The following is a 576,716-nucleotide window of genomic DNA, read 5'->3' as shown; positions in this document are numbered from 1 at the left end:
ATATAAAGTTGGTCGTGAAAGTAAGAGCTTTAGGAGTAACTGTTAACTCTGCTTGTTAAGAGTGTATAGAAATGCACTCAAAGCGTTTATTCATGACGTGGCTCACAACGAATATGGACGACAAAGTCTTCACCACTAAAGGTCAAAAGGAACTCGCCGTGAAAAGACAGGAAATGTCTTTGGTGGCCATGAATGGCTGCTGCAAAAGAAAATCTATGGAAACAAACAAACCCAGAAATGTGAGACATACCTATTCTAACTTATAAGCATTTTCTGTCCCTGAAAACAGTACTATGCCTGTTACTGAATATATATTTTTACGTTTTAATTTGGTTGCAACTCTGCGTTCTTCCGACCTTGAGTCACTCGTTTCTTCTTTGAGTCACCCGGTGACACTCTCCCCAAAAGGCTTTCAGGCATGTTGTCGATGAATGCACTTAATGGCCGTGGTTCCCCTTCACTGCAGTCCTCCATTATTATACCCTCCTCCACGCAGTGGCTTGTGCTAATCCCAAACAGGGCTAACTGACACCCTCAGTGGAGCTTTCACCTGAGTACATGCAACACTAACAGAAATGTAAATCTAACGTTCAAACCTTTATTTTTTAACTCGAAAGGCAACTGAGGTTTCCCTCATTTACAGTCACGTCGAGACGTTACACCGGTCTATTGGCCAAAACATGTATTCAATCTTTCTTTTAATGACCATGTGTTGCCTTCCTAGCCATCAACATCACAGGCACACAACATAGGATGTTCGCATCTTAATTCAAACGAACCCTCCCGTCACATTGATTTGAACGCTGCCATCGTATCTGCGTGTACATCCCACCGTGGCTGGAGATTTAAGGAACTCTTCAAAGCCATATTCGTGTTTGTGCAGAGAGCTGAATAGACGGCGAGGTTCTGGAGTAGCTGAGAACGCCGGCCAAGTCTGTGATAAAAGCCTGCCACTTCCATCCTTACTTTCAAACAGCTGTGGCTTTCTGAAGAGACGGGTCTCTGCGGTCGTTCATAACACAACTGGCAGAGAGATGAAGCCGGGGTCAGTGGCAGGCTCCACAGACACACACTAATGGACTACAAGCGGCGCGTTGGCTCACCGCTAACATCAGCAAACCTTCATTCCAGGCGTTTTTACAGGGCTATTTCTTTTAGTTTGCGTGTTCTTTCTTTCTTAATCACCCTTCCTTCTGTACACCATTACCCGCGTATCAGAACAGCCGTGTGGCCTTTATCTCCGCGGACCTGTGGGTCTCGTCGGACAAAAACCTGCAGGAGAGGAGGGACGTGAGAGGCCGTATCGCTGCTGCGAGAGTCGTGTTTACAAGTACAAGACAAGCACATTTACGTTCAAACAATGCAGCGCGAGCTTCCAATCCTCTGCTCTCCTTCCCTCACAACAACCCAACCCCTGGGGGTTAGTAGACCTTCCTTCATGTTCAAAGATTATCAGTTAATCCAAAATGTGCAGAAGCATGAGACGACGGGGGAACGGGACCGATGTACAAGAGGGAGGGGGGCAGGGATGCGCGCCTTTATTTGTTTGTTGGCTTTCATATTAATCCATTGGAACGCAGCGCGTTTCCAACCCCTCTTTTCTGGGCATGAGTAAATGTTTTAGAGCCATTAAATGGGAGAGGAATTTTTCAATGGATAGCATGTGAAAGTATTAATTGTAAAGGCCATTATTTGGTGTCCATGAGGCTGAATCAGCTTAGCCACTCCACACCCCCATTTGCATACAAAATGCTTTATTTTGGCAATCAATGAAAGTGCTCCACTGTATGTGTGGCTTATCACATGCTTGCAGGAAATGGATTCCTCAGCCATCTTGTTAAATTCTGTTGATGCAGAACAATTTGAAACATGGCACACAGGCTGCAATGACATTTAAAAGATGCCTCGGCTTAATTATATTTTGCAAACATTTTGGGCTGTTTGTCCTCAGGGATAAAGTGCCTCCACTACAAAGTTAACTTGTTTATAATACAGAGAGATCTCTCTCGTTCTGTTGTGCGGAGTGTAACGGACGTGCCTGGCCTGCGCTGGTCTTGTATCTGGCCTCTCTCGTTCTGTTGTGCGGAGTGTAACGGACGTGCCTGGCCTGCGCTGGTCTTGTATCTGGCCTCTCTCGTTCTGTTGTGCGGAGTGTAACGGACGTGCCTGGCCTGCGCTGGTCTTGTATCTGGCCTCTCTCGTTCTGTTGTGCAGAGTGTAACGGACGTGCCTGGCCTGCGCTGGTCTTGTATCTGGCCTCTCTCGTTCTGTTGTGCGGCGTGTAATGGACGTGCCTGGCCTGCGCTGGTCTTGTATCTGGCCTCTCTCGTTCTGTTGTGCAGAGTGTAACGGACGTGCCTGGCCTGCGCTGGTCTTGTATCTGGCCTCTCTCCTTCTGTTGTGCGGAGTGTAACGGACGTGCCTGGCCTGCGCTGGTCTTGTATCTGGCCTCTCTCCTTCTGTTGTGCGGAGTGTAACGGACGTGCCTGGCCTGCGCTGGTCTTGTATCTGGCTGGACGCACACCCGTTAACTTCTGTGTGATCTGCTGTGCTGGTTGAAGGAAGGACCACTAACAGCTACCGGTTGCTCTTTTAATGGAGACGGACGGCATGGTGGTTGAAAATGGTAAATGGCTGCATTTATATAGCGCTTTTATCCAAAGCACTTTACAATTTGTTCCTCACATTTTACCCATTCACTCACACATTCACACACCGACGGCAGAGGCAACCATGCAAGGTGCCAACCTGCTCATCGGGAGCAGTTAGGGGTTAAGTGTCTTGCTCAAGGACACTTCGACACGCTGCCCGGGAGGAGCGGGAAACGAACGGGGAACCTCCGGATTACCAGACTACTGCTCTACCTACCGAGCCACTGGTTGTGCCTCTGTACACGTCAATAAACAATAATAGAAATGCTCTGGAACATGCAGTCTCTTCCACACATCAATGCCCTCCTCTCAGTTAGCATAGCGTGACTTACGCTTTGCATAATACTAAAGTGACTAATATAGCTCCTATTATTAACAGCAAAGGTGCTTTTGATTATGAATGTGAAAATAAATGAAATAAAATGTATACATGCTCAATGCATTTGATTTCACATGAATTATAAATGTGCTAACTTAACTTAACTTAACATACCTCAATAAAGAAATTAGCGATTTCAGCAAATGCTCTGTAACATGCAAATCAGTTGTATTTGTTCTTTTCATATCCAATTGAGAATCCAAAAACAGAAAATGAAAAAAACCATTTATCATTTTGTTATTTGTTTATGAATATAATACCAAAAAACAAATACTTTAGATTTTATGCTAAATTGTATGCCGTCAGTCCCAGGAAATATGACTACATTGCTGTCAACTGTGATGTAGAGACTGGGCCTGTGTACCTTTTCAAATGTAAAATGAACAGTGAGGAAGAGGTTCTCCACAACGTTAGTGATGTTAGTTATAAAAAATTACATTTTTTACAGAATAAATATTTGTATTTATATAGACATATTCTTTTGATAAAACTACAATACCTGGACTGCTGGGTGGCGCAGCGGACTAAGCGCTCGTCACCAACGCAAGAGACACTGGTATCGAATCCGGCTGTCAGCGTTGCCTCCGGCTTGGCCGGCCGTCATACTGGCTCGATTGGCAGAGTCAGCGGGAGGGAAGCCGGTGGGTGGGTCCGGGTCGTTGTAAACAGCAACTCCTACAGTTCGGTCGGGGCACCTGCACAGCAAGGGAAGGATCTGGAGGGAGGTAGTGTGACCTTCCACACATTACACTCTCCCAGTGAGAGTCCGCGCTGCCAGGTGAAAAGAAGTGGTGGGCTGGGTACACATGTGTCGGAGGAAGCATGTGATAGTCTCCGCCCTCCCAGACTGACGGTAGGGGGTAGGGTGCGCAACGACCAGGAAGGGGATTGGTAATTGGCATAACGACTAACATTGGGATGGGAGAAAAACGGAAAAAGAAGGGGGGGAAAGATAATAAAAAAATAAAAACTACAATAGGCTACCTGGAAGATCCTGCCAATTTTTTCAGTTGTCATGTTGTCTTCCTTGAGAGTTATGGGTTTAGTTCCTCTGAACTAAATTCTCCATGATTGATCGTCAAGGCAAGCCAAACTGATTCAAGCTAAGTTCCACCCATGGCCCGTTTTTCATTTTCTATTTTTGACTTGGGCATAAAATACAAAAAACGTATGAAAAACAAACGTTTTGGTATCAGATTCATAAACGACTAACGAAATAACAAATCTTTCTTCAGTCTCTTCCACACACACAGGTAATCAAGCCCCTGTTAGCAGATACACACACAGAACCCTAGAAAAACATGTCCCATAGTATCAAAGCTCGGCCCTTAAAAAGCTTGTCCAATAAGCACTTTCAACATGTATTAATAAATAAAATGTTTGGACCCTTCAGAAATGGTTTGTGAACCACAGATTCATCCGTCTGTTCCAATCTTCCTGCACATCTTCTAACTTAGCCTCAGTATGTGTGTGTCAGTGTGAACTGACATGTTCCAACATGGCTATCAACCTTGTGTGAGTCAGTGTGACCTGACATGTTCCAACATGGCTATCAGCCTCAGTGTGTGTGAGTCAGTGTGAACTGACGTGTTCCAACATGGCTATCAGCCTCAGTGTGTGTGAGTCAGTGTGACCTGACATGTTCTGGCTCGGGAGGTAGAGCAGTCGTCTGGTAATCCGGATGTTCCCGGTTTGATTCCCGCTCCTCCCGGGCAGAATGTCGAAGGGTCCTTGAGCAAGACACTTAACCCCTATAACTGCTCCCGATGAGCAGGTTGGCACCTTGCACGGTCGCCTCCACTGTCGGTGTGTGAATGTGTGAGTGAATGGTTCAAATGTGAGGCAAAAATTGTAAAGCACTTTGGATAAAAGCGCAATATAAATGCAGTCCATTTACCATTTACCATGGTGCACCTGAGATGGACAGGCCATCACAGGTGCACCCTGAACTAGACTGGACTAGTTTCAAGTTTGTTTTTATTTGTCACGTATAAAGTGTAATGTACATTACAGTAAAATGCTTCTGTATGAGTCCCTGAGAATGTGCTTCATACAGTCAAAAAGTAAGTAAAAGAGGAATAACACTATACAATATACAATACAATATACAGTACAACCTAAGTACAATGAAGTAAAAATGCAGACAATGAGGTACAAAATGCAGACAATGAGGTACAAAAGCTTTTTTAAGGCAAGGTGCAAATGCAAACGTGGTATGACTGTAGTGCAAATCTCTTTAATAAATAGATAAATATAATGTGGTGTTAAAGTCTTAAGTGACTAGCTCTTCTGAATCAACCAACTAAGACTCCAATCTCCATCCCTGTACGTCATCATCCCTGAGACGGGATCATCCCTATGTTCCCCGGGTCCTATGTTCCCCGGGTTCTATGTTCCCCGCTTTGATTGATTAATAGATTGAACATTTTATAAATTTTTATTATTTTATTAATTATAATAACGGTTTAGCTTAGGCCCTCTTTCGAACTGGTTAAGGTTAGAGTTTGGAATCAGGGCTGGTGGTCTAAAATTCTCAATCAATCAATCAATCAAAGCGGGGAACATAGAACCCGGGGAACATAGGACCCGGGGAACATAGACATGCTCCCCCTGAGACAATCCTGCGTGTCCACACCCCGTCCAGAGCCCTGAGGTCCTCTAACCAAATGCTCCTGGACGTCCCCAGAGCAAGGCTAAAAACCAGAGGCGATGGAGCCTTTGCTGTGGCTGCCCCGCGCCTCTGGAACAGTCTACCTGCTAACATTATGTCTGCTCAGTCACTTGCCACTTTTAAATCGCTGCTTAAAACACATCTTTTCAACCTGGCCTTCTAAATCCCTTGTACAAAGTATCCGCTTAGTTCTAACGTGATTTTAATGTATATATGTTTTTTAATTGTTTGATATGGTTTTTGAGTATAGTACCTTGAATTTTATGCAAATTGTGCAGCACTGCTGTTGTTAAAAATTTGCTATATAAATTAAATTGACTTGACTTGACAATACTCCAGACATTGAAGCCGTTTCATCACCACAGTTGCAGTCTTCCTGACCGAACTCCTCACTGGTCAATGACTGATCAGTTGAATGAGCATCCTCGCCCTGATCCAAGCCAGGGAGTGGCAAGAAGTTGACCTCCAGTGAGAGATGCCTGTGCACAACTCTTGTGTGTCCCACAGCATCTGGTATTTTGTTGACATGGACGCTGGGATTCACACCCAACAACTGTATACACTCCCATTTCTCAGCCAACTTTCTATTTCCTCATTCTCCCTTGTTCGCTACCAAAACACGATCTCCCACAGACAGGTATACATGCTCTTGACACATCTGTTGTGTTGCTGCTCAGTGGAAGAATGTTTCTGTCTCCATAGATCTTTTCAAGCCGGAAAGCAAAGACTTAGCATATGAGTCATAGTCAGCAACCGAAGGGTCATTCAAGACCTGCTTGAACATACAGGACACTAACATCCACCGGCAGTCTCGGGACATGCCCAAACATGAGGAAGAAGGGTGCATAACCCGTAGTCTCATGAACGGTTGAGTTATAAGCAAACGTGAGGGTCTACAGTAGATCTCTTGTGGTCACTAGAGTTTGTCCTTAAGGGCAAGGGTACGGAGCATACTACCTAGTATATACCTAGCCAGATTGGATTGGTCTGTTCGCCCATTGGATGGTAGGGATGGTCGTGTGGGATTCCACGACACCAGACAAACGGAGGAGCTCTGCAATCGAGTTGCTCTCGAAAAGTGGTACCCTGATCGGAACGCATCCTCTCCGGGGAAACCATAAAGACAGAACACATTCCAACGCTTCTTGGCCTCATCTGCTTGGTTCAAGGGAATGCATAAGTGAGTTTGGTGAAGTGGGCGGTTATTACTGGGATGTTTGCAGGCCGCTGCTTGAAAGAATCCATGCACACTAACTCCATCGGGGTGGAGCTGTTGATACCTCCCAGGGGGCACACGAGAAGCAGGTTCTGGCAACTTGCCAAACACATCTCTGATAGCATATGACATGTGCCCTTACATCCCTCTCCATATCAGGACAATAAAAATGCTGCCTTGCAAGTGAAAGAGTACGGTCCTGATCCTGATGACCTGCCAGATTGTGGACTTCTAACAATGCTTTGTCCTTTAGACAGAGAAGACGGATCTTCTCTGCTTGGACACAGGATCTCTCGTTATTCTATACAAAACACCATCATGGACTTCTACTGTAGCTTGTCCCATTGCTTATCCCATCCTCTTCCATCCCATTGGCTTTCTGAATCACAGTATAGAATATGGCTCCTTCAGCAGCCTCTGGCAGGTCGGTTTGGCAACCCAGCGGATTTCACATGCGTCAAGCTTTGGCTTCGTCAGAAGGTAATTAACCACTTAAGTCCCGGCGGTGGACCGCCAGGCACGTGCGCGCACGTTGTGGCACTTTGCCCTTGTCTGCCGGCTCCGGGGCTGCATTTTTGCAGATAAACAAATACATTGTTGGGAAGTTGAATTTGCCGCCTTTCGATCGTCACCCTACTCAACCTACTGTATTGCGTGTATCCATTCTCGAGTTACAAAACGAAACATCCGTCATCCATTGGAATAGATTTACCAACGAAAAAGGTGTTTAGCCTGCTTACACCTTAAAAGCGTGGGGCAGCACGAATTCCTTGGCTCTGCTAATGTATAACGTGTAGCTCCATTCAAACTGACAAGAACAAACGTGAACTTTCAAGTCTCAAGTCTCACGCGACTCCCTCTACATACTCCTGGGTCCTAGTGTCCCCCAGGTTACATGTATGTATATGGCGTGTCAAAAGAGACTCTTTTTATTTTTATTATAAACATAAAAAATTTTGTTAATAAAATTGCATTTATCTATAGTACTAATTCTGTCATTGTTTGATGTCACAAAGGGTGGATCCAAAAGCTGTCTACAACATTTGTAACAGGTGATGAAAAAGTCAACAAATAATTAACAAACTGTATTAGACATTTGTTAATGATGAATAGTCTTCACTTTAGATTAGGGCACACAATAACATCTGCAAACGATTTATAGATCTTTTAAGAATGTTTTACAAATCAAAACAAAATACACTGGAACAGCTTATAGCATGGATTTGGTGCTGGTTGGCTCCACAACAACCATGCTGCCAGGTCACATAGGCAGTACCTATTAGGCACATTTAGCAGGGAGTCTGCCCCAACCTAAGTGCTCGTGCCTGGGTAGGAGCGTCTTTTTCAGCAACCGCACTCTCTACAGTGCTCCACATTGGTGAACGTAGACAAGAAACGCTCTGGGTCAGCCTGACATATACTGATGTCCCAGTAGTCGCTACCACTCTTCAGGACATAAAGCATGTTTGATGACATTTGAGTCCAAGATGAGATCGTCATACTGACCGCACAACTAAAGCACGACTAAAGTGGGTATGAGCGCCATAAAGCTGCATCTCCAAATCATAAAGGCCCTCCATAAAGGCCCCCCTCAGGCCGAGTCTGCAGATCATCACAGCCAATCAAGACAGGGTTTTCTTCAGCGAGCTGCTTCTCAGACAAAACACCAGGGCCCTCATTCATCAATGTGTGCGTAGAACATGTTCTATTTCCACACGTAAGCACGGAATGTAGAACCAGTGTACGCACAGGGAAGTCGGGATTCATCACACGTGCGTACGCAGGCTCTACGCACACCTGTCATGATGAATCCCACCTTGGCTCTGCGCCGAGGCTCGTGCACACTTTCACGTATTTGCATACCAGAAACGCCCCGATTAACCATATACGGTAATGGAATACACCCATGAAATGTGGAAAAATGGACTAAGCCGAGGGAAGCGTGTCATGAGACAGGCTGACAGACGTGTACACTTACGGTGATGTCGGATATGATATCTATTAACCATTGCTGCCTGGGCAGCGCAAACACTAATAAATACCGCGCTGGAATATGACTGCCTTTTCCCGTGTTGTTTGATTAATACCCAGGGATTAAAGTTCTCCTCAATTTTATTCCAAATCGCGATGGATCTCCCGTCAATTTTCTACCTGCTGCATATGATTTCTAGAGGCATACTACAATCTATTTTGATGTCAGTATTGGGTAGCCTATATAAACAATAATACGAGAGCATATACAAGAACAATGAATCTCACTGCATGTATGATGTAGCCTGCCTTTCAATACATGAACTTGAATTCCATCATGTTTGTGTGCGGGACTCACAAGGCTGTTGTCACAATGGGTGGTACCGCCCGGTACAGTAATAATAACAGTCCACACAATATCACGATCCATGCCATAGCCTATGTTCTATTAGGACATGATCTGTGACGACAAATGTTCTAGAATGTTTGATTAAGATATCATACTCTGACAGCATGCCTATGATCAACAAAAACGCGAACTTGAATCCCATCATATACATAGTCTGTCCACTATCTGGTGTCATTGCAATGCGTTTTCTATTCTTTCTTATACAGTAAAAAGGGGGAAGAACACTATATTCATATGACTTGTATTCTGCTTACAGCTTCGAAATTCCACTTGTTTCGTTTAACGTAAAGCCTTTTAAATATAATCAAAACGTTCCCGTGTTTCTGCGGTCTGCGCAAAATAATAACGAGTTGAGCTTTATGATTTATGATGAATTGAAAATGGGGGACCCTGATGTAAACAAGACGAAAGTCTTTCTCTGGTCTGCATCCCCAATTAACAATTGTATGTACTGAGCTGTACTGTACTGTACCCATTCTGCAATCTGTTAATAAACTTTTCAATCAATCAATCAATCAATCAAGCTACGCGGAGCGCAGTCAGTCAGTAGCCTACACCCCGTATATTCCGATAACGCTATATAAACCATGCTGCATTCATTCTGAGAGAAAGATCTATTATTCCAAATGCTATTTATAGGGTTTTGACCATAATTACACTACTGTTGCTATTTTACAATGAACTATAATGAACTACGGTTCGTACAGAACATGCCAGTGTTATTATGCACAGAAGCTCATTTCCTTGTTGTAATAATATATTCTACCACTGGGCGCCAGGTACGCATGGTCTGACCTGTGCGTAGACGTAAGCACGGAGTCAAGTTCAAGTTGAAATTGATGAATCCCACTCTTTGCTTAGAAATGATCGTACGCACAGGGTAAGCACAAATCTGTGCGTAGAACACGTTGATGAATGAGGGCCCAGAAGAGCTGAGTTTTCTCTACTGCATGTTCGCTGATGCTCTGCATGGTCATGCTGGACCTACAAAAGGCCTTCGACACTGTCAATCACACCATTCTGATTGACAAGCTAAAAGCAATTGGTTTTGATAGTCTATCAGTGAGCTGGATGCAATCCTACCTGGAGGGGAGAGAGCAGATGGTGGAGGTAAACGGTACCCTATCCCCCCCCCTCACAGTAAACTGTGGTGTTCCACAAGGAAGCATACTAGGTCCGCTACTGTTCCTAATTTATGCAAATGACATGTCGTCAGCTTGTGACTGCAACTTGTTCCTGTTTGCGGACGACTCAGCCCTGCTGGTCTCTGACAAGAACAAGTTACAGGTTGAAAAAACCCTCAGCTCAGAACTAGGCAAAATCTGCATATGGCTCGCTGATAACAAACTATCATTACACATGGGCAAAACAGAGTCCATTCTCTTCGGTTCAAATAACAAACTCAGCAAGACCGACGGCTTCTCAGTTACAGTGGGTGACAATATTGTCACAAGGAAAGAAGATATTACCTACCTGGGTTCCATCCTAGAGGCAAATCTTTCCTGTGACAAAATGGCATCCAATGTAATAAAAAAAGTCAACCAACGAACTCGTTTCTTGTACCGGATCTCCTCACTGGTAAACAAGAATACCCTGAAGACTCTAGCAGGAGCACTCATTCAAGGGTACTACGACTATGCTTGCACCTCATGGTACCAAAGCACCTCAAAGGCGCTAAAAACAAAATTACAAACATCTCAAAACAAACTGGTCAGACTACTGCTTGACCTTACTCCTAGAACCCACCTCACCCCTGCCCACTTTGACAACCTAGGATGGCTTAGAGTAGACGACAGAGTACAGCAACTTGCAATGGGCCTGGTCTACAAGATACACTACACGACCAAGGTACCCATGTACATGACAAAATACTTCCCAAAGGTCAGTGAATACCACGATCACAACACCAGAGGGAGCTCCACAAATCATGTTAAACCCAGATTCGGCTCAAACAAGGGACTAAACACGTTTCGCAATTATGCCACATCAATGTGGAACGCCCTACCCAAAGCTGTAAAGGAATGTGAATCACTACCCACTTTCAAAAACACTCTCAAAAAACACCTAAGGGAGACTGCAACTCGAAACTGGCCCCTGTAAATGTCCGAACACAACCCCCTCCAATGTACAGTAAATTACCAAGTATGGTCTTGTCAATAATCCAATGTACAGTGTTGTTTGTACAGTTGTACAGTGTCCCCCACCCACCCCTCCTACCCAACCCCCCCCCCCCCCCCCCACTCCTACCCAAGCCCCCCCCCCACTCCTACCCAACCCCCCCCCCCCCCCCCCAACCACCTCCAATGTACAGTCCCCACCCACCCCTCCTACCCAACCCCCCCCCCCCACTCCTACCCAACCCCCCCCCCCCCCCCACACTCCTACCCAACCCCCCCCCCCCCCCCCACCCAACCACCTCCAATGTACAGTCCCCCCCCACCCCCACCTACCCAATCCAATGTACAGTTTCTACGCCTAATGTATATACTCTTTTCTTTCTGGACTCTTTTTGTATCACAAACAGTACTGTAATTGCAAATCTGGTATGTCATAAATGTATAGATGTAGCAGTACTGTCTATCTGTATGTCATGTATGTCATATTATATGTTACGATGAATTGAAAATGGGGGACCCTGATGTAAACAAGACGAAAGTCTTTCTCTGGTCTGCATCCCCTTAACAATTGTATGTATTGAGCTGTACTGTACTGTACCCATTCTGCAATCTGTTAATAAAGTTTTCATTCATTCATTCATTCATTCATTCATTCATTCATTCATTCATGCTAACATGCCATAAAGCCAGAGTCCAACATGCCTTTAAGCTGCACATAGTAATTGACAAGGACCTTGCATACTCACTGAACAGCTAACTGAAAGCTTGGATCTTCTGAGTAGCTTGAATGACCTTAGGCACTTTGGCACAGCTGTCCTCATATAAATGAGCTATAGGTTGCAGGCTTCAGAGAGGGATTCATCCATGTTACACTCAATGCATTTGATTACATATAAACATGCTACATACAACCAGTATAAATACCCCCTGTTAACAGATAAACACACAGGAAACCCTGTAGCATTTGGAAACACATGTCTACTATAGTTTATATTCGAATGACACATTTATAATTGCATACTGCTACGCTTGCATTGTCTACAAACCAAACCAAAATGTTTAACTATGTCCAGGAAATGGGGCGCCAGGGTGGCGCACCACGTAACGCACTTCAGTGCAACGCGGTTGTCCCGGGTTCGACTCCCGGACCCGGCGACATTTGCCGAATGTCTCCTCCCCATATCTTCTCCCATCCTTCCTCTCTGTCTATCCAATAAAGCAATAAAAAATGCCAAACAAAAAAACGATGTCCAGGAAAATAAGACGTACCTCCTCTCAGTTAGCATAGCACCGGATTGAGAGAGGCGCAGCATTGATATCAAAACTGCGACCTCTTAAAAAGTGACAGTACAGGTATTGACGCTTAGGTTTGAATAGACTACAAAATACACCTTAAAGGAACACGCCAACATTTTGGGAAATTAGCGTAGGCCTACCATCTTCTCCAGAGAGAGAGACAAGAAGATAGATACCAGTTTCCTCTCTGTGCGTTCAGTAGAAAGCGTTCGTTAGCCTAGCTTAGCACAATGAATGGAAGCGGACAGTGCCGGTTAGCCTAGGCATTATCCAACTAACACCTCTCCCGAAGGCTAACCGGCACTGTCCGCTAAGCTAGGCTAATGTGCAGCCAGATAGCTTTCTACTCAACGCACAGAGAGGAAACTGGTATCTATCAAAATGTTGGCGTGTTCCTTTAAAAAAAATTTAAAGGTTTGGTGAAGTTTCAAACATAAAAATTAAGATATAATTTCAACCCGGTAACAAGAGCACGAATAATTATCTCCTATTAGTAGTGTAGTGGTTAAGGGCATTGAAGCAGTGGAGGTTATTCCATGACAACACGTGAGGCAGTACTTCACTCATAATATACAGTCAGAAAGAAGAAAAAGAAGAAGAAACAAAATATATTATTAATTTACATATATTTGTTTATTATTATTATTATTATTATTATTATTATTATTATTATTATTATTATTATTATTATTATTATTATTATTATTATTATTATTATTATTATTATTATTATTATTCTTTTTTAAATGTTGAATGCCAGTGAATTTTTTTTTTCTGCAAAACTGGCCAAGTGACAGCTCTGAGCTCTCTGATCTAGACATAACTGCAGTAATGGCCAGCTGTCAATCACTCAGTGCAAAATAACTGCACTGGGTTGGGCTTAATGTAATTATCCAATCAAAATAGGGTAGGGTAGGCTGGCTAGTGAGACTTTGCGCACGAGACTGATTGGCGTTCACGCCGTGCCACACAAACTTAAGATCCAATCAGAGACGCACAGCGGCGTGGTTTTTTTCCGTAGCATCTTTGCAAACATAGGCTATGGAAAAAAATCGCGCGGCTCGTTCTGTCCAGGAGCGTGTAGCTTAATCCCAGCGGAAGAGTCGCAGAACGCTTCCGCATTCTTCGCCGCACGCCAGTACGGTAATGCGCATTTCCTTTTCCTTCGCCCAGGCGAATGAGATCCCCGCTTGGTTCGCCGCTTTGGTTCATATTAATCACATATTAACACGCTTTGGTTCATATTAATCACATATTAACACGCTTTGGTTCATACTAACGCGCCATATTAGCACACATAATACACGCGATGGACGCAGCAGGCGATCATATTAATCACATATTAACACGCTTTGGTTCATATTAATCACATATTAACGCTAACGCGCCATATTAGCACACATATATACACGCGATGGACGCAGGCGATCACTGCTACTGTTATTCAGCCGCGCCGAGGTACATGATTGATTGATATGTACTTTACATATTATCCAAACGAGGACAACGCAGCTGTCAACTGTACTTTACATATTATGGAATACATGTATATTATCGCGACGCGATTCACTCGCAACGCCATAATGTTATTTCCCTGTACATTGTAACAATAACACAACGCAGCTGTCAACTTTACTTTGTAACATTGTTTTTTCGGTCATTCATAAAATTGATTGAATGAAATTGATTGAATGAAAATAACAGATTGCAGAATGGGTACAATACAGTACGGCTCAATACACACAATTGTTAAGGGGATGCAGACCAGAGAAGTGAATTTCCTGTGAAAAAACATTTATTTTTTACAGTACGTTACACACACAAATGCTACATTATGACAAATTTGACAAAGAAAGTATATTTAGATTCAAAGACTATTTTAATAGCTTTCTTTGAATACACGGTTTCTCTCCTGTGACGTACAAATGCATGTACCTCGGCGCGGCTGAATAACAGTAGCAGTGATCGCCTGCTGCGTCCATCGCGTGTATGTGATTAATATGATTAATATGAACCAAAGAATATGAACCAAAGCGTGATTAATATGAACCAAAGCGTGTTAATATGTGTCGAACCAAGCGGGGATCTCATGTGCATGCGCGCGCGAGCACCTCGCGGGCACCTGGGCGAAGGAAAAGGAAAAGCGCATTACCGTACTGGCGTGCGGCGAAGAATGCGGAAGCGTTCTGCGACTCTTCCGCTGGGATTAAGCTACACGCGTCCAGGAGCCTGGAGAGAGGCTGAAAACCCGACTGTTGGGAGCTGAATCCCGGATCCGATTTTGACGATGAAGACCCCCAAAACATGGAGGTCCCGAAACATTTTAAAAGTCAGAAAAACTTTTTTAATACGTTTTTTTTATATATATTTCTTTTCATTAAAATATTTTTTTGGATGAAAAGTTTGTTTTTCAGTCCGATTTCGGGGAAAGTGGTCAGTTCGGCCCGGGGAGGTCGAAGTGTGGTTCGTTGACTTTGTGGTCAACATGAGAATGTGCGAATGGGTAGGTGGTGTGGGTGGTGATGGCAGTGGAGCAGGGGGGGTGGTGGTAGTGGCGGTGGTGATTGATTGATTGAAAACTTTATTAACAGATTGCAGAATGGGTACAATACAGTACAGCTCAATACACACAATTGTTAAGGGGATGCAGACCAGAGAAATACTTTTGTCTTGTTTACATTGTTTACATGTAGTGACTGCTCTACATGCACCTCCGAGGCCTTGGATCAGTTATTCACCGCCGTCTGTCCGTGGTCCTGTCAACTGATTAACAGTATTAACAGACTGTTAACAGATTAACAGTCAATGCGGTTTCATTGCTGGGTTAAGTACTTCCATTTCTATTCACATAATACGCCTACTTCATATATCTACTCCTTTCACATATATGCCTACCACTTGTATCTATTGCTATGTCCGCCTACTACAATCTCATGAGCCGTCTAACGCCTGTCCCGTCTCCCTGTCTCCCTATGACTTGCTGTCCTGGAGTGTTGACCGGAGTGTTGGACGTCCCGTGACGAAGGCCGGGAGGTTGCGACCCCCTCTGCGTGCCCCCCTGTCTCCGGAGGTCTCGTAGTGGTGACCGGAGTGCCGGATGTCCCGCGATGATGTCGGGGAGTTCGTGACCCTCTCTGCGCCGCCCCTATCTCCCTGTCTCCGGCTGTCCCTGAGCAACGACCGGAGTGTTAAATGTCCCTTGACTAAGACGGGGAGGACGTGACCCTCTTTGCGCCGCCCCTGTGCCTCAAATAGATTGCTATCAGCTCTATCTTTAATCTTTCAAAATGTTCAGTTGCTATCGCTATTAGCTCTATCTTTAATTTTTCAAAATGTACAGTTGCTATTGCATGCACTCATCTGTGTTCCACTACACACATGAGTGCATGCTTACCAACTGTCCGTCTGCAACACTACTATCACCAACATCTAAGAAGGGAGATCCCCCCTTGAATGGCCCTTCTAAGGTTTCTCTCCTCCACACTGCCTGTGGAGCTTTTTTTTCCCTATTGTTAGGTTTTAGTGAGTTTTTCCTTACCTTCGCGTGGGGTATGTCTGGGAGTGCTTGCATTCTTTCATTTATTTGCATCCATCTAAAAATGTTTGCACCTTATGGTGTTCTTGTTCTGTTCTTGACTTATTGTTATGTTTTCTTCTTGACTTGTTTAAAGAAGATCTGTACGGCCCATGGGGACATTAACGTGTGTTGTTGGGCCCTATAAATAAATTTGATTTGATTTGATCAGGGTCCCCCATTTTCAATTAATCAGGACATATATGACATACATGACATACAGATAGACAGTACTACTACATCTATACATTTATGACATACCAGATGTTCAAATACAGTACTGTTTGTGATACAAAAAGAGTCCAGAAAAGGGAGTATATACATTTGACGTTAAAACTGTACATTGGAGGAAGTTGGGTGGGGTTGGGTGGGGGGGTTGGGTAGGAGGGGTTGGGGGGGGGGGAAACACTGTACAACTGTACAAGCAAAACTGTACATTGGAATATTGACAACCATACTAGGTAATTTACTGTACATTGGAGGGGGTTGGGGGGGGGGGGACACTGTACAAACAAGCAAAACTGTACATTGGAATATTGACAAAACCATACTAGGTAATTTACTGTACATTGGAGGGGGTTGGCAGTGGAGCAGGAGGGGTGGTGGTGATGTGCGAATGAGGAGCCTGACACCTGGGAGGAATGGGGGTGTTGCAGCCTTGGGGATGTTTTAAAAATATAATTTAATATAATATAATATAATAATTTGTGCTTCACCAAAAAATTTGGTCAGCAGCCGCCACTGCATTGAAGGTGTGTGAAACACACAGGGGAGGCATGATGCCATTTATCTACTGTCTGCATGGCGCCAATGGAGTGCTCCCATGGAGGCCAATGCAATTAACTGTCTCTCAATTTCAGTTGTAAGTGCCACAGACACTACAGTCCTTGAAAACTTGTAACCTTACAGTCAGAGACCGATTCACAAACATAGGGTAGATAGATGTTATTAAAGATATGTTTAGTAATGTCAGATCAAATTACTCTAAAGCCATTGGAAACCCTTGACTTGGGATTCTGTATATTTTGTGTTTTCTTGTCACCTTTTGGGGCATGGTTACAGTAACTACAGTACTGTAATTTCAAAAAGCCACGTGAGAGATTGAATCGTTTATTTACCCCCATACTGTACATATCTGTACCCATGTTACTGACCAAACACTCCATATCAGAGATGACAGTTGTAATGATAAGATATTCCTTTATTGGTCCCTTGGGGGAAATTCAGGCATATGGCACGAATGTAGAGCTATTTAACACATATTATAAACAAAATAAATACCACTTACAGTAGGCTACCTTTAATAGAAAATATTATCTTTATCTGCAAAACATAAATTTATTTAAATTGTATGAAATAACTGTTACTGTAAGGCCAATAGTCTTCCCTGAACCACATTTACTTACTTAATGCTAAATTTACGGCATTTTGAACCAGGGGATGTAACCACTTCTATGGTCTATTATGATCCAGTGAGTCAGACCGCATCCTGGTCAGGCTTGCCTTGTAATTGGACGTCACTGTAGTCAGTCAGACTGCATCCTGGTCAGGCTTGCCTTGTGATTGGACGACAGTAGTCTGGGCACAATCCGGACAAATGCACACTCAGTATGAGCAATGTTTTAGAGATAAGAGACGAAGAGTGGGGGAAAAGTAGCCTATAATGCAGACAAATTCGAGCCACTCAGTTTTTCATTTCCTCCCATCCCCCAGTTTTGCCAATTCCCAATTCCCTCCTGGTTGTTGCGCTACCCTACTGCACTGCCCCAGATCCCCTCCCTGCAGGTAGGAGTAGGACCGACCAGTAGGAGTCGCTGTTGCTCCCTGCTGAACACGTAGGAGTAGGACTGACCAGTAGGAGTCGCTGTTGCAACAACCAGGACTCCACCAGCGCCCCACCCACGAACACTGCTAATTGTATTCGGAAAGAACATCTGAAAAAGCCGGGTCTTTGCGGTTTTAGGCACCAGAGGTCCTTGAGTGGGTTTCAGAGGATCTCCGGTAAAATCAGGAATAGTTTATTTCACTATTATTTCATTGACTATAAGTGAAACACATATAAAAGAAATCATAAACGGCGATATTGCGCTCGTCACCAACACAAGAGACACCGGGTTCGACTCCGGCTGTCTGCGTTGCCTCCGGCTTGGGCCAGTCGTCATACTAACTCAATTGGCAGAGTTAGGCTATGTGTCCACTAAAAGCCTTTTTTTCAAGGCGGACCGCTTTAAAAATAAAATAAAAATAAAGCTCTGAGCGTTTTTCTGAGGCTCGCGCCAGCCGGGATGGGAGAAAAATAGAAAGAGGAGAAAAAGTGGATAAAAAAAAGAAATCATAAACAATAAATGTGTAGAAGACATAATACTTGAGACCTATGCTTGTCAAACTTATGTTATTCTTGATTCGGCTACAGTTACAATTGTCATTTCAATGCAACTTGTATCATCCATTCATAGCAGGACGCATTAAGTGATATGTTTGTATGGTCCAAACATTGTGGTTCTATCGTTGATGCGATATAACACCTGGCCTAAAAAGAACATGCGTAATAAAAACATTTGATTAGCTTGACATCCATGGCATCAATAAGTACTGTCATAATTATCGATAATCACATATCACCTATGCGTGTGTAGCGCTGCGAGGGGTGTTGTGATTGTGTCTGTGTGTCTGTCCGTGCTTTACTGCACATAGCGTGTATAGCTACAGTTCTGATCCAATGGGTAAAACTTCAACTTCAAGTCAAGAACAAGAATTGTATTTTATTTGAAATAATTTCTAACCATTGTCCATTGAAATCAATATCCAGGATAAAGTTACACCTCTTGAACACACAAGGGGCGATTGTGAAATATTCGATCACGTCGGGTCATCAAATTGTGAAATAATCACGTATAAATTATCAAATAATCCAGTCGGGCCGTCACCCAAATTGACTCGTATATCTGACTATATTCAATATCCAAATTGTCATGATTATCAATAATATCCAATAATGAAAGGTAGAAGACATCTTTCAACGGTTTTATTCAAAGTGAATCAAGCAATTACAGACAGGAGACATTGCAAGGAAATGACATTGCAACAGGAAGAGTATACACCCGACAGTCTGCCCAGAACATAAATACTGCAGAGTATACACCTGACAGTCTGCCCAGAACATAAAGACTGCAGTCTACACCTGACAGTCTGCCCAGAACATAAAGACTGCAGAGTCTACACCTGACAGTCTTCCCAGAACATAAAGACTGCAGAGTATACACCTGCCAGTCTGCCCAGAACATAAAGACTGCAGAGTATACACCTGCCAGTCTGCCCAGAACATAAAGACTGCAGAGTATACACCTGACAGTCTGCCCAGAACATAAAGACTGCAGAGTATACACCTGCCAGTCTGCCCAGAACATAAAGACTGCAGAGTATACACCTGACAGTCTGCCCAGAACATAAAGACTGCAGAGTGTACACCTGACAGTCTGCCCAGAACATAAAGACTGCAGAGTATACACCTGACAGTTTGCCCAGAACATAAAGACTGCAGAGTCTACACCTGACACTCTGCCCAGAACATAAAGACTGCAGAGTCTACACCTGACAGTCTGCCCAGAACATAAAGACTGCAGAGTCTACACACCTGACAGTCTGCCCAGAACATCAAGACTGAGCAACTTATATCTCGCCCATAAGCCAATCAAAATGCTTCTTTACAAATAGAATCAGAAACAAGACTGACGCGAGACCAAATAAAGAAACAGGTATTGCAGCTAGTTAGGGTTGGATGAGCTCAATTGAGCTCAACATTATTAGAACACAGACTCTCTGGTGCCGTTGTGTGCAATTCCCCGTATGAGCAGACATCAGAATACAGGGCCAACACAGTAAATAACAGTTGATTGTACACACTTGTTTAAGTAATCTACAATAGATATAATTATAGACGGATAGATACACAGATAGATGTGATAGATTTATAGATATGGATATTCTTATATTAGCAAAAAAAACTGCCAATATCTGACACGATTCAAGACAGCTTCTCAGCTCTGAGACTCCGGTATAAATCAGCTCTCTGGGATCGGTTTACAGCACGGAAGCGCCAGAGTGAACCTTGTACTGTAGTTGATAAACCGATGCATTTAAAAAAAAAAAAATGAGCCAACCTCTTAAGTTAATATTGTGCTGTCGGAACAGTCTGGTGATGTTTGCAGGTAAGTGTTCCCACTCGCCAGAGGATGTAGCCTCCTCTCGCTGAGTGCCCTTCTGGTTCTGCTCAAATCTATCTGACAACACTGACCAGTGTGGCGTTTATTATAGGTGCAACGTTTATTGAGCTCAAGCAGGCATGGTCGCTGGCACGTCAATATATATGAGGAAGCTGAGAGATAGAAGAACACAGCCAGCCAGTAAGCAATGAGAATGGTGCCATATTGCTCCCGGGGGAAATGCACAGTAGTTCTTTGGAGAATACATAAAACATTGTATTTTTATTTTTTTTATGAATTTCTTAATGTCACCCTCAAATTAAAGGTGCTGTGAGTGGTGTTTTTTTTGTTTGTTAAAATAAGTGGTCTACATGTTGAAATAATAACTCTACACTCCCGACAGTCATCACTGATTTAGAGTGTTTGGTCAGTAACGTGGGTCTCCAAGTCCCTCCGTTCTGCAGTAAACAGAAAATACATTTTGTCTTCAATCAGAGAACTCCACTGCAAAAATGGATCAGACAAAAATAAGATTTTTCTTTTAAGCAAATGTGTCCTTGAAACAAGTAAAATAATCTACCAGCAACCAAATTTGACTTGACAAGACTTAATAAGTAAAAAGGAAGGGTTACCAGAAAATGTATTTTATGTTTACTGCAGAGCGGAGGGACTGGGAGACCCATGTTACTGACCAGACACTCCATATCGGAGATGGCTGTTGGAATGATAAGATAAGATATTCCTTTATTGATCCCCTTGGGGAAATTCAGGCGTATGGCGCGAATGTAGAGCTATTTAACACATATTATAAACAAAAAAATACCACTTACAGTACCTTTAATAGAACATATTATCTTTATCGGCAAAACATGTATTTACATTGTATGAAATAACTGTTACTGTAAGGCCAATAGTCTTCCCTGAACCACATTTACTTAATGTGAAATTTACGGCATTTTGAACCAGGGTATGTAACCACTTATATGGTCTATTATGATCCAGTGAGTCAGACCGCATCCTGGTCAGGCTTGCCTTGTAATTGGACGTCACTGTAGTCAGTCAGACCGCATCCTGGTCAGGCTTGCATTGTGATTGGACGTCACTGTAGTCAGTCAGACTGCATCCTGGTCAGGCTTGCATTGTGATTGGACGTCACTGTAGTCTGGGCACAATCCGGACAAATTAACACTCAGGATGAGCAATGTTTTAGAGATAAGAGACGAAGAGTGGGGGAAAAGTAGCCTATAATGCAGACAAAATCCAGCCACGGGACAGAAAATGTGGACACACATCATCAATATAATCTCACAACATCTGATCTTTATGATCAGATAGCACAACTCACATTGAAATGAGAAGTGTTATTGTATCTTTGATTTTTAGCAAAGGGAGTGAAATTACATTGTCGTATGCAATGTGAAATCTCAAGGCACAATGGCACCAGATAATTACAACGTGTATTAATGGTAGATAAGATCTGTTTGACTACAATATCTCATCACTGCGTGTGTCAAATACAATGTTAACACTTGCTGCCGTTGAGCGTTTTTGCTAGCACTGTCAACGGGATGCACACTCCGTTCTATCGGGCCAGTCATGCGGCCTCCTGTCCATATTGACCTTTTATCAGAGCTACACATAATCAACTGAGCTCCGATTTGCATTCATGGGGTCTTAAAATCTACATTTTGATTGATACTCGCAAATAGACTAAGCCGTCTAATTTGATAACGCCGGCCAATGTGAGAGTGACACAAGGTTTGGGTAGAAATTCCTCATTCGTGGGGTTATCATTACTGTTGTCGCCGTCCTCGTCGTCATCCATCTTCTACTTCGACTGTGTTTTTGGTGGCAATAATCACAAAGATAGCACAAATTCAAATTTGATCTCATGGTCATTTGTTACCCGTGTGTTATTCTGAGCCCTGTGGCGATTGTCCTTCTGATGCTAATAAATATAAAAGTAAGCAGTCGGGCAACTGCCGCCAGAAAGCCACTCAAGGCCTGTATTGTAAAGCTGTAACTCCATTACTCCATCTCATTCACAACTATCTTTGTGCCATGAATATATAAGGCCTGGAATTTGTAACAGTGTGTCCTTTATGCCACTCAAAAGCTTAGGTTCATCCCCCATCAATATCAAATAAAAAATTAAACCTTCTGAAAATATATATATATTATATATATAAAGGAGCGCATTGATTTAATATACCGCTACAGCAGAAAAAGCCCTTGCTTCAACATTCAACTCGCAATTTGGAAATAAATTGACTGATTTAGACAGAGGCAGAGAGGAGGTGGAGAAAAAAGAAAAGAAAAAAACGTTGATGTAAACCTGGTCCGCTACCACTGAGTAAGGTGACATTGTGCCACAAATCACTTGTATGAATATAGAGAAAGAAAACGATTTCTATTTCTAAAAAGTAATTTTGTTTGGCGAAGGTGCTTTGATTGCCATGTATGTGAATGTATTCCTCACCTGACAGAGGAGCGTAAAGATTTCATAAAAGTCAATGTTTCTGTTAGCATAATAATAAGAAACCTTAGGCTTTCATCTGCGGAATAACAAACTCATTTTTCCAAGTTCATATGGAAGGGCAACTGGAATACTCTGCCTCTCTCTCTCTCTCTCTCTCTCTCTCTCTCTCTCTCTCTCCTCTCTCTCTCTCTCTCTCTCTCTCCCCCCCTCTCCCTGCTCTCTTGTGCTTTGTATACTGCTGTGTGGGAGCAGAAATTGCTTTGACTCTTGCAGCAGCAGAGTCCATTGTATTTTAATTGAGCCTAATGAAGAATAATTAAGTAATTAAAGACTTGATAAGAGAGAGGCACAGTAAACAGATAAAGGACAAGTGCTGGTATTAACAATATGCTGCACTGCAGTGTGAATTGGACATACGCTCTCCCCCCATACCTCCTGTAGAGTATCACAGAGACTAGGCAAACCCAAATACATTTCAAATATCTTTTTAATTGTATTTCCTTTATTTCTCTCCATCTGTATTCAAAATTGAATACTTCCAAGTTGAACTTTAAAAATGGGAGTGCATTGTGATATTTTCACCACTCTGACATTAGCAGAGTGGTGAAAGAAAATATATCTATATTTGTAGTAAATGCAGTGTGGTATGTACTTACGAGGTTTCCTTCAGAACCATGAAAGTCTTATTTTAACAGTGTTGCAATTATGGGGAAATATGGAAATACATTTGGAGCCAGTTCACAGTCGAGCTGACTTGAATAATAGATAGATAAAAGAGAAACAAGGAGAATGGGCGAGTGGTAATTCTAAACTCTATTTTCTTTAAAGGACCAGGTAGTTTGGATAAATCGTATCCACAACTGAAATTCCTAATACCCTCAATGTCTAAAAGATAATAATAAAACACACACACACACAGGAAAAACAGCAGCATGTCCACATTACTTTGAAGTAGTACTTGGTGCCAACATTTCAGAAACAGTGGTATCTGCTTAATTCAATATACAGCAGGCATAATCGCTGTTGGCATCGTATGCTGGCTGGCACTGATAATCTATAATCCACTCATCCAAGAGAGGCAAATGCATATTTGTTTCCCAGGATTAAAAGCTTATAGAGAGTGTATGGCATGGCCAATATTGTACAGTTGTGCCAGCTATTACAGAGTTTTCAGCCACAATACTGTGAATATGATTTCACGAGCCGGAATGCCTGTAGCAGACATAAAGGCATCATTTATGTTTTGTTTTTACACTCTTATTACACATATATTGCACAGAAAGTAAAACATGATGTAAAACAAATGGGGGAATCCCCCCCACCACACACACCCACACCCCCACACCCCCCCACACACACACACACACACACACACACACACACACACACACACACACACACACACACACACACACACACACACACACACACACACACACACACAGAGTGGACATCACACAAGGTAGATTCATTTTTAAAATAGCTTATGTGGGCCTCTGTCATCCCATCCTACGATGGCATCACCAGTTCAGTACGGTCATGTGTCCTTTCTAAACCTATAGCAGCCTCCTGAACATGAGCAAAAGGCAGTGCACTTGAGGGCAGCCTTTTTGCACCTGCAGCGCATAGTACATTTCTTGCAGCCACAATGGATTAGTTCGTAGCAGCTCTGTGAGGCTTCTGGAAGGGTGGTCCACAGTGGCTGCCATGCCGTTGCTTCCTTCACCCAGCGGCCAATTAGAAGGGCTTGGCGGCTCAGGGTCCGGTACTAAAAGCTTTGTTCCAGACATTGGCCTGATAGGTGGCCCGCTTAATGTCAACACACTCTAGCGCAGCTTTCGTGGGTGGGTGGGGTGTTCTCCGGTGCTCTGGATCTCTTTAGAAGAATTCTTTATTTGTCATGCAGATGAACACACACACACATGCATTAGGTCGCCGATGAAATGCCTCTCTGCGCTTGACCCATCCCGTCGCCCTTCCCCCCCCCCCAAGGCGAGCCGGGAGCAGCCGGGAGCTTTCCACGTCTCCCATGCAGTTTTTCCCCTCTTCCAGTAAACGCTGAGACTGTGTCTGGAAGTGTGTGGAACAATGAAAGTGTGGCACACATAAGATATTATAAGATGAGATCTTTGGTTGACTGTACGAGACGGCTGAACAGAGATTGTTGAGACAGGAGTCAAAGGTGGGATTCAAGTTGGTAATGGCCAACGATGGTTTACTTCTGAAGCACACAAGAGACAATACAGGCCTGGACCAGAGCCCGCGTGGAGCCTCACGCACGAGCGCACCACCGCGGACCAAGGTGGCCATCAACAGAAACAGACATGGTTATATATACGTTTGAGAATCCCATTTTTAGATCGGATGTGGACTGGTTGATGAATGAAGGCCGACAGGATGGTCTTAAATGGACATGTGTGGACTATGCAAGTTGCTACTGAATATGATATTATGCTCAGCTGGTGTCCAGCCTTCAGCGGCCGGTTTGACAAGAGGCCGAAGGCGCCAGGCACAGGTCATTAGATCAAGTGTATTTTTTATACAGCATGCCTGGCTGGTTCCAATGGTGTATGTGGGGGGGGAGGGACATAGGGAGAATGAGATATTAATGAAATATCCTTTCACACACGTACTTGGATCAAGCTTGTTGGTCCACTTCATGAACCCTGATGCATCTGAAGCTGGTGCTTGTACCAAAAGCAATCCACATTTCCTCCGGCTCGATCGTCCTAAACATGGCCACGGCCACAGGACGACAACGTCAGTGTCTACGGTACAAATAGTCACCTTCTTGCAACCCTTCTGAACAGCATCTGCCACATGCAGAAACGAGCGTGTGTCTGCTTCCTCGTGAGAACATGGGAGTGAGTTGTGTAGAGACTTATTTTCCCATCATCTGCTCTAAGTGACTTGCTGGGAGAGGAATCCATTCTGTTTTGTTCTCATCAAAATGCAGGAGGTCTTTGCAATGCAGTGGTTGGAATCACCCTCTCTTTGTCTGGTGGTGCCTTTCGGACCGTGTGGGATGTAGACGTGGGTTTCCCAAGCTGGGATTTTGTATACGGCACAAAGACATTGTCTGGTTAGTCCTGGAAGGTGCTGGACTCAGCATCTGGACCACAGCTGCACCGTCAACAGACACAGCATCAGGACCACAGCTGCACTGCCAACAGACACAGCATCAGGACCACAGCTGCACCGTCAACAGACTCAGCATCTGGACCACAGCTGCACCGTCAACGGACACAGCATCAGGACCACAGCTGCACCGCCAACAGACTCAGCATCAGGACCACAGCTGCACCGCCAACAGACTCAGCATCAGGACCACAGCTGCACCGCCAACAGACACAGCATCAGCCACATGGAGGAAGCTGTCAGGCTAATCGATCATTATGCAGCGCAAGAGGTCTGCTTTTTAAGTCGCATCTTCCCTCCCTGAGACAAAGATGGTGGTATTGCCTGGTTTTCGTGGCTGAAGAATTGATCCAGATGGCCAACCCGTATTTGGCAAGACACATACAGCCGTGAGAAGAAATTGCAGTCACGCTTCAGTGCTTCAAGTTGTATGTTCTGCTTTGACTGTGTTTTCACTGTCAGGTGGCTGAGGAGAGGCATCTTGCTTGTATCCATGACAGGCTTTGTTCACCACTCCAGCCGTTCCTCCACAAAGGTACTGCACCCAAGGACTCCACCTTGCTCACCGTGTCTGCAACTGAGGAATTCATGAAGTCTTTGGAGTCAAGCACCAGAAGATCCTGACTCTCTGGGTTCTGCATCTCTTCGATCACTGCTGTGAGGGACCTAACATGCTTCACAAAGGCTTCTTGCGCTGCTGGCTGCTGCTCATGGTGACAGTTTTCACTTCATGGGGTGCTTTCCTTCTCAAATTCTTTTTTTTATCCACTTTTTCTCCTCCATTTTTCTATTTTTCTCCCATCCCAATTTAGCCGTGCCAATTCTCCCCTCCCCTGTCTTGATCGTTGCTCACATGTGCCCCCCATTGGCCGGTCATAGGGAGGATAGAAGCCTTGCATCACGTGTCCCCTCCGATACATGTGGAGGCAGCCAGTCACATCTTTTCACCTGCCAGCGCAGACTCTCATTGGCGAGGAGTAACGAGTAGGAGGCTCACACTGCCCCCGCCATTTTCCTGTCTTTGCTGTGCAGGCGCCCCAACCGACCTGTAGGAGTCGCTGTTTACAACGTCCAGATTACCACCCATCGACTCCCCTCCCGCTAACTCTGCCAATTGAGTCAGTATGACGGCCGGCCCAAGCCGGAGTCAACGCTGACAGCCGGATTCGATACCGGTGTCTCTTGCGTTGGTGACGAGCGCAATGTTCGCTGCGCCACCCAGCTGCACTATTATTACTATTGTATTTTTGCACAATCGTAGAGGGCATGGTCAACCGCATTTCACTGTATGCCCTGGTATGTATGTGATGAATAAACTCTTGAATCTTGAATCTAATGACTTTTATAATATTATGATGATACGATGGACCTAGGTCACTCACAACAACGTGGGCTTAGCTAACGCAATGCTGACAAAATAACGTTAGCTAGTTAACTTTAGAATAGTCAGCCGGAGTTGCGACTGCATTAGGGAACTATGCTAGCTACAGAAACAATGCCAATAGCGTATGCTGCGCTATTTTGCATTGACTGACTGAGAGACCACCAGCAGTAGTTGACAGTCTCCCTTTATGATAGCGTTGCGAGTATGTTATCATATTATTATCAACATGAATTGAATTAATCATCATCATCATCATCATGGCATGGCACACACACTACCTCCCTGCGAGTCCCTATTAATCATGAAGGTACTACTCAATTCAATTCAATTCAAAGGGGCTTTATTGAGATGGGAAACATACGTTTACATTGCCAAAGCCAAACAAAACAAAGCAAAACAATACTACTCCTGCTTACCGCTACACTCTCCTTCCCCTGCTCACTCTGTCCCTCTGCCCTGTCATGCTCACACACCTGCTCTGAGCGGCATCTGATCTGACACAGAGAGGTCTGTCTGAGAGAGATGAAATTCCACTTGGAGTCCACAAGGTTCTTCAGTAGACTGGAGACATGGGGACTGCCTGAGTGTGAACTTCTGGACTACTTTACCTTGTCCCAGCTGGCCTTATTGTTCCTACGAAGATCCTGATAGTCCAAGATCTGAGATGGGAAGAAGAGTCAGAGACGTGTAGTGTTACGAGGTCAGGGTTTGCGATGTTGCATGTGTGCGTAGACTAGAGGATTATAATGAAGGCACGTGGGACAGCAGTGTTCTTACCACAGGATGAAAGTGTACAGGCAGCCTCCTCTAATTGGTACTGAAGGTGGAAGATGTAGTACACTGCAACATAGCAGCAGCCTTATAAAAAGGAGATGCTTGGCTGGCCTCACATATTACACATTATCGTTTTAATCTGATCAGTCTATGCCAAGAGAGGTCTGGAGAAATCGACAGTATTATTACTGACTAAACGCCAACCCACACATCAGATCAAAACAAACAATTGGAAACAAAGCAGGGCTCGTTTGCCTAAAGGTATCAAGCAATATTGGACAAGGAGTTCCAGGTAGGCTGAGTGTTCCCTCCACATCAAGGCAAGAAAGTATTGCACTGTGCAGTGCACACACACCACACGTATGAGAAAAGCTCTTAATGATGTACTTTAGCTGAAAACCTTTTCCCCCCATTATGCCAGAGACTAGTCTGTCATCATGCTGTCATTATACATCATATTTCTAGTGCTAATGGCGTTTGCTGCTAAAAATGGGACAAAAGAGTTGAGCCTTTTCACACATTACCCCACTTTTGCACATTGATTAACGGCACTTTAGAGCCACCAAGCTCCCTGAATGTGACGTATTTCTGAACGAAACAGGATTCACAGGTGGGATTTGATATCAGGAAGGATTTGTTTTGATCGTTCAAAAGTGCGCATGGCCTTACGCAGCTGGATGCCCCCCCCCCCCGCCCCCCCCCCCGCGCCCCCCCCCCCAAAAAAGAAATACCAAATAAGCTCAGGACTGCCAGCCTTTCAGGAAACCTTGGAGTGAGCCTTGGTGGAAATGTTTTGGGGCCTGTTCGAGGTCGCCACCACATGCCATGGACATTTATTTTTATTCATTTTGTACTTATAAACATGACTATTTACAGACATTTCCCAATGTCTAATTCTTACCCCAACCATTAAAAAATGGAACATAGGAATAACGCTGTTTTTGACACACGCACACACACGCACATGACACACGACACACCACAAATCGCCTCGGTCAGGCCTTTGTGCCGGTAGCCAGGCTCCAACCATGGGCATGGACTGACTTGGCGAACAGCTGGAGAACTAATGGCTGGTGAACTACTGAACGGTTTGACTCTTAAGTACTGAACCTGCACTCACTCATACGCACATTTATATTTAGAAAAATTAGATCTCAATCTGTTTATTTATACCAAGGTAGACTAAGACTTGGTATGGAGTATTGCACATTGTACTAAGTAGACTATGATATGATATGATATTTTCATTTATAATGCGCCCCCCAGCCAATTTTTACATCAGTCCGGGGCGCAGCCCGGGGGGAAAAATAATACGAATAAATGCCCTGGACAATGGAGACAAGGAACCAGGCAGATGGATAGACAGAGAACATAAGTACACCTCAGACACACAACACAACAGCAAGGTAACTCAGTGATCATCCAGAGCGAAAAGGTGGGTTTTAAGCAAGGCCTTGAATGTCTGTACGGTGTTGGCAGACTTGATCTTGAGAGGGAGCTTATTCCACAGTGTCGGCGCCGTCACTGCAAAGCACTTTGAACGTGCTGGAGGGGGAAGATGGTTATTACAGTAGAGTAGAGGGAATTACAGTAGTCTAGCCATGAGAAAATTAGCATGATGATGACTTTATGAAGGTCGCTGGGGGAGGGACTTGATTTTTTAAATGATCCGCAGTTGGAAGAAACAGGACTGTACCACTGATCTTACATGCTGGTTGAAATTGAGATCTGAGTCAAATAAGACCCCAAGGTTTCTCACATTGGGTTTCACCAAGGAGGAGAGGCTTCCCATGTTTCTGGAGCTCTGAGTGACTGAGGTGGGGGTGCCAAACTCCCCCCTTGCTCTCATTTAACTGCAGGTGGTTTTGTGACATCCAGGTAGGCAGGTCTTCAGGCGGTCTAGGCCGGTGGAGTCAGCTGTTGTGAGTGGGAGGTATATTTGGGTATCATCGGCGTAGCAGTGGAAGGAGATGTTGTGCCGAGAGACGATCTCAGAGAGGGATGAGAGGGTAATGGGCTGAAAACTGGCGAGGGTGGATGAGCATCCCTGAGTGATGGGCGGCTAAGTCCTGTGTGGAATGTGGGATGTTTCTCTTGATGGTCTCCACCTTTTCTGAGAAAAAGGACAGAAATTCCTCACACTTAGCGGGGGATGGATCCTGGACAGCGGTGGGAGGGGGGTGAATAGAATAGAACTGGAATAGAGGGCGGTCAGGTGGCGTAACGGAGATTGCGTTCGTCACCAAACCCCGGAGCGGCTAGATTCGCCTGTTCGAATCCAGCTCACAGCTCCGGGGTTGTCACCAGCTTGGCTGGCCGTTCACACTAATACAATTGGCAGTATTAGAGGGTGGGAGAAGCTGGCGGGGTGGGTCCGGGTCGTTGTAAACAGCGACTCCTACAGTTCGGTCGGGGCGCCTGCTAAGCGCGGATAGGACTTGAGTGGGATAGTGTGATCCTTCCACACGCTACGCCCTCTCAATGAGAATCCGCGCTGCCAGGTGAAAAGAAGCGGTTGATTGGCTGGACGTGTGTCGGAGGAAGCACGTGATAGCCTCCACTCTCCCAGACCGACTGTGGGGGGTAAGTGCGCAGCGACCAGGAAGGGGATTGGGAATTGGCATAACGACTAACATTGGGATGGGAGAAAATCGGAGGAAAATGGAGGGGGAAAAAGATTAAAAAAAAAAAAAAAAAAAAAACTGGAATAGAACGCTGGGATTTTGTGTGTTGTTGGCAATTAGAGAGTAGCAAAGTACTTGTCTCTCTCATTTTTCACCACTCTCTGGTAGGTCTTCTGAATCTCCCGGAGTATCTCCAGTGAGACCTGCAGCCTGTCCTTCTTCCACCTACGTTCAGCCTGCCTCCAGACCCTCCTCTGGGCTCTGATGGACTCGGTTAGCCAGGGGGAAGCCGTGGGCTTCGATTTCCTCAGGGTCATAGCAGCAATGGTGTCTAGGATAGACCGGCAGGTGGAGTTGAAGATGGTGGTGAGTTCTTCCGGGTCCGAAGACGTCATTATGTTATTATGATTATGGATAGAGTATACATATGTCTCACCTGTCATTGTGTTATTATGATTATGGATAGAGTATAGGCTACATATGTCTCACCTGTCATTGTGTTATTATGATTATGGATAGAGTATACATATGTCTCACCTGTCATTGTGTTATTATGATTATGGATAGAGTATACATATGTCTCACCTGTCATTGTGTTATTATGATTATGGATAGAGTATACATATGTCTCACCTGTCATTGTGTTATTATGATTATGGATAGAGTATAGGCTACACATGTCTCACCTGTCATTGTGTTATTATGATTATGGATAGAGTATACATATGTCTCACCTGTCATTGTGTTATTATGATTATGGATAGAGTATACATATGTTCAAGTTCAAGTTCAAGTTCTTTAATAGTTGTCATACAGAAGTACAGAATACTTTCATACAAAATGCTTCTTACTGTTACGCTCCAGAGACTGTGCTAGACAAGATAGTATCAAATAACATAATAACATAATATAGCATGAATTTAGAAGAAGAAAATGAGGTCACAGTGTTCGGTATAGACATATGTACAATGTTCTGAGTTACCATATAATATACAATACACAATACTATGCAGTGTACTAATGTACAGTACTATCTAGTGCAAAGCAGAAATGGGATGAGGTACAATTTTAGGTACAATTTACAGTAAGGTGTACGAGTTGTAGTGCAATCCTTCATCCATAAATATAAAGTGTGGGGAGTGGGTGCTACAGTGTGTTTGTTTAAAGTGGGTGTGTGCTATAAGTGTGTGGAGTGGGTGCTACAGTGTGTTTGTTTAAAGTGAGTGTGTGCGTGTGGATGTGTGTGCTATGTGCGTTTGGTGGTTGTTGTTGTGTAGTGTTCATTCATTGTTCGTTTAGCAGCCTGATGGCCTGGGGATAGAAGCTTCTTCTGAGTCTTTCTGTGCTCGCCTTGAGACTCCTGTATCGCTTGCCTGACCGCAGCAGTTCAAAGAGGCAGTTGTTCGGGTGACTGGAGTCTTTAATGATTCTCTTAGCCTTGCCCTTGCAACGCTTGTAGTAAATGTTCTGGAGGGTGGGGAGCCCCCCTCCAATTGTGCGTTCGGCTGAACGTGTCACTCTTTGTAGTCTGCTTTGGTCTTGTGCAGTGCTATTCCCAAACCAGGAGGTGATGTTGCCGGTCAAGATGCTCTCTATTGTACATGAGTAGAAGTTCTTAAGGATCTTCTGGCTGACTTGGAACTTCCTTAGGCGCCTGAGGAAGTAGAGGCGTTGTCGTGCCTTCTTCACAACACTGTTAATGTGTGTGGTCCATGTCAAGTCCTCGGATATGTAGGCTCCGAGGTACTTAAAGCTGTTGACTCTCTGTCTCACCTGTCATTGTGTTATTATGATTATGGATAGAGTAACACATGTCTCACCTGTCATTGTCATATTACATTTACATGTTGTCATTTAGCTGACGCTTTTATCCAAAGCGACTTACTGTACAAGTTCTGTACGACAAGTCATCAGGAAGGGCACAACTCTATCAGCTGAGTAACAATGTTCATCAAAGTGTTGAGTGCTACAGTGTAGGTTAGTATATTAGTGCATGACAGTAAGGTTAGTTAGGGTTAGACCTTTTTTAATTTTTTGTATCCATATTATTATGGATGGAGTATACAAAAAAAAAATACCATCTCACCTGTCCAGCAGATATTATCTACCGCACCATTTATTTTACGCTTATGAATCTCCGGGTGACCTAACATCGAGTATACAGTATAAAAAAGCAGCCAATAGTCAGTCACACATCCCTTCTCCAACTTAAAACTAACGTTATTTGAGCGAACATTTAACGTTATTATAACACTATTTTAACGTTAGTGAATTTGAATGCACATACATAGCTTGTTAAATATCCCAACTTGTGTCATTGTTCATCATTGGGCGAAACTAGCCAATAGCTAGCCTATAGCTAACGTTATAGATAGCTAGCCTATAGCTAACGTTATAGATAGCGAACGTTAACTAACGTTTGCAAACAAAGCTAACGTTATCCAGTTGACATTACAGATCATAATACCTATGATAACGTTAACGAAGTGAGAGTAGGGATTAGGGAAACGTTGATGTAGTCAGACTAGTGTAGCGGGAATGGTAGAGAGAGGCAGCACTTAATTTGCGTGTAACGTTAGTCAATAACAATATCACAACTTGTGTCATTGTTCATGGGGGGAAACTAGCTACAGTAATGTTATAGATAGCGAACGTTAACTAACGTTTGTAAACAAAGCTAACGTTATCCAGTTGACATTACAGATCATAATAGCTATGATAATGTTAACGAAGTGAGAGTAGGGAAACGTTAATGTAGTACCGAGTGTAGCGGGGACGGTAGAGAGAGGCAGCACTTAATTTGCGTGTAACGTTAGTCAATAACATTAAGAATAGAGAGCTGCAAATGGAAATTAATGCCCAGTCCTTGAGAGAACGGTTTTCTGGTCTACTATCACCACCTTACAGAGGGAATTACCCAGAAGTCCGGCTAGTTATAACAAGCACGTTACATGACCGGCACTTCGGCCCTGGAGTGTTAGGAGAACGCTCCCCTGTACTCTACTACGGTTCAGATTAATACAGGAAAAGGTATACATTGGGGGCTCGAGTCCGGGATATGAAAATAAATCCTGATTTCATCTGTGAGTTGTAAACTGTATGGAAACGTGAAGTTAGCTCATGCTACTGGAAAACGGACGCACGAGGCAATCTCGTCATTAAATGAACTGAGTTTAAAATGATGACGCCCCATTTGTTATTTTTCTTTCTTCGGTTGTCTGTTCTCCATCCGCGGGTGCCTTGACACACCGCAGGATTGCGGTGATGCTGTTACCGCGACAAGCCCTAATGACAAGTGCTTTATAAATAAAGTTTATTATTATTATTATGGAATGTAGTTCTCTTTCCTCCAACATGGCTGCCTGTAACCATTGGTAACCACTTTGAAAAGAAAATGCCTAATCTCTGTGCAGTGATAGAGTAGGTTAAACATTGAGAAAAAGACGATATTACTGTTCCACTGTGACTTGTTCTGTCATAAGATCCAGTAATAAGACACCAATTTATAAAAAGGTTTGTTCGTGTATTTCTCATATCAATCCAATCCAATCCAAATATCAACACATAGCAACCATTGTTTCTTCTAACATGGTGGACAAGTGGGGATTCTAAACATTCCATGCAAGGCATATATAGCTAAAGATGTTAACAACACTAATGTTAGTTAGTTTAAACTGGAGGGCACACTACATAGGATTTTCCATTCAACTGACTTGAGTGATCTGCTAGCCAGGTTATTAGTAGATCTTTCAAACCAAGTGGATGATAGGAAGCATATGAAGCATAGGAAGGATGTTATGAAGCATAGGAAGGGTGATAGGAAGCATAGGAAGGATGTTATGAAGCATAGGAAGGAGGATAGGAAGCATAGGAAGGATGTTATGAAGCATAGGAAGGGTGATAGGAAGCATAGGAAGGGTGATAGGAAGCATAGGAAGGATGTAGGAAGCATAGGGAGGATGATAGGAAGCATAGGGAGGATTATAGTAAGCATAGGAAGGATGTTATGAAGCATAGGAAGGGTGATAGGAAGCATAGGGAGGATGATAGGAAGCATATGGAGGGTGATAGGAAGCATAGGAAGGGTGATAGGAAGCATATGGAGGGTGATAGGAAGCATAGGAAGGGTGATAGGAAGCATATGGAGGGTGATAGGAAGCATAGGGAGGGTGTTAGAAACAGGTATCAAGCGCAAGGGAACGGGGCATTATTTCAATGGTCAATGATGGGAATTAATTCATGCATACATGTTTTTAATGCATAGGTATAAGATAAGATATTCCTTTATTGATCCCCTTGGGGGGGATAGCAACAAACTATGGCATTTCCATGTTGTAAAGAGGGGCCGGAGAGATTCCAAGAGACTCTGAGCAGCGAACCTGTGTAGTATCACCATATTGTGTTCAAAAGGTGTACATTTATACTGAATATCTATTTGAATGGACAATGGTGGAAATTAATTAGCCTGTCAGCCTGTGTGCCAAGTTTCATCCACCGCGGCCTTGGAGACGAGATTAGCTCCAGATATAAACACACACACACACACACACACACACACACACACACACACACACACACACACACACACACACACACACACACACACACACGTACGCACACACACGCAACCAAGCGCAAATAATTGGGATATAATTATTGGCTTATCAATGTCAGGTGCAGCCTGTCTCTCAATGTCCATGAAAACAGGCACCCAGTTCAGTGGGAAACAGGAACAATCTAATGCACCTCATATTTTCCAGGCAGACACAGCAGGCCCTTAGATATCCTTTAATTACATATCTCAGCCCACTAGCTACACTATTGGTAGATTTGGTACGACTTGTCATACAAAGGTTACCGGTTAACATCCCGGGACTGAAACTGTATGGTTTCCCTGAGCTAAAATACAGCATTACTGCAGAGATGAGATAACAGTAATTTACCGCTTAAAGAAGCCATTTCTGAACAAGAAACCCATTACAATTCCCAACCATATCTATGTACTTGTGAGTTGGGAATTGTGGGAAAACTCTATCCTATTATTGTCCAAATATAGATATAGGTCTACTACAGTAAAGTACTGTTGTACAATTTACTGGCAATAAGGTAAAAAAAACTATAAATTACAATTGTGTGTTATACAGTAATTTACCAGCCAAATGTTGCAAAAAAAACTACAGTAAAAGCACACTTACGCTATCAAGCGCTATCCTTTTGTTATTCTCCAATCACAACTAGGGGTGTGGAAATTTTTTGATTCTAAGATGCATTATTATTATTATTATTATTATTATTATTATTATTATTATTATTATTATTATTATTATTATTATTATTATTATATTATTATTATTATTATTATTATTATTATTATTATTATTATTATTATTATTATTATTATTATTATTATTATTATTATTATTATTATTATTATTATTATTATTATTATTATTATTATTATTATTATTATTATTGTATTATTAAAGCTAGTGCGCTGGGCATGCATCCACTCAACTCATAGAAAATACAGCATCAGGCTATTCTAGAAGTATTGATACTAATACTGATACTAATAAAAAGAGTATTGAACCGTTTTTAACAGCTGGGTATCGAGATACCTTTCTAGTATCTGTATCATGCAACACTAGTAAAGACATTTATTTTGACATTCTGATTTAAGAACTTTCTAAATAAAAGTTAATTTTTCTGACTGCTTGTATTAATTGATGAAAAGGTAGCCATGTGCTGTAATATAGATTATAAAATTGAGTATGTAATATATTATTGAGCTGCATCGTAGAATCTAATCGAATCGTGGACAGCTGAATCGTAATTGAATCGTGAGGCCAGTGAAGATTCACAGCTCTAATCACAACAACTGTTGCTTCCCTCGGACAAACAGCTTGAGATCACGTAGCCGTGCAAAATATGTCCGAGAAGTCCTGTCCTTGACCTATGCTGGTTGTGCTTATAGCGTGTGATCTGAATGTTTGCTTCGATTGATTTCTCAACTTCCTGGTATCACTAGTGACAGATCCGACGGGTCGAGGGCTCGGTGTCCGGAGAGAGAGACACCCCGGTTTCACTAGTGACAGATCCGACGGGCCGAGGGCTCGGTGTTTGGAGAGAGAGACACCCTGGTCAGCAGCTGGATACACTAGTGACAGATCCGACGGGTCGAGGGCTCGGTGTCCGGAGAGAGAGACACCCCGGTTTCACTAGTGACAGATCCGACGGGTCGAGGGCTCGGTGTCCGGAGAGAGAGACACCCCGGTTTCACTAGTGACAGATCCGACGGGCCGAGGGCTCGGTGTTCGGAGAGAGAGACACCCCGGTCAGCAGCTGGATACACTAGTGACAGATCCGACGGGCCGAGGGCTCGGTGTTCGAAGAGAGAGACACCCTGGTCAGCAGCTGGATACACTAGTGACAGATCCGACGGGTCGAGGGCTCGGTGTCCGGAGAGAGAGACACCCCGGTTTCACTAGTGACAGATCCGACGGGCCGAGGGCTCGGTGTTCGGAGAGAGAGACACCCCGGTCAGCAGCTCTTCAGTATGTCTAGCAGCACGTGTGCTTCGTCCATTTTGAATTGAGGGGCTGAATTGAGAGTAAGGGAATGGCTCTTGCATGAATGTCTCCACAAAGCTGAATCCCTTTGGTGTCGACAAGCATTAAGCACAAGGTTTTTCTTTGTGCCGTCAGATTTGAGAGGTGCACTGTAGGGCCTGCGGGTTCTCTCACTAAAGTCTTTCTAATCTCATCCACTTTCAATTGTCTGGCATCGTCCACCTTGCCTTCTTAGGCATTCCCCCCAGTTCCAAGGAAGTGTTTTACATTCCATGCTGTACTTCCAGCTACACACACACACACACACACACACACACACACACACCTACACACACACACACACACACACACACACACACACACACACACACACACACACACACACACACACACACACACACACACACACACACACACACACATTTTCAAATATCTTCTTATTGTGAAGTAGGGGGTGGCTGATAGATAGATAGATAGATAGATAGATAGATAGATAGATAGATAGATAGATAGATAGATAGACAGACAGACAGACAGACAGACAGACAGACAGACAGACAGACAGACAGACAGACAGACAGACAGACAGACAGACAGACAGACAGACAGACAGACAGACAGACAGACAAACAGACAGACAGACAGACAGACAGACAGACAGACAGACAGACAGACAGACAGACAGACAGACAGATAGATAGATAGATAGATAGATAGATAGATAGATAGATAGATAGATAGATAGATAGATAGATAGATAGATAGATAGATAGATAGATAGATAGATAGATAGATAGATAGATAGATAGATAGATAGATAGATAGATAGATAGATAGATAGATAGAATAGTTTATTGATTTAGAATGGAATAACACATATACATTTGAACACATATCACCATTTACCAATAGGATTCAAATAAACACAATAAAGCCATAGGCTTGTTTCCATTGTGGTCCTTCATCATTGGTGTCAGTGGATTTATGTACTGGTGTGTGGACGTGGGTGTTTGTACTAGTGTCTGTATGTCAGGATGTGTGGTATAAAAAGAAAAAAGAAAAACAAGAAAAACAAACCATGGTCAGAGTCTGTGGAGACGCATGGGTGAAAACAGGGAGGGGGGTAGGGGGGGGGGGGGGGCGATATATTGCATACAACTTACAATAAAATTGTTCAACGGTGCAATACCAATAATACATGCATACATACAATAATATTCCATTTTATAGACAATAAAAGAATAAAAAGGAATAACACCCACTTCAGATATCTACAGATTAGAGATTACTATAATAAAGAAATAAGAGGGGACAAGGAAGAAGAACAGAATGGAATAATTAGGATGATAGTAAGGGCATACGAAGGAGGGAAAGGAAGGGTAATATCAGCACTGTACCGGGCTATAATGACCAGCAAGGGACACACGACCGATTATATAAGGGAGAAATGGGAGAGAGAACTAGAGATAGGAATAACAGGGAAGGAATGGGGGAACATATGCGAGGTGCAACATTCAACAACAGGATCGAGGATATGGAAAGAGTTTGGATGGAAAAACATAATCAGATTCTTTATAACCCCAGAGCTGAAGGGAAAATATGCACCAACACAAAGAGCATGCTGGAGGATGTGTGGGAAGGAGGGGGCAAATCACACGCACATATTCTGGGGATGTCAGAAGCTGAAGGGATATTGGGAGGAGATAGGGGAGGCAATGATCAGAATATTAGGATACGGGTTACCACAAACAGGACTGGTGCTTTACTTAGGAGACCTGACACATGAGGGAATACAAGGGGGGGACAAATATTTAATAAAGATAATGTTGATAGTGGCCAGAAAAGCAATAACAAGACTGTGGTACAAAGAAGACCCACCGACAATAGCACAATGGGTAGGAATAGTGGAGGAGATACAGGATATGGAGAGGATAACACACATGCTGAGGTTACAGGAAGAGAAATTTGGAGAAAGATGGGTAAAGTGGGAGGATTACAAGGGGAACGAAAACGACATCACAGAGGAAGAACCAAATGCATCACAAGAGGGCGAAGGGTAAAGGAGGAAAGAGGTTCAAGGAGGGTCTCTGAACCCATGTCACACACTTTTGACTTAGTTGGTATTTTCTGATTTTCTTTTTCTTTTTTTGGGTATTACAATTGTATTACATTTTTTGTACTTTATTATTTATGTCTGTTTAACAATGTTGTATTAATAATCAAGGAAGATGTGGTTTGTAAATGGATGAAGCAAAAGGCAAAGAGAAATTTAGTATAAAAGAAATAGAAAGGGCGAAGGATAAGAGAAGAAAGAAATTCAAGGAGGGTCACTGGACCCATACCATACATATTTGCCTTAGTCAGTATCTAATCCTTTTGAGTAGGTATTAAATTTGGCTATACCTGTCCAAGGGCGGTATACAATCAGTCTTTGTATTAAGTGCCTGGAAAAACAACTGTAGTGGAAACATATATAACCAACAATGCTATTCATGTAACCATTTATGTTCACTGCATTCTTTCATATTGTGTTATGGGATCCATTTTTGTGTAAGTGTTGTTTGTCTATAAATGTTAATAAAAATTTAAGTTTAAAAAAAAAAAAGGGAATAACACACATATTAGAAACCCTTTGGTCACTACTCCCAGCTTCTGCTACTTATGATCCACCTGGCTGGAAGTGTTATCATCAGGCAAAGTCAAGTGGTACTCACACTGGTGACCCCGCCCACTTTTCTTGATTGTCAGAGGAAAGCAACAGTTGTGATTGGATTTGGAGGATCAAGAAAGGAGGGCGGTTTTGAGATGACTATATATAAGTAGCCTGTGTGCCTCCTTGGCAAATGTGCACTTCCCTTCCATTAAAGCATGAGAGAAATAAGAGCAGCTCCATATATAAACTATCTGTCGGTGGCAGGTATATTATATCCCTGAAATGGCCAGAATCATCAATGACACCTTTTGACCAACAGGCCCCTAATCTGGTCAAACAGTTTCACCTACCAACTGTTTTTATACAACTTTTTAAAAATGTGGTCACTAGATGTCACACAGGGTTCAGTGAAAACCACTTTCCTAAGAGGAATAGGGGGGGAAATCTGTTATTCAAAAACGTAAATTTACGGTGGTCAATGTACTTTTATGTCTCACACAGTGCTATGATATCATAAGATAACAGCACATTTAAAATCATCATGATCTGGCAAGCTGTTGAGGAGTAGTAAACGTTTTTAATTGTGTGACACAGACAATAGTGCCACCATGAGGCCAAATTACTCACAAATTCACAATCCTCCTTGCTATTGTAAGACAAAAATATTTGTGGGTTTGGTGCAAATCGGACAATGCGTTCACAAGTAACGCATCACTTCCTGTTTACCATGAGTTTTTCCGAAATTCTATTGGATCTGGCAGTCATATGGTTTGGCCTATCAATTATATAAATTACACATCTAAAGATGTTGGTACCCAGATGCCACACATCATGCTTGGAGAGAATCAAGTAAACAAGCTAGGTGGAGTAGGGAAAAAAGCCTTTTTCAGAATGGCTGAACATCCAATATGGCAGACTTCATAGGTCCGTATGGCAAATGTGTTGTAAATGAGGAACCGTATCTCTGGATATTGATTGAATGATTGATTGAAAACTTTATTAACAGATTGCAGAATGGGTACAGTACAGTACAGCTCAATATATACAATTGTTAAGGGGATGCAGACCAGAGAAAGACTTTCGTCTTGTTTACATCAGGGTGCCCCATTTTCAATTCATCATAACATATATGACATACAGATAGACAATACTGCTACATCTATACATTTATGACATACCAGATTTGCAAATACAGTACTGTTTGTGATACAAAAAGAGTAAAAAAAAGAGAGTATATACATTTGACGTAGAAACTGTACATTGGAGGTGGTGGGGTTGGGTGGGGGGACTGTACATTGGAGGTGGTTGGGTGGGTTGGGTAGGAGGGGTGGGTGGGGGAAACTGTACAACTGTACAAGCAAAACTGTACATTGGAATATTGACGAAACCATACTTGGTTCCAAGAGGAGGGTCTCGTGTATTCTTGGGTTAGGTCATTTACTGTACATTGGAGGGGGTTGGGTTAGGACATTTACAGGGGCCAGTTTCGAACTGCAGATATACTTGTTATGACTGGAGGATGGATCAGGAGATTGAATCATTTGAAGATTGAAGGTTTGACTTGATGGTGGTGCTAGAGGTGTCACCAAATCAATTGGGTTCTTCCTCTACTGGGCATGAATGTTCACAGCAAATGTGAAAATATTCTGATTAGTTATGAGTTATCGTGTTCAGACAAAGGATCTGCTGAAACGACACACTGGCGTTCAGTGATATAATAACGTAAAACCATTAACTATATGTAGCACCCTGAATATGTGACTATTATTCAGAAGTGCTGACTTGCCTTTTATCTCCCCTTTGTGCACAAAGACATCTTAACTAGTTTCCATTGATATTCTCTCGAACAATGACGCAAGTTTCTCCTTCTCTCACCGGCTGGAATATGGATTATAAACAGTAAACTGACTCATATTCAATCCACTCAGTTCTTCCTGTGGGGCTAGTTGGCGGTACCAGCAGGGGGCGGCAGGTGGCAGGCGGAGCGCACGAGAGAGACACAGCAGGAGAAGCAAGTCAACGGGAACGGAAGTGAGGCGAGCCAGCCTCTTCGACATTGGACTTGGACCTGACTGGTCGTGTCGTTGGAAGAGCCCCGTAGTGGATCACACGGGTGAACATATTGAACTTGAATATATTACGGGTTATACTAGAAACATAAGCGTAGTAGCGTGTTGCATGTCCCCACTGAATAACCCTAGTGATATCACGCGTTATCCTAGAAGAAAGCGGTATAGCCAAGAGTTGGCTTATGTTAACGTTATTCCCTCCAGCGAGGTGCCCAGCCAGCGTGGCTTGAAGAGGACTGGTGGTTAGAGGCACCCTGCGTTGTTGTATGTTTCGGCTAGCAGGAGGGCTGTCTAGGACCCACAGAGTAGATTCAGTTATGGTAGCCTTCAGATTATTATTGCGCGTCAACCCAGCCCCGGCAGCCAGCAGCCTGTCAGCGCCGGCAGTCTACATCTTCTCTGCTCCGGCGGTCGTCAGCCTAGCACGGGAGTTCGTCCCGTCCAGCAGAGGTCGCCATCACCCAGCACGCGCCTCCAGCCCGTTCAACGCCATCTTACCACCCGGACAGTGGTGGTGCGGCGAGGCCGCCATCTTGGTTGAGTACACTGGCGCTTCGGTGCTCAGGATCCTATTGCACAGTACACAGCGTGGCGCGGCCTACGGGCGAAGCTAATGTTGCTAAATACAGTTCATAGGGGTACCCCATAAACATTACATGCCGGCATTAGTATAGGACTTTTGTTTGGTAAAGTGGGCCCACCTTTTTCATTTTCTTTGAGTGTGATAACGTGTTTGTTCTTTGATAATATTTTCCCATCTAATTAACCCTTCCCCTGTGGGGAGGTTACAGACCTGTTGTATAAATTAAGTAAAGCCTTAGAGAGGTATTATCACTACTATATAATTAAAGCCTGAGAGAGGTATTATCCCTGGTACTAACCCAGACGTGGGTGATGAGTCAAGCACATTGAAGTATATTATATTTGGGTCGGCAATACCTGGTTCTATACGGTGTGGGTGTATAATATAAGTGTCTATAAGGTATTGAGTTACAAATTGGGTAATAGTAAGACTTCATTCTATTTGACCCATTCCTATTAAATCTTTGTAACTGACCAGTATAAGTAACGATAAAGAATTAGATGGGAGTTCTGTGTGCGTGTCCATTCCTGAGCCTATTATCAACTCTTTTGGTGTGGGTAACGTTAATACAATTAACCCCTTCCTATCCAACTTTCCCCTTTTCACTATAAGGTTTCTAATGTCACCGATGGAGGGTACTGCTTGCGGGAGGAACTAAGTTATTTATTTACAATTCAGTCACTAGGTGTGGGAGGGTTAACAGAGGTATTGGGGAAGGTGAGAGCGAGTTGGGGAGTACTGCTGACCACCCCGGAAGGGCGAGGAAGACCAGAGTACCAGACCAGGTTGGTAAATCCCGGGCCCCATCCACTCCCACTGCTGGCCTCCAGTTTGACGCTCCAGGCCCAAAGACGAAGGTGCAGTCAGACGGAGCTCTACTGTGTCTCGCTACCCAGTGGCTGTGCACACCCGTTCCCACGAAGCAGGGATAATCCACCCTGCTACATATATTTACAATATTATAGCACATTTACTGTCCATTAGTGGTCTTCATGGCTAAAGACTACCCATTGTGGTAGCACTTTATAATAACACCCTGTTATAATACATTTATAAGGTATTTGTAGATAATGAACTAATCATGAACAAACCATTTATATACATTCATAAATGATTATTAAATCATTTATAACTATATTTGTATAACATTTACAGATTAGTTCTACATTATTTATAACTCATTATCAACATTGTTTGTACTTGATTTGTTCATCATTAAATAATGTTGTTTAATGTGTAGTAACACATTTGTAGATGCTTTGAAAAATGGATATGAAAAAACGACTATAGTGTATCTCCATTTATTTTTCATGTTCAACAAATGATTTGTTAAGACATTCATAAAACATCTATAAATCATTTGCAGATGCTATCGTGGGGGCCAATCTAAAGTGAAGCCTATTCATCATTAACAAGTGTCTAATACAGTTAATTATTTGTTTACTTTTTCATCACATGTTACAAATGTTGTAGGCAGCTTTCGGATACACCCTTCTTTGTGACATCAAACAGTGACAGAATTAGGACTAAAGATAAATGCAATTTTATTAACATATAAAATACATGTGCATGACATATAGTTTAACATCGGGGGGCACTAGGACCCAGGAGTACCCTGGCCAGGTATTGAAGAGTATCTAGAGAGGAAGTCTCACGCGAGCGAGACTTGACGTCACGTGTATTGCCGTCTGTTTGAATGGAAGCACAAGTTATCTGTGCTGCGTCTATACTTTCGCTTTTAATAAGGTATGAGCAGGTTAAACACCTTTTTTTGTTGGTAAATCTATTCCATCATTTCCGACCTACAAACAACTCTTATATGTTGTGTAGACGTTCGTGTAGATGTGGTGGCCGCTAACGTTACATTTGTGTGCTCAGTGTGCTCAGTGATGATGACACGACACAAATAATTATTACTCTTGTGTGTCGTGTCGTCATCACATACATACTGAGCACTGAGCACACAACATATAAGAGTAATAATAATTAACTGTATTAGACACTTGTTAATGATGAATAGGCTTCACTTTAGATTGGCCCCCACGATAGCATATGCAAATGATTTATAAATGTTTTATGAATGTCTTAACAAATCATTTGTTGAACATGAAAAATAAATGGAGATACACGTTTTTTCATATCCATTTTTCAAAGCATCTACAAATGTGTTACTACACATTAAACAACATTATTTAATGATGAACAAATCAAGTACAAACAATGTTGATAATGAGTTATAAATAATGTAGAACTAATCTGTAAATGTTATACAAATATAGTTATAAATGATTTAATAATAATTTATGAATGTATATAAATGGTTTGTTCATGATTAGTTCATTATCCACTAATGCGTTATAAATACTTTGTAAATGGTATACAAATATAGTTATACATGATTTAATAATCATTTATGAATGTATATAAATGGTTTGTTCATGATTAGTTCATTATCTACAAATACCTTATAAATGTATTATAACAGGGTGTTATTATAAAGTGCTACCACAATGGTTCTTGAAAAGAAACATTGGACACCAACACACAAGATTCTTGTACCGGATCTCCTCTCTGGTAAACAAGAATACCTTGAAGACTCTAACACAGGGGTCTCAAACTCGCGGCCCGCGGGCCAATTGCGGCCCGCTGGATGATATTTTGCGGCCCCCTACTTGACATCAAAGTTTAGTGTTAGTGCGGCCCATGCGCAACTTGTTGCCGAGTTGTTGCGCGAGTTGGGCGTTTTATTTATTTTATCACTTGTAGGCTACCATAGCGCAGGTCATGGCAGCAACGTTGGTAAACATGATTCCGGAGTGATACCAAGTGGAAGGAAATATATCCTGTCATCAGTGCGTATAGCAGGTATCCTCGAAATTCTCTGCTATCTCCTCTGCAAGCTCCTGTCCGGCTGCACTGCTTCAACTGCCTGTGTCTGTCTACTGCTTTGGTCCAATCATATTCAGCGTCCCGTCAGCATCCCCCCCCCCCCACCCACAGTCTGCGAATCAGAGGCAGAGTAGGGCGGGTCTTCACGGAATGCGTGTTGTCTCTTTCAACGGGTCGGAGTCAGAGCGAGAGTTGACAGCGCATTTACAGGTAGGTAATCTGCAGGTACTGTAGCGAGTAGCATAGTTTTGCCAGCAGGCAGCTAGTAGAAAAATATGGCATGTTCAAAGATGGCCAGTAAAATAAAAGTCAACAGTGAAAATCGCTGCAATTCAAAGGTGAATGGACTGAAAAATATGCGTTCATCCTCCCTCCAACCAGCACAATGTGCCAAGAAACGGTAGCTCTTGTGAAGAGTGGCAATTTGAAACGCAATTTGAAACGCCAATACGAAACAAAACACAGTTATTTTGATGCAACCTTTCAGCACTAAGAACCACAAAAATAAATGGAATGAAATCATCATATCAAGCTGCAAGCAGAATTATTGTTAAAGTTATGTCACAACGATAAAAAGCAACCAAGTGCTCACTCAGTGGCATGGGTGTTGGCTAAACACAAGAAGCAATTATCTGATGCATAAATAATAAAATAATGTATGACTGAAGTGATGGAGACCATGTTTGAAGGCAAACAAAAGCAAATCCTCCTCAGATAGCACAGTAACCAGAATAACTGAAATACTGGCTGATGATTTCATTAAACAGCTTTGTGATAGAATAAAAAAAAATGCACAGTGCATTTCCATAGCTGTGGATGAGTCCACTGACACCACTGAGAATGCTCAGTTGCTGGTGTTTGTGAGGTTTTATGATGAGGCAAATAGGTAGTTTGTTGATGTATTAATACATTTTTGGAATACTTGAAACCCTTTTTTTGTGGAATATTTGATGCGGCCCAGCCTCACCCAGACTCTACCTCCAGCGGCCCCCAGGTAAATTGAGTTTGAGACCCCTGCTCTAACAGGAGCACTCATTCAAGGGTACGACTATGCTTGCACATCATGGTACCAAAGCACCTCAAAGGCCCTAAAAACAAGACTACAAACATCACAAAACAAACTGGTCAGGCTACTGCTTGACGTTACTCCTAAAACCCACCTCACCCCTGCCCATTTTGACAACCTAGGATGGCTTAGAGCAGTAGTTCCCAAAGTCGGGGTCGCGACCGAAAGGTGGGGCGCGAGCAGCCACGGGAGGGCCGCGAGATGATTTAAAAAAAATCCAATTAAAAAAAAAAAAAAATTGGTCAGGCCAGGACAGTGTTTCTAGTTGTATTCTAAAATTATATTCTATTGTATTCTAAAATGTGACTATATGGTTTTATATTAACTTAATAAATAAACAAAAACTAAAAATCTACTTATTTCAACGAACATTTCAAACTAAATAACAGATTATGCACATAAAACGCTGAAAACAACCGAAGCAACAATAGTATTTTAATGAGGCTATTATTATTATCATTATTATTTTGCAACAAGTTAGCCCTCTCATAAATAGCACATATAAATGAATAACTAACTTGAACTAACTTAATAGGATTGAAGTGATATTTGGCTTAAAAAATCACCTGGCAAAAAAAAAGAAAGCCTGACGATGTGCATTGGGCCGCGGCTCTCTGACGCCTTATTTTCTGGGTCCCGGCCTGAAAAGTTTGGGAACCCCTGGCTTAGAGTAGACGACAGAGTACAGCAACTTGCAATGGGCCTGGTCTACAAGATACACTACACAACTAAGATACCCATGTACATGTCAAAATACTTCCCAAAGGTCAGTGAATTCCACAACACCAGAGGGAGTTCCACAAATCATGTTCAACCCAGATTCGGCTCAAACAAGGGACTAAACAGGTTTCGCAATTATGCTACAACAATGTGGAACGCCCTACCCACAGCCGTAAGAAAATGTGAATCCCTACCCTAAGTTTTCAATCAATCAATCAACACATTTGCAAATAAGTACAGTATGCCTATGCTACTCATGTAATAAATAAATGCATACATAATGTAGCAACCTGAACATGTCTGGCTATTGTTCAGGTTGACTAACGTGATCTTTTGCATTCCCTGTGTTCACAAAGACATTGTGGACATTTAACGTGCTGTTCTCTTTGATCACTCCTTCATAACATTGGCTTCATAGCGAGACAGGATTACAGTTGCCGGCAGGCGGCCGTGGTGGTGCTCGCGGGCAGGAAGGATATCGAGAGAAGAAGAAATCATCCTTTGCAAGGTGCAACAGGGTGTGGCTTCCTCTTCGACGTGGGACTCAGACGTGTTCGGACGTCAGCATTGGAGAGCCCCGTGGAAGCAAGCGTGCGATACTCTGTTACAAAACGGGTTATCCCAGGACTACATGCGATAGCTTAGCTTGTGGCTAAGGAGCCATAGACACTGTGAAGGCTATAACCAGCAAGGAGAGCCGAGGACCAGGTGATAGCTCTGTGGTCACCTCGCGGTAGCTGTGTATATAGGCGTCATAGCAGGAGGGCGTATTACGGCCCGCAGTTTTAGCTGTGTTTAGGTGAGCCTACAGTATTAGCACGCAAGACGAACCTCCCTCTTCAGCCCAGCAGAGGACGCCACTACCCTGCACACCCTTCCAGCATCTTCAAGCCGTTGCCACAACACCTGCCCCCAGCATCCACGCCGCCCTGCTGGCTGTTATCGTGAGATCTTCATCTGCCATCTTAGCACCCGGACTAGAGGTGCTAAGAATTGGGCCTCATCTGGGATAAGTATCGGAGTTGCTCTGAGTGTGAGACGTGTGCGGTAGACAGTACACTGTGTGGAGCAAGCTATATAGAGCGAAGATAAACGGTGTTTTGAATGCACGCTGGAGCGCAGTATAAAGAGGCGCCTCAACCATTACAGCCGGCTTTATATAGGGGTTTAAGTGCTAACTGTGGGCCCACTATTGATTTCTTTTGAGTGTAATAATGTGTGTGTTCTTATATAAAATTCCCATTCAGTAATCCCTTTTTCTCCCCTTTCCCCCCATTTGGAGTAGTGAAACAGTATATGTAAACCCTTAAAGGGAAGGTCTTGTTACTGTGTCTAGCCCAGACGTGGGAAGCACTTTAGTCTGTGTTACAGAGCGAGAGCACTTGGTGCCCAGGGCATGATTAACTTTAGAGAATATCTAGACAGCGCCTCTATAACAGACGGTCATGCACAGTAGCGCAGCGACCAGAACAGGAAGTTGAGACGCTACAGTACTTGTAAATACACTTGCTATCGTCCGAGACTTGTTTGTATATTGTTTTCTTCTTTTATTAAACTGGATGGAACAAATGGAATATCGTTCTTATTTATATACAAACATCTGGACGTAGTCCAACGGATATGATCAGTGGATCAGAGGACGACGACGAGGTGCGCAAACAGACCATGGAGAAAGTCAGATAGTCGATGGAGCCGTCGGCAAACAACACGGCACCTTGTCGACTTAAAGGACCAGGACACTGTTAACGTCGACAATTGGTATGGATTTTTTGCTTTCATGTAAAGGATAATTTCATTGGATTATAGTGGACTTTTATTATTAGTTCCAACGGAAGATGCCAAAAAAGATTATTTTTTTGGAGCTACAGCTGTAGTCTGAAGTAATTTTTATACATTGGAAGCAAGCTATTAATTACTCATCCAAATAACTGACAATGGTGCTTATAAATGCAGAGTGCCCTATTGAGGATTGTGACTATGTAGCTGAGCATGTAGCGGCGGCGGTGGTGGCGGCCATGTTAAGTGTACACGCCACTATACATGTCGCAGGCGCAGCCCCCTGGGCGCCGGGCTCAAATGCTAAAATGGAGAAGCTAAAGCGTCCCTCCATAGCACTGGCCGGAACGGGCGAGGCCTGGTCATACTTCGTAACCCGCTGGGGTGAGTATAAAACAGGCACCAAGCTGGTCGGGCCCGACATAGTTTCACAGCTACTGGAGTGCTGCGAGGAGGATCTGAGGAAGGACCTCACACGCGCGGCAGGCAGGAGCCTAGCGGGCAACGACGAGGAGGACGTCCTCGCTGCCATGAAGGCACTCGCTGTTCACGCAGAGAACACCATGGTAGCTCGGGCAGCCCTGTCTAACATGCGGCAGGGTTATGAAGAGCCCATCCGGTCGTTCCACGCCCGCATCAAGGGGCAGGCGGACATGTGCAAGTACAAGATGAAATGCACTAGGACAGGGTGCGACCAAGTCAACGACTTCACAGAATAGATCCTACGTGACGAGATTGCCCGTGGCATTGCAGATTCGGAAATACAGCTCGACCTGCTCGGTGAGAAGAACCATAACATGCCACTAAAGGACATGATCGAGTATATCGAGGCTAAGGAGTCTGGAAAGCGCTCTGCATCGCGCCTGCTTGACCCTCAGAGCGCGGACACGGTCAGCAGTTCGTACAGGCGGGTGAGACAACAGGACACCCACGCCAGAGGAGGAGCCAGGCTAGAGAAACCAAAGGCCAAGCCCGAAGGGGTATGCATCCACTGCGGCGAGGTGGGCCACAGCAAAACACCCCAGTGGCACGCCAGACGTGCCGAGTGCCCCGCATACAGTAAAAAGTGTCGGAAGTGTGGCCGCCAGAATCACCTCGAGAGGGCCTGCCTGGGTGGCCGATCGACTAGGCCCCCACCCGGAGAGACTGACTGGACGTGTGACGAGCAGACAGCAGCATTCGTTGAGCTATGCACAATCAGCACAGATGGCGAGTTATGCACGCTTCCCCTCGCTCACCACCTGTATGATGACATTTGCGACAAGTGGATGAAGCGTGCGTCCAGCCCGCAGCCATACGTCAACCTCACTCTCACCACCGAGCATGAGGATTACAAGGCTCTGGGTTTTGACCTCCTAAAACGCACCCGTGCAGTATCCCTGCCTGCTATGGCCGATACGGGATGCCAAAGCTGCCTGATCGGCATTAAAGTCGCTCAACAAATGGGTCTAAGCACAGAGGACCTCATCCCCGTATCCATGACCATGAAGGCTGCGAACAATAAGGGAATTCGGATCCTCGGAGCTGCGGTAGTCAGATTCGCCGGCAACAGTGGTGACGCTCGAAGGTTGGAGACACGCCAAATCGCGTATGTGACGGACACCTCAGACCGCATATTTCTCTCCTGCGCAGCCTGCGTGGACCTAGGAATGATCTCCGCCCAGTTCCCAACACTCGGGGAGGTGAATCTGGCGACATCAGAAGTATGTGACTGCCAGCGGCGTGCGGAGCCGCCGACCAGGCCGACCACACTCCCCATGTTGGCGATCGAGGCTAACAGGAAGGCGTTACGGAGACACTTGTTAGAACTGTACGCTCAGAGCACATTTAACACATGCCCCCACCAGACACTACCGAAAATGACCGGCCTACCACTCCGCCTCATGCTTAATGAGGATGCGACACCGGTTGCCTGTCACACCCCCATCCCCGTGGCCCTACACTGGCAAGAGGAGGTAAAGGCAGGCCTCGACCAGGACGTCCGCCTCGGCGTGTTGGAGGAAGTACCAATCGGTACACCGGTGACGTGGTGTCATTGCATGGTGATCTGCGCAAAGAAGACAGGCAAACCGCGACGCACTGTCGACTTCCAGGCCCTGAACAGGTATGCACTCCGCGAGACCCACCACACCCAATCTCCATTCCACCAAGCGAGATGTGTGCCTAACGGGAAACTCAAGACTGTGTTCGATGCCTGGAACGGTTACCACAGCGTCCCATTACACAAGGATGATCGCCACAAGACGACGTTCATAACCCCATGGGGCCGCTACCGGTACCTGTCGGCCCCGCAGGGGTACATGGCATCGGGGGGCGGTTACTCGCGACGGTACGACGAGGTTGTCGCGGACATAGGCAACAAAACTAAGTGCATAGACGACACGCTACTATGGTCAGATACAATTGAGGAGAGCTACTTCCAGGCGGTCCAATGGCTGGACATATGCGGCCGGAATGGAATAGTCCTCAACCCGGAGAAGTTCATTTTTAGCGCACCCACAGTGGACTTCGCAGGCTTTACAATCACCATGACTGACGTGCGACCGTGCAGTCGCTACCTGGAGGCGATACACGACTTCCCACAACCACGTAATGTCACGGACATCAGGTCGTGGTTCGGGCTGGTCAACCAGGTGGCCTACGCCTTCAGTATGGCCAAGCGTATGCAGCCATTCCGGAAGCTCCTGAAGAGTGGAGAACGCTTCGAGTGGTCCACGGAGTTGGAAGACATATTCCGTGAGTCAAAGGATGTGATCATCGAAGAAATTGAGCGTGATGTCCGCATTTTTTACAAAACCAGGCCAACATGCATCGCCACGGACTGGTCAAAGGAGGGAATTGGATTCTGGTTATTCCAGAAACATTGCCGATGTATGCCAGTCAGACCCTTCTGCTGCACTGATGGGTGGAAGATTCACGCATGCGGCGGAGTCCAGATACGCGCCCAGAGGCCAGAACAGGAAGTTGAGACGCTACTTGTAAATACACCTGCTATCGTCCGAGACTTGTTTGTATATTGTTTTATCTTTTTTTTGTCTTTTGTCTTCTTTTATTAAACTGGATGGAACAAATGGAATATCGTTCTTATTTAAACTTGAATCAGACTGTATTTATTTGTAACTTGAATCAGAACCATCACTAAACAGATACTGAATGGGAGCACTGTGTGTGTGTCTGTTACTGAGTCCGTGTCCTAACCCTTTTTGCCCGGGTAATGCTCATCATTATTTAACCCTTCCCCACCTCCGTCCATATTTCATTGTTAAAGGTCTCTACAGGTCATTAAGGAAGGGTACTGCTTTGGGGAGCAAAAACATTATCCATCTTACTGCCATCAGGTGTTGGAGGGCTAAGGAAGTATTGGGGGAAGTGAGGGCGTGTGGGGAGCTACTGCTGATCGCCCTGGAGGGCCAGAAGGACCAGAGTACCACCCCTAGGTCAGTGAATCATAGGCCCCATCCACTCCTGCTGCTGCTCGACCTCCATTTCGACGTTCCTGGCCTAAAGACGGGGGTCCAGTTAGACTAAGCTCTGCTGCATCCCGCTACCAGGTGGCCGTGTACAACCACTCCCATAAAGCAGGGATAATCCACCCTGCTACAATAATATAAAGATTATAAACATAAATCATGTAACAATTAGCATATATACTTCATTTTAACGGAGTAAGTTAAAGAACAATAGTAATATGCAATGATTGCCATCTAGAAAAACCTGTACCTCACTATGAATTGAAAATGGGGGACCCTGATGTAAACAAGACAAACGTCTTTCTCTGGTCTGCATCCCCTTAACAATTGTGTGTATTGAGCCGTACTGTATTGTACCCATTCTGCAATCTGTTAAATAAAGTTTTCATTCATTCATTCATTCATACCCTGTAGCACCATAGTGGTCTAGTAGTGTAAATGCACAGACAGTGCTGCATGCTGCTGGGGATGCTTTCATCATCTCTAACCAGGCTGACAACACGCAGGAACTAGATACAGGTGCCACGGACCTGGCTATGGGCAGTGAGTAAACACATCGACGCCTGATTTGTTTGCCCCCCACGCCAAACCCACATGTCCCTCAGGTAATTGTGTCGTTTCTCATCAGATCCCATCCAACAACCGATCACAGGCTGGTTGCCTATTACAGTAAAAACACATCAGGGCTACCTGACTCGGCACATGAGGACTTGTCTTCCTTACCTCCTCTTGAGGCTAGGCGAGTTTATAGTTGGGTATACACTGCCATCTGCTGGCCGTCTGATATAAACCACTAGAGGTGGAGTAAAGAGGCCTCATCTGCGTGTCTTTTTGTGGTAACGGAAGTGCTCTACTGAGCCTGACTTAATGACGTAGGTTTGATTGATTGATTGATTGATTGATTGATTGATTGATTGATTGAAAAGTTTATTAACAGATTGCAGAATGGGTACAGTACAGTACAGCTCAATACACACAATTGTTAAGGGGATGCAGACCAGAGAAAGACTTTCGTCTTGTTTACATCAGGGAAATTAATATATATCATTAAATCCTCCTCTCATATTGTAATGTATCACTGATTAGTACGATACAAACGTTGCGTTTACGATTAATTAACATTTTAATTAATGTTTATGTAATTTAGTTCCTTTTTATTTTATTCCACCTTTTTTATTTTATTCGACCACCAAAAACTACCAAAATCAAATTCCTTGTATGTGAAAACTACTTGGCAATAAAGACCTTTCTGGTTCTCGTTCTGATTCTGGTTATATAAACGGTGTATATTAACCAGAACAACATCGCGTAGGACGTAGGTAATACTCACGACGAGTCACGAGCGGTACAGTTCTTTTTTGGCTCAAAGTACACTTCCGAGCACACCTGGGGACACGCCCACCAGTGACCGACAGGCTGACCCAACAAATCAGAACTCATATAAGAACAATTTAGGTCTGACGACTAACCTCGTTCCTCCGTACGACTGACTTGACAGGGAAAGAAATTCAGTCAAGCACATCCCCTTGACCCGAGCGACCCGCGTAGTGAGCTGAGAATACCAGTAGACCGACTAGACTCGTTATAATAATTATGTATTCTCGACGTCAACTTCCTGTCTTTTTAACTTTCTGTCTGGGGAAACATGCACTTAGAATCACCAGAAAGGCTTTCGAAATAGTGAAATGCCATGTTGACCTCAATATTTTCAAAAACAGATTATTATATGAAAAGGTTATGACATGAACAAGAATGTGATACAAATATGTAATAAAAACGGAGCTCAACGCATACATTTGATCGTAGAAATCCGCTTGTTTCCCCAATACCAACATGGCGGCGGTCTCGTGACGTCAGAGTGTCTTCGAGAATAATATTGACCGAGCTCACGTGGCCGCCTAGTGGTCCGCCTTCCTTGACTGACAGGCAGGCAGCGACGTCATCGCGCGCTGGAAACTGACATCTGGCTCCGATGCCGTTTGTTTTTACAGTTCATTACAAGTTTATTACAGTTCATTACAACAACACGTTTTCTGGAGCAAGAAATGTCGTTGACGACTTGCCAGAAGGTTACTCTTATATCATGCTCCGTACTTTGTACTTCTCTCTTCCTCCCCAAAATGCTTTTATTATCCAGAGGAAAAAAGGATAATATAGTGCATCCCGAGGGTAAGGCGGCTTATCAGATCATCATCATCCTTCTCCACCACCACCAGCACCATCCTACATCCATCTCCCATCATGTTGTTTTCACTGTAGCCTACTGCCAGCTGTTACTCTGAGCAGACAGAATATAGGCTAGAAGCTACATCTGTGTTCTGTCGTGTTGAACAGGTAGCTATCGGGGTTTAACTTTATTCTTATTTTATTATCATTATTAGTATTATCATTATTTTCTTTCCAATGAAATTAAAATCAGAAAATAAGTGGTAGCCTATATGATGGAAAATATGAAAGTCAATGCTTGAAGGAAAATGGACTTCGGAAATCAGTTTTCTTTTTATTTATTTACTGTTCTGTAAACGTCTTGTTAGTGTTTTATGTTTTGTGTGGACCCCAGGAAGACTATAGTTGTTGTGATGCAACAGCTAATGGGGATCCTAATAAACTCAATAAACAGGTGGTCCGTTGAATGACATGTCGACATTAACTAAAGGTGCTGTAAGTGGTATTTTATTTGTTAAAATAAGTGGTCTACATGTTACTGTAGTAGTAGCTCTACATTCTGACAGCCACTGATACAGAGTGTTTTGGTCAGTAACATGGGGTCTCCCAGTCCCTCCACTCTGCAGTAAACAGAAATGAGAATAGAATAGAATATAAATACTTTTATTATCCCGAGGGAAATTTGACATTAAATGTTCTGGTATCCCATTCCCACGTTATCAAACCAGGAAAGAGAACTCCGAAATGGTCTGACAAAAATAAGAAATAAAAACTAGTTTTTAGCCAAATATGAGCTTGAAACAAGTAAAATAATCTGCCAGTGCAGTAAGCAAATTTGTCTTGGCAAGATTTCTTGAAATAAGTACAAAATATCTAGGACTCTCTGATTGGATGAAGTGGGAAGGGATACCAGAAATTGTATGTTGTGTTTACTGCAGAGCGGAGGGCAATGAGGCTGTCAGAATGTAGAGCTAATTTAACACTTATCTAAACAAAAGAAAAAAACACTTACAGCATTATACATACATACAGACTGCAATTCGAAACTGGACCCTGTAAATGTCCTAACCCAACCCCCTCCAATGTACAGTAAATGTCCTAACCCAATAATACACGAGACCCTCTTCTTGGGACCAAGTAAGGTTTCGTCGATAATCCAACGTACAGTTACCCCCACCCCGCCTACCCCCCCCCCACCCACCCAACCACCTCCAATGTACAGTTTCCCCCACCCCACCCCACCTACCCAACCCCCCCACCCCACCTACCAAACCTCCAATGTACAGTTCCCCCCCCCCACCCCCCAACCACCTCCAATGTACAGTTTCCCCCCCCCCACCCCACCAGCCAACCTCCTACCTACCAACCTCCTCCAATGTACAGTTTCTTCGTCAAATGTATATACTCTCTTTTTTAAGACTATTTTTGTATCACAAACAGTACTGTAATTGTAAATCTGGTATGTCATAAATGTATAGATGTAGCAGTAGTAGTACTGTCATAACTGTATGTTATGATGAATTGAAAATGGGGGACCCTGATGTAAACAAGACGAAAGTCTTTCTCTGGTCTGCATCCCCTTAACAATTGTGTGTATTGAGCTGTACTGTATTGTACCCATTGTGCAATCTGTTAATAACATTTTCAATCAATCAATCAATCAGAATAAAAAAAAAAAATAGCCTACAGTTAGAAAAAAAGGCCATTCGGGCTATAAAGGATATTATTTAATGTTTCGTGAAGCCTAACCCGTCAAACGAAAAGCGATAGACCCGTAATGCAATATAGACATCACTGTCAGATTATAATAATTCATCTGGGACAGTTTTGTTTTCCGTTACCATCCATGCCATGGTTTGGAGGCTTCGGTGTGCGAGGCAAACTTTACAAAAAAACGCACCCTGCTGTAATAACGGCTGTTATCGCGTCGCCTCGATTGTGCATAAAAAAAAACCATGGCAGTGTCGGCATGCAATGCCCCGTATAAATCACTCTGGGATATCTAAACTAATAGTCTGCAGATATACTCTGCACTTGAAATTGGACACAGATTGTTGATCACCAGCCACACAATCTCCAGTCTCTGGATGGCTGAACAATTGTGTGAAATTGCTATTATAAATAAAACCCCATTTCCACTGGTATTCGTCTTGACACTGTAATTCATGTTGAAGTGAAGAATGTTAAAATGGCAGTTTGGTCAATGATGTCATATTTACTTCTATGAGACCTGGAGCGGAACAGTCACATTTCTATTCGCCAATGGGCGATACAAAATATTACACATTTACATTTAGCTGATGCTTTTATCCAAAGCGACTTACAAGTTACAAGTCAGCAAGAAGGGTACAACTCTGGCAGCTAAGGGTAAGTGACATTGTTCGTCAAACAGTGTTGAACTTTAATCTTGAGTGCATAGTAGAATAGAGTAGACATATTAGCATAGGTTGTAATATAGGCAAGGTAGATTCCTTAGTAGCAGAGTGCATTCAGATATTGATTGAAGAAGTGTGTTTTTAGTTGATGGTGGCTAATTGGGCGGGTTTTGGCTGTCCTGACTGTAGTGGGAACCATTGTGGAGCGAGGACCGAGAATGTAGTTACTAGTTAGAGACCAGAGTCGCTGCACGGTATGCCAGGTCGCGTGAACACTTTAGACAACTAACATGTGCTTCCGCATTGTTCTGATTGGCCCACTGACCCCACGTGACGCCATGCTCATTTTCGCCCGCACGCCGGTAACGCAAGCGAGCCTTGTAATGTTAAACGACCTACTCGCGGAAATGGGCATGTACATATTTATCAAAACAACTACCAACGCGATTCACTCTACCAGACAACTACCAGATTCACTCTACCAGATTCACTCATAAACGTTATATAACATAACGTTATATGCTGTTATTTCATGTTTTATTCATAACGTTATATGCTGTTATTTCCCGCTTTATTCCTAACGTTATTTCGAAACACAGCCCAGCTGTCAGAAACTGTACATTGAGGGGGTTTGATTCAAAGCCCTATCGAAACTGTCTTGCACTAGTATAAAGCATCAATGTGCAGAAACTGTACATTGAGGGGGTTTGAATCACTGTACATTGAGGGGGTTTGCATCACTGTTTACACTCATGCCTTACTGTACCATGTTCTACATATAGAACCCCATCTCATGCACCGGTTTGAATCAAAGCCCTATCGAAAAGTACTCAAGCTCTACTGTCTTTAACTATAAATGTTTACACTCCCCACTTACTGTAGAACATGGTACATGAGTATATATAGTATATAGGGATGTTGCACTTGAGCACCAAATGTGTACAGTGCCCCACCTACCCACCGCGTCACTCTAACGTTACCTCACCGGCAACTTATCTAATTTAACAGAAAATTAAAACATCCCTATCAGACGTAGCGTCAGGCAGGGTTGCCCCGCCTCCGCATTATTATTTGCGTTATCTCTTGAACCCTTGGCCCAAAAAATTAGAAATTGTGCCGAAATAAAACCCATAATAGTAAATAACACCTACCATAACATTTGTCTGTACGCAGACGATCTGTTATTATTTCTTGACAATACACCACAGTCCCTACCTGTAGTCCTAGACACTATTAAACATTTTAGTTTTATTTCAGGCTACAAGATCAACTTGAATAAATCAATTTTACTTCCCCTAAATACAGCAGCAAGTAGTCCCCAACTACATACAGAAATACCAGTGGGCTCTGGTTTCAGATATTTAGGTATAGATATATACACATCCATTGACAAAATTGTGTCAAAAAATTACAAGAGCCTTAAGAAGGTAATATCTGACGAGTTAAACCGTTTCACTATTATTAATCCCATTTTCAGTCAGGCTTTCAGTAGTCAAGACCCATTCTCCCTAAGATCAATTTTCTGGTAAGCATGATTCATTTACCGCCACCTCCAGGATTTTTGGAGAAGCTACAGGGACTAGTATTCAAATTTATATGGCGTGAACAACATCCACGAATCAGCAATTCCACACTCCAAAACAGTAGGAAAGCAGGAGGGCTATCTGTTCCTAATTTTGAACAGTACTATTTTTCTTTTATGCTCAGACCGTTGCTAAGATGGTTCAATAATGATTCTGACATACCATGGGTAAATATGGAGAGGCACATTGTATCTCCATATACATTCAAAGATATACTCTTTTCTGGTCTATCCCCAAGCTTTTGCCGTACTAAATTCGGCCCAATTATAGCACATTCAATTTACGTCTGGAAATATATTGCCGAAACGGGACAGTGGAACACAAAATGGCACATAGATACCCCTATTTTTGATAACAACTTCTTACTGTTGGGAGGGAAACCAGCTACATTTCCCAATTGGCAAAGACAAGGTATTCACAAACTATCTGACATATACAATGAATACGGTCTCAGATCATTTCAAGAGCTCAAACAAATCTATAATGTCCCTAGTACATCCTTCTTTTTTTATTTACAGTTACGCACTGCAATGCGCACTTATGGTGTCCCATGGAATCAGCCTTTACCAGGTCACCCTTTAATGAATATAGTGAATGGCATAAATGTTAAAAATGGTTTTGTTTCTGGGTTATATAATAAAATACAAGGAAAACTAAACAGAACTACAGGTAATACCACTGTCTGGAACATAGATTTAAAGAATTACAACGCCTGCATAAATTGGCAGAATGTATGGGATAATATTCCACTAACCTCTCGTAATTATAATAACCAATTAACTCATTACAAAATGATACAAATATTTTATCTGTCACCCAGGAAACTCTGTCAAATAAAAATATTACAAAGTCCTCTATGTGCTTTATGTCCGCAAAAAGTTATAGGAACATACATACATATGATGTGGGAATGTCCGGGAGTGCTCGCTTTTTGGGCCAAGGTTGCATTATTTCTCACTAATATAACGGAGATAAACATACCTTGTTTGCCACACATTTTATTATTAAATGATGATTCATCTCTAAAATTAACACCTCACAAAAAGAGAGTGTTTCTAGCCGGTTTAACGGCAGCAAAGAAAATGCTCGTAATGAGATGGAAACCACCCCATAGTCTCAATATTTACCGTTGGAAACTGTCCTTCTACGAAGTATTGAGATTAGAGGCATCCAGTGCTAGAGCACAGGGAGCAAGGACAGAATCGATCCAAATATTACTTACTGCGGCCCAGAAGGTAAAATCAGTACTCCACTAGGTTGAACACTTGTACCTTGACACCAGAGAATGAACAAAAATCATGTTGCTGTTGTTTCCATTTATCTTTTCCATTTATCTTTTCCTTTTCTGTTTACTGCTATAATTTGTTGTGGTTGTTTCTAAATTGTATTGTATTTTTCCCTATTACTTGGTTATCTAACGAACATAATTATGATTTATTTTCTAATTAAGAGTATCCTATACATGTATGCATCAAGGTTTCCCCCTCTCCTAAAATGTCTATGCAAACCCGGGGGGCTGGGAGTGGGGTTAAGAAGCGACCTGGGCTGTCTCGCAGCCACAGGACCGCCAGAACGGAGGAAAAGACTGTCACAACTGCAACAGGCAGGCTACACAGTATATGAATATACTGACGGACAATCTATACTGAAAAGACACTTTTTATGCCACTGTGTGAATTAATATGAAATGCTGATGTGAATGTCCTTCCTCTGAACTTGTTTAAAAAAAAAAAGACAAAATAAAAAGTTGGTCACAAAAAAAAGAAAATTAAAACATCTTTTCAAAATCTTTCTTCACATCTATATTTGTAAATTCCACATAACCTTAGATCTTGTTCTTTAAACATTGCGTAGGCCCCTTACCCGCTCGCGAATTGAACTCCACCCCATACGTTAAGCTAAAACCAAAGATTTTCGCCCATCACCCCGTTTTAAACAGCGTAAATACGACATTTCTCTCCGTTTTTAAAGCAATCAACTTATATACGCCAACTCCCCCACACCTTAGCTAGTATCCCTCCGTTTTAACAACAATCCGACGGTCGCAACATATTTAAAACACATAATTCATCGCTAGTCATTACACGCCAAGACGCTTGTATTTTCAAACCGCTTTGTCTAGTTTAGCGACACGACACGACAATTCAACATTACTTTTACAGTTATACTGTTTATTAAAACACACACGTATTTAACAACGACCTCAAGTACTTCCTATTCATCAATAAATGAGGCAGAATACTCATCAATAAATGAGGCAGAATACACAGTGACTGTATCCTTTTTTGTTTATTGCACTTGTTCCTGCTGCGTTCCTGCTGCAAATGAAATCAAAGATTTCATGTTTTCGTTCTACGCTCGGTGCATAGAGCTGCTGGGATTCACGAAGGAGAGCGCTGGCCAATCAGAGTAATGCGGAAGCACATGTTAGTTGCCTTAAGTGTTCACGCTGCCAGGTCAAGGACCTTGAAGCTGATTTTTGCGGCAATGGGAAGCCAGTTCAGCTCTCTAAGAAGTTTAAATTTCCATTTCAATTTCAATTTATTTATTTATTTAAAAATAGGGACAATGCACATTAATGAAATGTAAACATGCCAGATTGTACAGTAGCTATAAGCGAACACATTGGGGTAACGTGGGCTGACTTTGGTAGGTTGGAGATCAGGCGGGCTGCTGTGTCGTTCTGTATGAGTTAAAGTGGTTCGTGGCAGTAGTGCATCACACTTGCATCTGTTTTACGTAATTATCATAACATTAAGTTATCTAAGGTTAAAATTACTGTCTGCTTTAGGTTCTTTCCAGATTGATCCAATGTGTTGCCTCCTCTCCTCTCTTCTCTCCTTCGCAGTCGGACCAGGATTCTACCCCACTGTGATGCGTCATCTCCAGTTGCCAGAAGACCCAGGCCAGTGGAGTGAGGGCACTCCTTATTCCAAGGCCCTCAGCCCTGAGGTCATGGCCAAGGTCAAATGGACTGGAGCCAAAAAGAGCCACATGTTGGGTCAGGTCATACCCATCTATGGCTTTGGAATCCTCCTCTACATTCTCTACATCATCTATAAGGTAATGGTCGTAAAATTGTATATGGTTTAACCCTTTCACTACCACACTACCAAATGGTTAACCCTTTCACTGCGACAATACAGAAGGTTAACCATTTTCACTGCCACACAACAAAGGGTTAACCCTTTCACTACCACACTACAGAAGAGCAATGATGGCTGACCAAAGAGGGGACATGAACGTATACAGTAGCTGGGCTGGTGAATAACGCGCATCTGCCAATCGCTGGATCATCTTTGCATTTTCTTTTGTGGAACCTGCAGACTCAGACTTTTGTGGAGTCTTCTTGAGTCCAGGTGCATTGCTGACTGACTGAGTCAGTGTTGTGAACGTGAACTGTGTAGACTGCACATAATCACCCCTTCCCCCAAATGTTCATCTTGTGGGCGATGAGCTCTGATGAGCTCCGAGCCTTGACATTTAGCCTTTATCTTATTTTCATACCAACGTTCGTTTCCCTATGCTTTTTCTTTTGTTGTTGTTGTTCTTAGCTCTATTTTATTTACATTTTTCAAAACATTTCTTATGTACCTTAGTTGCTATTGCATGTACATATAATATATGTTTTTTATTACATGTATATGTACATACTACATAGTATACATACAGGGAACAAAATAAGCACCCGTCAAACACCAATGGCGTGTAGATTTCCTCTTTGGCTGGTAAATTACAGAGGCTACTCAGCCACTCTGGCGTGTAAAATAAAAAAGGTTAGCGTAGAGCCCTGTATATAGTAATAATAATAACACATGGCGATATACTAAAAAGCTATTTCAAGTTTTTGGCTGGTAAAAAATCTGCCTGGCTGGTAGTTTTTTTAATCTACCAGCCACCTTGGCTGGTAAGCTAAAAAGTTTATTTTGTTCCCTGTATACATACCAACTATTTGCCTGTTTTATTCTCCACCCATCTATCATCCATAGCAACACTATCACCGACATCTAAGTTGGGTGATCCCCCTTTGAACAGACCATCTGAGGTTTCTCTCCTCCACATCGCCTGTGGTGTTTTTTTTTCCTATTGCTAGGGTTTTTAGTGAGTTGTTCCTCATCTTCATTGGGGAATGTCTGGGAGTGTCGCATCTTTGGATTTGATGGTGTTTTTTTGTTCTTGATTTATTGTGATGTTTCTTCTTGACTTGTTCAAGAAGACTTGTAGCTACAGCCTATGGCGGCATTACCTTGTGATTTTGGGCTTTACAAATAAATTTGATTTGATTTGATTATGGCAACGTAATAATCAATTCTAAGAGGAGCTTGTTTTCTTTCTTTCTTTCTTTCTTTCTTTCTTTCTTTCTTTCTTTCTTTCTTTCTTTCTTTCTTTCTTTCTTTCTTTCTTTCTTTCTTTCTTTCTTTCTTTCTTTCTTTCTTTCTTTCTTTCTTTCTTTCTTTCTTTCTTTCTTTCTTTATCTCCTCTCTTCTTTCTTTCATTGATAATGAAAGATGCACAGTTTAGCTGCCTCTTTCATTCCAGAGTTGAAGTTATGCAGTGATGGCTACATTAAGACAGTAGGCGATAATATCTGTCGATAACAAGCTGGCCTGGTCTGCAAACTTGGAAGCGTTCTATAGGAAGGGACAGAGCTGGCTGTTCTTCCTTAGGAGGCTCAGGTCTTTTAACACATTCACGGCCAGGGGTCGCTGTTTACCTTCTGGGTAGAACGCCAGCGCCGTAAGCCAATGGGGCGCTTTGTTCACTTGTGAGTGCTTAAAAATATATGAAATATTATAGCTATGGATCTAATACACCCATCGATTGTCAGTGAGTTGCTTCCAGTCAACATGCACAAAACAGATTGTTTTTTCATCCATACATTTCCGTTTTATACCGTTTTGAATATGAGTATAGTTTGGGTGCTTCTGAGTAATCCCAGGAAAAGACGCGATAATAGCGTTTTTGTGAAATCTTATCACGTTGTAATTTTTTGCCTGATTATCGAATCTTCCTGAAATCAACGCTATATTATCGTTATTATCCTTCCTCATGCAAGAATGAAATGTGGCTTAGACCGGTGCACCCCCCCCCCCCTTCCTGCCACCAACGGCACACACACACACACACACACACACACACACACACACACACACACACACACACACACACACACACACACACACACACACACACACACACACACACACACACACACACACACACACACACACACACACACACACACACACACACACACACACACACACACACACACACACACACACACACACACACACACACACACACACACACACACACACACACACACACACACACACAGCTTCAATCGCGGGAGAAAAAAATATCAGATCAACGCAAGATTTACCTTGTCTCTGATGTAATGCAAAAAAAAGTATCCAATTGTCTGATCGCCATTTGAAGTACTGGCAGCCTCGTAGATGTATGGTGGTGACCGGTTACCCCGCCCACGCGGCTCAGCTCGGCCCAGAAAAAAAAAAAGGTTTCTAATGGAGTGCAATAGCGGCCACAATGCGTTAGGGGGCGGTATTGACCGTCTGCAATCGCATTATGAATGGCAATAGCGAATAAAAGAAATAACGAGTTAAAAACGTATAATATACGTGATTGGCCGTCAAGCACTGGCTCCCAAGCACGTATATATATATACGTGAATGGCCCCAGATGTGTTAATGTGTGTGAGGAAATGTTATATATGTTTTATCAGGCAGTGGTGGCAACTGGCAAGTGTACTTCTCTATGCTGCTGTCTGCTGGGGTGGCAATACCACTACCAGGGATGCCAGGTGGCTGGATAAGCTGGTCAAGAAGGCTGGCTCAGTGGTGGGGAGGAGACTGAACCCACTGGGGACCGTGGTGGAGAGTCACACGCAGAGCAAGCTGCTGGCCATCATGGACAATGCCAACCACCCTCTCCACCACACCCTGGTGGGGCAGAGCAGCAGCTGCAGCAGACGGCTCATCTCCCTGCGCTCGCGGACTGAGCGGCACAGGAGGTCCTTTGTCCCCACAGCCATCAGACTGTGTAGACAACTCAGTCTAGTGCGGGGGACCTTGACCTCTGACCTGTGGCTGTTGGTTGCTTGTCTCCTGTTCCCCACACCTGTTTTTATACACCCGCTTTTATACACCTGTTTTTATACACCTGTTTTATACACCCGTTTTAATTTTGTCACGTTTTTATTATTACTGGTAGATATGATGTACTTGAATTATATCATGCGCTTACTTTTTTAATTCATGATACGGACACAATTGTGAACAACTGAGAAACTGTCATTGTCTGTATATGTCTATTGGGTGTAGCCATGAGATACCCTGAATTTCCCCAAGGGGATGAATAAAGTATCTATCTATCTATCTATATATCTATCTATCTATCTATCTATCTATCTATCTATCTATCTATCTATCTATCTATCTATCTATCTATCTATCTATCTATCTATCTATCTATCTATCTATCTATCTATCTATCTATCTATCTATCTATCTATCTATCTATCTATCTATCTATCTATCTATCTATCTATCTATCTATCTATCTATCTATCTATCTATCTATCTATCTATCTATCTATCTATCTATCTATCTATCTATCTATCTATCTATCTATCTATCTATCTATCTATCTATCTATCTATCTATCTATCTATCTATCTATCTATCTATCTATCTATCTATCTATCTATCTATCTATCTATCTATCTATCTATCTATCTATCTATCTATCTATCTATCTATCTATCTATCTATCTATCTATCTATCTATCTATCTATCTATCTATCTATCTATCTATCTATCTATCTATCTATCTATCTATCTATCTATCTATCTATCTATCTATCTATCTATCTATCTATCTATCTATCTATCTATCTATCTATCTATCTATCTATCTATCTATCTATCTATCTATCTATCTATCTATCTATCTATCTATCTATCTATCTATCTATCTATCTATCTATCTATCTATCTATCTATCTATCTATCTATCTATCTATCTATCTATCTATCTATCTATCTATCTATCTATCTATCTATCTATCTATCTATCTATCTATCTATCTATCTATCTATCTATCTATCTATCTATCTATCTATCTATCTATCTATCTATCTATCTATCTATCTATCTATCTATCTATCTATCTATCTATCTATCTATCTATCTATCTATCTATCTATCTATCTATCTATCTATCTATCTATCTATCTATCTATCTATCTATCTATCTATCTATCTATCTATCTATCTATCTATCTATCTATCTATCTATCTATCTATCTATCTATCTATCTATCTATCTATCTATCTATCTATCTATCTATCTATCTATCTATCTATCTATCTATCTATCTATCTATCTATCTATCTATCTATCTATCTATCTATCTATCTATCTATCTATCTATCTATCTATCTATCTATCTATCTATCTATCTATCTATCTATCTATCTATCTATCTATCTATCTATCTATCTATCTATCTATCTATCTATCTATCTATCTATCTATCTATCTATCTATCTATCTATCTATCTATCTATCTATCTATCTATCTATCTATCTATCTATCTATCTATCTATCTATCTATCTATCTATCTATCTATCTATCTATCTATCTATCTATCTATCTATCTATCTATCTATCTATCTATCTATCTATCTATCTATCTATCTATCTATCTATCTATCTATCTATCTATCTATCTATCTATCTATCTATCTATCTATCTATCTATCTATCTATCTATCTATCTATCTATCTATCTATCTATCTATCTATCTATCTATCTATCTATCTATCTATCTATCTATCTATCTATCTATCTATCTATCTATCTATCTATCTATCTATCTATCTATCTATCTATCTATCTATCTATCTATCTATCTATCTATCTATCTATCTAATATAAATGTCTCCCTGTTTAGAATCAGATGATTGTAATTCCAGATTTTTTCACACTCGTATATTTTTCTACACTTTACAAAATATGTACAACCAGAGCTGCACCACACACATCCAGCTAGGGAACCTAGTCTTGTTTTCAGAAAGGCTATACGTACTTCAGTTATGTAGCATGTTAAATAGCTGGCTACTCAACTCAACTTCATTTATGTTTTTTTCTTTTTTGTTAGGCTGCATTACCTCACCGGCCGTATTTTCTGTGTTCACAGCTGACTTGTCGAGGGAAGACTGCCAAATCAGAATGCCCCTATACTACTCTAACAAATGAAAGTAATAAGAATAACACAAGTAAGTAGGCTACAGTAGGTCATCACAGGAGCTGTGAGATGCCTCAATGATTCATATACTGTATGTCCGATTCACCTTGTACATCTCACACCCGTGTCTTAGATATTACTGTATGTCTCACCAGTTACCTGCATTGCAATGAGTACAACTAATGAATAAGTACATGAATTAATCACTAGCTAGAGATTGACAAACTGCTGGCTATTGGTTACTGCTCACTGCTTCTACTTATTGATTAATGGATGCAGGAGGATAATAGGCCTGCCCCTTCCTGGTAAATTAGTCCATTAATTGGTCAGTTTGGTCTTAGTCAACAAATACTGTCAGAAATACTGACACATAGTGCTGCTGTGTAGCACCCTTTGAGGAATTTGAAACCTTTTTTCAACATACCAAAATTCTATGATGATTGGACGGTCAATTAAATATGATTATTATTATTAGGTTAAAGGCATACCGAGTAGAATTATATAATAAGAAAACAATCTCACTCATCACTGACCCACTAGAAGTGTCTGTATTTTATTATTCTACTGTGCTCAGGACATGTCTGGGCACCAACCTTTGGGCAGCGCGTGCATGTTATGTCCCCTCCCTACTTTGGGCAGCACGTGCATGTTATGTCCCCTCCCTACTTTGGGCAGCATGTTATGTCCCCTCCTACTTTGGGCAGTGCGTGCATGTTATGTCCCCTCCCTACTTTGGACAGCACGTGCATGTTATGTCCCCTCCCTACTTTGGACAGCACGTGCATGTTATGTCCCCTCCCTACTTTGGGCAGCATGTTATGTCCCCTCCTACTTTGGGCAGTGCGTGCATGTTATGTCCCCTCCCTACTTTGGGCAGCGCATGCATGTTATGTCCCCTCCCTACTTTGGGCAGCATGTTATGTCCCCTCCCTACTTTGGGCAGTGCGTGCATGTTATGTCCCCTCCCTACTTTGGGCAGCATGTTATGTCCCCTCCCTACTTTGGGCAGTGCGTGCATGTTATGTCCCCTCCCTACTTTGGGCAGTGCATGCATGTTATGTCCCCTCTTTACTTTGGGCAGCATGTTATGTCCCCTCCCTACTTTGGGCAGCGTGTTATGTCCCCTCCCTACTTTGGGCAGCATGTTATGTCACCTCCCTACTTTGGGCAGCGTGTGCATGTTATGTCCCCTCCCTACTTTGGGCAGCGTGTGTGTTGTGAAGGGCCAGATTAAACCGAATATATATATTTATTTATATATATATATTTAATTGTATTTGTATATTCTCTAATATTCCCTGATATCCCTTGTATATTCCTTGTACAATATGCATTGAATATCCATTCTAGCCTACTGAACATCCCATAATAGTCTCCATTCTACTATTGGTCGAGACCTTGGTGCCAGGCTGCCATACCCCTCAGACCCAGTTCAAACGTACCGCTCGACATGTATGAACAAGTCCTAGTTCTGCGTAGGAATTTGGCTACCGCACCACTAATGGGACTATTTGTTCATAGTGCGTATATATACTGCGCTACTAAAGTAGGACTTTCTTTTCAGTCCAGTTTCTTACCCTCCAATAGAGTCACAGACGTAAAGCCTCCCCGCGACGCCACGTGTGGGAGTAAGGCCAAGTTCGCCTACCATCGGTATTGAGACATCGTGTATATTAATATTTGAATAGTCATATTTGGCACTATATCGTCGAGTTGGACGTAGTCTATTAAGCTAATAATAGTCTGTTAATATATAGTGCTTCGTGCGGTGAGAATACTACCGTAGTCAGTACCCCATCGTTTCGGGCAGAGAACTGGCTGCTTACCCAGGGTGGTTGACCCTATGTGAAGCTGCACCCGAGGAGCCCCAGAGCCGACGAGCGAGTGGACCTGTATACCGGATTATTCTACCGACGACAGCCCGCCTTCCCAGGCACGGATTATGCTTTGGATACTTTGATTATTCCATGGATAAAGACCCCCGACACTGCCGTGTGTTGGAACCCTCCCCCCTGGAGAGGACGCAAGGTGAGGAGACGCTCTGCAAGACGAGGTCGCTTCACGTCTCTCCCCCGTGGACCGGAGAGAGCCGGCCCACAAAGAGTCCACCTGCTTTCATCTGTGGTCCAAGGATCGCCGGCGCATTGAACGGCACTACAGTGGGTTCACCTGGGATACCCTTGGCCGGACGAGGCAGCCGGATTCTACCCCCCCCCCCCTCCTACTCCTGTCGGCTTACAAGCGACCGGATTAACCCCCTCTAGTGTATCTAGTATAATCATTAAAGTATCATTGCTGTTATTCCATAACTATTCCAGGTCGTATATTTACCACCTGCGCCTTCAGAGATTGGACATTCTCTATTGATATACCGACGAATACTCTTTGCCATAAAAGTGCATACTATTTCAATTCATAAATGTAATTAAGTGATTAAGTACTTATTCTACACACCATCGCTGTGTAGAAATAAAGACCTGTTTCTAATTCGTACATTTGTGTTGGATCCGTTTCATCTACGTGAGAGTGTTCATGATAATATATTTATGCCGTGTACTGGGTGGCCGAATATTAAGTACAAAGGTAGTGGTAGTAAGTATCATATCTAGTAATACAGTCAGGGAATTGTACCCCTCAGTTACAATTGGTCCTTCGAGCCGGAGGGTAATTAGTGTAATATTAATATAGTGTTATTAATATTGAAATGGCCTATGATGAACACTCCACGAAACGATCCTCCTAACCAACGCCCGCAGCGCGAACGACGGCTCCCTCAGTACTTAGAGGCTTACGCTGTCAGTCAACAACCTAGTCTTCTACTAACAGTAAACGCGGTAAAACTAGAAAGTAAAAGTATGTCTAACCCCAACGCCCAGACTACCCCGACCATAGAGGCCCCTACGGGCTCTAATGTAACTGACCAAGTTCACGGTGGGGACCAGTGGGAACCAGACATGACTTCACACCCCGCCAGTACTGAAGAAGTAGTCCCCGATGAGTCCCGGGAGGAATACAACGCTACCGAGAGAGAACTCGGCACGGAAGAAGACGGGGAGAGCACCGTGGAGATAGAGCTCCAAGGCTCCGCAAGGAGTACCCCGAGGGAAGGCTCCCCTATACAACCGCCTTCTCCCAGCGAGGCAGAGAGGACCCTACAGCAGGCCTTCCTCATCAGCCTGAACGCCGCTGCTGAACGCGACCGACTGCAGATCCAGCAGCGAAGCGAACACGAGCAGATACGTCTAGAAATAAGACGCATTCAGATGGAAGAGAATGTGGCCCGAGAACGAGCCGGTGCTCAACGGGACGCAGCGCGCGACAGACAGCAGTCGCAACTAATAGAACAGCTGATCAGACGGACAACACCCTCTCCCTCCGCCAGAGGCTCCAGGAACTCGTCTAGACACACCTCCAGGGCGGCATACCCTAGCCGATTAAACAACCCTGAACTTGACCAACAGACGAGGTCTATACCCCCCACAGACCACCTCCCCCCACCGGTCCAAGCGAGACCTAGCAACCGGGAAGGAGCAGCATATCCTGTGGAGAGGCTAAACCAGAGACTACAAGCACTGGATGACCTAACTGAAGACGAAGAGGAAGAGGAGGAGAACCACGCCCGAAGACAGCACAGTACTCTACCGGACCAGGAGGCCCGGTACAGCCCAGGCTATACTCCCGCGGAGCTGCGCTACAGACCCCCGACTCTATACCCGGGTGAGCACGACGCACGACCCGCACCGAGGAACAGCACCTGGACAAGCGGGCCATGGTACACTGCCGGTACCAGCCCATACCAAGGAGCGGGAGGAGACTCGCCTAGGAGGCCTCTCCCCCAACGCTCGCCGATGTATCCACCGTCAGCGTCATACATTGGCACGCCTATGGTACCCGACTTCACCCAAGAGAACCGGGCCCAGTATACAGAACTCCGCATGTGTCTGGAGACCATGTTGGTGGATGTATTGGATGAACGCCACAAATACGCCATCCTACTGAAGCACTTAAAGGTGCCCCGCGCACATAATATAGCGCTCGCCTACGCGACTTCCACCACCCCATACACAGCAGCGCTGGTAGCATTGGACCAGAGGTATGGGCGCATATGGGATTACGTGATCCAGGAGATCCGACACATCGACCGCTTACCCCCAGCAATAGACAATCGAGCACTGGACGACCTGTCCATCAGAGTGCAGTCCCTAGTAGGGATGTTGGGAGCGCAAAGAGAGAAGGGGAGGCATGAACTTTACGCCAACTCAAATGTGGAAAGGATCCTGGAGAAGCTGCCGCCCGCTCGTAAGGAGCGCTTTAGGCGGCAGAGGGACCACAGAGACCCGAATGGCCCCGAACCGAACCTCCTCGATCTAGCAGACTTCCTGGCGAGAGAAGTCAGCAGCCTACGGCTAGATACATTCGGACGGAGCACCCCTGGCTCCAGAGAAGGAACCAGACGACTAAATGATGGAAGAAGATCGGTGACTGTGATGCACCAATCGGAGTCAGTACCGAGCAGCAGGAGCCACAGTACCCCCTCCAGAACGGAGAAGTGGAAGATAGTGTGCCCCTACTGTGAGAAAGAACACTGGCTAGCGCAATGTGACTCCTTCCCCAAGCTGAACGCGGAGGAAGCAGGTCAATGGATAAAGTCCAACAAGCTACCAGAATAAAGTCCTGGACACTTACGCCGTCCTCGATGACGGGTCAGAGAAGACCCTGCTGCTCGCCTCCGCTGCGGCCCAGCTAGGGCTGCGGGGAAGCGAAACCCAAATGACAATTCGGACAATAAGACGAGATTTGAAGACGATAAAGGGCGAGAATGTCTCATTTTCTATCGCAGCAAGCGGCCAGCCTGAGCGACGGTACCAGATTGCAGACGCTTTCACCAGCCAAGAAATAGGACTGTCGCGGTACACATACCCCGTCGCCAAGCTGATGGAGAAATATGCACATCTGCGCAAGTTACCGATCCCGCTCATAGACAATGCTATGCCGACCCTGTTGATAGGCTCCGACCATGCAGACCTCATTGTCCCGATAGACCGGGTTCATACCGGACCCCGAGGCTGCCCTGCAGCAGTCGAGACCCGTTTGGGATGGACTCTCCAAGGCCCGCTCGCCAAATCTCTCAACCGAAGTACAGCCACTAGATGTCTCCACTCCCGAGTCACAGAGGGAGAAACCGCACTCCTGCAACACGTAAAGCGGCTATGGACCTTGGAACAAATGCCCTTTAAGAACGGAAAGAAAGACATTCGCTCTAAAGATGACATTTACGCCATTCACCTCCTCGAGACAGGGACCAAGAGAGTCCCGGTCAACGGCGTGTTGAGATACGCCACGCCACTCCTGCGGCGAGAAGGAATGCCTACTTTCCACGCCAAGACAGACGCCACAGAACGGTACCTGCTGAACACGGAGCGGCGCTTAGCCAAGAACCCCGCCCAAGAGAGTGTATACCGCGCTGAGATTGAGAAGCTCATCACAGCGGGACACGTCACAAAGATGGACATTAAAGAGGCTGACCAGACCACTGAATCGTGGTACGTGCCCCACCACAAGGTCCATCACAACGGTAAAGACCGCATAGTATTTAACTGCAGCTACCAGATCGGATCCCAAAATCTGAATAAAGAGTTACTGCCCGGTCCCACACTCGGCCCCTCCCTACTCGGCGTTCTACTCCGCTTCCGCCAGGAAAAGGTGGCCATCAGCAGGGACATTAAAGGAATGTTCCTGCAGGTGAGATTAGTAGAGGCGGACAAGCCCCTGTTACGGTTCCTATGGAGAGAGAAGCCAGGAGATGAGCACCCAGCCATCTACCAATGGGAAGTCCTCCCCTTCGGAACGACGTGCAGCCCCTGCTGTGCGACATTTGCACTACAGAAACATGTAGCAGAGGACCCAGCAGCGGACGAAGAGGTCCGACACAGCGTAAAGAACAGCTTCTACGTAGACAACTGTCTACAAAGCCTTTCAACCCAGGAAGAAGCCGAGGCTCTCCTGATTAAACTCCGCGCCTCATTGATCAAAGGCGGCTTTGATCTCAGGCAGTGGGCCAGCAGCGATCCGCAAGTACTGCGCAGCCTCTCCTCCGAGGACAAGGCAGCCAGCAGCGAGACCTGGATGGCTACAATCCCGGGAGAAGCCCAGGAGATGACCCTGGGATTGGTGTGGCGATTCAAAACAGATTCGCTTCACTACAGACACAAGCCCCTGACTACGGAGCAGGGAAGGCCGGCGGCGGCGCCGACCACCAGACGGAGTGTGTACACAACACTCGCCCGACAATATGACCCGCTAGGATGTATTCTACCGTACACCACCAGGGCAAAAATGATTGTACGAGCATTGTGGGACAAGGACCAGGGCTGGGACGACCCCATTCCCGCACACCTTGCATCCACCTGGAGAGAGTGGGAGATGGAGCTCCACTCACTCCCAGGCGTTAATATGCGCCGAAGCTACTTCCCACCCACGGTGAGGCCAGAGACATGTAAAATGGACTTACACGTCTTCAGTGACGCCTCAGAGGTCGCATACGGATCAGTAGCCTACTTGCGGGCCCAAGACCAGGGGGGAGAGATCTACACAGCATTTGTCCTCGCCCGCTCGAGAATAGCCCCACGCAAGCAACAATCTATCCCACGTCTAGAGCTCTGCGCAGCCCTAGCCGGAGCGCACCTAGCCACGCTCATCCAACGTGAGCTCACCATACCGGTGTCTAGAACAATCCTGTGGTCAGATTCCACGACGGTACTCGCCTGGATCAAATCGGACTCATGCAAGTACAAAGTCTTCGTGGGAGTCAGAGTCACCGAGATTCAAGACTTAACCGAAGAGTTAACCGGAGAAACAGAGTGGCGCTACGTTGATACAAAACAGAACCCAGCTGACGTCATCACCCGGGGGATGCCCCTGGATGACCTCACCCGTCGCAATGTCTACAGTGACGGCCCCGCATTCCTAAGACTCCCGGAAGGACAGTGGCCCATGCCTATCCCGAGGGAAGCAAGTCCAGAGGAGGTGGAAATTAAGAAGTCTGTGTTCTGTGGATTGAGCACCGTAGCCTCCACCGACCCTAACATAGACGATTGCACGTCCATAGAGAGTGCACAACAAAGAACATTCCTGCGGTACCACCCGGAGTGCAAGTCCCCCGCTGATATGTCAGCAGCTAACTACGAGGAAGCAGAATTGCTTCTACTGCAGCGAGCCCAGAGAGACTCGTTCCCCGATGAATTGGCCTGTCTACAGGGAGGAAAGCCCGTCCCATCCGACAGCAGATTAATTCACCTGGCCCCCGAGAGCGACGCTCATACCCTCATCAGAGTGGGTGGTCGCCTACGCAGAGCCCCCAATCTACCGGATGACATTAAACACTACCTACCGTCTCTACAGACCCGCCAGAAGTGGGTAAAGGAGAGAGACAATTTGACAGAAGGAACAGTCGTCATGATTATTGATCAATCACTGCCCAGAGCTATGTGGCCGGCCGGCCGCGTAAGCAAAGTGATCACCGGTGCCGACGGCAAGGTCCGAGCAGCTGAAGTGCTCGTCCAGGGTCGCACTTACACCCGTCCCGTGGCAAGGCTCATAGAACTGCCTCGACTCCCAGACACAATCGATGATGACCATGACCCTACAACCCTATGACTTTGTGAAGTTGACTGACCCCTACAGCAAACCCTTATGTGTAAATAGACAACGCGATTAATCTGTCTCTGTTTAACTGATTAGGTCTGGGACCTATTCAGGGGGTGGCTGTTGTGAAGGGCCAGATTAAACCGAATATATATATTTATTTATATATATATATTTAATTGTATTTGTATATTCTCTAATATTCCCTGATATCCCTTGTATATTCCTTGTACAATATGCATTGAATATCCATTCTAGCCTACTGAACATCCCATAATAGTCTCCATTCTACTATTGGTCGAGACCTTGGTGCCAGGCTGCCATACCCCTCAGACCCAGTTCAAACGTACCGCTCGACATGTACGAACAAGTCCTAGTTCCGCGTAGGAATTTGGCTACCGCACCACTAATGGGACTATTTGTTCATAGTGCGTATATATACTGCGCTACTAAAGTAGGACTTTCTTTTCAGTCCAGTTTCTTACCCTCCAATAGAGTCACAGACGTAAAGCCTCCCCGCGACGCCACGTGTGGGAGTAAGGCCAAGTTCGCCTACCATCGGTATTGAGACATCGTGTATATTAATATTTGAATAGTCATATTTGGCACTATATCGTCGAGTTGGACGTAGTCTATTAAGCTAATAATAGTCTGTTAATATATAGTGCTTCGTGCGGTGAGAATACTACCGTAGTCAGTACCCCATCGTTTCGGGCAGAGAACTGGCTGCTTACCCAGGGTGGTTGACCCTATGTGAAGCTGCACCCGAGGAGCCCCAGAGCCGACGAGCGAGTGGACCTGTATACCGGATTATTCTACCGACGACAGCCCGCCTTCCCAGGCACGGATTATGCTTTGGATACTTTGATTATTCCATGGATAAAGACCCCCGACACTGCCGTGTGTTGGAACCCTCCCCCCTGGAGAGGACGCAAGGTGAGGAGACGCTCTGCAAGACGAGGTCGCTTCACGTCTCTCCCCCGTGGACCGGAGAAAGCCGGCCCACAAAGAGTCCACCTGCTTTCATCTGTGGTCCAAGGATCGCCGGCGCATTGAACGGCACTACAGTGGGTTCACCTGGGATACCCTTGGCCGGACGAGGCAGCCGGATTCTACCCCCCCCCCCTCCTACTCCTGTCGGCTTACAAGCGACCGGATTAACCCCCTCTAGTGTATCTAGTATAATCATTAAAGTATCATTGCTGTTATTCCTTAACTATTCCAGGTCGTATATTTACCACCTGCGCCTTCAGAGATTGGACATTCTCTATTGATATACCGACGAATACTCTTTGCCATAAAAGTGCATACTATTTCAATTCATAAATGTAATTAAGTGATTAAGTGCTTATTCTACACACCATCGCTGTGTAGAAATAAAGACCTGTTTCTAATTCGTACATTTGTGTTGGATCCGTTTCATCTACGTGAGAGTGTTCATGATAATATATTTATGCCGTGTACTGGGTGGCCGAATATTAAGTACAAAGGTAGTGGTAGTAAGTATCATATCTAGTAATACAGTCAGGGAATTGTACCCCTCAGTTACAGTGTGCATGTTATGTCCCCTCCCTATTTTGGGCAGCGTGTGCATGTTATGTCCCCTCCCTACTTTGGGCAGCGTGTGCATGTTATGTCACCTCCCTACTTTGGGCAGCGTGTGCATGTTATGTCCCCTCCCTACTTTGGGCAGCGTGTGCATGTTATGTCACCTCCCTACTTGCCATTTCCCCCACGTGGAATGCATCTGCATTCCATACTGCAACGCATTGCTTGCTGGCCTCCCGGCCACTGCCACCAAGCCTCGTCAACTCATTCAGAACACAGCGGCCCGCCTGTTCTCAAACCTACCGAAGTTAGCCCATGTCACCCCCTGTTAGGGTTTGAACCGACCTCAATCGCACGGCACAGACAGGAAGTTCAGAGTTAGCCAAATACTAGGGCGTATTTATTTACAGAGTCACAAAGGGGTAAAGTAACAATTATGAAACAACAAGGGAGACTGCCATCGGCAGAGTTCTCTGCGGCTCTGCAGATCCTCCTGGTGATAGCAGTGGGGAATCGGTATTTGACGTTGTAGCGGCTCTGCAGATACTCCCAGCTTTAACTCGAGGTGGAAAACGGAGAGAGAGAGAGATATCAATAACAGTCCAACGAAACACAGAGGCAGTGTGGTTCCCTCCTCCCTTAGCTGTGTCCAGAACCAATGAACAGTAACAATCTTCAGTGTTCTCCACAACACACAAGTTAGCTGAGTTTAGTGCAAACAGAAATTATATCTTCAGTGTCTCTTCAAAACACACACTTCAACTGAGTCCAGTGTAAGCAAAAATTATAATCTTCGGTGTTCGTCACACACACAGACAGAATAATCCAGAGGGGTTTGGTTCCAACTCACCCAAGCGCAAACGCGTAAAGCGGGTAAACGAGGCGCAGCTCCAAACGGGGAACAAGGTTCTCATCAGCGGATCTCCACAGAAAGTCCTGGAGGGAAAGAAGACGAGGCACAGCAACGGGGAAAAAGCAGGCAAAAGCAGTTGTATTCCAAAACGACCCGACATCGATTGAAGGGAAGTCCCAGTATAAAAAGCCTCTGGGGCGCTAATAAAAAACTATGACAGGTGCGCGCTGGAATTGATACTTGCTCCAAAAGCGTGTGGCGGGGAATGCACCAATCAACACAGCACCTTAAAGGAGCGGAGCGTGTGGCGGGGAATGCATCAATCAACACAGTACCTTAAAGGAGCGGAGCGTGTGGCGGGGAATGAACCAATCCTCACACCCCCTTCTTAGGGACCTGCACTGGCTCCCCATTGCTGCACGAATCCGCTTCAAGGCCCTCGACCTGGCATACCGTGCGGCAAAGGGAACCGCTCCTGCCTACCTCCGGTCAATGGTCTCTAACTACACACCCCCAAGACCCCTACGCTCTGCATCTTCTGGCCGTCTCAGACCCACTCCTATCCGAGCTCTGGGAGGATCATCAAGGAGAAACTGCCTTTTCTCAGTCCTTGCCCCACAATGGTGGAACTAAAGACGCACTTCTTCAACCATTATCTAAAAAAAATTATAATAATAATCTAACCCTAACTAACCTTACTGTCATGCACTTGTCCTAATAAACTAACCTACACACTGTAGCACTCAACACTTTGATGAACATTGTTACTCAGCTGATAGAGTTGTGCCCTTCCTGATGACTTGTCGTACAGAACTTGTAAGTCGCTTTGGATAAAAGTGTAGTGGCTTAAACAAACAGCCACTCTGAGCGGGGTGACGACGCGCAATCCAAAAACCAAAAGTCTGTTGTTTCCAATTAACAAAGGGGTTTATTCACAAATCATTAAAGAAAGAGTTTGGCCCACTTGCCTTATAAACAATTAAATTAAACATGATTTGAGTCTTATATTTTCGGTATTTTGCGGTAGAAATACTGTGTCCACTCCCCAGTCTCCAACCAGGTATATCCTAATAACTTGGCCATTCCCAGGTGCGAGCAGTTCCCCTAATAAGAATCCTGCCTGGCTCTGTAATAGCAGGGCTGACCCAAAGAGGGAGCCAGACCTACCTAAACGCTCAGCAATCATAACTCATATCTTATCCAGTGCATAATATTGTGATTTGCATAACTTATATAAACCAATAAATCATTTCTTTCAATATTCCATACATTTAACTAATTTCCCTCTATAGGTATAACCATCAACCATAACATAAATAACAATAAGTCCAATCAAGTATTTCGGCTCCAACAAAAAGCGTCAGCTAAATTACTAAATGTAAATGTAAATGTAAATCTGGTTCTCTGTGCCTGTTTTCAAAGACAAAATGGCGGCTTGTTCACTTGTCAACTTTCTATATTTCTACCCAAAGTTGAACCTAAAATCAGTAGTTTGATATGATATTGCTGGATCGTGAGTCATATTTGATTTGACAGTTTGTTCTGAACTTAGTTCGATGGTACAGCGTACGATAATCATCTTTGTATTTGTATTGTTCTTGTTTTCTTCACTTCGGGAGCATGTCTATGTTCCCCGGGTCCTATGTTCCCCGGGTCCTATGTTCCCCGGGTTCTATGTTCCCCGCTTTGATTGATTGATTGATTGAAAATTTTAGACCACCAGCCCTGATTCCAAACTCTAACCTTAACCAGTTCGAAAGAGGGCCTAAGCTTAACCGTTCGAAACAAGGCGGACATTAATAATTAATAAAATAATAAACATTTATAAAATGTTCAATCTATTAATCAATCAAAGCGGGGAACATAGAACCCAGGGAACATAGGGATGATCCCTTCACTTCTATGTATTGTGTCATTGATGTGTTGTGAGTGCATGCTTACCAACTGTCCGTCTGCAACACTACTATCACCAACATCTAAGAAGGGAGATCCCCCCTTGAATGGCCCTTCTAAGGTTTCTCTCCTCCACACTGCCTGTGGAGCTTTTTTTCCCTATTGTTAGGTTTTAGTGAGTTTTTCCTTACCTTCGCGTGGGGTATGTCTGGGAGTGCTTGCATTCTTTCATTTATTTGCATCCATCTAAAAATGTTTGCACCTTATGGTGTTCTTGTTCTGTTCTTGACTTATTGTTATGTTTTCTTCTTGACTTGTTTAAAGAAGATCTGTACGGCCCATGGGGACATTAACGTGTGTTGTTGGGCCCTATAAATAAATTTTATTTGATTTGATTTGATTTGATTTGTATTAGTCCCTGTACTTCTTTCTAGTCCGCTTCCCCTACCAGACGTCTCTTCTACTGATCCCAGGTCTGTCTGTTTTAGTCCCTGTACTTCTTTCTAGTCCGCTTCCCCTCCCAGACGTCTCTTCTACTGATCCCAGGTCTGTCTGTTTTAGTCCCTGTACTTCTTTCTAGTCCGCTTCCCCTCCCAGACGTCTCTTCTACTGATCCCAGGTCTGTCTGTTTGTCTTTGCCCTCTGTGTATTTCAGTCCCTGTCTTCTGTTCAGTCCTCGTGGTGTCAGTGTTAGTGTGTGTTCAGTGTTAGTGTGTATTAGTGTGTGTTCAGTGTTAGTGTGTGTTCAGTGTTAGTGTGTGTTCAGCGTCAGTGTGTGTTCAGTGTTAGGGTGTGTTCAGTGTTAGTGTGTGTTCAGTGTTAGTGTGTGTTAGTGTGTGTTCAGTGTTAGTGTGTGTTCAGTGTGTGTTCAGTGTTAGTGTGTGTTCAGTGTCAGTGTGTGTTAGTGTGTGTTCAGTGTTAGTGTGTGTTCAGTGTTAGTGTGTGTTAGTGTGTGTTCAGTGTTAGTGTGTGTTCAGTGTTAGTATGTGTTAGTGTGTGTTCAGTGTTAGTGTGTGTTAGTGTGTGTTCAGTATTAGTGTGTGTTCCGTGTTAGTGTGTGTTCAGTGGTAGTGTGTGTTCAGTGTTAGTGTGTGTTAGGGTGTGTTCAGTGTTAGTGTGTGTTCAGTGTTAGTGTGTGTTCAGTGTTAGTGTGTGTTCAGTGTTAGTGTGTGTTCGGTATTAGGGTGTGTTCAGTGTTAGTGTGTGTTCAGTGTTAGGGTGTGTTCAGTGTTAGGGTGTGTTCAGTGTTAGTGTGTGTTCAGTGTTAGTGTGTGTTCAGTGTTAGTGTGTGTTCAGTATTAGGGTGTGTTCAGTGTTAGTGTGTGTTCGGTGTTAGGGTGTGTTCAGTGTTAGTGTGTGTTCAGTGTTAGGGTGTGTTCAGTGTTAGTGTGTGTTTGGTGTTAGGGTGTGTTCAGTGTTAGTGTGTGTTCAGTGTTAGTGTGTGTTCAGTGTTAGGGTGTGTTCAGTGTTAGTGTGTTCAGTGTTAGTGTGTGTTCGGTGTTAGTGTGTGTTCGGTGTTAGTGTGTGTTCAGTGTTAGTGTGTGTTCAGTGTCAAGTGTCTACTGTTCACTTCAGTTTCCTATTCTCCTCATGTTTGACCCAGTTTTTAGTTGATGTTTTTAAAAAAAAAGTGGGTTATTTAGGCAGCTTTTTGCCCGTGTCCTCTACCCTCAAATAAACACCCTTGAAAACGTCTCCCTACCCCACCGTGACAACACCAAGCTACTGTACACATTTTAACTGACGTTTTCAAAAAATTACCTCTGTATAAAACATTTATTTGTTCACCTGCCACCAAATTTGATATGATGCTTCAGAACATAATTAGTCAGACATGTACAGAGGCATTTTTATTTATTTTTTATCTTCTGTCATTTCCATTTTATGGTGTATTCTATGTGAAATAATAACTGGAAATACGCTCTTTTCACCCTGTACATCTTTTTCAATAACTCATGATAGAAACACAAAACAAAAAAAATTTAAATGTCCAACTATTTAGTTGTTCATCACACTGACACAGAAAAAGGAACTCTGACTTAATCTACTGAAAAATAAATCTACTATAAATTTGTTATTTCTTTACCAATTTGGGTTACTTTGGTATTAATAATAAAATAGATAAAAGTCATAATACAAAAGATTGTTTATATAGTATCCAAATTAAATGTAAAGTTTCGGAACCGGCATGTTTTGAACAGGCACTGCACTAGTTCAGATTTTTCATATTAAATGATAGTACATGCCAACATTTTGGGAAATTAGTGTTCCTTTAAGTGCAAGATTTACCACCTAATCTCCCCTCCCTTGCTGTCTTGGTATGTGCTGCCCCATAAGAAATTCAGAGAGACAGTCCTTCCCATTTAAAAGACAATTTTGCAAGTCAAGAAAGTAGATTGACAAGCAAGTTAGCTAATGTTAGCTAAAATTATCAATAGCTTTTGATGCTAACGTAACCTTAACTTGCTGACAATTACACTTTTAAATTGGCATCATACTGTATGTGTCTGTATGGCGGGGCTTGAGATAGGTCCAGTTACGTAAAATGATTGAACCAAAAAACCTTTGGAGATGCTGTAATGTTTCTTTGTTGTAAATCTCAGCATCTGATTACGAGCTGGCCAAGCTGCAGCAGCAGCTGCTGGAAGCCGAGAGGGTGATGGAGAGGATGGTCCCGAAAGGCCGTGTTCCTACCAGGTAAACGGACCCTATTTCTGTTTGCGCACCACTTTTCACTCCTGAGATCAGAGAAGAGCCAGAGGAATTACTGTGATTTATCTTTCAAGATTCAAGATTCAAGAGATTTATTAGTCACATGCATACAGGAGACATGTAGTGAAATGAAGGTGGCCATGCCCGCCTTGATTGTGCAAAAAAAATACAAATAATAATAGAATAAAATAGAATAGATAATAGATAGACATAATAAAAGGTGCTAAGATAAAATACTATACAATGCTAAGTAGGGCTGCAACTAATGACTATTTTGGTAGTCGACTAATCTGTCGATTATTTTTTCGATTAGTCGACTAATCGAAAAACAATTATATAAAAAAAAATAAGAAATTAAAAATTAAAAAAATATGACCTCAGAGTTGCTTTGAGACTCTTGTCAGGACCAAACAACATCCCCAGTTATCCCATTAGTTCCCCCAAACTTACTGTCTGTCTGTTATGTTAAGCTAAGAAGTCTTCAGCTGGCTGGACCAGAGCTGAGAAGCCACTTTCACAAAGATAGGTAGTGCTACAAGGCTCTGGCATTACGACTGTGAGGGTGGCTGCTCACTGCTACAAGGCTCTGGCATTACGACTGTGAGGGTGGCTGCTCACTGCTACAAGGCTCTGGCATTACGACTGTGAGGGTGGCTGCTCACTGCTACAAGGCTGTGGCATTACGACTGTGAGGGTGGCTGCTCACTGCTACAAGGCTCTGGCATTACGACTGTGAGGGTGGCTGCTCACTGCTACAAGGCTCTGGCATTACGACTGTGAGGGTGGCTGCTCACTGCTACAAGGCTCTGGCATTACGACTGTGAGTGTGGCTGCTCACTGCTACAAGGCTCTGGCATTACGACTGTGAGGGTGGCTGCTCACTGCTACAAGGCTCTGGCATTACGACTGTGAGGGTGGCTGCTCACTGCTACAAGGCTGTGGCATTACGACTGTGAGGGTGGCTGCTCACTGCTACAAGGCTCTGGCATTACGACTGTGAGGGTGACTGCTCACTGCTACAAGGCTCTGGCATTATGACTGAGAGGGTGGCTGCTCACTGCTACAAGGCTCTGGCATTACGACTGTGAGGGTGGCTGCTCACTGCTACAAGGCTCTGGCATTACGACTGAGAGTGTGGCTGCTCACTGCTACAAGGCTGTGGCATTACGACTGTGAGGGTGGCTGCTCACTGCTACAAGGCTCTGGCATTACGACTGAGAGGGTGGCTGCTCACTGCTACAAGGCTGTGGCATTACGACTGTGAGGGTGGCTGCTCACTGCTACAAGGCTGTGGCATTACGGCTGTGAGAGTGGCTGCTTACTGCTACAAGGCTCTGGCATTACGACTGTGAGGGTGGCTGCTCACTGCTACAAGGCTCTGGCACTACGACTGTGAGAGTGGCTGCTCACTGCTACAGGTTAGGATGGATTAAATGCAGAGGACACATTTCCTCCAAATGTACTTGACAATAAAGATATTCTATATTCAATTCTTCATTAAAGTAGTATATTATAAATACTACTATTGCAAAAGAAAAAAAATAAGTATAGACATGCACATTTAAAAATTAGGGCCTACATGTACAGTCTAACTTAGCTAATAACAAGCACTAAGCAATAGATCTAGTGCAAATATTTTAAAGTCTGACATTTCCCTGCTCTAGTTAGATTGTACATTATGTTAAGCTAAGAAGTCTTCAGCTGGCTGGACCAGAGCTGAGAAGCCACTTTCACAAAGATAGGTATTGCAAAAAAAAATAAAAATAATAATAATTGTTGTGAAGGATCAGATTAAACCGAATATATATATTTATTTATGGATATATATTTAATAGTATTTGTATATCGTTTGATATCCCCTGTATATTCCTTGTACATATACACTGAATATCCCTTTAGTCTACTAACAGCCCATAATAGTTTCATTCTACCATTGGACGAGAACCTGGCGCCAGCAGCCAAGCCCCTTGGTTCAAGTTCAATCGTGCCGACGAACATGTCGTTACAAGCCCGGTTCCGCGTAGGAATACGTCTGGCGAAATACGAATGGTACTATTTGTTCACAGCGCATATATATATGGCGCAAGTAAAGTAGAACTTTCCTTTTTAGTCCATTAGTCCTTTACCCTCCAACCTAGTAACAGACGTGAAGCCTCACCCACGACGCACGTGTGGTGCAGTATGGCCTACTTGGCCTCAGAATAGGCATTGAGACATCGTGTGGATTAATAGTTGAATTGTCATAGTTTGGCACTATACCGTCGAGTGGGACGTATTTCTATTAAGTTAATAATAGTCTATTATGTATGGTGCATCGTTCGGTTAGAGTTATAAAGTGAGCAGTACCCCCATCGTTCCTGGCGTTATCTAGAGTCTTAACCAGGCTGGGCAGACCACGTGTGGTGCTTGCATCCGAGGAGCTCTGGGCCAGGACGAGTGGACCTGTACATTGGATTACTTCACCCGGACGACGGCGAGCCCTACACGGCTTGGATTATCTACATGCTTTGGGTGCTTTGATTATGCCATGGATAACGGCCAACACTGCTGAGTGTTGGAACTACCCCCCCCGAGAGGAGTCCAGGTGAGACGGCGCTCTACCCCGAGTGAGGTCGCCTCACGTCTCTTCGTTGTGGACCGGCAGCTACCGTCTACAAGAGGGCCCAGCTGTATTCATCTGTGGACCGAGGTTCTGTGGGCACCGTGTTCAGCACTCTGAATTCTCCCAAGAAATCGTCGGCCAGATGGGATATCGCCAGCGGCTCTCCTAACCCCCCCCCCTACTGCCTTACAACCAGCGGGACCCCCCTTTAGTGTATCCAGCTATAATCATTTAAGTACCATCGCTATAATTCCCTAAAGAACCAGGTTGTATACTTGCTCCCTGCGTAACCAGAGATTGTGGCCAGTATTTAAACTACATAAAGCAGGTAGTGGTTTAATGATACCATACTTATCAATACAGTCAGGGAATTGTACCCCTCAGTTACAATTGGTCCTTCGAGCCGGAGGGTAACTAGTGTAATATTAATATAGTGTTATTAATATTGAAATGGCCTATGATGAACACTCCACGAAACGGTCCTCCTAACGTAGAACGCCCGCGGCGCAGACGACAGACACCTCAGTACTTAGAGGATTACGCTGTCAGTCAACTACCTAGCCTTCGACAAACGGTAAACGCGGTAAAAGTAGAAAGTAAAATTATGTCTGACCTTAACGAACAGGTTACCCCGACCACAGAGGCCCTAGTGGGTTCTAATGTAACTGACCAAGCTCACGGTGGGGACCAGGAGGGAGCTGACATGCCTTTACCCCCCGCCAATACCGAAGAAGTAGTCCCCGACCAGCCCCGGGAGGAAGACAACCCTACAGAGAGAGAACTCTGCACGGAAGAAGAGGAGGAGAGCGCCAAGGAAATAGAGCCCCGGGACTCCCCAACGAGTACAGCCAGGAGCGGCTCACCTCAACAACCGTCTTCCCCCAGCGAAGCGGAGAGGATGCTATCACAGGCGTTCCTCGTCAGCCTGACAGCCTCTACCGAACGCGATCGACTTCAGGGTGAACGCGATCGACTTCAGGGTGAACGCGATCGACTCCAAGCACAGATGCTTATCGAGCGCGAACAACTCCAAGCGCAGCAACGGAGCGAAGAAGAGCCTGGAGATGAGACGCCTTCAGACGGAAAAGAATATGGCAAGAGACCGGGCCGACGCCCAGCGCGCCGCTGCCGGTGCCCAAAGAGAAGCAGATCTCATCCAGCGCGAAACCGAGCGCGACAGACTACAAGCCGAGCGCGACAAGTTACGGGCGCGGCTAATGAAGCGGCTGAACCACAAGGCAACACCCTCTCCCTCCGCCAGGGGTTCAAGGAACTCGTCGAGACAACAGTCAAGGGCAGCGTCTCCTAACCGAGCAAGCGACCCTGAACTTGACCAACAGACCAAGCCTATACCCCCCGCAGACCCCCTTCCCAGACCGGTCCAAGCGAGACCCAGCTACAAGGAAGGAGCGGCATACACTGCGGAGAAGCTAAATAAACGACTACAGGATCTAGAGGACCTGATAGAAGAAGAAGAGGGAGAGGAGGAGAACCAAGCCCGACGACAGCACAGTACTCCACCGGACCAGGAGGTCCAGTACAGCCCAGGCTATACCCCCGCGGCGCTGCGCTACAGACCCCCGACTCTATTCACGGGTGAGCATGACGCACGACCAGCCCCGAGGAATAGCACCTGGACCAGCGGGCCATGGTACCCTGCCGGTACCAGCCCACCGAGAGGCGCAAGAGGAGACTCGCCTAGGAGGCCTCTCCCCCAACGCTCGCCGATGTATCAGCCATCCACGGCGTCATACATTGCCACACCGCCCACCAGACGGAGTGTGTACAGAACACTCGCCAGACAATATGACCCGTTGGGATGTATTCTACCTTACACCACCAGGGCAAAGATGATTGTACGAGCACTATGGGACAAGGACCAGGGCTGGGACGACCCAATACCCGCACACCTTGCCTCCACATGGAGAGAGTGGGAGACGGAGCTCCGCTCACTCCCAGGCGTCAATATACGCCGCAGCTACTTCCCACCCACAGTGAGGCCAGAGACATGCAAGATGGATCTACACGTCTTCAGTGACGCCTCCGAAGTAGCCTATGGATCGGTGGCCTACTTGCGTGCCCAAGAGAAGGGAGGAGAGATACACACTGCTTTCATCCTGGCTCGCTCAAGAATAGCCCCACGAAAGCAACAATCTATCCCGCGTCTAGAGCTCTGCGCAGCCCTAGCAGGAGCGCATCTAGCCACGTTAATCCAACGTGAACTCACCATTCCGGTGAACAGAACAATCTTGTGGTCAGATTCCACGACAGTACTCACATGGATCAAGTCTGATTCATGCAGATACAAGGTCTTCGTGGGAGTCAGAGTCACCGAGATTCAAGAGTTAACAGAAGCAGCGAGCTGGCGGTATGTGGACACCAAACACAACCCAGCTGACGTCATCACCCGGGGAATGTCCCTAGATGACCTCACCCGTCGCAACATCTACAGTGACGGACCCGAATTCCTCAAGCTCCCGGAAGAAGAGTGGCCTACGCCCACCCCACGGGAAGCGAGTAAAGAGGAGGCTGAGAACAAGAAACCTATGTTCTGTGGACTGAGCACAGTCGCCTCCACAGACCCCAACATAGATGATTGCATTACCCTACAGAGTGCGCAGCTAAAGACATTCCTGTGGCACCACCCAGAGATTCAGTCCACTGCCGACATTTCAGCAGCTGACTACGAAGAAGCAGAACTTCTTCTACTACAACGAGCCCAGAGAGACTCGTTCCCCGATGAGCTAGACTGTCTACAGGGAGGAAAGCCCGTCCCATCAGACAGCAGACTGCTCCACCTGGCACCCGAGAGTGACGCTCATAATCTCATCAGAGTGGGTGGTCGTCTGCGGAGAGCCCCCGATCTACCGGATGACGTTAAGTACCCGATAGTCTTGAACAGCCGACACAAGGTCACAGAGCTGATCATAAAGAAATACGACGAGGATGTACACCACGCAGGAGCAGAGAGAGTCTTCGCGGAGATCAGACGTCGCTATTGGATACTTCAAGGAAGAGAAGCAGTGCGACGCTTCCAGCGAACCTGTCTAGACTGCCGAAAGTGGCACGCGCAGCCCAGCATACCCCGGATGGCTGACCTACCTCCCTGTCGCCTCCGACTCTGCGACAAGCCATTCCACTCCACAGGCATGGACTGTTTTGGCCCGTTGTATATAAAGAAAGGAAGAGGAACCGAGAAGCGGTGGGGTATTGTATTCAAATGCATGACCACCAGAGCGATACATATCGAACTCCTTCCGACCATGAGCACAGACTCATTCCTTATGGCCTTCCGAAGATTCACATCACGGAAAGGAAAACCGTCTACATTGTTGTCTGATCACGGGACAAACTTCAAAGGCGGAGAAAGAGAGCTGAGAGAGAGCTTCCAAGCTATGGGCCCAGAACTTAAGACCCACCTCGCTCCATCCCAGATTGACTTCCAGTTTAATCCCCCGAACGCACCCCACTTCGGTGGAACCTGGGAACGAGAAGTACGTTCTATAAAGACAGCCCTGTACGCCGTGCTTGGGGCCCAGACTGTGGCGGAAGAAGTCCTAATGACAGTCCTCACGGAGATCGAGGGAGTATTGAACTCCAAGCCCCTCGGCTACGTCTCCAGTGATGTAGCAGCTGTCGACCCAGTCACCCCCAACACACTCTTGATGGGGCGGCTGGACCCCGCGCTACCCCAGACAATGTACAGGCCTGAAGAAGCGAACGGCCGAAGAATGTGGAGGTACAGTCAAGTACTAGCTGACAAGTTTTGGAACAGCTTTCTACTCCACTACCTACCGTCTCTACAGACCCGCCAGAAGTGGGTAAAAGAGAGAGACAATTTGACAGAAGGAACAGTCGTCATGATTATCGACCAGTCACTACCCAGAGCTATGTGGCCGGCTGGCCGCGTAAGCAAAGTGATCACCGGTGCCGATGGCAAGGTCCGAGCAGCTGAAGTGCTCGTCCAAGGGCGAACTTACACACGACCCGTGGCGAGGCTAATAGAACTGCCCAGACTCCCAGACACTATCGATGACGACCATGACCCCACGACTTTGTGAGTTGACTGACCCTTACAGCGGACCTTGAGTGGTAGACAGTGCGGTTAATCTGTCTCTGCTTAGCTAATTAGGTGGGACTAATTAGGGGGCGGCTGTTGTGAAGGATCAGATTAAACCGAATATATATATTTATTTATGGATATATATTTAATAGTATTTGTATATCGTTTGATATCCCCTGTATATTCCTTGTACATATACACTGAATATCCCTTTAGTCTACTAACAGCCCATAATAGTTTCATTCTACCATTGGACGAGAACCTGGCGCCAGCAGCCAAGCCCCTTGGTTCAAGTTCAATCGTGCCGACGAACATGTCGTTACAAGCCCGGTTCCGCGTAGGAATACGTCTGGCGAAATACGAATGGTACTATTTGTTCACAGCGCATATATATATGGCGCAAGTAAAGTAGAACTTTCCTTTTTAGTCCATTAGTCCTTTACCCTCCAACCTAGTAACAGACGTGAAGCCTCACCCACGACGCACATGTGGTGCAGTATGGCCTACTTGGCCTCAGAATAGGCATTGAGACATCGTGTGGATTAATAGTTGAATTGTCATAGTTTGGCACTATACCGTCGAGTGGGACGTATTTCTATTAAGTTAATAATAGTCTATTATGTATGGTGCATCGTTCGGTTAGAGTTATAAAGTGAGCAGTACCCCCATCGTTCCTGGCGTTATCTAGAGTCTTAACCAGGCTGGGCAGACCACGTGTGGTGCTTGCATCCGAGGAGCTCTGGGCCAGGACGAGTGGACCTGTACATTGGATTACTTCACCCGGACGACGGCGAGCCCTACACGGCTTGGATTTTCTACATGCTTCGGGTGCTTTGATTATGCCATGGATAACGGCCAACACTGCTGAGTGTTGGAACTACCCCCCCCGAGAGGAGTCCAGGTGAGACGGCGCTCTACCCCGAGTGAGGTCGCCTCACGTCTCTTCGTTGTGGACCGGCAGCTACCGTCTACAAGAGGGCCCAGCTGTATTCATCTGTGGACCGAGGTTCTGTGGGCACCGTGTTCAGCACTCTGAATTCTCCCAAGAAATCGTCGGCCAGATGGGATATCGCCAGCGGCTCTCCTAACCCCCCCCCCCCCTACTGCCTTACAACCAGCGGGACCCCCCTTTAGTGTATCCAGCTATAATCATTTAAGTACCATCGCTATAATTCCCTAAAGAACCAGGTTGTATACTTGCTCCCTGCGTAACCAGAGATTGGACATTCAATGTTGATTTGCCTACGAATACTCATTTGCCTTACAAGTGCATTCAAATCATAAATGTCATTAAGTGAACATTGTATATACCCTTTGCTATATAAAATATTCGATTTATACATTTGTGTGGACTTCGTTTCATCAGGTGGGAAAGTGTTCATCATATCTACATCATGTACTGTGTGGCCAGTATTTAAAGTACATAAAGCAGGTAGTGGTTTAATGATACCATACTTATCAATACAGTCAGGGAATTGTACCCCTCAGTTACAATAATAATAATTATAATATAGCCTATATTTTTTTAATGACTAATCGACGCAACAATTCCTCGTCGACGATTTTTTATAATTGACGTCGTCGATTATGTCGACTAATAGTTGCAGCCCTAATGCTAAGCTTACGAATTAAAGGTAATGAGTCCTATATACACTACAATAACATGACATTACAAGTAAACAGGACAAGGGACTAGTATACTGTACATGTATACACACACACACACACACACACACACACACACACACACACACACACACACACACACACACACACACACACACACACACACACACACACAGGGCCGCCTGGGAGAAATGCGAGGCCCTGTGCGAGATTTAACGCGAGCCCCCCCCCCCCCCCCCAAAAAGTAAAAAAAATATATATATATATATATATATATATATATATATATATATATTTTTTTTTATTTTTTTTTATACAGTCAACATATTCTTAAATAATAGCGCTGCCCGAGGCGGGGCATGATACAGTCAACATATACTGTAGCAAAAGAGAGAGCGAGAGAGAGCTCCCGTTCTACAGTCAATATACAGTGTACAGAGAGAGAGAGAGAGAGAGACACATTGGAAAGAAATTGAAATGCTATTTGGCCCTAAACAGAGAGTACACAGTGGCAGAATACCTGAGCACTGTGACTGAAGATCCTTGAGCACAGCCTAGCCATCGAGAAAGGCCGCCATATGCAGACTGTGTGTGTTAGAAAGAGAGAGAGAGAGAGAGAACATGTGTGTTTGTCATGTGTGTGTGTGTTAGAGAGAGACTAGAGCATGTATGAGAGATTCAAAAGGACAAAGATCAACACTTAAATCCAAGAGAGAGAGAGAGAGAGAGAGAGAGAGAGAGAGACACATTGGAAAGAAATTGAAATGCTATTTGGCCCTAAACAGAGAGTACACAGTGGCAGAATACCTGAGCACTGTGACTGAAGATCCTTGAGCACAGCCTAGCCATCGAGAAAGGCCATAGGCAGACTGTGTGTGTTAGAAAGAGAGAGAGAGAGAGAGAGAACATGTGTGTTTGTCATGTGTGTGTGTGTGTTAGAGAGAGACTAGAGCATGTATGAGAGATCCAAAAGGACAAAGATCAACACTTAAATCCAACAAGAAGAGGGTCTATACCAGAGAAACCAAAGCAGCAAGGAGCCAATGGTTGACATCAGCTAAATAGGCTAGCCAGGTACTGTGACACCAGGCCACACACAGCTTTGGCCAACGGCCCAACGCTACCCAAGCTACACAAACGACCAAGACATTAACACACAGCACATGTCGTATCTCCAAATGTTGTGAAGTAGCATATGTTTTGCCTGGAAAAAAACATCGTTATTAACAAAACATTCGGGAGGGGAAGGAAGGAAGAGTGGGGTAATGTCATGACATTTTCATTAATCTTACCTGCACAAAAGGAACGCAGGGCGAAAGGCCGCAACACAGGTCTCCACGTTGACGAAAGGCCTCTCGCTGGCGGGACAAAATAAGCCAGAACCCCCTGCTATTCTCACGGCTAATGTCAATGGTCGACTCGTAGCACAAGCTAACAGCTAACTCTAGCCTAGGCTAACTGATGGCATCAAAGTAACGTGCGCAGCCGGCAGCTAGCCAGCAGCTAGCTACGACGTTAGCTGCTGGCTGCGCCCGTTACTTTGATGCTATCAGTTAGCCAGTTAGCTCAACCCGGCTATCGCTAGCGGCTAACCATTAGCTAACGCACTACCACTGAAACTACAACATGAGAAAAGCAATACAGGCGCTGACACCAGGCACACACCGTTAGCTACTAGTAGTACTATATTAGCTAGTCGACCAGTTTGGCTCCAGAGAGAGAGAAAGATAGATAGGTCCACGGCGGGTATATAATCATAGGTTGACTCACCATAACGCAGTATCAATGAATGCGGCGCCAATGGTAAAGTTGGAAGGAGACTTTCTTGGCCCACGGTGTAATTTCTTCTTATCCTTGCTGCTTTTGAAAAGACATCCACTCGCCTCGCTCCTCTGAATAGCGCTGAATTAGATCATCCCTGTACCTCGTGTGTCCGAGAAGAGCCCGGAAACACTATCCTAAAATCTGTAGAGCAGCAAAGCCGCAGAAACCGGAACACTGCAGTCTGCAGAGCCGCAGAGGCAGGAACAAGTCAGACACATTCTACAAACGTGTCTAATGTGAAATATATAAGCATATAAGCAAAACTAGATTTTAGGTCTGTGATGAAAAAGGGCCTCGCGGGAAGGGGGGCCTCGCAAAAAAAAAAAAAAAAAAAAAAAACATACTTTTTTTTTTTTTTTTTTTTTTTTTTTGCGAGGCCCCCCTTCCCGCGAGGCCCTGTGCGACCGCACTGCTCGCACACCCCCTGAGGCGGCCCTGCACACACACACACACACACACACACACACACACACACACACACACACACACACACACACACACACACACACACACACACACATCATGTTGTTGTCCATTGACAACTCACATAAGCAGGGCCGGACTGAGGAAATAATTCAGGCTGGGAAATATAGTGTGAAATATAGCCCCAGTCAGGCCACTTTCTAAGTGGGGGTCCCCCACCAGGAATTATTTTGTTACAAAGACTTAATTTCCTGCATTCTGGTGCAGGACACACACAGAGACAGACATAATACTTACATCATAATATATAATGGCACAAGTAATCCGGACAAGGACCAGAGACTTGGACTGGTGGTGTCTTCCCAGTGTGGACCATGTTGTGTTTTCCAAATAGAGTGGAGATGAACTTCCGGGTGAGGTAAATGTATCCAATGATAACGACAATAACCACAACGCACTCTTAATTGCTAAATAAGATAAACAGAATAGATAGATATAGTCATGGGCGGCATGGTGGCGCAGTGGTTAGCACTGTCGCCTCACAGTAAGAAGGTCCTGGGTTCAAACTAGGGATGTCCCGATCCGATCACGTGATCGGAATCGGCGTCGATCACGTGCTTTTCAGAGTATCGGGGATCGGGAAAAAATTATAATAAAAATCGGCAGTCAAAAAAAGAAAATTTTTATTCAACAAACATGACCATGTCCACGTCTTAAACTCATACGGAGGCCTTAGTTTTGGTTTTAAATTACATATAATATATCATCATTAATGTATTTATTGTCACACAGAGCAGAATAATTATCCACAACAAACACATTCCCCTTTAATTTTCACCGTTGCAACAAACATTCCCTTTAATTTAGACGCTACACGCTACACGCGACCACAACAACAACACGTCGCTCCCGAAACACAGTTAATATCCACTGACTTGAGCAGCTAGACTTAATGTCAGAGGTTTGGAACTAAGCATTTTAAAATATAAAGTCAAGCCAGTTGCAATGTTTGCAAGGAGGAGATTCCGCGTGGAGGAAAAATTCATGAAGCAGCAGGCTGGAGGCGAAGTTTTCAGACTAAATTTTCACCTGGAGGATAACGTTACGTGACTGAGGTTTATCGTCGCCGTTTCAGACCAGAATGGACCATTACGTAAGTCGAACACTGAATGTATCCTAATGTGCAAACATATATTGAAACTTTTAATATTTCTCATATGAAGCAGAAGCACATTTCTCAGGGTGAATGTAATAATAAAAGCCTCCACTCTCGCGCCCCGGACTATTATAGGCAACAGATGGGCTTGTCTCGCTCTAGTTTCTGACAAAAATGCGTCAAAATTGATTACTAATGTGAAAGATCGGATCGGAAACGATCGGATCGATAGATATTTAAAATCACATGCTCGGGATCGGATCGGAAGCAAAAAAAGGCGATCGGGACATCCCTAGTTCAAACCCTAGCAGTGGTTAGCACTGTCGCCTCACAGCAAGAGGGTTCAAACCCCAGCAGTGGTTAGCACTGTCGCCTCACAGCAAGAGGGTTCAAACCCCAGCAGCGGTTAGCACTGTCGCCTCACAGCAAGAGGGTTCAAACCCCAGCAGCGGTTAGCACTGTCGCCTCACTGCAAGAGGGTTCAAACCCCAGCAGCGGTTAGCACTGTCGCCTCACAGCAAAAGGGTTCAAACCCCAGCAGTGGTTAGCACTGTCGCCTCACAGCAAGAAGGTTCAAACCCCAGCAGTGGTTAGCACTGTCGCCTCACAGCAAGAGGGTTCAAACCCCAGCAGTGGTTAGCACTGTCGACTCACAGCAAGAAGGTTCAAACCCCAGCAGGGGGTCTTTCTGTTTGGAGTTAGCATGCTCTCCCCATGTTAACGTTAACTACTAGGTACATACTCCTGTCATTGAGCACGGCTCTGGCATTACGACTGTGAGAGTGGCTGCTCACTGCTACAAGGCTCTGGCATTACGACTGTGAGGGTGGCTGCTCACTGCTACAAGGCTCTGGCATTACGACTGTGAGCGTGGCTGCTCACTGCTACAAGGCTCTGGCATTACGACTGTGAGGGTGGCTGCTCACTGCTACAAGGCTCTGGCATTACGACTGTGAGGGTGGCTGCTCACTGCTACAAGGCTCTGGCATTACGACTGTGAGGGTGGCTGCTCACTGCTACAAGGCTGTGGCATTACGACTGTGAGAGTGGCTGCTCACTGCTACAAGGCTCTGGCATTGCGACTGTGAGGGTGGCTGCTCACTGCTACAAGGCTCTGGCATTACGACTGTGAGGGTGACTGCTCACTGCTACAAGGCTCTGGCATTACGACTGTGAGGGTGGCTGCTCACTGCTACAAGGCTGTGGCATTACGACTGTGAGGGTGGCTGCTCACTGCTACAAGGCTGTGGCATTACGACTGTGAGGGTGGCTGCTCACTGCTACAAGGCTCTGGCATTACGACTGTGAGGGTGGCTGCTCACTGCTACAAGGCTGTGGCATTACGACTGTGAGGGTGGCTGCTCACTGCTACAAGGCTCTGGCATTACGACTGTGAGGGTGGCTGCTCACTGCTACAAGGCTGTGGCATTACGACTGTGAGGGTGGCTGCTCACTGCTACAAGGCTCTGGCATTACGACTGTGAGTGTGGCTGCTCACTGCTACAAGGCTGTGGCATTACGACTGTGAGGGTGGCTGCTCACTGCTACAAGGCTCTGGCATTACGACTGTGAGAGTGGCTGCTCACTGCTACAAGGCTCTGGCATTACGACTGTGAGGGTGGCTGCTCACTGCTACAAGGCTCTGGCATTACGACTGTGAGAGTGGCTGCTCACTGCTACAAGGCTCTGGCATTACGACTGTGAGGGTGGCTGCTCACTGCTACAAGGCTCTGGCATTACGACTGTGAGGGTGGCTGCTCACTGCTACAAGGCTCTGGCATTACGACTGTGAGAGTGGCTGCTCACTGCTACAGGTTAGGATGGGTTAAATGCAGAGGACACATTTCCTCCAAATGAACTATATTCAATTCTTCATTAAAGTAGTATATTATAAATACTACTATTGCAAAAGAAAAAAAATAAGTATAGACATGCACATTTAAAAATTAGGGCCTACATGTACAGTCTAACTTAGCTAATAACAAGCACTAAGCATTATATCTAGTGCAAATATTTTAAAGTCTGACATTTCCCTGCTCTAGTTAGATTGTACATTATTGTAAAAGGACGCCCCCATGTCTGACATCATCCAATACCATTGTCCATATTCAAAATACTGGGATATATCTTTGCATACAGTAGCTACATATTTCTTCTCATTATGCCTGTTCTGTAGACCGGTCAGTCTAGATGTCTGTTGTTTGCATAAAGGAGATTACACTTTAGTGAGTGGATGAAAAGAGCTGTTATTTTTAGCTATTATACGGGCCTGGTCTCCAGGCTCCGTCGCCAGGGAGATTGGTTCATAAATATATACGTCTATATCTGGATGTAATCAGATAAGTGGATGATGCATCTGTACACACTACAGTCAAGTTCACCAGCAGGAAGGACATGTTGCGTCTGTGGCGTCGCTCTCACTCTTGGCTCTGCTCCCGCACCTCTGCTGCCCTCTAGCGGCAGGCGAAGGCGGAGCAAGCAGGCGCCATCAAGAAAGGAGGAGACACTGCTCCAGCAGCTGAAGCAGTTTGCCCAGGTGATGGAGGAGAGGCGGTTTGAGGGCGCCTCGCCGGAGATGGAGGCAGAGGAAGTGCCCTACGCAGCAGACTGGGAGGGTAAACACAGTACACAACACCATATACTATTATAGAAGTTTTTAAAAAACACTACTATGTCTTTTATTGAGGGTAAATTAGATCCCCTTCAATTCGCATATCAGCCAGGTAAAGGGGTGGAGGATGCTATGCTCTTCATCTTGGACATTGTGTATAAACACCTGGAAACACCTGGAGCTCATGCTAGACTTTTATTTGCAGATTTCTCCTCTGCTTTTAATAAAATGCAGCCCCACATTTTAATTGAGAGGCTTGACTCTTATTTTAGTCTCCCACACCAGCTTCTCATGCTGATTTTAAATTTCCTCACTGAGAGGGTCCAGCAGGTCTTTGTCAATGGGCAGATGTCCAACATGTCGATTTCCAACACTGGCTCCCCCCAAGGTTGCGTTTTGTCTCCCCTTTTATTTATTATGTACACGGACAGCTGCAGATCGCTTCATGACCAAAGGCATCTGGTTAAGTTTTCAGATGACACTGTCCTGGTATCCCTACTGCAGCGCTCCGAAACTGAACATGGACCTGTACTTCACAACTTTGTGAATTGGTGTGATGAGAATTACTTGGACCTCAATGTCTCTAAGACTAAGGACATGATAATTGACTTCAGACACAACCCCGATCATCAAGCCAGTGTAGCTAGTGTAATCCACGATGAGGACGTCCAGATTGTTGAATCGTAATAATACCTGGGAACTGTGTTTGACTGTAAACTGAAGTTCAACCTAAATACAGAGTCTATTGTTAAAAAAGGTCAGCAGAGGATCTACCTGCTGAGAAAGCTGAACTCTTTTAATGTTAGTGCGAAGATCCTGAGCACTTTTTATAGTTCTTTTATTGAAAGCCTCCTAACTTTTTCTTTTATCTGCTGGTTCAGTGGCCTGTCCATTAACCTGTTAATCTGTAGACCGTTTTCGCCTAAAGGTACATGCCTAAGTAAATGGAAGATTGCTCCACTTCTGCAAGGTCAATTAGCATGTTCTTGGTATCTAGGAACATCTAGGGACCTGGGGGTATGTATCTCCAGTGTCAGAAATATTTTGTCTGTTACTAGTAATTATTCAATTGTAATGAATAAATTTATTATGATTAATTATGATTTATGATTTTGATGATGATGATAAAAAAATTATACGGGTAGGAGAAAATGCTCACTGAGCTCATTCACCACCTTATTGAGATCATGTGTACAAAAAATCTAAGCAAATGAACCGCGGGAAGATGATTAAACAGAAGGATTTGTAGATACAGTCATTAATGATAATCGACTTCATTTATAAATTCATATTTGACCTTGAACTTGACCTTATTATGGCCAAATCATACATCTATGGATAGGGAAAATGCTCCTCTTTCCAATGGCAGGGTTGAATCTGGATTTAGTCATTTCTTGCGGTTTTTACGATAATTAGCATTTTCCGATAAATTTGTATTTCCGATAAATCGTATAAAACATCGGTAAAAATGAAAATATACACTTTGACTACTGTTTTTGATAGGGTTATGGTCTTTACTCTTGGCTACAAAAAGAATATTTAAAAACATTGACCTCTTAACATCCAAGGGCCCACATGTGGACGATTCTTTGCCGACCTCTAGTGGCTCGGGTGTGCATTTCTTTGAATACAATATATAGATAGAATTAAAGCCCTATTTGTTGCCTGTCGATTGCCCTTTCAGGTGACAAAATCCGTTCAGCGGTTCTCGAGTTACATGCCGATATGTGAGGCGTGCCCCAAAGTATGCAAAAGTACACATTACCACCCCCGACTCCCGGGGCTCTAGCTCCGTCAATCATTTGGCGATCTCGAAAATCTGCAAAAATTTGTAGCCAATGAGTGTGGCTTTCCAATAATACCCCATATGATAAGATAATTGGGGATCTAATACGGTCTCTATTGATCGATTTATGATAAAGAAAAGCAGGGTCCCCCTATAGGGGGACCTTAAGGCTTAACAGGTTAAAGATAGGAACAGCCTACAGTACATAGTGAAAGTGTGCTCCAAAATAATTGGAGTAAAACAGAGAGACCTATGTTCTCTATGGACGGACCAGGTGGTCAAGAAGGGGACGAGCATCATTAATCAACCCCTCCATGCTCTGTCTCAGCTGTTTTCACTGTTGCCTTCTGGCCGCCGTTATGACGTCCCACCAAGTAGGACCAACCGCTACGCCAAATATTTTGTCCCCTCGGCTATCAAACTTTTAAACACAGACGGTAGTCATTTTAAGTAGCCTTTTGCACTTGGTTGTCTGTTTTTACTTTTACTTTTACTGCTGGATTGTGTATCACATGAAGTGTTTCTCTTTTTATTTGCCATGCTGTTGAGATGTTTTGTTGTTTGTTTGTCTTTGTTGCTTGTTGGTGAAGCTGCAAATATGAATTGCCCCACGCGGGATCAATAAAGTTGTCTGAATCTGAATCTGAAAAGGTCCCGTTAATAGTTTAACGCTGTTCAGATTGCGTCAAAGAATAGACGCGTCCCAGTGACCTGTGACCTGTGCTAAAGGTCTTGGGAATTGTATTCATGTTGTAGTTTTCAACATTTTCACCTTTTAATTTTAAACCAATGCTGCCATCTACTGACAACAGAAAGTGTTGTGTATCGTCAACTTGAGAGGCTAACCCCGCACTTCCGTAAACACCGTCGCCCAAAACACATTCTAGAGATTCCCACTTTTTACTGGGAATGGGGCGTGACCGAATTTGGTCCCAGACAATAAGAGTGACTGAGATTGGTCTACGTTCCGTTAGTTCACACGTAATATAGTCCAAAAACAGTATACAGTAGCCTGTTAGGGTACCTTATGTATACTGCAGCTGTGTATACGGTATACTTTACTTACTCATAGTATATATTTAGATTCTAGTGTTTATTGTAACCATATTTATTGTAATGCATAATGTAACGGATAGGGCATACAGACCCTCATCTGCATCTTTGACCACACTGCCTACTTGCTCAGATGCGTATATTCAGTTAATTATATTGTTTACACTGTCTATTTTTACTTTTCTACTGTACTATAATTTTATTGCATTTATTGTCTTCTACTATTACCCTGCCTATACCTGTATCTCCCCTCCCCCATGCTGCTATGATGCCTGAATTTTCCCAAGGGGATCAATAAAGGAATCTTATCGTATCTTATTGTATAGCATTAAAAATAGCATTCTGCAAGCTTCCCAGCTGTTTCAGGGGTAGTCAGCATGTTATCCCGCTTCCCAGCTGTTTCAGGGGTAGTCAGCATGTTATTCCGCTTCCCAGCTGTTTCAGATGTAGTCAGCATGTTATCCCGCTTCCCAGCTGTTTCAGGGGTAGTCAGCATGTTATTCCACTTCCCAGCTGTTTCAGATGTAGTCAGCATGTTATCCCGCTTCCCAGCTGTTTCAGGGGTAGTCAGCATGTTATTCCACTTCCCAGCTGTTTCAGGGGTAGTCAGCATGTTATTATGATGATCTCTGAGCCGGTAACACACGTCAGACTCTGTCCTTCTTGGCGTGTCCATGCAGGCTACCCAGAGGAAACCTACCCAGAATACGATGACAATGATCCCTACACCAGTCGCGGGTACGACACCATCGTCCTGGAGGAGCCGAACCCACGACTGCCCACCGCCGAGGCCCTGGCAGAGAGGATGGACCAGGAGGAGGAAGAGGAGGTGGACTTGAAACTGGATGTTGTACTAGAGGAAGATGAGGGGGAGGAGGAGGAGAAACAACAAGAAGAAGAGGAGGAGGAGGAGGAGGAGGAGGAGGAGGAGAAACAACAAGAAGAAGAAGAAGAAGAAGAAGAAGAAGAGGAGGATGAAGAAGAAGAGGAGGAGGAGGAGGAGGAAGAGGAGGCAGAGAAAAGGCAGCTGCTCAGTCTTCCTCCCACCCTGCCCGCTGAGGAAAGGAGGAAGGAGAGGGTCGGTTTAGAAGTGAGCAAAGAGCTACAGTCTCAACATGCAGGGAAAAAGCAAATCAGCTTCAGTGACCACAAAGATGTGTTTCACTACCCTAAAGAGGACAGTTATGAGGAGGTAGAGGAGGAGGAGGAGGAGGAGGAAGAGGAAGAAGAAGAAGAGGAAGAGACGGAGGATCAAATGAACGATGTGGAAGAAGAGGAGGAGGAGGGAATGGACGGAGAGGATCCAGTGATGGAGGCGGAGAGCCTGACGTTCGACAACTTCAACTGCGAGGAGAGTTTCAGCGCGGAGGCGGAGGCCGAGGAGGGGAGGGATGAGTGCTGGTACACGCCCGTGGCCGAGGAAGACATCGATAGAGGGCTGGGGATGAGCGGGCTGAGGATGAGGAACAGGAGAGATCCAACGAACTCTTAAGTTGAACCAAAATACCTTTTCCTAAATAATACAGTGGACCTTATTGTATTCCCTCACGTTTTACCATCCTGTTTCTGTTGCACCTCCTGTTAGATATTAAAATTATATTTCAAGATGTGTAATGTTATGTTCTTGAATACTACCTCCTTTACTGTATATATAATAAAGGCCTCTGGTGAGAGAGGCCAACTATGGGCATCGTTCTCGTGTGCAACCTTTTCTGCAGGCAGGCACCTCTGTGCAGAGGGAAGCTGATATAGCAGGTAGCAGATATATACAGTAGCTAATCAGCTCAACACTCACAGGTAGATTTTCAAAAGAACGTGTAGTGTAGACTAGAGTAAACCATATGCCCAATCTATGCTTACCTTTTGGGCATCTATTTTCAAAAGAACGTGTAGTGTAGTGTAAACCTTATGCCCAATCTATGCTCACCTTTTGGGCATCCATTTTCAAAATAACGTGTAGTGTAGTATAAACCTTATGCCCAATCTATGCTCACCTTTTGGGCATCCATTTTCAAAATAACGTGTAGTGTAGTGTAAACCTTATGCCCAATCTATGCTTACCTTTTGGGCATCTATTTTCAAAAGAACGGAGGCTTATGCAGCGCCAGCTAGCGGCTGGGGAACACTTTCAAACACCTCACCCTTTCTACCACCTGTATGTATTGATGAGAAGCATCTCTCATAGTTTTATAAACAATGGACTGTGATGGGATTAGGGCTGAAAACTTCACAACATAGAATCAATAAATGTTTTTGATGCACATAAATGTAAAAAGAAAACTTTTTGGAAATATTCTTGAAAAGTCCCAAGTAAATTAGTTGGTAAATCTTTTTGTATATTAAGTGTTAAAGGTATATTTCTACGCGGTCAGGTGGCGTAGCGGAGATTGTGCTCGTCACCAATGCAAGAGACTGCGGTCTCGACTCCCGGAGTCAGCATTGCCTTGGCTCGGGCTGATCGCTATACTAACTCGTTTGGCTGGGTTAGGGGGAGGGAAGCCGTGGGCGGGAAACTGGCGTTGTGGACAGCGACGCTTACAGGTCAGGTCTGGGCGCTTGCTCAGCGGAGGCAGGACTTGAGGAAGGCAGCGTGACCTCCCACACGTTACACTTCACCAATGAGAGCCCTCGCTGCCAGGTGAGAAGAGAGCCACTGGCTGTCGCTGCACGTGTCAGAGGAAGCGTGCGGATACTTCAGGGTTCCCTTGTACAGACCAGTAGGAGAACATGCGCACAACAACCAGGTAGTGGAGGGGGGGGAATTGGCACAATGACTAAATTGGGATGGGGAGAAAACAGAAAAATCTGCGAAAGAGAGATACAAAAAAATATATATATATATTTCTACCCATATGTACTTTTCTGGGAGTATACGTGCAAGGTATCTTTGGTACTTTTTATGAGCTTTCGTGTATTAATTCAAAGTACATGTTTAGTATGATAGTAGTCATTAATATGCTCTAAGTGTAATTTAAATGTTTACCAAACTTATTAAACATACTATTTTGCTAACCAAAAAATACATCCCGTATAATTACAATATATTTAACCACATATTACATGCAGCTTTAAACACAACTTAAGTGGTTTTAATTGAACACAACTTTAGTATAATTTCTGACTACATAAAAAGAGAAGATATACATACTTTGGGTCTCACCCAATGAAATAATAACGCCTAGAGTTGAGTTGACTGGTCTCCCCCTGTATAGCACATTATATAGCACACATTGAAGCGCCGTATATAAGGGTCAAAGTTCAAGCTGATTGGTGGAGTGTGGTGCTGAGTGCAGAGTGTGGTGCTGAGTGCAGAGTGTGGTGCTGAGTGCGGTGCTGAGTGCAGAGTGTGGTGCTGAGTGCAGAGTGTGGTGCTGAGTGCAGAGTGTGGTGCTGAGTGCAGAGTGTGGTGCTGAGTGCAGAGTGTGGTGCTGAGTGCGGTGCTGAGTGCAGAGTGTGGTGCTGAGTGCAGAGTGTGGTGCTGAGTGCAGAGTGTGGTGCTGAGTGCAGAGTGCGGTGCTGAGTGCAGAGTGTGGTGCTGAGTGCAGAGTGTGGTGCTGAGTGCGGTGCTGAGTGCAGAGTGTGGTGCTGAGTGCAGAGTGTGGTGCTGAGTGCAGAGTGTGGTGCTGAGTGCAGCGTGTGGTGCTGAGTGCAGAGTGTGTAATAATATAATAATAATGCAGGACCTGTTGCAGAGGTCTTTATTCGGCATGCAACGACACTCAATGTTTTTTTAGCGGTACACACAACGGTTAGTTTAGCACACACACCGGAACACACACGCATGCATTGTCTCTTTAGGATCGCCGATGCGATTTGTCTCTGCGATTAACCCATCCCGTCGTCCTTCCCCCCCAAGGGCAGCCGGGAGCAGACAGGCGTCAACGTGAGCCGCGCCAGGGGACCAATCCAAGTGCTCCTGTCCGTCTTCGTCAAGGACGCCACAGCATTAGCGATCTGTTGTTGTGCATGTTTTTCCATTGGGTTTATCTTATCGGGGGGGAAACCCTTGCGAGCACGGGGGGAGAACATGCAAACTCCACACAGAAAGGCCTGGGAGATACCCCACCTGGGTACCTGGCATCATGGAAACCTGGTCCCCAAGCGGGAATCGAACCCTGGACCTTCTTGCTGTGAGGCGACAGTGTTAACCACTACACCACCGTGCCGCCGTGTGGTGCTGAGTGCAGAGTGTGGCTCATTGGTGTGAATTTGCAGATCAGAGAGATCTGTGCATTGACGCCCACATTTAACCATACATTCTTTTGAAAATCTATCCATTTATATTCAGTCCATGGGCCTATCAATCTAGAGACCAAAGATCAGAGGTATCACCTGAAACTAGATCTTGTGGCATTTGTAGAAACAATTTCACGCTAGCTTATCGGGAAAGGGACGGAGGAAGACGAATTGGTATGGGCGATTTGCATTGCACCTTTCATAGACTGTTGCCAATAAGAAACAAATTTGCGACAAATGCAAATACACAAAGCGTCATGCCTTTGAACCACCACAAGGGGCAGATTGGCTAACCGTGAGTGAACGATTGTATGTATGAGTGAGCTGGCGATATCATGGATCCATTCAAGGATTCTTAAATAATACATCCATATAAAAACAACTGGAAAGTGATACCAGATACCGGAAACCAGTTTAGGAACGAACCAAACTAATTTCCTGTTCTGCATCACATGGGTTTACAAGGCACAGGCTTCCTGCCCCTCCACCTTGGGAGGCTAGAGTGCTGGGCACAGGCTTCCAAACAAGTTTGTTTGAGACGTGCGCCCAAGTCCCGCCCACTTAAGAGTTTTTTTTTTTTTTTTTTTTTTTTTTTTATAACCTTCTTACCATCCTCTACTATAATGCTCTCAAGTTTCAACACTTGATAGAGTTGTACCCTTGCTACTGACTTGTCGTACAGAACTTGTAAGTCTCTTTGGATAAAAGCATCAGCTAAATGACTAAATGTAAATGTCAATGAGACTTCTGACACCATCTTTGGTGATACAAATTAAGCTGGACATCCCTGATAAACATCACAATGAGCTGTGGATTCAACAGTTTAGAGTTTGACGAGAGAACGCATCGTGGGGCAATTGTGTTCCCAATGATTGACAAGCACATCTTGACTCACTGGAATTTTATTTCATCCATTATCTGAGGACTGTGTTTACAAACACTGTATACTGACCAATGTACACATTACATTACAGTGAAAGCACTAAAACACGTGAAATGAAAAGGTTTTCTTCCTCGACACAATATGAAAAGCAGTATTTTTTTTCCCTTTTCTGCAGGAATATCAACAATTTGCTTGGAAATTGAAAATAGAACACAATAAAGTACAAGAATAGCACATTTGATTAAAGAAGTATTTTTCATGAACCCACAGTAACAATTAGCGGCGTCAGAGATTGTTCTTTGCTGTTTGCCTCCATTTAGCAAATCCTTACATTTAATAATCATAAAATACAAAATACTGTGATGTTTGAGAAAGGATTTTTGCCCCGTAAGACCAAGAGGAAAAATATTCAAGTACAAATATGAAGAGCAAAAAACCTCTACCACATCATATAAAAAATCTGCTGCTAATATGACAAAGAATGTTCATGTCAGATCAGTGGAGTACAAAATCAACAGGATGGAATGGATGGTTAGTACTGAACGCCAGTGTCGTAGTTAGTACCAGATGCACATAGCTTCCGCTTACGCTTTGAAGATATTTTGACGTGTGTTCAGCTTTGCTTTTCTTCCTGGGGATTCTTGACTCGAGATCAAGCATTTGAAAACATTAGGATAATAGGGAGAATCTTAAAGACAGGTTTTTCATGATGTATTCTCGTCATGTTCGCCAGCGTTTCGGAATCGGCTTGCGCTTCCCTCATAGCTCCCACTGACCGCAGTGCGGTTCAATGGCACGTCTAAAAAACATTTACATCACTGCCAAGATCTTTCAGTTTGTGTGTGTGTGCATGTGTTGTCATTTCATCGCAGCAAAACGTCTAATATTTCGCAGTGTGGCGACTCGCTCTTGTTTACAAGGGAAGTGAGAAAAAGCTGAAATCGGAGAGAGAACGCTCACAGTTTGTGACGTCACCTGGATATAACATGGAGCTACTCCACAGGCAGTGAATGGACCACTGACTTTGTAGGCGCTCGAAACATTTGTGTGAACTCTCACCAGGGTTCGCACAAGGTCCTTGAAGTGCTTAAAGTGCTTGATTAAAGTTAAAGTGCCTGGAATTCCTTGAAAACAGCAAAAAAATTTACAAGGTGCTTAAAAAGTCCTTGAAATTCAAATCAACCATTTGCATTGAGTTTTGTTCATCCATGATACAACATTTCTGAATCAAGAATTAATTTTTTTTAATTTAAAGTGTAACTAATTGTCGGAAATTGGTTTTACGCCATAAATATTTGATCCGATTTTTTTTCCTATAAAAAAACGGCATTTAAAAGTGAATTGTATCCTTTTAAATGCCCTTTTAAAATGAAAAAATTGTGCTTAGGAAAGTACTTGAAAGTCCTTGAATTTCATTTTGCAATGTTTGTGGGAACCTTGTCTCACTCCTAAGAACTCAACCTTTCATTCACTAATACAAAGTCAATACCCCATTCGTTGTCCGTGGAGCCCCAGGTCTTACACCCAGGTGACATCACCGATTTGAGGATTCTGTAACGGATTCCTAGCTTGGGGTGAGATAGAAGAGTGCGGCATGTTCTCAAACGACTGACGAACGCTCTTGGGGCACAGGGAGAACGGGATGTTTATGAATTCTTAAAATAGGTGGCATTCCCCTTTAAATCGGACATAGGGTTGGTTTCTGCTCGGTGGAAGTGGCCTGACTACATTTCAGCATTTCTGGAGTGTTTTGAGGCATTTCTGACTTTGCATAATTTTTTTTTAACTAATTCCAGCCGTTTCCTTTAAACGCGAATGATCATTGTCACAATGTTAGTAATTATATATAGACGAAAAGGTTAGATGCATTTTTAGGAGGTATCGGGAGCGATTTAGCTTAAGTAGTTAAAACAAATTGATGACACTCTAACTGTCTGGGGTAGATACTGCAGTAAGGAGGTGGGCAATAAACTCCCACACCGGTACAGGCTGTTAACCCTTTCACTACCACACTACCAAAGGGTTAACCCTTTCACTGCGACAATACATAAGGGTTAACCCTTTCACTGCCACATGACAAAAGGTTAACCCTTTCACAACCACACTACATAAGGCTAACCCTTTCACTACCACACTACAGACGGTTAACCGTCTGTAGTGTGGTAGTGAAAGGGTTAACCGTCTGTAGTGTGGTAGTGAAAGGGTTAACCTTCTGTAGTGTGGTAAGGGTTAAGCCTCAGTGCTTTGAGTCTCATACAGCATCTGCTGCCCCTTTACACTATGCTGTAAATAAATAAAAACACTTACTGTACTTTGTGGATTGCGCAATTTTCTAAAATGTCAGTGGGACTTGAGCCTCATTCAAATTCTGTCTCTCAGAAGGTTTTGCTAATTGGGGAAAATGTACCCAACCTGTATAATAAGAATTATTCAATGATTATTCACTATTCAATTGATCAGATCACCTGCTGTACAGAGGGAGGCCTCTGACTCACGGCAGGAGGGACACTAACTGCAGCTCAGCTCATTTGACAGGGAAAGCGTTAGCCTCGTGAGCTACAATAGATGCAAGTTGATGTTGACAGCTTGAGGCTGTTCGGCATCCTCTCTCGATCAACAACAACAACAACACACCTGGCGTTATGCTTGTCAAATCAATCCGTGTGCCACCTGTAATGCATATGCCAGCTATTGCCGTGGAGGTTGCTCTATATTTGAAGATATGTAACTAATTACATATCTGCTCAGAGGGAGTGACCAGCTTGTGGCTCTCGATGGTGTAAACATCTTTGCTAATATAATGGCCAGTGGTCTTTTTTAAGGAGGAATCTGTATCTGTGCAGCCATTTGTTCTTTGGAAGCGTTAATGCTTTTCCAATTCTTCAACAATAGATACTGTTGGGCGTACTGACACAATTAGCGAATACGGAGCCGCCATTGATGTTCACGATTGTACAGTGAGACCGCGGCGGCTGTCGTTTGTATCCCCGACAGAGGCACTCAATACTGATTGGGGGGGGGGGGGGGGGGGGTTGGCAGGGCCTTATAAGGAGCTTCCTGTCAGGGAGGCCAGATGAGTGTCCGCTGGGAGGAACTCATCCGTAGATTTTCATCTGGTGCAAATTGGATATGGCGTGATATTGGATTCAGTCTTCAAAGGCACAATAAAGTATGTACAACTACATCTCGTCGACAGTAAACTTAAAAGTAAAGTGCACCTTCAACTTTCTATACATTCTCATACTTGATAGGGCGATACAATGTTTTGCAAGTTTTTGTCCTGTTCACGTCCGAGTGGCTAATCAGTTTGTATTGTGTAGATATAATTAATAATCCCTTCGATCATGTGAGATATCTTTGTGTGCTTCTGACTCCAGTATTGTTAAAAAATAAAACAAAAATAAAAAAAGTTGCAAATTAACATTTCATAAATACATAAATAACAAAAATAAATACATAAAATGTTACATGCATGTTAGTCTTCAGATGTTAGTTTTCAAGAACTGTGAACAATATTCATGCGTGAGGAGTTGTGTGACACAGATACAGCCACTGCAGAAAACTGTCGGCTAAATCCTCCGGTCTTAAAACCTAAAAATGGGCAATTGTTAGTATTTAACAGTTAAAGAAATGTTAGAATTCGCCAACTAATACGTAAAAGGAACATTATGTCTCTTATAATGTATTTATTAAAGACAAGTCATGACAACAAAATCATTTTATTTTAATAGTGGATTAGTCTTTGTGCTTGTTCCCTCCACACACACACACACACACACACACACACACACACACACACACACACACACACACACACACACACACACACACACACACACACACACACACACACACACACAAACAAACAAACAAACAAACAAACAAACAAACAAACAAACAAACAAACACACGCACACACACACAGACTCAAGTGCACACAAGGTTGTGCCAGAACACCATTCTCAGCTCTTCTACAATTCCAGAGAATGTCTCGGTTTGGGGGTTCCCCAGACCGGCCTCAGGGGGTACAGTACCTGCAGCCCTTGTTTGAGAAGAGTGGACGGGGTCCCAGACGGGTGGACGGGTCCCGCTGGCCTCCAGGGTTTGGGGGCCGGGTATCTCACAGAGAGGCACTGGAGGAGTGTGCGCTGCTGACGGCTACTCACAGGCCAACTTGCTGTCGAAGCTGGAGAGAGCGATGGCGAAGGCTTGGAGTGCACACATAGGGTAGTTATAGTCCATGGTGAAGACGTCCTCTGCCACGCGGCCGAACTGCATCACGATGTAGTCAGCTGGGGGGGGGGGGGGGGGGGGGGGGGGTCAGAAAACAAAGAGGTGACATTTCTGTGACAAGTTCTCAGGAGATAAGTGACTTTATACTGACTGAAAGCCTGGACCACTTTGCTGATTTTCAGGCATTTTTATATTTATGATCTATATAAATGGTGGTCCTTGAAGGGATACGCCATTGATTATTGGAACCCCAGCCCTATTTCGTACTCACCAATAATGATGTTATTGGTCGGTAGAGTCCTTCCTCAGCACAACCCATGCTGTTCCTCATACTAGCTCGGGATAGTTAGCCACAAACCAATGCAAAGTCAATGGGGTTGAGCTCCTGTCTGTACAAGCTGACTGAAGCGCACTGAAGTCTACTCTGTGTTGCACTGGGGAGTCAATGTCAGTGAGACTCAGTGAGATTGTACAGACAGGACAGGAGCTTGACCCCATTGACTAGTTAGTGGCTAATTAACTGGAGCCAGTTTGAGGAACAGCTTGGATTGTGTTGAGAAAGGACTCTTCAGTCCTGTCAGAGTAAGTACCGGTACGAAATACTGTAGGGTTAGGGTTCCAAAAAATCTGAACTATCCCTTTAAATTGCTTCAATTTGCTTCCCTAATTCCATAATTATAGATAGTACACAGATTACAATAGTACACAATGCAGGTATGTAAAATGATATCCTGTATGTAAAATGATATCCTATGATATGTGTATACTTTATACTACTTCATCAGAGCATATATTTAGCATTTTATTTAGCATTTTTTGATTATATATATTAGATTTGATTTTAGATTATTAGATTATATATTTATATTGTAACTATATTTATTGTAGGGCAAATATAATTAGAGAAGGCATACATACCCTCATCTTGCACCTTGACCTTTTACACTGCCTACTTGCCCTTATGCGCATGCCCAGAGTTAATTATATTGTTATATTGTTTACACTACCTATTTTATATTCTATTCTTATTTTACTTTATTTTACCACTGTATGATAATTTGACTACCTGTATCATGTCTTCTACTACCTGTACCTCCCCTTCCCCCTCCCCATGCTGCTATGATGCCTGAATTTCCCCAAGGGGATCAATAAAGGAATATATCATCTTATCTTATCCTGCATTCTCTATTTAGCAGAGGAACAGTCTGATGCTATCTTGTCTGTCTGTCTGTCTGTCTGTCTGTCTGTCTGTCTGTCTGTCTGTCTGTCTGTCTGTCTGTCTGTCTGTCTGTCTGTCTGTCTGTCTGTCTGTCTGTCTGTCTGTCTGTCTGTCTGTCTGTCTGTCTGTCTGTCTGTCTGTCTGTCTGTCTGTCTGTCTGTCTGTCTGTCTATCTATCTATCTATCTATCTATCTATCTATCTATCTATCTATCTATCTATCTATCTATCTATCTATCTATCTATCTATCTATCTATCTATCTATCTATCTATCTATCTATCTATCTATCTATCTATCTATCTATCTATCTATCTATCTATCTATCTATCTATCTATCTATCTATCTATCTATCTATCTATCTATCTATCTATCTACCGGTATCTATCTATATGTCTGTCTGTCTGTCTGTCTGTCTGTCTGTCTGTCTGTCTGTCTGTCTGTCTGTCTGTCTGTCTGTCTGTCTGTCTGTCTGTCTGTCTGTCTGTCTGTCTGTCTGTCTGTCTGTCTGTCTGTCTGTCTGTCTGTCTGTCTGTCTGTCTGTCTCTCTCTCTCTCTCTCTGTCTCTCTCTCTCTGTCCGTCTGTCTATCTATCTCTCTCTCTCTCTCTGTCTCTCTCTCTCTGTCCGTCTGTCTATCTATCTCTCTCTCTCTGTTTAGCAGAGGAACAGTCTGATGCTATCTATCTATCTATCTATCTATCTATCTATCTATCTATCTATCTATCTATCTATCTATCTATCTATCTATCTATCTATCTATCTATCTATCTATCTATCTATCTATCTATCTATCTATCTATCTATCTATCTATCTATCTATCTATCTATCTATCTATCTATCTATCTATCTATCTATCTATCTCTCTCTCTCTCTCTCTCTGTCCGTCTGTCTATCTCTCTCTCTCTCTCTCTGTTTAGCAGAGGAACAGTCTGAGGCTCTGGATTATTATTATTATTATTATGATGGAGCTCACGGTCGTTGTCGTGGATGATCTGGAAGTTCTTCACGGAGGCCTGTGTGACCCTGCCGTGGAAATTGAGCACGTAGGACTGGGTGTCGTCGTTCCACACCGGGGTCTTGTTGTGGAGCTCGATGGCGCTCTCTGTGCTCTTGTCCTGCCAGCGGGCCAGCAAGGTCTCGTGGTCCTGTGGGACGAGTTTGGGAGTTGTCGTGGGAGATAAGACTCCCTTCCCCCCCATCTCTCTCACCCATCTTTCCTCCCCACCCCCATTCCTTCCTATCCCACTTCCCCACCTTTCCATAAAGATGTCACATGTTTGTGTATTCCTGTGGCCCTCACCCCTTCCTGTTTTGTATAAAAGATGTTCCAAGATCCGGGGGGGGGGGGGGTCTCTCTCCCCTGGTGTCCTAGCTAAACACTTGGTTGAGAGTCATCCAGAACAACTCTTACTATTTTGTAGGGCTGTCCCTGACTAAGGATTTGGATATGATAAAAAAAATATATACTTTTTTTTCCAATTTCTTTTTTTATAGTCTATCGGCTTTATCATTCCATTTGGGCTGTGGGGGTGCTTATTGTCTGAAGGAGTCGACTGAAGGCTTCTTGTCCTCTGCAAAAGCATGCAATTGGTCCACTGATGGATACATCTTGATATTTGTCTAGTCTAGTGTGTTCATTAGATGGGTGAAATCCTCTTTCAGTGCCTCTGTGCCTGTTTTCTTAGGCAGTCTGGTATGCGTGCCATTAGCGTTAGCCACGCTTCTAGGCCTCTTTTCTTTTGGAAAGAATGATAAAAAAAATAATATATATATAAAAAAAAATATATATAGCCTATATATATTTTTTTATTTGTATTATTCGACTAAGAGGTTGGCAGTCGCCTACGGCTCCTTTCGATCGATTAGTCGACTATTTGACTAATAGGGGTCAGCCCTACTATTTTGTATTGATACTTTGATTGAGTTAATAAATTGTATTAATCAGGTCTCTTTGGACTGAGTAAGTTATTAGCTACGGCTATATTTTCCACCACAGAGTTCTTTTTGAGTGTTCTATTTTCATACGTTCACTGACTGTGTAGTAAAGTGGATTCTTCGCTGTAGCCCCTACGACTGCCTGAATCCCAAATCTGTCATTGCCTTTACAGTACGTGTCCCCCTCTCTCTTTCAACATCTGGGACCACAGTGGAAATAATCACATGTGCTCTACTGTGTCACCCTTGGTGGGTTTCTATTCTTATTCATGCATAGGTTTCTACTTTGTGTTTAGTCTCCCATGGAGCTGAAGCCTGTACACAGCGGTGGAAGAAGTGCACAGTTCCTTTACTTGAGTCAAAGTAGAAAACCCTGATAAATGAGTACTCTGATACAATTAAAAGTCCTCCATTCAAATTCTACTTATGAAAAGTAGAGACGTATTTGCTATTGAATGTACTTAAGTATCTAAAGTAAAAGTATGCATTCTACTGTATTATGACGTTTGTGTATTCCAGTGCTTGGGAGCATTCAATCCTCGATCCATTAAGGTTAAAGTGGTATGTGGTCCAGTTATGCTGCTCTGATTAAAGGTTGTGTTAAAGTGGTATGTGGTCCAGTTATGCTGCTCTGATTAAAGGTTGTGTTAAAGTGGTATGTGGTCCAGTTATGCTGCTCTGATTAAAGGTTGTGTTAAAGTGGTATGTGGTCCAGTTATGCTGCTCTGATTAAAGGTTGTGTTAAAGTGGTATGTGGTCCAGTTATTTTTTTTGCCATGTTTTCTATGCTAAATATTTTTCTTCAAAGTAACTATAAATTGATGGTTCAGATAAATGTAGTGGAGTAAAAACTACAATATTTCCTTTGAAATGTAGTGCAGTAAAAGTATAAAGTTCCCTAAAATGAAAATGTACAAGTAGCTCGAAATTTAACAAGTAGCTCGTACTTAAGTACAGTACTTGAGTAAAAATACTTTCCACCACTGCCTGTATAACTGTATATCCCTTTTAAGACGCGTCAAATGAATGAATTAATTCAACACAATTAGATGAGGGGGTGTGTGTACAATACGCAGGGATATCCACTACGGTACAAATGCAAAGAAGATAGTTCATGCTAGTGTTTCGCACAACAGCCAACAAACTGAAACCAAGCCTACAGTATTTCAAGGACAGGACAGTTGTGTCCATTAACCCTCATGTTGTGTTAGGAATGGGCACCACTGACCGTTGTTAGCGGGTCAATGTTGACCCAGGGTCTAACTCAGTCCTGACCACTAAAAAGAAAGGAGTATCACTCAGTTAATACTACATCCTAACTAACATTATATGCATTCATAATAACCATATAATCCCATTGTAATTTGATTTTATGGCCCCCGAGACACATCATGCTCCTTATTTTTAAGATGAAAATGAGGTTGTTCAATCTTAATATACTAAATGTGAAACCCATAGATAATCATGTTTTCTGACTATAATAGAACAATATTAGAATATAACTTCTGAAAAAAAGTTTAGTATATTTATTATTATTTTATTTATTTATATTTAGTATTTTTATAGTATAGTTTTACCTTGCCGGGTCAAGAATGACCCTAACACCACAGTCGTACCTTTTTTTCTGCAGATATACAGTCAGAATTTTCTAAATGGTGAAACATAGTTTTGCTGTGCTTATATATGTGTTGTGTGGAGGATATCATAAAGCCTTGTTCTAATTAAATCAACTACATGGTAGTTATTACATATTATAACCTTGAAACGGGTCGCTGGAGACCCTAACACCATATAAGGGCTCTATGAAGAGAATGGGGTAAGTTTGAAGAAACATTTTAACACACACACACATGAAAGTTTTATAATTACCATCACAATATGTAAAAAAAAATATTTTTAATTATTTTTTAATCTAGTTTCATTAATTAATTAATTAATTAATTAATAACTTTTGAACAATAGATGCTATTTATAATCTGTCAGCTGCTCTATATTGCCAACAAGATTGTCTACATTCCATTCATTACACATACATCTAAAATAAGCAAGGAAAGTGCTTGAAAATTAATTTTTATCTTCCAAGTTTAATTTCAACAAGTTCAAGTGCAACCATATTATAATAATAAAAATTATGATAATAATAATAATAATACACTTATTTTATATCATTGGAAAGCCTTTGTTAGCTTCAAAATGGTACCAAATATGAGGTACTTTGAATACAAAATACAGATGAGATGACCTATAAGGGTTAAAGCCCTGTGGTAATCACGTACATTTCGTGGACGAATGGAGACTCTCTCGTGGTCCATGTTCATTCCAGGAACGATGACGCTCATTTTACGGGGTCCCTTGAATCCTAACACGTTGGTTTCCTGGATTGGAAAGATGATGCACTGTGAGCATGAATCTGACAAACCCCAAACGCTCAGTTCCTTCCATTCCGTTATGTACTGTATGTACATAATGCATGACATGTATAATATATTATATATGAATGACTCGTTATTATTCCATCAGAGAATTATGGCACGTTGCTGTAGCAGTTATTCACAGTGTCATTCCACTCATGAACAGCAGGTGTCTCCATAATCCACCGTGTGCCACAACATGGTTTTATGACTTTGATTACTGTAAGCAATATCACATGAGAGACGGAGTGCTGTTATACAGAGAGTATCAGCACGACTGTGGTTCGGTTGTAGTACAAGGGCTGCAGGCGGAGTACCGAAGATAATCACAGCCGTGCTGATATTCAGTATAACAGCACAACCTCAAGTTTGATATTGCGTTGATACAACAGTTCTACAATCGCCATTTATTAGTTAACAGTTACAGTAATAAGTAGGGATGTACGATATTGGCTTTTTTATCGATACCGATATACCGATATTGTCCAACTCTTAATTTCCGATACCGATATCAACCGATACCGATATATGCAGGGTTCCCCCCCCCCCCCCCCCCCCCCCCCCAAAAACAGAATAATTTCAGGTAATTAACATTACATATCTCTTGTCATGTAATTAACACAACATTATGCATACTTTTGACAATAAATAAAATCAGAATTTGTTCTTACTTGCTTGCCTGGGTAAATAAAGGTTAAATAAATGTAAATTTTATTATTTTCTTTTCTTTTTTTTAACCGATACCGATAATTTCCGATATCACATTTGAATGCCAATATCGGTAGGCCGATAATATCGGACATCCCTAGTAATAAGCGACGGCAGATAGTTCCACAACTGCGCTATTGAACTTGGACCGTTGCCTCATTACCAGTTATTAATAGAACACCTGTGCGGCGGAGTGATACATACAGTATAGTTGAAAGTCCTAGTGCTGTTACTGTTATGATTCATTGAAAATGGGGGACCCGGATGTAAACAAGACGAACGTCTTTCTCTGGTCTGCATTATTGAGCTGTACTGTAATTGTACCCATTCTGCAATCTGTTACTGTAATAAAATGTCCAATCAATCAATCAAAACTGAAGATCAGCACTCATGGAATGTCTCTTGTCCAATCAAATTACTTGGTTGGAACTAAGTGTTGTATAATCAAGATGTATCATACGACATTATACTCAATATTAGATAGATAGATAGATAGATAGATAGATAGATAGATAGATAGATAGATAGATAGATAGATAGATAGATAGATAGATAGATAGATAGATAGATAGATAGATAGATAGATAGATAGATAGATAGATAGATAGATAGATAGATAGATAGATAGATAGATAGATAGATAGATAGATAGATAGATAGATAGATAGATAGATAGATAGATAGATAGATAGATAGATAGATAGATAGATAGATAGATAGATAGATAGATAGATAGATAGATAGATAGATAGATAGATAGATAGATAGATAGATAGATAGATAGATAGATAGATAGATAGATAGATAGATAGATAGATAGATAGATAGATAGATAGATAGATAGATAGATAGATAGATAGATAGATAGATAGATAGATAGATAGATAGATAGATAGATAGATAGATAGATAGATAGATAGATAGATAGATAGATAGATAGATAGATAGATAGATAGATAGATAGATAGATAGATAGATAGATAGATAGATAGATAGATAGATAGATAGATAGATAGATAGATAGATAGATAGATAGATAGATAGATAGATAGATAGATAGATAGATAGATAGATAGATAGATAGATAGATAGATAGATAGATAGATAGATAGATAGATAGATAGATAGATAGATAGATAGATAGATAGATAGATAGATAGATAGATAGATAGATAGATAGATAGATAGATAGATAGATAGATAGATAGATAGATAGATAGATAGATAGATAGATAGATAGATAGATAGATAGATAGATAGATAGATAGATAGATAGATAGATAGATAGATAGATAGATAGATAGATAGATAGATAGATAGATAGATAGATAGATAGATAGATAGATAGATAGATAGATAGATAGATAGATAGATAGATAGATAGATAGATAGATAGATAGATAGATAGATAGATAGATAGATAGATAGATAGATAGATAGATAGATAGATAGATAGATAGATAGATAGATAGATAGATAGATAGATAGATAGATAGATAGATAGATAGATAGATAGATAGATAGATATCTTCTTTTAGGAACTTTAAGCTTACATACTTACATAACAAATTGCTGCTAGCTCTTGACGGAGGCTGCTAGCTTCAAGGCTGCTGGTGGTCTTGACAGGGTTTAGACCGCTGTCATATACTGTGAATTTGGTCCCCATGAGATTAGACCTGCAAATAAAACATAAAGAACAAGGCCATTCTTTAGAATTGGCCAATAAGGGTGTGTGTGTGTGTGTGTGTGTGTACGTGTGTGTGTGTGTGTGTGTGTGTGTGTGTGTGTGTGTGTGTGTGTGTGTGTGCGTGCGTGCTTGCGTGCGTGCGTGCGTGCGTGCGTGTGTGTGTGTGCTGGGGTAGCTATGCCATCATTAAGCCCAGTATTGGTTTATGTAGCAATCATCATCTAGTGTGCTCCAATATAATAATACACTTTATTTGTATAGCACTTTTCAAACAGAAATTGCAGTTGAAAGTGCTTCACATATTGCCAATCATTCACAGTCACAAGCTCATTCTTATATTATAGATTAGAGATACAATGTTTATTGTCGATATACAAGCAATTTCTGCAGAATAAATCACCCCCCCCCCGCGCAAAAAAAGATGGAATTTAAATCATGCTTAAAGTCACAGCATTGAAAACCTAACATTTTATGATACACATCCAGTCCTATTTTATGAACTGCTGTTTGTTTTACATGAGATATCCTTGCCGATGCACACAGAGTCTCTGCAAGAAACATGTCTACTGTAGGCCAAACTAGTTTTTTTCATCCTCCTTCAATCAAACCCACAGCTATTAAACAGCTGATTGGATAGCTCTTAAAGGTCTAACGAAAGGCCACACGCTCATTTTGGACAGCCGTTTCCATCACTGTGACCAGCATTAGGTTAGAGGTCATAGTTCATTTCAATCAGCTCTCCATTATTCAGCTGAGAGCGATGGGAGAGAGCCGCGCCCGCTATCGACCAGCGGTCCGGCCGGCTCAGATGATTAATGAAGACGGCCAGGAGCCATATTTGATTAAACTGCTTGGGGGCTTCCATGGAATCAAGGCAGCCTTGATGCTATCTCTAAGGATGAGGAGGAGGCCTGGTAAGTCACACACACAGAAGTCAATGTAACCTTCCTATGTTCTTCCAAACTGTTTGACTTGTTCCAAGGCTGGGAACTGATCTGGAAAGAAAGGCAAAGCTTTTCAGATTCAAACCCGGTCGGGCTTGGCCTCGTATGTTTTCATCTGAAATAAATAATGATAACTTTATTTGTATAGCACTTTTCATACAGAATTTGCAGTTAAAGGTGCTTCACAACAGTAAAAAATACAGGCATAAGCGAGCATAAAAAATGAAATATAAAAAGATAGAGAGGTAGCAAGGTAAGGTACAGTAAATCACAGTTTTTCAGTAATATAAATAATAAAATAGAATATATTTTTTTTTAAGTGTGGTTTGATTCAGTTTAAAATAGGTTAAAAATTATAAAATAGAACGGACAGTAAAAAGTGTGATAAGATTGTTAAATAAAAACTATATAACACCAGAGCAGTGTATCGCTCTTAGTACTTTGAGTTTCTTTACAAAGTTCTAACATACAACAGAGCATCACTCTAACATACAACAGAGCAGTCCGCCGCTCTTACATACAACAGAGCAGTCCATCGCTCTTAACACTTTGAGTTTCTTTACAAAGTACAGTTCTAAATGACCTTATAGAACAACAGAGCAGTGCGTCGCGAAATACACTGGAGCTGAATCTCATTGCTTTTCGGTAAGCCCCTGCAGATCCTAAACCCTCAAATCAAATGAACCCTTGATGATGTTTAAAGGAAGACATCAACATTATGGGAAATGCGCTTGCCATCTTCTCCAGAGTCAGACAAGAAGATATATTAATTTCCTTTCTGTGTGTTCAGTAGAAAGCTATCCGGCTGCAAGCTAGCCCAGCTTAGCACAAATTAATGGAAGCGTATATGGATGACTAGCCTAGCTGTTGGCCACCTCTCCCGGAGTTTTAAGCTAGGCTAGTGGTCTGTATCCACTTCCATTCATTTGTGCTAAGCTAGGCTAGCTTGCAGCCAGATAGCTTTCTACTGAACGCACAGAGAGGAAGTTGGTATCTCTCTTCCCATAATGTTGGCGTGCCCCTTTAACACTTTGCCCGCCGGGCAGTTTGCCCATCTCATGCCCCTCTCTGCCAGTACTATAACCCTATGGAGTGGCTCACCTTCTTTGCAGGGCTATAACTTTTGAAATTGTATTGCTATATTGACATTACTATGGCCCATTCAACATTGATTATCTATCGTTCAGGATGTGGGAACGTTATATTTTTTCATTCATACATTCATACAAATTTTTTTTTAACGTTTTCTGCAGTAATTCCTAGAACGTGATTTATAGGCCTAAACGCATATATAGATTATCGATTGGCGTGTCTTCCCTAGATACGCTATATTAAAAAATTCAAATGTATATGATCGGTATAGTTATGCTTCATCATGCGTGAAGGAAAGGGGGGGGGGTCGTTTATAATTCCTTGATCGTCACTAACTGCTTTATGTAGTATGGGTTGATTTATTGATCAGATGGTTTGTAAATAAAGAAATGGACAATCGGGCTGAAAATAACGTTAGTGTCCTCGTACTGTTCGCCGACGAGACTGGAGGAAAAAGATCCCACTTATTTGACGTCGAACTCCTAGATCCATTTCCGGTTTGTATGGAGCAATAAACGCCCAAATCATATCGATTATTGAGTTATGGCAGCGATCCATATGCACGGCAGTGTATGTCTGGAGTGCCGCAACGATATGTGACTGCCGGACGGATTTCCCAGATGCACCGATTGCCACTTCCGGTTTGACTTGAATGTAGAAGAATGTAGTAGAAGACAGAAGGTTAGTTATTTTAATATTTTTTTTCATTTCAGATATTGATTGAAGAAGTGTGTTTTTAGTCAATGGCGAAAGATTGGTCTGGTTTCGGCTGTCCTAACTGTGGTGGGAAGTTCGTTCCACCATTGTGGAGCGAGGACCGAGAATAGCCGGCTTCTCTTTGTAATCTCTGCATACTGCAAACTGTCATAGGCCAAGGCATGACGTACGTGCTATGTATTACCGGGTCATTATGGCTCCTATTTGGGGCTGAAGTGAACACACTTAATCTGTTCCCTCGTGGATTTAGGGCGCTTGACCATGCATTATTTATAGATTGGACGGACACTTTTGTGATGTGAGAGATACAATGTCCAGTTTCCACGTGGGAACCTGCAAGGGACTGGTTGATAATTTCACCAACTACAACCACGTTGGTGTGAACACAAAAATATATAAAGTACATACAATTTCTTTACAATATTGTGTTTCACAAGCAGAAACATGTGCTGGTGGCATTTAATACTCTTAAACAAACTCTGTATACAGTTTCCTTGTGTGCACAGCTTCTTATTATGGAATCTAAACAAAGCATTATAGATCTTAATCCTGGTTAGGAACTGAAGGGACATGTATTTAGTTGTATTTTCTTGGATCAATACACATTTTGAACAGGTCCAGGGAAACACATCCCCTTGGGGGTTTTAGGAAGACAGATTGCCCTGAATAATGAATACCACCAAATGCATTGTTTGAAGCAAACGATCACAAATGATAACATTGTATATAGTGTTAAATTATTTTCCCAATAAAAAAATCAATCCCTATGGCAATCTAGACAGGTAGAAATAATGTGTGTGTTGCATCTCACTGTCATAGAGCAAAGCAAACAATGAGATTTTGTTCAAAATCTACTGAGGGAGACTTGTGGATTTGAACAGGACCAAAGGCTCAGTAAGAGAAAAGTCATTGATAAAACCTCAACTGTCAACAAAGGAAAACGGGAGCCGGTCGGCGCAGCCTCACCTCAGCTTGCCAATGAAGCTCTCCCCGCCTCGAGACAGGTCCGTGGGATCGATGGAGATGAGGTAATTGGACGTTTTACTCTTCTTTCTCTTCCTCCCAGCTAACAGGAACACCTATGATGCCGGCCGGACCAGTGAAAGAAAAGACAAAATCAGCGCCATCGATATCAAACGATGAGCCCCGAGTGCCTCCGAATATGAGTCGTGTTGTTTGGCCGCACACAGTTTGACCACACAATCCTCATTAGACTAGACATACTGTCCCTTTGAACTCGTTTTTAAAAGACAGCTAAAAACATACCTCTACAGGCAGGCTTTTAAACCGTTTTTCTGTTCATGTCTTTTAGTTTGTTTGTTCTGTTGTTTTAGTTCATTTTATGTTTTATTCCTTTATTCAAATGTTTCCCCTTACTGTATTTTATTGACGTTATATTACTGTTGTAAAGCACTGCTGAGAAGGGGTGCTATATAAATACAGTTTTACTTACTTACTTACTGTCTCTTTTCTTTACACATTGCTATGGAAACTACATTTGCGGGGGGAAATTCCACATGGCACAATTAAAAACCCCACATGTTGTCCCACCCTTCACTCAGCGGAGTATTTATACACACATTACATCCAATGAAATATGATCATGGATTCCCCCGCTTCCATCTAATGGCGCTAAGTGTTTACTCAAAGCGACCTCTCATCTCAATCCTCTCCTCTTGATCCTCCTCCACTGTGGCTTCCCACGAGGGAAGGTTCAGATGAAGGAATCACTCTCTGTGTTGCCATTATGTTTGGTTAATGTCCCTCCTGACGTTAGGTCCTTCATCATTTCTCATTTAGAAACACATCCGACGACGGAAGCAACACGTCCTCTGGAATGGGGTGTTTGTGGGGTCTTTAAAGGGTGAATGCCACTATGAAATATAATCCACGCTATTTCTATAACTCTGTGCTGCTCAGTTTCCATTGAGTGATTATGAACACGTCTCTCTACCATGATCGAGTGGTTGAATTCAAGTTCAAGTTTCTTTATTAGTTGTCATACAGAAGTACAGAATACTTTTATACAAAATGCTTCTTTCTGTTACGCTCCAGAGACTGTGCTAGACAAAAATAGATAAGTATAAAATAAAATAAGTATAGCAAGTATAAAATAGAAGTCACGTACGTAGACACAAGTGTTCAGTATGTACATATGTACAATGTTCAATGCAGAGTAGAAGTAACTGAGTTACCATACAATATACTATACAATATACTAATATACAATATACTATATAGTGCAAGGAGAAATGGGATGAGGTACAATTTAGGTACAATTTACAGTAAGGTGTAATGAGGTATGGGTTGTAGTGCAAATTCTTTACCAATAAATATAAAGTGTGTTTAGGTGTTCTAAAGTGTGTAAAGTGGGTGATGCAGTGAGTTGTTTGTTTAAAGTGAGTGTGTGCGTGTGGATGTGTGTGCTGTGAGTGCATTTAATGGTTGTTACATAGTGTTATTGTTCGTTGAGCATCCTGATGGCCTGTAAATATCCTAACCCAACCCCCTCCAATGTACAGTCATTTACCTAGTATGGTTTTGTCAATAGTCCAATGTACAATTTTGTTTGTTTGTACAGTGTCTCCCCCCCCCTCAATGTACAGTTTTGCTTGTTTATACAGTGTACCCCCCCCCCCCAACCACCTCCAATGTAGATTACACAGTATGGTTGTCAATATCCCAGTGTACCCAACCCCCCCCCACCCAACCTCCTCCAATGTACAGTTTCTACGTCAAATGTATATACTCCCTTTTCTTGACTCCTTCTGTATCACAAACAGTACTGTATTTGCAAATCTGGTATGTCATAAATGTATAGATGTAGCAGTACTGACTATCTGTATGTCATGTATGTCATATATGTCCTGATGAATTGAAAATGGGGGACCCTGATGTAAACAAGACGAAAGTCTTTCTCTGGTCTGCATCCCCTTAACAATTGTGTGTATTGAGCTGTACTGTATTGTACCCATTCTGCAATCTGTTAATAAAGTTTTCAATCAATCAATCAATCAATAGAAGCTTCTTCTGAGTCTTTCTGTGCTTGCCATGAGACTCCGGTATCGCTTGCCTGACCGCAGCAGTTCAAAGAGTCAGTTGTTTGGGTGGCTGGAGTCTTGATAATTCTCTTAGCCTTACCCATGCACTGCTTGTTGTAAATGTTCTGGAGAGTGGGAAGCCCCCCTCCAATTGTGCGTTCGGCTGAACGGGCCACTCTCTGTAGTCTGCTACGGTCTTGTGCGGTGCTATTCCCAAACCAGGAGGTGATATTGCCAGTCAGGATGCTCTCTATTGTACATGAGTAGAAGTTCTTAAGAATCTTCTGACTGACTTGGAACTTCCTGTATTGTAAAAGTATTATATTGTATTGTAAAAGTCCTGTATTGTAAAAGTATGAGATATTATCATATCTACAACTACTGTAGTTTTAACAATCATTAAAATGAACTATAAATATTGTGTTTTCGCTTTTTTGTACAAACTGCATAATGTAAACCAAGCTACTGAACAAAAACAGTGATTCTCTCAAAATGACATATGTGACTAGCCGTATACAGTAGGGACTTGTTGAGGCATCTTCAAATTTATTTATTATTATTATTATTTCTTTTACATATTATGAAAGTACAGATTCATACCTTCAAAATAAGCCATCACTTGGACATTTTGGTGGGATACTTTTCAAGCTACTTATGAATCATGGTGATTATCACAAAACCTAATCAGAGAAAATGGCTTTGACATTTTTACACTTAGTGTTTAAAAACTACAACCCTACCCAGAATGCATTGTAATCCATGGCCCCCTCTCTCTCTGGGGGCAATTAACACCTTGCTGCGTTCTAGTCAGGCACTTTTGTTATGACAATGACTCTGTCTTGTGGCACTGTAAACACAACACCCATGAAGGAAAAGTAGTCATGATAGTTTATTTAATTTAGTGTGGTAGTGAAAGGTTAACCTTCTGTGTGTGTGGTAGTAAAAGGTTAACCTTCTGTAGTGTGGTAGTGAAAGGTTAACCTTCTGTAGTGTGGTTGTGAAAGGTTAACCTTCTGTAGTGTGGTAGTGAAAGGTTAACCTTCTGTAGTGTGGTAGTGAAAGGATTATGTCTGTTTTAATTTAATAAGTGGTCTTTAATGTCAGTAGTGTACCAGAGCAGACTATATTTTTAGGAAGGAGGTTGCAGAGGAGTATCTTGACTTGACTTTGCATTAGTTTGTGGTTACCTATCCAGAGCTAGTATGAGGAACAGCATGGGTTGTGGCAAGAAATTACAATTGTGTGTATTGAGCCAGCATAACTGGACCACATACCACTTTAACATAACCTGTAGAGGTCGAATGGATGGAGATAGAGGGAGATACACAGAGAGAGAGAGAGAGAGAGAGAGAGAGAGAGAGAGAGAGAGAGAGAGAGAGAGAGAGAGAGAGAGAGAGAGAGAGAGAGAGAGAGAGAGAGAGAGAGAGAGAGAGAGAGAGAGAGAGAGAGAGAGAGAGAGCAGGAGAGACACAGAGAGAGAGAGGCAGAGAGAGAGGAGAGCGAGAGAGAGCAGGAGAGACACAGAGAGAGAGCAAGAGAGAGAGAGCAGGAGAGACACACAGAGAGAGAGAGGCAGAGAGAGACACAGAGAGAGACACAGAGAGAGAGAGAGAGAGAGAGAGAGAGAGAGAGAGAGAGAGAGAGAGAGAGAGAGAGGAGAAAGATAGTGAGACACACAGAGAGAGATAGTGAGAGAGACACAAAGAGAGAGTTGAAAATGGGGGACCCTGATGTAAACAAGACAAACGTCTTTCTCTGGTCTGCATCCCCTTAACACTTTGAGTGCCAGCAGGGGGCGCACGATTTAGAGCTTGAGTGCCAGCGCTCTATTCAATGACATTTGCGAATGCATAAACTATATCTTAAATTATGGCTATGTGTCTAATACGCCTGTCGCTTATCAATGACTGTTTAACAATGATTGTTTTTTCATTGGTACATTTCCGTTTTATACCATTTTGAAAAACGCTAGTTTTTGGAAATTTCCAGAAAGAAAAAGAGATTCCACAGGAATCGCCCTTTACTGGAATACACAAAAAACGTTTATGTGTATTTACGGCCTATTTATGAATCGTTTTCAAATAAACGCTAGATTATCGATAGTATATGTGTACTTATGCACGCTAGAGAAGTGGGCTGAAAATCGATTATCTTATTTCCTGATCAGCACACACACACACATATAGGGCCCACATTGATATATCTGTGGATGAAAAAAGCTCTGATTACCCCAAGACTGGTAAAATAGATTCCTTACCTCAGATCAGATGTTCTCCAAAAAGATTATTCCAATTCCTGATCGCCATTCCAAATATCGATCGCGTTTATTGATCCAATGCTGGGTGCTCGAAACACATATTCCACGCTGTTCTGAGGGACCACAAAGACTGCAATCGGCTCGGATTACATGCCTGAGAAGTAAAATGTGGATTCCGGATTTTCTTTTCCCCATGCGTTTTCATTCAGTCCAATCCAATGGGTGCATTATCATCCGGGAGACGATAGGGTGCTGTATTTTCCCTGTTCGAGCTCAGAGAGAGTCCCAGTGGTAACGTGAGGCTAGATTGATGAAAAATGAATGGAAATCGCTAATAAAAAAAATAACGATTAATAACGAGAATTTTCGTCGTTGGCACTCAAAGTGTTAACAATTGTGTGTATTGAGCCGTACTGTATTGTACCCATTCTGCAATCTGTTAAATAAAGTTTTCATTCATATATATATAGGAGAGCTATCCTTGTGTGTGTTTCAACACCTTGCTAAGTACCTGCATTTAATGCATGAACACGCGCAGACAGACCACACCCAGCTTAAGTTAAGCCCTCGTTTGTAGTCTTACCCACAGTATTGAGACACAATACTGTCGGACAAATAACAATAATTTACTCATTTACAAGTTGTATTAAGTTTTGCAAATAAGGGAACAGAGCAATGACATTTCAAAGCAGTCAAAAAAGCAAGATTTCGATTTGTTCGAATTTCAGAAGTGCAAGACATTTTCGCGTTTTCTGATGCTTGTATCTCGCCGCACCAAGTCGGGTTTGGTCACGTCGGGACACATATTCCTTTACGCAAAGCACTTTCTTTTCACCTTGTAGGTACTGCCACCAGGTTTTACATGGTGCTTCCAAACCAGAAATGTACAGAGCCTTTAAAAAAAATATTATTTAGATTGTAGGGAAGAAAGGTGATCCATGTACTGTATTTTATAATAATAAAAAAATAAATCATGATAAAAACAACATTTTGAAAAACCCAAATCCAACTATTTAGTTATTCATTACATTGAAACAGAACAATGAACCCATTGAACCTTGTTGAATAATTTTACCTATTTGTGTATGTCAATACCAAAATATATGAAATCCATCATTCAAAATTGTATCCAAACTCAATGTGTAACATTTCATTCAGATAAGATGAAAGCCCCCCCCCTATTAAATGGTAGGGAATAGTGTCTGCAGTTTGCTATAGATGTCTGCTCTCCTCTCAGTGACATCACCAGTTAGAGGTCTGCTCTCCTCTCAGTGACATCACCAGTTAGATGTCTGCTCTCCTCTCAGTGACATCACCAGTTAGAGGTCTGCTTTCCTCTCAGTGACATCACCAGTTAGAGGTCTGTTCTTCTCTCAGTGACATCACCAGTTTGCTATAGAGGCCTGCTCTCCTCTCAGTGACATCACCAGTTAGAGGTCTGCTCTCCTCTCAGTGACATCACCAGTTAGAGGTCTGTTCTCCTCACAGTGACATCACCAGGTGACATCACCAGTTTGCTATAGAGGTCTGCTCTCCTCTCAGTGACATCACCAGTTAGAGGTCTGCTCTCCTCTCAGTGACATCACCAGTTAGAGGTCTGTTCTCCTCTCAGTGACATCACCAGGTGACATCACCAGTTTGCTATAGAGGTCTGCTCTCCTCTCAGTGACATCACCAGTTCGCTACACAGGTCTGCTCTCCTCTCAGTGACATCACCAAGAGGAATATCTCGAGGCGCCGATGCGGCTGAACTCTCAAGACACGGGACATCACAACATGTCCTCCTCACAACAGAACCATAGGATTAAGGTTAAAAATCGACGATGTGACATTTTAACGGTCCCAAGATCATTAGAATTATATGCCCCGATCACGTTTTTTGCCACCGATACCAATCACTCAATCACCGATTGAGCCATATCGGCCGATACCGATATCGATATCGATCGTTTTGATATAAAAAAAAATATTTTTATATATAATTTTTATTTTATTTTATTTTTATAAAAAATATATATTATATAATCATACTTGTAGTTGTATTATCTGCGAGACATCGCCACCACGCAACAAGTCAAAATGCTCGCTATCTGCAAACAGCTCCACTGGCTGTGTGTACTCGAGTAGCCTCCAGCTACGGCCAGGATTCTCCGGCGCTGCAGCTGGACCCTATTGATCACATTCAACATGCCCTCAGCTCGAATACACATCGAATCAATGTTATAAGACATTGATATCAGGAGCTATCTGTAGCTACTGCTAGTCGGCTAGATAAAGTTAAGACAATGCCTCAGTGAACTATTTAGTTTAATGGGACGTTTCGTTTTGAAAAGTGAGCTAACGTGAGCTAACGTGAGCTAACGTGAGCTATCATGCACTACTAGACTATTGCTGGAGCATTTGTTGATATCAGGAGCTATCAGTAGCTAGCCGGCTAGATACCGTTAACAATGCCTCATGTATTAAACTAAAAGTGAATAGTTGACTGGGTCATTCTGTTTAAACAGTAACGGTAGCTAACGTTAGCTCACGGAGGTCGCATGCACTAGGTTAGAGCAGACTATTGCCCGAGCTTGTTTACACAGGGAAGGGAGGGGCAGGAGGAGGAGGAGACGGAGCGGCAGTTTGCAGCTCCGTGTGTCTGAGACAGAACTCAGCGAGTGAGATCTCCGCTAAGAATTGGATCATGTTTTTCGATCGGTTTTCACGATTGGCGAAAATAAAGCATTATCGGAATTCACCGATCGCATATTTATACTGAATATCGGCCGATACCGATCGCTGGCCGATCGATCGGGGCATCCCTAATTAGAATAGCACAATGTGAATTCCGTTTCAGGGTGGATTCTGTGAAACTCTGTGAACAATTATTTTTGCATAGCCTGGCCCTCCTCTCACCTTCTTGCCGTCCTCTCTCTCCAGGTGAAGATAGTAGGTGGGGTACATGCCTCGGTCCATGCCCTTCTTGTCCCTGGTGATCCTGCACTTCACCCTGACCCCCTGGGGCGCGGGGCGCAGCGTGAACTCCTCCAGGTCGTCCACGTCGACGGCAGGTTCGCTGATGGGCAGGGTGGATGCGGAGGCCGCTTCCTGTGGGAGAAGAGACACGACACACACACGGTATACTCAAATTATGAGGCGGCCGATTTAGCTTTCATTAGAAAAGGCTAATGAGTCTTGAAGAGCGGAACCTCCGTGGGGAGAGGAACTGGCACACCGCGTGTCTGAAACCAGGACAGAGGGGAGACACGCCGTGTGTCTGAAACCTGAAACCAGGACAGAGGGGAGACACAGCGTGTGTCTGAAACCAGGACAGAGGGGAGACACAGTGAAACCAGGACAGAGGGGAGACACAGTGAAACCAGGACAGAGGGGAGACACAGTGAAACCAGGACAGAGGGGGGACACACCAGCTTCAGACTGAACTCACACCGAGGTTGAGCACCGCACGGAACCAACAACCATGGCCAGACATCCTGGTTACAATCACAATAGCCCATGGGCCAAGACCAGACATTTGAGTAATCCGTACAGTACCACCCAATGTGGCAAATTCCAGTCTAGAAGTATTTTGAAAAGATACATGTTTGTAGATAATATTGTTTAAGCCTATGAAGATACTGTACCCACCCTCCATAATAATCTACAGGCCAGACCAGGTATTGGTACCACCTAAACTGTGGTCAAATGTTTGGTAGACTCACAGCTCACCGACCTGCTAACCCATTATCGATGGCTGAAACACGAAAACCTCCTATCTGAAAATGTCACTTTCTTGAGAAAACTCAAAAAACGTCTTGCAGAATGCAATTCTTTTAAGGCGACCCAATACAATACACCAATACTACCACTAGGGGCGCTAGGGCGCCGACCCACCTGTTGACCCACCTGTTAAATCAGAGAAGAAGAAAAAAAAAACGTTTTAGTTTTTTGTTTTATAGCCCTATAAATAATATACACATGTTTAAAATGAATAATATTTACTCGTTTTAAGTATGTTTGTGTTTCCAATGCACAATATAACTTAATTTTACAAAGATTAATAATAGTTTTCCTGAACAGGAAGTGACGATTCTGTCTGATATAGACCTTTTCATTACGTAGCCGCAGGCATTTCTCCTCGCCGTATTTCTCTCTGGGCTAGGCGCAATTGCGCCTGGAGTGCGCGTGCCCGCCGTGCACTGGTTCATCGCTGTATCCGTCGCAGCCACGCGCTTTGCGTTGAATATGATGTATTATGATGGAACTCGGGCGCTGGTTTGAAACGACCTAGCAAGCAGCCGAGCGTCTAAAAGCTCTCTGATTGGCCGACGCTGTACTTTCCGTAACCGCAGTTTGCAACATGAGTTTATGCTGTTGTTGTGTTGTGTGATGCAGATATTTGTCTTGGAGCGTGATGGCAAGTTCTTTCAACGGTTAGGCTTAGGCACTATGGTATGTACTGTATGTATGCCTTGAAATGACGTGTGGGATTTTACCGGAGTTCGATACCCGTAGGCCTACATAAATCTGTCCCTATTGGCGCACTGTAGATCAGGACAGCTGGAAGCGCCTGTTAAGTGATGTAGTTGGCAGCAGGAAAGTTTGGTCTGTTTGTATCGCCTTTGTATTTCTGTGCGACTTTTTATCCTTTGTATCCCCATGTATTGATCGTGTGTTTTAAACGGAAGAAAGGACCTTTTCGGTTTACATTCCTTGGAGAGCACAGCAAGGTATGCTTTGTTGTTTATTTGATTATGGTTGTAACTTTGTAGAATGTAATTCGTGAATGAATGATTTTTTGTCTTGTGTAGGAATGTAATCCTTGTAGTTTGATACCAATGTTATTTAGTTTAGTGTTTGTACTGTGCTGTGGAAACCGTTATGTGAAATGTTTGTTTGTCTGTTTATGTACGTTTCCAATGCAGTTTTCACGGTGCTAAGATGGCGTCACGGATGGACAATTAAATAAAGATCGTCTTATGCATCAGTCGAGACTCTGTCGTTTGGATCCAAGGGCTGTAACAAAAGCTATTTCAGATAGGATGTTTTGCATTCCAGCCGTCGATATATGGAACAATGGATGGATTGATAAATGGATTAGCTCCTCTGTGAAAACCTCATCATCATAGAACACTGCTTTGTCGCTCAACAATTATGCTTAAAGGAATCTGTTCAGACTGGTTAAAAACTCAGTTCATACTGTATTTCAAAACAATCCATTTATTTATTTTTATTTAATTTAATTCTGATCCATATGTATTTATTTCCATTCCATTTCTGTTCACTTGTTAAATTGGTTGAACATCGATTCTAAAATGAGGATACTTTACATGATTTCACATAGTCTTGTTGGTGTAAGTCTTTTCTGAAACAGTAGGCTATAGAACTATGATACGACTTTCATACAAAGTCACTTATAGTAAGCCAAGATGATAAAGCATCAATCTGTCATAATTGACTGAATCATATAGTATCCCAGACATAAGCATAAAGCTTCATCTCGATATGGGGGCAAGGATGTTCATAGCAGTCTTTCTTTCTGGTTATGCTGTAGTTATGTTCCCATTTTGAGAAGTTATTATCTTGCAAAATTGTATGCTGTTGGAAGGTTTGTGTCTTTTTTCATCTTCTTTGTTGTGATAATGAAGTCCCACTGAGTGCCCCCTTAGAGAAACCACGGTTCATCAAAGGAACTGGCTTTCAACTGAAACCAACTGCTCGGCTTAGACAAGCAATTGTGGTGGTAATATATATATAACAAATATATTATTTGTATAGCACTTTTCATACAGAAATTGCAGTTCAAAGTGCTTCACAACAGTAAAAAAAAAATACAGGCATAAGCTAGCATAAAAAAGATAGAGAGGTAAGGTAATCTTAAAAAAGAAAAAAATCTTTCCCTGAGAGTCCACATTACAGTTCTACTTTTGTTTTGATGTGAAAAGTGATGCTGCATAAGATCACTGCACTTAGCACTAACTGTGAAAGTACATATTACAGTTCTACTTTGACAAACATATTTACAATTAGCATTTTATAATGTTAATAATATGAGTCCACATTACAGTTCTACTTTTGTTTTGATGTGAAAAGTGATGCTACATAAGATGACTGCACTTAGGACTGACTGAGAAAGTACACATTACAGTTCTACTTTATAAAATGCTAATTGTAAATATGTTTGTCACTGTTAATAATATGAGAAAGTCCACATTACAGTTCTACTTTTTTTTTATGTGAAAAGTGATGCTGCATAAGATGACTGCACTTAGCACTGACTGAGAAAGTACATATTACAGTTCTACTTTGACGTTTTAATGTTGGACCAAAGCATTGCATGTAATTAGAATACAGGCAAATAAAAGTCATTTAGTTTAAAGCAGTGTTCATTTTGGCAGCTATTTTAATTTTAGTTTTAGTCTTAGTCATGTGTCAAGTGCTCCTTTTTTGTTTTCATCATATTTAGTCATTTTCATTTATTTTTCGTTTAGTCAGTTTTAGTCAACTAAATGTCTGAGCATTTTAGTCTTAGTCAGTTTTTGTCTCAATTTTGTTTTAGTCTAGATTTTGTCGACGAAAAACGGATGACATTTTTGTCTATTTTTAGTTAATGTACAAAAATATATATATATATTATATAAATTATAAAACTTTTTTTTTCTTTTCTTTTTTACAGCTACTGTTTTATATACTGTTCTTTAGTAATAACTAGAAAGTAATGGTATTTATTCAACAACAGGTGATTGTATAGATTAGTATTAGTATCATTAAATGACAACTATGCTCAACTATGCTTCACCCACGGAAAGGTTGTTGGCACATTGGTTCCACACGGACATTATACGTTGTTGCACTTGCTTCCAGAAGGCTCCGTTTAGGTCAGCTAGTAGCAGAGGCTCTGTTGTGATTTTTAATGCACAATAAATATTCAACATTCTCTTTTGAAACTCCGCCTCAGACTCTTATCATTTGGCACTAAAAGCTAAACATTGTCACCGGTATGGCTGTCCGCAACATGTCATTAATTGTGTGCGAGAGGTCGATCAGCTAGCCACATTAGCGTGAGCTAGTGTAACGGAGGTACCGCAGCCTATCCACAGTCACGAGGGACAGTAAGTGAAGTGGCTGTGGACGTTAAGCGGTACTGCAAGTAAACTCACTCCCCAGAGGCATCCAGACCCAATAGCAAGAAGTGAATTCACCTCTTGGTATAGTGGTCTGTGATGCCGCCTGCGACGCGGGAGACCGGGGTTCAACTCCCACTCAGGGCGATCCCTTAACAGGGGTCGAATCGAAAACACAATGCAGAGTAAGATCACACCGGCTACACTAGGTTAGCCACTAGTTAACGCAAGCTAGATGGAAATACAAACAATGTAACGTTACTGGTGAAAAAGTGATTTACCTTGGAATACTCCTTTGCCAACTTGCTGTACTTTGCTTGCAGGTCTGCAGCTGGATTATGAATAGTCCCAACTTTAGCCAAGGTAACGTTAAGTTAAAAAAAGCTTTTCAAATAGCTCTTCAGCTAATGCTAATAACAGAGCTGCCCGTCACACTGCTCTGTTGGGACGATGGCATTAAGAAAAGTTATAATTATTTTGTCTCGTCTTGTTTTAGTCAACAATATCAACATACATGAAGAGAAATTTCGTCCTGGTTTTTGTAAATTACATTTTTGTGTCCTCAGTTGTGCTCAACGATATTTAATAAACTATTTAGTATCGTTAGCGTCACATGGTCTTCAATAACGTGACGTCACGTCTCATTGTCGTCATGAAAAAAACCTTCGTTGACAAACATCTTCCGTCATCATTTTAGTTGACAAAATTAATAGGGATGCCCCGATCACGTTTTTTGCCACCGATACCGATCGTCTTGAGCCATATCGGCCGATACCGATCCGATACCGATAGTTTTTGGTTTTCTATACATTTCTTTTTAAATATATATACTTTTATTTGATTTTTTTTTATAAAATATATATATTATATAATTATACTTGTAGTTGTATTATCTGCGAGACATCGCCACCACGCAACAAGTCAAAATGCTCGCTATCTCCACTGTCTGTGTGTATACTCTGCTTTGGTCAAATCACATTCAGCATGCCCTCAGCAGGGTATCTGCGGCTCTGCAGATATACCCTACTCCCTCAGCAAGCCCCGTTCGTGACTGTGATGCAAGCCGGGGCTCGAATACGCATCAAATCAATGTTATAAGACATTGATATCAGGAGCTATCTGTAGCTACTGCTAGCCGGCTAGATAACGTTAAGACAACGCATCAGTGAACTATTTAGTTTAATGGGACATTTCGTTTTGAACAGTGAGCTAACGTGAGCTAACGTGAGCTAACGGAGGTATCAACATGCACTACTAGACTATTGCTGGAGCATTTGTTGATATCAGGAGCTATCAGTAGCTAGCCGGCTAGATACCGTTAGACAATGCCTCATGTATTAAACTAAAAGTGAATAGTTGACTGGGTAATTTTGTTTAAACAGTAACGATAGCTCGGTAGCTAACATTAGCTCACGGTCTCATGCACTAGACTAGAGCAGACTATAGGAGCCTCCTCTGTGTTTACACGGGTGCGGGAGGGGCAGGGGAGGAGGAGGAGGAGCGGCAGTTTGCAGCTCCGTGTGTCTGAGACAGAAGTCAGTGAGTGAGATCTCTGCTAAGAATTGGATCATGTTTTTCGATCGGTTTTCACGATCGGCGAAAATAAAGCATTATCGGAATTCACCAATCTCATATTTATACTGAATATCGGCCGATACCGATCGCTGGCCGATCGATCGGGGCATCCCTAAAAATTAACACTGGTTTAAAGTACAATCTTGGCTGTCTTTTTCTCTCAACGCTTCAATAGGTAGATCTTGCCTTCACCACAAAAAAAAAAGTGATCTTGGGCTTAATTAAAAAGGTTGGTGACCACTGGTCTAACGGCATAAATTTAACATTGTAGTATGTTGTAGTTGTTGTTGTTTGTTCTCACAAACACTACATTAATATAACTGACTTATGTTTTATTATGTGTTGTTGTTGTATATGACCCTTTTGAGTTGCCGTAGAGCAGAGAAGGTTTTTGTGTAAATGGTAAATGGCTGCATTCATATAACAGCTTTTATCCAAAGCGCTTTACAATTTGTTCCTCACATTTTACCCATTCACTCACACATGTGTCTGAACATGTCACCTTCTCACATTATACAGTAAAGTTATACAGTCAGGTGAACTCAGTCAAGACCCTCTGTGGCAGTGTCCTTACACAGTGTTGGCTATGTTATGGTGTCAACTACCATTAGGCTAGCGGCAGCTAACGTTACCACAGCAACCCATACAAATAGATTGGTGATGTCTGGACAGACACATCCGATCTGATCACTTGCAAATAAACAGTGCGGACAAGTTAAAATATTAATGGGAATAATAATCAGCAGTTCTTTTGGCAGCAAACTGTAACAAGACAGCAGACAATTGCATGAATCCTATCATAACACCCTGGAGCACATATGTTGAGTAGCTGCCATTGTTGTTGTTCTTTTTACGTGGATATTTTAAGCATTGTTCACATAGCTGTAAGATGCAATTCACAAATCATATAATGAATTATTATTACATTACGTAATGAAATAGATGAGAAACTGTTACATTAGAGGAGATGAGATTAGATGAGAATCCAAATGAGCGATTATTTGGTGCACACTTTCTGACTTGATCCATGCTACATAGCTTGCGTACAACAGACACACATCATCCATTGAGCGCAGAGGGCATCATCCCATCTACAGTACCTTGCATGACTTCTTGCTGGTGGCAGAGCCTGGTCTAGTGTTGCTGTTGAGCTGGGAGGAACTGGAGCTGACTTCATCCTCATCGTACTCTTCTTCGTCAAAGTTCATACTGCTAGAAATACCTATGCAAGCCAAACGAGAGGGAACTGTCACCGGGTACTCACTCTGCTGATTTGCTGCACTTGTTAAGCTGTAGGGTCCCCTTATATAATTAATCATAGATGTGTGATTTGGCCATAATAAGGTCAAGGTCAAGTTCAAGGTCAAATATGAATTTATAATTAAAATGGATTATAATTTATTACTGTATATACAAATCCATCTGTTTAATCATCTTCCTTTTATTCATTTGCTTAGATTGTGTACACTTGATCTCAAGAAGGTGTTGAATGAGCTCAGTGTGTGTAATCAAAAGAACCTCAATGTTTTCATGGTGTTATTCACCGGCAAAGATGCAAAACATTTCTGAAAATAGGGCTACAGCTTAACTGCTCTGCCTTCTGAGAACATTCTCATAGTCTCAATATCTCAAACTACGTCAGGGCCCCTGTGTGCATTCTCAGAGATAACAAAGATGAAAACATCAAGAGTGATGTCACATGTTACTTGTTCATTTACTGTACCATAGCCAGGGTGCGAACCGTGGGGGAGCTAGGGGAGCTATAGCTCCCCTTAATGAGACATTAGCTCCCCTGAAAACATGATTTGTGAAATTTTGGGGGTCTCTAAAATACTGACAATAAATGCTATTTTTGCCATGCATTTCTATTTTTCTCAATTCTCTGTATCGTCATCATCGTGTATAATTGCGTAAAATTACAAAATGTATGATTCATGATTGCTCACTAATTCGCCGTAATAGATAGCGAAATGCATGCTATTCTTGCATCGGAGCGTGGCGGCGCTGCAGGCACAAGTCAAACTTCACCCACGTTTTATCAGAAGAAAAAACAAAACATCTGCTTCTGTTTTAAAATGTAAGGTAAGACCAGCTTTTCCTAATTACAGTAACTGTATTATCATTATTGCAAATTTATAAATGTTCTATGGTATGTGTAGTGGCCGCTTGTCATTCCCTAATATTTTGACAACGTGCCATGGTGCACCTACTTTTCTACTCGGGTCGGGTAACAAAAGTTGTGGATGTTGACAGAATTGAATGTCCATGCTGCTGCAGCTGATGTAGTTTGTAAGGTTTATTGTCCAAAAGAAAATAATGATTTAAAACAGAACAGTTTGCGTCTCTCTATTGCTCCGTGGCTCCGGTAGGAGACGTTGCTCTAATTATAATAATAAATAATAATGGCTTGGATTTATATAGCGCTCTTCATGACACCCAGAGCGTTTCACAGAGTCCATTATTCGTTCATACACAGTCATACCGGTGGTGGTAAGCTACAATTACAAAGGCAGACTCACGAATTACAGAGCCTACAGTATATATTAAGAGGTGGTGTGCCCCTAGTGTTGCGCTTGTCTCGTGTCTTTTAGTGTTGGATCAGATGGAGTGGACTATGTGGGGTTTTGTAACATTACTCATCTACAGCAAGCGTCACAGTAAAGTCCTCACACTGCGCGCCACTGACCCCCCCCCCCCCCCCAAAAAAGAGCTCCCCCTGACACTGACCATAGCTATAGCACTGAGCTAAGATAGCATCACATGTTGACAGTGAAATACAATAAGCAGTAGCCCCAAGTGATACGGAGAGTTATCACGTGACTGACTGGAGCTGGGTGAGCCTGTAAAGCTGGAGGTTGATTGTTGAGTGCCTCCTGCTGTGCAGCAGGGGCGTTTGGAGGAGACACAGTATGGACTGGTTTCTATTTTGATACTGCCATGAAGGAACCACCCTTTAACTTGAACTCTACTGACCACATCACGGCTGGCCGTTCACAGGAGCAAGGATGGAGCTGGCCCACGAGAGGTGACTCCGTGTCTCCATTAGGGCGGTTTAGATTTGCACTCAGTAGGTTTAGGATCATGTTCTTGTCAAATATGTAGGATTCAGTACAACAGCGGTTCTCAGACTACGGGTCGCGACCCAAAGTGGGGTTGAGGGTAGGTGACAGTGGCATCGCGCATTGGCAAGTAAAATAAAAATGTTGGCTAAATATGCCTGTATTGATAACATAGTGCTGTAATAAAATGTTCTAATAAATATGCATGATCAAGTTCAACAACGTGTGTTTTTATTTTGATATTCCTTAATTCCACGTTGAAATGACGCGATATGTGGGGTCCCCAAAAAAAAATCCTAAATAAAATGGGGTTGTGGTATAAAAAGGTTTGAGAACCCCTGCAGTACAAGGTTACAATTTTAGGCCTCCTGGTTAGCTTTGGAGTTAGCTTCAGCGACCTTAGCTTAATAATTATTACCCCTAGGAACGTTTATGATTATGTTGACAGAAGCCTAGGTTGTACATTTTCTGGGCTCATAGTTCAGGATACACCTTTTGGGAGCTAGTGCATATACTGTATAGCCTACATAGCATAGCTTTGAGACGTGTTTTCGTTTGTGAAAGAAAAGCACTGGAGTCGGTTTCGACTAGCTTACAGTTTAGAGTGCATTCGGTTTTCCTGAGTGTGTGTTCAGGCCAGTGTGCTTGTTTGGAACCAGTGGTCATGACAGCTAGCCCCCTAATTTAGCGATATAGTTAGTTAGTGCTAACTTGTTTTGGCAGAGTGGTGGTGTAGAGAGTCGTGGCGTTTTAGTGTAAATGCTATTGGTTTATCTCCTAACCATTGCTGTGGACAGGAATGGTTGTGGGTGGCAGTTGTTTCCACTCCTATGCGGACGACACACAACTTTACCTCTCCACCAAACCATCCAACCAGCTCCCCCCATGCTCCCTTGTCAACTGCCTCCACGAAATAAAAACCTGGATGTCATCTAACCTTCTCAAACTGAACAACAATAAAACTGAGCTCATGGTTGTGGCACCCAAGGCCCTGCTCCGGAAGGTTGGAGATCTCACCCTCGATATAGACGGCTGCTCCATCTGCCCTTCCCCAAAGGTCCGCAACCTGGGCGTTATCCTGGACTCCACCCTTTCCTACCAAGCCCATGTCAGTTCCGTCACCAAATCCGCCTTCTTCCACCTCAGAAACATCTCCAGACTCCGACCATCACTTTCAGACGCCACAGCTGAGACCCTCATCCACGCCTTCGTCACCTCCCGCCTGGACTACTGCAACGGGGTCCTGTCCGGGGTTCCAAGCAAAACCCTGGACAGGCTCCAGTATATTCAAAACTCAGCTGCCAGGGTTCTAACCCGCACCAAACCCTGGCAGCACGTCACCCCCACCCTCATCCACCTCCACTGGCTCCCCATCAAATCCTGCATCACCTACAAAACCCTCCTGCTCACTTACAAATCCCTCCACTCTCTGGCACCTCAGTACCTCACTGACCTCCTCCACCCCTACACTCAGTCACGGTCCCTGCGATCCACGGACACCGGTCAGCTGTCCATCCCCCGAACCAGACTGCGGACCTTCGGGGACAGAGCTTTCAGTGTGGCAGCTCCCACCCTCTGGAACTTATATTGTAGCGACCCTAGTTTCGGGGTCATTGGGCTGGGCTGTCACTCTGCTCTCTACCAACCCGGGGCTGGCAGGTGATGCTGGTGTTCACGCGGGCCTGCGGGTTGGTAGAGGGGAGGCGGCAAGGGCTGACCAACTGAGGGGGCAAGGGCTGACTGACATGTACTGAGACCAGTATTTCGATAATAAATAAACCGGCAACGTGAGAAACAGCAACTGAGTTGGTGAGTCATTATTAGCAGACCCTACAATATTGTGCATTATGTTATTGTGCCAAACTCACACTCATGCGTAGCCTGTACGTCACAGCCTGCTAAACACCTCTGCCCAAGAGAACAAATGTTCTTATCAAATTCAGACATCCGTGATCAAATTAGTTTGAAAGTAAATTTGGCTATAACTTTGTTATTTGTATACAGTATCAAAACATGTATGAGTTATACAGTGATGTAGTTTCTTTTTTGTTTTTTTATCCACTTTTTCTCCCATTTTCTATATTTTCTCCCATCCCAATTTCGTTTCATCCAATTCAACCCTCCCCTGTCACGAACGCTGTTTCTTGCCTCCCACAAGCCGGCTGCAATGTGGACTAAGTCATACATAGCACAAGTCCCCTCCAGTACTTGAGGTAACAGCAGTCGCATCTTTCCACCTGCGCAGCTCGATCTCTCAGTGGCGAGGAGTAACGCGTGGGAGGCTCACGCTGCCCCCGACACTTCCTGATTCTACTGCGCAGGCGCACCAACCGACCTGTAGGAGTCGCTGTCCACAACGCCCGATCCCCACCCATCAGTTTCCCACCCCCTAATACGGCCAATGTGTATTAGTACGGACGACCAGCTAAACTGAGAGCAATGTGGAGCGCTGGGCTCGAACAGGCATTCGTGGCGAGCGCCTTGCCCACTACGCCACGTAGCCGCCCATACAGTGATGTAGTTATCAGAAAAGTAAACAGACTATATAGTGGGGCAGCTTATCACTTTGTGATAAAAGCATCAAACTTGGTACATATGTAGCTTCATATATTTAGAAGAAATCTGGATATTTGGCAACAGCAAATTCGCCCCCTAGGGGCCATGGCAGGCATTAACATTATTATATCGTTTTTTATATACATACAGTATATAGTATTTTATATACACCATCTATAGACATCTATACCTAAACACTCCTCTTCCGTTAGTCAAGGTTTAGACTAGAGCCAATGATGGTAGGAAACAATACACAATTCAGAACTTCAATGAAGTTAGTTTTTTAGTAACTGCTCATCAACTGGCTCTCAAGCTCAAGCATATCAATCCCACTTGAAAAGCGAACTGTGTTAACACTCCCCTTCACAGGCACTGTGTTAACACTCCCCCTTCATAGGCACTGTGTTAACAACACTTCAAACAACACTTCCAGTTGCTGGGCTGGCTCCCTCTGGAAGCCAGGTCTGTTCAACTTCAGCTCAACATAGTTCACAACATTTATAATAATAGGGCCCCCTCTTATCTTACAAATTATTTTCAGTGGAACAGGGACATGCATACCCATAACACCAGAGCCAGCATTGCTGACCTGCGTATTCCAAGGTTCAAAACAAATATGGGCAAATGTTCTTTTAAATTCTGGGGAGCCACAAATTGGAATTTGCTACCTTCACAGCTAAAATGCATCAGTAGCCGACACAATTTTAAGAAAAAAGTAAAATCATGGCTCCTCGACAATGTCAAAAACTAGATTTTAAAATGCATGAAAATGTTGTCTGATACATTGTTGCCTGTGGCTATGTTTGTACTGCATTTAAAATCTTCATGTCTATGTAGTTTGTCAAATTGTTATTTATGGTCATGTTTTGTATTGCTTGTCTGTCTGAGACTAAGGACCACAATGGAAATAAGTCTTGACTTTTTTGTGTAGCATCCTTGATGTTTTTTTTTAAATGTCTAATAAAATTAAATAAAATCAAACTCCCCTTCACAGGCACTGTGTTAACAATCCACTTCACAGGCACTGTGTTAACACTCCCCTTCACAGGCACACAGGGCGGTGCATTCAAGCGCACCTTTTCTGCACTTGCAGCACTTCACACAGCCATTCTTGCACCTGCATGATACCAGTTCATGGCAGGTGTGGGAGGCCTCGGGTAGTTCTGTCCAGTATGGCTCCAACATTCCTTCCTGGTTCCTGGTCCAGCCCCGGTTGTCTGGTGAAGGCAAATCTGGTGCAGGTAGCAGCATCTGGCTCCACACATATCCTCCCTGATAGACTGCTCTCTTCACATGTTGCTCCAGGGCTGCCTTTGTTGGTGGTATCAGCTGAACGTTGTTCTAGTTTTCATGTCCATGCACTTGCTCGTCCTGTCATGCAGAAGTATAACACATCTTTCTACGCTCCTCATGACCTCTTCTGGTATGTCACCTGGTGCAGAGGACAGCGCCAGGAGAACATCTGTCAGGTCTGGCAAAAGGATCCATACCGCCGAAGCAGTTTTCCTACCATGTCCGGCAAAACTGGATACAGTGTCACACCCAGTGAGAGCATGAAACATTGGTAGGGCAAGTGATTTTTCAGGTCCTAATCCCACAGCCAATTCATGGGCGGCTAGGTAGCGGAAGCTCTTGCCGGTTCCAAAAGCCAGCCACAGTTGATTTTCCGGTTGCAGCTTTTAGGGCGAGTGACACAGTCAAAACCACAACATCGGTGTCAACAGTTCTGATCAGAATCCTGGAGTGGCCATGTTGGACAGCATGGGATGCATGCAGAAGCATGCGAGTGTCCGCTTCCTCATGGGTGCATGGTGTAATTGATGACAGGTCTAGTAGTGCAGGCTTGCTGCAGACTCCCTCTCCATCAGTGATTACGAGCTGCTTGTCCCCTTGGTCAATCCAATAATTAAGCAGAGCTTCTGACAGGTACGTGAACAGCTCTATCGTGTTGCTGTCAACACAGAGGAAATTCTGCCAGTTTCTTGGGACAGCTGCAGTTGTCATCACACGTTGCCGCACCCATTTTCCACGTTTTGTTAGTGTAGTGGCCTTTAGTGAGTCAGGAATGTAGTTCCATACAAGGTCCAGGCGGGATGCAACATGAAGCTTTGTGGAGATGAATGGTATGAAGATATCTGTGGCATACTCCTCAAAAGTCTTGGCTGCAGCTGGTTTTAAACATTTTCTGTGGGATTTTTATAAACTTTGGACCTATACTACTACATAAGACTCCGACCTCTGAGCTGGAAACCAAAAACAGGAATCTGGCAACAAGTCAACACAAAAGTAAGGAGCAAATATTTTATTTCAGTGTGTTCAAACCTCTGTTTCTCTATTTCATTAGCACTCGTAGTCATTTCTCTTTATTGTGTAAGAAACTTCAGAATGTTACTTTTCAAAAGAGACCAGACTCATGTACAGTATGTGCTATAATTTATTATTGCTTTTATTATTATGTTGGATTATGTTGTAAATACTGTATTGCACCGTTAATGTTTCTTATATATTATATTGTCGGTCTCATACACATCTTGCCAAAAGGACTACAGTTGCGAATTAGCCAGCTGGCTAAAACTGACACATTTACAGAAATGTTTATTAATGTGTACTGTCCTTTTAAAAAAATAAACTGGGGGCGGTCAGGTGGCGTAGCGGAGATTGTGCTCGTCACCAATGCAAGAGGCTGCGGTCTCGACTCCCGGAGAGTCAGCATTGCCTTGGCTTGGGCTGATCGCTATACTAACTCGTTTGGCTGAGTTAGGGGGAGGGAAGCCGTGGGTGGGTCCTGAGCGTTGTGGACAGCGACCCCTACAGTTCGGTCGGGGCGCCTGCACAGCGAGGGTAGGATCTGGAGAAAGGTAGTGTGACCTTCCACACGTTACACTCTCCCGGTGAGAATCTGCGCTGCCAGGCTGGCTGCCGGCTGGCTGCACATGTGTCGGAGGAAAGCATGTGACAGTCTCCGGCCTCCCGGACCAACAGTAGGGGGGGGGGGGTGCGCAACAACCAGGAAAGGGGTTGGGAATTGGCATAACGACTAACAGTGGGATGGGAGAAAAATCGGAAAAAGAGGGGGGAAAAGATAATAATAAAAAATTTAAATAAAAATAAACTGAAACTGATAAGTATAATGTATAATAAATCGCAAGTTACTTTGGGTACGCAATCGTCAGGCATTTAATGCAAAATGTGGGGTAAGCTTAACGGGTTAACACCTGGACGATGGCTGCTCCATCAAGAATGATGCAGCTGGCTTTAGGAACTTCACCGCTGGCATTGGCAATGTCTTCTAAGCATGAAAGGAGATCGCCACCAAAGGTGTGAGATTTTGTCCATTATTAGACAATGCAGGTGGGCATGCCTGGTTTTCATGTTGAAAGAACAGATCAAGGTTTCCATCCCTTGTCTGACAACCAATGTATAGCCGTGAGAAGAGTTGCATGTCATTCTTCAGAGAAACTACCTGCTGCTTCCCTTTGGTCAACGTTGTTGGGGTGGAAGAAACAAAAAACCACCCCATCAACTTGTTTCTTCTGAGGACATGGTAGATGGGCTTGGTTCTTTCCACTAGGCAGTCCCTGGTGAATGCCTCAAACTGTTCTTGAACTATCTGCTTCACCTCATGGATTGTTTCAACAGCCTCAGGCCTTGCAACCTCCTTGGAGTCAGAATCAGATCCAGGCTTTCTTCCTCAAAGGGGTTGCCAAGGTCTTCCATCACATTGACAAGTGAGGAGACATCCTTGATGAATGAGGCCTGCATACTGGGTATTTGGTCATGATGGTGTGTGTCACCTCCTTTTCCCCAGTTATGAAGGCCAGTTTGGAACTCCTCTATGGAATGAGTGACCTCTGGACCAGCAATCATCCATCTCTGCAGAGCGCTCGGGGTTGTCGGCCAGGCCTACTGCCTTCTGCTAACAGCTAGCTTGCTAGAACGGTAGCTAAGGTTTTGCCTGAGTCATATAACTGAAAATATTTCTAAACTGACACATTTTATTCCATTCTTTATTCTCTTTACCTACCTGCCAAACACTCTGTCAGTTCTGTCATGATGCTTGTCATGTAGCTGCAGTACAGTAGCATCTGGTGGTGATGATTAGTACAATGGGCATATTTTGAGTGGCCCAATACATGGTTTTTCTCGCAATATATTTGATCAACATACTGTATGTACCAAATGTGGTACTTTTATCACATGAATATTGTTTTGAAATGTGAATAATGTCTCAAAATCAACTTGTTTTTTTTCAACATGCATTGGTGACATCCGATATGTCACCTGATACATGATACTGGAAAGGTAACATTCTCCTCCGTCTTTACATAATGGCTGATATGAAATTTAGGGGGGCCACAGCCCTAAAAGCGATCTAATAATGTGGATGCCTGCCATGGCCAATTGACATTGAAGTGAACGGCCACTTCAGCATCCGTACCTCACATTGCCTCAAACTTGACCAATATGGTGACAAAGTGAATAATATCTACAGTGTTAACTTTTGGGGAACTGGTATTGTTCCTGTTAGATGTGTTGGACTAGCTTTCAGGCTACTTGATACTACCGTAATCTTTTTTAATCTAGTGTAGCCTTGGCAAGCAACCACTTTGTGTGGTGGCTAGTTACTTAATGACAATGGCTTCATTCAATGTAGAGGAGTTACGCAAAGGTTACGCAAAAGAAAGCCCAAGAAATCCCAACTTTTGGCAGTAGCTGCGCGTTTAGAAGTGGAGGTGGGGGCACCCTCGTGGCGCATACCATAGTGCCTCGCGCACCTACGCGGCCGATCCGGGTTCGATCCCAGCTCCCGTCGTTATTTGTCGCATGTCCTCCCCACCTCCCTCCCGTTCGCCCTCTCCTCCGTCGGTCCTGCGTGACCAATAAAGCTGTAACAATGCTCATTCTTCTTTCAAAAGAAGTGGAGGTGGATTCCCAGTTTGAGGATACAAGTTGGACTTGGTTGAGGTCATTGATCATTATTCACATGGCGGCCAATTTGTTCTTATGTCATACTCCTTTCCTTTCCACCCTGTTCCCACCTTGGAACATGGTCAATTGGGGATGCTTTATGGTTGCTGGATCCTGATTTGGAGAGATGGGGGAGCAGGAGATGACAGAGATGAAATAGCAGAGGGCGAGCAGGACATAGCAGAGATAAACTAGGAGAGGGCCAGGTTAGCATCTGGAAGTTGTCAGCTTGAACAGCCGACACGTTCTGATGATAATGAATGTCCGGCGTCGGAGCAAGACTTTGCACCCAGGGTTGAGTGATTCAATAGTTATGAGAAGGACAGAGAGGTGAGGCATCCACCTGTAAAGCCTCAATATGAGTGGCCGACCTCATAGACCTGTGTTGTCCCCTGGTGAGAATATTTAGCATCCACTTCCTTCTGTAAGACAGGACATAATATAGTTACCCTGTTCTTCAGAAAATAAGATAACCAAAGCTCTGGACAGCCATGCTGTCACATAGATGGATAGTGTGCAGCCTGCTATGGACCAGAGCGCTGGGATGTCTGAAGGTTTCCTGTCATTAGGTGATAGAGTGCTCCCTGTGACAATTCTGAAAGGTACAGAATCTTATCAGTGGATGTTGCTGGCTAGAAGGATTGATTTAGCCAGAGACGCCTGTAGTCGAATCCTGTACCCGTGCACGAGTGTCGTCCGCAGTTGAGAAATTAGTCGGGGGTGAGTGCGGTGGAGTCACGACCATAGTGCGGTGGAGTCACGACCATAGTGCCCCGTGAGACCAACGAGACAGAGGAGCTTGAGAGGGGTATCCAGCGGGCGTTGTCACAATTTTTTTTATTTTTTTTTAATCTTTATTTCGAACACGTAAATACAAACAATATAAAACAAAAACAAATCATTGATGAAATGTTAAATTCTTAATAGAAAACAAAACAAAAAAAGAGAACATACTCAATTTACATGTTCGAAAAGGAGTAGGAAGAAGTATACGCTTATTTAATCCTACCCCTTTTCCACTACTCAAAATGAATGTACTCATTTAAAACCTTACAAAACAAATATATATATATATGCAAAACATAAAAATATATATATGTAAAACATGAAAGAAAGAAAATTAAAATGTAAACACCCGTGAATGTCAAATCCCTTCCTCATCCCTGTACCTAGTGAAAATGATTTCTTTATAATTCAGTTTGAATAGTCTCATGTCTGGACATTGCTTTAGCACAGCATTCAGACTGTTCCACAGTTTCACTCCACAGTTCTCAGCTGAGGGTGGAGCCGAACGAGGTGGTTATGAAGAGTAGCGTGGAAGAGCCTGAGCAGGACGATACAGCACTGGTGGAATGAGCAGATTGGTTCTTTGCTGAATTGCGTGACTCCCAGGGTGGTTAGCTGTGACACCGATGTGGTGGAGCGGAATGGAAATTTGATTATATTATGGAGGTGCCAATAACCAGGCGGCTGACTGATTTATATATTTTTTGTTGTCGTCGCAAATTGATAATAATCACAAGATACACTCAGTGCGGGCGGCTGGGTGGCGCAGCGGACATTGCGCTCGTCACCAACGCAAGAGACACCGGTATCGAATCCGGCTGTCAGCGCTGCCTCCGGCTTGGGCCGGCCGTCATACTGACTCAATTGGCAGAGTTAGCGGGAGGGGAGTCGATAGGTGGTAATCTGGACGTTGTAAACAGCGACTCCTACAGGTCGGTCAGGGCGCCTGCACAGCAAAGACAGGAAAATGGCGGGGGCAGTGTGAGCCTCCTACACGTTACTCCTCGCCAATGAGTAAGATGAAAAGATGTGACTGGCTGCCTCCACGTGTATCGGAGGGGACATGTGATGGGCTTCTATCCTCCCTATGACCGGCCACACTGTAAACCCGCATGTTCAAAATAATCAATTAGTTTGAGTAGGGTATACTCAATATTCTATGAAAGTTCTACTAACTTGAATGTCTTGAGTTTGTGTGACGTGTTCTTATGTTTTGAGTAAATAAAACTCAGTTTTTTATTGACTTGGAACTATTCACTTATTAAGTAAGTATAATGTAAAAGCATAACTTAAGTACAACTTAAGATAATTAAGTAGATACAGACTGTAAACCGCATGTTCAAAATAATTAATTAGTTTGAGTAGGATATACTCAATATTCTATGAAAGTTCTACTAACTTACATATGTTGAGTTTGTGTGACTTGTTCTTATGTTTTGATTAAATTAAACTCATCGTTTTTGATTGCCTTGGAACTATTCACGTATTAAGTAAGTATAATGTAAAAGCATACCTTAAGTACAACTTAAAAGAATTAAGTAAATACAGAGTATTGCGGTTCAGTGGTAGAATTCAATAAAGGAATATCTTATCTTATCTTATAAAAAAATATATTTTCCACTCATTTCTATGTTTCAACATTACTGTCTGATGCAGTAACATTAGTGTGATGATGTGTACATGAGAACATGCAACCTGCATGTTTATGTGAGCACTGGATGAGGCAATTATATTAAAGCATTAAGCTCAGCTCTGAGAAGTGAAAATAATATTTCTGCAGCAACAGGAAACGACTGTTGTGTTGTGCGCAGCTGCGGAGGAATTCTGGGATATATTTTATACCTGACCACACTCGTGCCACTTCATAGGATGCAGTCAGCATGAGGTGCACCGTCAACTTTCTTTCAAATGTGTTATGGTTTGTAACCGACCCCAATCGCACAACACAAGACAGGTATGAGAGTAAGCCAAGAACTGGGCATTTATTGAATAACAAAGAAAAACGGCACTGTCCCTTTAAGGGAGAACACAAATTACTGGATAACAAGAAGGGAAGGTACAGTGCCTTTAAGAGGCGAGCTGGCTAAGGGGAAGGCTAAGGGAAGGCTAACGGAAAACAGGGCCGGGGCAAGGGAGGAAGGGAGGACTAGGAGGACTGGACAGGGAGGACAGGGACAGAGGCCCGCGGAGGCGGGCTGGGGACAGGGAGGACTAGGAGGACTAGAGTGGGGAAAACAGGGACGGAGGCCCGCGGAGGCGGGCTGGGGAGAGGGAGGACTGGAGGGACTAGACAGGGAGGACTAGGAGGAATAGAGTGGGGAAAACAGGGACAGAGGCCCGCGGAGGCGGGCTGGGGAGAGGGAGGACTGGAGGGACTAGACAGGGAGGACTAGGAGGACTAGAGAAAAACAGGGTAAGGCCTTGGAACAGGGCGAGGGCTGGAGCTGCATACTGGGACAGAGAAAACAGGGTAAGGCCTTGGAACAAGAGCACTAATGAATGTTGCTGCTCTGCAGCTTCTCCCGGGATGGTTCGTCTGAGGAAGCAGACGGTGGACGTCAGAACCGCTCTGCAGATCTCTCTCGGCAGATCTCCGAGGGTGGTAAACGGGACCGAGAGGGAGAGAGGGAGCGGGTTAGCTCAGAGTTCAGTTGGGAACAGAGCAGGTGACAGGAGAGGTGACTTGTCCCAAAAACAGAGTAATCCAAGTGACAGAATCTTCGGTGTATATACACACTGTGAGTGAAGTCCCAAAATACAAATCCAAGTGAATAATATCTTCGGTGTGTATACACACAGTGAGCGATGTTAAGGCCAAAGATTATCCCAATGAACTATCCAAAAAGCTGACGCTGGGTGAGTGACAGTCTGACAAAAAGCAGGATATCTTCAGTGTCATTAAACACACGAAAAACGAATAGGATCAAAGACAGTCATAAAAACTCACCCAGGCGCTGTGCGTAAAGAGAGTTGGATCAAAACGGGGCGAGCGCGTCGCCACAGGGAAACGGGTTGTCCAAGCGGAGGTCTGAGTGGTGCGCGACTGCTTGGAGTACGCGCCGGTACGAAGGGCGCATCTGGCGCGGAGGTCTGAGTGGTGCGCGACTGCTTGGAGTGCGCGCCGGTACGGAGGGCGCATCTGGCGCGGAGGTCTGAGGGGTGCGCGTCTGCTTGGAGTATGCGCCGGTACGGAGGACGCATCTGGAGTGCGTCTGAATGCGCGTCAGGAGTGAAAAGCGCGTCTGCGCGGAAGAGCGTGCCGGCTCGGAGAGACGCATCCTCCCATAGAGTATTAGGAAGCGATGCGCGTCTGGAGTGAAGAGCGCGTCTGCTGCGCGGAGGTCTGGATGCGCGTCTGGGCGTCTGCTGCGCGGAGGTCTGGATGCGCGTCAGGACGTCTGCTGCGCGGAGGTCTGAAGTGGATCACTGGGATACCTCCCGTGGAAGTTTAGAGAGCGCAGTCCAGTGTCTCCCTCAGGCAACGGCGACAGGAGGCGAAGGCTGGAGCGCATCTCACGCCGGAGATGAAAACAGCATAAACAGACAGAGGACCTCCCGAAGGAGTCCTGGTGATAGAGAATATGATACGGAATGATACGGCACGACCCGACAAGGGACAGAGGGGAAGAGCGAGGTACTTAAAGCCCACAGGGGAACTAATTAGAATAAACATCAGGTGCGTGAAGGTAATTGATACTTGAACTAAAAGTGTGTGTTCGGCACCAGACCAATCAAACACATAATGACAGGTAGTCCAAGGGTGTGGTTGCCGAAGAGCAAACAAACGCGAGGGTGGGGGCTAGTGAGGTGAGGAGAATGCAATTGATAAACAATAGGCTTAAAGGAACAGAGCGAGTAGGTGAGCAACAGGCTTAAAGGAACAGAGCGAGTAGGTGAGCAGCGGACAAAACCTCACAGTACCCCCCCCTCCACGGGAGCCACCCGGCGACCCAAAAATACAGACAGAGTGGCAGGGGACAAAACAAGGCAACAAACAAAAAGTACTGGGCCATGCCAGCAGGGGAAGCCACAACAAAAGTGGGGCTAGCAAAAGAACAGGGTAGCTGAGGGGTAACCATGGTAGCTGAGGGGCAACTGGAGGAGCTGAGGGGTAACCAGAGGAGCTGAGGGGTAACAGCCAAGGGCACTGATAGCTACAGGGCCTATGCTAGCTGTACCGCTACATCAACATAGAGGCTGCGCTAGCTGCCGGAGCTAGGCTAGCAGACAGGGCTGGAACAGGGGCACTGGAGAGGGGAACATGGAAGGGGCTAGCAGAGGGAAAGGGTAGCTGTCAGGGCACTGATAGCTACAGGGCCTATGCTAGCTGTACTGCTACATTAACAAAGAGGCTGCGCTAGCTGCCGGAGCTAGGCTGGCAGACAGGGCTGGACCAGCATGAGAGAACAAGCTAGCTGGAAGACAGTCCTAGCTGTGGGGAACTGACCTCGCTAGCTGAAGGGGCAGTCCTAGCAGTGAGAGAAAACCGACCCTGCTAGCTGAAGGGGCAGTCCTAGCAGTGGGAGCAAACTGACCATGCTAGCTGAAAGGGCAGTCCTAGCAGTGGGGAAACTGACCTTGCTAGCTGAAGCGGCAGTCCTAGCAGTGTGAGAAAAACTGACCTTGCTAGCTGAAAGGGCAGTCCTAGCAGTGGGAAAACTGACCTTGCTAGCTGAAAGGGCAGTCCTAGCAGTGGGAGAAAACTGACATTGCTAGCTGAAAGGGCAGTCCTAGCAGTGGGAAAACTGACCCTGCTAGCTGAAAGGGCAGTCCTAGCAGTGGGAAAACTGACCTTGCTAGCTGAAGCGGCAGTCCTAGCAGTGTGAGAAAAACTGACCTTGCTAGCTGAAAGGGCAGTCCTAGCAGTGGGAAAACTGACCTTGCTAGCTGAAAGGGCAGTCCTAGCAGTGGGAGAAAACTGACATTGCTAGCTGAAAGGGCAGTCCTAGCAGTGGGAAAACTGACCCTGCTAGCTGAAAGGGCAGTCCTAGCAGTGGGAAAAAACTGACCTTGCTAGCTGAAAGGGCAGTCCTAGCAGTGGGAAGGCTACACAAAAAGTGGAGGCCATGCAGAGGGACTGGGTTAGCTGCCTGGGCATGGCTAGCTACAGGGCCTATGCCAGCAGCAAGGGCTGCATTAACATAGAGGCTGTGCTAGCAGCCGGGGCTAAGCTAGCAGACAGGGGCCATGCTGAGGGACTGGGTAGCTGCCTGGGCAAGGCTAGCTACAGGGCCTATGCCAGCAGCAAGGGCTGCATTAACATAGAGGCTGTGCCAGCAGCCGGGGCTAAGCTAGCAGACAGGGGCCATGCTGAGGGACTGGGTTAGCTGCCTGGGCATGGCTAGCTACAGGGCCCATGCCAGCAGCAAGGGCTGCATTAACATAGAGGCTGTGCTAGCAGCCGGGGCTAAGCTAGCAGACTGGGGCCATGCTGAGGGACTGGGTTAGCTGCCTGGGCATGGCTAGCTACAGGGCCTATGCCAGCAGCAAGGGCTGCATTAACATAGAGGCTGTGCTAGCAGCCGGGGCAAAGCTAGCAGACAGGGGCCAAGCTGGTAGTAGAGGCCTAACAAGCTGCAGGGGAGCTAAACAGGGCTAAACAGGGGAGACTAACAGGCTAAACAGGGGAGCAGACAGGGAAGCTAACAGGGGAGTAACAAAAAAAAAGGCAAACTCAACCACACCGTCTGTGCTGGCTGGGGTCGTCGATTGGTCGGGTCGTACTGTTATGGTTTGTAACCGACCCCAATCGCACAACACAAGACAGGTATGAGAGTAAGCCAAGAACTGGGCATTTATTGAATAACAAAGAAAAACGGCACTGTCCCTTTAAGGGAGAACACAAATTACTGGATAACAAGAAGGGAAGGTACAGTGCCTTTAAGAGGCGAGCTGGCTAAGGGGAAGGCTAAGGGAAGGCTAACGGAAAACAGGGCCGGGGCAAGGGAGGAAGGGAGGACTAGGAGGACTGGACAGGGAGGACAGGGACAGAGGCCCGCGGAGGCGGGCTGGGGACAGGGAGGACTAGGAGGACTAGAGTGGGGAAAACAGGGACGGAGGCCCGTGGAGGCGGGCTGGGGAGAGGGAGGACTGGAGGGACTAGACAGGGAGGACTAGGAGGAATAGAGTGGGGAAAACAGGGACAGAGGCCCGCGGAGGCGGGCTGGGGAGAGGGAGGACTGGAGGGACTAGACAGGGAGGACTAGGAGGACTAGAGAAAAACAGGGTAAGGCCTTGGAACAGGGCGAGGGCTGGAGCTGCATACTGGGACAGAGAAAACAGGGTAAGGCCTTGGAACAAGAGCACTAATGAATGTTGCTGCTCTGCAGCTTCTCCCGGGATGGTTCGTCTGAGGAAGCAGACGGTGGACGTCAGAACCGCTCTGCAGATCTCTCTCGGCAGATCTCCGAGGGTGGTAAACGGGACCGAGAGGGAGAGAGGGAGCGGGTTAGCTCAGAGTTCAGTTGGGAACAGAGCAGGTGACAGGAGAGGTGACTTGTCCCAAAAACAGAGTAATCCAAGTGACAGAATCTTCGGTGTATATACACACTGTGAGTGAAGTCCCAAAATACAAATCCAAGTGAATAATATCTTCGGTGTGTATACACACAGTGAGCGATGTTAAGGCCAAAGATTATCCCAATGAACTATCCAAAAAGCTGACGCTGGGTGAGTGACAGTCTGACAAAAAGCAGGATATCTTCAGTGTCATTAAACACACGAAAAACTAATAGGATCAAAGACAGTCATAAAAACTCACCCAGGCGCTGTGCGTAAAGAGAGTTGGATCAAAACGGGGCGAGCGTGTCGCCACGGGGAAACGGGTTGTCCAAGCGGAGGTCTGAGTGGTGCGCGACTGCTTGGAGTACGCGCCGGTACGAAGGGCGCATCTGGCGCGGAGGTCTGAGTGGTGCGCGACTGCTTGGAGTGCGCGCCGGTACGGAGGGCGCATCTGGCGCGGAGGTCTGAGGGGTGCGCGTCTGCTTGGAGTACGCGCCGGTACGGAGGACGCATCTGGAGTGCGTCTGAATGCGCGTCAGGAGTGAAGAGCGCGTCTGCGCGGAAGAGCGCGCCGGCTCGGAGAGACACATCCTCTCGTAGAGTATTAGGAAGCGATGCGCGTCTGGAGTGAAGAGCGCGTCTGCTGCGCGGAGGTCTGGATGCGCGTCTGGGCGTCTGCTGCGCGGAGGTCTGGATGCGCGTCAGGACGTCTGCTGCGCGGAGGTCTGAAGTGGATCACTGGGATACCTCCCGTGGAAGTTTAGAGAGCGCAGTCCAGTGTCTCCCTCAGGCAACGGCGACAGGAGGCGAAGGCTGGAGCGCATCTCACGCCGGAGATGAAAACAGCATAAACAGACAGAGGACCTCCCGAAGGAGTCCTGGTGATAGAGAATATGATACGGAATGATACGGCACGACCCGACAAGGGACAGAGGGGAAGAGCGAGGTACTTAAAGCCCACAGGGGAACTAATTAGAATAAACATCAGGTGCGTGAAGGTAATTTATACTTGAACTAAAAGTGTGTGTTCGGCACCAGACCAATCAAACACATAATGACAGGTAGTCCAAGGGTGTGGTTGCCGAAGAGCAAACGAACGCGAGGGTGGGGGCTAGTGAGGTGAGGAGAATGCAATTGATAAACAATAGGCTTAAAGGAACAGAGCGAGTAGGTGAGCAACAGGCTTAAAGGAACAGAGCGAGTAGGTGAGCAGCGGACAAAACCTCACAAAATGAGTAAATTACATGACGATATTTTGCCAATTTGCGGTTATCTGTGGTCATTTAATCTGTTCGGCTATATGCAATTTGTAGATGCAAATTGCGTGAACATGCTAGCGCATCTTTTAATAGTTTAGTTTAGTTAATTGCATGATGTTCAGTAATTAATATAGCTAACTCGGTCTCCATTGTCTTCTAAAACAACTGCCTGCTGTGTTCCAATTAAAAGATTATGGCACACCGAAATGTTGGTTGTTTATGCATGAAAAATATTAAGAGTTCGCTGAGTAGTATACTTTTGTGACAAGTGTACGAGTTAGTGAATAATTGGTAAAGATGGCGCCGGCCCTCATGGCATCGTTAAAGTGTCAAGCCATATCTCCATTTTAGGTTTGTTTTGACTGCACATCTGCATTTGTTTGAGGTTTTGTTTTGACGGTTGGTTGGTGTAACTGAGGGGTACAATTCCCTGACTGTATTGATAAGTATGGTATCATTAAACCACTACTGCTTTATGTACTTTAACTACTGGCCATACAGTACACGATATCTAAATATGATGAACACTTTCCCACAATGAAATCGGGTCCACACAAAGGTAATAATCAAATATTTAATATATAGCAAAAGGTACATATAATAGTTACTATTACATTTATGATTTGAATGCACTTGTAAGGCAAATGAGTACTCGTAGGCAAATCAACACTGAATGTCCAATCTCTGGTTACGCAGGAAGCAAGTATACAACCTGGCTCTTAGGGAATTAGATCTATGGTACTCTTAATGATATAGCAGGATATTCTGGAAGGGGTCCTCCCGGTTGTAGGCCGGTAGGGGGGGGTAGGAGAGCCGTCGGTAGTAGACCGTCTGGTCAACGATGTCTAGGGAGACTTCAAGTACAGAAGACAGTGCAGTAGACTCTTGATCCGCAGATGAATACACCTTGGTTCTCTTGTAGGCTGTAGCTCCACAGTGAAGAAGAAGCTAGGCGACCTCAGTCTCTGAGCGCCGACTCAACTTGACTCCTCTCGGGGTAAATCCAACACTCACAGGCGTCGGCGATTATCCGCTCCACAAATCACAGTACCAAAGCAAATATATTCCAGCCGCATAGGGCTCAGCAGTCGTCGGGTAGGTAATCCAGTGTACATGTCCCTCGGTCCTCGTCTAGATCTCCTCGGAAGAAAGCGCCATGTGTGGTCGGCCCCAGCCTGGATAAGACTCTAGATAACACGAGGAAGCGTTGGAGATGCTGGTCACTTTAGAACTCTAACCGCACGATGCACCATACACGATAGACTATTATTACTTAATAGAAATACGTCGCACTCGACGGTACAGTGCCAAACTCTGACAATTCAGTTATTAATTCGCACGAGGTCTCAATGCTATTCTAAGGCCAAACAGGCCATACTACACCGCACGCGGTATCGTGGGTGAGGCTTCACGTTCTGTTACTTAGTTGGGTAGAAGGGTAAAGGACTAAGGGTCTTCTACATTTACTTGCGCCATATTTATATGCACGGTGAACAAATAGTGCCACTCTCCTTTCGGTAGCCGTATTCCTGCGCAGAGCCGGGGCTAGTAGAGACATGTCTCGTCGGTACCATTGAACTTGGCTCCAAGGGGCTTGTCCCCTGGCGCCAGGTCCTTGTCCAATAAGAGAATGAACTATTATGGGCTATAGTAGGCTAAAGGGATATTCCGTGTATATGTACAAGGAATATACAAGGGATATCAAACGATATACAAATACTATTCAATATATATCCATAAATAAATATATATATTCGGTTTAATCTGATCCTTCGTAACAGCCGCCCCCTAATTAGTCCCACCTAATTAGCTAAGCAGAGACAGATTAACCGCACTGTCCACTACTCAATGTCCGCTGTGAGGGTCAGTCAGTTCACAAAGTCATGGGGTCATGGTCGTCATCGATAGTGTCAGGGAGCCTTGGCAATTCTATTAGCCTCGCCACGGGTCGGGTGTAGGTCCGCCCTTGGACGAGCACTTCAGCTGCTCGGACCTTTCCATCGGCACCAGTGATCACTTTGCTTACGCGGCCAGCCGGCCACATAGCTCGGGGTAGTGACTGGTCGATAATCATGACGACTGTTCCTTCTGTCAAATTGTCTCTCTCTTTTACCCACTTCTGGCGGGTCTGTAGAGACGGTAGGTAGTGGAGTAGGAAGCTGTTCCAAAACTTGTCAGCCAGTACTTGACTGTACCTCCACATTCTTCGGCCGTTCGCTTCTTCAGGCCTGTACATTGTCTGTGGTAGCGTGGGGTCCAGCCGCCCCATCAAGAGTGTGTTGGGGGTGACTGGGTCGACATCTGCTACATCACTTGAGACGTAACCGAGGGGCTTTGAGTTCAATACTCCCTCGATCTCCGTGAGGACTGTCATTAAGACTTCTTCCGCCACGGTCTGGGCCCCAAGCACGGCGTACAGGGCTGTCTTTATAGAACGTACTTCTCGTTCCCAAGTTCCACCGAAGTGAGGTGCGTTCGGGGGATTAAACTGGAAGTCAATCTGGGATGGAGCGAGGTGGGTCTTAAGTTCTGGGCCCATAGCTTGGAAGCTCTCTCTCAGCTCTCTTTCTCCGCCTTTGAAGTTTGTCCCGTGATCAGACAATAATGTAGACGGTTTTCCTTTCCGTGATGTGAATCTGCGGAAGGCCATAAGGAATGAGTCTGTGCTCATGGTTGGGAGGAGTTCGATATGTATCGCTCTGGTGGTCATGCATTTGAATACAATACCCCACCGCTTCTCGGTTCCTCTTCCTTTCTTTATATACAGCGGGCCGAAACAGTCCATACCGGTGGAGTGAAAAGGCTTGTCGCCGAGTCGGAGGCGACAGGGAGGTAGGTCAGGCATCCGGGGTATACTGGGCTGGGCTCGCCACTTACGACAGTCTAGACAGGTTCGCTGGAAGCGCCGCACTGCTTCTCTCCCTTGCAGTATCCAATAACGACGTCTGATCTCCGCGAAGACTCTCTCTGCCCCTGCGTGGTGCACATCCTCGTCGTATTTCTTTATGATCAGCTCTGTGACCTTGTGTCGGCTGTTCAAGACTATCGGGTACTTGACGTCATCCGGTAAGTCTGGGGCTCTCCGCAGACGACCACCCACCCTGATGAGATTATGGGCGTCGCTCTCGGGGGCTAGGTGGAGCAGTCTGCTGTCTGATGGGACGGGCTTTGCTCCCTGTAGACAGGCTAGCTCATCGGGGAACGAGTCTCTCTGGGCTCGTTGTAGTAGAAGAAGTTCTGCTTCTTCGTAGTCAGCTGCTGAAATGTCAGTTGTGGGCTGAACCTCTGGGTGGTGCCACAGAAATGTCTTTAGCTGCGCACTCTGTAGGGTGAGGCAATCGTCTATGTCGGGGTCTGTGGAGACAAGTGTGTTCAATCCACAGAACATAGGTTTCTTGTTTTCGGCCTCCTCTTTACTCGCCTCCCGTGGGGTGGGTGTAGGCCACTCTTCTTCCGGGAGCTTGAGGAACTCTGGCCCGTCACTGTAGAGGTTGTGACGGGTGAGGTCATCCAGGGACATTCCCCGGGTGATGACGTCAGCTGGGTTGTGTTTGGTGTCCACATACCTCCAGCTCGCTACTTCTGTTAACTCTTGAATCTCGGTGACTCTGACTCCCACGAAGACCTTGTATCTGCACGAATCAGACCGGATCCATGTGAGTACTGTCGTGGAGTCTGACCACAAGATTGTTCTTTGCACCGGGATGGTGAGTTCACGTTGGATTAACGTGGCGAGCTGCGCTCCTGCTAGGGCTGCGCAGAGCTCTAGACGCGGGATAGATTGTTGCTTTCGTGGGGCTATTCTTGAGCGAGCCAGGATGAAAGCAGTATGTATTTCTCCTCCCTCCTCTCGGGCACGCAAGTAGGCCACTGAACCGTAGGCTACTTCGGAGGCGGCGCTGAATACGTGCAGGTCGATCTTGCATGTCTCTGGCCTCACTGTGGGTGGGAAGTAGCTGCGGCGTATATTAACACCTGGGAGTGAGCGGAGTTCCGTCTCCCACTCTCTCCATGTAGATGCAAGGTGTTCGGGTATGGGATCGTCCCAGCCCTGGTCCTTGTCCCATAGCGCTCTTACAATCATCTTTGCCCTGGTGGTGTAAGGTAGAATACATCCCAACGGGTCATATTGTCTGGCGAGTGTTCTGTATACACTCCGTCTGGTGGTCGGTATTGTCGTCGACCTTCCCTGCTCCTTGGTCAGGGGTTTGTGTCTATAATGGAGCGAGTCTGTTTTGAAGCGCCAGACTAGTCCTAGTGTCATTTCTTGGGCTTCTCCTGGGATGGTCGCCATCCAGGTGTCGCTGCTCGCTGCCTTGTCCTCGGGGGAGAGGCTGCGCAGTACTTGCGGGTCGCTGCTGGCCCACTGCCTGAGATCAAAGCCGCCTTTGATCAGGGAGGCGCGGAGCAGCGCACGACGTCGCCAGTCAATTTTCTTTATGTGTCCCGCTGTGATTCGCTTGTTAATCTCAGCGCGGTACACAGCCTCTTGAGCGGGGTCTTTGGCTAGGCGCCGCTCTGTGTTCAATAGATACCGCTCCGTTGCCTCTTTTGTGGCGTGAAAGGTGGGCATTCCCTCTCGCCTCAGGAGTGGAGTTGCGTATCTCATCACTCCGTTGACTGTGACTCTCTTTGTCCCTTGCTCGAGGAGGGCTATAGCGTAAATATCTTCCTTAGAACGAATGTCTTTCTTTTCGTTCTTAAAGGGCATTGTCTCTAGTGTCCATAGCCTCTCGACATGCTGCAGGAGTGTGGTGTCTTCTTCTGTCACTCTGGAGTGGAGGCAGCTAGTGGCTGCTGTTCGGTTAAGAGACTTGGCGAGGGGGCCTTGTAATGTCCATCCTAGGCGGGTCTCGACTGCTGCAGGACAACCTCTGGGTCCTGTATGGACCCGGTCTATCGGGACTATGAGGTCTGCATGGTCGGAGCCTATCAGCAGGGTCGGGGTGGCACCGTCTATGAGCGGGATAGGTAGTTGACGCAGGTGCACATATTTATCCATCAGCTTGGCGATGGGGTAGGTGTACTGCGATAGTCCTATTTCTTGGCTGGTGAAAGCATTAGTGATCCTATACGTCTCTCTGGTTGCCCGCTTGCTGCGATAGTGAAGGAGACATTCTCGCCCTTTATCGTCTTTAGATCTCTTCTTATTGTCCGAATCGTCATCTGGTTCTCGCTCCCCCGCAGCCCCAGCTGGGCCGCAGCGGACGCGAGGAGAAGGGTCTTCTCTGACCCGTCATCAAGGACGGCGTAAGTGTCCATGACCTTATCTTGGTAACTCAGTGTTACGCGGACCACCTTTAAGAGCACCTGGGCGCCGCTGCTGCTAGCGGGGTCAATGTACATAACACTTGCCTTTGTGCTGCTGGATGGTGCAGGCTTTCTTCTGTTACTGTCGTGTAGGACATCTAGGTGGGCTCCATCACACCGACTACACCTCTTCTTGAGGCGGCACTCGGCTGCCATGTGACTGCGCGCACATCGGTAACAGCGCCTGTTGGACTTTATCCATTGACTCACTTCTTCAGCGGTCATCTTCTTGAACAGGTCACATTGTGATAACCAGTGTTCCTTTTCGCAGTACGGGCACACCATCTTCCACTTCTCTTTCATCGAGGGGGTACTGTGGTTCTTGCTGCTCGGTACTGATTCTGATTGGTGCATGACAGTCACCGATCTTCGGCCATCGTTTGCTCTCCTAGGTCCCTCTCTGGAGCTTGGTGTGCTCCGCACGAACGTATCCAGCCGTAGGCTGCTGACTTCTCTCGCCAGGAAGTCGGCTAGGTCTAGGAGGGATGGCTCGGGACCGTTGGGATCACGGTGGTCTCTTTGCCGCCTGAAGCGCTCCTGTCGGGCGGGCGGCAGCTTCTCTAAAATCCTCTCGACGTTCGAGTTTGCGTATAGTTCGTGCATACCCTTTTCTCGTTGCGCCCCCAGCATCCCTACCAGGGATTGTACTTTGATAGACAGGTCGTCTAGTGAGCGATTGTCTGTTGCTGGGGGTAGGCGGTCAATATGCCTTATCTCTTGTATTACGTAATCCCATATACGTCCATATCTTTGGTCTAGTGCTGCTAGAGCCGCTGTGTATGGGGTAGTAGAGGTGGCATAGGCCAGCGCTATGTTGTGCGCTCTGGGCACTTTCAGGTGCTTCAATAGGATAGCATACTTGTGGCGTTCATCAGCTACATCCACCATCATTGTCTCTAAGCACATCCGTAGCTCCGTGTACTGTGCTCGGTTCTCATGGGTGAAGTCTGGAAACGTCGGTGTGCCAATGTATGACGCCGTGGATGGCTGGCACATCGGTGAGCGTTGGAAGAGAGGCCTCCTGGGCGAGTCTCTTCTTACGCCTCTCGGTGGGCTGGTACCGGCAGGGTACCATGGCCCGCTGGTCCAGGTACTATTCCTCGGGACTGGTCGTGCGTCATGCTCACCCGTGAATAGAGTCGGGGGTCTGTAGCGCAGAGCCGCGGGGGTGTAGCCTGGGCTGTACTGGACCTCCTGGTCCTGTGGAGTAATGTGCTGCTGTCGGGCTTGACTCTCCTCTTCTCCCTCTTCTTCCTCTGCCAGGTCTTCTAGATCCTGTAGTCGTCTATTTAGCCTCTCCGCGGTGTCCGCCGTTCCTTCCTTGTAGCTGGGTCTCACTTGGACCGGTCGGGGAAGGAGTTCGGAGGGGGGTGTAGGCTCTCTCTGGTGGTCGGGCTCAGGGTCGCTTAATCGGTTAGGGGAGGGTGCCCTTGACCCGTGTCTTGACGAGGCCCTGGAACCCCTTGTGGAGGGAGGGGGTGTTGCCCTGGTGATCAGCTGCTCCATTAGCTGCGCTTGTAGTCTGTCGCGCTCGGCTTGTAGTCTGTCGCGCTCGGCTTCGCGCTTGGTGAGATCTGCTTCTCTTTGGGCACCGGCAGCGGCACGCTGGGTGTCGGCCCGGTCTCTTGCCATATTCTCTTCCGTCTGAAGGCGTCTCATCTCCAGACGTATGCGCTCTTCTTCGCTCCGTTGCTGCGCTTGGAGGCGTTCTCTTTCAATGGTAGAATGTTTGCGCACGCTAAGCGTCTGTGCTTGGAGTCGATCGCGCTCTGCTTGGAGTCGATCACGCTCCGTAGAGGCTGCTAGGCTGGCGTGGAACGCCTGTGCCAGCATCCTCTCCGCCTCGCTGGGGGAAGACGCTGGTTGAGGTGAGCCGCTCCTGGCAGTACCCGTTGGGGATGCGTTCCCCTGCGGGGAGTCCTGGAGCTCTATCTCCTCGGCGCTCTCCTCATCTTGTTCCGTGCAGAGTTCCATCTCTGGAGGGTTGTCTTCCTCCCGGAGCTCTTGGGGGACTACTTCTTCGGTCTTGGCGGGGGGTAAAGTCGTGTCAGTTCCCTCCTGGTCCCCACCGTGAGCTTGGTCAGTTACATTAGAACCCACTAGGGCCTCTGTGGTCGGGGTATCCTGGTTGATAGGGTCGGACATAATTTTACTTTCTACTTTTACCGCGTTTACCGTTTGTAGAAGGCTAGGTAGTATACTGGCAGCGTAATCCTCTAAGTACTGAGGTGGCTGTCGTCTACGCTGCGGGCGTTCTACTTTAGGAGGACCGTTTCGTGGAGTGTTCATCATAGGCCATTTCAATATTAATACCACTATATTAACATTACACTGATTACCATCCGGCTCGAAGGACCAATTGTAACTGAGGGGTACAATTCCCTGACTGTATTGATAAGTATGGTATCATTAAACCACTACCGCTTTATGTACTTTAACTACTGGCCATACAGTACACGATATCTAAATATGATGAACACTTTCCCACAATGAAATCGGGTCCACACAAAGGTAATAATCAAATATTTAATATATAGCAAAAGGTACATATAATAGTTACTATTACATTTATGATTTGAATGCACTTGTAAGGCAAATGAGTACTCGTAGGCAAATCAACACTGAATGTCCAATCTCTGGTTACGCAGGAAGCAAGTATACAACCTGGCTCTTAGGGAATTAGATCTATGGTACTCTTAATGATATAGCAGGATATTCTGGAAGGGGTCCTCCCGGTTGTAGGCCGGTAGGGGGGGGTAGGAGAGCCGTCGGTAGTAGACCGTCTGGTCAACGATGTCTAGGGAGACTTCAAGTACAGAAGACAGTGCAGTAGACTCTTGATCCGCAGATGAATACACCTTGGTTCTCTTGTAGGCTGTAGCTCCACAGTGAAGAAGAAGCTAGGCGACCTCAGTCTCTGAGCGCCGACTCAACTTGACTCCTCTCGGGGTAAATCCAACACTCACAGGCGTCGGCGATTATCCGCTCCACAAATCACAGTACCAAAGCAAATATATTCCAGCCGCATAGGGCTCAGCAGTCGTCGGGTAGGTAATCCAGTGTACATGTCCCTCGGTCCTCGTCTAGATCTCCTCGGAAGAAAGCGCCATGTGTGGTCGGCCCCAGCCTGGATAAGACTCTAGATAACACGAGGAAGCGTTGGAGATGCTGGTCACTTTAGAACTCTAACCGCACGATGCACCATACACGATAGACTATTATTACTTAATAGAAATACGTCGCACTCGACGGTACAGTGCCAAACTCTGACAATTCAGTTATTAATTCGCATGAGGTCTCAATGCTATTCTAAGGCCAAACAGGCCATACTACACCGCACGCGGTATCGTGGGTGAGGCTTCACGTTCTGTTACTTAGTTGGGTAGAAGGGTAAAGGACTAAGGGTCTTCTACATTTACTTGCGCCATATTTATATGCACGGTGAACAAATAGTGCCACTCTCCTTTCGGTAGCCGTATTCCTGCGCAGAGCCGGGGCTAGTAGAGACATGTCTCGTCGGTACCATTGAACTTGGCTCCAAGGGGCTTGTCCCCTGGCGCCAGGTCCTTGTCCAATAAGAGAATGAACTATTATGGGCTATAGTAGGCTAAAGGGATATTCCGTGTATATGTACAAGGAATATACAAGGGATATCAAACGATATACAAATACTATTCAATATATATCCATAAATAAATATATATATTCGGTTTAATCTGATCCTTCGTAACAGTTGGTTTAAATTCATGTTTGGTAAATAGATATATGTTTGAGTGTTAAAGTCGGGTTTGAGGGAGATTAATTTGGGTTGAATGTAAGTGTCATGGCGCCGCATCCTCATGGCACGGTCGAAGCCACATATCTCCATTTCTTTGAGCTTGGTAAATTGATGTTTGGTAAATAGATATATATTTTTGTACAGTTAAAGACAAGAGGTTTGAGAGAGATGGAGATTAATTCACGCTCTCATTCATCTCCGCTCTCTCTCTCTCCCCTCCCGCTCTCTCTCTCTCCCTCCCGCTCTCTCTCTCTCTCTCTCTCTCTCTCTCTCTCTCTCTCTCTCTCTCTCTCTCTCTCTCTCTCTCTCTCCTTTCTCTCTCTCTCTCTCTCTCTCTCTCTCTCTCTCTCTCTCTCTCTCTCTCTCTCTCTCTCTCTCTCTCTCCTACGCTCTCTCTCTCTCTATCTCCTCTCTCTCTCTATCTCCTTTCTCTCTCTCTCTCTCTCTCTCTCTCTCTCTCTCTCTCTCTCTCTCCTCTCTCTCTCTCTCGCTCTCCTGTTCGCTCTCTCTCTCTCTCTCCCTCCCGCTATCTCCCGCTCTCTCTCTCTCTCTCCCTCTGATTGATGGTTAAACATTCAAACTGTGATAATTATGTATTCCATGATCATGTTTTTGTAAGCTAATAGTAATGAACTTGTTATATTGAGTTGTAAGTTATTCTGGTATAATATGTTTCATGGAGGTCTAAACGTTGTATTTTTTTCTTTTGCCTTTCAGGTAGCAAGTGCTGCTGGGAAATATTCAAATGAGCCAAACAGTAAGCTGTATAAATTATTTGTAAATATAAAAACATATTTGTGAGAGTGGGGCTGTATCGTTGAGACCAGAACATAGTTTATTAATCTGTTTCTACAGAGCTCAGTTTTTTCTCATAGTTCCAATATGGTAGTCTGGCAGTGTAAATTGTGTGCAGCTTCTTTGACTTCTAGAATACAGTTATTTAAACACTACAGACTGCAACACAGCCACTTTTTCAGTCAGTCCTCTTCCATGCCTCTATACTGATTGTATGTGTAAATTTCAGACGCTTAATGCACTGAGTACTCATTTGTCAAGATATCATACTGCACAACTTAGCAGTAGACCAGAACAGAGTCAGAGCCCTGTGGTAATAAAATGCCCTTTGTGCGCATTTCGGGAACCCTTTTCTGAATCAATTTTCTTAAGTCATCTCAGAAAGCATTTAAAAAATCATGAAACAGTGACATGTCCATATAAGGATTGTAGCTATAGCACAAATGTTTACTCTTCATTCAATTCCCATAAAAGCAGAGAACACCAATTAAGTCTTGCATCAGACTTAAAAGCTGTCGTTGTTGAGGATCCCCAAGACAGGATTTCTGAGGTCACTAGTGATTTGCATGAAGAATGTCCAGGCCAGAGCATAGAAGTGGTGGATGATGATCAATGTGACACTAAGAAATCAACTTAAAATGAATGTATCTTCCTTGTTCCTAAAGATGCAGGCTATCCTCCATGTCTCAAACAGTTATTCAAGAAATAGTAGACCACTTGAATCAGGTCTTCTCCTTATCTCAGCCATTGATCAAGGAGGCAGTTAATGACATATTGCAGAGAAATGGTCACAATATTGCAGAACCTACACTGCAGGATGAAGTTGTTGGCGCTGTCATGAACTGCAATGTTCTGTCTACATCTACCTCTAAAGGTGCAGAGTTGTTTTCAACCAAGCGCAGTAAAAGGTTTATGGAGCGCAACTATCCATGTGTAATGCCAGTAGAGTATCAGTTGGAGCAACCAGGACATACCAGCATGTATGTTCCCATCCTTTCAATGATTCAAGAGTTGTTTAAAAACACAGACATCCTTGACAAGATTACAGAACCAAATACTACATCTGGTCAATATGTGTCATGCTCTGATGGCTCCCATTTCCTTGAAAATGAGTTACTGTCAACAGGGAATCTCATCCTACCACTTCAGCTATATATAGATGATCTGTAAATTGCCAATCCGCTTGGCACATCACGTAAAATTCACAAACTTTGTGCTATATATTGGGTCCTCGCCAATGTGCCACCAAAATTCCGATCAGCATTACACGCTATACAGCTGGCAATGCTGGTAAAAGTGACAGACCTCCGTAGGTATGGATATGCAGCTGTACTTGCTCCATTGCTGCGTGATGTTCATACTCTGGAACAAGATGGTGTTTTCATTGAAAGAGTTGGTCAGAATGTCAAAGGCACAATCTGGTGTGTTTCTGCCGACAATCTGGGCGCTCATAGATTCGGTGGCTTTGTGGAGTCATTTAGAGCAGATTCTGTCTGGCCACAAGTGAACAGTTTCAAACAACTGAAGTCAGAGAGGGAGAGTTTTCTCAGAGAACCAAAGTCAGCCATGACCTGCATGTACAAACTGCACATGACACTTCGAGCAGCCATTTTGGTGTTAAAGGTGGCTGTGTCTTACGTGAATCCCTGAATTACTTTCATACAATCACAGGGTTTCCTCCAGATATACTTCACAATCTTCTGGAAGGTATGGTTCCCGTGGAGCTTTCTCTCTGTGTTAAAGAGATGATTCAGCGAAAGTACTTCACTTTAGAGTATTTGAATCAAAAGATTGCATCATTCCCGTATCAGCACGCTGATAAAGTGGATAGACCTCACCCAATTCCCCAAACATTTGTTTCTCGAGGAACAATAGGAGGCAATGGGCATGAAAATGCCACTCTGCTCCGACTGTTTCCAATACTTGTAGGCAGTGTAGTACCAGCGGGTGATGCAGCATGGGCAGTTTTGATGGAGCTGAAAGAGGTGGTAGAGTTAGCATTGTGCCCATCATATACTGATGAAACCTTAGACTATTTTCAGTGCAAAATCAGTGATCATAGACAGGTACTATTAGAGGTTTTCCCTGCAGTTAGACTCCGTCTTAAACATCACTTTGTGGAGCATTATCCCGCTCTAGTTAAAGGATAACTCCACTATTTTGGGAAATTAGCTTATTTAACATCTTCCCTGGAGTTAGACAAGAAGATACATACCTTTTTTGTCTCTGTGCGTGCATTTTAGCTTTGGGAATAGATGCTCCGTTAGCATAGCTTAGCTTCATCACTGGAAGTGAGGCAGGACAGTAGCCTTACAGTGCCTTACAGTGTATTGCAAGGTCTGACATTGACCAAACTTGATATGCATGACCTTGGTGGGCTCTAGGTCAACTCCTGCAAAGGGGGTCAATGTCAGACTTTGCAATCAAAAGTTAGGGGGCTAATAACCCTTGCCATAATTACAGTGCGCCCCCTAACTTTTGATTGCAAGGTCTGACATTGACCCCCTTTTCAGGAGTTGACCTAGAGCCCACCAAGGTCATGCATATCAAATTTGGTCAATGTCAGACCTTGCAATACACTGTAAGGCACTGTAAGGCTACTGTCCTGCCTCACTTCCAGTGATGAAGCTAAGCTATGCTAACGGAGCGTCTATTCCCAAAGCTAAAATGCACGCACAGAGACAAAAAAGGTATGTATCTTCTTGTCTAACTCCAGGGAAGATGTTAAATAAGCTAATTTCCCAAAATAGTGGAGTTCCCCTTTAAGTGCTTTGGACCCCTGTTGCATGTTTGGACCATGCGATTTGAGGCCAAGCACTGCTTTTTCAAAAGAGTGGTGCATGACACTCAAAACTTCAAAAATATCTTGAAGACGATGGCAATCAGACACCAACACATGATGGCATATCATCTTGCTTCACCATCATATTTCAAGCCAAAAACCCAGGCATCCAGGGTTGACTCTGTTCTGGTTTCATCTCTACCAGCAGTAGCTCAGGTACACATTAGAGGACACACAGCTAGTGACACAATCTACCAGACATCAAAGGTAACCATTGATGGCACAGACTATGTCTGTGGAATGTTTCTCTCCGTCAGAGTCAGTGGTGGACTGTCTAAATTTAGCCAAATAGAACAGATCTACCTTGTGAATAACGAGGTTTCTTTTCTGTGTCGAGACTATGACTCCTGGTATATAGAACATCTTAGGTCCTATGAGCTGTCAACCACACAACCACATCTGTCCATCTACCTGCAGTCTGGTCTCAACGATACAGTCCCACTCTCAGCATACAAGATCGATGGTCTGCTGCTGCTGACTCCCAAGCGATTCATTCAAGTGAAACGGAACTGAGTCCAGCTAATGGTGAATAGTTATTTTATTAATCAATTATTGTGTCTTTATTCACTCGTTGTGTAATTGACCAGTTCATATTCTGTATAAGTTCATATTCTGTATATGTTAATAATGACGCTTTCTGTGTTGTGTTTATGACTCCTGGTATATCGCTTTAGGTCCTTGAGCTGTCTGTTGACCACATCTGTCCACTGTCCATCTACCTGCAGTCTGGTCTCAACGTTACAGTCCCACTCTCAGCATACAAGATCGATGGTCTGCTGCTGCTGCTGACTCCCAAGCGATTCATTAAAGTGAAACGGAAGGTGAATAGTTATTTTATTAATCAATTATTGTGTCTTTATTCACTCGTTGTGTAATTGACCAGTTCATATTCTGTATAAGTTCATATTCTGTATATGTTAATAATGACGCTTTCTGTGTTGTGTTTATGACTCCTCCTTAGGTCCTTGAGCTGTCTGTCTGTCGACCGGACCACATCTGTCCACTGTCCATCTACCTGCAGTCTGGTCTCAACGATACAGTCCCACTCTCAGCATACAAGATCGATGGTCTGCTGCTGCTGCCTCCCAAGTGATTCATTCAAGTTTCCATAGCACAATGGCAGCTGCCTCTCCACAACCCATGATCCTTCGTGTTGTTGAGACAGACCGGGCTAGAAAATTAAAACTCAGTTCACGACCAGCCTCTGTTGATGCACTGATCAAGATTATAAAAGAACAGTTGGAAATAGACCTTGACTTCAGTTTGCTGTATGAAGATCCAGACTTTGATGGGAAACTTTGAGGAGGTCACTGTAAATGCTGGAAAAAGAGGTAGAAGCAATCCTGATGGCGAACCTTCACATTCCAACATTAAAAGACCCAAGCGAGCAGAAGTAAACTTCCTACCCAACTTTCCCCAAGGAGAGGATTCCTTGAGGCTTGAGCAGTTGAGGTAGACAATTGCTGAAGAAGTCAAGAAGACTGAGAAGAACCTGCCCCTCATTAGAAAGCTGATGCAGACCACATTTGCCCTGCGCCGACAGACCATAGTGAAGTCCAGCCCACCAGTGAACGAGCTCATGGACCTCTGGCCTGCTCTCAAAATGGAGTCTGAGGTAATATAGATCAGCTCTCTCTTTCCTGTGTTAACATTTGGCACATTCTGTGTGTTTTAAAGTGAAAGTTGTGATTCTTAAGCCTGGTTTATATACTCTAGCGGCGCATCTGCGCGTGTGTTCTGTGCGTCCCCGCGAGCTAGTCATCAGCGACCGATTCCGCAAAGCATGTAATGACATGGTTGACCAGAAATCCCGCCGTCATGCTCTGAAGCCCAAACCAAACAAAGTAAGAGATCCACCAAGTTGAAGTGACTAATACTATATTGTCCTGCTGTTTTTAAATATGTGCCCCGACGCAACCAAACCCGATTTGATTCGGCAAGGGGGAGGTGTCAGGAAATGAAAAAATGTCTTGCTCTTCAGAAAATTGAAAAAATCGAAATCTTGTTTTTTTTACATCTTTGAAATGTCATTAATGTGTTCCCTTATTTGCCCTTATTTGCAAACTTAAATACAACTTGTAAATGAGGTAATTATTGTTATATAGTTCGACAAGTATTGTCTCATACTGTGGAAAGACTACAGGCGAGGGCTATTCGCTGGGTGTGGCCTGTCCGCGTATTAAGTACAGGTACTTATCGAGGTGTTGAAACACACAGACACACGCTCTCCTTTCTTAGAGAGAGAATAACAATGTTAATACACTATGTTAATGTTATAAGTTATAAGCAACGTAACTTGTGACAAACGCAGTGTCTAAATAAAAAAGATAAAAAAAAAGGCCGCCGTCATAAAACGCGTGTCGGGACACGGGTGTCATTAAATTAAACACCATTAAAACACATTTAGAATGATTTTTGTGAGCGAACGAATTTCGTTAGAGTGCATTTATTGCAACCTAATGGCATAAGAAGTAAATTCATTCAATAGGGAAACTCAAAGAAAATAACAAACAACTTATTATCATTATCATTATAGGACGCAGCAACAACATTATTGTTGTTGCTGAAGACGAACGCGCGCTGGCAATTCAGCACGGATTTGATGACGCTGAATCTGAACATTGAACATTGACTTTAAGTTACACTGCTATCTTAACGTTAGATCTGTCCCGAGCCTACTGACAAACGTTCCAATGCTGTCTTCGGGATGATTTTAATCTAAACATAACATATTTCATTGATACTCTGGCAAGAGCCTACTCACAAACGTTCCAATGCTGTCTTCGGGATGATTTTAATCCAAACGTCCATTCAGAAACTTTGTATTATGAAATAATAATCAAGACAACAACACAACTTGCCCTCAGGGACAATAATATTTCATCTATTTCCATCTATAATATCAGTGATTATGACCAGACGGAACACTCACACAGGAAAGGGCTGATTTAGATACAGTATGTATGTATTATTTACAGATAATTGAAGGTACCTCAAAACATGAAACCAAGCCATGTCACACATCTTGTGTGTGTGTGTGTGTGTGTGTGTGTGTGTGCGTGTACTAGTCTGCATGAAATGTGCATCTCTATATGGCCAGACTCTACAAGTCAGGTTTTCATTGCCATCAATTATTTTTAGTTCATTTTCCCCACAAGCATTTCACTACCACACTACATATGGTTAACACTTTCACTACCACACTTCATAAGGTTAACCTTTCACTACCACACTACAGAAGGCTAACCCTTTCACTACCACACTACAGAAGGTTAACCTTTCACTACCACACTACAGAAGGTTAACCTTTCACTACCACACTACAGAAGGTTAACTCTTTCACTACCACACTACAGAATGTTAACCTTTTCACTACCACACTACAGAAGGTTAACCTTTCACTACCACACTACAGAAGGTTAACCTTTCACTACCACACTACAGAAGGTTAACCTTTCACTACCACACTACAGAAGGTTAACCTTTCACTACCACACTACAGAAGGTTAACTCTTTCACTTGATTCGTCTTGTTTATATCAGGGTCCCCCATTTTCCTTATAATACATTTACATTTAGTCATTTAGCTTTTAGACTTACAAGGTCTGTACGACAAGTCACACTATGAAACAAAACAGTTATTTTGATGTAGCCTTTCCTTCCTGGTTCAGCCAATACCTTGACATTACATGGCGTATGTGAGGCTTCCAACAAATTGATGTGGTATCATTCTCTGCTCAAACTATTATGAAAAATGGGTATATTTGTTGAGTCTTGAGTCCCAAAGGTCAACGGCTCCAGAAAGAGGTTGAACTTGGTAAGGACCAGTGCACACACATTTTAGAATAGTCTTTATGTTCTCCCTAAAATAGGTTATTAAGATACAGGTGCTCTAAACTAAGGATAAGTACAAATTGGACTTCTAAAAGTCAGCACAGATAATAAAAGTGTTGGACAAATTCACCATTAGACTAAAAGGTTGGTCATGGCCAAATACTGTGGGGCCTGTTTCTCTGGAGAACCACCACGGGGGAGAATGAAACCCCTTAGATTTAAATACAGTCTTAAGATGACTAAACTTCCCCCTTTCCTGTAAACATTCTCAAACAATAGACTTTTGGAGCCCCCAGCCAACTGGTTTGTAGAGAAAGGTCTTAGTTTGGGGGGGATGAGGCAATCATCCAAGTTTCTATTCAACCATAGATAACACCTCCGTGAGAGCATTTGGCTACATCACTTCAAAGAAGTGTCGGGTGTTCCGGCAGACAGAGAGGCATTGCATGTAACCACATGGTTCCTCCTGTTTTGCTGGGCAGAGAAAATAGCGTGGATAAAACTATAGTTTTATAATGTAAAATAGACATTTATAATAACAGTAAAATATAGACCTTTTAACTTCAGTCCATTTAAAACAAAATAGAGCCCATGGTTATCCCGTCATTTTAAGACTATAGGATACGGTGGACCATTTGTAAAATCTAATTAATACAGTAATGTAATTAGAAAGTTAATTTAACATCAAAGATAAGGTTATGGAATTAATAAATGCAACAGGATTGTCTCAAAACCAAGAGGGACAAAAATAGCTAACAGTTGAAGATTCTATATTCAACTAAAAAATATAGGCTTCTTTGTTCCATTGTGCTTATCAAAAACCATCAATAAGGCTAAACTTAGTTTTTAAGCTCCAATTTCAATCAGAAAAACGATAACATTCACGATCAAGTATAGTCATTGCTAATTCTTAAACTGTTAGACAGTAAAAATAGATACTGGAGTATAAAACGTTAACTAAGTGAAATATAGAAATATCCTCTTAGAGATATTAAGCCGGCCTCTCCCAGGGGGTCATATGTGACACCGGGCCTAATCAAAATGGCCGCGATAGGTTTCAACCAATCAGGAAGTAGAGACATTCTCCTCTGACGTAAGATTTGAGAGGAGGAGTTTAAGCTTTAAAACTAGCAGGCCGGGCAGATAGAAAACACACACGCTTTTTGAAACCATCCATGCACCGGAAGAGGACGGCGAACGAGAACAGAGGAACTGCTTGAAGCTGAGGACGAGACCAAGAATCTCTTTGTCTCCTGGAAACAAAGACATCAACAATCAACGACGCTCCACCACCAAGGCTCCATTGAAGATACTACTTTTGATTAGACTAATATTTAATGACGAACGGCATAGTTCTCTGACTCATTGATATTATTGCACATATTCCTTTTCCATTGAACCAGACCATTCTTGTTCACTTTTGGACTCTGAAATAAAAACAGATCTGGGAAATAGAAAACTTCTCCTCCTCATTGATGCTTTTTCTCTCTGCCGTCCTACAGACCGTGTGGGTCTTATCAGTAAATAGGGTTTAAGGTGAATTTAGAACACAACGCAGAGTAGGTTAGATAGAGGATTTTAAAGGAAAATCCTTATTCCCTAAATACGATATTGACATAACAAAAGAGCTTGACGCAAGGTGTTAATGTCCCCATAGAGAGGGGGGCCATGGAATACAATGCATTCTGGGTAGGGTTGTAGTTGTTTAACTCACCCGTGTGAAACTGAAAAGTATCCCACCAAAATGTTCAAGTGATGGCTTATTTTGAAGGTATGAATCTGTACTTTCACAATATGTAAAAAAAAATTCAATTTGACGTTGCCTCAACAAGTCCCTCCTATCCACGGCTAGGCACATTTAGGTATATGCAGAGTTCCAGCTGATTACCAACCAGAACCTGCCCAACACATTCTACGCTGAGCTTGACCGCCATCTTCCTCGACTGATGACGTTATTCAGACAGAAGGCTTCCAAAACTGGGAAGACAGCAGATGCTTTGGCTCACATAAAAAACCACGATGAACAGGTGAATAGATTATTATACATGTCATAGGTCGAACCTCTGTAACATTGAACAGGTTCAATGATTCAAATGAGCTTTTGAATTTTACAATTAGTCCACCATTGTGTTTGCCATTTTTCTGATTGCATTAAAGATGTGAACATGTTATTTGTGGACATATCTGATTGGACTGTTTAAAATCCGCTTTGTTCAGTAAACATTTCCATATAATACAATAATTTCTTTCTTCTTAACACTATGATCGCCGGGGACGAGTTTACACGTCATTCCTAGCCATGCTCATTCTGCCGAAGACGCCGTAACTCGTCTTTGATGTCAATATTTCAAAAATCTGTCATCGAAATCATATTTCCTTTCCGGAGCCCTGAGACACACTGCTGATCTCCTCTCAACTCTCTAGCGGTTCAAGAGCGCCATCTGGTGGCCGATCGGCAGATCGCCAACCGGAAATTAACCTTTGAACCGGAAGTGCTCATCCATATGTGGTCCGGGCACTCGCTATCGTTAGAGAGACTCCGTCTTGATACAGTGAACATCGATCGGTGCAAATAACTCGAAAAAACAACATGATTTGGACGTATATACTATTATACAACCTGGAAATGGATCGGGCATTTCTCCATCCCATAATAGAAAAAATTCTGTTCCACGCTCATCTGCCAGCGGCGCGAGGAAGCCACGGTGAGTTTCAACGTTATTTTCTAACGTCTTCTATACTAACTGATCTGATGAACATATGACCCACTCTGGATGAATCATCTAACGCTGCCCACGGAATTATAAACGATCCCCCGCCCATCCGGTCATCATCAGATGATACGTAGAAACTTCTAGAATCACGTCCAGTTGAAATTTTTTATCTCGCGCCGATTGCTATCAAACTGTATTTCATCATCAATATAATGCATTTGGAGCTATAAATCAAGTTCTGGAGAAAGCTGCAGAAAACGATAAAAACATACTTATACTTTAGACCATATTTTAGTATGAATATGTGAATGAAAAAGTTTAACGTTGCTACACCCTGAACAATACATATAGGACATTGAATGGGCCATAATAATGGCAATTTAGCAATAGAATTTAAAAAGTTATAGCCCTGCAAAGAAGGGGAACTTCTCCATAGACAAATAGAGCTGGCGAGGGATGGTAAATTATGAATTTAACCCATGGCGATTAAAGTGTTAATCTTACATCTTAACACTTTCAGTGACATGAGGTGGCGCCAGAGTTAGCTCTTGAATGCCACCATCGGCGCCAATGTTACGCTTAATATCGCCTAATCTATGTTTTAAATTATGGCTATGTGTCTAATCTGCCCGTCGCTTATCAAAGAATCCTTTTCCAGTCAGTGCTGTCAAGGCAGATTGGTTTTTTATCGCTTCATTTCCGTTTGAGAGCATTTTGAAAAGCACCCGTTTTGAGGTAAAAAACAGTCCATTCTGGACCATTCTATGATAATCGTCTTTTACTGGAATATTCCAGAACGTTGATATTTGTCGGCCTATTTATGAATCGTTTTCAAATAAACGCTAGATGATCAATATTATACGTGCACGCACGCACATTCGAGCCGCGCACGGATAATCGCCGTGTTCATTTCCTCTTGGATTTTTACAGTGAAACCAATAGAGCCCATTTCACAAAACAGCCTATATCTTCATCAAAATGAGTCTGATTATCCTAACACTGATAACATAGATTCCTTACCTGACATCAGATGGTATCCAACTGGTATATTCCAATTCCTGATCACCATTCGAAAAAATCGATAAGTGTATAGATCCAACGTGATACAGTAGTACACATGATTCCGCGGGGCTCAGAGGATCCAGAATGAACTCTGATAACCCTGGCTGCATCAGTGGACTGGAAAATGTGGAGTACAGGATTTTTTTCCCCATCGATTTTTCATTGAGTCCATTCCAAAATCCCTTATGTCATCTGGGAGACGATAGGGGGCGCTTTTTTCCACATCTGATTGCCGGCAGCTCTCGGGTAGACTAGGGTAGGCTCGCATGATGTAATATGATTTCAGATCGATAAAAAAAAAAGAAAAATAAATAAAATCCGAGAAATCTTGTGAGTGGCTTTCAACGAGATATTAATAATTCCGAGAAAACTCGTGAGTGGCATAGAAAGTGTTAATAGGAAATCCATGACGTCCACACCAGGCGTACCACTGTTCTCCATGCCCTGCCTGTGTATCAGCATGAGGAAGTCTCTGGATTTTTCAAAACCTGCACAGTGAGTCTGAGTGAAAATAATTTACAGTACAACTGTATATTAAGTGAACAGTTAATCAAAATGCTAAGTACCAGTCTTCCTTCCTTCCAGGTCTCCCTTGTGAAAGAGATATTTGATCTTGACGGGACTAACCTGGTTAAATAAAAATAACCATCTCACCAAAAAAAATTTTCTAACTAAAATATGAACAACTTACAAACACAACTCCATATACTTAGCTTTGTGCTGCACTTTGTAGAAACCATGGATTTATTTGTGATTATTATGTCTCTTTCATTCCTTCAGGACACGACTGATGAGCCAGAGCTTCAGGGTGTGGCAGTGGCCCTCCTTACTGTCATCAGTGACCATGACACAAGTCCAGTTCACTACCAGCCTGTGACAATAATAATAATAATAATAATAATAATAATAATAATAATAATAATAATAATAATAATAATAATAATAATAATAATAATAATAATAATAATAATAATAATAATAATAATAATAATAATAATAATAATAATAATAATAATAATAATAATAATAATAATAATAATAATAATAATAATTTAGGACCTGCTCAGAGGTCATCAATCGGCACACATGCGATGCATGCATGCAATTCGTATCTGCGATTAACCCATCCCGTCGTCCTTCCCCCCCCAAGGGCAGCCGGGAGCAGACAGGCGTCAACGTGAGCTGCGCCAGGGGACCAATCCAAGTGCTCCTGTCCGTCTTCGTCAAGGACGCCACAGCGTTAGCGATCTATTGTTGTGCATGTTTTTCCATTGGGTTTATCTTATCGGGAGGGAAACCCTTGCGAGCATGGGGAGAACATGCAAACTCCACACAGAAAGGCCTGGGAGATACCCCACATGGGTAACTGGCATCATGGAAACCTGGTCCCCAAGCGGGAATCGAACCCTGGACCTTCTTGCTGTGAGGCGACAGTGTTAACCACTACACCACCATCTCTGTTGTCATTGAAAGTCACATCATGATCAGCCTCCCCAGATTTGGTGATTCCTTCCTGGTAATGTTTGGACTAATCTATGCACTACACCTCAGCTACCCCAAGGGACTTACCAACACTTTTGAATTCATTCAGAAGATTTTACTAGGTCTAGAAGCTGGTAAACTGTCTCCCAGGTTGCAGACTCTCAAGAATGACTTGATGATGCATTAAACTTTTGAAGGTATTATTTTGACATGACAAGGAAATTAATACATCACCCCACATCCTTCTTTCAGATGAGTTTCTATTCCTTACTGTCATCAGTGACCATGACACAAGTCCAGTTCACTACCAGCCTGTGACAATCTCTATCGTCATTGAAAGTCATATCATGATCAGCCTCCCCAGATTTGGTGATTCCTTCCTGTAATGTGTGGACTAATCTATGCACTACACCTCAGCTACCACAAAGCACTTACCAACACCTCAAAAGTGTGTCTATAGAAACTCATCTGAAATGTCTTGTCATGTCAAAATAATACCTTCAAAAGTTGCTGTACTACTTTGCAGATGTTCAGCCAATAGGTCCAAACTACTCAATGTACCTTGTCCTTTTTTTATGTAATATGTTTACATTTGAAAGTGTTACAGTTAGAATTTTCTTAACCATCTATAGCATTATTGTAATTTCATCCAAGTAAGTTTTAGAGTTGAAAGAGTTTATCAGAATCTCAAAGGCAACATCCAAGTCCCAAACGTTTGTTTCTCGAGGAACAATAGGAGGCAATGGGCATAAATGCCACTCTGCTCTGACTGCTTCCATTGCTTGTAGGCAGTGGTAGAGTTAGTGTTCTCAGTACAGAGTACAAGGCGATATACCAGGAGTCATAAACACAACACAGAAAGCGTCATTATTAACATATACAGAATATGAACTTATACAGAATATGAACTGGTCAACGAGTGAATAAAGACACAATAATTTATTAATAAAATAACTATTCACCATTAGCTGGACTCAGTTCCGTTTCACTTTAATGAATCACTTGGGAGTCAGCAGCAGCAGACCATCGATCTTGTATGCTGAGAGTGGGACTGTATCGTTGAGACCAGACTGCAGGTAGATGGACAGATGTGGTTGTGTGGTTGACAGCTCATAGGACCTAAGATGTTCTATATACCAGGAGTCATAGTCTCGACACAGAAAATAGTACAGAGTAGTGTTCTATAGTTATCATTCTGCAAACATAGCCTGCTCTAAATTACCGATGGTGCCTCTGACATTCTGACCAACTCTTTCAATGAAAACACCATCTTGTTCCATGATATAGAACATCATGGAGCAAGTACAGCTGCATTTCCATACATATATGTAGGTATGTCACTATTAACAGTATTGCCAGCTGTATAGCATGTAATGTGGATTGGTATTTTGGTTCCACATTGGCAGGACCCAATATACAGCACAACGTTTGTGAATTTTACATGTGCCAAGCGGATTGACAATTTTCAGATAATCTATATACATTTTATTCAATGGTAATGTTTGGACTAATCTATGACACCTCAGCGTGTATACCCCAAAGGACTTATCAAAACTTTTGAATTGATTCAGAAGATTTTACTAGGTCTAGAAGCTAGTAAACTGTCGCCCAGGTTACAGTTAGAATTTTCTTAACAGTCTATAGCATTATTGTAATTTCATCCAAGTAAGTTTTAGAGTTGAAAGAGTTTATCAGAATCTCAAAGGCAACATCCAAGTCCCAAAACATTTGTTTCTCGAGGAACAATAGGAGGCAATGGGCATAAATGCCACTCTGCTCTGACTGCTTCCATTGCTTGTAGGCAGTGGTAGAGTGTACTGTATAGTGTTCTCAGTACCAAGTACTGTGTTCTCAGTACAGAGTACTGTAGTGTTCTATAGTTATCATTCTGCAAACATAGCTGCTCTAAATGACGGATGGTGCCTCTGACATTCTGACTAACTCTTTCAATGAAAACACCATCTTGTTCCATGATATAGAACATCATGGCGCAAGTACAGCTGCATTTCCATACCTATATGTAGGTATGTCACTATTAACAGTATTGCCAGCTGTATAGCGTGTAATGTGGATTGGTATTTTGGTTCCACATTGGCAGGACCCAATATACAGCACAAAGTTTGTGAATTTTACATGTGCCAAGCGGATTGACAATTTTCAGATAATCTATATAAATTGTATTCAATGGTAATGTTTGGACTAATCTATGACACCTCAGCGTGTATACCCCAAAGGACTTATCAACACTTTTGAATTGATTCAGAAGATTTTACTAGGTCTAGAAGCTAGTAAACTGCCGCCCAGGTTACAGTTAGAATTTTCGTAACCGTCTATAGCAGTGGTCACCAACCCGTCGATCTTGATCGACTGGTCGATCTTTGAGACCTTCCCTGTAGATCTTTCCCTGAAATTAAAAAAAATAAATAAATAAAAATAAAAAATATAAAATTTTAATCTTTCCCTGAGAGTCCACATTACAGTTCTACTTTTGTTTTGATGTGAAAAGTGATGCTGCATAAGAGGACTGCACTTAGCACTGACTGAGAAAGTACATATTACAGTTCTACTTTATAAAATGCTAATTGTAAATATGTTTGGCAATGTTAATTAATAGGAGAAGGTCCACATTACAGTTCTACTTTTGTTTTGATGTGAAAAGTGATGCTGCATAAGATGACTGCACTTAGCACTGACTGAGAAAGTACACATTACAGTTCTACTTTATAAAATGCTAATTGTAAATATGTTTGTCAATGTTAATAATATGAGAAAGTCCACATTACAGTTCTACTTTTGTTTTGATGTGAAAAGTGATGCTGCATAAGATGACTGCACTTAGCACTGACTGAGAAAGTACACATTACAGTTCTACTTTATAAAATGCTAATTGTAAATATGTTTGTCAATGTTAATAATATCAGAAAGTACATATTACAGTTCTACTTTGACGTTTTAATGTTGGACCAAAGCATTGCATGTAATTAGAATACAGGCAAATAAAAGTAATTTAGTTTAAAGTACAATCTTGGCTGTCTTTTTCTCTCAACGCTTCAATAGGTAGATCTTGCCTTCACCAAAAAAAAAAAAGTGATCTTGGGCTTAAAAAGGTTGGTGACCAATGGTCTATAGCATTATTGTAATTTCATCCAAGTAAGTTTTAGAGTTGAAAGAATCAGAATCTCAAAGGCAACATCCAAGTCCCAAAATGTTTGTTTCTCGAGGAACAATAGGAGGCAATGGGCATAAATGCCACTCTGCTCTGACTGCTTCCATTGCTTGTAGGCAGTGGTAGAGTGTACTGTATAGTGTTGTACTGTGTTCTCATAGCTGCTCTAAATGACGGATGGTGCCTCTGACATTCTGACTAACTCTTTCAATGAAAACACCATCTTGTTCCATGATATAGAACATCATGGAGCAAGTACAGCTGCATTTCCATACCTATATGTAGGTACTGTATGTCACTATTAACAGTATTGCCAGCTGTATAGCGTGTAATGTGGATTGGTATTTTGGTTCCACATTGGCAGGACCCAATATACAGCACAAAGTTTGTGAATTTTACATGTGCCAAGCGGATTGACAATTTTCAGATAATCTATACATTTTATTCTGTACTGTACATAGATACACTGTGTTATCCCAACGGTCACAATAGTTGCCGTCAACATGTTTGCTCATTCTATGACCACACTATACAAATTCGAGTAATTCAGCCAGGATGTAAACAGCTCTGGTAATGTGCACTGCACATATTGAGACCCTTTATTGTTTTAATATTTGCTGGAAATACATTGATACATCATTCAGTAACATTTTCAGAGCCTTATAACAAACATTATTACACTATTGTGACCAGTGGGATTAAATGTGTAATATACATTACATTTTATGTACATGTTTCTATATATATTTTCTATATATATTTTTTCAATTTTAACATTGCCATAATGTTGGAGAGGGCAACACAATGTTTTTGTAACTTAAATAGATGTATACTCTGAATAGAAATAAATAAGAGTTTGAAGTTGATATAATGTGCTTGTGTAGTTATTTTTCTGTTAACCTATTCACATGGATTGTAAAACTTAACCTTAAGTTATAGTAACTGCAAATATTTGAGTTGATTATCTTAAAAGAAATGAGGCATAAGAATGACTCAATTTCTTTGAGTTCTGTTAACTTAATCACATGGATTTAAGGTTGAACCTTAAGTCACAGTAACTGAACATATTTGAGTTGCCTCCACTTGAGAACCTTAAGTCACAGTAACTGAACATATTTGAATTGCCTTAACTGAGAACTGTAAGTCACAGTAACTGAATATATTTGAGTTGCCTCCACTTGAGAACCTTAAGTCACAGTAACTGAACATATTTGAATTGCCTTACCTGAGAACTGTAAGTCACAGTAACTGAACATATTTGAGTTGACTCCACTTGAGAACCTTAAGTCACAGTAACTGACCATATTTGAATTGCCTTAACTGAGAACTGTAAGTCACAGTAACTGACCATATTTGATTTGACTTAACTGAGAACCTTAAGTCACAGTAACTGACCATATTTGAGTTGCCTTAACTGAGAATTGTAAGTCTTAGCCAACTGAAAACATTTGAGTTTATCAACTTAAAAAATTTGAGGCAGGGGGTTGCCTCAATTTTTTTAAGTTCTGGAAACTTATTGGGTTTTACAGTGCAGTGGGGGGCACATGCGAGCAACGATCAAGACATGGGAGGGGAGAATTGGCACGGCTAAATTAGGATGGGAGAAAAAATAGAAAAATGGAGGAGAAAACATGGATCTAAAAAAAGATACACCCAGTGCTGGATCTAACTAAATGGATTTATGGAGACACATTTATGTATCACTTCAATCCCAGACCACAAAGCTTCTCGAAGGGTTAGCGCGACATGCGGCGGCTCTTCCAATTCGTACGCGATGTTCTACCGGCAGCAAAAAAAGCGAGTCTCAGCCTCTGCGTTATGATATTATGATATGAAAATGTAATTGTAGTGCTGTCAGACCCGGATACGGGTTGTCTTTTCCATTTATTTTATTCTCTAAGTGCTTCGTTTACATGTTAAAATCACAACGATTTTCTTCTGGGGGACAATGCCCACAAACATGTCACCTTTTTCACCTCTTAGTTGGGTCATCTGTGGCATCTCCGTGACCGTGGAGAGCGAAGGTCCGTTTCTCAATGGATTTGTCATCTAGGAGGGTTAATAAACAAATTTAGCCGGGGTGTATTTTTTTTTAAAAGGCGGGGGAAATTTGTGAGAGACCAAAATCCAAAATGGCTGCCGTGGAAATTTACTTTTGAATGGTTTGACCTACAATGATGCACAATACATGGTTTCAGAGCTTATTTTGTTCAAGGAATACATATTTGGTGTTTATATAATGATTTGACCTATTGTTGACCTTAAAATGCAAGATGGCTGCCAATTTTGAGCTCCAAAAGGATTTTTTTTTCAAAATCGTCACAGAGCCTTCATATTAGGCTCTAATGAAAGCTCTGCTCATGATGAGTTGAGTTATGGACACAGGGGGTAGGTGGGTATCTTCCACCATACTCCATCCATCTGTGAAAGTCGGAGACATGATCACTCCTGTTTGCTTCAGCAGGGTGGGTTATTGGCCCCAGATGCTGTTTCCACAAGGTTGTCTGACTGCTTTGTCTGACCTCTCACCCTAGACCTGTCCGGTTTGGTAAAACCTGCTAGGAGTTTCCTCCTACTGGCATAGCTCTCAGGGTTCACTGAGGTACTCAAGCTCCCTTACCACGACAAGGTGAACAGTCAAAAGGGAGGTGTTTTTTTCTTCTTTTTTCTCTCTATATTTTTGGTTTTTCTCAGAAATACTAAAAGATAATAAATGTGTCAAATGAAAATAAAGGGATGGGGAAACGAAAAACATGACTGGTACAGTACATTAGCATAACTATGGTGCTTCAACAAATAGCACTCCAAAATAATAATTGATCAACTAGTAGCCTAATGGCCTTAAGGGCAAATTTGGAGGCAACAGCATCTCCCTCTGGCTGACACAGCAACTGAACCATGTAATGTCAAACTGAAAATATAATTGTTAGAATAAAACACACTAATGTTCACATCACAATATTATAAAAATAAAGGAAATGAGGGTGGAGAGAAAAGGCTGGTAGAAAACACAAAATACAGAGTAGGGATGGATATAAAGTAAGCTAAGCAGACGATATAACGTAACAACTTGTTGTTGATGGATGATGAGAACCGGAGAGAGAATCACTATTCTTCATCAGAATCTGTTGATTCTCCACACTGACTCCATTCATCATCACTGCTACTCTTATCTGAGCAGTCATGAGATGTGAGCTGCTGGGGCAAGGGGGGAACCGTATGACGCACTGGCCGGCACTTCCCATTCACTAGTTCCCAGCCGTGACCAATGGGGGAAGTATGTTCTTGAAGGTTGTAATGGAGCTGGCAATATGTAATGTAGTTTGTCCTTTCCACATGAAGATCAAAGGAGTCCTCATCAGGTGGGAGACGAATCGTACACTTCTTCTTCAATTTGTGCCACTTGGAAGCTCTGCCACATGTAACATCTGCACTCTCAGCGTAAACAATTGAGAGGACATATGCTTTCATATCCGCTCTCACTTCATCTTTCAACTCCAGACTCTCACCCACTCGTCCCAGGAGCTCTCTTGCCTCAGGAACAACCACCACATTGAAGACTGAAAGGCACTCTGTCACTCTTCTCTCAAGGGCTGATTCAAGTTGTATCATACCAACAGATCCCTCTGCTAGGTCCACCAGGGCCGCTAGTCCTGATCTCTCCATATCAGCCTGCATATGAGCACCAGAAGGTGTGCATATCTTTTCACTTGCAAAATTCCGTCTCTTATTCCTGTGGATGGTTGCAGTAAGAGGCTTGATCTTGGTGAACACCCGCTCTTGCAGTAAAGTCTCAACCTGAGCTTGGCCATCTGGAATTGCAGTCTTAACTCAATCTGCACTATTATATATTTGTTTGCTCGCCATGCGTCATTTTGGCACAGCCACATATGCTTGAACTGCAATGCCGATCGAATATCACCAGATGGCAGTATCGTCTACCATTTGAACTTGGATAGGAAGGCAGCATTATTGTTACAGGTCACACACGTCCAGGGGCGTAGCTGGGGGGGGGGGGTAGCTTAGGATTATTCCAAGGGCCCAGCACTGGGGGGGGGCCCCCAATTTTTTTTTTTTTTACTAGACATCACTCAGGTGCATTATTGATGCTCTCATTGATACTATGTTTGTTTCTGAAGTGTGTGTGTGTGTGTGTGTGTGTGTGTGTGTGTGTGTGTGTGTGTGTGTGTGTGTGTGTGTGTGTGTGTGTGTGTGTGTGTGTGTGTGTGTGTGTGTGAGATATATAGAGAGAGAGGGGGGGCTTTGGTAGACTATTGCATTGGTCCATTCATTGAAGATGAACGCAATGCGACATCCTTTACTAGGCTCACCCACCAACAGTGCAGGTGCTGAACTGCTGATCCGAATGTATAGGTAAAAACCATATTATGCGTTTTCATCAATAAAAAAATGGCACCAAAAAAATTCCGCTCGCACGCTTACGCGCGCTCGCATTCACTGGGGGCCTACAAATACATTCTTTCAGGGGGCCCAGAATCTGGAGCTACACCCCTGCACACGTCACACACCAGTTCTAATGTAATTAACATTTGAGTGACAGAAACCCCCATCCCAAGGATGAATGAACGACACAAACACACACACACACACATGGACACACACACACACACACACACACACACACACACACACACACACACACACACACACACACACACACACACACACACACACACACACACACACACACACACACACACACACACACACACACACACAGAGAGACACACAGACATATCAGGTGACACCCACACAAACCACACACACACCAAACCATTTTACCAACTATTAAGGCCAATGGCAGGGCAGGGCCAGACTCACTTGTGTATTGGAGATTGGATTTAAACAACTTGTTGAGAACATTAAGGTCATGTAGTAACTCTGGTGAGGCGACCAGGCCAGACTGTAGTGACCTCAGTGTAGGTGAGGAGATGTCAAATGGGTCAGCTTCAAAATCTCTCATGCATGCCTGCAGGTCCTGAACTGCTTGCCCTTCCTTCTAGGATTCTGTTTTAATTGTGAAGTGAATTTTATTGTTTGTTTTGAGTTGACCTTTAAATTCAGCTCAAGCAACTAACCTTGCTAGCTTTGCATACAGAATACATTTTTATGTTAGGCTATAGTGGAAAAAAATGTTGGTTCATTATGAAAATGTGATGGGATGAACTGGACACCATTCTCAGTAGCCTACCCTATTTAATGGAAAACCGCAAATCAGCAACTGTTGTTTACACACAAACATTGACTTTATTGTTCTCAGAGATTACTTCTGTGTACTTATACTGTATATTATTCAACTCATCATGAGCAGAGCTTTCATTAGAGCCTAATATGAAGGCTCTGTGACGATTTAGAAAAAAATAAACGTTTGGAGCTCAAAATTGGCAGCCATCTTGCATTTGAAGGTCAACAATAGGTCAAATCATTATATAAACACCAAATATGTATTCCTTGACCAAAATAAGCTCTTAAACCATGTATTGTGCATCATTGTAGGTCAAACCATTCAAAAGTAAATTTCCACGGCAGCCATTTTTGATTTTGGTCTCTCACAAATTTCCCCCGCCTTTTTTAAAAATACACCCTGGCTAAATTTGTTTATTAACCCTCCTAGATGACAAATCCATTGAGAAACGGACCTTCGCTCTCCACGGTCATGGAAGTGCCACAGATGACCCAACTATCTTATCATTTTGCAGGTCTGGTTATATACTGTAGTTACTGATATCGTGTGACGGCAAGTTATTTCGCCGGTTAAGCTTAGGCACTCTTTCGAAGTTGGTTAAGTAGGCGTTAGGTAGTTTGCTCCTGGTCGAGGCGAAAATGGGCGCGTCATGCGATTGGGTGCACATGTCACATGACCAGAAACGTGCATGGCCAATCAGAGCGCAAAACGGGAACGCGGAAACACAAACCGTTTGGTAAAAGCATAGACGCGGAGGGGACATGTGATGGACTTCTATCCTCCCTATGACCGGCCAGTGGGGGGCACATGCGGGCAACGATCAAGACAGGGGAGGGGAGAATTGGCACGGCTAAATTGGGATGGGAGAAAAAAAATTTAAATGGAGGAGAAAACGTGGATAAAAAAAAAGATACATGATAAAAGGCAGTAGCCTTGCCTTCTCTGTTGAGTACTCGGTGCATTTGATTGCATGGTAGAATCGCAGTTTACTCTGGCCTGACTTGCAGACCATAAGAAGGACATGGCAGCACTTTATTGTATTTATTTACAGATCTGTGTATATTGGGTACTTTTGGCTTATACAGAAAAACTATAGGGTACATTTGTCTTATAACAAATCGATGGCTGAAACACAAAACCTCCTGAAAATGACACGTTTTTTTTTTTTTATAATAATTGTTTTCTTGCAGAATGAAATCTTTTTAAGGATACCCAATACAATACACTGCTTTTGGACTATATTACTATATTGTGTGTAGTAACAATACCAGACTGAATAGGTGCAGATAGGAGGTTTCTCATCATCTAATCTAAAGTGAAATCAGAAAATCCAGATAGGAGGTTTTGCATTTCAGCCATCAAAGGTCATAGGGAACAACATGTGCGGCAAATTGGCAACAGTGTGAATGCGATCTACAGGTTGTGTTGCTACTGCTACAGGTACCTTTCTTGAGCATGGTGACCCGGAGGTCCTGCTTGCCCTGCGGCTGAGTGCAGCTCATCGTGGCGGGATCTCCCTCGCCCTCCTCTGTGGCCCAGTGACCCACCGTCAAGACCTGGATCTGACCGTCCTCCTGTAGCGATGCTGGGCCATCGTTCCCTGCTGAGCCACAATGCCACAAACACACACCCGTCAGACTACTATGTAGATATCATAGTGGAAATCATAGTTCCACAATTAACACTCGTTAACATTCACAGGCATGACAGTGCTTATAGAAATGCCAATATGAAACGCACCAGAGCGAAACAATATACAAAATTATCCAATATTATATTGATATGGTTTACACTGGGGCTCACACCTTCATCAATATAGATTAGATTAGGTTAAGATGTATTGTCATTATACAGCACGTATACAGTACAACGGAAAGAGGTTTGGCATCTACAGTAAAAATAGTGCAAAGGTAACAGTAAAGTGCAATAGAAATATACAATATAATGGCTTAGCATGTGGTATAGACAGGTTTCTTGTTTGTAAACACAAGGTGTTCGAGCCAATGAGTAATACCCACGTGACTGAGTTCCCTACCTGCGTTGAGCTAAGGCGCTAAAAAAAGTACCATGGCACTCCCCTGACTAAAAGTATAATGGAGCTCTATAGAGAAACCATGGCACTCCCCTGACTAAAAGTATAATGGAGCTCTATAGCTCACCTTTCCATTATGTCCCCAAAGATGTCACATTCCTTTGACCCCCACCCTTTACAGTATAAAGATGTATATGTATAAAGAGGGTTCAAGATCCAGTGAGGGGTCTCTCTTCCCGGGTGTCCTAGCTAAAAACTTGATGGAGAGTCATCCAGCCTAACTCTGACTATTTTGTATTGATACTTTGATTGAGTTAATAAATCGTATTAACCAGGTCTCTTTTGACTGAGTAAATTATTAGCTTCGGCTATTTTCCACCACAGTAGCCAGTGGTATATCCACCCCTGTGGGCGGACATGTGGGCTTATGTAGCCAGTGGTATCCACCCCTGTAGCCAGTGGTATATCCACCCATGTGGAAGGACACATGGGCTTATGTAGCCAGTGGTATCCACCCCTGTAGCCAGTGGTATCCACCCCTGTAGCCAGTGGTATATCCACCCCTGTGGAAGGACACATGGGTTTATTGCACTCTGCTCTCTTGCTTTTGTTCTCTTCAGGCACCCTCTGTTTTTTTGTCATTCAATTAGCCTCCATAACAGCCAGGGCAGAACATAATGTCCCTGTTGCTGCTGCCGGCCGCGAGCACCGAAGCACAAGATTACTGGATAGCTAGAGTGGTCGGGTCATTACAGCTCCAAAGCCAGTGGCGTGCTTTTCCCCCCTCTCTCGCTCTCGCTCTCGCTCTCCCAAAGTGAATGTGCACTCTCTGTCTCTTTTCTAACGTCTGCGATTATACATAAGAATCGCCACAATAATACAGTAGGTTATTGATCGGTGTCTTTTGTTCTGTCTGTGTTAGTAACACACCGCGCCGCCTCGTTTCAGAGGGCTTGCGTGTGAGCGAACAGGTGTGGGTGTTTGAGTGTGCGTACATACATACTGTAAGTGTGTGTGTGTGTGTGTGTGTGTGTGTGTGTGTGTGTGTGTGTGTGTGTGTGTGTGTGTGTGTGTGTGTGTGTGTGTGTGTGTGTGTGTGTGTGTGTGTGTGTGTGTGTGTGTGTGTGTGTGTGTGTGTGTGTGTGTGTGTGTGTGTGTGTGACTGTGATGCCTCTGGCTTGATGATTCTCTCACCCCGAGGGAATCCTATTAAGTGAATTGAGGGAAGGGAGAGAGGCGAAGACAGTGAACAGATGAGCTCAGATTAGAATAGCCGGGATGATAATGAGAAGTCCCCTCGTTTCCTTACACAGGGTTGTGAATCACCCATGACTGGAAAAGAAAACGTCCTTATTATCGAGAATGAGTCAGTAAAGTATTTTATTTTAGAGACATTTGTGGATTGATGGAATCTCTTGCGCTCTGCAATCGAAGGCCGGTGCAGTCAGAATAGGCAGGGGCGTAGCTGGGGGGGGGGTAGTTTAGGATGATTCCAAGGGCCCAGCACTGGGGGGGGCCCCAACATTTTTTTTTTTTTTTTTTTTTTTTTTTTTACTAGACATCACTCAGGTGTATTATTGATGCTCTCATTGATACTATGTTTGTTTCTGAAGTGTGTGTGTGTGTGTGAGATATATATAGAGAGAGGGGGGGCTTTGGTAGACTATTGCATTGGTCCATTCATTGAAGATGAACGCAATGCGACATCCTTTACTAGGCTCACCCACCAACAGTGCAGGTGCTGTATAGGTAAAAACCATATTATGCGTTTGCATCAATAAAAAAATTGCCAAAAAAAAATCCGCTCGCGCGCTTACGCGCGCTTACGCGCGCTTAGGGTGACCAGGTGTCCCCCTTTTGGTTGTACTGTCCCACCATTTGACCAAATGTCCCGCGTCCCTCATATTGAGAGGATGTCCCTCTTTTCGAAGCCAAAAAAAAACATGCGTCTAAAAGCCCCTCCCTACAGACAGTAAACGTAGCAACCCGCCTCTTGTCCACACACATTGCTCTGATTGGTTATAGTACTTTAGCGCGCTGCTTGCCTGCTTGTGACGTGACTGAGTCGTGACTCGTGACGCTACCTCATATCGCAGATCTGATTGGTTATAGTAATTTAGCGCACTGCTCTGCTCGTGAGAGTTGAACTTGTGACGCTACCTCATATCGCAAATCTGATTGGTCAATAAAAACACAACAACATTACAAGCGAACTAGTTCAAGGTGGAAAGCAGTAAAAAGAAACGGACCTGCAGTTACAACCAAGACTGGCAAACGACACATGACTGGGTGAGGCAGATGGCAGGCAATCCGCAGCAGGCTTTCTGTGTTTTGTGTCATAGTTCGTTTTCAATTGCGCATGGAGGAGAATACGACTTGAAGCGCCACAGTGGACGTGAGTCTCACTTGAAAGTGGTTCACCAAAAAGAAACATCCAGATCTATGGATACGTTTCTTTTTAAACCAAACAATGATAGCCAGACGGACAAGGTCACTGCAGCTGAGATAACAAGTGTCTATCACACAGTACAACACTCCCATTCATACAGGTCAGCCGACTGTGGTATGAAACTAGCTCCTGTCATTTTGCCAGACTCAGTTATTATTTTTTTTTTTTTTATTGGTCTTTTTCCCCCTCCATTTTCCTCCGATGTTCTCCCCATCCCAATGTTAGTCGTATGCCAATTCCCAGTCCCTTCCTGGTCGCTGCGCTTTACCCCCTACAGTCAGATCATATGGGAGAGTGGAGGCTACCACGTGCTTCCTCCGACACACGTCCAGCCAATCACCGCTTCTTTTCACCTGGCAGCGCGGATTCTCACTGAGAGGGCGTAGCGTGTGGGAGGACCACACTATCCCCCTCACGTCCAATCCGCGCTTAGCAGGCACCCCGACCGAACTGTAGGAGTCGCTGTTTACAACGACCCGGACCCACCCCGCCAGCTTCTCCCACCCTCTGATACAGCCAATCGTATCAGTGCAGACGGCCAGCCAAGCTGGTGACAACCCCGGAGCTGTGAGCTGGATTCGAACAGGCAAATCCAACTCAGCTCCGGGGCTGGTGACGAACGCAATCTCCGCTCGACCACCTAACCGCCTCAGACTCAGTTATTCTAATAAAAAAATTTACATTATCTATCTGTCCCACTTTGTCCCACCAAAATCTTACTGTTGTCCCACTTTGTCCCACCAAAATCTTACTGTTGTCCCACTTTTGGACTTTTTGCATCTGGTCACCCTACGCGCGCTCGCATTCACTGGGGGCCTACAAATACATTCTTTCATGGGGCCCAGAATCTGGAGCTACACCCCTGAGAATAGGACAATATATTAAACAGCTGTTCTATGGGTTCTATGGTTCTAACTTATTTCAATGATCGGATACAAACAAACGACTAACGTTTCGTGTCCTTCAGAGTCAAACAGTAATGGCGCAGAAAGGACGAGTTATAAAACCTCCTCCATCCAGAGAGCAGTCTCCCTGAAATGAAGAAAGATATGAAGAAAAACGCCTAACCTTCATGCTATTATGCACTTTGCCACAAAGGAAACTACCTTCTCTACATTACTACCTACTATGCTAACATGTCTATACTACTAAGTCTTGATACTATATCAAGACTGTAGCACTTCTGAGGCTGCTCAAAACAAGGATTGCTGAACATAAGGCTGCTATTCACAATCAAAACATGGACTACGCAATAGCAAGACACTATTCACAATCAAAACATGGACTACGCAAAAGCAAGACACTAGTCACAATTAAAACAAGGCTCAGATTTGGGGGTATTGAACACATTTCTCTCTCCCAGAGAGGAGGAGATATAGTAAATCGTTTTTTGGATACACTAAACGCAGTTGAACCACATGGACCTAATGAAAAACTAAGCCTCTCTTGTTATCTGTAAACTATATTTATGCATATGAAATATGTGATGTTGTTTAAGATATTGATTGTTGCATTTGGATTCCTAATCATGATTGTTGTTTTTTCCTAGCACATCCCTTCTTGAATAGTGATGGGTCGTTCTCGAACGATCCGATTATTTTACATGGACTGTAATAATCTGAGTCCTACTATTGATTTATTGCCATGTACTTAAAAAGCAATGCAGCATAGCTTTTCTTTTTAGCAATGGAAATCTCAGAGCAAACTCAACTCTACATAATAAAATAGAATATAATAAAAAATATATAGAATATAATAAAGAGGGCATCAGTTTAATGAAGGTTTCAGTATGCAACAATGACATACTGCAGCTAGGGTGAACAAACTGATTTGTGCAGAACAGTCCCAAATTGTGTTGTCCTCTTATTCATCCATCCATACAAAAGAAAATAAAAAAACAGCTCTCTGATAAGAATGGAGCCAAAAGGGCCATAATTCCCATCACTATTCCTGAATGACTGCTGTCAAGGTAGTGGTTTATTGATTGGTCCCCTAACCATCCCCACTAACCAGTGAGAGACTGCTCTCAAGGAACGTCTGCTCCGAAAGCGATCCCAGACGGGCGGGTGAGAGTGGGGGAAGGTGATGAAGAAGTCGTTTGTCCTGACTCGCGCATCTAAATGAATGGAAGTGGCCATTTTGGATAATCACGCTGAATTATTGCGGTACACACATTACAAAAACCTTTGTCAAACACTCATTCTCCGTGGGATTTTTTATCAAATTTGAACCTGTACTAGATAAGACTTCAGCCTATGGAACCGTTGTGGTTTCCAGCTCCTACCTCTCAGCTGGAACTTAATAACCTCTTAACAGGTGGGCAGAGATGGCAATTTTCTTTACTTTGATTTTGAGGACTGCATACTTTTTTTGCAAAGCTTAGCTTTATACTTATAGCACATGCATGGGCCTGGTCTCTTTTGAAAGATAACATTCTGAAGTTACTAATGTAAAAAAGGATAATCACTTTTAGTGCTAATGAAATCAAGTAACAGAGGTTTGCACTTGAGTTGAACTTGAACTTGTGTACTCACATTTCTCTTTAGTGGTTGCCAGATTCCAGATCCATTATTCCAGCATAGAGGTATGAGCTGGCAAACCCAGTGGTTCCATAGCCTGAAGTCTTATGTAGTACAGGTCCAAATTTTATAAAAACTCTGAATGAATGAGAGCTTGAGATAAGGTTTTAGTAAACCGTGTAACAAAAAAAATCATATAATAATAATAATAATAATAATAATAATAATAATAATAATAATAATAATAATAATTAATAATAATAATAATAATAATAATAATAATAATAATAATAATAATAAGACAGGCATAAAATGAGCACATAAAGTGCAGACATATAATATCACAGTTTTTCACATTAGGATCTAACATCCCAACAGGCCACCTTGTTTATGGTTTGATTCAGTTTTAAATAGACAATAATAAAAAGAGTAAGATAAAATAGACAGAGTAAAATAGTGCAATAGTGCAGTGCAATAAAATAGTAGAATAGAATAGATTAAAATAGTTCCGGATTACTGTTCAACAGTTCAAAGTCGTCTTTACCTTCTCTGTTTGGTATCCACAGTTTAAAAATTGACAGTCTTCCCTCCTGTTTTATACCCACTTTGACCCTTCGAACCTCCCACTCAGGGCAATCATCACAATCATCACAATCATAGCTGCTGAAAGGCTGGGAATCACATGGTGAGTGGTTGCCATGGTAATAAGGATTATGTGGCAGTTGGCTGGTCTAAGTGGGGAATTCTTTTTTAAATTATTTTAATTTTTTTTTACAAAAGTGTCCCTTTTGACCAAATGAACTAATCTGTGTTGTCAGCAATTCACCAGTGACTTAAAATATAAAAGAAATCCAAAGATATTTATGACAGATTATGATTTAGATAACGGATTAAAAGATTTAGGGGCCAGGGCCCTCATTTGTCAATGCTGCATACGCACAGATATGTGCGTAAACCGTGAGTACGATAATTTCTAAGCAAAGTGTGGGATTTATCAACATGAACGTGTGCTCGAGATTGTGCATATATATATATATACGCACAGCTCAGACCGTGCGTACCTGTCACCAAGCGGTAGAATAGGAAGACTGCAGACGGACGGAATAAGCTTTCATGCATTCGTTTCAACACCGACGTCTTCGGTATGACCCATAATTAATTATAGGTAATTGTAAAATAGCGAAAGTAGTGTAATTATTGTCAAACCCTATAAATATAATTTGGAATAGTCTTCATGAATGAATGCAGCATGGTGTGTGCTCCGCAGGGAGCTGTTTTCAGGGCAGTCTGTTTGCCGAGAGAACATAATATTTTAAACTTTTTTTTTATACTCCCGGCCCTTTTTTGAGGGCACTCCATCCACCCACCCTCTTCGGGGGACAACTTTATTATTTATTATACATTTTAACTATTTACAGTGCAAAATAAAATAAAACGTGTAGTAAAATAAGAAAAATAGTGACATTTCATTGAGAGAACATAATATTAAGTAGAGTCCGCTACCGCTACCTGAGACACATTCTCCTTGATTTGTACCACAATTTGGGACCCAAATTAGAGCATGGAACAAAATGCACAAATTCCATCCCGTGCACATTCAAGTCCTCTCCACCCTCGGGTGTTTGGCCACCGGCACGGTCCATCGTGATATTGGAGATGGATCGAGCAATAGACTGTACCATCCATGTAGCTAAGCTCCATGACAAATTCAGTTATGTGAATAGAAAGGGATTCCACTCAGTCAATGTACATGCAATGCGCAGTTGGCTGATACATGTCGTTGCTGGTGACCGGGAGGAACACATGCATTGTATTTAATTAAATTGTAATGTTAATACTGGGGTATCTGTAATTAAAATATCACTTAAATGCAGGTGATCGGGGGGGGCAGCTAAGTGGCGCAGTGGGCAAGGCGCTCGCCACTAACGCAGGATATGCTGGGTTCGAGCCCAGCTCTCTGCGTTGCTTCCGGCTTGGCTGGTCGTTCATACAATTGGCAGTATTAGGGGGTGGGAAAGCCGGTGGGTGGGGATCGGAAGTTGTGGACAGCGACTCCTACAGGTCGGTTGGTGCGCCTGTACAGCAGAATCAGGAAGTATCGGGGCAGAGTGAGCCTCCCACGCGTTACTCCTCGCCACTCGAGAGATCACGCTGTGCAGGTGAAAAGATGCGACGGCTGCCTCCTTGTGTACCGGAGGGGACACGTGATGCAAGGCTTCGTCCACATTGCAGCCGACCAGTGGGAGGCATGGTCTAACAACGTTCGAGACAGGGGAGGGTAGAATTGGATAATACAAAATTGGGATGGGAGAAAAATTGAAAATGGGGAGAAAAAGTAGATAAAATAACAAAAATGCAGGTGATCGGGGTTATCAACTGAAGCCATATAGTTGGGTCATCTGTGGCACTTCCGTGACTGTGGAGAGCGAAGGTCCGTTTCTCAATGGATGTGTCATCTAGGAGGGTTAATAAACATATATTTAAAAAAAAAAGGCAGGACAAATTTGTGAGTGACCAAATCCAAAATGGCTGCCATGGAAATGAACTTTATGATTTGACCTATGATGCACAATACATGGTTTCAGAGCTTATTTTGGTCAAGGAATACATATTTCGTGTTTATATAATGATTTTACCTATTGTTGACCTTCAAATGCAAGATGGCTGCCAATTTTGAGCTCCAAAAGGGATTTTTTTCAAAATCGTCACAGAGCCTTCATATTAGGCTCTAATGAAAGCTCTGCTCATGATGAGTTGAATAATATACAGTATAAGTACACAGAAATAATCTCTGAGGTCAATAAAGTCAATGTTTGTGTGTAAACAACAGTTGCTTATTTGCGGTTTTCCATTAAATAGGGTAGGCTACTGAGAATATGGTGTCCAGTTCATCCCATTACATTTTCATAATGAACCAAAAATAATTTTGCACTATAGCCTAACATAAAATTGTATTCTGTATGCAAAGCTAGCAAGGTCAGTTGCTTGAGCTGAATTTAAAGGTCAACTCAAAACAAACAATAAAATTCACTTTGAAATTTAAACAGAATCCTATAGGCTACTAAATTTCATCAACACACAGTAAATGGGACTTGACTTAGAACTCAGCTGACTGTCTAGCCCTAATCCCTGTTGCGCAATGTCCCTTTTCAGTAAAGTTTTAGTTTTTGCTAAGAGTATGGACTTTTAATCTTGACCTTGTTGCAACGCCCCTTTTTCAGTGAAGCATTTTCAGTTTAGCTCAGCCAGATTTCTGTGGAAGGGGGTACGGAAGACGACGTCCAAGCCAGGATTGGAAAGGCAAGGACAACATTCATCCTGCTAAACAATATCTGGAAGGCAGAAAAACTCACTCAGGACCAAGCTACAAATCTTCAACTCAAACGTAATGACTACTCTACTATATGGCTCAGAATCCTGGAAAAGCATCACCACTATACAAGGTGTACCCTGCACCGCGTCTGACGGTGCTTCTATGCGGCGGGAAGCGGACTTCGCAGAGAGGGACAGCTGAACAAACAAAAGGGGAGGGGCTTCAGACTGACATTTTAGATCAGATAAATGGGGCGGGATTATTTTAGAACAATGAAACGGGCGGGGCTTAGGGGCAATTTACTCGTCAAACAGCTCATATATTCTGACAGAAGCAGCATTCTGTCAGAGAGAGAGACACACACAGAGAGACATACAGAGAGGCACAGAGAGAGTGAGTCACACAGAGAGAGAGACGCACACAGAGAGACACAGAGAGAGAGACACACAGAGAGAGACACACACACAGAGAGAGAGACACAGAGAGAGAGACACACAGAGAGAGAGAGACACACAGAGATAGAGAGACACAGAGAGAGACAGAGAGAGAGAGACACACACAGAGAGAGAGAGACACACACACAGAGAAAGAGAGAGACACACAGAGAGAGAGACACACACACAGAGAGAAAGAGAGAGACACACACACACAGAGAGAGACAGAGAGAGAGACACACACAGAGAGAGAGAGACACAGAGAGAGAGACACACACAGAGAGAGAGAGAGAGAGACACACAGAGATAGAGAGACATACAGAGAGACACAGAGAGAGACACACACACAGAGAGACACAGAGAGAGAGACAGAGAGAGACACACACACAGAGAGAGAGACACACACACAGAGAGAAAGAGAGAGACACACAGAGAGAGAAGTAGGATACGGTATGTGTCACATTATGCAAAACACGCCCCTTTTAGTTTGATTGATTGTAGCCACGCCCCTTTTTGGAATTTGGAGCGTTCTGATTGGCCGAGAGGTTTAAGGGGGCGGGACTTAGGGTAGGTTATTTTGAGATGATTTATGACCCCCTAGGGCTTCTCTGATTGGTCTAGGATGTAAGGAGGCGGGACATCCGGTTTTGAGGGCGGGACATCCGGTTTTCGGAAGGGGAGGAGATTTTTTTTTATTTTATTTTTTTTCAAAAAGAGTGTATTCCATGGTTTTCACAATATGTATTTCTGTATTTCCAAACGTTTTCAGAATATATCATCACAATTAAGTTTTACAAGGTTGAATACATTATGTGTATTCCAAAGTCTTAAGAATTTGTGTATCTTCAGAATAAAAATACAAGATGTGTTTTCTTCAGAAAGTGTATTTATTTCAAATGTGTGTGTGTGTGTGTGTTCAGAATATAGTTGCACATCAATCTTCAGAAGGTGTTTAGTGTATTGTCAAAAACCTTGTATTTCTTTTCAGAAAGTGTATTTATCCCGCGCGGAGATGTTTAAGAATCCCCACCAGCGCGCGCGCGCCTGTCTCTATCCGTATAGCGTGTAGGCGATTGCGGGGGGAAAGTCGTGCAGTACCGTTATGAATGGCTCAAGACGTGTATGACAGTGTGTGTGTGTGTGTGTCGTGTTTTAGTAGAGAGTCTGAAGCAACACTCTTCATAGTGTTGTATTGAGGGCAGTGATGCGCTATGTTGACGGGTGGCTGGTGGTTTTGAGATCGCTCTGCAGCATCCCTCCTGCGGGGAGTGCATGTGCGGTAGAGTGATCTCAAAACAACAACACAGCTTTTTTAGAATGAAAGTGTAAGGTCTGTCGAGATAAGATATCTCTCTATGTCAGAACGTTTAATGGGCCAGCGACTTCCCCATTGTGTGTGTGTGTGTGTGTGTGTGTGTTTTTCAAAACGGCTACCTGAACGACGTCTTACAGTATAAAGTATAATGCAATTTATGTGAGGCCTTTATTAAAGGAAAGTTAAAACTTGTGAGCTGAAGATGTCTCTAGAGAGAATGGAAAGCCCTATTACCATGGACATCAACGTTGATGAAGATCAAACGAGTATTATATCGATGGAGAGTTTCACTAGGATATTAATAAACGCAAGCCTTATAAGTATATTCTTAGGGGGTGTAATGGGCGTTTCATTTAGCGTCTGGAAGGTTTGTGATATTATACATGACATAAATGGGGGCGTGATGTAGAAAAAAACTATATATGTTTCTGATCGTGACTGAAAGACTTACGGATGCAATGGCTGACAATATTTGTACACCGCGTATACACATATCGGGTAGAATACATCGTATTAGGGACTTATTGAGAGCTCCTTACAGATATGGAAGGTGTATTTATAATGAAGCATGGACAACGAATGACGGAATATTGTGTCTGGAATATGAAGGAAAATTGGATAGAGTAGCAATATACAAACTGGGCCCTGAGAACTTCGAAGACGACGGAGAAAGACAGGAGATCTATTTAAGCGTACGAGAATTCTGGCAAGTGAAAAAGAATTCTTTTGAGGCGCTAGACGGTTTGGCCGCCAGAAAACTCCAGGAAGGACAGTTAATTAAACTGTTAACATGTTCCAGTGACGTAGAAGGGTATCTTGTATATTACACAGCAAGTGTCTCTATACAGAGCACCCCCGGAGTTGTTGGGGTAGGGGATATGACCATTTTCAAACGGTATGCAAAGGGTCCCTCGAGAGTTCTATTTACAGTGCCTGTGGCTACATGGCTAGATTGTCTCAAAACATGTGGCAACATCACGTGTGAAATGTTAAAAATCCAACAGGATATGGATCATTTAAAAAGACAACTCTTTCCTTACGCAGAGTCTGAGGATGAAGTCATCCATGGGGATGGGGATGGGGCGGGGGTGTTGGAAGGGGAGTGTCAAGCGTAAAAACAACCTTTAAAAAGAAAAAAAGTTACAAAGGACTTTTAAAACTCTTGACTTGACTTGACTAAGCATGGCATCTTTCAACAACGGATACAACATGGAGTCAGCTGTACCAGAATCTGCCTTACTCTACATTTATCCAACGATGGTTACCTACGAGACACCTGATCAATCATCACAAGAGACCTTATCCGATGGAGAGGATGGAGGCGTAACAACAACACAAAACGATGAATGGGTATCACACGCACCAGAGATGGGTCTCCCTCAAGATCTGCCAACAGTCGAGAGAGGGCTAAGACTTACAGTACTACCGGTCGTAGTGGATGAACGAGCTGGATTCCTAGATCACCAAATGATAGCTTGCATCAAGTTACTTATGACAGAAGTTTTGAAGTGTTGTGTCGATCTACACCTCATCGAGCATTGCTATGGCTGTAGCATTCAGCACCCGAGTCAGCGTCAGCATGAATGTCTATTTGAACCTACTTTGTATTACATGATTAACGAACCGGCCCTAATGACAATGCTGTGGAGTGGACAGTTGACTCCCACCATCAGTGCTCTCCTAGGACGAATGAATCTAGCCATCCCTTCCCCACTAAGAATACAGGGGATCTGTGAAGGATTGTTGTTTGAGTTTCAATCTTTTAAAAACAGCCAGTGTCTCAAGGATATGGCTAAAGAGATTCACAATGATTACCCTGAGATTGATACTGAGGCTGTCTACGATTCAGTACTGTTATTCATGTCCTCAGTGCCGAAATTACCCAAAGTGTACAGAATGTAATTTGTTTATTCCTGAAAATAAAACGGTGTGTTTTTTAAAAAAAAGAAAGGTTTCCTGTTTACTTATTCACTCGTGTATTATAAACCAAAGGGGTTGGTGGTTTTGAAAATATGGATGGTATACTAGCTAAAATATATTATGATCCTGCAAATCCAGGGTCGTTTGGGGGTGTTGCAAGGCTTAGAAAAGCTGTGGAGTTTACCACAGGAGCTAAAGTGGGAATAAATGTTATTAAAAACTGGCTAGCTAAGCAAGATAGTTATACTCTTCACAAGCCAGCTAGAATAAATTTCAAGAGAAACAGAGTATTCGTACCACGACCTCTTTATCAATTTCAAATTGATTTATGCGATATGCAAAACTTAAGTCAGTATAATGATGGTTTTAAATATTTAATGACAGTCATAGACGTCTTCTCTAAAATGGTTTATGTAAGGCCTTTAAAAAATAAGACAGGTTTAGCCGTTACAAAAGCCTTCGCTAATGTTTTAGAGGAGAGTCAAACGCCTGTAAAAATTCAAACGGACGAAGGTCGAGAATTTTTCAACAGACACTTTCAAAAACTAATGAATGTATATAACATACACCATTTTGCAACAGGAAGTGAATTGAAGGCCAGTGTTGTCGAACGACTTAACCGTACATTGAAGGATAGAATGTGGAGATTTTTCACAGCTAACAACACGTTTCGTTATATAGATATGTTGCCGGATATGGTACAGAGTTATAATAACACGTTTCATTCTAGTATTAAAATGAAGCCTTCAGAGGTCAATAAAGATAACATACTACAGGTGTTTCAGAATCTGTATGGGAGGCAGCCTCTAACGCATAAAAAAACTATATTTAAGTTTAATTTAGGCGACACAGTACGTTTAGCTCAATATAAAGCTGTTTTTGACAAACGTTATGAGCAAACGTTTACATTCGAAACATTTATCATAGTGAAGCGTTTAAAACGTGAACCAGTTGTATATATTATTAAGGATCAAGCGGGTGAAACTGTAAAAGGAGTTTTCTACGAATTGGAGCTGCAGAAGATTGTAGAGTCAAAGAACAAAACATACATGATTGAGAAGTGTCTGGGTGATAAGAAACTAAATGGCCTGCTCTATACCTTTGTGAAGTGGCAAGGTTGGCCTGCTAAATTTAATTCTTACATCTTAAAGAGTAGTCTCAGAGCTGTATAAATAAAAAATATATATAATCCTATACTTTTTAAAGACTGCACTCATAACTCTGTATATTAGCATTATGGAGGGCTTCTATGTCACACTGCCTTCCAATGCGTGCATGTCTGTGTTCCGTAATAATAAGGCTTCGAGTTTCACTATTAATCTGGCTAAAAGTCTTCATTTAAAAGGTGAATGGCTTGTGGGATTGGCTGAAATAACTTACCCTCATACATGGTATAATATTCCCCCAGAGTTTGCATATTATGAATGCAGACATATAGAACAACATCCTCATAGGATAGTTGAAAAAATAATCGTAGGGAGTGGTGGTTACTATAAATATATCAAGCCTTTAATAAAACTAATCACAGATACTTTACGCATGACAGGTGATATAAAAGCAGAGCTCCAGTATAACGAGATCACTAACAGATGTACTTTTAAGGGTAGTGGTGTGTATGAAGTGAGATTTTCTCCACGTTTATCATACGTTATAGGCTTGAAACCCAATAAATGGTATGCTTTGACCGACCTTGAAGCACCGTACCCCGTGGATTTGGGATCTGGTATATATAATTTATTTATATATTCTAATCTCTCGGAACACCAACTCGTAGGGGATTCATATGTTCCATTATTATCAACGGTACAGATTAAAGGTTCATTTGGAGACGTTATTAACATACATTACGATCATATTCATTATTCAAAAGTTTCTAAAACAGATATAAATACGATTCACATAGAAATCAAGACAGATACGGATCAGTTGGTAAATTATACGTACGGGAAGGTTATAGTAAAATTACATTTTAAACCTTTGGAGATAGGCTTGTAAAAAAAAAGATATTATGGAGCAATACATACATCCGAACCGTTTCGTTAATTATTATGTAAATCAGGTGGGACACGGCTTAGCGGGATTTGCAGGGGCGCCTGTACAATATGGTAGGGGAGTAGGGTCTATTTTCTCTAGATTATTCAAATTTGTTATGCCTTTTCTTAAAACAGGTATTAACATAGCTAAACCGCACATCAAAGTAGCTGCTAAAAATATAGGTAAAGAGGTTTTAGACACCGTAATACAGAAGGTCACCACTAGGATGGGGGAACAGAACGGTTCCGGTTTCGGTTTGAGACCCTTGAGAACGGCGATGTCATCTAAAAGAAGGATACCCCCTGGTTGTAGATTGACAGCTATAAAGAAGAAGAAGTTGTCTTATAAGAAGAGACCTTTTAAAAGAAGAGTTGTTAGTCTGAGAAAGAGACCAACAAAGAAGCGTGTAAAGGATATTTTCTAAGTGAGCCATGATTCATCAACGGTCCCAAGAGTGTTCTAGATCGGAGTTGGATATTTTTACAGCCCCTTACACACAGCTATCGATCGAACAAAGTGATTATATCGAAATATCACCCATAACTGCTCTAACTAGAGACTCACCTATAGAATTTAATATAACTGGTGAAGGAGAGCGTTACTTGGATCTCAACAATACATTACTATGCTTAAAGGCCAAAATTACAAATACAGATGGAAGTAACTTGGCTGCCGACGCGAATGTCTCTATAATTAATTATCCTTTAAATACCTTTTTTAGCCAGGTAGATGTAACTGTCCAGGATCGTTTAATCAGCCAATCTAGTTCGACACATCCTTATAGAGCTATGATTGAAACATTACTGAATTACTCCCCCGATAGTTTAAAAAGTCAATTTACAGCTGGTTTATTTGCTAAGGATACAGGCGGTGCGATGGAAGATATTCGTCTAGGAGCTGCAGGTTTAAATAAAGGCTTAAAAACCAGGGGGCAAGCATGCGCTCTATCGCGAGAGTTTCATCTACTGGGTGGAATCCATTCGGATATATTCTCTAGTGATAGATTATTGTTAAATAAAGTGGATTTAAAAATAAAACTAACTAGAGCTAAAGACGATTTCTGTATAATGTCTGCGGCTGCTGGAGGGTTCAAACTACATATTATTAGTGCTACCTTATTTGTAAAAAAAGTTGTTGTATCCCCCGCTGTACAGTTGGGGCATGCTACGGCTTTACAAAGGGGAAATGCTTTATACCCTTTAGCGCGAATTAATGTAAAAACCTTTTCAATCCCTATTAACTCTCGGGTATCAACTCATGAGAATATCTTTCTAGGGTTGTTACCAAAATATGTCATAATAGGCTTAGTCGAGCACGAAGCTTATAATGGCACACCTATTAGAAACCCATTCAATTTCCAGCATTTTAATTTAGAGTATGCTGCCTTAAGCCAAGACGGTCGACAGATCCCATCGAAAGCATATCAGCCGCAGTTTACACAGGGAAACGCTGTTCGTGAATATTATAGCTTATTTTCAGCCACGGGTCGTCATCTGAAAGATTCAGCATTAATTTTCGATCGAAGTGATTTTCTAGCAGGGTATGGTTTATATTATTTTAATCTAGATCCTGATGAGGAAGGTCTAGCTTCATCCCCCGCTTCAACAGGTAATCTACGGCTGGAGATGAGATTCCAAGAACCGCTACACACCACAGCTACTCTAATCGTATATGCGTGTTTTGACTCAATTCTCGAAATCAACGACCGTCGCCAGGTTATGCTTGACTACTATTAAGCTATGAATAATGTAGAACTAAACACGTTATGTACATCCTTGTTGGGGTCTCGTTTCCATGGTGTTTGGCCGTGTAATGAGTTGAAAAACAATTTACAGAATACAGGGACTAGACCTTTTTATTTTATAGTTAATACAGATCCTAGCAATAAACCTGGTGTACATTGGCTCGCTGTGTGCCTTGATAACGAACGAGAGGGTGTTTTTTTCGATTCCTTCGGACTCAGCCCCAACTCTAAAGCATATCCTTCAGACATTACTGAATTTCTACAAGAAAATGTTACAGAATGCTATTATTATTCAACACGTAGAGTGCAGAATGAGCTCTCGGCCTTTTGCGGACATCACTGTGTATATTTTTTATGTCAAAGAGCGAGAGGATGCACTCTTAACGAAATCATATTTAAACATTATACTGGCGATAGCCTGAGAAACGATCTCCTTGTTAGTCGATATGTCATGAAATATAAGAATTGTATATTAAAATGTAAAGGTAACCATAGACAAATCTGCTGTAGTTTAAGAATGTTAAATGAAATGTTAAATGAATGTATGTAACAAAAATAATAAAAAAAGACACATGTTGAAAGTATTTCATTTTTTGTTGTTGTTGTTTTTATTAAAAAAAAATACAAAACATTAATGCATTTCATATAGAGAGCCAATCTGTAACCGTATCATTATTACATCGCTTTTTTCTACGGGTGTAATAATTTTCTTCTGAAAAGACATTCTGATTCTTTAGAGAATTCAAAGAGGATTGTGCCTCTTTATTTGCAATATATGATAGAGGTATATTAACCTCTGATAAGGTTTGTAGAAATAAATCATAACCAGGGCCGGGTGCAGAATGTTTAGAGTTACTAGTTAACGTTTTTAAATAATCAAGCATATGCGAGCCTTTTATAGGTACACCGTCGCTAATAAATTCGCCTTTAAGATTCCATGATTCAGTGGGTAGAATTTTTAATTGTTGCATAATCATACGTGCTTTTATTTGACTTCTAACGGGGAGTGCAGAGACTAATTGGTCAATATCTTGCGGGGTTCTGACCTCACCCGCTTCTATCGGTACTGTCATAGGTAAAACTGTGGGTGTAACATGTTCTTTTTGTCTGAGTAAACCTAGATAACGGTGTAGAAGAATATTCATTCTCTTAGATTTATCCGAATCCGAGGCGTAAACAGCCGGATTATGTAATCGTGATGCATTGTTGTTAATGGGAGGTAGCACCTGTTCCTTTTTCTCTGTAATATCGTTCAGAATATTATACATTCCTGAATGTAATTTATCTGACGCTTTCTCAGTGATATTAATAGGATTTGTAGAGACAGGGTTCCATTGACTCTTAGGAATTAAAATCATCTTCTGCATGTTGATCCTTATTAGTTATTTTTTAAGGAATAAAGATGTTAAAAATGGAAGGGCTACGCTTAGTAGCGGTAGAAAAAAACCGTCGCCAGTCTGCATAAGCTTTTTCCTCTTCTTTGACAAATTAACTTTGTTATTAGCCAAAAGCTTTAGAATCTTCTTTTTTCTACGCAGTTTATGTACGTGTACTTTTTTAAGAGGAATAACCCCTTTCAAAACATTTAAAGCTATCTCACACACACACCTCAACAACTCTGGTGAAGCCCTAGTTAACATCTGCTTTCGAATGAGGGGTGAACTGTTATATAAAGCTTTCAACATATTCATATGACCCCTTATACGAATAGACATGATCCTTATTTTCTAATGTAAACAACAGGGGGTCCTTCTTGAGGTAGTAGGCCTGTTCTAAGTCGCAACTGATCAGGACAATGAGGTCGTAGGTCTATTAATAGGTACGAATATGGTTGTATAGTAGCCTCTTTGAAACTATCCAATAGGAAGGATCTCTCCCCCGGATACATTTGACCCGCTAATACTGAAAGTTGTAACCTGTCTCTGGGATTTTTAAATAAAATTAAATAGCTTGCGTTAAGACTAATTGTACGGTTGTGTTTACCTTGTTGAAAAAGATTCTGTGTAAGCATTATCACACTCATTTTGCGATGGTGTCTGTACTGGGTAAAAATTTTGGCCACTTCCATATGTTCCCCGGCTGAAAACACCATATCATCGAGAATAATTAAGTGATTCATATTCCTAGGGAATAGTGTCTCATCGTTAAATGATTCTGGCAATCCTTTGACAAAAGTGATTTTTAATGTCTTCAACAGTTCATCATACATAGGTTGATAGCAGTCATAAATCCATACGATATTATCTGGTACATTTGACAAACATTCATCACAATTTTCTAATATTTTCTGTACAAGATAGGTCTTCCCACAGCCGCTAGGACCCGCTATAATTGTGGACATGGGTAGTTCTAAACGAGGATCAAAATCATATTCTGCTGTAAACTCCATTTTTCACTCAATACCCAAAAGGTTTCGTCGTACCGTCAGAGTATAGCCGTCTTTTGTCGTAAACAACTCTGACCTTCTTCAGCACATTGGCGTTAGAAAGAGTTAAATCTTTTTTACATCTGTTTATAAGGAATTGGGGTGCAAATAGAATGTGTTCAGGGGTTGACGGGTCACGTTTTAGATATTGTTCAACTAAATTACACATAGAACCAAATGAGACCGTTTTGCAGCTATCGTAAGTCTGCGTAATTCCCTTAGCCTTCAAGACAACATTATCTTGGTTTGTACGATAGGCGTATGATTTGGGTCCACATGCTACCCAATCGATGATGGATTCGTCTGGACGTAGCTCGCTAGTCAGTTCACCTAAATAGGATCCTAAAGGTAAACTCTCATCGTCTTTAGAGGTTTTATAAATTACACTATCTGTGTCATGATATAAAACATTTTCACCAAGTTTATGTAGATAACTATACAAATGCAGACGACCGTAACCTGTTACAAAGGATGCTATGAAAATATTGGTATCTCTTTGACTGAGAAGATGTCGTTCTGTATAAATCCACTGCACTAATGCTATGTCATCATTAAGGAATGAAAAGTATTTGACCTCATATTCTTCAGAGAATAAAAGTTTGAAGAAGTCGGTGGGGTTTCTTAATAGCATTGTGTTTGGTAAATTGGTACGTTGAGCAAATTTACCCCAAAAAGAATTCAACATCAATTTGAACAGACACCTTTTAGCGGGGTTCGATGTGATTGAGTCCTTATCTAACAATACCCCCTCACGGTTATGGTATTCGGTTATGTATAGATCTTTTTCGGCCTCGGTGATCACGTCAGCGGGGTATCCACTAGCTTCTGTCTTGCCTTTCAAGAAAGCTTTAACGTACGATCCAAAGATATCGCTACTACGATCCGGGAAATCCCATACTTGGTGGATTTCAGCTACGCGATAGCCTAGCTCTATAGCTTTGTTTAACTCGGGGGTGATCCATACACCTGTTAACGAGCGTTCGACATCAGTGTGCAGACATTCACTTTCCTGATTGTTTGCGAGAGCACAAGTTCGGCATAAAGGGAATAAAAGTTTACCGTTTCCTCTATAGGGTAGTACAGGAAAAAATAAACCTCTCGGTGGGATCATCGTGGCTTTGACCAATCCAAAATAAGTGTTTAGGTCCTTGAAATCACTGCGTATAATAACGGGGTGACCTGTAGGGTAAAAACACTCTGCACTACTCATAACATGGGGGTATAAAGAACACACATCGTTATACGATATTTTCTCAACACCTGTTGTTGTATAACGTAATCTAATGGCGGATGTCCGTCCTCCATACAAAGCCTCTCTAGGATCAAAGCATTGGTCAGTCAGACTGTACGGATATTGTTTAAGGAATGCTTGAAGTTCTACGTCTGTATCTTTCAAAACATTCCAATCATGTTCCCATATAACGGTCGTGTCCAAGCCGTACGTTGATTTTAAATCATCTATCTTAGCTAAACTATCTGTATACATTTCTCCATACAGTTTACGGGTCAAAGGATTCAGCTCGTGGGCTTTGTAGCATTTTTCACACCCGTGAAAAAAGCAGCCATAAAATTCGAAAGCGTGTTTCTCTATCCCATTGTCCTGATATCCATCTAGATAGTAGGGGCCTACATGTGTCTCGCCACCATTCAAAGCATGTTTTATGGAAATACCGTGTTTTTTAGACATGTATTCGAGCCATTGTATGGATGCACTAGAAAAACATTTCTGATTTTTATAATTGGTCGGATCTGGTATGGCTAGAACGTTTGGTTTTAGATATTGTGTTTTGAAAACTCGTAAGCATGCCGAGGCTATGGTGATAGAGTGAAAAGGGTCGACCGTTGTTTCTTTAATGAAATCCTCCCGAAATTTCAAACAACCGCGGCTGAGTATATCCACATCGTTGGTGCAGTAACGTTTAGCTTCTGACGCAAAATTAAAAACACCTGTCTTAACCCCGTCGTACCATTGAAAGAATTTCGCTCTTTCTGACGGTAACATTCCATCAGGGTTATAACACTCGGGTGCCGGATAGTTACCGATGTAGTTAAGGTTTTCTAGAGAACTGAATGAATGGGGAAAATACCCTTTCATTTGATCAGTAAACCCCATTGCTACGGGTATTTGACTTAATTTCATAGGTAGAAAGGAGACGGAGTCTATATAACGTTGATGAAAGGTCTTATCGTTTAAACATAGGATTTTACTACCTTGGGTGATCAGATTGGGGGTTAAACCATCCATAACCATCGGTTTTAAAACTAGATAGCTATCGAAACCGCGACTATTATGGGCTATGAAGGTGTGACGTGCATAGCGAGGTTTTCGAAAATGTTTAAGAAACTGCTTGACACAGTCAGGACCACTCCAACAATCCTTACGATTATTATTTTGACAGCAAATGAGGTACGGGACGTGAATATTATTACAGTCGACATAAGATTCAATATCGTAAAACACTAAGCTGGGAGGCTGATTAGTCTCGACGGTTAATGTTTTGAAATAACATTTATGATCCCGTTTGGCTATCTCGTTAGGTAAAGGATCCTTACAGGTGTAACAGCTAGCCGTCCTGCACACGTGTTTTTTAGGTTTCAAGGCTGCAATGTAGACGAGCGCACCACATTTTTCACATTTTTTATTAGCGTCGCAAACAGATCGCTGTTTTAGCGTGGTAGGACGACTTGCTTTATGTTGCTCATAACAGAAAGATGAATGACAAATCCTATTGCAATTTTTACATTTCCGTAGCTTTTTAGGCTTTGTATGACAATCAACGTGGTGACATATGGAACAAGTAGTCTTACATGAGTGTGCACCTTTACGTGTGTAACCCGCATAACACCCCGGACAAACGTACGGTGTGCCTAGAAAAGCCTGTAGTCTTGTTATGCCGTAGTAATGCTCAGAATGTAGGAGAAGATGTAAAGTTGGCTCCGTTCCTACATACCCTGAATTATAATGCGAGAAACCTTTATCATCTCGAAAGAATACTATTATTGAACGATTTAAAACCCTCTCGAAGCGTTGTATATCGGTGAAACTCACACCTCCTTCAGGAAGATCTGCAAGTGTTTGTAAAGCATTACCTCTCTGGTAGGCAGTATCTTGATTTATAGAAGGATCTAATAGTAGCGCAACGCTCGTTGCAAAACACTGTTGATCATCGGGATTTATTATGATGTTTAAGTAACAACGTTTCTTGGCTAAAATTTCGCTGTCTAACAACTCATCTATTTTTCTTCTGGCACCACCTTCACCCCTAGGCACTTGTATGATCTGTGCCATCAGATGTAAGGTTGGATCAGCGAGTATTGCATGATTTGATTGCACTATCTGTTCGAGTATCAGGTAGAAATTCTCAAGATCATCACGACCTTTAGTGAGTTTTCTATAAACCGTTTCTGGCATAGTCTCACCCATTAAAGATACCTGTATGACATCACCGTCGGTTGTTAAGTGTTCAATTCTAGTCAGAAGACGTTCCACGGTGTCCGTAATATTATTATGGAATGCAATGAAGTCGGGGGGTCCTTTCGTGGGTTTTAAGTTAAAATGTTCTCTCAGTTCTAGGTTATTATAGCGTCCGCGATTATGTATTGTAGCGCCACCTCTACCAGTTTGGATTGTAGGATTCTCAGCGTTTGAGGTAGATGCTATGGGGCTCGCTAACGATGCACGCATTTCATCTAATTCTGCAAATAACTCCTCCATTTCCGCAGAATCTTCAGGTTCATTGTCATCATCATCGTAGGTATTTCTACACAGCAATCGCATACTAGCCTCTGTCTCAAGTAAATCGCTTGATAAGGTATCATTTTCGAGCGATGTATCGGATTGTAAGGCCAGAATACTATCCTGTGCTGCATTTATAGCTGTGCTCAAGGCAACGTTTTCGAGAGACGTTTGGGTATTTAAACGTGTAAGATTGTTAAGCATTTCTATTGACTTATTATAATCACGATTGACGCTTTCTAAATCTATGTTGTATAGCAGTTGGGGGTTTGTATAGTCATCAACTCTGGCTCTAAGCGCGTCAAGCATTTCTATTGACTTATTATAATCACGAGTGTCTGATAACCATTCGTTAGAGTTATTAGAGAACAAAAAGGCTTCAAGCTCTTCCATATCAGGCATTGAGCAGTCCAGTATATTAACACCGTTTAAATTTTCCTCCATGATTAGTTATTTAAAATAAAAAATAAAATAAAAAAAGCGACTCCCTCCTCAAGTTAATTAGTTACAATCAATGATATCTGCATTTCTGATACACATGGCATTAGGGCATAGCACCATGGAGTCTTGCATAACCTGATAGTACTGTACGTTTGTATTTCAGGGAGTACTGCGTTTCAAGGGTCCTGTGATGTTGTCGACGGTAGGCCTCCGGTTTGTGGTGGTGGTGGTGGTGGTGGTGGTGGTGGTGGTGGTGGTGGTGGGGGGCGACCTCCTCGACGTCTTGTTGCTCGATGGCTTGTTGCTCGATGGCTTGTTGATCGATGGCTTGTTGATCCATGAGATTCACCTCCTGCAGTTCCGCGGGCGTTAAATCATCATCCTCGATAGTGGAGGCTGTGTAGAAACGAGAAAGTTTTAGAATACTATAATCTTAAGACACACACACACACACACACACACACACACACACACACACACACACACACACACACACACACACACACACACACACACACACACACACACACACACACACACACACACACACACACACACACACACACACACACACACACACACACACACACACACACACACACACGTACCTGTATTATCGAGGACGGTAATCTCGGCCAATGCTTCAAAGCCCCAGACGTCCGTATAATCTTCCTGCTTTAGATGATTCAATCCAGGCGACGTAGCCGGTTTGCACACCAGCTCTTCCTCCTCCTCCTCCTCCTCCTCCTCCTCCTCCTCCTCCTCCTCCTCCTCCTCCTCCTCCTCCTCCTCCTCCACCAACACCTCCACCAACACCTCCTTCGCCAGCACCTCCTCCTCCAACTCTCCCACCTCGTCGATTAGATTCAACCACCCGCTTCCGTCTGTAAAAAAAAATATAAAGATGGGTTTTTATTTCAAGTAAAAAATCACATTAATATTTTAGTGTTATATAAAATGTATTAAAAAAAAACACACCATTTGCATATGATCCCCAGATGATATCGGCATCTATTGGATTTACTTTTTTTAGAAAAAAAAACGTAAAATAAGTCACATTTTTATAAAAATCAAACCATCCAGATATTTTGTATATTGAATAATACTTTTAAGGTACTTACCAAGTGGTATTAATATGTCTGCGTATTCCCCCTGGTTTTCTGTAAGGTAGAGATCGATGTTTAAAAATAATATAGAGTTATAATCATGATTTATAAAAGGCTTTATCAGGAATCATTTAAAACGCCATGCGAGCTGTCGTACCGTTGTTATCGCGATATACAGCCATCGTAGGTATTTTGGATGTCTTTTGTTTTTTCAAAAAAGATACAAAAATGGTTATAGGACCATGTATCATTTATACAGGGGGGTATTACTTCCTCTTTTTTTTAGGCCATCCTACTTTTGAAAACGTATTTTCTTTATACTGTAAGACGTCGTTCAGGTAGCCGTTTTGAAAAACACACACACACACACACACACACAATGGGGAAGTCGCTGGCCCATTAAACGTTCTGACATAGAGAGATATCTTATCTCGACAGACCTTACACTTTCATTCTAAAAAAGCTGTGTTGTTGTTTTGAGATCACTCTACCGCACATGCACTCCCCGCAGGAGGGATGCTGCAGAGCGATCTCAAAACCACCAGCCACCCGTCAACATAGCGCATCACTGCCCTCAATACAACACTATGAAGAGTGTTGCTTCAGACTCTCTACTAAAACACGACACACACACACACACACTGTCATACACGTCTTGAGCCATTCATAACGGTACTGCACGACTTTCCCCCCGCAATCGCCTACACGCTATACGGATAGAGACAGGCGCGCGCGCGCTGGTGGGGATTCTTAAACATCTCCGCGCGGGATAAATACACTTTCTGAAAAGAAATACAAGGTTTTTGACAATACACTAAACACCTTCTGAAGATTGATGTGCAACTATATTCTGAACACACACACACACACACATTTGAAATAAATACACTTTCTGAAGAAAACACATCTTGTATTTTTATTCTGAAGATACACAAATTCTTAAGACTTTGGAATACACATAATGTATTCAACCTTGTAAAACTTAATTGTGATGATATATTCTGAAAACGTTTGGAAATACAGAAATACATATTGTGAAAACCATGGAATACACTCTTTTTGAAAAAAAATAAAATAAAAAAAAATCTCCTCCCCTTCCGAAAACCGGATGTCCCGCCCTCAAAACCGGATGTCCCGCCTCCTTACATCCTAGACCAATCAGAGAAGCCCTAGGGGGTCATAAATCATCTCAAAATAACCTACCCTAAGTCCCGCCCCCTTAAACCTCTCGGCCAATCAGAACGCTCCAAATTCCGTGTTTTGCATAATGTGACACATACCGTATCCTACTTCTCTCTCTACACACAGAGAGAGAGACACACAGAGAGAGAGACACACAAAGAGAGAGACACACAGAGAGAGAGGCAGTCGGCCCTAAAAAGAAAAGCAGGACAGTTGCCTGCTGTTGCCTTTGTTGTTGTTACATTTGTTCTGTGATGTTTGTTCATTGATTGAATACCTTTATACCTTTATACCTCTGAATACCTTTATATATTTTTTGTACAAAAATGCAATAATTTGCTATCAGTTGTTGGAACATACAGGGTCTTTACTCTTCAACATTCGGCCTGAAGAGTAGAGACTCTGAATTTGTACAGGCTATAACAAACAATGACCTTTTAATTCTAACTGAAACATGGTGTAGAGATGATGTAGCCACACACTGTCCTCCACATTTCAGAGAAGTCATTTTGCCATCAAATAAAATAAAACATATTAGTCAGGGCAGAGACTCAGGGGGATTGATAATTTGGTACAAATCACAACTCCACCAGTCAATACAGATTCTAAAATCCGGGAACAATCATATTTGGTTAAAACTAAATAAAGAAGTAATCCCCTCTCAAAGAGATCTTTTTATCTCTGGAATATATGTACCACCCTCTGGGTCTCCATATTACTCAGAGGACATCTTCTCCAACCTTGAGTCAGAAATATGTTTTTATCAAAGTCAAGGTCATGTGCTTGTTTGCGGTGACTTTAATGCCCGAACGGGAACCCACCCTGATTTCACCAGTACACATGGAGACAAATTTATATCTGACCACACCATATGCAACCATGTAAACCTGTCCCCTAGAAATAACCATGACACCTCCATAAACAAAAATGAGAAGGACTTATTACAGCTCTGTAGAGGACTGAGTCTCTACCTTGTCAATGGGCGCGTGCGAGGGGACTCACAAGGAAGGTACACTTACTGCTCATCTCTTGGCAGCAGCACAGTAGATTACATGATAACAGATCTGGATCCAGTATCTTTCAGTTCATTCACAGTCAAACCTCTGACCCCATTATCTGACCACAGTCAGATCACTGCATACATGAAAATAACTGAGTCTCTCAAAAATCCCCCTACACAGCCCAGTAAACTACATAACATCCCCAAATACTACAGATGGTCCCAGAACAGCATGCAGGACTACCAGAGAGCCATCGCCAGTGATGGGATACACTGTTAGATACGTTTCTAGCGACGCCATATTCTAACAGTGTGGAAGAAGTCAACCTAGCTGTAGAACATATCAATTATATATTTGAAAGAACTGCAATAAAGTCCAAATTGAAATTATCAGGTAACAAACAGAGAAAAACTAAAAGGGACCACTTGTTTGACAAAGAATGTAAAGTTCTTAGAACACAGTTAAGAAGAATATCAAACCAGAAACACGTAAACCCACACGATGATACCTTACGCCTCCAATACTGTGAAACACTGAAACACTATAAAAAGACCATCAGAATTAAAAGGAACAAACACGTAAATAAACAGTTATGCAAAATAGAGGACTCTTTAAGCTCTAACTCCTTCTGGGACCACTGGAACTCATTGAATAAAAATAAGCCGGAAATGGCTATTCAAAATGGTGATGTTTGGACAAACCACTTCACATCACTCTTTGCAACTGTACCCCTGAATACAAAAACGGAGACCAGCCAGATATGTGAAAAGTTACAAAAATGGGAAGATATCATAAAGGATAATCAAAACCCTCTAGACTTCCCAATCACTGAACAAGAGCTGAAAATTCCAGTGCCTTAAAGCTAGAAAGGCCTGTGGTACAGATGGCATATTGAATGAAATGATTAAACACAGCTCTGAAAAATTCCAATTGGCTATTTAAAAATTATTCAATTTGACACAACATTTTTGCTATTTTCCTGATGTTTGGAATGATGGACTCATAACCCCAATATTCTAGAGTGGAGATAAATATGACCCAAAAAACTATAGAGGTATCTGTGTGATGAGTAATTTGGGTAGTATCATCAACACCAGACTCATAGAATTCCTTACGGAACACAGTGTTCTAAGTAAAGCCTAATTGGATTCTTACTAAATTATCGTACCTCTGATCATATACACTCTTAAAACCTTAATTGACATTCACGTAAAACAGAACAAAAACTAAATATATTCTTGCTTTGTCGATTTTGAAAAAGCTTTTGATTCAATTTGGCACAAAGGTCTCTTCTTCAAGATTCTAGAAAGTGGTGTTGGAGGAAATACATATGATTTGATCAAATCCATATACACAAAAAACCGATGTGCTGTTAGAATTGGCAATAAAAGAACATTTCTTCACCCAGGGTCGCGGAGTCCGCCAGGGGTGCAATTTAAGCCCAACGTTGTTTAATATATATAAATGAATTAGCAAAGTTATTAGAACTTTCTACTGCACCCGGTCTGACTTTGCACGATACAAAAGTAAAATTATTGATGTATGCAGATGATCTAGTTCTGCTGTCAGCCACTAAAGAGGGTCTACAACAGAACCTAGACATCCTCCACCAGTTCTGCCAGACATGGTCTCTGAACGTAAACATGAAGAAGACTAAAGTCATGGTCTTTCAAAGGAGACACATGTCTCAGAGTTCACATAATACATTTAAATTAGGCACACACATATTAGAAAACACAAAAAGTTACCCATATTTGGGATTGAAAATAAATCATAATGGTAACTTCAACATGGCTGTGAATGAACTGAAGGAGAAGGGAAGAAGGGCTTTTTATGCCATCAAAAAGAAAATTCCAATTGACATCCCAATTAGGACCTGGCTCAGAATTCTAAATTCTGTAATAAATCCAATAATATTATATGGCAGTGAAGTGTGGGGTCCTTTAACTAACCAAGACCTGGGCGGCTAGGTGGTGTAGTGGGCAAGGTGCTCGCCACCAATGCTGGAGACGCTGGGTTCGAGCCCAGCTCTCTGCGTTGCTACCAGCTTGGCTGGTCGCTCATACTAACACAATTGGCAGTGTTAGGGGTGGGAAAGCTGGTGGGTGGGTCCTGGGCGTTGTGGACAGCGACTCCTACAGTTCGGTCGGGGCGCCTGCTCAGCGAGGGAAGGATCTGGAGGGAGGTAGTGTGACCTTCCAGACGTTACACTCTCCCAGTGAGAGCCTGCGCTGCAAGGCTGGCTGCCGGCTGGCTGCACATGTGTCGGAGGAAAGCATGCGACAGTCTCCAGCCTCCCGGACCAACAGTAGGGGGGGGGGGGGGTGCGCAACAACCAGGAAGGGGGTTGGGAATTGCTTGTCTGCTGCTTGTTGCTGCTTGTGTGCCACTTAAGTCTAGCACTCAGGTGTTAATTTTCCGGGGCTGGTGGCTGGGTGAACAAAGGGAGGGTACTTAACTTAAGTGCTTCCCCAGGGAGGGGGTCGGGGGCTACTGCCCTCAGACCCCCAAGATCATTTGTATATGGGCAGTCTGACTTGGGGTACTGACCATATATTAGTGTTGCAATGCATGATAAGTAAACAGTGAAAAAAGCTAAGAAATCCGATGGGGCTGGGACATTTGGGACGAATACAAATTTAAGATGAAAATCTCCCCAGCCTGTGGGAGGAAGTGGAGGTGTGAAATCTGGCCCGGTCCAGAACAATAGGAGTCACACAATCAGTTTGGAGTGGAGTGGTGAAGGAGTGGTAGAGGCGCAGGAGAGGTTTGAGTTTTGAGCGCTGTATCTGTAACAGTGGGATGGAAGAAAATCGGAAAAAGGAGGCGGGAAAAAAGATAAGAAAAAAGAAAAAAGAAAAACTAATCAAGACTTCCCAAAATGGGAAAAACATCCATTAGAAGTACTGCATGTATAATTGTGCAAAAACCTACTTAGGGTTCACAGACACACTGCCAATAATGCATGCAGGGCAGAACTTGGCCAATACCCTCTAATTATTCAAATTCAAAAGCGAGCCATCAAATTTTATACACATCTCCAATCAAGTGACCCCCACTCCTACCACTACAAAGCCCTTCAGAGCCAAGAGATGAACCCAGATAAGAGTCGCCTCTGTCAGCTAGTCAGAAATATCTGCCCACAAACACCTGGGCCCTCATTCATCAACCTGACTTACGCACAGATTTGTGCTTAACCTGTGCGTACGATCATTTCTAAGCAAAGAGTGGGATTCATCAATTTCAACTTGAACTTGACTCCGTGCTTACGTGTACGCACAGGTCAGAGCACACTTAGCTGACGCCCAGTGGTAGAATATCGTTACTACGCACAAGCGCTCCTCAGTACATGCATTCGTTCCAACGCGGAAATAAAGAAACTGGCCGTGTTCTGTATGACCCCCGTAATTCATTATAGTTCATTGTGAAATAGCGATATTAGTGTAATTATTGTCAAACCCTAAATAGCATGTGGAATAGGTCTTTCTCTCCGAATGAATGCAGGTTTATATATATAGCGTTATGGGGTGCACTAACTGCGCTCGCAGGAACTGTTTTCAGAGATAGCATCAGATAGGGATGAATGAGGGGCAGTCTAATTGCAGAGAGAACATAATATTAACTAGAGTCCACTACCCGAGACACCTCCTTCATTTGTACTGCAATTTGGGACCCAAATTGGAGCTACGAGCTTAAAAGCTTTTCCGTGCTTATTTGATCAAGGTCCAGCTGCAGAGACGGAGAGACAGACAGCAGAGAGACAGACAGACAGACAGACAGATAGACACTGTTCCACAGTGTGTGTGTGTGACCACTAGTCTCCTAGTAGAGACCCCCCCCTCTGGACCATCTCCCAGTAGAGACCCCCCCCCCCCCCCCCTCTGGACCACCTCCTAGTAGAGACAAGTTTTCTGAAATTTATGTTTATATATGCAAATGAGGCACTTCCCCATTAAATATGTGGACATTTATGGATGCAATAAGGCAAAATGAAGTAAAATGAACAACTAAATGTGTGTTATTGACGTTTTATTGTCACTAGTTTCATAGAAGACATGTTTAGGAAGCAAAATATAACAGAATCTCAAAATCAACAAAAAAGGTATATTTGCCTATTCACCTGCAGTGTCTCGCCTTAATCCTCATCTTCGTCTTCTTCATAGAGAAGTCTCTACTAGGAGGTGGTCCAGAGGGGGGGGGGGGGGGGGCTGAGTCTCTACTATTAGACTAGTAGTCACACACACACACGCACGCACGCACACACACACACACACACACACACACACACACACACACACACACACACACACACACACACACACACACACACACACACACACACACACACACACACACACACACACACACACACACACACACACACACACACACACACACACACACACTGTGGAACAGTGTCTGTCTGTCTGTCTGTCTCTCTGCTGTCTGTCTCTCTGCTGTCTCTCTCAAAATAGTATAAGTGCTATCTTGGCCCTGATAGTTGCTCTCCGGCTCTGCAGCTGGACCCTCTCAAATCAGCACGAAAAAAGCTATAAGCTTATAAAACGATTTAATATGCTAAACTTCGTTTTAAATTCCTTAATTCACTTTTGTTTATTTCATAAAGATTTTCCCGACATAATGATACCTGCCCCGACCAGATCCGTGACTCTGTTGCGATACAGATGAATTATCTACTCAGAAAGCTTATAAAACAATTTAATATGCTAAACTTTGTTTTTAAATTCTTTAATTCACTTTTGTTTATTTCATAAGGATTTTCCCGACATAATGATACCTGCCCCGACCAGATCCGTGACTCTGTTGCGATACAGATGAATTATCTACTCAGAATAGTATTATAAAGTGGCTATCTTTTATGCTGTAGATCACTTCTGGTATGTGCGTGCAGAACCTTTATTTCAGCTGGGACTGTAGTATTTATTTGACGTTACTGTACAATATATGTGTATTAAAAGACGGAGCTGTCTTTTATTGTATTATAATAATTATTAATATTAAAAATAGATTAAGAAAGGCATTCTTATTCCAGCATGCATTAATGACACTAACGGGCAACGGCAAAACAGTGGTTAATGGTCTTTATTAGTGTTTGCGGTGTCCAGGCAGCAATGGTCTTTTAGGAAGTTAATAGGTATAATATCCGACAGTGTACAACACCCTCGGTTTAGTCCATTCTTCCACATTTCATGTGGGTGTCCATTACCGTATATGGTTAATCGGGGCGGTTCTGGTATGCAAATACTTAAAACAGTGCACAAGCTCAAACGTAGGATCAAAGTCATATTCATCATGACAGGTGTGCGTAGAACCTGCGTACGCACGTGTGGTGAATCCCGATTTTCCTGTGCGTACACTGATTCTACATTCTGTGCTTACGTCTACGCACACGTTGATGAATGAGGGCCCTGGCTTCAGGACAGACACCAAGCAATCTGGCCCAACCAAATAATCTCAAAACAAAAAGAAAATTATATAGAATATTGGAACAAATCAACCAAATCGCAAAGTAAATTATAATTCTATTTGACCCTAAACAGAGAGTACACGGTGGCAGAATACCTGACCACTGTGAATGATATAAAATTAGGAAAGACATTGACACGGTACAGATTGAGTGGACATGATGAATTGAAAATGGGGGACCCTGATGTAAACAAGACGAAAGTCTTTCTCTGGTCTGCATCCCCTTAACAATTGTATGTATTGAGCTGTACTGTACTGTACCCATTCTGCAATCTGTTAATAAAGTTTTCAATCAATCAATCAATCAGCCTAGCCATAGAAACAGGCCATCACAGGCAGAACTGGCTGCCCAGAGATTCCAGGTTGTGTTCACTTTGTCATCAGGGGGATGTTGAGACAGAATCTCACTTCCTACTACACTGTGAGAAATATAAGGATCTAAGAGAAGTTTTCTTTGATAAAATAAATAAAATTGATCCACAGTTTATCCATCTCCCTGATCATCAAAAGCTGTTATATATGTGTGGGGAGAAAAGTCAGTGAACAGCATTAGCTGCAAAATATGTAGATGGTTGTCATACAATAAGAGAACAAGCTCTGTAAATACATGTATCTGGGTGGCTACATCTGTAAAATGACTACCCGACTGAATGATTATTTTGTCATTTAATATGTTTCTCTTGATTGTCTTTACTGTTATTACTAATATTATGGTATTTTATTGCTTAATATATATGGTATTGTTTGTATGTTGAACCAGTGGCGTCGCGTGGGTAAAATAACAGGGGAAGCCAAAAAAAAGTATTAAAAAAAAATTATTAAATATTTGTATTAATATTAATATTATTATTATTATTTTTTTTTTAAGTCAAGCAGTCACCATGTACACTACAGTATGGCTCGGCGGCCAGTCAAACTTTCTTAACAGGTTGCAGAATGGGTACAATACAGTACGGCTCAATACACACAATTGTATAAGGGGATGCAGACCAGAGAAAGACGTTTGTCTTGTTTACATCAGGGTCCCCCATTTTCAATTCATAGTGACATTTATGACATACAAGACATCATGACATCAAATATACAGTACTGTTACCCATAGATCCTGACAGAGTATATACATATGATGGGGAGGGGACTGTACATTAGGAGGGGGTGGGTGGGTGGGAGAGAAATATACATACGGCCGGGAGAGAATATGACTGTCTATTAGACAAACGTGACAAGACAAACGTATTTCTCTGGTCTGCATCCCCTTAACAATTGTGTGTATTGAGCCGTACTGTATTGTACCCATTCTGCAATCTGTTAAATAAAGTTTTCATTCATTCAGTCATTCATTCATTCACGTGTCTGTTGCGCGGCGCGCCCAGCCATCAGAGCGCTCCTACTGTAAAATGCGGAAGCAGCCATTTCAGCCTCAGTTTTACTCGTTTATAAAAATGATTTAAAATGTTTATTAGCAACGCCGAGCTTTCAAACCCTGCCGCATCTGTGTGTGAAACCCTAATGGAACGCTGGGTACCTTTGACATTTATATCCGATATATTTTGGACCCACCGCTAGCTTTTAAGCAGTGCTTGATGGTGCACATTAACCTGGCTACTACGGAGGAATAAGTGACTGCGTATTCCAGCCCCTGGCTTGCATTGCAGTCATGAAAGGGTATACAAGCTTGCCTGATAACGTTAGTTAGTCAGTCAGGCTGCTCAGTGCTTACCTGGTCAATAATGTGGTCCTCCTCTTGCCAGATAGATTTGTTAAATCATAATATCCACAGTGGTGTGCTCTGCTGGTCCTCAGTAAATGTCCCGCCGGCGAAAACAAGTTGCTATTAAAGTGCTAAATGTTAGATACACTAATAGAGGATTCGAACGTGCCCGCTCTGTTAATAACATTTTCAATCAATTCCGCGAGGGGATGATGTTCAGACATGTTTGTAGTAGACTACTAGACTGAGTGACGCCAGACAGTTTTATACTACTAATGGGATGTCACGTTAGGTAGTCAGGTGGAAACGTGAACTTCTGAGTGCCCCGCCTCCAGGGGGGAAAATATGCTGAGTGTTTTCCTCCCAGCTCCGTTTTAAACTTTTAGGGTGTGGCAGTCAGCTCGAATCTGATTGGCTAGGATCGGATTTGGACTCTATAATGCTGGAAGCCTGGAGAAAGAGACCTACCCACTGCCTCTCTCCTATACTAGCTGCAATGAGCACAGTGAGTCTGACAGTGTGTTAGAGGGAGTGAGAAGGAGAAGAGGGAGACATTTAAAAAAATATATATATATATATAACACAGATGCACAGATGAAAAAGAATGTAAACTATATTATTTTTTTTTTTTTTTTTTTTCATATTTCATATTTGATATGAATTTATAGGGAGGCATGGCTTCCGTTGGCTTCCATAAGGATTCGCCACTGTGGTGAACTTGCTTTGGCAATAAGTATGTTAATATTTCATGCCAATAAAGCCTATTTGAATTGAATTTAATTGAATTGAGAGAGAGACACAGAGAGACACAGAGAGAGAGAGACAGAGACACACAGAGAGAGAGAGACACACACAGAGAGAGAGACACACACAGAGAGAGAGAGAGAGAGAGAGAGAGAGAGAGAGAGAGAGAGAGAGAGAGAGAGAGAGAGAGAGAGAGAATAGAGAGAGAGAGAGAGAGAGAGAGATTTTTTTGATTTTTTAAAAAAAAACTTAATTTTTTACTAAAACTACACAAGATACAACAAAATTGTCACTTTGAAATGTTTCCCCCATAGGGAGAGAAAAAAAAAACTCTAAATTATCCAAAGTTCTGGGTGTGTCAGAGAGAGAGACACTGGATAGGCACTGTAGAAACCTTAGTCCTGAGACGAGCGTCTCTAGCTTCACCTTTCCCCTTTTGGTACAACACATCAGGCCTTTGTGCGTGTCCGACAGACTCCAGTCAAAACCGATCCCGTGGATAAACAGGGCCGCCTCGTCAGCCGACCCTCCTCCTTCAGCCTTATCATACATGCTCCTACCATCCACCAGTCGTATATCATATGGCATCGATGATGTCGGGGGCCGAAAACAGAGCATGGGGACCGAGATGCACTCTGGACCGGCATCCTCATTAGACAGTTTGTTACCCTCGCCTCCCCGTCCGAGGCCGCCTTTTCCTTCCTGGTTCAGATGCCGCTCCAACATCACCTCCCACTCCCCCGTGCGGAGACTGGCAGCCCCCAGCGACCTCCCATCAATCAGTCTGATTCGAGAGCACAAAGCCCTGATGAAACCCATTCCGAACATAGGGTAGAAAGTAACCAGCAAAGTCCGCTTTACCATCATCCTCCGAGGCTGAATCAGGAAACTGTCCATTTCAGCGTAGAACGTGATGAGCCCCACAGTCATACCTCCCAACCCATGAACAAGGTAATGGTGCCGGTAACATAAAAAGACGGTAGAGACAACAACCCCCATGACGACTCTGATGAAATGTTTGCTGAAGGAGTATGGCTCGGCCTTCCCATCGGGCATGAAAACGATACGCTCCGCTCCTGTCTCTGAATCCTCCATAGTCCCAGTCTTTACAAAGTTCCACAAATGTATAAGAGTACATGAGATGAACAAAAAATGTCTCAGCCTCCTTGCCCCGGTAGCGGGACACCTTGAAATGTCCAGCCCTAAGTGCCAACACACCAGTCCCTTCAATAAAAAAACTCTCATTTAGAAATAAAAAAGGTAAAACAAAAAAAAACAAATAAAAACAAACAAAACTACACCGATTCCACTCCGTCCTCCACCGTACTGGGGCCCCGCAGTACCTTCTGCACAATCTTTCTCATCCTGTATAACTCTGTGTCAACAAAACGACCATCTCCTTTAAACCTCATATGTTTGCTTGCTGCCAAAATAAACAAATCCTTACCTGGAAAAAAAAAATCCACCTCTACTCCCTTCCTGTTCTTTGTCACCTGTAAAAACAGTTTCATTGCATCCATTGTATAGCAAACATCATCTGAAGATCCAGAATCATCGCTCACATACTCCTCATCCCCACGCTCGCACATCTCCCCCCATGTACTCCCTTGTGTACTCAGTGTACTGCTGAGTTCTTCCGTAACACCTGTCTTCTTAGCTTGAGAGCTTGACAACCCAACTACTTCAATCTTCCTCTTCTGCCTAACAACCTTCATCCCACCGTCCCCCTCTTCCATGTCAATATCCTCTACTTCCTCCACCCCGACCCCCTCAACTGAGACCTTCGACCCTGTCCCCTCAAACGCTACAGCCACCCCAGGTACACTCCCCTCATCTGTAACCCTCCCTGCCACGACCCCCCCCCCTCATTTTCACCCCCAACATCTGTCCCTTGTATTACAACAGGTCCACCTGCCACCTCTGTAATCCTTCCTGCCACGACCCCCCCCCTCATTCTCATCCCCATCATCTGTCCCTCGTATTTCAACAGGTCCATCTGTCCCTCGTACCCCAACAGTTCCACTCTTCACCTGGCTATTTAGCGTGTCCCGGCTGACACAAGCTCCTTCTACCCCCCCCCCCCCCCACACTTCCATCCCCCCCATTCTGTCCTCATACCGCAATCCCAGCCGTACCCACTCCTTCCATTCCCTTATCAATCCTATCTGGTACAATAACCTTCTCAGAAAACTCCCCACCACCCCTCTTCCCCCCCCCCCCCCTCAACCCCTCGATTCGCACCCCAAGCTGCCCTCCCTTTCTTCAATGCACTCTCCCCATCAATATCCCCCCTGCTCTGCCCCTCCCCAGGGCACGCTTGTCTCTGATGCCCCTCCCTTCCACACGCAAAACAGCGCATGTTTTGTGTTGTCGCAAAAACAATATACTCGAACCCGTCTATCAGTACTTTAAAATTAAGGTCCAATTCATCATCACGTTTGTTCATTATAATGAACGTCTGCCATAGAAGAATTTGTGGTATCTGTGGTGTACAATTGGTATCCTTAATGGAACACCGTGAGCCTTCAAACATGCCAATAACTGTGCGTAAAAATAATATGAGGACTTGGTGAGATAAATTTTTTTGCATATCTCATCAAAACTACAAAAACCCTGTTTGTTGAAAACATCTCCTAATGTGTGTATGCCTTGCTTTTCCCATCTAGGGAATCTTATAGGTTGTTTTCCAATCAAGAGTGCATTGTTATTGAATAAGGGAGTATGATTATGCCATTTATGTGGGATAGAGTCTTTTTTTTGTGTTTCACGCCATATCCGGATTGCATGAGTGATTATGGGGCCAAATTTCCGTTCGCATTGCTTAATTGATAATTTGGTGTACACTATGTCCTTCAGCCTATGTGGAGCTACTATATTTTCTTCTAAATTTCTCCAGGATACTGATGCTTGGGGATCAAACCATGTTGTCAGTGGTCTTAAAGTGTATGCCTTAAAATAGTGGTGGAAATCTGGAAATGCCATACCACCGTCTGCTTTGTTTCTCTGTGCGGTGGATCTTTTTATACGTGGTGGTTTGTTATTCCAAATAAATTTGTATGTGGAGGAGTGTAATTCTTTCCAGTAACCCTTTGGAGGGGGTAACGGTAGCATTGAGCTGAAGAAGTTGATTCTAGGTAGGACGTCCATCTTAATTATTGATATCCGTGCTTGTACTGAGTTTTTAAGTTTTGACCACCTGACAAGGTTGTATTTGATTTTGTTTTGGATTTTTATGTAATTGTGCTTCACCGTTTGGCTTATGGTAGGGAATATTTCAACTCCCAAACATCTAAAGTGTTTTACCATCGGTATCTCTTCTGGGAGGGTTATATTTCTTTTTGCAGGGGCGTTAAGTGGGAGGAAGGCCGACTTCGGCCAATTTATCCTAAATCCCGATAAATCTCCAAAGTCCTCAATCAACTTGAGAAGATGAGGCAATGCAGTGTTGGGGTTTTGCATGAACAGTATTACGTCGTCCGCATATAAACTAATTTTGTGTTGTGTGCCCTTGATTACGATTGGTTCTATGGATTGGGATTGTCTTATATATTGTGCTAAAGGCTCTAATGATAGATCGAATAGTCCGGGACTAAGGGGGCAACCCTGTCTGGAAGACCGTGATACTGGAAAGATTTCGGAGGTGATTGTACCTGTTGTAATCATGGCCGATGGGTCTTTGTATAATACTTTAATCATATCAATGAATCCTTTTCCTAACCCCATCCTTTCTAACACTGCCCATAGATACGACCATTCCAACCTGTCAAAAGCTTTCATTGCATCCAGGGACAGCATCGCCTTAGGTGTGTTGTCTTCCTTGTTAGCATCTAGTACGTGTAGTAATCGTCTTATGTTATCAGTGATCAGGCGGCCTCTTATGAAGCCTGTTTGGTCCGGATGAATTAAAGACGTCGTATGCTTTTGTAGTCTGATGGCTAATACCTTAGACAAGATGGCAAGATGGCAAGATACAACGTCAGGAGAGCAGTAATAGAGGCAAAACGGCGTTACAGGGATAAAGTTGAACTTCAGTTTGAACAGGCTGACTCTAGAGGCATGTGGCAGGGCCTCAGAACAATGACAGACTACAAAGGAACCCCCCTCAAACTGAACAGTGACATCTCCTTAGCAAATGATCTCAACTCCTTCTATGCGAGGTTTGAGGCTGTGAATAACAACACCAGCCTACAAACCACGGCAATGGGGGGGGGGGGGTCTGCTGATGGAGACTCAGTGTTCAGGGTAACAGAGCATGAGGTGAGACGGATCTTTAAAAAAGTGGATATCAGGAAGGCAGCAGGACCGGACGGCATCCCCGGCCGCGTCCTAAAAGTCTGTGCCGACCAACTGGCCCCGGTATTCACTGACATCTTCAACCTGTCCTTGGAACAGGCCGTCATCCCCACCTGTCTGAAGAAGTCCACCATCATCCCTGTACCCAAAAAATCTACGCCCGCTTGCCTCAACGACTACCGCCCTGTAGCCCTCACCTCCATAGCCATGAAGTGCTTTGAGAAGCTAGTGAAGGGCTACATCTGTTCCTCCCTCCCCATCAACCTGGACCCTCTGCAATTTGCATATCGCCCCAACAGGTCCACGGAGGACGCCATAGCCCATGTGCTGCACACAGCAGCATCACATCTGGACAAGAGGAAGGGGAACTATGTGAGAATGCTGTTCATCGACTACAGCTCAGCATTCAATACCATAGTCCCCTCCAAACTCATAGCCAAGCTCAGGGACCTGGGCTTGAACTATGACCTGTGCCAGTGGGTCCTGGACTTCCTGACGGGCAGACCCCAGGTGGTAAGAGCCGGCAACTGCACCTCCTCATCCATCACGCTCAACATAGGGGCCCCCCAGGGCTGTGTTCTGAGCCCCCTCCTCTACTCCCTGTACACACATGACTGCGTAGCACAGCGGAACAACAACACCATCATCAAATTTGCTGATGACACAGTAGTGGTGGGCCTGATCTCTGCCAACGACGAAAGGGCCTACCTGGAAGAGGTAGAGAACCTGTCACAGTGGTGTCAGGAGAACTGCCTCTCCCTGAACGTCAGCAAAACAAAAGAGATGATTGTGGACTTCAGGAGGTCGGGGGTCAAGGACTACAGCCCCCTCAGCATCGACGGGGCACCAGTTGAGAGAGTGAACAGTTTCAAGTACCTCGGAGCCCACATATCCGAGGACTTGACATGGACCACACACATTGACAGTGTTGTGAAGAAGGCACGACAACGCCTCTACTTCCTCAGGCGCCTAAGGAAGTTCCAAGTCAGTCAGAAGATCCTTAGGAACTTCTACTCATGTACAATAGAGAGCATCCTGACCGGCAACATCACCTCCTGGTTTGGGAATAGCACTGCACAAGACCGTAGCAGACTACAAAGAGTGACACGTTCAGCCGAACGCACAATTAGAGGGGGGCTTCCCACCCTCCAGAACATTTACAACAAGCGGTGCAAGGGGAAGGCTAAGAGAATTATTAAGGACTCGAGCCACCCGAACAACTGCCTCTTTGAACTGCTGCCGTCAGGCAAGCGATACCGGAGTCTTATGGCGAGCACAGAAAGACTCAGAAGGAGCTTCTATCCCCAGGCCATCAGGCTGCTAAACGAACAATAATCGCTAAACGAACAATAATCACTATGCAACAACCATCAAATGCACACAGCACACACACCCACACGCACACACACACTCACTCAAACAAACAACACACTGCAGCACCCACTCTCCACACTTTAGATCACACAAACACACTTACACTTTATATTTATTGATAAAGGATTTGCACTACAACTCGTACACCTACTGTGAATTGTACCTAAACTGCACCTTGTCCATTTATGCCTTGCACTATATAGTATTGTATATTAGTACACTGCACAGTATTGTATATTGTATGGTAACTACGTCTACGAACATTGTACATATGTCTAAACTGAACACTGTGACCTCTTTTTTTTCTTCTAATTTTTACTATGTTTTTATTTCATACTTATCTTGTCATGCACAGTCTCTGGAGCGCAACAGTAAGAAGCATTTTGTACAAAAGTATTCTGTACTTCTGTATGACAACTATTAAAGAAACTTGAAACTTGAACTTAGAGTACAGTTTGATATCGGTTCCGAGGAGGCTTAAAGGTCTGTAACTACCGCACTCGGTGGGGTCTTTGTCTTTTTTGAGGAGGACTGTTATGAGTGCAATATTGTCATTCTTATGGAAGTTCCCCTCCTTGACTGAGTATAAAATCATATTTAGTAATAAGGGTCCAATTATGTCCCAACAAGAGAGGTACATTTCTGGTGGGATACCGTCTCTTCCAGGGGCCCTTCCACTTTGCATTTCAGATATGGCCTCCCTAAGTTCATCTAGTGTGATCGGTGTTTCTAACTGTTTAGCGTCATCCTCTGAAAGTTTAGGGAGGTTAATTTGATTAAGATATGTGTCCATCTTGTTTTGATCGAAGGTCGTTTCTGATTTGTATAAGTTGGAGTAGAATTCTTTGAATGTCGTTTCAGGTTTTGTTTCAGATTTTTATCATCAATTACTAACGGCCTCGTATGAAACCCTACATCTAGACTCAGTCTGGAGGAGGGATATACCAGACCTGGAGATAGACTTTGACTGGCAAGAAGCCTGGGCAAATGTACGCCTTGCATCAAGGAACCCGGACCATCAACAAATCAATCTTAACTATATTCACAGGACATACTTAACTCCTATAAGACTGAACAAAATGGGTCTTAAACAAGACTCCAAATGCTCCTTATGTACAAATGGGGACGAAGGGACATTTATGCACATGTACTGGGACTGCCCACCAGTTAAGATATTTTGGAAAGAAGTGACCCAGCAATTGTCAAATCTCTTAACTCTGGATATACCTGTACACCCCTCTGTATTACTGCTGAATGATGTCTTTGAGCATGCAGTACCTCCACAGCTAAAGAGATTGGTTTTATCCGGTATCACAGTGGCTAAAAAGCTGATAGCATCACAATGGTTTCAACCGGGAAAAATTTGCCGTAAGGTCTGGATTCTTACATATCTCGATGTGATTTATCAAGAAATATCAACAGCTAGAATTTTGGGTCTCAATGAATCCAAAATGGCAATGTGGTTAGAAGTGGTGGAGAGAATAAAAGCCAGCAAATAATGGTAGTGTCTGGTTAGGAACAAATTATAATGGTTGGATTATCCAATGGGGGGTCCGGGAGAGGGGGGTACGAGCTGGAGCATATGTGTATTTGTATATCCTATTGTGTGTTGTCATGTTTGTTTATGTGTTTGTTTAAAAAATAATAAAAAAAAAAAATACAAAAAAAAAAAATGAACGTCTGCCTTCTGTGAGAAACCACATGCTGTAGTTCAGGTGCCTTAAACCCCGAAGACATTTTCTTTAAGGGAGCTACAATTTTTCCAAACCTGGCGAGTTCCCTTAATATAAGATCGTCGCCCACCAACGGAGGAACGTTTGCCAATGTCACCTTTTTTGCCGGTGTTGTGAGCGGCATCACAGACACAAAAGTATCACGTATGACCAAACCGTCCGTTATCAGTTGATTAACCTTAATCAAATCATCCACAAAGAAAACAACTCCTCCATTCATCCTTGCCGCAGACTTAACGGCCGGAGCGCCTACTATTCTTGCAACAGCGAGACTGCATTCTTCCACTGAACACGGAAATGCCGGCGCGACCTTAAAACCATGTCTCCTGGTCAGCTTAGCGAACTCCATGTCACCGTGACAGCAGACAGCTGCCCAGGCGAACACTGACAACGCTACCAGCCCACCATCAACACACAGCCAGTCAAATAAAACACAGTCTAATTCACAATTCGACAAACAACATAAAGATAGAAAAAGATTAGAAAGACTCACGCGTACCTCCTCAGACTCTCGCCCCACACCACTCACCAAACGCTCCCACCATCCACACGCATGCGCACAGAGAGAGAGAGAGACACACACACAGAGAGAGACACACACAGAGAGAAAGAGAGAGACACACAGAGAGAGAGACACACACAGAGAGAGACACACAGAGAGAGACACACACACAGAGAGAGCCAGAGAGACACACACACAGAGAGAGACACAGAGAGAGAGAGAGAGAGAGAGAGAGAGAGAGAGAGAGAGAGAGAGAGAGAGAGAGAGAGAGAGAGAGAGAGAGAGAGAGAGAGAGAGAGAGAGAGAGAGAGAGAGAGAGAGAGAGACAGATAGGCCTTTCACACCATGCCGGATCCGGTTCCCGAACGTAATCTCGAACCGGCCGGCGCGTTCACACCGGGAATAATTGGTTCGGAACATGACGGAGGCTTTAGTTCGGCCCTCTAAGAAAACACTGAGCACCGATTTTTCATGTTCCGAACCAATTATTCCCGGTGTGAAAGCGCCGGCCGGTTCGAGATTACGCTCGGGAACTGGCTCCGGCACGGAGCCCAGCCGGTGTGAAAGGCCTAAGAGAGAGAGAGAGACACACAGAGAGAGAGACACACACACACATAGAGATAGAAAGAGATAGAGACACAGAGAGAGAGAGACACACAAAGAGAGAGAGAGACACAGGTCACTCCTAACACTACGAAGATGAATGGAAGCTGATGCTTCTGTGTTTTGGCTGGAACAGTCTATTAGCAGTCCTTGTTAGCCCATTTATACCAGTAGTCCTTGTTAGCCCATTCATACCAGCAGTCCTTGTTAGCCCATTTATACCAGCAGATCGATACGGTACTTGATGTGATATTCGGATGTTTTTTTATGCAGTGGCTTTCGGTGACTCATAATAATCGTATGTCTTATTTTAGAAGAATCAAATATTCCCCAAATATCAAAACACTTGGATTTAAAGTAGTGCTGTCAATCGATTGAAATATTTAATCTGATTAATCGCATGATTGTCCATAGTTAACTCACGATTAATCGCAAATTAATCGCATATATAAATTTTTTAAATGTATCTACGTTAAACAGATCTTTTTCAAGTTCCAAGTTTTAATACTCTTATCAACATGAGAGTCAACAAATGCTTGCTTTATGCAGCCATTTAACACAAAAGGATGACCCTCATGCATTGCAAATTTGCATCAAATTCAATGCACAAAATAACTTAAAAGAAAATAATAATTTAAAACAATGAATAAAGTGTGCATGAAATAATAGGGGAAAGAAAACGTTAGGAACTTGTTACATTCACCCACACAAGGGCTGAGGGCTGAGGACACCCCCTCTCTCACACACACACGCACACACACACCCACACACACACACACACACACACACACACACACACACACACACACACACACACACACACACACACACACACACACACACACACACACACACACACACACTCTCCCAGCTCTCTTTCTCTCTTGCCCCTTCCTCATCTCTCTCACCCCCCCCTCTCTCTCTATCTCTCACACACACACACACACACACACACACACACACACACACACACACACACACACACACACACACACACACACACACACACACACACACACACACACACACACACACACACACACACACACACACACACACACACACACACACACACACACACACACACACTCTCCCAGCTCTCTTTCTCTCTTGCCCCTTCCTCATCTCTCTCACCCCCCCCCTCTCTCTCTCTCTCACACACACACACACACACACACACACACACACACACACACACACACACACACACACACACACACACACACACACACACACACACACACACACACACACACACACACACACACACACACACACTCACACACACACACTTTGAGTCAGAAACAAACATAGTATCAATGAGAGTATCAATAATACACCTGAGTGAAGTCTAGTAAAAAATAAAAATAAAAAAAATAAAAAAAATTTCCACAAAGTTAACCGTGAGTTAATAGAATCGGGCGTTAACGCGTTAATACCGCATTAACTTTGACAGCCTTAATTTAAAGATGTCCTGAATATTAACACTTTCAGTGCCACCAGGGGGCGCACGACTTAGTGCTTGAATGCCACCATCGGCGCTAATGTTAACGTTAATATCGCCTAATCTATGTTTTAAATTATGGCTATGTGTCTAATCTGCCCGTCGCTTATCAAAGAATCATTTTCCAGTCAGTGCTATCAAGGCAGATTGGTTTTTTATCGCTTCATTTCCGTTTGAATGCATTTTGAAAAGCACCCGTTTTGAGGTAAAAAACAGCCCATTCTGTGATAATCGTCTTTGCTGGAATATTCCAGAACGTTGATATTTGTCGGCCTATTTATGAATTGTTTTCAAATAAACGCTAGATGATCAATATTATACGTACACGCACGCACATTCGAGGCGCACGCTGATAATAACTTCATTTCCTCATGGATTTTACAGTGAAACCGCTCGAGCAAATATCAGAAAAAAGCTTATATCTTCATCAAAACGAGTCTGATTATCCTAACACTGATAACATAGATTCCTTACCTGACATCAGATGGTATCCAACTGGTATATTCCAATTCCTGATCACCATATTAGAAAAAATCGATAAGTGTATAGATCTAACGTGTATACAGTAGAACTCATGCTTGCCGCGGCTCAGAGTCTCCAGAATGAACTCTGGTAACCCCGGCTGCATCAGTGGACTGGAAAATGTGGACTGGAATATTTTTTGAGTCCATTCCAAAATCCCTGATGTCATCTGGGAGACGATAGGGGGCGCTTTTTTCACATCTGATCGCCGGCGGCCTTTGGGTAGGCTAGGGTAGGCTCGCGTGACGCAATATGATTTCAGATCGATAAAAAAGAAAAAAAAGAAAAATCAGAGAAATCTCGTGAGTGGCTTTCAACGTAACTATTGTAAATCCGAGAAAAGCCGTGAGTGGCAGTCAAAGTGTTAACTAGGGGACAATATGCTCAACGATCAAACAACCATGTCCATAATCCCACAGTGCCCCTTGTAGTGTAATTACTGATTGGGGTAAGAATTATTCGATTAAATTCACTCAACCTTTATGAATGTGGAGAGTTGACAAGAGCTCTCAACTGACCTAAGTAAAAATAGAATAGATTAACAATTTGATGGTATTCGTAATGTTTTAATAGAAGATATTAACAGTTTGATTATGTGACACAGCCACATATGGATGGACTTGTCCAGTGGTGAAGGGGTAAAGTACCTTTTGTATGGTGGGGACAGTGATAGATAAGGAAAAGCACACCGCTGTCCTCAGGTGAGAAGAATTTCCCCTAGGCAAAGGTGTAGACCGGGTCCGAATTAACAGGGAGGTATAATTTTAGAATGTCCCTTTAAACAGGAGTGTCAAACAAATTTTCACAGAGGGCCACGTCAGCATTATGGTTGCCCTCAAAGGGCCAAAGACAGTACAAATGTAAATGTAATGTAAAATAAATGTAACTACTCCTTTACATATTGTTAAAGGGGACATGCATTATAAATGTCTTTTTTCAGTGTCTAGCATTGTATTAATTATAGTAATAGGAGTTAGTATCAATGTGTCTGTGTCTCTAAATACCATATTGGCGGATTGCCGTCATTCAGGTCATTCATTTAATCAGGTCGTTCTGATTTGACTCGCATCGTGACGTCACGTGGCGAGGATGGAGCGGATAGTGATCCGATTGGCTCTGTGGTTGTAGCGCACCAAACGGGGTTTGACAGAGAGTGAGCGAGAGAGAGGGAGAAACAGATACACCCTTGCGACAGAGCACACATACACACGCGCTGTCGTCTCTCGGTCTGTCTCTCTCTCTCCCCCTCTCTATCGCTCTCGATTCGGGAGCATAACTAACGCCCCGTCTATAGCTGTAGCGCACAGTGGAAGACTTCCTCAAACGGGAGAGGGAGAGAGAGAAAGAGAAGGGGACCTGCGTATCTCACACACGCAGGGCTCCGTGTCTCTCTCTCTCTCTCTCTCTCTCTGTCTGCCACTCACAGACTGTGTGGATGACTGTCACTGAAAGTGCTTATGGGCGGAGCCCAGCCAATCCTGAGGCTGGAAAATGATGCTTTTGAGTACTCCATTAGAAATATAAAACAATGATTATATATTTTTTTAAATAAACCTTACAGATGTCTTCCATAGACTGACAGGAATTGTGTAAAGTTGCCCAAATAGTGCTAGGAATAGCAATGCATGTCCCCTTTAAATAACTGTTTATGTATTTATTACTTCTATTCTATTACTTCAAGTTACAAATATGACATATTGTGATAGGAAAATCTTCATTTTTGTATTTGCTCTTTAACCCTGCTCGGAAAATGTCTACAATGCACTTCTGTTGAAATTGCCTAAATGTTTCTGTTCTATATTTCTTTGTAAAGATGCAAGGAGACACAGAGGTGTTACTTTCAGTCCCCCACACATCCTACTATACGTAAAACATAACGATACAACTGCCCGTTGCAACACAGGAAGCTTGTTTCCTGTTAGAAATTCTAGGTTTGCATTTTTTTGTCCAGACATAGCCATGTCTGAATTACACTATTAACATACGAAGCGCAGCTTCTTAGAAATGTCTGATTCTGGGCAGCCCCCCCCCCCCCCCCCCCCGGTATCCTGCCTGTCTCTTTGCATTCAAACCGTCTCTTTTCAGCTACACATTGTAATCTGAAGTGAGACTTTGCAGCACAGATAATACATTTAGCTTATCAGCTTCTATCCTTGATTCAAGTAATCATTCTTTCAGTTCCAACTGGGTCATTGTTAGCTAAAATTCCACCACAATATGCATTTCCATAGATGTATACGTTATTTTTACATAAATCCTTTTGATTTATCAGGTTAAGAACCACATATTACTCTATCAATCAATGATCAGGCTATTTTTCATTTTCATTTAATTTTTATTTATTCGTACATGGAATTGTTACAGTCCAACTGTGTCTTCAGTACATATAGTTCACTTAGATCCACTAAATCCCATGGCCGAAAGAAACAGGAAGAAGAAAACTCTTATTGTACCTGCCCTAGGCTGGACAAGATATGACTCCTAAATGGTCTAAATGGAAGTACAGGAAGTATAGGCTACAGCGGCCGTACCGGTTCTGGTCAGCCCAGATCTGTTTATAGTCCCCAGAGAAACAAAGAACGAAGCAGACGCTCGTGAATCGTAAATCGGAGGTAGCTTCCAGGGGAAATACATACACCGGAAATTCTACCCCATAGACACTTTCGGCAGTAGTTCTTTACCAGGCTTTATCTCACGGATACCTGCCCCTACACACATACAGTACACTGATAGCGCAATGTTTACCAAACCAAACAAAATGTACATACTTATTTAGCAGAAATGAAAACAACATAAATACATACATTTTATCTATCAGTTAAATTGCATATTTACTGAGGTTCATTCAGAGGGGCAGAACTATGGTGCAACCAACACTGTGAGCTGCTAAGAACACGTGGGACAGATGTAGCATTTTACTAAAACAAATGGCTGCACTCAAACTTGCAGAGGCCATACATCCAACTAATGGGAGATAGTTTGATTACAGAAAACATTTTCTCTGCATGAACACACAACTGTAACTGTACTAAAAAATAAGGGTTGTCTCAGTTCACAACTATATTGGTCAGGTTTTGGGTGGGACTTGTTTGCGTCCTGCAGCTTCTGATTACATTTGGCGAGATGCTCGTTATGTCACACAACAGCAAAGTCACACAGCCACTTTGGATCTGACAGTTCAGACAATATTTCTTCAGCCACAATAAAGCTTTCACTGCTGCATGGTTTCTGGCTGTAGCTCCTGTGAACATACTCTGCTGCGATTGCAGTCTGCCTTTTAATTCTTGGACAATTTGTTGTTTTTCTTGGAGGCTAAATCTGGCATGCGTTTGGTGTTTGGTGTCAAAATTCAGACGTAGATTGTAGGGGAGAACGGGGATAGTTGTCACACTTTTTACTCTAGTGTGAATTGCTCATCATCAAAACATCTTTCAATAGTCATTCCTACATTAAATTGAAGCTTAAGATGTTGGCTTGAAATGTGTATCCCTCTCATTTCCCAACGTATTGTAACAAAGAGTGAATCACCTATCAAAGACACTGACACATTGTGACAACCAACCCCATCATGGGGATGGTTGTCACACACTATGGGGTTGGTTGTCACCATGTGTTTTAATGGGAAAAATCTTAAAAAGAAGACAAGAAGGCAGAACTCAATTTGAAAGTTTAATTGCATTGACAAGTTGACAAATACATAACTTAATGCATCTTAACATGAACATAAACAGGAAACACATCTTTAGGCTATCCTATATAACAAAATAAGAACACAATAAATCGGCCTAACAATAATAGCAGTGATGGGCAGTAGCTAGCTACAAGTAGCGACGCTACATAGCTTAACTACATTTTTCAGTAGCGTGATGGTAGCGTCGCTACTTTTGAATCAAATAGCGATCTCTGTAGCGCAGCTTGTTTTCGAATCAAGTAGTGACGTAGCGTCAGCAAAACGCTACACGCTACATATCCGGAGAAACAGAAAAAAAAAATAGTGTCTTCGGTCCTGAGAGTGTCGTGTTCTTCTGTTCTGCAGCTGGATGCTATTGGAGAAAACCCACTATGATTGGTTGGTTGGTTTAGGTATGAGTATGACGACTCACGATTAGGCCAAAACATTACGGGTAGGCCAATCAGAGGCAGGATAGGGCGGGACATGCCACTCCAGCTCGGCAAACCAGGAAGTAAAAAAAATCTAAACACAGACCATGAATGAATGAACGAACCAGTCCCGCGAAATAGCAGAACGATTCGATGTTTCCAGGGCTGATGGCATTGATGAAGATGATGTCAATAACAACAACATATGTGTTTATTGTGTCCGCCAAAAACGAAGCTTCTCTCAACATCCCACACCTCCAGCACTAACTTGAGAACACATATATTCAGGTAAGCTGATGAAAAGCTTTACATAAACATTGTCAACTGTTCCCAAACAGCACACAAGTCAGTGCACTTTTTGTCAACAGATTTAACTAACATGTTTCACTGTAGGCAGAAAATGAACAATATTATGGGGGTGGAGAAAAGAAAAAACAAACTACCATAAATAGTACATACACTAAGAGGGAAAATATCACCTAGAGCAGTGGTTCTCAACCTGATTGATTGATTGATTGAAACGTTTATTAACATATTGCAGAATGGGTACAGTACAGTACAGCTCAATACATACAATTGTTAAGGGGATGCAGACCAGAGAAAGACTTTCGTCTTGTTTACATCAGGGTCCCCCATTTTCAATTCACCATAACATATATGACATACATGACATACAGATACAGTACTGCTACATCTATACATTTATGACATATCAGATTTGCAAATACAGTACTGTTTGTGATACAAAAGTGTCCAGAAAAAGAGTGTATATACATTTGACGTAGAAACTGTACATTGGAGGAGGTTGGGTGGGTGGGGTGGGGTTGGGTGGATGGGTGGGGGCTGTACATTGGAGGTGGGGGGGGGGGGGGGGGGGTTGGGTCGGGGGGACACACACATTTTACACTGTACATTGGAATACTGACAAAGCCTTACTTGGTCATTTACTGTACAACTAGGTTAGGACATTTGTAGGGGCCAGTTTCGAATTGCTGTCTCACATAGGTGTAGGGGGGGTCCCCACATGATTTTGGGGCCATGGAATGTTTTGTGAGTTACATATTTAAATACATTTGGTCATTTAGCTGACGCTTTCATTCAAAGCAACTTACAAATTGTGTACAACAAGTCAGCAGGAGTCTAGCAGCCAAGGATAAGTAGTATTGTTTGTCTAGCAGTGTCGAGCTTGAGTGTTATACTCTTGAGTACATACTGTACTGTAGTAGTATAGACATATTAGCATAGTTGGTGGTAGTATAGACATGGTAGCATAATAGTAAAATGCAGTAAGACAGTTGTTATTATTAGTTAAAATTCAGATATTGAAGAAGTGTGTTTTTGGTTGATAAAGTGGGCAGGTTTCAGCTAGGAGAGGGTATCAGGCAGCCAGAAGATGCAGAGTTTAGGGATAAATAATACATAAAGATAGAATAGAAAAGAAAAAGACCATTACTGCATCAAAAGTAATCAACAAACTATACTATAAAAACTGATCAAACCAAATGGTCTCTTTCTTTTCTTTTGTAGAGGCTGCACCCAGCTAAACTTGCCTTCCTGGATTTTGTACATAATACAAGTTCATGTTAAAAGGATGACACAAAAAGCCAGACCGAGGGCTTGTTTCAGTTTTATAATAAACAATCAAACTGAGCATTTATTTTGCCTGTCTATTTGTTTGGTGGAAACGTGATCATGAAGTAAAAAAAAAAAAAAAAAAGTAGTGCCGATGTAGCTAGCTATTTTTGCCATGTTCTTGTAGTGTAGCTTGCTACATTTATCTGGGGATAGCTTCCATTGTAGTTGAGCTATATTTAATCGAGAGTAACTTGTAGTGTAGCTTGCTACATTTTCCAAGTAGCTTGCCCATCACTGAATAATAGCCTACACAACATGTGACAACCAACCCCTAATAAAATGTGATGACCAACCCCAACTGGAATGTCTTGATAGCATCAAGGCTAACAGCCATCTAACAACTAGTTAGCTAGCTAACAACAATCTAAACTATAGCTATCCCTTCACACTTTTTAAGGGTAATAATTGTTTCATTATAAACCAATTGTGTAAAAGCCTAGAAGAAAAATACTGAGGAGCGGAATATTTACAAATGGACATGAAAAACACAAAAAGTCCTCTCACCTCAAATTCAGCTGTTTCACTCCAAAGATGACAATGTAGGTGAACTCTGACCCCAATTCTGGACATTTAAATACCAAAGTATGGGAGACAGGACCCTCTGGTGGTGAAATATAATGAATGTGACAACCTACCCGTGTGACAATGTCCCCCGTTCTCCCCTACTCTTTGACGACAGACGCCGCATCATAACACAAAAGACATACCGTTTCTTATCCTTGAAGCACAAACATGTTTTCACTTTCACATCTTTCTTGAAACTGCCTTCCATCTCCATCAACTTTTCTCTTACTGGACATGTTGGCATCACGATACTAATGAAGATGTTCTATTCTCAATTTGACTTGATGGTGAAATCGCCGTAGTTAAACACTGATGTAGGCTACATTGCCATCTACATGAGATGCCGCCACTTTGGCGGTCACATAATTGACATGCATTATGGGAAATGTAGTTTATAGTCAATGCACGCTTTAAAGCAGCATAGACTTATAATAAGACAATCATAGACCACCACAACACTTCCGGGATTCTGAAATCATGGAGGAGATCGTGGGGGGAGCAAATGAATGAATGTGGATGAGAGCCTTGATGTAAGTGGTTGTAGCTATGGCTGTGTGGGTGCTAGAAACATGATCAAATAAATGTTTATACGCCTGAGTCTCCTGAACACGGCGCGACCGATTCCAAATCGATCGGAACTTAATCGGCCAAGCTATAGGTCCTTTTTCAGTACCTACTCCCCATACGCATGCGCAGATTGCCAAAGGATTATGAAGGCGCGCGAATAGGTCAAATCATTATATAAACACCAAATATGTATTCCTTGACCAAAATAAGCTCTGAAACCATGTATTGTGCATCATTGTAGGTCAAACCATTAAAAAGTTAATTTCCACGGCAGCCATTTTGGATTTTGGTCTCTCACAAATTTCCCCCGCCTTTTTTTAAAATACACCCCGGCAAAATGTGTTTATTAACTCTCCACCTAGATGACAAATCCATTGAGAAACGGACCTTCGCTCTCCACGGTCACGGAAGTGCCACAGATGACCCAACTAATTAACTTTAATGACTCTGAACAACCCGACCCAACAGGAGCACAATTATAACGGACTCACACACAAGAGCCATTTAGAGCGCAGTTGGCCTGCTTGTTTGGCACGGGGGGGGTAGACGCAGAACACCCACCTCCAAACGCGATTAAATATTGTTTAATACTTTTGTTTAATAATTGTTTAAAATACTATTATTCTGTCATGTTTCCAAATAAGATTGTTCACAGCGGAAAATACTGTATACGTTCAATTTGTTGGTTAGACCTCCGTGATCAATCTCGCGCTCAGTGTTTCTCATAGTTCGCTTAATCCATTATTCCACATTCCATGGGGGTGTCTCATTACCATATATGGTTAATTATGGGTGGTTCTGTATGCAAAGGATTACAATCGTGCACGAGCATAGACGGTAACAACAATTGGTATTTATCAACACGGAGTGTGCGTACGACCTGTGCACGCACGGTTGATAAATCCAGATTTTTCTGTGCGTAGAGACATTCTAAATTCTGTACGTAGAAACGAAAATAGAACACTTTCTACACATTATTGATAAATGAGGACCCAGGTCTCGTTAGCCTTGTTAGTCCCCGTTATCAAGATGGGTCGGCAGAGTGAACCGACTTCTCTTTAGACAGACCTTGGTAGAGATACATTCATATCTATTGTCGTCCTACAGTGCATTCAGATTACTTTATTCATATTGTATATACAAATGGAACGTGATTCGACATTACAGTGCATGATTTTTTTTCACAAATAGGAATAACATAATAATAAATAAATAAGTGCAAAACAGGACAGAACAGTGAGACAACAATAATTACTCCATGTATGTACGGTTTCTGGACGCAACGCCTTCCGATTTGCTGCTGCATCTGACTGGAACACATTACAAAACACCCTTAAACTCACTGCCCTTACATCGCTCACTGCTTTTAAACAAAATCTGCAACAGATCATAACCGACTGTTGCACCTGCTGACTGCCTCCCAATCGCACGCATAGCCCTCAGACTATTCTCTTCTCTCCCTAAACCGCCTCACTTACCTCCCTCCCTCTCCCCCTTTCTTCTCTCTCTCTCCCTCTGGTTCTCGATCTCCCTCTCTCTCCCTCTGGTTCTCACTCTTCCTTTCTCTTTTTCCCTTTTTCCCTCTCTCCCTTTCATTCTCTCCCTTATTTATTGTTGTCCTTGTATACTATTGCTACTGTCATTTTGTATTTTATTTACTTGTATGCATGTACATAACCTTGTTTTTGTTACAGCCTCCCACCCCCCCTTCCCACAAAAGGCCTTTGCTTTTTGGACAGGCTGCTTTTGTATATAAGAATTTGTTCTTAATTGCTTGCCTGGATAAATAAAGGTTAAATAAATAAATAAATAAATGTCCATTTGCTGGCTGTTTGTCTTAAGATAAGATAAGACATTAATTTATTGATCCCCTTGGGGAAATGCAGGCATCATAGCAGCATGGGAGGGAGGGGAGGGGAGGTACAGGTAGTAAAAAGCAGTGTAAACAATATAACAAATTAATATAATTAACATAATTAACTCTGGACATGTGCATATGGGCAACAAGGTGCGAGATGAGGGTATGTATGCCCTCTCAGTTATATTTGCCCTACAATAAATAGTTACAATATATAATCTAATCTAATATATAATCTGAAAAAATAACTAAATGCTAAATATATGCAATATATAATCGAATAATCCAATAATATAAATCTAATCCAATATATAATCAAAAAATGCTAAATGCTAAAATGCAAAATGCTAAATATATGATCTGATGAAGTATACAGTATTCACATGAGGTGCGGTCTTCATGCGTCTACTTTTCTGTCTTTCTCCACCTCTGCCTGCATCACTTTGTGTTTCTAGGCAACCAGGGCACTGCTACTGCGGCACCTTGATGATCCCACTCCCCATGGCAGTATGACGGCGCTCTATGGAGAAACCACGGCACTCCTCTGACTAAAGGCTGTTTAAAATGGAAACGGCTGGATGTCACTTACCCAAAGCAGCATGACTGTGAGTGTGAGTCTTTCACCTTTTAGTCCTTGGGCCAAACACCTTTTTGGTACCATCTGGGTGTGCAAATTCTAGATCCTAGATTTATTTTTATTCCTATACATCCCTAGATTATGTTTTGATATGATAGACCTTTTGGTTTTGTAGAAACCATGGCACTCCTCTGACTAAAGGCTGTTTAAAATGGAAACAGCTGTATGTCATTTAGCGAAAGCAGCATGGCTGTGAGTGTGAGTCTTTACATATCTAGCTTTGGCGTGGATTGATCTATCACTAGCATGGCTAACAAATGCAAATATTGTAGTCTGCCCCGTTGTTCTGACCAGGATTACATTCTCTGCACACTGAGTCTGACGTGGACGAGAAACCCGTCTATAGATGTACTGTATTATTTATTCGGTTTGGGAATATCCACACTAGCTAAGCATCTTAGCCATGAGGTTCAGCATGCAGAAATAGGACTATGATGGCAACAGTGGGGTCGGGACAACGCAAGGCGATTGGCAGGCAGGCTGACCTTTGTGCTTGCCCTTCCTCTCCTTCTTAGCGCTGCCCGTCTGGGGAGTGGAGCTGGCCGACGCCTTGCCCTTTTTGACTGAGCGGGGTGGCTGTGCATCTGCTGCCGCCTGCACCTCCTCCTGGTCGGCTTCTTGCACTACACACAGGAACCATGGGGGGGGGGGGGTCAGGGAGAGGGATTAGGAGGGGAGGGATGAGAGAGAAAACATCAAGATGTCAGATAGGAAGTTTTAGTGAAGGAGAAGCATCAGGGAATGTAAGAATTATAGTGGAGATACAAAGTGGTTGTAGAGCATATATTGGTTTTTATGTGAAGCACCTCATAGGCCTGCAATGTCACTCACCCTGTCACTCACTCTGTCACTCACTCACTCTGTCACTCACTCACTCTGTCACTCACTCACTCACTCACTCACTCACTCACTCACTCACTCACTCACTCACTCACTCACTCACTCACTCACTCACTCACTCACTCACTCACTCACTCACTCACGCACTCATGCCCCTAGTGATCTGTGAACTTGAAACTTGAACTTGAAACTTGAACTTGAAACTGTGGGCCAGATATACAAATCTAGCTGTGCAGCATGAATCTAAAAACTGTTACAGTAGCTTATCTGGGTGATGTTAGCCACTTCACAATGACAGTTGTGTGAAGCACACAGCTTCTAGGATTCTACAACTTCTAGGAGCAATTTGAGCTCCTTTGCTGCAAGGTATATTGGGTTGGAAAAGGAATTTTCCCAATGTTCTGTATTGTCCTATATAGGGATGCACCCAGGGACGCCTGGGAGAAATGCGAGGCCCTGTGCAAGATTTAAACGCGAGGGCCCCCCCCCCCCCCCCTAAAAGGTAAAAAAAAAAAAAAAATCATACAGTCAACATATTCTTAAATAATAGCGCTGCCCGAGGCTGGGCATGATACAGTCAACATATAGCAAGAGAGAGAGCGAGAGAGAGCTCCCGTTCTACAGTCAATATACAGTGTTATCGCTGCACAGACCCGGCAATGCCCCTGACCCTCCACCAGAGCAAGGCCAGAGAGAGAGAGAGAGAGAGAGAGAGAGAGAGAGAGAGAGAGAGAGAGAGAGAGAGAGAGAGAGAGAGAGAGAGAGAGAGAGAGAGACACATTGGAAAGAAACAACCCAAAACCAGAGCAAATTGAAATGCTATTTGGCCCTAAACAGAGAGTACACAGTGGCAGAATACCTGAGCACTGTGACTGACCCAATACTAAGAAGATCCTTGACTAGGTACAGACTCAGCGAGCACAGCCTAGCCATCGAGAAAGGCCGCCATAGGCAGACCTGGCTCCCAAGCGAAGACAGACCCACTGCACACAAGATGAGGTGGAAACCAAGCTCCACTTCTTAACAACCTGCCCACTATACCAAGCCATATACTTCCCACAAATTGCAAACACCCAAAGAGACTTTGAAAACATGGACAATAACTCAAAACTCCCATACCTACTGGGAGAAATACAAGAATGTGAAATAAAGCCCATTTGAATTGAAGAGAGAGATAGATAGAGCATGTCTGTGTGTGTTAGAAAGAGAGAGATAGAGAGAGAGCATGTCTGTTTGTGTGTGTGTGTTAGAGAGAGAGCATGTATATGTGTGTTAGAAAGAGAGAGAAATGGGGAGCTCCAGTAGGAGCTGGACAACCGCGCTCGCGCGGATCTGGGGCTGAGCGCGTTCGAATCCCGGACGGCAGCCGTGCCTTTCCCAGAGTGTCTTTCCCCCCCATCTGAACCCTTTCAGCCTGCATCTGTCGGTCGAACTTGACCAAGTATGAATGCGAAGAAAAAAGCGATAAACGCTAAAAGAACCAGGTGACTGGTCAAAGTTTTAAAAAAAAGAAAGAGAGAGAAATATAGAGAGAGAGCATGTCATTTTGTGTGTTAGAGAGAGATATAGAGCATGTCTGTGTGTGTTAGAAAGAGAGAGGAGAGAGAGAGCATGTGTGTTTGTGTGTTAGAGAGAGAGAGCATGTCTGTGTGTGTGTTAGAGAGAGAGCATGTATGAGAGAGATAAGCAAGACAGCTAAGATGGGCCCCTAAAGGATATTCAACTTTTAATGGAAGAACAAAACAGAAGGAAAAGATAACTTCACAAAGGCAACATGAATATACATAGATCCAAAAGGACAAAGATCAACACTTAAATCCAAAGAGAAGAGGGTCTATACCAGAGAAAACAAAGTAGCAAGGAGCCAACGGCCGACATCAGCTAAATAGGCTAACTGCAAATAGAGTAGCCAGGTACTGACACCAGGTACACACCGTTAGCTACAACAGCTAGCCGGCCCGTTTGGCTCAATATAACGTTAGCTACGTTAGCTAGCTGGCCCGCTTTGGCTCAATATAACATTAGCTACAACAGCTAGCCGGCCCGTTTGGCTCAATATAACGTTAGCTACGTTAGCTAGCTGGCCCGCTTGGCTCAATATAACATTAGCTACAACAGCTAGCCGGCCCGTTTGGCTCAATATAACGTTAGCTACGTTAGCTAGCCGGCCCGCTTGGCTCAATATAACATTAGCTACAACAGCTAGCCGGCCCGTTTGGCTCAATATAACGTTAGCTACGTTAGCTAGCCGGCCCGCTTTGGCTCAATATAACATTAGCTACAACAGCTAGCCGGCCCGTTTGGCTCAATATAACGTTAGCTAAGTTAGCTAGCCGGCCCGCTTGGCTCAACATAACGTTAGCCAACATAACATTAGCCTTAGCCACGATAGCTAGCAGGCCCGAGAGAGAGAGAGATATATCCACGGCGGGAATAGAATAGAGTGCATTAAAAACTCACCAAACGTCCAAGAGGATGGAGACAACCGCGTGGAGTTCACGAAGTTCATCTGCCGAACGACCATCCTCTTCATCTTGGCATAACAATGCTGCACGCGCTCTCTCTAGGTTAGCCTTTAGCTAAGCTAGCTACTAGCCGACATGGCTATCCCGACTCAACCACACGTTAGCACTCGATATTATAACGTAGCTAAAGCTGACTAGCTGTCCCTGCCTTTAGCTAAGCCGACATGGCTAGCCTGACTGAACTGTCTAACATGCAACAACTTTCATCTTCAGTCCATCTACCGAACGACCGTCCTCTTCGTCTTGGCTGGCATAAGCATAACCTCCAATGCTGCACGCGCGAAATAGTCAAACGCAGCTGACGCACGCCGGCCGACTGTACACATGTAACCCCTCCCTTCGTTGAAACCAATAGTATGTCTGCTGCAGAGCTCCAATAGTGAGTATGTCTGCTGCAGAGCCGCAGAGCCAGGAACAAGTCAGACACATTCTACAAACGTGTCTAATGTGAAATATATAAGCATAATAAGCAAAACTAGATTTTAGGTCTGTGATGAAAAAGGGCCTCGCGGGAAGGGGGGCCTCGCAAAAAAAAATAAAGAAAAAAAAATAAGAAAATAATAAATAAAAGATATTTTATTTTTATTTTTTTTTATTTTTTTTTGTGCAAGGCCCCCCTTCCCGCCAGGCCCTGTGCGACCGCACTGCTCGCACACCCCCTGAGATGGCCCTGGATGCACCGAATGGGAAATTCTTGGCCGAAACCAATACCGAAAATAGGAAACAGTTGGCCGAAAACCGAATGCCGAAAGGCCGAAAATGATTAATAGAAATATATATATAATGTATTTTTTATGCTTTAAAACTGCATAAAGATCTGCACACACGAGAGGGAGAATAGCTTATAGCAGACTTAATGATGTTACTGTAGTGGCTACAGTAAGCATTTTATATAAAAGTACTTTTTGTATGACAATTAATAAAGAAACTTGAACTACTGTCATAATTCACAGCATTCTAGCCTACATGGAAGGACTGTTGTACTTATTACATCTCCCATGACTCTTAGCGGGGGATGGCGTAGCTTACGAGAGACGAGTGAAAGAGGAACGGAAGCGCATAGCTTAACTTAGTTAGCAGCTAACGTTAGTTAAAAAGGTTTTTAACCGCGACGGGCATATAGAAATGGCGAGGATATAAAGCACGTTAAAGACGCATTTATTGGACGCTTTGCTTGCGGAGTTTACATAGAAACAGCGCGACTCCCAAGTCCCAAGAGGAGTTATCACAGGCTGCAGAACGCAGGACTGAAGAGCTCACGTTGCGCATGTAATGACTGAAGCCGTGTTTTGATTACATCGTCACAACAACACGTTAGGTAGGTTACGAACGTAACCCTGTTCTTTGACATTCTGTGATATTTTTTCGGTGCTAAAACCCTTTCGGCCGAAAGCCGAAAGTGCCTTTTTTAACCATTTTCGGCCGATAATTTTCGGTGGCCGAATATTTGGTGCATCCCTAGTCCTATATATCTATTGGAAGATCAGGGGTACATTTGATAAATATTGATGACTCGATTTAAGTTGCAGTAAATAAATAAACATTTAGGCTTGCAAACTATTTAGAGAAAGCATGGGATATGAGGAATGGAGCATTGTACAATGGTACATTGTACCAGTAAAGGTGTAGTGTGTACTTGTGTATTTATGTACCAGTAGAGGTGTAAGTAAGTAAGTAAGTAAGTAAGTAAGTAAGTAAGTAAGTGATAAGTGCCCACGCTTGGTCTTAGGTCAGATCGATAACTTCATAACTCGTCTGCTCATCTTGACATCAAACAGCGTCCTGCGAAGTGGTTGACATGCAGAACCAAATGAGTCTACAAAATGTTGTTGTTACTCACTGACCGACAAGAGATAGCAAATGCACCGTTCCGACCCCACCCAGTCATCGACCTTAGGTCGAGTGATTGGGGTTGCGGAATCTTTTATTTTATTTGCACTGGGAAGGACTCTATTTATTCAGATGAGGTCCATTTCCCTTATCCGTTACACGTATTATCACTGTATGGCTTTACTTGATAATCCCATTATACAGAACCCACTTCTACAGTTTTACATCATAAATCATGAACATCACTAAGTATGTATGACATCCTGTTCTTATATATGATTATGAGGAATGTCTGTAGATTCTTCCTCCCACAAAAAAACTGTGAGAACTGTGGACTCTGGAACCGTAACTTGTGTACACTACAATATCTTGCGTGATCTTGGAGAGTGGAGTCAATGGAATCAATACAAAAGGTTTATTGTATATATTTGCTATCATCTAGGCATATGTTACTATAGGTGTCTAGATGTGATATGTATTCTGGCTGGTAATGCCCCGTCAGAAAGGAAACACGTTATGTGTAAACGAGTGACACTTTGTATAATATTCGTAGGTTTATTATATATGATTGGAGCTATGTATATGACCTGTATATTCTTTATACACTTTAAAACTAAACTCTGGTTGGAAGACAGTGATTGTGTGAATCTAACCTCTTCTGCTTAAGAATGAATTGCCTGGTCTGCATAGAGGTGTCTGTAAGAGCAAGCCTGCAGTAGGGAGTTAACCATAAGAATGTGACCTTGCCAGGCAGGGCCTCTTCCCTGAGCTCTCCGGCCGGCAGACGCATGGTTAACAGGTTAACCCTTTGTAAGTTCTGAATAAGATGAAAAGTGGAGGGACTTTCTCATTCTTGAAAAAACTATGTAACTGAAGGTAACGCAAGTAAAAGAAAAGGGAGGGACACTTACTGTGCACGTAAAGTAAAACAATTGGATAAATATATACTACGTATTGTACGTTGGTTGGCTAGTGAAATGACATCCCTGTGACATCACTGTTTTTAGACCAATAGAAATATGATGCAGGATCAATATAAAAATGACTGTTCCTCCTTCGAGGAGCCAGATTTGAAGATTTACCATAGCAGGCACAAGCCGTGTCAGATGAGATGTTTTTGTTTTATACTTCTTTTAACTGAGTTGGACATTTCCAATGAAGTCTCTTCTGTAACTTGCTTTTTCTAAATAAAACAGTTTTTTATAATACACCTTTTTGCATCCATTCTTCTAACTGAAAGACGGACGGGTAAGCATTGAAATGTTTTTGCATTGTAACTTTACCCATTGCTTAGTGATGTTCATGATTTATGATGTAAAACTGTAGAAGTGGGTTCTGTATAATGGGATTATCAAGTAAAGCCATACAGTGATAATACATGTAACGGATAAGGGAAATGGACCTCATCTGAATAAATAGAGTCCTTCCCAGTGCAAATAAAATAAAAGATTCCGCAACCCCAATCACTCGACCTAAGGTCGATGACTGGGTGGGGTCGGAACGGTGCATTCGCTATCTCTTGTCGGTCAGTGAGTAACAACAACATTTTGTAGACTCATTTGGTTCTGCATGTCAACCACTTCGCAGGACGCTGTTTGATGTCAAGATGAGCAGACCAATGAGTTATGAAGTTATCGATCTGACCTAAGACCAAGCGTGGGCACTTATCATGGCGTCCCTGGCGTTGGGCATTTATACTAACTGAATAGGTGCTAACGGCCGAAGAAAAAAATCACGCTTCACTAGAAGGCTCTGGGGGGAGTTACAAGTGCAACATAATTTCGTGCTTTGCCCACAGGAATGCAGGCTAACTAGCCACAAACGAGCTAAATGCTAACTGGATGGCTACCTAGCCAGAGGCTATGTGACGCTAGCTAAAACGGCACGTTCACTGGAATGCAGGCTAACTAGCCACAAACGAGCTAAATGCTAACTGCATGGCTACCTAGCCCGAGGCTATGTGACGCTAGCTAAAACGGCGCGTTCACTGGAATGCAGGCTAACTAGCCACAAACGAGCTAAATGCTAACTGGATGGCTACCTAGCCCGAGGCTACGTGACGCTAGCTAAAACGGCGCGTTCACTGGAATGCAGGCTAACTAGCCACAAACGAGCTAAATGCTAACTGGATGGCTACCTAGCCCGAGGCTACGTGACGCTAGCTAAAACGGCGCATTCACTGGAATGCAGGCTAACTAGCCACAAGCTAACTGAATGCTAACTGGATGGCTACCTAGCCCGAGGCTACGTGAGCTAGCTAAAACGGCGCTCACTGGAATACAGGCTAACTAGCCACAAGCTAACTGAATGCTAACTGGATGGCTACCTAGCCCGAGGCTACGTGAGCTAGCTAAAACGGCGCTCACTGGAATGCAGGCTAACTAGCCACAAGCTAACTGAATGCTAACTGGATGGCTACCTAGCCCGGGGCTACGTGAGCTAGCTAAAACGGCGCTCACTGGAATGCAGGCTAACTAGCCACAAGCTAACTGAATGCTAACTGGATGGCTACCTAGCCCGAGGCTACGTGAGCTAGCTAAAACAGCGCTCACTGGAATGCAGGCTAACTAGCCACAAGCTAACTGAATGCTAACTGGATGGCTACCTAGCCCGAGGCTACGTGAGCTAGCTAAAACGGTGCTCACTGGAATGCAGGATAACTAGCCAGAAGCTAACTGAATGCTAACTGGATGGCTACCTAGCCTAAGGCTACGTGAGCTAGCTAAAACGGCGCTCACTGGAATGCAGGCTAACTAGCCAAGAGCTAACTAGCTCCCCACAGGCTAACAAGCCAGGAGTGAATTGATGGCTAGCTAGCCAACCACAGGCTAACAAAGCCAGGAGCTGATTGATGGCTAACTAGCCAAGAGCCAACTAGCTCCCAACAGGCTAACCAGCCAGTGCTAACAGGAAGTGGACTGGCCCTAGCCAGACATGAGCTAATAGCTGGCTACCAAGCCAGAGCTAATGGAAGTGAACAGGATGTCTCACAATCATCCCCACATCACAGAGGACGATAAATTACCCTCGGATGATGGATTGGGAGCTTCTACACCCAGCAGGGGGTTAGACTACCCAGGAGAACGGGGAACACACCCAGAGTCCCCTGAGACGCTTACGGAAAGTAAGGAATTCACAGAACCAAGCAAATCACAATACCCAGAGCTGCCGGCTGTACAGCAGGCAGTGATTGGCACAGGAGAGAAACCTTACAGCTGTGGCCAGTGTGGAAAGAGCTTCAAGAAGAAGGCTAAACTTAAACAACACCACCTGGTACACACAGAACATAAACCTTACGGTTGCGCCCAGTGTGGAAAGACCTTCAAGACGAAGGGAGATCTTAAAAGTCACCACATGATACACACAGGAGGGAGACCCTACGGCTGTGACCAGTGTGACATGAGCTTCAAGAGAAAGGGAGATCTTAAAAGTCACCACATGGTACACACAGGAGGGAGACCCTACGGCTGTGACCAGTGTGGGAAGAGCTTCAAGACAAAGACATGTCTTAAACAACACCACATGGTACACACACAAGAGGAACCTTACTGCTGTGGCCAGTGTGGAAAGACCTTCAAGAGGAAGGCAGGACTTAAACAACACCACATGGTGCACACACGAGAGAGACCTTACTGCTGTGACCAGTGTGGAAAGAACTTCAAGACGAAGACTCACCTTAAACGACATCATACGATACACACAGGAGAGAAACATTACTGCTGTGGCCAGTGTGGGAAGAGCTTCAAGACAAAGACATGTCTTAAACAACACCACATGGTACACACACGAGAGGAACCTTACTGCTGTGGCCAGTGTGGAAAGACCTTCAAGAGGAAGGCAGAACTTAAACAACACCACATGGTGCACACACGAGAGAGACCTTACTGCTGTGACCAGTGTGGAAAGAACTTCAAGACGAAGACTCACCTTAAACGACATCATACGATACACACAGGAGAGAAACCATACTACTGTGACCAGTGTTACATGAGCTTCAGGAGCCAGGGAGGGCTTAAGAAACACAGACGGTGGAGGCAGCCATGCAAGGTGCCAACCTGCTTAACGGGAGCAGTCAGGGGTTATGTGTCTTGCTCAAAAACACTGCGACACACTATCATGGACGAGTTTGGAAATGGAAAAAACCAAGAGGACGATGTAGTCATTCTTCCTCTTTATGAGGCGCAAGGCTCCACCTCAAAACGAGTATCTCCCTCCACTGACATAGAGGCGTTCAACTCTCTAGACGAGTTCCTAAAGGCCAAGAATATCAATTATGAGCACTGTTCCATTTTCTATGGCCCAGAAGAGGAGGATGGCGACATTCAGATCGAGGATCAGAACCCGGGGCCACAGATGACACCTTCAGGTGAAACTGAGTCTGAGCCTGAACAGGATGGGGAGCTAAATACCTCTGAAACTGAACACAGTTCTGATTACTCAACATATTGAGTAATAGCTCAAGAGAAGCTAGCACAAGGAGACGCTAGCTCCCCAAAGGGGCTTCAATGGCCCAAATGATGGAAAGAGAAATAAGAACCCCCGGTCAAGATCCAGGGGAAAACATGGGGGAGAAACTAACCCAAGAGCAGCAAGCAGAGATGAGGGCAACAAAGGGAGAAATTACCTTCTGGGGCCCTGACACATGACACTCAAGCAAGTGCAAACTGCACTTGACAGGAAAAACATGGGGGAGAAACTAACCCCAGAGCAGCAAGCGGAGATGAGGCCGAGGGAGCCTTAAAGACAAAGGCCAAGGGAGCTTTAAAGTCACTTAAACTTGAAGTAACATAATGCTTACTTAGAGTTTAACAGGCCGAGGGAGCCTTACAGTCACTTGAACTTGGAGTAACATAATGCTTACTTGGAGTCAAAAACTGAAAACTACTTGCGACTAGCAGGCCGAGGGAACCTTAAAGTCCAAGGCCGAGGGAGCTTTAAAGTCACTTAAACTTGAAGTAACATAATGCTTACTTAGAGTTTAACAGGCAGAGGGAGCCTTACAGTCACTTGAACGACTTGCGACTAGCAGGCCGAGGGAACCTTAAAGTCCAGGGCCAAGGGAGCCTTAAAGTCAAAGGCCGAGGGAGCTTTAAACAGTCACTTGAACTTGAAGTAACATAATGCTTACTTGGAGTCAAAACTGAAAACTACTTGCGACTAGCAGGCCGAGGGAACCTTAAAGTCCAAGGCAGAGGGAGCTTTAAAGTCACTTAAACTTGAAGTAACATAATGCTTACTTAGAGTCAGAACTTAAGTAGAAAAACTCTACGAGTCTATAGCATGATGACGAGCCAGAAGCTAGCAGGAGCATGAGTCCTGCTACTGTGACGGAAGTGGAACCAGCGTAATCATACAGGCTGGTGTTATCAGCAAGAGCTGAGTCTACAAGAGGCTACATAGCCTGAGTCTACAAGAGGCTAAGGAGCCTGAGTCTACAGCAGGCTAACTAGCCAGAGCTAACACCAGACATAACAGTAACTAACTACCCAGTCTGGACCGAGACAAGCACAACACAGGGTTGACCCCCTGTGCAAGAAGGAAAATGGACGGAAACAACAGTCCGAAAGGCCTGTGAACAATGTGCGCTGGTAAGGGGGACAAAACCTGAACCAGTGCCATCGAGACGAATAGCAGTATCTGAGAGCAGGACTGAAACTACTGGAGGAAGCGGGTGTAATGGCCCAGTACTCTGTACCCTACCAGCCCAATACGAACGGGGTGGCAGAGAGAGCTGTACGCTATATGAAGGATCAGATGATCAAAGTGAATATGTTGCGATCCTGGAATGAACCGACCTCCCTCCTTAGGATACACCAAGGAGACCGACAGTACAGTTCGGACCGGAAAGGATCAGAACCTGCCCTATTTCGGGCCAGGAGCATTCTTAGACGGGGGGGGGAGGTCCCCCGGAGTCGTCCGACGCAGCGAATGGCAAGAAGGAATATACTGACTCAGGTCAGAACTCGGAAATGGAGGAAGACCGGGATAGGTCAAGCTCCAGAGCATCCTCAAGGTCCTCATCTAGACCTCCCAGACCACCCAGACCACCCAGACCTCCCAGACCTCCTAGACCTCCTAGACCGGACAGAGAGACATCGGCCTGGACCCAGGTTACAGGGCGACGAGAGCCCTGAATGGACCTGAAAGAGAGAAAAGAAATGAGTCCTCTGTGGACCGTATCTGTGATGTCCTGCGAGGCCTACGGACAGGGTCACACGACCAGGCCAACCACACTTCAATAGAGGACTGCTGCTACAATTCTCGGGGACCCGTGGGGTCGCCCGAGAAGTGACAATTCAACCTACCTCAAACTATGGGAGAGATCCAAGAGGTCAGAGGGGGTGACCCCAAGATGACCAAGATGACCAAGATGACCAAGATGACCACGATGACCAAGATGACCAAGATGACCAAGATGACCACAAGATGACCACCAGGTGTTGTCTTCAGGTGCGTTGGCCGGGAACAACAGATGCAAGTCTTCCCGCCGGATACCAAGCAACAACGTGACCCCTATCCTGTCGAGCCGTCCAGCCAGGGAACAACAGATGCAAGTCTTCCCGCCGGCTACCAGGGTAACAGGGAACCAAGATGGCAGAGGGGGTGTGGAGAGTCACGGCCACGTGACCCCGCAATCGCCATCTCGTCCCCCAGTACAGACGCTATTAAGACAATGGAAAATGACCGACCAGGATGACAGAGGAGGTGTAAAGTGTCACAGCCAACTAAGTGACACTGGTTAGTATGACATCCTGTTCTTATATATGATTATGAGGAATGTCTGTAGATTCTTCCTCCCACTTGTGAAAAAAAACTGTGAGAACTGTGGACTCTGGAACCGTAACTTGTGTACACTACAATATCTTGCGTGATCTTGGAGAGTGGAGTCAATGGAATCAATACAAAAGGTTTATTGTATATATTTGCTATCATCTAGGCATATGTTACTATAGGTGTCTAGATGTGATATGTATTCTGGCTGGTAATGCCCCGTCAGAAAGGAAACACGTTATGTGTAAACAAGTGACACTTTGTATAATATTCTTATGTTTATTATATATGATTGGAGCTATGTATATGACCTGTATATTCTTTATACACTTTAAAACTAAACTCTGGTTGGAAGACAGTGATTGTGTGAATCTAACCTCTTCTGCTTAAGAATGAATTGCCTGGTCTGCATAGAGGTGTCTGTAAGAGCAAGCCTGCAGTAGGGAGTTAACCATAAGAATGTGACCTTGCCAGGCAGGGCCTCTTCCCTGAGCTCTCCGGCCGGCAGACGCATGGTTAACAGGTTAACCCTTTGTAAGTTCTGAATAAGATGAAAAGTGGAGGGACTTTCTCATACTTGAAAAAACTATGTAACTGAAGGTAACGCAAGTAAAAGAAAAGGGAGGGATACTTACTGTGCACGTAAAGTAAAACGATTGGATAAATATATACTACGTATTGTACGTTGGTTGGCTAGTGAAATGACATCCCTGTGACATCACTGTTTTTAGACCAATAGAAATATGATGCAGGATCAATATAAAAATGACTGTTCCTCCTTCGAGGAGCCAGATTTGAAGATTTACCATAGCAGGCACAAGCCGTGTCAGATGAGATGTTTTTGTTTTCTACTTCTTTTAACTGAGTTGGACATTTCCAATGAAGTCTCTTCTGTAACTTGCTTTTTCTAAATACACCTTTTTGCATCCATTCTTCTAACTGAAAGACGGACGAGTAAGCATTGAAATGTTTTTGCATTGTAACTTTACCCATTGCTTAGTGATGTTCATGATTTATGATGTAAAACTGTAGAAGTGGGTTCTGTATAATGGGATTATCAAGTAAAGCCATACAGTGATAATACGTGTAACGGATAAGGGAAATGGACCTCATCTGAATAAATAGAGTCCTTCCCAGTGCAAATAAAATAAAAGATTCCGCAACCCCAATCACTCGACCTAAGGTCGATGACTGGGTGGGGTCGGAACGGTGCATTCGCTATCTCTTGTCGGTCAGTGAGTAACAACAACATTTTGTAGACTCATTTGGTTCTGCATGTCAACCACTTCGCAGGACGCTGTTTGATGTCAAGATGAGCAGACCAATGAGTTATGAAGTTATCGATCTGACCTAAGACCAAGCGTGGGCACTTATCAGTAAGTAAGTAAGTAAGTAAGTAAGTAAGTAAGTAAGTAAGTAAGTAAGTAAGTAAGTAAGTAAGTAAGTAAGTAAGTAAGTAAGTAAGTAAGTATTTATAAAGCACCTTTCATACATGTCATGTAGCTCAAAGTGCTGTACACAAACATAGGCATATATAACGATAAAAGCAATAAAGTCACAGTGATCAGTTAAGATCAATGTTTAAAAAAAAATAATAATAATAACGTAAAAATGAAAACAGTCATTTGCTGACCAGTTTGGGAGAACAGGTCCGCACAAACATGTCCGTTCAGTAGCAACCGGAAGTAGGAAATGCACTAAACCAATGCACTTGTACAGTAGGTAGCAATGTTAGCTCTCATAACATTAGTGTAGTTACGTTTTTATTAGTGGTAGCGTATTGTGTGCGTATGTACCTGTTCCCTCATCTAAAGAGTTGGGTCCATAAGGCTTTTCCAAGCTTTATGGATCCATAAGGCTTATCCAAGCCATAGCGTCTTTGTGTTATGTCTCATAACGTTAGCCAGTTAGGAAGTAGGAAATGCACTAAACCAATGCACTTGTACTTGTTTAGCAGAAACTGGAAGTAGGAAGTGCACTAGACCAATAACTAGTAGGTAGCACTGTGTAGTGTGTACTCATGTATTTATGTACCAGTAGAGGTGTTAGTGTGTACTCATGTATTTATGTACCAGTAGAGGTGTAGTGTGTAACTTGTGAAAAATCGACATCCTCCGCCGCCCCCCTTTCATCCATAGATGCTCTGGGATAGTCCGGATCATAAGCAGTTTGTGTTATTTCATTAGCATATATAGAACGGAAATGCCGTTGAATATAACGTTAGTAGCCTTTAGCTCTATAACTAGCTTTCCAGAAAATAGATGATACGAAATCTGCGATAAAGCTTATATTCACGGCGCTATAAAATGACAACCTACCGATGGATTTTTTTTCAGAGAGAGGGGTAGACAGAGAGAGATAGAGAGAGAGAGAGAGAGATAGAGAGAGAGAGAGAGAGGGGGGGGGGTGCGAGAGAGATAGAGAGGGAGAGAGAGAGGGAGAGACAGAGAGAGAGAGAGAGGGAGACAGAGAGAGAGAGGGAGGGAGCACTTGGGGGGGGGGGACCTGCCGCGCCACACGGGAGAGGGGAGGGTCCCACCTCCCCTGTGGCGCGGCAGGTCCCCCCCCCCCCTCCCTCTCTCTCTCTCTCTCTGTCTCTCTCTCTGTCGCTCCCTCTCTCTCCCTCTCTCTCTCCCTCTCTATCTCTCTCTCTCTCTCTCCCTCCAGAGTATGCAGAGGTGTCGGGTTTCAATCTGCCTGCAGTATGAGGAAGTAGGCGGGCATTAGCTCCAACCACAGAGCCAATCGCATCACTGTGCGCTACCCAGCGTCCGAATGACGTGACTCAGACGTTCAAATCAAAATGGCCTGATTTACTGGAGGAGGAAAGGGGCTGAGCTGAATCAGAGCAATCCGCCAATATGGTATTTAGACACTAAAACACATTGATACGAACTCCTATTACTATAATACAATGCTAGAGACTGAAAAATGACATTTATAGTACATGTCACCTTTAAGCCATTTTGAAGGGACGGTTTATGCACTCAATTGACAATGAGAATGGACAGATAGCAACACTATAAAGTATAGATATAGCTGTTAGAAAACCCACATGTTTGTTTACATTCCCCGGTCCTCTAGCCACTAATTAGACTAAGCCCATCGGTCGTCAAAGTGTTAAATCACTAGCAATTACCGTAGCGTGGTTCAAAATACAGAGATGCTGCTCTGTATATTTATAAATAATAAAAAGAAATTCCGAGGGCAAGACAATAATGGTATTTTCAGCTGGAATATTTACCATGTTAGTGTAGCTGGGCAAAATCACTGACGTGATCAATTGAGATGAGATGACAACTAATGACATTTGGAGAGGGCTTTACTGTGAGACGCTATTCTATTTACTGGTCACAGCTACATAAACAGCCGGGGGTCATTGTTACGCTAATTACAAAAGAGAGTCATGTGTGGCAGAAGTGTGTGTATGCCCACGTTCCATGTTAATTAGATGTGTGTGTTTCAATTATAGTAGTATGTGTATGGGTGCGTGTGTCTAGCGTGCAAAAACTCACGTGGTGTTGAATGTAAATGTGATAGACTGTTGTTTTCATGTGTGTGTACTAACCAGTCCAGGGGAGCGAGTATGAGTGGGAAATTAATGGGGAAATTCCTGGGTGGAGATACGGTTCCTTGATGGGGAGAGAGGAGAAGACAACAAACGAAGCGCGGGAAAAAGTAATCAGCGGAAAACGGATATAATCAAACATGAGAGAAACACGTGCTGAAAATATACACTTTGAATGCTGAGTACCTGGGAGTCCACATCTCAGAGGATCTGACATGGACAACACACATAGACTCAGTCGTAAAAAAGGCGAAGCAGCGCCTCTACAACCTGAGACAGTTAAGGAAGTTCAGAGTATCGGGGAAGATACTCCAGTCTTTCTACTCCGGAGCTGTAGAGAGCATCTTGACTGGAAACATCACTGCCTGGTATGGAAACAGCAAGGCACAGGACAAGAAGGCCCTACAGAGAGTGGTGTGCTTAGCTGAGCGTACTACGGGTATTGCACTACCCCTGCAGGACTTATATAACAAGAGGTGCAAATCCAGAGCCTGCCGAATAATGAAATACCCTCACCACCCCAACAACAGCCTGTTCAAGCTGCTGCGGTCAGGCAAGCGCCTGCGCACACCAGCAACTAGGATAGAGAGACTTCGGCTCAGCTTCTTCCCCCAGGCCATCAGAGTCTTGAACACTGAACTCTCCACACACAAGCACACATGAGCACACACACAACACACATACTGTATACGCTCACACATTAACAGTCACTTTAGCACAAACACACACACACATGCTGCACACGCTCGCACTAAACGGTCACTTTACAAAATGAAAAGGTCACTTTACTTTATAAAAATAACGGGAGTGGTTCTTGTATAGCAATAGATGGACATAGCAAGATAGCATAAGGATATAACTGTATATTGTATAGTATAGTATTGTATAGTAGTGTACATAAGACCCAGTGCCTCATCTGTAGCTTAACACTGTATTGCACTATCGCAGGACCTTAGCATGTCTTTTACCATGCATTTTAAACTTTATGTACATTATACCTGTTATATCTTATTCTTATTACTTGTATTATTGCACAATCGCTGCGGGTATGACCACCCGCATTTCACTGTATGCCCTGTATGCCGTGACAAATAAAACTCTTGACTTGACTGATTTGACAAGTTTTAACTCTTTAATTATTTTATTCAGCAACATTGCGTGTTTAAACAAACTTATTGTTACCAAAAAGCATTACAATAACAGCGTTGTGATCGTATAGTGAGATAGTGAGGTAAAGACATTGGTGGAGGTGTTTTCTGTTTCATAACAAAAGTGGTGCTACGAATTTCATAATAAAAGCGGCTGCTTAATAAAATTCAAAACACAAGAGCTTGCGCTGTGCCAACGTTGACAGTTATCAATTATTATAAAACGAGGCATACAATACATGTATATTAGCCAATACACGTGGCCAGAACACAATATACCCCATTGCAGTGCATTTTGTCCATTCTCTCTCTGCCTCTCTCTCCCCCACAAAAAGCTTTGTGGAGCGCGGAGCTCCTCCTGATGAATGAACAGACAGCCGCACGTCTTGCCTCAAAGGCTTCAATAGAAATATCATATCAAATGCTTCTTCACTGAAGTGCAGGGAGCAGCCTCAGCCATTGTAATCATGATGATAGATGATGGTAAACATATCAGACACAAGCAAATAAACAAGGAGATAATGCGTCAGCTCAGAATGTAATATTGTCAGAACATACAGAAGGAATTGGGTTCTTCTGTGGTTCTTTGGGGCGAGTCAGGGTGCTCGCTCGAAACTCCGAGGCAGTCGCCTTCATTCACATGTAAATTTAACTCCGCCCCCACGCAAGGAGGAACACTCAGAAGAGCATGTTTTAAACAAAGAATTGTTACTATTAGAGATACTATAACTGTTCGCTGTTATAGTAAATATGTCCTTAATTAAACATTCAAACTGTAATGATATAAAACGACCCCCCCCCCCCCCCCCAAATTTACTTCTATTGTGATTTGCCGTCATTTGACTTCCGCAACTTGAGGACGATAGTGCTGGGCGCGGTCACATTATGTCCAGGCACAGACTATAAGGGCATTTGAAATGGCTGCATAAATGGCTGCATTTTTATATAGCGCTTTTATCCAAAGCGCTTTACAATTTGTTCCTCACATTTTTACCCATTCACTCAGACATTCACACACCGACGGCGGAGGCAACCATGCAAGGTGCCGACCTGCTCATCGGGAGCAGTTAGGGGTTAAGTGTCTTGCTCAAGGACACTTCGACACGCTGCCCGAGAGCAGCGGGAATCAAACCGGGAACCTCCGGATTACCAGACGACTGCTCTACCACCCGAGCCACTGTCGTCCCTGTCAAACCCTAAACAAAGACGCCTATTAAGATTTTACATTTACATGTAGTCATTTAATTTATTTAGACGCCTTCATCCAAAGTGACTTACAGATTGTGTACAACAGCTGGAGGGGTACACCTCTTGCGACTCGGGGAAATATTCTTCGATAAAGCCAAGACTTTGGGTGTTCTTAGCACAAAGTCCACTTTTACAGAAGGAATCAGTGCTTAAAATGGATCCATGTGGATAGTGCTTCACTCTGACAGTGAGACAATAATGAATGTGCAGTGTCTTTTTTTATCCACTTTTTCTCATCCTGTTTTTCTGTGTTTTTCTCCCATCCCAACCTTAGTCGTTATGCCAATTCCCCCCTCCCCTTCCTGGTCGTTGCTCGCATGTGCCCCCCCACTGGTCGGTCTAGGGAGCCCTGAAGTCAATCAGATGCTTCCTCCAAGACATAGGAGACAGCCAGCAGCATCTTTTCACCTCCCAGCACGGACTCTCATTGGCGAGGTGTAACATGTGGGAGGTCACACTACCCTCACCATCTCCCTCCCTCGCTGTGCAGGCGCCCTGACTGACCTGTAGGAGTCGCTGTTTACAACGACCAGAATACCACCCCACCGGCTTCCCTCCCACTGACTCTGCCAATTGAGCCAGTATGACGGCCGGCCAAGCCAGAGGCAAAGCTGACAGCCGGATTCGATACCAGTGTCTCTCGCATTGGTGACGAGCGCTTAGTCCGCTGCGCCACCCAGCCGCCCGTGCAGTGAAATAACATTTAAAAAAAGAAAGAAAGGAGCAGAAAGGTAACATTTTCCCCAACAGCTCCCAACTGACAGCGAGTCACTTCGGCTTTGACCAATGAACATGCAGCATGGAGAAAAAAAGGCGTGTTTGATTTACCCATACATAGAGAAAGTTACCCAGCAGGGCAACATAGAGTTACCCAGCAGGGCAACATAGAGTTACCCAGCAGGGCAGCATAGAGTTACCCAGCAGGGCAGCATAGAGTTACCCAGCAGGGCAGCCTGATTGCTTTTACCAAACGGTTCGTGTTTCCGCGTTCCCGTTTTGCGCTCTGATTGGCCACTGACGTTTCTGGTCATGTGACATGTGCGCCCAATCGTGTGACGGCAAGTACTTTGGACGGTTAAGCTTAGGCGTTCTTTCGAAGTTGGTTAAGGTTAGAGTTTGTCTTAGAGCAGGGCGATATCGTGTGACGGCAAGTCCTTTCGCCGGTTAAGCTTAGGCACTCTTTCGAAGTTGGTTAAGGTTAGAGTGTGGATCATAGGCGTTAGGTAGTTTGCTGCTGGTCGAGGCGGAAATGGGCGCGTCATGCGATTGGGCGCACATGTCACATGACCAGAAACGTGCGTGGCCAATCAGAGCGCAAAACGGGAACGCGGAAACACGAACCGTTTGGTAAAAGCATAGACGCGGCAGGGCAGCATATAGTTACCCAGCAGGGCAGCATAGAGTTACCAAGCAGGGTAGCATATAGTTACCCAGCAGGGCAGCATATAGTTACCCAGCAGGGCAGCATATAGTTACCCAGCAGGGCAGCATATAGTTAGCCAGCAGGGCAGCATAGAGTTACCCAACATGGCAGCATAGAGAGAGTTACCCAGCAGGGCAGCATAGAGTTACCCAGCAGGGCAGTATAGAGTTACCCAGCAGGGCAGCATAGAGAGAGTTACCCAGCAGGGCAGCATACATCTACATCACTAAACTCATCCATCCCTACACCAACACCCGCTCACTCAGATCTGCCGATCAGCACCTCCTGGTGGTCCCCAGGTCCAGGCTTAAAACAAGGGGTGATCGAGCCTTCCAGGTGACAGCACCAAGGCTCTGGAATGCTCTCCCCCTGGACCTGCGAATTGCCCCCTCTGAGAACTCTTTTAAAAAACAATTAAAAACACATTTGTTCAGACAGGCTTTTGGTCATGCATAGGCACTTTTTTCCTGTCCTCACTGTTCTATAGTTTTTGTTTTAATTAGTGACTCATGATTTTATCCAAATTCTTTTATTCTACTTTTTCTATCTGGTTTCACTGTTTTTAACTGCTGTTTGTTGTTGTTGTCATTTATTTCTGATTTTGTTTTTATTGTGTTTTTATATTAAGCTGTAGTGTAAAGCACCCTGTGCATTCGTGCTGTGAAGGGTGCTATATAAATAAAGGTCATTCATAAATAAAGGTCATTCATATAGTTACCCAGCAGGGCAGCATATAGTTACCCAGCAGGGCAGCATAGAGAGAGTTACCCAGCATGGCAGCATATAGTTACCCAGCAGGGCAGCATATAGTTACCCAGCAGGGCAGCATATAGTTACCCAGCAGGGCAGCATAGAGAGAGTTACCCAGCAGGGCAGCATAGAGAGAGTTACCCAGCAGGGCAGTATAGAGTTACCCAGCAGGGCAGCATAGAGAGTTACCCAGCAGGGCAGCATAGAGAGAGTTACCCAGCAGGGCAGCATAGAGAGAGAGTTACCCTGGCAGCATAGAGAGAGTTACCCAGCAGGGCAACATAGAGAGAGTTACCCAGCAGGGCAGCATAGAGAGTTACCCAGCAGGGCAACATAGAGTTACCCATCAGGTCAGCATAGAGTTACCCAGCAGGGCAGCATAGAGAGAGTTACCCAGCAGGGCAACATAGAGTTACCCATCAGGTCAGCATAGAGTTACCCAGCAGGGCAGCATAGAGAGAGTTACCCAGCAGGGCAACATAGAGTTACCCAGCAGGGCAGTATAGAGTTACCCAGCAGGGCAGCATAGAGTTACCCAACAGGGCAGCATAGAGTTACCCAGCAGGGCAGCATAGAGTTACCCAACAGGGCAGCATAGAGTTACCCAGCAGGGCAGCATAGAGTTACCCAACAGGGCAGCATAGAGTTACCCAACAGGGCAGCATAGAGTTACCCAGCAGGGCAGCATAGAGTTACCCAGCAGGGCAGCATAGAGTTCAGGCTGTCCTTTGTCCCCACAGCCATCAGACTGTTCAACACCATATGACCCACGTTTGGGTCATACGTTTGAATCACACGTGTCCAGGCTAGAGGTTTGCAAGCCAGAGGGGGCCCGACGGAGCCCGACACCATGGACAGATTAGGAGCGAGCTCGGGCTGATTTTTTTTATGCATAGATAGGGTTCGGGTAGGGCTCGGGCTCCTTTTATTTGTCTCGCTTCATTTTACACACACGAGTCGTGCGCGCACACACACAAGCACGCCGTCACGTAACGTGGCGTTTCCATCAAAGCAACAAGCTAGACCATTGAGAGTGTGCATGTCGGAGATGGAGAAGCTGCTTTTGCTAGCTAGACTTACGTGCTATGTGTTGAGTATACCCGCAAGCAGCAGCTCGAGCAAGCGTGACCATGATGGATTCAGTCAGAGCCTGTCTATTTGCTTTGTCTAATTGCAGTGTTTGTTTTGTTTAGGTGTGGTATTTATAGTTGTATGTGTTTTGTCAATATATTGTGATGAGTGTGAATGTATATTTTTTTGTTGTCACCATGTAAGTTATTGGACCCCAGTCCCAGGAAGAATATCTGCTGCTATGAAAAAGCTAAGGGGGATGTAAAGATGTAAATAAAACAAACAAACAAACAAACAAACTGCAGGTGTCCCGGTTTGGGATCTTGATCTTGTCCCGATTTGGTCACCCTACCTAGCCAAAGGAAATGCTAGGTGCTAAATTCACTAAATGTATCTGTAAAGGCCATATGAGTGTTTTGGTTATTAATATTATTATTATTTTGGTTAGAATAGTGTCTTATTTATGTTTGAACACTAGAGGGGTCACCGCCTCCATTATAGCCCCTCTTCTATAAATAGCCTAGCTAATTACTGTAATCCCATGCACCTGTGATGAGGATACATTTTTATACCTGTCTCACCGTTTGGAACTGACCATGGAGCAATTGACAACTGTTCTGATTTAACCCTTCATTCACCATCATTCACCTTTGGACAACAATAAACTCTGTAAACAGCAGCAACTTGGGACATTCCATATTGCTACATTGTTGCGGTTCCGTGCGAACGCCATGAGGAGGATCCTAACGTCAGACTAATTAATTGTGATATTGTGGATTATGGAACGGACTGGAAGCCGTATTAAATGGAACGGATTGGATGCCGTATTATGTTGAACCATCACAATTAATGTCGTCTGGACGTGTGGAAACGAAATTGTTCGCTTGGACATTGCGGATGTGTGGCAATAAATTCCCAGTTCTATATAGGCCTACATCGGTGAAGAATTGATTTTTATTTGTATTGTATTATATTACGTTACTGCATTCATAAGCAGAAAGAAAAGGAAACCCACACACCAAGTGAATGCAACGTTCAAACTACAAAGGATAAATAAAAAGAATAAACTAAATGCCTGAAGCCAAGAGGCAAACCCGCAAATCTATGCTAAGAGAGGCTGAAGCTGAAAAGGCACGCTTAATAGTACGCCTTGCCAATTTAAAGAAAAAACAAGAGCTTGAGAAACAACAAATATATTTGAGATATGAAACATTGGAATTGGAAAAGCGTGCAGCCAAGCAAGCATCATCGATAAGAGTCTTGACTGAGAGGCGCAACATTGAACCGGCCAATGAATATCATAACAATGATGCTGATAATGTTTTTATTAATCACTGTGTTGATTTCAGCTCCAAGGAGTGCGAGCACAAGATACGTAAACTCCCCCTTGAACTTCACAAGCCGTGGTCGGAGTCCAGAGGAAAGGACAGCGATGAAGAAAAGGACGAGTCGATCCCCATTTATGTCCCCTCCAGCGAGTGGATGATGAAGAGCCACCTGCTGGATCCTTCCCAGAGAATTCCTCAGAATAAAGGGAACGACGATGGTGAGGGTAATAAGGAAGAGGACAATAATGAAGAAGAGGATGTCGATTCGATTCCCTTTTATGTTCCCTCCAGGGAGTGGTTGATGAAACATGGCCTGATTGAGGAGGAAGATGATGATGAGGAGGATGAGTCTATCCTCATTTATGTCCCCTCCAGCGAGTGGATGATGAAGAGCCACCTGCTGGATCCTTCCCAGAAAGTTCCTCAGAATGAAGGGAATGACGATGGTGAGGATAATAAGGAAGAGGACAATAATGAAGAAGAGGATGACGATTCGATTCCCTTTTATGTTCCCTCCAGGGAGTGGTTGATGAAACATAGCCATGAGGAGGAAGATGAAGAAGAGGACGACGATTTGATCGCATTTTATGTCCCCTCCATTCTGACTGTGCCTCAAGAGGACATCGAAGATGATGATGAGGAGGAGGAGGACGTTGATGAAGATGGGGACGACGATGACTATTCAATCCCACTTTATGTTCCCTCCAGGGTGTGGGTTGAAGGTGACCTGCTGGGTCCTTCCCAGACAGTTCCTCAGAATGAACCAGACGATGAGGAGGAGGACAAGGACGGCGTCGATGATGACGTCGATGGTGAAGAAGAGGACGACAAAGCGATCGCACCTCATGTCCCCACCAGGGAGTGGATGGTGGAGGGTGACCTGCTGGGTCCTTCCCAGACAGTTCCTCAGAATGAACCAGACGATGAGGAGGAGGACAACGCTGACTGCAGCTCCTCAGAGAATGAAGCAGAGGAAGAGGAAGATGCACATAAGGAAGAAGCTTATCAAGTGAAGCCCATGGAAGCCCATGGTGTTACCGGGGCCTGTGGTGGCCGAACACTTTCAAATGTGCCAGTTTCCAAGAGGAGAAACTACAAAAGACGACAGCGTAAGGAAACCTGGGAAAGAATGGCTGAGACTTCCCGACCGGCTTACCGCAGACAGTCCTGATGACCCTGATGGAGAGTCACAACCAGTAGACATTGGCTATATGCCTATAGAGCTATAGGGCTCTGTTGACCATCGAATAGACATTGGCTATATGGCTCTGTTGTTTAAAAAAAATTAAAAAGAGGCATTATTTCTTTGGCTCATGTATGTAGATCTTGTATGTTTATATTTTAGAACAGTACCCATAATAATGGGACCAGTTGTTGGACCAAAGCCTGACCAACAGCCTAGTGCTTGAAGTACTTTGATATTATGGAAATACCTTGACTGTTACTTGACTCGCTAACTAATTTGTTCTTCCCATGAACAGGCACAACAAGCGAAAACCAGGACCCAGTCAAGCTTATTTGTGTTTGGAATTATGATTTGAAATTGATTATGTCGGTAGCTTCTCCTATATATATATATATATATATTTTGTCACTGTTTAGTTTAAGCACAATTAGGCACCGGTATGTAGAAGAATGGCCAGCTATAATGAACACTCACCTGACCATGTTATTTGTTTTATAATTGTGTAGACACAATTAGGGGCCGGTGTAAAGGCCATATGAGTGTTTTGGTTATTAATATTATTATTATTTTGGTTAGAATAGTGTCTTATGACTTCCGGTATGGCGAGCAGGGTGTAAGACGTGTGTTCCCTCTCTCCCTCATGTTTTTTTTAAATTCCACGTTTTAAGACTCCAAACCTTCACAGTTCTTTTTTTATATGCAAGTATCGATACAGCTAACTAAATATTTGTCCTCGCAAAGATGACATCCAGGACTCCAAAACCAAAACGGGGCGATGTTCAGAAAGAAGAGGAGGCTGACGACGCTTTTAGCAAGGCCTGGCTAGCCACCCTGCTTGAGAACCACAAAGAGGCTATGACCACCGAGTTCAGAAAAGCCATTACCACTCTGGAAAATAAACTTGACCAAATGAAATCGGACGTGGCCGACAACGGACAGCGGGTCAAATCCCTGGAGGAGAATGCGGAATCTGTAAGCAAAAGAATTGCGTCGCTAGAGGCTACATGTGCCGATCTGAGGGCTAGCCATGCTATGCTAAAGGCTAAAGCGGAGGACCTCGAGGCTCGAGGGCAACGTAACAACCTTCGGATCATTGAACTACCAGAACAGATTGAGGGCCCGAGACCAACATCCTTCTTCGCCACCCTTTTATCCCAGGTTTTTGGGGCAGAAACCCTCCCTACCCCTCCAGAATTGGACCGTGCACATAGGTCGCTAGCAGCTAAGCCGAAGCAGGGTGAAAAGCCTAGGCCTGTTATCATCAGGTTTCATAATTACCAAACCAACGAACGGGTGATCCGGGAGGCCAGAAAGAGAAGGGCAGAGATGCAGTACGACGGTCATCAAATTGCTTTCTACGAGGATTATACCCCGGCTGTGTTGGAACAGCGAGCACCGTACCGCAATGTGATGGCACTACTTTACAAACGGGGGCTGAGGCCTAGTCTTCATTACCCGGCCAAACTGATGATTACGGAGGAGAGCGGGGACAGATTACGCTTCATGTCTGTTGGAGATGCTGAAACGTACCTCAATGCCAAGCTAGCCTAGCGTGGACAACTACCTAACGAGTACCTAGGGGTAAGCTAACCTGACGCCGGGAGCAATGAACAATGAATGTAGAATGCAAGACTGAAATTATAGACATCGGTTGGGCTAAACTGGCCGACCGCGTTAGACCTGACACTTAGAATTCATGGGGAGATGCTATTGACATTAAGCGGACTGGCTTCTGAAACAGAACTTTATGCTTCCCAAATAGCCGACGCGGATTCTATTTGCACTTATTTCTAATTCCTTTTTTTTATTATTCTTTAATAGCTCTTCTTTTACATGTGTCTCTCTCCCATTCAAACTGTAGACGTTCCCTCTGTTTAGAGGCTGCTAGATAAATAGACTGGACCGGTTTGACAGGATAATGAAGGTTCTATGTGTATGCTTCAGGAGTACTCAATGCGGGGATTGGAATGTACAGAGACTGGGCCTGAATTTACTAGACCATTTACCTAGGTCTAACGGACACCTCGGGGCCAGCTGAAACCGACACCAACAGCAATAGACATGATTACGACATATTAAATGTGCGGCTGAACTTGTAGACCTTGGTTGGATTATAGTGCCCAGTCACTATAGAGTGGCCACCTATGCCTCAGAAAGGTAATATTGTTATTTCAATTGGAGTGACTCCTTCAAAAGGAACCCTATGCCAATCAGGTTGCTATAGCCATGACCTTGTGAATAATTGCATGCCGTTTTCTTCTGCTCCCTATTTCGTAATTTTTGTTGTTGCCCTTTTTTTATTTTTTATATATATATATAATTTTCTTTTTTTTTTACTTAATTTGTCCTTTCTTTTTGTATGGATTTATATACATATGACTCTCTAGGCAGGGTGAACATATTCAGGGTGCACATGCTCCTCTTACTATCTGAGGGTCTCAATACAAACAAACCGGATAGTATCTATTGGGTAGTGGGGGGTTTGTATACATGTTTCAGGAAGCACTCAAGGTATTGACTGAACCAACTCAATTTGCACACGCTTCTTTTTACTGTTTGAAGGTACAGGTCTCTAACACTGCCGAATGTAGCTAACCACATTACCTTTCTATACATATTTTAGGTACATTTTGAGGTCCCTGAATCTTGTAACCCCTGTAACTGCATATACCTCTTGATTATTATTATTTTACTCTTTAAATATATGTATATTTTTTTATAGACAGAAGGAGAAAGGGGGAAAAAAAGGAAGAAAGTGGCGCCTCTTTTTCAACTCTGTTATGGTTTTGCAATTTTTATATCCCTAGTGGGCATGGTAGCACGGGCTAAAGACATTCTCTTCGAGCTGTTATAGGTTGGAAGCGGACTTTGCCCAGGTCCACTGAATTATAGGTTGACCTATACACACTGGAGCGCCTCGGTATACTCGTTCACTCTCAACTTTTTATGGGTCACACTCCTTGGTGGGAGTCATTGGTAGCGCTTTTACGTCCATGCTCTAACGGATGAGCCCCGAGTTGTGTTGCAAATATCTTTCATTTTTATTCTAATTTAAATGTTTGAATTTATTCATCCCTTTTTTCTTTTGGTTTTTATTTTTTATTTTTTTGGCTGTTCGAATGTTCTTTAACACAAATTTAAAAGTTTATCCATAATCATATTGGAGGCTGTTCGAAATGAACGGGAGAGAGGGGAAAGGAGGAGTGAGGATGAAGTCTCCACCGGAAGGAGCGTATCCTGAGAGGTACAAAGGCTGTTACTGTTCCCTTAGGGACCAAGGGATGTACCCCCGGGTGAGTATGTTTGTGTATGGTTGTGTGGGTGCATGTGTGTGCATCAACCCCCCCCCCCCTTCTTTATCCCCCTCTACCTTTCTCCTCTCTTCCAATGTTTCATCTTTTCAACTCAGGTATGTATATACTTAACAGAACATGGCAGTGATGGGCAGGAACGTCCGTTTCGTCTCATGGAATGTCAAAGGGATGAATAACTCTATCAAGGCTAACAAGGTACTTAACCACCTACGGCATCTCAAGGGTAACCTTTGTTTTTTACAAGAGACACACATCTGCACCTCAGATATCCCCCGTATTAAGAGAGCATGGATGGGACACATTTTTCATTCTAAATTCTCTGCAAAAGCCAGGGGAGCTGCAATTATTATACATAGGGATGTTCCCTTCGAGCCTTCCACCATTTTAACTGACCCTGACGGACGATATGTTATAGTGTCGGGTAGGCTGCAGAACATTCCGGTGGTTTTGGCCTCAATATATGCACCAAATTGGGACAATGGTAAATTTGTATCCAATTTATTTTCCTCCATACCTAACCTTAATGATCATCACATAATTATCGGAGGAGACTTTAATCAGGTCCAAAACATAGAACTTGACAGGTCTTCGGATAGACGTACTACCATCTCCAAAGCGGCGAACATCCTAAAATTTCACATGGAACAGCTTGGCCTTATAGACCCTTGGAGAGCAAAATGTCCTACCGATAAACTTTTCTCCTTCTTCTCCCATGTCCACCACACATATTCGAGGATAGACTTCTTTTTACTAGATGAAAAACTACTACATAATGTAGTCTCCACTAAGTACCATAGTATAGTCATTTCCGATCATGCCCCGACATCTGTTGAAATTAACTTCCCCCAGGGTAGAACACCCTCTAAATTTTGGAGATTCAACTCCCACTTATTATCTGAACCTGAATTTAAGGATTTTATTCATGCACAAATAAAAATCTTCTTTGAGATAAACGACACACCTGAAGTTAGCAGTGACATACTCTGGGAGGCCTTTAAGGCATATCTCCACGGACAGGCCATCTCCTTTACCTCTCATTTTGGGAAGCAGGAACAATCCGAATTAATGGGTATATCAGATGAGATTAAACGATTAGACATCCAGTACTCGTCTAAACCCACCCCTGCTCTATATAAAAAACGACTCCAGCTTCAATCACAATATGATTTGCTTTCAACTAGTAAGATCGAGAGACTACTCCTGCACACCAAGCAACGTTTTTTCGAACAGGGGGATAAGGCTGGAAAATTACTTGCGTACCAGTGCCTCTAGACTGATTCCCAGAATAAAATCCCAATTAGGTGTCACTACAACAGACCCTACGGAAATCTCTGAAATTTTCTCTGACTATTATTCCAAACTTTACACATCGGAGTCTTCCCAGCAGGACTGGGATCGCCCAAACCCCCTCAAGTCTCTCAAGTACCTTCAAGCGAATAAAGCGGAAGCTGAAGAGTTAGGCACGCCTATAACCATCTCTGAAGTGACTGAGGCAATCAAATCCTTACAAAGTGGTAAATCACCCGGGCCAGATGGCTACACTACAGAATTTTATAAAACTTACTCCGTGTTGGTTGCTCCATTCCTACTGATAGAGTATATAACGACTCCCTTCTAAAGGGCCAAATGCCACCCACGCTATCAGAGGCGTCATTGTCCCTGCTGCTCAAAAAAGGTAAAGACCCTCTCCTTTGTAGCAGTTACAGACCAATCTCCCTCCTTAATGTGGATTGTAAAATATTGGCTAAGGTCCTTTCATGCCGTCTTCAGAAGGTGGTCCCATTCCTGATAGACCCGGACCAGACGGGTTTCATCATGGACAGGCAATCCTTCTTTAACACCAGAAGGCTGTTAAATATCCTTTTCACAACCACGACTGGTGCACCAGAAATGGTACTCTCCCTAGATGCATGAGAAAGCGTTTGACAGAGTAGAATGGAGATACCTGTTCCATACACTTGAGAAATTCGGTTTGGGCCCGGGTTTTATTTCATGGATAAAACTCCTATACTCGTCCCCGGTGGCCTCGGTTAATGTGAATGGTACCAAGTCGGGCCAGTTTGCGCTTTATCGCGGCACCCGTCAAGGATGCCCGCTTTCTCCCTTGCTCTACGCGCTCGCCGCAGAACCTTTAGCCATATGGCTTCGCAGTGAGGACAGATTTGAGGGGATTGAGAGGTTCGGCCTGGTTCATAAACTCTCATTGTATGCCGATGATCTCCTACTTTATGTCTCCAATCCGTCATCGTCCATCCCTGTTATCCTGGATATTCTAGAACAGCATAGGCAGCTCTCGGGGTACAAACTTAATCTCCAGAAAAGTGAATATTTACCTGTTAATGCATCTGCGGAACGGCTTCCTCAATCGTTTTTCCCCTTTAAAAGGGCCACGGAAGGATTCACATATCTAGGGATTTTTATGGCCAAATCACCGACGGAGCTCTTCGCAAAAAATTTCCGTCCTCTGCTGGATCGCTTTAAGTTAGATCTGACGAGATGGTCCTCTCTCCCCCTCTCACTTCTGGGAAGGGTCAACCTGATAAAGATGGTGGCTTTTCAGCATATACCAATATTTATTAATAAAGCCTTTTTCACTTCGATTGATCAACTTATAGGTTCATTCCTGTGGGGTAACAAAAGAGCACGTATTAAGAGGACGATCATGCAGCTTCCCAAATCAGAAGGGGGTTTGGCTTTGCCTAATCTTCGCTATTACTACTGGGCATGTAATATAAACAAACTCCTTTACTGGAGGACCAGGAGGGAGGAAGAAGACCAACCCCAATGGGCTCGGATGGAAATCTCCTCTTCAAAGTACTCACTCTGGTCTGTGGCAACATCCCAACTACCCATTTCAATCCCTATTAAACAGGTGGCTCGGAACCAAATCGTAACGGATACTTTGAAAATCTGGAATCAGTTTAGGAAACAATTTGGCCTACACGCTCCGTCGGGGCTAGCTCCAATCTCTCGCAATCACTTATTCCTACCGTCCTGTTCTGATCCTGTATTCAGAAGCTGGGCGAACAAAGGTTTGCTAACCATTAATGACCTCTACTCCGGAGGTGTGTTCTCCTCGTTTGCAGAATTATCCAAAAAATGTGGTCTTCCAAACTCCCACCTTTTCCATTTTTATTCAGATCAGACAGATCTTTTGTTCAGAACCAATTCCCACAATTCCCTGGCCGTCCTCCAGACTCTAGGACTGACCCTCTCCTATCGCTCGGTACCGGGCGGAAAGGGCTCGTCTCAATTATATATGATAAAATATTTTGGATGAACCCAACTTGCTTAGACTCCCTAAAAGCCAAATGGGATGAAGATCTGGGAATTGTCATTACAGATGAACAATGGGATCATATATTAGACCTTGTACACACCTCCTCTATATGTGCAAGACACAGTTTGCTGCAGTGTAGGATCCTGCATAGGGTTCATTACACTAATGCGAGGTTAGCAAAGATATACCCGGATAGAACGGATGCGTGTAATAGAATCTCCAGCCGATTATATGCACATGTTTTGGACGTGCCCCAAACTCACAGAGTTTTGGACTGCAATATTTGATACACTGAGTAGGGTTCTGGGTGTGACGTTAGACCCTGATCCACTCACTGCCTTTTTCGGTATCCCGAATACCCCTTCGATCGCATCTAGGGCTGCAAAACAAGTTGTGGCGTTCACTACCCTCCTCGCTAGGAGACTTATTCTCTTTAAGTGGATACACCCTTCCCCACCCACTCACAACAGATGGATACATGAGATACTACATTGCATTAGGCTTGAGCGAATCAGATTCTCCCTAAAGGGCTCCCTTGAATCATTCCATGTGACCTGGCAACCATTTCTGCAACACATCGATACCCTGACTATCAATGAAGAGACTTAGAAAGGATAGAGCTTTACACCTCTAACTGCACTTCCATATCTTTTATTATTATTTTATTCCTATTTTCTAATCCCCCCCCCCCCCCCCCTTCCCTGTCCTGGTATGTATGGGTGTGAATGAGACCCCGGGGGGGTGGGTGGGTAACTGGGGGAGGGAGAGGGGAACGAGGGACACAGCTGCAGAAGATCAAACTACTCAAGAATTACCACAACACTATAAGTAGGGGTGGGGGAAAGAGTGAAATAATATCATTGATGACTTTCTTCTACAGCCACATCCGTGCTAGAGAGTTTTTTTTTTAGTTTTTAGTTCTTTCTTTATCTCTTTTTATCTAAATATGTGTGCACAATGCAGATGGGTCTGATTGATATTGTTGTTGTTTTTTGTTTTTCTTTCCCAGCAGCATCTATGCTGTGTGTTTGTATATTTTGCAGATGTGTTTGTCAACCTCGGTGTGGGGGGGATGGGGTGGGAATGAGGGAGGGGAAGGGGAAATGAGAGGGAAAAAAAGAAAAAAAATGGAAAATGTATGATATCGACAACTGTAAATGTTCAACACTTTTTTCCTGAAATAAAAAAATAAAGAAAAAATTAAAAGAATAGTGTCTTATTTATGTTTGAACACTAGAGGGCTCACCGCCTCCATTATAGCCCCTCTTCTATAAATAGCCTAGCTAATTACTGTAATCCCATGCACCTGTGATGAGGATACATTTTTCTACCTGTCTCACCGTTTGGAACTGACCATGGAGCAATTGACAACTGTTCTGATTTAACCCTTCATTCACCATCATTCACCTTTGGACAACAATAAACTCTGTAAACAGCAGCAACTTGGGACATTCCATATTTACATCACAAACTTTGGGACTGAGTAAGATAATTAATTGCGGGTGCATCGTGGACGCTTGTCGATTCATTGGGGAGCGACAAGCGGACACTACAGTATCAATGACTCTGCCTGACTTCCCTCTTTTTTACCCAATTGTTCCTCTGATTTCCTTCCCCTTAGTTTGCCCCCCTCCTCTGTTAAGTGCCTTGGGTTTCCTGAAAGGCGCTATATAAATGTAAGAAATTATTATTATTATTATTATTATTATTATTATTATTATTATTATTATTATTATTATTATTATTATTATTATTATTATTATTATTATTATTATTCCTCTGAGCAAGTTGTGACGTAGCCTATACTAAGTAATTATGGACAAAAGCAGTAATTCAAAGGTACTTAAATAAAGAATAAAGACATGAAGGAAGGGGAGAGGTGTTCTATTCTATTAGGCAAACAAGGCCTAACTATGATGCCATGTGTACTATAAAGTACCTCTAGGCTTCTAACTTCTCCTTCACAATAAGGTTATTATGTTTTTTTCTTTTCTTTTTTTTTACTCTGTGTTAACTCATTCTGCGCCATGGGTCGGGGCGCCAGAGGGCGCTATTATGACAGCGCTGTAAGTCAATGGGGCGCTTTGTTCACTTGCGAGTGCTTAAAATATATCTTATATTATATCTATGGGTCTAATACACCTGTCAACTGTCAGTGAGTTGCTTCCAGTCAACATCCACAAAACAGATCTTTTCATCTGTACATTTCCATTTGATACTGTTTTGAATATGAATATAGTTTGGGTGCTTCTGAGTAATTCCAGAAAAAGACGCGATAATAGCCCTTTAGTGGAACACATTTTTCGCCTGATTATCGAATCTTCCTGAAATCAACGCTAGATCATCATCATTATCCTTCCTCGTGCAAGAATGAAAAGAGCCCTGGACCGTGGTGTCCCCCCCCCCCCCCCCCCCAACCTCCTGCACCCAACGGCACACAGCCACACACACACACACACAGAGACAGCGTCGATCGGGGTAAAAATAAATATCAGATCAACGATCAAATTTATATATAGTGTTGTTACCTTGTATCTGATGTAATGCAAAAGAAAGAATCCAATTATCTGATCGCCATTCCAAATACTGCTCGTGGAGGTCCGTACCACATTACCGACCGTTACATATGGGCGGGCGCGCAGGGTTACTGTTCCATGCCATCGTTGTATAGACCTACCTCGCCTGAGTATTTAAACCCTGCCCGCACGGCTCGGATCGTCCCAGAAAAGAAACTACACCATTCCCAATGGAGTGCAATACCAGCTGGAAGGCGTAGGCGGCGGTATTTGCCCTTTTGCGAGCTCAGACCCATTCCCAACGATAACATCAGGCTGGATGGATGAAAATGAATGGATATCACTAATAAAATAAATAACGATTAAAACCCGACTTTACTCGTGATTGGCGCTGAACGGTCGTCGAGTTAACCCGACTATCATCGGGTCTGGCGTTGAATGAGTTAATAAATAAATAAACATTTTATTTTTTTATTATGGAAATTGGCTAAAGACATTTTGCTATTGAAAGATGAAGCAGACGTATCAGGGACAGACGCTCCTGTCCTCCAGAGACGTATCAGGGCCAGACGCTCCTGTCCTCCAGAGACGTATCAGGGACAGACGCTCCTGTCCTCCAGAGACGTATAAGGGACAGACGCTCCTGTCCTCCAGAGATGTATCGGGGACAGACGCTCCTATCCTCCAGTGTAGCAGGGGACGCCGTGGCAACGGTGCCAATCTACTGATGATCTAGTAGACTTCTGCCGATGAATGGGTATGAAACAGGTGTACAGCGATTGCCACCTGTGAGGGGTAGAGGAGGATGTAATTTCAGCTGCGTCGCCGGTGCTCCAGGTATGAAGGCTGTCATGTTCTTTGAGGCCTGACTTTACTTTGAAAGAACGCCGAGTAAATAAGGCGGGTTGAAACGAGGCGCTGTGGGGGGGGGAAGAGGGACAAGACCCGAAGCTCACACAGACAGTCACTCCACTGGAGTGAAGTCCATTATAGGGCGTGTAATGGATGGTGTATTCTACTGTACCCACTGAGACAATCTAAGATATTGACTTTAGCAGCAGTGAGCATGTAGGCTGCTGTAGAGAGCAGGACTGTATTCAAGATGAGTACAAGAAGAAGTCTCATTTCGCGCCAGAGCAAACATTTAATTGGAAAACTTGATCAAACAATACGAGTCAAAAGTTGATGCAGGGTTTTTAAAATGTGCAATCAGCCGCCCACCTGTTCAGGCTATTCTCACGGGGGCTGACATGCCATTCGATTTCCTACGACATTCACAAGCTGTCGAGACGCCGTTTAGGTTTCTCCAGGAGTCAACGATCCAACGCTCACAGAGCACTCTTCTTCTGTGGTAACAGGCAGCCTGCTGTAATGCAGATGCCTCTTCTTCTGTGGTAACAGGCAGCCTGCTGTAATGCAGATGCCTTTTCTCCATTACCGTAACACACATACGAGCAGGAAACAGAGGGAAACATACGGAAGCCACCAATGAAGAAAATGTTGAGGATTTAAGGACTGCCACAGCGCCGGTGGGTTGCTAGCTTGCTAGCAAACGTTAGTTGGTTGCAGGGTTACACGTGGGGAGTGTTCCCCGGGTCCTATGTTCCCCGCTCCCAATAAAAAGGGTCCTATGTTCCCCGGGAGATGCTAACCTTGCTACCGCTAACTATCTACGGATATGACTAGGAGAAGCTAACATTGCTACCACTAATTGTATCTACGGATATGACTGGGAGAAGCTAACGTTGCTACCACTAATTGTATCTACGGATATGACTGGGAGAAGCTAACATTGCTACCACTAATTGTATCTATGGATATGACTGGGAGAAGCTAACGTTGCTACAGTTAAAACTATGGATATGACTAGAAGAAGCTAACATTGCTACCACTAATTGTATCTACTGATATGACTGGGAGACGCTAATGCTGCTACCACTAACTGGCAAGTGCTCTCACCACTAGACTAAGCCACCCACCCATCCATATACAAACCCATAGGAACATAGGGATGACCCCACACGGTGCTAACGTTAGTGTTGCTAAACGGGGGTAAATGGTACACCAGGCAGCCTGTGACCATGAAAGAAGAGCGCTCTGTGTGCGTTGCTTTGTGGATTCCTTGAAAAACTCAAATGATGTTAGGGCAGCTTTATGAATGTCTGCCATTGGTGTGTGTGTGTGCACGCAACTAACTGTAACCCCGCCTTCAACCCTAACCCTTCAACCAGACCAGGCTGCAGAAACAAATTAGTGGGGGGGCATAAAATGTTCTCGGGGGGCACAATGGTTTTTCAACACAGGTTCCCTTTTATACGTTTCAGCTGGGACAACAGCGCCGTGGCTTGCTTGGTGCTGCCCACGGTGCTGAACTAAACAGCAGAGAGGCAATTGAAAAATCAAATTTCTCTCTATCTTAAGAACATTCACTTATACAAAAACAGACTGAACGGATATATATAACAGACCTGCTGGGGCAGCGAACTGAGAGCAGGGGACACAAACAGGCTGGATAAGATGGTCAGGAAGGCCAGTAGCGTGGTTGGGGTGGAGCTGGACTGTAGCGAGGGTGGCGGAGAGGAGGAACCTTGCTAAGCTCCAGGTGGCTGACAGGAGGAGCATGTTATAGGCTGAGGCTCACACTACCTAAATGCAGCACTGAACGGCACAGGAAGTCCTTCATTCCGACAGCCATCAGACTATACAATGCATCACTGTGCCTCACTGCATCACTGAGCACAGAGTGACAGTTACCATCTTCCTGGACTCTTACTTTTTAAACAGCACTGTGCAATATTACACCTACTGTAGACTTCAGTATATTTTTATTGTATTTATTTACTGTATCTTTTATTCTATTTTTATTCTATTTCATTTTATTCTATTCTATTCTTAGGCCATTTGTTTTGTTATTCGTGACTTGTTCTGTCTAAATGTTTAATGTTGAGTGATTTGCAGTGTCAAATTTCCCTCAGGATAATACATTTCTATTCTATTCTATTCCTTACCTTCGCGTGGGGTATGTCTGGGAGTGCTTGCATTCTTTCATTTATTTGTATTCATCTAAAAATGTTTGGACCTTATGGTGTTCTTGTTCTGTTCTTGACTTATTGTTATGTTTTCTTCTTGACTTGTTTAAAGAAGATCTGTACAGCCCATGGGGACATTAACGTGTGTTGTCGGGCCCTATAAATAAATTTGATTTGATTTGATTTGATTTATATCTTTGAAAAGTCTCCATTTAATCAACACTTCTGAATTCACTGACAAACTGAACTGAACTGACAAAAATAAGGTGCATAAAAAAGCAAACAAAATTCCTCCACAGGCTACTCATTAGTAGAGTGGCAAGCAGCGTTTGGGGACAGTGAAATCTTCTTAAAACACTGCCCCTCCACTCATTCCTGAACTTTTTTGTTAAGTCCTTCTCAAATGCCAACTAAATTAAATTGGCCTTGCGTCGATGAAGCATACTAAGGCGATGTTCTGTAAAGACGTTCTTGAGGGTAGAAAACAAATTCTCACAGAGTGCCGTGCTAGCTTCAGTAGTGTTGTTGTTGACATCAGTGCCCACTAGGGCTGTCCCCGACTAAGGATTTGGATAGTCGACTTTGATTGACAAAAAAAATTATTTTTTATTTTATTATTATTTTTTTTACCAGGGTGGGCACAGGTGACTCAGTGGGCGGGGTCTGCCTTCAACCCTAACCCTAACCTTAAAGGGATGCTTCTTCCCTCGGCACAATCCACGCTGTTCCTCATACTAAATCCGGCTATTTAGCCACAAACTGATGCAACGTCAATGGGCTCAAGCTCCTGTCTGTACTAGCTGACTGAAGCTTACTGGAATCTACTTTGTGTGCACTGTGGAGTACATTTCAGTTAGCTTCAGTCAGCTTTCTAGGCTACAAACGCAGGCGCGACCCCATTGACTTTGCATTAGTTTGTAGCTAACTAGCTAAAGTTGGTATGAGGAACAGTGTGGATTGTGCTGAGAAAGCATTATGCTACGAATAGGTTTATGAGAATATATTTAAGCAATAGCTCATGACTAGGGTGCCCACCTGTCCCGCGATTCGTGGGACAGTCCCGATATTGGGACGTTTGTCCCGCGTCCCGCTACAACATAACAATGTCCCGCAATACAAAAAATATATATATATTTTTTTATTTTTTTTATTCAAATATTATTATTTAATTTTTTTTTTAAATGTTGTTAATTTAATGCCTCCTTCCAATACCCTCTTATATTTAAAATAAAAAAAATTGGGCGACGTCAAACCAATGCGCAGCCGAGCGGAGCAGCTCGACTCGAGTCTCGCAAGTCGCGCTGCCTGTCACTGTCAGACAGTCCAAGGCCGAGGCAGCTGCAGTGTGTGTGACGTCAGTCATACCTGATGTTTCTGCAGAATAGCCTAAAGCTTTTTTACGACGCAGTGCTTGAAGTTGAGGGGGATGACACAACTGTCTGTGAGCTTTTCCAGCTCATGACCAGTCTAAGACTGAAACTTGAACAACAATCAAAGGACCGTTATTTTGGATTCGAGACCAGTGCTCTCATGCAGAGGTTTCCTACCACACAGGCTGCTGCGATCGAACAGGACTTTTTAATTTTCTATCAGAGAGCGCTCGCTTACCTAGACAAATGGTTTGATTTCTCTGATCAGAATTACCTGAAACAGGTGTCATGCTTGGCTCTCAAGAAGAGAGCATTCAGCTTCCAAGAGCTTCGTGAAGCAGCTGAAGCTCTTAATATCAGCAGCAAACTGGACTCTGCATTGTTTAAAAAATGTTGTGGGTTCACCAGACACATATTGCGGAGACTGTGCTGTCTCACCTTTTCTTTATGTTATATAGGGTTTGTGGAGACTTTGGGTCTCACCCTTTTTGTTATATGAGTAACTGAGTGATCCGCTATTCACAATAAAAACATTATTATATTGTGAAGATAAACCATCGCATTCCGTCTCCTCTCTTCTACACTTCACTGCTAATAATGCTCAGGAAAAGATGGCTGAAAAGACTTAGCTCCTGCTCTTTCTATTAATGGAGTGATTTTATCAGCTTGGATACCAAGATTAAATAAAATAAAGATGTTGGTGACATAGTAGCGGCTGAGAAGGTGATTGGTGAAGCATCTATTATACAGTTTAATAAGATTAATAACAAAATGTGCCTACTGTCTGCGTCGAATATGAAATAAAGGCATTTAAATAATAAATACATTTCTTTAATTGTAATTAGCAAAAAAAAAAAAAAAAATCTCCCCCCCCCCCACCTACGTGTCCCGCATTGTCCCGCAAACGCAGTGCTGCTGTCCTGCGACTGAACCATTTGACCTGGTCACCCTACTCATGACAGGCCATGGTATATGGTTATTATATCACAGCTAAGGGGCATAGTTCTGCCTGACGTGATGCTGTGATATAATAACCATATACCACGGCCTGATGTGAGCTATCGCTTTAATAAAATGGTCACAAGGTATGGCAATATGAATACCTGGCAAGGTTTCATCAAATAAACACACAGCTAACAGAAAATCGATAATTTATTGATAACAAAATCATTCTTCCGCCAAGAAATTGTATTCTTCATTAGACATTTAGCAGAATGGTTGCCAAGCAACACACAGACACAGTGGAAAGCATGCGTCTTCATCTTTTTCAGAAAGCTAATGTTATTCTAGCAGGCATTATGGTCGCTAGCATAACCTACGATTAGCAAACAGTGACTATATCAAGTAGCTATCCAGCCATCTAATTTACCTCCCAAACATTTATTTTCACGCTCACTCAAGTGACAGATGCAGTGGAAAGCTTGCTAATCATCTAGTCAAGCATGCTTAAAGATTGGGGTGATTTGTATCTGGATATCACCATTAATTGTGCAATTATTGAAGTAGTGTTCAGTTATGTTAGCACCTCTCTTTGCTGGTACAGGGGTGTGTGACTCTGGACAGGTGTGTTTTAATTGTGCGATGCCAGAAGTGAGGATCCTCTCGGTTGTAGCTGATTTGTTTTCAGATGCAGAGTGATACTGAATTGCGCAAAGGAATTACAGCGCAAACACACCAGCCGCGTGCACATGCACTCGCGGGTTCCGCACGAGAACAGCGCGCGTGGCCGGGCACACCGAGTCCGACTTCAGAGCGGGCGAAAGTGCACGGAGGAAGGCACATTTACATTGGAACAGCTGTAAATGCGTAGTCTATTGCGAAGTCAGTCCCTGTTTGAAGATTTTTTAAAGATTTCCAGTTCCAGTGTTATATTGTCCATTTTGCATGTATAACCAGTTATTATATAATTAATTAGAATGTTAGAATTCATTTTAGAAAATGGACAGTGTGACTGTACTCCTGAAAAAGTATAGTAGTATGATTTATTTGTATTGGGAAAGATACAGACACATTAGCTGGTTGAACAACATCTATATGTGTGGTAATAATGCAGATATTGAGTGAATTTCTGTGAAAATACATGTGGCGCACGCCTCTGAATCCAACCAAAGCGAAAACGATCGCTTCCAGCCCGTGAGTCATGTGCCCGCTTGCAGCCGGTGGGCACAGCTACGTCTGTTAACATGGGAACATGGTCGCCCGCCCGCCCACCTGCCTTCGCGCGCGACTGGTGTGTCTGCGCTTAGACGTCATAGCTGTGGTATATGGTCTGATACACCTCAGCTGTGAACCAATCAGATTGCTTGATTTGAGCCCTTTCATAATGACCTTTTACAACCATGTTATTTGAGAAGCTTCAAGTTTCAAGTTTATTTATGAATTGTCACAATAAAATACACATACTTTACGGTGAAATGCTTGGTTCTGGTTGAGCCCCTGAGAGTGTGCTTCATACAGTAAAAAAAGTTAGTAAAAAGTAAGTAAAAAGTAAGTAAAAAAGTAAGTAAAAGAGGAATATACAATATACATATACTTAATTTCAAACCTTTATTTATACTCGTGAAAGCACTGAGGTTTCCCTCATTTACAGTGATGACGAGTTAACAAAGGACACAAATATCATAACAGTTAATAATTACAATGAATTACAATTACTACAATGATGGATTAAAAACAATTACATGATTCAGTACATAGGTCAAGTGCAATGCCTTTAAACTCCATGAATGACGGGAATGTTCCGAGCTTTAGAGTCTTTTGCAGGGTATTCCATGTGTATGGAGCATCGTAGGAGAAGGCAGATTTTCCAAGCTCAGACCGAACTCGAGGCACCCTGAGCACAAGCCGATCATTCGAACGAGTTTGGTAGGTGACAGCACTCCAGACCAACAAAGATGTAATATAAGGTGGAAGTTTGCCAATAATTGCTTTGTAGATAAAAAGATACCCATAATAACTACGTCGCAACGAGAGAGATGGCCAGCCTACCCTCTCATACAAAAGACAATGGTGAGTATCATATTTGTCACCCGTAATAAATCTTAGGGCGGAGTGGTAGGCAGAATCCAAAGGCCTTAATGTAGACGCAGACGCATGCCTGTAAATGACATCACCATAGTCCAATATTGACAAAAAAACAGCCTGTATAATTATTTTCCTACAGAACATAGGAAAACTAGCGCGGTTACGGTACAAGAAACCAATCTTTTGCCGTAATTTTGTAGCTAGGTTATCTATATGGAATTTAAAAGAAAGTTTATCATCCAGCCATATACCAAGATATTTATACTCACTAACTCTTTCAATATACAAACCATTTGCTGTTGTTAGGTGTAGCATGTCATAATCTATAACCCTGGCTCTAGAAAACATCATAGACTTGGTTTTACTAGCATTAAGCACTAACTTGAGCTTAGCTAGAGCATTTTGGAGAGTGTCAAACGCAAGCTGCAGGTTCACAATAGCTTCCTGAACAGTATCCGCAATGCAGTAGACAACTGTATCATCCGCATAAAGATGAGCCTGACAACCTGCTAGTGCTGTATACAGTATACAATATACAATACAATACAATCTAAAGTGCAACCTAGGTACAATCTAAGTACAGTGAGTAAAAATTAGTAAACAGTGAGGTACAAATGCAGACAATGAGGTACACAACTTTAAGGTAAGGTGCAAATGCAAATGAGGTATGAATGTAGTGCAAATCTCTTTAGTAATAGATAAATAAATATTTATTGAGCTTGAATGGACAGACCAAAATGGTGTGGCGTAGAGGAAGCCTCCACTGCCCTGCAATCACCCTGTGCTTCAGAATCAGTTGAAAGTGAAACAAATAAACAAATCAATCTCTCATCCCACCTTTGGTACCAGAAAACGTGACCACATCACACCAGTCCTGGCTTCACTCCACTGGCTCCCCGTCCGTTTCCGTATCAATTTTAAACTATTACTGACTGTTTTTAAAGCACTACACGGGCTGGCTCCACTGTACCTAGCTGAGCTCCTGCATCACCACGCCCCATCCAGAGCCCTAAGGTCTGCTGACCAGCTGCTGCTGGAGGTGCCTAAGACCAGGCTCAAAACTAGGGGAGATAGAGCCTTCGCTGCTGTTGCCCCCCGGCTCTGGAACAGCCTGATGATGATGATGATGAATAGTTTATTTTCGGTCTTTGTTTACAGATAAATCAAAAACACACATGTGTGGACTTTCAAAACTGTACTCCTGAATTATTTTATCCTTCAGGGCCTTTTTAAATCTGCCCTGAGAAGTACACAACTTCAACCCGTCACTAAGACTATTCCACAATTTAACTCCCAAAATGTAAACACATCTAGCTTTTACATTAGTTCATTAGTTCTTACCTTTTTATATGTTTTAAGAATACACAACCCTCTTAAATTATACTTTCCTTCTCTTGGTTGAAATTGAATACAAGCTGGTAGGTTCATACTCTTACTCTTAGCCTCCCCCACATAAGATCTGCCCAGAGCATAGAGGCTTTTAAATCACTGCTCAAAATGCACCTCTTTTCCCTGGCCTTTGACCAGAGTTAGCCTGCCTCAGGGTTCACCTACCGTGGTAGACGGTGCTACAGTTGCTGCTGAGGTAGGACTCCACCAGTGGAGCCTGCTCCTCACTCTGCTTGGTCCGCCGCGCGCGGGACCGCCCGTCCACGTTGGTCTGGACCATGAGGGGCTCCTGCCTCTTCTTCTTCTGCTTCTGCTCCAGAAGAGCTCGCTGCAACACGCGCACACACACAGACACACACGGACACAGACACACACACACACACACACAGACACACACAGACACACACGGAAACAGACACACACGGACACACACACACAGACACACACACAGACATGCACGGACACACACACACACACACAGACACGCACAGACACACACACGCACGGACACACACGCACACACACACACACACACACACACGCACACGCACACGCACAGCCACACAAAGAACAGAAGACACAGTTTTAGCTCCCTAATGAGAACACCCACCTATCCAACAGTTATGATTGTAATGGTGTTCCATCATGACACCACTGGAATCATTCGCATTGGCTGGTTAATCCCCCTAATAGAAAGTGTAAAATACCAAATTTTAAATGTGTAAAAAGTGTAAAATACCAAATGCCCACTTTGCTCCCCAGAACCCAACTTGGCGACGGTTGGTCCTTTTTGATTCATGAACCCCTGAAATTAGTAGAAATTAACACTATAATTTCTGTAGCATAATATGTCACTGGTTCTCAAAATCAAGTCAAGTCAAGTCAAGTCAAGTCAAGAGTATTAATTGTCACGGCATACAGGTATACAATGAAATGCGGCTGGTCTTGCCCGCGACGATGTGCAATACAGTGGTACAACATATAATAGAATCCAATAAAAATACAGTGGTACAACATATAATAGAATCCAATAAAAACAACAGTGCAATAAACAGGTAACATGGTGTGACATCTCGGTATCTGTACATAGTATTTACAGAGCATATAGGACATGCTAGGTAGCTTTAGTAGTGCAATACACTGTTCCTGTTGTTATACTAATTTAAAGTGGCCTTTCCTCTTGGCCATAAGTGTGCGTGTGTGCGGCATGAGTGTTAAAGTGGCTGCTAGTGTGTGAGCGTGCTCAGCGTGCGTGTCGTGTGTGTGCTTGTGTGTGCTTGTGTGTGGATAGTTCAGTTTCTGTGTCTCTCAATGTTCATTGTTCAAGGCTCTGATGGCCTGGGGGAAGAAGCTGAGCCTAAGCCTCTCCGTCCTAGTAGCTGGGGTTCGCAGGCGTCTGCCTGACCTCAGCAGCTGGAACAGGCTGTTATTGGGGTGGTGGGGGTCTTTCATTATTCTGCAGGCTCTGGATTTGCACCTCTTGTTGTATAGAACCTGCAGGGTAGGTAGCGCAATACCCGTGGTACGCTCGGCTGAGCGCACCACTCTCTGTAGGGCCTTCTTGTCCTGTGCCGTGCTGTTTCCATACCAGGCAGTGATGTTTCCGGTCAAGATGCTCTCTACAGCTCCTGAGTAGAAGGACTGGAGTATCTTCCCCGATACTCTGAACTTCCTTAACTGTCTCAGGTGGTAGAGGCGCTGCTTCGCTTTCTTTACTACTGTGTCTATGTGTGTTGACCATGTCAGATCCTCTGAGATGTGGACCCCCAGGTACTTGAAGCTGCTCACCCTGTCCACGGTAGCCCCGTTAATCATCAGTGGTGTGTGTGTCTCCTGCTGTCCTCTCCTATAATCCACGATCAGCTCCTTGGTTTTACCAATGTTCAGGAGCAGGCTGTTGTCCTGGCACCAACATTCCAGTACCTCAACCTCCTCCCGGTAGGCCTTCTCGTCGTTGTCCGAGATCAGCCCCACCACCACCGTGTCGTCTGCGAACTTCACTATGGAGTTGGAGCTGAACTTGGCCACACAATCGTGTGTGTAGAGTGAGTACAGCAGGGGGCTTAGAACACAGCCCTGGGGGGACCCGATGCTCAGGGTGATGGTGTTGGAGGTCTGACCCCCCACCCTGACCGCCTGGGGTCTTTCACTCAGAAAGTCCAGTACCCAGGCGCTCAGGGCGGAGCTCAGACCTAGCTCGATCAGCTTGTCCACCAGTCTGGTGGGGACTATGGTGTTGAACGCTGAGCTGTAGTCAATGAACAACAGTCTCACATAGCCCCCCTTCTGACGGTCAAGGTGGGAGAGAGTGCTGTGCAGTACCTGGGAGACCGCGTCGTCAGTGGACCTGTTTGTCCTGTATGCAAATTGCATAGGGTCCATATCACTGGGGAGGGAGGCACAAATGTGGTCCTTGACCAGCCTCTCGAAACATTTCATGACCACAGAGGTGAGTGCCACCGGTCTGTAGTCATTTGGACATGTTGGGGAGGGTTTCTTCGGTACAGGGATGATGGTAGACATCTTGAAGCAGGCAGGGACCACTGACTCCGCCAGGGATTGATTAAATAACACCGGGGCAAGCTGGTTTGCACAGGACTTAAGTATGCGTCCTGTTATACCATCTGGGCCAGCAGCCTTCCTGGTGTTCACCTGCATAAATGCTCTTCTCACACTGTGTTCCGACAACGAGAGAGCGCCCCCGCCCCCCCGCGGTTGCCCCCCCCCCCTCCACAACAGCCGGTGCGCCAGTGACGTCACTAGCCAGAGGGCTAGCGGCGACACTGTCTACACCAAACCGAGCGTAGAAGGAGTTGAGTTTGTCCGCGAGAGAGGCGTCGTCGCTCCCCATTGAGGGGGCGCTGACTTTGTAGTCAGTTATTGTCTTCAGTCCCCTCCACAAGCCTCTTGTGTCGTTTTGTGCCATTTGTGTCTCCAGTTTCTCAGCATATGTCCTCTTAGCAAGTTTAACAGCCTTGCGCAGAGTGTAGACTGAAGCCTTGTACTCTTCCATATTTCCTGACTCTCTGCCCAGGTTATAAGCCGTGGTGCGTGAGTTCAGGGCTGCTCTAATAGTGCTGTCCACCCAAGGTTTCTGGTTTGGGAAAACCCGCGCCTTCTTTGTGAGGACAATACCGTCAGCTACTGTTGTTATGTAACTCACAACGGTATCAGCGTACTCGCTGACGTCACTGGCGCTTCCTTTAAACATGTCCCAGTCTGTGTCTTCGAACGCATCCCGGAGCGTGGCCTCTGATTCGTCATACCACTTTTTTGTCTCACGTGACACAACGACGTCACGCGATCTTTGTTTGTATGCAGGGATTAAAAAAATGGAGTCGTGATCGCTCGCGCTTGCAGCACCCATCAGTGGCGGAGCCGCTACAGCCTTGTAGCCGGCTATGAACGGGGTGTAACAGTGGTCGAGTGTGTTTCCCCCTCTTGTGGAGCAGGCGATGTGCTGAAAAAAGGACGGCATCACTTTTTTCAGATTCGCCTGGTTGAAGTCACCAGCCACTATCATCGCGGGTGGATCTGTTGTTTGTTGAGGTGGTCGTGTAATTCCACCAGCGCTTTGCCAGTATTTGCCTGTGGGTGGATATATACGACGGACATGATGACCGCGGTGAACTCACGCGGTAGGTGGAACGGACGGCACAGGATTGAGAGATGTTCCATATCTGGGGAGCATGAACTTGAGAGGACATGTACTTCTTTGGGATTAACCCAGAGATTGTTCGTGAGGATGCAGACCCCACCTCCGATGCTCTTCCCAGAGGCTGCCGTGCGATCTGCTCTCAGGACGGTGAAGTTGTCCGATGGAGAGACGCTGTTGTCCGGCGTCGCTGGCTTGAGCCATGTCTACGTGAAACACATGATGTTAACGTCTCTCATCTCCCGTTGGAATCGGACCCTCGCTCTCAAGTCGTCCATCCTTCCCTCCAACGAACGTGCATTCGCCAGAAAGATGGATGGAATTGCTGGACGGTAAGCAGATCTTTTTAATCTAAGTCTGATACCTCCTCGTCTTCCTCTATGCCTCTTTCTGCCGTTTCCTTTGTTGCCGTTCTCCCGCTTGATTTCTGTTAGCCATTCTGGGCATAAAGTGTCTCCAAACTCCTCTTTGAGTCCGGAGTTTAGGTCCATAAGTGTCTGGCGGTCGTATGACATACCCGCCAGTGATGTTTTAATAAAAAAAGTAGAAAAAACAAACATAATAGCTAAAAATGTGCACAATCGTCGCGGAGCTAAACCAAAGGCGACTGACCGGGGTCGCGCCATAGTATCAGAAATGGGGACCTAAATGGTAAATGAGTGGACCTAATAGTTTAACTTAACTAAAGATAATGTAAGAATGACTATTCTGATCATATTCTGCTGTTATCTTGTTTCCCCACCTCCGGGATTCTGGACTAAATCACATTAACCACACAAATCCTCTCAGATGGGGATCCCTGAGACAAAACGGGGGTCCCTGACCTATTATGTGTTAGTTTGGGGGTCAGGGGTGCCTGCCCTATTTTTAGGGGCAGCGGTGGCCTAAAGGTTAGAGAAGCAGGTTTTGTGACCGGAAGGTCGCCTGTTCGATCCTCCGGACCGGCAGGAAAGATCTGGGCTGGGGAAGTGAATTAACAACTCTCTCCCATACCCTTAACACCAACCGCTGAAGTGCCCTTGAGCAAGGCACTTAACCCCCAACTGCTCCAGTGGAGTTGCTCAGTGGCCAACGGTGTCAGACTGTGGTTGTACTGGGCAGCTCCCAGGTGGAACTGTGATAACTCCAATGGAACTGTGTGAATGTGAAGCAGGGCGTAGCTGAAAAAGAGCATCCGTTAGTTTGAGGGTCCAGGGGTCCCTGACCTATTATGTGTTAGTTTGGGGGTCAGGAGTCCCTGACCTATTATGTGTTAGTTTGGGGGGTCCCTGACCTATTATGTGTTAGTTTGGGGGGTCCCTGACCTATTATGTGTTAGTTTGGGGGGTCCCTGACCTAGTATGTGTTAGTTTGGGGGGTCCCTGACCTATTATGTGTTAGTTTGGGAGTCAGGGGTCACTGACCTATTATGTGTTAGTTTGGGAGTCAGAGGTCCCTTATGTATTATGTGTTAGTTTGGGAGTCAGGGGTTCCTGACCTATTATGTGTTAGTTTGGGAGTCAGGGGTCCCTGATGTATATGAAAAGGTTAGGGAACCACTGGCGTATGTTGCCGCTTGGTTCTCTATAGCCACATGGCTTGAATGTAGAAATTAGTTTGTTCACCAGACACTTTTGACAATGTGAGAAAAACGTTCCAAAGTTAATTAATTATTATTCTTTGGTATTGTTAGCCTTCCTAGTTGGAACCAAACTTGAACCTAGTGTCCTTTTCCTTCTATCATCCTCCTAGTTGGCACAAGCAAAGAGCTGATATGATAGTGGAAAGGGGGTAAATGTGCAATTTCAAAAAGCATTGTTCAGCTTAGGTTATATGACTAATTCACAACAATGTATTGTCCCCTAATGCAATTGGCCTAACAATATGCCCTCCCCAAACACCTTTACTTCCAACACAACTATGACAAGCCTCCAAATAAATAACTGCTGCCACGCAGGAGTTCTTCCAGTGCTCTAACACACAGTGTCTCCACTAGCCAGGGTTTAGCCGTGCTGTGGCCTTGTCTCCACTAGCCAGGTTTTAGCCATACTGTGGCCTTGTCTCCACTAGCCAGGGTTTAGCCATGCTGTGGCCTTGTCTCCACTAGCCAGGGTTTAGCCATACTGTGGCCTTGTCTCCACTAGCCAGGGTTTAGCCATGCTGTGGCCTTGTCTCCACTAGCCAGGGTTTAGCCATGCTGTGGCCTTGTGTTTCTGTTTGACATGTTTCTCAAAATGAAAAGAGGGTGAGTGACTATGAAACCGGACCCTCACTGGAGTAGACATCGGTGCACAATGCTGGATGTCCGTATCTGTATACACACACTCAACCCAACAACATATCTCATACTATACAAAGTATTACACAGAACCCACTACACTGAAAGGTAATTATTTATTTTTTCACACACTTAATTTTAATTCAAAGACTGTGTCCTAGATTGAAGATTGATTGTTTATCCCACATGGCGCATCACGCTCTAAATGCAAGTGACATATTTGCCTTTGAGCTAAATAAAAACCTCATCAAGGAGGTAAGTGCTTTGTGAACAGCGCCTGAACAGGTGGTACCGGTACCATCCACCATGTCAGAGATGACCTCACTGAGCGATTACACCATTGATTTTTTTGGCATCTCTTGATTAACACATTAATTGCCAAAAACTAGTTAACTCGTTATTGCCCGCCAATCGAATATCGCCAAAACGAGTTAACTCGTTTTTATGATCGTTATTTCTTTTATTCGCTATATCTATTCATAATTCATGGCTGCAGCCTCTACAGACCCTGGTGAATGTGTCTGAGCTGGCAGACGGTCAACACCGCCCTCTACTGCCTTGCGGAGCTATTGCACTCCATTATGCACGAGGAGACATAATAATGATAATCTAGCGTTGATTTCAGGATGATTAGATAATCAGCTGAAAAATTACAACGTGATAACTGGATTACACTAAAATGGCTTTTTCTCGTCTTTTCCTGGAATTACTCAGAATCACAAAAACTTTACTCATATTCAAAACGGTATAAAACGGAAATGTACGATCAGTTTTTTGCATGTTGACCAGAAGCAACTCACTGACAGTCGACAGCGTTATTAGATCCATAGCTATAATATAAAATATAGTTTTAGGACTCGCAAGTTTGGCATTCTAAAACTAGATCCATTGAATAAAGACCTGGCGCTGAAGGGGGATCAGCGCCCCCTGCTGCTGGCGGGCATTGTGTTAAAGGGGCTATGTATTATAAATGTCATTTTTCAGTCTCTAGCATTGTATTATAGTAATAGGAGTTCGTATCAATGTGTTTTAGGGTCTAAATACCATATTGGCGGATTGCTCAGATTCAGCCCAGCCCCTTTTGTCCTCCAGTAAATCAGGTAATTTTTATTTGAACGGCTGATATACGTCATACGGGCTCTGGGTAGCGCACAGTGATGCGATTGGCTCTGTGGTTGGAGCTAATGCCCGCCCCCATTCTACCTAGACTGACTGTACACAGCGAAACCATTTCCTCAAACTCTGCATGGGGAGAGAGAGAGAGAGCGATAGAGAGCACTTGGGGGGGGGGGGGGGGGGTGGGGGGGGGGGACCTGCAGCGCGCCACACACACGCAAACGGGAGATTGAAAGAAAGAAAAAAAAACAACACAAGCTGCCGGCGGACTCTCATCACCGAGAGCCGAGAGGGAGAGAAAGGAAGAGAGAGGGAGAGAGATAGAGAGCACTTGGGGGGGGGGGGGGGGGGGGGGGGGACCTGCAGCGCGCCACACACACGCAAACGGGAGATTGAAAGAAAAAAAAAAAAAACCACAAGCTGCCGGCGGACTCTCATCACCGAGAGCCGAGAGGGAGAGAAAGGAAGAGAGAGGGAGAGAGATAGAGAGCACTTGGGGGGGGGGGGGGGGGGGACCTGCAGCGCGCCACACACACGCAAACGGGAGATTGAAAGAAAGAAAAAAAAAAAACACAAGCTGCCGGTCTTTTTTTCTCTCTCTCTCTCTCTCTCTCTCTCTCTCCCACCCCCTCCCTCTCTCGCTCTCTCTCTCTCTCTCTCTCTCTCCCCCCCCTCCCTCCCTCCCTCTACCAGTGCAGACTGTGTGGCACTGTCACTCAAAGTGCTTATGGGCGGAGCCAGGCCATAACAGCCTGATTTCTTGAGGCTGAAAAATGATGGTTTTGAGTACTTGATTAGAAATATAAAACAATGCATTTTTTTGAAAAAAACCTTACAAATGTCTTCAATAGACTAACAGGAATTGTGTAAAGTTGCCCAAATAGTGCTAGGAATAGCAATACATAGCCCCTGAAAATCTAACCACCTATGCTGTAAACAACACATTTCTATGCAAATGTACAATCTGTATGCACCTCGTCACGTGCAAAATCACAACGGCTGGATGGAAACTCTATCTGTGCCACCTTGAGAAAAAAAATGCATTATCCTATTTCACACGATATAATTAGTCTTGGTTTCTCACGTGAGCCGCTTTAATCTATGTCTTAAAGAACCAGTACAATGAGGTTAATTCGGTCCAAAAATAAAAGAGGCTTATTGTGGAATGTTAATGTTAGGAGTGTCGTTTTCTCAGCTTCGGGTGAATCATTTGATTTGTTATAACTGTTTTAGTGCAGCCTCTCTGAGCACAGTCAGTTTATTGAGGGGGCGTGGCTTAGTGCCCCCTCTCTGAGCACAGTCTGTTTATTGAGGGGGCGTGGCCCTCTGTTTATTGAAAGGAGGGACTGTATCATTTTTCAAGCCCATGCACTCGCCACGAAGGTTTCCACACACATGCCAGAGGAACCAGCAGCTTTAAGCTGACATTGTAAACAAAAACAACAATAAAAATACATTACAGTATACACATATATATTTAAATTTGTATTCAGATTAAAGCTGCTGGTGCCTCTGGGAGTCTGTGGAAACCTTTGTCGCATAAAAGATTATACAGTGCTCCCCTCCTTTCAGCCACGCCCCCCTCGACAAACAGATTGTCGAAAGTGATTCTGAGCTTGCTCTATTTCCCGCAGGGCAGGTCAACTCACTCTTACCAATTCCTACAAAGTTTGCCTACTGCAGCTTTAAGTCTTATAGTGCATACTACAAGTAAAATCTGAGGACTTCAGGACTTCACTCCTGCCTTTCCTAGCTGTCTTTGTAGCAGTGGTTGTTATCTCAGACCACAGAATGAATGAATGAATGAATGAATGAATGAATGAATGAATGAATGAATGAATGAATGAATGAATATGAATGAATGAATGAATGAATGAATGAATGAATGAATGAAAACTTTATTTAACAGATTGCAGAATGGGTACAATACAGTACGGCTCAATACACACAATTGTTAAGGGTATGCAGACCAGAGAAAGACGTTTGTCTTGTTTACATCAGGGTCCCCCATTTTTTTTTTTTTTTTTAATCTTTTCCCCCCTCCCTTTTCCTCTAATTTTCTCCCATCCCAATGTTAGTCGTTATGCCAATTCCCAATCCCCTTCCTGGTCGCTGCGCACTTACCCCCCACAGTCGGTCTGGGAGAGTGGAGGCTATCACGACGTATCACGTGCTTCCTCCGACACACGTCTAGCCAATCAACCGCTTCTTTTCACCTGGCAGCGCGGACTCTCACTGAGAGGGTGTAACGTGTGGAAGGATCACACTACCCCCCTTAGATCCTATCCGCGCTGAGCAGGCGCCCCGACCGAACTGTAGGAGTCTCTGTTTACAACGACCCGGACCCACCCCGCCAACTTTCCCACCCTCTAATACAGCCAATTGTATTAGTGTGAACGGCCAGCCAAGCTGGTGACAAACGCAATCTCGGCTACGCCACCTGACCGCACTGGGGGTCCCCCATTTTCAATTCATATTGACATTTATGACATACTCAACATACATGACATTTATGGAATAGGGACATACAGGTATTTAGTACTGTTACATTTTTGACATATACGATATTCAAATATACAGTACTGTTACCCATAGATCCTGACAGAGTATATATGATGGGGAGGGAACTGTACACTAGGAGGGGGTGGGTGGGTGGGAGAGAAATATACATACGGTGGGGAGGAGACTGTACATTTGGAGGGGGTGGGTGGGTGGGAGAGAAATATACATACGGTGCGGAGAGAATATCTATACATGTGGTGGGGAGGAGACTGTCTATTAGGAGGGGGTGGGGGTGGGGGATTTGGACATTTACGGTGGCCAGTTTCGAATTGCAGCCTCCCGTAGGTGCTCTTTAAGAGCGATTTTGAATGTGGGTAGGGATTCACATTCCTTTACAGCTTTGGGTAGGGCGTTCCACATTGATGTGGCATAATTGCCTTGTTTGAGCCGAATCTGGGTTTAACATGATTTGTTGAGCTTCCTCTGGTGTTGTGGTCGTGGTATTCACTGACTTTTGGGAAGTATTTAGACATGTACATGGGTACCTTAGTCATATAGTGTATCTTGTAGACCAGGCCCATTGCAAGTTGCTGTACTCTTTCTACTCTAAGCCATCCTAGGTTGTCAAAGTGGGCAGGGGTGAGGTGGGTTCTAGGGGTAAGGTCAAGTAGAAGTCTGACCAGTTTGTTTTGTGATGTTTGTAACCTTGTTTTTAGCGCCTTTGAGGTGCTTTGGTACCATGACGTACCCTTGAATGAGTGCTCCTGCCAGAGTCTTCAGGGTATTCTTGTTTACCAGAGAGGAGATCCGGTACAAGAATCTAGTTCGTTGGTTGACTTTTTTTATTACATTGGATGCCATTTTGTCACAGGAAAGATTTGCCTCTAGGATGGAACCCAGGTCTTTTCTTGTGACAATATTGTCACCCACTGTAACTGAGAAGCTGTCGGTCTTGCTGAGTTTGTTATTTGAACCGAAGAGAATGGACTCTGTTTTGCCCATGTGTAATGATACAGTAGTTTGTTATCAGCGAGCCATATGCAGATTTTGCCTAGTTCCGAGCTGAGGGTTTTTTCAACCTGCAACTTGTTCTTGTCAGAAACCAGCAGGGCTGAGTCGTCCGCAAACAGGAACAAGTTGCAGTCACAAGCTGACGACATGTCATTTGCATAAATTAGGAGCAGTAGCGGTCCTAGTATGCTTCCTTGTGGAACACCACAGCTCACTGTGAGTGGGGAGGGATAGAAGATGAGAAGATGAGAGCTCCTTCACTCCTACTTCAGAGGTGTTCAGCTGTGCGTCATAAACACGCTAATGTGTCACATTCTGCCACTGCTCCAAATTACCCTCCAGCTCTACATCCCACGCTTCACCTACACAAGGCAGCGCACCTTTGTCCAACCTTTCGTTCATGTTCACATCATCCCTTCGTCATCAACGTTTCTAACAGAAATGAGAAGAATTTGGAATTTGTACATCTGGATAAATGGCCCTTTTCTTTTTATTCATTTCTTTTTTTTTAACTTTCATTCAAATCTCAACTTGATTCCGAAACTTTAAAGCATTGTCATGAATGTGATTTGGGCAGATAATTTGTATTGCTTACTAATTCGATTGCTTTTACCAAGCATTTCTGGTTAGTAGCAGGATACTAATTCCGTTTATATAAATGTATTAATACCAAATCCCCATTCTACTCCTTTAATACACGAGATTTCTTTGTGTTATTTGGTGAATAAAACCCTCTGCAATTCCCCCCCCCCCCCCCTAACGTTTATTTAAAAGAAGGAACATTTCTTTCTTTTTCTTTTTTCTTTTCAAAGAACTCCCACAATAAAATGTGAGACTGAGTCACGGGGAGGGACAGGTGTCACGATGGATCTTGTTCTGATTCAATTAGGCCTCCCCACGCGTGTGATGTGAGTCATCAGTCAGAACTGTCACCCAACAAAGTACAGTAGTACACTGTGACTTAAGCGTGACCCATCAGCCCCATGGAACGTGCGCAGGGTAGCTAGCTGAGCTCCATCGGGTCTGAAAGCTGTGCATTGAGGAAGAAACAAATAGCTTGCAGGGGGGAAACGGTCGTCAATGAAGTCAATCTGAGTCACCATGGTGATGTGATGGTGTCCTGTCACTCACACTGGGGGGAATGCTGATTACCTGTCACTCACACTGGGGGGAATGCTGATTAATTAATTTAATGTGATTACATTAAAGTGTGGAGAAAAAGCCCCCCTCTGTACTGACAACATGAAGGCTATTCTATACATGAAATGAATGTTAACCACCCCCCCCCCCCCCCCCCCCCCCTGCCTGATTGCACACTGACAGCCCGTTGCCTTGGTAACACACAGAGAAATGGAGAAATGGTCTTTTTCCTGTATCAATGCCAGGTCATTACGGGATGATGAGAACAGCTTGGACCGCAGGTGATTTCCTGTTGTAGTGTTTGCTAATATCAATAACTGACATCAATGAAATCAAATGTAGTCCATTTAGAATGTTTATGTTAAAGGGGCACTTCAAAGAAAATAATAAAAATAAATTTGATTTATTTTGCATATAGTCTCACACACATCCAAAAACTGTTTGGCACACGTTCATTTAGTTTGACCGTTATTGAGAGTACATTATATGGCCACCAGTGATGTCATCGGGCACATTGGATCCTTGTGTTGTGTTAATTACAGCTCAATGAAATGATAAGACAGTATGAGACAAAGTATTGCTATTTAATTGACCGACATCCCTTCATGGCCCAAAGTAGGCCCTACTCTGTACGAGACTATGAAACACCTCCAATGTATATGTCATACTTTATGTTGAGTAGAAAAAAGCAGGAAGCCGGACCAGCACTCATACTTTATGTTGACAAAAGCAGATGCTACAATACCTATTTTTTTATTCTATTTGTATTATTATTTTTATGTATCCAGGGAAGATCTGCTGAGCATGTATGCTTTTTTGAACTAGCGACTTTCCAGTCACAAGCCTGCCTCTTTAACACTTTGGATGCCACGGACGACATAACACGTGTTATCAGCCCGCCCCCTGAATGCCCAGCATGACAATTATCGTAAAAAAAATGTATTAGCAATCTGAATATATTTCATCAACCGAGTCTACCGTTGGGAAACCAGCCTCATCAGGAGCTCAGATGTGAAAAAAGCGCCCCCTATCGTCTCCCAGATGGTAATGCACCCTTTTGGAATGGACTCAATGAAAATGGATGAGAAAAAAAAAGTCCGGAATCCACATTTTACTTCTCACGCATGTACCCCGAGCCGATCGGATTCATTGTGGAGCATCAGAACAGCGTGGAATAATTATGTGTTTACAGTATGTAGCATTGGATCAATAAAAGGATTGATTTTTAGAATGGCGATCAGGAATTGGAATAATATTTTTGGATACCATCTGATCTCAGGTAAAGAATCTATTTTACCAGTCTTAGGATAATCAGGTCACGGAGATAAGCTTTTCCCCTATATGTGATATGGCTGTTTGGCTGTGCGGCGATCAGGAAATATATCAGATCAGATATCAGAGCGCCTATATAGCGTGCATACGTACACAATATACTATCGATAATCTAGCGTTTATTTGAAAACGATTCATAAATAGGCCGAAAAAGGAGAATGTTTTTTGTGTATTCTAGAATATTCTGTTTATTATGGAATATTTTTATTTTCCTTGAAAACGAGGGCTTTTCAAGATGCTATAAAACGGAAATGAACCAATAAAAAAACAATCCGCTTCGACAATGTTGACTGGAAAATGAGTCATTGATAAGCGACGGGCAGATTAGACACATATCCATAATTTAAAACATAGATTAGGCGATATTAACGCTAACATTGAAGTGGATGGTGGGCATTCAAGCACTAAATCGTGCGCGCCCTGCTGGGCACTGAAAGTGTTAACCTTTAGGCCACAAGCGCACTTTGTTTCAGGCAGGTTTTCATGGTTTTTAGTGTAGTTCTTGGATCTATATTCTTACATAAGTGTGAAAGATGAAATAGGACAACACCCTTCAGACAGAACGACATCTGAGAGTGTTGTAGTGCACCAATCCTTAGCTGATAACATTGAAAGTTAACAGTCACCCCCGACTGTTAACTTCCATGTTATCAGCTAAGGATTGGTGCACTACAACACTCTCAGATGTCGTGCAATCCTTTACTTAAACTCAAAATTCACATTCAACCATTCAGGTTTATTTTTGTTGTAGATTGTAGACCATGGTCTCTACTGGTACTGTAGACTAACACAGCTCGGACCATCCCTAATAAACTAACCTACACTGTAGCACTCAACACTTTGATGAACATTGTTACTCAGCTGATATAGGCCATGGTTACACTGGGGAATACAGCAATAGTTGTGCCCTTCCTGATGACTTGTCGTACAGAACTTGTAAATCGCTTTGAATCAAAGCGCTCAGCTAAATGACTAAATGTTACAGTATGTAAATGTATCCCTCACATGGCGGTCTCTCCATCTATATGGGGCTTTTACTTAGGACACGGTCTGCTCGCCACTGGGGGTCAGCGGACATCAGATATCAGTAACTAGATTATATTATATTATATTATATTATATTATATTAGATTAGATTAGATTAGATTAGATTAGATTAGATTAGATTAGATTAGATTAGATTCAAATGTATTGTCATCATTAGGGTTGGGCACCGAAAACCGGTTCTAATAGGAACCGGTTCCTAACTTCCGGTTCTGGAACCGGAAGTAAAATATTTGAATTTCGATTCTAAATTTCGATTTTTTTACTTTTTTTTTTTTACTTTTTTTTTTCTTTTTTTTTTTTTACTTTAATACCCTAGTTACAGTACAGCAACCAAATTAAACTGTATCAAGTCAACTGAAAATGTGAATAGTATGATTTTCTTTTTGAAATAAAAAATAAATAAAAAATCTCCTTCGAAATAAGCTGTGACCTGTTTTGACCTGCACCTCAAAGAATCGGAATCGAGAATCGTTTAGAACAGGAATCGATATGGAGAATCGGAATCGGAACCGGAATCGTTCAAATCCAAACGATGCCCAACCCTAGTCATCATACAGCACAAGTACAGCACAACAAAAGGAAGTTTGGCATCCGACCAGAGTGAAAAAGTAACACATGTCAACACATTACTCCCATCCTAAACGATAGCAATCTGATCTAAAATCTGATCATTTCCCATTGCACGTTTGCATTGTGAATAGGCACAATCATAATCTCCATGTCGCAGATGCCATTCACTATGATTGTGCCTATTCACAATGCAAACGTGCAATTGGAAATTATCAGATTTTAGATCAGATTGCTATCGTTTAGGATGGGAGTAATGTGTTGACATTTAAGAAAAGACGGTGGTGACTTGAGGACATTAGGCAAACGTTTACAGTGGGGTGCAGGAGAGTTATAGACGACTCGAAATTAACTTCTTCACTAGCTTCTCAAAATTGTCCCGAAGCATATGTTTGTTGACAGACACGGTTACAAGGCAAATAGCCAATCTAAGTGATCAAATACATTTTGTTTACTTTGTTCAACTACCGTTAGAGGTGACAACAATGTGATAAGAGCAGAGATTCTGTCCCATGAATCCACTACTATCTCTCATTGATGTGTATTGAGGCTCACACATACACACAGAGGGAGAGAGACAAGCAAGCATACAGGTGCAGAATTTATGCAACCAACTGTAACTAACGTTGGGTATCTTATCTACTACCAAATCATTCTCTTACTGTACTAGTAACGTTAATGCTAGTAGAATAGACACAATGTGAGGTAATCACCATCCATTTTAAACCGGTTATTACCTAATGCTAACGTTAGCAGATAGACGCGAGACTGATAACGTTACAGCTTGGCGTTAGCCTAATGCTAATGCTAACGTTAGCAGATAGACACGAGAGCCTAGGTAACGTTAAAGCGTGTAGAATAGACACAATGAGAGGTAACGTTAGCGTTAGCAGAATAGACACAATGAGAGTCTTGTTAATGTTGTTATTGATTGATTGATGAGTCGGCATTTAATACAGAGGTGCTTCACAGCGCGGCGTTTCCAATATTATAAATACGGAAACAGCTGTTCTGCGAGCTGTAGGGGTCAGATAACTGGCGACGATAAGGGGGGCGTAATAGTGTAGGGTCACGTGGGGTCAGTGTAGGGGCCAATCAGAGCGCAAAACTCGAACGCGGAAACAAACTTTTGTTGTCGAAAGTATTCACGCGTCTGGCGTGGCTTAGGGTTGAGGAAAGGGTACACCAACTTAAAATGCTACTGGTTTTTAAAGTACTGAAAGAAACGGTCCCCAAGTACCTAGTAAATTATTTTAATAAAGTAGGAGATGTCCACAAACACACCACAAGAGGAAGCCCCACGGACCTGCCCGCCGAGAGTCAGGACATGCATGGGGAAAGATGATTTTTTTTTACTTGGCTACTGTAATGTGGAATGCCCTGCCAACATTCATAAAACTCCTGAACTCCCCTCTCGGATTTAAATCCGCCCTAAAAACATGGCTCAGCAGCAACTCAAATTGGTCTTAATATGGTTTTTATCTCTTTTATCATAATTGGCTTTTATCTCTCTTTATCATGAGTTGCTTTAAGTTTTAAGGGTTTGCGGATTTTCTTTTAACATTAGTTGACTGTATGAATTTTCAGGTTAGGTGTTATTGTACCAATTTTTAGGATGTGTCCTGTCTAGTGTACATGACCATTCGTGTTTTTGTGCCTTTTATGTTCCATGTATGGACCACAATGGAAACAAGCCTTGGCTGTATTGTGTTTTATCCATTTTTGACCAGCGTGTTGACACTGTTTATTGTTTGTTTTTCAAATGTTTGTCCTACGATTGTGTCAAAATAAAGTATTCAATCAATCAAAAAAGATATAGTATCTAGTCTACAGATAATGTAAAACTAGATATCAGCAACTAGATATTAGCTTTGGAAATCCATTGGAAAGACTGAGTTTCAGAGCGCGGCGGTGCTGTTGTCAAGTCCTGTGTGGAAGGAGCGTTAGACCTGCTGGCCTATCTGGCCTATCTGACCTATCTGACCTATCTGACCTATCTGGCCTATCTGACCTATCTGGCCTATCTGACCTATCTGACCTATCTGGCCTATCTGACCTATCTGGCCTATCTGACCTATCTGACCTATCTGGCCTATCATCTGGCCTATCATTAGATTAGATTAGATTCTTTAATGACCTATCTGACCTATCTGACCTATCTGGCCTATCTGGCCTATCTGACTTATCTGGCCTATCTGACCTATCTGGCCTATCTGACCTATCTGACCTATCTGGCCTATCTGACCTATCTGACGTATCTGACCTATCTGACCTATCTGACCTATCTGACCTATCTGGCCTGTCTGACCTATCTGACCTATCTGGCCTACCTTGCCTATCCGTAGCCCCACCATGACGCACTGGAGGTTCATGTGCGGATGAGGCTGCCATGTCATAATTGCCTGTGTATTATTGATTGATTGAAAACCTTTATTTATCCATATCAGGTGTCCATCACAGCATCAACAGCCATTAATACATGTTAATAAAAACAAAGACAGATGTAATAAATAGAGCTAAAATAGAGCTAAAAAGTGAGGTAAAAAAAAGAGTCTATTTCAGGTCGTTATAGTCCACCTATCAGATCAGCTAGTCCGCGGCGGTTCGCCTGTTCTGGCCCTGCCTGGTTGTGGAGCTTGGTAGCTACTGGCATAAAGGACTGCTTGAAGCGTTTTTTGTGGTTACTATGTTAGCAGAACTGAAAAGATAAAAAATATATATATGTACCACATACCACAATATGCCTACATAACAACCAGGAGAGAAATGTGGTCCAACCGACATGGGATAGGGCAAAAAAGGGTTGTGCAATATGAAATAACCTTGGACTTATGGGACAGTGCCACATCAAATTAATGATGTTAGTTGGGAGGGAAGGAAGGGGTTGTTTCTCTGATGTCTTGTCTGTATGTCTGTCTCTGCTGTAACATGGTTGTCTCTCTGATGTCTCGTCTGTATGTCTGTCTCTGCTGTAACATGGTTGTCTCTCTGATGCAGGGGCGTCAATTTGGTATGGCAAGGTATGGCACTCGCCATACCTTGGCAAATAAAAATGTAAAAAATAAAAATAAAAAAGAAATTAATATTTTTATTTTTTTTATATATATTTTTTTTACTATTTTTTAAACAAACACATAAACATAAACATGAAAACATAAAATTAGATATACAAGCATTAATTAACAGTGCACATCCAATGAAATTACCATTTAAATAAATGTAATATACAAGGTATACACCTAATACTTGCTATCTAATACCCTATACATATATGCTCTCGCTCGCTCCCCCCCCCCCCCCGGGCCCCCCCCTTGGATAATCCATCCAATTATTTACAATTTTTTATGTTGATTTAGAATTCGAATGTCAACATTATGAACGAAGCTTCGAACTATTCGGTACAGCCCTAGCATGTTTTGATATTGTCAAATATCTCACTTTTACTAGGTGACTTTTACTGTGACTAACTGAAATATGCCCAAAAAAAAGGAAAATGGACATAGGGACGTTTTTTTTATCAAAGGGCAGCAGAGACAAGTGATACAGGGACACAGGTAAGGTCTGGCTTAGTGATTATAACAGTGCAGTTCAGCATTCAGTAACCCATACTTTTTGTGAATGTGTTTTTGATACTACATTCTGTTGAACACACACCTCAAAACCGTACCTAAGGAAAATTGGCTCAATTGCAAGAAAAGTAATAGACAGTTATGATATTACATTCTGCATAATTCGTATGCTAAATATTGTGGTTCCCTGCTTTAGTCTGTTGACACATTTCTATACTAAAAATGCTTGTGTGTAGTCCTGTGTCATACCTAAATGTCATATAACTGAATTGTATAGAAACAACTCACCAAAAGTGACTATTGCACAACTGATTTGACAAAAAAATTCCACCAAGGGGGAATTTGGTGGAATTCCCCTTGGTGGAAATCCCCTTCACCCCCACCCCTCCCCCCCCCCCCTCGCCATACCTTGCCTTTTACTGAAATGACGCCACTGCTCTGATGTCTTGTCTGTATGTCTGTCTGCTGTAACATGGGTGTCTCTCTGATGTCTTGTCTGTATGTCTGTCTCTGCTGTAACATGGTTGTCTCTCTGATGTCTTGTCTGTATGTCTGTCTCTGCTGTAACATGGTTGTCTCTCTGATGTCTTGTCTGTATGTCTGTCTCTGCTGTAACATGGTTGTCTCTCTGATGTCTTGTCTGTATGTCTGTCTGCTGTAACATGGGTGTCTCTCTGATGTCTTGTCTGTATGTCTGTCTCTGCTGTAACATGGTTGTCTCTCTGATGTCTTGTCTGTATGTCTGTCTCTGCTGTAACATGGTTGTCTCTCTGATGTCTCGTCTGTATGTCTGTCTCTGCTGTAACATGGTTGTCTCTCTGATGTCTTGTCTGTATGTCTGTCTCTGCTGTAACATGGTTGTCTCTCTGATGTCTTGTCTGTATGTCTGTCTCTGCTGTAACATGGTTGTCTCTCTGATGTCTCGTCTGTATGTCTGTCTCTGCTGTAACATGGTTGTCTCTCTGATGTCTTGTCTGTATGTCTGTCTCTGCTGTAAGGTTATCCTATGTTCTTCTTTTTTGTAACGCAATATTGTCTTTGAGTTCTTGAAAAGCGCTATATAAATAAAATGTATTATTATTATTATTATTATTATTATTATAGTGTGTTCCGACACAAAACAAATGTCTGTATCAACAGACAATAAAGAATGATCTTATCTTATCTTAACTTATCTTATCTTATCTTAGACCTGCAAGAAGAATAAAGACGTACCTGTCTGTCCAGTTTCTGCTGTCTGAGGGTGCTGCCTTCATCGTCCAGAGTGCTGCAGAGAGATGAACAAGAGGGAGATATTACAACATGAATAAACAAACAGTGAACACCGCTTCCCATTCATCTTTCATGTATATGCACTCAAAATAGAATGCTATCTTTTGGACGACCCGTCAACACTGTGCGCTTCTCATATGAAGCGAGACGCTTACCTCTGTGTCACAGAGCGGCGTAGCTTGTTGTTTCATAGAGATGATGAGACTTAATGCCTTAATCTTTTGAGTGACTCTATGAATCACTAATGACTCTATGAAACACTAACCACCACCCATCTATATTAATTGCACACACACCCACACTCACTTTCTTTAAACAATTACCTTTAACCTCTTCCACCCGGAGCCTATTTTCTGAAAATCCGCCTAAAATACATACCTAAGTAAATGGAATATTGCTCCACTTCTACAGGGCCATTTGCATATTCTTGGGATCTAGGGACATCTATGGACCTCAGTGAATGTATTCCCGGTGTCAGAAATATTGTGTCTATTACGAGGCTTGCTTAAATTGTGATGAAACAAAGGAGAATATGAATTATGATTTTTCTTTGCATCGTTGACAGTGAATAACACCATGCTAATAATGACCAAACATGGAGAACTGCCACTGATCTCGTTCAGTACCCTCTAGAGATCATGTGTACAAAAAACCTAAGGAAATTAATAAAGGGAAGATGATTAAACAGAAGGTTCTGTAGATACAGTACTGAATTCTCCCATCCGGACCAATGTAATTTGAAATATTATTATAGAATATAGAATAGCAGGCTTATAAATTACCTTATTATAGCCAATTCACACATTTATATATATACATATATTATCTTTCAAATGGCCGAGTTCAATGTGGATTTAGTATCACCAGGCGTGCATAAGAACAGATAATGAAATCTACTGTAATCGACTGTACTTTTTTATTTTGACCAGGGTGCAACCGTTTTGAAACTAATTTCAAATCTAATTGTTGCTGCATGCTAAAAATAGGGAAGATAAACTAACTGTGCTTCAAAATAATGCAATAACGTTAAGTTTTGTGGCTTATTATCCCGAATAATAAGAGTTATTAAAAAAATGCATACAGAACTATGAACCTTGAGCCCCATAGAGGCTTTCAGGAAGTGTAGTTTTGAAAAATTCCAACGCAGATCCAGAGCTTTGGATGTCCTCTACAAAATGAGGAATCATTCAGTGATAGGAATAAAAATGTGGAATTCTCTCCACAATGACCTAAAGGGATGTAAAAACATTTATCAATTTAAAAAATGTTATAAGATGAAAATAATTAGACAATATGAAGACTACGAAAAGGATTAGACTCTGGAGTTCTCATTTGTTACTCGTTTTTGTTCTAGTTGTTTTGTTTTGGATTTGTTTAAATTTGCATTTAAGTGCAAGGAATGGTTGTATGCGCTGTTCATTTGTTGCTCGTTTTTGTTCTAGTTGTTTTGTTTTGAATTTGTTTAAATTTGCACTTTAGTGCAAGTAATGGTTGTATGCGCCGACCAGCAAATTTACTTTATTTAATTGGATAGGGGGCAGGTATTAATAATAATTTATTCTTCTTCCTGCTCCTTTTCGCTTATGGGTGTATTTGATTATAACTATGAATTATGGGAATTTGTAATGTACTGTAATACAGTGGTTCCCAAAGTCGGGGTCGCGACCCAAAGGTGGGCCGCGAGCAGCCACGGATGGGCCGCGAGATGATTTAAAAAAAACAAAAATAAAATAAAAAAAAAACATTTTTTTTATTTTTTATTTTTTATTTTTTATTTAATTATTTAAAAAAAATTTGTCAGGCCACTGAACTTAGAAGCAGGCTAGGACAGTGTTTCTAGTTGTATTCTAAAATTCTATTCTATTGTATTCTAAAATGTGACTATATGGTTTTATATTAACTTAATAAATAAACAAAAACGAAAAATCTACTTATTTCAACGAACATTTCAAACTAAATAACAGATTATGCACATAAAACGCTGAAAACAACCGAAGCAACAATAGTATTTTAATGAGGCTATTATTATTATCATTATTATTTTGCAACAAGTTAGCCCTCTCATAAATAGCACATATAAATGAATAACTAACTTGAACTAACTTAATAGGATTGAAGTGATATTTGGCTTAAAAAATCGGTCGCATGACAAAAAAAAAAAAAAAAAATCAGACGATGTGCATTGGGCCGCGGCTCTCTGACGCCTTATTTTCTGGGCCCCGGCCTGAAAAGTTTGGGAACCCCTGCTGTAATACACTACCATGTGCGAAACTAAATAAAATTAAATGGCAGCAAAAAAACTACAATTCCCATGGTTCAAGGTTTTCCAAAATGGTCGCCTCTCGCGAAATAACCCTGACCAAAACTAAATGAAAATCTATCTAATAACACTTTAACTTATTGTTAAACTAACGTATTGATGATAATATACATTATAAATGCTATTGTGACATGGTTGTGATGTTTATACTTGAATACTGTACGTTTGAAAAAGAAAACGATACTTTTGTGAAACAGTCTGGAAAGATTGATTTATGACATGACATTATGTCCGTCGGCGGACCGCACGGGTGGAAGAGGTTCACTTAGACACTTTAAAACACTTTTAACACTACACCATATTTGATCTATTTATTACAAACGGATTTGCACTACATCCATACCTAATTTTAGCATTTATCATTTTAAAAGTTTGCATTTTGTACCTCATTGTTAGCAATTTGTACTTCATTTTGTACTTTAGGTTGTACTTTAGTTTGTATATTGTATATTTTGTATAGTGTTTTGTACAGTGTTTGGACTTTATTCTTTTAGATTTTTTACTGTATGAAGCACATTCTCTGGGGCTCATACAGAACAAAGCATTTCACTGTAATGTACATGTACTTTATACGTGACAAATAAAACAAAACTTGAACTTGAGAGACAGGTGTTTTGTGGAATTAGGGGGGGAATTGTTGAACTGTTGAATTGTTGAACAATTGAATTGTTGAACTTTATACTTTTACTCCACTACATATCAAAGGAAATATTGTACTTTTTACTACACTACATTTATCTGAACCCATCAGTTAATAGTTACTTTTAAGAAAAAGATTTTGCATAGAAAACATGGCAAAAATATATGAAGAGTATATACTCTCACATGTGAAGTCAACTTCAACAGGACATAATCAGAGCAGCATAACTGGACCACATACCACATTAACATAACATTTAATCAGAGCAGCATAACTGGACCACATATCACTTTAACCTATAGAGGTCAGTGGATTGAGGATTGAATGCTCCCAAGCACTGGAATACACAAACGTCATGTAGAATGCATACTTTTACTTTAGATACTTAAGTACTATTCAATAGCAAATACTTCTCTACTTTTACTTAAGTAGAATTTGAAGTGAGTTGAATGAGTATTACTTTTACCTGTACTTTTACCTTATATTAATTGATTCACATGAATAATAACGTGGCCAGGACAGCGCATGTTGAGACGTTTGAGAGACTGGTCCTGCAACACCTCAAGCCCCTGGTGCAAGACTCCCTCGACCCCCTGCAGTTTGCATACCAGGCAAACATCGGGGTGGAGGACGCCATCATCTACATGCTCCACAGAGCGTACACGCACCTGGAGAAGCCACGCAGCTCAGTGAGGATTATGTTCTTTGATTTCTCCAGCGCCTTCAACACCATCCAGCCGTCACTGCTATCGGAGAAGCTACATCACCGACGATGATGAGGAGGAGTACAGAGCCCTGGTGGAGAGCTTTGTGGGGTGGAGCGACAGCAACCACCTCCAACTCAACACCAGTAAGACGAAGGAGCTGGTGGTGGACATCCGGAGGGGCAAGAAGAGCCCCCCCCCGATTCCCATCACCATCCGAGGGGTGGAGGTGGAGGTGGTGGACTCATATAAGTTCCTTGGGGTACACCTGAACAATAAACTGGACTGGTCGGATAACACAGAGGCCCTCTACAGGAAGGGACAGAGCAGGCTGTTCTTCCTGAGGAGACTCAGGTCCTTCAACGTGTGCAATAGACTGCTGCAGTCATTTTACCAGTCATTTTACCAACAAGCTCAACAAGCTGGTGAGGAAGGCTAGCTCCATGGTGGGAGTCGAGCTACCTAGACTAGAGGTGATGGCAGAGAGGGGGATGAGAAGGAAGCTGGCTGCCATCACGGAGAACCCCTACCACACCCTCTACGACGAGCTAGTCAAGATGAGAAGCACGTTCAGCCACAGACTCATACCCCCCCGACACTCAATTAACCGCCTCGGACAGTCCTTCATACCAGCGGCCATCAGGCTCCACAACAGTGGGCAGCAACTAGCGGCCTCCAGGCTCCACAACAGGAGGCAGCGACTAGCGGCCTCCAGGCTCCACAACAGGGGGCAGCGACTGCTGCCAGACATTGACCTAGGACTAATAGGAACCCAATGAGGACAATAACACTACCTTAGGCATACTGCACCTTATGTGGATACTGTGATACTGTGAATAATGTATATTTCAGTGGATACTGTGATACTGTGAACAATGTATATTTCAGTAGATAGTAAATATAACACTACCTTATGCATACTGCACCTTATGTGACACTGTGAATATTGTGAATATACTTTTCAGTTAGTTAGATAGTAAATTATATTGACCTATTTGTTTACACTGCTTGTGTTGTTTTTACTACCTGTACCCCCCCCCCCCTTCCCCCATGCTGCTATGATGCCTGAATTTCCCCAAGGGGATCAATAAATATGTGACAGCGTGATTGCTCAATGCAATCTCTGAAGTGTGTTTACTGTTGTGCATGACACGATTACTTAAGCTGTGTGTAGGCTAATATATTTTATGGATAATATGATTCACCATAAGCTGTGCTACACAGAAATAGGCTGTTGTTGTTGGTGGTGGTGTTTGTGTCTGAATCAGAAAATAAATTGCCCAATTTTGTGCAGTGGAAAGAGAACTAGCTCATTGTTTGACGCAGGAATCCAAATTCATAGGTGTATGCATTATTAAACGCTATAGGCTATTTATAAATTGCTGTGTATAATTGATAAATAAAATACTCTGACATTCTGATGGCAGGCTACATCATCCTTTTATGGCTCTGTTTAAACTTATGCCAAGTTTGATGCCTCAGTGGGGCATAGTTTATATTGATTCTACGTATACCCATAAATAAAATAAATCATGCTTCATATATTGTTATTGAGCTTTGCACCTGTTCCATATAATAGCATGTTCGTGTATTGGTATAAAAAGGTAATTCAATTCCAATTCCAATGACGCACAATGGCTGCTTTAATCATAGAGTTTTTCATACAAAATCATAAATACCATACCATGGGCAAAAGTAGCAGGAAGAAGAATAAATCTTATAGTTACCTGCCCCTTATTCCTAGTTTCAAGTTTCAAGTTTCTTTAATAGTTGTCATACAGAAGTACAGAATACTTTCATACAAAATGCTTCTTACTGTTACGCTCCAGAGACTGTGCTAGACAAGATAGTATCAAATAACATATTATAGCATGTAAATTAGAAGTAGAAAATGAGGTCACAGTGTTCAGTATAGACATATGTACAATGTTCGATGCAGAATAGACGTAACTGAGTTACCATATAATATACAATACTATGCAGTGTACTAATGTACAATACTATATAGTGCAAAGCAGAAATGGGATGAGGTACAATTTAGGTACAATTTACAGTAAGGTGTACTGTGAGGTTTTGTCCGCTCCCCACCCACTCGCTCCGTTCCTTTAAAGTACTTTGTTGATTAATTGCATTCCCCGCCACGCTCCGTTCCTTTAAGGTACTGTGAGGATTCTGTGATGATTGGTTCGTGGCCGAACGCACACTTCTAAGTCAAGTATCAATTACCATCACGCACCTGATGTGTGTTCTAATCAGCGCCCCAAGAGGCTTTATATACTCTGATTCCCCTAATATCGAGGTTGGATCGTTTTGTATACTCCCTCTTCATGGACCTCATTCCTGGGGTGAGACTCGTCATCGCTCTCTATCGTTCCACGGGAGGATGCCGTGTTCTCACCCCATTCCCCTTGGACCCCCTGTTTTGCTGCGTTGCCCGTCGGCAGCGTTCTGGTCGGGAAGATGCCCGTGTTTTTAAATAAAATGAAAAAATTATGAATATTCCCTGCATCTGCCTTTCTTTCCCGTTCGCTGTCTGTTGCTATCCAGGACTCTCGTGAAGTATCCCTTGGAGAACCTGATTCCCTGTACGAAGCTACGCCTCGTTTATCTGCCCGCTTTACGCGTTGCGCTTTGAGCGGCTCAGACGTCACAAGCAAATTCCTCACCAACACCGTCTGGGAGAATCTGCAGAGTCTCCCCGCTGCTAGGACTGCCCCTTCAGCTAGCAAGGTCAGTTTCCCCGCTGCTAGGACTGCCTCTTCAGCTAGCAAGGTCAGTTTCCCCACTGCTAGGACTGCCCCTTCAGCTAGCAAGGTCAGTTTCCCCACTGCTAGGACTGCCCCTTCAGCTAGCAAGGTCGGTCTCCCCACTGCTAGGACTGCCCCTTCAGCTAGCAAGGTCGGTCTCCCCACTGCTGGGACTGCCCCCTTCAGCTAGCAAGGTCAGTTCCCCACAGCTAGGACTGCCCTTTCAGCTAGCTTGTGCCCAGGCAGCTAGCCCTGCCTCAACACCTGGTCCGGCTCCCTCGCCTGGCCCAGCCGCTGGCCCGGTCCGGCTTCGACGCCCGGCCTCCACGCCTGGTCCGGCTCCCTCGCCTGGCCCAGCCGCTGGCCCGGTCCAGCTTCGACGCCCGGCCTCCGCGCCTGGTCCGGCTCCCTCGCCTGGCCCGGTCCAGCTTCTACGCCCGGCCCGGCCTCCACGCCGTCTCCGGCCTCCCTCGCCGGCCCCTGTCCCCGTGACAGGCCTCCGCCGTCTGGCCCCTGCCTCCGTGCCCGGCCTCCACTGTCGGGTCCCTGTTCCCGTGCCCGGCCTCCGCTGTCGGGTCCCCGTCTCCGGTGCCCCTCTCCGGGCCTCTGTCTTTGTCCCCCTCTCCAGTGCCCCTGATCGCCGGCTTCCTTCGGTCCCGTCCGGGCAGGCCGGGGGCCGAGTGGGTCGCCGGGTGGCTCCCGTGGAGAGGGGGGTACTGTGAGGTGTTGTCCGCTCCCCACCCACTCGCTCCGTTCCTTTAAAGTACTTTGTTGATTAATTGCATTCCCCGCCACGCTCCGTTCCTTTAAGGTACTGTGAGGATTCTGTGATGATTGGTTCGTGGCCGAACGCACACTTCTAAGTCAAGTATCAATTACCATCACGCACCTGATGTGTGTTCTAATCAGCGCCCCAAGAGGCTTTATATACTCTGATTCCCCTAATATCGAGGTTGGATCGTTTTGTATACTCCCTCTTCATGGACCTCATTCCTGGGGTGAGACTCGTCATCGCTCTCTATCGTTCCACGGGAGGATGCCGTGTTCTCACCCCATTCCCCTTGGACCCCCTGTTTTGCTGCGTTGCCCGTCGGCAGCGTTCTGGTCGGGAAGATGCCCGTGTTTTTGAATATTCCCTGCATCTGCCTTTCTTTCCCGTTCGCTGTCTGTTGCTATCCAGGACTCTCGTGAAGTATCCCTTGGAGAACCTGATTCCCTGTACGAAGCTACGCCTCGTTTATCTGCCCGCTTTACGCGTTGCGCTTTGAGCGGCTCAGACGTCACAAGCAAATTCCTCACCAACACCGTCTGGGAGAATCTGCAGAGTCTCCCCGCTGCTAGGACTGCCCCTTCAGCTAGCAAGGTCAGTTTCCCCGCTGCTAGGACTGCCTCTTCAGCTAGCAAGGTCAGTTTCCCCACTGCTAGGACTGCCCCTTCAGCTAGCAAGGTCAGTTTCCCCACTGCTAGGACTGCCCCTTCAGCTAGCAAGGTCGGTCTCCCCACTGCTAGGACTGCCCCTTCAGCTAGCAAGGTCGGTCTCCCCACTGCTGGGACTGCCCCCTTCAGCTAGCAAGGTCAGTTCCCCACAGCTAGGACTGCCCTTTCAGCTAGCTTGTGCCCAGGCAGCTAGCCCTGCCTCAACGCCTGGTCCGGCTCCCTCGCCTGGCCCAGCCGCTGGCCCGGTCCGGCTTCGACGCCCGGCCTCCACGCCTGGTCCGGCTCCCTCGCCTGGCCCAGCCGCTGGCCAGGTCCAGCTTCGACGCCCGGCCTCCGCGCCTGGTCCGGCTCCCTCGCCTGGCCCGGTCCAGCTTCTACGCCCGGCCCGGCCTCCACGCCGTCTCCGGCCTCCCTCGCCGGCCCCTGTCCCCGTGACAGGCCTCCGCCGTCTGGCCCCTGCCTCCGTGCCCGGCCTCCACTGTCGGGTCCCTGTTCCCGTGCCCGGCCTCCGCTGTCGGGTCCCCGTCTCCGGTGCCCCTCTCCGGGCCTCTGTCTTTGTCCCCCTCACCAGTGCCCCTGATCGCCGGCTTCCTTCGGTCCCGTCCGGGCAGGCCGGGGGCCGAGTGGGTCGCCGGGTGGCTCCCGTGGAGAGGGGGGTACTGTGAGGTGTTGTCCGCTCCCCACCCACTCGCTCCGTTCCTTTAAAGTACTTTGTTGATTAATTGCATTCCCCGCCACGCTCCGTTCCTTTAAGGTACTGTGAGGATTCTGTGATGATTGGTTCGTGGCCGAACGCACACTTCTAAGTCAAGTATCAATTACCATCACGCACCTGATGTGTGTTCTAATCAGCGCCCCAAGAGGCTTTATATACTCTGATTCCCCTAATATCGAGGTTGGATCGTTTTGTATACTCCCTCTTCATGGACCTCATTCCTGGGGTGAGACTCGTCATCGCTCTCTATCGTTCCACGGGAGGATGCCGTGTTCTCACCCCATTCCCCTTGGACCCCCTGTTTTGCTGCGTTGCCCGTCGGCAGCGTTCTGGTCGGGAAGATGCCCGTGTTTTTGAATATTCCCTGCATCTGCCTTTCTTTCCCGTTCGCTGTCTGTTGCTCTCCAGGACTCTCGTGAAGTATCCCTTGGAGAACCTGATAAACCTACGCCTCGTTTATCTGCCCGCTTTACGCGTTGCGCTTTGAGCGGCTCAGACGTCACAAGCAAATTCCTCACCAACACCGTCTGGGAGAATCTGCAGAGCCGCAAGACATTCTTCACATGCCAGATTCCCTGTTTGTTCTGTTTTCCACCTAATTCAATCTTGTGACTCTGAGAATAAACACGCTCTTGGTTTTGGCTAACTCTGAAGACAACTCTCTCTGTGCCGTTGCGTTTGGGGTCGGTTACAAACCATAACATCTACGAGTTGTAGTGCAATCCTTCATCAATAAATATAAAGTGTGGGGAGTGGGTGCTACGTGTTTGTTTAAAGTGAGTGTGTGCTATAAAGTGCTATGAACTAAACAAGTATTACTTGATGGTCGGCGTACAACCTAATTTACACAAAATAATCATTTATACCATATACAAAGAAACAAACAATCCACAGTTTAAACAAGAACAAATTTAATGATAATAATAATAATAATAATAATAATAATAATAATAATAAAGAATAAAAAGAAAAATAGAAAAGATCACATTTGACTTTCATACTGACTAATTTAATTTTTTTTATAGTTCTTTTTGAATTGACAAACACTATTACATCCCTTAAGCTCGCTATGGAGAGAATTCCACAACTTTACACCAATAACTGGAGGACACATCTGTTTAAGTGTGGTACGTGCAAACTGATGTTTAAAATTTTATTTCCTCCTACTAAACTCACTTTCTAAATGAAAAAGATTTTGTAATTTTTCTGGCAGTGTATTATTTCTTGCCCTAAACATAATTGACATTGTTTGAAACTTAACCATGTCTTCAAGTTTAATTATTCTAGATTTAATAAATAATGTGTTTGTGTGTTCTCGATAATTCACTTTATGTGATTTTTACAGCCCTCTTCTGTAGTATATATAATGGTTTTATATTGGTCCCATAAGTATTCCCCCATACTTCATACTACGTGACTCTTAACCAAGAGATATTGGCGTGGTGGAAAAGAGTGCCATATTTGTGACAGAGTTATTATTGAAAGTACAGAATGTATGATTTCAAATGCTGTGTCATACATTGGAATCTGAAAATATTTGAAGAAGATATGCTTATTTGAATCTAGTTAAACCTCAAGTCTCAGAGCAGAGAAAACCTGAGAAAATCCAATCTAAAGTTAGGCTGCGTTTTGAACACCTTGGCAGTCAGGTACTAGGTGTCACAATTTCACAAACTGCCTTTATTTTTATTTTCAGGCATTTTCTGTATTTTTCACTCATCCCAATTTAGTTGTTATGCCAATTCCCTTCCTGGTCGTTGCGCGCATCGCATTGCCTCACTGTCGGCCTGGGGAGGGTGTAGAACTACTACATGCGTCCTCCGATATATGTGCAGTCACCAGCCGCTTCTTTTCACCTGACAGCAAGGAGTTTCACTGGGGGAACGTAACGCGTGCAAAGGTTCACGCTTCCCACCCGCTAACACTGCCAATTGTGTTAGTAGGGACGACTGACCAAGCCGGAGGTACCGCTGACAGCTGGATTCGATCCCAGAGTCTCTGCGGCCTTTTTTAAACAAACGTTTTTACTATAACTGTTAGCTGTTAAGCCCAAAGCAGATGGAAGGCGAGCAACGTCGCCTGGCGATGCGATCAGCTGTCGCTCAACAACAATCGCTTAGCACCCCACACCACACGTGAGCAAACACCGACGGCGGAGGCCACCATGCAAGGTGCCAACCTGCTCATCGGGAGCAGTTAGGGATGAAGTGTCTCGCTCAAGGACACTTCGACACGCTGCCCGGGAGGAGCGGGAATCGAACCGGGAACCTCTGGATTACCAGACAACTGCTCTACCTCCTCATAAATGAGAGATTACTCATCCAACATTGGTGTCTCTCGCTCTCTCTCTCTCTCTCTCTCTCTCTCTCTCTCTCTCTCTCTCTCTCTCTCTCTCTCTCTCTCTCTCTCTCTCTCCCCACACACACACACACACACACACACACACACACACACACACACACACACACACATACACACACACACACACACACACACACGCACACACAATCTGGCTTCAGAACATCCCACTCCACTGACACATGCCTTCTCTATTTAAACAACCACATCAAACAAGAGGTGGACGTGGGCAAATACTGCGGCATGGTCATGCTGGACCTACAAAAGGCCTTCGACACTGTCAATCACACCATTCTGATTGACAAGCTAAAAACAATTGGTTTTGATAGTCTATATCAGTGAACTGGATGCAATCCTACCTGGAGGGGAGAGAGCAGATGGTGGAGGTAAACGGTACCCTATCCCCCCCCCCCCCCCCTCACAGTGAGCTGTGGTGTTCCACAAGGAAGCATACTAGCTCCACTACTGTTCCTAATTTATGCAAATGACATGTCGTCAGCTTGTGACTGCAACTTGTTCCTGTTTGCGGACGACTCAGCCCTGCTGGTCTCTGACAAGAACAAGTTACAGGTTGAAAAAACCCTCAGCTCAGAACTAGGCAAAATCTGCATATGGCTCGCTGATAACAAACTATCGTTACACATGGGCAAAACAGAGTCCATTCTCTTCGGTTCAAATAACAAACTCAGCAAGACCGACGGCTTCTCAGTTAAAGTGGGTGACAATATTGTCACAAGGAAAGAAGATATTACCTACCTGGGTTCCATCCTAGAGGCAAATCTTTCCTGTGACAAAATGGCATCCAATGTAATAAAAAAAAGTCAACCAACGAACACGATTCTTGTACCGGATCTCCTCACTGGTAAACAAGAATACCCTGAAGACTCTGGCAGGAGCACTCATTCAAGGGTACTACGACTATGCATGCACCTCATGGTACCAAAGCACCTCAAAGGCGCTGAAAACAAAATAACAAACATCTCAAAACTAACTGGTCAGACTACTGCTTGACCTTACTCCTATAACCCACCTCACCCCTGGCCACTTTGACAACCTATGATGGCTTAGAGTAGACGACAGAGTACAGCAACTTGCAATGGGCCTGGTCTACAAGATACACTACACGGCCAAGGTACCCATGTACATGTCAAAATACTTCCCAAAGGTCAGTGAATACCACGATCACAACACCAGAGGGAGCTCCACAAATCATGTTAAACCCAGATTCGGCTCAAACAAGGGACTAAACACGTTTCGCAATTATGCCACATCAATGTGGAACGCCCTACCCAAAGCTGTAAAGGAATATGAATCACTACCCACTTTCAAAAACACTCTCAAAAAACACCTACGGGAGACTGCAATTCTAAACTGGCCGCTGTAAATGTCCTAACACAACCCCCCCCCCCCAATGTACAGTAAATGACCAAGTATGGTCTTGTCAATATTCCAATGTACAGTTTTGCTTGTTCAGTTGTACAGTGTCCCCCACCCACTCCTCCTACCCAACCCCCCCCCCCCCCCCCCCCCCAATGTACAGTTTCAGTTTCTATGTCAAATGTATATACTCTCTTTTCTGGACTCTTTTCGTATCACAAACAGTACTGTAATTGCAAATCTGGTATGTCATAAATGTATAGATGTAGCAGTACTGTCTATCTGTATGTCATATATGTCATATATGTTATGATGAATTGAAAATGGGGGACCCTGATGTAAACAAGACGAAAGTCTTTCTCTGGTCTGCATCCCCTTAACAATTGTATGTATTGAGCTGTACTGTACTGTACCCATTCTGCAATATGTTAATAAAATTTTCAATCAATCAATCACACACACACACTTGACACACATCCACACTCACTCTCTCACAAACACAGACAAACAAAACACTCCATGTCTACAATCAGAGTCTGTTGAATGGGGCATCTATTCAACTGTTTGAATGGGGCATCAGACAGGCAAATAATGACATAAAACTGCGTTGTTCCAATGGGGGTCAACTGTCTCACCATGGTGATGAGTGAGGCTCTTGTCACCCCTGTCCTTCCATCACAGTCAGCATGCCAATGACAGCCTTTCATATCCCATCCTCAACAAACCTAGTTAGAACACAATGATGCACACCGTAATGTGTATCGCTGGCACTACAGCCACTGTTCTATGGCGGCAAGTAGCTACGCCTCTGGTACAATGTGTCTACATGCAGATATTGGCCAAAAAATAACAACTTTTAGTAAAGTTACATGTATATCTTGAATTGAAAATCAGCCTATGGGATGAGATTGCTTGTTTTTGAGGATTTGTAAGGACCGATCTGCCTTATTTTAGGATAGTGCCCTTCAGTTGGAACAAGCTCATTAGCCCATTGGCAGATTTTGCCCCCCCCCCCCCCGGCCTACAATAGTGACTGTCCCTAACTGACTGAACTGAATGAGCTTCAATCGAACAATCGACCAATGTCACATCAAAGTTAAAAAACTGCGTAAGCATTTCAGCAATATACTGTATGAGAATAATGTGTGTGCGCTGAGCTGCTTCGCAGAAAAATGTGGTGTGTGTGTGTATGTGTGTGCGCTGGGCTGCTTCGCAGAATAATGTGGTGTGTGTGTGTGTATGTGTGCGCGCTGGGCTGCTTCGCAGAATAATGTGGTGTATGTGTGTGCGCTGGGCTGCTTCGCAGAATAATGTGGTGTGTGTGTGTGCATGTGTGTGCGCTGTTGCACCTTCACCCCCCCGAATTGCACCGAGTCCACCAAACTATATGTGAAAGCGACCTAAATTACCTTTTATCAAAATATTAACCATTAAATAGAGGTTGTAATCTGTAAATGTATTTGATTTTACTGTCATTTGACAGTCAGTATTTGGCAACTGTTGCTGCCAGACATTTATAGTTTTTTTATGGTTTTCTTTTTTACAGTGCACTGAGCAGCAGGCATCAGACCAGAGCATTATGAGCAGAACGGAGCCGGAAAACTACATCAAAACATCTGTTTACAAACTCTCGCACAACGTGTGCAGTGTAATCCAAGTCTTACTTATCCACTCGTACGTTCAGTATACTTCACAAACACATGCATTTCAGCTAAAACCTTGCTACCAAAAACATTTCTGGTCCGATGCTGCCTTCAAATGGAACTCATGAGCTTGTGCTTGTGACTTCAAGTGGGTTCAAGTGGGTGAGGACACTGTCGCTAGGCATATTCTAATTTTAGGGTGAAGTGATCATTTAACCTTTTGCTAGCCACTGGTAGCAGCCTAGCCCCAAACGGTTACCAGGGACAAGGAGGGACGCTCTAGTGCATCGAGTACTAGTGTTAAAGGTCACATATTATACTCCTTTTCAACAAGTTCATATAGATCTCTGAGATCCTCAAAACATGAAGTTTTCTCATCCATTCAGATTATACATTCTAGCATGCCTCTATACCCCTCTGTTTCAGTCCTGTTCTCATTCTAGCACAATATAAATAATAAATAAGATTGCATGGGATCTCGGGGTGGCTGGCTCAATATCGTCCTTGATTTCATATCAAGAATTGCTTGGGGTGGCAACAACCTGTGTCTCCGGTTGATTTTCGTCTCGCCTAAATCAAAAAGAGATATTCTCATCAGAAATATTCTTTCACAAGCACGCCTGGCATTATGCCTTCTCCTGGCAACGATTACTGTTGCCATGATCACCTGTGATGCGGGCAGTGACGCTGGCAGTGATGCCCCTTTATAGATGCGCTTAGTAAGTGCCCTTTAGAGCTTTGCGCTTACTTACCACCAGATCTCTGAGGACGGTAGGTGTGCCGCTTTGACTGCTCGGTGCAATTTGCGCCGGCCGTTGTGAATTGGGAGTGTTTTTGGACGAGGCTCATTTGCATAGAAAGGGGCACATGTTCCGCCCATATTACCTCATTTAAATATGCGCTAATTGCACCGGACGCAATGCTGATGGACACCGTTACCACCTCATTTCACCCGTTGCGCCTCCTCTGTGAATAGCTAAATGTGTTTCAGAGCAAGTTGCGCCAGCTTAGGCGTCAGACAAAGCCGCGCAATCCCTTTGTGAATTGTGGGGGAAGGGGCTTTCATATAGACAACAATGAACGCAAAGGTAAAAGTCAGAGGTTGACTGTCTAAGAAGACTCCTACTGGTTGGCGTGTTCAGCGTACAAATCCCTCACGTGAAGAAAATAAATATGAAATAAGAATAATAGTATTATTAAAAGTAATATCAAAGATTGTGGCGAGGGAAAAAGCTTTTCCCGAAGTTCTTTGTAATAATCCTTCTATAATGTATACTGGAAGTGGTATTGTACAAATGGAGGCCAGAAGGGGCCCTACAAGTTCAAGTTTCAAGTTTCTTTATTAGTTGACATGCAAAGATACAGAATACCTTCACATGGAATGCTTTTTTCTGTTATGCTCCTATGAGGATCATAGGATGCTTGGATCATACACATACAGCTCATTACAGTAATATTCCACAATTATTACATTTTAGATAGTAATAATGGTACAGAGCCTTGAGACAAACATATGCATATTCACCACCGCAAACAGACTGGCAGCCGTCATAGGCAGCGCCATTTACGGAAGGAGGGGGGAGTGGGTTGGGGTTGTTACAGGGCTGTAGGGGGGGGGGGGGGGGAGTGATCCCTCACACGAGGCAGCCGACAGTGCAGCACCAATGCAGAGGAGGGGGGGGGGGGGGGGGGGGGAAGGTGGGGGGGAGTGCACAAGCCAAGTCCTGGGTGGGGGAGGTAGGGATTGCGGGTGGGGAAGCCGCTCGCCACTCTTATCTCCCAGAGGGCCTTCGACTCCAGCAGCTCCCTGTTTCAACCTTGGTCCAGGAATTTGTTTTGGCTGACTGACTGGCCCATTTATCCCAGCCACGTCACTTTAAATTTGATTTGAATAGAGTGAAATATAACTCTATTGATTTGAGTGGAGTGAGTTTTAACAACTCCGTCCAAATGACTGAATGCATTATTAGTCCAAGTGTCCAAGTGTCTTATCAGTTAATTTTGGTAGATCCTGTGCGCGGTAAACAGATCCAAAATCTTCTTATTGCAGTCCAAAAGCTTCGATAATCCAAAAATGACCACGTCTTCAAGTTGTAGCCCGATTATGATGTCCCAATAGGCAGAGAGGGTTAGCCTTATTCTGCTTCTTGAAGAAAATATGCAATCCACTGATTAGATCCATTTAGAGTTGATTTGAGTATAGTCCGGCCACCGGCACGAAGTAGAGCATAGCAGCGTCGGGCTCCATGGAGCAGTAGAGGCGGCGGTAGGAACGGCCTTGAAGGCCTAGGGAGAGAGGAAAGAAATGCGACTTGTCTCTGCAAGAGATGGGAGGTGATGCAGGTGAGGTCACTGTGTTTGACTTCCATTCGAATCACGTCCTCCTCGCCCCCCTAAACATCCAATCCGAATGCACACTTGAGACTTTCAGGATGTCACCGCGAGTGGCCCTCGAGTCGGTTTATTTTGTGATCGAGAAAGCAACGCGGCACCTGCACCGAGAGGCCCTCAGTCTCTTCCTTCTGTCATTTCCTGTCACATGCCACATCTTCACCTCCTAAAATAAACGCACCGGGCGTACTTGAATGGAATTGTGGGGTCATAGACTCATTTGTAGTGAGCACATTGGATCGCTTGCTCCACTCTGTTCCGTTGGAGATGGAGGGCACACACATGGCGTCAACATGTATGGGTTGGACCAACACTTTGTGTGATGTGACAGTACGACATCCGGTTTTGAAGGGACAAAGGGGCGGGGGCGGTCTTGAGGGGTTTGGAGTAGCGCGAAAAAGGATGCAGGGTCCGTCTTTAGCAAATGCTTGGTATCCATTTCGGAGGAAAATGTGACCTAATTTTCATAGATAAAGTCATTTATTTTATAACAATAAAATAATTTATTATTACCCGCAAAATTATGAACGGGCGACTGGTAATGGGGAGTGTGAATAAAAGCTGGGTAATTTGGCCTTCATCACCACCTTGTACAAACAAGCAAGCAAACACTGAAATGTTGGCAGCAAAAACAGACACTGGCCCCTTTTCAGTTTCCAAAAGAGTCCTCAGGACTAAGCTATTTGAGTATCACTGCACTAGAGAGAGAGAGAGCGAGAGGGAGAGAGGGAGAGAGAGAGAGAGAGAGAGAGAGAGAGGGAGAGGGAGAGGGAGAGAGAAATAGGGTTTGGTTTGTCAGAGCATGTCCCATCGCATGGAGTTCTCCATCAAACATGTATATGGGGCTCAGCACGGAGCTGCGGGCAGGGGACACAGCTGCACCGTGCAGCCCATCTATGGGGCTCAGCGCGGAGCTGCGGGCAGGGGACACATCTCATTAGTCTCCCCCTGAGTCAGACGAGTCTATCCGAATGCACGTCCACCAGGGGGGTCACAGCCCAGTAAACACGGTACTCACGCATGACGGGGCAGATACTGTCGGGTTTTAAAACTTGTAAACCCTGATCGGTAATGAGATTTAAAAGAAGTAAAGAATGATACACTTTTGAGGGTATTTATTACTCAGCGCGGAGCTGCGGGCAGGGGACACATCATTAGTTTCCCCCTGAGTCAGACGAGTCTATCTGAATGCACGTCCACCAGGGGGGTCACAGCCCAGTAAACACGGTACTCACGCATGACGGGGCAGATACTGTCGGGTTTTAAAACTTGTAAACCCTGATCGGTAATGAGATTTAAAAGAAGTAAAGAATGATACACTTTTGAGGGTATTTATTACTCAGCGCGGAGCTGCGGGCAGGGGACACATCATTAGTTTCCCCCTGAGTCAGACGAGTCTATCTGAATGCACGTCCACCAGGGGGGTCACAGCCCTGTAAACACGGTACTCACGCATGACGGGGCAGATACTCTCCCCGCTCCCACGTGCCTCTTCACACTTAGGGGGAACAGAATACACACACCGGCGATGGGCAGGCCGATGGAAATCACTTGTGAGAAAAATGGCTAGCCACACTCATCATCATCATCATCATCAACCTTTATTTATTCCTGAAATCACAATTGAGGTCACCCTCATTTTCAATGTCGTCGAGACTCATAGCACTGATGACTAGTCAGTTGAGACGCTGCTTGTCTTCTTATGTCTGATGATTTATTTTGCATTATAATCTAACACACATCCAAAAACGCTAAACAGTTTTGCACACTTGCATTTCGTCATTGAGAGCAAATAAGTTTGACTATATTTACTACTATTTTATGTTCTTCCATTTCATTGGTTGTTTTATTCATTTTAATTGTTTTATTCATTTATTTTATCTTTATCTCCTGTAGCACTTTGAGATTTTCACAAATATAAAGTGTGGTACTAATTGAATTTATTATTATTATTATTATTATTATTATTATTATTATTATTATTATTATTATTATTATTATTATTATTATTATTATTATTATTATTATTATTATTATTATTATTATTATTATTATTATTATTATATGGCCACCAATGCCATCACGGGGGACATTGCATCCTTGTGCTGATGTAGATGAAAAAGTAGCAATATCTGTCAAACTAAATGAATGTGTGCGAAACCGTTTGAGTGTTTGTGTGCGAGATTATGTGCAAAATAAATCAGCATTATTATGCATCAAGAGGTATGACGCAATCACAGCCTTTGTTCACGCCGCCCCATTACCAGGCCAATAAATGAGGAAAACACATTTCTCACTCACTCCCTCACTCCCTCACTCCCTCACTCACTCACTCACTCACTCACTCACTCACTCACTCACTCACTCACTCACTCACTCACTCAAAGGCTCTGCAGGGACATTGTGTATACGTGTACAGTGTATTGTACCACATTATACTCTGCAGAAATCTACATAAAGATTAGGATACATGCGTACAATGAAATGAACATGTTGTTCACTTCTACAGGTAAGTTCTGTATTTGCGAAGGAAATATGCGCGAAAACAAGCTAAAAATACATTTCATATGCATGAAAAACACTTTTGCTTATGAATAAAAGCATGCCAGGCAAATTTGTCCACTTATTTTCTGCACTGCCAGGAAAAGCAGAGCATCAATTATGCAAGAGGCTGACAATATAAATGTTGAAAAAAAAAATCATCTGAGTGAATTACTTCATCTCAAAGCGGCATCTAGAGGTTATCTGACGTGAAACATGAGCTACTGTACTTGACAAACCCCTTGATCTGTGTTTCTTATCTATTGATATGTTATGCATTATTCCTGCATTATTCCGGCATAGAACGGATTACCAAAAGGGCACACTGTAAAAAAGACAACACAACACAAATTTACAACCAAGTATTTTAAGCTTATATTGAGTCTAAAAACCTTCTCTAAACAAGACTAAACTAAGTAAAAAAGACTAGGCGTTTTGGGGATTTATATTTGTTAACTAGAAAGGTGTGCCCAGTAGAGTGCAAATCTCCACCAGGCAGCACGCCAGACATTTCTTCTCTCTCTCTCACAGAGCAAACACGCCTACACTATTTAACCTCTTAAGCATTGCCCCCATTTTGCAGAAAACGAAAGCGATTTGCATACTTTCTTTGCAAAGCTTAGCTTTATACTTTATACAGGCCTGACATCCAGGATGGCCATCGACTTGACGTTTCAGCCACAACAACAGTCTTCTTCTTCAACTTTCACTATCTTCCCTCACTCTCACCCGCTCGGCTGCAGTCTCTTTCGGAGCAGACGCTTGTTGGCTACAATGGTGATTGTAACTGAGGGGTACAATTCCCTGACTGTATTAATAAGTATGGTATCATTAAACCACTACTGTCTTATGTACATTACTACTGGCCATACAGTACACAGGTATATGATATGAACACCTCCACAATGACACGGTTCCACAACAAATCTTGGTTAGAATAATATTTACGGTAGGTTACAGAATGATAACTATGAATTGCGCTTGTAAGGCGAAGAATGTGCATGAGTAAGTCAAGAGCGTAAGTCCATTAGAATAGTACGCAGGAGATAATAAATACCACCTGTATCAATAGGAATTATATCTATGGTACACTAGTAGGGCAGCGGGAGATACTAGTAGGGTCCCTCCGGTTGTAGGCCAGCAGGGGGAGGAAATGTTCGAATGCAAACTCTGGATCAACGGGGAATCAATAAGCTACAGCTACGGGAGTTGGTACATTACTCCCTTGATCGGCAGACAAAAGCAGCAGCTGTAATCCAAGTATGCGTGCAGCATAGGTGAAAGCCGGCCAGCCTCTCCTAGAGACGGGCTCGAGTGATGTTCCTCACGGGTAAATCCCACACAGTAGTGGGTGTAGACGATTCTCCTCCGCTCCAACAGCCACAGGACCAAAGCAATAATCCAGCTGGAAAGGGCTCTGCATTCACCGGTGTAGATTCTCCGGTGCGCAGTACTTCACATTAACTAGGTCGAACTTGACGTTATTCCACTAAGCTCTGACACTTTACTATCCTATTCGCACGCGGTTATAAGTGCTCTATTTAGATGCACGGTTGCTCACTTCACTTGGTCGTTGACTCGTGATGAAGGCTTTACGTTTGAGGGTAACGCGTTTCTAGGTTAACTAACTGCTGTATCCACCTGCAACGTATTTATACGTACAGTGAATAATCTAGTACCAGCCTTATTCCTGTCTCGTATTCTTGCGCAGAACCGGGCATGTCCAGGCAAGCCTTGGCGGTGACTTTGAACTAGACCTTGGGGGTATGGCAGTGGCGCCTAGTGGATCGCTTCCAATAGGAGAACGAATATTATGGTCTGTACTAGGTAAAGGGATATTCCGTGTATATGTACAAAGAATATACAAGGGATATCAAACGATATACAAATAGTATACATGGGATCTCAAGCAATAAATATATATATTCGGTTTAATCTGATCCTTCGTAACAGCCGCCTCCTAATTAGTCCGCACCTAATTAGATAAGCAGAGACAGATTAACCGCACTGTCCACTACTCAATGTCCGTTGTGAGGGTAGGGCAGTTCACAAAGTCAGGGGGTCATGGTCGTCATTAAGAGAGTCGGGGAGCCTTGGCAACTCTATCAGCCTCGCCACGGGTCGGGTGTATGTCCGCCCCTGGACGAGCACGTCTGCCGCTCTGACCTTTCCGTCGGCACCAGTGATCACTTTGCTTACGCGGCCGGCCGGCCACGCAGCTCGGGGTAGTGACTGGTCTATGATCACGACGACTGTGTCCACTTTTAAGTCGTCCCCGTCCTTGACCCGCTTCTGACGGGCTGGAAGGGATGGTAGGGGGGTTAGGGGGAAGCGGGCCTGAGACTGCTTTGATCTGTGCTTGGCTGCGCCTCCACCTCCTCCGTCTGGTTCTCTTGTTTGCTCTGTACCCCGTCTGAGGAGGGGCCGGTTCCGGCCGCCCCATCAAGGAGTCGCTCGGGGTGCTGGGTTCGAGGTCAGCTACGTCTGGAGCGCAGCTGAGGGGGGTGGAGTTCCGAACTCCCTCTTGTGCCCACGGTTCTCTCACAGGCCTCTCGCTTAATGTCAATAGCCTCTCAACGGGCTGTACGAGGGAGTGGCCGGTGTCGCTCGCCTTTGTGTGTAGGCAGCGTGTAGACGTGGGTTGACTGTCAAGTCCGTAGAGGGGGCCCTGGAGCGTCCACCCCAGTCGGGTCTGAACCGCGACTGGGCATCTTTTGGGTCCGATGTGGGCCGCCTCAATTGGGAGAATGAGGTCCGCGTGGTCAGAGCCGATGAGCAGGGTCGGTGTGGCGCCGTCGATAAGCGGTATAGGTAGTTGACGTAGGTGCACATACTTAGCCATCAGCTGTGGGATGGGGTAGGTGTACTGTGATAGGCCTATGTCGTGGCTGGTGAAGACGTTGGTTATACTATACTGCTTCTCGGGCTGATCCACCGCTGCTATCTTGAAGGAGACCTTCTCACCTTTTATGGTCTTCTGGTCCCTTCTGATGGTGCGTATTGTCATGGTACCTTTGGCACCCCGCAGGCCCAACTGGGCTGCTGCGGAAGCGAGGAGGAGAGTCTTTTCAGACCCGTCGTCCAGGACGGCGTAAGTGTCCAGGACCTTGTCCTCGTAGCTCAGGAGCACTCGGGGGGTCCCGCTATGCTGGTCAATGTGGAGCACTCCTGTTGGTCGGTTGCTTTGGGTCTTCTGGAGGGCCTCGCACAGTGCTGCGCGGTAAGCGGCGCCCGCCTGGGCCGCCTCACGCCACTGGTCAACTTGGGCGGGGTTCAGTGTCTTATATTCGGCGCACTGTGCCATCCAGTGTCCGCCGTCGCAGTAGGTACAGTAGGGGGCGGTCTGGTGGCTCTTCGGTACTGGTGCCACCGCCTCGGCATGGTACATTACCGCGACGGGCCCACTCTGTTGTCCTGGCTGACGCTTGTTGATGTCATGCAGGACCTCCAAGTGGGTGCCGCCGCACCTGCCGCACTTCTTCTTCAAACGGCACTCAGCTGCCATATGGCTGCGCGCGCAGCGGAAGCAGCGGCGGTGGTCCTTGATCCACTGACTCACCTCGTCCGTGGTCAGTTTCCCGAAAGTGTCGCATTGATACAGCCGATGTTCCCCTTCACAGTACTGGCATTCAATCTTCCACTCCTCTTTCGTCGAGGGGGTGTTGTGGTTCTTGTGCTGCGGTACTGATTCGGCTTGGTGCATAACGGTCACCGACCGGCAGTTATCATTTAATCCCTGAGGTCCTGGTCTTGGGCTTGGTTCACTCCATACGAACGTGTCCAGTCGTAAGCTGCTGACCTCCCTGGCGAGGAACTCAGACAGGTCTAGGAGGGATGCCTCTGGGCCGTTGGGGTCACGGTGGTCTCTCTGCCGCCGAAAACGCTCTTGTCGGGCGGGAGGGAGCTTCTCTAATATTCTCTCTACATTAGAGTTAGCGTACAGTTCGTATATCCCTTTTTCCCTTTGGGACCCCAGCATCCCTACCAGGGACTGTACCTTGATAGAGAGGTCATCTAATGCTCTGTTGTCTCTGGCTGGGGGGAGACGGTCAATGTCTCTTATCTCCTGTATCACGTAGTCCCATATGCGTCCATAACGTTGGTCGAGGGCTACTAGAGCCGCGGTGTATGAGGTAGTAGAGTTGGAATATGCCAGCGCTATATTGTGCGCTCTGGGCACCTTCAGGTGCTTGAGTAGGATAGCATACTTGTACGTGTCATCCGGTACATCGGACATCATTGTCTCTAAACACATTCGTAGCTCTGTGTACTGTGCTCTGTTCTCGTGTGTGAAGTCCGGGAACGTCGGTGTGCCAAGGTACGATGCCATGGATGGCTGGCACAACGGTGAGCGTTGGGGGAGAGGCCTCCTGGGCGAGTCTCCCCGTGCGTGTCGTCGTGGGCTGGTACTTGGTGGGTACCGAAGGTCGGGTACCCAGGTGCTGTTCCTCGGGGCTGGCGGTGCGTCAAACTCACCCGTGAGTTGAGTCTGGGGTTTGTAGCGCAGTGCCTCGGGGCTGACGTCTGAGCTGTACTGGGCCTCCTGGTCCAGAGTACGTTGCTGCTGGTCGGCTTGACATTCCTCCTCTTCCTCTGCTAGGTCCTGGAGTCTTCTGTTCAGTCTCTCGGCGTGGTCCGGTTCTTCCCGGTTGCTGGGTCTCGTATGGACCGGCCGGGGAGGGGGTTCGGAGACGTGGACAGGATCCTCCTGTTGGCGGGGTCCCGGGTCGCTTGGTCGGGTAGGGGAATGTGTCCTAGACCCTTGTCGTGACGATCTCCGGGAGCTCCGTGCGGAGTGAGGGGGTGTCGCCATGGCAATCAATTTGTCCATCATCTGCGCCTGCAGCCGGTCGCGCTCTGCCTCGCGCTGTTTCGCACTGCTTCGCGCTGGGCATTGGCGGCGTCGCGCTGCGCATTGGCGCTGGCATGGGCGGCGTCGCGCTGTGCATTGGCGGCGGCGCACTGTGCATCGGCGCGGCTTCTTTCAATGTTCTCTTCTGTCTGAAGGCGTCTGGTCTCCAGTCTTATGCGGTCGTCTTCACTCCTTTGTTGCGCCTGGAAGCGCTCTCGCTCGGTTGCAGAATGTTCGCGTTCACTGAGGGCTTGCGCTTGGAGTTGCGCGTGAAGGCGCTCTCGTTGGTCTGCAGCTCGTTCGCGCTCGGTGGAGGCTGCCAGGGTGGCGATGAGTGCCTGCGCCAGCATCTTGTCCGCTTTGCTGGGGGAAGACACAGGCGGAGGTGATCGGCTTCTGGCAGTGCTCGTTGGAGATCCGTTCTCCTGTCGCGCTCCGAGGAGATCCATCTCCTGGGTGTGCGTCTCTTCTGGTAGTGGGTCGGGTTCCGTCCCTGGAGCGCTTTCTTTATCCTGGAGCTCTCCGGGGACTGTCCCGTTGGCGTTGTCGGGGGGTAAAGTCATGTCATGTCCCTCCTGGTCCCCCCCGTGAGCTTGGTCAGTTACGTTAGAACCCACTAGGGTCTCTACTGGCGGGGTCGCCTGGTCGGTAGGGTTTGACATACTTTGACTATCCGCTTTATTTATTTTATCCGTATTTAACTTCTTTATAAAGCTAGGTATTAGACTGACAGCGTATGCCTCTAGATAGGGAGGTGGCTGACGTCTGCGCTCCGGGCGATCTAGCTTAGGAGAACCGTTTGTGGAGTGTTCATCATCGGCCATGTTAATATTAATATTATATTAATATTACGCTAATTACCCTCCGGCTCGAAGGACCATGGTAACTGAGGGGTACAATTCCCTGACTGTATTAATAAGTATGGTATCATTAAACCACTACTGTCTTATGTACATTACTACTGGCCATACAGTACACAGGTATATGATATGAACACCTCCACAATGACACGGTTCCACAAAAAATTTTGGTTAGAATAATATTTATTATTATAGCAACGGTAGGTTACAGAATGATAACTATGAATTGCGCTTGTAAGGCGAAGAATGTGCATGAGTAAGTCAAGAGCGTAAGTCCATTAGAATAGTACGCAGGAGATAATAAATACCACCTGTATCAATAGGAATTATATCTATGGTACACTAGTAGGGCAGCGGGAGATACTAGTAGGGTCCCTCCGGTTGTAGGCCAGCAGGGGGAGGAAATGTTCGAATGCAAACTCTGGATCAACGGGGAATCAATAAGCTCCAGCTACGGGAGTTGGTACATTACTCCCTTGATCGGCAGACGAAAGCAGCAGCTGTAATCCAAGTATGCGTGCAGCATAGGTGAAAGCCGGCCAGCCTCTCCTAGAGACGGGCTCGAGTGATGTTCCTCACGGGTAAATCCCACACAGTAGTGGGTGTAGACGATTCTCCTCCGCTCCAACAGCCACAGGACCAAAGCAATAATCCAGCTGGAAAGGGCTCTGCATTCACCGGTGTAGATTCTCCGGTGCGCGGTACTTCACATTAACTAGGTCGAACTTGACGTTATTCCACTAAGCTCTGACACTTTACTATCCTATTCGCACGCGGTTATAAGTGCTCTATTTAGATGCACGGTTGCTCACTTCACTTGGTCGTTGACTCGTGATGAAGGCTTTACGTTTGAGGGTAACGCGTTTCTAGGTTAACTAACTGCTGTATCCACCTGCAACGTATTTATACGTACGGTGAATAATCTAGTACCAGCCTTATTCCTGTCTTGTATTCTTGCGCAGAACCGGGCATGTCCAGGCAAGCCTTGGCGGTGACTTTGAACTAGACCTTGGGGGTATGGCAGTGGCGCCTAGTGGATCGCTTCCAATAGGAGAACGAATATTATGGTCTGTACTAGGTAAAGGGATATTCCGTGTATATGTACAAAGAATATACAAGGGATATCAAACGATATACAAATAGTATACATGGGATCTCAAGCAATAAATATATATATTCGGTTTAATCTGATCCTTCGTAACAGTGATCAATAATTTCCCCCATCAGCGGTGATTAATCAGTTCAGGACCGCTTTGAACCGGAGGTGGTCATTTGACGCTCGCCGGCCAAATGGCGTTCGCCGGATATATCGTCTTGTAACTCGAGAACCGAAGCACGCAATTGGTGGCGATCGAAAGGCGGCAAATGAAACTTTTGAGTGGTGTATTGGATGATCGGTGAAAAATGCAGCCCCGAGCCGACAGACGAGAGCAAAGTAACGCCACGCACGCGCATCCCCGCGCACGGAACGGTGGCCCGTATGAGGGCCATTGCATTTAAAATTCAGACTATTACACTGTTACACTAGTACACTAGCACACGATTACACAATATTACACTATCACACAATTACACTGTCACACAATTACACTACACAGTATTACACTATGATACACTATTACACGGTAAAGTAAATATATTTGTCAAGTTTGGTGGAAATCAGGAGATACAGTAATTTGAGTATTGAACATTTGGCCTGCAGGTGGCGCAAGAGGAAAGGTGATGCGGTCAATAGGCTTCTTCCTACAGCGATCATGAATGTGCACAATAAATATTAAACCAATCTGCCTTGTAGTTTGCGAGATATAGTTGCGGATATAGGTCCCATATTATGAAAAACTTACTTTTTCAGTACCTGTATGTCTGGGTCTCTGATGGGACTACTAACACACAAACTACTTTAAAACTCAAATTAATAGCCCAGGGCCCTCATTTATCAACTTGACGTACGCACAGATATGTGCTTAAGCCGTGCGTATGATAATTTCTAAGCAAAGTGTGGGATTTATCTATTTGAACTTGTGCTTGACTTTGTGCGTATATTTAAGCACAGGTCGGACCATGCGTAGTTGGCGCCCGGTGGTAGAATATTTTTACAACGCGGAAATAAGCACTGACTGCGCTCCGCGTAACTCAACTCGTTATTATTTTGCACATATATTGCAGAAATACGGGAACGTTTTGATTATATTTAAAAGGCTTTGCCATTGTTAAACGTAATAAGTGGAACCCCGAAGCTGTAAGCAGAATACAAGTCATATGAACACCCACGATATAAACGCATTGCAACGAGAACAGACAGAGGTTATTTGTTGAGTGTATGTGTATACAAAACCCTTCCAATAAATGTGTCTTACATGAATGAAAAGCATACATGCTCTGGACACAGAGCATATATCGTGTGGGTGATGTCATGACTTGTATTCTGTGTCAAAGCCTAAATCAAAACGTTCCCGTATTTCTGCAATCTATGCGCAAAATAATAACGAGTTGAGTTCTAACAAAGAACGTATTACATGCTGGTAGGCTGATAGAGTAAACTATGATATGAATATGAATATGATATGATCATATAAATACTGGTCCGTCCGCGAGGATATCGAGGACTTGGATAGCCATTAAGCCATTTGAAAATATAGGCGGCCTATAGCCTATACATATTATTTAATGTTTTCATAAGCGTAAAGATACAACAGCTAGATTAATGATCAAGTTAGTTTACTGTATGCAGGCTTCGCAGGGCTGTGTGTTATATATGCGCAAGTTACTGTTGCATAATAATCTAGGCTGGCTGCTATTATATGTAATTCATAGGCTACCTAATACCAACAACGAAATAGATTGTATCATATGCCTCTACACACATTATATTATACACATCATATTATATCTTGGTTCGGCAGCGCCTCTGTGAACAATCTCTCAGAGTTTGCTCCATCAATAAACGCGCATTTTGGCTGATAATGTGCCGGTGGCCGGAGTCTCATTCAGGCCTAATTGTATTTAATTCAATTGTAATGTTATTACTGGGGTATCTAAAACATCACAATGTAGATCAGGGTTATCCACTGAAGCCATAATGACTCTGATCAGAACCACGGGCTCATGACGAGCGCACACAATAGGCATTGTAGAGCGCAGAGTTGGCGTGCTGAAATTGATTTAATTTCAGTCATTACAGTGCTTAATGTCGGGTCATCTCTTGTCATTTATTTCTGTCAATGTGCTGGTTCTGTAGCAGGACTGGGTCAGTCAACATCTTTGGCTCCCGGCGCACCGAAGATTATATGCTCAAGTTGTTGGTCGGACCTCGGTGATCAATCTCGCTCTCAGTGAAGTCTCTCAGAGTTCGCTTGGGTTAGTCCACTTTTCCACATTTCATGGGGGTGTTCCATTACCGTATATGGTTAATCGGGGCGGTTCTGGTATGCAAATACGTGAAAGTGTGCACGAGCCTCGGCGTAGGACCAAGGTGATATTTATCATGACAGGTGTGCGTAGGACCTGTGTACGCACGTGTGATGAATCCCGTTTTCTTTGTGCGTGCACACATTCTAAATTCTGTGCTTAAGTATGGAAATAGAACATTTTCTACGTCATGTTGATGAATGAGGGCCCAGGTTTGTATTTGCTTCAAGACGAGACATGCTATCAAATTATTATAGAATATAGAATATGAGGCCTATAAATTACCTTATTATAGCCATGTTGCACATCTCTGGATCGGGCCAAATCTACTCGTTCCAATGACAGAGTTCAATTTGGATTTAGTATCACCAGGCGTGCATGAAGAACCGAGAATGAAATCTACTGTATGTACAGTCAGCTTTTTATTCTTGCGACAGGTCTGCCGTTTTGAAACTGATTTCAACACGGATGGTTGCTAAATGTTCACAGAAGGTAGACAGACTAACTGCGCTCTAATGTATGTCAATAGCGTTCAGTTTTGTGGTAGAGAATTCCGAGAAATAAGAGAAATAAAAAAATAATCATACACAAGTCATTTGTTTGCAGGACGCTAGAATTCCCTGGGTACTTGTCAAAGGTCACAGACAGCGTGACCAAAGAATGGTGACCTCTCGGACGTCAAGGTGGCATCGCCAGCAGGCCTTTCATCCTACAGATATTCCTGTGGCTCCGCGCCCCCGCCTCCGAGATTCTGGTCTGGATATCAACACACCCGTCAGGACGGCCAGCGCAGACAAGAAGAACCAAGGCAGAGAAGACCCCTCAATCCTGTGATGCCATATACTAGAAATCATGAGTAATGACGATGATTGTATTAAAAACATATATCTGTTTAATCTAAGTGTGTATTTTAAGCTTGATTACAGAACAAGTGTGCCTCTGTTTTAAGGAATGCACTGAAAGACAGTGATTTATAAAGGATGCCTTTTTTTTCTCCCTCCTATAGGGGTCAACTTACATTCTAAATGTTAGAAGATATATCCAGCATCTGGCTAAAAGGTTGTCTTATGTATAAGTTAAGTAAGAAAAACCAGCTATTGACCTTTATAACTAGTTACGGCCCTATGTCTGTTGCAATCTCTATACTGCATTCCACAAAAAGTGTAACGGCCAGATCACCGGTTTATGGGTCTGTTAAACTGATCAGAGGTTCTGGGGCTTACATCAGTACTGTAGCCTCATCCAAAAACGCTCCCAATCCACAAAGCCCGGCGCAAATTGCACCGAGCAGTTAGCGCGACGCACCTACCGTCTTCACAGACATGGTGGTAACTAAGCACAAAGCCCTAAGCTCATCTATAAAGCAGTAGGAGTTAGATCATTTTGTGTACTGTACTGTGTAGGGACTGTCCTGCTCCACTAGGGGCAGGCTTTTCTCATTCACTAGGCTGGGGGCGGGGCTGGCTTTTCTAATTCACAGGAGCGATCTTTTCTACCACAGTGCACGTTGGCTTTGAGAGTTGTTTGATTGATTGAAAACTTTATTAACAGATTGCAGAATGGGTACAGTACATAGATGTAGCAGTACTGTCTATCTGTATGTCATGTATGTCATATATGTCCTGATGAATTGAAAATGGGGGACCCTGATGTAAACAAGACGAAAGTCTTTCTCTGGTCTGCATCCCCTTAACAATTGTGTGTATTGAGCTGTACTGTATTGTACCCATTCTGCAATCTGTTAATAAAGTTTTCACTACCCACTTTCAAAAACACTCTCAAAAAACACCTAAGGGAGACTGCAATTCGAAACTGGCCCCTGTAAATGTCCGAACACAACCCCCTCCAATGTACAGTAAATTACCAAGTATGGTCTTGTCAATATTCCAATGTACAGTTTTGTTTGTACAGTTGTACAGTGTCCCCCACCCACCCCTCCTACCCAACCTCCCTCCCACTCCTACCCAACCCCCCCCCCCCCACCCAACCACCTCCAATGTACAGTCCCCCCCACCCCCCCCACCCCCCACCTACCCAATCCAATGTACAGTTTCTACATCAAATGTATATACTCTTTTTTCTGGACTCTTTTTGTATCACAAACAGTACTGTATTTGCAAATCTGGTATGTCATAAATGTATAGATGTAGCAGTAATAATAATAATAATAATAATAATACTTCGTTTTATATAGCGCCTTTCAGAGGACCCAAGGTCGCTTTACATAAGGGGGGGGGGGGGGGGGAGATAACAAGTCAACAAACATAGTGGACAGACACAACACATACATATAAAGTGAGAAAGTTAGGGGTTGAAGGCCAGGTTGAAGAGGTGGGTTTTGAGCAGTTTTTTAAATGAGTCCAGAGTTGGGGTGGTGCGGAGTTCTGCGGGGAGGGAGTTCCAGAGGGTGGGAGCTGCCACACTGAAAGCTCTGTCCCCGAACGTCCGCAGTCTGGTTCGGGGGATGGAGAGCTGACCAGTGTCCGTGGATCGCAGGGACCGTGACTGAGTGTACTGAGTTCAGTACTGTCTATCTGTATGTCATGTATGTCATATATGTTACGATGAATTGAAAATGGGGGACCCTGATGTAAACAAGACGAAAGTCTTTCTCTGGTCTGCATCCCCTTAACAATTGTATGTATTGAGCTGTACTGTACTGTACCCATTCTGCAATCTGTTAATAAAGTTTTCAATCAATCAATCAATCAATCAATCAATCAATTCAATCAATCAATCATCACAGTGATGTAGCAGTACAGTGGATCACAGTGATGTAGCAGGACAGTGCATCACAGTGATGTAGCAGTACAGTGCATCACAGTGATGTAGCAGTACAGTGCATCACAGTGATGTAGCAGGACAGTGATGTAGCAGGACAGTGGATCACAGTGATGTAGCAGGACAGTGATGTAGCAGGACAGTGGATCACAGTGATGTAGCAGGACAGTGATGTAGCAGGACAGTGTATCACAGTGATGTAGCAGGAGTGGATCACAGTGATCATTTTGTGTACTGTACTGTGTAGGGACTGTCCTGCTCCACTAGGGGCAGGCTTTTCTCATTCTCTAGGCTGGGGGCGGGGCTGGCTTTTCTCCTCAATTTTCAGAATGGCAGCCATCTTTTCTACCGGAGTTACCTGTCGAACACTGTACAACTCCCGAGACTGGTAAGTTACTTATTAAGGCTATACAATAAATCTAATCATATTCACAATGTCTCTCCTAAACCCGAGGGTAGAGTGCACAAACTCTACATTGGCTTTGAGAGTTTTATTATACTGATATAAAAGTTATAGGTTGTGTTAACTTGTGTATGTGTGGGGGGGGGGGGGGGGGGGTACGTTGCGCATTATTGGCTAACGTTATAATGTACAGTAGTTGTGTTTGATTGATTGATTGAAAACTTTATTAACAGATTGCAGAATGGGTACAGTACAGCTCAATACATAAAATTGTTAAGGGGATGCAGACCAGAGAAAGACTTTCGTCTTGTTTACATCAGGGTCCCCCATTTTCAATTCATCATAACATATGACATACAGATAGACAGTACTGTACATTTGAGGGGGTTGGGTTAGGACATTTACTATGTGTTCTACCCCATAATGCCCTGAGTGGGAGGGTAGTTTGTTTACCAGTGTTGTGGCTATGTTTGTGAAGAAAATGTTTTAAGTAATTGGCTCATCTGGTATGTCATAAATGTATAGATGTAGCAGTACTGTCTATCTGTATGTCGTGTGTGTCATATGATGAATTGAAAATGGGGGACCCTGATGGAAACAAGACGAAAGTCTTTCTCAGGTCTGCATCCTCTTAACAATTGTATGTATTGAGCTGTACTGTACTGTACCCATTCTGCAATCTCAGACAGTCATTTCTTTACAGTGTAAACTACAGTATCTGTGTTTTTCTTTAATGTAAACTAATTTCTTTTTCTCTCAATGCTCTTTTCAAATTATTTTTAAAACTTATCTTACTGGTTATCTGAGTAAGATGTACTGGCAGTTTATTCCAATATGACATGGCTCTATATAACACAGTTTTCTTTGCTGCATTGGTTTTTGGTAGTAGCAGTGTGAACGTTTCCCTACAGGCATGCCTAGTATTATACTTATGTCGATCATGTGTACATGTTAGCTGTGAATACAAACAGATAGGTTCTCTTGAGATATATATATTCCTCATGAACAAGATCAGGCTGCAATCCAGTCTGTCTTCCACCTTCAACCACAACAGCTTGGTATGCATCCCCTCCACACTGTTTCTCATTGAGCAGTTCAGGGCCAGACGGGCCGCTCTGTTCTGAGTGAGCTGGATCTTATTGAGCTCTTGTCTTGAGGCATTAGACCAGACAGCTGGACAGTAGTCAAGGTGAGAAAGAACTAATGACTGTATCACTTGCTTCAATATCAGATCGGCTAGAAAATACCTACACCTTCTGATAATTGAAATACCTCTGCTCATTTTGGCAACCACATTGTTGGTGTGAGTTGACCATGAGAGTGTTCCATCAAGTGTGACACCCAACAGCTTTGCCTCTCTAACTTGCTCAATAGCTGTTCCGTCTAAAGATATACTTAGCTTCACGTCTTTTCTTATAGTATGCTTGGATCCCAATATTAGGCTCTTGGTTTTTGAGATGTTTAACTTCAGCCTGTTTTCAGACACCCAAGTGGACACTAAGTTCAAATCTCTCTCTCCATCTCTCCTCTGTATCTCCCTCTCTGAGACTACTCCCGGTCTGAGACTACTTCTGTGTGTGTGTGTAACCAAATGCATACCTACATGTATGACCTATATCTATCTAATACTTTTGGATATGAGCATTCTTTTCAATAAGTATGGAAGCCTGAACACAGAATGACACCAGTATCACTGACTACCACGGCAAGCCTATAGAAAATTATTCTATTTAATAATAATAATAATAATAATAATTATTATTATAAATGTCTCTCTCTCAGTTTCTTTCTTTCTTTCTTTCTTTCTTTCTTTCTTTCTTTCTTTCTTTCTTTCTTTCTTTCTTTCTTTCTTTCTTTCTTTCTTTCTTTCTTTCTTTCTTTCTTTCTTTCTTTCTTTCTATCTCTCTCTCTCTCTTTCTATTATATTACTATTATATATCTATCTAAATATCTAAACCTCTGTCTATCTAGTGTGTGTATATGCATGGCATCAAATCAAAGTGTGTGTTGCCTGTATTGATCAGTCACACTATACCCCCATTCAGCTGTAATTGTTCCCTGCTGGGCCTTTGTTTCATGGTGTGAATTAGTCATTGAAATTAACATTGACATCACATTGAATTCTGGGAAGGAGTGTAGTTCCCTTATCATTAGCTGAATTCACTGAATTCCCTTCAGAGGCTCCTGCTGCAAATTGGTAATGACTGTACCAGAATGTTTGATAGGACATTGATTGAAAACTATCGTCTCAAATTTGACAATTGATGGCTTATTTTGAAGGTATGAATCTGTAATTTTATATTATGTAACAAAAAAAAAGGGGGAAATTCTCAGGAGGAGGAGCTATTTAAACTTTTCAATCAATCAATCAATACATCCAGCTTGCAGTGTGTGTAGTTGGCTTTGAGTTGGCCATCTTATCTAGGCAACATTATATTATAAGATTTATATCATTAAGGGTGTGTGTGTGTGGGGGGGGGGGGGGGTGATACTAGCTAGCTAACTGAATAATGAAGAATAACCAAGTCATGTTTTTTGTATTTGTCACGTATAAAGTGGTTACTGTATGAGCCCCCTGGGAATGTGCTTCATACAGTAAAAAAAATAAAAATAGCAAACAATGAGGTAAAAATGCACAAATTTGGTATGGATGTAGTGCAAATCCGTTTGTAATAGATACAATATGGTGTAGTGTCTAAAGTGAGTGTAGGGTGAGTGTTTGTTTAAAGGGAGTGTGTGCAATGAATATAGCTGGATCGGTTAATGTTACATAGTCATTGAGCATCCTGATGGTAGCCTTTCAATCTCAATATGAGAGTTTTGCATTTAGATGCCACTTATATCCCCCTCGGAGCGTGAGAGAAGCATGTGCTCAAACTGAAAAAAGACACACCAAATAGCTTTGGTCACACAGTTACCATATATATTTAAGCTATAGGTCATGACAGGTTGTATATCGTGATTATATCACAGCTAAGGGGCGTTGCTTGGTCCGATGTGAAGCCCCATGACTGTTGAAGCCCCAACAGTCATCTCCCGCCTCGACTACTGCAACCGCAACGCACTGCTCACTGGCCTCCCGGCCACCGCCACCAAGCCTCTTCAACTCATTCAAAACGCAGCGGCCCGCCTGATCTCAATTCTCAAACCTATACCGAAGTCGGCCCATGTCACCCCACTTCTTAGGGACCTGCACTGGCTCCCCATTGCTGCACGTATCCGCTTCAAGGCCCTCGACCTAGCATACCGTGCGGCAAAGGGAACCGCTCCCGCCTACCTCCGGTCAATGGTCTCTAACTACACACCCTCAAGACCCCTACGCTCTGCATCTTCTGGCCGCCTCAGACCTACTCCTATCCAAGCTCCGGGAGGGTCATCAAAGAGAAGCCGCCTATTCTCAGTCCTTGCCCCACAATGGTGAAATGAACTACCCACCCCAGTTAGGACAGCCGAATCCCGTCCAATCTTTCGCCGTCGACTGAAGACGCACTTCTTCAACCATTATCTGAAATAATGAGAGAGAAAAAACTAACCCTAACTAACCTTACTGTCATGCACTTGTCCTAATAAACGAACCTACACTGTAACACACAACACTTTGATGAACATTGATACTCAGCTGATAGAGTTGTACCCTTCCTGATGACTTGTCGTGCAGAACTTGTAAGTCGCTTTGGATAAAAGCGTCAGCTAAATGTAAATGTATAATCACAATAAATCACGGCCTGAATTTAACTGTTGCTTTTGTAAAACAATCACCAAATATGGCAATATAACTATAGGTTATAAAGAAAAATTAGACACATTCCAACCATGTGTTGAAATGGCAATAAAGTTTTCTATTCTATTCTATTCTAATGCTAAGTAGTAAATAATTCATGAATACTGTACAAGGAAATAGGTCCTACTAAAGAAGAACAGTTAAAATGTGCAGGAAAGGTAAAAAAAAAAACCCAAGGGCTTATAAGCGACCTCCCCTCTTAAACCTATATAGGATAACTACACACAAAAAAATGACACATTATGCACAAACACACATGCGCATATCCCTTTCTCATACACACAGATACATACAATACAGCATTATACAACTATTATAATGGTAAAAAAAAAAAAAAAAAAAGACTTTACACAAATACACATGGATACTATAGACTACAGGATTTGTAGTTCTTTTTTAAGCTTACTTTTAAATATATTTAAAGTGGAACATGTTTCTATTCGATTTTGTATATCATTCCACATCACTGCACCTTGATAAACAAATGAGAATTTGGCAACATTGCCCTAATTGCAATATATTCTTTGTAAAAGGTTCTTGAGGGATCCACCAGAGAGATACGAGTCTGACTCACTCGAGATGTACACGTCAATCACTAATGTGGAAATGGAGATTTTGGGGTAAGTAGTGTCACAATCAAACATGCTGTAATTAAGATTAATTTATTTTAGTTTTTATGTCATATAGTTTACAAGAAGTCTAACAAAGGCAACTTTAATATTATAGGAGTGCCTTCAGGAATGTTTGGTCCCTGGATAACTGGAGAGTGTGTTATCCCCCCCAGTGGCGGCAAAAAGACTTCGACAACTGTGGGCTGGCGGTTTGCTGTGTAAGAAAGTTGTTCAGTGACATATTTGCAAGTCATGGCTTTTAACACTGATTATTAGAAGAGTAATAAACACAATATAAATGGGAAAATGTTTAAGTCTATATCTTGTATGAGGTGGGCATAAGCACAGTGATGTAATATAGATATTCTTCATTGTAATGTTATTTAAATGTAATGTAGGTGTGACATATTGTTGGTATTTTGTCACTTCTTTTTATACTCCAAATACTTTCTTGCAGGCAGCAGAGATGGAGGCAAATGGACAAATTATGGCAAATATCTATCTTGGTCAAGAGTTGTGGATTGCCATTCGTATGTACCATGCTGCTTGTCTCGCAAGTCAAGATCAGGTAATCATTTAATATTTCAACAGATTATATTAACTATAAATTAAAGGCCCAAATAATTATATATTTTAGAACTCAAGGACTGCAGAACAGGTAAAAAATATAGTCATTGCAGGATTTTGTGTAGTTAATACGGAGACACACTATATTATGAGGAGACAGAGCACCCTGGAGAAATCTTGAATGGAGACATTTGCATCACTGAAGCTACTTGCTACAAAACATATTAATTGAAAATTATTAAATGTGATATTATTTTATGTCCAGTAGATTATAATCTAGTTTTCTAGTTTTTTATTTTTTATTGATCTTTTCCCCCCTCCTTTTTCCTCCGATTTTCTCCCATCCCAATGTTAGTTGTTATGCCAATTCCCAATCCCCTTCCTGGTCGCTGCGCACTTACCCCCCACAGTCGGTCTGGGAGAGTGGAGGCTATCACATGCTTCCTCCGACACACGCCTAGCCAATCAACCGCTTCTTTTCACCTGGCAGCGCGGACTCTCACTGAGAGGGTGTAACGTGTGGAAGGATCACACTACCCCCATTAGATCCTATCCGCGCTGAGCAGGCACCCCGACCGAACTGTAGGAGTCGCTGTTTACAACGACCCGGGCCCACCCCGCCAGCTTTCCCACCCTCTAATACTGCCAATTGTATTAGTGTGAACGGCCAGCCAAGCTGGTGACAACGCCGGGAGCTGGATTCGAACAGGCGAATCCAGCGTCTCCGGCGTTGGTGACGAACGCAATCTCCGCTACGCCACCTGACCGCCCGCTAGTTTTCTAGTTTTAAATATATTTTAAATTAATCACAATATTTGCAGTGAGTGGTTGCCATGGTAAACATCTGTAGAAGGGGTCAGGTCTTGTTCGTTTCCGTTATCAAGACAGCGGTGGAGTGAGCAGACTTCTCTTTTGGTTCTTATATAAATACGGTATGAAATACTTGCCAGTAGTCTAGTGAGTCGATGCAAGGCTATTAGCCGAGCTTACTTACAGAGTCCCATGGTCTGCGTTCTGTTCGTATCACTCTGGGTTTCTGGTATTGGCAGAAAGGTTGCTTTAATTTAGAGTAAAAGGAACTCACAGCCAGCTCTGCATATTTAGTCAGGCTCTTTATTTTGTCAATCATCTCTTTTGAAAGCAAGGTTATGGAGCCTACCTACACTATAATACACCTAACAAATTCTTTGTCTTGTTTGTTTTAGGAAGTTGAACCTGACGTAAAGGAAGATGGGCAACTACAAAACGGGTAAGAAACAGATCAGTTTCACAGCGACACTTTCAGTTGTACCTGTAATACAAATACAAGTTGGCTGAAGTAAAAATGTTTGCCCAAACTAATAATAAAAGCTATTGATAATTGTTTTCACCACATGTCTTTTATTTTGGACACAAAATTAGGAAGTATCAATAAGAGTATTGACAAGTATTGGTATCGATAAGCAGTATAGATAGTGGTATTGGTATAGATAAAATACACCAGATTTTTTACATTTTAAAAATACACCAGATTTTTCCGATGGGATGATAAAGACAATTTATGTTATCACTAATTATTATTTTTTTCTTTTATTGTGTATATAGGCCAAAAAACATGATCCAGTGTCACACGTGCAAAAAAGACAACCATACAGAATGTGCTGGTGTGAAAGAATTGTTCAGTTGTGGGTGTGACCAGTTGACAATTCGTCCAGTACATACCGTAGGTGAGTTTAGGTCTGACTGATTAGCTCTATATATGCTATATATGCTACTATAGTGCTATTGAAAGTACGCTTTTCAATAACTCCCCAACCTTCAAATACTTTGTTTCTGCCCTCTTCTGAAATAAGCGTTAGTGGAGCAGGGATGGCCAAATAAAATTACCTCTGATTTGTCATTGTTCAGTTGGAAAATGTGCTGTACAACATTTGATGCCAGGATCAGACTACATTAATTCAGCCAGACCTTTACACAATTTGAACAACGACAAATGGGTGTCTTTACCCCTTGTAGTGTGACATAATCAAAGAACAGCGATGTGGTTTCTGGCGAAGACAAAAATATTGTGTAGTCTGATCCTGGCATAAGACAGATGCTTTCTAGATTGAAAAAGATAGACACAAGGCTGCACAAAGTCAGATGGCCACACTATTTACCATATTGGGGGCCTTGTCTAAAGAGGTCACAATGGATTGGGATCGTTTCACCCTCTTCTGTTGACTGTGTGAGTCTACTTACTAACAGTGATAATTTTTCAACATATCCTTGACTTTTTTACAGACTGAGAAATGCTGTCAGAGAAAACAGCGTGGTAAGTCTACTGACTGCAGACGAAATAAGGGTATTGTAGATCCAATTAAATATTTCTTCATGTCTGCCATGATTAGAATACTGTTTTGGACTGCTATTGTACATTTGTAAATGTAGGTATGTTTATTTGAAATAGTCTTTTATGTTCTCATGCAGGGAATTGATAGAGACCTGAAAAATGGAACCCTCATTTCTCAAAGAATGTTCCTACAGCAGTCAGGGTTGGCATCGCGTACTGCTTTTTAAGAAGAAAGCTGAATACTCCATTTTTGGTTCTGATGCTGTAAGGATACCTTTATGGATAAAAAAACGAATTGACGATAACATTGATTGATTGATTGAAAACTGTATTAACAGATTGCAGAATGGGTACAATATAGTACAGCTCAATACTAACAACTGCTAAGAGGATGAAGACCAGAAAAATACTCGTCTTTTCGAACAAGGGAAGGCGGGGATGCTCTGCTGAATTATTTTATGCTTTATACATTAAAACCTTTTTCAGAACTGACAACACTACTTTAGAATAAAGCTAATTTGGGTATAAAACAACAAACATTCCGTGGGTCCATGAAATCAAGTCTCCCATTCATTGTGGGATCAATGGAGGAACTTAAGACTTTATACCAGATGACATCACAAGTTTAGTAGTTCATGTGCAGAAAAATGTATTGAACTTCCCTAAGCCATGGAAATAACATAATTGAATTCTTAATTTGGGTGTTGTTGCCCTTTAAGTACACCTTGTATCATGATAAATGCTTTGCATCTGACTCTTGTCCTTTTTTTATCTATCTAGACTGAAGAATTGGCAGAAACTATCATTAAAGCTCTCCCAAGCATAAGGAAAAATATGGAGATAGACTACGTGTTCAATGTACTAATGTACTAAGGTTAGAATACATTTCAAATTATATTTTTGTGTCTAGTTAAACAAGGTATGTGTATTGTTTGAATTCCAGATATTGAATTTGTGTTTTGCTATTTGTTCCAAATTAATGGAATATTTATAATCTTATAAAAAATATGGATTATAGGAAATACACTGGTTAACAAATTAGCTGTTATACATCTAATTTGTCTACCGGTATATGCATTAATTCTGATCAATGTTAACAATTATAATTAAAAAGCTATAGGTTAATATACCTTATTATTTGGTAACAAAAACACCTACTAATTACTTGTAGGCACACATGGAATTGTGGAATTTATTATGTGCTCTCCTTGGAACCAAAATCAGTTGCCACATTTTTGCTGTGATTTAGCAAGCAGCATTATGTTACTGGAATGTGCAGAGATTTGATACCCATCCCAAATAATTTGTTTGTATAATAATAGTTTGTTTGCCCATCATTTATGAATTGTTATGATATTATTTTGTATTACTAATGTCTGTCCCTCCTTCCCTTAGGCATGTCTTTATATATTGAATAAATATGAAGGCATGAACCGATACCAAGGAGAAGAACTCATCGGAACACCAGTAGCGGCTAGAAAATACAAAAAGATAATAGATAGATAGATAGATAGATAGATAGATAGATAGATAGATAGATAGATAGATAGATAGATAGATAGATAGATAGATAGATAGATAGATAGATAGATAGATAGATAGATAGATAGATAGATAGATAGATAGATAGATAGATAGATAGATAGATAGATAGATAGATAGATAGATAGATAGATAGATAGATAGATAGATAGATAGACACAGACAGACAGACAGACAGACAGACAGACAGACAGACAGACAGACAGACAGACAGACAGACAGACAGACAGACAGATAGACAGATAGATAGACAGATGGTGGGCGACAGTGGCTCAGGAGGTAGAAGTAGAAAGCTGCTACATGGTAGATGTAGATGTGGTCGCAATAGGGGGGGGGGGGGGTGATTGTTCAGTTCAGTGATGGTTCTTGGGAAGAAGCTGTTCTGCATCCTCGAGGTGCGGGCATTGAAGGCCCTGTAGGCCTATCGCCTCCCAGATGGCAACAGGGAGAAGAGGTGGTGAGAGGGGTCAAGTCAAAGTAAAAAAAGTCAAGTCAAAGATTTTTATTGCCATGTATGGACGAATCCACATTGGAATACGGGTACATGAGCAAACACTGTGTAAACAGTACAGGAAATAATATGTAAAAACACAGACAGTATAAAAAGGACAAATGCTAAAAATACACGGAGGGTGTATATAAACAGCAATAAGAAAGATGGCTGGGAATTCTTTAGGGAGATAAAAGGGGCGACATTTAATGACTAGGCATTCAAGATTAATATTGCAGGTCTTGTTCATGACCGTGGTATCGGTACACCACTTTTCATTCACAAGAAGACAGATCCCTCCTCCTTTGGTTTTGCCGGTACATTCCTTCAGTCGGTCTGAGCGAAACACAGCGAATCCCGGCGGCAGGACTGCATGTTCGCCAGGTAGATGGAAGGCAGTGGAGGCTTGAAAGGGCGCTCGCGGAGTTTGACAAGCACCCCGCCTCGCCTGCCCCGGTGTCTGCGTCTTTGACGGCTCCCGTCACCTGCAGAGGGACATGCAGCGAAGTCCTTGCATCTGAGCTCGGGATTAACGTGGGAAACTTCCCGAACATCGTCGCGGATCTGGAGAAGTAATTCTCTGTTGTATCGAACAGTAGTAGATGTCCCGGACACATACACATTTAGAACGATTTCGTGCGTTTCATCCTTCAGGATGCTGCTAGCTCTGCGGAGGCAGCATGTTCTTAATATGTCATCCAGTGTGGGCAGGGGGAGACCGAGGATTTTTTGGGAGGTGTTTATGATGTTTCATGTTAAATTAAAGTTTTTTACTATTAAGTTGTCACCTGTCATTCCTTAAATACAAGTTTTTTACTATTAAGTTGTCACCTGGCATTCCTTAAAACAGCAAACATTTTCCTGAAGGAATTGTATGGGCTAGCAAGCTGGAAGTCATGAGATTACTTGAATGTAATTCAAGCATATATACCTTTAGGAGTTGAACATGAAGTAGTATTTTAACTTTGGGTGGAATAACGTTTTAGAAACATTTGGGATGAATACACCTTTAAAGCTATTTGTGGGAATACACATACAAAAATAAAAACGAAAGAATGGAAAAACATGCAGAACTGATCTCTAATGCTGTCACGTCCCTGATGAAGATGAACAGGAGCACTTGGATTGGCAAGGTATTGTATTGGAGCGGACCCACGACAGGATGAAGGATGACAGGATGGGTCAAGCGCAGATGACATTTCAATGGCAACCCCCCCAAAGGAATGCGTGTGTGCTGCCCATCTCACATGTGTTACAAATAAAGACTTCATAGTCTCATTTCATTCATTTATTCATTCAAACTATTTGGGGTTATAAGCTTTAAAAGGATTTGGGGAAGACACCATAACACAATTGGGTATTCAAACCTTTAAAACCATTTGGGTGGAATACACCTTTAAAATGATTCGGGAAGACACATTTGGGTATTAGAACCTTTAAAACCATTTGGGTGGAATACACCTTTAAAATTATTCGTGGAAGACACATTTGGGTATTAGAACCTTTAAAACCATTTGGGTGGAATACACCTTTAAAATGATTCGGGAAAGACACATTTGGGTATTAGAACCTTTAAAACCATTTGGGTGGAATACACCTTTAAAATTATTCGTGGAAGACACATTTAGGTATTTGAACCTTTAAAACCATTTGGGTGGAATACACCTTTAAAATTATTCGGGGAAGACATTTGGGTATTAGAACCTTTAAGACCATTTGGGTGGAATACACCTTTAAAATGATTCGTGGAAGACACATTTTGGTATTAGAACCTTTAAAACTATTTGGGTGGAATACACCTTTAAAATTATTCAGGGAAGACACATTTGGGTATTAGAACCTTTAAGACAATTTGGGTGGAATACACCTTTAAAATTATTCGGGGAAGACACATTTGGGTATTAGAACCTTTAAAACCATTTGGGTGGAATACACCTTTAAAATCATTCGGGGAAGACACATTTGGGTTATAACCTTTAACACTATTTGGGTGGAATACACCTTTAACTGTCCTGCAGCCATTTTATCACTGTCCTGCAGCCATTTTACCACTATCCTGCAGGCTGCAGCCATTTTACCACTGTACACTGTCCTGCTACTGTTGCATCACTGTGATGCACTGTCCTGCACTGTCCTGCTAACCATTTGGGTGGAATACACCTTTAACTGTCCTGCTACATCACTGTGATGCACTGTCCTGCTACATCACTGTGATGCACTGTCCTGCTACATCACTGTGCTTTTGGTATTAGAACCTTTAAAACCATTTGGGTGGAATACACCTTTAAAATTATTCGTGGAAGACACATTTGGGTATTAGAACTTTTAAAACCATTTGGGTGGAATACACCTTTAAAATGATTCGGGGAAGACACATTTGGGTATTAGAACCTTTAAAACCATTTGGGTGGAATACACCTTTAAAATTATTCAGGGAAGACACATTTGGGTATTAGAACCTTTAAGACAATTTGGGTGGAATACACCTTTAAAATTATTCAGGGAAGACACATTTGGGTATTAGAACCTTTAAAACCATTTGGGTGGAATACACCTTTAAAATCATTCGGGGAAGACACATTTGGGTTATAACCTTTAACACTATTTGGGTGGAATACACCTTTAACTGTCCTGCAGCCATTTTATCACTGTCCTGCAGCCATTTTACCACTATCCTGCAGGCTGCAGCCATTTTACCACTGTACACTGTCCTGCTACTGTTGCATCACTGTGATGCACTGTCCTGCACTGTCCTGCTAACCATTTGGGTGGAATACACCTTTAACTGTCCTGCTACATCACTGTGATGCACTGTCCTGCTACATCACTGTGATGCATTGTCCTGCTACATCACTGTGATTTTGGTATTATAACCTTTAAAACCATTTGGGTGGAATACACCTTTAAAATTATTCGTGGAAGACACATTTGGGTATTAGAACCTTTAAAACCATTTGGGTGGAATACCTTTAAAATTATTCGGGGAAGACACATTTGGGTATTAGAACCTTTAAAACCATTTGGGTGGAATACACCTTTAAAATGATTCGGGGAAGACGCATTTGGGTATTAGAACCTTTAAGACCATTTGGGTGGAATACACCTTTAAAATGATTCGGAGAAGACACTTTTGGGTATTAGAACCTTTAAAACCATTTGGGTGGAATACACCTTTAAAATGATTCGGGGGAGACACATTTTGGTATTAGAACCTTTAAGACCATTTGGGTGGAATACACCTTTAAAATGATTCGGGGAAGACACATTTGGGTATTAGAACCTTTAAAACCATTTGGGTGGAATACACCTTTAACTGTCCTGCTACTGTTGCATCACTGTGATGTACTGTCCTGCTAACCATTTGGGTGGAATACACCTTTAACTGTCCTGCGACTGTACACCTACTGTACTGCTACTGTACACCTACTGTACTGCTACTGTACACCTACTGTACTGCTACTGTACTGCTACTGTACACACCTCCTGCACATTGTGATGGGGCTGTCCTGCTAACCCTTTGGGTGGAATACACCTTTTTAACTGTCCTGCTACTGTTGCATCACTGTGATCCACTGTACTGCTACTGTATTATAACCTTTAAAACAATTTGGGTGGAATACACCTTTAAAATCATTCGATTTGGGTTATAACCTTTAACACTATTTGGGTGGAATACACCTTTAACTGTCCTGCAGCCATTTTACCACTGTCCACTGTACTGTACTGTACAGTCCTGCTACATCACTGTCCTGCTAACCATTTGGGTGGAATACACCTTTAACTGTCCTGCTACATCACTGTGATGTACTGTCCTGCTACATCACTGTAATGTACTGTCCTGCTACATCACTGTCCTGCTACATCACTGTGATGTACTGTCCTGCTACATCACTGTCCTGCTACATCACTGTCCTGCTACATCACTGTCCTGCTACATCACTGTGATGTACTGTCCTGCTACATCACTGTCCTGCTACATCACTGTCTTGCTACATCACTGTCCTGCTACATCACTGTCCTGCTACATCACTGTGATGTACTGTCCTGCTACATCACTGTCCTGCTACATCACTGTGATGTACTGTCCTGCTACATCACTGTCCTGCTACATCACTGTGATGTACTGTCCTGCTACATCACTGTCCTGCTACATCACTGTGATGTATTGTCCTGCTACATCACTGTGATGCTACATCACTGTCCTGCTACATCACTGTGATGTACTGTCCTGCTACATCACTGTCCTGCTACATCACTGTGATGTACTGTCCTGCTACATCACTGTCCTGCTACATCACTGTGATGTACTGTCCTGCTACATCACTGTCCTGCTACATCACTGTCCTGCTACATCACTGTCCTGCTACATCACTGTGATGTATTGTCCTGCTACATCACTGTGATGCTACATCACTGTCCTGCTACATCACTGTGATGTACTGTCCTGCTACATCACTGTCCTGCTACATCACTGTGATGTACTGTCCTGCTACATCACTGTCCTGCTACATCACTGTGATGTACTGTCCTGCTACATCACTGTCCTGCTACATCACTGTCCTGCTACATCACTGTCCTGCTACATCACTGTCCTGCTACATCACTGTGATGTATTGTCCTGCTACATCACTGTGATGCTACATCACTGTCCTTCTACATCACTGTGATGTACTGTCCTGCTACATCACTGTCCTGCTACATCACTGTGATGTACTGTCCTGCTACATCACTGTCCTGCTACATCACTGTGATGTACTGTCCTGCTACATCACTGTCCTGCTACATCACTGTCCTGCTACATCACTGTCCTGCTACATCACTGTCCTGCTACATCACTGTGATGTACTGTCATGCTACATCACTGTGATGCTACATCACTGTCCTGCTACATCACTGTGATGTACTGTCCTGCTACATCACTGTCCTGCTACATCACTGTGATGTACTGTCCTGCTACATCACTGTCCTGCTATATCACTGTGATGTACTGTCCTGCTACATCACTGTCCTGCTACATCACTGTCCTGCTACATCACTGTGATGCTACATCACTGTCCTGCTACATCACTGTGATGCACTGTCCTGCTACATCACTGTGATGCTACATCACTGTCCTGCTACATCACTGTCCTGCTACATCACTGTGATCCACTGTCCTGCTACTGTTGCATCACTGTCCTGCACAGTACAGGACACAAAATGATTTAACTGCCTCTCCTATAAAGGGGCATCTGCCAGCGTCACTGCAGGTGATCATTGCAGCAGTAATTGTTGCCAGACGCAGGCATCGTAATGCCAGACGTGCCCGTGAAAGACTATTTAGAAGGAGAATAACACTTTTTTATTTAAGTGAGACCGAAATCATCCGGAGACAGGTTGCCAGCTCAAGCAATTCTTGGATCTACTGGATGAAATGAAGGATGAAATTGAGCCAGCTACCCAGAGATCCCATGCAATCGTATTTATTATTTAAATATTGTTATTTAACATTGTCGGCTTTCCCAATGTTGTCGGCGCTATTGATTGTTTTTTGAAATGACATTTTGATTTTGCATCATGCTGCAATTTCTATTTGTGTTATGCATTGCTCTTGCTGCTTGTTTTATTATGTCTTCATTATATAAAGCAAGATTCAAGAGATTCAAGAGGTTTATTTATCACATACATACCAGGGCATACAGTGAAATGTGGTTGGCCATGCCCGCTTCGATTGTGCAAGAATACAATAGTAATTAAAATAAGTTGAAGATGATAAAGTAGACATAAAATAGACATGTAATAAATCCTGAGATAAAATCCTGAGATAAAAGCAATACAATGTTGAGCTACGAATGAAAGATTTGACCACAATACAGGATGTGGTGAAATCTATAGATGTTACACCAGCATGGAACATCACTCTTAACCCTTTCACTACCACACGACAAAAGGTTAATCCTTTCACTGCGACAATACAGAAAGGGTTAACCTTCTGTAGTGTGTTAGTGAAAGGGTTAAATGATCTTTACCATATGTTACACATGTTGTACGCCATGTTTCCTTGAGGCATCAGAGGTCTCTACCCTTCCTGCTGACTTGTTGTACAGAACTTGTACTGTAAGTCGCTTTGGATAAATGTATCAGCCAAATGACTACATGTAAATGTACCATGCACCTCGTGTCGTGACTGCATCTGAGTGAATTATAAAGCATATCATTTACACATGATATTAAAAATGTATATCAAGTAGGCCTGTATAATTCATTAGATTGCTCTGTCCCTTGCAAAATGCTAATATGCATTGCAACGCAAAGCTATACCTTGCAAAGTAAAGCTATCAAATCTAAGTGGAATAATTCACCAGATAATTTACGATAATTTGTTATATTTAAAGGGGAACTATTTTACTATTTCTTTCACTATTTGGGCACTTTTACACAATTCCTGTGAGTCTATGGAATACCTCTGTAATTTTTTGAATTTTCTTTATTCATTGTTTTGTATTTCTAATCAAGTCCTCAAAAACAGCATTTTTCTACCTCAAGATCTCTAGCCGTTTTGAGCCTGGGCTCCAACCACTGTGTGCAGCTCATCATGTACCTAATGCCACACAGCCACATTATCATGCAGCGGTGTCTCTCTGACATCACAAATCAGCAAATTTTCAAATGACTCAGTTCAGTGAGGGTGAATATTGTGAGAGGAGAATTGGAAGAATGCGCCAATATGAGAATTAGAGACATAGATCATATTAATATAAGTTCACATAGCTAGGAAACAATGCTAAACACTCAAAAAGGCCATTTATAAGATAGTTCCCCTTTAAAACTAAATTAATGTACGGTTATGTATATAACCATAGTTATATGAGTATAGTGACGCTCAGCGTCATATTGCAATACTCTCCACTTCAGTACTTGGGCTGAATAAAAATTCACAATGTACCTTTACATACCAACATCTGTCTGACCACACCCCCATCCGCTACCTACATAAGCAGGGGTGTGGCCATGCCCTCATCTCCTTCCCAATCTTTCACCACAAGGCAAGATCAAGGGGTCCTCAGGGGAGTCCTGACGCTGAGCGTCACTATACTCATATAACTATGGTTATATACATAACCGTACGTTATATTATCGTATAGCTCTGCTCAGCGTCATATTGCAACACAGGAGCTGAGCAGAGCTTAAGCTCGACAAATGTACCCCGCTGAGGCCCCCCACAACTGTTTCAATGTGTTCTGTCCGTGTCCCGACTGTACACAATGAAGGGTTAAAGCAGACTTGCTTACTTGTACTTTATTCACAGTTGTTATGGTTACAACATAAGCTTGGTTCCACCCTAAGCGAACCCTCGGTGTCACCTCTAAAAGCGTCCTACGTGCAACAGCACTTAAATAGAACAATCCTATTGTTACATCTTTCTTTTTCTTTTTCCAAGTACAGATATATACACAATCTCGATATTTAACTTACAGCTACTTAACCTGTGTTCTACTTACTTACTTACACCAGATCCAAACAACAACACTGTGTAAATGGCTCATTAGTACCCCTCCACACTCAACCGCTCAAAACATGACTGTGCACACATAACCCATTTCACTCTTTTTTTTTTTTTTTTTTTTTTTTCCTCTCTCTCCAGTCCATTCTCTAATCACGAAGTATAGTCCTTCAGGTATTGAGGCCTGACAACCTGTCGACCAGACCTGGTAGTGACCGTACCTTGGCTCCCTACCGGGTTGACTGGCGGGCCGGCTTTCTCAGTCACTGGTGACGCAGGTGTGATTGTACCTGGTGTGTCTATAGTGGTGTGATCGTGTCTGAGGTGGCGACGATTTCTTCTCAGAACACCTCCCGACTCTAACTCCACCTCATATGATCTGTGGCTCACTGGTTGGATCACCTTTGCCACTCTCCAAGTCCTGTGTGTGTCACCAGGCTGTACTCTCACACTGTCTCCTCTTTTCAGAGTGTCCATGTCCTTTGCTGTGCGATTGTAGTATTTTTCCTGTCTCTGTCTGTTGCGTTTCAGTCCCTGGTCATTGTCCGTTACCTCTGGCTCCAGCAGAGTGTCTTTTGTAGGAAGCAGGGTTCTGGTCCTCCTGCTTAGGAGTCTCTGTGCTGGACTTGTGTTGAGGCCCTGGCTCGGCGTGTTACGATGGTCCAACATAGCCAGGTACGGATCCTCTCTCGCCGCTGCAGCCTTCAGCATCAGGCCCTTGGCTGTCTTTACCGCCGACTCCGCCTTCCCGTTACTCTGTGGGTATCCCGGCGAAGATGTCCTGTGTTCAAACCCCCACTTCTGACTGAAGTGTTGAAACTCTTGTGATGCATACTGTGGCCCGTTATCAGACATAACGACATCAGGTATCCCTTGCCTGGCAAAGTGGGCCTTGAGTTTTCTGATTACTGTGTTGCTCTTAGTGTCAGACAGATAGTCAACCTCCCAAAAGTTAGAGAAGTAGTCTACAGTGATCAGGTAGTCTTTGTTGTGGAACGAGAAAAGGTCTGTCCCTACCTTGGCCCAGGGTCTGCTGGCCATGTCATGTGGGTGTAGTGTCTCCCTCTGTTGCCTTGGGTCCACGGACCTGCATATACCACATTTAGCGATGAAGGTCTTTAGCTCCTCGTTCATCCCCTGCCAGTATACACACTCCCTCGCTCGCCTCAGACATCCTTCTACTCCCAGATGCGAGGAGTGGATCCTGTACGTGATGTCACCCCTGAGTGCATCTGGTATCATGGCTCTTTCTCCTCGGAAAACGATGCCGTCCTGGAAACTCATTTCCTCCTGGAACGAATAGTAGTGCCTGATGTCACTTGGCAAGTCTCTTTTCCTCTTGGGCCACCCTGACAGTATTCTATTTGCCACACTCTGTAACTTTAGGTCATCCTTTGTTGCAGCTCTGATAGCGCTCAGCCTCTCTGCTGAGATGGGTAAATAGCTAACCATGTTTACCGTCTCTACCTCTGTCTCACTGTCTCCCTTAGTGCTCTCTGGTAAGTATGCTCTACTCAACGTGTCTGCAAGCAACATATCCCTTCCTGGCACATATGTCACACTAATATCATAGTGCTGCAGTCTGAGTAGCATCCTTTGTAATCTCTTCGGTGCACTAAGCAGTGGCTTGCAGTGGATATTTTCTAGAGGCTTGTGGTCGCTTTGCACGGTCACCGGTCTACCATATGTATATTGATGGAACTTTTCCATACCAAACACTATGGCTAAACATTTTTTCTCTATTTGGGCATAGCCCTTTTCAGTTGGCGTGAGCGCCCTACTACTAAATGCTACAGGCTTACCTTTCTGTGTCAGGGCGGCCCCCAGTCCTCTGTCGGACGCATCACATTGTAGCGTCAACTCCTCTTCTCTGTTGTAATACTGTAGGACTGGTGCTTTGGCTATCTTGTCTTTCAGCCTTTGAAACGCTTCCTCTTGGACATCTGCCCATTCCCACATGTTTTCCTTCCGTGTGAGTTGTCTCAGAATCTCGCAGTCATCTGACAGGTGGTCAAAGAACTTCGCCAGGTAGTTGACCATCCCAACCAGTCTTTGTACTCCTTTTACATCTGTTGGCTTCGGCATCTCTCTGACCGCCCGTACTTTCTCCGGGTCAATTCTCAGCCCCTTAGCCGTGAGCAGATGACCTATGTAGGGCACCTCTTTTTGTCGAAGCTTGAACTTATCCGCGTTCAGCTTGATGTTGCGCTCCCTGCATCTGGTTAGAAAGCCTCGGAGTTTCTTGTCGTGGTCCTTTTCTGCCTCCTCCTGCGTTGCTCCTTCCCCTGTGATTAACATATCATCTGCTATGACGTAGACTCCTGGTAGGCCCTCTAGGGCCTGCATGAGCTTTCTTTGGAACACCTCCGGTGCTGGGCTTATTCCCATCGGCATCCGGAGCCAACGGTAGCGACCAAATGGAGTGGCGAATGTGGTCAGGTAGCTTGACTCCTCTTCTAGCTTGACGTGCCAGAAACCGTGCTTCACGTCGCAGACTGTGAATACTTTTGCCTTTGACATCTCCGGCAGGATGTCATCTATAGTCGGGAGTGGATAGTGACTTCTCTTTAGTGCCCGATTCAGAGGTTTTGGGTCTATGCACAGCCTTAGTTTCCCATTCGGCTTCCTTAATGAGATCATGCTGCTGATCCAGTCAGTGCTGCGTTCCACTGGTGTGATAATCCCTCTTCTCTCCAGATCCTTGAGTTCCTCCTGTATCGGTATGATCATCGCTACAGGCACTCTGCGCTTTGGCAGTTTCACTGGCGGCACTCTGTCATCTATCTCTATTTTATACTCCCCCTCCATGCATCCATCTCCGGTGAACACATCCCCAAACTCAGCATTTATTCTGTCCCTTGTCATGTGACTGTCACTTTCTCCCCCTGTCACTGGACTCTGCTCTTTCCTCACTATGCTGTCTATAGCTAGGATATTTTCGTACTGTACCTTTATCAACTTCATAGCCTCACTGTCTTTCCTGCCCAGTAAAGGGATTCTGCTACTCTGGTCTACCACTTGAAACTCTAGCCTGTAACGCTTGTTGTTTCTGGGGTTTCTGATCCTAACCTTACATGTACCCAGAGGAATCACCCTAGTCTTATTGTACATCACCAGCACTTTCTCAGTGTGTTCTAGCTGTGTGTCAGGGTTTAACAAATGTATAGGGATGACATTACAGGTGGCCCCACAGTCTATTTGGAAGTTAACTAGCGTTTCCCCCAACATCATCCCTGCAAAAAGCTGTTGGCCCTGCCTGTGGCCGTCTTTTACCTGATTAACATTTTCATCCTCTCTATTTACTTCTGTTATGCAGCAGAGGTCTTCCTCATAAGAATCACTATCACTGTGCTGTTCTGCTACTGCATGCACTTTCCTAGTTTTCTTGCTGCTCTCCTGTTTTGACTTGCATTTAGCCGCAAAGTGATTTTCTCTCCCACACTTTTTACACTTTTTCCCAAAAGCTGGGCATTTCTTCTTGTTCCTCTCATGTGTTTTCCCACAAAACATGCAGTCAACCTCGCTGTCTTTTTTCCACTCTTCTGACTGTTTTAGCGCATGTACCTCTTCCACTGCCTGCCCTTGTTGCAGTGTCCTGCTATTAGACCTTGACAGCTCATACGCTCTACATATTTTTAGGCATGTTTCCAGAGTCAGCCTATCCTCCCTGAGCAGTCTCTCTCTCAGTTCTGAGCTATTTGTACCACATACAATTCGATCTCTGATCAGGGAATCTCTAATGTCCTCAAAGTTGCAACTACTAGCAAGCATTCTTAAGTCTGTCACATAGCTGTCCACGTTTTCATCCAATCCTTGGTTCCTGATAAAGAATCTGTATCTTTCCACTGTTTCATTTACCTTTGGATTGCAGTACTCGTCAAATTGCTTGATAATAGTCGTCACTGTTGTCTTCGCCGACGGACTCGGCAGAGTTGTCCATAGTTCTCTGCCCTTTTCTCCGACGAGATATTTAAATAGCTTGACTTTTGTTGTCTCTTCAGCGTCGGGCATGGTAAGGTCTGTATACAATGTGAACTCCTCCTTCCAACTTTTCCATGCCTTCGCCAAGTTGCTGGAGTCCAAAAGTAGTAGACCAGGAGGTCTCAGCGCATTTAGCCCTTCCATCGCCGATAGCTAGTAAGAGTTTTCTCCCCGAAGTCCGTGTTAGCCACTGACAGCTCGCCACTGACAGCTCGCTAGCTCAACTCTTTACTTCTCCCGCTACCGCGCGAATTACTTTCCCGATCTGTACCCAGCTGTCACCATGTTTCAATGTGTTCTGTCCGTGTCCCGACTGTACACAATGAAGGGTTAAAGCAGACTTGCTTACTTGTACTTCATTCACAGTTGTTATGGTTACAACATAAGCTTGGTTCCACCCTAAGCGAACCCTCGGTGTCACCTCTAAAAGCGTCCTACGTGCAACAGCACTTAAATAGAACAATCCTATTGTTACAACAACCATCAGAACCGGGGAGGACCCGAGCCCCCCCCGACCCTCCCTAGTGGAGGACGGAAGGGAGACGGATCCGACTGCACGAAGAGGAGCTTGAGCAACTCAACGCACAGGGTGAGCAGACTGTGGGGCGTACCCATGACTACACAAACGCACAACCTGCATGCCACTAGGGTCAAGAGCAAAGCCCAACCCCGTGGCAAGGCCGTAGCAGCGGAGCGTGAAGAAGGACCCAGACCCAGAAGGGACAGGACCCCCCCGGAAAAAGGGGGCCTGGAGAGGCCAATGACGCCACAGCATCGAGACCTCACCAGGCGGTCACTAGTGACACCGCCCCCCACATCGCCAGCGTATTCGGACAGGGCCCATCCAAGAGAAGGCCCTTCCCCCCAATAGCACGCCGCCTGGCTCACTGACCCTGGTATACTCAGGCAGTCACCCATCCAAGCACAACCCAGGCCTGAACCTATACCGCCTCCGAAATCGAACGAGATCCGGCGTGTTCAGGGTGGCATGGCTGTAAACTCGAAGCACCAAGAGGCTACACGTACAGCGGGAGCAGGCAGCACACCGGGGAGACGACCTCCAGAAGAGGTCGATCCCTCAATCCAGGCAACAGGCACTTGACCTGAGCCTGGAGCACTGCGGACTAGACAGGCGCCAAAGGGGTCTGCTGAAACAGCACCCCGGCGGAAGGGGCGTATGCTGGTATTGTTGCGCACCATGTCACAGCCTCCACAAAACCCCCCGACTCTCTAGAGGGGTCGAGGCAGAGAAGGCTGACACGATTGGCAGATGTCATGAAACGTGCGGGGGCACACTCATGCGGCTAACCCGAGAGTTGACTCCGCTACCAAAACACCAGGGAACCAACCACCAAACATGAGGCGGTTGTTCCTATAACCCCTCAAGAAAAAAACTCCAAAACACAACTGTGGGTATACACTGGCTATACCGCAGTACAAGTGTTTCAGTTTTCAAACAGGGGTTATCCCAGGCCTACGGGTTGACGAAACAATTTCGGACCGGGCCCGGCGTACCGGAACGTACACAGGGATTCCAGAGGAGTCCCATAAGAATCCCTCAACAGCCCCCTCCCGGCCATGCGTAAGCAGGAGAAGAGAGGGGCGAAAAGAATGGAGAAGGACCAGGCCCCCTTAGCGCAGCGCAAGGTACAACACAACATGGACCAAGCAACAGTGAGGGGTAACACGTAGTAACACAACCACGAACATCTCCATAACGTCAAAACCCTATGACACCCGGGCCGACCCGGCATTTCCCCCCCCCCCGAAAAAAGCACAAGTCCCTCAGGGTACCAGAACAGCAGATCTGCGTCCCCGGCGGACAACGGGTTAACTGACCTGGACCGGCGCGACCAGAACCAGTCCCGTGCCCTAATCACGCCGACATCCCCAACACTAGGAGGGGGGTAGGTACGCGTGTCGATCCAAAACATTATAGACGGCGCCACCCAGACGGTCCCTTATGTACCGCGCTCGGTGGCCCACCCCAAGGGCGTGAGACCCCTCTACCTATGCTTTGATCTATTCCGTTAACATCCCCCAGATATGAACGAGAATTCATCGAGACAACACTGGCGCTCGGAAGAGACAAACTCCATCCCAGTCGCCCCATAAAAACGCTGTTTTAATGATGAGCAACCAAGGCGCGCAAGCCCATGCGTGATTCTTATGAGAAGCACCCAGGGCCAGCACTATGTACACGTCGAGACCCAAAACACATCAATGGATAGTCTAACAAGACACCAGACATTGTTCCTCCAAGCCGCCTGGGAGAACGACAAGAAGCTGTTGTTCTTTATTTCCTCTTTTCTATAAAAAAGAGAAAAAAGAAGACGGACATGGGTCCCATGTGACGCGGCTGAGGGAAAAAAACAATACCCCGTCAACCTACTCCACAAGGAGGGGACGGGAACCCCCAGAGAGACTTCCCACGTGAGCAACAACTTGAAAAGTTAATGTAACATTGAGCCATGTGACCAAAAGGCTCAAGTTACACATATATCGAGCGTAGCAGAACACCAAGTCCCTACGCTCCGCCACAACAACTTGACAATAACAGAGAACCACACATGGGGCCTGTAAAGAACTCACTGAAGTCAGCAACCAATAGAAACGTGCCCAGTGACATATTCTATGACGGGGGAATCCCATGACTCAACCGACCATGATAGGTGAGGAGTCAGGGAATTCCCCCCCCCCCCCCCCGTGCCGTACTGACCAATCAGCGCTGCAGGACCGAATGAAAAGAGGGTCAAACCCCCGACCAATCAGAAAAGAGGGAAGGAGGGGTTTATCCGGTTACCCCTTCGCGAACCCAACCCTTGTATACGACAATAATAAACAGCCACGATGATACCTTAAGTAGCCAGCATGCTAAATGAACAGCGTATATCCATAGGACAACGTCTGTGAACAGGGTTTATAACAAGGCCAAGGTTTATGTGTGAACACGACACCCGTGTTTTATGTTTCAAGAAACACAGAAGATTGATAGAGAGAGAGAGCGGTCTGAAAGACCGTGGTACAACTACACACACACGAGCACTTCTGTAGGCCAACACTAGTGTTGTGGCTCAATACCACTGTTTTAAAGTAACAGAACACACAACTAACCTCTACCTTTATAGGAAGAACATAAGTCTCCAGGCCGAGGAAGAAAAAACCCTTTCGACCGAGTGTTAGCTACAGGCCTTGCTAAGCACACATATATATATGTAGCGACCAACCAAAGACTAAAAAAGTCTAGCTCTCCTATCAACCCCACACTAGGCGAGGATCTACACATCATATCCCCATCATATGTAGTGAATAAACACACAGTTTGTAACAAAATACAGTCCCTCCTAGGAGGGACTTTTTATTGTATAACAAAACATAGATGGGCCGGGGAAGGGAACAGGGGTAACAGGAGGGGAAGTCACATCAGCGGCGCCTGCCACGAGCCACTCGTGGCTTGCCACCCCGGGGAGCTTTCGCCCCGGAGGGACGGTACTGGGGTGCCTGGTCTCGACGATCCCTACCGTCACCTCCGAGCGTGGGTTGGCCGGCTGTGGTGGTCGAGGCGCCCTCTCTCCTCCTGGCCTTCTTCGCCGAAGGGCCAGCAGTGGTGGTGGTAGTGGCGGTGGCATCGGTCACGGGTCCCCGACGACGAGGCCTCCGTCTGACTCCACCGGCGACATCGGGCGGGGGGAAATGGGGCTGGAGCACCGCCCGCTCCTCCTCCATATCCCTGCAGGCTGCGGTCATGAGCTGCATCGCCGACCCGAAGAGCCCAGCATCGGAGAGGGGTGCCGTAAGCAGGGGAAGCCTCTTCCTGTCCGGCACTCTCGCCTGCTCCAGCCAAAGATGGCGCTGGGATAGAGTGGCCAGGGCGCGTACCTTCCCGGCGGCTATGGCCTGCAGCTGGATCAGATGCAGGATGGCTCCGGCCGCCTGGGCGTGCTGAACATGTTGTTGTTCTGTCATCATCGTACCGCCCGTCATCATCCCGGACATAAACCGCGCTAGCTGCGCGATGTTGGATGTAGCAGCTAGGGTTTGAGTTCCGGCGATGAACGACTGGTCACTCCAGTTGGCCAACTGCCTCGCCGATTTCCCGTGGGGAACCGGCTTCCGCAACGGCTCCCACACCACCTCAGGACAAAGGAGAGACGCCATCGGTCTATCAAGCCGAGGCACCCCTTCCTTCATTCCCTCGACCAGACCTGCCACCCTCATGACTTGCACGTAGGCGGGGGTGAGGCCAGTGATGTGGGAGACCACCTGTCCCTGACGTACAGTACGTAGGCCTCCATTGAGGGGAAAAATGGGCAGACAACGCCCGTCTCCCTCACAGGACGACGTTGCCATAGATGACCTATTAAATCATCGGGGACAGGAGCAGGCAGTGGCTGCGGCAGCGGCACGCCGTTTGCGACTGCTGCTGCCGCCATGAGCTCCGGGAACAAGGCACATAGTTCCCCATGCCCATCGGCAGACGGCCCCCCGGCGGCGGAGGAACCAGAGCAGGAACCAGGCCTCTCACAGGAGATGCCGCTGGTGCACCAGCTCCTTGGAGAGGCAAGCTACCCACCGGACGCCGATCGGGCGCGAATGACTTCCACGACCGCGGAGTCAATCCCGCCCCAAGACGCACAATGGAGGAGGCAACAGAGAACCGCTGATGTAGGGCGACGTTGCTAGCGCGACACCCCGAGGTAAACATTATGACTTAGTTATTTTCTATTGAAAATTATGAGAGAAAGAAAAGAACAAGAAATAATGTGAACGCTGTCTCAACTTTCTTCAGACCTTAACAACCTAGCTCAAGTGTTTGGTATACAGGCACTTCCTTGTGGTGAAAGTGAAGAAGGAGATGAGGGCATGGCCACACCCCTACTTATGTAGGTAGCGGATGGGGGTGTGGTCAGACAGATGTTGGTATGTAAAGGTACATTGTGAGTTTTTATTCAGCGCAAGTACTGAAGTGGAGAGTATTGCAATATGACGCTGAGCAGAGCTATACGATAATATAACTACAGTTAACCTTCTGTAGTGTGGTAGTGAAAGGTTAACCTTCTGTAGTGTGGTAGTGAAAGCGTTAACCCTATTGCCCATTTGACATCGAGTATCTATCATTCAATTTGTGAAAGAGAAAAAAAAATTCATCCATACATTCCCGTTTTATACCGTGGTGAATGATTATAGTTTTAGAGTAATTCTGTGTAATCCCAGGAAACGCCACTATGCAGCGTTTAGTGCATTTCACTAGAAACCGTGGCATTCCTCGCCTGGATCAAGAATCAATCTGAAATCAACGCTATATTATCGGTATTATGTTTCATCATGCATGCATGAAATGGTGGGGGGGGGGGGGGTTCTATGCTTCGATCGTCACCAACGGCATATGTTGTGGAGTAACGTTACAGTAACACTTTCGGATCACAATGAAGGCATGCTCGGATCAACGTAAGATTGATACCATATAGCCCTTACCTTGACTAGGATGTACTGCAAAAAGAATATTCGACTTATCTGATCACCATTCCAAGTATTGATGTCGATCGTGTTGCCAACATAATCCACCAAAGAACATGAATCCGGAGTACTTGATTATCCTCAATCCATGTGTTATAACCGCTCGCCATGCCTGACTAGGAAAACCCGGACTGGACTTTTTAGATCGACGTACAGGCTGAGCCAGAGGGTTTCCAAGGATGTGCAATACCGGCCGCAAGTCGTTAGGCGGCGGTATTGGACGTTTGCGATCCCAGACCCATTCCCAATGATAACATCAGGCTCCCTCGATGGATTATGAATGGAAATAGCGAATAAAAGAAATAACGACCAAAACCCGACTTTTCTCTGGTTTGGCGCTCAAGCGATGGCGAGTTAACCCGACTTATCTCGGGTCAGGCGTCCAGTGTGTTAAAGGTGAAATACGAATACTTGTGACGATTTAAGACACCGGTCACCGCTGTAGCAGAACTAGGACTGGCTGTGGTGAATTATCAGCTGCGCCGTTATGGTTGATAAACTGAGGCGTCGTGGGGATTAATTGGCCGAGCGCAGCGCTGCTCTCAGACGGTGATTCCACAGTTGAGGGACAACAGAGGAGCGTCTTGCTTTGTCCATCGCAGGAATGTGTAGGCTGATACATGTTGTAGCCTAGACAGCTGCACCTGTGGGCTTTGCCCACTAGGGGAGCGGCTGTCGGCGTCTCTCTGAGCAGTGCACCCTTCTAGTTGATGTATGTTGTTGTTGTTGTTGTTGTTGTTGTTGTTGTTGTTGTTGTTGTTTACTGTTGTCTTTGTGTTGTGTTTTTTTAAGCAGGACCCCCTCATAAATTAGACTCTATGTGTCAGTCAAATAAATACACACACACACACACACACACACACACACACACACACACTCACAAAAATGCTTTATCATGCTATCCCGTGCACCACGACCATAATTACGCTGCAAGCTCAAATGTATCATCCTTATTTCAATTATACTGATTTCATGTTACCTAGTAAAAACATGTAGCTATATTGTTGTTGTTCTTCTGCAAGTTAAGACAAAAATATTATTATCGCAAGGACAAAGGAAAAATACTGCCAAGTACAACAACAAACATGGGAGCATTTATTTCTACAGCATTGAGGGTTGGAAATGGTCACAGTTGGCTTCAATAACCCACGGCTGTACAGTAGGGAACAGGTAACCCCTGCACACATACAGTAGATTCACCTCTGCAATGACTTGTTTAACTAAGCGCCAATGTTTCACGTCTCGACAGGTTATTTGTCTCACTACGCGTCAATCCAGGGGCGGACCTAGCACATTTGGCGCCCTAGGCGAGATTCACCACCCAATAATTTTTTTTTTTTTTTTTTTTTTTTATGGCTTTTGCCTCTTCATAGTTCTCTAACGTTAGTCTTTCTTTCCTCAACGCTCAATTCTATAAATACTTGACCGATACCCATCAATGCACAGCGCTCTAGCATGTTCTGACTGTGAACACCTAAAGCTGAGGCTCAGACCGACCGACCGTTTTAGATTTTTGGCTCATTTTCCCTTATGTTAGAATTTTTTTAATGTAAAAATAATGGTTGCAGATATAGAGGGGGGCGCCAAAACTGCACAGAAAAAAAAAAAAAAAAAAAAAAAAATGTTGGCGCCCCCCTCTGGGTGGCGCTCTAGGCGACCGCCTATATCGCCTGTAGGAAGGTCCGCCCCTGCGTCAATCCATCTCTGACCGGGCAACAGAACTGCAGCTGCCCACCTTCCCGCGGTTGATCAGATCACTGTCAGGCGTCGACGCATTTTGGGAAGCCTTCACGCCTGGCTATTCAAGTGGATCACGATTGTGTCTGGATAAGATTTGGATGAGCATTGTTTGTGTGCCGAATAGCACGCCGCTAGAATCCTTCCACCCGAGCATATCTCCACCCGCATCATCATGCAGTCGCCGCCCCCGACGCCCCCCGTGAAACAAGCAGCTCCACCAATGGTAGCGCAGGAAGCGGTGAAACCATGGCGATGGGTTTTTTTAAGAGGAAGCAGGCAGCAGCGGGATCGCCGTTCAAACGTTGACAGCAGACATAGGTCTTCATTTCCTCTTGAAAGCCCAATTAGGCCTCACATTGTTATCTATTTGGGAGAGGATAATCACTCTAAATCACAGCACTGCACGGCCAATATAGACGAAATAAAGTCATTGTGAGTCGAGCACGCGCGCACACACGCGCACACACGCGCACACACACACACACACACACACACACACACACACACACACACACACACTGATATACATCCCTGGTTGGTTGTAAAGATGATGTACGGAGTGAAACCAAGACATAAGCTGCCAGTGGCTGAGGCGGCCCGTGTGCTCAATGATACCTTTTGATTGCGCCCCTGAGATTTAGTGAGAGTCACGCAAACGACCCACGGGAGGAATAGGGGGGAAAACATCTGCTCTTGACGGCAGGCCTGTGGTTGTACTTTCATATAGATAACAACGCGAGGACATCACAAAGTAACAACACGTTTCAAATACCGCCATGATCGGACAAGCCACTGAGACGTACTGAGCGCTTTCTTTGTGAGAATAGTGCCACCATGAGGCCAAAGTCAAATTCCCATGTAACACATCACTTCCTGTTTGCCAAAATCTGATTGGATCTGACCACTGGTCGGTCATATGGTTTGGCTTATTAATTATTATTATTATTAGCACATTTAAAGATGCTGGTCGCCTGCAAGTTTTGTGACAATCAAGTGAACAAGCCTAGGGAATATATATATATAATATATATATATATATTCTTTTTTTTTAATGGTGGGAAATCCAATATGGCAAGCTTCAAAAGGCCAACATCATTGTTCTCCACACGTAGCCACATCTCTGGATATATGTTTTGTTTCGTGACTGTGGGAAAAACGGATCAGGAGACACTAGCTGAGGGATTGGCCTGGTGGCGTGTAGTCTTTTACCAACGCACTTGCAGTTTTCCGCGATCTGATTGGCCACTGACGTTTCTCTCAGCGCCAATCGCGTGACGCCTAGTTCTATCACTGTTTTTTTTTTTTTTTTTTTTTTTTTTAGCAATATATTTATTGGGTTTTAGTTTGCAAATTACAACATGTATATCAGCAGAGCAGTATTCAGCAAACATTTTCACCTCGTTCTCCCTCCCCTAACCCCACCCCACACAAAATAATAATTAACTTCAAAAACAGGTTCACATAGGAAGGATACAGATTTAAATAATAAAAAATAAAAAATAAACATAAATAAATAATAATACAACCAAAATGTTTTACACATTAAGTAAAGGGTGTTTCTTGTCGTTTTTACACAATAATAAGAGTTGTCCCACAGTACTCCCCCTAATCCTGTTCTTGTTGAAGCAAGTTCCCAACATTCGTATTATGCTTTAAGAAGTACACAAATGGTCCCCAAGCATTATCAAAAATGTTTTGTTTACGTCTAACAATATACACCATCTTTTCCATTGACATATTTGAAGCCATTTCTTTAATCCACATACCAATTCTTGGTCCATCAACATTTTTCCAATTAAGAGCTATTACACGTTTTGCTTGTAATATGCACATATCTATAAATCTAAACTCTTTGCGTTGTAGATGTGGGGTGGTAGGATATAAACCAAGAATAAAAAGCTTGGGATTCAATGGCAACTTCTTTGATAAAATTTGATCGATCAGATCAATAACATCTTGCCAGAAGGTTTTCACTTTCACACATTCCCATATGCAGTGGAACAGTGTCCCCCGTTCTATCACTGGTTAAGCTTGGCGACTCTTTCGAAGTTGGTTAAGGTTAGAGTTTGTCTTAGAGCAGGGCGATAGACCACCAGCCCTGATTCCAAACTCTAACCTTAACCAACTTCAAAAGAGTCGCCAAGCTTAACACTTTAATCGCCGGAAACGCCGAAACTCGTCATTGCCCGCCATGCTCATTCTGCCGAAGACGCCGTAACACGTCTTTGATATCAATATTTCAAAAATCTGTGATCGAAATCATATTTCTCCTCCGGGGACCTGAGATATACTGCTGAGCTCCACTCAACTCTCTAACGGTTCAAGAGCGCCATCTGGTGGCCGATCGGCAGATCGCCCAACAGGAAGTCATGTGGATGAAGTGGTGCTCACCCATATTTCGTCCGGGCACTCGCTATCATTAGCAGGACTCCATCTTGACACAGTGAACACCGATCGGTGCAAATAACTCGACAAACAACATGATTTGGACGTATATACTATTATACAACCTGGAGATGGATCGGGTATTTATACATCCCATAATAGGAATATCTCTGCTCCACGCTCATCGCCCAACGGCGCGAGGAAGATATGGTAAGATCCAGCGTTATTTTCCAACGTGTTCTTTACTAACTGATCTGATGATCATATCACCCACACTAGATGAATGATATAACGTTGCCCACGGAATTATAAACGACCCCCCGCCCATCCGGTCAACATCAGATGATACGTAGTAACTTCTAGAACCACGTCCAGTTGAAATTTTTTATCTCGCGCCGATTGCTATCAAACTGTATTTCATCATCAATATAATGCATTTGGAGCTATAAATCACGTTCTGAAGAAAGCTGCAGAAAACGATAAAAACATACTTATACTTTAGACCGTATTTTAGTATGAATATGTGAATGAAAAAGTATAACGTTGCTACACCCTGAACAATAGGACATTGAATGGGCCATAATAATGTAAATTTAGCAATACAATTTAAAAAGTTATAGCCCTGCAAAGAAGGGGAACTTCTCCATAGACAAATAGAGATGGCGAGGGATGGTAAATTATGAATTTAACCATGGCGATCAAAGTGTTAACCAGTGATAGAACTAGGCGTTAGAGGCAGAAATAGGCGTAACGCGATTGGCGCAGAGAGAAACGTCAGTGGCCAATCAGATCGCGGAACCCGAACGCGGAACTGCAAGTGCGTTGGTAAAAGACTACACGCGGCCTGGTGTGGCAGGGGTCAATGGAAAGGTCAAGGGTCATCAAAACCAATGCAGTTCTCCCTCTAGGGATCATGAAGGTGCATCACAAATATGAAAAAGATTTGAATGAAAGCTACTGGCGTTATCACGTTCACACCAAAGATCTGGCGTTATCACCTTGACACCAAAGATATGGTGTTATCACGTTCACACCAAAGATCTGGCATTATCACCTTGACACCAACGATCTGGTGTTATCACGTTCACACCAAATATCTGGTGTTATCACGTTTAGACCAAAGATCTGGTGTTATCACGTTTAGACCAAAGATCTGGTGTTATCACGTTTAGACCAAAGATCTGGTGTTATCACGTTCACACCAAAGATCTGGTGTTATCACGTTTAGACCAAAGATCTGGTGTTATCACGTTTAGACCAAAGATCTGGTGTTATCACATTTAGACCAAAGATCTGGTGTTATCACGTTCACACCAAAGATCTGGTGTTATCACGTTTAGACCAAAGATCTGGTGTTATCACGTTCACACCAAAGATCTGGTGTTATCACGTTTAGACCAAAGATCTGGTGTTATCACGTTTAGACCAAAGATCTGGTGTTATCACGTTCACACCAAAGATCTGGTGTTATCACGTTTTTTGACCAAAGATCTGGTGTTATCACGTTTAGACCAAAGATCTGGTGTTATCACGTTTAGACCAAAGATCTGGTGTTATCACGTTCACACCAAAGATCTGGCGTTATCACCTTGACACCAACGATCTGGTGTTATCACGTTCACACCAAAGATCTGGTGTTATCACGTTTAGACCAAAGATCTGGTGTTATCACGTTTAGACCAAAGATCTGGTGTTATCACCAGTGGCGTCGTTAGCCCTGGGCTTCCGAGGCTTCGGATGTTTTTCTCCTAGCCCCGGAGCTTTAAAAATTATTTTACTTTTTTTTTTAGATGTCAGCATCCCCATTGTCTGTGCTGAATGTTTGTTAGTGTTTGGTATTTTTTGTTGGTTTTTAGTACTTTTAAACATCCATTTTTAGTAAGTAGTTTTCATTTGATCCTATAATTTTTTCATTCACCGATTTGTGGACTTTCTTTTTTAGTGTCCTGAAAGGCGCCTTATAAATCAAATGTATTATTATTATTATTATTATTATTATTATTATTATTATTATTATTATTATTATTATTATTATTATTATTATTATTATTATTATTATTATTATTATTATTATTATTATTATTATTATTATTATTATTATTATTATTATTATTATTATTATTATTATTATTATTATTATTATTATTATTATCATCCAGGAGGGAAAAGACACTTTGGATAGTAGGGACTGCATCTCTGCCTGTCCTGACCAGGAAACACTTTGCAACTCTCCTCTGGCAATAGTTGGATATTGTAATGTGTGGCGAGGGGTTGCAGCAATTCCACTGAGAGAAACTGGTCTGAGGCTGGATAACATGCCTGTATGCCTCTCATAAGTTGTTATCCAACTCATGAGAACCTGCTCTCAAGCTCTTGCAGCATTCTGTCAACAACTGGATAGAACAGTCTCTGTCTCAGCTGATCTCCTGAGCTGAGGTCTGAGCTTGTGCCACAAGATGACTCAACTACATACTCGTCCATCCTTTTCTGCTTCCTCCTTTGGCTGGTAGTATGTTCCTCAATCCAAAGGCCATTACATATGGCCTTTGTCCTGTCATACATGTCCACTGCCATCTCTGAGGTGCGATAACCTTTGAGTGTGTCCTGCACTGTGCTTTTAAATAGTACAGATAGGTATTGAAGATGTGCACTTTAACGCAGCAGCACCTGGAGCCATCCATACCCATGTCCAGTGTCCACTGATAAAGACATGCTCATGATAAACTATAATAAGCTTTAATCGAACCCTGGTTCATTTCCTCGGATAGTCCGGTTGGTTTGGGGTGGTGTGAAAGCTCATTCACTCTTGCAAGTGAACCCTGCTGCGGTTCATTTGAGATGTGAATGCAAAGCGGACCAAACGCAGGAAAATACCCAAAAATCTAATTTTTTTTTATGAGAAGACTGAAACAAATGTATATAATGATTGATTGCTTAAGCATGATTTTGAAAACGGGGCCCGGTGTTTCAAAACACACAATTAGCACAACCACACACACAATTATCAGAACACCTCAGATCCTTTGCTAAATTAAACACTTGTCAAAACCATACACTAATTTATAAAAACTACATTTTGTTACCATATGAAACACACGTTTCATATGACTTAATTCTGTTTGAACCAGTTACACACATTGCTGTGCTTAACCTAAAACACATTTAGCAATTCTACTTCTCAGTGATTAGAGTACTGTAAGTGAAGTACGCAGAAAATGTGCAAAATATATACAATAAATTCACCAAACACTACACAAGACCAATGCTGTAGACTGATGAAATATAATTTATTTATACCAAAATCAATGATGCAGACTGATAAAAAAAAACATTTTCTCTCAATATACCAAAAACAATGATGCAGACTGATGAAAATATAAATTGTCTCTCCATATAACCAAATCAGTCAACATTTCAACATGGAGAATCACAACAAAACATGTCCCAGTTTTCATGCTACTATGTGCATAACACTGTACGCTCAGCAAATATCAGACAAACATAAAATACTGTATCCAGTACAGGTTAAAATTACAGTAAAACAAAAACAATTTTGAAACAATTTAAATAGAGTACAGAAAATACTAGACATTATCTCTTTGCCTAGCTGGATCTGGCAAGATAATTTTTAGTTGTGATTCTCCATGTTGACATGTTGACTGATTTGGGAAAATGGGAGATAATGTATATTTTCATCAGTCTGCATCATTGGTTGTCTTGTGTAGTGTTTGGTGAATGTATTGTATATTTTCACGTTCTCTGTGTACAGTACTTCACTCTCCTTCCATTTTGGTTGAAGACAGTTGAACTCACCTGCTGCATTTTTATAGTGCTTAAACCTGATTGGGTGTATCTACAATTAAGCAATGGTGTGTTTGTGCATCTGATGGCTGTGTTTAACCAATTGGCTCATATGTGTGGTAATTTGACATTATGTGTCTAATGTAATGCAAGTGTGTTTAGTGTTTTGCAAATCACTGTGTGTATTGTTTTGCAAAAAGTGTGAGGCTGATATTGTGCTTATAGGGGTGCAAATCTGGGCCTATGTTTTGCTCCTTGAGTGTAAGGTTTTGATAATTGTGTAATACTTTTGATTTGAGTGTTTATGCAATTGAAGAAAACTGTAAAGATTAGAGATGAGGCTGTGCATATGTTTGTTTGTTTGTTTATTTTCTTATGTGTATGATTCTTAACACATTGGCGACCACGGTTTGCAGTGTAATATGGTTCTGGACGACCAGGGTTTGTCAACAAACCAATGTACTTTCTAACAGCTATATATATACTTTATATTATTGCTATCTGTCCATTCTCATTGTCACTTGAGTGCATAAACCGTGCCTTCATAATGGCTTAAAGAAAATTAAAATCCATCGGTTGGTTGTCATTTTATAGCGTCGTGAATATAAGCTTTATCGCAGTTTTCGTCTCGTCTTTTTTCTGGGAAGCTAGATATGAGGCTAAAGGCTAGTCACGTTATATCAAACGCCATTTCTGTTGTATATATACGAATGAAATAAAACAAACTGCTTAGCATCCGGACTATTACAGAGCATCTATGGATGAAATGCGGGCGGCAGGGGACGCCGATCAGTATTATTGATTAGCAATACAGTGTGCGTTCAAGTAGCCATATTCACTGATCGATCGCTTGCGTGTTACAACAATGTCCAATCCGGCTGTCATTTGGGTGAATAGTATCCTACCGTCAGCCCATGTGATCGCCGGCAGCATTTCGTCATTATTCATCGGCATCTGGTAGATCGATATGTCCATTGGCTGATCATAAATCCCATTATTCCAGGCTGAAATCTGCGTTCCGTAACGTGATCAAAGATGGAGGATGTTCGGCTGGGATCCAGGCTCATATGAAACGCCCCAGACAGTAAAAAAAATTATTTTCCCATTCGGCCTCAATGATACTGCAGTGGAGCGATGGCGCCCCTAAGAGGATCTGGCCGGTATTGCATGTCGCCGATTTAAATCTGGCGGGTAAATCTGCAGAGTCGATCCGGGATCTTGATCCGTTTATTAATATGGAATAAAACAATAACAACTTGCCACGAGTTAACTCTGGTCCTCAGCGGGTGGAATCGAAACACGAGTTAACTCGTGGCTGGTCCTTAAAGTGTTATGTGTTTTTATTTTGTTATTGGTGTATATGTGTGTATGTATGTACAGTATATGTATATATATTATATATATATATATATGTATATATATGTATATATATATGTGTATATTTGTACTCCTGTTGGGGCCTCTTGGACCAGATCAATGTTTTATCTGGCTAAATAAAGGTTAAATAAATAAATAAGAAACTGATGATTTGGTCCTGTTAACTTTGAATTTTCTATGGGGACTGCCCAGATCCCTCTCATGGACATGGACCTCACTTTGAGAACCTCTAATGATTCTAGTTCTTCAGTATTCATCTCTAATTACTCTAAAATTGCGTATTTCTGTGTATTAAAAAAATAATAATAATCCACCCCCCCGGGCTGAAGCCACCAATGTTTTCTAACCCTAAAAACGCCCCTGGTTATCATGTTTACACCAAAGATCTGGTGTTATCACGTTTAGACCAAAGATCTGGTGTTATCACGTTTAGATCACGTTTAGACCAAAGATCTGGTGTTATCACGTTTAGACCAAAGATCTGGTGTTATCACGTTTAGACCAAAGATCTGGCGTTATCACGATCTGCGGCGGTCGGCGTGAATCCATAATATAATTTTTTCCAGGATATAATATTAAGAAATATAAATATAATAAGATAATAATTATTAGAGATTTAATAATAAGGATAATAATAATAAATTCAATTTGTATTTGTGAAAATCTCAAAGTGCTACAGGAGATAAAGATAAAAAGTTAAATGAATAAAAACAATTAAAATGAATAAAACAACCAATGAAATGGAATAACATAAAAATTAAAAAATAATAATAATAAAAATGAATAGAATAGATTTAGTTACACCACCTCTATGTAAAGATCTCCTTTTTGTTACATTGTCATAAAACACTGTTAATATTGAATCAATATAACTGTAGGTTTATACATATAAGCAACAGGAACATGGACCTGCCTGTATTTATTTTCCTATAATAAATTAGACAAGTAAGTAAAATAAAACATGCAAAATAATAATTGTATCTTAAAAACAAACAATCAGAGCTGTCCCCATCCGCCTAAAAACCATCAACCCTGGCGACTGACACATACAGTTGTTATTATACCAGTGCCATCAATAATGTTAATGTAGTGCTCTCAAATCAATCCCTCTGCATGCACCCACAGACAGACACGCGCACGCACGCAGAAACACACACAAACACACACACGCACGCATGAAATTGAACACACACACACAAACAAACACACACACGCACGCACAAACACACAAACAAACACATGCGCGCCGCGCACGCACACATGAACAGTCTGTCCCTCTCCCCTGCTCCCTGGAGTGAGGCAGCGTGTGCCACAGTACCTGTACGGGATCCAGTCTGAGGAGTGCTTGGAGCTCATACTGCCTCTCTCTCTCTCTCTCTCTCTCTCTCTCTCTCTCTCTCTCACAGCGGCTGCTGGGGGTCTAACGAGGGCCCTGCAGCGGCTCCGGCAGCTGAGGGGTCTGGTGGTGGTGACAGCGATCGCAGCAACAGAGCCCGCCGCACAGCCCGCTCATCCTCCGCAAAACACAACACAGCCTCTGCTCCGTGTCACCCGGGCCTCTGCGTGTTCTTCAGTGTGTCCTCTGGACGCGCAGACGTAGCCGCTCGCCCTGCTGCTGCTCCGGGGCTGGAGATGACTAACGATCCACACAGGCAACCCCGGCTCCGTCAAGCACATCCAGCCACACAACACTGCCCTGTGTCTTCTGTCTTCTCCCGCCTCTCTCTCTCTCGCTCTCTCTCTCGCTCTCGCTCTCGCTCTCGCTCTCTCTCTCTCTCTCTCTCTCTCTCTCTCTCTCTCTCTCTCCCGCTCGCTCGCATGTGCACGTTTCTAAGGCTCTCCCAATCCCCTCCTCCCCTCCATCTCTCTCACACCCTCCTCCTCTACTCGTCTTCTGCACGCTTTCTTTCCCCCCCCTCTCTCTCTCTGCTCGCTCTCTATCTAAACCCCACTCCCCTCCCTCCTCTCCCCTTTCAATATCCCCCGCTCCCTCCTCTCTGATGAAATCTCTCTCTCTCCTCTTCCTCCTCCTCCTCATTGCCCCGCTATCTCTTTTCTCTGTATCTCTCCTGCAGCATCACCTACTACAGCATGGAGTGCACAGCACTTAGGGGACAGAGACAGGTAATGGAGAATTCCTTTGATGTTTCAGCCATGCTGCTTCCTACCCCCCTCTCTCTCTCTCTCTCTCTCTCTCTCTCTCTCTCTCTCTCTCTCTCTCTCTCTCTCTCTCTCTCTCTCTCTCTCTCTCACACACACACACGTGTGCGCGCGTACAGTCTCTAGCTTTCCATACTCTACGTGAGGCATTTAAAAGCAGGGACTCGGATCTGGGTTTTTTTGGACCATCATTTATTTACCCTCTGATGAGTCAAAAACATTAGCATACCACTGTGCAGACTAGTGTTAATAGCTTTTGATTCCACACGCTCCACACGGCCAGACAAAGGCACACTCTGATAGTACCGAGCTCTGACCCCCCCCCCCTCTCACACACACATCTGCTTCCGCAACCCCCCCTAACACCCCCTCCCCCACAGACCGCCACCAAATCAACACACACACACCCCTCAGTGTGTCCCTGGGGTTATTTAACAGTCAATCTAGAGGCCGTTAACCCTTTCAGGTGTTTCAGGGTTTGTGTTTTTTGGGTGGAATTTTCCACGAGAGTCCCTATTCTATAGTAGTACTCAGTTCTGATGCAGAAAGTGTGTCCGTATAAACACAGAACAGGTGGTGCTCTCAGTGTCACTTATAACCGTTTTATCTATGGAGCAGCTCCAGACTTTATACCTGATGACATCACACACGTTTGGGTTTTAAGCACTCTAGATTTGGGATTCTGAGAGTTGTTTGTGTTAAATTTTTTTTTACTTGTCTCAGACCAGAGGTGTATGGAATGGAACACATATAAATTCCTAAATCAGGCGTATTCTCCCTTTAAGGACGTTTCAAATCACAGCAGTGAGCTCACGCAGCGCCACAAACTGTTCCACACCGTCCGGTCCCGACGAGCGGATGCAGAGGTTTATCACAATGTCTGCCACGCAGTTTGACCATCTTATAGCTCTCACTGCCAGCGCTGTAAGCCTATGGAGTCGCTCACCTTCTTTGCAGGGCTATAACTTTTTAAATATTATAGCTATATCGACATTACTATGGCCCATTCAACATCGGGTATCTATCGTTCCGGATGTGGGAACGTTATATTTTTCCATTCATACATTGTCGTGTTAATACCGTCGTGAATATAAGTATGTTTTTAGAGTGGTCTGCAGTAATTCCTAGAACGCGAGTTATAGGCCCCGACGCATATTATACATAATCGATTGGCGTTTCGTCCTTATACACGCTACATTAAAAAATTCAAATGCATATGATACATGAAGCCCTACATGAAGGCATCTCACCATTTAATGTATTCTAACCTTCCTGGGATTCGAAATACTTAAACAATTTTGAGATATCTATGTATCTCAGTTTGGAATAATGGTGGTGCTAGAAGAAAGGTCATGGGTTCACCAAAATGTATTGGATTTTTCTCTTGGAATCATGAATTTGCTCAGCGAATTTCATGGCAATTCAGCCATTACTTTTCAAGATATCTCGTTCAATCATGGACAAACAAACAAATAAACAGACATAGGGGCGCCCGAGTGGCGAACCACGTAATGCGCTGCGTTGCAACATGGCCGACCCGGGTTCGTTCTTTGCCAAATGTCTTCCCCTGCTCTGTCTCCCATTCCTCCTCTCTCTCTCTCTCTACCAGACTGCCCAGTAGTAAAAACCCAATACAAAAAATCTACCAAAAACATAACTTGTCCGAAAGGACAAGTAACATTTAAATAAACAGACACAAACAGACAGGACCGAAAACACTAAGCAGAGTAGACTGTCCACTCTTCTTAACCTGTTAACCCTGCTTTTTTATCATAAATCGATCAATACAGACCGTATTAAATCCCCATGTCGGGTAACATTGGAAAGCCACACTCATTGGCTACAACCCTGTCTAAACATTTTCGAGATCGCCAAATGATTGACGGAACTAGAGCCCCGGGAGTCGGGGTGGTAATGTGTACTTTGGCGCACGCCTCACATATCGGCATGTAACTCGAGAACCGCTGAACAGATTTTGTCACCTGAAAGGGAAATCGACAGGCAACAAATAGGGCTTTAATTCTATATATAAATCGTATTAAAAGAAATGCACACCCGAGCCGCTAGAGGTCGGCAAAGTGGCACGTCGTGAATCGTCCTCAAGAGGGCCCACATGTTAAGAGGTTAATGTTGTGTTTTTTTTTCAAATGTATCCAAGAGTAAAGACCTTAACACTTTGATCGCTATGGTTAAATTCATAATTTACCATCCCTCGCCATCTCTATTTGTCTATGGAGAAGTTCCCCTTCTTTGCAGGGCTATAACTTTTTTAATTGTATTGCTAAATTGACATTATTATGGCCCATTCAATGTCCTATATCTATTGTTCAGGGTGTAGCAACGTTATACTTTTTCATTCACATATTAATACTAAAATACGGTCTAAAGTATAAGTATGTTTTTATCGTTTTCTGCAGCTTTCTCCAGAACTTGATTTATAGCCCTAAATGCATTATATTGATGATCAAATACAGTTTGGTAGGAATCTGTGCGAGATAAAAAATTTCAACTGGATGTGCTTCTAGGAGTTACTACGTATGATCTGATGTTGACCGGATGGGCGGGGGGTCGTTTATAATTCTGTGGGCAACGTTATATCATTCATCTAGTGTGGGTGATATGATCATCAGAGCAGTTAGTAAAGAACACGTTGGAAAATAACGCTGGATCTTACCGTATCTTCCTCGCGCCGTTGGCCGATGAGCGTGGAGCAGAGATATTCCTATTATGGGATGTATAAATACCCGATCCATTTCCAGGTTGTATAATAGTATATACGTCCAAATCATGTTGTTTGTCGAGTTATTTGCACCGATCGGTGTTCACTGTGTCAAGATGGAGTCCTGCTAATGATAGCGAGTGCCCGGACGAAATATGGGTGAGCACCACTTCATCCACATGACTTCCTGTTGGGCGATCTGCCGATCGGCCACCAGATGGCGCTCTTGAACCGTTAGAGAGTTGAGTGGAGCTCAGCAGTATATCTCAGGTCCCCGGGGGAGAAATATGATTTCGATCACAGATTTTTGAAATATTGATATCAAAGACGTGTTACGGCGTCTTCGGCAGAATGAGCATGGCGGGGAATGACAAGTTTCGGCGTTTCCGGCGATTAAAGTGTAACATGTTTACAGGAACATTTTGGAGTTGTATTTTGATTGTATTTGGAGTGTATTTCGTGACTGTTGGGAACTAGGCTAAATGTGTAACCTAGTTCCAGTGAATGACACCCAGGGCTGTGTTCTAAGCCCCCTGCTGTACTCACTCTACACACACGACTGTGCGGCCAAGTTCAGCTCCAACTCCATTGTGAAGTTCGCCGACGACACGGTGGTGGTGGGGCTGATCTCGGACAACGACGAGAAGGCCTACCGAGAGGAGGTTGAGGTACTGGAACGTTGGTGCCAGGACAACAGCCTGCTCCTGAACATTGGTAAAACCAAGGAGCTGATCGTGGATTATAGGAGAGGACAGCAGGAGACACACACACCACTGACGATTAACGGGGCTACGTGGACAGGGTGAGCAGCTTCAAGTACCTGGGGGTCCACATCTCAGAGGACCTGACATGGTCAACACACATAGACACAGTAGTAAAGAAAGCGAAGCAGCGCCTCTACCACCTGAGACAGTTAAGGAAGTTCAGAGTATCAGGGAAGATACTCCAGTCCTTCTACTCAGGAGCTGTAGAGAGCATCTTGACCGGAAACATCACTGCCTGGTATGGGAACAGCACGGCACAGGACAAGAAGGCCCTACAGAGAGTGGTGCGCTCAGCCGAGCGTACCACGGGTATTGCGCTACCTCCCCTGCAGGCTCTATACAACAAGAGGTGCAAATCCAGAGCCTGCAGGATAATGAAAGACCCCCACCACCCCAATAACAGCCTGTTCCAGCTGCTGAGGTCAGGCAGACGCCTGCGAACTCCAGCTACTAGGACGGAGAGGCTTAGGCTAAGCTTCTTCCCCCAGGCCATCAGAGCCTTGAACAATGAACATTGAGAGACACAGAAACTGAACTATCCACACACAAGCACATACACGACACGCACGCTGAGCACGCTCACACACTAGCAGCCACTTTAACACTCATGCCGCACACACGCACACTTATGGCCAGAGGAAAGGCCACTTAAAGTAGTATAACATCAGGAACGGTGTATTGCACTACTAAAGCTACCTAGCATGTCCTATATGCTCTGTAAATACTAATGTACAGATACCGAGATGGCACACCATGTACCTGTTTATTGCACTGTTTTATTGGATTCTATTAATATGTTGTACCACTGTATTTTATTGGATTCTATTATATGTTGTACCACTGTATTGCACATCGTCGCGGGCAAGACCAGCCGCATTTCATTGTATACCTGTATGCCGTGACAATTAAAACTCTTGACTCTTGACTTGACTTGACGCTAAGCTAGGCTAGCGGTGCAGGCGTTCCCTAAGCCTAATGCATGCACAGAGACAAAAAATGTATGTATCTTCTTGTCTAACTCCAGGGTAGATGGCAAATAAGCTAATTTCCCAAAATGTTGGAGTGTTTCTAACAGGTTATAAAAACTAAAAACTAAAAAAGATGATTTAGACTGCACTGGTCATTGGGTTTTAACATGAGATAAAGCTGGGTGTCATCAGCATAAAAGGGAAAGGAATTGTATTTCTGAATGATTTGATGAAGCATGGAGCATTGAGGGCCCCCACAGGAGAAGCTAGCCGAGGAGGATGAACACTCGCCCAAATAGACATGGAGAGGTTCTTGGCTAATGGTTGAAACACACCCATGGCTGTGGCTCTAACACCAGCCCCAGTGTGTGCCATTGAATCAGGGATTAGATGGGGGTGTTGGCCAACAAGGTTGTGATCCTCATGGAGAGGCATAATCGCCCTCCACCCTCTGATCTGTCTCTTATTCGTGGCCCTGCAGCTAACCTGGCCTCCCTAGCTAGCTTAGCCTCTGCAGCTAGCCAGGTCCCCCCTGCTAGCATTACCCTCACTGTTAGCCTAGCCCCTGAGGCTAACCAGGTCTCCCCAGCTAGCATTACCCCTACAGCTAATCCAGGCCCCACTGTTAGCCCAGCCCCCGCAGCTCGCAGACCTCCGAGAGCTGGCAAGGCTCGGAGGGCTAGCATGGCTAGGGCAGCTGACAAGGCCTCCACAGCTGACCCGGCCGTCGCTGCCAGCCTGGTTCCGGTCGGTGTAGCCCCGGCTGTCATCGCTCCCCCTCCGGCTTCCATGCCCAGCACAGCCTCTACGCCTGGTCCGGCTGCAACGCCGGGTCCCGACTCCTCAACTGATCCTGGCTCCTCCTCGACTGGTCTTGGCGCCCCGTCTGGTCCTGGCTCCTCGACTGGTTCTGGCTCCCCGTCTGGTCCAGCCCTATGCCGTGACCGGCGCCCTGGTCCTTGCCGTGGTCTTCGCCGTGGTCTACGATGGGTCCTACTCCGGGGGTTGTCGCCGTCGCACCTCCATTCCGGCTCCCCAGGTCCGGTCCCGAGTTCGGCGACTGGAGGGTCCCTCGTCCGGGATCCGGCTCCGGGTTCCTTACCCTTGCCCCTGTGCTCCAGGTCCCCTGACCGGCCCTCTGTTTCCCTCCCCGCCCCCCCTCTCCGGGCCTCTGTTCCCATCCCCCCCCCCCTCGTCAGGCCTCTGTTCCCGGGTCCAGCCCCCCTCTCCGGGCCCCTGCACCCGTCCCCACCCCCCCTCGTCGGGCCTCTGTTCCCAGGTCCAGCCCCCCTCTCCGGGCCTCTGCACCCGTTTTCGGCCTCCCTGGCTGCTGTGCCCCTCCGGGGTTGTTTTCTCTGGCTCCCGGCCCCTGTTTTCCGGGTCCCCGCCCTCAGTTTTTTCCGGGGTCTCGGGCGCCTGGAAGCCGCCCGTTCGGGGGGACGTACTGTAACGGTTCCAGGGAGGACAATGAGAACTTTGCTCACAAAGTGAACAGTGGCCACAATGGGAACAGTGGTCTCCTACCTGGTCTCCTACCTCCCTCTAGTGGTCACCATCAGATGGGCCAGATGATGCAGGCCACCATTTTGTGTTTCTTTAAGATAGTTGAGTTAATTTCTTCATGTATGTTGTCCTGGGCTTTTCCTTTCCTTGTTTAATTGTCATCCCCCTGTCTGGTTGTTGTTCGTGATATTGTCTTGGTTGTTGTTGTGATATTGCTTTTGTGTCTAGTTGGTGTTTAATTGTTCTGTGTTTTTGGACTGGCCGTGCCAGGTGTTGTCAATTGTAATTAGTCTAGTATTTAAGTGTGTGTCCTTCCTCATTTCTGTGTGGCGACATACCTCCAGTTTCCCCCCGTTCCTGTCCACGTCGTGTTGCACTGTGTTTTCATTCTAAGTAAGTGTTAGTGTTTTGTTGTTCATGTTTATTTTCCGTATTCTCAAGTTCGCTGTTTCACTAGTGCCAGCACGGCTGCGCCGTTTATGTTATTTTTGTTACTTGTAGTTTAACCTTGCTCTCTCGGTTCTAAAATAAATAGAACACCACATATTTGTGAAGAGCAACCACCGTCTCCATTCTCTTGTCATTCTACACCACCGTCTCCGTTATCCTGTCATTCTGTAGTTCTGGGGCTCCCCATCGTTCTGCATATTGGGTTCTGTTCAGCCCCACCCAGCCACTGTCGCGCCACCCAGCCGATGTCGCCCCTAATGTGAAGAGCAACACTGTGCAGGGCTGTACAGTGCGACGAGGTGATCGCAAATTGCGCCAGAATTTTGCCTGTGCGCATACAGAAAAAATATTTGGGGGCACCCATGCGAGTACCGATTTCAACCGTTTAATTCGCATTTCACTCCTTTTTTTCGAGGAATTTAAACGTTGCGAACTAATCTTGTTATCTTGTTATATCTCTCCTCCCTCTGTCTCTCTCCGTCTGACTGCTTGTATTAATTGATCAAAAAGTAGCCATGTGCAGTAATATAGTTATATAAAATAATAATAAAGCAATGTCGATTCTGTTCTTAATAAAAAAGAATTCTTGCAAAATAATAAGAGATAAGAGTATCGATAAAGTACCGAACCGTTAAGCAGTATCGATAAGAGTAGTAGTATCGATAAAATCCTAACGATACCCATCCCTAATGAACACTGTTAATACACTGTTATCAATGAAAGAAGAAATGTTTGCAGCTGTGATAATACTTCAGTTGTTTCATTATAAAAGATACAAACCTGAAAACAAAAGCACTTAAATGTTAAATAAAAGGACCACAGTAATGAGGCAGGAGGAACATATTTTTGTTGCACTATAATGGTCAAATTGTTATTTAAAAAAGTGCCCCTAAAAAAGTGCCCCTAGTGAAAAAGCTTAGCATACAGCCCTGCTGTGATGGGTGAGTGCCACTGTACTGTATATCAGCTGATATGTAGTATGTGGTCTAGGTTATGCTTTTTATGGGGGGGCTGTAACACTGCATGTTTAACACAGGCTGGAACAGGAGCCTTGGCACCAATGTTGATAATGAAGAAATGTCTCAAGACAATTATGTCAAACACCTATTTTAAGATACTTGTGGGGATAACGTCGAGGCTTTAGAGCAGACCTGGGCATTGTACGGCCCGCGGTGATTCTGACCGGCCCGCGAAAGATTACATGATAATAAAAAAAAATTAAAAATAAAAATAAAAAGAATATATTTTTTTTAACACTTTAATCGCCATGGGTTAAATTAATAATTTACCATCCCTCGCCAGCTCTATTTGTCTATGGAGAAGTTCCCCTTCTTTGCAGGGCTATAACTTTTTAAATTCTATTGCTAAATTGCCATTATTATGGCCCATTCAATGTCCTATATGTATTGTTCAGGGTGTAGCAACGTTAAACTTTTTCATTCACATATTCATACTAAAATATGGTCTAAAGTATAAGTATGTTTTTATCGTTTTCTGCAGCTTTCTTCAGAACGTGATTTATAGCCCTAAATGCATTATATTGATGATCAAATACAGTTTGGTAGGAATCTGTGCGAGATAAAAAATTTCAACTGTACGTGGTTCTAGAAGTTTCTACGCATCATCTGATGATGACCGGATGGGCGGGGGATCGTTTATAATTCCGTGGGCAGCGTTAGATGATTCATCCAGAGTGGGTCATATGTTCATCAGATCAGTTAGTATAGAAGACGTTAGAAAATAACGCTGAATCTTACCGTGGCTTCCTCGCGCCGCTGGCAGATGAGCGTGGAACAGAATTTTTTCTATTATGGGATGGAGAAATGCCAGATCCATTTCCAGGTTGTATAATAGTATATACGTCCAAATCATGTTGTTTTTTCGAGTTATTTGCACCGATCGATGTTCACTGTGTCAATACGGAGTCTCTCTAACGATAGCGAGTGCCCGGACCACATATGGATGAGCACTACCGGTTCAAAGGTTAATTTCCGGTTGGCGATCTGCCGATCGGCCAACAGATGGCGCTCTTGAACCGCTAGAGAGATGAGTGGAGCTTTGCAGTGTGTCTCAGCCGGGCTCCGGAAAGGAAATATGATTTCGATGACAGATTTTTGAAATATTGACATCAAAGACGAGTTACGGCGTCTTCGGCAGAATGAGCATGGCTAGGAATGACGTGTAAACTCGTCCACGGCGATCATAGTGTTAATTTTTTTATTTATTTTTTTTTAACTTTTTTCTTTTCATGTCAATGTTCACACGCACAATATACGCTTACCTAGGATTTGACTTGATTCAACAACAAAGCAGTCGGGGCAAGCCGAAAACGGTCGAAAGTGTGGTTATTTGAAGTTTGGATTTTTTTTTCACAACTGAGGTAGGTAGATTACATTTTTAGAGACTAAAGTACAGAAAAAAGGTACCGTTGGGTACCGGTATCGATTCACAGGTACCGGTACCGTATCGATTCACAGGTACCGGTACCGTATCGGTTCAAATGTGAACGGTACCCATCCCTACTGAACACACAACTGCAGGGCAAGGGCATTTTTGCTCATGAAATGCATAGCCATGTGAAAGCCTTCATGACAAAGTTGCAATTAATTAATCATCCATGTTGGGAGCACTGCATGATGAATTTTCAAGGCGTTTTCAAGATTTCAAAAAGGTTGAGGATAATTGTTAGACTAGAAGACTAGACTAGAAGACTAGAAGTCTTTATTTGTCATGCAGTTTAACACACACACGCGAGATGGGCGACCCACAGGAACACACACACACATGCACTGAGTCGCCGATGAAATGTCTCTCTGCACTTTTCCCATCCCGTTGTCCTTCCCCCCATGGGCAGCCGGGAGCAGATAGGGCGTCAACGTGAGCCGCGCCCCGGGGACCAATCCAAGTGCTCCTGTCCGTCTTCGTCAAGGACGCCACAGCGTTAGCGATCTGTTGTGCATGTTTTTCCATTGGGTTTATCTTATCGGGGGGGAAACCCTTGCGAGCACGGGGAGAACATGCAAACTCCACACAGAAAGGCCTGGGAGATACCCCACCTGAGTACCTGGCATCATGGAAACCTGGTCCCCAAGTGGGAATCGAACCCTGGACCTTCTTGCTGTGAGGCGACAGTGTTAACCACTACACCACCGTGCCGCCAATGCAGCTGGTTTCCTCTCCCTTTACCTGCAGTGTTGATAGTTGTTCAGCTTGAACTCATTGACCTGCAGTCTGATTCACTACTGAAAGAGCACTTTAAGTCAGCATCACTGCTAGAGTTCTACTCTGCTCTCAAGGAGGAGAACTTTCCAAACATGCTCAGAAGATGTTGGTTCTCTTTGGATCCACCTATATGTGAACAGACATTCTCAGTCATGACGTTTACCAAGTCCAGGTACAGATCCTCTCTCACTGATGAACATCTGTGCTTCGCATCTCCACCTCAGACATGCAACCTGACTTTGATGGACTTGTTAAAGCTCAACAGAGACTGGATTTCTCACACTGAATGAAAAAAAAAAGACCTGAAGAACACTAAAATGTGGAAATATAACAAGTGAAATGGGACACTTGATATTTTTTTTCTTTTTTTTGCACAGTTCTGAAAACATTAAATGTTTAATATAGGCATGTAAAGTAAAAAAGGCTACAAAACTGGGACACTTTTCTTTACACAGTTCAGTGACATGTCTTGATTATTTTTGCTATAAGATGATGTGATGTCTTTAGAAAGCTAAGACAATCCTTGTTTCAATAGTATATGAAACTCAAAATGCCCTTTGTTATTAATGTTTCACATTTTGTTTATCATTTTGGAAATAAATTCTATTTGAATAAATGATATTTTTGAAAGTTAACCTCACCTTTTAATTGCCAAATAATAACATACACTCTTACCAGGGGTCAAAACAATGCCATTTACTGCTTTTTATATAGAAATAAAATGTATATTATGCATAATTGAGTTTGGAATTTTGGCCCGGCCCTCCAACATATTTTCAGTTGCTCATTCGGCCCCCTGGGAAAAATAATTGCCCACCCCTGCTTTAGAGCTTTGCTGCAGAAATAATCAATTCTAGCCGTGGCTTCGAGAGATACCAGCTCAAGTTAACCCTTTCACTACCACACTACAGAAGGTTAACCTTTCACTACCACACTACAGAAGGTTAACCTTTCACTACCACACGGTTAACCTTCTGTATTGTCGCCGTGAAAGGGTTAACCATTTGGTAATGTGGTAGTGAAAGGGTTAACTTGAGCTGGTATCTCTCGAAGCCACGGCTAGAATTGATTATTTCTGCAGCAAAGCTCTAAAGCCTCGACGTCATTGATTAAGGTCATTGAAGTCCTTCATTCCGACAGCCATCAGACTTTATAACGCATCACTGTGCCTCACTGCATCACTGAGCACAGTGAGAGAAAATGGTGGTTTTTTCAATGTATATTTGGTTTATAAAACTGATATAAAGAGACGCTTTAAGAGGGTAATATCATTATCATCACGGGATGATATTGACGGTGGAGAAGAAGAGGTTTCACAAGCACACTGCCAGCGAGGGGGGTTTGTTTTGAATTCCGATTGGAAGACAAAACAAAGATAAGGAGCGGTACAGAGCGAGGGAGAGGGGTGACCTCTTTAATGCAACAGTGAATGAAACGTTTAATGGTGTGAAAGGTTATTAACACAGTTGTCATGACAACGCGGCACATGACAACCAGAAAGGGGTGGGCTATCATAGTTATGACGAAGATCCTATAAAGCTGACGGTGGTTCTGGGTAGGACCAAAGAAACGAATCCCACAGGAGGGAAGCAGTGGAGGTTTCTCTATGACAACACGTGAAACACAAATTCACTCATAATTCATAATTATTATTAATTTACATATACCTATATATATATATATATATATATATATATATATATAAAAATATATATATATATATATTTTTTTTAATTATTATTATTATTTTTTTATTATAAATGTTTTCCTCTGTAAAAAAATGCCAGTGAATTTTTTTTTTCAACAATGGCCAAAATTGACAGCTCTGAGCAGGCCTGCACTGCAGTATTGCCTGCAGTAATTATTTGTGAAGAAAACTTCACAGGTGTGACCCATTGTTAAATAAATAATAAATAACAGCGAATCAAAATAGGCTATTAACTTCATCTAAGCACGGTCTGTGCAGTTAAACTCTTGCCATTGAATGGAGGGTTGATTGATTGACAGCCCTTGACATCCAATACACGGAGGTTGAATATGATTGGCAGCCTTGCAAATCCAATCAGAGATTGCTGCATTGCAAAGTCAAAACGGGTCCAGCTGCATGTCCGGAGGATAGGTTTAGCTCGGGCCAATCTCAAGTTTCTCAAGTTTCTTTATTAGTTGTCATACAGAAGTACAGAATACTTTTATACAAAATGTAACATAAAGAAGCATTTTGTATAAAAGTATTCTGTACTTCTGTATGACAACTAATAAAGAAACTTGAGAAACTTGAGATTGGCCCGAGCTAAACCTATCCTCCGGACATGCAGCTGGACCCGTTTTGACTATGTGAAAGTTGAGACTATGAGAAAGTTGTTGTTTAGTAGTTAGTAAGATGTACAGCTATAACAAGTCAAGTCAGGCTAAATTTAACTTTGCGCCAACATTAGGACCGAAGTATAAACCAGCAACTGAGCAACATGAAGAAGTGGACTTATGCATCTGGATCAGAAAAAACGTTGTGGATGAAAAAGTAAGTAGGCTACAGTGCTTGTATGCTAACAGTAGCTAGCCAGCTTAGCCTACATCACAATGATAATCACCAAGCTAACTTACTGTACACTCTGTAGGGCTGGGCAATTAATCGAAACAGAATCGCGATATCGATTCATAGACCTATGCAATCTCATTTCTAAGTTATGACTATTTTCTTTTATTAAATTTTTTTTTTTTTTTTTTTTTTTTTAACTTTTTAAATTATTTTATCTGGGTTGAACATGATTTGTGGAACTCCCTCTGGTGTTGTGGTCGTGGTATTCACTGATCTTTGGGAAGTATTTCGACATGCACATGGGTATCTTAGTGGTGTAGTGTATCTTGTAGACCAGGCCCATTGCAAGTTGCTGTACTCTGTCGTCTACTCTAAGCCATCCTAGGTTGTCAAAGTGGACAGGGGTGAGGTGGGTTTTAGGAGTAAGGTCAAGCAGTAGTCTGACCAGTTTGTTTTGTGATGTTTGTAATCTTGTTTTTAGTGCCTTTGAGGTGCTTTGGTACCATGAGGTGCAAGCATAGTCGTAGTACCCTTGAATGAGTGCTCCTGTTAGAGTCTTCAAGGTATTCTTGTTTACCAGAGAGGAGATCCGGTACAGGAATCTAGTTCGTTGGTTGACTTAGTTTTATTACATTGGATCCCATTTTGTCACAGGAAAGATTTGCCTCTATAGGATGGAACCCAGGTAGGTAATTTCATCTTTTCTTTTAAGATAAGATAAGATATTCCTTTATTGATCCCCTTGGGGAAATTCAGGCATCATAGCAGCATGGGGGAAGGGGGGGGGGTACAGGTAGTGAAAACAACACAAGCAATGTAAACAAATAGGTCAATATAATTTACTATCTAACTAACTGAAATATACATTATTCATTATTCACAGTATCACAGTGTCCACATAAGGTGCAGTATGCATAAGGTAGTGTTATTGTCCTACTTGGGTTCCTATTAGTTCTAGGTCGATGTCTGGCAGCAGTCGCTGCCCACTGTTGTGGAGCCTGATGGCCACTGGTATGAAGGACTGTCCGAGGCGGTTAGTTGAGTGTCGGGGGGTATGAGTCTGTGGCTTCCTTGTCACCTTCACCTAATGTTTTGATCTGGTCAGGTGCGCTGTCACCTAAAATGTTTTGATCTGATCAGGTGCGCTGTCAACTAATATGTTTTGATCTGGTCAGGTGCGCTGTCACCTAATATGTTTTCATCTGGTCAGGTCCGCTGTTACCTAATGTTAATATGTTTTCATCTGTGTCCACTGACCACTGACACACAGTGGGGGATGTTTTAAAAATATTATTTAATATATAATATAATAATTTGTGCTTCACCTAAAAATTTGGTCAGCAGCCTCCACTGGAGGGAAGGGACCAAGAGACTCTCTCCTCTTATCACAGAGGGGGGGGGGGGGGAGAATGCCACATCATCATTAGCTTCGGCTACCACGAGGATGGTCTTGGCTAACGAACAGGCCTGACCACTGTTGGACTGAGAGACAGAGGGACAATAGACTGGACTGAAAGATCATTAGATAGACTGAACACACCGAAAGGTCATTAGAATAGACTTCTCAAGGACAATAACATCTGTTAACATCTGAGCTGAGGTTTCTGTTTAGAGAAATAAACACGCTTTTCCTTGTAAGGTATTTCACGTTGCGAAGTGTCGGATTCTTACGGAGGTGGAGAATTATTATGGTTTGCGGATTGTACTAACGGGGAGAGATAAGGATTATATCAACCAGTATCAGAGACGTCAGGACCATTAAAATGACACAACGCAGAGGAATTGGATGGAGAGCCGAACGGACGAAGACGTGATACTGGCCAGATTGATCAGGATCTAACAACAGGGTGACAGTACAGTCTGGCATAATCTTCCTGGACCTTTACTTTTAAATCGACATTTTACAATTTTACACTTATTACCGTACACTTACTGTATATTTCTGTATATTTTGGCTGTATATTTTATATTTTAGAATGCATTATACACATACTGTATCAGAATGTATATCCCGAACCGTATTTTATTCTTATTTTTATTCTTATTCGTGACTTTTGTTTTGGACTACCTACATGTTTACTGTGAGCGATCTGTAGTGCTGAATTTCCCTCGGGATAAATAAAGTATTTCTATTCTATTCTGTTCTATTCTATTCTATTCTTTCACTGGTTTCTCTCTACCGTCGATTTGGATATGAATATCCTGGTTCCTTTAAGTGAGAATTACATTCCACCAGGGGTTCAAACACCTTCCCTCCTGCATCCGTAGTCAGTTGTGCCGGGTAGGGGCTAGTGATGGGAAGTACGGCGGTAGGGGCTAGTGATGGGAAGTACGGCGGTAGGGGCTAGAAGAGAAGAAGAAGTGAGGGGGGTTAAGTGTCTTGCTCGAGGACACTTCGCCACGCTGCCCAGGAGGAGCAGGAATCGAACCTCCGGAATACCAGATGACTGCTCTACCCCCGAGCCACTGTCGCCCCATCGGGTGACTGTCGGCCCTAACGTGAAGAGCCACACTGTGATGGGTGAGTGACCTGTACTGTATATCAGCTGATATGTAATGTGGTCGATTACAAGAACAACAAGCCGCTCTCTGCTGAGGAGCAGGTGTAAAGGCGCAGCAGGCTTCTAAATATTTGATGCTGGAGGCCTCTGGAGGTATAAGGGGCAACAGTGGCTCGGGAGGTAGAGCAGTCGTCTGGTAATCCGGAGGTTCCCAGTTCGATTCCCGCTCCTCCCGGGAAGCACGTTGAAGTGTCCTTGCGCAAGACACTTAACCCCTAACTGCTCCCAATGAGCAGGTTGGCACCTTGCATGGTTGTCTCTGCCGTCGGTGAGTGAATGGGTAAAATGTGAGGAGCAAACTGTAAAGCAGTTTGGATAAAAGTGCTAAAAAAATTCACCATTTACCAAGGGAGTCAGCAGGGGGGGAGTCGGCAGGGGGGGTGGGCGTCACTCCCACCATGTGCTTCACACTGTGACTGGTTATATCATGGGGTCATAAAAGTACACTCTTGTGTGATGGGAACAGCAAACAGGCCTTGATAGGCAGACATTCAAGGTTTTTACCAAATCACCGAATCATACCATGGTCTTCTCTTCCGTATTCCATTAAAGCACAAATATTAAACCCTTTTAACTCGATAACATTTTTCCGGGCCAGACTTTGTTAGGAAGCTTTTCCAGAGGCACAGCATTGTTGGTAACTGGAGGATGGAAGGAGAACAGAGGTCTGGGTTGTGTCCAGCTCCCCGACTCTGACAGGCTCCAGCACACAGCTACAGACCTGCACGCCATGGGAGCAGAGCCTTAATAATATAGTCTTATCAGGCACACAGACCATGCCAGCGGGCTAGTGGCTTACCTGTGTGTGTGTGTGTGTGTGTGTGTGTGTGTGTGTGTGTGTGTGTGTGTGTGTGTGTGTGTGTGTGTGTGTGTGTGTGTGTGTGTGTGTGTGTGTGTGTGTGTGTGTGTGTGTGTGTGTGTGTGTGTGTGTGTGTGTAAGAATGGCAGTGTGCATGAGAGGGTGCATGAGTATTGGAGAGGTTTATTGTGTGTTAAAACTTCAAAACAATATCTAGTAGTTTTGTATTCAATTAAGGTGATAAAAGAGTAACAGTTATTGCATTCACAGGGGAAATATTTCAAAAAGACAGATTGCATTATGGCTGTAGTCCCTGGTTTCCATGTGACGTTACAATGTCTCTCTGCAGCCATTCCTTGTGTTCAAGGCCTTTTGAATACACTACGCAAAGTTCCTGACATACGCAAGCTGTCTGATTACATATACTATACCAGATCCCTCTCTGATTACATATACTATACCAGATCCCTCTCTGATTACATATACTATACCAGATCCCTCTCTGATTACATATACTATACCAGATCCCTCTCTGATTACATATACTATACCAGATCCCTCTCTGATTACATATACTATACCAGATCCCTTGCATCCTGTCTGAGGTTGTAAACAGTTACATAGGTAACCAAAGTTCCATGAATGAAGATCAACAAGGCACTGTATAGGTCTCCCTCACCAGACCAGGGTTCCGCAAACTTTTAGAAATTAAGTGCCATTTATACATTTGCAGCAGTGTGCCATGGGTTCTGACAAGGGGGATGTATTTTATTCTTGATTTGATTATCTCTTTGTTTGATAAAACCTCTGAGCTACAGTTGAAAGCCTCCTTAATATATTCCCCGTCAGTGAATGGATTTCCACATTTCGCAATGCAATGAGCAATGTGATAGCTTGCTTCCCATACCTGGACACATGTTTGATGGATTCAGCCTTGTTGTGTTTGGTCTCAAAATGCTTTTTAACACGTGACATTCGGCAAACGAGACATGAAATACACAAAGCACAGTCCTTCCGAAAAACAAAGCCCCAGTTTTCAGTCCACGGGGGCTGGAACGCCGAACCTTTACTTTCGTTTTCTTAGCTAGCAGGGCTGCCATCATCTACCGAGCCACTCCAGGGACGTTACCCCCCCCCCCCCCCCCCCCCCCCCCCCGCTTTCTGCCCCTACTCTGCCTCTGATTGGCTCTGACCCAGATATTTTTTGATATATCAAGCAAACTACCATACAAATCAGGCCGTGCAACTGCCTGGCAGCTTCTACCCCTCTGCAGTGAGCCTCATCATCAACAAGGCCCGGGACCCCCACTGACACTCCCCACTGTTTTACATTAACACACCCTTAACACTTTCTCCACCAATAACGTCATAGAACGGGTTTCAAGTTCATGGGAATTCTGCCAGATCACGGCGTACGACGTTATTCTGATCATATTTCATATTTTCGCCATGGTATTCATATTTCACTCACGGATCCTTGTCTGATGCTGTCTGAGCCGGCACAACTCTGCAACGCTTCAATACTGCCACCTGGTGGCTGATCGGTGAGTTGCCAAACCGGATATGCCCATTGGAGCTCGGTCCGTCCCCTAAATCATCCCAGGACTCTAGCCACACACCGTGGATATGGATCGCTGCCATAACTCAATAATCCACATGATTTGGGCTGTTATTATTATCATACAAACCGTAAATGGATCGCCTCGATCCCCATCACATAACTGGGATCTGTTTGCTCCAGTATCATCGCCCAACGCTAAGAGGAAGCTGCCGTGAGTTTCAGCGTTTTTGTTTATTATTATCCATACAAACTGCTCTGATCTATATATCACCCATACTACATGAAGCATTTAACGACGATCACGTAATTATAAATGACCCCCCCCCCCCGTTTACCCGTGCATGATCAGTCATAACGTTTAGGACCATGTACAGTTGACATTTTTAATATAGCGTCGATCGGTATCAAACGGCATTTGATAATCTAATATATGCATTTATGCCTATATCTCACGTTCTAGGAATTACTGCAGAAAACGATAAAAACATATTTATACTCTAGACGGTATTTTCGTATAAATGTGTGAATGAAAAAGTAAAACGTTCCTACATCCTGAACGATAGATAATCGATGTTGAATGGGCCATAGTAATGTCAATTTAGCAATACAATTCTCTTTTGATATTTTTATTGGTTTTTTAAAAGATTTTTCACATACAGTTACTTACATTGGGACAGAAGGGGGGGGGGGGGGTCCTCCAGTTCATCTATGCCGTCATGCCAGCAAAAACAGATCAAAAAGAAAAACAAGCAAAAAAAGGAAATCTAACCCAGACAGGCACTGCCCAGTACTGCACTTGCCTCGAGCCCATTCACATGTATGCATACATATATATACATATATTATTTTTTTTCTATCCAAAGTCTGTCCATACAATGGGGCATTGGGCCTTTAGAAGGATTTGAGAAATTGTAGCAGGAAAGTAGTCCAATAGTGGGGCCCACACATCCTGAAAGGAAGCGTTGTTGCCTCTATGCATTGCACAGAGTCTTTCATGGGGTAGCACACTGAAGATCTCTCTGTACCACATCTGTATGGATGGAGGCCTATCCTTAATCCAGTTTATCAAAATGCATTTCCGGGCTGAAAGCAGAAGTTTATCAAATAGTTTGAATTGTAAGGGTGTCAAATTATTTTCCTTTGATGGGAGTCCCAGTAAAAAAGCTCCTGGATCCTTCTTTATTTTCACCTTGAAAATGTCGCTCAGCTCATTTGCCACTTGGCCCCAGAACCTGGATATACACTTACATTCCCAAAAGTAGTGATAGTAGGTGCCCAGATCTGTTTGACATTTCGAACATAATGGAGATATTGAACGGTCCATTTTGTTTAGTAACACAGGTGTGATGTGTAATCTGTGAAGAATTTTATATTGTGTTTCTCTTAGTCTGTTACAAGTATAAACCTTTTTAACTGAGTCAATGGCCTCCTGCCAGTCGTCTTCAATATATTCACTGTTAAAATCTCTTTCCCATTTGCGTAGGGATGGTAACTCCTGTGAGTCCAGTGAGTACAGCAGTGAGTAAAACGCTGAGATGAAATGTGATACCTTACTACAGTTGGATAAGAAGTTCTCTGTTTTGCTGTAAAGGGAGCCCATTGGCGTTGGCAGCTGTAGTGAGTTAATAAAATGTCGTATTTGCAAGAAACCAAAAAAAATTTAAATTGGTTAAATTGTGTTTGCAGTTGCTGAAACGACATCAACACACCATCCCTAAACAGATCCCCCAATACACGAAGCCCTAGTGAGTGCCAGGTCTTAAAGATGGCCGAACTGCGCCCAGGTCCAAATTCATGGTTGCTAGAGATTGGTATTAGCAATGATCTTAGGTCTCCTCTCCCCGTGTAGATGGTAATCTGTCGCCACACTCTGATAGAGTTATAGATAATTGGATTGCCTCGTATCTCCCTATGAATCTTATCTTTATTACCGGTTACCAGTGCCCATAGTGAGTTTGGTGAGCAGCCCCACGAGTCCACACAGTTCTTATTGTGTAGATAGGCTTGTAACCATTCCCAGATGTAACGAGCGTGACAGGCCCAGTTATAGAAGAGTATATTTGGCATGGCAAGGCCTGCTTTACTGGTTGGTAGCTGCAAGATTTTAAATCTTTGCCTGGGTCTCTTTCCATGCCAAATGAACTTAGAAAAAGCCTTCTCCAGATCTTTAATATCTTTTTTGGATACCCATATGGGAAGCATTTGTAAGGGGTATAGAAGGCGGGGTAGAATGTTCATTTTTATTAGACTCGCCCGTCCCATGACCGATAGTGGGAGGTCATGCCACCGTTCCAGATCTCTCTTAACCGCTGTGGTGACTGGGGCCAGATTCAGACGTGCCATATCTTTTAAGTTGGGAGAGACTTTAATGCCAAGATATGTGAATCCTGACGTAGTCCATTTAAAAGGAAAATTATCTGGGATGTCTGATTGGGTCAGGGTTCCTAGTGGCATTGCCTCAGATTTGGTTAATTTTGTAGCCTGAGATAGCGCCGAAGTCTTTAACAATTGACAGGACAGTAGGCACTGACCTCTTCGGGGAGGACAGAAACAGTATAATGTCATCTGCATATAGAGCTATTTTGTGGGGGGTGCCCCCTGTCGTGAGTGAGACCCCCTCAATTTCATGATGACACCGGATAGCCTCTGCTAGCGGTTCGAGTGCTACGGCAAACAGTAATGGGCTTAGGGGGTCCCCTTGCCTTGTGCCTCTTGCCAAGGGGAAAGGCTCAGAGCAGGTACCATTGGTAAGGACACAGGCCACGGGAGAGTGGTAGATGGTTTGAATCCACTTAAGGAAATCCCCTCCAAGTCCATATCTCTCCATGACGTCGAACAGGTACCGCCATTCTACTCTATCAAAAGCTTTCTGCGCGTCTAGTGACACTGCTAGCGCTTTGTGTTTCAGCTGATTAGAGTACTGTATAACATTCAGTAACCGCCTCACGTTTGCAATGGAGTGTCGGCCTTGTACAAAACCTGTCTGGTCTGGGTTTATTATCAGAGGCAGCAGTCCCTCTATCCTCCTTGCTAATAATTTGGAGAGTATTTTACTATCCACCGCTATCAAGCTAATGGGCCTATAAGAGCCACACACGTCGGCTGGTTTATCTTTTTTAAGGATGAGAGATATATTAGCCAAGTTCAGAGTTTGGGGAAGACTGCCTCTTTGTAATGAGTCTGCATACATCTCTCTCAGAGGTCCGACTATAACCTTACTAATTTTTTTATAGAATTCTGGGCCATAACCGTCCGGGCCTGGGGCCTTACCCCCTTTAAGGGTTTTTATCGTTATGAGTATTTCTTCCTCTGTTATATCTTTACAGAGAGACTCTCTGTGTTCTTCAGATAGTGATGGAGATGTTATTTTATCAAGAAAGTTTTTCCTCTGCAAGTCAGAGGTTCCACACTCTGAAGAGTATAACTTTTGATAAAAGGATTTCATAATTCTATTTATATCCTTAGAGGTGTGATGGCTAACTTCGTTGTCATCTTTAGCAATACAATTAAAAAAGTTATAGCCCTGCAAAGAAGGTAAACATCTCCATAGAATTACAGTGCTGGCAGTGATCAAACATTGATGGATATAAGCGTGGCAGTTAATGTGTTAATGGACTATATACTGGACTATATGTTGTATAATCAAAACTCTTCATACTTGTTCATTCTTCACTGTTCATACTTTTTTTGCACATTACTGCTCAATTGCACAGCTCTGTTAAATATAGTCCATGGGCCAGACCAGATATCGGTACCACTCAGGGTGACGAAATGTAAATATTTTCAAAGATCTATGTCTGTAGATTATATTTTGGTATGATAGCCCTTCCGGAGTGGTAGCTTTATCATAATTATCAAGTCATGAAGTATACCCACCCCCTCAGGAAATTGCATTTCAGATGCTGGTGCATATCCTGCTTTAGACATCTGTCAATGTTTCACAATATTGTATTTGGTATCATTTTGTCCTCTTTCATTCAAGCTAAGATGTGAATCTTTCTGACCAACATAGAGGTCACTGGAGCTCTTTGAACAGTCAACAACAGACATTTTTACAGGACTTTCGCCTAAATGATATACTATCTTTTAGCCTTGTGTCATCTAGGAGCAACAGGGACACAAAATACAAAATCTACAACACTCTCAGGACCATAAGGATTTAGGAAATGTATAATATGCCTATACTATTTCTTGTCAGGGGTGATTGTGAGCCGTAACCTCTTAAACTCAGCAAGACCGACGGCTTCTCAGTTGCAGTGGGTGACAATATTGTCACAAGGAAAGATGAAATTACCTACCTGGGTTCCATCCTAGAGGCAAATCTTTCCTGTGACAAAATGGCATCCAATGTAATAAAAAAAGTCAACCAACGAACTAGATTCTTGTACCGGATCTCCTCTCTGGTAAACAAGAATACCCTGACGGCTCTGGCAGGAGCACTCATTCAAGGGTACTACGACTATACGTGCACCTCATGGTACCAAAGCACCTCAAAGGCGCTTAAAACAAAATTACAAACATCACAAAACAAACTGGTCAGACTACTACTTGACCTTACCCCCAGAACCCACCTCACCCCTGCCCACTTTGACAACCTAGGATGGCTTAGAGTAGACGACAGAGTACAGCAACTTGCAATGGGCCTGGTCTACAAGATACACTATACGACTAAGGTACCCATGTACATGTCAAAATACTTCCCAAAGGTCAGTGAATACCACAACCACTACACCAGAGGAAGCTCAACAAATTATGTTAAACCCAGATTCGGCTCAAACAAGGGACTAAATACGTTTCGCAATTATGCCACATCAATGTGGAACGCCCTACCCAAAGCTGTAAAGGAATGTGAATCCCTACCCACATTCAAAACCACTCTTAAAGAGCACCTACGGGAGGCTGCAATTCGAAACTGGCCACCGTAAATGCCCAAAACCCCCACCACCTCCTAATAGACAGTCTCCTCCCCACCGCATGTATATATTCCCTCCCCGCCGTATGTATATCTCTCTCCCACCCACCCACCTCCTCCTAATGTATAGTCCCCTCCCCATCATATGTATATACTCTGTCAGGATCTAGGGGTAACAGTACTGTATATTTGAATACCGTTTATGTCACAAATGTATCAGTACTAAATACCTATATGTCCCTATGCCATAAATGTCATGTATGTTGTGTATGTCATAAATGTCTATATGAATTGAAAATGGGGGACCCTGATGGAAACAAGACAAACGTCTTTCTCAGGTCTGCATCCCCTTAACAATTGTGTGTATTGAGCCGTACTGTATTGTACCCATTCTGCAATCTGTTAAATAAATAAATAAATTCATTCATTCATTCATCGCCTGTGCGGTCCGGCGGCGGACCGCAAATGACATCTGGTCATAAATCAATATTTCCAGACTCTTCTATAAAAGTAGCGATTTTTATTTCAAACGTATTCAGGTATAAACATCATAACCATGTCACAACAGCATTTAGAATGTATATTATCATCAATAAGTTAGTTTAGGAATAGGTTAAAGTGTGTATTAGATAGATTTTCCTCTTCGAAATGACTGTATATTCCGCGAGAGGTGACCATTTTGTAAAACCTTGAATCATGGGAATTGTCGTTTTTTTGCGGTCATTTTGTAATAGACATCACTAGCTGTCGATCAGTGTTGGCATTTTTCAAAACTACACTTCCTGTAAGTTTCTATGGGGTTCAAGGTTCAAAGTTCTGTATGGATTATTTCAATAACTGTTATTATTCGGGATAATTCTACCACAAACGGTAACGTTTTTGACAAACGTTTTGAAACGCAGTTAGTTAGCATGCAGCAACAATTCGATCTGAAATTAGTTTACAACGGTTGCACTGTGGTAAAAATAAAGTACATTATCTGTTCTTATGCACGCCTGGTGATACTAAATCCAAATTGAAATCGGGCATTTGACAGATAATATATGTATATATTAGAGCTGGGCCGTTAACGGCGTTAACGTGCTGCGTTAACGCTATACTAGTATCGCGCGATAATATAATTAACGCATTAATATAAAAAATATATATATATATATATTTTTTTTTACATTTTTTTTTTTACCTTTATTTACCCAGGGTAGGTTCGCTGAGCACAGATGCTCTTTTTCAGGAACGCCCTGCTTCACATTCACACAGTTCCATTCACACCTGGGAGCTGCCCAGTACAACCACAGTTGACACCATTGGCCACTGAGCAACTCCACTGGAGCAGTTGATTCACATAGTTCAAGTTTGAAATGATTCTTTCTGTTTTGCTCCTGAGAGTGCTAGATACTGTACTGTACTGGTAATATTATTTATTTGTGTTAACTTCTGAATAAAACAACTTATTAAACACAAGTACATCTTATTGAACATTATTTTGATATTTCATTACCAATTATCATAGCAAAACAGCTTTTTCAAACAGTCTGTAATGCATTTTGGAAACGGGAGATGGGCTCATGGTGTAATGGGCCACCTGGCCTGAGAAACATAAGGAGGAAAGAAAAAGTAAGGACTTACTTCTGGTCATTATTTGGGTAGAACACACATTATTTTGAATGCCTTCGGCAGGTTTTTATTTTTTTTTTCTTTGAGCCATTTTAATCTAGATTAATCTAGATTAAATCCAGGATTGCAGATAGATTAATCTAGATTAAAAAAAATAATCTATGCCCACCTCTAGTATATATATAAATGTGCGAATTGGCTATAATAAGGTAATTTATAAGCCTGCTATTCTATATTCTATAATAATATTTCAAATTGCATTGGTCCGGATGGGAGAATTCAGTACTGTATCTACAGAACCTTCTGTTTAATAATCTTCCCTTTATTCATTTCCTTAGATTTTTATGTACACATGATCTCAATGAGGTACTGAACGAGATCAGTGGCAGTTGTTAATGTTTGTACATTATTAGCATGGTGTTATTCACTGTCAAAAATGCAAAGAAAAATCATAATTCATATTCTCCTTTGTTTCATCACAATTTAAGCAAGCCTGGTAATAGACACAATATGTCTGACACTGGGAATACATTCACTGAGGTCCATAGATGTCCCTAGATACCAGGAATATGCAAATGGACCTGGTAGAAGTGGAGCAATATTACATTTAGGTATGTATTTTAGGCGGATTTTCAGAAAATAGGCTCCGGGGTTAAGAGGTTAAATTAGAAGAGCAGTGCTAGGCTCCTATTAAACTATACAGAACAGCCACTAGGATAATGTCACAAAGTGGTCTGTCTTTATCATACATATACAGGACATAAAGGACACCACAATGAGATCAGTGGCGTTGCGCAATATTTCGGGGCTCCCGCGGACCATGGGGCCCCGCCCACTCCCCTAAATCAATAATAAAGTGACATGGGATAGACATTAAAGCTTTTTTTTTAAATGTTTAGTTTTTCTGGCATCATTCATTGACAAATACAAGTGGCTTTGTATTTTTTGTAACATGAAGGTATTGTAGAATGTTATAGCCATATCATAATTTGAGTTCACACAACGGAACAGTTCACATAACATAATTCTGTATAAAAGAAAAGTAGCCTACAAAAAAACAAACAAAACACATCCTATAGGCTACATAGTAGAGGATGCAGTCAGGAGCTGCTTTCTATTGCCGTAGGCCTATTATTTTATACGAGCACGTCTCCTGGCATTCTTCTGCGCAAAGTACAACACTCTTTAAATCTAGACTGCGCGTGCGTCGGCTCTCAATACTAGAAGCGTTAATAATATAATAATAATAATAATAATAATAATAATAATAATAATAATAATAATAATAATAATAATAATAATAATAATAATAATAATAATTATTATTATTATTATTATTATTATTATAATAATAATAATAATAATAATAATAATTATAATAATAATAATAATAATAATAATAATAATAATAATAATAATAATAATAATAATAATAATAATAATAATAATAATAATAATAATGAATAATAATAGCTTCATTTTATATAGCGCCTTTCAAAAGACCCAAGGCCGCTTTACATAGGGGGGGAAATAACAAAAGTAACAAACATAGTGGACAGACACAACATCATTTTGTGCTGGCTGTTCGGTGACAGACCATCCTGCCCATCACCTCCACCAAGCGTGGAGAATAGGAATAAATTATTGGCAGGGTCTCTCTAAAAAGATTAAAGAACACGAATTATCTCGCTCTCATTTGGCAGCATGTGTCGTTTACAGTATGATACGCGTAAACATAATCTGACCATTGACGCGCAAATATCATCTGATAGTGAGAGAGTTGGGGTTTTGGACCGAGGTCCTAACCAGAATAACTGATGTTACACTAACACTGGCCTCTCGCAACTCTGCTTCCCGGAGTCAGTGAGAGAAAATAGGTGATATAGATAATGGTAATTTCTTATCTACCATTAGAACTTATGGTGCGTTATGCGCACAATTTAAACCATGTACTAAAAAATGTACGGATTAGATTCCAATTCCAATGTAACCTGTAGCCTACTCGTACTGGTTATGGCGAATAAAACGTTCTATTATTCTAACCTGTCTGGGCGGCTGTAGCGTGGCTGGGGGCCTGGCTGGGCTGTGTGTCTGCTGTCTGCCTGGACTCGGAGCTGACCGGTGGGGTTGCTAGCGGTGGCCGGGCTGGGTGGGGAGCTTACTACCAATGCATCTTCAGTAACGTTAGAGTCAGTCTACCTTTGCTGCCTGCTGGAACAATGATGTTACTTTTGGTAGCTTTGCCGTCTCCTGTTCGGCTTTCGCTCTCATCTTGTTTTTCTGAGCACCGCTTGGGTATTTGCGCTTCATTTTTACCGGCGCTTCCCGCTTATTTTTTTTAGCGCTGCCCAGCCTGCCAATGAACATTAGTTATCAGCCGGCTAGCCCTATCACAGATGAGCAAATTATTATAATGATACACTGTTGTACTACAGCGTACACATGACAGGGACGGGGTGCCTAGCAACATAGCAGGGAGGGGGGGCCCTGCCCTCTGCGCCCTGTTCCCGCGTTACGAAATCTAAGAGGATAGCCTACAGTGGGGGCAGGGCCCCCTAAGCTCCGGGGCTCCCCCGCACCGCGGGGGGTGCAGGGGCCTCCCCTACGCCACTGAATGAGATAAGGAACCACTTAGTTTTATAAACAACCTATTAAACAGAATAACATTATGAACTAAATTAACATTGAAAGTGAATTATACATTTAATCCCACAGTATACAGTATCGTTATTAATGGGAATAGGTCTATGTCAAGATCTGATTATGATTTTCGAATGTTCGAACGTTTGGGCTCAGCCCTACACCCTTGCCTGCCGGGACGGAGTCCTCACACCACTTTTGGTGGTCGACGTAGGTTCACGCATATAGGTTCGCGTATGTTGTTGTAGGGTCAGGTTGGGACAGGATGGCAACGACATGCCATTCCAGAAACGATGATGGCGAGTGACAACCCTGAAGCCGAGGCGGCCTGAATGTGGCTGTGCCCTCGAGACACAGAACACATTGATTGGTTTTATGTCCAATCATAAAATGTCCTCCTCATAACGGATACAAATAAACATGTTGTTTTGGAGGTTACACTAACGGGGACAATGTTCTAATATCATAGTGTTGAGAGTCACAGCCAGCGTGACCCAGCATTTGCCATCCCGTTCCCCCTCACAGACGTTATTTGGACAGTGACCTCTGTGCCTACTTTCTTTCACCGTTGATGATATGATTAAAGAACATGTATTATCTTGTATATCACAGCAGTGCAATTGTTCCGTTCTCTGTTAATGCTGTGTGCTTTAGGACTGTGTGATTCCACTGTGTGCTTCCCTCCCCCGGACAGGGCACATTCCAGAATGAGGAGCTCGTCCAAGGACAGTTACGCTCGGTGCCTAGTCCTACACTACGTTCTTTCACTGTTTCACTTGTATAACTGAAATGATCAGTATATGTTGATTGCACATGTTAAATAAACTAGAAAGTATAATCAATACTTAGTATACTTACATACTATATGCATGCTGCCAAGCAGGAAGGCTCGCATCGGTGTTTTCTTTCCTTCCCTTGTGTATGACTTTATAAGCCTGCTGGCCTGCTCCGGTCGGCGCCCCAGGGCCCTATGGACCGCTGTGTGCTGATTGGTCGCTATGACCCTATCTCAGAAGAAGAGTTATTGATGTCTCACTTTGCAAACAGTTCAACCTCGGGTCACGCCCAAGAATCCTAAGCTGCAGCTCGCTGATTGGTGCAAGAGACGCTTAACCCTTTGCTATCACACTACCAAGGATCGCTGTACCACGCTGTATATGTGTTTAGAAAAAGAACACCACGGAAGATGTTTAAGATGTTTTAACGTTTAACATTTAATGTTTAATGTTTAATGGAATTGCTAACAGTACAGGAGATTGACTTTATAAAGGATTATACCTATAAACTTTGGGGCCAGTGTGTGCACACGGCCCTCCCCCTGTGTTTAGTAAAGTACTTATATAGTATAAAAGTACTTCTACCTAGGGCTGGGTATGTAATCCCAGTCATGCACGCTGATTGGTGCTGACAATATACTGTATTATGAAAAAGAGGTGTGTTTCTGTTTATCAAGATGTGACAAACATAGCACTATAAAACACCCGGTTCGCAAGTAGAGCGCTCTCTCTTTTTTTGGTCGCTTTTTTTGCCTTAAGAACCTGTAACTATATCTGTAGACTTATTGGAATAATTGTGCATTCTTTTGTATGACTCTATCTTCTTCACAAAACTCTGTAACTCTTCTTTTCGAATTAAAACTGTTCACTTTTTAAACCGGACCATTTCTTCTCTTTATTCTTCATATGCTGGTAAGCCACACAGACGGGAAGGTCTGGTAGAATATGACTTTTTTACTCAGTTAAGGCGCTCCCATAGTCGAGTAGACTGTACACAGAGCAGACTCCGCGGAGGTCCGCGCGGCTCTTTGAGCTTTGATCTCATCGGACAGCAGACCCACAGGTGCAAAACTACTATTTTCTGATGCGTGGACATCCACGCCGCTGACTTGGTGTCACACAAAACGCTGCTCTGCGTTTTGGTTGACATCGAACTGCATTTAATGTGACGCCGATCTGCATTTTACTCTGACCACTCGCTCCGTGCCAAGAGAGATGTTTGAATGGCTTTTCTAAATGAAGTGTGTAAAATTGCCAGTTTTATTTCGAAATATTGGAAACGGAGATAACAGAGATCTGCTCGACTATGAAGGCTCAAAGAGCCGCGCGGACCTCCGCGGAGTCTGCTCTGTGTACAGTCTGCTCGACTATGGGAGCACCTTTAGTCTTCTGTCTCTGGGAGCTGGAGTCAGGCTGACCTATAGGTCACTTGCGTTGGTGACTCTTTTTTTATCTCCTAATTCAAAGTCGTGCAGTGTATGGGACTTGAAATAAGGATGTTTTGGAAGAGTGCTTCTCCCTAGGATGGCACCCTGTCTCTTTTTTGTGTTAGATTTACAGAGCTGTGTTTGGCTTTCAGCTCATCTTTTGTGATGAATAATAAACCAGAGGAGTATTATTGTTCTTCTGGAAGAAAGATGACATAAATACTGCATTTAGTATTTACAGGCTTTGTTAAATCCTCAAACAAATCAACTATTGTCTATCATGGTATAATGTGTAACAATGTCTATTTTTGCTCTAAGCGAGAGTGAAGGGGACAGGAATTTGTAATTTATTACTCAAAGAAGGAGGTATCGTGACAGCAACCATTCGGTTATTTACATCCTAGGATTAACAACACCTGTCAAGCGTGGTATGTCAACTGCACGGGGTAAACTCATCAGTGACTATGGATTAACTATGAAATGATTATCTGATGATTATCATTGTTTGCTTGCTAAATAAAATATAGACTTTGCAACTCTCATCAAGCCTAGCAACCTTGACGAGAGGGGACAGAGCGAGCATCAGTATTCTCTGTGTTCGACAGACTCATGATATTAGAGGGGGTCTGGAAGCTTAGCGTATGGGACGCTTTATGCTGAGCAGCCAGATCACCGATTTATGGGTTTGTTGAACTGATCAGAGGGTCTGGGGCTTATTACACATAGATAAGCATTCATTATAGCATGCATTGTTATTTCTTATGAAAATAATGTAATGTAATTGGTACTTGTAACTGATTAAGAACTCTGGTGACATATGCAACAAGCTCCTTGTGAAACTGGTAAACAACATCTATAACTCAGGAAATATTCCAAATGATTTCCTAAAATCAATGTTCATTCTGATCCCAAAGACCGGAAGAGCCACAGAATGCAACAATTACAGGACTATCAGTTTGATATCTCATGCATCAAAAGTACTCCTGAAAATCATCAAGAACAGAATAGAACCCATAATTGAACATCAGCTCTCGGATAGCCAAATGGGTTTTCGCAAAGGAAAAGGAACAAGAGATGCAATTTTCCAACTCAGAATCATTGGTGAAAAATCTATAGACCAACAGAAGAAGCTGTATATTTGCTTCATCTATTTCACGAAAGCCTTCGACAGAGTTGAACATACAACATTGATGAGAACAATGGAAGAATTCAAAATACCAGTTTCTGACCGAAGAATAATTGCCAACTTATACTGGAGGCAGAAGGCTAATGTTAGAATAGGAAAGGAAAAATCAAGAGACTTCCCGGTGGAGAAGGGTGTAAGACAAGGATGCATCTTGTCCCCTGTACTCTTTAATATGTACAGTGAATCACTGATGAAAAAAGGTCTGAAAGGAGGGAAAGGAGTAAAACTTGACGAAGAGAACATCACCAATATAAGATACGCGGATGACACTGCTATAGTCTGTAACTGTCAAGAAAATCTACAGGACATGATGAATAAGCTGAATGTCGAATGCAAAAACTATGGAATGTCGCTAAACACAAAGAAAACTAAAGTAATGATCATTGAATGAACTGTTTGTAAAATACAGGTGGATGTAGAAAAACTTGAACAAGTGAAGGAGTACATGTACCTTGGAAGCTGGATCAGTGAAGGTGGAAGAGCTAACATGGACATTAAGAGAAGAACCGGAATTGCAAAGGGCGCATTCTGGAACCATAAAGAATTATTGAGAAGAAACATAAGTTGGAAAACGAAGACCAGGATTTTGGAAACGTATGTTATGTCAGTCTTTTCATATGGAGCAGAAGCATGGACGCTGAATGAAGAGGCAAAGAGGATGATAGACTCTTTTGAAATGTGGACGCTGAGGAAGATGCTGAAGATAACATGGAAGGATAAGATCAAGAATGAGGAGGTACTGAGAAGAGCGGATATGCAAGGAGGACAGCTGCTGGAGAGGTTGAAAAAGAGAAAGATGGAGTTGTGTGCGCATGTTCTGAGAGCATCCAGCTGGGAGATGTTCAAGAAGGTGGTGATGGGGAAGGTGGATGGAAAGAGAGGAAGTGGAAGACCAAGAAGAGGCTGGGTAGACGACGTCTGTGATTGAAGCGGAGTGAGAGGCGGAGTCACGGAGTTGGAGAGAAGAAGTGGGGACAGAATGGGTTGGAGAGTGATAGGCAACCTTCAGAACGAAGAAGCCACCTAATGATGATGAATTGACAGTGATGGGTTTCTCCCGGGCAGCATGTCGAAGTGTCCTTGAGCAAGACACTTAACCGCTAACTGCTGACGACGAGAGAATGTGAGGAACAGAACATTGTAAAGCGATTTGGATAGAAGTGCTATATAAATGCACCATTTACCATTTACATGTCCTACTGTGTGTGTAGCTATTTGGTTTCTAAACCCCAATCCAATCTCTCCTGCATGTAAATGCATGTTCAGAGGAGAGATCAATCCAGTGTTAGCTACTCTGCACTGGCTTCCGGTAACATTTAGAAATTATTTCAAGGTCCTCCTATACAAAGCACTAAATGGAACAGGACCAAGCTACATTTCCAATTATCTTGTCAACTATGTGCCCCAAAGAACATTACGATCATCTACTGCTGGTTTAGTGAAGGTTCCCAACCACAGCCAAAATAAATTCTGGGATGCAGCCTTCACGAATCATGCACCAAAGCTATGGAACACCCTGCCTATGGACATTAGGGAGGCTAAATCACTAAATATTTTCTAAAGTAAGCCAAAAAAAAGTACCTCTTCACCTCAGCCTTTTAATACACTCTGCCACTTAGACTCATTACATCCACACTAGGTGTAACTGAGGGGTACAATTCCCTGACTGTATTAATCAAGTACTGATATCATTAAATCACTACCGTCTATGTACTCCTGGCCAATACTGTACATAAGTATTATTAGATTAGAACACTCCAACAATAACACGGTTTTCCACACAGAATACTAGTTTACAATATTTATTACACAAAGGGGTATGATTACATTACTTAGTTGCGCTTATAAGGCAAATAGAATGTGCATAGGCGAGTCAATAGTGAATATTGAGAATTATCTCTGGTTATTCTGGGAAAGGGGTACTACCGGTTGTAGGCCAGCAGAGGGGGGCAAAGCTCTAGGAATGTCAATGGTCCACGGAGCTGTAGCAAGGCACCTGGAGGCGGTGTATTTACTCCCTGCGTCAGCGGAGAAAGCAGCCTGGTAATCCCAGGGTGCGCTCCGCGCAGATGAAGGTGGAAGCCGTGGGGTCTCCGGTACGACGGAGACGGGCTTGAGTGATGTTCCCACGGGCACGTGGGTCCCACAGCAGTGGGTGTAGACGGTTCTCTTGGTCCAGTAGCTTGATGAAGAGTGAAGAATAATAATCCTTGCCGGAAAAGTGGCACTGCGGGCGGGGTGTAAATCCCCCGTGGTGCTGCTGCTCCGGTGTAGATATCCTCCGGTGCGTGGTAGTGCACGGTTGACCTTGACGTTACTATACTATTAGCACGGGCAATAAGTGCTCTATGTCGACGCACAATTACTCACTCCACGTGGTCTTTGACTCGTAATGAAGGTTTACTAATAAACAGCGAACGATACGACAAACAGACGTATTAGGATAACACGAGACTATCTTGGGGCAATGCGAGCCCATGCTCTGCCCACGTTGCGTAGTGGGTGAGGCGTTGCTTGGATAACTGAACCAGACTGAACTGAAGGCGAACTGAAAGGGAACTGCAAGGGGGGTTCTGTATTCGCCGCGCTATATTTATATGTGCGGGGGGTAAACGATGGTGCCAGCCTGCTCACTGTCTCGTAGCCTTGGGCGAAAAGCGGGCATGTTTGGGCAAGTCCTGGCGGTAGCTTTCAAGTCAGCTCGAGGGGGGTATGGCGCCGGCGCCTAGGGGTCGCTTCCAATAGGAGAACGAATATTATGGTCTGTCCTGCTACCAGGTAAAGGGATATTCCATATATATTGTACAAGGAATATACAGGGGATATCAAACGATATGCAGATATTATACATGGGATCTCAGGCAATAAATATATATATTCGGTTTAATCTGACCCTTTGTAACAGCCGCCCCCTAATTAGTCCCACCTAATTAGCTAAGCAGGGACAGATTAACCGCACTGTCCACTACTCAATGTCTGTGAGGGGTCGGGCAGTTCACAAAGTCAGGGGTCATGGTCGTCATTAGGCAAGTCGGGGAGCCTTGGCGACTCGATCAGCCTCGCCACGGGTCGGTTGTAGATCCGCCCTTGGCCGAGCACTTCTGCCACTCTGACCTTTCCGTCGGTACCAGTGGTCACTTTGCTTACGCGGCCGGCCGGCCACGCAGCTCGGGGTGGTGACTGGTCTATGGTCATGACGGCTAGACGGGATGAAGGGGGGCTTAGGAGGAAGCGGGCCTGAGACTGGTTTGATCTGGGCTTGGCTGTGCTTTCTCCTCCTCCGTCTGTTTCTCTTGTTCGCTCTGTACCCCGTGTGAGGAGGGGCCGGTCCCGGCCGCCCCGTCAAGGAGTCGCTTGGGGTGCTGGGTTCGAGGTCAGCTACGTCTGGAGCGCAGCTGAGGGGGGTGGAGTTCCGAACTCCCTCTGGTACCCACGGTTCTCTCACGGGCCTCTCGCTTAATGTCAATAGCCTCTGCTGTATGGGGGAGAGGCCGGTGTCTTCTTCTGTCGCTCTGGAGTGGAGGCAGCTAGTGGCTGCTGTTCGGTTGAGAGATTTAGCGAGGGGGCCTTGCAATGTCCATCCTAGGCGGGTCTCGACTGCTGCAGGACAGCCTCGGGGGCCTGTATGGACCCGGTCAATCGGGACTATGAGTTCTGCATGGTCGGAGCCTATCAACAGGGTCGGGGTAGCGCCGTCTATGAGCGGGATAGGTAATTGACGCAGGTGCACATATTTATCCATCAACTTGGTGACAGGGTAGGTGTACTGCGATAGTCCTATTTCTTGGCTGGTGAAAGCATTTGTGATCTTGTACTGTCGCTCTGGCTTCCTGCTTGCTGCGATAGTGAAGGAGACATTCTCGCCCTTTATCGTCTTTAAATCTCTTCTTATTGTCCGAATCGTCATTTGGTTCTCGCTCCCCCGCAGTCCCAGCTGGGCCGCAGCGGACGCGAGCAGAAGGGTCTTCTCTGACCCGTCATCAAGGACGGCGTAAGTGTCCATGACTTTGTCCCCGTGGCTCAGGAGCACTCTGACCACTTTGAGGAGCACTCGGGGGGTCTCGCTGTGCTGGTCAATGTGGAGCACTCCTGTGGGTGGTGACGTAGACTCTATGTGGCACGAGTCGCACCTTGACTCCCAGTGTCTGCCGTAGCAGTCGGGACAGAAGGGAGCGGTCTGGTGGAACTTTGGTTCTGGTGCCACCGCCTCGGCATGGTACAGTACCGCGACGGGCCCACTCGGTTGTCCTGGCTGACGCTTGTTGAGGTCATGCAGGACCTCCAGGTGGGTGCCACCGCACCTGCTGCACCTTTTCTTCAGGCGGCACTCAGCTGCTAGGTGGCTGCGCGCGCAGCGGAAGCAGCGGCGGTGGTCCTTGACCCACTGGCTCACATCAGCCGTGGTCAGCTTCTTGAAATCTTCGCACTGATGGAGCCGATGTTCTCCCTCACAGTACTGGCACTCAATCTTCCACTGGTCCTCTTTCGTCGAGGGGGTGTTGTGGTTGGAGTGCTGCGGTACTGACTCTGATTGGTGCATGACAGTCACCGATCTTCTTCCATCATTTATTCTCCTGGGTCCCTCTCTGGAGCTTGGCGTGCTCCGCCCGAATGTATCTAGTCGTAAGCTGCTGACTTCTCTCGCCAGGAAGTCGGCCAGATCAAGGAGGGATGGCTCGGGGCCGTCGGGATCTCGGTAGTCCCTCTGCCGCCTAAAGCGCTCCTGTCTTGCGGGTGGCAGCTTCTCCAAAATCCTCTCAACGTTAGAGTTGGCGTATAGCTCATGCCTGCCCTTCTCCCGTTGCGCTCCCAGCATCCCCACCAGGGACTGCACTTTGATTGACAGGTCGTCTAGTGAGCGATTGTCTGTGGCTGGGGGTAGGCGGTCAATATGCCTTATCTCTTCTATTACGTAATCCCATATACGTCCGTATCTCTGGTCCAGCGCTGCAAGGGCCGCTGTGTATGGTGTCGAAGAGGTGGCATAGGCCAACGCTATATTGTGCGCTCGCGGTACTTTCAGGTGCTTCAGTAATATTGCATACTTGTGGCGTTCACCAGCGACATCCACCATCATTGTCTCTAGGCACATCCGGAGCTCCGTATACTGTGCTCGACTCTCATAGGCGAAGTCGGGAAATGACGGCGTGGCAATGTATGATGTCATGGATGACTGGCACATCGGTGAGCGTTGGGGGAGAGGCCTCCTAGGCGAGTCTCCTCTTGCATGTCGTCTTGGGCTGGTACTTGGTGGGTACCGAAGGTCGGGTACCCAGGTGCTGTTCCTCGGGGCTGGCGGTGCGTCAAACTCACCCGTGAGTTGAATCGGGGGTTTGTAGCGCGGGGCCTCGGGGCTGACTTCTGGGCTGTACTGGACCTCCTGGTCCTGAGTACTTTGCTGCTGGTCGGGGCTGTACTGGGCCTCCTGGGCCAGAGCACGTTGCTGCTGGTCGGCTTGACACTCATCTTCCTCCTCCTCCTCTTCCTCTGCTAGGACCTGGAGTCTTTTGTTCAGTCTCTCGGCGTGGTTCGGTTCTGTACCCCGGTTGCTAGGTCTCGTATGGACCGGCTGGGGAGGGGGTTCGGAGACGTGGACAGGATCCTCCTGTAGGCGGGGTCCCGGGTCGCTTCGTCGGGTGGGGGAATGTGTCCTAGACCCATGTCTTGACGACCTCTGAGAGCTCCGTGCGGAGTGAGGGGGTGTCGCCATGGCAACCAGTTTGTCCATCAGCTCCGCCTGCAGCCGGTCGCGCTCTGCCTCGCGCCGGGCGTGGAGCTGTGCATTTGCGACGTCGGCACGGCTTCGCTCGATGTTCTCTTCTGTCTGGAGGCGTCTGGTCTCCAGCCTTATTCGGTCGTCTTCGCTCCTTTGTTGCGCCTGGAAGCGCTCTCGCTCACCTGCGAAATGTTCGCGCTCGCACGTCTGTTGCGCTTGAAGTCGATCGCGTTCGGTGGAGGCTGCCAGGGTGGCGATGAGTGCCTGCGCCAGCATCTTGTCCGCCTCGCTGGGGGAAGACGCCGTTCGGGGCGATCGGCTCCCGGCAGTACTGGTTGGAGATCCGTTCTCCTGTTGCGTACCGAGAAGATCCGTCTCCTGGGTGCGCGTCTCTCTAGGGTTGTCTTCCTCCCGGGGGTGATCGGGGGGTATTTCTTCGGTATTGTCTGGGGGTAAAGTCGTGTCAGTTCCCTCCTGGTCCCCACCGTGAGCTTGGTCAGTTACATTAGCACCCACTAGGGCCTCTGTGGTCGGGGTAACCTGGTTGTTAAGGTCAGACATAATTTTACTTTCTACTTTTTCCGCGTTTAACTTCCCTTTAAAGCTAGGTATTGGACTGACAGAGTATGCCTCTAGGTAGGGAGGTGGCTGTCGTCTGCGCTGCGGGCGATCTAGCTTAGGAGAACCGTTTGTGGAGTGTTCGTCATCGGCCATGTCAATATTAATATTATATTAATATTACGCTAATTATTATCTCGGCTATCGAAGGACCAATTGTAACTGAGGGGTACAATTCCCTGACTGTATTAATCAAGTACTGATATCATTAAATCACTACCGTCTATGTACTCCTGGCCAATACTGTACATAAGTATTATTAGATTAGAACACTCCAACAATAACACGGTTTTCCACACAGAATACTAGTTTACAATATTTATTACACAAAGGGGTATGATTACATTACTTAGTTGCGCTTATAAGGCAAATAGAATGTGCATAGGCGAGTCAATAGTGAATATTGAGAATTATCTCTGGTTATTCTGGGAAAGGGGTACTACCGGTTGTAGGCCAGCAGAGGGGGGCAAAGCTCTAGGAATGTCAATGGTCCACGGAGCTGTAGCAAGGCACCTGGAGGCGGTGTATTTACTCCCTGCGTCAGCGGAGAAAGCAGCCTGGTAATCCCAGGGTGCGCTCCGCGCAGATGAAGGTGGAAGCCGTGGGGTCTCCGGTACGACGGAGACGGGCTTGAGTGATGTTCCCACGGGCACGTGGGTCCCACAGCAGTGGGTGTAGACGGTTCTCTTGGTCCAGTAGCTTGATGAAGAGTGAAGAATAATAATCCTTGCCGGAAAAGTGGCACTGCGGGCGGGGTGTAAATCCCCCGTGGTGCTGCTGCTCCGGTGTAGATATCCTCCGGTGCGTGGTAGTGCACGGTTGACCTTGACGTTACTATACTATTAGCACGGGCAATAAGTGCTCTATGTCGACGCACAATTACTCACTCCACGTGGTCTTTGACTCGTAATGAAGGTTTACTAATAAACAGCGAACGATACGACAAACAGACGTATTAGGATAACACGAGACTATCTTGGGGCAATGCGAGCCCATGCTCTGCCCACGTTGCGTAGTGGGTGAGGCGTTGCTTGGATAACTGAACCAGACTGAACTGAAGGCGAACTGAAAGGGAACTGCAAGGGGGGTTCTGTATTCGCCGCGCTATATTTATATGTGCGGGGGGTAAACGATGGTGCCAGCCTGCTCACTGTCTCGTAGCCTTGGGCGAAAAGCGGGCATGTTTGGGCAAGTCCTGGCGGTAGCTTTCAAGTCAGCTCGAGGGGGGTATGGCGCCGGCGCCTAGGGGTCGCTTCCAATAGGAGAACGAATATTATGGTCTGTCCTGCTACCAGGTAAAGGGATATTCCGTATATATTGTACAAGGAATATACAGGGGATATCAAACGATATGCAGATATTATACATGGGATCTCAGGCAATAAATATATATATTCGGTTTAATCTGACCCTTTGTAACACTAGGGATGCACCGAAATTTCGGCACCGAAGGTTTTCGGCCGAAAATGGCAAAAAATGGCCTTTCGGCTTTCGGCCGAAAGAGTTTTTTCACCGAAAATATATCACCGAAACAGAAACAACCAATGTTGCCCTGTCGGGAGTCACGCTGCCCCTATGTAAACTCTGCGCGCAACGCGTCCAACAAATGCGTCTTCAACATGCTTCCATATCCTCATTCACTATTATGCCCGTCGCGGTAGGAGTGATCTATGCATATCATTCGCGTGTTGTTGTGATGATGTTGCCCTGTCGGGAGTCGCGCTGCCCCTATGTAAACTCTGCGCGCAACGCGTCCAACAAATGCGTCTTCAACATGCTTCCATATCCTCATTCACTATTATGCCCGTCGCGGTAGGAGTGATCTATGCATATCATTCGCGTGTTGTTGTGATGATGTTGCCCTGTCGGGAGTCGCGCTGCCCCTATGTAAACTCTGCGCGCAACGCGTCCAACAAATGCGTCTTCAACATGCTTCCATATCCTCATTCACTATTATGCCTGTCGCGGTAGGAGTGATCTATGCATATCATTCGCGTGTTGTTGTGATGATGTCGCGCTGTCGGGAGTCACGCTGCCCCTATGTAAACTCTGCGCGCAATGCGTCCAACAAATGCGTCTTCAACATGCCTTTACATCCCCATTCACCATATGCCCGTCGCGGTTAATCACTGAGTGATCTAATATGCATATTATTCACATTTTGACGCTGTCTACTGTGCCGAGTCAAGCGAGCACATTCAGCTGGGGACTAGAAAGGTGCACTCAGTAGAGCACAGATGTCCGCTGCGGCAGCCAGAGAAAAGATGGAATTAATGTACTGTATGCATTCAGAAGTGCTGAATAAATGTTTTATGGACCCATAATAGTGATTATTTATTATTTAAGTTAAGTTTTGCCATAATCATATATTTTTCCATAATCATAATGTTCCACAACATTGGTAAAAAAAAATCTATTCTATGAATCATTTTCGGCCTTTCGGCTTTCGGTTTTCGGCCAACTGTTTTCTATTTTTGGTATCGGTTTCGGCCAAGAATTTCCCATTCGGTGCATCCCTAATCCACACTATGATTATTGTACTGTAAATGAGAGCTATTTTATTCCACTGCACTATTGCACTATTTTATTCTATTTAATGCAAATGTTGTGTATATGTTTATGATTCTTGTACTGTAAATGAGAGCAATTTTATTGCACTACTTTTATTCTGATTATTGTCTATTTTATACTCGTTTTATGCATTGCTTTTATTTGGTCAATTCTCTGCTCATTGTATGCCTGTTGTGCTCAATTCTATGCTATTGATTAGTATTATTATTATTATTATTAACTCTACTAATCCATTTACATGTTCCTTTTACAGATACATGACCCCGTCACGACATAATATAAGCATCACTCTCTGGACAGACCAGATGTCCCCCTTGTCTCAGGACAATCCTCATGGTGTCTGAAAATTCTCCCACGGCGGACTTCCTCCAGCGGGGCATGCGGGCCCTCATTGTGGCATCGCTAGGTTACCCAACCCAACTCAAGTGGGAGCAGAGTAATCAAAGCTGTATTCAGGCAGCCCATATTTTGGTCACATGGTTTTTGATTGGAAACACACAGCTTTCTCCCAGATTACTAGAAGGGTCGCTTTCCATCTATATCGACTGGACGAAAGAGATTAGTCTGAATGAAAAATCAAGCCGTGCTCTCGCGAAGCAATACATTACAATAACAACAATCATTATCATCATCTTCCTTATGTGACCGCCCCCACTCTGCATGCTGATTGGTGAGCCTACTGCCTCTCCAGGAGCATGGTAGAGTGGGTGGCTCGTCAGCCCAATTAGACTCACCTGGGCAGTGAGAACTTAATAATAATAATGCAGGACCTGTTCAGAGGTCTTTAATTGGCATGCAATTATCCTCAATTAAGCGGTTAGCACACACGGTTAGCACACACACACCGGAACACACACGCATGCATTGTTTTTTGTAGGATCGCCGATGCCATTCTCCTCTGCTCTTAACCCATCCCGTCGTCCTTCCCCCCAAGGGCAGCTGGGAGCAGACGAGGGCTGCGGCGTGGGCCATGCCCGGGGACCATCCAAGTGCTCCTGTCCATCTTCGTCACGGACGCGACAGCGTTAGCGATCTGTTGTTGTGCATGTTTTTACATTGGGTTTATCTTATCAGGGGGGGAAATCCTTGCGAGCACGGGGAGAACATGCAAACTCCACACAGAAAGGCCCGGGAGATCCCCCACCTGTGTAACTGGAATCGCAGAAACCTGGTACCCAAGCGGGAATCGAACCCTGGACCTGGACCTTCTTGCTGTGAGGCGACAGTGTTAACCACTACACCACCGTGCCACTCTGCCTGTGTATATGTATTAGTGTTGTCACGATACTGGAATTTCGAACTTCGATACGATACCTTGAAAAGTATCGATATTCGATACCATTTTCGATACCACGGAGAAACAATCTTAAAATGTTAAAAAAAAAGAAGAAAAAAAAGATAAATATATATTTATTTTTAATAAATTTAGCTTTTGTTGCTGGTTGATTCTCCTCAGCTTCTCTCTGGTACTATAAGAGAAGATAAATATAACACTTTTAAAACCCTTTGTTTATCTTTAGATCAAACATTTAAAAATAACTAAATGATATAATCTTAGAAATTAAGTAAAGTTAATAGTACTGCGTGTTAAGCATAACAGATTGATTGATTGAAAATTTTATTAACAGATTGCAGAATGGGTACAATACAGTACAGCTCAATACACACAATTGTTAAGGGGATGCAGATCAGAGAAAGACTTTTGTCTTGTTTACATCAGGGTCCCTATTTGTCACAATTTACCCGTTTGTGACACTTATCAGCTTTACTATTTTTCAGTTATTATTAGCCTACTCAAAAGCCACAGACTCGAAAAGTGTGTGCATCGTCTCCACATATCTGTCTGTGTGTCCCTCCCTCTCTAAGTCCAGAGTCAGGGGGTCGCTTTTATCTTGTCACCTTGGTGCAGTGTAAAGTAGACCATGGAAGCCAGCGTGAAGCAGCACAGGCCAGAGTATGCACCGCTGTGCCGGGACCAGAGGTCGCCTCCAAAGGTCAACGAGAAATTACCATTAATGGACTAACGTCACCTGCCTGCCAGGTGGCTCCTTGCCAGCTGGATGCTGGCCCTGTATTTTCCCCAGGGGTGACAGAGAGAGATACAGGGAGAGACAGGGAGAGAGAGAGAGAGAAAGAGAGAGAAGGCGAGAGAAAGAGAGAGAGAGAGAGGTAGAAGGCGAGAGAAAGGGAGAGGGAGAGAATTACACTGAATACCTATTTTGGCCTTCGAAGCTTCAGTACCAATAGTGAAGATGCACTGAGGTTCGTTTGTACTTTCTTCAAGCTTGCTGTTATTATTGATTAATTATGTCTTCATCACATGCTATCATTGGGCTTTATTATTGTCATTATTATGCTATTGAGACAAAGGCAAAATCGGACTTCAAGGTTTTTCCTCTTCATTGAAATTAAATTGGCTACGAAATGTGCAATAATTACATTAAATAAATGAGTCTATAAAAACATAACTGCTCATAGGCATGATGAAAAATAAATAGTCTGCGCAGTCAATGCCAAGAAATACAATGTATAAAATTAAAAAACATGTATTTGTTGACAGCAGTAGGCTATTCCATAAAATAAATTGGCTTATAGTCGAACAAACCAGCGTCTTTGAAGTGAAAGTGGTTAAAACATATATATATATATTTTTAATACCCTTGTCACGTAGACCTTTACATAAAATCTTAAATAATTAATGGAATTGCTTCTGTAGCCTTAAGATGATAGCTTCTGTGGTCTAAGCCTTAACACAAAATAACATAGAGCTGTGAATGATATGAGGCTGAACCTGCTTTAGGTTGTGTGACAGAAATACCCACATAAACACACATGTATATTATACACAGTCATCTATATACTATACACCTATAAACACACATCTAGACTATATATAATGCATTGCAGTAGTCTAGTCGGCTAAATATAAAAGCATCAATTAGCTTCTCTGCATCATTTTGATTCATGAATGGTCGTACCTTCGCTATGTTTCTGAGATGAAAGAAGGCTATTTTGGTCACTTTGTTTAAATGGGCATTGAAGTTCAAATCTGAGTCCAGGATGTCTATACTATACACCTATAAACACACATCTATACTATACAGCCATAAACACACATCTATACTATACACCTATAAACACACATATATACTATACACCTATAAACACACATCTATACTATACACACAAATCTAAACTATACACCTATAAACACACATCTATACTATACACACAAATCTAAACTATACACCTATGAACACACATCTATAAATACACACACATAAATGGTAAATGGCTGCATTTATATAGCGCTTTTATCCAAAGCTCTTTATAATTTGTTCCTCACATTTTACCCATTCACTCACACACCGACGGCGGAGGCAACCATGCAAGGTGCCAACCTGCTCATCGGGAGCAATTAGGAGTTAAGTGTATTGCTCAAGTACCGGGAACCTCCGAATTACCAGACGACTGCTCTACCTCTCGAGCCACTGTCACCCCCAATAATACACACATCTATACTATACACCTATAAACACACATATAAACTATACACTTATAAACACACATCTATACCATACAATTCTAAACACACATCTATACTATACACTTATAAACACACATCTATACTATACGCACACATCTATACTATACAGATATAAACACACATCTATACTGTACACATATAAACAAACATATATACTATACACCTATAAACACACATCTATACTATACACCTATAAACACATGTATACTGTACACACACACGCGCGCGCGCACACACACACACACACACACACGCACACACACACACACACACACACACACACACACACACACACACACACACACACACACACACACACACACACACACACACACACACACACACACACACACACACACACACACACACACACACACACACACACACACACACACACACACACACACACACACACACACACACACACACAATTCACTTCACTTATCCTCTTCATCCCGGTTGGGGCATAAGGCCGCAATCATACACTGCCACTGAATCCTGTCTCGTGCTTTGGCCTGCGCCTCGTCCCAGGAAAGACCCATCTCCTTCAGCTCCATCATCACTGTCCTTCGCCAGGTGTTCTTTGGTCTAACCCTCTTTCTCTTCCCAACTGGGGTCCATCTCAAGGCAACTTTGGGTAACCTTTCATTGGGCATCCTCAATACATGGCAGAGCCATCTTAACCTCTGTCTCCTTATCTCAAGGGACATATGCAAGCTGCCTGTCTTCTTATAAAGTTCCTCATTCTAGATTATATTTGGCCAAACACACACACACACACACACACACACACACACACACACACACCTGTACTATACACCTATAAACACACATCTGTACTATACACCTATAAACACACATCTGTAATATACACATATAAACACATATCTATACTATACACCTATAAACACACATCTATAATATACACTAGGGCTGACGGCCGCTGACCCCTATTAGTCGATTAGTCGACTAATCGGTCGAAAGGAGCTGTAGTCGACTAACCAACCTCTTAGTCGAATAGTACAAAAAAAATATATATATAATATAATTCTTTTTATCATTCTTTCCAAAAGAAAAGAGGCCTAGAAGCGTGGCTAACGCTAATGGCACGCATACCAGAGGCTAACTGCCTACGAAAACAGGCACAGAGGCACTGAAAGAGGATTTCACCAATCTAATGAACACACTAGACTAGACAAATATCAAGATGTATCCATCAGTGGACCAATTGCATGCTTTTGCAGAGGACAAGAAGCCTTCAGTCGACTCCTTCAGACATTAAGCACCCCCCACAGCCCAAATTTTATTATTATTTTTTTTTGTCGACCAATTGTTGTTTGTTGGCAAATTTTGGCCAATCATAGTCGACCATCCAAATCCTTAGTCGGGGACAGCCCTAATATACACATATAAACACACATCTGTACTATACACCTATAAACACACATGCATGGACACATTCACCCACCAACCCATTCTGTTTCTCTCTCTCTCTCTCTCTTTCTCTCACATACACACATACACACATATAGAGGCATGTACGCACACACGCACACACACAGGCACACACACACAGACACGCACATACACACGCACACACACACACACACACACACACACACAGCTTGTGTCAACAGAAACCCTGTATCTCATCTCTCAGTGCCAAACAGAGGGCATGCATAACACATGATTTGGATTATGAAATGTCAGGCTGGATGAAACAGTGTCCCAGTGAGACAAGCAGATGGACTGCTTCAGTACACCACAGTGCCCCCGCACCGGCCCATGCAGCAGTGCAAACACAGCTAGGGACGGGCACTGAATCCGGTACTTTTAAGGGTATCGACCGAATCACGTCGGTACTACCGAGTACCGATTCACGTGACGGTGAGATCCACCACATTTCGGTACTGCACAAAAAGAAATGTAAGTCCGATGACCTCAACATTTCGTTGACCGCGAAATGAAATCTATTAAGTGTGCCGCACGTTCACGTCAACGTGCACGCACACAATACACACTTATCTAGGATTTGACTTGATTCAACAACGAAGCAGTCGGGGCAATGGCAAGCCGAAAACGGTCGCAAGTGTGGTTACACTTTACAAAGCTAGATGCAGACAACGCTTGCTGCAATATTATATACAGATCCAGCATTGGAAATGGAGATCCCTTCTACCGTCATTCCAACGGCCTCTACCGCCCGTTAACGCCCTCGTCAAATGATTTTATTAGGGTGGGTGCGGCTTCTGTTTTGTGCCGCCAGGAGGCGCAAAGTCAAGTTGGAATTATATCCATCCAGCGCACCGCTGTGTGTGTGTGTGTGTGTGCACACACTACAGACATGGACATATTATTTTGCAATGTAATGCTTTTCTGTTGATTATTTGACTGTCATTGGTACAGTAATGGTGTGGTATTTTCGATTAACGTGTGTTTTTTTATGGATAATCAGCTAGATGTACAGTATTATTCTTTACGTTGAGACAACCCAACGTGCTGGCACCGAAGACCCGCCCCTACTCTGCCTTTGATTCGCAGACTGTGGCTCTAGTTAGGCTCTGGTTGGGGGAAATGTAAACTGGACCGTCGACTATTGTGATCACGCTGTCCTGTGGATCATGTACTGAATTTACTGGTAAGTTAATGGTTTAACGTTAGTTTGTTTACTGCAGTTATGTCAGAACGACAATCAACTAAGGTAACGTTACACTAGCAACTTCTCAAATAAAGCATATCCACATTTGCTGTCAAGTTAACGTTATGGTCCCTCGAAAATTGAATGCGACCGCAAGGCTTTTCAACACTGGCCGTAACATTAGCTAACGTTCATTTAGCAAGATGTAATGTGTAACGTTTAATCAACGTGAAATGGCCCTGAATACATCAAATAATGTATTTCCCAGCTGCTAAATATTGTAAGTGTATGACCAAAAATATATATCACTATGAATTGAAAATGGGGGACCCTGATGTAAACAAGACGAAAGTCTTTCTCTGGTCTGCATCCCCTTAACAATTGTGTGTATTGAGCTGTACTGTATTGTACCCATTCTGCAATCTGTTAATGACATTTACATATCTGTAGATACTATATCTATATCTGTACATTGTTACAGTTGACACAAGCATGTCTTGTCTGAGGTGGTAATTTCTCAGTATTCTCAGGAAGTAGAGTCTCTGCTGTGCCTTTTTCACAATCGCCTTGGTGTTGATTCTTACAACTGAGGTAGGTAGATTACATTTGTTGAGACTAAAGTACAGAAAAAAGGTACGGTTGGGTACCGGTATCGATTCACAGGCACCGGTACCGGTACCGGTTCAAATGTGAACAGTACCCAACCCTAAACATAGCGGATCTGCCAAATGCTGTACAAAACTTCCACAGAGTCAAAACAATTGTCTTTGTATTGTCAGTTACCAACATTCACCTTTAACCTTCACTTTAGACACTTTAAACACGTTTTAACACTACACCATATTTGATCTATTTATTACTAAAAGATCTTTGCATTTTGTACATTTTAGTTTTGTATATTGTATATTTTGTATAGTGTTTGGTCTTTATTCTTTTTTCTTTTTACTGTATGAAGCACAATCTCAGGAGGCTCATACAGAACCAAGCATTTCACTATAATGTACATGCACCTTTTATATGTGACAAATAAAACAAAACGTGAACTTGAAACTTGAACACACACAAGCTGTTGTATAATTACATACAGTCCGTTCGTGAAGAGCTCCACCCGCCCCGCCTCGCCTTGGGAAGGGCGATGGAAACAGGGTGCCGAGGCGGGCAAACGGTAATCAGCAAAAGCCAAGAGGAGACAGGATCTGAGTGAGCAGACTCACAGGACCACCGGCGGCATCCATCAAGATCGCCAACAGGACAGTCGTAGGTCATAGTGGTGACCGCACGGCTCTGAGAGATGACAGACTGTGGGCAGATTAAAAGGTACACGGGCAGCTGTCGTGTTGACGGCTGACTGCCTGGATTACAGTCCCACCATATTTATGGCCTTTGGAAATTGTTTATAGTGTTGGTGGAAAATAGCCGAAGCTGAATAACGTAAGGTTATGTATATAACCAAGTTCTATGAATACTGGTGACACTCAGCGTCAGTCTGCACTAACCTCACTTCGTGCCTAGCACTGAATAAAAAACTCCACAATGTACCTTTACATACAGACATCCGTCTGGCCACACCCCTATCCGCTTACCTTCATAAGCAGGTGTGTGGTCACCTACTCGCCTCCTTCCCAAACTTTCACCACAAGGCGAGATCAAGGGCCGCAGTGGCGTCCTGACGCTGAGCGTCACCAGTATTCATAGAACTTGGTTATATACATAACCTTACGTTCTATTTCATTCTGGCTTCCGCTCAGCGTCAGTCTGCACAAGAGGAGCTGAGCGGAAGCCAGAAGCTCGACAAATGTACCCCGCTGAGGCCCCCCACAACCATCAGACCGGAGAGGACCGAGCCCCCCGACCCTCCCTAATGGAGGGATACCCTCCCTATTGGAGGACGGGAGGGAGACGGATCCGACCGTGCGAAGAGAAACTCGAGCAACTCAATGCACAGGGTGAGCAGACCGTGGCTTGACCCCACGACTACGCACACGCGCAACCCGCATGCCACCAGGGAACGAACGGAAGGAACAACCCTCGTTACTGCCCCCAAAAATCACAGAGTCAAGAGCAAACTCAACCCCGTGGCAAGGCCGTAGCAGCGGAGCGCGAAGGAAGACCCAGACCCCCTGAAGGGACTGGACCCCCTGGAAAAAAGGGGGCCCGGAGAGGTCAATGACGCCAGGCATCAAGACCTCACCAGGCGGTCACTTAGTGACACCGCCCCCCACATCGCCAGCGTATTCGGACAGGGCCCCTCCAAGAGCGGGCCCTTCCCCCCATTAGTACGCCGCCTGGCACACTGACCCTGCAACACAGGCAGTCAGCATGGCCGTAACTTTGAAGCACTCAAAAGGTTAACCATAACGGAAGCAGGCAGCGCACCGGGGAAACCAGGCAGCAGGCTGTAGACCCAAGCCTGGAGCACTGCGGACGAGACAGGCGCCAAAGGGGTCAACTGAAAACAGCACCCCGGCGGAAGGGGCGTATGCTGGCATTGTTGCGCACCATGACAAAGCCTCCATCAAAAAAAAACCACCCAGAGGGGTCGAGGCAGAGAAGGCTGACACGATTGGCAGACTCCACTCCAGGAGAGGGGGTAGGTATGCGTGTCGATCTAAAACATGAAAAGAGGGCGCCACCCAGACGGTCCCATTTGTACCGCGCTCAGTGGCCCACCCCAAGGGCGTGAGACCCCTCTACCTATGTCCTGATCTATTCCGTTAACATCCCCCAGATATGAACGAGAATCCGTCGAGACCCAGTAACAGGCTCTCGGAAGAGGAAAAAATCCCCCATCCCAGTTGCCCTATAAAAACGCAGTTTTAATAACAAGCAACCAAGGCATACTAGCCTCCTGCATGATTCTTAACAGAAACACCCAGAGCCAGCACTATGTACTCGTCGAGACCCAAACACATCAATGGATAGTCTAACCAGACACCAGCCATTGGTCCTTCAAGTCGCCTGGGAGAACGACAAGAAGTTTGTCGTGCTTCATATTCTTCACTCTTTTTATTTATTAAAAAAGAAAGAAACACCGACTGACATGAATCCCACGTGACGCGGCCGAGGGTAAAAATTGTTTACATTCTTACATCCCGCCACCCTCACCACAGAGGAGAGACGGGACTCCTCAGAGAGACTTCCCACGTGAGCCATAGATTGAAAAGTCACGGTAACATTGAGTCATGTGACCAACAGACTCAAGTTACACGTATATCGAGCGTAGTAGAACAGTAAGTTCTTACGCTCTGCCCCGACAACTTGACAACAACAGACCCTACATACGGGTCTAAAACTCACGGAAGCCATCGTCCAATAGAAACATGCTTAGTGACGTTTGCTATGACGGGGGAAACCCAAGACTCAACCGCCTGTGATAGGTGCGGAGTCTGGGAACCCCCCCCCCCCCGTGCCAAGCTGCCTAACAGCTTGGCCCTGACCAAATGAAAAGAGAGTCCAATAAACCCCCTGACCAATCAGAAGAGGGAAGGAGGGGTTTATCCGGTACCCCCTCGCAAGCCCAACCCTTGCAATATGACAACAAACCGCCATACGATACCTTAAGTAGCAAAATGCTAATGAACAGCGCAAGCTAATTCAATGCACGCTAGCCACAGACACATCTGTGAACAGGGTTTATAACAAGGCCAAGTTGTGTATGTGTGAACCCGACACCCGTATCCATGTTGTAAGACACAGAAAATCTGATAGAGAGAGAGAGCGGCTGAGCCGTGGTACTTTTTCATACGAGCATTACTGCAGACCAACACAATAGTGTTGCGGCTCAATATCACTGTTTAAGCAACAGAGCCAGGGGCGGCGGGGGGAAGGGGCTAGCAGGGTCTTAAGCCCCCTCTGAAAAAGGCTTAGCCCCCTCTAAGCCCCCCCTCCCAGTTATGTTTTTTATTTTATTTATATATAAAATACATTACGAATTCCGTTATATTGGACATTTGTATTAATTATATCAAGCGAAGAACTGAGAAATTTGGCAGAGAGAGACGGCAACATTATCGTGGGTTTGCGTGATGAGTATCTCCACCTCTTTTATTGTGAAGCTGTATCTATCTACCGGACGTCATCAAAAGCATGTCTGTCACTATAGCCAATTGAAATGCTAGAAATGTATATTATTTCCCTAACGCACTTTCACTTCCGCGTTCGAGATGCGTGCGAGTTAAAAAAACAAAACAAACATCTTTGGATAGAACGGGGAAATATAACGCTTCTTTTAATAAACAGGAGCCATACATAAAATACGGGTTTATCGCAACAGGTCTGTGATTCTTGCGTGCCGAGCCGACGTCCTCTCTGCATAATATGTGGCGACAACAACAACAACAACAGCGAGGCAAGTTGGCAGATAAAGTAGCTGCTGCATTCAACGCCAATCTGGAATTGGAGGGCGGCGAGTGTATATGTGACATGTTTCAAACATTAGCAGGGATTTTGGAGGACTTAACAACAAACAAGGTATGGTGAGTCGTGTTTGCATGCATTCTGATCTGTTCGTCACCCGCCGCGGTGATCTGACTGCAACAGCTGATCTGCTGTTCATGAATGAATGAATGAATGAATGAAAAACAGATTGCAGAATGGGTACAATACAGTACGGCGCAATACACACAATTGTTAAGGGGATGCAGACCAGAGAAAAAAGTTAATTTTTTTTCAATATCAGTATGTTAAATTAGCCATTGTTTTTGATCCTGGCCCGCCAAGCAACGGCTTGTGGAAAATCTGGCCCGTGGCCAAACCTAATAGCCGACCCCTAGCCTATATTAGCCGTTATTTTGTTTGTTGCATTAAAATTCATTAGCCCCTGCTATAAACAATCCAGCCCCTCCAAAGCTCCCGCGAGGCCAATTCTCTGGCGCCGCTACTGAACAGAGCACACAACTAACCTCTACCTTTATGTGAAGATTCAGGTCGAGGCAGAAAAAAACCTTTTTCAACCAAGTGTAGGCTGCAGGCCTTGCTTAAGCTCTAACATGAATGTAACGTCTAGCCCTCCTATCAAACCCATACTAGCGAAAGATTCACACGTCGCATCCCCATCATATGTTTGGTGAATAAACACACAGTTTGTAACAAAAAATACAGTCCCTCTTTTTAGGAGGGACTCTTTATTTCTTTCAACAAAATTATATGTGGGCCGGGAAGGGAACAGGGGGGGACCATAGAGGGAAAAAGTCAATTATTTTTTAGCGACGCCTGCCACGAGCCGCTCGGGACTTGCCACCCAGTGGAGCCCCAGAGGGATGGTAAACGATCGGCGGCTGGTCATGACGATCCCTTCCGTCACCTCCGGGCGTAGATGGGCCGGCTGCAGTGGCGGAGGCGCCCTCTCTCCTCCTGGCATTCTTCGCCGAAGGGCCAGCAGTGGCGGTGGTAGCAGCGGCGGCTACGGCGGCGGAACCTCGACGACGCGCCTGCCGTCTGACTCCACCGGCGACATCGGGCGGGGGGAAATTAGGCTGGAGCACGGAGCGCTCCTCCTGCATCTCCCTGCAGGTTGAGGTCATCAGCTGCAGTGCCGACCCGAATAGTCCAGCATCGGAGAGGGGTGCCGTCAGAAGTGGAGTCCTCTTCTTCTCCGGCACACGCGCCTTCTCCAGCCAAAGGTGGCGCTGGATTAGAGTGGCCAGGGCACGCACTTTCCCAGCGGCTATAGCCTGCGGCTGAATCAGATGCAGGATGGCTCCTGCCGCCTGGGAGAGCTGATCATGTTGTAAATCAGTCAGCTCCGTGCCGCCCGTCAGTATCCCGGACATGAATCTCGCCAGCTGCGCGATGTTAGAAGTGGCAGCCATTGGTCACTCCAAAAAGCCAACCGCCTCGCCGATTTCCCTTGGGGAACCGGCTTCCGTAACGGCTCCCACACCACCTCAGGACAAAGGAGCGCCGCCATCGGCCTTCTACCAAACCCACCCCCCTCGTGACTTGCACGTAGGCGGGGGTAAGGCCCATGATGTGGGAGACCACCTGTCCCTGACGGACGTAGGCCTCCATTGAGGGGAAAAATGGACACCCCTCTCACCGGGCGACGTTGCCATAAATGACCTATGAGATCGTCAGGAATAGGAACAGGCAGTGGCTGTGGCAGCGGCACGCCATTTGCGACTGCCGCCGCCGCCATGAGCTCGGGGAACAAAGCACGCAGTTCCCCCTGCATACTTTCCCCCACCGAGGTCGCGTCCCTCACATGCAGCAGACTACTGGTTAAGGAGCCACATTCTGATGTGGCTGATAGCAGGGCATCCCGCCGCCGAGTCGGAGGTTCTAACCCAACATCTGCGTACGAGGAATACCAAGGAGACATCTCACCCCCCTCCAGTGTTACCTGGACGGGCGGGGGACATGTCTCCACCGGGGCTTCGAACAAGAACCCGTCCGCTTCTACCATGTAGTCCTCTGTTTCCATCGGCCAAGGAGAATCAGACGCATCCTCATCCGGCTCCAGCAACTCACCAAAACCAGGCCGTTCGCGTCTGCAAGCCACCATCTTGCGACGGGAGCGAGCTGACGCAAAAAGTTTGCATCTCAAATCCCCCGCAACCAAAGGCGCCGGCCGCCCAACAGCGGTCGACTCCCCGGAAGCAGAGGAACCAGAGCCGGAACCAGGCCATCGCACAGGAGACGGCGCTGGTGCACCAGCTCCTTGGAGAGGCAAACTATCCATCGGACGCCTACCGGGCGTGGCTGCCGACCACGAGAGAGGCCTCAACCCCGCTCCAAGACGTACGACAGAGGCGGAAATGGAGAACCGCTGGTGAAGGGTGACGTTGCGAGCGCGACTCTCCGAGGTAAACATTATGACTTAGCTTTTTTCTTTTTAAATATATGAGAGAAGAAAATAGCAAGAAAAAATGTAAACACGTATCAACTTTCTTCAACTAAACAACCTCGTCAAGTGTGGGTATCTACCGAAGGCACTTCCTTGTGGTGAAAGTGAAGAAGGAGGCGAGTAGGTGACCACACACCTGCTTATGAAGGTAAGCGGATAGGGGTGTGGCCAGACGGATGTCGGTATGTAAAGGTACATTGTGGAGTTTTTTATTCAGTGCTAGGCACGAAGTGAGGTTAGTGCAGACTGGCGCTGAGCGGAAGCCAGAATGAAATAGAACTTACTCAGTCAAAAGAGACCTGGTTAATACGGTTTATTAACTCAATCAAAGTATCAATACAAAATAGTCAGAGTTAAAGGCCAACTTGCAGGTTAAACCCTACTCTGCAATTATGGGTAGTTTACATCATTGGTATCTAATTTAATTATTTATTTGTTTCCATTTGACGCCGGAAATGCCACTGAGAAAGGGTTAAAAAGGTCCACGCACGAATAACATGCACGGAGCAAGTAAAAAAGCCTATCAGACGCTAGCAGGGCCGTGACGTCACCCGAGGCAACTTATGCCTTATGCCCGTCCGGGTCATAGTATTACTGGATATATGGCTATATGGCTCCTGCTAACGTTAGCATTACGTATGTCTACTGTTGTGAACTATTTAAATCGGGCCATGCAAAAGAGTTTGGGGAACGAGTAAATGTGTGCAGGTCCTCTTCTCAGATCACATCATCACATCATGCCGGCTAGCAAGCTACACGTCCCGGGCCCCGGCATGTTGATACGATAGTAGCCCCTTTAGCCCACTCAGTGCATCAGTCACGATAGCTATGAGCTAACTAACGTTACAAGCTCAAACACCTTATAACTACTACTATTGTCGTGTCCATGGGTTCCCTGGCAGAGTACTTGTATGCAAGGAGGAGAGAACCTTTTTAAATCGGGCATTCATGCCGGCTAGAAAGCTATGTCCCGGCATGTTGCTAGCACAATAGCTACCAGGCTGGGCTAAGCTATGTTAGCTTCTAGCGTTGTATACACAATATGTACAACGACACAATGATTTACATTATTACAAATATGGTAACGTGGTTGTGGCTTTTACAAATAGTGGTTAGCTTTAGAGATGAATGGCTATGATCACGGAGCAATAGTGTTAGGTGAAACAGATACATTTTTATTCATCACTCCTCGGCTAGTAGTAGCAAGGCTCTCTGCTTCCTGGCACTACCTGCCCTGTACCTCGTCTGACGTCAGCATTAAGATCACACAAGCACGTTATTAATCCATGGATTTCAATATCCACGTGCGTGATGGTTGTGGTTTGGTCGACAAAATGTTTGATAGAAAAACGCTAAAACTGGGCCAATTTCAATAATTTTTTTCCCCCTCTTCATGAAAGTCACCGTTGGCCTAGTCACATTGTTTATTGAACAAAAATACAACCTGCAAGTTGGCCTTTAAGCTGGATGACTCTAAACGAGGTGGTTAGCTAGGTCATCAGGCAAGGGAGACCCCTCACTGGATCTTGAAACATCTTTATACAAACTGGAAAGGGTGGGGGTCAAAGGAATGTCACATCTTTGGGCCGGGGACATAATTATGGAAAGGTGGGGAAGGGGGGTAAGAAGGAATGGGGAGAGGGATGGGGGTAGGAAGGAAAGATGGGTAGAGGGAGATCAAGGAGAGAGGGGGGAAGGGGGTCTTACTACAGTATCTCCCACAATAGTCTTCTCACGGGTGCACTGGTACTTTTCAGATGTAAACATGGAGTTTCTCCCTCTAGGTGCCTTGTATACATGTTTACTGTGAGCAATCTGTGGTGCTGAACTTCCCTCGGGATTAATAAAGTACTTCTTAGTTACAATGTCTAACGCCGAAACGTCGCCACACGTCTGTGAAATGTTCATTGTATGGTGGGGCGTCATCCTAGCAGCAATGATTAGCTAAATGCACCGTCCTTTAAACCGTCCTTTGTTGTTATCTTCTTCGTCTGAATCTGGAGAAGACGATAAGTGCATTTCCCATAACGTTGGCGTGTTCCTTTAACACTTTCGCGGCCACTGGGATGAGTCTAATTAATCTCAAGAGGACCGGGAAATGTAAACAGACGTGGGGCTGTTTGTAGAGCTAAATCTATACTTTATAGTATTGCTATCTGTCCATTCTCATTGTGAATTGAGACCATAAACCGTCCCTTCAAAATGGTGTAAAGAAAAAAAAATGTCATCAATACGTTCTCCTTTTATAGCGCCATGAATATAAGCATTATACCGGATTTGGTCTAGTATATTTCCTGGAAGCCGAGATAATGGGCTAATAGCTAATAACGTTAAATCCAATGGCATTTCAGTTATAGATACGCTCCAGTTAAAACTCAAACTGCATATGATCGGCACGATCCTCACGCATGTATGCATGAAAGGGGGGGGGGCGGGGGACGTCGATTCTGATTATTGATTAGTATTACCAATAACCGTGTTAGCCTCATTAGCCTCATAGGCCGAACGCCTGGATGGCTATCAAAACAAGGCCCGATCGGGATGTACTTTACGGGAAAAAGATCTTACTGTGGTCCGGTGGGATCCCCCCGAGCATTTCCCCGTTATCGATCGCCATCTGGTAGATAGATATGTCCATTGGCTGATGATAAATCCCCTTATTGCATGGTGAAATATGCGATGCAAAACGTAATCCAAGCTACAGGCTGCAGATCCAGAATCGAGCTAACATAAAACTCCATTGAAAGTATAAAAAAAAAATAGTCCACCGTTCGGCCACAGGGAACACTGCATTATCGCGATAGCGCCCCTAAGAGGATCTGGCCGGTATTGCACCTTCTCGAATTCAAAGAGTAGGGTAAATCTGCAGTGCCGCTCGGCGACCTTGAATAGGTTATTAAAATGGAATAAAAGCAATAACAACTTGCTGTCCACAACGGGTGGAATCGAAACACGGAGATCTCCGTTGTTCGTCCCCATTGTGTTAAAGGTTTGTGACACTTTCACACGCTACAGACAGACTTACAGAGAGTACGGTTAGATGGTGACGCGTTACAAGAGGTGCGTCCGTCTGCAGGTTGAGGAGCAGTAGCCTACAGTGTATTGGCTCTATGGTCATGTGACTCTATGGTCATGTGACTGAATCTGTGGTCATGTGACTCTGTGGTAATGTGACTCCGTTCTAGATTGTCTTTTCGTACTGTAGTTATTGTTAATTTCCAGCTTGTCCCTCCCTCTCTCTCAAACAAAACACACACTCACACACTCTCTCTGTCTTCAGGACTTGCTGAGTGAGTATATCCAGGACCGTCTTGTGTATAAGCAGATACAGTTGGAAGGTAAGACGCAAACAATGTACCGTGAATGAAATGGGCAAGAGATGTGAAACCGCTGAGCCCCTGAGTGAGTGTCACGTCCTTAAACGAGGACATGGTTTTAACAACACGCCAGCATGTCTGGTCAGCGTGAGGAGCGGGTTCAACACCAAGTCATCGCCTCTTAAATACTGTGCCTCAAGGCAGTGTCGTAGTACTCGAGTTCAGGACTCGCAACTCGACTTGGACTTGAGCACTGATGACTCGGACTTGGACTCAAGCATTGGGACTGCATTCGGACGCGGAAGGTGCAGACTCGGACTTGTTAATTGATAAATACAGTTATTATTATAATTCTTTTTGTAATAGGCCCCAATCATTTGGCATAAGATATTTTTATTTTTATTTTTTTATTGTTATTCGCACTTACAAACATACATTCTGGAATAAAATAAGTAAAAAGAAGAACAGTTAAAATGTGCAGGAAAGGTAAAAAAAACCCAAGGGCTTATAAGCGACCTCCCCTCTTAAACCTATAGGATAACTACACAAAAGAAATCCCCCCCCCCCCCCCACATCATGCACAAACACATGCGCATATCCCTCTCTCATACACACAGATACATACAATACAGCATTATACAACTATTATAATGTTGGGAATTTTTTTTTTAAAAGACTTTACACAAATACACATGGATACTATAGACTACAGGACCTGTAGTTCTTTTTTAAGCTTACTTTTAAATATATTTATATTGATGGCTAGTGCATTTGTTTGGCTATTGTGTCACAAAGTAAATAAACTCCCTTTGAAATGGTGACCGCTGTGTCATGTAGACATTTTTTTATTTGTATGTCAGCTCCTTGACTGCCAGAGTGGAGGTGACTCAACCTTGATGACTTGGACTCGGACTAGGGTAATGGGGACTCGACTCGAACACTGGGGACTAGAGACTCAACTCGGACACAAAATTTAGTGACTCAACTACAACACTGCCTAAAGGCAAATAAAGGAGATTCTGAGACTGAAGAAAATCACAGATAATAGGTCAATGCAATAAATGGGGTTAATTCTAAGCTGTGTGTGTGTGTGTGTGTGTGTGTGTGTGTGTGTGTGTGTGTGTGTGTGTGTGTGTGTGTGTGTGTGTGTGTGTGTGTGTGTGTAGGTGTGTGTGTGTGTGTGTGTGTGTGTGTGTGTGTGTGTGTGTGTGTGTGTGTGTGTGTGTGTAGGTGTGTGTGTGTGTGTGTGTGTGTGTGTGTGTGTGCGTGTGTGTGTGTGTGTGTGTGTGTGTGTGTGTGTGTGTGTGCGTGTGTGTGTGTGCTTCTAGCTCCGGCTATAAGTGAATGGGGTCAACCTCCTGTCTGTACAAGCTGACTGAAGACTAATTGAATCGGGAGTCAGGAGCGTGACCTTGTTGACCATGTCTGTGCTAGCTGGTCGGAGCTATAGGACGAGGAAGGACTCTACTGACTATCAACAACATCATTGGTAGTGTGGAATAATATATTAATTCCCCAACTCTCATGTAATGACATTCCCCTCCCCTTTGTCTCCTATCCTGTGTCCCCCCCCCCCCACCCATTTGACCTATCAAATGGGTCCCCCCTCCTCCCCTTTTTCACTATAAAGGGCTCCTCCCGACAGCATTCGTGGTCTCTACCTGGGTCATTCAGCTGATCACCTGGGGCGAGCCCCTCAGCCATTCTCTCTAATACTATGTATAATTCTATCTGTCTAGTTAATAAACCTTGTTATTAACTGAACCTCGGTTGATTGAGAACCTTCTTCAGGATATCCCACAATTGGCGTCTACGAACTCGTGACGGACTCTTTGCGTCCTCCCAGCGTGCTGTATTGTTTCATCTATTCTATACAGAGAAAAGTGAGTATAATAGAATGGTCTACCAAATATATGGCAAGGAATTAAAACCTTCCTGCTTTTCTCTGTGCCAGGTGATTGTTACGGTATGTTGTCAATATTGAGATCATGGCTGAGTGAGAGTAATGTGCATTAATATATCTGATCTGTATTGTGAATCGTTACGGGGGAAACGCGTGTACCCCGGTCCTTATCAGGCGGTTCTGAGAGGATTTGCTGGGATGTAGTGCTATTCCCGGTCAAGCTGGTGCCGACCAAAAATTAATGCACAACATAGGTTGTTGGATTGTTATCCCTAGTCTAGCTGGTGCAGACTAAAATATAGGCAACAAGGTAAGAAACGTAGGCTTATTAGACGTGATATCCTTGGAAAACGCTACTCTGTTAGAAACTGTTCTATGATTCTTCGGCAATAGGCGGGAAGAACGACCGAGAGCTGGTAGTATCATAATTAGATTTACCAGAGTAAAGTTGTAATATTCATAGTTTCAACCTCAGACTAAGCCCACGATCTCTTCCATTCCTGAGAACGATGTATTTGGATTAGTTAAACCATTATCAGTACAGATAGGTGGGTAGCTGACTACGGGACGTTCCGGTAGGACGGTAGTCCTGCATTAAACGGGACATTAGTCGCGTGTGTTTCGAGACCGTGAGTGTTGGTTAAATGGTATATGGAATCTACTATATAATGCTGTTAAATTTCGAAGTTCAGGTTCGGTCGTTATGCTTTAATAACGATGTATAGTTAAACCGAGGGTAACCAAGCCTTATCGCAGCATGAGTGCTGGTCGATTAAACGAACAGCGATCCGATACAGACCAGGTACACACACACACACGTTATCTTTTATGTATTATTGTTTGTTTGTTTGTCTGTTTAAGTTTCGTTTGTATGTGCACAGTATTATAGAACCCGTCGCGTTGCTTTATTAAGTAAGAACCGGCTGATAACGCGCCGAGCATTGGGCGACGAGTTAACGTTATACAGGAAATAACATTGGGGTGCAACTCTCGCGACCAGAGCCGTATACCCGTGACATGCTAGGAGAGCGACTTCCGGTGTCAACAGAGCACGCCATGTTCGGGCCCTGTTAGACTTCCGGGTTTACGAGGAACGACCATTTTGGGAATTGTAGTTTTTATCGTTTTTTTCTTGTCTGTTTGTTTACGTTTCACATGGAACCGCATATGATGCACAGGCTCATTCATTCGGTTACAAAACGCTGGTTTTAGGTGAATTCCAGGCTATTGAGAGCTCGCGGAAAAGTACTGCATGGATTGCAAAGCGTTATTTCCGAGGTGAATGGGAACGCGTGAACGTCGCTTGGAGCGATGACGTCACACGGTGTGCGCCATGAAGTTATGAGTTTGATATGAAACTATCCGTGGGCTAACGTGAAGTTTAATATGCCCGAGGCCGAGGGTGTATGAAATCCACGTGTAGTATCTGTTTTATTTTTATGTGTATGTACACGCGGCTATTGGAACTTGTCATATTACTTTAGCGAGATGCAAAAGAGTTTTTCCAAGGTTGCATTGTTTCAGACCACCGGAGAAATGCGCCGAGCGTTGCATTGACGTCACGTTACAGCCTCAACCACTGATCTTAAACTCTGAAAGAGGAATATTTTTAAATAGCAAGAATTATCGACTGGCAACTCTGTGCTCGTGAATGAATGAATGAATGAAAACTTTATTTAACAGATTGCAGAATGGGTACAATACAGTACGGCTCAATACACACAATTGTTAAGGGGATGCAGACCAGAGAAAGACGTTTGTCTTGTTTACATCAGGGTGCAGCTGCAGCTGCTGGTACTGTATGGAGAGAGAGGCACACAACAACAGACAGACAGCCGGTTTCAATCACTGAGCTGTCTGTCTGTTGTTGTGTGCCTCTCTCTCCATACAGTACCAGCAGCTGCAGGTATGACGAGCACAGAGTTGCCAGTCGATAATTCTTGCTATTTAAAAATATTCCTCTTCTTCTCCCCCACTACTCCTCCAACGGGTGTTTGTGCGACCATGTCGACCTGAACAATGGGGGATAATAATAAGAACGAGCCGCCTCGGAGGGAGGATACCGCAGGCGGCGGAAGACGGCCGCTGCTGCTGGAGCTGGACCGAGTCAAGCCGGCGACAGCGTGGCGCACGGAAGATTATCCTCTTTAGCAGAAAGGCGTTGAATAATTTATGTGAAGAGTTTTCTAAGGCCATTTTTATCATCCTCAGATCATATTGGTGAGAGGACATGACGAGTGAGAAGGAGACTCGTGATTGACCTGAACCACGAACGACGGCGGGACCAGGCAAAGAAGAACACAACAGCAGAGGACCACGAAGGAGACTGACCAAGGAGACACTGACGGAGAGGAGATCAACCTTCGACGGCCTGAGAGAAGACACCTACGAGTTCAGAGTTATCACCATCAACGAGATTGAGCCTGCTGCGCCACCCCGGCACTGCAGAATACGACAACAGGACCAGGCAGAGACCTGAGCGACCCACAACAGCTGATGACGACGAAGGAGACTGACCAAGGCCAACGCTGTGTATCTCCACCATCCGTGTGGAAGAGAGCGTCCTACTGACTGGCCGCTACACAGACAATCCCTCATCCTCCTTCAAGTGGTACCTCAATGACGAGGAGGAGCACATTCAAGAACACACTGCCGCCATGTCTCTGGGCCTAATAAAAGCCAAGTATGAGCACAACGGCAGATGCAGAGCAACACAAGCTCCACGGGGAATCTACAGCATCCCCGTGGACGACCACCCCACCACTCCCAATAACCCTGTGACCTTTGACCTTTGATGAGGTACACAGAGAGTGGATGGCGACCGCCTGGAGGCCTCCTCTGAATAATGAGTAAATGTTTCCGAAGGTTTGTACATCGTCAAGAAGACAGACATCATCAGAGACCTGTAGACCAAGAGAAACGCCTAACATACATTGTCCACCTTGTTATGTATTTAATATCGTTTTTTTCTGTCTTACTGCGTGGCCCCACCACACGACAGCCAGAGGACAGCCTGTCAACACACAGAACAGAATCAGTTAGTTTATTGTCTCATAAAAGAAGACACCAAGTTTTGTTTTTGACCATTGATAGTATATGCACAATATACTAGAACAACGCATAAAACCTTTTATCTAAATTATATACAAATATAGTTTAACACAGGTACCATAATCATCTTTTATATAATTTTTTTTTTTTAAATGTTCTCTTTATACACATTAGCCACTAAGGTAATGTCTATTGTAAATATTACTATGTTTGTATGTGTACAACTATGATCTTAGCTCCCATAGATATTATCATGAAGACACATAGTTACCACTCAAATGTCTGATTCACGACGTGAATGACTGGAGGTAAGTGCCAAGCCAAGATATAGGCACAACTATAGCTTCTAATGATTATGTTATTTGTTGTTTGATATCAGAGTTGAGGACCAATCATTGATATAGGTATTTGAGCGGTTAAATCAGACCATTATTAATAAAAGAAAGGGGTGATAGCTATTCCCACATCTCTGATATCAAAATAACACACAGACCTCAGTCCAGTCAATCATGTCATGAATCATGTATGTAAATATTTCTATTTTAAACTGTTATGCCAACCACCAGATCAAGGTTTTTAAATGATTTTCATTCAATAATCCGGTAAATCAACAGATCACATTGGCCAAAATTTTCATTCTTTTAATTGTTTTCTATTTCATTCATTATCTGATAACCGATGGATTACATCGACCACATTCTTTTACCATGTATATTCACTTTTCAATATTTTACCTGTTCCAAATAATCCTGGTATATTATATATTAATCTCACCCACATTATGAAGAGAAAAGTGAGTAACAGTGGAATAATATATTAATTCCCCAACTCTCATGTAATGACATTCCCCTCCCCTTTGTCTCCTATCCTGTGTCCCCCCCCCACCCATTTGACCTATCAAATGGGTCCCCCCTCCTCCCCCTTTTTCACTATAAAGGGCTCCTCCTGACAGCATTCGTGGTCTCTACCTGGGTCATTCAGCTGATCACCTGGGGCGAGCCCCTCAGCCATTCTCTCTAATACTATGTATAATTCTATCTGTCTAGTTAATAAACCTTGTTATTAACTGAACCTCGGTTGACTGAGAACCTTCTTCAGGATATCCCACAGTAGGAAGCGAATAGGGCCAAGGTTTCAGAAATACACCCTGTCCCGTTAGCATCGCTCCTGCATTCGAGCTCCACATCTCTGTCGATAGACTGGTGTTCTCTATATACGTCAAGCTGCTCCCTCCCACAGACTCTCCAAGCTGGTTATGCTCCTGTGTCCATGGCAACAGTGTAGACTAATTATCATTTAAAAGCGCACTGGTAGCCTATTCAACAATATCTTTCTCCAAAACAGTCACACACTCACACACACACACGTCGTGCACACACACACACACGTGCACACACACACACACACATGCATGTGCACGCAGACAAATACACACGCACACCTGATCCTCTGGCTTTGTAGGCAGCATAAGTGGACTGTTACTACTGTAGCTCATTGTGTCGATATCAGTGACACTAACAACACAAGGTGCGTAGAGACATTACAGAATACTGAGCAAGAGCACAGAGGACGCTCACATGCTCCTCTGGCTTATAAACACATATCTACCGTAAATCCTCAAATATAGGACAGGTCTTCTATTTACCTCAGCTGCAAAGAGCACCAGGCCTTCATTAGAGAGAGGCTTATATACGAGGCAGGCCTTAATTTCTAAAAATGACACTTATGGACATAATCCCTTCATTTTCAGACTTTTATTGCATTATTATTATTATTATTATTATTATTATTATTATTATTATTATTATTATTATTATTATTATTATTATTATTATTATTATTATTGTTATTATTATTATTATTTTTTTTTTTTTTTTTTTATACGTACATTGTCTGTCTACATTTATTTAGACAATGTTAGCTAGCGGCTAGCGCTAAAGCTAACCAGAGGGAAAGGTTAATGTACGGTAGTCAGTGTAGCGGGAGGCAGCACTTGATTTCCATTGGCAAGAGTTTATCTCATTCTATATCACGGCACGAAAAATAAAAAATAAAACCTTTTTTTGCGACCTTATAATTAGAGACCGGCCTGTGTTTGTCGACTAAATGCATCAAGTTTCATGTTTCAAGTTCAAGTTTCTTTAATAGTTGTCATACAGAAGTACAGAATACTTTCATACAAAATGCTTCTTACTGTTACGCTCCAGAGACTGTGCTAGACAAGATAGTATCAAATAACATAGTATAGTATGTAAATTAGAAGTAGAAAATGAGGTCACAGTGTTCAGTATAGACATATGTACAATGTTCGATGCAGAATAGACGTAACTGAGTTACCATATAATATACAATACTATGCAGTGTACTAATATACAATACTATTATATATAGTGCAAAGCAGAAATGGGATGAGGTACAATTTAGGTACAATTTACAGTAAGGTATACGAGTTGTAGTGCAATCCTTTATCAATAAATATAAAGTGTGGGGAGTGGGTGCTACAGTGTGTTTGTTTAAAGTGAGTGTGTGCTATAATGTGTGGGGAGTGGGTGCTACAGTGTGTTTGTTTAAAGTGAGTGTGTGCGTGTGGATGTGTGTGCTATGTGCGTTTGATGGTTGTTGTGTAGTGTTCATTGTTCGTTGAGCAACCCCCCCTCCATTATAAGAGGCCCCTCCTTTATTGGAGGTCCCTCCTCTATTTGAGGATTTACGGTAATTCGCTCTGACTGAAACCGGACGGTGGAATCGCAGTATATCCCCCATCTTCGGTCACTGAATGGTTGTTTGGCCCAGTGAGCGTGTTTCCTCTTCTTGACCAACAGGGAGGAGCTGTGAGGCTGAGACTCGTACACCAGGTGGTGCTGTCGGCTCTGCATCACTGACAGCCTCACACACACACACCACAGAATACCAAAGCCTGGTGACTATTCCACTCTGACCGGCTGGAGGCTATCAATTATTCAGTTACAGCTGGAAACGTGTTTTTTAGACGAATGTGCTAGCGAGGTTTGACGCTTTCCTTTTGGCCATCTTCTGTAATATAACGGTTTGAATTATAGGCTCATAACCGTGTTCGCAATGAAGGCTCATAAAGATAGTAGTGTATAGTATGTGTTTATATGTGTACAGTATATATCTATGTATAGGTGTATAGTATATATATATATATATATATATATATATATATATATATATATATATGTGTGTTATATGTGTACAGTATATATGTGTGTATAGGTGTATAGTATATATGTGTTTATATGTGTACAGTATATATGTGTGTATAGGTGTATATTATATATATATATATATGTGTTTATATGTGTACAGTATATGTGTGTATAGGTGTATAGTATATATATGTTTATATGTGTACAGTATATATGTGTATAGGAGGTGTATTGTATATATATATATATATATGTGTTTATATGTGTACAGTATATGTGTGTATAGGTGTATAGTATATGTGTTTATATGTGTACAGTATATATGTGTGTATAGGTGTATAGTATATGTGTTTATATGTGTACAGTATATATGTGTGCATAGGTGTATAGTATATATGTGTTTATATGTGTACAGTATATATGTGTGTATAGGTGTATAGTATATATATATATATGTTTATATGTGTACAGTATATATGTGTGTATAGGTGTATAGTATATATATATATGTGTTTATATGTGTACAGTATATATGTGTGTATAGGTGTATAGTATATATGTGTGTGTGTGTGTATATGTGTACAGTATATATGTGTGTATAGTATATATGTGTATAGGAGGTGTATAGTATATATATATGTGTTTATATGTGTACAGTATATGTGTGTATAGGTGTATAGTATATGTGTTTATATGTGTACAGTATATATGTGTGTATAGGTGTATAGTATATGTGTTTATATGTGTACAGTATATATGTGTGTATAGGTGTATAGTATATATATGTGTACAGTATATATGTGTGTATAGGTGTATAGTATATATATATATACTATACAAGGCTGTAGCGGCTCCGCCACTGATGGGCTCTGTAAGCGCGAGCGATCACGACTCCATCTTTTTAATCCCAGCATACAAACAGAGATCACGCGAAGTCGTCGTGTCACGTGAGACAAAAAAGTGGTCTGACGAATCAGAGGCCGAGCTCCGTGACGCGTTCAAGGATACAGACTGGGACATGTTTGAAGGAAGCGCCAGTGACGTCAGCGAGTATGCTGATACCGTTGTAAGCTACATAACTACAGTGGCAGACGGCATTGTCCTCACAAAGACGGCGCGGGTTTTCCCAAACCAGAAACCTTGGGTGGACAGCACTATAAGAACAGCCCTAAACTCACGCACCACGGCTTATAACCTGGGCAGAGAGTCAGGAAATATGGAAGAATACAAGGCTTCAGTCTACACTCTACGCAAGGCTGTTAAACTTGCTAAGAGGACATATGCTGAGAAACTGGAGACACAAATGGCACAAAACGACACAAGAGGCTTGTGGAGGGGACTGAAGACAATAACTGACTACAAAGTCAGCGCCCCCTCAATGGGGAGCGACGACGCCTCTCTAGCGGACAAACTCAACTCCTTCTACGCTCGGTTCGGTGTAGACAGTGTCGCCGCTAGCCCTCTGGCTAGTGACGTCACTGGCGCACCGGCTGTTGTGGAGGGGGGGGGGCAACCGCGGGGGGGCGGGGGCGCTCTCTCGTTGTCGGAACACAGTGTGAGAAGAGCATTTATGCAGGTGAACACCAGGAAGGCTGCAGGCCCAGATGGTATAACAGGACGCATACTTAAGTCCTGTGCAAACCAGCTTGCCCCGGTGTTCACCGCCATATTTAATCAATCCCTGGCGGAGTCAGTAGTCCCTGCCTGCTTCAAGATGTCTACCATCATCCCTGTACCGAAGAAACCCTCCCCAACATGTCCAAATGATTACAGACCGGTGGCACTCACCTCTGTGGTCATGAAATGTTTCGAGAGGCTGGTCAAGGACCACATTTGTGCCTCTCTCCCCAGTGATATGGACCCTATGCAATTTGCATACAGGACAAACAGGTCCACTGATGACGCGGTCTCCCAGGTACTGCACAGCACTCTCTCCCACCTTGACCGTCAGAAGGGGGGCTATGTGAGACTGTTGTTCATTGACTACAGCTCAGCGTTCAACACCATAGTCCCCACCAGACTGGTGGACAAGCTGATCGAGCTAGGCCTGAGCTCCGCCCTGAGCGCCTGGGTACTGGACTTTCTGAGTGAAAGACCCCAGGCGGTCAGGGTGGGGGGTCAGACCTCCAACACCATCACCCTGAGCATCGGGTCCCCCCAGGGCTGTGTTCTAAGCCCCCTGCTGTACTCACTCTACACACACGACTGTGTGGCCAAGTTCAGCTCCAACTCCATTGTGAAGTTCGCCGACGACACGGTGGTGGTGGGGCTGATCTCGGACAACGACGAGAAGGCCTACCGGGAGGAGGTTGAGGTACTGGAACGTTGGTGCCAGGACAACAGCCTGCTCCTGAACATTGGTAAAACCAAGGAGCTGATCGTGGATTATAGGAGAGGACAGCGGGAGACACACACACCACTGAGGATTAACGGGGCTACCGTGGACAGGGTGAGCAGCTTCAAGTACCTGGGGGTCCACATCTCAGAGGACCTGACATGGTCAACACACATAAACACAGTAGTAAAGAAAGCGAAGCAGCGCCTCTACCACCTGAGACAGTTAAGGAAGTTCAGAGTATCGGGGAAGATACTCCAGTCCTTCTACTCAGGAGCTGTAGAGAGCATCTTGACCGGAAACATCACTGCCTGGTATGGGAACAGCACGGCACAGGACAAGAAGGCCCTACAGAGAGTGGTGCGCTCAGCCGAGCGTACCACGGGTATTGCGCTACCTCCCCTGCAGGCTCTATACAACAAGAGGTGCAAATCCAGAGCCTGCAGGATAATGAAAGACCCCCACCACCCCAATAACAGCCTGTTCCAGCTGCTGAGGTCAGGCAGACGCCTGCGAATTCTAGAGACTAAGACGGAGAGGCTTAGGCTAAGCTTCTTCCCCCAGGCCATCAGAGCCTTGAACAATGAACATTGAGAGACACAGAAACTGAACTATCCACACACAAGTACATACACGACACGCACGCTGAGCACGCTCACACACTAGCAGCCACTTTAACACTCATGACGCACACACGCACACTTATGGCCAGAGGAAAGGCCACTTAAAGTAGTATAACATCAGGAACAGTGTATTGCACTACTAAAGCTAACTAGCATGTCCTATATGCTCTGTAAATACTAATGTACAGATACCGAGATGGCACACCATGTACCTGTTTATTGCACTGTTTTATTGGATTCTATTAATATGTTGTACCACTGTATTTTTATTGGATTCTATTATATGTTGTACCACTGTATTGCACATCGTCGCGGGCAAGACCAGCCGCATTTCATTGTATACCTGTATGCCGTGACAATTAAAACTCTTGAATCTTGAATCTTGAATCTTGAATCTATGTTTATATGTGTACAGTATATGTGTGTGTATAGGTGTATAGTATATATATATATATATATATATATATATATATATGTGTTTATATGTGTACAGTATATATGTGTGTATAGGTGTATAGTATATATGTGTGTTTATATGTGTACAGTATATATGTGTGTATAGTATATATGTGTTTATATGTGTACAGTATATATGTGTGTATAGGATATATATGTGTTTATATGTGTACAGTATATATGTGTGTATAGGTGTATAGTATATATGCGTTTATATGTGTACAGTATATATGTGTGTATAGGTGTATAGTATATATGTGTTTATATGTGTACAGTATATATGTGTGTATAGGTGTATAGTATATATGTGTTTATATGTGTACAGTATATATGTGTGTATAGGTGTATAGGATATATATGTGTTTATATGTGTACAGTATATATGTGTGTATAGGTGTATAGGATATATATGTGTTTATATGTGTACAGTATATATATGTGTGTATAGGTGTATAGTATATATGTGTTTATATGTGTACAGTATATATGTGTGTATAGGTGTATAGTATATATGTGTTTATATGTGTACAGTATATATGTGTGTATAGGTGTATAGTATATATGTGTTTATATGTGTACAGTATATATGTGTGTATATGTGTATAGTATATATATATATGTTTATATGTGTACAGTATATATGTGTGTAGTATATATATGTGTTTATATGTGTACAGTATATATGTGTGTATAGGTGTATAGTATATATGTGTGTTTATATGTGTACAGTATATGTGTGTATAGGTGTATAGGATATATATGTGTTTATATGTTTACAGTATATATGTGTGTATAGGTGTATAGTAGGTGTGTTCATCCCCCACGGCTCATGCAATGGGCCTGGTCTACAAGATACACTACACGACATGTCAAAATACTTCCCAAAGGTCAGTGAATACCACGACCACAACACCAGAGGGAGCTCCACAAATCATGTTAAACCCAGATTCGGCTCAAACAAGGGACTAAACACGTTTCGCAATTATGCCACATCGATGTGGAACGCCCTACCCACAGCTGTAAAGGAATGTGAATCGATTCACTACCCACTTTTAAAACCACTCTCAAATGTATCTGTTTAAAACTCTTTTTGTATCACAAACAGTACTGTATTTGTAAATCTGGTATGTCATAAATGTAGCAGTACTGTCTATCTGTATGTCATGTATGTCATATATGTTATGATGAATTGAAAATGGGGGACCCTGATGTAAACAAGACGAAAGTCTTTCTCTGGTCTGCATCCCCTTAACAATTGTGTGTATTGAGCTGTACTGTATTGTACCCATTCTGCAATCCGTTAATACAATTTTCAATCAATCAATCATGTAACTGTGGATCCATGTGATGTTGAGAAGCGCTCTGCCTGCTAACCACACACACAGCGCCACTGGGAGAGAAGGCATGCTGGGCTGGTCAGCAATACAGAAGGCATGCTGGGCTGGTCAGTGATAGAGAGAAGGCATGCTGGACTGGTCAGTGATAGAGAGAATGAATGCTGGGCTGGTCAGTGATAGAGAGAATGAATGCTGGACTGGTCAGTGATAGAGAGAATGAATGCTGGGCTGGTCAGTGATAGAGAGAATGAATGCTGGGCTGGTCAGTGATAGAGATAATGAATGTTGGGCTGGTCAGTGATATAGATACTGAATGTTGGGCTGGTCAGAGAGAATGAATGTTGGGCTGGTCAGTGATAGAGAATGAATGCTGGGCTGGTCAGCAACAGTGCTTCCTACAGTAAATCCATGCCGTGGAGGTGGATTCTCTCAGGCAAAAGCCAAGCTCATTGCAGTAACATTTAGTAGTTAATTAGTCTGCCAAACCTTCCTCTGTTGCATGTGTGATGCTCTGTCGCCACCTTGTGGAGTCATGAGAGTGAGGCAGGTGACATGAGGCAGGCAATGCAATATTTATGCGTGGGAACTGATCAATGTATTCATTTAGAAAGGTGATTGATTTTAATTTGACAGCAGTACTTCTAAGGAAAGGCTTTAACTAAAGAAATAAACGTCCAACTCCCAGCCAATCCTATTCAAGTATTCCATCTTAAAAGACTCCAGAAATTGAATGTATAGCTCAGCTCTGACAAACATTAAAAAATAAATCATTTTTAAAAAGAAAAAGGTATATGAGCCAGTTTTCAGAATGGTGGGCTACAAAAAACATTGCTGATTTATTTAGCACATAATCTCACACATCCAAAAGCAAAATAGTTTTGCACACATTAATTTAGTTTGAGAGTGTCATGTTAATTACAGCTCGATTAAATTATAAGGCATCAGTCCCTATAATATAAGGTATTACTATTTTCTCATCTACATCATTTCATGGTGCTGTAATGAACACAACACAAGGATTCAATGTCCCCGATGACATCATTGGTGGCCATATCCAAACTAATTTACGAGATTATGTGCAAAAGAAATCTGCAGTGTTTCTTGGTGAAGTGCCCTTTTAACCCCTGGATTAGTCAAAATATAATAAACTACAGCATTTAAAATGGACACCAGCTGGCTATAGGGGCTATTGACTCCTTGTATGACTCACCAATCCACACCTCATTAGTCTACGTACATAGATGTTGTAATAATTTACACGGTTTACTCTCTCATATTTCTATATTGAGAGTTAATTATACACCGTTTATTTGTTCCTCTTATTTTTATATTCAGATCTAATTCTATTGCCTCTATATTTATGTCTTTCTACTATTATTTCCCTGCCCATTACCTGTACCTCCCCTCCCCCCTCCATGCTGCTATTACCCTGCCCATTACCTGTACCTCCCCTCCCCCCTGCTGCTATTACCCTGCCCATACCTGTACCTCCCCTCCCCCATGCAGCTATTACCCTGGCCATTACCTGTACCTCCCCTCCCCCCTCCCTCCTCCATGCTGCTATTACCCTGCCCATTACCTGTACCTCCCCTCCCTCCTCCATGCTGCTATTACCCTGCCCATTACCTGTCCCTCCCCTCCCCCCTCCATGCTGCTATTACCCTGCCCATTACCTGCACCTCCCCTCCCCCCTCCATGCTGATATTACCCTGCCCATACCTCCCCTCCCCCCTCCCTCCTCCATGCTGCTATTACCCTCCCCATTACCTGTACCTCCTCTCCCCTCTCCATGCTGCTATTACCCTGCCCATTACCTGCACCTCCCCTCCCCCCTCCATGCTGCTATTACCCTGCCCATTACCTGCACCTCCCCTCCCCCCTCCATGCTGCTATTACCCTGCCCATTACCTGTACCTCCTCTCCCTCCTCCATGCTGCTATTACCCTCCCCATTACCTGTCCCTCCCCTCCCTCCTCCATGCTGCTATTACCCTGCCCATTACCTGTCCCTCCCCTCACCCCTCCATGCTGCTATTACCCTGCCCATTACCTGTACCTCCCCTCCCCCCTCCATGCTGCTATTACCCTGCCAATTACCTGTACCTCCCCTCCCCCCTCCATGCTGCTATTACCCTGCCCATTACCTGTACCTCCCCTCCCCCCTCCATGCTGCTATTACCCTGCCCATACCTGTACTTCCCCCCCTCCTTCATGCTGCTATTACCTGGCCATACCTGTACCTCCCCTCCCCCCTCCATGATGCTATTACCCTGCCCATTACCTGTACCTCCCCTCCCCCCTCCATGCTGCTATTACCCTGCCCATTACCTGTACCTCCCCCCCTCCTCCATACTGCTATTACCTGGCCATACCTGTACCTCCCCTCCCCCCTCCATGCTGCTATTACCCTGCCCATTACCTGTACCTCCCCCCCTCCTCCATACTGCTATTACCTGGCCATACCTGTACCTCCCCTCCCCCCTCCATGCTGCTATTACCCTGCCCATTACCTGTACCTCCCCCCCTCCTCCATACTGCTATTACCTGGCCATACCTGTACCTCCCCTCCCCCCTCCATGCTGCTATTACCCTGCCCATTACCTGTACCTCCCCTCCCCCCTCCCTCCTCCATGCTGCTATTACCCTGCCCATTACCTGTACCCATAGGCGCCCACTTAATGGAGCAGAAGATGCGGGTGCTCTAGGACTATTGAACTTGGGGGAGCAAGCTTGTCTTTTTGCTCCCTCACTTTTTGATCATATCATATGATATAAATATCCCCCCCCAATTTATAAATCTTATCGAACCATAACTACGTAATTTCAATCAAATTAATAATACGCAATGACACTTAATAGCAAGTTTTTAAGTTTCCAAAGATTGTGTGACCCCCCACTTTAATGGTTTGATCCAGTGCCCACGGGCGTTTGTCGGCATGACGTATACGACATGTTGGGGGAGGCGGCTTTTTCGAACCTTTTTCGAAATTCAGGCTGGATATTGGATAACATTGTGACTCGTGAGGATTATTCTTCGGCGTTTACATTAAAATGGAGCAAATCATCACGTAAGTCGAACACTGTGACTGTATACTAAATGCGCAAACAGATTGAAACTGAATATTTCTCGTATGGTGAGCCTCGGCGCTGAACCGAGTGAATCCAGAGATACGGGATGGTGCGCACTGCGCAGGCGCTGTGATCACCCAACGACGGAAATAATGCCGCTTTGAGCAGTTTATAAAAAAAATATAAAAAATATTTATTAGCAACGCCGAGCTTTCAAACCATCCCGTATCTCTGTGCGAACCCCTCGTGCAACTGTGAGCACCTTTGTAATGTCTCTGTGATACTTGTATAACGAACGGTTCGGCCAGAACCAGTCCTTCATGGTAAATCTAGGTTGGTTTCCCATTGAGGAGCAAGTGACTGTGGATTCACTCGGTGCAGCACAGACCCTGATGTAAACAAGACAAACGTCTTTCTCTGGTCTGCATCCCCTTAACAATTGTGTGTATTGAGCCGTACTGTATTTTACCCATTCTGCAATCTGTTAAATAAAGTTTTCATTCATTCAGCCGCCGCGCTCACTGGGGCTATTGATAGCGTCAATTAGTTGTTGTTGTTACTTGTTGTTGGTGCGGCGGATGTGAACGGGGCTGGAGGGGCTTTGGGAGGATGGGAAAGTTATTATTATTATTATTATTATTATTATTATAATAGTAATTGGCTATCATACGTGCCTAGCTAGCGTTAGCTAAAAGAGCCCTCGCAGTGAAGTTATTATTATTATAGCTATCATACTGCAATATAAACTGAGTTTTATAGTGAAAAGAGCAGCTTTATTTTGGTCAAGATTGAAGGCTCTATATTGCAGGAAATTACACATACAGGTGTTCATTAAATGTAAAAAAATCTGCCGTGGAGGGGGTCGTGCCGGACCCCCTCCAAACCACCCCTTGCAAAAAAAAAATAAAAAAAAAGAATTTTAAAAAAAAAAATAAAAAAAATACTTGCACCCCCACTTTCAACTATAACTAGGCGGCCATGCCTGTACCTCCCCTCCCCCCTCCATGCTGCTATTACCCTGCCCATTACCTGTACCTCCCCTCCCCCATGCTGCTATTACCCTACCCATTACCTGCCCCCCCCCCCCCCTCCCTCCTCCATGCTGCTATAACGCCTGCATGTCCTCAAGGGGATCGATAAAGGAACATGTCATCGTCTTCACGCAGAGGGAGGAATAAAAACCCCCGAGGTTTCTGTTAAATGACAGAATCGTGATGATAGTAAAATCATGGAGAGCGACAGTGGCTCGGAGGTAGAGCAGTCGTCTGGTAATACGGAGGTTCCCGGTTTGATTCCCGCTCCTCCCGGGCAGCGTGTCGAAGTGTTTTTTTCTCCCATCCCAATTTCGCTGTTTCCAATTCTCCCCTCCCCTGTCTTGAACGTTGCTCGCATATGCCCCCCACAGGTAGGTCGTAGGGAGGATAGAAGCCTTGCATCACGTGTCCCCTCCAGTACACGTGGAGGCAGCCTGTCACACCTTTTCACCAGACAGCGCGGACTCTCATTGGCGAGGAGTAACGTGTGGGAGGCTCACACTACCCCCGCTACTTCCTGTCTCTGCTGTGCAGGCGTCCCCCAACCGACCTGTAGGAGTCGCTGTCCACAACGTCCAGATTACCACCCATCGACTTCCACCCGCTGACTCTGCCAATTGAGCCAGTATGACGGCCGGCCCAAGCCAGAGGCAACGCCGACAGCCGGATTTGAACCCGGTGTCTCTTGCGTTGGTGACAAGCGCAATGTCCGCTGCACCACCCAGCCGCCCTAACAATTGACTAATTTAGTCATTTTTAGCTGACGCTTTTATCCAAATTTAATTAATTAATTAATTAATTTAACAACACATTCATGATTGGACTTGTTTCTTTTTCACCACTTTTTTAGCTCTTTTTAGTCCTATTTTAGCTATGTTATGTATAAACTGTTTTTAAATTGCTGTTTTTAAATTGCTGTTACGCTGCTTATGCTGTAAAGGACATCTTAATCTCCCCTCTGGGATAAATAAAGGTTTTCAATTCAATTTCAATTCAATTACAGATTGTGAACAACATGTCAGCAGGAGGGGTACCTCTCTGGCAGCTAAGGGTCAGTGGCATTGTTCATCAAATAGTATCGAGCTTGAGTGTTACACTCTGAGTGCATAGTGGTATAGACCTATTAGCAAGTAGTAGTATAAGAATAGTAGCATAGTATTAGGTACATAAGAGACGGTAAGTAAGAGGGTTAGTTTCAGTTTTTTTCTTTTCTTTTCTTCAGATATTATGTCAGATATTGTTTGAAGAGGTGTGTTTTTACTGTAGTCGACGGTGGAAAATTGGCCGGGTTTCAGCTGACTGTAGAGTTCGTTCCACTATTGTGGAGCGAGGACTGAGAATAGCCTGCCTCACTTTGATGATGAGTCACGAGGACAGTTCTTGCAAACATGCATGTAAAATTTAAAGCGATGCACTGCTCTGTTGTTATATTTTTATTGAACTATTTTATCACACTTTTTACTGTCCGTTCTATTTGTATTATTTTTAGTTTATTTTTAGACTGAATCAAACCGCACTTTATCTATTTGTCTATTCTATTTTATTATTTTTATTACTGAATGAAACCGAGGCCTATTGAGATGCTAGATCCTAATGTGAAGAACTGTGATTTACCTTACCTTGCTACCTCTCTATCTTTTTTATGCTCCCTTATGCCTGTATTATTTACTGTTGTGAAGCACTTTGAACTGCAATTTCTGTATGAAAAGTGCTATACAAATAAAGTTATTATTATGTAAAGGCTGCAACTAATGCGGTGTGTATTTAGAACTAGAAAGAGTACAAAATACTGCCTTTAATTAAAAGTGTGACAATTGATCTTGATCCTCCAATCACAAGGATTGCTTCCTGCAGAAGAAAAGAGGGTGGCCGATAGGGATACATAAATATGTAGACTTTCTAGCATCTAAGCATAGGCCTACATACATAATGACAGTGTCAGTACACACTTACCATCATACTCTATCTTGTCTAAATAAATAAGTGCCGCTTTTCCACTGTAACGGTTCACCATAGCAACCGGCTCCATAGACACACATTTCCACACACACACACACACACACACACACACACACACACACACACACACACACACACACACACACACACACACACACACACACACACACACACACACACACACACACACACACACACACACACACACACACACACACACACACACACACACACACACACACACACACACACACACACACACACACTTGGGTATGGAGGAGAGAGTTTAGTTAAATAAAAGTAGTATAGCATGCTAGGAGAAGGATGAAGAGTGGACAAGGAGCCGAGTGAAGAAGGCAATAAGAGAAGGAGGAACACCACCCAAATTAACCCTTTCACTGCGCCAATACAGAAGGTTAACCCTTTCCACTGCCACACGACAAAAGGTTAGCCCGTTCACAACCACACTACAGAATGTTAACCCTTTCACTACCACACTACAGACGGTTGTGAAAGGTTAACCTTCTGTAGTGTGGTAGTGAAAGGGTTAAGAATTCAAATATGTCAAATAATGTTTGATTGATTGATTGAAAACTTTATTAACAGATTGCAGAATGGGTACAATACACAGTACGGCTCAATACAAAACAACTGCTAAGAGGATGCAGACCAGAAAAATACTTTCGTCTTGTTTACATCGGGGTCCCCCATTTTCAATTAATCAGGAATGTCATGGCCTGAGACGGTTCTATCAATATTTGTAAACATGAGCTACTCTCTCTCTCTCTCCCTCAAAGCCAGAGACCAGAGAAGTAAGAATCAAACGTGCGATGAGATCAGGTATAGAGTCTGGAGATGCTCCACTGACAATGAAGCAACCGTCGCATTTAACACACCGTCAACCTCAGCATGACAAGATGAAGTTAAAGACATGAGCACAGACAGTGGCGTCTGGGAGAAATGCGAGGCCCTGTGCGTGTTCCAAACACAACCCCCCCCCCCCCCCCCCCCCCACCAGCAAAGGCAAAAAAATATATATATATATATATATATTTTTTTTTTATACAGCCAACATACTCCTAAACAATAGCGCTGCCCGAGGCTGGGCACACAGATACAGTCAACATATTCTTAAATAGTAGCGCTGCCCGAGACTGGGCACATGACACAGTCAACGCATTCCCAAATAATAGCGCTGCCCGAGGCTGGGCATATGATACAGTCAACGCATCCTTAAATAATAGCGCTGCCCAAGGCTTAGTGGCAATGCACCTGCACAGTCGCACACATGGCAGCAACAGGGAAAATGCACAAAACACCCCCGGAACCTGACAAACAAGCCCAAAGCCAGATAGGTAGATATAGAGAGAGAAAGAGAGAGAGAAAGAGAGAGAGATAGAGAGAGAGAAAGAGAGAGATGTAGATAGAGAGAGGGAGAGAGAGCGAGATAGAGAGAGGGATAGAGAGAGTGAGAGAGAGAGAGCGTGAGAGAGAGAGCAAGAGAGAGAGAGCGAGAGCAAGAAAGCAAGAGAGAGAGAGAGAGAGCAAGAGAGAGAGCGAGAGAGAGCGCGAGAGAGCGCGAGAGAGCGCGCGAGAGAGAGAGAGAGCGCGAGAGAGAGAGAGAGAGAGAGAGAGAGAGAGAGAGAGAGAGAGAGAGAGAGAGAGAGAGATCCACGGCGGGAACCGCACCAAAAACCGCACCAAAAACTCACCCTAATGCAGAGTCAGGTCCAAGAGGAAGGAGACGACCATGGAGAAAGTTCACCAGTCCCATCATGATATTGTCCCCCCCGTTGGGATGAACCCGGGAGTCCGCTCCCAGTCCATCCACCACACGTTAGCACCCGACAACGTAGCCAACGCTAGCTAGCTAGCGTTAGCTAACGCTAGTTAGCTGTCCCTGCCCCCAGCCAAGCTACTAGCCGACATAGCTATAGCCTGACTGAAGGGTCCAACACGCAACAACTTTCATCCTCAGTCCATCCGCCGAACGTCCTCCCCGTCCCGGCACAACCCAATCACCACACCCGGTACCGACAAGCCCACGGCACGCGGTGCCATCTCCTCCGCTCCGATGCTGCACATCTGGTTCTCTTGGCCAAGACATCCACTCGCTCCAGTGGACAGCGCCGAATAGACCCTGTACCTGGCTGTACCCCCTCCCCTCGTGGATAATACCGGTCTTCTTCACATCTCTCTACCGACTACCAGACCGACGCCAACCAGCTCCCCCTAGTGTTAGTCCTCCCACCCCACGATGCTTTGCATAAAAGTAATTGAATGAAACCAATAGTATATCTGCAAAGCCCGGAACACTATTCTACAAACGTGTCTAATGTGAAATATATAAGCATGTAAGCAAAACTAGATTTTAGGTATGTGATGGAAAGTGATTGTTAACATTCTATTTATTTTTATTTTTATAAAAAATAATAATAATTTTTTTTTAAATAATAAAAATAAAAATATATATATATATTTTTTTTTCGAGGCCCCCCTTCCCGCGAGGCCCTGTGTGACCGCACTGCTCGCACACCCCCTGAGACGGCCCTGAGCACAGAAACACCTTGAAATACATCATTAAGATTTGACTGACCAATATAGTTGGATAATTCCATGTTTTATACAGCTAGAAACACAAAAATACTGTTTTCAAAACGGCAACATTACTTAGATTCTGATTGGGCTCATGGGACCCAATTTGTCACTCAGAGTTGTCCTAGAATGTTTATTACAAAGATGAGGGGTTGTCACATGCATTTTGTGTTTCGAATTTTGAAGCTTTACAAAAGCTGCACATTAAATGTCACGTCTGTTACATTATGGAGGAAAGGTTTTTATAGCACAAGCATTTTACGCATGACTGTATCCAAACCTTCTGCATGAAGCTACCTTTCATGAAGGTTCTGTGTGATCAATAAATGGCCATAATCCTCATACATAACAAATTAAATGTCCTTGCTAATAGAATAAAGTAGCTACCGGTGCAATTTTGTGGGTTTAGGTTATGTTAATAACCTCGGCTCTCTGAATTTGAGATGCCACGACATGTGCTAGCTAATACTGTGAGTGAGCAGTAGCCTAATTTAGGTCATATTTATAACCTTGGTTCTCTGAATACAACATGCTTATTTCAATTGATTCATATACATTTATTAATTAATAAATGTTTTTAATGCATCAGTATATCAACGACAATAGGTTATCCATGACAAGTGGCAGAGAGATGATTACCAGTGAGCCTGTGTAGTATCGCCTTCTTGCATTCAAAAGGTGTAACTTCATACTATTTCAATGGACAATGATGGAAATTAATTCAAATGAAATAATTGTCATTGACTGATCTGAAAAATATTAGAGAATCCAGCTCCTTGACCTGCTGTCTATGAGCCTATGAGCATCATCTTGTCCAAATCGGCCCTGTAGTATGTGGGATTAGCTGCAGACGGAAAGAAAGACAGACTCGCAAACGCAACCGATTACATGATCTCCCCAGGTGTCTGCTTGGTGGAGATAATGTCACATTCCCTGTTAGCATCGAATTGGTTTGAAGTTCTGTTCCAGTCGCACAGCTAGGTTGTCATATTAACACAACCCCACTCCTACGTTACACCTGCTGAGAGGTGTATTTGACACTAATTAACTCTGAAGGAGAAGCCGTAACCTTTAATGCTAGGATACCAAAGGCTTTGAAGTGAGGGATCTGCGTGGCGATACCAGACGAGTCGACTCGTACGATTCTGTGTCATTTCATTTACAGCCAGTAAATAAAAAATTAAATAAAGGATCACAATTCAGTGGCAGTCATGCTGTGACATTAAAGCTGCACTAGGTAGGTCTGGTACCCTGTGGCCAATGTGAGGCAACTGCTCGGTGTTTAAAAATGGAGGATGAGAGAAAACGGCAGTTCAGAGTGGGGAGTTGGGCGTTACTCCTCAGCCCTTGTGTGGGTGAATATAACACGTTCCTTACGTTTTATTTCCCCTGTTATTTTAATGCACACTTGATTCATTGTTTAAAATAAAATAAAAAACATTTGTTATTTTGTGCATCACTCTGTTTTGAATTTGATGCAAATTTGCAGTGCATGAGGGTCATCCTTCTGTGTTAAATGGCTGCATAAAGCCATCATGTTATTAAAACTTGAAAAAGATCTGTTTAAAGGCCCACTTGCAGGTTGTATTTTTGTTCAATAAACAATGTGGACTAGGCCAACGGTGACTTTCATGAAGAGGGAAAAAGAATTATCGAAATTGACCCAGTTTTAGCGTTTTTATTAAGGCTGTCAAATATATCGCGTTAATATCGCGTTAACTCCCGATTCTATTAATGCCACTAATTTTTTTAACTCAAGATTAACTAAAAAAAAAAAAAAAAAAAAAAAAATTTTTTACTAGACTTCACTCAGGTGTATTATTGATGCTCTCATTGATACTATGTTTGTTTCTGAAGTGTGTGTGTGTGTGTGTGTGTGTGTGTGTGTGTGTGTGTGTGTGTGTGTGTGTGTGTGTGTGTGTGTGTGTGTGTGTGTGTGTGTGTGTGTGTGTGTGTGTGTGTGTGTGAGATATAGAGAGAGAGGGGGGTGAGAGAGATGAGGAAGGGGCAAAAGAGAAAAAGAGCTGGGAGAGTGTGTGTGAGGGAGAGAGGGGGGTGTGTGATTAATCAGCCCTTGTGTGTGTGAATGTAACAAGTTCCTAACGTTTTCTTTCCCCTATTATTTCATGCACACTTTATTCATTGTTTTAAATTATTATTTTCTTTTAAGTTATTTTGTGCATCACTCTGTTTTGAATTTGATGCAAATTTTCAATGCATGAGGGTCATCCTTTTGTGTTAAATGGCTGCACAAAGCAAGCATTTGTTGACTCGCATGTTGATAAGAGTATTAAAACTTGGAACTTGAAAAAGATCTGTTTAAGGTAAAAAAAAAAAAAAAAAATGCGATTAATTTGCGATTAATCGCGAGTTAACTATGGACAATCATGCGATTAATCGAGTTAAATATTTTAATCGTTTGACAGCACTAGTTTTTATCAAACATTTTGTCCGCCCAACCACAACCACCACGCACGTGCATATTTTAATCCATGTTTCATAGCGTGCGTGTGTCATCTTAATGATGACGTCACACCAGGTATCAGGGCAGCGAGGGGCGCTGAGAATCACATGCAGGTAGTGGCAGGAAGCAAAAAGCCTTCTTGTTACTACTAGCCGAGGAATCTGTTTCACCTAACACTAGTGCTCTGTGATCATAGCCATTTAACTCTAAAGCGAACCACTATTTGTAAAAGCCACAACCACGTTACCATATTTGTAAATACTAATGTAAATCATTGTGTCGTTGTACATATTGTGTATATAATGTTAGTAGCTAGCTTGCTAGCCGGCATTCTCGAAACTCCTAACTCCTGTATACATTTGTCCTCACAAACAAAGTATTCTGCCAGGGAACTTATGGACACGACAGCAGGGGCGGGGCTAGGGGGTGGCTACTTGGGCTCAAGCCCCGAATGTTTTCTGAAAAGCCCCGAATCTATTTAAAAAAAAAAAAGAAAAAAAAGAAAAAAAATTCAATTCATCATTGTTACATGAAAATATGTTTGCACCAGATTTAGCAGAAGCTAATTTCCATCTGTGGTCTATCCAGCTGCTAACTGTATTTGGGTGAGTTAAGTCTTGGTGTTATGGTAGACTCAGATCTAAGCTTTAAATAACAATCAACAAGTTGACAAAAACTTAATTCTTCCACCTTAGAAACATAGCTAAAGTACGGCCATTTATAAATCAAAAGGACGCTGAAAACCAGATCCATGCCTTTATCTCAAGCCAACTCGACTACTGTAATGCACTCCTTACCGGCCTCCCGAAAAAATACGATGATAACTATTTTATTGCAATGCACTATTGTATTATTTTATTCTATTTTACTAACTATTTTATTGCACTGCACTATTTTACTTTGTATCAGTGAATCATAGACGCCTGGCCATAAGAGCATTCGGAGCATCTCTGCTCTCCCACTATTGAACTTGGGGGAGCAAAGGTATGCTCTTGCTCCACCACTTTTTGATCATATGAAAAATATGATATATCCCCCCCCAATATATAAATCTAACCATGGTTAACTGAGTTTTATAGTGAAAAGAGCAGCTTTATTAGTCAAGATTGAAGGCTCTATATTGCAGGAAATTGCACGTACAGGTTCATTAAATAAAAAAAAAATCGGGGGGGGGGGGGGTGGGGGGGAGGGGGTCGTGCCTCCAAAACCAGCCCTTGCCTGCCAATTTTTTTTTAATAAAAAAAAAAGAAAAAAAAAATATATAAAAAAAAAAACTGGCACCTATCTGGGCTAAGCCCCGGATCTCCTACAATCCTAAATCCGCCCCTGCACGACAGTAGTAGTTAGTAGAAGGGGACCTGCACATTTTACTCGTTCCCGAAACTCCTCTACATGCCCCGATTTAAAATGGTTCACGAGGGAGCATGTCTATGTTCCCCGGGTCCTATGTTCCCCGGGTCCTATGTTCCCCGCTTGATTGATTGAAAATGTTAGACCACCAGCCCTGATTCCAAACTCTAACCTTAACCAACTTCGAAAGAGGGCCTAAGCTTAACCAGTTCGAAACAAGGCGGACATTAATAATTCATAAAATAATAAAAATAAAAATAAAATTCAATCTATTAATCAATCAAGCGGGGAACATAGGACCCGGGGAACATAGGACCCGGGGAACATAGGGATGATCCCGTTCACGACAGTAGACATAATGCTAACGTTAACGTTAGCTAGCTAACTTGGTACTATGACCCGTGACGGGGATAAGGCGACAGCCAATGGCGCTGCATACTGAATAACAGGCTGCCTAGTGGTAAATGTAGTACTTTTTTTACGACATTAAAAACCTTGTAGCAGACTACAGAGAGTGGCCCGTTCAGCCGAACGCACAATTGGAGGGGTCTTCCCACTCTCCAAGGCATTTACAACAAGCGGTGCATGGGCAAGGTGAAGAGAATAATCAAAGATTCCAGCCACCCAAACAACTGCCTCTTTGAACTGCTGCGGTCAGGTAAGCGATACCGGAGTCTCATGGCAAGCACAGAGAGACTCAGAAGGAGCTTCTATCCCCAGGCCATCAGGATGCTCAATGAACAATGATTGTCAATGAACAAGGTTTGAACAATGAACAATCGTAACAACCATCAAATGCACTCACAGCACACACATCCACACGCACACACTCACTTTAAACAAACAACTCACTGCTGCACCCACTTTAGAACACCTAAACACACTTCATATTTATTGGCAAAGAATTTGCACTACAACCCATACCTCATTACACCTTACTGTAAATTGTACCTAAATTGTACCTCATCCCATTTCTGCATTGTACTGTATAGTATATTGTATTGTAACTCAGTTACTTTTCTACTCTGCATTGTACATTGTATATATGTATATATTGAACACTTTTTGTCTACATACTTGACTTCTATTTTATACTTACTATACTTTTTATACTTATCTATTTTTATCTAGCACAATCTCTGGAGCAAAACAGAAAGAAGCATTTTATATAAAAGTATTCTGTACTTCTGTATGACAACTAATAAAGAAACTTGAAACTTATACCTTTGTTTCAACCAAAAATGCAGTAGTAGCTGGTCCATCAAAGTCTCTCCGACGATTAAACCCATTTTCGTCTTGTAAGGAGTCCATTTGGATCAAGGAAATGGCTTTCCTCGCTCGTCAAACTCCATTGTAGTGGATGAGAGTTAGGGAAAAGTTACCTGCAATGACGTCACGGCACTGATAGCGTCTGATAAGCTTTTTGATTGGCTCCATACATGTTATTCGTGCGTGGACATTTTTAACCCTTGGAATTTCCGGCGTCAAATGGAAAAAAATTTATAATGAAAATAGATACCAATGATGTAAACTACACATAATTGAAGACTAGGGTTTAACCTGCAAGTGGCACTTTAACACTTTGGATGCCACGGACGTGATAACACGTGTTATCAGCCCGACGCCTGAATCCCCAGCACGACAATTAGCGTTTTTTTTATTATTTATTAGCGATCTGAATTCATATTTCATCATCCGAGTCTACCGTTGGGAAACCAGCCCCATCAGGAGCTCAGATGTGAAAAAAGCGCCCCCTATCGTCTCCCGGATGGTATTGCACCCATTGGAATGGAGTCAATGAAAATGCATGAGAAAAAAAACTCCGGAATCCACATACTTCTCATGCATGTAACCGGAGATTATCCCAGTCATTCTGGACCATCAGAACAGCGTCTATGTGTTTACAGTATGTAGCGTTGGATCAATAAAAGGATCGATTTTTGGAATGGCGATCAGGAATTGGAATAATCTTTTTGAATACCATCTGATCTCAGGTAAGGAATCTATTTTACCAGTCTTAGGATAATCAGACCTGTTTTCACGGAGATATAAGCTTTTCCCCTATGTGTGATCTGGCTGTTTGGCTGTGCGAGCGATCAGGAACTAAGAGAATCGATTTTCAGCTTGCGGCCCCAGCGTGCACACGTACACATATACTATCGATAATCTAGCATTTATTTGGAAACTATTCATAAATAGGCCGAAAAATGACAACGTTCTAGAATATTCCAGTACAGGGCATTTATCACGGAATCTTTTTTATTTCCTTGAAAACGAGGGCTTTTCAAAATGCTATAAAACGGAAATGAACCGATAAAAAAACAATCCGCTTCGACAATGTTGACTGGAAAATGAGTCATTGATAAGCGACGGGCAGATTAGACACATAGCCATAATTTAAAACATAGATTAGGCGTTTTTAACGCGAACATTGAAGTGGGTGCTGGGCATTCAAGCACTAAATCGTGCACCCCCTGGTGGGCGCTGAAAGTGTTAAGGTAGATTTAGAACAGATACAAAATATGCAATTCATTTGCGATTAATCGCGAGTTAACTATGGACAATCATGCGATTAATCAGATTAAATATTTTAATAGATTGACAGCCTTATATATATATATATATATATATATATATATATATATATATATATATATATATATATATATATATATATATATATATATATATATATATATAATTATTTATGGCATTCAGTGACTCATTGCTTGAAAATCAAAACAGAAGAACCATTACCATAATTTCTACAGGTGTACAGATGAGTACAGAGAGAGGGAACTGCGCCCTGAGAGGGAGGTTTGCCCCCAGTGGGAGGTTCGAAGGGTCAAAGTGGGTATCAAACAGGACTGTAGACTGTCAGGTTTTAAACTGTGGATACCAAACAGAGAAGGTAAAGACTACTTTGAACTGTTGAACAGTAATCCAGAACTATTTTATTGCACTGTAAAAAAAAACTGTGATTTTATGTCTGCACTTTATGTGCTCATTTCATGTCTATTCTATTCTACTACTTATTGCACTGCACTATTTTACTCTGTTTATTCTATCTTACTCTTTCTATTATTGTCTATTTTACAATGTGGCCTGTTGGGATGTTAGATCCTAATGTGAAAAACTGTGATTTTATATGTCTGCACTTTATGTGCTGATTTTATGCATGTATTTTTGTCTGTTGTGAAGCACTTTGAGGTGCAGTTTCTGTATGAAAGGTGCTATACAAATAAAGTTTTATTATTATTATTACAGTATGTGGAACACTTTATGCAGGAACCACTGACCAATGCAACAAAGTTAAGTAGCCTACCATTAACGTTGGGTTATGGCTATAACCAAGTTCTGTTAACACTTAGTGAACGCTCAGCGTTTCATGCATAATCTCGCTTCAGCGTATGCACACTGAATAAATTTCAAATGTACCTTTAAATGCCAGCATTCATCTGGCCACACCCCCATCCGCCTACCTACATAAGCCGGGATGGGCCACACACTCATCTCCTTCCCAACAAATTTCATCACAATGAAAAATCAAGGGCCTGCAGCAGCGTCTAGACGCTGAGCGTTCACTAAGTGTTAACAGAACTTGGTTATAGCCATAACCTAACGTTCTGTGCCACACTAGCTCACTCTCAGCGTTTCATGCATACTAGGAGCTGAGCGGGAGCTAGAAGCTCGACAAATGTACCCTGCTGAGGCCCCCCACAACCATCAGACCAGGGAGGGCCGAGCCCCCCCGACCCACCCTAATGGAGGGCACCCCCCCCTATTGGTGGCTTCACGGGAGGGCGACGGACCCGACCGTGCGAAGAGGCACTCAAGCAACTTAACGCACAGGGTGAGCAGAGCGTGGCTTGACCCCATGACTACACACGCACAACCCGCATGCCACCCGGGAACGAACGGAGGAAACAACCTCGTTACTGCCCCCAGAATCACGGGGCCAAGGGCAAACCCAACCCCGTGGCAAGGCCGTAGCAGCGGAGCGCGAAGGAAGACCCAGACCCACCAAAGGGACTGGACCCCCTGGAACGGGGGCCCGGAGAAGTCCATGATGCCAGCATCAAGACCCCACCAGGTGGGCACTTAGTGACCCCGCCCCCCACATCGCCAGCGTATTCGGACAAAGGCCCCTCAGCCGAGCGGGCCCTGTCCCCCCAATAGTACACCGCCTGGTACACTGACCCTGCAGAACAGGCAGTCAGCATGGCCGTAAGCACACAAAAAAGGTTAACCAACGGAAGCAGGCAGCGCACCGGGGAAAAACCAGGCAACAGGCTGTTAACCCTAGCCTGGAGACTGCGGACGAGACAGGCGCCAGAGGGGACAGCTGAACACAGCCGCCCCGGCGGAAGGGGCGTATGCTGGCGTAGTTGCATGACCAAGCCTCCATTTAAAAAACCCCACCCAGAGGGGTTGAGGCAGAGAAGGCTGACATGATTGGCAGACGTCATGAACGTGCAGGGGCACCCTCAACGGTGAACCCGGGAGTTGACACTGCTCCAACACACCAGGGAATCAACCACCCTGGTGTTACCCAATGCGGTGGTTGTTCCATAACCCCTCAAGAAAAAAACCCAAAACACACCTGCGGGTATACACCGGCTATACCGCAGTACAAGTGTTTCAGTTTTCAAAAAAGGGTTAACCCAGGCCTACGGGTCGACGAAACATTACCTCGGACCGGGCCTGGCGATACGGGAAGCACAGGGTCACCAGAGGAGGTCAAAGACCACCCCAACAGGCCCCTCTTCGCCAACCGTGAGAGAGGAGCGAAAAAGAATGGAGAACCAGCCCCTAAGCACACCGTACTTGGTATTCCCAGGCGGTCTCCCAACCAAGTACTAACCAGGACCAACCTGTGTAGCGGCCGAGATCCGACGAGATCGAGCGTGTACAGGTTGGCATGGCCGTAAGCCATCACGACAGTGCTGAGTAAAAACATACCCAACCAGGGTCTCCATAGCGCTTAACCCTGTGACACCCGGACCGACCTGGCATTTTTCCCCCTGAAAAAAGCCCAAGTCCCTCAGGGTACCAGAACAGCAGATCTGCATCCCCGGCGGACAACGGGTTCAACTGATCCGGACCAGCGTGACCAGAACCAGTCCCGTGCCCTAACCACGCCGACATGCCTACTCCAGGAGAAAGGGCAGATATGCGTGTCGATCTTAACATGAAAAGAAGGCGCCACCCAGACGTTCGGGCGAACCGCGCCTGGTGGCCCACTCCAAGGGCGTGAGACCCCTCTACATATGTTCAGATCCATTCCGTCATCATCCCCCAGACATGAACGAGAATCCGTCGAAAACCAACCCAGGTCGTGGGATTTGGTCGTCGGAAGAGGAAAAACCCCCATCTCAGTTGCTTTATAAAAACGCTGTTTTAACCACAAGCAACCAAGGCGTGCCAGTCAGTCGCCTGTTTACAGCGAGCTAGCACTATACGTGCGTCGGGACACACCCCCATCAATGAACAGGCTATTTAGACCCGTCATTGAATCCCCAAGGCGCCCAGGGGAACGACAAGAGGGGTGTGACACTTCCTAACTCCAACACTTTTTGAATAGAAAAGAAGGAAGCATCAACAGTATGTATCCCAGTCTACACAGCCGGGGGTAAAAATTTTTCACATTTTTACATCCCACCACCCTCCCATAGGAAGGAGACGGGGATCCCCAGAGAGACTTCCCACGCGAGCTGTACAGATTGAAAAGAATATATTGCACCTTGAGCCATGTAAAAAATTGGTTTTAGGGCTCTCCGGGGAAGAGGCACTGAACCCATACACACTCAATAATCGAATTGAATCGAATACATATACAATAGAATAGGACACCTTCTAGAGGGTCCACTCACTTTGACAATCTGAGGAGGAAGGCTCTGTACTCTGATGGAGGCTCCCTCACATGGAAGAAGGAGTCCGAACTCACAGAAGGCCCGAATAGGCGCTTGGTGAGGAGGAGCCCTGACCACCCCCCTGAAACAGATCACATGGACCTGAACAGCACACGGAAGTCCTACCAACAGAGACGCGCACGGTGACGTACTCTATGGCGGGGGAATTCCTGCGGTGCACATGCCCAATATACCAGGCCGTGGGACCAGGAAACTCCCCCCCCCCCCCCCGTAACGTGCCGAATCGCCACGTGACGGGAACCTTGAAGGACAGGGGGTGTACCCCTGACCGACAGAAACAAGGAGGAGAGGAAAGGTTACCAGTTCACCCCTTTACGACCCCACACCCATGATACGATGTAATGACAAAAAGAGAATATGACAGTCATAGTCAGCTCTATGAAGCGTTTGACAGCTCCACACAGCGCATGAGCTAACCTGCTATCTGATTTTTACTAAGGAAAAAACACAGAATAGAGAGGGCTCTAAGAGCTCCGGTCCAACATACACATGTGCTTCTGTGGCCAGTCCAACCCAGTTGTAGGTCACATGACACACACAACCCATCATCACCTACAAAAAATGGCAAAAACACTCTACAGAGGAACGCCGTTTTTCATAATGAGAGAATACATAATTCTCGATTAGTATCGGACACAGGCCTTGCTAAGCACACACGACAGCGACCAAACAATTTTTTCTTTTAGGAAAATAAAGTTTCTCCAGCTGTTTTAGCACAACCTCAGCAATCAAGCTAAGGGTTACATCGCATCCCTACCACACAAAAAGACACAATGTAGTGCAACATGTCTGATAGGAGGGTGAAAAAGTCCCCAGGGAACCGGGGGGAAACACAATCCTCTTATTTTACCCTTAATACGGCCAGTTAAAACAGGAAAACCTGTTAATATGTGAACACTGTTCATTGTCATCACAGGCTGAGAAAAGAACATTCTTTTACTCACTTGTCACTAAGCATAGCTTCATAGGTTAGTTACCTTAGTTGTGAGTACACGGTACATATAAACACACATGATGTTTCTCACACAACAACCAGATCATTTTCTGTAACAACCCGATTTGCACGGAGAAGCTAACTGCCAGTGACAAAGACAGTCCACACATAACTCGCGTCGTATCCTAAATGCATTGCAGCAACACACGTTTTGGGAAAACATCGTTATTCACAAAACATTTAGAAAGGTAAAGACCAGAAGACGTGTTATAAGGTCCGGTCAAACCTTGTCCTACCCGGAACGTAGATCAGCGAAGTGCAGTCAAGATACCATAGGAACACAGCCGCTCCTGTGTTGTTCGAACTGGGCAGCGTCGCCGCTCCAACCCGCACTACAGTCCTCTTTGTTGACGCAACCTTGCCGTCCTGGCTCAGGGCAGGGTCGACGAACATCTCCTGTCAAAGACGACATCGTAGTCCAGAGTGTTTAAAAACATGTTATAATCAAAGCACGTTCAACAGAGTAGCATTAAGCTAACGGCCGCTCCAACCGTTTGGGCGCTACTGCCCCTGCTCGCGAGACGCCGAGCTAACGGCGCACGCGACCAGAAGCGAGCTCGCGGCAGCGCGCGAGGAGCTAAAGCTACCCGCGCCAGGCCTTGGCCTATAGCAGCAAGCTAACGTTACCTAGTGATCATGACATGCTAGCGCCGCAGCTAACAGCTGACTGGCTAACAGTTGGCCCACCTAAGTAGGCCATGCAGCGATCCCAGCAGGCTAACGCAGCAGCTAACAGCTGACTGGCTAACCGTAAGCTAAGCAGCTATCACCTGAACTTGTATACAATGACATAACACTCACCCAGACAGGCCGCCGTTCTGAACCTCTCCTCACTTTTTTAGAGAAAAGAGAAACAAGATGTCAACACTGCTTTACAACGGTGATTTTACCAACACCCGACGGAATCAGCACAATACCAAACTGGCCTGTGTAGCTGACTTGAACATGGATCTGCCGCTATCGCACATCCATGCACATATCTCCTCGTGAAGGAATACTCTCATTTGGATATGAAAGAAGGGGCTTAACACGGGACAGAGAGAAATCCACTCGTCCAGAAAACACAGGGATCACCAGTGTTAATGGTCGTGGCCCACTAGTTAAACTAAAATGGCTTCAGACCAAGGTCTCCTGTCGTCTAGGAGACTGAACAAAGGACCCTAGCCTGGGCCCGGTTTTCATAAACATTGTCAATTAGTCCCCATAGCACTAACAGACAAGTGGAGCCTGCCAGCAAAACACTACTCACCCAACCTGGAACGCACCGCTTCTCACAACAGTCCCTGCACCGCCGGAGGGTTTCACTCCGTCCAGCTGCATCAAAGAAGACTGTAGCTGGGAGGTGTGTAGCGGCGTGAACCCCCAATACGAAACCGGTGGAGTTTGTGGAATGATCACCATCTTCCAGACACTCCAGTACGAAGACAATATCGCCGTATTTTCTCGTTTTAAAATAGTGAGAGAGAAAATAAAGATATGATGTCAACGTATTCTCCTTATTCTTCCTTTCCTTAGAGCAATATTTTTCTCCACGTCAAGTGGGCATATGAGCAACACGTTGCTTGTGATGAAATTTGCGAAGGAGATGAGTGTGTGGCCCATCCCGGCTTATGTAGGTAGGCGGATGGGGGTGTGGCCAGATGAATGCTGGCATTTAAAGGTACATTTGAAATTTATTCAGTGTGCATACGCTGAAGCGAGATTATGCATGAAACGCTGAGCGTGAGCTAGTGTGGCACAGAACTAGGTAGAATGCTGGCCATTCCATAATGTGACTAGAAACTTGCTGAGGATCAAAACTGTATCTCTGAATGTCCACCTTTAGCTTTTGACTGTAACAACATTAGCAAATAACGGGAGCGTGCCCACATGTTCCCACAGCCCGATGTTCACATAGTCCTATATATTCCCACAGCCCTATATATTCCCACAGCCCTATGTTCCCACATTTCCTTTTTTCATAAATTTGTATCTGATTTTATCCCCCTTTCTCTTACTTTGGTAGCCAATTACACCCAACCTATTATCCAATTGTCCTCTGGTAGTATAATAATAATATAATGCAGGACCTGCTCAGAGGTCTTTAATTGGCATTGGCAATTATCCTCAACACACACACACACACCGGAACACACACGCATGCATTGTCTGTAGGATCGTGCGATCCGTCTCTGCGATTAACCCATCCCGTCGTCCTTCCCCCCCAAGGGCAGCCGGGAGCAGACAGGCGTCAACGTGAGCCGCGCCAGGGGACCAATCCAAGTGCTCCTGTCCGTCTTCGTCAAGGACGCCACAGCGTTAGCGATCTGTTGTTGTGCATGTTTTTCCATTGGGTTTATCTTATCGGGGGGGAAACCCTTGCGAGCACGGGGAGAACATGCAAACTCCACACAGAAAGGCCTGGGAGATACCCCACCTGGGTACCTGGCATCATGGAAACCTGGTCCCCAAGCGGGAATCGAACCCTGGACCTTCTTGCTGTGAGGCGACAGTGTTAACCACTACACCACCGTGCCGCTGTAGAGATAGAGGGTTCGTCCGGGAACATAGGGCTGTGGGACCATAGGGCCTAATTTTGAGAAAATTCTTAGCAATGTGGGAACATAAGGCTGTGGGAACATAGAGACAAAGAGAAATACCCCTCTCACTATGAAACTTGCACTGTCCCAAAATATTTCTAGTCACCTTTTCACCCAGGCGCTGACAGAATCCTGGAAACACCACTCGCAGTTAAGACTATATTGTGAAATTCTTCAACTGTACAGGCTTTGAAACAATACAGTGTACAGGGGGGGGGGATACAGGCCTGCACTCTGTCGTCCACTGACATGACTATTGCCCAGAGACCTGTCATTATGTGATTGATTGTGACCCTGATTCTACTCCCACCAAGACACAACCGCATACAGTATGACTCATCCACACCATAGGCTGAGAGCCAACTAAATTAAGTGTCCAATGATGTCTATGTGAGAATCTTCATCTGGCTTTATCTGCAACACAGCTGGGGGTGCCTGTAGCAAAGAGAGTGGTGTGATACAGACAGTGGGTCTCATTCCCGAAAATTTTTCAAAGATATATTCAAGTTTCAAGTTTCTTTAATAGTTGTCATACAGAAGTACAGATTACTTTTATACAAAATGCTTCTTACTGTTACACTCCAGAGACTGTGCAAGACAAGATAAGTATGAAATAAAATAACATAGTATAGCATGTAAATTAGAAGTAAAAAAAATGAGCTCACAGTGTTCAGTATAGACATATGTACAATGTTCGATGCAGAATAGACGTAACTGAGTTACCATATAATATACAATACTATGCAGTGTACTAATATACAATACTATATAGTGCAAGGCAGAAATGGGATGAGGTGCAATTTAGGTACAATTTACAGTAGGTGTACGAGTTGTAGTGCAAATCCTTTATCAATAAATATAAAGTGTGTTTGTGTGATCTAAAGTGTGGAGAGTGGGTGCTGCAGTGTGTTGTTTGTTTAAGTGAGTGTGTGCGTGTGGGTGTGTGTGCTGTGTGCATTTGATGGTTGTTGCATAGTGTTTATTGTTCGTTTAGCAGCCTGATGGCCTGGGGATAGAAGCTTCTTCTGAGTCTTTCTGTGCTCGCCTTAAGACTCCGGTATCGCTTGCCTGACCATAGCAGTTCAAAGAGGCAGTTGTTCGGGTGGCTAGAGTCCTTAATAATTCTCTTAGCCTTCCCCCTGCACCGCTTGTTGTAAATGTTCTGGAGGGTGGGAAGCCCCCCTCCAATTGTGCGTTCGGCTGAACGTGTCACTCTTTGTAGTCTGCTACGGTCTTGTGCAGTGCTATTCCCAAACCAGGAGGTGATGTTGCCAGTCAGGATGCTCTCTATTGTACATGAGTAGAAGTTCCTAAGGATCTTCTGACTGACTTGGAACTTCCTTAGGCGCCTGAGGAAGTAGAGGCGTTGTCGTGCCTTCTTCACAACACTGTCAATGTGTGTGGTCCATGTCAAATCCTCGGATATGTGGGCTCCGAGGTACTTGAAACTGTTCACTCTCTCAACCGGTGCCCCGTCGATGCTGAGGGGGCTGTAGTCCTTGACCCCCGACCTCCTGAAGTCCACAATCATCTCTTTTGTTTTGCTGACGTTCAGGGAGAAGCAGTTTTCCTGACACCACTGTGACGTCATCCAGGTAGGCCCTCTCGTCGTTGGCAAAGATCAGGCCCACCACTACTGTGTCATCAGCAAATTTGATGATTGTGTTGTTGTTCCGCTGTGCTACGCAGTCATGTGTGTACAGGGAGTAGAGGAGGGGGCTCAGAACACAGCCCTGGGGGGCCCCTATGTTGAGCGTGATGGATGAGGAGGTGCAGTTGCCTGCTCTTACCACCTGGGGTCTGGAAGACTTATCTTGGAACCACTGAGACATAATCTATGACAAGTACACTCTGAGTCCTGAACGTGCTGGAGATATGTCTTAAGTGGCTGAAACGGTCGCAGAAATGATATGATCTGATATCTGCTTGGAGAATGGCATTCTGTCGTAAACTCCAAATCGTGTTCCCGTTCAGGTCATTTGCATACAAACCACGCCCCCGACAGTCCTTATAAAGCAACTGGTGACGCAGCTGTGTGAAATGGAATGGCGGAAGTGCTTTGAGAGCCGCGTGATTACGAAACCTAGCGTCAGTCAGTGCCAATCAGAGAGCGTCTCAGAGAAATTCGGCTAGGTTTCATAATCACGCTTGCGCCCATCAAAACTAGATTAGATTAATGTATTGGCATCATATACAGCTTGCGGTACACACCTGCCGCAGCGCACGCGCACACACACACACACGAGCGCGCAGTACTGTATATGAATGAATGAATTACATAATATATATAGCCTATGGGCCGGCGGGCGTAATGAATGAACGCAGTATGGCTTATTATTCCATAATTAAGCCTATAGGCTACTGTTCATTCGTAGGCGCACACAAGACTTGTTATGGAATATTAATGCAGTCTATTTCCACCGATTAGCTTTAGTTCTTATTTATTTATCCACTGTCATTTCAGTGTTGGTGTATAGGCTATATAGTGTATTTCAATATAAGTTTAATTGATTAATGATATATTCGAAGGAATGCAGGTTTATAGCTATATCAACCCCTCCAATGTACAGTAAATGACCAAGTATGGTTTTGTCAATATTCCAATGTACAGTTTTGCTTGTACAGTGTAAGTCTACCACCCCTCCTACCCAACCTCCTCCAACAGTTTCTACGTCAAATGTACTCTCTTTTCTGGACTCTTTTTGTATCACAAACAGTACTGTATTTGCAAATCTGGTATGTCATAAATGTATAGATGTAGCAGTACTGTCTATCTGTGTCGTGTGTGTCATATATGTTATGATGAATTGAAAATGGGGGACCCTGATGTAAACAAGACGAAATTCTTTCTCTGGTCTGCATCCCCTTATGTAATTGAGCTGTACTGTACTGTACCCATTCTGCAATCTGTTAATAAAGTTTTCAATCAATCAATCAAACAAAGTTCTGTCCCATTGTATACCAATCAATGGGATACATTGCATGTTGACCTGCATTCTTTCAAATGTATATAATTAATCATTAAAACAGATGTGTAACAAATAAGAAATGCAAATTCCACAGAAGGCATTAAATTATTATTATTTTCAATCATTTCACAATAATTGCATAATTGTGTTTGAATATCTGAGTAATTAAAGTAATTATACATTTGTCCAAAATAGCTGGTTCAGATATGGTTAATCCAGCTGCCCTGTGATCAGATGAATCCATATTATTTATTTTTCCGACATCAAATGCGTAATTTCTTATCGTACAAATATTGTCATATTTATTTTAATTATGATCAAGTAATTAATTCCAAGGAGGCCTGTAGCGTTAACATGAAGGAATCACTATGAGAACACAGTCTGTCAAGTTATAATAAGATTTTAAATTAGTCAATCAATCATGAGATTTGATCGTGGGCTGAGAGCATATTTAAGTGTGCTCCTCAGCACTCTTAGATCTGCTCTCAAATAAGATCTCAGGAAAATTTGAGGACTCCCACTCCCAGGCCTAATATGTCTTAAAGGGGAACTATTTTACTATTTCTTTCACTATTTGGGCACTTTTACACAATTCCTGTGAGTCTATGGAACACCTCTGTCATTTTTTATTTTTTTTTATTCATTGTTTTATATTTCTAATCAAGTCCTCAAAAACAGCATTTTTCTACCTCAAGATCTTAAGCCGTTTTGAGCCTGGGCTCCAACCACTGTGTGCAGCTCATCATGAGCCTGATGCCACACAGCCACATTATCATGCAGCGGTGTCTCTCTGACATCACAAATCATCACATTTTCAAATGACTCAGTTCAGTGAGGGTGAATATTGTGAGAGGAGAATTGGAAGAATGCGCCAATATGAGAATTAGAGACATAGATCATATTAATATAAGTTCACATAGCTAGGAAACAATGCTAAACACTCAAAAAGGCCATTTATAAGATAGTTCCCCTTTAAATAGGCCGAAATCTGGCTAAGATGAAATATTTTGTCGTAACTTCGTTTGAGAATGAGACCCAGTGTCTTTATTCCTGGTCGCTAGTCTTCCTGGGATCCACACAAGAAAAGAACAATGATAAAAAACAAAATGATATTTTAAATCACACTATCAAGTAAAAGAGAAAAAGGCAAAACCGGTCAAGTATAAAGATCAGGATAATAAGTGAAATAACTCTACATTATGAAACAATAAACGACAAACAAGTAAAAGAAAATGAAAACCAAATCAAAGGTTCAGAAACAAAAATGACAAAAAAATAACAATAACATCTATTTGAGAGTCATACAATTTTTGTTTTAGTAACTTTTTAAAAGAAAATCTACTTTTGGTCAGTTCTCAACATACAATTTATTTGTGAACTTGGCACCGCCAGATGACCAGTGCTCAAGTCAAGTCAAGTCAAGTCAAGAGTTTTATTTGTCACGGCATACAAGTATACAATGAAATGCGGGGGGTCTTGCCCGCAACGATGTGCATAATACAATAGTAATATATAATAGAATCAAATAGAACGACATTGTGCAATAAACCAAGTAAACAAAGTAGGGCATATCGGTATATGTACATGAGTTATTTACAGAGCATGGTAGGACATGCTAGGTCCTGTGGTAGTGCAATACACTGTTAGCTACGGATGAGGCACTGGGTCTTTATGTACACTGCTAATACACTCATTGGCTGCACACCATGGGCGATCGAGCCTTCTGCTCTGCCGCACCCAGACTATGGAATGCTCTCCCCATCCACCTGAGAGCACCACAATCCGTCGTGGCTTTTAAAAGGGGCCTAAAAACATTTCTTTTTAACAAGGCTTTTGCCTGAATTTTTCTTTTACTTTTATTTGTTACTTCTATTCATTTTATTATTATTTTATTTTATTTTACTTTTATGTTCTTCCATTTCCATTTCTTTGGTTGTTTTATTCATTTTAATTGTTTTTATTCATTTTAATTGTTTTATTCATTTAACTTTTTGTCTATATCTCCTGTAGCACTCTGAGATTTTCGCAAATATAAAGTGCGGTACAAATTGAATCTATTATTATTATTATTATTATTATTATTATTATTATTATTATTATTATTATTATTATTATTATTCATGAAGCAATATAAGAACAGATTTCGTTCTTAACTAGCATTTCCTCTTATTTTGTTCTTACCTGGGATTCAGCAATGTTTTCTTATTGTTGCTTTTCTCTCAGGCAAGACCAAATTCTAAGAGTGGTCGAGAGCACTCTTACCGAAATAAGAAATTCTTACAAAAAAAATAAAAAATTTATAAAACATTGGTCAATTGCTCCCAAATACGACTTTAAAATCCCAGAACTTGTCAATAATAATAATTATTATAACTTATTGCATGTGTTCTGCTTCTGAAATGGATTATATATTGCTGTTAGAACAGTTAGATCAGGGGTCTCAAACTCGCGGCCCGCGGGCCAATTGCAGCCCGAGGGATGATATTTTGCGGCCCCCTACTTGACATCAAAGTGTAGTGTTAATGCGGCCCGCGCGCTACTGTTTGCCGAGACGTTGCGCGAGAGTTTGACGTTTTATTTATTTGATCACTTGTAGGCTACCATAGCGCAGGCTCATGACAGCAACGTTATGTTAGTGACTTGGTTGAAACGTGATTCCGGAGTGATATCAAGTAAAGTGGAAGGCAAATGCATCCTCGCTATCTCCTCTGACTGCGAGCAGTGCTCTGCATAAGCGGCTGGCTGCACTGCCACTGTCTGTGTCTGTGTACGGGTCTGGTCCAATCACATTCAGCATCCCGTCAGCGTTCCCCCCCCTCACCCACAGTCTGCGAATCAGATGCAGAGTAGGGGAGTAGGGCGGGTCTTCACGGAATGCAAGTCGTCTCTCTCTTTCAGTCCGAGTCAGTTGACAGCGCATCTACAGTAAACTCGCTCCCAGTTTTATCTCCGTGAGATAAATGTAGCTACTAGCCTAGTTTCTAGTCATTTTCAAAGATGGTCAGTAAAAGAAAAGTCGACTGCAATTCAAAGGTGAATGGACTGAAAAATATGCATTCATCCTGAGTCCCAGCACCAAACCAATGTGACTATATGCCAAGAAACGGTAGCTTTTGTGAAAGGTGGCAATTTGAAAATAATGTATGACTGAGTGATGGAGACCATGTTTGAAGGCAAACAAAAGCAAAGCCCCCTCAGATCGCACAGCAACCAGAATAACTGAAATACTGGCTGGTGATTTGATTAAACAGCTTTGTGATAGAATAAAAAAAATGCACAGTGCATTTCCATAGCTGTGGATGAGTCCACTGACACCACTGAGAAGCCTATGTTCTGAAGAACCATTCATGTTCTGAAGAACTGTTCATGTTCTGAAGAACTGTTCATGTTCTGAAATGTTATTGCTAAGGATTGAGAAGATTGGATCAGTTGTACTTTTTTTTGAATGCTTGAAACCCTTTTTTTGTGGAATATTTGATGCGGCCCGGCCTCACCCAGACTCTACCTCCAGCGGCCCCCAGGTAAATTGAGTTTGAGACCCCTGAGTTAGATGCTCTGGCCGCCCATGGCCGTACGCATAGAACGCATATCGTCTAGATCTATTTGCAGAGCCAGATGAGTGGCTGCTTAGCCGTTTCAGGTTGAGATGTATGCAATATTATACAACGGCATGCAAATTTCTCGATTCTGATTGGCTGAAACAGTCCATTTACACGTATGTATACGGACCATTCTACGCTTCTGGTCCCAGGACCCGCCCACAACCGAATCACATCACTCCGCCAGGATCACTCCGTCGGCAAAAACAAGATGGCGGACAATAATCTTTAACAAATGGATATGTTGATAGCGTCATAACGACTAAATATAAATCGATTCTGTCACGGCGAATGTCTTAGTCCTTTAAACAATGTTGGATGATGTAATTGATGGGTCATGAGTCATTTTAGAACAAAAGAAAAATCGCGGATTGATTGATTATTTGCAATTTTAAATTTCTACTTCCTTCCCCCTGACTGCAGCGTTCACTCTCACACTGTCCGACGCTGGCGTACCCACCCACCCCCACACAAACACACACACACACACACACACACCCTCCTGTCTGCAACGCGGGGGAGAGTCAGACTGAGAGAGAGCTGGGTGCTGCGCTGTAAGTGAGCATGGCCTATTGAGTTGATTGATTGCTAATTTTATTACTGTACGCTTGGTTTCCAACTGTTAAGTTTAGGCTCTCTACAGTAGGTTTAAGAAAACTTTTTTTTCCTATAGGGCAAAGAAAACTTTTTAATTTGTTTTACCTACTTTCTATAGAAGCATCTAAGAATGAAGTTCTATAGAAAGTAGGTCTGCATCCCCTTAACAATTGTGTGTATTGAGCCGTACTGTATTGTACCCATTCTGCATCTGGTAATACAATTTTCAATCAATCAATCAATCATTCCAATAACAACCACTAACTTCATAATTAAAAACTAAAGAAAAGTTGGATGTGTTAGTTGGTTGGATGTCTTAGTTGAAAGGCAGTTGGATGTGTTAGTTGGTTGGATGTCTTAGTTGAAAGACAGTTGGATGTGTTAGTTGGTTGGATGTCTTAGTTGAAAGACAGTTGGATGTGTTAGTTGGTTGGATGTCTTAGTTGAAAGGCAGTTGGATTCCAATAACACACAGTTGGATGTGTTAGTTGGTTGGATGCACTTCCGAGCTGCTTCCACATGGAGGCAATTTCTCTTTTTTGTTGTTGTGGGAACTACTTTTTCTGGCGGATGGTTTTTTCAATAAATCTTCGATTAATGTGTGTTTATTGTATAGCAATAAGGTTGGATGAATGTGGCAGTTGTATAAAAGCATTACACCAATTGCAGTCGTGATTTGTGAACAATAAACCATGCCTAGGGGGGTCTAACGACCACCCCTAGGCATGGTTTATTGTTCACAAACCACTCCTGCGCGTGATGTAATGCTTAACTCTGGAGCATCAACTCAGACACAACACACGCCGCAGTCATTCAGTATTGACAACGCCGACATTGCTGGAACGATTAATTTCACACATATACAATACTTATTAGTATAAGTCTTTATTTGTCATCAGATTAACACACACACACATGCGATGGGCGACCCACAGGAACACACACACACATGCACTGAGTCGTGAGTCGTGAGATGCGTGTGTGTGTGTGTGTGTGTGTGTGTGTGTGTATGTGTTTCAAGTTTCAAGTTTCTTTAATAGTTGTCATACAGAAGTACAGAATACTTTTATACAAAATGCTTCTTACTGTTACGCTCCAGAGACATAAAAATAAAATAGTATAGCATGTAAATTAGAAGTAAAAAAATAGGTCACAGTGTTCAGTATAGACATATGTACAATGTTCGATGCAGAATAGAAGTAACTGAGTTACCATATAATATACAATATACTATGCAGTGTACTAATATACAATACTTTATAGTACTTGTCTAGCACAGTCTCTGGAGCGTAACAGTAAGAAGCATTTTGTCTAAAAGTATTCTGTACTTCTGTATGACAACTATTAAAGAAACTTGAAACTTGCAAAGCAGAAATGGGATGAGGTACAATTTAGGTACAATTTACAGTAAGGTGTACGAGTTGTAGTGAAAATCCTTTATCAATAAATATAAAGTGTGTTTAGGTGATCTAAAGTGTGGAGAGTGGGTGCTTTGTCATCAGATTAACACACACACCCATGCGATGGGCGACCCACAGGAACACACACACACATGCACTGAGTCGTGAGTCGTGAGATGCGTGTGTGTGTGTGTGTGTGTGTGTGTGTGTGTTTCAAGTTTCAAGTTTCTTTAATAGTTGTCATACTTTTATACAAAATGCTTCTTACTGTTACGCTCCAGCGACTGTGCTAGACAAGATAAGTATGAAATAAAATAGTATAGCATGTAAATTAGAAGTAAAAAAAGAGGTCACAGTGTTCAGTATAGACATATGTACAATGTTCGATGCAGAATAGAAGTAACTGAGGCCCTGTTTAGACGGAAACGCTAGCAGGTGAATCCGCAAAAATATTTTTTCGGATGTGCCTTTCGTTTATACGGAAACAGCGTTTTTACGGGGTGAAACCGTAAAAAAGTGAGACTACCTTCCAGGGTGGAATTCCTAGAAACGATAAACCTTTGCGCTATCATCTAAACTGTCAAACAGCATAAAACGATGACGAAAGGGTTGTCAAGGCTCTCGTCGCGCGTACTGCTTACATCACAGGCATCCGCCAGTAGCCTAGAAGCGTAAACAAAGCATGTCTGATTCTATCCATGGCGATCACCTGAAGGCTACATTGGCAGTACTTTTAAATACACAAGAATCTGTCCCGCGGCGTGACTGGACCCACTGTCTGTGAGTGACTCTGCTTTGGTCCAATCACATTCCCCACCCACAGTCTGCGAATCAGAGGCAGAGTAGGGCGGGTCTTCACAGCACGTCATGTGACATATGCGGCAATCGTGTGACAGCAGGGCTCAGTCGTTTCGAGTTGTTACAGCCTCATCTGCACGGAGAATTCCATCCCAAAACGCTAGTCTAAACGCAAAATTAAAAGTGAGACCGTAAGACGACTTTAGCTGTTTCTGTTCAGACTCTCTCCGTCTAAACGTAGCCTGAGTTACCATATAATATACAATATACTATGCAGTGTACTAATATACAATACTTTATAGTACTTGTCTAGCACAGTCTCTGGAGCGTAACAGTAAGAAGCATTTTGTATAAAAGTATTCTGTACTTCTGTATGACAACTATTAAAGAAACTTGAAACTTGCAAAGCAGAAATGGGATGAGGTACAATTTAGGTACAATTTACAGTAAGGTGTACAAGTTGTAGTGCAAATCCTTTATCAATAAATATAAAGTGTGTTTAGGTGATCTAAAGTGTGGAGAGTGGGTGCTGCAGTGTGTTGTTTGTTTAAAGTTAGTGTGTGCGTGTGGATGTGTGTGCTGTGTGCATTTGATGGTTGTTGTATAGTGTTTATTGTTCGTTGAGCAGCCTGATGGCCTGGGGATAGAAGCTTCTTCTGAGTCTTTCTGTGCTCGCCTTGAGACTCCGGTATCGCTTGCCTGACCGCAGCAGTTCAAAGAGGCAGTTGTTCGGGTGGCTGGAGTCCTTGATGATTCTCTTAGCCTTACCCCTGCACCGCTTGTTGTAAATGTTCTGGAGGGTGGGGAGCCCCCCTCCAATTGTGCGTTCGGCTGAACGTGTCACTCTTTGTAGTCTGCTTCGGTCTTGTGCAGTGCTATTCCCAAACCAGGAGGTGATGTTGCCAGTCAGGATGCTCTCTATTGTACATGAGTAGAAGTTCTTAAGGATCTTCTGACTGACATGGAACTTCCTTAGGCGCCTGAGGAAGTAGAGGCGTTGTTGTGCCTTCTTCACAACACTGTCAATGTGTGTGGTCCATGTCAAGTCCTCGGATATGTGGGCTCCGAGGTACTTAAAACTGTTCACTCTCTCAACCGGTGCCCCGTCGATGCTGAGGGGGCTGTAGTCCTTGACCCCCGACCTCCTAAAGTCCACAATCATCTCTTTTGTTTTGCTGACGTTCAGGGAGAGGCTGTTCTCCTGGCACCATCCCGCCAGGACCTTGACCTCTTCCAGGTAGGCCCTCTCGTCGTTTGCAGAGATCAGGCCCACCACTACTGTGTCGTCAGCAAATATGATGATTGTGTTGTTACTCCGCTGAGCCGCACAGTCGTGTGTGTACAGGGAGTAGAGGAGGGGACTCAGAACACAGCCCTGGGGGGCCCCTATGTTGAGGGTGATGGATGAGGAGGTGCAGTTGCCTGCTCTCACCACCTGGGGTCTGCCCGTCAGGAAGTCCAAGACCCACTGGCAGAGGTCATAGTTCAAGCCCAGGTCCCTGAGCTTGGCTATGAGTTTGGAGGGGACTATGGTATTGAATGCCGAGCTTTAGTCGATGAATAGCATTCTCACATAGTTCCCCATCCTCTTGTCCAGTTGTGATGCTGCTGTGTGCAGCACATGGGCTATGGCGTCCTCCGTGGACCTGTTGGGGCGGTATGCAAATTGCAGGGGGTCCAGGTTGATGGGGAGGGAGGAGCAGATGTAGCCCTTTACTAGCTTCTCAAAGCACTTCATGGCTATGGAGGTGAGAGCTACAGGGCGGTAGTCGTTGAGGCAAGCAGGCTTGGATTTTTTAGGTACAGGGATGATAGTGGACTTCTTCAGGCAGGTGGGGATGACAGCCTGTTCTAAGGACAGGTTAAATATGTCAGTGAATACCGGGGCCAGTTGGTCGGCACAGACTTTTAGGACGCGGCCGGGGATGCCGTCCGGTCCTGCTGCCTTCCTGATATTCACTTTTTTAAAGGTCCGCCTCACCTCATGCTCTGTTACCCTGAATGTGTGTGTGTGTGTGTGTGTGTGTGTGTGTGTGTGTGTGTGTGTGTGTGTGTGTGTGTGTGACCAATTGCGAGTGGATTACTTTCCAGAGACATGAAATGTACATAGCATGAGTGACATGAGTGTACAGGGGGACACTGAACACAAAACTGTTCCAGGTAAGATCTAACTTTGCTGTTACTCCCGGAGGCGCAGAGAAGTGGGGCAGACTGGTGTCAATTCTGATCAGCGTTTTTTCAATAATGGAATATTCTCCGCGATGCAACGAAACGCACGTCCATACGGATTCAAGCTTCTGAAATATGTCGCCAGAATCCTGAAGAAATTCCCTCTCTCTGCCGATTTACCAGTGGACCTTACACCTGACTCGCTGACACCTTATTGGATAGAAGCGCAGCTCTGCTTCATCCGTGAGAGAATACAACCAGCGTTGCGGGCCTCCGGGACAGAGACACATCGGCAGCAAAGAGAAGTTTCCAGGAACACACCACAAATCAAAGGCAATCGATCCCGCCCCGATATATTTGATTCCCTGTTTATGCAATATAATTTGTGGAACCAAATAAAGTATTCAAATGTATGTGTGTGTGTGTGTCATAATCACGGCGAGAGCCTTCTTCACTCCTCCTCATCCTCCCTCCACATTCACCATGGAAGCCCCACACCTTCTTCTCTCCTCCTCATCCTCTCCCACATTCACAACGGAAGCCTCACATCCATATATGGGCAGCACCCCTTCACCTACTGTCAAGCTCCTCACTCAACACGGCTGTACCTCATCTCCTGATTCACACACTGCCAGGCACCTCACTCAACACAGCTGTATCTCATCCTCTGATCAGCAAGACACTACATCTACCGGCAGATTCTGACCAGACCTCGTCGTGGTGTTATTCTAGTTACCTAGGTACGACGACTCAGCCTGAAGACCTGCTAGACCTGCTCTTGTGATTATTCCTTGCTCTAATCTCTTGTGCCCAGGACCCCCGCTCCAGTGCACCTTCCTGCCTGGACGTCTCGTGCTGCACAAGGAGTGCTCCTGCTCTCTCTCGACACAGAGACTGTGTGTGAGTGTGTGTGTGTGTGTGTGTGTGTGTGTGTGTGTGTGTGTGTGTGTGTGTGTGTGTGTGTGTGTGTGTGTGTGTGTGTGTGTGTGTGTGTGTGTGTGTGAATTGCAGCGATGTCTAAAAGAAAAGCCAAACAAATTGCCAAATATTGCTCTGTCTCAGCTATTATTGGCAGCTTAGCCACGTGGAGAAGGAGGTGCTATGTGTACCCTTAAGTGTTCAGTGCTGCTTGGCCCCGATACATTTGATTCCCTGTTTATGTAATATAATTTGTGGAACCAAATAAAGTATTAAAATGTGTGTGTGTGTGTGTGTGTGTGCGCTAAGGCTGCCTCGCTTAGCCGTTTATGTATTTATTTATATGTATTTAATTCTGACTGATTTAGTACTGTTTTTACAGTCAGCCCCTTTAGGCGTGCCTGTATACTGTAGTTCGCAGCTTCCGGGCGCAGGTCAAGCTCTGCTCTTGTTACCTGTCGGCCTGGATTAAGAGATCGACCTCCTTTTTGGAGTGTTTGTCTCCCCGGTGCGCCAGCTGACCCCACGAGATTATGGGGGGAAGCCTCCTCAGAGAGCCTCGGAGCCTCCTCCTCAGGGAGTTTCAGAGCCTCCTCAGAAAGTTCTTCGGAGCCCCCCCCCCCACCTCCTTACAGAGCCTCCTCCTCCGGGACTTTTTCAGAGCCTCTTCCTCAGGGGGTCCTCGCGGCGTGCCAGGCGGAGAAGGGCCTTCACCTGTTGTAGGCCCTGTCCGATATGCTGGCGGTGTAGAGGGTGGTGTCACCAGTGAAGGCCTGGAGAGGTCTTGATGCCACGGCCTCATTGACCTCACCAGGTCCCTTTTTGGGGGTCTTGGCCCCGGACTCGGCGGTAAGCCCGCCTTGAGTGGCCTGGGGCTGGGACCCCCTTCGACCCCCGCTGCTACGGCTTCGCCCACAGGGTCAGGGTTTTTGAATCCCGACCCCTCAGAACACCTCGCGGGCAGCGTCGGGGTTTGACGACCCCGACCCCACGAGGTGTGGAAGCGGTAACACAGGCTTTTGTTTTCACGAACATTCCCTGGTAGCATGCGGGTTGAGGGCCCTTCTGTCGTGCGGTCTGCTCACCCTGTGCGTTTGTTGGGTGCTGTCCCCTCTTTCGCACAGTCAGTGTCCTGTCCCCCCCCCCCGCCCCTCACTAGGGGGGGTGGGGGGGCCCGGACCCTCCCCTGTGTTCTGATGGTTGTAGGGGACCTCAGCGGGTACATTTGTCGGGCTCTCCGCTCCGCTCTTGTCTTCCAATATAGAGCAGAGCGTGAGCTATTGCGCTATATAACGAAGGTTATCCTATAAGTAATGAGTAATAGCGAGCGCTCTGCTCTCACTCACTGAGGGCCCCTATTGGTCTTCCAGATAACGGTCAAGACTAGGGAAGAGCGGAAGTACGGTCATACCCCTCGCTTATATACATGGGCGGATGTGGGTGTGGCCGGACAGGGGTAGGTGCACTGTAGCAGAACGTTTCTTTTTTTTTAAACTCAATTTTTATTTGCATACTGAATCATGCAGAACGTTTTCAAGATCACAATAAGTGACCCTCCCCGTGTTCTGATGGTTGTAGGGGACCTCAGCCGGTACATTTGTCGGGCTCTCCGCTCTTGTGTTCCAATATAGAGCAGAGCATTCGCTATTACTTATATAACTAGGGTTATAGGATAACCTTCATTATATATTGTCCTTAGGTGGGAGTCAGACACACTCAGTGATGGAGGTTCCCAGTAGTTGGATGTCTGGCAGCGGTCCCTGCCCACTGTTGTGGAGCCTGATGGCCACTGGTATGAAGGACTGACTGAGGTGGTTAGTTGAGTGTCGGGGGGGGGGGGGGGGGGGGGGGGGGGGGGTATGAGTCTGTGAGCCAAGCAAATCTTCCCTAAGTGGGTCGTGTTACAAGCACTGCCAGGAATAAACTGGCGCAATCTTCCCTCTCACAATCAATACGTGATTAAATCAGCAGAAGGAGGAAGACGTGGGAGTCCAACAGTTTCTTGTTTATTTGTTTGCTTTTAATCAGTATGATGGCCTGATAACCGACCAAGCTTCCATAAGATAGATTTAGAACTCACTAAAAAGAGACTGGGTAATTACATTGTGTTACAGGGCATTGTCGTCGCCATACTGGAATTTCTAGCTTTGATGCCTTGAAAAATATCATATTCAATATGATACCATTTTCAATACCATGGCGGGAAAATGTACATGGCATTAAGGGCGTACAATTTGGGATTTGTGTTTAAAAAATAAATATAACAAGGCTTGCCTTTAACACTTTGGACGCCAGACCCGATGATAGTCGGGTTAACTCGCCAACGTTTGGGCGCCAAACCCGAGTATAGTCGGGTTTTCACCGTTATTTCTTTTATTCGATATTTCCATTCATTACAGGCACACGGACATCTGGGTTAACATGGGGAATCATTCTGAGAATGCCAATGTGCAATACCGGCTGCATCCACCCAGGTGGCAGTATCGAGCACCCTTTGAAACATGATATCTTGGCCTGTGGGTCGATCAGAAGTCTCCGGTCGGATTTCTATTGGTCGGGCAAGGGGACCGGTTGTCCCGATCGGATTGAGAAGCATGAATTGCTCCCGGTACATGATGTGTGGCGGATTATGTTGGCGACGTAGGGCTGCTGCGGTATTGATTTTTTCCTTACCGCACAAATTTGCAAAGCCATTCAAACCGGCGCAAAATACCACTCCCGACTTTTGGGACTCTAGTTCCGTCAATCTAGATCCGATCTCGAAAATGATTGTGGAGGGTTGTAGCCAATGAGAGTGGCTTTCCAATGATACCCCAGCTGGGGATGTATGAATCAGAGATCTGGTAAAAAACTAACGAGCGAAAACAGGAAGAGAAAAACAGCAGAATGAATTGAAGTCTATGAGAAAACTCAGTTTTTCTTTTGTACACAGTTTACCAAAATCACTCCTAATCACTCATTTCTGTGTACTACATAAGGCTTCAGGCTATGGGTCTGCATGGATTTGTAAGCCATACCACCTTCTGGGGAAATACTACCTCTGGACTACTAACTACTACAGAAAAACTTGAGTAACAAGTTTTTCTATGACTCAAGTTCAGACCTATGTTACTCTATTACGTTAGCACTCATGCATGTCCTATAAGTATAAAGTATGTTGTTTTGGTTTGCAAAAAAGGTATGCAGTCCTCAAAAATGAAAACTAAAAAGGTAATTTTTAGGGGCGCAGGTTAACCGGTTTTAAAATAATTGGTTCCTAAATAAACTTTTCGAATGCATTTATTTCTGTAGTAGTCTATTCTTTATAGCCTCTAGTCTAACGTTAAATGGCTATCTTTATTCCAGTGTTGTCATTAAGAGGATGATTTTGCAGCAGGAATATTGGTTGAAAACAGCTGGTAAACTGCTGTTCTTGAAACTACTGGTCGCGGTAGCTAACATTAACCAAACACTTGGTTCAATAACCAACTAGGAATCAATTGACTGTGTCCTATCTATCTGCATAACAGATAATAACGTCATGGAAATAATGGTTTGTTCAACCCGGTGGCCAGCGAATTTACATTCACATTTACATTTAGTAATTTAGCTGACGCTTTTATCCAAAGCGACTTACAAGTTCTGTACGACAAGTCATCAGGAAGGGTACAACTCTATCAGCTGAGTAACAATGTTCATCAAAGTGTTGCGTGTTACTGTGTAGGTTAGTTTATTAGGACAAGTGCATGACAGTAAGGTTAGTTAGGGTTAGATTGTTATTATTATTATTATTTTTTTAGATAATGGTTGAAGAAGTGCATCTTTAGTTGACGGCGAAAGATAGGACGGGTTTCGGCTGTCTTAACTGGGGTGGGTAATTCATTCCACCATTGTGGGGCAAGGACTGAGAATAGGCGACTTCTCTTTGATGACCCTGGAGCTTGGATAGGAGTAGGTCTGAGGCGGCCAGAAGATGCAGAGCGTAGGGGTCTTGAGGGTGTGTAGTTAGAGACCATTGACCGGAGGTAGGCGGGAGCGGTTCCCTTTGCTGCACGGTATGCTAGGTCGAGGGCCTTGAAGCAGATACGTGCAGCAATGGGGAGCCAGTGCAGGTCCCTAAGAAGTGGGGTGACATGGACCGACTTCGGTAGGTTTGAGATCAGGCGGGCCGCTGCGTTCTGAATGAGTTGAAGAGGCTTGGTGGCAGTGGCCGGGAGGCCAGCGAGCAGTGCGTTGCAGTAGTCGAGGTGGGAGATGACTGTTGATTGGACGAGGAGTGTAATGGCCGACTGTCATTCCTCCATGTGCTGACAGTCGTCCACGATGCACCCGCTAATGTGCCTCTTCACGCTGTACCAAAGTTGTGATGTTGAATGAATTGAATGTCCAAAGTTGCTCCTCTTACGGTTTACAGGGTTTATTGTTGTCCACAGGTAAATGATAGTGAATGAAGGGTTAAACAGAACAGTCGTCAATTGCTCCGTGGTCAGTTCCAACAGTGAAACAGGTTTTAAGGTAAATCCTCAGCAGGTGCATAAGATTGCAGTGATCACCTAGGATACTTATAGAAGTGGGCTATATTGGGTGGTGAGCCCCCTAGTGTCCAAACATAAATGGTTCAGTGCATGGTTCTAATATATATATATATATAATATAATATATATATAATAATAATATAATAATATATAAATCCACCAAGTCGGTTTCTGCCTCTACAAGTTGGGTGGCTTCTTTTGTCAGGAAGGGGCGGATCCTTCTGACATTGCTCAGGAGGAATCTGCAGGTTCTGGTTGTCGCTGCGATGTGAGCAGAGAAGTTCAACTGGTCGTCGAGGACAACACCAAGGTTCTTGGCGGTCGGGGACGCGGTCACAGCTGCATTCTCGACTGTGATGGAAAGGTCGGTCAGGGGGGAGGATTTGGCCGGCAGGTGGAGCAATTCTGTTTTGCTTAGGTTCAGTTTGAGGTGGTTGATCGTCATCCAGGCGGAGATGTCGGACAGACAGGCCGAGATCCGCTCAGCGACGTAGATATCTGAGGGAGGGAAGGAGAGGAAGAGTTGAGTATCATCGGCATAACAATGATACGAGAAGCCATGAGATGTGATAATGTTACCCAGTGATTTAGTGTAGAGGGAGAAGAGAAGGGGTCCTAGGACCGAGCCCTGGGGGACACCCGTCCGCAGGGGGCGGGTGGCCGACAGGGTCCCTCTCCATGTCACTTGGTAGGAGCTGTCATTGAGGTATGATGTCAGCCATGTCAGCGCAGAGCCAGCCACTCCCATTCCTGCGAGGGCCGCGAGGAGGATCTGATGGTTGACTGTGTCGAAGGCTGCAGATAGATCTAGGAGAATCAGGACAGAGGAGAGGTGAAGTGCCTCTGTGACCGCAATGAGGGCCTTTTCTGGGGAGTGACCAGTCCGGAAGCCAGACTGATTAGGGTCTAGGAGGTCATTCTGTAAGAGATAAGCAGTAAATTGGTTGGATACAGCACGTTCAAGTGTTTTAGAAAGGAAGGAGAGAAGGGAGACAGGACGATAGTTGCCTATGACAGTGGGGTTCAGGGTTGGTTTTTTTATGAGCGGCGTGACTCTGGCTTGTTTTAGGGAGGTGGGGACCACCCCCGAGTTGAGTGAGGAGTTGATGGTTGCAGTTAGGAATTAACACCAGCTAAAGCTAGTGATGGATCTGGTTATTACATGGGGCTCACTCAAGAGTTAAACTGCTCATTCAGCCCTATCGTTACATTAGTTAGCCAACAGTTTAATCCCTAACCTTATGTCTAGCTGGCTTTCCTTCAACACATACCATAACACGGCCCAGGAGTACATTTTAGCTTATTCTACCAGGTGCCGCTTTCTACAACCTGTTACAGACCCGGAGCCAACTTGCTAACGTTAACCCGGGCAGCTGCACTTAGCGCACGCGTGCGCGCATGCACGCACACGCGCACACACACACACACACACACACACACACACACACACACAATATGGCATATCTACTGCTCTAGAATAGAACCAGAACTTACCTGTCCTCGCTAACCGTGACCACTCCGTCTTCTTTCGGGATCAAAGCGGCAGCATTTACGGCATCCGAATGCCCTTCGCTTGGGTTTCGCTTCAAGATCCATGTTTTTAGCAGAATTCAAAGCGGAAACTTTCCGTAGCAGCAAAGCACGTTCGATCAGAATGTTAACTGCGCAACTGCGAGTGGAAACTTTCGAACACATGGCGTGAAGAAAATAGGCTATACACAACTATAATTATAATTATTATTATTATTATAAAAAACTGTTATGGTTTGACACCGACCCCAAACGCAACGACACAAGAGAGTAGGATTCAGAGTTGCCAAATACGAGGGCTTGTTTATTTGGTACTAGGAATAAGAAAAACAGGGAAGGCAAGTCAAACAAGACAGGTAATGATCAAGGGGCAAAGTTCTGCTGCTCTGCAGCTTCTCCCGTGAGGGTTGTCTTGGGAAGCAGGTGTTGACTTCTGAACCGCTCTGCAGAATCCTCTCGGTGGGTTCTCAGATGTTGTTGCGAGACCGAGAGAGGGAGAGAGGGAACGGGTCAGTGACAGAGCAGTCTTAAACGAGCAGGAGAACAGGGTGTACAATTCTTCGTGTTAAACAACACAGTGAGCACAGTTCCAAACACAGCCCAAGTGAATCTCTTCGTGTTACAACACAGAGAGCACAATTCCAAAAACAGCCCAAGTGAAAACTCTTCGTGTTAACAACACAGTGAGCTAAATCCAAACACAGTCCCAGTGAATATCTTCATGTAAACACACAGTGAATATCTTCATGTAAACACACAGTGAATATCTTCATGTAAACACGCAGTCCAATTGTGAAATAATATCTTCGGTGTGAGCAAGCACACAGTGAATATCTTCATGTAAACACACAGTCTAATTGTGAAATAATATCTTCGGTGTGAGCAAGCACACAGAGGGAGATGGTAGATCCCAAAATATTATTCCACAAAGGAATAAGCAAAAATAGACAATGGCTGGGTGAGTGACTGTTTGACAAAAAGGTGGTAGTCTTCAGTGTAAGTTTACACACGAAAAACGGAATAGGTCAAGAACAGTCAAATAGATAACTCACCCAGACGAGATGCGTAATTGGAACTGGAACAACAGTGGAGGCGAGCGCGCGCCACGGGAGCAGGTATCCAAGCGAAGGCTTCTAGGAATTCCTGGAGAACAGCACAGAGAAAAAGGCAGCAGCAGCAGCAACGGGGAAAAACATCCAGAGACAAATCAAGGCGACAAAACAAGACGATCCAACAACTTAGGGTGGGGAGAAACGGGGTATAAATAATGAGGGATCGATTGATTGAAAAGCGTGGGGAAGTGAGAGAACCAATCAGCGACGTCTCTGATGACGTCAACGGGGAGAAAGCAGTGACAGCTGGGGAATGTGATTGAAAAGCGTGGGGAAGTGAGAGAACCAATCAGCGACGTCTCTGATGACGTCAACGGGGAGAAACGTGTGAACGAGGGGATAGAACCAATTGACAGAAAATGAATGAAAACATAGCGAGGGTGGTTAAAGGAACAGAACGAGTGAGAGCGCAAGGACAGAAAACCTCACAAAAACAACAACAAAAAAATAAAACAACCGGTGATGCGGTAATCAGCGTGACTCTGCGGTGAGCGTGACATAATGGCAATACCGCGATATTGCGGTAACCGCGGCAGCCCTAGCGACACGATCGACACCAATACTGGGACTCGCGATCAGATAATTGGAATATTCTTTTTGAGGTACATCCTAGTGAAGGTAAGGCCTATATGGTATCAATCCTGCTGTGATCCAACCATGATTTCACTTCGACCACAATATATGTGTGTATTTTACTCCACAACGTGCCGTTGGTGACGATCAAAGCATCAAAAAACTACCCCCCCCCCCCTTTTCATGCATTCATATAACGATAATATAGATGTGATTTCAAAATAGTAGCGTGTACAGGCGAGAAATGGCAAAGTTTTTAGTGAATTGCACGTATTGCTGCATAGCGTTGTTTTCTGGGATTAAACAGGATTATTCTAAAACTATAGTCATATTCACCACGGTATAAAACGGGAATGTATGGATGAAAAAATTATTTCTTTAACACATATTGAACGATAGTCAATGTCAAATGGGCCATAGTATTGTATCCATAGCTATAATATAGAATATAGTTATAGCCCTGCAAACACTGTCACGTATTCCTATACTTTAGAGCGTCGCGCTTTTAACAACACATCACGCATATCGCTGCAGCGTCCAAAGTGTTAACATGACACAGAGGTACAATTCTATTTTATTGGCTAGTAAAGAACAGCAAAATGAGTCTGTATAACAATACTTGACTCATGTGATCTATCTAGGTAGGTCTATTGATCCTCCATGCATCCGGCTAGCTCGCCGGTACTTTCTGCTCCCGCATCTCTCCTGAGTACGTCCACGTATTGTGAAGTCCTGCTGAAATGCTTTCTTGCTTGCTGAGGCTGGTGATACCAGACGTATCTGACATGTCCAGCGTCCATGTTTCATGTACTGTCTCCTCCCACGCCCCACTCAAGCTGTCCCATGAGTTCAGTCCAACACAGTTCATGCATGTCTAAGCATTCTGATATAAATTGCAGTTACTGCCATGAATGTGCAAAAGAAGAGTTTCCCCACCAAGATTCTCTATGATTATATCTTTTGTTTCATTGTATAGGGCAGGGATGAGATAATTCCGTGAAGGTAGGACGTACCTGTTATTTAACTGTTCAGCAGGTTGCCTGAACGCGTGTAGCTTTATGCCAAGCAAGCAGTGCAAAAATTTACCTTAGTGGCATGCAGTAATGCGCCTTGCATTTTCCGCCGCCCAGCGCCCAGGTCGCGCGGAAATAGGCTGTCTATTGCCATTCTCTTTGACAAACTCTAACCTTAACCAGCTCCTTAACAACGCCTAAACTTAACCGTTCTAACCTTAACCAACTCCGAAACCATGCCTAACCTTAACCATAGAAATTATATTGCCATTCTCTTTGACAAACTCTAACCTTAACCAGCTCCTTAACAGCGCCTAAACTTAACCGTTCTAACCTTAACCAACTCCGAAACAATGCCTAACCTTAACCTTAACCTTAACCATGCCTAACCTTAACCGGCGAAATAACCTTAACCGGCGAAATAATACACGTTAAAAAAAAATCACGTTAAAAAATATTTTCGATGGGATTCGAACTCGCCAGCAAACAAGCCATAGGATCCACAGCCATGTGTCCTTGCCAATTGAGCTATTGGTAGATACTGAATAAGGGGCGGTGACTTATATATATTGAGCTCCGGGATCTCATGCGCATGCGCGGGCACCTCGCGCGAGCACGCCGGCGCACGCACGCACCTGAGCGAGCACGCCGCCGCCGGTGCACGCACGGTAGCATTTGTCTGAAAAGAAGGGCGCTTTACCGCACTAGCGTGCGGTGACGAATGCGGAAGCATTTTTGCACTGCTTGCTTGGCATTAACGTACAGGCTGCCTGAACCCAGGTTTCTCAACAGTAAACCCAGGGACCTGATCCTTGCATGTGTACTCTGCTACATCCCGTTCAGTTTCTTACCTTAATTTGAGGAGGAGGTGGAGCTATGTGGGCACTGCAACGCCGGTGTGTGTGTGTGTGTGTGTGTGTGTGTGTGTGTGTGTGTGTGTGTGTGTGTGTGTGTGTGTGTGTGTGTGTGTGTGTGTGTGTGTGTGAACTCGCTGAACTCGCACACTTGCTAGTCTCCAGCTGAGAGAAGAGACAGCGAGAGGTATCGATAGTGTGGACAATGTATTGAAATCTATTCAAATATTGACAGAATCAATATGTATAGAAAAATCTATTTTTGGACGACACTACAGGGCATCCTTGGAAAATACAAATCAATGAGTACAGATTAATTTGGTCTGGGACTTGAGAAAAGGCTTCATCTAAATAGAAAGGTCATATTGATGATCCATGTTTTTTAGATAGGTTGCTCTTAGCCAGCAGTGAGTCATGGTTCTTGTAGCATATGCGACACGAGTATGAATGACAATTCAGAAACAATGCTGTACAACAACGACTGTGTTGTCACGATACCATATATAACATATGAAGTATATCACAGCATACATACCTTATGCATACATTGCATACTGCACCTTATGTGTATACCAGTGGCGAATTCTCAGGGCCTTCAAGGTATTCAGAGAAGGCCCTGTGAGCCTCAGAAGAAAGAAAATATGAATTTTAAAAATTACTTTTTTTATTTTTATTTTTAAATTTTTTTTAATCAAATGTATTAAAATAGTTTGTGTCGCTAATCTGTTAAAACCGCACAGTTTCACTCGCCATAGTTGTTTTCGACCCATTCACTGCGCATTAGAGCGTTTTTGTACAGGAGAAAATAACAGCCAATCGGAGATTTCTTTTCACAAGTCTCTAGGCAGACTTTCCTCCATCGGGTATTCTAGCTCGACCTGCCCAATAAACCTTAACAGGAGCCCAGGTGTGGAGTGACAGTTTGATCAGCCAATCACATTTGGAGCTGTAGTCAATGGGCGTAGTCTTTTAGATGCCAAGGTATTCTAGAGTCTGGCTGCGTCGGCCAATCAGAGCGCAAAACGGCAAACGCGGACTACCTTAGTGAACTATCAAGCAAGACAACACGAGACAAACTGAAACATGGCAGCAGCAAATGATACCGTCGATGTTGTTGCGGATTTATTAACAGTTCCCTTTTCAAGAAGAACATTCAATGAAAAGATGGACAAAAAAGGCCGCCCAACCCCAGAAGGACTGGAAATCAGCCAGGCATCAAAGGCCGGTTACGAGCGACATTTCCAGGCTAGCAATTGGGAACGGTACCCCTGGATGACTGGCTCGGTTTCACGGAAGAAGCTTTTCTGCTGGGAATGTTTGTTGTTTGGGACCGACAAGGGTGCGTGGAACTTTAGAGGCTTCGATAACCTTACCTGTTTAACAAAGTCTGCACAAAAGCATGAAGGCTCGGCAAGTCACCTTAAGGCAACAATTAGTCTGAAAACATTTGGAGACGCAAGGATTGATTTACAGCTGGATGAACAGAGATGGAGAGAAACAACGATGCACAACGAAAAGGTCAAAAAAAATCGGGAGATTTTAAAACGGCTCATACACTGCGTGGTTTTCCTAGGGAAACAGGAGATGGCTTTCAGGGGCCATGATGAGAGTGGAACATCTTTGAACCGGGGGAATTACCTGGAGCTTTTGTCATTTTTAGCAGAATATGATCCAGCTTTGCACTACCATCTGACCACTTCCAAGGTATTTATTGGAACCTCAAGTCAAATACAGAACGATTTGATAAGTGCTGTTGCTGATGTGATGAATGACGAAATTAAAGAAGAAATAAGGAACGCGTCATGTGTAGCTCTAATGCTGGATGAAACGTCCGATGTGAGCAATGCTGCACAGCTGTCAATTGTTCTTCGTTATGTAACAGACGGTGGCGTAAAAGAGAGGTTCATTAAATATGTGGATGTGTCGGGGGGCAAAACAGCAGAAGAGGTTGCAACCCTGGCTCTTAATTTCTTGGAGGAATATGCATGCACAGATAAACTTGTAGCGCAGTGTTACGATGGTGCACCTGTTATGGCCTCGGGACTAAACGGTGTCCAAGCCAAAGTGAAGGAAAGGGTCCCCGATGCGCTTTTCATACACTGTTATGCACATGTCCTTAATTTAGTTTTATCTCAAGGTGTAAAAAAAATTCAAGAATGCAAAATCTTCCTCTCACACCTGTCTTCCATGGCCGCGTTCTTTACTAAATCGCCCAAACGTACGCAAGTGCTTGACCAGATGTGTCAAAGGCGACTGCCACGAGTTGCACCAACTAGGTGGAATTTCACATCAAGATTGGTTTGCACTGTATTTGAACAGAAAGATGCTCTTAAGGACGTGTTCCAGTACATAGTTGACCACCATGAGGAATTTGACGATACTGCTACAGGCGGTGCTGATGCTCATATATCATACTTGAGCACCTTTGAATTTAGCTTTTTAATTTCAACATTTTACGAAATGTTTTCCCATGCAGATGTTCTTTTTGACATTTTGCAGAGCAAGTCATTTGACATGCAGTTTTGTTTGGCTCGGGTGGACGAGTTTTGCATTCGCATTGAGGAGCAGAGGCCACGTTTTGAGCAACTCTATGACGAGACAGTGAACACCACCGGTGTGCCACCTGGGCGCAGAGCGTGCGGAGATCCACGTACATACTACAAGAAGGTGCATGATGGCATTATTGACAATATTCTAAATCAAATGACAACTCGTTTTAAAGATCACGAAAAGCTTTCATTCCTTTCCCTTCTGGATCCCACGCAGTTCACCATCTATAAGAAAACGTTCCCTGAAACTGCTTTCACAAGCCTGACTGACAGCTACGGGCCACGTTTTGACTTGCCACGGCTGAAAACCGAACTCGGTGTCATGTATTCTATGGCAGATTTTCAGGGAAAGGACCCATCTGACCTTCTTCTATTTCTTCAACAAAAAAAACTCAGTGAAAGCATGAAGCAGCTATATAAACTGACGTGTTTAGTTGTAACTATCCCTGTCACCACCTCAACCGTGGAAAGGAAATTTTCTGCCCTCAAGCGCATTAAAACATATGCGAGGAATACAACCGGACAAGCCCGACTCTCTGCATTATCCTCCGTGTCAATTGAAAAAGAAATGCTCCTGGATCTGAAAAGGACTGATCAGCTGTATGACCGGGTCATTGAAAAGTTCACCCAAACGGACAGGAGGATGGATTTCGTCTTCAGGTGAACCACGTCAAAATGGTGAGTGAAACAAATTAATTTATATTGATTATATTGATCTGCCGCTGCGCATTTTATTTCCACACAAATATATGTCTGTCTTGAAATATTGGCTGGGCTGCTGTGCGTTTCATTTGGTAATTCTTGACTTGATCTTTCTTTGCATACCGTAACTTCCCTCTAAGCACAATTTGAATTGTATTAAAATAGTTACATTTGTTTCGTTGTTGAGTCACCATGCATGTCTAATAATGACAACTCGCTGGGAGGCGGAGATCGGCATTGGTTTCAGCGATCACGCAACGTTGAACCACACGATAATGTTGCCGTCTCTCTCTGCTTTCTCAATTCTTCGCTTGATATAATTAATACAAATGTCCAATATAACGGAATTCGTTAGCTCATACAAATGTGATTATAACAGACTGCTGTTTAGTGTCGGGCCGACTGCCCACAGAACGGTCTATTTTATTTCAAGTCAGCAGCAGCAGCACAGAGTATCGAGGGACTTATTTTATTTGGAATATAATATTAATAATATATAATATTATGAAGGCCCGGTTAACTCCGGTACGCTTCGCCACTGGTGTATACTGTATACTTACTTCATCAGAGCATATATTTAGCATTTAACATTTTCTTACAATATATATATAATCTAACTGTATTTATTGTAGGGCAATTGTAACTGGCATACATACCCTCATCTTGCACTTCGACTTTTTTACACTGCCTACTTGCCCATATGTGCATGTCCAGAGTTAATTATGTAAGGGATAATGTATAGCTACGAGGTCATTGTCGCAAAATAATTGACCGACACGGAGTTTAGAACACAGAGGCGCAGCCGAGGTGTTTTAAACGTCAGTGAAGGTCAATTATTTTGCAACAATGACCGAGTATAGGCTATACATTATCCCGCTTATTACATGGCTAACTTACTAACAATATACCTAATTCATTGACAAGACGAGATCAAATGCAGACGCAGTTGTTCTGTGGCTCTGTCAGCCCAAATAAAGTGATTATTATTATCGGCAGCCGGCAGGTCTGTGGTCTGATTGCATGACTGAGTGCAGCTGTGCATATGCTGAGCAGCACTGATACAGTGTGTGTAGTGGGCTTGATTGGTCCAGCTGCGCACAGCGGTCATTATTGTTCGGCAGAGGTCCGTTATCGAGTAATATCGGACCTCTGGCGAGCGCTATTGATCAATCATAAGCAAGCATTTCGGCGAATGTGAAAACGCCATGTAATAAATTGTTATATTGTTTACACTGCCTATTTTTATTTGTATTCTTTTTTATTTTTACTTCTCCACTGTACGATCATTTAAGACTTGTATCATGTCTCCTACTACCTGTACCTCCCCTCCCCGTGCTGCTATGATGCCTGCATTTCCCCAAGGGGATCAATAAAGGAATATCTTATCTTATCTTATACCATAGATTTGACTTCCATACCGACACCGGCCCAGTAGCCAGTATCATGATACCGGTTCTAAAATGATACCGCAATAATTTTTCACACACATCTATTTAAGTCGCTAATGGAGTGAAATGCTTGCACTGTGGAGTCCTGGCTTTAGGCAGAATCACAAACGGACGATGTGGAAAATGCCTTGGTGTGTGTGTTCAGCTGACACTGTGGACACGCCCAATACGCAAAGCGTGCACTCTCTCACATACACACACACACTGCTCCGGTCACGCATCCACTCAACTCATAGAAAATATGGCATCATCGAATCCCGGTGTCAGCATTGCCTGCGGCTAGGCCTGCCGCGATAAGCAATAAATCGATTAATCGCTGCGATAATTAAAATGAATGCAATGATTTTGACGGGCGCGATTAATTGCTATTTGCGCGTTTGTTTTAATGAGGCCGAACCAGTGCCCCTTGTCAGTCACTGTCCGTGTTGGGAGGCGGGCTGCTGACGTTACTAGAGTACAGCACGGGAGCTCCGTGGGGCAACGCCACATCATAGCTTAACTACATTTCTCAATAGTGTTGCTCCTTTTAACCAAGTAGCCTAACATAGTGTAACGTTAGCTATTTTTAGACCCAAGTAGTTACTCGCTACTGCCCGGAGAAACTGGACTGCTAAATAAAGATGAAAGATAGAGCTTTGATTCTCATTCCATGCTAACAACATTAGCCAAATAGCTAACAAACGAAATACAACGTATAGCATAGCTACAAGTACAACACAGAATAACGTTAATACAATTACATGCATCATTGTTTACAATGAACGGGTGGGGCTAGTCAAAGGACTGGACACGGGGACAAGTTAAACATGAATTAATTTATTATAACACTCCGGTAGTTTCGAGTCATGCTGCAGTGCTTACGCACCACAGCTATTCTATTATATACTGCTTTGACGCTTCCTCCTCATCGTTGATTGCCTGTAGTAGCTGCATCTAACGTTAGTAGCTAACGTTAAAACTAACCTAAAGTTAGTTGTTCACCAACAATTTGTTTTATCATTAGCTCAAAAACAGAACCGGACGAGACAAGTTGTAGGCTCATAGGTTCTGCTAAGGATAATCACAACAATACTTCCGGTCCGGTCGGTGGGCTTCAAAATAAAAGTCTAAAACACCGGAAAAGACGGAGCGGTGGGCTTCAAAATAAAAGTTTTGGGAAATAAATGTCTAAAAAAAAATTCTCTAACCGGTCGCAATAATATCGCTTATCGCGATATTTTCGGGGGCAATTAATCGCCCAGCCAAATGTGTTATCGTGGCAGGCCTACCTGCGGCTTGGGCCAGTCGTCATACTATCTCAATTGACAGAGGTAGCGGGTGGAGGTCGATGGGTGGGGATTGGACGTTGTGGACAGCGACTCCTACAGGTCGGTTGGGTGATGCCTGCACAGCAGAGACAGGAAGTATCGGGGGCAGCGTGAGCCTTACACGCGTTACTCCTCGCCACTGAGAGTCCGCGCTGTCTGGTGAAAAGATGCGACAGGCTGCCTCCTCGTGTACCGGAGGGGACACGTGATGCAAGGCTTCTATCCTCACTACAGCCGACCAGTGGGAGGCATAGTCTAGCAACGTTCAAGACAGGGGAGGGGAGAATTGGCAATACGAAATTGGGATGGGAAGACATTTTTTTTTAATAAAAAATAAAGAGAAAAAGTGGATAAAAAAATTATGAAAATACAGCATCAGGCTATTATTCTAAAAGTATCGATACTATTGAAATTAGTATTGGACCGTTTTTAACGGCTGGGTATACTTTTCCAGTATCGGTGTATCGTGTGACCCTTACACTGACTGCATGCAAACTCATTCAGCTTTTGAAATGTTACAATACTGTATGTATTCCTTTTATTTTACTGTATTTTTACTGCACATTGAATAGTGGCAAGGGAGGCCATGTGAAAAAAAACTATAATTTCATAACCAAATCCTAAAGCAGATAAAACACGAGGTGACATACAGAATAGGCTAACACTATGTTTTCCTTATTCAGGCAGCAAATCCTCAACTATAGCAGGTCACCGGACAACTCAAGGTCCAGGTCAGCAGCCAATGGATAAACAAGCGCCACGCATGCAGTACATCCACACATGCACACTTGACCTCCATGGCAAATGTCAGCCTCCTAGGGTGAAAACTGTGGCCGCTAGAGTGGAGAGACTTTTGTGGACCGACCGACCAACAGAATAGTTCATGAGTTATACAAGGTGGGCGTGGCTAAAGTATAGGGGGCGGGGCTAAGACCCCACCAATGAAAATGCAACTCTCCGCTGAGACCAACGATGCCTCCCACATCGTCGGTCTGTGTCGTCCGCAACGAACGGTTCAAGAGTTATGAACGGGGCGTGGCTACAGTATAGGGGTGGGGCTAACCTACACCAATGGAAAAGGAACTCGCTGCTGAGTGCAATGATGCCTCCCACAAGCGTCTATGACAAACGGTGTACGAAAGGGGACGTAGCAAAATAGAGGGTAGATGCGCTTTGCATAAAAAAATGCATGCTGTATAAAAAAAATATTAATTCTGTATTTAGTTGGACTGACAAAATTGTGTCAAGGGATACATTTATGATTGCCTGATTATATGCTTGTTGTATCATAAAAAACGTAGTAAAACTGTAGCCTGATCCAAACCCCTGAATCTCATATTTTTCTATAATAATTGTATGATTCAGTTCAGGTGATTCATAAGTGTGATTCAGGGGGCTGGATCCAGGCTGGTAAAACGATGAATACAAGTAGAAAATGGCAAACTGGGCGGCTGGGTAGCGCAGTGGAGAATGCACTCGCCTACCACCGCAGAGACTCTGGGATCGAATCCAGCTGTCAGCGGTACCTCCGGCTTGGTCAGACGTCCCTACTAACACAATTGGCAGTGTTAGCGGGTGGGAAGCCGACAGGGTATGTGTCCTGGTCGTTGTTAACTGCGGTTCCTACTGGTCGGTTGGGGCGCCTGTTCAGCAGGGAGGGGATCGGGGGGAAATAGTGTGAACCTCCGCATGCGTTACATTCCCCCAGTGAGAGTCCTCGCTGTCAGGTGAAAAGAAGCGGCTGGCTGACTCCACATGTATCGGAGGAGGCATGTGGTAGTTCTACACCCTCCCTAGGCCGACAGTGGGGCAATGCGCACAACGACCAGGAAGGGAATTGGCATAACGACTAAATTGGGATTGGAGCAAAAATACAGAAAAAGTGGACCCGGGGGGGAATAAAATGTAAATGGCAAACTGATTTCATGAATGCCAAATCTCTTCCGGTTTAGCGTTAGAATGGAGTAAGTCGCATGTGACACAGCTGCTCTCCCGTTATTTTTTTTTTCGTTTTAAAAACATATTTATAAACCATTAATGCGTTTAAAACTTGACGCATATATCAACTGAGATTATCAACTAACTATATTGACCAAAAGAATCGAGATGCCAACAACAAGGAAAGACACAACGAGACCAAAATCAGTCGCAGATGACCCGCCTAAGGAAGCAGGATTCGTGCGGCAAATAGCAGAGAATATTGACGTGACAGTGGCCGCTTCAAGTTCAACCCCTTCAAATACCTCCGCGGACACCGAACAAATCATCCGGAGAATGGATAAAATGGAGAAGACAATAACCCAAAAAGTAGATGCTATTAAAGAATCTATCGAAGGCAAAATAGAAGCGCTGAGAACGGACACCGATGCACATATTAAACGCACGGAGGCTCTGGAAACAGGTATGGAAGTCCACCAACAAAATTTAGTTCGAATCGACAAAGAAGTAGATGATATCAACGTTAACCTAACTGCTGAGATGAAGGGAAACTACAAAGAACTCAATACGGAGCTCAGCGATATAACGATGGAGCTTAAGCGAATCAATGAAGAACAGAAAGCCAAAATATTCGAGATGGAATATCAAAAACGCAAGCTGAATATTCGTATAGTCGGTCTGGACGAGTCGGTGAGCTGCGCACGCCCTGAAGAGTTTGCCACAGAATTACAGAAAATCTTGGGAACAGAGATCCTTCCTAAAGTACCAGAGGTGGAACAGTGCTACAGATTGGGGACCCGATCCAATGACAATAACGTTAAGCCCAGAGTGATATTGGTTATCCTGCGCCAAGTCAGAATAAAAGAAATGATTATTCGTGAAACTCGCAGGATGAAAGGCAATCTGAAATACAAGGATATACCAATACACTGCTTTGAAGATTATTGTCGTGAGGTAGTGGACCTGCATGCCAAGTTCAAGACGGTGATGTCTCAACTCTATCTGGAGAAATACAGACCCCTACTAATATACCCTGCAATACTTCGCATCGTCGATAAACAAGGAGCAAGGGTTTTCCTCAAATCGCCTGAAGATGCAGCCAAATACATGTCTGCACAACACGCAGGATAGTGTATAAATGGCCTTTTAATCTCTGTTATGCATGGACACCATATAGTATAAACTTAAATGAACCGATGATTTGGGACAGAGAGACCTACGAGCTCAGAGTTATTGAATGCTTTCCCCGTCGGGATTCTATTATTGCGGACATATTGGATTCAAAATTGGAACACTCCAGATCATACTGGAACATTCGAACACTGTAAAAACGACATATTGGAATAATCTAGAACATCTAAAGCATTCTTTGATATAGGGAACATTCTGGAATAACAGCAATACGTGGCAAGACATACTACCAGAAGCCCTTCGGGGGAATAATCAACAGCATCTAGCTGCAGAACCTCAGAACCATCATAGCAGCGGCCGGCTGGAATAACATTCTACACAACGGATCATCGCCCACCCCTGGCCAGGGCAAATGCTGCATATACGTATTTAAAAACTGCTTTTTATTAATTGGAAATATTTCCACTACTTCTCCAATTTATACTTTAGATGTTTAAGCATAGAAAAGCTCTTTTAAGATCTAAGTTTTCTCTGATTTATTGAGGCTCTCATTTCAGTTCAATACCTCCATATTATTCATGGGTTACTATAAATTACACAAGTTCATATAAAATGTAAGTGATTAGGTCATGATAATTGAAGCTTATTTTTGGTCTTTATTTTTAGTTTTATCTTATTTAAATTTGTATTTAACGGGAAGGTGGCCAAGCCACAGTCGACATTCTACTTATGGTAGAATTTAGAGTGTTAGATCCTATGGTATACATAGGAATGTTAAGGATAATTGGATCATTCTGGGATATCCGGTGGTGCAAGGGAGGGAGTCATACGCAAAGGTTGTGTTCATGGAACACAATCCTGTACGACTCTCGGTGGGAGGGGAGGGAAGGGGATTTTTATTTGTATATATGTATGTTTTTAAGCTCGGCTCTCAACGGGACCTCACTAGTTGGATGTATATCTATTATTGCCTCGCACTCCAGAAGCATTACCAAAAACTACAATACAACATGTATAGATTATGGCTAGTTTGAATATAATTATATGGAACACCGGGGGAATAAATAACCAACTCAAACGCAAAAGCGTGCTCACACTGATGAAAAAAGAACATGTGGACATTGCTCTGCTAAGCGAAACGCACATTCTAGAGAAAGACATAGATAAATTAGCGGACAATACATATCATAATATTAGTCACTCTTCTATTGGTACGAGAACTCGGGGTGTAGCCATAGTCGTTAAACGTAAGTTGAATATTGTATTAAAAGGAGTATGGTCTGATGTAGAAGGTCGGATAACTATAGCTAAGATTGTACATAAGAACAGGAAAATAGCGTTGGTAGCGGTATACGCCCCAAATTTGTACGAAGAGGATTTCTTCACTACACTAACCAATGCAATGTTAGACATTCCCGATTACTCATTTATAATAGGTGCGGATTTTAATGCCACCTGGAACCCAAGGATGGCCAAATCTTACCTCGCCTTTTCCAGCGAACAAAATAATTCATCTAAGGCATTAAAGGATTGGTCGAAGATTACAGGTGTAAATGACTTATGGCGATTACTTAATCCCACGACCCGAAAGTACTCTTGTCGATCTGCGAGACATAACACATTATCCAGAATAGATTATGTCTTTGCATCACAGAGACTATTTGATAATTATGAAGTGGAAATGATACCCAACGCACTATCAGATCACTGTTATTTACTCCTTAAAGGAACATTTGGTATACTATCCTCCCGAGCCCCAAGATGGCGATTTAACTCGATGCTGCTTAATAACAAGGAATTCATTACACAACTCAAAGAAGCTCTTATAGTATTCCAACGGGAGAATGCAAACTCGGTGCAAGACCCCAGAATATTATGGATGTCGGTAAAGGGAATGATCAAAGATTTCACTGATAGCTTTTCCTCCAAAATGCGCAAGAATCAATGCACAAAACTGGCTCAGCTGGAAACACTTTACTCAACGTTATTTAATTCTCTAAAATACAACAACTCAACTCGACTAGAGAATCAAGTTAACGTACTAAAAATAGAGATCAATGCCATATACAGACAACAATCGGAAATACAAATACGCAGCACAAGACAACAGCAGTACTCCCAAGGTTCTAAACCTAGTCACCTATTAGCCATGCAATTGAGAATTAATGCAAAATTTGCAGATATAACTACCATTAGAGCACAACAAGTACTTGAAACAGACCCTGTAAAAATAAACGATACATTCAAAGAATTCTACTCCGACTTATATAAATCAGAAACGACCTTCGATCAAAACAAAATGGACACATATCTTAATCAAATTATTCTCCCTAAACTTTCAGAGGATGACGCTAAACAGTTAGAAACACCGATCACACTAGAGGAACTCAAGAAGGCCATAACCGCAATGCAAAGTGGTAAGGCTCCTGGAAGAGACGGTATCCCATCAGAAATGTACCTTTCTTGTTGGGACATAATTGGACCCTTATTACTAAATATGATCTTATACTCAGTCAAGGAGGGGAACTTCCATAAGAATGACAATATTGCACTCATAACAGTCCTCCTTAAAAAAGACAAAGACCCCAACGAGTGCGGTAGTTATAGACCTTTAAGCCTCCTCGGAACCGATATCAAACTGTACTCTAAGGTATTAGCCATCAGATTACAAAAGCATATGACGTCTTTAGTTCACCCGGACCAAACTGGCTTCATAAGAGGCCGCCTGATCACTGATAACATAAGACGAATACTGCACGTACTAGATGCCGACAAGGATGACACCATACCTAAGGCGATGCTGTCCCTGGATGCTATGAAAGCCTTTGACAGGCTGGAATGGTCGTATCTATGGGCAGTATTAGAAAGGATGGGGTTAGGAAAAGGATTCATTGATATGATTAAAGTATTATACAAAGACCCATCGGCCATGATTACAACAGGCACAATCATCTCCAAAATCTTTCCGGTATCACGCTCTGCCAGACAGGGTTGCCCTCTTAGTCCCGGACTATTCAATCTATCATTGGAGCCTTTAGCACAATATATAAGACAATCCCAATCCATAGAACCAATCGTAATCAAGGGCACACAACAAAAAATTCGTTTATATGCGGACGACGTAATATTGTTCATGCAAAACCCCAACACCACATTGCCTCATCTGCTCAAGTTGATTGAGAACTTTGGTGATATATCGGGATTTAAGATAAATTGGCCGAAGTCGGCTTTCCTTCCACTTAACACCCCTGCAAAAAAAGATATAACCCTCCCAGGAGAGATACCGATGGTAAAACATTTTAGATGGGATGGGAGTGGAAATATTCCCCACCATAAGACAAACGGTGAAACACAATTACACAAAAATCCAAAACAAAATCAAAGACGACCTTGATAGATGGGCAAAACTTAAAAACACAGTACAAGCACGGATATCAATAGTTAAGATGGATGTACTACCTAGAATCAACTTCTTCAGTTCAATGCTACCGTTACCCCCTCCAGAGGGTTACTGGAAAAGATTACACTCCTCCACATACAAATTTATTTGGAATAACAAACTACCACGTATAAAAAGATCCACCGCACAGAGAAATAAAGCAGAAGATGGTGGCATGGCATTTCCAGATTTCTTCCAATATTTTAAGGCGTACACATTAAGACCATTGACAACATGGTTTGACCCCCAAGCATTAGTATCCTGGAGAAAATTAGAAGAAAACATAGTAGCCCCACATAGACTGAAGGACATAGCATACATTAAACTACCAATCAAGCACTGTGAACGGAAATTTGGCCCCATAATTACTCATGCGATCCGGATATGGCGTGAATCACAAAAAAAAGATCCTAACCCACATAAATGGCACAATCATACTCCCTTATTCAATAACAATGCACTCTTAATTGAAAAACGACCTATAAGATTCCCTATATGGGAAGAGCAAGGCATACACTCATTAGGGGATGTTTTTAACAAACAGGGTTTTTGTAGTGATAAAGAAATACGCAAAATGTTTTATCTCACCAAGTCCACATGGCTTTTTTACATACAGTTACAGCTATGTTTGAAGTCTCACGGTGTTCCATTAGACATACCAATTGAACACCACAGATACCACAAATTCTTCTATGAAAGAGAGACATCGAGAGGTTTTGTTTCAGATTTTTAGCATCAATTACTAACGTCCTCGTATGAAACCCTCCAACTAGACTCTGTCTGGAGGAGGGATATACCAGACCTGGAAAATGACTTTGATTGGCAAGGAGCCTGGGCAAATGTCCGACTTACATCAAGGAACCCGGATCATCAACAAATCAATCTTAACTATATTCACAGGACATACTTGACTCCTATAAGACTGTGCAGAATGGGTCTTAAACAAGACTCCAAATGCTCCCAATGTACAAATGGGGACGAAGGGACATTTATGCACATGTATTGGGACTGCCCACCAGTTAAGGCATTCTGGAAAGATGTGACCCAACAATTATCAAAACTCGTATCTTGGAATATACCTGTACACCCCTCGGTATTACTATTGAATGATGTTTTTGAGTTTGCAGTAAATCCACAGCTAAAGAGATTGGTTTTATCGGGTATCACAGTAGCTAAAAAGCTGATCGCATCACGCTGGTTTCAACCGGAAAAAATGTGCCGGAAAGTTTGGTTTCTTACATATCTCGATGTGATTTATCAAGAAATATCTACAGCAAGAATTCTGGGTCTCAATGAATCCAAAATGTCAATGTGGTTAGAAGTGGTGGAGAGAATAAAAGCTAGCTTATAATGGTAGTGTCTGGTTAGGTGCGATGGATAATGGAGGTACTTCCCAAGGTGGGGTCCGGGAGGGGGGGGTTCGAGCTGGAACATATGTGTGTAGGTTTTTAGATAACAGGTATTAGGGGTATATCTTATATAAGACAATTAACTAAAATGTGATTTCATTGGATGTGCTCTGACAATCAATGCTTGTATATCTTATCGTGTGTTGTCATGTTTGTTTATGTGTTTGTTTAAAAAAAAAAAAAAATACAAAAAAATTAATGCCAAATCTCGGAGTAACAAATTAATGGTAATTTGCATGACTACGGTGTGCCAGATATAATTTTTTCAATACAATAGGAGCAGAGACAGAATGATCCCGGATTCATATTTGTTTTCATTGAACTCAAAGAGAAGACTAATCTAGCACAACCATGCAGACAGATAAGCCATTAAGCCATTATCATTGTGAAGCACAGTCACCGTAATAGTTATGGGCTGGTTTGTTTGGTTTGCTTGATGTTTTTTAGTTTGTTGTTGCTTTTTTAAGCCTCCTTTGAACCAGCCATGAATCATAGTCTATTGTACCAGAATAATCTTATATATATTTTCTTTTTAAATGTATTTACTTTATCTGTACTAGGGGTAATTGGTAAGGGACTGTTGCACCTGCTGACTTCCTCCCAATCACACGCATAGCCCTCAGACTATTCTCTCCTCCCCCTAAGCCCCCTCACCAACCCCTCTCCCTCTCCCCCTTTCTTCTCTCTCTCTCCCTCTGGTTCTCGCTCTCCCTCTCCCTCTCTCCCTCTGGTTCTCACTCTTCCTTTCTCTTTTTCCCTTTTTCTTTTTCCCTCTCTCCCTTTCCTTCTCTCTCCCTTATTTATTGTTGTCCTTGTATACTATTGCTACTGTCATTTAATTTTTTGTATTATGTACTTGTATGCATGTACATAACCTTGTTTTTGTTACAGCTCCCCCCCCCCCCTTCCCACAAAAGGCCTTTGCTTTGTGGAAATAATAATAATAATAATTTAGGACCTGCTCCGAGGTCATCAATTGGCACACATGCGATGCATGCATGCAATTCGTATCTGCGATTAACCCATCCCGTCGTCCTTCCCCCCCAAGGGCAGCCGGGAGCAGACAGGCGTCAACGTGAGCCGCGCCAGGGGACCAATCCAAGTGCTCCTGTCCGTCTTCGTCAAGGACGCCACAGCGTTAGCGATCTTGTTGTTGTGCATGTTTTTCCATTGGGTTTATCTTATCGGGGGGGAAACCCTTGCGAGCACGGGGAGAACATGCAAACTCCACACAGAAAGGCCTGGGAGATACCTGCTGGGAGAAAGGCTGCTTTTGTATATAATAATTTGTGCTTAATTGCTTGCCTGGATAAATAAAGGTTAAATAAAAATAAAGAAAATAATTGATTATATATTCTTTGTTGCAAAGTTTAACAAAATGTTGTAATATAGTATCTGTTATATTTATATTTACATTTTTTTCAGGGGGCAATGGCCACTGAAAGCAACAACATTTATACATTCATTCACTTCCAAAACAAATTATATATAACAGCCCTCCACGTAGTGTCCTTTTTTTCCCTTCGCGTGAGGATGTTTATCAAACTTTTCCTCGTTTGGAGTGTGAGAATGTTCTTTGGTTTTTTTCCTTTGCCCCAAGGTTATAGTTTTTTTGGAGTTGAGAAGAAAAAAGAAAGGAAAGATAAATGAAAGTAAAAATTTTAACACGTAAAAAGCAGTAAATTAAAGTTAAATAAATAAATCAAAATGAGCCTGCTAGCGATTAAACATGGGTGGGTTTCGTTTCATGTATCACATCGGTAAGTATATAATTCTTAGGTTATCGTGTAAGAAGTACCTTTCTCCTCTTGTTCTTTTAACATTTCAACAAAAATCTGACCTTTCATGTTTGACATATTCTGTCCATTTCGTAAATTTTTCCAGTTGGATTCTAATTGAAAATGACATCTTCTCCATTATGTATGTCATGAATTACATCTTTCCAGTCGTCTAGTGTCTCTGGAGTAGACCATTGACGTTAAAGGATACTATTTTTACCTCTTGCATTTCAGGTCATGTGGTAATTCCGTTATGTACATAAATATCTTCTCCGACGCTAGCATGCAAACAATAACACCTTAAACAGATCAATAAGGAAAGAGAAGAAAAGAAATACAAATAAAATAAAAACGTCAACTCTATTGACTACCAAGGTCACGACCATCCACGAGGCTGTAATTAACACATTGTGCACCAAAAACTAGTATACTCGTTATTGCCCGCCATGCGTTGTGCGCCAGAAACGAGTTAACTTGTTTTTGGGATCAATATTTAATTTTTTCACCATAGCATTCATAATTCATCCAGCCTCCCTCCGGGGATGCAGCTGGACCCTGTCTGATATTGCAACGCCTCAATACCGCCCCCTGGTGGGTTTCGGGCGAGTTACACTCCAAGCCAAACCGGAAGTGGCACTCAGTGCATCTGGGAGAATCCTCCGGCAGTAATATCTTGTAGCGTGGATCTAGATACACACTTGAGTGCATTGGGATAGCTTTCGAAAAACGCAATAATCAATATGATTTCGGCATTTATTGCATCATACAAACGGGAAATGGATCTAGCAGACCGACGTCAAATAATTGGAATATTTTTCCTCCAGTCTCATCGGCGAACGGTAAGAGGAATCTAACGTTATTTTCAGCCCGATTGTTTATTCATTTCACGGCAATCCATCTGATCAACGTATCAACCCATAGTAAAAAAAGACGCTACATGACGATCAAGGAATTATAAACGACCCCCCTTCACCCCTTTGCTTCACGCATGATGAAGCATAATGTATACTGATCATATACATTTGAATTTTTTAATATAGCATGTATGGGAAAGAAACGCCAATTGATAATCTATCATATGCGTCGGGGCCTATAACGTTAGGTTATGGCTATAACCAAGTTCTGTTAGTTAGGGGCGACGCTTGGCATCACCTTACTGCACTATCTCGCATATGTGCACGCGCACTGAATAAAGACCACAATGTACCTTTAATCCCAATATTCGTCTGACCACACCCCTCATCAGCTTACCTTCATAAGCAGGTGTGTGGTCACCTGCTCTCCTCCTTCCCAAGCTTTCACCACAAGGTGAGGTCAAGGGCTGCAGCGGCCGTCTGATGCCAAGCGTCGCCCCTAACTAACAGAACTTGGTTATAGCCATAACCTAACGTTCTGTTTCGTTAAGGGGCTCAGCTTGGCATCACCTTACTGCACAAGGGGAGGCCAAGCGGAGCCGCTGGCTGACAAATACACCCCGCTGACAGCCCCCCAAAACCATCAGAACAGGGAGGGCCGAGCCCCCCCGACCCCCCCTAATGGAGGGTATCCCCCCTATTAGGGGCTTCACGGGAAGGCGACGGACCCGACCGTGCGAAGAGGCACTCAAGCAACTCAACGCACAGGGTGAGCAGACCGTGGCTTGACCCCACGACTACACACACGCACAACCCGCATGCCACCCGGGAACGAACGGAGGAACAACCTCGTTACTGCCCCCAGAATCACGGGGTCAAGGGCAAACCCAACCCCGTGGCAAGGCCGTAGCAGCGGAGCACGAAGGAAGACCCAGACCCACCAAAAGGACTGGACTCCCTAGAATGGGGGCCCGGAGAAGTCCATGATGCCAGCATCAAGACCCTACCAGGTGGGCACGTAGTGCCCCGCCCCCCACATCGCCAGCGTATTCGGACAAAGGCCCCTCAGTTACTGCACCTGGTATTCCCAGGCGGAATCCCATCCAAGTACTAACCAGGCCAGAACCTGCTTAGCTTCCGAGATCGGACGAGATCGGGCGTGTTCAGGTTGGTATGGCCGTAAGCCGAGCGGGCCCTGTCCCCCCAATAGTACACCGCCTGGCACACTGACCCTGCAGAACAGGCAGTCAGCATGGCCGTAAGCACACAAAAAAGGTTAACCAACGGAAGCAGGCAGCGCACCGGGGAAAAACCAGGCAACAGGCTGTTAACCCTAGCCTGGAGACTGCGGACGAGACAGGCGCCAGAGGGGACAGCTGAACACAGCCGCCCCGGCGGAAGGAGCGTAAGCTGGCGGTGTTGCATGACCAAGCCTCCATTTAAAAACCCCCACCCAGAGGGGTCGAGGCAGAGAAGGCTGACACGATTGGCAGACGTCATGAACGTGCAGGGGCACCCTCAACCGGTGAACCCGGGAGTTGACACTGCTCCAACACACCAGGGATTCAACCACCTCGGTGTTACCCAATGCGGTGGTTGTTCCTATAACCCCTCAAGAAAAAACTCCAAAACACACCTGCGGGGTATACACCGGCTATACCGCAGTACAAGTGTTTCAGTTTTCAAAAAAGGTTAAACCAGGCCTACGGGTCGACGAAACATTACTTCGGACCGGGCCTGGCGGTACGGGAAGCACAGGGTCACCAGAGGAGGTCAAAAAACCACCCCCACAGGCCCCTCATCGCCATGCGTGAGAGAGGAGCGAAAAAGAATGGAGAACCAGCCCCTAAGCACACCGTACTTGGTATTCCCAGGCGGTCTCCCAACCAAGTACTAACCAGGACCAACCTGTGTAGCGGCCGAGATCCGACGAGATCGAGCGTGTACAGAATGGCATGGCTGTAAGCCATTACGACAGTGCTGAGTAAAAACGTACCCAACCAGGGTCTCCATAGCGCTTAACCCTGTGACACCCAGACCGACCTGGCATTTTTCCCCCTGAAAAAAGCCCAAGTCCCTCAGGGTACCAGAACAGCAGATCTGCATCCCCGGCGGACAACGGGTTCAACTGATCTGGACCAGCGTGACCAGAACCAGTCCCGTGCCCTAACCACGCCGACATGCCTACTCCAGGAGAAGGGCAGATATGCGTGTTGATCTTAACATGAAAAGAAGGCGCCACCCAGACGTTCGGGCGAACCGCGCCTGGTGGCCCACCCCAAGGGCGTGAGACCCCTCTACATATGTTCAGATCCATTCCGTCATCATCCCCCAGACATGAACGAGAATCCGTCGAAAAACCAACCCAGGTCATGGGATCTGGTCGTCGGAAGAGGAAAAACCCCCATCTCAGTTGCTTTATAAAAACGCTGTTTCAACCACAAGCAACCAAGGCGTGCCAGTCAATCGCCTGTTTACAGCGAGCTAGCACTATACGTGCGTCGGGACACACCCCCATCAATGAACAGGCTATTTAGACCTGTCATTGAATCCCCAAGGCGCCCAGGGGAACGACAAGAGGGGTGTGACACTCCCTAACTCCAACACTTCTGGAATAGAAAAGAAGGAAGCATCAACAGTATGTATCCCAGTCTACACAGCCGGGGTAAAAAATGTTCACATTTTTACATCCCACCACCCTCCCATAGGAAGGAGACGGGGATCCCCAGAGAGACTTCCCACGCGAGCTGTACAGATTGAAAAGAATATATTGCACCTTGAGCCATGTAAAAAAATGGTTTTAGGGCTCTCCGGGGAAGAGGCACTGAACCCATACACACTCAATAAACGAATTGAATCGAATACATATACAATAGAATAGGACCCTTCTAGAGGGTCCACTCACTTTGACAATCTGAGGAGGAAGGCTCTGTACTCTGATGGAGGCTCCCTCACATGGAAGAAGGAGTCCGAACTCACAGAAGGCCCGAATAGGCGCTTGGTGAGGAGGAGCCCTGACCACCCCCCTGAAACAGATCCATCACATGGACCTGAACAGCACACGGAAGTCCTACCAACAGAGACGCGCACGGTGATGTACTCTATGGCGGGGGAATTCCTGCGGTGCACACGCCCAATATACCAGGCCGTGGGACCAGGAAACTCCCCCCCCCCCCCCCGTAACGTGCCGAACCGCCACGTGACGGGAACCTTGAAGGACAGGGGGTGTACCCCTGACCGACAGAAAACAAGGGGGAGAGGAAAGGTTACCAGTTCACCCCTTTACGACCCCACACCCATGATACGATGTAATGACAAAAAGAGAATATGACACAGTCATAGTCAGCTCTATGAAGCGTTTGACAGCTCCACACAGCGCATGAGCTAACCTGCTATCTGATTTTTACTAAGGAAAAACACAGAATAGAGAAGGCTCTAAGAGCCCCGGTCCAACATACACATGTGCTTCTGTGGCCAGTCCAACCCAGTTGTAGGTCACATGACACACACAACCCATCATCACCTACAAAAAATGGCAAAAAACACTCAACAGAGGAACGCCGTTTTTTCACAATGAGAGAATACATCATTCTCGATTAGTATCGGCCACAGGCCTTGCTAAGCACACATGACAGCGACCAAACCATTTTCTCTTTTAGGAAAATAAAGTTTCTCCAGCAGATTTAGCACAACCTCAGCAATCAAGCTAAGAGTTACATCGCATCCCTACCACACAAAAGACACAATTAGTGCACAACATGTCTGATAGGAGGATGAAAAGTCCCCAGGGAACCGGGGGGAAACACAATCCTCCTATTTTACCCTCAATACGGCCAGTTAAAACAGGAAACCTGTTAATATGTGAACACACTGTTCATTGTCATCACAGTCTGAGAAAGAACATTCTTTTACTCACTTGTCACCAAGCATAGCTTCATAGGTTAGTTACCTTAGTTGTGAGTACACGGTACATATAAACACCATGATGTTTCTCACACAACAACAAGATCATTACATCCCGATTTGCACGGAGAAGCTAACTGCCAGTGACAAAAACAGCTCACACATAACCCGCAACGTATCCTAAATGCATTGCAGCAACACACGTTTTGGGAAAAACATCGTTATTCACAATACATTTAGAAAAGTAAAACCAGAAGACGTGTTATAAGGTCTGGTCAAACCCGTTCCTACCCGGAACGCAGATCAGCGAAGCGCAGTCACAGACACCGTAGGAACACAGCCGCTCCTGTGTTGTCCGAACTGGGCAGCGTCACCGCTCCAACCCGCACTACAGTCCTCTGTTGATGCAACCTTGCCGTCCTGGCTCAGGGCAGGGTCGACGAAACATCCCTTGTCAAGGATGACGTCGTAGTCAAGAGTGTAAAACATGTTAAAATCAAAGCACGTTCAACAGAATAGCATCAAGCTAACGGCCGCTCCAACCGCTCGGGTGCTACTGCTTCTGCTCGCGAGACGCCGAGCTAACGACGCACGCGATCAGAAGCGAGCTCACGGCGGCGCGCGAGAAGCTAAGCTACCCCGCGCCAGGCCATGGCCTATAGCAGCAAGCCAACGTTACCTAGCAATCACGACATGCTAGCCCCGCAGCTAACAGCTGACTGGCTAACAGTAGGCCCAACCTGAGCGATCCCAGCAGGCTAACGCAGCAGTTAACAGCTGACTGGCTAACCGTAAGCTAAGCAGCTATCAACTGAACCTGTAACAATGACATAACACTCACCCAGACAGGCCGCCGTTCTGAACCTCTCCTCACTTTTTAAGAGAAAAGAGAAAACAAGATGTCAACACCGCTTCACAACGGTGATTTTACCAACACCCGACGGAATCAGCACAATACCAACTGGCCTGTGTAGCTGACTTTGAACATGAATCTGCCGCTATCGCACATTCATGCACATATCCCCTCGTGAAGGAATACTCTCATTTGGATATGAAAGATGGGGCCTTAACACGGTGACAGAGAGAATCCACTCGTCCAAAACACACAGGGATCACCAGTGTTAATGGTCGCGGCCCACTAGTTAAAACTATAATGGTCTTCAGACCAAGGCCTTCTGTCGCCTAGGTGGCTGAACAAAGGACCCTAGCCTGGAGCCGGTTTCCATAAACATTGTCAAGTAGCCCCCATAGCACTAACAGACAAGTGGAGCCTGCCAGCAAAACACTACTCACCCAACCTGGAACGCACCGCTTCTCACAACAGTGGCATGTCCGACAGTTCAGCTGTGGCCTGACAGGTTTCACCCCAACAAACACAGCAAGGAACTGCAGTTGAGAAGCATGCAGCGGCGTGCTCCCAATACGAAAACCGGTGGAGGATTTTTAGAATGATCAACATCTTCCAGACACTCCAGTACGAAGACAATATCGCCGTATTTTCTCGAAAATAGTGAGAGAGAAAATAAAGATATGATGTCAACGTATCCTTGTTTCCCAAAGCTGTTCCTAATCTAACTTCTTCCATCATGGTGTCAAGTGTGGGGATCTACCGAGGCACTTATTCCTTGTGGTGAAAGCGAGAAGGAGGAGAGCAGGTGACCACACACCTGCTTATGAAGGTAAGCTGATGAGGGGTGTGGTCAGACGAATATTGGGATTAAAGGTACATTGTGGTCTTTATTCAGTGCGCGTGCACATATGCGAGATAGTGCAGTAAGGTGATGCCAAGCTGAGCCCCTTAACGAAACAGAACTCGCGTTTTAGGAATTACTGCAGAAAACCTTAAAAACATACTTATATTCTCGACGGTATTAACACGACAATGTATGAATGGAAAAATATAACGTTCCCACATCCGGAACGATATACCCGATGTTGAATGGGCCATAGTAATGTCGATATAGCTATAATATTTAAAAAGTTATAGCCCTGCAAAGAAGGTAAACATCTCCATATGGTTACAGCACTGGCAGACTGGGCCCAAGGATGGGTACAATGCATGGCGGACAATGTGTAAAGGCTCCAAGGGGGAACCCTCCTCTCGCTGTCGATGGAGGGGGCCCTTGTGGATAACAGTGTTAGAGAGATCCATAGTCCGTTCATTTCCCTGTTCTTACTTGTATCTTACTTACTAGGTGTTTCATTTCTTCTTAATTCTAAACAATTTCTGTAATGTGATGTGCTTGCCCGTTTCCCCTTAATTATCCTATTCTTATTATTCTTTATCTTATCTTTTTTTTATCCACTTTTTCTCCTCTTTTTCTATTTTTCTCCCATCCCAATTCCATTGTGCCAATTCTTCCCTCCCCTGTCTTGAACGTTGCTCGCACATGCCCCCCACAGGCCGGTTGTAGGGAGGATAGAATCCTTGCATCACGTGTCCCCTCCGGTACACGAGGAGGCAGCCTGTCACATCTTTTCACCTGCCAGCGCGGACTCTCATTGGCGAGGTGTAACGTGTGGGAGGCTCACACTACCCCCGCCATTTCCTGTCTCTGCTGTGCAGGCACACCCAACCGACCTGTAGGAGTCGCTGTCCACAATGTCCAGATTACCACCTATCGACTTCCACCCTCTATCTCTGCCAATTGAGTTAGTGTGATGGCTGGCCCAAGCCGGAGGCAGCGCCAACAGCCAGAGTCAAACCCGGTGTCTCTTGCGTTGGTGACGAGTGCAATGTCCGCTGCGCCACCCAGCCGCCCTTCTTTATCTTATCTTTACTTATTATTCTACTATGACCCTGCTTATTTCTTGTGTACCAATTTATGTATTTACTTCCTTACCCTCAGTCCAGTCGTTATCATAGCTAGGGAATAATACTTATCCTATAATTTTCATATCATATCAAATCATATCGTATCACTTGAAGCCGCAAAGACATACCTACACTGTATGGTCTTCTCCCAGATTGAATATTGCCTTCTAAACTGGTCATTTACTGGGGCCACAGCCATGAAACCCATAGAATAGCTTTACAACAGAGCATTGAAGGTATATGACAGGAAACAGTACTCATAGAAGAAGTCCACCATCATCCCTGTACCCAAAAAATCTACGCCCGCTTGCCTCAACGACTACCGCCCTGTAGCCCTCACCTCCATAGCCATGAAGTGCTTTGAGAAGCTAGTGAAGGGCTACATCTGTTCCTCCCTCCCCATCAACCTGGACCCTCTGCAATTTGCATATCGCCCCAACAGGTCCACGGAGGACGCCATAGCCCATGTGCTGCACACAGCAGCATCACACCTGGACAAGAGGCAGGGGAACTATGTGAGAATGCTGTTCATCGACTACAGCTCAGCATTCAATACCATAGTCCCCTCCAAACTCATAGCCAAGCTCAGGGACCTAGGCTTGAACTATGACCTCTGCCAGTGGGTCTTGGACTTCCTGATAGAGATGTTCCGATACCATTTTTTCCTTTCCGATCCGATTCCGATACCTAAGCTTTGGGTATCGGCCGATACCGATACTTATCCGATACCAGTGCATACATAAAAAAAAAAAAAAACGATATTATATAAATTCTTTATAAATATAATTTTTTTTTTTTTTTAACAAATACTGTTTTATATATACTGTTTTTTAGTCATAACTAGAAAGTAATGGTATTTATTCAACAACAGGTGATTGTATAGATTTGTATTAGTATCATTAATCAATGAGTATGGGGCTTCAGCACTGCAGATATACCCTACTCCAATGATCCACACGGACATTATACGTTGCTGCACTCGCTACCCACTGGCTCTGCAGATATACCCTACTCAGTCTGTCTACAAGGCTCCGTTCAGTAGCAGTCGGATCTGTTGTGATTTTTGCACAATAAATATTCAACATTCTCTTTTGAGACTCCGCCTCAGACTCTTATCATTTGGCACTAAAAGCTAAACATTGTCGCCGATATGGCTGTCCGCAACATGTCATTAATTGTGTACGCGACGTGCAATTGTGCAATGACGACGTTACCGTTAGCTAGCATGAGCTACCGGTATATGGGAAGACCATAGAAGACTGTAACGTTACTGGTGACATTGTGATTTAACTTGGAATACTCCTTTGCCAACTTGCTGTACTTTGCTTGCAGGTCTGCAGCCATTATTGCTGGATTATATGAATAGCCCCAACTTTAGCCAAGGTAATGTTAAAGCTAGCTTTCGGTTAGCTGTTCAATACTAATAACACCAGCCACCAAGCGAACCCATGAGCTCCCCGTCAACACCGCTCTGTCGGGACGATGGCATTTAAGAAAGTATCTGCTGTTAAAATGACAAATGGCATTGACACTTTAATCGATTAAGCACACGTTTGTTTTATAATGCTTACTCAACAGACCACAGTGTTGTTGATAAATTACGTCATATGGTATCGGAGCGCAGCATTAGAGGGTACTCGCCGATACCGATACCAGCATTTTAGCCAGTATCGGCGGCTTTTCCGATACTGGTATCGGTATCGGAACAACTCTACTTCCTGACGGGCAGACCCCAGGTGGTAAGAGCCGGCAACTGCACCTCCTCATCCATCACGCTCAACATAGGGGCCCCCCAGGGCTGTGTTCTGAGCCCCCTCCTCTACTCCCTGTACACACATGACTGCGTAGCACAGCGGAACAACAACACCATCATCAAATTTGCTGATGACACAGTAGTGGTGGGCCTGATCTCTGCCAACGACGAAAGGGCCTACCTGGAAGAGGTAGAGAACCTGTCACAGTGGTGTCAGGAGAACTGCCTCTCCCTGAACGTCAGCAAAACAAAAGAGATGATTGTGGACTTCAGGAGGTCGGGGGTCAAGGACTACAGCCCCCTCAGCATCGACGGGGCACCGGTTGAGAGAGTGAACAGTTTCAAGTACCTCGGAGCCCACATATCCGAGGACTTGACATGGACCACACACATTGACAGTGTTGTGAAGAAGGCACGACAACGCCTCTACTTCCTCAGGCGCCTAAGGAAGTTCCAAGTCAGTCAGAAGATCCTTAGGAACTTCTACTCATGTACAATAGAGAGCATCCTGACCGGCAACATCACCTCCTGGTTTGGGAATAGCACTGCACAAGACCGTAGCAGACTACAAAGAGTGACACGTTCAGCCGAACGCACAATTGGAGGGGGGCTTCCCACCCTCCAGAACATTTACAACAAGCGGTGCAAGGGGAAGGCTAAGAGAATTATTAAGGACTCGAGCCACCCGAACAACTGCCTCTTTGAACTGCTGCCGTCAGGCAAGCGATACCGGAGTCTTATGGCGAGCACAGAAAGACTCAGAAGGAGCTTCTATCCCCAGGCCATCAGGCTGCTAAACGAACAATAATCGCTAAACGAACAATAATCACTATGCAACAACCATCAAATGCACACAGCACACACACCCACACGCACACACACACTCACTCAAACAAACAACACACTGCAGCACCCACTCTCCACACTTTAGATCACACAAACACACTTACACTTTATATTTATTGATAAAGGATTTGCACTACAACTCGTACACCTACTGTGAATTGTACCTAAACTGCACCTTGTCCATTTATGCCTTGCACTATATAGTATTGTATATTAGTACACTGCACAGTATTGTATATTGTATGGTAACTACGTCTACGAACATTGTACATATGTCTAAACTGAACACTGTGACCTCTTTTTTTTCTTCTAATTTTTACTATGTTTTTATTTCATACTTATCTTGTCATGCACAGTCTCTGGAGCGCAACAGTAAGAAGCATTTTGTACAAAAGTATTCTGTACTTCTGTATGACAACTATTAAAGAAACTTGAAACTTGAAACTTGCAAGGGGAAGGCTAAGAGAATTATTAAGGACTCGAGCCACCCGAACAACTGCCTCTTTGAACTGCTGCGGTCAGGCAAGCGATACCGGAGTCTTAAGGCGAGCACAGAAAGACTCAGAAGAAGCTTCTATCCCCAGGCCATCAGGCTGCTAAACGAACAATAATCACTATGCAACAACCATCAAATGCACACAGCACACACACCCACACGCACACACTCACTCAAACAAACAACACACTGCAGCACCCACTCTCCACACTTTAGATCACACAAACACACTTACACTTTATATTTATTGATAAAGGATTTGCACTACAACTCGTACACCTACTGTGAATTGTACCTAAATTGCACCTCGTCCCATTTCTCCATTTCTGCCTTGCACTATATAGTATTGTATATTAGTACACTGCACAGTATTGTATATTGTATGGTAACTACGTCTATTCTGCATCGAACATTGTACATATGTCTAAACTGAACACTGTGACCTCATTTTTTTTTACTTCTAATTTTACTATGTTATTTTATTTCATACTTATCTTGTCTTGCACAGTCTCTAGAGCGCAACAGTAAGAAGCATTTTGTATAAAAGTATTCTGTACTTCTGTATGACAACTATTAAAGAAACTTGAAACTTGAAACTTGAAACTCATACCACCATTGTAAAATCCTGGATAAGCATAAAAAAATGTATTTTGAAAACCTCAGACGTTATAAAAGTTCCTGCTTTGTATATAAATGCCTGCACAGATTAGCCCCTCCCCCTCTCAAGGAGTTTATCCACAAGAAAAATAACACTGGATTAGCCACTAGAGGGGATTGTGAGGTCCATTTTAGAAAGACCGCCTTCAGATAGCACAGCAACCAGAATAACTGAAATACTGGCTGGTGATTTGATTAAACAGCTTTGTGATAGAATAAAAAAATGCACAGTGCATTTCCATAGCTGTGGATGAGTCCACTGACACCACTGAGAAGCCTATGTTCTGAAGAACTGTTCATGTTCTGAAGAACTGTCCATGTTCTTAATGTTATTGCTAAAGATTGAGAAGATTGGATCAGTTGTACTTTTTTTTTTGAATACTTGAAATCCCTTTTTTGTGGAATATTTTATGCAGCCCAGCCTCACCCAGACTCTACCTCCAGCGGCCCTCAGGTAAATTGAGTTTGAAACCCCTGCCTTAACACATTGACGACCAGCATGTAGCGCCGATTTATAGGCCAGAGGACAGAGGTTTGTTTACAAACCGATGTACTTTCTAACAGCTATATATATATAATTTATAGTATTGCTATCTGTCCATTCTCATTGTCACTTGAGTGCATAAACCGTGCCTTCATAATGGCTTAAAGAAAATAAAAATCCATCGGTTGGTTGTCATTTTATAGCGCTGTGAATATAAGGTTTATCGCAGTTTTCGCCTTGGTTTTTTTCTGGGGAGCTATATAATAGGCTAAAGGCTAGTCACGTTATATCAAACGCCATTTCTGCTGTATATATACGAATGAAATAAAACAAACTGCGTAGCATCCGGACTATTACAGAGCATCTATGGATGAAATGGGGCCGCCGATTACTATTATTGATTAGCAATACAGTGTGCGTTCAATATACCATTTTCACTGATTGATCACGTTAAGTTTTAAAACAATGTCCAATCCAGCTGTAATTTGGGTGAATAGTATCCTACCGTCAGGGCATGTGATCGCCGGCAGCATTTCGTCATTAGTCATCGGAATCTGGTAGATCGATATGTCCATTGGCTAATCATAAATCCCATTATTCCAGGCTGAAATATGCGTTCGGTAACGGGATCAAAGATGGAGGGTCTTCGTTTGGAACCGAGGCTCATATGAAACGCCCACAGACAGTGAAAAGATTTTTTTTTCAATCGCCCTCAATGATACTGCAGTGGAGCGATGGCGCCCCTAAGCGGATCTGGCCAGTATTGCATGTTTAAAAAATCAAATATGTGGGTAGGTCCTGCAAGTCGATCGCGGACGTTAATAGCGTTATTAATATGGAATAAAACAATAACAACTCTCCACGAGTTAACTCGTGGCTCTGGTCCTCAACGGGTGGAATCGAATCACGAGTTAACTCTTGCTGGGGCGACAAAGTGTTAAGGGATTGTACCACCCTGTCCACCTTTAGGGGCCAACTCAGGAAATGGCTGTTAGACAGCCAAATATGCACTCATTAGGGATGTTAGTGATGTTGTACTGACTGAATGTCATGTAGACGGTGGGCCGGAGGTTGCTAGAGGCTTCCGTTAGTGAAATGATTGATCTGGTTTTAGAGAGTATATGATATTGTAATATGAACTACATAATATACTATATTAACACATTTCCATTTGTTGGCAACGGTTTTTGGGTCATACCTTTATGAAAATGTATGTTTTGATAAGCTATAAACTACCTACGTTGGTGAAAAGGGGCGTTGCTGCGGAACCAATCAAAACGCGTTACAACGTCAAGTGACTTGATTTCTCCCAATGACATTCCTCCAACTCAGGAAATAGGAAGTAAATATCGCGTCTCGTCTGTTGAAAACAGTGGATTTAGCTCTGCATCGGTAAGCTCTTAATTCATATACATTACTATTGAAATGCATTTTTACTTAACTTTACAGCATTATTCAAACGTGATAGGAAGTTATGAGTCATCAGCAGTTTATATGCAGTCCGTTTTGCCTTCAGATTACACATGGCAAATGGTGTAGCCAGCTCACATAGACTAACGTTACGTTAGCATTGTAACTTTCTCAGATAGCAATCTAACATTACGTTAGTGGAAATCAAACAACTCTAACCCAATACTAATAATAGTTGTTTTCACATTCTTGTTGGGTGTTACACTATGAATGACTTCTTGGTATAGCAGTCTGTGTTGTTGCCCGTGACGTTAGAAGTTTGAGGTGACGTTGTCACAACCGTTACATATGTACAAAATATACTGTCTCATAAATATACTCTTCCAATATATAAATAATATACATATAAATATATTGTTTTAGATGCTGTTGTCACTATGAATAAAAAATGGGGGACCCTGATGTAAACAAGACAAACGTCTTTCTCTGGTCTGCATCCCCTTAACAATTGTTTGATATTGGATGGTCCCTGTGCTGTTGTTTTTCTTGTACAGAAATACTGTGTAATCTCTGTAACATCTGAAATGGTACTTTGCCTCTGCAGCAACCAGATCCACCCCACGTATATGGAGGAGCGGGCCTCTGCTGCATCACACAGCCTACCAGCTGTCAGTGTTTCACATGTTGTAAGACTCTCCTTGACCTTCTTCAAACTGTGACTTTCTGTGAAATATTTCTCACATCTGCATATTACACATTGGACTGGAAGGAGATGTGGTTTTTCTTTGTTGGTGGTGGTAGTAGTTGTCGTTGAGCAGAGGAGTCTACTCTTTGGTGGTGGTGCTGTATCGTGTTCTGCTATGTGTCCCTCTGCGTCTTCTACATTTTAAAGGGAAACAAAGTGTGTGTGTGTCTGTAGTTAACATTATTACCTGGACTTGCATGATGGTACCTACTGTAGCTACTGTGGTTCTATATCATACTGGCTCCGCTCAGCGTCATCTGCACTAACCTCACTTCGTGCACAGCACTGAATAAAAATCCACAATGTACCTTTACATACCAGCATCCGTCTGGCCACACCCTTATCCGCTACCTTCATAAGCAGGTGTGTGGTCACCTACTCGCCTCCTTCTTCACTTTCACCACAAGGAAGTGCCTGTTGTATACCCCACTTGCCGAGGTTGTTAAGCTGAAGAAAGTTGAGAGGAAAACAGAAGACGGGAAGATACATTATATCTTTATTTTCTCTCTCACTATTTTCGAGAAAATACGGCGATATTGTCTTCATCACTGGAGTGTCTGGAAGATGATGATCATTCTGACCTCCACCGGCTTTTTCGTATTAGGGGCTCGCGCCGCTGATATACTCCCCAACTGTAGTCCTCCTTGCTGCGGCTGGATGGGTATTGACCCTCCGGTCATACAGCTGGACTGTGGGAGGCACCGGCTGTTGTGAGAAACCGGTTTGCTTCCGTGTTGGGTGAGTACTGTTTTGCTTGCGAGCGCTAGTTGTCTGTTAACGCTATGGGGGTTATACGAAAGCCGGCCCCGGACTGGGGTCCTCTGCTCGGCTTCTTAAGCGGCGGATGGAGGATCTTGGTCTGACGCCCATGATGGTCAACCTAGTGGGCCGCGACCGAGACCTGGTTGAACCCAGGATTCTCTGGACGAGCGGATGCTTCTCTGTCCCGTGCAGGCCCCATCTTTCACATGAATGTGGAAGTACACCCTAAGGCACGAGGAAAAGTGGGCATGGATCTTCGTTATCGGGAGTTCCATGCTCAAGTCGGCTGCAGCCCATACGGGAATTGTGCCGGCTCCGCTGTATGTCTGGTAAATCACAGTTGAAAACTGTGTTTGACATTTCTTTTTCTCTTCCCTCTTAGGATGGGGAGGGACTCAGGCGGTGGCCTGTCTGAAGTGTGGCTTATTATGTCGTTGTGTACAGTTCAGGTGATAGCTGCTTAGCTGGCGTGCTAGTTTGTGGCCTACTATTGTTAGCCAGTCAGCTGTTAGCTGCGGCGCTAGCTCGTTGTGTTCACTAGGCTAGTAAACGTTAGCTTGTTGCTATCAGTCGGACGGCTGTTAGCTTAGTGCTACACTGTCGAACGTTACTGTGACTATAACATGCCTTAAACACTCTGACTACGACGTCATCTTTGACAGAGGATGTTAGTCGACCCTACACCCGGGGGGGAGTTTCCTGGTCCCACGCCCTGAAACTCCTCAGAGTTTCAGAGCCTCCTCCTCAGATTGTCAAGGTGAGTAGAACTTCAAAAAGGAGTTCTGCTCTATTGTGTGTGTATTCGATTCAATTCGATTGTTGAGTGTGTATTGGTTCAGTGCCTCCTCCTCGGAGAGCCCTAACCCAAGTGTTACATAGCTCAATGTTGCAATATTTCTTTCAATCTATACAGCTCGCATGGGAAGTCTCTCTGGGGATTCCCGTCTCCTCCCTGTGGCGAGGGTGGCGGGATGTAAAAATGAAAACAATTTTTACCCTCAGCCACGTCACGTGGGATTCATGTCAGTCTGTGTTTCTTTCTTTTTTAAATAAAAAGAGGAGAGAACATGAAGCACGACGGCTCCTTGTCATTCTCCCAGGCGACTTGGAGGAACAATGTCTGGTGTCTTGTTAGACTATCCATTAATGTGTTTGGGTCTCGACGCGTACATAGTGCTGGCTCGGGGTGTTTCTGATAAGAATCACGCAGGAGGCTAGTACGCCTTGGTTGCTCATTATTAAAACAGCGTTTTTATAGGGCAACTGGGATGGAGGTTTTTCTCTTCCGAGCGCCTGTTACTGGGTCTCGACGGATTCTCGTTCATATCTGGGGGATGTTAACGGAATAGATCAGAACATAGGTAGAGGGGTCTCACGCCCTTGGGGTGGGCCACTGAGCGCGGTACGATGGGACCGTCTGGGTGGCGCCCTCTTTTCATGTTTTAGATCGACACGCGTACCTACCCCCTCTCTTGGAGTGGGGATGTCGGCGTGGTTAGGGCACAGGACTGGTTCTGGTCACGCTGGTCCAGGTCAGTTAACCCGTTGTCCGCCAGGGACGCAGATCTGCTGTTCTGGTACCCTGAGGGACTTGTGCTTTTTTCGGGGGAAGAAATGCCGGGTCGGCCCGGGTGTCACAGGGTTGGGCGTTATGGAGACCCTTTGTTGGGTACATGTTGTACCTGGCGCTATCATGAAGGGGCTGGGTCTCCTTTCTTTTCGCTCCTCTCTCACGCATGGCGAAGAGGGGGCTGTTGGGGTGGTCTTTTGGACCTCCTCTGGTGACCCTGTGTGCTTCCCGAGCCGCCGGGCCCGGTCCGAAGTAATGTTTCGTCGACCCGTAGGCCTTGAATAACCCTTTTTGAAAACTGAAACACTTGTACTGCGGTATAGCCAGTGTATACCCGCAGGTGTGTTTTGGAGTTTTTTCTTGAGGGGTTATAGGAACAACCACCGCATGTGGTACCAAGAGGGTGGTTGATTGTGTGTTGGAGCAGAGTCAACTCCCGGGTTACCCGGTTGAGTGTGCCCCTGCACGTTCATGACGTCTGCCAATCGTGTCAGCCTTCTCTGCCTCGACCCCTCTGGGTCGGGGTTTTTTGGTGGAGGCTTTGTCATGGTGCGCAACAATGCCAGCATACGCCCCTTCCGCCGGGGTGCTGTTTTCAGTTGACGCCTTTGGCGCCTGTCTCGTCCGCAGTGCTCCAGGCTCGGGTCAAACGCCTTCTGCCTGGTTTAAGGGATCGACCCCTCTGGGGTCGTCTCCCCGGTGCGCTGCCTGCTTCCGCTGTAGTATAGCCTTTTGAGTGCTTCAAGTTACGGCCATGCTGACTGCCTGTGTTGCAGGGTCAGTGTGCCAGGCGGCGTACTAGTGGGGGGAAGGGCCCGCTCTTGGAGGGGCCCTGTCCGAATACGCTGGCGATGTGGGGGTCTTGATGCTTTGGTGAGGTCCTGGTGAGGTCCTGGTGAGGTCTTGATGCTTTGGCGTCATTGACCTCTCCGGGCCCCCTTTTTCCGGGGGAACCAGTCCCTTCAGTGGGTCTGGGTCTTCCTTCGCGCTCCGCTGCTACGGCCTTGCCACGGGGTTGAGTTTGCTCTTGACCCCATGATTTTGGGGGCTGTAACGAGGGTTGTTCCTTCAGTTCGTTCCCTGGTGGCATGCGGGTTGTGCGTGTGCGTAGTCGTGGGGTCAAGCCACGGTCTGCTCACCCTGTGCGTTGAGTTGCTCGAGTTTCTCTTCGCACGGTCGGATCCGTCTCCCTCCCGTCCTCCAATAGGGAGGGTATCCTCCATTAGGGAGGGTCGGGGGGCTCGGTCCTCTCCGGTCTGATGGTTGTGGGGGGCCTCAGCGGGGTACATTTGTCGAGCTTCTGGCTCCCGCTCAGCTCCTGTAGTGCAGATGACGCTGAGCGGAGCCAGTATGATATAGAACGTAAGGTTATGTATATAACCAAGTTCTATGAATACTGGTGACGCTCAGCGTCGGGACGCCACTGCGGCCCTTGACCTCGCCTTGTGGTGAAAGTCTGGGAAGAAGGCGAATAGGTGACCACACACCTGCTTATGAAGGTAGCGGATAGGGGTGTGGCCAGACGGATGCTGGTATGTAAAGGTACATTGTGGATTTTTATTCAGTGCTGTGTACGAAGTGAGGTTAGTGCAGATGACGCTGAGCGTCACCAGTATTCATAGAACTTGGTTATATACATAACCTTACATTAACATTATTACCTGGACTGGCATGATGGTACCTACTGTAGCTACTGTGGTTAATATTATTACCTGGACTGGCATGATGGTACCTACTGTAGCTACTGTGGTTAACATTATTACCTGGACTGGCATGATGGTACCTACTGTAGCTACTGTGGTTAACATTATTACCTGGACTGGCATGATGGTACCTACCTGTAGCTACTGTGGTTAACATTATTACCTGGACTGGCATGATGGTACCTACTGTAGCTACTGTGGTTAACATTATTACCTGGACTGGCATGATGGTACCTACTGTAGCTACTGTGGTTAACATTATTACCTGGACTGGCATGATGGTACCTACATGTAGCTACTGTGGTTAACATTATTACCTGGACTGGCATGATGGTACCTACTGTAGCTACTGTGGTTAACATTATTACCTGGACTGGCATGATGCCTGTATTTTTTTACTGTTGTGAAGCACTTTGAACTGCAACCTCTGTATGAAAAGTGCTATACAAATAAAGTTATTATTATTATTATTATTATTATTATTATTATTATTATTATTATTATTATTATTATTATTATTACGTGTAATTACATGTAATAATAATAATAATAATAATAATAATAATAATAATAATAATAATAATAATAATAATAATAATAATAATAATAATAATAATAATAATAATAATAACTTTATTTGTATAGCACTTTTCATACAGAGGTTGCAGTTCAAAGTGCTTCACAACAGTAAAAAAATACAGGCATAAGCGGGCATAAAAAAGATAGACAGGTAGCAAGGTATGGCAAATCACAGTGTTTCACATTAGGATCTAGCATCCCAATAGGCTCTCCGCTTACAGTTTTCAGTAACACAAATAATAAAAATAGTTTAAAATGATTCAGTTTAAAAATAGTCTAAAAATTATAAAATAGAACGGACATAAAAAATACAGGCATGAGCAAGCATAGCAAGGTATGGTAAATCACAGTCTTTCACATTAGGATCTAGCATCCTAATAGGCTCTCTATTCAGTAATACAAATGCAGTAAGTAAAAAGTGCAATAACCGACACATGAATTTGATAGGCAGTGTATAAGAGTAGGCAGGGTAAGAATAGTGCAGGTAAATACAAGTTGTGTCAGGATATCCCTGATGTTTCCTCTTGCCACTAGGTGGTAGCAGATATCTATCAGTGAAATGCCTGAGCAAAGAGAGGTTTTAAGCTGTCTTTTAAAGATGTCTAGCGAGTTGGCTTCCCTGATGTTTTGGGGTAGTTTGTTCCATAGTTTTGGGGCATAGTTGATAAAGGCTGCATTACCGATCCTCTTTTGACTGCTTCTGGGAGCCTCTAGTAGTCCAGCAGCTGATGATCACAGTGTTCTTGCTGGTGTGTAATTTATTAGAGTGTTGGCGATGTAGCTAGGTCCCTGTCCATTTAGAGCTTTGTATGTAAGGAGAAGGACCTTAAAGTCAATTCTAAATGTTACAGGAAGCCAGTGTAAAGCAGCTAAGACTAGACTAATGTGCTCTCTCCTTTTGGTTCTAGTTAGCAGTCGGGCTGCAGAGTTTTGGATTAGCTGAAGCCTCTCTGTGGTTTTCTTAGGGAGACCTGTGAAAAGTGCATTACAGTAGTCTAACCGGCTAGATATATGAATGCATGAATTAGCTTCTCAGCATCGTTCTGATTAATAAATGGTCGTACTTTTGCTATATTTCTGAGATGGAAGAACGATGTTTTCGTCACTTTGCTAATATGAGAATTGAAGTTCAGTTCCGAATCTATGATAACCCCAAGACTAGTGACCTCAGATTTGATCCAAGGGGTTAGTCCCCACAGGTTCTTTATTAATGTTTATTTTTTAGTTTTGGAGCCGATAATTAGGAAAAAGTGGAGAACATCCGCAGCTCCTTCTCTCAACCCCCACCCATTCCAAATGCTGAATCGAGAACCTCATCCTTCACTCTGTCATCTTTCTCTCCCATTACAGAAGCAGAGACCCTGACACTGGTAACGTCGAACCGTCCGACTACTTGCCAGCTGGACCAGCTACCCTCCCCACTCCTCCAGACCATAGCACCAGACATCCTCCCATTCCTAACTGCAAACATCAACTCCTCACTCAACTCGGGGGTGGTCCCCACCTCCCTAAAACAAGCCAGAGTCACGCCGCTCATAAAAAAACCAACCCTGAACCCTACCGTCATAGGCAACTACCGTCCTGTCTCTCTTCTCTCCTTCCTTTCTAAAACACTTGAACGTGCTGTATCCAACCAACTTACTGCTTATCTCTTACAGAATGACCTCCTAGACCAGGGATCGCCAATTAGGTTTTGCGGCGGGCCAGATTTTCCCCAAGCCGTTGCTTCGCGGGCCAGGATCAAAAACAATGGCTAATTTAATATACTGATATTGAAAAAAGACAAACGTTTTTCTCTGGTCTGCATCCCCCCAACAACCGTGTGCACTGCGCCGCACTGCACTGCACCCACTCTGCAATCCGCCAAACAAAGTTCTCACTCATCCATTCATTCATGAACAGCTCTCAGCTGTTGCAGATCACCGCGGCGCCGGCGGGTGATGAACAGATCAGAATGCATGAAAACACGACTCACCATATTGTACCTCCTTGTTTGTTGTTAAGTCCTCCAAAATCCCTGCTAATGTTTGAAACATGTCATATCCACTCGCCGCCCTCCAATTCCAGATTGGCGTTGAATGCAGCTACTTTATCTGCCAACTTGCCTCGTTGTTAATGTTGTTGTTGTTGTCCCCACATATTATGCAGAGAGGACGTCGGCTCGGCACGCAAGAATCACCGACCTGTTGCGATAAACCCGTATTTTAAGTATGGCTCCTGTTTATTAAAAGAAGCGTTATATTTCCCCGTTGCTATCCAAAGATGTTTGTTTTGTTTTCTTCAACTCGCTCGCGAGTCGCATCTCGAACGCGGAAGTGAAAGTGCGTTAGGGAAAGAGACACAGGGCCCGGTGGGACTATTCCATTGGTTCTCCCAGTCCACCTGACCATTTCTAGCATTTCAATTGGCTATAGTGACAGACATGCTTTTGATGACTGCCGGTAGATAGATACAGCTTCACAATAAAAGACACCCTGGCGTCCCGAGTGAATATTTCCCGTGCGTCAAATAAATATCATATTCTCAAAATAATCTGACGGGCCAGAAATTATTGTTGGCGGGCCAATGTTGGCCCGCGGGCCGCCTATTGCCGATCCCTGTCCTAGACCCTAATCAGTCAGGCTTCAGGACTGGTCACTCCACAGAGACAGCCCTCATTGCGGTCACAGAGGCACTTCACTTAGCAAAAGCGAAAGGCCTCTCCTCTGTCCTGATTCTCCTAGATCTATCTGCAGCCTTCGACACAGTCAACCACCAGATCCTCCTTGCGGCCCTCGCAGGAATGGGAGTGGCTGGCTCTGCGCTGACATGGCTGTCATCATACCTCAATGACCGCTCCTACCAAGTGTCATGGAGAGGGACCCTGTCGGCCACCCGCCCCCTGCGGACGGGTGTCCCCCAGGGCTCGGTTTTAGGACCCCTTCTCTTCTCCCTCTACACTAAATCACTGGGTAACATTATCACGTCTCATGGCTTCTCCTACCATTGTTATGCCGACGATACTCAACTCTTCCTCTCCTTCCCTCCCTCAGATATCCACGTCTCTGAGCGGATCTCGGCCTGTCTGTCCGACATCTCAGCCTGGATGACGTCCAACCACCTCAAACTGAACCTAAGCAAAACAGAATTGCTCCACCTGCCGGCCAAATCCTCCCCCCTAACCGACCTTTCAATCACAGTCGAGAATGCAGCTGTGACTGCGTCCCCGACCGCCAAGAACCTTGGTGTTGTCCTCGACGACCAGTTGAACTTCTCTGCTCACATCGCAGCGACTTCCAGAACCTGCCGATTCCTCCTGAGCAACGTCAGAAGGATCCTCCCCTTCCTGACAAAAGAAGCCACCCAACTCCTCGTCCAATCAACAGTCATCTCCCGCCTCGACTACTGCAATGCACTGCTCGCTGGCCTCCCGGCCACTGCCACTAAGCCTCTTCAACTCATTCAGAACGCAGCGGCCCGCCTGATCTCAAACCTACCGAAGTCGGCCCATGTCACCCCACTTCTTAGGGACCTGCACTGGCTCCCCATTGCTGCACGAATCCGCTTCAAGGCCCTCGACCTAGCATACCGTGCGGCAAAGGGAACCGCTCCCGCCTACCTCCGGTCAATGGTCTCTAACTACACACCCTCAAGACCCCTACGCTCTGCATCTTCTGGCCGCCTCAGACCTACTCCTATCCAAGCTCCGGGAGGGTCATCAAAGAGAAGTCGCCTATTCTCAGTCCTTGCCCCACAATGGTGGAATACCCACCCCAGTTAGGACAGCCGAATCACGTCCAATCTTTCGCCGTCGACTAAAGACGCACTTCTTCAACCATTATCTGAATTAAAAAAAAAAAACAATAAAAAAAAATCGAACCCTAACTAACCGTACTGTCATGCACTTGTCCTAATAAACTAACCTACACTGTAGCACTCAACACTTTGATGAACATTGTTGCTCAGCTGATAGAGTTGTGCCCTTCCTGATGGCTTGTCGTACAGAACTTGTAAGTCGCTTTGGATAAAAGCGTCAGCTAAATGACTAAATGTAAATGTAAATGTAAATAATTAGAATTTCAGTTTTGTTCTCGTTTAGTTTCAGGAAGTTCTTACTCATCCATTTATTTATTGCCAGTAAGCAGTCTGTAATGGAGTTAATCGCTGTATCATTTGGTTCAGCAGATATGTACAGTTGTGTATCATCCGCATAGCTATGGAAATCTACATTATGTTCTCTGATGATATCACCCAGCGGTAACATGTAAAGTAGCTACTGTGGTTAACATTATTACCTGGACTGGCATGATGGTACCTACTGTAGCTACTGTGGTGTGTGGGGGGGGGGGGGCATTAGGGATGGGTACCTTTCACATTTGAACCGATACGGTACCGGTACCTGTGAATCGATACCGGTACCCAACGGTACCTTTTTTCTGTACTTTAGTCTCAAGAAATTAAATTTACCTACCTCAGTCGTGGAAAAAAATAATCCAAACTTCAAATAACTACAATTTCGACAGTTTTCGGCTTGCCATTGCTCCGACTGCTTTGTTGTTGAATCATGTCAAATCCTAGGTAAGCATATATTGTGCGTGTGAACGTTGACATGAAAAGAAAAAAGGTAAAAAAAATAATTTTAAAGTAAAAAAAAAAATTCTGTATCTCACTTGAATCGATACTCGGTAGTACCGACGTGTTTCGGTTCGGTACCTCAAAAGTACAGAATTCGGTACCCATCCCTAGGGGGCATAGATAGTTAATGTGATGAATAACGTTATCTATTGTAGTAACAATGCTCCAAATCAAATCAAATTTATTTATAGGGCCCGACAACACACGTTAATGTCCCCATGGGCCGTACAGGTCTTCTTTAAACAAGTCAAGAAGACAACATAACAATAAGTCAAGAACAGAACAAGAACACCATAGGGTCCAAACATTTTTTAGATGAATGCAAATAAATGAAAGAATGCAAGCACTCCCAGACATACCCCACGCGAAGGTAAGGAAAAACTCACTAAAACCTAACAATAGGGGGAAAAAAAAGCTCCACAGGCAATGTGGAGGAGAGAAACCTTAGAAGGGCCGTTCAAGGGGGGATCTCCCTTCTTAGATGTCGGTGATAGTAGTGTTGCAGACGGACAGTTGGTAAGCATGCACTCATGTGTGTGGTGAAACACAGATGAGTGCATGCAATAGCAACTGTACATTTTGAAAAATTAAAGATAGAGCTAATAGCGATAGCAACTGAACATTTTGAAAGATTAAAGATAGAGTTGATAGCGGATCTATTTGAGGCACAGGGGCGGCGCAAGAGGGTCACGTCCTCCCCGTCTTAGTCACGGGACATTCAACACTCCGGTCGTTGCTCAGGGACAGCCGGAGACAGGGGGAATTGTATTGATTGTTTTTCTGTTTCCCCAGATGCTCAACCTCTGGACCACACATGGTAATCCTCTCACAGAAGCTGTCCGGGGACGACTCTCACACAGCTCTCTACTCTCTGGGCCCTGGACTGGACACCCCTGCACTGTACTAATTACACATCACAAAATCAACATTCTGTTCTCTATTCCAGGCTAGATCTGACCTTGACTCATATGATCTCCTGCTCTACGCAGATGATTCGGCTCTCATGGTGTCAAATAAAAGCAGAACGGATATTGAAAGCAGACTTAGCATGGAGTTAGGGAATGTCAGTCAGTGGCTGTCAGAAAACCGGCTGTTTCTCCATTTAGGTCAAACAGAATCCATTTGATTTACTACCACTAGGAAACAGAAAACACAGGAAGGTTTCAAGATACAGTTAGGTAGCTCAGTGGTCACCAGTACCAAATCAGTGGTGTAACTGAGGGGTACAATTCCCTGACTGTATTACTAGATATGATACTTACTACCACTACCTTTGTACTTTATATTCGGCCACCCAGTACTCGGCATAAATATATTATGATAAACACTCTCACGTAGATGAAACGGATCCAACACAAATGTACGAATTAGAAATAGGTCTTTATTTCTACACAGCAATGGTGTGTAGAGCAAGCACTTAATCAAATCAATCACATTTATGAATGGGAATTAGTATGCACTTTTATGGCAAGAGTATTCGTCGGTATATCAATAGAGAATGTCTAATCTCTGAAGGCGCAGGTGGTACATATACGACCTGGAATAGTTAAGGAATAATAGCAATGATACTTTAATGATTATAGAACTGGATACACTAGGGGGGAATTCCGGTCGCTTGTAAGACAACTGGAGAAGGGGGGGGGGGGTAGAGTCTGGCTGTATCCGTCTGGCCGAGGGTATCCTGGGAGAACCCACGGTTGTGCGGCTCGGTGCCTCAGCGATCCTCGATCCACAGATGAAAGCAGTTGGACTCTCTGTGGGCCGGCTTCCTTCGGTCCACGATGGAGAGACGTGAAGCGACCTCGTCGTGTAGAGCGTCTCCTCACCTGTCGTCCTCTCCGGGGGGGGGTTTCCAACACACGGCAGTGTTGGTCTTTATCCATAGAATAATCACTGTATACAAAGCATAATCCGTGCCTGGGAAGGCGGGCTGTCGTCGGTAGAATAATCCGGTATGCAGGTCCACTCGCTCGTCGGCTCTGGGGCTCCTCGGGTGCAGCCTCACATGGGGTCGGCCACCCTGGATAAGCAGCCAGTTCTCTGCCCGAAACGATGGGGTACTGACTACGATAGTATTCTCACCGCACGAAGCACTACATATGAATAGACTATTATTAGCTTAATAGACTACGTCCAACTCGACGATATAGTGCCAAATATGACTATTCAAATATTAATATACACGATGTCTCAATACCGATGGTAGGCCGAACTTGGCCTTACTCCCACACGTGGCGTCGCGGGGAGGCTTTACGTCTGTCACTCTATTGGAGGGTAAGAAACTGGACTAAAAAGGAAGTCCTACTTTAGTAGCGCAGTATATATACGCACTATGAACAAATAGTACCGTTAGTGGTGCGGTAGCCAGATTCCTACGCGGAACTAGGACTTGTTCGTACATGTTGAACGGTACGTTTGAACTGGGTCTGGGGGGTATGGCAGCCTGGCACCAAGGTCTCGACCAATAGTAGAATGGAGACTATTATGGGATGTTCAGTAGGCTAGAATGGATATTCAATGCATATTGTACAAGGAATATACAAGGGATATCAAGGAATATTAGAGAATATACAAATACAATTAAATATATATATATAATAAATATATATATTCGGTTTAATCTGGCCCTTCACAACAGCCACCCCCTGATTGGTCCCAGACCTAATCAGTTAAGCAGAGACAGATTAATCGCGTTGTCTATTTACACATAAGGGTTTGCTGTAGGGGTCAGTCAACTTCACAAAGTCATAGGGTTATAGGGTCATGGTCATCATCGATTGTGTCTGGGAGTCGGGGCAGTTCTATGAGCCTCGCCACGGGACGGGTGTAAGTGCGACCCTGGACAAGCACTTCAGCTGCTCGGACCCTGCCGTCGGCACCGGTGATCACTTTGCTTACGCGGCCGGCCGGCCACATAGCTCTGGGCAGTGATTGATCAATAATCATGACGACTGTTCCTTCTGTCAAATTGTCTCTCTCCTTTACCCACTTCTGGCGGGTCTGTAGAGACGGTAGGTAGTGCAGTAGGAATGTCCTTTGTTGTGCACTCTCTATGGTAGTGCAATCATCTATGTTGGGGTCTGCGGAGATAACAGTGCTCAATCCACAGAACACAGGCTTCTTATTCTCAGCCTCCTCCTGACTGGCTTCCCTCGGGATAGGCGTGGGCCACTCTCCTTCCGGGAGCTTTAGGAATGCTGGGCCGTCACTGTAGACATTGCGACGGGTGAGGTCATCTAGGGGCATTCCCCGGGTGATGACGTCAGCTGGGTTCTGTTTTGTATCAACGTAGCGCCACTCTGTTTCTCCGGTTAACTCTTCGGTTAAGTCTTGAATCTCGGTGACTCTGACTCCCACGAAGACTTTGTACTTGCATGAGTCCGATTTGATCCAGGCGAGTACTGTCGTGGAATCTGACCACAGGATTGTTCTAGACACCGGTATGGTGAGCTCACGTTGGATGAGCGTGGCTAGGTGCGCTCCGGCTAGGGCTGCGCAGAGCTCTAGGCGTGGGATAGATTGTTGCTTGCGTGGGGCTATTCTCGAGCGGGCGAGGACAAATGCTGTGTAGATCTCTCCCCCCTCTTCTTGGGCCCGCAAGTAGGCTACTGATCCGTATGCGACCTCTGAGGCGTCACTGAAGACGTGTAAGTCCATTTTACATGTCTCTGGCCTCACCGTGGGTGGGAAGTAGCTTCGGCGCATATTAACGCCTGGGAGTGAGTGGAGCTCCATCTCCCACTCTCTCCAGGTGGATGCAAGGTGTGCGGGAATGGGGTCGTCCCAGCCCTGGTCCTTGTCCCACAATGCTCGTACAATCATTTTTGCCCTGGTGGTGTACGGTAGAATACATCCTAGCGGGTCATATTGTCGGGCGAGTGTTGTGTACACACTCCGTCTGGTGGTCGGCGCCGCCGCCGGCCTTCCCTGCTCCGTAGTCAGGGGCTTGTGTCTGTAGTGAAGCGAATCTGTTTTGAATCGCCACACCAATCCCAGGGTCATCTCCTGGGCTTCTCCCGGGATTGTAGCCATCCAGGTCTCGCTGCTGGCTGCCTTGTCCTCGGAGGAGAGGCTGCGCAGTACTTGCGGATCGCTGCTGGCCCACTGCCTGAGATCAAAGCCGCCTTTGATCAATGAGGCGCGGAGTTTAATCAGGAGAGCCGAGGCTTCTTCCTGGGTTGAAAGGCTTTGTAGACAGTTGTCTACGTAGAAGCTGTTCTTTACGCTGTGTCGGACCTCTTCGTCCGCTGCTGGGTCCTCTGCTACATGTTTCTGTAGTGCAAATGTAGCACATCAGGGGCTGCACGTCGTTCCGAAGGGGAGGACTTCCCATTGGTAGATGGCTGGGTGCTCATCTCCTGGCTTCTCTCTCCATAGGAACCGTAACAGGGGCTTGTCCTCCTCTACTAATCTCACCTGCAGGAACATTCCTTTAATGTCCCCGCTGATGGCCACCTTTTCCTGGCGGAAGCGGAGTAGAACGCCGAGTAGGGAGGGGCCGAGTGTGGGACCGGGCAGTAACTCTTTATTCAGATTTTGGGATCCGATCTGGTAGCTGCAGTTAAATACTATGCTGTCTTTACCGTTGTGATGGACCTTGTGGTGAGGCACGTACCACGATTCAGTGGTCTGGTCAGCCTCTTTAATGTCCATCTTTGTGACGTGTCCCGCTGTGATGAGCTTCTCAATCTCAGCGCGGTATACACTCTCTTGGGCGGGGTTCTTGGCTAAGCGCCGCTCCGTGTTCAGCAGGTACCGTTCTGTGGCGTCTGTCTTGGCGTGGAAAGTAGGCATTCCTTCTCGCCGCAGGAGTGGCGTGGCGTATCTCAACACGCCGTTGACCGGGACTCTCTTGGTCCCTGTCTCGAGGAGGTGAATGGCGTAAATGTCATCTTTAGAGCGAATGTCTTTCTTTCCGTTCTTAAAGGGCATTTGTTCCAAGGTCCATAACCGCTCTACGTGTTGCAGGAGTGCGGTTTCTCCCTCTGTGACTCGGGAGTGGAGACATCTAGTGGCTGTACTTCGGTTGAGAGATTTGGCGAGCGGGCCTTGGAGAGTCCATCCCAAACGGGTCTCGACTGCTGCAGGACAGCCTCGGGGTCCGGTATGAACCCGGTCTATCGGGACAATGAGGTCTGCATGGTCGGAGCCTATCAACAGGGTCGGCATAGCATTGTCTATGAGCGGGATCGGTAACTTGCGCAGATGTGCATATTTCTCCATCAGCTTGGCGACGGGGTATGTGTACCGCGACAGTCCTATTTCTTGGCTGGTGAAAGCGTCTGTAATCTGGTACCGTCGCTCAGGCTGGCCGCTTGCTGCGATAGAGAATGAGACATTCTCGCCCTTTATCGTCTTCAAATCTCGTCTTATTGTCCGAATTGTCATTTGGGTTTCGCTTCCCCGCAGCCCTAGCTGGGCCGCAGCGGAGGCGAGCAGAAGGGTCTTCTCTGACCCGTCATCGAGGACGGCGTAAGTGTCCAGGACTTTATTCTGGTAGCTTAGTGTCACACGCACTACTTTTAGGAGTACTCGGGCTCCACTGCTGCTGGCGGGATCGATGTACATGACGCTCGCTTTGCTGCTGGATGGTGCGGGTGAAGGGCGCCGTCTGTTACTGTCGTGAAGTATGTCCAGATGGGCTCCATCGCACTTGGTGCACCTTTTCTTTAAGCGGCATTCGGCTGCCATGTGTGAGCGCGCACAGCGAAAACAGCGCTTGTTGGACTTTATCCATTGACTTGCTTCCTCCGCGTTCAGCTTGGGGAAGGAGTCACATTGCGCTAGCCAGTGTTCTTTCTCACAGTAGGGGCACACTATCTTCCACTTCTCCGTTCTGGAGGGGGTACTGTGGCTCCTGCTGCTCGGTACTGACTCCGATTGGTGCATCACAGTCACCGATCTTCTTCCATCATTTAGTCGTCTGGTTCCTTCTCTGGAGCCAGGGGTGCTCCGTCCGAATGTATCTAGCCGTAGGCTGCTGACTTCTCTCGCCAGGAAGTCTGCTAGATCGAGGAGGTTCGGTTCGGGGCCATTCGGGTCTCGGTGGTCTCTCTGCCGCCTAAAACGCTCCTGTCGAGCGGGCGGCAGCTTCTCCAAGATCCTTTCCACATTTGAGTTGGCGTAAAGTTCATGCCTCCCCTTCTCTCTCTGCGCTCCCAACATCCCTACCAGGGACTGCACTCTGATGGACAGGTCGTCCAGTGCTCGATTGTCTATTGCTGGGGGTAAGCGGTCGATGTGTCGGATCTCCTGGATCACGTAATCCCATATGCGCCCATACCTCTGGTCCAATGCTACCAGCGCTGCTGTGTATGGGGTGGTGGAAGTCGCGTAGGCGAGCGCTATATTATGTGCGCGGGGTACCTTTAAGTGCTTCAGTAGGATGGCGTATTTATGGCGTTCATCCAATACATCCACCAACATGGTCTCCAGACACATGCGGAGTTCTGTATACTGGGCCCGGTTCTCTTGGGTGAAGTCGGGTACCATAGGCGTGCCAATGTATGACGCTGACTGTGGATACATCGGCGAGCGTTGGGGGAGAGGCCTCCTAGGCGAGTCTCCTCCCGCTCCTTGGTATGGGCTGGTACCGGCAGTGTACCATGGCCCGCTTGTCCAGGTGCTGTTCCTCGGTGCGGGTCGTGCGTCGTGCTCACCCGGGTATAGAGTCGGGGGTCTGTAGCGCAGCTCCGCGGGAGTATAGCCTGGGCTGTACCGGACCTCCTGGTCCGGTAGAGTACTGTGCTGTCGTCGGGCGTGGTTCTCCTCCTCTTCCTCTTCGTCTTCAGTTAGGTCATCCAGTGCTTGTAGTCTCTGGTTTAGCCTCTCCACAGGATATGCTGCTCCTTCCCGGTTGCTAGGTCTCGCTTGGACCGGTGGGGGGAGGTGGTCTGTGGGGGGTATAGACCTCGTCTGTTGGTCAAGTTCAGGGTTGTTTACTCGGCTAGGGGATGCCGCCCTGGAGGTGTGTCTAGACGAGTTCCTGGAGCCTCTGGCGGAGGGAGAGGGTGTTGTCCGTCTGATCAGCTGTTCTATTAGTTGCGCTTGCTGTCTGTCGCGCTCTGCGTCCCGTAGAGCACCAGCAGCTGCTCGCTGGCTGTCTGCTCGGTCTCGGGCCACATTCTCTTCCCTCTGAATGCGTCTTATTTCTAGACGTATATGCTCTTCTTCGCTCCGCTGCTGGATCTGCAGTCGGTCGCGTTCAGCAGCGGCGTTCAGGCTGATGAGGAAGGCCTGCTGTAGGGTCCTCTCTGCCTCGCTGGGAGAAGGCGGTTGTATAGGGGAGCCTTCCCTCGGGGTACTCCTTGCGGAGCCTTGGAGCTCTATCTCCACGGTGCTCTCCCCGTCTTCTTCCGTGCCGAGTTCTCTCTCGGTAGCGTTGTATTCCTCCCGGGACTCATCGGGGACTACTTCTTCAGTACTGGCGGGGTGTGAAGTCATGTCTGGTTCCCACTGGTCCCCACCGTGAACTTGGTCAGTTACATTAGAACCCGTAGGGGCCTCTATGGTCGGGGTAGTCTGGGCGTTGGGGTTAGACATACTTTTACTTTCTAGTTTTACCGCGTTTACTGTTAGTAGAAGACTAGGTTGTTGACTGACAGCGTAAGCCTCTAAGTACTGAGGGAGCCGTCGTTCGCGCTGCGGGTGTTGGTTAGGAGGATCGTTTCGTGGAGTGTTCATCATAGGCCATTTCAATATTAATAACACTATATTAATATTACACTAATTACCCTCCGGCTCGAAGGACCAATTGTAACTGAGGGGTACAATTCCCTGACTGTATTACTAGATATGATACTTACTACCACTACCTTTGTACTTTATATTCGGCCACCCAGTACTCGGCATAAATATATTATGATAAACACTCTCACGTAGATGAAACGGATCCAACACAAATGTACGAATTAGAAATAGGTCTTTATTTCTACACAGCGATGGTGTGTAGAGCAAGCACTTAATCAAATCAATCACATTTATGAATGGGAATTAGTATGCACTTTTATGGCAAGAGTATTCGTCGGTATATCAATAGAGAATGTCCAATCTCTGAAGGCGCAGGTGGTACATATACGACCTGGAATAGTTAAGGAATAATAGCAATGATACTTTAATGATTATAGAACTGGATACACTAGGGGGGAATTCCGGTCGCTTGTAAGACAACTGGAGAAGGGGGGGGGGGGTAGAGTCTGGCTGTATCCGTCTGGCCGAGGGTATCCTGGGAGAACCCACGGTTGTGCGGCTCGGTGCCTCAGCGATCCTCGATCCACAGATGAAAGCAGTTGGACTCTCTGTGGGCCGGCTTCCTTCGGTCCACGATGGAGAGACGTGAAGCGACCTCGTCGTGTAGAGCGTCTCCTCACCTGTCGTCCTCTCCGGGGGGGGGTTTCCAACACACGGCAGTGTTGGTCTTTATCCATAGAATAATCACTGTATACAAAGCATAATCCGTGCCTGGGAAGGCGGGCTGTCGTCGGTAGAATAATCCGGTATGCAGGTCCACTCGCTCGTCGGCTCTGGGGCTCCTCGGGTGCAGCCTCACATGGGGTCGGCCACCCTGGATAAGCAGCCAGTTCTCTGCCCGAAACGATGGGGTACTGACTACGATAGTATTCTCACCGCACGAAGCACTACATATGAATAGACTATTATTAGCTTAATAGACTACGTCCAACTCGACGATATAGTGCCAAATATGACTATTCAAATATTAATATACACGATGTCTCAATACCGATGGTAGGCCGAACTTGGCCTTACTCCCACACGTGGCGTCGCGGGGAGGCTTTACGTCTGTCACTCTATTGGAGGGTAAGAAACTGGACTAAAAAGGAAGTCCTACTTTAGTAGCGCAGTATATATACGCACTATGAACAAATAGTACCGTTAGTGGTGCGGTAGCCAGATTCCTACGCGGAACTAGGACTTGTTCGTACATGTTGAGCGGTACGTTTGAACTGGGTCTGGGGGGTATGGCAGCCTGGCACCAAGGTCTCGACCAATAGTAGAATGGAGACTATTATGGGATGTTCAGTAGGCTAGAATGGATATTCAATGCATATTGTACAAGGAATATACAAGGGATATCAAGGAATATTAGAGAATATACAAATACAATTAAATATATATATATAATAAATATATATATTCGGTTTAATCTGGCCCTTCACAACAAGTGGTGTATCTAGGCTAGGGTGTACTTTAGAAAACACACTCTCAGGGGAAAGCATGGCGAAAAAAGTAATAGCCAAAGTCAACAACAGAATAAAATTCCTAGCTAGAAACTCAAAATACCTGGACAGAAAAGCTCTTAGAGCACTTGCAGGGGCACTGGTTCAGTGTCATTTTGACTATGCTTGCTTGTCATGGTATGACAGTGCCCCCAGCAACTTGAGAACTAGACTTCAAACTGCCCGGAACAAGCTAGTTAGGATAGTCCTGCAGCTCCCCACTCATACTCACCTAGACCAGCCCCACTTCAACAGCCTGGGGTGGCTCAGGGTGGAAACAAGAGTATCAATGATAAAGCTATGCCTAGTATATAGAATTTATAAAGGGGAGATGCCAAGCTACCTTCAAAATTACTTTCAGTATGTAAAAAACAACCATAGCCATGAAACCAGAGGTAGAGACACAAACATAGTTCCATTTAGATTTAAACTCATTTCCTACGGCCAGCAGGAACAGCCTGCCCAGCAGCATTAAACAGGCCCCCGGGTTAACTGGCTTCAAAAAGCATGTACGATCATGGCTATCGGCATAGGAAAGAGAGGGTAGCATATTTATTTATTATTCTTTTATCTTCAACTGTATATGCATATTGTATCTTAATGTTTTATGATGCTGTTTTATGTTGATGTTTTATGATGTTGTTTTATGTTGATGTATGTCCTGTTTTTTAATACCAGGGACCATGATGGAAATAAGTGCTTGCATTGTATCATGTTTTTATCCCTTTATCCCTATAATCCACAATAAAATCAACCAATCAATAACAGATGCTATGCCCATGTTACAGGATGAATACACATTTTCTTACACCCATATAGCACATGTGCTCCTTGGGAAAAAGGTTAGCGTAGAGCCCTGCATAATACCCATACCGGGGTATTATGTCAGCAAGGTATGACGGTATGAAAAAAAATTATACCGCCCAAGCCTAATGCATACACTCATGTAAATGATGTTCATTAATTTGCATTGTCCTTAATAAACAAATCTTAATCTTAATATTATTGTCATGTCATATCATATCATTTTCATTGTGTTAATAGGCTGACCACTTCTCCTTGTCTTACTGATTCTTCTGTCCTGGTTCTTCATTTGCAGGTGTGACCCTCTTGTAGCTTTGAAATGTATTTTTGTAACCTATAAGAGTAATATAAAACCACTGTATCTCCTACAGAAGAGAGCTATTAGGATTATTTGTAAAGCAGACTATCGAGAACACACCAACATATTATTTATTAATTCTGGATTATTGAAATTGCAAGAGCTAGTTATATTTCGTATTTGCATCGCGTCCCGCTCTGAGCCTTACGAGATACTTCTATCTCCTGTGATACTTAATGTATCTCCCACGAATAAAAAACACATGCACCCCACCTGTATGGGGCCCCGCCCCTTATGGTGGCCACCACCCATATAACCATGACTCTGGTCATGAAACACCCTTCCTCTGTTTTCGTCCCAGCGTATTGGATGCGTGCACCATACGAGTCTAGCGGAATGAAAAGATTAAGGAAGATTAATAATGTTGGAAGCTTACCGGAGGTTGCTGGCCCCTGGCATCTTCGACGCATGTTTTCGGCGACACGACGGGCCTGTGTTGATGTTCCTCGTTTGATGACTGCACATCGAGGTTCAGCTGTACAAGGCTGGCTGTCGGGCCAGCTTGTACTCAGGTAGGCCCTGTGTCTTCAGGCATGGGTATTAGTGTTAGTAATGCTGGTTTGTTTTGTTAACACAACCATGTTGTGTGTTGGCGCCGGGGGCAGGATGGTTTGGTGAACGTTCTCTGCAGGGAACGGTTTCCAAGCTGTCTTGGGCGTGCTGCTAAAACATCTGAAGCTATGCTACATGCTATCGCTACTGCCGCATGCTATTACTACTGCTAATTGCTATGCTGTTTTAATGTCTCCGCCGTGAGATGTTGTCACTCTCCCGCCTCTTGCCCGGTTCATCAATGAAGGTCAGTCGGTAGCTGTTGTGGGGCTTTTTGAGTTCTATTTACCTTTTTCGGGTAAATGGGTTGACAACGGGGTAGGTCGTGGCTAGGTTCCTAGCCAGGTATTTTACCTTGTGTTCCGGCGGGGTTTGTTGAACGGTGTTCCCATCTGGGTTGGCGTCGGGTAGTGGGGCTATGGGTCCAGCCGACATGATAAACATGTTGCGTGTCTGTGCACAGGCAATTGTTGTCTTGGGTCCCACATTGCCTGGCGTTAGGCTGCAGTAGTATAAGGGCAGGGCCGCCTGGGAGAAATGTGAGGCCCTGTGCGTTTTTTGACGCGAGGCCCCCCACCTCCTGGGGCGGCCCTGTGTAGGGGGCTATTGTTTCGTTTTGTCACTCTGCTATGAGAAGGTCTGTCTTGCTACAGCTTTCTCTCCTCTCAAACCATTCATACTGACGGTCAATCGGTATACTGGGGGAGTAGTGCGGGGGGGGGGGCTTTGTTTACCTTTTTTGGTAAATGGGCTAAACTAGGGCCGGTGTTCTGTTGTGAATATTTTGAATGAAGACGGGTCTGGTCCGTCTCCCCTTAAACTTTGTGTGTATGGGTTTGCTCATTCTACAGTTTTTTGTGGTTTAGCTCTTTTATTCATTTAACCCTTTCATGGTGCACACCACAATGGAGGGTGCTGTTTGCAATCACCACTGGTGCTCCATGTTAACGTCAGTCCTTTGTTTTTGATATATTGAAACAATGCCCCGCTCGGCCGACACCATGGGTGGGTCGGCCTGGCGAGTGGCTGGTGGGCTGTTAAGGCTTGTACCGCCACGGTATGGAATTGGCAACGATTAGAACTGTGTTCGAATTGCTGTTTTTTTCTATTAAAAAAATGGTGTCTGGTGGAGGGGCCTTGAGGGCCAGCCGACGTCGACACATCGCGCGAGGTTGTTGACGTTATTAGCTTTGACCCAGCCGCAAGCTATAACCGCTCAGGGTTCCCCTCTCCGCAGGGGATTTTGGTCTTCTGCTGGAGCGCGGGCGGTATTGTCCTAGGCCCTACACCGCCTCACACCGCGCAGCCAGAAGAAGAGAGAGCACGGCCTCGTCAGCGGCGATGACGGGGTCCTCGACAGGCGGCCATGTTTTTCCCCCGCCAGAGGTATCCTGGGCGTTGATTCGACAGGTGTCCACAAGGCCGACAGCCTTGGCGGCCGAGGGATCGGCCATGTAGGATGGGTTCGGCTTGAACAAACAAGCCATCACCGTCCTGCCGCGAGCAGCCCGCTCTCCGATCACTCCCTTCCCCAACACCAGCGGAAGAAGTGGGCTCTGATTGTTTCCTTTGGCTGCGGGCCGCGTGCCTTCGTTGATGCGCGGGCGGCCCCCCTTTTTTCGCTTCTCATGGGGACAGGGGCTGACACCCAGTTGATGGCTGAGCCTGGGTCTGTCCGTGAGAATGTTGTGCTGTCAAGCGGCTCCCACACCTTGAACTGTGTTGGTTGAGCCTGGTGTTACGTCTGTCAACTTAAGTGTTGTCAGCAGGGGGGCTCGAAACCTTTTGAGGCACACAGTGCGGGCTTCCCCGGCCTCGCCTTCGCCAGGCCAGGTATCATGTTGGTGCCTCCCACTCCTGAAATATTGGCAAGTGGTCGCAGCTCACATGGTTTGGGGTGGTAGTAATATCACTGCAGGGCTACGGTGTGTAGGAACCCATGGGGGCCTTACACCTTGCATGTCCGGCTGCAGAACAACTCCTTCAGCATGTTCTGGAGGGGTGTTCAGTGGGGGGGCTTTTTTCATCGGAAGCCCCCCGTATCAGATCGGCCCTTTCTGTCGGGGTTCCCCCTTGGGTGCGGTTGCCTCGTGGGTGTGTCAGGGTCAGGTGTTCCGACACGGAATGCGCTCCTCGCACGGTTCCGGGGTTGTCTACGCACAGCGGGGGGACCGGGCCAACTATCTACAGTTCCTGGCGGACCTGCGCCACGTGACGGCGGGTGCGTTGGGAGTGTCATCACATATGACTACGGCAGTACCATATGTCGAGGTAGATGGAGAGAACGGTGAGGCGGGGACTTGTGTTTACACAACCCCACCCGTTTTCAGGTTTGGTACAGACCCTGTTGTCAGGGTCTCCAGCAGGGACAGCTCTGGTCAATGAGATCCAATCTCTGTGGACGAAGCAAGCCATCGTCGTGGCGTTCTCCTCCCGGTGTTCTCAGCCCGAGAAGTCGGGAGGGAGGGGTGTAAGACCCAGGCTGGACCTGTCCCATGGGAAGGTTCAGCATTTTTTGGATCGTCTCCTACCTGTTGAACACTGTCAGGTGGGGGTCTGGTTCTCCTCCATAGACCTGTAGGATGCGTATGCGCATCCCCGATCTTCCATCCTAGGGCTTACCTACGCTTCCTTTGCAGGGTTAGCGTATGAGTACCAGAGGCTGCCGTTCGGTTTTCTCTGGCTCCCCGCATCTTCACCAAGTGCGTGGAGGCCGCACTGGGGCCTCTGCGTCGTCCGGGGTTACGGAGTGTTCTGCCCTGATGACGTTCTGGTCCTTCGTGGTCAAGGTGGATCGTCAGGTTTCATACCAGGCAGGTCTCTACCAGCCTGGGGTTGCTGTAGACTGGATGTAGAGTATTCCTCTTCCCAGTCAACGGTTGGAGGGCTATGGGCATCCATCTCAGAGCGTGTTGTCAACACGCTCGGGAGGTTCCGTCCTAGGACGTTTACGGCGCTGTCTCACGTCGCGTTTTCACCGACGCCTCCCTCGCTGGTGATGCGTCGGGCCAACGCAGTAGGGGACAGCTGGCAAACCATGCTGCCCGGTCTGCGCTACGTTCAATGTGTTGGTGTTGAAAGCGGTCCTTCTGGTCCACAAATGGTGTTGATCAGGACGGACGATACGACGTCAGTGTCGTGTATCGACAGACAGGGAGGAGTACGCTCCCCCTGTCTGCACCAGGTGGCGGGCGGCTGGCTATGGGCGTCCTCCATCTGCGTGGCCTGAGGGCTCCCCACATCCCCGGCAGGGAGAATGTGGGTGCAGGTGTACTGTCGCGGGGCGGCCCTCATCCTGACGGGTGAGGATTGCGTCTGGACATGGCCAGGTAGGTCTGGGACCGATGCCGTGCCGCCAGGGATTCTTCCCCATACATCTGTTAGGTCAGTTGTTGGGACGGGTACGTTGAGGGGCGCAGGTTCTTGATCCTGATGGTGTTACCATCTGGAATGCGCATGCTCCCTCCACTGTCGCGCTTACGCGGGCAGATGACGTATGTTCCAAGTGTGGTGTAAGGCGGGGGGCCGGGACTCAGTCTCCTGCCCCCTGGATGCTGTCCTTGGTTACCTCCAGTCTCTCCTTGATAGACTGTCGGCTTCGACGGTGAGGGTATATGCAGCAGCTATATCCTCCTATCATGAGGGGTTTGAGGGGATGTCTTGTTCAGCCACCCTCTTGTGAAGCGTTTCCTGCTTGGCGCTCGATGCGTTAAGCCGGTGCAACGCTCCTTGGCTCCGACTTGGGATCTTCAATTGGTCCTCGGTCGGTTGTCCTTGGCCCCGTTTGAGCCGCTCGAGCAGGCGCCGTGGGGCCGGCTGTCCTTCAGGACCGCGTTCCTTCTGGCTGTCACTTCCGCTAAACGCGTAGGTGAGCTCTGTGCTCTCTCGGTACGTCCAGAGTGCCTGTCTTTTCGGACCGATTGCGGTGTCACTCTGCGACCTGATCTTGCTTTCGTGCCTAAGAATATCCGGAGTTCCTTCCGCTCCCGGGATATTGTGGTTCAGGCGTTTCGTCCTCCTCCTCACACTAGTGAGTTAGATGCGGGCCTTCACCTGTCATGTCCAGTCCGTGCTTGGGAATTTACCTCAGCCGTACTCAGGATTTCAGGGTTACCGTCCAGCTTTTTGTCTGTTACGGTGGGGCTCGTGCTGGTAAGGCACTGTCGGAGCAGCGCCTGTCCCATTGGTTGTGCGAGGGTGTTACCCGCTGCTACACGTTGGCTGGGCAGGATCCCCCTGGGGGCGTCAGGGCGCACTCCACTCGTGGGGTGGCTGCCTCTGCTGCTCTCCTGGGTGGGGCCTCGGTGGAGGCCATCTATGCTGCAGCTTCATGGTCCTCCCCGGGCTCCTTTGTAAGGTTTTTCCTCATGGACATGACCGGGGGTTCTGTCTCCCAGGCGGTTCTGGGGTCTGTGGCCTTTCCTGCTTCCCGTCCTTTGGTCGGGTAGCAGGAGTGTATGGGTATGGGCCACAGTGTGTTGAGTCACGTGGTTCCGCCTGTACGGTGTGTTCAAGGGGTTCTAGCTCCCTCTTGTTCGCATTCAGGTGGAGTTGACTGCGCCCCCCCTTCGTTAGGAAGGATGGGGTGACAGGGCTCCCCGCACCCCTTGATGTGGGCTTACGGGTCCTCAGGGGGTACATCTGTCGGGTCTCGCGCCCGCTCTTCCCCATTATCTCGTAAGGCTCAGAGCGGGACGCAATGCAAATACGAAATATAACGATAGGTTATGTAGATAACCTAGTTATATTAGTATTGGCTGAGTGTCCCGCTCTGCGCGCCCTGAGTTCCCTCTTGAGGGATCTTTTCCTGGGACGGGTTTTTGGCGAGGAAGGGTGTTTCATGACCAGAGTCATGGTTATATGGGTGGTGGCCACCATAAGGGGCGGGGCCCCATACAGGTGGGGTGCATGTGTTTTTTATTCGTGGGAGATACATTAAGTATCACAGGAGATAGAAGTATCTCGTAAGGCTCAGAGCGGGACGCTCAGCCAATACTAATATAACTAGGTTATCTACATAACCTATCGTTAAGTTACAGACATTAGTGGTTATGCACAAGGCCAAAAGTAAAGCATTACCAGCCAATCTACAAAACAGGTTTGTCCTCATATCACATAATGGAGAGCATAGAAGGGAAGGGAATTTTAAACATCAGTGTGCACGGACAACCCTGAAACAGATGTGTATATCAGTGGTGGGAGTCAAACTCTGGAATTCTCTTTATAATGAGTTGAAGTACTGTAAAAATATTTTCCAACTAAAAAATACATTTAAAGACAGAACAATGAGAACATATGAAGAGCAGGTATACATTTCTCTATCTGATTTTATTTATTTTTTGTTTTTGCTCTCTTTTACATGCATCTGAGGCTCGTGACGCAGTTTTTTTTTTTTATTGGTATCTATCTAGCAATATTATTATTATTACCGTTATTATTGTTATTATTATTCATGGTCATATTATCATTATTATTATTATTGTCATAATTATGGTAATGATTCTTATTATATTATTATTATTATTATTATTATTATTATTATTATTATTATTATTATTATTATTATTATTATTATTATTATTATTATTATTAATTATTATTATTATTATTATTATTATTATTATTATTATTATTATTATTATTATTATTATTATTATTATTATTATATGGTATGAAGCTGTAAGGTGCACTTGAGCTGACCATTATGTTAAAATAAATATGAAGTTTGGAAGGGGGCAGGAAACATACGTTTTCTTCATCCTGCTCCTTTTCGGCCATGGGTGTATCATGTTAAAAAAATATATATATATGTTGGTGATATTGTGCAAAGATGAACTGTACCCCCATGTACAAAACAAAATAAGATGAATGAATAATAATTAAAAAAAAAGTGCTTAGTTTCTGGATGTTGGTTTGCTTCTTCTTGTTCGTCTTCCCGCTGTCTGCCATGTCATCTGTTTCAACTGCTCCATCATTGTCTCCAGTGCCTCGATTGGTTTGATGGGAAGGCCTCTTTTAGCCATGTCTTGTGTCGCCACCCTCGCCATCTCGTAGACCAGTGATTCCCAACCTGGGGTCCGCGGACCCCTGGGGGTCCGCCAGGGGGCGCAGGGGGTCCGCCAGACCACAGATGATTTGAGGTCTTTTTTTTTTGATTTTTTTGTTTTGATTTTTTTTTTTTTTTTTTATCATCAGAAGCATGAATAGTCTCTCCACTACAATAAAAAATAAAGATAAATAAATAAACATCTAGACATGATTTTTGAACGTTAACAGTAGGCTACCGGGTAGCCGCTAAAACGCGAATCAGTTGACTGTATCACTTTCTGTAGCTAGCCTAGCACGCTAGTTAACTTTCTCGGCTCGTCTGCAGTCAGCCGCCAGAGGCGAAAATGTGTGATAAACGAAAAGGAGATGACGGCAGCTCATCTGCAAAAAAAGTTAGGACCTACAGCAATCGCGAAAATTACATCACCATGGGCTTCACTGAGGGACCAGACAAACGACCTGAGTGTGTGATTTGTGGAGAAAAGTTGGCAAACTCGAGCCTGAAGCCCAGCAAGCTGAAGAGACATCAGGCGTCTAAGCACCCAGAAACCGTTGGGAAGGATCCAGACTTTTTTCGGAGGAAAGAACAGTCTCTCAAGGCGAACAAGCCTGTTGATGTTAGAGTAGCGTGGAGCAGGGGTGGCAGTGATTTACAGAAGGCTACCGAAGCCTCCTTTGAGTGTTCGCTTTTAATTGCAAAAGCAAAGAAACCGCACAATATTGGCGAGCAGCTCATCAAACCAGCCTGCATCAAAATGGTTTAGAAACTGTGCGGCCCACAGGTGGCGGATAAACTAAAATCAGTACCACTCTCGAACAATGTAGTGAAAGACCGAATTGATAAGATGTCAAGTGATTGCGAGCAGCAGCTGTCAGAAAAGCTTAGAAAGGGTCCATTTGCGATAGAACTTGATGAAACTACAACTGTCGCAGACGAGGCTGTGCTCATCGTTTATGTGCAATATATTGAAAATGAGGATCTGAAGCAGGACATTCTCATGTCAGTCAACCTTACTACCACCACTCGAGGTTAAGGCTGAGCCCGAACCCTGTTTTTAGGGTTCGAACGTTCGCCAGGTTTATCGAACGAACGTTCGAACGTTCGTTTTTTTTAATTTTTTAATAAAAAAAAATTTTAATAATTTTTTTTTTCATTTTTTTTTAATAATAATTTTTTTTTTTATTGTATTATTATAGATCCTACGGAGGGCGGCATTGCATAGTCTATTGGTGAAAAACATGTTGTTTACAGTGGTGGCTGTTCATGTAAACATGTAATTAAACAAAGCACTCAGAAGAAAATAAACAAGCTACTGAATCAAAGTATGATAAACAATAGCCCTTGCAGTCACGTAAGGGGCTAGATAAACAAATGCATTCGTTTTGTGGCATTAGCGTTATATAGTTAGTGTTACAACTTACACGTAACAGGTATTCACTCTTGGTCGACGGGGAGGGGAGCCGGGAGGAGAGGCGCACGCCTCGGCTCAACAGACCCGTCCACCGTCTACCTCGGACGGGTCTGTCCACCGTGCGCCTGCTGTTGTTTCCAACGCAACCACCTCCCGCCATGAAGCTCGCGCGACCGTGGCCGAAAAAGGATGGTATTCATTAATGATCCTAATCTGCAGGTTCACCTACGGAAACCTTGTTACCGATTACTTCCTCGGCGGGGAGCTAACTACGGCTCCCCGGTAAGTCTGTTGAGGCTTGCCGATTGGTGGTAACAGCAGAGGCGGGTGCAAGCGGTGTGACGTAATTGGCAGAATCGCCTGTCAATCAAAATAGAGCTCTGGTTGAGAAATAGTATCCCGCTGCAGCCCGGCAGACCATACTGGTTGAGCCGAGCGCCTCGCATTCACATCACCTCAACCCCGTGCGCATCCTTTATTTTTTTTTCACCGAACGTTCGAACCTATTAATTAAAGTCCGAATGTCAGCGTAACGAACGAACGTTCGAACGTTCGAACGTTCGGGCTCAGCCTTACTCGAGGTGAGGATATTTTTACTGCAGTGGATTCTTACTTCATTCAACATAAATGCAAACCGTTCACCATTAGGGCCTGATTTGAGAGGATGAATACAGGATTTGAATATTGGCAACAATTTTGAAATACATATGGTGCAAGATTAGATTTGTTGATTGAAGGCACAAGTCAAAGAAGCATAGTGGGTCTAATTATGATGCATATGCCTGTGTATAAGCAGTTTGTTATTAAAATGAAAAAAAAAAGGTATTAAACCCAGCTAGGACAGATTCTCTCTGCTACTGATTGGAATTTCCTGTCTCATATTTAGTTTAATTTGTTGCATTGATTTGTTCCATAAATGCAAACCGTTCACCATTAGGGACTGATTTGAGAGGATGAATACAGGATTTGAATATTGGCCAAACATTTTGAAATGCATATGGTGCAAGATGAGATTTGTTGATTGAAGGCACAAGTTAAAGAAGCATAGTGGGTCTAATTGTGATGCATATGCCTGTGTATAAGCAGTTTGTTATTAAAATGACAAAAAAAAGGTATTAAACCCAGCTAGGACAGATTATCTCTGCTACTGATTGGAATTTCCTGTCTCATATTTAGTTTAATTTGTTGCATTGATTTGTTCCATAAATGCAAACCGTTCACCATTAGGGCCTGATTTGAGAGGATGAATACAGCATTTGAATATTGGCCAAACATTTTGAAATGCATATGGTGCAAGATGAGATTTGTTGATTGAAGGCACAAGTCAAAGAAGCATAGTGGGTCTAATTGTGATGCATATGCCTGTGTATAAGCAGTTTGTTATTAAAATGAAAAAAAAAAGTATTTTATGGTATCTTATTAGGAGGGGGTCCGCGAATTTCATCAGAGATGTTTGGGGGTCCCTGGGGGGAAAAAGGTTGGGAACCACTGTCGTAGACCATGGTTTCCTTGTCGTATTTCACTCTCAATCGGACTGGGAATATCGTTTGGAAGTAGATGTCTTGGTCCTTCAGGATCCTCCTCACCTCTGTGTATTATTTTCATTTTTGGAGAATGCGTGGCGCATAGTCGTTGTCTAGATTTACTCGCATCCCCTGCCAGGTTAATCCTTTCTTTTGCCATGCCATCCTCAGTGTTGTTTCTTTGGTTCTGGAGCTGAGAAATTTGACCAGAATTTATCTTGGGTGGGCATCTGCTGTGGGCCAGTGGCCCGGTGGGCTCTTTCTATCTGTAGATTTGTTGTTTCGAGACTCTCTCATAGTAGCTTTTCCACAAACACAATCATGGACAGGGAGTCCTTTTCTGCCCCCTCGTGGATACCTATATCCGGATATTATCTCGCCTAGTGTGGCCCTCGAGGTCTGTTAGCTTGTCCTCCATTCTAGCTTGTAGCTTTAGCATCTCCGCCATGATATCATCCGAGTTCTGAATACTCTCTTCTGTTTGCATAATTCGCCCCCTCTACCACGTCCAGTCTTGTGTTCGTTTTCTTTAATTCCTCTTTGATATCGTCGAGTTGTTTCTTGTTTTCTCTTCTTAATCTCTCAGTTCTTTCTTCTTTGAGTATCATACCCCAGTCTGCTGTGTCATCCTTGTTGCTATCATAGGTATCCTTAGCCGGGGAGCAGCTTCGACTTCGTTCGTTTTCATTTTGCGACTTTTGCTGTGCTTGTTTCTTTTCTCTTTTCCTATCGGTCATTTCTGCCTCTTTGATATCGTTGAGTTGTTTCTTATTGTCTCTTCTTAAGTCACTCAGTTCTTTGAGTATCATACCCCGGACTGCTGCGTCATCCTCATTGCTACCATAGCTAGCCTTAGCCGGGGAGCAGCATCGACTTTGTTAGTTTTTATTTTGCAACTTTTGCTGTGCTTGTTTCTTTTCTCTTTTCCTAGTGTTCATTCTGCCCTCTTTATTCAGTTTTTTAGCTTTTCTTTAGGATAAAAATTTCGCCGTTGAGGGACTTTTATTCAGTTTTTCAATGGGAGCTCTCTCTTCACACTGCCATCCTGTTTGTGTCTAAACCGGAAGTCGTTATATTTATATTCTGTGTGATTTTATATGCCTTTTTTTGCCTAACTCTGTATGTACACTCAACGTGACTGTAAATGAGGAAAACCTCCGTCGCCGTTCGAGTTTAAATAAAGGTTTGAAAAAGGTATTAAAAACATGACTATGTGGCTGAGTGGCGCAGCGGACTAAGCGCTCGTCACCAAAGCGAGAGACACTGGTATCGAATCCGGCTGTCAGTGTTGCCTCCGGCTTGGCCGGCCGTCATACTAGCTCAATTGGCAGAGTCAGCGGGAGGGAAGCCGGTGGGGTGGTATTCTGGTCGTTGTAAACAGCGACTCCTACAGGTCGGTCAGGGCGCCTGCACAGCGAGGGAGGGAGATGGTGAGGGTAGTGTGACCTCCCACATGTTACACCTCACCAATGAGAGTCCGCGCTGGCAGGTGAAAAGATGCTGCTGGCTGTCTCCTATGTCTCGGAGGAAGCATCTGATAGACTTCAGGGCTCCCTAGACCGAGCAACGACCAGGAAGGGGAGGGGGGAATTGGCATAACGACAAAAAAATTGGGATGGGAGAAAAACACAGAAAAACAGGAGGAGAAAAAGTGAAAAAAATGACTATATTTGATTATGAGCCTACATTGTTTTGATACAAAATGGGTAGAAGTATGGCCTATATGTATTTGAATTGACTGTATATGATGTTATGAACGTGGGAATGTGGTGAAAGACGGCACACTAATATAAGTCAGACGTGATTGGTCCTCTTGACATTTCGTCCAACCATACGGAAGATAATTACAATCAATGCCTTGTCTCTGAAAGAAATTATATGAAAACGTCATCTTGCCTCTGGCTTTGAATAGTATCTCATCTACCCACCTTGGCCGTCCGGCGCCAGGGCTGCTGTGTCTACAGAGTGGGTGCCAGGACTGCTGAACTAACACAATGTGGACGTACGCATGCTCCTCATTGGCCACAGCACAGCCCTGAGTTATGATGACAAACGTACTCTGAACCATCTGCTTTGTATCAGTTCCCAAATTCCACTTTGCCAAGAAATTGCAAAGGCGCATTGCATTAAAGGGTCGGACATAATGGAACATGGGTTTTTGCCAAGTCTTCGTATGACTGGCAGTCTGAAATCTTTCTTCTGTTGAGATTCAAATTATTTATTGCCTATATCTATTGTAATATATTATATAACTGATCGACTCACCTGCACCTTTGTTTACACTGTTTATCTTTCTCATATGTTTATATTCAGAGTTAATTATATTCAAGAATCAAGAGGTTTATTTGTCACATACATACCAGGGCATACAGTGAAATGCGGGTGGTCTTGCCCGCATTGATTGTGCAAAATACAATAATAAAATAGAATAAAATAGGCATCGAAAAAATAAAATAGATAAGACACAAGATATGCACGGTAAAAAAAAAGACATGCTAGGTTCCTGAGAAACCTGTTCTTATATACACTACTATGCAATATACAATTTACAATGTTAACTCTTATAATGTATCTAAACTATACAGTACCTCCTTCTTTTAAAGTGTTTCTAAAGATTCTATTTTTAAAGTGACATTTTGTTTAAAGTGATTTTTAAGAAGATATTGGGTCTCATTCCCGAAAAAATTTCAAAGATATATTCTGGAAGACTTATCTTGGAACCACTGAGACATAATCTATGACAAGTACACTCTGAGTCCTGAACGTGCTGGAGATATGTCTTAAGTGGCTGAAACGGTTGCAGAAATGATATGATCTGATATCTGCTTGGAGAATGGCATTCTGTCGTAAACTCCAAAGCGCGTTCCCGTTCAGCTCATTTGCATACAAAACACCGCCTCCATAGCTCCTTATAAGGCAACTGGTGACGCAGCTGTGTGAAATGGAATGGCGGAAGTGCTTTGCGAGCCGCGTGATTACGAAACCTAGCGTCAGTCAGTGCCAATCAGAGAGCGTCTCCGAGAAATGCGGCTAGGTTTCGTAATCACGCTTGCGCCCATCAAAACTAGATTAGATTAATGTATTGGCATCATATACAGCTCGCGGTACACACCTGCCGCAGCGCGCGCGCACACACAGACACACACGCGCACGCGCAGTACTGTATATGAATGAATGAATGACATATAATATATATAGCCTACGGCGGGCGTAATGAATGAACGCAGTATGGCTTATTATTCCACAATTAAGCCTATAGGCTACTGTTCATTCGTAGGCGCACACAACACTTGTTATGGAATATTAATGCAGTCTATTTCCACCGATTAGCTTTAGTTCTTATTTATTTATCCACTGTCATTTCAGTGTTGGTGTATAGGCTATATAGTGTATTTCAATATAAGTTTAATTGATTAATGATATATTCGAAGGAATGCAGGTTTATAGCTATATCAACCCCCTCCAATGTACAGTAAATGACCAAGTATGGTTTTGTCAATATTCCAATGTACAGTTTTGCTTGTACAGTGTAAGTCTATCCCCCACCCACCCCTACCCAACCTCCTCCAACAGTTTCTACGTCAAATGTACTCTCTTTTCTGGACTCTTTTTGTATCACAAACAGTACTGTATTTGCAAATCTGGTATGTCATAAATGTATAGATGTAGCAGTACTGTCTATCTGTGTCATGTGTGTCATATATGTTATGATGAATTGAAAATGGGGGACCCTGATGTAAACAAGACGAAATTCTTTCTCTGGTCTGCATCCCCTTATGTAATTGAGCTGTACTGTACTGTACCCATTCTGCAATCTGTTAATAAAGTTTTCAATCAATCAATCAAACAAAGGTCTGTTGACCTGCATTCTTTCAAATGTATATAATTAATCATTAAAACAGATGTGTAACAAATAGGGATGGGTACCGAATTCGGTACTTTTGAGGTACCGAACCGAAACACGTCGGTACTACCGAGTATCGAATCAAGTGAGAAACCAAAAAAAAAAAAAAAAAAAAAAAAAAATTAAATTTTTTTTTTTACTTTTTTTTTACTGAGGTAGGTAAATTAAATTTCTTGAGACTAAAGTACCGAAAAAAGGTACCGTTGGGTACCGGTATCGATTCACAGGTACCGGTACCGGTACCGGTATCGGTTCAAATGTGAAAAATACCCATCCCTAGTAACAAATAAGAAATACAAAGTAATTATTTGTCCAAAATAGCTGGTTCAGATATGGTTAATCCAGCTGCCCTGTGATCAGATGAATCCATATTATTTATTTTTCCGACATCAAATTCGTAATTTCTTATCGTACAAATATTGTCATATTTATTTTAATTATGATTAAGTAATTAATTCCAAGGAGGCCTGTAGCGTTGACGTGGAGGAATCACTATGAGAACACAGTCTGTCAAGTTAATAACATTTTAAATTAGTCAATCAATCATGAGATTTGATCGTGGGCTGAGAGAATATTTAAGTGTGCTCCTCAGCACTCTTAGATCTGCTCTCAAATAAGATCTCAGGAAAATTTGAGGACTCCCACTCTCAGCCCTAATATGTTTTAAATAGGCCGAAATCCGGCTAAGACGAAATATTTTGTCGTAACTTCGTTCGAGAATGAGACCCATTGCCTATATTTATGTCTTTCTACTATTACCCTGCCCATACCTGTACCTCCCCTACCCCCTCCCCCATGCTGCTATGACGCCCGAATTTCCCCAAGGGGATCAATAAAGGAATATCTTATTTTATCTATTATCTTTTTAGGTGCTAGGGAATAATGACTATGCACTCAACACTGCAGCACCCACGTCTCGGCACTGTTTGATGAACATTGTTACTCAGCTGAAAGAGTTGTACCCTTCCTGCTGACTTGTCGTACAGAACTTGTAAGTTGCTTTGGATAAAAGTGTCAGCTACTGTAAATGACTAAATGTAAATGTAATAACATAATATACTCCTTGCCGTTTGGCCTGGGGATTCTTCAGTTTAGCTAATTAAGACCCAGCCGACCCAGGTCCCTTCAGATTAAGATTCAAGAGGTTTATTTGTCACATACATACCAGGGCATACAGTGAAATGCGGGTGGTCATGCCTGCATCGATTGTGCAATAATACTAATAATAAAATAGACATAAAAAACAGGTAATAAGAAGACATAATATGTGCATGATAAAAATAGACATGCTAAATTCCTGAGAAGGCACTGGGTCCTATGTACACTACTATACAATATACAGTTTTAACTCTGTCATTATGCTATACTTACTATCTAAACTATACTATACAAGACTAAACTATACTATAAGATCCAGCGGCACAGACCCTTTCAAATTAAGACCCAGAAGACCCAGGTCCGTTCAGGTTCGGTAACATTTCCCCCGGTTTCTGACATCTCTGACATTTAAATGTAGCCACGTGAATTATACAAATTTTAGTAACACTTGAAATTAGGGATGTCCCGATTGCGTTTTTTTGCTCCCGATCCGATCCCGATCATGTGATTTTGAGTATCTGCCGATACCGATATTTCCCGATCCGATATTTCACATTAGTAACCAATTTTACGCATTTTTGTCAGAAACTGGCGAAACGAGACAAGCCCCTCTGTTGCCTCAATTGTCCCTCACATTACATTCACCCTGAGCCCCTGAGAATGTGCTTCATACGAGAAATATTCAAAGTTTCAATCTGTTTGCACATTCACAGTGTTCGACTTACGTAATGATTTGGTCCATTTTGGTCTGAAACGCCGACAATAATCCTCCGAATGTTGACGTTATCCAGGTGAACGTTAACTTCATTCAAGCAAGGCATTGCAATCAATACAGCTGTTTGGCAAAGCACCAGCCGCATCCCCCATTCCTTTGCTCGCTCTAGTCAACATAACGTGATATATTAGATTGCTCGTGTTGAACGCAGCTCTGTTCTTTCCTCCACGCGGAATGTCCGCCTTGCAAACATTGCAACTGGCTATTGGACTGGCTTCGGTTTCAATTTTAAAATGCTTCCAAACTTCTGACATTTTGTCTAGCTGCTCCGAGTCATCAGGTGGACCTGCCGGTGTTGCGGGAGCGACGTGTTGTGGGTCTGCTATTTTTGGCATATGTCACTGTCGTGTGACAGTCTACTCTAAATCAAAGGAAATGCATTTGTTTTGGCAAATTCTTCTGCTCTGTGCGACAATAAATAAATGAATGATGATATGTAATTTAAAACCAAAACTAAGTCCTCAGTATGAGTTTAAGATGTGAACATGGTCATGTTTGTTGAAAATAAAAATGTTTTACTCAAGATTTTTTTCCCCTGAGCTTCTGAAAATCATGTGATCTGCCCCCGATCCCGATCATGTGATTGGATCAGGACATCCCTACTTAAAATAGTTCTTTATTGCAGATTTCAATGAAATGACGCTTGCTTTTTCCATCCTGTTTTGCCAATGTGCTACTGTGGACTGGGGCAATGTGATACGTTGTGTGCGACTATTGCCACAAGGTGGCATACTAAGTGGCGTATTTAGGAAAATAAAGTAATCGTCCATGACCCTGTTCCGGATGGGTCAGAGGTCAAGGTCATTAGGTAGCTATGACAACTCTGCTACATCAGCATAGAGCTACGCTGCAAACAAATAGTGTGTTTATCTTTTTTCCCTCCGAGTGCCGGAACCTACTCCGACATACAACTGGACCATTCTTCATTTTGTAGCTCCATTCAGTTTGTTTGTTTATTCAGAACGTTGGTCCGGGTCTGTTTTTTCCCAAAAATAGATAGATTTAGTTTGGATTATGTATATTTCCGTGTCTTTTTGGGTCCGAACATGACCTTTTCGACCTGTGAAGACCTCTAAATGGAACACTAGTTCTTTTGGCTACCATTTTTCACCAGTGCATTTTGGGGATTCTCCCCTTCATTTAGCAATTATTTAGCTGACATTTAGTCATTTAGCTGATGCTTTTATCCAAAGTGACTTACAAGTTCTGTACAACAAACGCTCAAACACTTACGAAAAAGTATCCCGGTAGTATGATGGTTCAGGTTTGCCGTGGTACCAGCCATTGGTATGAATCGTTTATCATGGTACTACCATGGAAACGGTGATGTATCACCATGGTACCACTTTTGTACTTAAATAATACCACGGCATAGGCGGCTGGGTAGCGCAGCGGACTAAGCGCCTGCCTACCACCGCAGAGACACTGGTATCGAATCCAGCTGTCAGCGGTACCTCCGGCTTGGTCGGTCGTCCATACTAACCAATTGGCAGTGTTAGCGGGTGGGAAGCCGGCAGGGTGTGTATCCTGGTCGTTGTAAACAGCGACTCCTACAGGTCGGTCGGGGCACCTGCTCAGCGAGGGAGGGAACTGGGGGAAGTGGTGTGAGCCTCCCACGCGTTACGCTCCCCCAGTGAGAGTCCTTGCTGTCAGATGAGAAAGAAGTGGATGGCTGACTCCACATGTATCGGAGGGGACATGTGATAGTATCTATCAACCCTCCCTAGACCGGCAAGTGGGGGGCAAATGCGCACAACGACCAGGAAGGGGAGGGGGGAATTGGCATAACGACTAAATTGCGATGGGAGAAAAATACAGAAAATGGAGGAGAAAAAGTAGATCAAAAATAATAATAATACCACAGCATAATCCATGAGATGGGAATGCAGAGAGAACGAATGCTATAGTCCAGAGCTGCCCAAAGTGAGGTCGGTGGGTTCAGAAAAGTGTAAAACATTCCGTATTTGATCTATTTTGATTAAATCTAAAGTGCATATATTATGTATATTTTCAACAATTTCATACAGCGTCCTTGAATCTGTGGGAAAAAAAATTTCTTCCAAAGAAACTATGTAAATGTAATTTTAATTATTTATTTGCGAGCGCCCCTTTCCTCCTTTGTATTGATGGGTCTTGGTGGGTATAGCAACACACCAATCAATTTGTAATTAATTAGTTGCTTCCCTGCCTAGCTGCCCCACACCCAAGAGTGAAAACCCAGTGCACCCAGTGAACCCAGCTTGGAGCCAGTGTGACCGACCATCCGATTGACATTGCCATCCTTAGGACAACTTAGGCCTACCAGGGAGAGAAATGGCTCATTACAAGGTGTATCGATAAGCAACTTCATCATATACAACATGAGAAACTATTTACATTAGTTACATTTGTGAATAAACAATGTATAATAGGATTATATTTGGCCCATGGCTCATGTTAAATCCATCATATGAAGTTATGGGATGATATTTCTTGACTATTTCTTCTTTTTTTCATGTTATTGTAAGTATAAATATGTGCAATTGACAGGCTGTTTTATTTATTGCTTTGAGTAAGAGGCAGGCAACATGCTCTGAATGTGCAAATTGAGAGGTCAGGTGCATTGATTATGAAATACTTGGAATTGTGCATTACCTTGAACGGAACAAATAAAAATGAAATGTCAAAACACTTGGACACCACTGCTATAGTCTAAGACCTAACAAAAAATTGTTTGGTTCCGGTTGCCGACCGACCCTGCCGATTTAGGTGCGACCCAATTTATTTTATGAGTAAAGAAAAAAAAGTAAAAAAAAAAAAAAAATTAAAAAAAAAATATATATATATATATATATATATATTTTAGCAATAAAGTTTAGTTAAATCTTAGTCAAAAAGTGCATTCCATGTCAATAATGAGAATATACTGTATAAAAAGCAAGTATTTCACAAACAAATAAATTCCCTATCCATAGTCGCTGTGGAAAAAATTTAAAATAAGAAAAATTCCCTACCTGGCCTTAACGCCTGTTCCTTAATGTCAAGCAAGCAGTGCAAGAATGCGGAAGCATTCTACCGTAGTGGCGTGCGGTAATGCGCCTTTCATTTTCCTTCGCCCAGCGCCCAGGTGCGTGCACCGGCGGCGGCGGCGTGCTCGCTCAGGTGCGTGCGTGCGCCGGCGTGCTCGCGCGAGGTGCCCGCGCATGCGCATGAGATCCCGCCTTGGTTCGACACGAGCGGAGCTCAATATATATAAGTCACCGCCCCTTATTCAGTATCCAGAAATAGCTCAATTGGCAAGACTGCATGGCTGTGGATCCTACGGCTCGTTTGCTGGCGAGTTTGAATCCCATCAAATTTTTTTTTTTAACGTGATTTTTTTTAACGTGTATTCTTTCGCCGGTTAAGGTTAGGCATGGTTAAGGTTAAGGTTAAGGTTAGGCATTGTTTCGGAGTTGGTTAAGGTTAGAACGGTTAAGTTTAGGCGCTGTTAAGGAGCTGGTTAAGGTTAGAGTTTGTCAAAGAGAATGGCAATATTCTTTCTATGGTTAAGGTTAGGCATGGTTAAGGTTAAGGTTAAGGTTAGGCATTGTTTCGGAGTTGGTTAAGGTTAGAACGGTTAAGTTTAGGCGCTGTTAAGGAGCTGGTTAAGGTTAGAGTTTGTCAAAGAGAATGGCAATAGACAGCCTATTTCCGCGCGACAGCTCCCAAAGCGGGCCTGAAAAGAAAGGCGCTTTACCGTAGTGGCGTGCGGTGACGAATGCTTCCGCATTTTTGCACTGCTTGCTTGTCATTATGCTACACGCGGCCTTAACTGACAACCAACAGGAACAAAACAATTTTTTCTTTTAGGCCTAAGAGGTGATCAAGGAAATTGGCTCCAAAGATGATGAAAAGAAGCCAGACTTTGTGGAGATAGTGACATGGAGTGATATGATGGTGATAACACTCCTCTGATATTATGTAGTGCTTCCATTACCATGCTTTGGGCTTCAGGGCTTCATTAGTAAACTATCAGCGAATAATGAATGTTCAGGCAGTTTCAATGCGGTGGTAAAATGTGGTCGATAGGTTTTCTGAACGATTTCAACTAAATGTCCTTGTCTGAGAAGAACCGGTTTTCAAAGCGAACGTCGGATTATTATTTCTACAAGCTCATTTTGCCATTTTTGGAGTGGTAAAAAAAGAAAAACCAAAAACAAAACAAAGAGGAAGCGTTTGAATAGTGATTTTGACATGGATCACCTTGGCAGCGAATGAAGCGTCGCAGCGGGGAAGCCTTTGGGTCAGCCCCCGTCTTAATAAGCTTGATGGCGTCAAAGTTCAAACAACATTCTATGAGACCGTTAATCAACTTAAAACCCGTCGTCAACGGCGCAGTTCCTGTCAACATGACAGATTAGAGTGCCTATTTTCTGGATACCAGACGTGGGTCAGATTGTTTCATGCTGTAAAGATAATAGCATGTGTTTGACAGAAAACACCACTGATATAGGAAGGGAAACATGCTGTAGAATAATACCGCACACGTGTGTACACACACACACACACACACTCATGCATGTCCATCCCCCCTGTCCCCCACTTTCATTGTTGTATTATTGCAGCATGCTAAGAGAAATCTAAAACACCAGCGGCTCTGGCTGCATCCTCTTGGGATGCCATCGTTGCAGAATACCAATTACACTGTCAGAGCAAACACACACAGTATGTAGGCTATTGCTGACAGGCTAAACCTCAGCCACGAATATGAAATCAATAGATAACAACGGTTTCATACTGTAAGGCCGTCCAACTGTTATACTGTAGATTCGCTGGCTGAGGATGGCTGAGAGGAGCTACAGTAAGTGGCTCATTCTATGGTCCATATAGTATGAGCATCTCGTTCACATAGGGGATATACAGGGGGGGGGGGCACGGTGTGGTCTATACCCACAGCTTATCTGTGTATTACAATGTGGAATCATTTCACTGTCTATGTAGGTCTACACATAACACAAAGGCAGAGGCATGTTTTACAGTGTATCCTGGAACCCAGAACGACAGGTTATGTATATAACCTAGTTATATGAGTACTGGCTAAGCGTCCCGCTCTAAGCGTCCCGCCATACCGAGATATACCTCATCTCATGTACCTACTGTACACCATCAACGAAAAACAAATACACCCACCACCTGCCAGGCCCCGCCCCTATAGAGGCGTACTATAAAGTACTAGGCGTGGTCACCACTCACTCTTCCTCGTAAAAAACCCGTTTCCAGGAAAAGATTCCCCAAGGGAACTCAGGGCCGCTTAAGAGCGGGACGCTTAGCCAGTACTCATATAACTAGGTTATATACATAACCTGTCGTTATACTATCGTACTTGGCCATCACGTCCCGCTCTTAAGCCATACCGAGATATGGGGTAGAGTGGACGCGAGGCCCGACAGATGCACCCCCTGAGGACCCGTAAGCCCACATCAAGGGGTTGGGGAGTCCCGTCACCCCATCCTTCCTAATGAAGGGGGGGGCGCAGTCAACTCCACCCAAGTGCGAGCAAGAGGGAACTAGAACCCTTTGAACACACAGCACAGGCAGAACCACGTGTGACCCAACACACTGTGGCCCATACCCACACACCCCTGCTACCCTACCAAAGGACGGGAAGCAGGAGAGGCCACAGACCCCAGAACCGCCTGGGAGACAGAACCCCCGGGCATGTCCATGAGGTAAAACCTTACAAAGGGGCCCGGAGAGGACCATGAAGCTGCAGCACAGATGTCCTCCACCGAGGCCCCACCCAGCAGAGCGGCAGAGGCTGCCACCCCACGAGTGGAGTGCGCCCTGACGCCCCCAGGGGGATCCAGCCCGGCCAACGTGTAGCAGAGGGCAATGCCCTCGCACAACCAATGGGACAGGCGCTGTTTCGATAGTGCCTTACCGGCACGAGAACCACCGTGACAGACAAAAAGCTGATCGGTAACCCTGAGGTCCTGAGTACGGCTGAGGTAAATTCCCAAAGCACGGACCGGACATGACAGGTCTTTCACTCAGAAAGTCCAGTACCCAGGCGCTCAGGGCGGAGCTCAGACCCAGCTCGATCAGCTTGTCCACCAGTCTGGTGGGGACTATGGTGTTGAACGCTGAGCTGTAGTCAATGAACAATAGTCTCACATAGCCCCCCTTCTGGCGGTCAAGGTGAGAGAGGGTGCTGTGCAGTACCTGGGAGACCGCGTCGTCAGTGGACCTGTTTGTCCTGTATGCAAATTGCATAGGGTCCATATCACTGGGGAGGGAGGCACAAATGTGCTCCTTGACCAGCCTCTCGAAACATTTCATGGCCACAGAGGTGAGTGCCACCGGTCTGTAGTCATTGAGACATGTTGGGGAGGGTTTCTTCGGTACAGGGATGATGGTAGACATCTTGAAGCAGGCAGGGACCACTGACTCCGCCAGGGATCGATTAAATATGGCGGTGAACACAGGGGCTAGCTGGTTGGCACAGGACTTAAGTATGCGTCCTGTTATACCATCTGGGCCAGCCGCTTTTATGGTGTTCACCTGCATAAATGCTCTTCTCACACTGTGTTCCGACAACGAGAGAGCGTCCCCACCCCCCCGCGGTTGCCCCCCCCCCCCTCCACAACAGCCGGCGCGCCAGTGACGTCACTAGCCGTTGAGCTAGCGGCGCCACTGTCTACACCAAACCGAACGTAGAAAGAGTTGAGTTTGTCCGCGAGAGAGGCGCCGTCGCTCCCCATTGAGGGGGCGCTGACTTTGTATTGTCCTCAGTCCCCGCCATAAGCCTCTTGTGTCGTTTTGTGCCATTTGTGCCATTAGTGTGGTAGTGCTGTAGTGTGGTAGTGAAAGGTTAACCTTCTGTAGTGTGGTAGTGAAAGGGTTAACTAGTAGATGGTTACTTTTTCACTACCACACTACAGAAGGTTAACCTTTCACTACCACAACCGTCTGTAGTGTGGTAGTGAAAGGTTAACCTTCTGTGGTGTGGTAGTGATTGATTGATTGAAAACTGTAACAGATTGCAGAACGGGTACAGTACAGTACAGCTCAAAACATACAATTGTTAAGGGGATGCAGACCAGAGAAAGACTTTCGTCTTGTTTACATCAGGGTCCCCCATTTTCAATTCATCATAACATATATGACATACAGATAGACAGTACTGCTACATCTATACATTTATGACATACCAGATTTGCAAATACAGTACTGTTTGTGATACGAAAAGAGTCCAGAAAAGAGAGTATATACATTTGACGTAGAAACTGTACATTGGAGGAGGTTGGGTAGGTGGGGGGGGGTGGGGGGGACTGTACATTGGAGGTGGTTGGGTGGGTGGGGTGGGGGGGAGGTTGGGTAGGAGGGGTGGGTGGGGGACACTGTACAACTGAACAAGCAAAACTGTACATTGGAATATTGACAAGACCATACTTGGTAATTTACTGTACATTGGGGGGGGGGTTGTGTTAGGACATTTACAGGGGCCAGTTTCGAATTGCAGTCTCCCCCGTAGGTGTTTTTTGAGAGTGTTTTTGAAAGTGGGTAGTGATTCACATTCCTTTACAGCTTTGGGTAGGGCGTTCCACATTGATGTGGCATAATTGCGAAACGTGTTTAGTCCCTTGTTTGAGCCGAATCTGGGTTTAACATGATTTGTGGAGCTCCCTCTGGTGTTGTGATCGTGGTATTCACTGACCTGTGGGAAGTATTTTGACATGTACATGGGTACCTTGTAGGGCTGGGCGATATGGCCTAAATATGATATCACGATATTTTCTGACCTTTCGGCGATACACGATACACATCACGATGTTTTTCCTTTTTTCCCCAAACAATTCATTATGAGGCTTACCGAGACAGTATTTGAGTTTGCAAGCGAACATTAAAGACAAAAGACTCATGCATTTAGCATTTTTATATTATATATTAGATTTAGATTATTGGATTCTTAGATTATATATTTAGCATTTTAGCCTTTCGTTTTTTTATATTACAGTATATATTAGATTAGATTTAGATTATTAGATTACATATTGTAACTATTTATTTATTTACATGTATGTATACATTTATTATTTGAACGGATTAAGGCTATATCTGTACTTGATGTTTGTTTGTTGTGTTGCATACTTGAAATAAACTTCAATCAAATCAAACCCCCCTCTTAAAAACAAAAACCTGTGTTTAACCTAGCCATCTATAAAACATCATGCTAAAACTGTGAAACAAATGTCCTACTCCCCTAAAGAAAGAAATACATAGCAAACATGACTCAGTTATCCAATAGTGCTGCTGCTTTTTATTTTGTTAAAATCTTTTAGTTAAGACTAAAAGACTACAATATATATGACTACAAGGGCCAGAAGCCGACTTCATGACGGCTTCCTGTCCTCGCATTCCATTTCCGGTTTTCCGGTTAACGTTACATTTTCAACAACAGATTGCTGCTAATTAAACACTTCATGAAAACGGAGTAACGTTAACGTTATGTCGAGTTCAAACGTGTAGTGTAGTATGAACTCCACATAACGTTAACATTACTCCGTGTCCACTGTTGCGTCGCAGATGGATGGTACACTCTGTTAGCTCCGTAGCTAATCCGCTCATAGACTAACTTACCGATAGCAGTACCATTAACGTCGGAGCTTACTCCTGGGTTTCAGGGGGCATCCCTAGCACCGAGCCACCGCCTCTCTGTCTCTGGCTAGGTGTGTGCGCTTGCGTGCGTGTATGTGCGTGTAGATGACGTAATTTGGGCAAGTGTGTGTGTGACTGACTTTTTTTTTCTGCGAGAGGGAGAGGCGAGAGGGAGAGGAAAGCATTTAGCACTGCGCTTGTAAGTCTCATCTCAGCCGCGGCGGCCTCTAACGCGAGGGCAAAACATCACGATATCCACGATACGTTTAAAAAGTGTATTGTTAATTAACTGTACCCGATATTTATAAAATATCGTCATATCGCCCAGCCCTAGTACCTTGGTCGTGTAGTGTATCTTGTAGACCAGGCCCATTGCAAGTTGCTGTACTCTGTCGTCTACTCTAAGCCATCCTAGGTTGTCAAAGTGGGCAGGGGTTTGGTGGGTTCTAGGAGTAAGGTCAAGCAGTAGTCTGACCAGTTTGTTTTGAGATGTTTGTAATTTTGTTTTTAGCGCCTTTGAGGTGCTTTGGTACCATGCGGTGCAAGCATAGTCGTAGTACCCTTGAATGAGTGCTCCTGCCAGAGTCTTCAGGGTATTCTTGTTTACCAGTGAGGAGATCCGGTACAAGAATCGTGTTCGTTGGTTGACTTTTTTTATTACATTGGATGCCATTTTGTCACAGGAAAGATTTGCCTCTAGGATGGAACCCAGGTAGGTAATATCTTCTTTCCTTGTGACAATATTGTCACCCCTTCTTTCCTTGTGACAATATTGTCACCCACTGTAACTGAGAAGCCGTCGGTCTTGCTGAGTTTGTTATTTGAACCGAAGAGAATGGACTCTGTTTTGCCCATGTGTAATGATAGTTTGTTATCAGCAAGCCATATGCAGATTTTGCCTAGTTCTGAGCTGAGGGTTTTTTCAACCTGTAACTTGTTCTTGTCAGAGACCAGCAGGGCTGAGTCGTCCGCAAACAGGAACAAGTTGCAGTCACAAGCTGACGACATGTAATTTGCATAAATTAGGAACAGTAGCGGACCTAGTATGCTTCCTTGTGGAACACCACAGCTCACTGTGAGGGGGGGGGGGATAGGGTACCGTTTACCTCCACCATCTGCTCTCTCCCCTCCAGGTAGGATTGCATCCAGCTCACTGATAGACTATCAAAACCAATTGCTTTTAGCTTGTCAATCAGAATGGTGTGATTGACAGTGTCGAAGGCCTTTTGTAAGTCCAGCATGACCATGCCGCAGTATTTGCCCGCGTCCACCTCTTGTTTGATGTGGTCGTTTAAATAGAGAAGGCATGTGTCAGTGGAGTGGGATGTTCTGAAGCCAGATTGGAATTCGTAGATTAGATTTTTTTTCCGCAAGGTATTTTTCGACCTGTTCGTATACAATTTTTTCCATGACTTTCGAGATGGAGGTAAGGATAGAAACAGGGCGGTAGTTGCCAGGGTCTAATTTACTGCCTTTTTTGTGCAGGGGTGTTACTCTCGCAATTTTGAAGTCCTTGGGGACGTGTCCCTGTTTTATGGAGAGGTTTATTATGTGTGTGATGACTGGGGTGATGGCGGCTGCTGAGTCTCTGAGGAATTTGGAGGGGATGTTGTCATGGCCAGTGGCCTTGTTAGGTTGGAGGGCACTCAGTTTTTTGAGTACCTCATCTGTTGTTACCATTTCCAGTTTGAAGTCGTCTTTGTGGACCCCTAGGTTCTTGTAGTATGCTACTATGTGTTCTACCCCATACTGCCCTAGGGTAGTTTGTTTACCAGTGTTGTGGCTAGGGTTGTGAAAGGGTTAACATTCTGTAGTGTCGACGTAGTGAAAGAGTTAACCTTCTGTAGTGTGGTTGTGAAAGGGTTAACCCTTTGTCGTGTGGCAGTGAAACCTTCTGTATTGTCGCAGTGAAAGGGTTAACCCTTTGGTAGTGTGGTAGTGAAAGGGTTAACTACTAGTCGATGGTTACTTTAGCCAACTACCCACAGATGGGACAGTGTTGGTAAATAATAATAATAATAATAATAATAATAATAATAATAATAATAATAATAATAATAATAATAATAATAATAATAATAATAATAATTCATTTAATTTATAGAGCGCTTCTCAGTACTGTAGAGTGAAGATCATCCCAGTATATTATTATATATATACATGGGATGACCAATTGTATATGATTTGATTTTACAGATGTTGGCCAATTGATCTGCAGTGCACACGGAGTGGTGGTCATACTGTAAAGAGAGCAGAGCACTATGCTGGTATGTTTTAGCCTTTCAATTTAATGCAAGATCTTGCTCCAGTTGTTTTAGCCTCAAAATTAGTTTTTTAGGGTCCCTAAATGATTAAGGGTGGACCTGTCACATGAGATTTGTGTTTACTTTGTCTATAGCCTAAGTTTGATTTTTAAATGCTTGCAGATAACCCCCCACCCCCAATACAAATAAATAAATAAATGATAATAAAGTGTGTGTTGCTGTGCATAAAATGTGCACTATATTGCACCCTGGGCCATGACTGCAGTTCAAATATCATTGTTCAGAAATGCACAATAACGCGACGATTCTAGCCTTTTCCAGTTTGGAGAGAAAACTGTGGATAAATCAAACAACTATAGGCTTACTGTACAGTATGTTCGGTTCTTTATTCAATTAACCAGTAAACTGACAACCCACGAGTATCTGAGCACCAACGCACATGCATACCCGTGAACAGATTGCAAGCAGGGGAACCGCTATACAGTAGAATCAAAACCCTACTGGGTGCACAGACAGACACTCACACAATCCAACCCACCTCACAACTATTACACAGCGGGTTGCCAAGACTACTGTAGCCTCTACAGCCAAACCACTGTTACACTTCTAAGAACAATTACGTTTTGTCATTCGTTATAATTAATGTCCATGTAGTTTGACCATAGCGCACTTACCTGCTGTCATAACTCCATCTACTGTACGACATGCTCATAGTCCTGTTGCTGCTGCTGCCGACCCCGTCCATCACTCGCAGCAGGCTGTTATGGATTCGACGAGACGGCGAAACTAATCTTACTTTCGGTCTTCTCTGCGTTATGATCGCGGGCTGTTTGTTTGCCGTGTTTGATATAGTGGTGAAGTGTGTTGGAATCGCCTTCACTGAACGATCGTAGAGAGAGAGAGAGAGAGAGAGAGAGAGAGAGAGAGAGAGAGAGAGAGAGAGAGAGAGAGAGAGAGAGAGAGAGAGAGAGAGAGAGAGAGAGAGAGAGAGAGAGAGAGAGAGAGAGAGAGAGAGAGAGAGAGAGAGAGAGAGAGAGAGAGAGAGAGAGAGAGAGAGAGAGAGAGAGAGAGAGAGAGAGACAGCAGGCTATCACGTATTATGGGCTGTACCATTATGGAGTGGAGAGGGTAGCTCTGTCAATTGATTGATTGATTGATTGATTGATTGATTGATTGATTGAAAACTTTATTAACAGATTGCAGGATGGGTACAGTACAGCTCAATACATACAATTGTTAAGGGGATGCATTGCAGACCAGAGAAATACTTTCGTCTTGTTTACATCAGGGTCCCCCATTTTCAATTCATCATAACATATTCATACATGACATACAGATAGACAGTGTACATCTATATATTTATGACATACCAGATTTGCAAATACAGTAGTTTGTGATACAAAAAGGGTGGGTGGGTGGGGGACACTGTACACTGTACATTGGAATATTGACAAAGCCATACTTGGTCATTTACTGTACACTACATCAAGTCATGGGCTTTAGTGGTGTTGATTGAATAATAGTATTATTCACACAATCACTTGTTGTGATTAGCATTCAAAATCCTTTGCATCTATTGGCTAAGTGGCTATCAAAAAAATCAATCACAGTGCATAGAGCAGCTGAGCGATCGATCCATTTGATGGTTCGCCTTGTCATGATTAACAACATTGACCTCGTTCACCTCTTGCATAGTCTTAAAAAAAATATTGATATAGTTATCTGGGTAAAAAAAAACAACAACGTGTTAAATCGCCATTTCTTAATTTGTTCGTTCGTGACATATTGTCAAACACTGAACACACCTCCATAGTGATATTCTACTAGCACTACCGTTGAATGATGTAATTTGGATTGATAAAGTTATTCCACACACAAAAAAAACATCCTATTGATCTGCCAATTTTGTGCTCATTTTATGCCTGTCTTCTTTTGCTGCTGTGAAGCACTTTGAGCTACAATTCTTGTATGAAAGTTGCTATACAAATAAAGTTTATTATTATTATTATTTTCAACGGATGCTGAGGTGAAGAATGAGGTTAAAATTAAGTTTTTCATCTTTATTTTGAGGGTGCTTACATCCATATTGGGTGAACCATGTAGGAATTGTATCCCTTTTTATACACAGTCCACCCATTTTAGGGGACCAAATATATAGTAATTGTACAAACATAAACTTAAATAAAGTTATCATATTTAAAGGATAAGGCCAGTGTAATATTTTATTTTCTTATTGTCAACATAGCCTACGATCCTAATCCCCTTTATAATAATAATAATAATTCATTTATTTTGTAAAGCGCTTTTCTTTTTTTTTAAACTTTATTTTTTAGCGTTTATCGCTTTTCTGGTCAAGCATGACCGACAGAAACAGGTTGAAATGGGATGTAGAGCAGGGGAAGACATTCTGAGAAATTACGGCGGGTCCGGGAATCGAACTCGTGTCCCCCAGATCCGTGACGAGACGGTTTTCCCCGACGCAGAAATAGCGCCGAGATATGCGGTGAGCTACGGGAGCTCCCCTTGTAAAGCGCTTTTCAAAGACCCAATGTCGCTGACAATAGGCACACAAAAAAAAGAAACAAAGAAAAACAACGAAACAGAACCACAGGGAAACGGAGGACAATAAGAATACACAGGAAACATAAAACCACGAGTAACGGATAACAAATAGCAAGGACGACTTCAAGCTGGAAATGGTAACAACAGATGAGGTACTCAAAAAACTGAGCACCCTCCAACCTAACAAGGCCACTGACCATGACAACATCCCCTCCAAATTCCTCAGAGACTCAGCAGCCGCCATCACCCCAGTCATCACACACATAATAAACCTCTCCATAAAACAGGGACACGTCCCCAAGGACTTCAAAATTGCGAGGGTGACCCCTCTGCACAAAAAGGGCAGCAAATTAGACCCAGGCAACTACCGCCCTGTTTCTATTCTAACCTCCATCTCGAAAGTCATGGAAAAAATAGTCTACGAACAGGTAGAAAAGTACCTAGCGGAAAAAAATCTAATCTACGAATTCCAATCTGGCTTCAGAACATCCCACTCCACTGACACATGCCTTCTCTATTTGAACGACCACATCAAACAAGAGGTGGACGCGGGCAAATACTGCGGCATGGTCATGCTGGACCTACAAAAGGCCTTCGACACTGTCAATCACTCCATTCTGATTGACAAGCTAAAAGCAATTGGTTTTGATAGTCTATCAGTGAGCTGGATGCAATCCTACCTTGAGGGGAGGGAACAGATGGTGGAGGTAAACGGTACCCTATCCCCCCCCCCCCCTCACAGTGAGCTGTGGTGTTCCACAAGGAAGCATACTAGGCCCGCTACTGTTCCTAATTTATGCAAATTACATGTTGTCAGCTTGTGACTGCAACTTGTTCCTGTTTGCGGACGACTCAGCCCTGCTGGTCTCTGACAAGAACAAGTTACAGGTTGAAAAAACCCTCAGCTTGGAACTAGGCAAAATCTGCATATGGCTAGCTGATAACACACTATCATTACACATGGGCAAAACAGAGTCCATTCTCTTCGGTTCAAATAACAAACTCAGCAAGACCGACGGCTTCTCAGTTACAGTGGGTAACAATATTGTCACAAGGAAAGATGAAATTACCTACCTGGGTTCCATCCTAGAGGCTAATCTCTCCTGTGACAAAATGGCATCCAATGTAATAAAAAAAGTCAACCAACGAACTCGATTCTTGTACCGGATCTCCTCTCTGGTAAACAAGAATACCCTGAAGACTCTGGCAGGAGCACTCATTCAAGGGTACTACGACTATGCTTGCACCTCATGGTACCAAAGCACCTCAAAGGCGCTAAAAACAAAATTACAAACATCTCAAAACAAACTGGTCAGACTACTGCTTGACCTTACTCCTAGAACCCACCTCACCCCTGCCCACTTTGACAACCTAGGATGGCTTAGAGTAGACGACAGAGTACAGCAACTTGCAATGGGCCTGGTCTACAAGATACACTACACGACCAAGGTACCCATGTACATGTCAAAATACTTCCCAAAGGTCAGTGAATACCACGATCACAACACCAGAGGGAGCTCCACAAATCATGTTAAACCCAGATTCGGCTCAAACAAGGGACTAAACACGTTTCGCAATTATGCCACATCAATGTGGAACGCCCTACCCAAAGCTGTAAAGGAATGTGAATCACTACCCACTTTCAAAACCACTCTCAAGGGACACCTACGGGAGACTGCAATTCGAAACTGGCCCCTGTATATGTCCTAACCCAACCCCCTCCAATGTACAGTAATTTACCTAGTATGCTTTTGTCAATATTCCAATGTACAATTTTGCTTGTTTGTACAGTGTCTCCCCCCCCCCCCCCCCCCAATGTACAGTTTTGCTTGTTTATACAGTGTTTCTCCCCCCCCCCCCCCCCCCCCAACCACCTCCAATGTAAATTACCCAGTATGGTTGTCAATATCCCAATGTACCCAACCCCCCCCCACACAACCCCACCCAACCTCCTCCAATGTACAGTTTTTACGTCAAATGTATATACTCCCTTTTCTGGACTCTTTTTGTATCACAAACAGTACTGTATTTGCAAATCTGGTATGTCATAAATGTATAGATGTAGCAGTACTGTCTATCTGTATGTCATGTATGTCATATATGTCCCGATGAATTGAAAATGGGGGACCCTGATGTAAACAAGACAAAAGTCTTTCTCTGGTCTGCATCCCCTTAACAATTGTGTGTATTGAGCTGTACTGTGTTGTACCCATTCTGCAATCTGTTAATAAAGTTTTCAATCAATCAATCAAAATACGGGAGTACGGGAGTGAGTAGGGGAGACCATAGATATATATAGAACACTAGATAGCTTAAGGCGGAGTCACCAAAGTCGCTGAACCACCGCCATCTTGCCCCAGTCAGCCTTGAGTGAGGGTGAGTGATCTGCACAGACAAAAATACTCATAACTCGCTGAAATATTGACGGATTTACAAACGGTTTGGTTTATTACAAGCATTATTAACGTGGCTATGATTCAAGCGGTTTGTAAAAAAACATCTTTAATTTTATTTTACCAACCCGTTTGAAAATCGGTAAAGAATTGAGCAATCTATGGTTATTTAAATAGTACATGTACCATAGACATTAATGTTATCAGTAGCTGAGCTGTCTGGGGCAAGATGGCCGCCCTACGACGACGTCGCTCTCCATACGCCGGCAGCGCGGGTAAGCTATCTAGTGTTCTATATATATCTATGGGGGAGACAGTCGGGAGGAGAGTAAGGGAAAACCAAGGGGGGGTGGGGGGGGGGGGGGGGGGGGGGGGCAGGAGAGGAGAGAACGTGGGGCAGGGGGAAATGGTGGCGAGTTGGAGGAGGGTGGTTATGGGTAAGGAAGGTTGAATGCTTGGGAGAACAGGTTTAGGTTTTGAGTCTGGATTTGAAGGTGGAGAGTGAGGGAGAGTCTCTGATGGTCTGAGAGAGAATAAAGCTGCGCGTATTAGCAAAAAACACGTATGTAAAACAAAAATTGAGGGTGGCTTTGGTCTTCCAGACTTCATATGTTACTACTGGTCTGCACATTTAAACAATATGGCTTTCTGGAGAAGTGCTAACCTTACGGAGGGCATGGAGGAGGTTACTCCTGCATGGCTCTCAATGGAGCGAGCAGCTTGTCAGGGAACCTCTCTCCTAGCCCTTATGAATAGCCCTGTCAAGATAAACAAATCACTATATGAAGGGAATTTTATAGTAGGCCTACATAGCTCCTTGAAGGTATGGAAACAGATTAAAACATACTTGAAAGCTCCAAATATGTATACAGACACTCCAATCGGTAATAACCATGCCTTTAAGCCATCCACTATGGATCAAGGGTTTGCACAGTGGAAGGTGAAGGGTATAGGGTGCTTGAAGGACTTGTACCAAGGGGGCCAGTTTTTATCATTCGAACAACTGAGGGTCAAATATGATTTACTGTCGACACATTTTCTCCGCTATCTACAGATACGGAACTTCGTAAGGACTCATGTAGATACATGGTCAGACATTCCTTAGCATCAAGCACTGGAAACTATAATTAATGTTAGACCAGGTAGTAAAGGGGCGGTGTCAAAAATATACCAGACACTTTTCAATCAGATAATAGCACAGAAAGATATAGGACTGAGTGGGAGTCAGAACTGGGGATACCCCTCAATGAGGAATTCTGGGAAAAGTGTCTTACAAATATTCACGGTGCTCTGTAAATGTTAGAATTAACTTGATTCAATTGAAAGTGATACACGTTGCACTACTCAAAGGTGAAAGTGAATAAGATGTATCCTAGCGTATCAGCATTGTGTAACAAATGTAAAAATCAAGATGGTACCTACCCTTACACATCAACTCTGGTCTTGTCCCAACTTACACACATTCTGGTCTGATATATTTTACTTTTATTCAAAAGCTTTTAATAAACAGTGGGAACCCTGCCCCTTAGTGGCCATTTTGGGCTGTAGCGACGATGCTAAAATCATTAAATACAGCTCGCAAACACTATTTCCAGTTTTATTGTAATGTGTTATCGTGAAACAGGGACATTTTGATTATCAAATGTACTTGAACAGGCATCTACTCCTGAACTCCCCATGCGCAGATTGATAAACCTAGATCTCTGGACAATCCAGAGAGACTCCGTGGGCAATCTGCGCATGCAGAGTTCGGGAGTAGGTGTGGAAAAGTGACTATAGCTCGGCCAAGAAAGTTCAGATCGACTTGGGATTCCATGTTCAGGAGACTCAGGCGTATACAAGTCTATTGGATCGTGTCTCCAGCACCCCCACAGCCGTAGCTACTGTACAACCACTTAATGTCAAGACTCTAATCCACATTCATTCATTTTCCTCCTTGTTGTTGCTGCACCAGGTGCTGGGCCTCCTCCCTTGTTGTCGCTGCACCAGGTGCTGGGCCTCCTCCCTTGTTGTCGTTGTACCAGGTGCTGGGCCTCCTCTCTTGTTGTCGCTGCACCAGGTGCTGGGCCTCCTCTCTTGTTGTCGCTGCACCAGGTGCTGGGCCTCCTCTCTTGTTGTCGCTGCACCAGGTGCTGGGCCTCCTCTCTTGTTGTCGCTGCACCAGGTGCTGGGCCTCCTCTCTTGTTGTCGCTGCACCAGGTGCTGGGTCTCCTCCCTTGTTGTCGCTGCACCAGGTGCTGGGTCTCCTCTCTTGTTGTCGCTGCACCAGGTGCTGGGTCTCCTCCCTTGTTGTCGCTGCACCAGGTGCTGGGCCTCCTCTCTTGTTGTCGCTGCACCAGGTGCTGGGCCTCCTCCCTTGTTGTCGCTGCACCAGGTGCTGGGCCTCCTCTCTTGTTGTCGCTGCACCAGGTGCTGGGCCTCCTCTCTTGTTGTCGCTGCACCAGGTGCTGGGCCTCCTCCCTGTTGTCGCTGAGACAGCCACTCACAGGGAGACAGGGATGGGAGGACATAGCAATAGATACAAGTGGTAAGCATATTATGTGAATAGAATAGATATATGTAGTAAGCATATTATGTGAATAGAATAGAAGTACTTAATTAACCCAGCAATGAAACCACGTTGACAGACCACGGACAGAAGACGGTAAGAAGCCGTCGACTAAAGACGCACTTCTTCAACCATTAATGAAGAAAAAAAACGTATAACCTTACTGTCATGCACTTGTCCTAATAAACTAACCTACACTGTAACACGCAACACTTTGATGAACATTGTTACTCAGCTGATAGAGTTGTACCCTTCCTGATGACTTGTCATTCAGAACTTGTAAGTCGCTTTGGATAAAAGCGTCAGCTAAATGACTAAATGTAAATGTAAATGTAAGAAGCTGATCCATGGCCTCTGTGGTGCACGTAGAACATTCACTGCAAACTTGGCCAAGACCCAGAGACATCCATGATCCACCACCTTGGTCAGCACTACGAGACAAGCACTCAAAGAGATGGGGGGTTGGGGGGGGGTTAGAGAGTTCCCATGTTTGTAGTGGGCGGAGATGGAGCAATAAATACATGTAGTGAGCATAATTATGCATACATGGTGACAGTAGAATCATAGTAAGAGAGAGAAGTAAGATACACCACATGTCAGACCTTATAAGGGCATATAGCCACGCCCCCTTTTTGAGATGATTTATGACCCATAAGTCCCGCCCCCTTTTCTGATTGGTCGGGGATTCAAGGAGGCGGGACATCCGGTTTTGAGGGGAGGGACATCCGGTTTCGGAAGGGGAGGGACATCGGGTTACGGAAGGGGAGGAGTTTTCAGATTTTTTTCAAAATAAAACGTTTTTTTAATTACATTTTTTTTTCAAAATAAAAGTTCTTCAAAATAAAAGATTCAAAAATAAGTTTTTTTTTATTGTCAGAAATAAAAGATTCAAACTTTTTTTTTCAGATTGTATTTGTGTATTCCAAGGATTAAACATTTCACAATATGTTTTTGTGTATCTTAAGAATATAGTTTCACAATAAGTATTCCAAAAGTCTTAAGAATAAATGTGTATATCTTCAGAATGTGTATTTGTGTGGACATAAACATTTAAAGTGTCTGTTTCTTAAGAATGTGTGTATATCTTCAGAATAAATGTGTGTGTGTATGTGTGTGAGTGTGTTCAGACACTTGTGTCTGTTTAAGTAGAGAATGTTTTCTTGCAAAGGGGAATTAAGAAAAATATCTCTCTGTCAGTTTGCTGTTTCTTTAAGCAGAAAGAATTCTCCCCATGCTCTGTTTGTCTCCACTCCATAGGCTGTCTCCTCTCTGTAGGGTGAAATGACATACAGAAACACTAGAGTGGTTCTGACACTGTCACGATTCTGAAGTGAGAGCCCCCTTAGCTGTCATAGAAGTAGGGTGTTTAACGATGGCGAATGGGATGGCTCAAAACTGCCGTATGCAACTTCTGTCACTGGGACCAGATTTATGACCCTCCGACTTCCCCTTTCTGGCAGTCTAAAACTGCCGTATGCAGCTTCTGTCACTGGGACCAGATTTATGACCCTCCGACTTCCCCTTTCTGGCAGCCTAAAACTAGTGTATTCAGCTTCTGTCAAGTCTAATAGATTTATGACCCTCCGACTTCCCCTTTCTGGCAGTTTGGTGTGTGTGGGTGTGTGTGTCCCCTCAAGGAAACTACAGCTTCTCCTTTTTCTGAAAAGTGACACTTATTCTGCAAGGTTGTCTAACCACTCCCAATTGTCATGCAAGAATGTAACTCTAATGTGCTACATAAGTAAAACAGACTATTTGCAAACAGCCTTGTTCTAAACAGTGTATCTACTATAGACAGTGGGTATTTATATCATTGTCATATGAAAACAGATTGCAGGATATTTAGCAGAAACTATGGTAAATGTAAAGAACATCATATCACATAATCCTATTGAATTCTGATTTTTTTTTTGTTTATTGGTTGAGTGTCAATGATACACATAAATTATAAACATCTAAAACCATGAAACTGACCGATACACTTAAAACAGACATGTCAACATAGTTTTTCAACCTGTTTACACAATGATGAGGTAAAAAACAATACAAAGATGTATTTTATACATTATAACCATGAAAATAATGCAATGTTAGGTTCTACCGTGATTATAGTGTTCACAGATAGGAATGTATCCAGGACGGGGTCATTTATCAGTAACCCTAAACAGACTTGTGAAGTCAGAGATAGGAATGTATTATTCACATTCAATTATCCAAATGTACTCAGTTTGAGTAAAATTTACTCTGCGAAATGTAATGTGTAGCAAAAACAATTCATATTGTTTCAGTGATGGCCTGGTTGATAGGTCTATTGTCGACTTGTCTTATTTCTACATGAAAGATGTGCTTCGTTCACACAATAAATATGCTATTTGTGTAAAAATATTGTCAGATGAAAACATATTGCAGGATATTTAGCAGAAACTATGGTAAATGTAAAGAATGTCATATCACATAATCCTATTGAATTCTGATTTTTTTTTGTTTATTGGTCGAGTGTCAAGGATACACATAAATTATAAACATCTAAAACCATAAAACTGACCGATACACTTAAAACAGACATGTCAACATAGTTTTTCTACCTGTTTACACAATGATGAGGTAAAAACAATACAAAGATGTATGGGGCGTGAAGTTTAGGGGACAGGCATGCACACAGCCCTGTAGAGTTACAGCAGAAATCTGACATATTTTACAGGCATTGTTCAAATAAATATGGTTTATATTTTTTGTAACATGTACATGTACAAGTATTGTATTGTAGAACCATATACTCATAGCATATTTTTAGTTCACACAATGGATGGGTTCACATGTTTTCACACATATTTTTTCTTAAAGAATTTCCCCATAAACATGCATTTGTCCTAATAAACTAACCTACACTATAACATGCAACACTTTGATGAATATTGTTACACAGGTGACAGAGTTGTATTCCCCCTGAACACCTGTCGTACAGAACTTGTAAGTAGTTTTGGATAAAAACGTCAGCTAAACGACTAAATGTAAATGTAAATGTTGTAATACCAACTATTTGACAGTTTGGGACACGGTGGTGATTCTTATTTCTTATTTCGTAAAACTAAGACTAAAACTAAAATTAAGAGGTAGCAGATCAGAGAAAGACTTTTGTCTTGTTTACATCAGAGTCACCCATTTTCAATACATCAGGGCATACATGACATACAGATAGACTGTACTGCTACATCCAGACATTTTAGGACATACCAGATTACAAATACAGCACTGTTCGTGAAAACAGTCCTGAAAATATGTGTCTGTCCAAGCTGTTTTAACTGTTTCAATAGGGTATTTCATCTATCTTTAATTAAGACTTATTTTTGGATATAGATCACCTCAAGGCCTGAATGTCCATACACTGTATCAATGCTAAGCCTACATTTTTATGTCAAACACCCTTTTTAGCATGGTTCAGACCTCACCAACACATCTACCCCAGTGTATTACAAAATCTTTGTATCTAATGTAGACAATATACAATTATATAATTGTCACCTGAAAACATATTGCAGAAACTATGGTAAATGTACTTTGGTGCATGTAAAAACTTCATACAACTTCATACAGAAGTACAGAATACTTTTATACAAAATGTTTCTTTCTGTTACGCTTTCTGTTATTTTATAAAATAAAATAGTATAGCATGTAAAACTAGTTCGGTGTAGAATAGAAGTAACTGAGTTACCATACAATATACTATGCAATACTAATATACAATAATATATAGTACAAAGCAGAAATGGGGGTGAGGTACAATTTAGGCATAATTTATAACAATGTGTACACAGGTATGGGCTGTAGTGCAAATCCATTACCAATAAATATAAAGTGTCTTTAGGTGTTCTAAAGTGGGGAGAGTGGGTGATGCAATGGGTTGTTTGTTTAAAGGGAGTGTGTGCGTTTGGATGTGTGTGTTGTGAGTGCATTTGATGTTTGTTGTATAGTGTTATTGCTTGTTACGTGATAACACATAATCCTATTGAATTCTGAATTCTTTGTTTATAGGCTGAGTGTAACTGAGGGGTACAATTCCCTGACTGTATTGATAAGTATGGTATCATTAAACCACTACCGCTTTATGTACTTTAATTACTGGCCATACAGTACACGATATCTAAGTATGATGAACACTTTCCCACATATGAAATCAGGTCCACACAAAGGTAATAGTCAAATATTTAATATATAGCAAAGGGTACATATAATAATTACTTATTACATTTATGATTTGAATTGAATGCTCTTGTAAGGCAAATGAGTACTTGTATGCAAATCAACACTGAATGTCCAATCTCTGGTTACACAGGACGCAAGTATACAACCTGGCTCTTAGGGGATTATAGCGATGGTCACTTAATGATTATAGCTGGATAATATACTGAAGGGGTCCCGCCGGTTGTAAGCCAGTAGGGGGGGTAGGAGAGCCGTCGGCTGTATCCCGTCTGGTCAACGATTTCCAGGGAGAATTCAGGTACAGAAAACAGTGCCCGTGGAACCTTGATCCACAGATGAATACACTTGGGCTCTCTTGTAGACGATAGCTGTAGCTGTCGCTGTCGGTCCACAACGAAGAAGAAGCGAGGCGACCTCAGTCTGGTCTGAGCGCCGTCTCACCTTGGCTCCTCTCGGGGTAAATCCAACACTCACCGGTGTTGGCGATTATCCGCTCCACAAATCAAAGCACCAAAGCAAATAGATATTCCATGCCGTATAGGGCTCAGCAGTCGTCGGGGTAGGTAATCCAATGTGCAGGTCCACTCGTCCTCGCCCAGAACTCCTCGGATGAAAGCACCACGCGTGGTCTGCCCAGCCTGGTTAAGACTCTAGATAACGCGAGGAAACGATGGGGGTGCTGCTCACTTTAGAACTCTAACCGAACGATGCACCATACATAATAGACTATTATTACTTAATAGAAATACGGTGCCAAACTCTGGCAATTCAGCTATTAATTCGCACGAGGTCTCACTGCTATTCTAAGGCCAAACAGACCGTACTACACAGCACGCGGTATCGTGGGGTGAGGCTTCACGTCTTGTTACTTAGTTGGGTAGAAGGGTAAAGGACTAAGAGATAAGAGGACTTCTACATTTACTTGCGCCATATTTATATGCACGGTGAACAAATAGTGCCACTCTCCTTTCGGTAGCCGTATTCCTGCGCAGAGCCGGGGCTAGTAGAGACATGTCTCGTCGGTACCATTGAACTTGGCTCCAATGGGCTTGTCCCCTGGCGCCAGGTCCTTGTCCAATAAGAGAATGAACTATTATGGGCTATAGTAGGCTAAAGGGATATTCAGTGTATATGTACAAGGAATATACAAGGGATATCAAACGATATACAAATACTATTAAATATATATCCATAAATAAATATATATATTCGGTTTAATCTGATCCTTCACAACAGCCGCCCCCTAATTAGTCCCACCTAATTAGCTGAGCAGAGACAGATTAACCGCACTGTCCACTACTCAATGTCCGCTGTAAGGGTCAGTCAACTCACAAAGTCATAGGGTCATGGTCGTCATCAATAGTATCAGGGAGCCTTGGCAGTTCTATTAGCCTCGCCACGGGTCGGGTGTAAGTCCGTCCTTGGACGAGCACTTCAGCTGCTCGGACCTTTCCATCGGCACCGGTGATCACTTTGCTTACGCGGCCAGCCGGCCACATAGCTCTGGGTAGTGACTGGTCGATGATCATGACGACTGTTCCTTCTGTCAAATTGTCTCTCTCTTTTACCCACTTCTGGCGGGTCTGTAGAGACGGTAGGTAGTGGAGTAGGAAGCTGTTCCAAAACTTATCAGCCAGTACTTGACTGTACCTCCACATTCTTCGGCCGTTCGCTTCTTCAGGCCTGTACATTGTCTGTGGTAGCGCGGGGTCCAGCCGCCCCATCAAGAGGGTGTTGGGGGTGACTGGGTCGACATCTGCTACATCACTTGAGACGTAACCGAGGGGCTTTGAGTTCAATACTCCCTCGATCTCCGTGAGGACTGTCATTAGGACTTCTTCCGCCACAGTCTGGGCCCCAAGCACGGCGTACAGGGCTGTCTTTATGGAGCGTACTTCTCGTTCCCAGGTTCCACCGAAGTGAGGTGCGTTCGGGGGATTAAACTGGAAGTCAATCTGGGATGGAGCGAGGTGGGTCTTAAGTTCTGGGCCCATAGCTTGGAAGCTCTCTCTCAGCTCTCTTTCTCCGCCTTTGAAGTTTGTCCCGTGATCGGACAACAATGTAGACGGTTTTCCCTTCCGTGATGTGAATCTTCGGAAGGCCATAAGGAATGAGTCTGTGCTCATGGTTGGAAGGAGTTCGATATGTATCGCTCTGGTGGTCATGCATTTGAATACAATACCCCACCGCTTCTCGGTTCCTCTTCCTCTCTTTATATACAGCGGGCCAAAACAGTCCATACCGGTGGAGTGGAAGGGCTTGTCGCCGAGTCGGAGGCGACAGGGAGGTAGGTCAGCCATCCGGGGTATACTGGGCTGCGCGCGCCACTTACGGCAGTCTAGACAGGTTCGCTGGAAGCGCCGCACTGCTTCTCTCCCTTGCAGTATCCAATAACGACGTCTGATCTCCGCGAAGACTCTCTCTGCCCCTGCGTGGTGCACATCCTCATCGTATTTCTTTATGATCAGCTCTGTGACCTTGTGTCGGCTGTTCAAGACTATCGGGTACTTAACGTCATCCGGTAGGTCTGGGGCTCTCCGCAGACGACCACCCACTCTGATGAGATTATGGGCGTCGCTCTCGGGGGCCAGGTGAAGCAGTCTGCTGTCTGATGGGACGGGCTTTGCTCCCTGTAGACAAGCTAGCTCATCGGGGAACGAGTCTCTCTGGGCTCGTTGTAGTAGAAGGAGTTCTGCTTCTTCGTAGTCAGCTGCTGAAGGGGCTTGTCCCCTGGCGCCAGGTCCTTGTCCAATAAGAGAATGAACTATTATGGGCTATAGTAGGCTAAAGGGATATTCAGTGTATATGTACAAGGAATATACAAGGGATATCAAACGATATACAAATACTATTAAATATATATCCATAAATAAATATATATATTCGGTTTAATCTGATCCTTCACAACAGCCGCCCCCTAATTAGTCCCACCTAATTAGCTGAGCAGAGACAGATTAACCGCACTGTCCACTACTCAATGTCCGCTGTAAGGGTCAGTCAACTCACAAAGTCATAGGGTCATGGTCGTCATCAATAGTATCAGGGAGCCTTGGCAGTTCTATTAGCCTCGCCACGGGTCGGGTGTAAGTCCGTCCTTGGACGAGCACTTCAGCTGCTCGGACCTTTCCATCGGCACCGGTGATCACGTTGCTTACGCGGCCAGCCGGCCACATAGCTCTGGGTAGTGACTGGTCGATGATCATGACGACTGTTCCTTCTGTCAAATTGTCTCTCTCTTTTACCCACTTCTGGCGGGTCTGTAGAGACGGTAGGTAGTGGAGTAGGAAGCTGTTCCAAAACTTATCAGCCAGTACTTGACTGTACCTCCACATTCTTCGGCCGTTCGCTTCTTCAGGCCTGTACATTGTCTGTGGTAGCGCGGGGTCCAGCCGCCCCATCAAGAGGGTGTTGGGGGTGACTGGGTCGACATCTGCTACATCACTTGAGACGTAACCGAGGGGCTTTGAGTTCAATACTCCCTCGATCTCCGTGAGGACTGTCATTAGGACTTCTTCCGCCACAGTCTGGGCCCCAAGCACGGCGTACAGGGCTGTCTTTATGGAGCGTACTTCTCGTTCCCAGGTTCCACCGAAGTGAGGTGCGTTCGGGGGATTAAACTGGAAATCAATCTGGGATGGAGCGAGGTGGGTCTTAAGTTCTGGGCCCATAGCTTGGAAGCTCTCTCTCAGCTCTCTTTCTCCGCCTTTGAAGTTTGTCCCGTGATCGGACAACAATGTAGACGGTTTTCCCTTCCGTGATGTGAATCTTCGGAAGGCCATAAGGAATGAGTCTGTGCTCATGGTTGGAAGGAGTTCGATATGTATCGCTCTGGTGGTCATGCATTTGAATACAATACCCCACCGCTTCTCGGTTCCTCTTCCTCTCTTTATATACAGCGGGCCAAAACAGTCCATACCGGTGGAGTGGAAGGGCTTGTCGCCGAGTCGGAGGCGACAGGGAGGTAGGTCAGCCATCCGGGGTATACTGGGCTGCGCGCGCCACTTACGGCAGTCTAGACAGGTTCGCTGGAAGCGCCGCACTGCTTCTCTCCCTTGCAGTATCCAATAACGACGTCTGATCTCCGCGAAGACTCTCTCTGCCCCTGCGTGGTGCACATCCTCGTCGTATTTCTTTATGATCAGCTCTGTGACCTTGTGTCGGCTGTTCAAGACTATCGGGTACTTAACGTCATCCGGTAGGTCTGGGGCTCTCCGCAGACGACCACCCACTCTGATGAGATTATGGGCGTCGCTCTCGGGGGCCAGGTGAAGCAGTCTGCTGTCTGATGGGACGGGCTTTGCTCCCTGTAGACAAGCTAGCTCATCGGGGAACGAGTCTCTCTGGGCTCGTTGTAGTAGAAGGAGTTCTGCTTCTTCGTAGTCAGCTGCTGAAATGTCAGTTGTGGGCTGAACCTCTGGGTGGTGCCACAGAAATGTCTTTAGCTGCGCACTCTCTAGGGTGAGGCAATCGTCTAGAACCGGGTCTGTGGGGACGAGTGTGTGTGTCAACCCACAGAACATAGGTTTCTTGTTCTCTGCCTCCTCTTTGCTCGCCTCCCGTGGGGTGGGTGTAGGCCACTCTTCTTCGGGGAGCTTGAGGAACTCTGGCCCGTCACTGTAGAGGTTGGGACGGGTGAGGTCATCCAGGGACATTCCCCGGGTGATGACGTCAGCTGGGTTGTGTTTGGTGTCCACATACCGCCAGCTGGTTACTTCTGTTAACTCTTGAATCTCGGTGATTCTGACTCCCACAAAGACCTTGTATCTGCACGAATCAGACCGGATCCATGTGAGTGCGGTCGTGGAGTCTGACCACAAGATTGTTCTTTGCACCGGAATGGTGAGTTCACGTTGGATTAACGTGGCGAGCTGCGCTCCTGCTAGGGCTGCGCAGAGCTCTAGGCGCGGGATATATTGTTGCTTGCGTGGGGCTATTCTTGAGCGAGCCAGGATGAAAGCAGTATGTATTTCTCCTCCCTCCTCTTGGGCATGCAAGTAAGCCACCGAACCGTAGGCTACTTCGGAGGCGTCGCTGAATACGTGCAGGTCGATCTTGCATGTCTCTGGCCTCACTGTGGGTGGGAAGTAGCTGCGGCGTATATTAACACCGGGGAGTGAGCGGAGTTCCGTCTCCCACTCTCTGCATGTGGATGCAAGGTGTTCGGGTATGGGATCGTCCCAGCCCTGGTCTTTGTCCCATAGCGCTCTTACAATCATCTTTGCCCTGGTGGTGTAAGGTAGAATACATCCCAACGGGTCATATTGTCTGGCGAGTGTTCTGTATACACTCCGTCTGGTGGTCGGTATTGCCGTCGACCTTCCCTGCTCCTTGATCAGGGGTTTGTGTCTATAATGGAGCGAGTCTGTTTTGAAGCGCCAGACTAGTCCTAGTGTCATTTCTTGGGCTTCTCCTGGGATGGTCGCCATCCAAGTATCGCTGCTCGCGGCCTTGTCCTCGGGGGAGAGGCGGCGCAGTACTTGCGGGTCGCTGCTGGCCCACTGCCTGAGATCAAAGCCGCCTTTGATCAGGGAGGCGCGGAGCTTGAGTAGGAGAGCCTCGGCTTCTTCTGGCGTCGAGACGCTTTGTAAACAGTTGCCCCCGTAGAAACTATTTGTCACACTTTGTTGGACCTCTTCATCTGCTGCTGGGTCCTCTGCGACGTGCTTTTGCAGTGCAAACGTAGCACAGCATGGGCTGCATGTGGTTCCGAAAGGGAGGACTTCCCATTGATAGATGGTTGGGTGCTCATCTCCGATCCTCTCTCTCCATAGGAACCGCAGCAGGGGCTTGTCCTCCTCCACTAGCCTCACCTGCAGGAACATCCCTTTGATGTCGCCGCTGATAGCCACCTTGTCCTGGCGGAAGCGTAGTAGCACGCCTAGTAGGGAGGGGCCGAGTGTTGGGCCGGCCAAGAGTTCTTTATTCAGATTTTGTGATCCGATCTGGTAGCTGCAGTTAAACACAATGCGATCCTTGCCGTTGTGGTGGACCTTGTGGTGCGGCACGTACCATGATTCGGTCGTCTGATCGGCCTCTTTAATGTCAATTTTCTTTATGTGTCCCGCTGTGATTAATTTGTTAATCTCAGCGCGGTACACAGCTTCTTGAGCGGGGTCTTTGGCTAGGCGCCGCTCTGTGTTCAATAGATACCGCTCCGTCGCCTCTTTTGTAGCACGAAAGGTGGGCATTCCCTCTCGCCTCAGGAGTGGAGTTGCGTATCTCATCACTCCGCTGACGTTGACTCTCTTTGTCCCGTGCTCGAGGAGGGCTATAGCGTAGATATCTTCCTTAGAACGAATGTCTTTCTTTTCGTTCTTAAAGGGCATTGTCTCTATTGTCCATAGCCTCTCTACATGCTGCAGGAGTGTGGTGTCTCCTTCTGTCGCTCTGGAGTGGAGGCAGCCAGTGGCTGCTGTTCGGTTAAGAGACTTGGCGAGGGGGCCTTGTAACGTCCATCCTAGGCGGGTCTCGACTGCTGCAGGACAACCTCTGGGTCCTGTATGGACCCGGTCTATCGGGACTATGAGGTCTGCATGGTCGGAGCCTATCAGCAGGGTCGGGGTGGCGCCGTCTATGAGCGGGATAGGAAGTTGACGCAGGTGCACATATTTCTCCATCAGCTTGGCGATGGGGTAGGTGTACTGCGATAGTCCTATTTCTTGGCTGGTGAAAGCATTAGTAATCCTGTACCGTCTCTCTGGCTGCCCGCTTGCTGCGATAGTGAAGGAGACATTCTCGCCCTTTATCGTCTTTAGATCTCGCCTTATTGTCCGAATAGTCATCTGGTTCTCGCTCCCCCGTAGCCCCAGCTGGGCCGCAGCGGACGCGAGGAGAAGGGTCTTCTCTGACCCGTCATCAAGGACGGCGTAAGTGTCCATGATCTTGTCTTGGTAACTCAGGGTTACACGGACCACCTTTAAGAGCACCTGGGCGCCGCTGCTGCTAGCGGGGTCAATGTACATAACACTTGCCTTTGTGCTGTTGGATGGTGCAGGCTTTCTTTTGTTACTGTCGTGTAGGACATCCAGATGGGCTCCGTCACACCGACTACACTTCTTCTTTAGGCGGCACTCGGCTGCCATGTGACTGCGCGCACATCGGTAACAGCGCCTGTTGGACTTTATCCAGTGACTTACTTCTTCAGCGGTCATCTTCTTGAACTGGTCACATTGTGACAACCAGTGTTCCTTCTCGCAGTACGGGCACACCATCTTCCACTTCTCTTTCGTCGAGGGGGTACTGTGGTTCTTGCTGCTCGGTACTGATTCTGATTGGTGCATGACAGTCACCGATCTTCGGCCATCGTTTACTCTCCTAGGTCCCTCTCTGTAGCTTGGCGTGCTCCGCACGAACGTATCCAGCCGTAGGCTGCTGACTTCTCTCGCCAGGAAGTCGGCTAAATCTAGGAGGGATGGCTCGGGACCGTTAGGATCACGGTGGTCTCTTTGCCGCCTGAAGCGCTCCTGTCGGGCGGGCGGCAGCTTCTCTAAAATCCTCTCGACGTTCGAGTTTGCGTATAGTTCGTGCATACCCTTTTCTCATTGCGCCCCCAGCATCCCTACCAGGGATTGTACTTTTATAGACAGGTCGTCTAGTGAGCGATTGTCTGTTGCTGGGGGTAGGCGGTCGATATGCCTTATCTCCTGTATTACGTAATCCCATATACGTCCATATCTCTGGTCCAGCGCTGCTAGAGCCGCGGTGTATGGGGTCGTAGAGGTGGCATAGGCCAGCGCTATGTTGTGCGCTCGGGGCACTTTCAGGTGCTTCAATAATATTGCATACTTGTGGCGTTCATCAGCGACATCCACCATCATTGTCTCTAAGCACATCCGGAGCTCCGTGTACTGTGCTCGATTCTCATGGGTAAAGTCTGGAAACGTCGGTGTGCCAATGTATGACGCCATGGATGGCTGGCACATCGGTGAGCGTTGGAAGAGAGGCCTCCTGGGCGAGTCTCTTCTTACGCCTCTCGGTGGGCTGGTACTGGCAGGGTACCATGGCCCGCTGGTCCAGGTGCTATTCCTCGGGACTGGTCGTGCGTCATGCTCACCCGTGAGTCGAGTCGGGGGTCTGTAGCGCAGAGCCGCGGGGGTATAGCCTGGGCTGTACTGGACCTCCTGGTCCTGTGGAGTAATGTGCTGCTGTCGGGCTTGACTCTCCTCTTCTCCCTCTTCTTCTTCTGCCAGGTCATCTAGATCCTGTAGTCGTTTATTTAGCCTCTCCGCCGTGTCCGCCGTTCCTTCCTTGTAGCTGGGTCTCACTTGGACCGGTCGGGGAAGGAGTTCGGAGGGGGGTGTAGACTCTCTCTGGTGGTCGAGTTCAAGGTCGCCTAATCGGTTAGGGGAGGGTGCCCTTGACGTGTGTCTTGACGAGGCTCTGGAACCCCTTGTGGAGGGAGGGGGTGTTGCCCTGGTGATCAGCTGCTCCATTAGCTGCGCTTGTAGTCTGTCGCGCTCGGCTTGTAGTCTGTCGCGCTCGCCCTGTAGTCTGTCGCGCTCGGCTTCGCGCTGGATGAGAGCGATGTCGCGCTCTGCTTCTCTTTGGGCACCGTCAGCGGCACGCTGGGTGTCGGACCGGTCTCTTGCCATATTCTCTTCCGTCTGAAGGCGTCTCATCTCCAGGCGTATGTGCTCTTCTTCGCTCCGTTGCTGTGTTTGGAGTCGATCGCGTTCACCCTGAAGTCGATCGCGTTCACCCTGGAGTCGATCGCGTTCGGTAGAGGCTGTCAGGCTGACGAGGAACGCCTGTGACAGCATCCTCTCCGCCTCGCTGGGGGAAGACGCTTGTAGAGGTGAGCCGCTCCTGGCTGTACTCGTTGGGGAGTCCTGGAGCTCTATCTCCTCGGCGCTCTCCTCATCTTGTTCCGTGCAGAGTTCCACCTCTGGAGGGTTGTCTTCCTCCCGGAGCTCTGGGGGGACTACTTCTTCGGTATTGGCGGGGGGTAAAGTCGTGTCAGTTCCCTCCTGGTCCCCACGTGAGCTTGGTCAGTTACATTAGAACCCACTAGGGCCTCTGTGGTCGGGGTATCCTGGTTGATAGGGTTGTACATAATTTTACTTTCTACTTTTACTGCGTTTACTGTTTGTAGAAGGCTAGGTAGTTTACTGACAGCGTAATCCTCTAAGTACTGATGTGGCTGTCGTCTACGTTGCGGGCGTTCTACTTTAGGAGGACCGTTTCGTGGAGTGTTCATCATAGGCCATTTCAATATTAATACCACTATATTAATATTACACTGATTACCATCCGGCTCGAAGGACCAATTGTAACTGAGGGGTACAATTCCCTGACTGTATTGATAAGTATGGTATCATTAAACCACTACCGCTTTATGTACTTTAATTACTGGCCATACAGTACACGATATCTAAGTATGATGAACACTTTCCCACATATGAAATCAGGTCCACACAAAGGTAATAGTCAAATATTTAATATATAGCAAAGGGTACATATAATAATTACTTATTACATTTATGATTTGAATTGAATGCTCTTGTAAGGCAAATGAGTACTCGTATGCAAATCAACACTGAATGTCCAATCTCTGGTTACACAGGACGCAAGTATACAACCTGGCTCTTAGGGGATTATAGCGATGGTCACTTAATGATTATAGCTGGATAATATACTGAAGGGGTCCCGCCGGTTGTAAGCCAGTAGGGGGGGTAGGAGAGCCGTCGGCTGTATCCCGTCTGGTCAACGATTTCCAGGGAGAATTCAGGTACAGAAAACAGTGCCCGTGGAACCTTGATCCACAGATGAATACACTTGGGCTCTCTTGTAGACGATAGCTGTAGCTGTCGCTGTCGGTCCACAACGAAGAAGAAGCGAGGCGACCTCAGTCTGGTCTGAGCGCCGTCTCACCTTGGCTCCTCTCGGGGTAAATCCAACACTCACCGTGTTGGCGATTATCCGCTCCACAAATCAAAGCACCAAAGCAAATAGATATTCCATGCCGTATAGGGCTCAGCAGTCGTCGGGGTAGGTAATCCAATGTGCAGGTCCACTCG

General features: G+C 44.2%; 1 protein-coding gene and 1 long non-coding RNA gene across 2 annotated transcripts; one reads left to right on the top strand and one right to left on the bottom strand.

The window, feature by feature from the left end:
• Positions 1-108,153: 108,153 nt before the first annotated feature.
• tub (TUB bipartite transcription factor) lies at positions 108,154-555,742 on the bottom strand (the record flags this gene model as incomplete). Its single annotated transcript, XM_084307358.1, has 12 exons — positions 108,154-108,287; positions 110,423-110,594; positions 113,661-113,759; positions 116,065-116,179; positions 119,910-120,022; positions 127,140-127,331; positions 134,023-134,144; positions 183,684-183,842; positions 238,211-238,348; positions 279,501-279,663; positions 298,747-298,798; positions 555,672-555,742. The coding sequence occupies 12 exons, from the start codon at positions 555,740-555,742 to the stop codon at positions 108,154-108,156; spliced, it is 1,530 nt and encodes a 509-aa protein (XP_084163484.1).
• LOC311224306 lies at positions 336,555-337,496 on the top strand. The gene is made up of 3 exons (XR_014619432.1): positions 336,555-336,645; positions 337,202-337,232; positions 337,388-337,496. It is a non-coding gene; the product is annotated as an uncharacterized lncRNA (long non-coding RNA).
• Positions 555,743-576,716: the final 20,974 nt, after the last annotated feature.

Source organism: Notolepis coatsorum (genome assembly GCF_963971535.1).
Source record: "Notolepis coatsorum genome assembly, chromosome: 2".
In the NCBI taxonomy this organism is placed as follows: Eukaryota; Metazoa; Chordata; class Actinopteri; order Aulopiformes; family Paralepididae; genus Notolepis; species Notolepis coatsorum.
This window is presented reverse-complemented; position numbering and strand designations above follow the sequence as displayed.